Source organism: Mastigoproctus giganteus, chromosome 13 (genome assembly GCF_048544385.1).
Source record: "Mastigoproctus giganteus isolate SK-2022 chromosome 13, ASM4854438v1, whole genome shotgun sequence".
Lineage (NCBI taxonomy): Eukaryota > Metazoa > Arthropoda > Arachnida > Uropygi > Thelyphonidae > Mastigoproctus > Mastigoproctus giganteus.
The window spans coordinates 115,449,080-115,855,853 of NC_143587.1; the positions used below are offsets into that span (position 1 = coordinate 115,449,080).

A 406,774-nucleotide genomic window follows, 5' to 3' on the forward strand; every position below is an offset into this window, starting at 1 on the left:
CCTTTCTTTGTAAGAGCACCCCTTTGTCCCATTCACTAATCTTGTTGCCCTTCTCTGTACTCGTTCCAGCAGCTCTACATCCTTCTTGAAATGAGGCCTCCAGACCTGTATACAGTACTCTAGGTGTGGCCTGACCATTGCCTTATACAAGGGAATAATCACCTCCTTATCCCTGCTAGAAAAATTCCTATATATCATTGACAATGCACCATGAGCTACTCTTGCAGCCCGTCTGCACTGCTCAGAGAACTTCATATCTGCCTGCACAACCACCCCCAGGTCCCTTTCATTCTCTACCACTGTCAGTGTAGTACCACAGAGTTGATACGTTGCTCTGGGGTTGCTGTTTCCCATGTGTAGTACTTTACATTTGCAATGTTAAACTTCATTTGCCACCTCTCAGCCCATCTGCTCAACCTTTCCAGATCCTGTTGCAGGAGCATAGTGTTAGTAGTGTCCTTGACAACCCTGCCTACCTTTGTATCATCTGCAAACTTTGACATTAAGCTTGATACACCATCATCAATATCATTTATGAATACAGAAAACAATAATGGACTCAACACTGAACCCTGAGGGACTCCACTAATAACATTAGTCCACGACGAGCAGTGTCCATTGATTACCGCTCTCTGTCTTCTCCCCCTCAGCCACCCCTTTATCCACAGCAGCAATTTGCCTCCAGTGTCACACTGCTCCAATTTGTGCAGCAGTCTTCCATGTGCAAGAGTATCAAAAGCCTTTCTAAGATCCAAGTATATAATATCAAAGTTATTCCCTGCATCCAGTTCCTTTGTGACTGCATCATAGTATCCAATCAAATTGGTCAGGCAAGACTTACCCTTAACAAAACCATGCTGTGTCCGAGCTATAACTGAAGTCTTGTCTAAATGATCCTGCAGTGCTTCTTTAACTAGGGCCTCCATTAATTTTCCTGGAACAAAAGTTAAACTCACAGGTCTATAATTACTTGTGTCAGCCTTTGATCCTCCTTTGTGAATTGGGGTCACATTTGCACATCTCCAGTCTGTGGGTACCTCCCCTGAGTCCAAGGAAGCTCTCATAATTATGGCTAAGGGTTTGCTTACTTCCTCTACTGCCTCCTTTAATATAACTGGATAGATCCCATCCACCCCGGGTGCCTTTCTTGTGTTTATCTTCAACAATTTCTCCTCCACTTTACCCTCAGTTATTACAAGATTCTCTAGCTTACTGCTAGAGTTGAATACACCTCTGGCTTTCCCCTCGCTAAATAACTCCTCATGTGTGAATGTCGATGCAAAATATTCATTTAGTTTGTTAGCTAACTGAGCAGGATCATCAACAGTTGACCCATCGATATCAAGTGGTCCAATCTGATTCATCCCCTTCCTTTTAGAGTTTACATTAGTAAAGAACTCTTTGCTGTTTTTCTTTGCATCCCTTGCCAAAGATTTCTCATAATCTGCCTTCGCCTGCCTAACCTCCTTTGTAACTTTGTTACAGATCAACTTGTATCTATCATAGGCTTCTGTGTCATGTGTTAATTTGTATGTAATAAGTTCTATGTAATAAGTTCTTTACATATAACATTTGTATGTAATAAGTTCTTTGAATGCTTCCCATTTTGCACTTGCTGTTGGTAACATCATCAGTTGGTCCCACTGTATAGAATTTAAATACTGTCTCAGTCCATTGTAGTCACCTTTACGAAAGCAATAACCCTTCCCTTTACCCCTAATGGTAGTTACCTCTTTGAGTAAATCCCACTTCAGCACACTGTGATCACTGCCACCTAGTGGTTCATTTATCTGTAGATTCTTAATGCATGAAGAATCACTGCTGATAATCAAATCAAGAGTATTCCTCCCTCTAGTTGCCTCCCGAACATGCTGATGTAGGAAACAATCATCCAATAAATCCACAAAAGCCTTGCTAGTGTGTGAGTGACCAGCCCCCAAATTCCAGTCAATATCTGGGAAATTAAAATCTCCCATTATAAGACTCTGATTTACTGGCCCACTCTATTTCCCTGTACAGTTTCTTATTATACTCATTAGAGTCATTAGATCTGTAGCACACTCCTACTCTCAATTTTGATCTCCCAATGCTTATGTCACCCCAAACTGACTCGACACTGCACTGTCCAGCGATGTCGACTGGCTTCACTTCCTTGGATTTTATGTATTTCTTAACTAATAGCATAACCCCTCCTCCCTTCCTATCCAGTCTATCCTTTCTTTAGACGTTGTACTCCCCAGCATTAACCAGCATTATTGTGATCGCGTTTTTTATTGCACCAGCATAAATAATAATAATAATAATAATAATATAAAAAAAAAAAAATGCTGGCTTGTTTCGATTATTGATGCTTCGAATTATTGGTGCTCTACCCTACTTGAAAACGCATTATTTTATTTTGTTATTTATTTATTTATTATTCCAGTTCTGCATTCCTTATATCTGTGTGCACCACATCTCTGATATCCCAACAATATCTGCCTTTGATGTTTTGAGCAATACCTCAAATTCATCAAATTTATTTACTAAACTCCTAGCATTGGTGTACACGCAAGTATACATGCACCTATTCCTATTCTTAGTTACCCTAACACAATTTAAATGTTAGTTTGGCAGCTGGCCTCAGTCCTGACAGATACAATTAAATTTTGAAGGGTGTAATGAAATTTGAACAAAGTGTGAAAAAAGTGATAGGAAGTTAACATAATAAAAACTGCTAACCTTATTCAGTGCCTTGCTAGAACAAAATGACCTAACAAACGATTAAATATGCAAAAATGATACAGGCAGTCCTCGCTTTACGAGTTTTTGCTTTATGAGTTCCCGGGTTTACGAATTTTTTTTCCCAAGTATAAAAATCGAAAATGTGAACATTAATTGCAAAATATGAATGTTAAACATTAGTTTTTTTTTGTAATTAATGCAAAATTGCAAAAATTTTGCATTAATTGCAAATACAGTCGGTCCTCGTATAACATGTGTTTATATTACACGAATTCGATCATACACGATTTATAAATAGGGGAACGTTATCTTATATAGCACGAACCGAATTCGCTTATACATGATTCGCCTTTGTGTTTACAAGAAATGGCAGTCGAACGCAAAGTCACCCCAACCGAACGCAACACGATAGAATTAAGAGAAGATTCTGAAATGTATTTGTTTTTTATATCAGTGAAGGGGAAACACATTTCACCATAATAACGTAAAACCAACACAATTCCAGCTATCGGTGTAATCTCAAATGCAATTAGATCGAGTTTACTACCAGTTTATAACAGATTCCACTAGCCGAAACGCAACTGGAAATTGTTTTTATTGTTTTATGGTAGTCACCCCTAGAAATGTGTTTTAGTAAAATGTGAGGTGTTAATAGTGTATCTCTGCCTTTACGGTGTTGTTTATTCAGTTGCTACACATGCACAGCTTTGTTTATGTGTATCAAGCGTGCCTCCTCATTTTGTAATTGTGCTTTATTCCCTAAAAATGAGTAAAATACTTAAAAGGTGTGAAAAGGAAGCGTCCTGGTGAAGACACTACAGATTCAGAGAGAAAAAGAAAAGCAATATCGATAAACAGATTCGGACTGGATCTAATTCTTACCCGGGAAAATTTATAGTGGCCTCATACTAGCGTTTATGGCCAAAATCATACCGGCCTCCGGCCCACCGGGGTTTCCCCGGTCAGGCTTATGGCCAGTCCGCCTCTGTCGATAGAGAAAAAATATTAAATTGTGAAACGCTTTGAGCGAAATGAAAGACCATGTGATATTGCACGTGCTTTCAGACCTAAATGAGGCGACGCCGAGAATTACAAAGAATGCAGAGAAAATAATAAATTTCATAGCAGGAACAGAACAACTCAGTGTAATTAAAATCCATTAGATTAAGACACAAAGAATTGGAAGAGATGGAACGGCTGTCATCTGTTTGGATAGAAAATCAAACAAAAATCAAGTTTGCTTACGATAGAAGCAAAAGCATTAGCAATATTTTATTACGTAATAGTCGTAATAAAATACGTAAGTATTTTATTCGTAAAAAATACTTACGTATTTTATATTATATTATAATAAAATAATAATAATAAATATTATAAAAAATTATAATATTTTTTATTACGTATTTTAATCATAATAAAATACGTAAGTATTTTACTACGATTATTTATTGTGTTTGGTAATGTTTGGTAACAAATGTGTGTTCAATCTTGGGTGGCCGGCACCTAACCCTACTTTTCCCATAGGGCCTGTTGTTTATATTGCACGATTTCGCATTGCACGAGGGTTTCCAGGAACACAACTATCGTGCTATACGAGGACAGACTGTACCGCATAAATATCACATTCCAAACCATGTGCGTAGCTATACAATACAGTGTACCGCACTTTACGATATTAATCAGTTCCAGAGAGACCATCATATCGTGAAAATATGGTAATGTGAACCCAATAACACATTGTTTTCTGGTAATCCGTTTCAAGATCTCGGAAGTTGAAATTTTCACTGTATAACTAAGCTGTTTATCTCTCTAAAATGTCATTTTTAAGGTCAAGAGCATGACCTTAAGGCCATATAAAAGCATTAGCATTAGTAGAGGCATTTGATGCAAGAAAGCAAGCTTATGCAGCATCAGCCAAAAAAAAAAAAAAAAAAAAACACACTTCCACTTCACCCCTCTGTTCATTCAAAATACCTGTCCAGCTGAGCCTTAAACTTATTTAGGCTATCAACCTCCACCACAAGGGATGGAAGTCTGTTCCATCAACCAACCACCCGCTGGCTAAAGGCAAATTTTCGCACGTCTATCCTACATCTGTCTTTCCTCAATTTGAATTTATGCCCTCTCAGGTGATTTTTCTGAGCTAGAGGAAGAATCCCATCAGCATTGAGCATGCTTAAACCATTCAAGGCTTTATACACCTCTATCAGATCACCTCGCTGGTGCCTAGTCTCCAGACACTGTAATTTGCAAAACTTAAGCCTTTCTTCGTAAGAGCACCCCTTTGTTCCATTAACTAATCTTGTTGCCCTTCTCTGTACTCGTTCCAGCAGCTCTACATCCTTCTTGAAATGAGGCCTCCAGACCTGTATACAGTACTCTAGGTGTGGCCTGACCACGCCTTATACAATGGAATAATCACCTCCTTATCCCTGCTGGAAAAATTCCTGTATATCATTGACAATACTCCATGAGCTACTCTTGCAGCCCGTCTGCACTGCTCAGAGAACTTCATATCTGCCTGCACAACCACCCCCAAGTCCCTTTCATTCTCTACCACTGTCAGTGTAGTACCACAGAGTTGATACATTGCTCTGGGGTTGCTGTTTCCCATGTGTAGTACTTTACATTTGTCAATGTTAAACTTCATTTGCCACCACTCAGCCCATCTGCTCAACCTTTCCAGATCCTGTTGCAGCAGCATAGTGTCAGTAGTGTCCTTGACAACCCTGCCAACCTTTGTATCGTCTGCAAACTTGGACATTAAGCCCGATATACCATCATCAATATCATTTATAAATACAGAAAACAATAATGGACCCAACACTGAACCCTGAGGGACTCCACTAATAACATCAGTCCACGATGAGCAGTGTCCATTGATTACCACTCTCTGTCTTCTCCCCCTCAACCACCCCTTTATCCATAGCAGCAATTTGCCTCCAATGTCACACTGCTCCAATTTGTGTAGCAGTCTTCCATGTGCAACAGTATCAAAAGCCTTTCTAAGATCCAAGTATATAATATCAAAGTTATTCCCTGCATCCAGCTCTTTTGTGGCTGCATCATAGTATCCAATCAAGTTGGTCAGGCAAGACATCCCCTTAACAAAACCATGCTGTGTCTGAGCTATAACTGAAGTCTTGTCTAAATGATCCTGCAGTGCTTCTTTAACCAGTGCCTCCATTAATTTTCCTGGAACAGAAGTTAAGCTCACAGGTCTATAATTACTTGTGTCAGCCTTTGATCCTCCTTTGTGAATTGGGGTCACATTTGCACGTTTCCAGTCTATGGGTACCTCCCCTGAGTCCAAGGAAGCTCTCATAATTATGGCTAAGGGTTTTCTTACTTTCTTTGCTGCCTCCTTTAATATAACTGGATAGATCCCATCCACCCCGGGTGCCTTTCTTGTGTTTATCTTCAACAGTTTCTCCTCCACTTTACTCCCAGTTATTTCAAGATTCTGTAGCTTACTGCTAGAGTTGAATACACCTCTGGCATTCCCCTCGCTGAATAACTCCTCATGTGTGAATGTCGATGCAAAATATTCATTTAGTTTGTTAGCTACCTGAGCAGGATCATCAACACTTGACCCATCAATATCAAGTGGACCAATCTGATTCATCCCCTTCCTTCTAGAGTTTACATAAGTAAAGAACTCTTTGCTGTTTTTCTTTGCATCCCTTGCCAAGGATTTCTCGTAATCTGCCTTCGCCTGCCTAACCTCCTTGGTAACTTGGTTGCATATCAACTTGTATCTATCATAGGCTTCTGTGTCATGTGTTAATTTGTATGTATCCCATGCATTTTTCTTCTCTGCCATATGCCTCATTAGTTCATCTGACATCCATTTTGGCCTAAACCTTGAACAATATTTCTTAGTTGGTATGTAAAGCCTAGTAGCTTCCAAGATAAGTTCTTTGAATGCTTCCGATTTTGAATTTGCTGTTGGTAACATCATCAGTTGGTCCCACTGTATAGAATTTAAATACTGTCTCAGTCCATCGTAGTCGCCTTTACGGAAGTAATAACCCTTCCCTTTACCCCTAATGGTAGTTACCTCTTTGAGTAAATCCCACTTCAGCACACTGTGATCACTGCCACCTAGTGGTTCATTTATCTGCAGATTCTTAATGCATGAAGAATCACTGCTGATAATCAAATCAAGAGTATTACTCCCTCTAGTTGCCTCCCGAACATGCTGATGTAGAAAACAATCATCCAATAAATCCACAAAAGCCCTGCTAGTGTGTGAGTAACCAGCCCCCAAATTCCAGTCAATATCTGGGAAATTAAAATCTCCCATTATAAGACTCTCTGATTTACTGGCCCACTCTATTTCCCTGTACAGTTCCTTATTATACTCATCAGAGTCATTAGGCCTATAGCACACTCCTACTCTCAATTTTGATCTCCCAGTGTTTATGTCACACCAAACTGACCCCACACTGCACTGTCCAGCGATGTCGACTGGCTTCACTTCCTTGGTTTTTATGTGTTTCTTAACTAATAGCATAACCCCTCCCCCTTCCTATCCTGTCTATCCTTTCTGTAGACGTTGTACTCCCCAAATTGCAGTTCTGCATCCCTTATATCTGTGTGACACCACGTCTCTGATATCCCAACAATATCTGCCTTCGATGTTTTGAGCAATACCTCAAATTCATCAAATTTATTTACTAAACTCCTAGCATTGGTGTACACACAAGTATACCTGCACCTGTTTCTATTCTTAGCTACCCTAACACAACCCATGTGTTTACTTGTACCGCAATGGCTCCCAGCAGTCTCTGAAATACCATGCATCTTGTTTTTCAGGCTTCTGCTCATTCTAATAGAAGCAGTGCAAGGATCTCTTTCATCTCTGCCAGTGGCTACTGTCAAGCTATTGGTCTTTGTCTCCCCCCCAAGCTAGCAGTTTTCCAACCCACCTAACACTGCCTCGATAGCATCAGCAAATATTCTTGCACCCTTTCTATTTAAGTGTATCCCATCCCTGTAGAAGCAATCTCTCCTGTTAACAAGTACAGTCCAGGCTGAAAAAAATTCTACCCCTTGAGCCTTGCACAATCTTTCCAGGGCCGAATTGATCGACAAGGCTCTCATCATATACTCCCTCCTATCGTGTCTGGGCAGAATTGCAGACACTTTCAAATTCAACCCTAATTCTCGGCTTTTGTTCAACAGTGACCTGTACTTGTTAAGTAATTCTGCCGGTCTCCTACTCTTAATATTATTAGTGCCAACGTGTACAACTATATCACCTTTTGTGCCCTTAAAAGATGATATTCGCTCTACAACGTCATCAACCTTTGCCCCTGGCAGACATACCCTGGTCCTGTTCCACCTATCTTTTTTACAAAGCATGTTCCCCGTTTCCCTGACAATAGAGTCACCAACAACTACTAGTTCCTTCGGGACCAGCGCATTCTGCCTTAGGGGTTGTCTCTGTGTCACGCGATGCCCAAGTGCAAGCTCTGGCGTTGATGTGGGCAGCTGAGAGCTTGATGGGCCCCTCAATTTAGTTTCTTCGAGGGCATCCACCCTGTCCTTCAAGCTCTCATATAGGCCCACAAGAACGCCGAGTTGTTGCCTGATATCGATACACTCCTTGCATCGCGCACACACAAAGACATCCCCCCTTGGCAGTATCATGTCCCGTACCCGATTGCTCTGCAAACAAGTGCATTTTATAAGGCTGTGAGTCAGAGGACAACTGTCCCCCTCAGTTCTGCTCTGAGCCACAGCACTTCCATTAGCTTGAGCCTTTCGCTTTGCTGCTCTGGTCTGAGTCATGATTCTATTAATTTATTAATTAATTATGTTATGTTATTAATTATATTACGTTTGTAATCTAAGTCGTTATATGTATTTATTTAAACGTACAATTTAACTGCTAACGAAGTTCAACTAACGCTATCTAGTACGGTATATTACCTACGGTATATCTAGTACGGTATCACAATGGCGGGAAAGTTACTAACGGTAGCGGTAGTTACGAACGGTAGTTACGAACACGTGGAAACCCTTACCGATACTTTTACAAGGCCGAGTAAAGAATAAATACACCAAATTAATAAAAAAATCACAAAATAATGTTATACTACTAAATTTAAATCAAAAGTTTTAGAAAAGCAATAATTTCAAATCAATAAATAAGAAAAATCCACTTAGCGGCTTTGAACACGACCGTCACTAGTAGCCTCGTCAGCATTAGCATTAGCATTAGCATTATGCTAATGCTAAAGGTTGTGAGTGTGGTATTTAAACTGTATTAGTTACCAATTCAAGTCAATTACCAATTCAAATACACTACACTTTTATCGTTATCATATGTTTCATTATAAAAATCAATTTTAAATGCCTTTGTGATATTTTTCTAAAGCACATTTCTGTAGGTCACTACCATAAAACAATAAAAACAATTTTCACTTTCCGGTTTATTGGGCTTTTCTGTTATTTATCAACATATCAACTCTGTGGTACTACACTGACAGTAGTAGAGAATGAAAAGGATCTGGGGGTAATTGTGCAGGCAGATATGAAGTTTTCTGATCAGTGCAGACGGGCTGCAAGAGTAGCTCATGGTGTCTTGTCAATGATATACAGGAATTTTTCTAGCAGGGATAAGGAGGTAATTATTCCCTTGTATCAGGCAATGGTCAGACCACACCTTGAGTACTGTATACAGGTCTGGAGGCCTCATTTCAAGAAGGATGTAGAGCTGCTGGAACGAGTACAGAGAAGGGCAACAAGATAAGTGAATGGAACAAAGGGGTGCTCTTACGAAGAAAGGCTTAAGTTTTGCAAATTACAGTGTCTGGAGACTAGGTACCAGCGAGGTGATCTGATAGAGGTGTATAAAGCCTTGAATGGTTTGAGCATGCTCAATGCTGATGGGATTCTTCCTCTTGCTCAGAATAATCACCTGAGAGGGCATAAATAAATTCAAATTGAGGAAAGACAGATGTAGGATAGACGTGCGGAAATTTGCCTTTAGCCAGCGGGTGGGTGGTTGGTTGGCGGAACAGACTTCCATCCCTTGTGTGGAAGTTGATTGTCTAAATAAATTTAAGGCTCAGCTGGACTAGGTATTTCGAACGAACGGAGGGGTGAAATGGGAGTGGTTTTTCTTTTTCTTTTTTTTTTTTGGCTAATGCTGCATAAGCTTGCTTTATTGCATCATATGCCTCTACTAATGCTAATTTACTGCAAGCAATTATAAACGGGTAGTAAACTTGATCTTTTTTGCATTTGTGAAAATACCGATAGCTGGAATTGCGTGTTTTTTTACGTTATTATGGTGAAATGTGTTTGCCCTTTACTGAAATATTCAATCGCATAAAATACATAAATAAATTTTCAGAATCTCTTCATTCCTGTTTTTTTAAGCTTCATAAACTTCTTACTCCATGCGAATCGTATTAGTTGCAATTTGTGTGTGCCATTAAAAAATGCTTATACATGTAATCATGAAATTTAAAATTAAAAGAGAAGATTATCTTGGAAACAAACACCTCTTGAAACATTTCTGAAGAAGACGACTCCTTGTGCAACAAACAAACGAGTGCCGAGCCAGTAATGAGTGATCAATGAATGTTCATTTAGTCAATGATGATGAAGAATAAACATTCTTTAACATTTGTAAGTTGTAAATAATTTCTCTATTATTATAATTTGCTTAATTTTACCGGCTACGTTTTCATTTATTTCTATAAATCAATCATTGTTTAAACATAAACTAATTAGCTAACTAATTTCATTGTTGAGAACGTAACCCCTATTTTTAACCTTATGTCTATGGGAAATAAATTCCTGCTTTACGAGTTTTCGCTTTACGAGCGCATGCTAGGAACGAATTAACTCATAAAGTCGAGAACTACCTGTATATCATTTCACTTATACAATGTATAGTAAGCATACATATGTGCTTGTAGACACAAACAAAAAAATCCCATTATAACACTTTTGAAGGGACTGCCCCAAAGAACATTATAAGCGGGACCCCTTTTCTCCTTCCTTTTTGCAGATTGTTTTTCATTTCTTTTTATCATTATTTTGGTTGTGATAACATTTGAGTTTTTTAGCTTTTTGCAGTAATTGTGAAGTAATAGTTTATATAAAATTTAAAAACCTGCGCACTCTTTTTTTATTATTATTATTAGCCATATGGTGCAAGGAAGCCTAAGGCTTATGCTGCACCAGCCAAGAAAAAAAAAAAATTCCCATGTTACCCTGAGAGAGAGAGAGAGAGTCAGAAATAGAAGGGAATCACCAAGAAGGCAAGAAAGAGAAGAAGGATGATATCCAGCTCAGGACCTTGGGTTTGCCAAGCCCATACTCACCAGATGTGGCCCCTGATTCAAACTTTTTTAATGCATTATGCTTTATTTCTTGGCACCTTCAATCTTCTTTCTGATGCTTAAAAAAGAATAAATTTTTTAAAATATTTTATAAAATGGACAAAACATATCTTGAGTATTATAAACTTATAAACATGTTAGGTAAGGAATAAGAATTAACATACTAATAATGCTGCTATTATTGAAGTTTATTGATGCCATGTTAAATAAACATACATGTACACACAAGACACCAGTCATAAATGATGTTGGATGAAAATAAATAAATAAAACCATGAGGAGGGCATGCAAATGGAATGACGAGTGCTAGATGCTGAGTTGTAAAGAGCAGCCTTCAAAGGTTCGAGTTAAATGTGAAATAAATTTGACCTGCACCTGGAATGATTTCTTTGAAGTAAACAAACTACACAGTGTATGATTCCTCCAATTTAGTCTCTATTGTCCCTATCTCAAAAATCAAATAGGAGGGTTATATCCAGGTTTATTCCTTCTTGGAACCTTAAAAAAATTATATAACTGTGAAAGCATTTAAATGCTAGAGCTTAGAAAATGCAGAGCATCTCCTTTGACTGACCGTGGAACCAGATGAAAAGAGCATTGCATTAATGGTGCGATAGCATGAAATGGGACTGTTGTAACAGCAGTTTAAGGTGTGTGCGCGCGCGTGTGTGTTGTTACTTATATCTCAGTTACACTTCTTCATCACTTCTTACATTATTGTGTTTACTTTATTTCTTTGTGTTCTCTGATATGGACAAAAAACTGGGTTTTAAAGTGTAATCTGCAATATATTTGTTGTAAAATAAATAAATAAAAAAAAAATAATAATAATAATAGATAATTTTACTCCAGGAGCTCACATCTGGTGAGTATGGGCTTGGCAAACCCATGGTCCTGAGCTGGATATCATCATATTCTTCTCTTTCTTGGTTATTTCCTTCTACTTCTGACACACACACACACACACACACACACACACACACACACACACACACTCTCTCTCTCTCTCTCTCTCTCTCTCTCTCTCTCTCTCTCTCTCTCTCTCTCTCTCTCTTTTTTTTTTTTTTTTTTTTTTGGCTGGTGAAGCATAAGCCTCAGGCTTCCTTGCACCAAATGGCTAATAATAATAATAATTAGCCATTTTATATAATAATTCAGACAAAAAATGAACAGTATTTAACTTTCCACAGCAGTAGCATCAACCTACTGATGAATTGTTGTTATTTGGTTTTTAGGAGCCTTAGCAACTAAGGCCATATTATTCGGGGGATATGCGGTGGTCATTCCCTGACCTTTCCGCATCCCCCGTATTTGGTGGTCGTGGGCTCGAACCCCGGTCTAATCAAGAAGCGTGTGCTACGCAGTGCTCCTCCTGCCCACGGAGGCGCCCTACTGATGAGAAGAACAATACTTGTTTACACAAAGCTGAAAACAAAAATAGTAACACGAAGGGTGCTACAGGGTATGTCACTTCCAAAGCTATTCAAGTAAATCTCTATTTTAGAAAGAAGATTAGAGTACAGCCACTGATTATGAACAGAATTGCTACCCTTTGAGAATCTATGACCTGGAGATCATTTTGGGGGGGGGGGGTTGTCAAAGCAGCACTGAATTTTTTTCATGTAAAACACATTGGATTAATTTGCAACTAAAAATTAATTGGTTAAATATTACTAGAAAAAAACAAACAAAAACAGAAATTAGAAATGATACGTAATAGTATATGTTTATAGTTTATGAACTTAACACAATAGTTTAAAACATTGTGTTACACAGTTGTGGTCCCAGGATTTTTCTAAAGGTAGTGAGTGTTCTGGAAAAGCAGTGTTAGCACTATTAACATTAGTAGAGGCATTTGATGCAAAAAAGCTAGCTTATGCAGCATCAGCCAAAAAAAAAACAAAAAACCGTTCCACTTCACCCCTCCGTTCGTTCGAAATACCTGTCCAGCTGAGCCTTAAACTTATTTAGGCTATCAACTTCCACGACAAGGGATGGAAGTCTGTTCCACCAACCAACCACCCACCCACTGGCTAAAGGCAAATTTCCGCACGTCTATCCTACATCTGTCTTTCCTCAATTTGAATTTATGCCCTCTCAGGTGATTATTCTGAGCAAGAGGAAGAATCCCATCAGCATTGAGCATGCTCAAACCATTCAAGGCTTTATACACCTCTATCAGATCACCTCGCTGGTACCTAGTCTCCAGACACTGTAATTTGCAAAACTTAAGCCTTTCTTCGTAAGAGCACCCCTTTGTTCCATTCACTTATCTTGTTGCCCTTCTCTGTACTCGTTCCAGCAGCTCTACATCCTTCTTGAAATGAGGCCTCCAGACCTGTATACAGTACTCTGTGGCCTGACCATTGCCTTATACAAGGGAATAATCACCTCCTTATCCCTGCTAGAAAAATTCCTATATATCATTGACAATACACCATGAGCTACTCTTGCAGCCCGTCTGCACTGCTCAGAGAACTTCATATCTGCCTGCACAACCATCCCCAGGTCCCTTTCATTCTCTACCACTCTCAGTGTAGTACCACAGAGTTGATATGTTGCTCTGGGGTTGCTGTTTCCCATATGTAGTACTTTACATTTGTCAGTGTTAAACTTCATTTGCCACCTCTCGGCCAATCTGCTCAACCTTTCCAGATCCTGTTGCAGCAGCATAGTGTCAGTAGTGCCCTTGATAACCCTGCCAACCTTCGTATCGTCTGCAGACTTGGACATTAAGCTTGATATACCATCATCAATATCATTTATAAATACAGAAAACAATAATGGATCCAACACTGAACCCTGAGGGACTCCACTAATAACATTAGTCCACAATGAGCAGTGTCCATTGATTACCACTCTTTGTCTTCTCCCCCTCAACCACCCCTTTATCCATAGCAGCAATTTGCCTCCAATACCACACTGCTCCAATTTGTGCTGCAGTCTTCCATGTGCAACAGTATCAAAAGCCTTTCTAAGATCCAAGTATATAATATCAAAGTTATTCCCTGCATCCAGTTGTTTTGTGACTGCATCATAGTATCCAATCAAATTGGTCAGGCAAGTCTTCCCCTTAACAAAACCATGCTGTGTCAGAGCTATAACTGAAGTCTTGTCTAGATGATCCTGCAGTGTTTCTTTAACCAGTGCCTCCATTAATTTTCCTGGAACAGAAGTTAACGCAGATCTATAATTACTTGTGTCAGCCTTTGATCTTCCTTTGTGAATTGGGGTCACATTTAATAAAACATAATAATATTGCATTTGTTTCAAAATGGAATGGAAATTTATTTTTTTTCTACCTGTATATGGCCCCACGAAGTTACAATGGAACCCAGAGCCTGAACATGGCATGCTCAAGACCTGGAGAGGTGGGAACTTTAATCTCCAAATGGTGATTAATGTACAATAGACATTTTTTTTGGGGGGGGGGGGTCTGTCAGACCAGGTACCACTGCTGTCAGGTTTAAAGGCTGGTGAAACCCAGATATTAATTTGCATGAAGTGTAGTCTCGAAATAGCCTCTGTTTATTTCTTGTTTATTTTCAGTATAGCATTAATATTAGTAGTGACAAAAATAATGCAAGAAAGCAAGTTTATACAGCATCAGCCAGAAAATAAAAGAAAGAAAATAAATAATAACCCATCCCATTTAACTTATCCATTTCCTCCAATAGTTTGTGTAGTTCTTCTTTGGAGCTATCCACTTCCATAACAATAACAACAGATGGAAGTTTGTTCCATCTGTTGAATAGAATCATTATAGAGGCCTTAATGAAGGCCTCTATAATAATTTGCAGTCAGGTGTAGTCAGTTATAACTACAATAATCCCATGGCCACTTGTCGATGCGATTATTGTAGTCATAACCGAAATGCAGAGAAATATGGGTTTATGAACGTGAAGAATACTGTAATGATGTCAAGAAAAATGGAGTAATTCCATTGAATTAAAACAAAGGTCATATTTTAAATATAACTGAATGAGTTCTATTTAAGCAAAAATGTACACTGCACTTGTTTCAAATTAAGTGTACTTGGTTATGCACCTCTATCCTCCTCATTTACTTAATACCATTATACTCATAAGTGTAGTACCATATACTACAGGTGCAGTGTTACAAACTGTTCAGCTGAGCAATAACCCTTTCACCTTTGCCATTTCCATGTTAGGCATTATCACCATCTGAGATAATTGTACGTGCAGTAGATATTTCTTTGGAATCAAAAAATACAAAAATACTAAAGATTTCCATTTTCCTAGGTTCTGGTTTAATCGGATTTTAATATACCAGTATAGCTGCTGTATACACAGTATAATACTATCACTGCATTTTAAATATGCTAAATAAATAATTTTGTCTATTTAAAAATACTTTATATATTTTACAGATTTGCATGAAATGTTATCTTCTGGTTTTATCTCAAGAATTAAGTATAATATGCCAATTGAAAAGAAAAAACAGGTAAAAATTCATTACTGTAATTATAATTATACTTATTTCACTTCATTTTTATTTTTGCAAAACTTCATTTATTTGTTAGCATTTGATAGCCTCAATACATTACCTTCTTTCATATCACTTGATTCACTTTTGTGTTTATCAGGTTCTACATCCTTGTTCTCCTTAACATTATACAGTAGTGGATTCACTATTTGCCACTCATTTAGAAAGATTTGAGATTGAATTCCATTGCAGATTGGAGGAAATCTCCCCCCCCCCCCCAGGATCGTTTCTGGGGCCAGGTGGCATCGTCAACATGTGTCATCGAACATTCCGGGCTCCTTTGCGATGTATTTTCTATAGTTCCTGGTGTTGATTATCTGGTCTTGGATGGCGAGCATGAATCCTTCAGTTTCGGGGAAGGGCTTCCCGCTCATGAGCCCTGCATTGGAAACAATTTTATCAGTGTGATCTTGATGGAGATCATTGAAGTGTCTGCCATGGAGTGTCTTCTCTGCCCATCTTTCTAGCTTCGTTTGTGCCTCCTGGTTAGGAGGGACTCCTCGCTTAGGTTGAGTGGGGTATACCACTTGTCTGTCTTCCTTATGGAGTGCTGCTGTGTGTTTCTGGAAGTAACCCTTCAGGTTAACTAATGCTGTCTTCTGTTGCTCAATGAGGTCTATCAGGCCCCTTCCTCCTTCTTTCCGGGGAGTTGTCAGTCTCTCCATGGCAGATTTCGGGTGGTGTTGGTGGCTCTTGGTCTTCATTGTCCTTGTCTTTCTCATGATATCCTCGAGCTTGGTGTTAGTCCAATCTATGACCCCAAAGGAGTATGTTAGCACTGGAACTGCATAGGTGTTTATGGCTTTAATTGTGTTCCCTCCGTTCAGCTTTCCTTTCATTAGACTTCTGAGTCTCTGATAGTATTTTTCGGTCAGATAGGCCTTAATTTCCTTGTGCTGTAACTACTGAGCCTGCATCTTCCCCAAATATTTGTAGGCCTCTCCCTCTGCCATGGCTTCGATCTCTTTACCAGTCTGCAGCTGGTAGTTTAGGTTGACTAATTTTCCCTGGTGCATTCTGTGGGTCTTGCATTTGTCTAGACCAAATTCCATCCTAATATAATTGCTAAATCTTCAGTGATCTGGAGTAGTTGCTGGAGGTGCTTCTCGGTTCCAGCGTAGAGCTTGATGTCATCCATGTACATCAGGTGGGTGAGGGTGTACAGGTTCTTCCTTCCTTCTTTGAGGTTATATCCATAGTTGCAGCCGTTAAGCATGGTGGATAACGGGTTCAGTGTGAGACAAAAGCTGACCGGGCTAGCCGGGTGGGTAAAGTGCCTGCCTGGCAACCCAAAGGTCGCGGGTTCGATTCCCGCCTTGGGCTTGTATCAAAGTACTGCACAACCTTGGGAGGTGCATTATGGCCACAGAAGCCTATGCGCCAACAACTACCAAAAAAAAAAAAAAAAAAAAAAAAAAAAGTGAGACAAAACCACGGTGGACTCAGAGCATCTTTCTGAAAGATTTTTTCTTGTGATGGTGATTGGTCTGGTTGTGATGTTCTTGACCTTAATGGTGGTACTCCATTTCGCCTTTGTTGCTCCTAGGAAGTTTGTCACTATCGGATTGACCTTGTAGATCTTCAGGGTCTCCATTAGCCCGCTATGAGGTACTGAGTCGAAGGTTTGCAGTAATCGAAGTAGGCCATGTATAGGTTGCGGTGCTTCTTGTAGGCTTGCTCTATAACTGCGGCATCTGGGTTAATTGCTCCTTGCATCCTTTGCTCAGCTGCTTGCATCCTTTCTGCTGTTAAGCCATTATGTTCTAGCTCTCCAAGTGGCCCAATATCTTCTTGGTTATGCAGGTGGTCAGGATCTTGTACATTGTTGGGAGGCAGGTGATTGGCCTATATTTCGCCAGGTTTCTTGTATCTTCATCTTTAGGCTTCAGATATGTGATTCCTTGAGTGAGAAACTTTGGGATTGTCTCTGGGTGCCTTATCGTTCGGGTGAACTGCTCCACCAGGTGGGTTGTATGCGCAAGTCAGCTTCTTGTACCAGTAGTTGTGGACGTTATTATTATTATTGTTATTATTGCTCTTATATTATTTCTCCTGATTGGGGGTTCTACCTCGTGACGGGTATTGCTACCAAGTACACAGGGTGGTTGTTGTTATGTCTGGTGTTACTGTTGGTCGAGGAACACTCCCTTACTATCTTACAGGTGTTCAGAATTTGACTTTCTGGAGTTCCTTGTAGGTGATCACTGAAAGACCTATTGCTGCTAGGCTGTTGTGTAATGGCGCCTCCGTAGCCAGGTGGGAAGGAGCACAGTGCGTAGCACACGCTTCTTGATTAGACCGGGGTTTGAGCCTGTCACCACCAAATACGGAGATTGCGGAAAGGTCAGGGAATGGCTACCGCATATTCCTGGAGCAATATGGCCTTAGTTGCTAATGCTCCTAAAAACCAAAACAAAACAAACAAACAAGCTGTTGTGTAAGGTCTTTGGCACCATACCTGTGGTTGACACGGTGATCGGGATGGTCGTTACTTGTTGCATATGCCACATCTCTTTGATCTCCTGTCATAGGTTCGTGTACTTCCTGATTTTTTTCCCCCCATGGGTTTTCTGCAGGTTGCCAGTGTTGGGTACTGCTGTGTCAATCAGATAGTTAGCCTTTTCATTCTTGTCCACAAGGGTTATGTCCGGTCTATTGTATGGGTTTGTACTATCCGTTATTATGGCACGGTCCCAATACAGCTTGTGGGTTGGGGTCTCTAGTACTGCCAGTGGTTCGTACTTGTAGTATGGTACACTTTCTTTGGTCAACTGGTATTTCCCTGCTAGATTCTTATGTATTATCCTTGCTACCTGGTCATGTCTACGTGTGTACTCAGTCTGGGTGATCACCTTGCATCGCGTGGTGATGTGTTGGATCGTTTTTGAGGCCAGGTGGCATCGTCAAAATGTGTCATCAAACACTCCGGGCTCCTTGGTGATGTATTTTCTATAGTTCCTGGTGTTGATTACCTGGTCTTGGATGGTAAGCATGAATTGTTCAGTCTCTGGGAAGAGCGTCCCATTCGTCAGCCATGCATTGGAAGCAATTTTATCTATGTGATCTTGATGGAGATCATTGTCGTGTCTGCCCTGGACTGTCTTCTCTGCCCATCTTTCTAGCTTCGTTTGTGCCACCTGGTTGAGTGGGGTATACCACTTGTCTGTCTTCCTTATGGCCTGCTGGAGTGAGTGCTGCTGTGTGTTTCTGGAAGTAATCCTTCAGGTTAACTCTCGCTGTCTTCTGTTGCTCAATGAGGTCTATCAGGTTCCTTTCTCCTTCTTTCCGGGCAATTGTCAGTCTCTCCAAGGCAGATTTTGGGTGGTGTTGGTAGCTCTTGGTCATCATTGTCCTTGTCTTTCTCATGATATCCTCCAGCTTGGTGTTAGTCCAATCTATGACCCCAAAGGAGTATGTTAGCACTGGGACTGCATAGGTGTTTATGGCTTTAACTGTGTTCCCTCTGTTCAACTTTTATTATTATTATTAGCCATATGGTGCAAGAAGCTGAGGCTTATGCCGCACCAGCCAAAAAAAAAAAAAAAATTCTCAGTTAATGTGAGAGAGAGAGAGAGAGAGAGAGAGAGAGAGAGAGAGAGAGAGAGAGAGAGAGAGAGAGAGAGAGAGAGAAAAGTAGAAGAAGATCACCAAGAAAGAGAATGATGATATCCAGCTCGAGATCCTGGGTGTGCCAAGCCCATACTCGCCACCTGTGATATTTATGCTTGCTCCGATAATAGCTTTTTTTTTTTTTTTTTTTTTACTGAAAAATATGTAGTTACCTTCAAATAAACTCTCAATATTGTCAACATTTTGATTAACCCTGTATTTTTAGAGTTTTTAATCACTGGTACTAGTACTAATATTTTTTTTAAAATTAATATATTCCAGCAAAATTAGTGTCTGCAGTTTTATGCTATTTGTTCACACAGTTTACATGTAGCTTCTATGTATTCTACTCTTTCACTTATATTTTTTCATAATATATATATATACTGTATATATATATTATGAAAAATTATGATAAATAATTTTTCATAATATTATGATAAATAAATAATAAATATATTATGATAAATATATATATAAAGGGTGGGCCAAAAGTAGGTATACAGTACTGATCGGGTATACCTCTCTCTCCATGATATAAAGAGTTCCAGAAGTAGGTATACATCATCATCATCAGCCATTTTCAATCCACTGCAGGATGAAGGTCTCTTCAGCAACTTTCCAGTTCCTTCTGTTTTGAGCACTGGCCATCCATTTACTACCCAAAAACTCATGAATTTCATCTATCCATCTCCGCCTTTGTCTTCCAGGTTTTTTTCTAGCTCCTCTTGGGTACCATTCTGTTATTTTCTTAGTCCATCTATCATCATGTCTTTGAGCTATGTGTCCTGCCCAAGACCATTTTAGTTCTTTAGTTTTGATAAGAATGTCCTTTACTTGAGTTTGATGCCTAATCCATGTGTTTCTCTTCTTATCTAACAGTCTGATTCCCAATATAATTCGTTCCATTCTTCGCTGTGTAGGTCTCAGCTTCTCTTGCATTCTTTTTGGTGAGTGCCCAAGTTTCACTTCCATAAGTAATGGTGGGGAGTATTACATTGATTCATTATTTTACGTTTCAGACAAACTGGGATATTGCTCTTCAGTATGTGACTATATTTCCTGAATGCTATCCATCCAAAATTTATTCTTCTCTTGACTTCCAGCCATTTATTATTATTACAGCTAATAACTTGTCCCAGATAAGTATATGACTCCACCTTTTCAATTACTGCTCCTTCAATCATTATTTCCCTTTCCGTGGCATACTTGTTCATCATTACTTTTGTTTTAGCCATATTCATCTTTAGTCCAAAATCCTTACTAACTGTGCATAACCGATTAAGATTTTCCTCTAATTCTTTGGGATCGTGGCTTATGACCACAATGTCATCTGCAAATCGTAAATGGTTTAGGTACTCTCCGTTCACATTGACTCCTTTCTGTGACCAGTCTAATCGTCTGAAAGCTTCCTCAAGGGCAGCAGTAAACAGCTTTGGAGATATTGTGTCTCCTTGTCGAACTCCTTTCTCGATTTTAAATTTCCTACTGTCTTTGTCAAGTCTAATAAAGGAGGTAGCACTCTCATATATTTTCTTCAAAATCATAATATATGGGTTATCTATGCCTTGTCTTTCCAGTGCCCGAAACATTGCCTTATGCTGTATGGAGTCAAATGCCTTTTCATAGTCCACAAATGCCAGGCATAATGGTGTTTTATATTCATTTGCTTTCTCTATTAGCTGTGATATTATGTGAAGGTGATCCATAGTTGAGAATCCTGTCCTAAAGCCAGCTTGCTCTTTCGGTTGATTCTCATCAAGTATTCTTTCTGATCTGTTAGTAATGACCCTTGTGAACAACTTGTAGATGTGGGATAACAAGCTAATTGGTCTATAATTTCCAATTTCTGATTTATCTCCTTTCTTATGCAGCAAAACTATGATTGCATTATTCCACTGCTTAGGCGTCACACCTTTTTTAATGCACTTTGTGAAGAGCCTTGCCAGTTTTTGTGTTATGTCTCTTCCTCCCAATTTTAACAACTCTACAGTAACTTCATCTTCCCCCGGGGCTTTCCGATTCTTCAATTTCTTCAATGCATATTGTACCTCATCAGGAAGAATATCGGCTATGTCGTATGTGTTGCTACTTTGCAATCCATCTTCCCCACTGCTGATATCACCCTCGCTCCTTGTATAATTCTCTATAGTAGTCTTCTGCTATTTGAATTATGCCTTCTCTGCTGTTTATAAGTACACCATCGCTATTCTTCAGTTTCGGTATCATTTGTCTTTCTGTATTACTGCTCATGGCTGCTGATTTACTATACTTCTTTTTCTACTATCCTTACCCTTCTAGTCACTGGCACTTTGTGTAATGTTCACCTCCATATATGCATACGTTATCTAATATATATATATTTATACATACTTATATATATATATACATACAGTAAACTCTCGATTTAATGGACTAATAGGGAGGGGAGGAAGAGGTGTCCGTTAATGCCGAAAGTCCATTAAATTGAATGTAACTAGGGGGGGGCATTTTTTATTGTTCTTAACTTTAAAAAAAAGGTTCAATACAATATACAGTACAGTACAATATAAATTATGTTGCAATTTGGCCTTTGATTTACGGATATCACAAACTTCATTTTTTTACGCCATAAATTTCACAAACACGTGCTACTGAAATGTCTTGTTCTAATTTCTCAATTAGTTCTAATTTCTGTGTCGCATTTAAGTTCACACACTTTCTTTTAACTCCTCTATCACTTGGCCATTTTAAATTGTAAGGATTACAAAATGATTTAATAAATAAAGTCACAATTCAGAAATCACAGAAACACTCTGTATACAACCTGACTGCACGATAGCTTGAGGCAGACTGAGACCGAAACAAAGCGATTCGTTAGACCAGCCGAGTCACATTCAGCTCACAAGTCACTGCCTGCTCTTATCTGTTATCTGTAATCTGGGAAAACAGCTATTTTAACATATTTTCAGAAAGAATAAAAATCAATTTCAAAGTCAAAATCAAAGGCAGATATTGTGGGGATTTCAGAGACGTGGTGTCACACAGATATAAGAAATGCAGAACTGGAATTTGGGGAGTACAATGTCTACAGAAAGGATAGACAGGAGAGGAAGGGAGGAGGGGTTATGCTATTAGTTAAAAAACACATAAAATCCAAGGAAGTGAAGCCAGTCGACATCGCTGGACAGTGCAGTGTCGAGTCAGTTTGGTGTGACATAAGCATTGGGAGATCAAAATTGAGAGTAGGAGTGTGCTATAGGCCTAATGACTCTGATGAGTATAATAAGAAACTGTTCGGAGAAATAGAGTGGGCCAGTAAATCAGAGAGTCTTATAATGGGGGATTTTAATTTCCCAGATATTGACTGGAATTTGGGGGCTGGTAACTCACACAGTAGCAAGGCTTTTGTGGATTTATTGGATGATTGTTTTCTACATCAGCATGTTCGGGAGGCAACTAGAGGGAGTAATACTCTTGATTTGATTATCAGTAGTGATTCTTCATGCATTAAGAATCTGCAGATAAATGAACCACTTGGTGGCAGTGATCACAGTGTGCTGAAGTGGGAGTTACTCAAAGAGGTAACTACCATTAGGGGTAAAGGGAAGGGGTATTGCTTTCGTAAAGGCGACTACAATGGACTGAGACAGTATTTAAATTCTATACAGTGGGATCAACTGATGATATTGCCAACAGCAAATTCAAAATGGGAAGCATTCAAAGAACTTATCGTGGAAGCTACTAGGATTTACATACCAACTAAGAAATATTGTTCAAGGTTTAGGCCTAAATGGTTGTCAGATGAACTAATGAGGCATATGGCAGAGAAGAAAAATGCATGGGATACATACAAATTAACACGTGACACGGACGCCTATGATAGATACAAGTTGATCTGTAACCAAGTTACAAAGGAGGTTAGGCAGGCGAAGGCAGATTACGAGAGATCCTTGGCAAGGGATGCGAAGAAAAACAGCAAAGAGTTCCTTACTTATGTAAACTCTAGAAGGAAGGCGATGAATCAGATTGGTCCACTTGAGATCGATGGGTCAACTGTTGATGACCCTGCTCGGGTAGCTAACAAACTAAATGAATATTTTGCATCGACATTCACACATGAGGAGTTATTCAGCGAGGGGAATGCCAGAGGTGTATTCAATTCTAGCAGTAAGCTAGAGAATCTTGTAATAACTGAGAGCAAAGTGGAGGAGAAATTGTTGAAGATAAACACAAGAAAGGCACCTGGGGTGGATGGGATCTATCCAGTTATATTAAAGGAGGCAGCAAAGGAGGTAAGCAAACCCTTAGCCATAATTATGAGAGCTTCCTTGGACTCAGGGGAGGTACCCATTGACTGGAGATGTGCAAATGTGACCCCAATTCACAAAGGGGGATCAAAGGCTGACACAAGTAATTATAGACCTGTGAGTTTAACTTCTGTTCCCGGAAAATTAATGGAGGCACTGGTGAAAGAAGCACTGCAGGATCATCTAGACAAGACTTCAGTTATAGCTAGGACACACCATGGTTTTGTTAAGGGGAAGTCTTGCCTGACCAATTTGATTGGATACTATGATGCAGTCACAAAAGAACTGGATGCAGGGAATAACTTTGATATTATATACTTGGATCTTAGAAAGGCTTTTGATACTGTTGCACATGGAAGACTGCTGCACAAATTGGAGCAGTGTGGCATTGGAGGCAAGTTGCTGCTATGGATAAAGGGGTGGTTGAGGGGGAGAAGACAGAGAGTGGTAATCAATGGACACTGCTCATCGTGGACTAATGTTATTAGTGGAGTCCCTCAGGGTTCAGTATTGGGGCCTTTATTGTTTTCTGTATTTATAAATGATATTGATGATGGTATATCAGGCTTAATGTCCAAGTTTGCAGACGATACGAAGGTTGGCAGGGTTGTCAAGGACACTACTGACAATATGCTGCTGCAACAGGATTTGGAAAGGTTGAGCAGATGGGCTTCGAGGTGGCAAATGAAGTTTAACATTGACAAATGTAAAGTACTACATATGGGAAACAGCAACCCCAGAGCAGCGTATCAACTCTGTGGTACTACACTGACAGTGGTAGAGAATGAAAGGGACCTGGGGGTGGTGGTGCAGGCAGATATGAAGTTCTCTGAGCAGTGGAGACGAGCTGCAAGAGTAGCTCATGGTGTATTGTCAATGATATATAGGAATTTTTCTAGCAGGGATAAGGAGGTGATTATTCCCTTGTATAAGGCAATGGTCAGGCCACACCTAGAGTACTGTATACAGGCCTGGAGGCCTCATTTCAGGAAGGATGTAGAGCTGCTGGAACGAGTACAGAGAAGGGCAACTAGATTGGTGAATGGGACAAAGGGGTTCTCTTACGAAGAAAGGCTTAAGTTTTGCAAATTACAGTGTCTGGAAACTAGGCACCAGCGGGGTGATCTGATAGAGGTGTACAAAGCCTTGAATGGTTTGAGCATGCTCAATGCTGATGGGATTCTTCCTCTAGCTCAGAAAAATCACCTGAGAGGGCATAAATTCAAATTGAGGAAAGACAGATGTAGGATAGATGTGCGGAAATTTGCCTTTAGCCAGCGGGTGGTTGGTGGGTGGAACAGACTTCCATCCCTTGTCGTGGAAGTTGATAGCCTAAATAAATTTAAGGCTCAGCTGGACAGGTATTTCGAACGAACAGAGGGGTGAAGTGGAAGTGGTTATTTTTATTTATTTATGTTACTTTTTTTTTTTTTTTTTTTTTTCTGGCTGATGCTGCATAAGCTTGCTTTCTTGCATCAAATGCCTCTACTAATGCTAATGCTAATGCTAATTTCCTGAATTTGATTATAAAAATAAAAGTAATTATTAAAACAATAATGGAAATAGGTAATTATTATTAATTTTTAATTAATAATAACACTGAAGTTTTGTATAACCTAAAAAAAAAATAATATGGTTGAGATTAATATGTACATTACTGTATTATTATTTGTCCAGTCCGTTAAATCCGAAATCCATTATATCAGGGTCTATTAAATCGAGGGTTTACTGTATATATATTTTGTATTTTATAATTTGTATTATGTAAATATGGAATTATTATGATTATTATTAACTTTTCTGTATATAGAAGCTAATAGGGTCCTTTGTAAGTTGCAGATATTCACTGCCAATTTTATTTTTGAATTTTAATTTGTCGTGATAGGTACCATTTTATGCAATATCTATTGAATTAAATAATGATTTATATAAATAGTAGGAGACCGGCAGAATTACTTAACAAGTAATTACTTAACTTTTGTTGAACAGGTCACTGTTGAACAAAAGCCGAGAATTAGGGTTGAATTTGAAAGTGTCTGCAATTCTGCCCAGACACGATAGGAGGGAGTATATGATGAGAGCCTTGTCGATCAATTCGGCCCTGGAGAGATTGTGCAAGGCTCAAGGGGTAGAATTTTTTTCAGCCTGGACTGTACTTGTTAACAGGAGAGATTGCTTCTACAGGGATGGCATACACTTAAATAGAAAGGGTGCAAGAATATTTGCTGATGCTATCGAGGCAGTGTTAGGTGGGTTGGAAAACTGCTAGCTTGGGGGGGAGACAAAGACCAATAGATTGACAGTAGCCACTGGTAGAGGTGAAAGAGATTCTTGCACTGCTTCTATTAGAATGAGCAGAAGCCTGAAAAACAAGATGCATGATATTTCAGAGACTGCTGGGAGCCATAGCGGTACAAGTAAACACATGGGTTGTGTTAGGGTAGCTAAGAATAGAAACAGGTGCAGGTATACTTGCGTGTACACCAATGCTAGGAGTTTAGTAAATAAATTTGATGAATTTGAGGTATTGCTCAAAACATCAAAGGCAGATATTGTTGGGATATCAGAGATGTGGTGTCACACAGATATAAGGGATGCAGAACTGGAATTTGGGGAGTACAACGTCTACAGAAAGGATAGACAGGATAGGAAGGGGGGAGGGGTTATGCTATTAGTTAGGAAACACATAAAACCCAAGGAAGTGAAGCCAGTCGACATCGCTGTACAGTGCAGTGTTGAGTCAGTTTGGTGTGACATAAGCATTAGCATTAGCATTAGTAGAGGCATTTGATGCAAGAAAGCAAGCTTATGCAGCATCAGCCAAAAAAAAAAAAAAAACCACTTCCACTTCACCCCTCTGTTCGTTCAAAATACCTGTCCAGCTGAGCCTTAAACTTATTTAGGCTATCAACCTCCACCACAAGGGATGGAAGTCTGTTCCACCAACCAACCACCCGCTGGCTAAAGGCAAATTTCCGCACGTCTATCCTACATCTGTCTTTCCTCAATTTGAATTTATGCCCTCTCAGGTGATTTTTCTGAGCTAGAGGAAGAATCCCATCAGCATTGAGCATGCTTAAACCATTCAAGGCTTTATACACCTCTATCAGATCACCTCGCTGGTGCCTAGTCTCCAGACACTGTAATTTGCAAAACTTAAGCCTTTCTTCGTAAGAGCACCCCTTTGTTCCATTCACTAATCTTGTTGCCCTTCTCTGTACTCGTTCCAGCAGCTCTACATCCTTCTTAAAATGAGGCCTCCAGACCTGTATACAGTACTCTAGGTGTGGCCTGACCATCGCCTTATACAATGGAATAATCACCTCCTTATCCCTGCTGGAAAAATTCCTGTATATCATTGACAATACTCCATGAGCTACTCTTGCAGCCCATCTGCACTGCTCAGAGAACTTCATATCTGCCTGCACAACCACCCCCAAGTCCCTTTCATTCTCTACCACTGTCAGTGTAGTACCACAGAGTTGATACGTTGCTCTGGGGTTGCTGTTTCCCATGTGTAGTACTTTACATTTGTCAATGTTAAACTTCATTTGCCACCTCTCAGCCCATCTGCTCAACCTTTTCAGATCCTGTTGCAGCAGCATAGTGTCAGTAGTGTCCTTGACAACCCTGCCAACCTTTGTATCGTCTGCAAACTTGGACATTAAGCCCGATATACCATCATCAATATCATTTATAAATACAGAAAACAATAATGGACCCAACACCGAGCCCTGAGGGACTCCACTAATAACATCAGTCCACGATGAGCAGTGTCCATTGATTACCACTCTCTGTCTTCTCCCCCTCAACCACCCCTTTATCCATAGCAGCAATTTGCCTCCAATGTCAGACTGCTCCAATTTGTGTAGCAGTCTTCCATGTGCAACAGTATCAAAAGCCTTTCTAAGATCCAAGTATATAATATCAAAGTTATTCCCTGCATCCAGTTCTTTTGTGACTGCATCATAGTATCCAATCAAGTTGGTTGGCGCCTCCGTAGCCAGGTGGGAAGGAGCAGCGGTGCGTAGCACACGCTTCTTGATTAGACCGGGGTTCGAGCCCGTCACCACCAAATACGGAAGATGCGGAAAGGTCAGGAAATGACCACCGCATCTCCCGGAGCAATATGGCCTTAGTTGCTAATGCTCCTAAAAACCAAATAACAAACAATAACAAACATCAAGTTGGTCAGGCAAGACTTCCCCTTAACAAAACCATGCTGTGTCTGAGCTATAACTGAAGTCTTGTCTAAATGATCCTGCAGTGCTTCTTTAACCAGTGCCTCCATTAATTTTCCTGGAACAGAAGTTAAGCTCACAGGTCTATAATTACTTGTGTCAGCCTTTGATCCTCCTTTGTGAATTGGGGTCACATTTGCACATTTCCAGTCTATGGGTACCTCCCCTGAGTCCAAGGAAGCTCTCATAATTATGGCTAAGGGTTTGCTTACTTCCTTTGCTGCCTCCTTTAATATAACTGGATAGATCCCATCCACCCCGGGTGCCTTTGTTGTGTTTATCTTCAACAGTTTCTCCTCCACTTTACTCCCAGTTATTTCAAGATTCTGTAGCTTACTGCTAGAGTTGAATACACCTCTGGCATTCCCCTCGCTGATTAACTCCTCATGTGTGAATGTCGATGCAAAATATTCATTTAGTTTGTTAGCTACCTGAGCAGGATCATCAACAGTTGACCCATCAATATCAAGTGGACCAATCTGATTCATCCCCTTCCTTCTAGAGTTTACATAAGTAAAGAACTCTTTGCTGTTTTTCTTTGCATCCCTTGCCAAGGATTTCTCGTAATCTGCCTTCGCCTGCCTAACCTCCTTTGTAACTTGGTTGCATATCAACTTGTATCTATCATAGGCTTCTGTGTCATGTGTTAATTTGTATGTATCCCATGCATTTTTCTTCTCTGCCATATGCCTCATTAGTTCATCTGACATCCATTTTGGCCTAAACCTTGAACAATATTTCTTAGTTGGTATGTAAAGCCTAGTAGCTTCCAAGATAAGTTCTTTGAATACTTCCTATTTTGAATTTGCTGTTGGTAACATCAACATTGGAAGATCAAAATTGAGAGTAGGAGTGTGCTATAGGCCTAATGACTCTGATGAGTATAATAAGAAACTGTACAGGGAAATAGAGTGGGCCAGTAAATCAGAGAGTCTTATAATGGGAGATTTTAATTTCCCAGATATTGACTGGAATTTGGGGGCTGGTCATTCACACACTAGCAGGGCTTTTGTGGATTTATTGGATGATTGTTTTCTACATCAGCATGTTCGGGAGGCAACTAGAGGGAGTAATACTCTTGATTTGATTATCAGCAGTGATTCTTCATGCATTAAGAATCTGCAGATAAATGAACCACTAGGTGGCAGTGATCTCAGTGTGCTGAAGTGGGATTTACTCAAAGAGGTAACTACCATTAGGGGTAAAGGGAAGGGTTATTGCTTCCGTAAAGGCGACTACGATGGACTGAGACAGTTTTTAAATTCTATACAGTGGGACCAACTGATGATGTTACCAACAGCAAATTCAAAATGGGAAGCATTCAAAGAATTAATCTTGGAAGCTACTAGGCTTTACATAAAAAAAAAAAAAGTAAAGTGCAGCCATTATCAACCCATTGCAGGATGGAAGCCTCCACAACAATTCATGCTGAGGGAAATGGACCATAATCTGCCACGCTGGTCCAGTGCGGGTTGGCAGATCGACCGTATTCAGCAGTCAGGGGCTTGAACCCCACTCTACTCAAAGAGCAGCAATATGAGCGTGTGCTACTGCATCTCGCTCCTGCCCACTCGGCTACGGAGGCCTTGGTGGCTTCGGAGGCTACGGAGGCTTTACATACCAACTAAGAAATATTGTTCAAGGTTTAGGCCAAAATGAATGTCAGATGAACTAATGAGGCATATGGCAGAGAAGAAAAATGCATGGGATACTTACAAATTAACACATGACACAGAAGCCTATGATAGATACAAGTTGATATGCAACCAAGTTACAAAGGAGGTTAGGCAGGCGAAGACAGATTACGAGAAATCCTTGGCAAGGGATGCAAAGAAAAACAGCAAAGAGTTCTTTACTTATGTAAACTCTAGAAGGAAGGGGATGAATCAGATTTGTCCACTTGATAATAATGGGTCAACTGTTGATGACCCTGCTCAGGTAGCTAACACACTAAATGAATATTTTGCATCGACATTCACACATGAGGAGTTATTCAGCGAGGGGAATGCCAGAGGTGTATTCAACTCTAGCAGTAAGCTACAGAATCTTGAAATAACTGGGAGTAAAGTGGAGGAGAAACTGTTGAAGATAAACACAACAAAGGCACCCGGGGTGGATGGGATCTATCCAGTTATATTAAAGGAGGCAGCAAAGGAAGTAAGCAAACCCTTAGCCATAATTATGAGAGCTTCCTTGGACTCAGGGGAGGTACCCATAGACTGGAAATGTGCAAATGTGACCCCAATTCACAAAGGAGGATCAAAGGCTGACACAAGTAATTATAGACCTGTGAGCTTAACTTCTGTTCCAGGAAAATTAATGGAGGCACTGGTTAAAGAAGCACTGCAGGATCATTTAGACAAGACTTCAGTTATAGCTCGGACACAGCATGGTTTTGTTAAGGGGAAGTCCTGCCTGACCAATTTGATTGGATATTATGATGCAATCACAAAAGAACTGGATGCAGGGAATAGCTTTGATATTATATACTTGTATCTTAGAAAGGCTTTTGATACTGTTGCACATGGAAGACTGCTACACATATTGGAGCAGTGTGACATTGGAGGCAAATTGCTGCTATGGATAAAGGGGTGGTTGAGGGGGAGAAGACAGAGAGTGGTAATCAGTGGACACTGCTCATCGTGGACTAATGTTATTAATGGAGTCCCTCAGGCCTCAGTGTTGGGTCCAATATTGTTTTCTGTATTTATAAATGATATTGATGATGGTATATCAAGCTTAATGTCCAAGTTTGCAGACGATACAAAGGTTGGCAGGGTTGTCAAGGACACTACTGATACTATGCTGCTGCAACAGGATTTGGAAAGGTTGAGCAGATGGGCTGAGAGGTGGCAAATGAAGTTTAACATTGACAAATGTAAAGTACTACACATGGGAAACAGCAACCCCAGAGCAACGTATCACCTCTGTGGTACTACACTGACAGTTGTAGAGAATGAAAGGGACTTGGGGGTGGTTGTGCAGGCAGATATGAAGTTCTCTGAGCAGTGCAGATGGGCTGCAAGAGTAGCTCATGGAATATTGTCAATGATATACAGGAATTTTTCCAGCAGGGATAAGGAGGTCATTATTCCCATGTATAAGGCAATGGTCAGGCCACACCTAGAGTACTGTATACAGGTCTGGAGGCCTCATTTCAAGAAGGATGTAGAGCTGCTGGAACGAGTACAGAGAAGGGCAACAAGATTAGTGAATGGAACAAAGGGGTGCTCTTACGAAGAAATTCTTAAGTTTTGCAGATTACAGTGTCTGGAGACTAGGCACTAGCGAGGTGATCTGATAGAGGTGTATAAAGCCTTGAATGGTTTGAGCATGCTCAATGCTGATGGGATTCTACCTCTAGCTCAGAATAATCACCTGAGAGGGCATAAATTCAAATTGAGGAAAGACAGATGTAGGATAGACGTGCGGAAATTTGCCTTTAGCCAGCGGATGGTTGGTTGGTGGAACAGCCTTCCATCCCTTGTAGTGGAGGTTGATAGCGTAAATAAGTTTAAGGCTCAGCTGGACAGGTATTTTGAACGAACAGAGGGGTGAAGTGGAAGTGGGGTTTTTTTTTTTTTTTGGCTGATGCTGCATAAGCTTGCTTTCTTGCATCAAATGCCTCTACTAATGCTAATGCTAATGCTAATATATATACATACATACACACTGAAAGGACAGAATTCATGGGATCCCTGGTTTCTGGGCAAGTGAATGCTGTTACCCCTCTCGGTAGTGGATAAACCCACTGCTTTGCTGGTATATAGGTACACTGCATTGCTTCATTCATGTAGACGGTAATTTGACGTCATGAGTTAACTGACTTTGAAAGAGGGTTGACAGTGGGTGCGTGATGTATATGTCACTCTATCACGGAGGTTGTACAGAAATTGCACTATCCCCATTCGACAGTATCAAGAATGTATCGGGAATATGCCATTTCTAGAATAACATCTCATCATGGACAGGCTGTGGGCGGAGAAAGGTGGTGGATGAACGTGGCCGTTGACGTCTGTCTTGCATTGTTTCAGCCAACCGGAGAGTGATAGTGGCACAAATCACCACTGACTTCAATGAAGGAGGTTCCAGATACGTCTCCACCAAGACCATCAGGCGACCATTAGCCTCAACAGGTTATGGGAGCTGCCAACCGACCAGAGTTCCATTGCTAACACCACGGTGTAGTGTCCTGTACCGTGGTGTTAGCAATGGGACTCTGGTCGGTTGGCAGCTCCCATTAGCCTCAACAGGTTATGGGAGCTGCCAACCGACCAGAGTCCCATTGCTAACACCACGGTACAGGACTCTACACCTCAACTGGGCAAAGGAACATCAGCACTGGACCTTGGATGATTGGAAACAGGTCTCTTGGTCTGATGAGCCCCGTTATTTCGAGTGGACGGGAAGGTGCATATCTCCCAGAAACCGCATGAAGCTATGCACCCATCAAGTCAACAAGGAGCTGTTCAGGTAGGTGGACGGTCGGTCATGGTCTGAGGCATGTTCAACTGACACATGCTGGGACCTCTAGTACATTTAGACGCATCTCTGAAAGGTTCAGGTTACTTTCTCATCCTTGCAGGCCATTGCATCCCTTCATGGTCATTGTGCACCCACAGGGCAATGGAGTCTTCCAGCAGAACAATGCACCTCTGCACAGAGCCACGGTGACTAGAACATGGTTTGACGAGCAATCCGCAGATTTTACCACTGTGGAATGGCTTCCTCGTTCACCAGACATGAACCCTGTGGAGCAGCTTTGGGATGCTGTGGAAAGGTCCGTTCGAGCTTTGGATCAATCACTCAGGAATGCAACAGAATTATGGACGGCGGTGCAGTAAGCATGGATGGAAATACCTGTGGAATGTTTTTGTGAGCTAGTGGACTCAATGCTTAGCCATGTGACTGCCCTTATCCAGGTGAAAGGTGGGCTTACCCGTTACTAGATAGGTATCCCATGATTTCTGTCCACTCAGTATATATATTAAAGGATAAGGTTATTATAAGGTAATATTATTAATCAGTAATGAAAAAAATATATTGGTACACATACAGTCATTTATCCATAATTGTAACATAATTACAAGATAATATTTAAGTATAAGATTATTTAATAAAAATAATAGCAATAAGAGCTTAATTGACGGTACTCACCTCAATTGATCTGCTTAGTTACATGGTATTGAAGTGGAAATGAATTAAATGAAGTTTAAAATAAATTAAAATAAATAAAGACGGAATTGTTAAAAACCTGTAATTAAAATTTTTGTGACGTTTTTGTAAAAAACATCTTTGGTTGGCAAATGTTAGGATAGGAGAAAAGGAATTATGTATTTAAAGAATACCTATGTTCCCATAATGTGTTTCGAGACATGTGGGAACTTTACGTGCGTAAGGTTCCAGACCAGGGAAAGGTTGGTTGGAAGTTTCATGTTTAAAACGTTAAATTTAGTGTTATGGCAACACCATTCTATGACAAGTGCCTCGTGTTGGAGGATTTTGTAAATAGATCCTAATTTAATAATTGCGATAGCTGAATCAATTAGGGGATTGTGGTTGTGAGAGTGCACGTGTTGTGTAAGTTCGGTGTGTATTCAATAAGCGACATCATCAACATTATGTATTTAATTAAATGTCAATCCAGTTGTAATGCATGCCACATCGGGAATACTACTGCAAAATATAGCACCACAAAAACTTCCAATACACGTTCTTATTACCACCAGAATAGCTTCAGAACTAATCAAGCTGGCACTGAACTTACACAACATGTGCACTCTCACAACCACAATCCCCTAATTGATTCAGCCATCACAATTATTAAATTAGGATCTATTTACAAAATCTTCCAACATGAGGCGCTTGTCATAGAATGGTGTTGCCATAAAACTAAATTTATTGTTCTAAACACGAAACTTCCAACTAACCTTTCACTGGTCCAACTAACCTTATGCACGTAAAGTTCCCACATGTCTCGAAACACATTATGGGAACATAGGAATTCTTTAAATACATAATTCCTTTTCTCCTATCATTGCGAACCAAAGATGTTTTTCACAAATGTCGCTCATTGTGACTATTGGCTTCATCTTGTTCTCATATTAATATTTTATAAATGACAACCAGGAACGAGGTAGTGCATTTCTTCTTCCTTGAGCAAATTTTAATTACAGGTTTTTATCAATTCTGTCTTTGTTTATTTTAATTTATTTTAAACTTCATTTAATTCATTTCCACTTCAATACCATGTAACTAAGCAGATCAATCAAGGTGAGTACCGTCAATTAAGCTCTTATTGCTATTATTTTTATTAAGTCGATTACAAAATGGTAAATTAAGAAGCTCTATAAATCAGGTAAGTATGAGATTATTATAAGATTCTAAGGTTTATTAATCCAGCAACAAAAATATATTTATATACACGCAACCATTTACCGATCCACATATCTACAATGTCTGGGGCCATTACTAGTAAGGATGGGAAACTGTGCTCCTAGATAACCCAAGCACTAACTTTATATTCTTTATTCATATACTTTTCACTTTCATCTAACCCCAGGGGAATGAGAAAAATTATTCTTATGTTGGAAGGACCTTATATCAATTGTCATAAAATTAGCAACAAAACAAGTAAAAGCTTGAACATGTAATGTAATTCTATGTAGTACAGTGGATTCCGGCTAATTGGGGCACTGGTTAATCGGGGCAGTTTCTGTTCTTCAAATTTTGTCCCATTTATTTGGGACAAAATTTGAAGAACAGAAACAAAACAAGTATTTAGCCTGAATGGGGGCAGTGAAAACAAACTGTATATAGATGGCACGCACGCTTGTAACACAGAGATCTTGTGGGCAGCTGCCAAGTCAGTTATTGCGAAGTCATGCTGTAGGGTGGTGGTTGTGTTGTGTTTATTCTGTGCCGTTGTAATCAGATTCTGATAGAAATTTTGCTTGCTGTATACAGTTGTTTACGATCACACTAGGTACATATCTTGTGGGTTAACATAGATTAAAAACTGTACCAAACAGTGCACTGATTTTTTTTTTTTTTTCAGTACATTTAAGACCCCTGTCAAGATGCCATGTAAGGATTTGTCGCTTTCAGAAAAAAATCACTATTCTTGACAAGATAAAAAGCCAACCTCCTAACATCAGTCATCGTCAGCTAGCGGAGATAATTAAGGTGCCAAAGTCTACAATTTCACAATTGCTACAGCAACAAGAAAAGCTTGAAGAGCAGTGGACATTGAATCAATGGTTTTCCACTGTATCCAAATGAGGTGTGCGTGTAAGAGCGGCCCTATGCTAAAAACCAAGTCAGAAGAGTTGGTCAAGCATCTAGGTCACGTAAATTTCAAAGTGACAGATGGCTAGTTGTCTCAATGGAAATGTAGACATGACATTAGTTACAAAAAAGCACACGGCGAGAAGGACAGTGCTGATGTTACGAGCACTGAGCAATGGACATCTGAAAAACTGCCTGTTTCATCGGCATTGTAAATGCCGATGAAACAGGTCTATATTATCGTGCTATGCCAGATGGTTCCCTGAGCTATCTACAATAACACTGTCTGGTTCAAAGAAAGCAATGGATCGTGTAATAGTGTTGTGCCGTTCAAACATGTCAGGAAACAATCAACTCAAACTTTTGGTTATTGGTTAAGTGCTAAACCTCGTTGTTTCAAGGGGCTTACAATAGGCAGTTTGCCGGTTTCGTATTATGCAATAAGAAGGCATGGATTACCACATGTATTTTTATGCAGTGGCTAATGAACTGGCATATAGAGTTGCAATGGAATTCCAGAAAAATTCTGTTGATATTGGACAACTGCACAGCACACCTTAACATAGATGGTTTAAAAAATATTGAACTGGAATTTTTACCCACTAACACCACATCCCTGATACAGCCTATGGAAGCAGGAATTAAAAAAAAAATTGAAGACCTATTATCGCAGAAAGCTGGTTAATCATATCCTTGAAGCAATCAAGGAAAATCTGCTGACATCATCTTCAAAATCAATAGAAGTTAGTGCAAACATTTCAATGTTAAAAGCTGTACAATTTATAGCTGATAGTTGGTGAGGAACAAGCAGAATTGCTTGTTCCTTGTAAATGTGGTTCCACGACTAATTGTAATTCAGATGCGATAAGCTGTACAGAAAATGAAATGGCTTTAGAACTGCAACATGTCCAAAATTGTGAAGAATTTTTAAGGATTGACGATAACCTTCAATGCCACGATGAAAATGAAGATACGAGGAAATGATTATTGAACAAATTGTGGCAAAATACTCAGAGACACCAGAAGACCAAGAAAATGATGACGATGATATATCTAAGCAAGTGACTAACCAGGAAATATATCGCTGAACTGAGATGTTTATTTCGTGCAGGAAGGCAATGAAGGCAGTCCCTTTATCAGCATTAGATACCTGCACTGACTTTGTGCAGTTGCAGTCCCTAAAAGGAACACGTCAGGGTACCCTTGATAATTTTTTTCAAACTAAGAACCCTTAAGTAATGTGTAACCTTTGCTTGACACAGACATTATTATGTATCTTCATTTTACATATGTACATTATATGTACATACATACATTTTGTTTGCTTTTAGCTTTAGTTATTTTAATTTGTACCAATATAACTTAAATACAGTGTGCTTTTAAATGCCACATTTTTTTTATTTTATTCATACTTTTTGCTTCTGTTAGAAGGTGTTTTTCAGCTCATTGGTTAAAATTTCTCTTAATTGGGCCAAAATGATCTAGTCCCGATGTGTCCCAATTAACCCTATCCACTGTATAATCTTATTTATATGTACTATAGTATTAAACAAGAAAATTATGATTGTAAATTTTGCATGTACTGTAGAGCATAATAAAGTTACAATTAAATTGTAAATTTCACTACATAGGCTACATACCTATGAACACCTAACAAGAGAATTGTTTCAAACTTTAAAATAATCTGTCAAAAACATACTGTTTCAATAGTAGAGCGTGCACACGTATGTACTCTAGGAAAGATTAGCTTTAAACTGTTTACAGTTTTATTTTGTCACTTATAGATCAAAAGTTCTCAAGGCCATCATGGATAACTTATATTTGTATACAATGAAAATATCATCCTTTGGAGAACATTAACTGTGAATATGTAAAAATATATATATATATCTTTAAAGGTAAGCATGGTGTTCATATTATGAATACTAAGTGTTTCATTTTATCCATGTTATAATTAATTTCAGAAATGTAAGTTTACTGGGAACAGTCATAGTATAATTGAAGCACTATTTAATGTGCATTAAAGCTAAGTTAAACTTTCTTATAGGTAACTTACAGATACCATTCAAACATTTCTTCTGATGCCAAGTTTAGGCCCTATGAAAATAGTCAGTCCTTTGCTCCTCCGAGTTTTCTTAAGTATCAGCATTTGGAAGCACAGAAAAAAGCTAAATTATATAATGAGAAAGCTGCACGAAAAATTCAGAGGGGGCATAAATTTGGAGAAACTAATTACACAAGTAAGTTTACACAGTAAATGTTTTAAATTGGTGGTTTTCAAACTATAAGCTCTGACCTGGGTAGGAGTGTGTAATCATTTTCTTGCAGGGCTAATGCAAATTTTGTTGCAAGATTGTTGCAAATTAAAACTGTTACTATAAATTAATTTTTTTTTTTTGACCTTTGCACTTAAGGAATAAACATTTTTACAAGGAAAACATGTTTGCAAACTACTGTTTTAAAGAATCACGTTAATTTTTATGTCTGTATCTTTTTATCTGATTTGATATCCAGGGGTACCCGGTATCCGAGTATTCATTATCTGAGTACCCGCAGTTATGAGGTTGCAAATAATACATAAAAAATATAATAGTATCTTTGTACTTTGTTTCGACTTACGTTGAAGCATCCCATTACACACTTGATTTTCTGCCCCGTTCTTCCTGTGAGTTTCCCTTTGACTCGACTCCCTCTACCTGCAATCTGTTTCTCATTTATTGTTGTTTGTATTAGACGTGTTTGATATTTTTGATAATTTTTACTTTAAGTGAATTCTTAATTTTCTTATTTTTATTAACCATGCATTCAAAGTGAAGTGCTGATGATAAAATATCATGAAAAAAAAGACAATGCAAAAGTTATAGGCTACATACCTATGAACACCTAACAAGAGAATTGTTTCAAACTTTAAAATAATCTGTCAAAACACACTGTTTCAATGGTAGAGCATGCACACATATGTACTCTAGGAAAGATTAGCTTTAAAATACAGTTTAATTTTGTCACTTATAGATCAAAAGTTCTCAAGCACATCATGGATAACTTATATTTATATACAATGAAAAAATCATCCTTTGGAGAACATTAACTGTGAATATGTAAAATACATATATATCTTTAAAGGTAAGCATTAGATTAGGTAAGCTTTAAAGGTAAGGTTTTAGATGTTAAATTAGAAGTTATGTTCTTGTTTATACTCAGGCATGACCACCAGATCAGTGGAGTTTACAATAAATCAATCAATACAAATGTTAATCATATTTAGCAGTCATAGGCTTGAACCCCAGTCCCCTCAAAGAGCGTGTGCTACTGCACTCATGCTCCTGACTACTCGGCTACATCAGGCCTGTGGTATAAGAAGTGAGAATGAGTATCGATATCATGCGTGCCCTTGAGATCCCGGAAACTAAAATTCACACCATCCTAAATAGTGAAGGAGATATTGAAAGCAGAGCAAAGAATATGATTGGACATTTTAGGGTTAAATTGAGAGAAAATGGAGTGATGTACAGTTAGAGATTATGCAAAGAAGGGGCAAGACTGGATAGAAGACCTTTATCAACAACACACACCCCTGTAAAGCTTAGCACTCATAGAAGAAAAGGCTATACAAGGATATACAGAAAAAGAGTGGAGAGAATGCAGCTGAAAATCTCAAAAAATTTGTAGCATGAGGCTTTTAAATTCAAGGAGAAGCTACAGAATCTTATCCTTTAGAATTTAAAAGCCTCATTGAGGAGGGATGATATAGTCCTAAACAAATTTTTAACGTTGATGAAACCGGATTAAACTGGAAGCAAATGCCATCAAGGACGTACATATCAATCAAAGAAAAGCAGCACCTGGGTTCAAGGCTTCAAAAGATAGCATAACTTTAACTGTTGGCAGAAATGCAAATGGCGACAAAAAACTAAAGACTTTACTTGTCTACAGGAGTGAAAATCTGAGAGCTTTAAAAACCATCAAAAAGTTTGCTATCGGTGATATGGAAGTCCCAGCGAAAAGCATGGATTACAAAAGAAATATTTCATGACTGGTTTATTCATTTTGTTGTATCTGAAATGAAAAAATAATGTGAGCATTCAAATATAGAGTTCAAGCTTCTTCTTATTGTAGACAATTCCACAGCTCATAACATTGATGCTGACAATGACTTGTGCCCTAATGTTAAGATTATATTTTTACCACCATGAATGACATCAGTAATGCAACCCATGGACAAAGGAGTTATTGCTGTTTTGAAGGCTTATTTCCTTCAATTTACATTTATAAAATTAATTTCTGAAACCAATACCAGTGTTCATTGATTACCACTCTCTAACTTCTCCCATTCAACCATCCTTTTACTCATTGTAGCAACTTGCTCTTAATGCCATACTGCTCCAATTTGTACAGTTGCTGGAATGGAAGCTAAACTAACAGGTCTGTAATTACTCATGTCTCCCTTTGATCCCCCTTTATGAATTGGGGATACATTTGCACATCTCCAGTCAGTGGGGACCTTTGCTGACTCCAAGGATGCTCTCATTATTATGACTAAGGATTTGCTTACTTCCTTTGCCACCTTCATTTATATAACTGGATGGATCCCATCCACCTTTCTTATGTTTAACTTCAACAATTTCTCCTCCACTTTTCTCTCAGTTATTACAAAATCCTTTAGCTCCCTGTTAGAGTTTAATAAGTTTCTGTCCTCCACTTCCATACAGAATTCCTCATGTCTGAATGTTGATGCAAAATACTCATTCAGTTTGTCAGCTATCTGAGAACCATTGATATCAAGTGGGCCAATCTGGTTCATTGCCTTGCTTCTAGAGCAGGCCCGGGCAAACTATGGCCCACGGGCAGCATGCGGCCTGCTGCACGTTTTTGTGTGGCCCGCGAGCTTTAATTATATTTTCGAAAAAAGTTTACTTATTTTCTGCCTTTTGGTAACGCCTTTTTGAAAAATAAATGTGTATATGTAATACATTATAGAATTTGTCGATTTGTAAATTGTTTTATCATCTCTGTATTGTTCAAATTGAAATAGAATTTGAAATTGTGCGCGAACCAGAGTTAGCCAACGGAGGCTTTTATAACGGTATAATTTGTGATTATAAACTAACCACGCGATAGTCCTATCTAATAGGATAGGACTGCTGACCGGCCGCAGTTCCAATATGTTTTCTCTGACGGTCATCCCGCAGTTAGTTATCTTCGGTTATTATCTTGGTGCCAGTAGCGATAAAAATAATATTTACGCCCTTTTAAAAATGAATAAAAAAACAAAAAATTCAACAAGAGCATCGTGTCTTCAGTGAAGAGTGGAACACAAAATATTTTTTTGCTAACATAAATAACAAGACTATTTGTCTCATCTGCCGGGCGAGTGTCTCAGCGTTGAAAGAGTACAATATTAAAAGACATTTCATTACTAAACATTCCGAATATGGTGCCAATTTAATTCCGGAAGCGAGAAAGAAAACTGCTGATGGATTGATTCAAAATTTATCTAGGCAACAAAATGTGTTTACACGGCTAACTAAGGAACAAGAATCTACTGTAGAGGCAAGTTTTGTTATTTCTCATATAATTGCAAAAAGCAACAAGCCTTTTTCTGATGGAGATTATATTAAAGAATGTATGACTGAAGCTTGTGGAATTATATTTTCTGACATTAAACACAAATTTGAGAATATAAGTTTATCTCGGCGAACCGTAGTAAGAAGAATTGAATGTATCAATACAAATTTGAATGAGCAATTATTATCAGTATTAGAATCCATAACATGGTACTCGATAGCTCTTGACGAAAGTAACGACCAAAAGAATACTGCACAGTTATTAATTTTCATATGTGGATGTACCTCTAATTTTGAAATTATTGAAGAGCTTCTTTCAATGGAATCTCTTAAAGACCAAACAACGGGCTGATATATTTGAAAAAGTTGAAAAATGCTTAACAAGATATAATTTACAATGGAACAAAATGGTAAGCATAACAACTGACGGAGCACCAAGTTTGACAGGTAAAAATGTTGGAGCATTAAAGAAAATTCAGGATAAAATTTGTGAAAATTATCCTGATTATAATTTAATTACAATTCATTGTATTATACATCAACAAGTATTATGTAAAAATGTGTTACAAGTTGAACATGTCACATCTTGTATTATTAAACTAGTAAATTTAATACGATCAAGGGGCCTGAAACACAGACAATTCGTTAATTTTCTTCAAGATATTGAATCCGAGTATACAGATATTCCTTATCATAGCCAAATTCGATGGCTTAGCTTAGGAAAAGTTCTTCGACAAGTATGGGATCTTAAAGATGACATCATTCTATTTTTAAAACTGAAAAATATTATGGACTTTCCCGAATTAACTGATAATAACTGGATTTGTGATTTTGCGTTTACCGTGGACATCGTGACACACTTAAATACTTTCAACACCGTGTTACAAGGGAAAAATTTATACGCCCATGATATGGGTAAAATGTTTGAATGGATTTCAATTAAAACTCCAGTTGTTCCTTCGACATTTATTGATTAACAAGGTAGACCACTTTCTAACCATGAAGTTGCTGAAGATTCCAGAAAATAAATTTGAAAAATATTGTGAAATTATCAACTCTCTGAATGACGACTTTTCACGAAGATTTGGCAACTTCCGAAAAATTGAGACAAGTTTGGCAATAGTGCGCGACCCATTTTCAATAGAAATTGATAGTGCACCGAGTGAACTACAACTTCAGATTATAAATCTGCAGTGTGATACCGATTTAAGGGAATTTCACCGTCGTGAGGAAATCTGTAAATTTTACAAGATTTTGCCCGAAAAATGTTGGTTATTTTTGGATTAATCTACATATGTGAACAAACATTTTCCATCATGAATCTAAATAAAAATTCTTTACGATCAAGCATCACCGATGAACATTTACAAGCAGTTTTAAGAATCTCAACTACAAAATTAACACCCAAAATTAAAAAAATGTTAAAAGATGTAAAACAGTTCCATTCATCTCATTAAATTCTTGGTTGTTAGGGAATAATTTTTTTTATGTTATATTTCTTCATGATAACAAATAATATATATCTAAAAATAGTATTTTATGTGCGGCCCGCCTTCTTTTTGAATTCCTAATGTGGCCCTTCAGCTTAGGGTTGTTAGGGAATAATTTTTTTTATGTTATATTTCTTCATGATAACAAATAATATATATCTAAAAATAGTATTTTATGTGCGGCCCGCCTTCTTTTTGAATTCCTAATGTGGCCCTTCAGTTTACATAAGTAAAGAAGTCTTTGCTGCTTTTCTTTACATCTGTCGCCAAAGATTTCTCGTAATCTGCCTTCGCTTGCCTAACTCCTTTGTGACTTGATTACAGACTAGCTTATATCTGCCTTAGGCTTCTGTGTCACCTGATAATTTATATGCATCCCACACATTTTTCTTCTCTGCCATGAGCCTCATTAGTTCATCTGCATCCATTTAGGTCTAAATCTTGAACAGTATTTTTTAGTCGGTATGAAAAGCCTAGTAGCTTCCAAGATTAATTCCTTGAAGGCTTCCTATTTAGAATTCACTGTTTTAAACATCATCAATTGATCCCCCTGTATGGAATTTTAAAAGTGTCTGAGACCACTGTAGTCACCTTTACGAAAACAAAAACCCTTCCCTTTACTCTTGATGGTAGTTACATCTTTAAGTAAATCCCACATCAGTGCACTGTGATCACTATCACCTAGTGGTTCCTTTATATGCAAATACTTAATGCATGAATAATCACTGCTGATAATCAGATCAAGAGTATTACTCCCTCTGGCTGCCTCTTGAACATGCTTCTGTAGAAAACAATCATTGGCACCTCCATAGCCAGGTGGGCAGGAGCAGCAGTGTGTAGCACACGCTTCTTGATTAGACCGGGGTTCGAGCCCGTGACCACCAAATACTGAGGATGCAGAAAGGTCAGAAAATGACCACCGCATATCCCCAGAGCAATATGGCCTTAGTTGTTAATTCTCCTAAAAACCAAATAACAAACAAACAAAACAATCATTCAATAAATCCACAAAAGTCTTGCTAGTGTGTGAGTGACCAACCGACAAGTTCCAGTAAATTTAACATTTACCAGATTTAACCTTTATCAATGTGAAATCTCATTTTCCACTTTTCAGCCCATTTGAGTCTTTCTAAAATAGCATATCTTGATTACTGTCATTAGTATGTATGCTTTCCTGAATATCATTAATAAATATTGAAAAGTGGTAAAGGGGCCAGCACCAAACACTGAGGGACTACACTAAAAACATTAGTCTATGAAAAACAGTTGCCATTAATAAGCACTCTTTTCTGCACTGATATCCCTGTAAAATAACAAGACTTCATCAGATCTTTTCTGCAGATGATCCTAAACAAGTGGCCTTGCTCAGTGACTAGTGAATAAAATGGAAACAGAGCCATCTTATTAGTTGGAAACATGATTTGGGCTGATGGACACTGTTTTTTGTTAATTGGTGTGTTAAATGCTCATAATTATCATATTTTGTTTTCAAATTGCCCACATCAACCAGTTTCAAGAAGCCCTCTCCATTCTCCAAATGTGATTGTATGGTGCAATCACATTTGGAGAATGTGATTGCACCATACAATCTGCTTCGTTCTTTTTACAGAAGGCCTGCTTCCAATAGAATGGAAACCACAACTATTGCAAGATAATGTTATAAATCCCTGTTAGAAATGGAAATTGTACCATGATTATGAGAGTACCAGTGCCTTCAGGTCATAATCTTAAGGCATGATCAATCAAACATGTTTTACTTTACTGCATGAAATTGTACCCTGTTAAAATAATCAATAAGAATTTTCCCAATCTGGCCTCTACATTTGCTGCAATTGACTCTGCAGATCAGGGCCGTACTTATAAATAGGCGCATGGGGTGCTAGTGTTGGGCCTCATGAAGCCTCTGTAATCTCAAATTTTTAAAAAAATTTCTTTTTTTAACGCCCTGATCTAAACTAGGGCCCACTTGTAAACAGACAGGTGAAATTTACTGAAAGTGTGGATGACTCATTTCTCCGAAAGAACAGATTAATTTCCAGAATAAAGGAAAATTACTATCTTCTAATTCTCTAATAGGGTGTAACAGTAGAACAGGTTGACCACAGCGTATTATCTGTATTGTGAATATGCCTTAATCTTTTCCACTGGCTACGAACACAAGAAAGCAATTGACCAGCATGACTTCTCGGTACAGTATGTGGGAGAGGTGGTTGTAAATGTGTTACAAACACCGCTAAATTCTGGAATGTTAATCCTTTTAGCTTTTAATTCGTGCTTTCTACAGCAGCAGCTCTATTGCCTAAAGGCCGGAGGTGTGAACAATGCATACCCAGATCTCTCAAAATCAGTTCGTTGTATGGAAATTTTATTCATTCTACAGAAACTATTTTAATTGGACCACCCATGGATTTGAGAATCTATATAAGCTGAGACCTGAAAATTGTAACATTTAGTTTAATTGTTGATGTGCCAAGTTAAAGTGTAATACGTAGTGTACACACTGAAGCAAGGCTGCATTAACGTTAAGGCCAAATGGGTCGTGGCCGGGTGCCTCATCCGAAGAGAGGTCTCATTTTTGGTGTAAATATTTTCTCAAGTAGTGCTAAAAATTTATAATAATAATAATAATATTTTTTATTATGTAATATAATATATTTTTTAATGTATATTAAAGGGGCCTCAAAGTTAAATATGACCGGGGGCCCTATTTCATCCTTAATCTGGCCCTGCACTAAAGTAAATATAGGTATGTATCTATCTCTCTGAAAGTAGTGTTGTAGTTTAATAAATTTTGATTCTGTTGTAACAGAAAAAATTTAAATATCATATCTATGTAATGTTTCGTTATTCATTGTGACTTTGACTTACGTTTCCCTTATAGAAAGTTTTTTTGTTTTCTTGCTCTTAAAATATGAATTTATTCAAGTGTTAATTTTTTATATTGAATCAATATCATTATCAATTATATTCCTCTTAAGCTATGTTACTATAATCTCATTTGAATTAAAAATCTGAAATTGTCAATAAATAACAAATTAAATGAAGCAGTAATTAAAACAGTGATATATTAATATTTAAAAAGGCATTAATCATAATAGCAGCAACTATACCAAAGAAGAAAATGTTTCAAATACAGTATTGAATATTTGAGTAATTGAGATCGACATTTCCGAACGTTGAAACAATTCTGAAAATATTTCTCACAATTGCCTGTGACAAATGCAAGTGGTGAATGGTGTTTTTAATCAGATCACATTAATCCCATGTGTGTTTAAGAGACGTTCAATTTTGGGTCGTGTTGACATGAAACTAATGAAACAAATTTAGTCTGATGAAAATTATTGGCCAGATATTTTTAAAAGAAGTATTGCTTCTGTTCAGCTTTTGAGTAAACTTGGTTTAGGATTTAGGGGTAGTAACGATAAAATTTATACGGAAGGTAGTGGTAATTACTTAAGTTGCCTAGAATATTTGAGTACATTTGATAATTTTTTAAGAAAATTATCAAATGTACTCATTAAAAAATGTATGCTAATTGCGAACCCGGCAAAACCAATTATCTTTCACATAAAGCCTGTGTTGAATTTATAGAATTGATGGCAGAAAAAGTTGAAAAGGTGATGGTTTCTGAAATTCAGGAAGCAAAATATTTTCTGATTCAACCCCTGACATTAGCCACGTTGATCAATTAGTGTTTATTATAGAATGTGTCACAAAATGGCATTATCAAAGAACGATTTTTAGGTTTCATTCCTATAGAACATCACAGTGCTGAATATATAGAAAACACTATTTTAAAAAGATTAGGAGATTTATCATTTGATACAGTATTACAAACTGCAGAGGATAAAGTTACAATATGGCAGGAAAGTATTCAGGAGTCCAAGCCAAATTGAAGCAACATAGTTTTATTGCATTTTATGTACTGTGTACTAGTCACTCTAAATTTAATTGGAACTAATGCAGCTGAATCTTGTTCTACCGCAGCACATTTTTTCCACTTTATACAAAATTTATATAATTTTTTTTTTTTCTGCTGACCCAAGAAGATGGAATGTCTTAAATCAATATTTAGGAAGAAATTCACTAACACTGAAAAATTTAAGCGATACAAGATGGTCTACTATGGCTGATGCTGTCTCAGCTCCTTGAAATGGTTATAAATTAACAAAAGAAGCCTTAATTAATTTATCAACAAGTCAACATGAAAGATCAGTAGTGCACCTAGGATGTACTAAATTAATAAAAAAAAAATTGTTGAGTATGAAACTGCATTACTTACTGGCCTCTGGGATAAAATATTAAATAGCTTAAATAAAACAAGTAAATTGTTACACGATCCTTCAATAAATTTACTGCATAGTTCTGATCTTTTGAAATCATTACATGGATATATTTTGCATATTAGAAACAAATTTAATATTATTGAAAGAGAAGGGAAATTATTAACTGACAGTCAATAAAGATAAAAAAAAAGTCGAATTAAAAATAGAAAAACAATGTGCGACGAAATGAGAAATAATGAAGTCAATTTAGAAGGGAAAGAAATTTTTATTATCAATATATTCAATGTTGTTTGTGATAGATTAATTGCTGAAATAAATAGATGAACAGAAGTATATACCAATATTTTAGATACTTTTAAAATATTTATAAATCTTGATTTAGATGAAACTGAATTCAACACTAATATCGATAAATCAATAAGTATATATAAAAATGACATTGACTTGGAAAAGTTTAAAGATGAAGTTATCCAATTTTTACTGTTTATTAAAGGAGAAAATAATATGAAGGAAATGTATAATATCATTAATAATAGATTAAGATCTATATTTCCTGACATTGAAACAATATTAAAAAAAATTTTTAACAATGCCAGGCTGGTTAGTATGGCCAGAATGGTCATTTTCTGTTCTCAAGTGAGTAAAACACAATTTGAGGAATAGTTTAATTCAAGATAAAATGAGCAATTTGTCATTGTTATTTATTGAATCTGAACTAGTAAATAGCATTAATTACGATGATTTAATAGATATTTTTGCCAAGGTAAAGCCAAGGAAAAAAGATTTATGCAAATAAATTGTAGGAACCCATAATTTAGCTACTGCATTGCTATTTTATAATGTACTTGCTATTATTTACTGCTGACAAACAAGATATGAATGTTTTTATAATATTTTTGTAACATAATTTTTGATATTGTTTTTGTAATAAAATTAGTAATTACACTAATTTGTCGTACTTATTTGTGTTGTTGTTGTTGGGCTCCCCTGTAGTTCGGTTCTGACAGTGCAGGCAGCCCGGGTTCAATTCTGATGAGGACCCAAATTTATGAGTCAAATTAATCACAAAACCAGCATTGTGATTTTTTTTTATTATATTAGGGTCACCTGTAATTGATTACATATACCCATATATGTATTTTGTCTGTAAATTGTGTGTGTTCTCTGGTCGATTTGCTTGTTTTGCTGGACAAAAAAAACCCAGTTTTTGGGGGAAAAACCTTGCTATCTATGCCTGAGACTGACTAACTCAGCCACGGAGTGAAAAAAGCCCATTAAAGTTCCTCGTGCCATCAGTGGGATTCGAACCCATGATTTTCCACCTGGTGTGGGGAGGACAGTGACGATACAACTGTGCTACACATGCAGACACCCAGCATTGTGATGTGAAATGAGGAGCTACTTGTGAAAGGGCTATGAACGCTGGTCAAGCATTGAGCATCAACTTCCTGGTGATGGAAGTCAATTTGCTGACCACGTGATGACCCACCAAAGCCGTGTGGCCGGTCATCGTGACCTGGTTTTAGTTCAGTACTCTTCTTTATATTTTGCAGTATTACAATGTGTGTGTTTAAACAGATCTGTAAAAATAATTGGGTTTTTTTCTGATCATATTTATATGTGCAAGTTTTATTTTTTTTTGGCCTCTGGTATCTTTAAAGGTGGCCCCCGCAAGACCTTAACGCCTCGGGCCCTGAGAAGTGTAAGTACAGCCCTGCTGCAGATTATTGGCCATCTATGGGAGGTATTTGAAAGGTTGCATTTACAGATATGACCCTGTTTAGCTTTAAAAAATATATTTGGCATAAGGTTTCAGCCTTCTCTACAGACTTGCCACAGGTGAGTGTGAACAGTGAGTTGATGTTACCATGTACAGTAAAATCCCATTACAGTAAATGGCGTTTCAACAGAAATTTCACCATGATAAAATTATTTCTAGCTCTCACACAACTCCCATTATTATTGGTACTTTTCAAGACTCATTTGAATGAAAACAAAGAATGATATACCAGTACTTTTTCATAAAAGAAAAAGAAAAAAAGAGATCATGTGCGATGATGCAATTTATGAGATGAGAGATTTGCATACCAGTAGTTACCTACCTACTTTCTTTCTTTCTTCCCTCTTTCCCCTGAAGAAATAAAAAAAAAAAACCGAAACTGAAGAAATTATAAATGGATGCACACACACCACTGCATCTGGAATTAGAAGTTTATTAGGTTGTCTCTTTTCCACATAACTATAAGGTGTGTGTGTGTGTGTGTGTGTGTGTGTGTGTGTGTGTGTGTGTGTGTGTGTGTGTGTGTGTGTGTGTGTGTGTGTGTGTGTGTGTGTGTGTGTGTGTGTGACTAAGAGCTGACTATTAAAGAGGAGGGTTCCTGACATTTCAAATAATTCTCGAAATCGAAGAAAACATATGAAACAGATATTTGAATACAAAGAATGAAGCCTTATGTGTGTTTCATGATTTCAAGTCTTTTTTTCTACTAACATTTCTGCAAGCAATTCAAATTGTTCAACATCTGAATCTACATAGTTTTGATTGCACTGAAGTTGAATTTTTTAAAAAAGAAAGTTAAAAAAAAGATAAATGAAAAAAAAGGTTTCTTTTTTCATTTATGAATACAAAAATTGATTTGTTAATTATACGAAAAGCAACAATAAGTTATGACATATTTACTGTACAGTATTTTTTAAAATGTGGCTCATTAAAATTTTATATAGTACATTTCTTCTTTATAAAGAAAATATATAATAAAAGAGTTAAATTTTATTCCTGACTCTGTAAAAGTATTTTTTTTTTTTAACTATGAGGCTTCATTTTACATTTTATTATTATTTTTTTAAATAGCTAGGGAATTTATAATCACTCTATATTTAAAAATAAATATCTGAGAATAAGTGTATCCAAAATCGCAGACAATATTTTTGTTGACCCACAAATTACAAAGACAATTGAAAAAGTAGCAGGAAACTTTTGGAATAGTCAATGCCACTTTCCTATACAATGTTAGATAAGAAAATTAAGTTGATATTTTTAAAGAAATGCCAGATGCCATTTTAAAAATATGCTGCAGTATTTCCTATAAAAAAGTATATTTTCTGCATTTGCACTTAGATTTTTCCATCATATCTGACTGCTTGTCAGTGATGAAGACAAGTGCAAGGTTTGATCAAGAGATCTGATATGATAAAATGCTACCAGGAAAGATTGAATCCAAATATGCTGGCCAACTATTTTGGTGATATTGATCAGAGAAGCTCCAGATGTCAGTTATAAAAGGAAAAAACAAAAGTAATTGTATTTAATCTGTTACGTTATTAATTACAGTAAAATTTTATTCATATATAAATCTTTCATTTTCTTTCTCTTGAAAATTGTGGATAATACAAAAATTTCAAGCTCATCTTTAAATTCAGCACATTCAATTATACAGTACTACAATCAACAATTTTATTTTTAAAGGAAAGAAAAAAAAATTATTTTATTTTTGTTTATATTTTGTTCATTAATATACAAAGCTTAATCAAAAAAAATACTCGGACTGAACTAGTACTGGGAAATAATGAAACTCAGCTATTCAGATGGATAGTCTTCAAAGTAGTTTCCTTAACTCTGTATACACCGATTCCAATACTTTTACAATTTCTGAAGCATTCTGTTAGGCTTCTTTTGGACTTGTTAAAAAGTTCCTATATTATATTCTAAATAATTTCCTCGGTTGTTACAAATCAATGACTTTTCAAAGCTTTAAGCATGGGAAAAAAACAAAATTGCAGGGAGCTAAAAAGGCAAGTACAGTAGAAATCCTCTTATTTGATGCAGTCAGAACTGCCTATTAAATTGGTTAGTCGAAAAAGTCGTTAAAGTGGGAAATGGTAAAGTTTATTTTTACTATCTTATGTTTTTTTATTATATTATTTTGAATTATATTTTCACTTAAAACATGTACATATACAAGTATTCATTTAACCTAAACTGATTAATTTTCATTCATTTAGATCATAAAATGAAATTTTTGACTCTGGATTTGATCTGATCCCTTTGTCATATTTAGATCCACCTATTTCTGTCTAGAGGGGAAGTGTTGGATAAGAGGAGGTCAGTTAATTAAGAGGCTTTACTGTATGGTAGATCTGGCAACCCAAAGGTCGTGGGTTCGAATCTCACCTCAGGCTTGGATCAGAGTAAAATGCAAAAACTTTGGGAGGTGTATTATGGCCACAGAAGCCGATGTGCCAACAACTAACAAAAAAAGAAAGAAAAAGTATCGCAGATTGCAGACCACAGTGATAGAGTGCTTCACAAGAAATCCTTGAATAGGGAGCACCAAGTGTGCAGGGGCATTGTGGTGATACAAACGTAAATCCTTGTAGCCTGCTTTTCTGGTTATTTTCTTCAAGCAAACAGCATCACACAATCGTCATAGAACTGTTTTGTAGTATTCCTGATTCACTGTTTGACCATGGGGAATATATTCAAATAAAAAAAAAATAAAAATAAAAATGTATGAAAAGTGCAACCTTTACATTTGATCAATTTGACCTTGCTCTTTTGTTCAGATTATAGCCATATACTCATGATTCATCACCAGTAATGATGGAAGAGACAATATATGGTTTAGCAGTAGCAGGTCGGGGAACATCCTGATGTGCTAGAAGCTATAAAGCTTTGCTTAGCTGAAATGTGTTGCATTCTCAAATCTTATGTTAAAATTGATTGACATGCCCCATAAGAAATACCAATTTACTAGCAATATCATGTATTAGTAAAACCACTTAAAAGTCTTTCACCAACATATACTATACAGGAATACCTCACATAGCACGGTTAATTCGTGCCAAAATAATTCCGCGCTGTGCGAAACTGCGCTAATCGAGGTATTATTAGTATGTGTTTTAATGTAATGCATTCCAACAATTTGATTAGCATTAGTAGAGGCATATGATGCAAGAAAGCAAGCTTATGCAGCATCAGCCAACAAAAAAAAAAAAAAAAACCAACACTTCCATTTCACCCTCCACTCGTTCGAAATACCTGTCCAGCTGAGCCTTAAATTTATTTAGGCTATCTACTTCCACAACAAGGGATGGAAGTCTGTTCCACCAACCAGTTACCCGCTGGCTAAAGGCAAATTTCCGCTCATCTATCCTACATCTGTCTTTCCTCAATCTGAATTTATGCCCTCTCAGGTGATTATTCTGAGCGAGAGGAAGAATCCCATCGGCATTGAGCATGCTCAAACCATTCAAGGCTTTATACACTTCTATCAGACCACCTCGCCAGTGCCTAGTCTCCAGACACTGTAATTTGCAAAACTTAAGCCTTTCTTCGTAAGAGCAACCCTTTGTTAGATTCACTAATCTTGTTGCCCTTCTCTGTACTCGTTCCAGCAGCTTTACATCCTTCTTGAAATGAGGCCTCCAGACCTGTATACAGTACTCAAGGTGTGGTCTGACCATTGCCTTATACAAGGGAATAATCACTTCCTTATCCCTGCTAGAAAAATTCCTGTATATCACTGACAAGACACCATGAGCTACTATTGCAGCCCATCTGCACTGCTCAAAAAACTTCATATCTCCCTGCACAATTACCCACAGGTCCTTTTCATTCTCTACCACTGTCAGTGTAGTACTACAGGGTTGATATGTTGCTCTGATGTTGCTGTTTCCCATATGTAGTATTTTACATTTGTCAATGTTAAACTTCATTTGTCACCTCTCAGCCCATCTGCTCAACCTTTCCAGATCCTGTTGCAGCAGCATAGCGTCAGTAGTGTCCTTAACAACCCTGCCAACCTTTGTATCATCTGCAAACTTGAACATTAAGCTTGATATACCATTATCAGTATCATTTATAAATACAGAAAACAATAATGGACCCAACACTGAACCCTGAGGGACTCCACTAATAACACTAGTCCATGATGAGCAGTGTCCATTGATTACCACTCTGTCTTCTCCCGCTCAGCCACCCCTTTATCCATAGCAGCAATTTGCCTCCAATGCCACACTGCTCCAATTTGTGCAGCAGTCTTCCATGTGCAACAGTATCAAAAAAAGCCTTTCTAAGATCCAAATATATAATATCAAAGTTATTCCCTGCATCCAGTTCTTTTGTGACTGCATCATAGTATCCAATCAAATTGGTCAGGCAAGACTTTCCTTTAACAAAACCATGCTGTGTCTGAGCTGTAACTGAAGTCTTGTGTAGATGATCCTGCAGTGCTTATTTAACCAGTGCCTCCATTAATTTTACTGGAACAGAAGCCTTTGATCCTCCTCTGTGAATTGGGGTCACATTTGCACATCTACAGTCTATGGGTACCTCTCCTGAGCCCAAAGAAACTCTTATAATTATGGCTAAGGGTTTGCTTACTTCCTTTGCTGCCTCCTTTAATATAACTGGATAGATCCCATCCACCACAGGTGCCTTTTTTATGTTTATCCTCAACAATTTCTCCTCCACTTTCCTCTCAGTTATTGCAAAATCATCTAGCTCACTGCCAGAGTTTACTTCGCCTCTGGCATTCCCCTTCCTGAATAAGTCCTCATGTGTGAATGTAGACGCAAAATACCCGTTTAGTTTGTTAGCCACCTGAGCAGGATCCTCAACTGTTGAACCATCAATATCCAGTGGACCAATCTGATTCATCCTTTTTCCTTCTACAGTTTACATAGGTAAAGAACTCTTTTCTGTTTTTCTTTGCCAAGGATTTCTCATAATCTGCCTTTGCCTGCCTAATCTTTGTGACTTAGTTACAGACCAGCTTCCATGTCACCCATTAATTTATATGTATCCCATGCATTTTTCTTCTCTGCCATTGTCTCATTAGTTCATCTGAAATCCATTTAGGCCTAAACCTTGAACAATATTTCTTAGTTGGTATGTAAAGCCTAGTAGCTTCCAAGAAAAGTTCTTTGAATGCTTCCCATTTTGAATTGGCTGTTGGTAACATCATCAGTTGGTCCCACTGTATAGAATTTAAATACCGTCTCAGACCATCGTAGTCGCCTTTACGAAAGCAAAAACCCTTCCCTTTACCCCTGATGGTAGTTATCTCTTTGAGTAAATCCCACTTCAGCACACTGTGATTACTGCCACCTGGTGGTTCCTTTATCTCCAGATTCTTAATGGATGAAGAATCACTACTGATAATCAGATCAAGAGTATTACTCCCTCTAGTTGCCTACCGAACATGCTGATGTAGAAAACAATCATCCAATAAATCCACAAAAGCCTTGCTAGTGTGTGATTGACCAACCCACAAATTCCAGTCAATATCTGGGAAATTAAAATCCCCCATTATAAGACTGTCTGATTTATTGGCCCACTCTATTTCTCTGTACAGTTTCTTATTATACTCATCAGAGTCATTAGGCCTATAGCACACTCCTACTCTCGATTTTGATCTCCCAATGCTTATGTCACCAAACTGACTCGGCACTGCACTGTCCAGCGATGTCGACTGGCTTCACTTCCTTCACTTAACTAATAGCATAACCCCTCCTCCCTTCGTATCCTGTCTATCTTTTCTGTTCACATTGTACGCCCCAAATTCCAGTTCTGAATTTCTTATATCTGTGTGACACCACATCTCTGATATCCCAACAATATCTGCCTTTGATGTTTTGAGCAATATCTCAAATTCATCAAAATTATTTACAAAACTCCTAGCATTGGTGTACATGCAAGTATACACGCACCTGTTCCTATCCTTAGCTACCCTAACACAACCCATGTGTTTACTTGTACTGCAATGACTCACAGCAGTCTCTGAAATATCCTGCACCTTGTTTTCCAGGCTGCTGCTCATTCCAATAGAAGCAGTGCAAGAATCACTTTCACCTCTGCCAGTGGCTACTGTTAATCAATTAGTCCTTGTATCCCCCCAAGCTAGTAGTTTTCCGACCCACCTAACACTGCCTAGGTAGCATCAGCAAATATTCTTGCACCCTTTCTATTTAAGTGTATCCCATCCCTGTGGAAGCAGTCTCTCCTGTTAACAAGTACACACCAGGCTGAAAAAAAATTCTACCCCCTTGAGCCTTGCGCAGTCTTTCCAGGGCCGAATTGATCGACAAGGCTCTCATCATATAATCCCTCCTATCGTGTCTGGGCAGAATTGCAGACACTTTCAAATTCAACCCTAATTCACGGCTTCTTTTCAACAGTGACCTGTACTTGTTAAGTAATTCTGCCAGTCTCCTTCTCTTAATATCATTAGTGCCAACGTGTACAACTATATCACCTTTTCTGCCCTTAAAAGATGATATCCGCTCTACAACGTCATCAACATTTGCCCCTGGCAGATATATCCTGGTCCTGTTCCACTTATCCTTTTTATAAAGCATGTTCCCTGTTTCTCTGACAATAGAGTCACCAACAACTACTAGTTCCTGTGGGACCAGCGCGTTCTGCCTTGGGGGTTGCTTCTGTGTTGCATGATGACCAAGTGCAAGCTCTGGCGTTGATGTGGGCAGCTGAGAGCTTGATAGGCTCCTCACTTTAGATTCTTCGAAGGCATGTATCCTGTCCTTCAAACTCTCATATAGGCCCATAACAACGCTGAGTTGTCACCTGATTTCCTTACACTCCTTACATCGCGCACACACAAAGACATCACCCATGGCAATATTATGTCCCGTACCCGATTGCTCCACAAACATCATGCAAGCAGTGCATTTTAAAAGGCTGTGATTCAGAGGGTAACTGTCCCCCTCAGTTCTTCCCTGAGCCACAGCACTTCCATTAACTTGAGCCTTTTGCTTTACTGCTCTGGTCTGAGTCATGATTTCGATTTAATTTAAATAAAATTTCAATGTCAGTACAAAATTATAACCCTAAACTTGTATCCCAACACAGTTATAATGCTGTATATATTTTTCAATTTCGAGTATTATCTACGAGTTCCGTTTATATAACTTCCATATCAAGTTATGTATTAATTAATTATGTTACGTTTGTAATCTAAGTCGTTATATGTATTTAGTTAAAAAGTAAAATTTAATCGACAATGAAGTTTAACAAGATTAATAGATTTTACTGATTGAATGACAATATTATATTATATACTATACTATACTATACTAAGCTTACTCTCTCTAGTTTGGGATATAACATTGTATTGTATAAGAATGGCGGCAAGTTACAAACAGTAAATTTACGGACACTTAAGTATTAATTAACTTGCAAATCTCGCTGTCTCAATTCAGATACTGTCTCAATTCAGATAAGCTACTTATAGTAAATAATTTGATATAACAATTGGTCAATAAAGTGGCTAAATATGGCTAAAAAACTTCTCATTCAGCGGAGCTGCAACTTGTAACACGTGGATTTGATACCCTTACCGATACTGATTTATATGGGTCGAGTTGCAAAAATATATAGGTGTTTGTTTACTATAAATTGATGCACATGAAGTTCTTGCAAAAGAAGAAATTAAAATGATAAAAATGAAAAATACTACTAAGTACAGTACAAATGATTTTTATTGCAGTATGTACATACCAAAAGAATATAAGTGAAGTATGTACTGTATTTTTATTTTGAAAAATAACTGATCAGTTTAGTTTGCACAGTTCTTTTCTTCTTTTTATCTGCATACATCTCTTTATAACATCAAATGTCATTTTGCAACGTCTACTTTACTTTAATACCTCGTTCGATGTTTGGATCTAGAAGAACTCTCAGCACCATTACATTTCTTCTTTACACTCATATTTGTGTATAAAGGTGTAACGTTTTTAAAAAATAATCTTTAATAAACCTTTAATCTTTAATCCATAAACATGACCTCGGGGCCAATGGCACCTCGGAACAGATGCACATGGGGAAGGATTACCTCAGTACAGTAGCGTGTACTGGTTACAGTACCGCCTTCCAGTATCTGGAGTTGTGTACGTCCATCCAAGATAACGCCTCCCCAGACGAGAACACCTTGACCGCCATATCGATCCCTTTCAGTGATGTTTGTGGGATGATACCGTGTGCCAGCCTCTCTCTCGTCAGATTAGCTGACATCCAGAATCGCTGCTGAGACTGAATCTACTCTCATCAGCAAAGAGTACCTTAAGTAAAGATTTTGTGGTTGTAACCTTTAGAAATAGTGTTGGTCCTTAAGTTTTACACACCAGTATAGTAGTTCTCTGTGATGTATGTCACAAAATCAGTCCCTAAACTTTTCGATCACTTCATATTTTATAGGAATAATGTTTGAATAATTTTTGATTAAATTTAATTTTTATTTACTAATCTGAATCTCTGTATATTCTGCTAGCAAGGAATGAAGTGATGAGTGGATTTAAAAATAGAGCAGTTGTAACAAACAGAATTGGAAAAAGAGATGCCTCAACTGTAAATTCCATTAAGGAAATTGGAGAAAGTAGTACCGTAGATGATGATGATGATGATGGTGAAGATGGATTTTCTAGACCTAGAGTGTACCTGTATCCAGCAGGAAATATTGATCTAAAATGGCGACAGATTCATGAAATTGGTTCCGGCCTAGCCAATTTAGGAAATAGTTGCTTTATGAATACAGTTTTACAGTGTCTCACATACTGCCCACCACTTGTTAACTCTGTTCTGCATGATAACCATTCCTCAAAATGTGAGTTAACTTTTTATTTGACATTATAAATAAATATACTTATTATATTATATGAGAGATTATTTTTTATTATGTATACAAATGCACATACACAAAACTTTGCTGATCATAGGATTACTTTCTTCAAGATCTTTGTGAGTAATTTTCATTTGCAATCATCTGAAAGGCATATGGGAAAAATAAAGTTATGTTTCTTGCTTACAAGGTACTTTTTTTTTTTTATAAAATATATTTAAATATTTAGAGTCATTATGTATTACCAAAAAGTATTAGGATCCTGAAAAAAAAAGACAATTTACAGATCAGATTTTGTTTTGGAGTTGGATCTCTGATCTACTGTAAACAACAAATAGCACTTCCTGGCAAATGGACAAACTCTCACCATCTTTCTAGTTTGGATTCAGATCGGAGCATTAAGCAGGCCAGTCTGTCATTGGCATGGTATTTTCCTAAAAAATCTTTTATTATTTCCTAAAATAATGAAGCTCACACAGTGAACAACAGTGTCTGACACCAGATACATTTCGAGAAACAATATTTATAAAAAATAAATCAATCTAAAGGCAAGCTACAAAAATTTTTCGAAAGCACACGAGAACAAAAAACCTGCTGCACCACTACAATCTAAGACAAGAAGCTGATAGCGTATATTTGAGTGCATGATTGATATTCTCCATGTGAAATATGAGCAGAGCTTAGTGGAATTTTAATGTTAAAATTAGTAAATAAAATTTTAAAGTTTAAATTAGTAAATAAATTGTGATGTATATGCAAGTTTAGAAAAAAGAAAAAAAGAATTGACTAAAGTCTAGAAGAAAAGTAAACAAAAAATCTGGAAAAACCAAAAGAAAAGTTTTCCATATGCTTTTGCAATAGGATTTTTTAAGGAATACTGCGAATCATAATCTTGCCATCAGCAGAAATTGAAATGCGCAGAATTGTGGTCAAAATTCTGTGCTAAGTGATTCTGATTGTTAACAAATATTGCATCTGGTAAACCAAAACTGATTTCAAACTAGAACTGCTGCAAACAGTTACCTAAAAAACTTTATCAGCCAATTTCTAAGAGAACACTGAATAAAATTGCATTACATGAATATCTGGAGTAGAGTCCCGTGAAAAAGACTACAGTTAATAGCTGAGCATTAAAAAAAAAAAAAAGTCCAGCTAATATTGGCTAAAAGACATAGGAACTGGACTGTTGATGACTGGAAAGCTGTAATATCATTTGACAAATCCAAATTTTACCTGTATTCTAATGATGTCAGGCACCGAGTTTTCATTCAGACTGTGAACAGTATCATACTAGCTTGTGGTGGGTCAGTGATGCTTTGAAGATGTTTTAACTATTTTGAACTAGCTCCACAAATATTTTGGATGATAAGGTTTGTTGTGCCCTTTGCTGAACATATGAAGGATATGCATGATTTCAATACTCCTGTATTCCAAGGTGACAACTGTCTGATTCCCAGGCCTCCACTGTTTTAAAGTAGCATGAGGGAATGATAAGATATTTAAATTGGCCAATAAATTCACCAGATTGAAATCCTATAGAGAACATATGGGACTACCATGAACAGAAAGTCAAACACAATAACAGAATCCATGAAATATGAATGAAGTTCAGGCTTAATTATTTTCAGAATGGCCTAATTGAAAAATTACACAGGTGGCTAATTTTCTGTCCAGTTTCTATGTATATATATATATATATATATATATATATATATATATATATATATATATATATATATATATATATATATAAACATATATGAAATAAGTAATAGATAGAAAATTAGATCAGATTAATGCCATCAAATTATTGATTAAACATTATATCAGTCTGTAAAATATATACTACAGTGTTTATTGAACCTTATTCACTGTTGCTAATGCACCAGAAAAATCTTATATATATATATATATATATATATATATATAAGATTTTTATATAAGTCTATATATAAGTCTATATATATATATATATATATATATATATATATATATAGACAAAAAGGTAAATATTAGTATATTTGTGTATATGGTAGGGGAGTTGAGCTATCAGGTGTAATAACCATGGAAGAATAGGGAGAACCTGTAAGTAAAAAATCAATTTATCTGAAATAAAAATAAAATGCAATTAATAATTATAGTAAGCACCTAACGTTTTATATATATATATATATATATATATATATATTATTTCCAGGGTATGGCAATGTAGATCTACACAGGCTATCTTAGTCTTTTTAAGTTATTTTGGCCTTATGGCCCGCTGTATACTGTTTATATATGTTATGTTTTTATAGATAGATGTGCGGAAATTTGCCTTTAGCCAGCAGGTAGTTGGTTGGTGGAACAGACTTCCATCCCTTGTTGTGGAAGTTGATAGCCTAAATAAATTTAAGGCTCAGCTGGACAGATATTTCGACAAAACATCATGTACCAAGAAGCAAAAAAATCGGTACAGGCTCAATTTAACACCCTACCCACTTTTGCTCAAGTGGTTCAAAAGCCAGCTGCATTAACCAGTACTGCGCAAAGAGCATCAACAACTGGTACTCAAACAGAGATAACATTCTCCCAAATAAATCAATGTCAGACTGGGCTTGGTCAATTTTGGAAGCTGGGCCCTTATCTAGTAAACCATCTAGGACAAACAAGGCTGTTAACACACCAATCACTGTTCTACATACTAATAATAACCCAAAGTACTCAGAAAATGATGACCTCACTAAAACTGACTCAATAGAAATGGAAGAAAACACTAACCATGAAGAATCGGTTCTCGGCCTCTTCACAGAGGAAGAAATGGAGACAGGAAGACCGTACTTCCCGAAAAGAAAATCTGCTCACCATAAGTTGACAGAAGCTGAGGACCACACTACAGCCAAATAATGGTCTGTTTCCTTCAATGGAATTGTAGAGGATATTGCAGCAACCTTGATGACATTTGGGATCTTCTTCTCCAGTATATCCCAGTTGCCTTTTGCCTTCAAGAAACTAACTTAACCTCTTCTGTTACTACCTCACTTAAATATCATGTTATCTACAGACAAGATTGAGTTTCTCATGAAAGCAATTCGGCTCATGGAGGGGTTGTAGTCAGGTCCAGTATCCCTTTCCAACCATTAATGCTACAAACAAATTTAGAAGCAGTAGCCGCTCGAATATCCTTCCATTTTGTTCCTACCATTGTCTCCTTATATCTTGTCCCTAACCAAGATATCTCTTACAGTGATCTTGAAACTCTTGTATCCCAGCTCCCTGTTGCATCATGGGAGATTTTAATGCACATAATCCTTTATGAAATGATAGGATACATGATAAATGAGGAAAAATATTAGAAAGTTTCTAGATAAGCTAAATCTGACACTATTGAATACCGGATTGCCCACTTATTTTCATCTGCCTTCTGGGTCAAGCTCAGCAATTGACCTCTCCATTTTCTCACCAGCCCTTCTTCCACTGTTTGACTGGTCTGTTCATGATAGTCTACTGGGTAGTGACCACTATCCAATAGTTTGTCATATAGAAGCAAATTTACTACCTTGCCATAATCAGACAGCCAAATGGAATTTTGCTAAAGCTAATTGGATAAAATATAGGCAGCTAACGATCCTAGAAAAAACAGTTGTTTCAAATGTATTAATTAACACTGCTGTTACTTATATAACAAACCAAATATTGCAGGCCTCCGAAGCAACAATTCCAAGAGTGTCCATAAGTCATAAAATAAGATCAAAACCCCTGGTGGAACAATGAATGCAACCAAGCCAAACGAGAGAAAAATAAAGCCTGGAATAAATTTTGCAAAAACCCCTGCTGCTAATCTAGTGCAGTTTAAAAAAGCCAGAGCCAATGCTAGGCACATTCAGTGAGCAAGCAAAAGAGAGTCGTGGAAATGCTTTGTTTCAATGATTACAAGGTCCACCAAAACAACGCAAACCATCTGGAAAAATATTAATAAAATATATAACAAATATCCTGCTTCACATCTATCCATACTGAATGTAAATGGGAATGACATTTCACTGCCTCAAGACATAGCTAACACTCTTGGAGAATCTTTTTCTCAAACCTCTGCCGTATCCTCATACTCATCAGACTTCCAGAAATTAAAGTTCCGTGCTGAAAAGCAGATCCTAAATTTTAGCACTGACCACCACCAACCATACAACTCTCCCTTCAAAATAATTGAACTACGGCTTGCTCTTAACAGCTCAAGGCCTAACACTGCTGTGCCTGATGGAATTTACTATTCCATGTTAAAAGAGCTGAGTGAAGGGTCGTTTCCTGTCTTACTCCTGTTATATAACCGGATTTTTACAGAAAATACTTTCCCTGATACCTAGCGACACTCATATGTCATAACATTATTAAAACCTGCCAAGGACTCAATGAATTCATGTCACTATCGGCCTATTGCCCTCACCAGCTATATGGGAAAAATAATGGAAAAAATTATCTGTTATCTTACCTGGTTGCTGAGCAAATACAACCTTATCAATTCATTGCAATATGGATTTCGTACAGGCAAATCAACTTTAGACCTATTGATACAAATAGAAAATCAGATTCGCAATGCTTTTGTTAGGAAGGAACATTTGACTACAGTTTATTTAGACATCGAGAAAGCTTTTGACACAGCTTGGCGATATGGAATTCTCCGCTATTTATATTAATTTGGCTTCAGGGGTAATATACCAAAGTTTATACAGAACTTTCTGAAGCAGTGGTCTTTTCAGGTCCGCATTCAATCCACCCTCTCACGTAACTTCATTCAAGAAGAAGGTGTTCCACAGGGCTCAGTTTTAAGTGCCACACTATTCATTATAAAAATAAACTCAGTAACTAAGGTTATTCCAGCCACTGTATTTACTACTTTATATACAGATGATTTTAGTATATCTTGTCACTCCCAAAACACGAGAATGATTGAGAGACAACTTCAAGGTGCTCTTAATAGGATTATAACTTGGGCTGCAGATAACGGTTTTCACATATCATCTGAAAAAACTGTCACAGTTCATTTCTGTAGAAGACGTAATCCCCATCCTGACCCAATTCTAAAGTTGGACAACCATGACATACCTGTTGTGCCTACTATCCAATATCTTGGGTTAACTTTAGATAAAAAATTGACCTTTCTTGAACCACCAACTTAGAACCACCTGTTTCAAGAAATTAAACGTTTTGAGAGTATTATCAGCTACATCATGGGGTGCTGACCGTCATACACTCCTTCGTTTATATCATGCAATCGTAAGGTCAAGGTTAGACGATGGATCGCCAGTTTACAATTCTGCTAGATCCAGCATCCTGAGGTTTTTGGACCCTATTCATCACAGTGGTCTATGCATTGCTCTTGGGGCCTACTGCACATCTCCTGTGCAAAGCCTGTACACTGAAGCTCACAATCCTCCACTCTCTCTGTGGGCTTGGGTAAAGAAAGCCTGCACGAGAACGACGACAAACGTCGGATAACTTACGCGGTAAATTAGTTTGCCGATACGGCACTCTAGCGCTGCTCACTCGGTAAACAGACGGTAGGTGTTATCAGACTGGAGCAAAGTCGAGAACGATATACTGATTGACAGGTAGGCGTGGCAAACAATGAAATGATTGGTGGTGGGCGCGACAGACGACAAGCTACTGTGTAGTCACGTGTGTATCCGCATGAGTGTCTTTAAAAATAAAAGTACATTAATAAAAAAATTAATATTTTATTAATAAACAATTTATGTGCTAGTCCACTCATGATTCTAAAGAAAAAAGGTTAGGTTACCCCCTCCATTTCGGGAGAGGTTCAAGCTCCCATGGGATTCAAGTGGAGGTAACCTGACCTATTTTCACCATTAGGGCGTATTATTGAACAAGAAAATAAAAATACGGTCATAAAAAAATTTATTTTTTTATGAATGTATTTCTAAATATGACTGATTCTAAAGAAAAAAGGTTAGGTTACCCCCTCCACTTCGGGAGGGGTTCAAGCTCCCATGGGATTCAAGTCGAGGTAACCTGATCTTTTTTCACCGTTACAGTAAATGTTAGGGCATGTACGATTAGGACAAGTTACCATTAGTGCTGCTACAGTGATACTAAACCGATGTTATCGTGTGTTGTGTTCGCGCACCAATCAGCACGTCGTTTGCCACGCCTACCTGTCAATCAGTATATCGTTCTCGACTTTGCTCCAGACCGTTAACACCTACCGTCTGTTTACCGAGTGAGCAGCGCTAGAGTGCCGTATCGGCAAACTAATTTTCCGCGTAAGTTATCCGACGTTTCTCGTCGTTCTCGTGCAGGCTTTCTTTACCTTCGCCTCTCTGTGAAGACAAATTTTATGCTGTCAAAATCAAGAGCCAACCCCTGCATCCAGCGTAACAACATCTATTTACTCCAGGTTTTGAGAACTTGTATACCGTTTATCCATCAATAAATTGACCTGCTGGCATACATCTTCACTCATTACTTGACAATTGGCAGCTAGATCTTTCTAAAATAGCCACCACTATTCCATTGCTTCTCCATGGCCTCTCTGTCCCTGCAAAAATGGGGGAAAAGTACTCTTTCTCCAGAATATAAAACATCTTAAGTCTCTTAATCTTAATCTTAAATCTCTAATTGAAAAATAAGAATCTTATGCCTTATACACTGATGGCTCCAAAACTGACCATCACGTCAGTGCTGCTGTCATTCCTCCATCATCCACAATCTCTAGTCAGTTACCCTTAGAATGCAGTATCTTTACTGCTGAACTACATTCCATACAAATGGCCCTTTAAACTGTAAAATTGCACCAGTTTACCAATAGTGTTATTTTTACCAACTCTCTCAGTGCCCTTCTCGCTTTACAGCAACCAAGAAAGCATCACAACTACCTACTTGGTAACATTCAAAACTTGCTGAATCATCTAGCTAAGAACACAAAAGTAGTAAAATTTTGTTGGGTCACTAGCCACGTTGGCATACCTGGCAATGAGAGTGCTGACTATGCAGCCAAATCTACTGTGGAACCAGTTGACGCTTCTTTTAAAATCCCTTTCAACGACTATAAAAGTGTTATAATAAGGCAAAGTATGAATCATTGGCAAACCGTCTGGCAAAATCAAGAAGGCAACAAACTCCTTCGGATTAAACAGGAACTCCAGTCTTGGCCATCTAGTTTCCACTCGAACCGAAAGGAAGAAGTCACACTTGCAAGACTACGAATAGGACATATGCATCTTACTCACTTTTATCTTCTTTCTTCCTCAGATCTGCCTTTCTGTCCAAACTGCCAAGCACAAATCACAGTCCAACATATCATAGTTGACTGCTCTCTCTATAATGGAGTACAGCAAACCACCTTTTTATCAAACCATGGAGCCCAAATCACACATACTTTACAACAAATATTAGACAACAGATATGACATTAATGCAGTTTTCACTTTCCTAAAAAGGATAAAATGCTATGACAGAATTTGGTGCATAATGGCCTTTAGCTGCCATTGTGCCATAAAATCAACAGCAACAACAACCTAGCCAAATTAAAACATAAACTGCCAGAGCTGCAAGAACATTTTATTATTACACCTGTGGATAAAGCATCAAATAACTATGCATTTATTTGCAAAGCATTTTATGCATACACCTTAAAGAATGAACTTAACTCCAGTAATACCTACAAACCTATATCCAGTTCCTGCAATATTATCACAAAGCAACTTATAGCCTTTAGCAAAAAATTGAAACTGAATATTAGTAATTACAATCTGCCATATATGTAATTTATACCCGAATTCCATAAAAATCCTATAGGCTTCAGATTTATAATCTCATGTAAGAATATTTATGTACATATACCCGGCAAAACCTTGGAGCACTTACTAAAACCCTTGTTAAGCATCATACCAAATAGCAAAATCATTGGCAATAACCTACCAGTATTAGAAGCCTTACATAATGGAAATATTTCAAATATACAAACATTTGACTTCCATAGCTTATTCGTGAGTATCAATCAAATCAAATTAAAAACTGTGCTAAATAATCTATACAAAAAATACAGACAGGCTATAACTTACAATACCACTTACTGGAACAACTTAGTTAACCAATGTGTCTCTCATAACTTTCTGTACTGTCTATCAACAAATTGATGGCAGTACTGTCTATCAACAAATTAATGGAACACCTATGGGAATTCCTGCTTCATGTGTAATAGCCAATCTATATTTATATTGGTCTGAAACCTCCTTTCCACAGGAACTTAGCATTTACATTACAGGTATATAGACGATCTCATAGTAATGAACTGCCCAAACTTTCTAATGGAATATGGACACTTATATCCCAATGAGCTCACATTAGAAAAACAAACAGCAATAATAATGCAGCCAATTTTCTGGATCTCTATATTAAAATAAACAACTGAAAGCACCACCAACCTGTACAATAAACTTAATGTGTTTAATTTTAATGTTGTCAACCTCATGCAGTGGCAATCCAACATATCTAAAGGAGTGCATGCTATCCTATCACAATGCATAGGGTAGCAACTATGCATTGTGATATGAACATTATATAAAAAATTGATTAATAACTCCAGCAGATCTCTACTACTACTACCACTTTAGCAAAACCCTCAATAATCAAATATAAAAATCTAATTGCCAACCATATAAATAATATAATCAGCTATAATTGAAATTATTTCCCCCTTAACTACCAGATCTGTACATAGTATATATAATACACTTGGCCTCTGTGGTGTCTTACAACTTGGAAAATTTGTACCCACCAATTGACCAATATAGTGTATTAACTCAGTATATATTTATATATTTTTTAATAATTTAATTCTTCACTTTTATTTTATTTTCTTACCCACATGACTGACCTTAAATACATGGGATATACATTCCTGTACTCAGAAGGATTGTTTGTGAGAAAAAGATCACTCGTGTTGGCTATGTGATTAGGATTGTCTGGTATTCTATATTAAATGAACGATCCCTGCCATTAGTAATTGCAAAAGCCTCATCATCTTGATCCAGCTGGGTGTGTGTGACTAGAAAATGGAAGGCAGCTGGAGTGTGAACATTAATATCACCAAGGAAAATTATCTATTGTTAGGAAAGATGGACTGGAGAAAGTGAAATTTCAAAGAGAGTATGTCAAAGAGTTCCAAGTGATTAGTGGAGTTGGGAGAATGATAGAGGCAACATATTTAATTTGACAGAATGGGATGTGGTGAGGGGACCTCTCTGCTGCTCCTCCAGATTAACTGGGATCCAATGCTCACAGCCTAGGTTCCAGGCTAATGTCAATGGAATCCAAGATGTTTGCACTGCGACTTGTAGAAATTCAGAAAGGGGAATCCTGGTGGTTGAGGGGCCCAGCTTCAATACTGGTCCATACATTCTGGTCCCTGCTTCAACAAGATGGGTGGTCCTTGATGGCTCGTCTAGGATCAGTCGGATAGTGGATTCACCTGCAATGGTCAACCGTGCTAATGCTATGCCTCCACCCTCATGGTCCGAGGGACAGGATTCAGGCTGGCGGCAGTGCAGGTATGGTGCCTGGGTAGCCCTGGCATTCTACTCCAGAGCACATTTATTGCATGCCAGGTAGTGGGCATCCCTTTGGGCTCCATGGTGGGTGGGGAGCTCTGGCACTAAACCAACTTAAAAACATGATGAATCCTGATAAATATATTTCTTCAGGGGCTGAAGACACAGATAGCGCTATTACTACAAAGAGACAGCAAACTGAAATACCATCAGAGCTTGTCCCGAGATTTTTAATTATCCATTCAACCAGTGAAAAACCAATTGGGAAAATGTCACCCTTTTTTATTCAGAAAGGGTTAGAGGGATTAACAGGTTCCCCTAAATCAGTTAAGAGACTCCGTTCTGGGGACCTTAATTGAAACAAAAAATTACAGGCAGTCTGAGCAGCTACTCCAAGCATCATGAATCAGAGGAATAGCCATAACAGTGACACCACATAGAACACTCAACTCATCGAGAGGTGTCATATCAGAGTGGGACCTTCTTGATTGATCTTACCGTGGAGGAAATCTGCTCTGAACTGAAACTACAGGAGGTAATTGCCATTAAGAGAATTAATGTATGTAGGGATGGGAAACTTGTTCCCACTAGAAACATAATTCTGACTTTTAACTCACCAACGTCTCCTAATGAGATAAAGCTGACTACATCAACTGTCCAGTGTGTCCATATGTTCCAAATCCTTTACGATGTATTAGGTGCCAGAAATATGGACATTCTCAAATGGCCTGCCATGGAGTCCTTGCATGTGCTCGATGTGGTGCAAAGGACCATGAAACAACATCATGTTCAGCCACAAAACCCATCTGCGGTAACTGCCTGGAAGAACATCCAGCCTACTCACGAGCATGCCAGAGGTGGAAAGAAGAAAAGGAAATTCAGTGGCCGAAGGCAGAGATGAGCATATCATATCAGGAAAACAGTTAAACCTATAAATATCAACAAACCCACCTACACCCAGAAGGTAGCATGGAGATATTCCAACCGAACTCAAACAGACATGACCATTCCTCCAAAAGAGTCATTCACTCCCATCGCACATTACCTCTTAAGCTTACAAAAACCTGCACAAAAAGATCAATCAGCTGTCACTCCCATATCAATATCTCCTAATGCTCCACAAGTAACAAAAGCAATTCCTAGAGAAAAGACCGAGAAAGTTGAAGTACCCCCTATAGTACCCAAGAAAGCATGGATGTCGAGGAGAAGGAGGTACAAGATGATTCAGTCTTGAAACTCTTTGCTGAGGAGGAAATGAACACAGCACAGTGTAAATTCTTTCCCAAAAAAGATAAATCCAAGACTGACAAAAGTAAGCCCTCAACACCTCAGAAGCCACGTGATACATCCACCAAGCCAAAATAATGGCTTAATTCCTACAATGGAACTGTCTTGGATTCAGACAAAACAACGATGACATCAAGACCCTCCTGCAAAAGCATGAACCAGTTTGCTTTTACTTGTAGGAGACATACTTGAAAACAAATGAAAACCTTTCCTTTCGTAATACTACCATCATTCGAAAGGACAGAAGTGGAAACGGACCTGCTCATGAGGGTGTTGCTATTCTTCTGGAGCAACCACACCCATATCAACATATTCCGCTCTCCACCAACATAGAAGCAGTAGCAGTTCACTTTACGGTAGGGGTTTTTACTAACAATTTGTTCAGTTTATTTGCCACCTGAGGTCGACATCTCCCATAAAGACCTTGATGATCTCATTGTGCAGCTGCCTACTTCTGTCTTACTCCTGGGTGATTTTGATGCATGTAACACCCTGTGGGGTAGTGCTGACGTTAATGGAAGGGGACATGTCATAGAGCATATGCTCCCTGACAATAACCTTTCCGTTCTAAATGTGGGAAGTAGTATCTTTATCCACATGCCTACCCGTACATTTTCTGCCATTGATCTTACTATATGCTCCCTCCCTCTCTCTCTCTCTCTCTCTCTCTCTCTCTCTCCTTCCTTCACTCACATGGGAGGTAGAGGAGAACCTCTACGGAAGCAATCATTTCCCTGTGATAACCAGCCTAATTAACGGGAGGCCATGTCTACCTTTTAGGTTACTGTGGTGGAAGGTTGATCAGACTGACTGGAATGCCTTTCAACATCTGGTAGATTTTGACATCAGTAATCAGCCGAGAGCTTATCAATGATGCTGTGGCATACATCACAGAAAGCATTGTCCATGCAGCTGTAACTACAATTCCGAAAACATCTATCCAGTTTCCACTGTTTCTGAAACCTTGGTGGAATGTTAAATGCACAGCAGTAGCAAAAAGGGCACAAAACAAAGTTTGGGGTATATTTTGACGATATCCCACCACGGCCAATCTCTTAGCCTTTAAACATGCAAACACAAAAGCACGCTATATTTGTCATCTGAGCTGAAAGGTATTGTGGATCCACTTTACCTTTATTACCTTTATCCACTATTACTCAGTCGACCAGCCCTAAAGCTGTCTGGAACAAAATCCAGAAAATGAAGGGGAATTATACATTGCGCCCTCCACAGTCCTGAAACATAATGGATGTGTTATTGCAGACCCAACTGCAATAGCCAACGCGCTTGGGGAGACCTTTTCTGCCATCTCGTCAATATCTTCTTACTCCCAAGAATTTCTGGTTCAGAAAGTCAAACTCAAAAAGCAGCCAATTAACTTTATATCTAAAAATTCTCATCCCTATAATGGGACCTTCACTATGGAAGAGTTAGAAACAGCTCTAACTCTTACCAAGGCAAGTGCTGCTGGAACAGATCTTATCCATTATGATATGATCAAACATCTGTCAGCAGAATCCATGGACCAACTGGAAATATTCTGTATAACAGAATATTTCTAGAAGAGCAGTTTCCAAAGGCAAGCACGTAAGGCAATCGTACGTGCCTTTCCTAAGCCAGGAAAGGATCCCAAAATCTCAACAAACTACTGTCCTATTGCTCTGAATAGCTGTCTGTGCAAAATCCTGAAGAGAATGGTCAATGCCCACCTTATATGGTATTTGGAAGCAAATGGACCCTCTTCGGAGTGCAGTGTGGCTTCCTTAGGAATAAGTCCACTTTAGACCATTTAATCAGGCTTGAAACTTCCATTCAAGATGCCTTTTTAAAACAAGAACATCTGGTGTCCATGTTATTCGATATGGAAAAAGCGTATGACACAACTTGGAGATTTGGAATTTTAAAAGACTTTTATAGCATTGGCCTTAGAGGTCATCTCCCAACTTTTATTAAAAACTTTTTATCCCATCATCATTCATTCCAAGTTTGTTTGGGTGTTTACTCTCTCTCGGCCTTTTTGCCAAGAGGAGGGAGTACCCCAGGGATCAGTTGTAAGTGTTACGCTTTTTTTCATCAAAGTGAATTCCATCGTAGAACAACTTCCTCCAACTGTAAGCTGTGCCCTCTATGTTGATGATTTCAGCATATTTTCTCAATCTTGCAACATTGAGGGTTATCGAGAGACAACTGCAATGTGCCATTGATCATCTGAACTCATGGTCAGTGAATAATGGCTTCAGGTTCTCCTCACAAAAGATGGTCTGCGTACACTTTTGCTGGAAGTTCAACCTTCACCCTGAACTGAGACTTGGACAGAATGCTATTCCAGTAGTACCTCAAACTAGATTTTCCTTGTGCCTGTGTTTGATAAAAAGTTGACATTCCTACAACAAATTTGTCAACCACGTATGAAGTGCATGAGAGTACTACATATTCTACACGCAGTCTTTTCTAATTCCCGGGATGCTGACTGATACACTTTATTGCACCTCTATCTTGCACTTGTGTATTCCAAATTAGATTACGGATCCCAAGTATATGCATCTTCTAGACTCAGCATAGTCCAATGGCTTGATCCCATCCACTATCAGGGAATTTGTATTGCCACTGGAGCATTTCGCACATCTCCTATCCAGAGTCTCTATGTCAAAGCAAACGAACCTTCATTATCGCTTTGTCAAAAGCAATTGTCTCTATAGTATGCTTTGAAATTGAAATCCCTGCCAGACCACCCCATGCGGACTGTGGACACCCGTTTTTGAGCCACATTGGGAAAATCTATACAATATTCACCAGACTGCCAATTATCCATTCGGTATTCATATCCAAAGGCTACTCAGAGATCTGGACATTACATTAGACAATGTTGCCCCATCACTAGGACAACCTCATCCACCCTGGCATGCTCGTGTTCCCCTTGCAACTTCTCCCTTAACAACTGGGGAAAGGAGAGTACGCCATATGCTGTCTACTTTCAGCTCTTTTCAGTTCACCGATCTGAACATTCTGACTTCTTGCCAGTCTACACAGATGGTTCAAAGTCAGAAATGGCTGTGGAATCTGCAGCTGTCTTCCCAGGCACTATGATATCTGAGCAGATCTCCCACGAATGCAGTGTATTCACTGCACAGAGCTGCACGCAGTTGAGCTAGCCTTGGATCATATACAAACCACCCACCACAAAAAATGTATGATATATACCGACTCCTACAGTTCATTGCAGGCTTTATCATCAATGAAGTTTAATTCTCATTCTGTGCTGTCCTGTCCTGTCCCAGAACAGCAGAAGCTGCATTTCCTTTCACAATCCAAATTTCATGTTCGTTTCTGCTGGATCACTGGTCACATAATCTTAGGAAATAATTTGGCAGACAAATCCGCCAAAACAGTGACCCTTTTTAACTCCTGCCTGTTAGTCCCCTATATAGACTACAGGCAATTAGTATGCAAGAAACTGTTATCCCAATGGCAACACTCATCACAAGTTACATGAGATTAAGCCTGTAATTGAACATTGGCAGTCTAGTCTGCACAGGAACTGTAAAGAGGAAGTTATTATATCTCGGCTCCGCATAGGACACAGTCATCTGACACACTCCTTTCTGCTGAGGTCTGATGACCCTCCTATGTGTGAGCAATGTGACACCATTTTAACTGTAAAACATATTATATCTGACTGTCCCAGTTTTAGAAATGCTTATTTTAATGCTTTTATCCATCTGTTGTTGTTGTTGTTTGGGTTTTAGGAGCATTAGCAACTAAGGCCATATTGCTCCGGGGATATGCGGTGGTCATTCTCTGACCTTTCCGCATCCTCCTTTCCGTATTTGGTGGTCACGGGCTTGAACCCCGGTCTAATCAAGAAGCGTGTGCTATGCACTACTGCTCCCTGCCCACCTGGCTACGGAGGCGCCCTTATATATCTGACTGAGCTATATACACTCAGTGAGATTTTAAGCGACAATGACGACGTGTCAGCAGTTTTTAAATTTTTAAAAGCGATTAATACACTTATATGAAATATTAAATTTATTTTTACTCATATACTGATTTTTATTTATTGATATGTATATATATATATGAACTTTTGACGAGGTAAGCTTTTTAAAGGTTACCTCATCAAAAGTTAACCTAACTACTCATCTTTTTTGAATTTTAAAATCTGTCATGGCGCAATATAACGTTGTCATTTTTGTGCCATAAAAAACTAAAAAACAAAACAAACAAACAAGACAGAATGGGGAAGAGAGATTTTAAACTAGAGAAGATTCGAAATTACTGAGTCTCTGACGGGGGATATCAGAGCGGACATATGCTAGGGTACTACCCATGAAGCAAAAGGTACTTTGCTTCATAGGTAGTACACTGAGTAATTAGGACAAATGAGATGAGCAATGGTTGAATCAACCAATAATTGGGATTCTATAAGAAAAAGCGTGTGGGAGGTTGGCAGACTAAGTGGAAATGGACATCATTGAGATTGGAACTGAGACCACATACACTTGTAAAATGAACAAGGAAGTGTTTGGGAGGTTTAAATCTTTTTACAGATAAGTTTGTTCTATTAGTTTGACTATTCATGATGTATTCAGTAGTAAGAAAAGGTAGGGAGGACATGTTGTGTGAAGTAATGAAATTTTTGGATATGGTGTATATGTGGCAAGAATATACCCAGCTCCTTGACATAATGTAGTCTCAAATTGTGAAAATGTGGTAGTGTACAATGGCAACAGAAAGCACAAGACTGCAGTTGTTGCTGGAAACTTTTTGAGGAGGCCTTTATTCTGCAGGTGGGTCAACAATGGCTGAAGATGATGACGAAATATGTCTAAATAGTTTTTCTTCAGTTCATTTTCTCATCAATAAAATGCACAATCAATTTACATTAGTTTATAACAGATTTGAGGCTATAAGGACAATTATTTCAATTGTAAGACTTTTTGGGAGAAAATTTACAGTGATTTTATTTATGTGGCTGCCACTGTATAGCATGTTCAGTAGCTATAAGAATAAAATTCACGTTACAGACTTTTTGACCTACAAATGACCCATAAAGGAATGTATTAAGTTTGTAAGTTGAGGATGGCCTCTGTATATTTCACCATATGTGATAAAATTTCCTTTTTATCAAAATAAGAATAAATGATTATTATAAAACATTAGTGTACAGAGTTCATAATAGAAATTCCAAATTCCATGGAAAAAAACACTCTAGGAAGCCCATTTATCAGACACACTGATGAAAGGGTGAAATATGTTTATAATGTGTTTAGCTTATTAAGAGATATTGAAAAGATCATAGCCTCACTATGAAACAGTAATAACTGATCATTAAAAGGCAATTAAAAGCAAATATTGAATAAAAAATAGAATAAAAGAACTTACCAAAAAAAATGTGTGCACTTTTCCAGAATGTCAAAAGTAAAAAATAAAAAAGTATGGTTTATAGTTATAATGATGGGAAATGTGTCATTCCAAAATTTCCAATATTAGCATTAGCATTGGCATATGATGCAAGAAAACAAGCTTATACAGCATCAGCCAAAACAAAAAACCTTTCCCATTTCACCCATCCATTTGCTCCAAATGTTTTTCTAGTTCTTGCCTTGAATTTATTTAAGCTCTCCATTTCTACAATGACAGATGGAAGTTTGTTCCAGAAATCAACCACCCGCTGGCTAAAGGCAAATTTCTGCACATCTATTCTACAACTGTTTTTCCTCAGTTTGAATTTATGTCCCATCAGGTGATTAATCTGGACAAGAGGAAGAATTCCATCAGCATTGAGTTTGCTCAAACCATTCAAGGCCTTATACACCCCAATCAGATCACCTTGCAGGTACTCCAGACACTGTAATTTCCATAACTTAAGCCTTTTTTCGTAAGAGCAACCCTTTCTTTGTTCTATTCACTAATTTTGTTGCCCGTCTCTGGACTCGTTCCAGCAGCTTTACATCCTTCTTAAATGACGCCTCCAGACCTGTATACAGTACTCAAGATCTGGCCTGACCATTGCCCTATACAAGAGGATAATCACCACCTTGTCCCTGCTAGAAAAATTCTGTGCCGACCGGGCTAGCCAGGTGGGTAGCCCGTGGTCGCGGGTTCGAATCTCACCTCGGGCTGGGATCACAGTAAAATGCAAAAACTTTGGGTGGTGCATTATGGCCACAGAAGCTGATGCGCGAACAACTAACAAAAAAAAAAAAAAAAACCTGTATATCATTGACAAGACACCATGAGCTACTCTTGCAGACCTTCTGCACTGCTCAGAAAACTTCATAACTGACTCCACAATTACCCCCAGGTCCTTTTCATTTACTGTCACCCTGAGTGTACTACCACACAGTTGATACGTTACTCTGGGGTTACTGCTACCCATATGCAGTACTTTACATTTGTCAATGTTAAACTTCAGTTGCCACCTCTCAGTCCATCTGCTCAACTTTCCTAGATCCTCTTGCAGTAGCGTACTGTCATTAGTGTCATTAACAACCCTGCCAATCTTCGTATTGTCTGCAGACTTAGACATTAAGCCTGATATCATCAGTATCATCATTAATAAATACAGAAAACAACAATGGACTCAACACTGAACTCTGAGGGACTCCACTAATAACATTAGTCCATTGATTACAACTCTCTGTCTTCTCCCACTCAACCATCCCTTTATCCATAGCAGCAATTTGCCTCCAATGCCACACTGCTACAATTGTGCAGCAGTCTTCCTTGTGCAACAGTATCAAAAGCCTTTCTAAGATCCAAATATATGATAACATTCTTTGCATCCAGTTCCTTTGTGACCACATCAAAGTATCCAATCAAATTGGTCAGACAAGACCTCCCCTTAAGAAACCCATGCTGTGTCCAAGCTACAACTGAAGTCTTGTCTAGATGATCCTGCATTGCTTCTTTAACCAGTACCTCCATTAATTTCCCTGGAACAGAAGTTAAACTAACAGGTTTGTAATTACATGTGTTGCCCTTTGATCTCCTTTGTGGATTGGGGTCACATTTGCACTTCTCCAGTCCACTGGTACCTCATCTGAGTCCAAGGAAGCTCTCATAATTATGGCTAAGGGTTTCCTTACATCCTTTGCTGCCTCCTTTAATATAACTGGATAGATTCCATCCACCCCAGGTGCCTTTCTTATGTTTATCTTCAACAATTTCTTCTCCACTTTACTCTCAGTTATTACAAGATCATCTAGCTTATTGCTAGAGGACCTTTGTATCATCTGCAAACTTGGACATTAAGCCTGATATACCTTCACCTATATCACTGATAAATATACAAAACAAAATGGACCCAACATCAATTCCTTGGGGGACTCTATTCATAACATTAGTCCACAGAGAGCAGTGTCCATTGACTACCACTGACTACCATTCTCGGTCCTTCCACTCCACCATCCTGTTATCCATGTAGCAGCTTACCCTTAATATCTTACTGCCCCAGTTTGTACAACAGTCTTTTATATGCAAAAGTATCAAAAACGTTCCTAAAATCCAAGTATATGATATCAAAATTATTTTTTTTGCATCCAGTTCCTTTGTGACCATATCATATTATCCAGTGAAATTGGTCAGGCAAGTTGCCTTCCCCATAACAAACTCATGCTGTGTCTGAAGTATAACTGCAGTCTTGTCTAGATGATCCTGCAATGCTTGTTTAAACAGTGATTCCATTATTTTCTCCGGAACAGAAGTTAAACTAACAGACAAAGAGGGATCAAAGTGAGCCATGAATAATTACAGAATGTTAGCTAGACTTCTGAATCAGGGAAAATAATAGAATAACTGGTTAAAGAAGATGTAGGATTATCAGGATCTGGGCAGCCTGTCTGGACTGCTCAGAGAACTTAATAACTTTCTCCATGACTACCCCCAGGTCTTTTTCATTTTCTACTACCTTGAGTGTAGTACCACACAGTTCGTCATTAATTTGGGATTACTGCAACCCTTGCTACCTAAATGGATGCCAGATGAACTGATGAGACTTGTGGCAGAGAAGAAAAGTGCATAGGATGCATATTATCAGGTGATACAGAAGTCTGTGGTATTAATTAGTCTATAATGAAGTCAGAGAGAAGGTTAGGCAAGCTAAACCAGATTATGAGAAGTCTTTGGCAAAGAATGCAAAGTATAGCAGGAAGGGATTGAATAACACTGGGCCACTTGATGTCAATAGGTGAACTATTGATAAACCTGTTCAGGTTGCTAACAAACCGAATAGGTATTTTGCATCTACATTCACACATGAAGAAACTGATCACGATGCCAGACATTTATCAAACACTAACTGGGAGATACATTGATTTTGTGATAACTGATTGGAAAGTGGAAAAGAAATTGTCGAAGTTAGACATAAAAAAGGCACACATGGAGTAGATTAGATTTATCCAATTATATTAATTGGGAGAACAGCAACATTTTGAGGATACCACTCTAAAACAGTGTGTGAAAGCTGGCTGCTAGATAGTCTACTGACCGAACCTATTGGTAACTCTCTATGAGACATCTGCAATTCTGCCCAGACATGATAGGAGGGAGTATATGATGAGAGCCTTGTCAATCAATTCGGCCCTGGAAAGATTGTGCAAGGCTCACGGAGTAGAATTTTTTTCAGCATGGTCTGTGCTTGCTAATAGGAGAGACAGCTTCTACGGGGATGGGATAGGATACACTTAAATAGAAAGGGTGCAAGAATATTTGCTGGTCTATCGAGGAAATGTTAGCGGGATTGGAAAACTGCTAGTCTGAGAGGATACACGGACTAATAGATTAACAGTAGCTGCTGGCAGATGTGAAAGTGATTCTTGCACTGCTTCTATTGTAATGAGCAGCAGCCTAGAGTACAAGTTGCTGTGGACTTCAAGAGCTGCTGGGAGTCATTGAGGAACAAGTAAATACATGAGCTGTGTTGGGTAGCTAAGAATAGGAACAGGTGCAGCTACACCAGTTCTAAGAGTTTGGTAAAGAAATTTGATGAATTTGAGGTGTAGGTCAAAACATCAAAGGTAGATATTGTTGGGATATCAGAGACGTGGTGTCACACAAATATAAGGAATGCAGAACTGGAATTTGGGAACTACAGTGTCTATAGGAAGGATAGACAGAATAGGAAGGGAGGAGGAGGTTATGCTATTGGTTAAGAAACACATAGAATCCAAGGAAGTACAGCCAGTCGACATGGCTGGACAGTGCAGAGTCAAGTAAGTTTCGTGTGACATAAGCACTGGGAAAGCGAAATTGAGTAGGAGTGTGTTATAGGCCTAATGACTATGATGAGTACAATAAACAACTGTACAGAGTAATAGAGTGGGTCAATAATTCAGAGGGTCTTATAATGGGGGATTTTAATTTCCCGGATATTGACTGGAATTTTTGGGTTGGTGACTCACACATTAGCAAGGCTTTTGTGAATTTATTGGATGAATTTTTCTACAGCAGCATGTTCGGGAGGCAACTAGAGGGAGTAATACTCTTGATCTGATTATCAATAGTAATTCTTCATGCATTAAGAATATGCAGATAAAGGAACCACTAGGTGGCAGTGATCACAGTGTGCTGAAGTGGGATTTATTCAAAGAGGTAACTACCATCAGGGGTAAAGAGAAGGGTTTTTGCTTTCGTAAAGGTGACTACCGTGGTCTGAGACAGTATTTAAATTCTAAACGGTGGAACCAACTGATGATATTACCAACAACAAATTCAAAATTGGAAGCATTCGAAGAATTAATCTTGGAAGCTACTAGGCTTTTCATACCAACTAAGAAATATTGTTCAAGATTTAGGCCTAAATCGATGTCAGATGAACTAATTAGACATGTGGCAGAGAAGAAAAATGCATGGAATACATATCAATTAACAGGTGACATGGAAGCCTATGATAGATATAAGCTGGACTGTAACCAAGTCACAAAGAAGGTTAGGCAGGCAAAGGCAGATTACGAGAAATCTTTGACAAAGGATGCAAAGAAAAACAGCAAAGAGTTGTTTACTTATATAAACTAGAAGGAAGGGGGAGGGATCAGATTGGTTCACTTGATATTGATGGTTCAACTATTGATTATCCTGCTCAGGTTTGTTTGTTTGTTATTTGGTTTTTAGGAGCATTAGCAACTAAGGCCATATTGCTCCGGGATATGCGGTGGTCATTCCCTGACCTTTCCGTATCCTCCGTATTTGGTGGTGACGGGCTCGAACCCCGGTATAATCAAGAAGCGTGTGCTACGCACTGCTGCTCCTTCCCACCTGGCTACGGAGGCGCCCCTGCTCAGGTAGCTAACAAACTAAATGAATATTTTGCATCTACATTCACACATGAGGAGTTATTCATGGAGGGGAATGCTAGAGGTGTATTAAACTCTGGCAGTAAGCTAGAAAATCTTGTAATAACTGAGAGTAAAGTGGACTAGAAATTGTTGAAGATAAACATAAGAAAGGCACCTGGGGTGGATGGAATTTATCTAGTTATATTAAAGGAGGCAGCAAAGGTAGTAAGGAAACCCTTAGCCATAATTATGAGAGCTTCCTTGGACTCAGGGGAGGTACCTATGGACTGGAGATGGGCAAATGTGACCCTAAGTCTAAGTCTGCTGACGAGGCTAGTAGGGGCCAGACGTGTTCAAAGCCGCTAAGTGGATTTTTCTTATTTATTGATTTCAAATTATTGTTTTTCTAAAACTTTTGATTTAAATTTAGTAGTATAGCATTATTTTGTGATTTTCTGATTAATTTGGTGTATTTATTCTTTACTCGGCCTTGCAATTGCATAAATGTATCGGTAAGGGTATCCACGTGTTACAAGTCGCAACTCAGCTGAACGAGAAGTTTTTTTTTTAGCCATATTTAGCCGCTTATTGAATATTTTTTACATCAAATTATTTTTTGTAAGTAGCTTATAGACCTAGTAAGGATCGTTAGTTTATTCTGAATTGGCGCCTCCGTAGCCAGGTGGGAAGGAGCAGCAGTGCGTAGCACACACTTCTTGATTAGACCGGGGTTCGAGCCCGTCACAACCAAATACGGATGATGCGGAAAAGTCAGGGAATGACCACCGCATATTCCCGGAGCAATATGGCCTTAGTTGCTAATGCTCCTAAAAAAAACCAAATAACAATAACAATAATTCTGAATTGAGACAGCGAGATTTGAAAGTTAATTGATACTTAAGTGTCCATAGATTTTTACTGTTCGTAACTTCCCGCCTTTATCTTTGTCATACGATCGTCATATATCGAACCTAGATAGCGTTAGTATAGTACAGGTTATAATATTTTCAGTGATCGGTAAAATCTATTAAAATTGTTGAACTTCGTTGGCATTTAAATTGTACTTATAACTAAATACATATACCGACTTAGATTACAAATGTAACATAATTAATTAATACATAACTGATACGGAAGTTATATAAAGGGAACTCGGAGATAATTAATACTTGACACTAAAAAATATATATCCCGTTATAACTGTGTTGGGATATAAGTTAGGGTTATAAACTGAAATCGAAATTTTATTTAAATTAAAAGAAATCATGACTCAGACCAGAGCAGCAAAACAAAAGGCTCAAGCTAATGGAAGTGCTGTGGCTCAGAGGAGAACTGAGGGGGGCAGTTGCCTTCTGAATCACAGCCTTCTAAAATGCACAGCTTACATGATGTTTGTGGAGCATTCAGGTACGGGACATGATATTGCCGCGATGCAAGGAGTGTATCGAAATCAGGCAACAACTCAGCGTTCTTTATGGGCCTATATGAGAGCTTGAAGGACAGGGTGGATGCCCTCGAAGGAACTAAATTGAGGCACACATCAAGCTCTCAGCTGCCCACATCAACGCCAGAGCTTGCACTTGGTCATCACACAACACAGTGGCAACCCCCAAGGCAGAATGCACTGGTCCCAAAGGAACTAGTAGTTGTTGGTGACTCTATTGTCAGGGAAACGGGGAACATGCTTTGTAAAAAGGATAGGTGGAACAGGACCAGGGTATGTCTGCCAGGGGCAAAGTTTGATGACGTTGTAGAGCAGATATCATCTTTTAAGGGCACAAAAGGTGATATAGTTGTACATGTTGGCACTAATGATATCAAGAGTAGGAGACCGGCAGAATTGCTTAACAAGTACAGGTCACTGTTGAAAAAAAGCCGAGAAATAGGGTTGAATTTGAAAGTGTGCAATTCTGCCCAGACACGATAGGAGGGAGTATATGATGAGAGCCTTGTTGATCAATTCAGCCCTGGAAAGATTGTGCAAGGCTCAAGGGGTAGAATTTTTTTCAGCCTGGACTGTACTTGTTAACAGGAGAGATTGCTTCTACAGGGATGGGATACACTTAAATAGAAAGGGTGCAAGAATATTTGCTGATGCTATCGAGCCAGTGTTAGGTGGGTCAGAAAACTGCTAGCTTGGGGGGAGACAAAGACGAATAGATTAACAGTAGCTACTGGCAGAGGTGAAAGAGATTCTTGCACTGCTTCTATTGGAATGAGCAGAAGCGTGAAAAACAAAATGCAGGATATTTCAGAGACTGCCTGGAGTCATTGCGGTACAAGTAAACACATGGGTTGTGTTAGGGTAGCTAAGAATAGAAATAGGTGCATGTATACTTGCGTGTACACCAATGCTAGGAGTTAAGTAAATAAATTTGATGAATTTGAGGTATTGCTCAAAACATCAAAGGCAGATATTGTTGGGATATCAGAGACGTGGTGTCACACAGATAAAAGGAATGCAGAACTGGAATTTGGGGAGTACAACGTCTACAGAAAGGATAGACTGGATAGGAAGGGAAGAGGGGTTATGCTATTAGTTAAGAAATACATAAAATCCAAGGAAGTGAAGCCAGTGGACATCGCTGGACAGTGCAGTGTCGAGTCAGTTTGGTGTGACATAAGCATTGGGAGATCAAAATTGAGAGTAGGAGTGTGCTATAGGCCTAATGACTCTGATGAGTATAATAATATATTGTACAGGGAAATAGAGTGGGCCAGTAAATCAGAGAGTCTTATAATGGGGGATTTTAATTTCCCAGATATTGACTGGAATTTGTGGTTTGGTCACTCACACACTAGCAAGGCTTTTGTGGATTTATTGGATGATTGTTTTCTACATCAGCATGTTCGGGAGGCAACTAGAGGGAGGAATACTCTTGATTTGATTATCAGCAGTGATTCTTCATGCATTAAGAATCAGCAGATAAATGAACCACTAGGTGGCAGTGATCACAGTGTGCTCAAGTGGGATTTACTCAAAGAGGTAACTACCATTAGGGGTAAAGGGAAGGGTTATTGCTTTCGTAAAGGCGACTACGATGAACTGAGACAGTATTTAAATTCTATACAGTGGGACCAACTGGTGATGTTACCAACAGCAAATGCAAAATGGGAAGCATTCAAAGATATTATATACTTGGATCTTATAAAGGCTTTTGACACTGTTGTACATGGAAGACTGCTGCACAAATTGGAGCAGTATGACATTGGAGGCAAATTGCTGCTTTGGATAAAGGGGTGGCTGATGGGGAGAAGACAGAGAGTGGTAATCAATGGACACTGCTCGTCGTGGACTAATGTTATTAGTGGAGTCCCTCAGGGCTCAGTGTTGGGTGCATTATTGTTTTCTGTATTCATAAATGATATTGATGAGGGTATATCAAGCTTAATGTCGAAGTTTGCAGACGATACAAAGGTAGGCAGGGTTGTCAAGGACGCTACTGACACTATGCTGCTGCAACAGGATCTGGAAAGGTTGAGCAGATGGGCTGAGAGGTGGCAAATGAAGTTTAACAATGACAAATGTAAAGTACTACACATGGGAAACAGCAACCCCAGAGCAACGTATCAACTCTGTGGTACTACACTGACAGTGGTAGAGAATGAGAGAGACCTGGGGGGTGGTTGTGCAGGCAGATATGAAGTTCTCTGAGCAGTGCAGATGGGCTGCAAGAGTAGCTCATGGTGTATTGTCAATGATATATAGGAATTTTTCTAGCAGGGATAAGGAGGTGATTATTCCCTTGTATAAGGCAATGGTCAGGCCACACCTAGAGTACTGTATACAGTTCTGGAGGCCTCATTTCAAGAAGGATGTAGAGCTGCTGGAACGAATACAGAGAAGGGCAACAAGATTAGTGAATGGAAACAAAGGGGTGCTCTTACGAAGAAAGGCTTAAGTTTTGCAAGTTACAGTGTCTGGAGACCAGGCACCAGCGAGGTGATCTGATAGAGGTGTATAAAGCCTTGAATGGTTTGAGCATGCTCAATGCTGATGGGATTCTTCCTCTCGCTCAGAATAATCACCTGAGAGGGCATAAATTCAAATTGAGGAAAGACAGATGTAGGATAGACGTGTGGAAATTTGCCTTTAGCCAGCGGGTGGTTGGTTGGTGGAACAGACTTCCAGCCCTTGTTGTGGAAGTTGATAGCCTAAATAAGTTCAAGGCACAGCTGGACAGGTATTTTGAACGAACAGAGGGGTGAAGTGGAAGTGGTGTTTTTTTTTTTTTTTGGCTGATGCTGCATAAGCTTGCTTTCTTGCATCAAATGCCTCTACTAATGCTAATGCTAATGCTAATGCTAATGCTAATCCACAAAGGAGGATCAAAGGGCGACACAGGCAATTACAGACCTGTTAGTTTAACTTCTATTCCAGGGAAATTAATGGAGGCACTGGTTAAAGAAGCATTGCAGGAACATCTAGACAAGACTTCAGTTATAGCTCAGACACAGCATTGGGTTTGTTAAGGGGAAGGCTTATCTGACCAATTTGATGGGATAATATGATGTGGTCACAAAGGAATTGAATGCAAAGAATAATTTTGATATTATATATTTGGATCTTAGAAAGGCTTTTGATACTGTTGCACACGGAAGACTGTTGCACAAATTACAGCAGTGTGGCATTGGAAGCAAATTGCTGGTATGGATAACGGGATGGTTGAGTGGGAGAAGACAGAGATTGGTAATCAATGGACACTGCTCTTCCTGGACTAATGTTATTAGTGGAGTCCCCCAGGGTTCAGTGTTTGGTCCATTGTTGTTTTCTGTATTTATTAATGATAATGATATATCAGGCTTAATGTCCAAGTTTGCAGATGATACAAAGGTCAGCAGGGGTGTTAATGACACTAATGACAGTACGCTGCTGCAACAGGATCTAGAAAAGTCGAGCAGGTGGGCTTGAGAGGTGGCAACTGAAGTTTAACATTGACAAATGTAAAGTACTGTACATGGGAAGCAGTAACCCCAGAGTAATGTATCAACTGTGTGGTACTACACTGACAAGATATAAGGTATGTTCGTGTCAGATGGCACCTGGAATTTCTCCCTCTTCACGTGTGTTCGCTGTATCGAGGCGATGTGTTGTGCCCATTGTTTTTCTGGCTTATTGGCCGTCAGGCCCCTAGTGTGGTCCGATATTGCCCATACCTCGCCACTGGAGGCTAGCCAGGTGTGTCCAGTATCACAACAAGTTTCTCTGGCAGGTCCTGCCACCTAGTTTCCTGGGATTTCAGTGGCTCGGACCTAAAAAAAAAAAATTACGCGTTTGACATTAATGCTTAATGGGATTGCTGTTAGGAATTCGTTGGTTGGGGTTGAACGCTAGAGAGATGTGTTAAAATGCCTAATAAGTCGGGCAAAATTTTCATGTTATTAAATTTAGGCATGTGAGGCTATACGCTATATAAAATATAATAGTGTAAGTTGTCTTAGAGATTTACACGAAACCGGTAGAATTTAGACGGTTAGAATTTGGCGGCATTGTTAAGGGGTGTACTCGATCAGTTTAGTGAGGGGGGGAAGACTGAAGACTGGAGGGAAAACAGATAGAAGAATAGGGACGATAGAGTAGGCATCCCCAAAGAGGTCAGTGGATTTTTTTTTTGATTTGGTAGTTGTTGGCGCATCGGCTTCTGTGGCCATATTGCACCTCCCAAGGTTTTTGCAGTACTTTGATCCAAGCCCGAGGCGGGAATCGAACCCGCGACCTTTGGGTTGCCGGGCAGGTACTTTACCCACTCGGCTAGCCCGGTCGGCCAGGTCAGTGGAGACGAGCTCCACCAGGCGAAGTACGGGAGGAGGCAGGGAGGGGAGGAGACAGGACCTGTCTCCTCCCTTCTCTGCCTTGGGATGGGGTTTTAAAGGGAACCGGGTTAGAGTACCCAGTTCAGATCGCCAGTGGCGTGTCGGCAGCAAAGCCGCAGTATGTCTTTGTTGGTGATGGTTGTCATGTCCATGTAGTGCCGAATCTGCTAAGAAGGTCAAGCTGCCTGTCCCACTCTGGGGTTGGGATATGTTAGCTGGCAGCGGGAACCCACCAGGTGAAGGGGTGGGGAGAGACACATTTACTTCATTCATAATCTGCATCTCACTCTGCTTACATTCTTTTTTTTTTTTTTTTTTCCTTTTTTCTTATTTTATAATTTTCCCCCCCAAGCTTTATATATATATATATATATATATATATATATATATATATATATATATATATATATATATATATATATATATTTTTTTTTTTTTTTTATTTTTTTTATTATTATATATTTTTTTCACTCACACTCATTCATCTTTTTCTCACACACCGGGGAGGGGGGGGAATGCAATGATGTGTAATGTAAATTTAAATATTAATTAAAACTAGGGTTAGTGTGTACTTAACTGTAGCATTTATGGTTTGTGTTCTTTTTCTCACACACTTACACTTTCATTCATTTTTCTAGCTCTCATTTCATTTATTCGACTCTTGCTTTCTGCACTGCACTCTCTGGGCACCTCAACTTACTGTTATTCTTCAGTTATGGTGCAGGCTTAGCCGCAAGTTTTTTGCAGGCCAGGGGAGAATTCAGTGATAGTGTTTGTGTTGATAGTATATATAAATTAATGTAAGTTATTATTAACTTTGTATTCTTTTAGCCAATTACATTTGCTCTTCCACTCATTCCCATTCACTCTCTCTTTCCCTCATGCTGGGTCACTCTTCCTTTCACCAAAACTGCCATTTATTCCCTTTTACCATAATTCCTAGTTCACTCAGTGCCCAATTTACTACACTGTAAATTGTACAGTGTACTACACTGACAGTAGTAGAAAATGAAAAGGACCTGGGAGTAATTGTGCAAGCAGATATGAAGTTTTCTGAGCAGTGCAGACGGTCTGCAAGAGTAGTTCATAGTTTCTTGTCAATGATATACATGAATTTTTCTAGCAGGGATTACGAGGTGATTATCCCCTTGTATAAGGCAATGGCCATGCCACACCTTGAGTACTGTATACAGGTCTGGAGGCCTCATTTTGAGAAGGATGTAGAGCTGTTGGAATGAGTTAAGAGGTGAGCAACAAGATTAGTGAAAGGATTGCTCTTATGAAGAAAGGCTTAAGTTTTGCAAATTACAGTGTCTGGAGACTAGACACCTGCGAGGTGATTTGGTTGAGGTGTATAAAGCATTGAATGGTTTGAGCATGCTCAATGCTGATGGGATTTTTCCTTTTGCTCAGAATGATCGCCTGAGAGGGCATGAATTCAAATAGAGGAAAGACAGTTGTAGGGAAGTTTGCCTAAGTTTGAATGTGCAGAAGTTTGCCTTTAGCCGGTGGGTATTTGATTGCCGGAACAAACTTCCATCTGTTGTTGTAGAAGTGGATAGCTTAAATAGATTCAAAGTAGAACTAGACAAACATTTGGAGCGAGTGGATGGGTGAAATGAGAAGGGTGTGGTTTTTTTTTTTTTTTTTTGGCTGATGCTAAATAAGCTTGGTTTCTTGCATCATGTGCCTCTACTAATGCTAATGCTAATGCTAATTGGTATATCAGCTAGTGTATAATTTTGCTGTCTCTGCTCTGCTCTGGAGATAGTGACTGGAGGTAGTCCGAGTAGTGTGTATGCAGGGGGCATGGGCAAGGCCTTGTTATGTCAATAAGCTGAGTATTATGGTCCATTTTCTTCAACATGAATCATTGAGGAGGCTTCCATCCTGCAGTGGATTAATAATGGCCGCAGTTTGCCTTTACCATTACCCTGTAGTCTTGAGGGAAAGCAATAGGGGAGTGTATTGAATTACTGAGATTAATTGATTATGAGGTCACCTTTGGACTTAGGGGAGATTCCTTTGGATTGGAGAAGTGCCAGTGTATCTCCAGTACATAAAAGCAGTTCTAAGAGTTGGTAACTACAGACCAATTGGTCTGACTTCAGTGGTAGGAAAAATCTTAGAGGTAGTGATTAAGAGTGCAATACAGGGACATTTAGATAGATATGGCATTCTGAAGGACAAGCAATATGGCTTTGTTGAGGGTAAATGATACTTGACTAGCTTAGGGCTATTTTGACACAGTTACTCATGAGCTGGATCATTGGTGTATCCAAGTGTCATCGTAAGGGAGGGCGCGGCAACCAAGTGTTTGAATGTTTTTTTTCTTTTTTTTTAGATAGACCTGGGAACACTTATACATCCACATAAATAATATTTCATTGATTATTATCTTTATTTTAATATTAGGAAAGCATGTGAATAATAATAAATATTAATCACAAAAAATGACAATAATATATTACAGGAACTCCCAGACTTACGTAATACTCGACTTACGGAAATTCGATTTTACGTAAGTTTTAGCCGACGGTGCAAACTAAAAAATATCATGGAAACGATTTTGCATCCCTTAGGAATAAATGGAGGTATCATGACAATATCGTAATGTGAACCCAATAACATTTTTTTTTTTTTTTTTTTTTGTAATTCGTTCCAAGTCCTTGAAAGTTGAAAATTTCGCTATATTACTAAACTATTTATCTCTCTAAAAGGTCACATTTATAATGGAAATTTCACTACCATTTAATCATTATCATATGTTCCAGTTATAAGAATCAATTTTGAATGCCGGAGCACTACTATTTTTCTAAAGCATATTTCTGGAGGTCACGACCAAAAAACAATTTGCACTTTTCGGTTTATTGGGCTTTTTTGTTAGTGCATATAATTATAAATGGGTAGTAAACTCGATCTTATTGCATTTGTGATAATGCTGATAACTGCAATTCTGTGAGTTTTTACGCTATTATGGCGAAATGTGTTCCCCTTCACTTAAATCTTCAATCATATATAAAACAAATTTTCAGAAACTTCTCTTTGTTCCTATTTACATATTACAATGACGAAGGGAAAACGATTAACGAAAAGTGCAAGTGCTGGCAGTGCCAGGAAACAAAACAAAATTGATTTAAAAATGAAAATGATTAAGAAGTATGAAGCAGGACAAAGTTTGTCATCTATTGCAAAGGAATTACATCTCGCTGCTTCAACAGTGAATACTATTTTAAAGGACAGTGTGCTATACGTGCACTGTTAAAGGATCAACAGTGATCACAAAACAGCATGATCAGGTGCTATATTGAAAATGGGACAGCTTTTAATAATATGGATGGAAAATCATATTCAGAAGTGAGTGCCCCTGAGTCTAATGTCCATTCAAGTAAAAGCAAGTATTTATAAAGATATTAAGGATAACTATGGTGAACTCCAACCCAAGTTCATGGCAAGTAACAGGTGGTTTAATAGGTTCAAACATTGCACTGGTTTCCACAACATTAAAGTATGTGGTGAAGTCGCCAGTGTCGATTCTGTAGCTGCAGAGAAATTTTGCGATGTGTTGGAAAAAATTATTGATGAAGGCTGCTATTCAACGCAGCAAATTTTTAACGTTGACGAGACTGCTCTGTATTGGAAAAAAATGGCGGATTGAACATACACTGTCAAAGAGGAAAATACAATTCCAGGTTTCAAGGTGTCAAAAGATAGGGCCACGCTCTTGCACGGGACTAATGCAGCGGGAGATTACAGATTAAAACCACTGCTTGTGTACCGCTCTGGAAATCCTTGAGCATTTAAGGGCATCAATAAAGCCACCCTACCCATGCATTTCCGATTGAACCAGAGAGCATGGATAACAATATCTCTCTTTGAGAATTGGTTTAAATGCTGCTTCATTCCCGAGGTTGAAAAATATTGTAAAGACAACGACGTTCCTTTCAAGATTTTGCTTCTATTAGATAATGCTTACACCCCAGGGACTCACATCTGGTGAGTATGGGCTTGGTACACCCAGGGTCCTGAGCTGGATATCATAATTTTTCTCTTTCTTGTGATTCCCTTTTCTCTCTCTCTCTCTCTCTCTCTCTCTCTCTCTCTCTCTCTCTCTCCCAGGGTAATTTGGATTTTTTTTTTTTTAGCTGGTACAGCATAAGCCTCAGGCTTCCTTGCACTATGCGGCTAGTTATAATAATAGTAATGGACATGCTACACATTTAGATGATTTCAATTTGAATGTGAGAGTCATATTTCTACTGCCAAACACGACTTCACTCATCCAACCTATGGATAAGGGTGTTATTTCGAATTTAAAAGCATACTATTTACGCACAACATTTGCTCAGGCATTGTCTGCAGTAGACGATGAGAAAAAGTTTACGTTAAGAGACTTTTGGAAATCTTACAATATTTACCACGCCATCTTAAACATTAATAAGGCCTGGGTGGAAATTACTAAAAGTTGTTTAAATGACGCATGGAAGAAAAGATGCCCACAGTACGTAAAAGGCTTCAAAGGATTTGAAAAAGACGTATCATATGAAGAGGTTACAGATATGATTGTAAAGGTTGCAGAGCTACTTCAGTTGGAGGTTGATGTCAAAGACATGGAGGAGTTAATAGAGGAAGAAGAGAAGGAATTATCTAATGAAGAACTTATTGACTTGCAAGCAGCAATAGTGAAAGAAGAAAATGCTGATGAAGCTCAAGCCGAACCCAATGATGAGCCGAAACGCTTCATCACCAGAGAGAGAGAGATGGCAATGGCATTTTGTGAAATTTCATTGGCAATGGCGAGGTTTGAGAAGATGGATCCTGACACAAACAATTCTTAAAAGTTAACAGAGGAGTGACTGATATGCTTGCTTGCTAGAAAGAAATCTACAATTTAAAGAAAAAAGCCACTATCCAATCAGTCATCCGTTAATATGTTCTTTTGTAAGGTTGAGTGGACGACCCCTTCTAAATCTCCACAGCCCTCAATCTCTGCAGTGATGTACTTATCAGCTGAAGACGTCAATTCTGGCAATGATGCTTGAGAGGTAAAACTTACTGAAGTTATGCCTGTCTGCTGACTTTTTTTGTAATTTTATAATTTTGAAATTTTTTTAAATTGCACACTTTTGTAATTTTTCCTGTACATGAGATAAAAAATTGAATAAATACAATAAATAATTGCATTTACATGTTCATCAAACATTTCTTTTTTGATTCAATCAATTCATCTAGCACAGTTGTGAATGCTGCACAAGCATGGGGGGGGGAATTCCAACTTATGTAGCGTTCTGTGGAACGCAACCCTTACGTAAGTCAGGGAGTTGCTGTATTTCCAACCATTTGGCAATATAACAAGCGGAACAAACAAGTTTATGAAATATATAATGAAATAAGCAGGGATTACCTTTGTTTTTAATATAGGATGCTTCTTTTCCATCCAACTCTTCTAGTCTAGTCTAGTGTGCTAGCAATTCTTTGTGAAGGCGATATAAAATTTATAAAAAATGTGAAACATCTTCCCCACTGTCAGAACAGTAGTGTTCCAAACTCCTCAGCACTCAATATTGAGACTGAGGGATTTGGAACACTACTGTTCTGATAGTGGGGAAGATGTTTCACATTTTTTATAAATTTTATATTGCCTTCACAAAGAATTGTTAGCGTGCTGGACTAGGAAAGTTGGTTGGAAAAGAAGCATCCTATATCAAAAATAAAGGTAATCCCTGTTGATTTCATAATATAATAGAATATAGGAATTATCGAGCACTTAATATCTCTCTATTATCAAATGAAATATATAAGAAAATTATAAAAGGAAAGAATAATAGAAGTACATACAGAGGCGGATTTACAGTGAAGCTAATGAAGCTTAAGCTTCAAGGCTGTTCATTTGCACAGGCCTCTTCAACCCTGGGAGGGTCCTAGCAGTGTTTTCCCATGATCATGTGTTTTTGCATATGGAAACGATTTAAGTTACTGCATCTTTGTTTTGGTCAGTCTACTCCAGTAATTTGAAAAGTGAACCAGCATAAAGCAGCCCTCTACATTAGGGAACTAATATTGAGGGTCGCTTAATAGACTGCAGAAAGCTGAATTTCAAAGAAAGGAAGTTGAAGAGTTCTGAGTGATCTGAGTGGAAATTCATATTATAATATTTTTCTCTGATCTGTAAATTATCCAACAATGGATTTTCAATAAAAAAAAAAAAAAATTACTGACATCAGAGTAATAAAATTACAAATCATTCTGTCAAATTGTAACAAAATGCAAAGAATAGTAAAAAATAATATTAAATAAAAAAATATCTAGAGCAATGGGTAACATATATTAGTACAGCAAACTGTGCAACATTTGACGATCACTGACGTCAGAGACCATTCATAATCTGTGAATGGCCCATCATGTAAACTTATGAAAACTGGAATAATAAATTTACTTACATGAAAGCCACCGTAGCTGAATGATCAGGCATGAGGGTGCATAAGTATACATACCTTGAGTGACTGGGGTTCAACCCTGTAACCATGGGTGCCGGCAGCATGGTGCAAGTGCACCACCTTTGGATTTCGATGTAATACACAAATTTTTAATATTTTCATTGATTTATTTAAACATTAAACAGATCACGAAATGTTGGCTCGGCTGTACACGTAAATCAGTCAAACTTGACTTAATTAAAATATTGCATGTATTCGAAAATTTGGTGAACAAAAAATTTATTCCCACACGTGAATATTCTGCTGCTGCCAAGCCCATGACTGTTAAGTACTGTGCCGTTTCTTGTATTCTCCCTATCTTGTGAACTACTCTGACCATGTGGTTGCCTGGAGTATAAACAGAAAATTCATTTATAAAATCACTTAAAATCACTTTGTAGTGATATAAGCGATATAATCACTTATATCACTACAAAGTTGGCATTGCATTGCACACATAAAGCAAAACAATACACGCTTCTCTTAGGCGCATTATGGCCTTTGCTGTCCTTGCGCCGTAAAGCCCTTAAGCAACAACAGCACACTTCTCTATTCAGAGGTGTGCATTCATTGTTTATTGAGTACAAAAGGAAAAAAAAACAGGTGAGGACAAGAAAAATAACTTATTGAAATTCATATTACATCTTTCTCTAATCTGTAAATGATCCATCAACAGGTTTTAAATTAAAAAAAAAAAATAAAATAGAAATACTGACACCAGAGTAACAAAATTACAGATTGTTCTGTCAATTTGTAACAAAATGCAAAGAATAGTAAAAAAATAATAATAATAACAATTATAAATCTACAGCAATGAGTAACGTATATTAGTATCAAAACTGGACAATGTTTAATGATTGCCGACATCATGGATCATTCAAAATTTGTAAATGGTCCATGTAAACTAATGAAAACTGGAATAATAAATTTACTTACATTTTCAGCCTTTCTATCACAGGTTAGAAAAGAATGGTTGTAATGATAATGGCTTAATTGTTTTCATGCAAATCACTACACTTGAAAATTTGGAATCACAGAATAGTACATGATGCTTGATAAGAGCTGCAGAACTTTCTCTTTTTTTTGGTAATAAAGCAAAATGAAAATATCTGATTGGCTGAATTTTTTTGTTTAGTTTCCTATTCTCATTTCCCTAGTTTCTCCTTCAAATAACTTTGCAACAAATTTTCTCCCCACAAGCGAAAACAAAACAGAACAGATACATATAAAACGGTTATATAATGTATTAAAAGCGTCAAAGTGCAGTCTTGTTAGCTGTATAGAAAGAAAGCGGTAGACAAGGGTAGAATGTTGTTGTGAAAATGGCAAATGACCTCAAAACCATAAATTTAATGAAACTACGTGTTTTGGAGTGATACGTTGAACAGACAACTTGTGTCATCGATACCTACTAATTTTGTAGTGACTGAAGTAGACATTTTACTCTTCCTTGTTTATCTGTTCTCTGAACACCACAGGATAAACGCTAATTACACGAAGGGTTCCTCCCAATGCACCAATAACTTACAGAATGTCAACCGACATATGCAAGGATCAAAGGATCGGCAATTTAGATGTATCTCTAGTTAGCATAGTAATAACTCATTCATAGTTCTTGCAGTTTTTTATTTCAGATAAACAAAAAAAAGGAAAGAAAAAAAAATTCTGTACCAGGTACATAATGTTTCCTGTGCTAGCATATTTAACGTGTTTTTCATTTAAGAGTCATCATTTTAACATCAGCAGGTGTTAAAAACGTTTTAATTTTCAGATATTAATAAAATTCATGAATAATAATATAACAGTGTTTATTTTATTAATAATAATTACATATCGGTTACTGAAAGTATTGGTCTGTGATAACTAAAGTAGGATGTATAATTTTTACATTAAAGAGATTTTAGTTCACAACTAAATACACCATCTATAGTTATTCCATTATGTGTAGTATTTATCGAAAGATCTGATGACATGTCCAAGTTGAAGAATGTTTTTATAAATGTGCAGAACTCTTTTCCAGCCTCAGAGTTTAATTGTAAAGAAAAAAAATTACATTCAGTCGGAAAACACCAGGTGACTTGAAACCAGATGCGTTTTTGAATTAATGCATTTCTCAGTTACTGAAAGTTTTTTTGTATCTTAAAACCTTAATATTTCTGTTTCTAAATTCCTTAGATTTCCAATGATATGCTATATGTCCACATTATCATTTTTATTTTGTGAGAAACTTTCCTTGATCACATTTCCACTATCCTGGAAAAACTACTGCAATTTTCAGAGTTTTGAAAGTTTTTCCTTTAGTATAGAGCTAAGATGAAGCTCTGTGCAAAATTTCATTAAATTTGGTCCAGTAGAAGATAAATTAAACTGGAATAAATTTTTGTAATGCTTTTTGGATGACAGTTTTTTGTTACAAAATTTTTGGAATAATGCCAGTAAAAACATTTTTAACATTAAAAAGCCAATCTAAGGCACTAAAACAACAACACTGGCCATAGTTAGACTGTTATGTGACAAATTTGTGTATTGTAAAATAAAACATATTGCCCTCCGACAACAATTAGTGTACCCACACACAAAAAATGTAAAATAAATTCAACACTAGAATAAAATCAGATGTGATGTATATCTATATTTGGCACTGGTTTTGCTGAATATTTCACAACTATCTTTATTTGCTACTCTTTCTATAAGCATGGCACTGTCAAAACAATACTCAGATGGGCAGTTGCTGTGCTGATAAGGATGTGTTACATTTAATTTTTTTAAAAAATGCTCGTTTATTAATGAAATTCACTAATTATCTTGAGAAATGAATCTGTCTTCCAAATTTCATGGGCCCCTTTCAAGCTCGGGGCCCAAATGTAGCTGCATTGGCTTAGTTATGCCACTGAACAAAATCATTGGTTTTTCTGGAGATTTTCTTTCAGTTAGCTCTTCGTATAGTAAAAACTACTTGAGAGAATAGAGAAGAAGAAAATGCCTCCTGCGTTCTTTTTCTTTAATTTTGAATTTTTGGTTAAGGGAGGGCATATGCCCCACCCAAAAATTCCTGAGCCGGATTTAGGAAATAATTTTGGCATAGCTTATTTCGATTTTAGCAAAGCATTTGACTCGGGCCCCTCATGAGAGGTTACTGTATAAGCTTGAACAGGTTGGGATTACTGGTTAGATTCTAAGATGGATTTCTGGGTGGCTGCAGAGCAGATGGTAAAGGGTTGTGATTAATGGGTATTCTTCAGATTGGTGTAACATCAGTGGGTGGGGTCCCTCAAGTATTGGTTATTGGACCACTGTTGTTTCTCATTTTGATAAATGACATTGACAAATGGATAGAAGGCATGATGTCAAAATTTGCAGATGACATAAATATTAGCATTAGCATTAGTAGAGGCATTTGATGCAAGAAACCAAGCTTATGCAGCATCAGCCAAAAAAAAAAAAAAAAATAAATAAATAAAAAATAACCACTTCCACTTCACTCCTCTATTCGTTCGAAATACCTGTCCAGCTGAGCCTTAAACTTATTTAGGCTATCAACTTCCATGGCAAGGGATGGAAGTCTGTTCCACAAACCAACCACCCGCTGGCTAAAGGCAAATTTCCACACGTCTATCCTACATCTGACTTTCCTCAATTTATGCCCTCTCAGGTGATTATTCTGAGCAAGAGGAAGAATCTCATCAGCATTGAGCATGCTCAAACCATTCAAGGCTTTATACACCTCTATCAGATCACCTCGCTGGTGCCTAGTCTCCAGACACTGTAATTTGCAAAACTTAAGCCTTTCTTCATAAGAGCACCCCTTTGTTCCATTCACTAATCTTGTTGCCCTTCTCTGTACTCGTTCCAGCAGCTCTACATCCTTCTTGAAATGAGGCCTCCAGACCTGTATACTGTACTCTAGGTGTGGCCTGACCATTGCCTTATACAATGGAATAAGAGAAACAGAAGTTTGCTGGAAAAATTCTTGTATATCATTGACAATACTCCATGAGCTACTCTTGCAGCCCATCTGCACTGCTCAGAGAACTTCATATCTGCCTGCACAACTACCCCCAAGTCCCTTTCATTCTCTACCACTGTCAGTGTAGTACCACAGAGTTGATACGTTGCTCTGGGATTGCTGTTTCCCATATGTACTACTTTACATTTGTCAATGTTAAACTTCATTTGCCACCTCTCAGCCCATCTGCTCAATCTTTCCAGATCTTGTTGCAGCAGCATAGTGTCAGTAGTGTCCTTGACAACCCTGCCAACCTTCGTATTGTCTGCAAACTTGGACATTAAGCTTGATATACCATCATCAATATCATTTATAAATACAGAAAACAATAATGGACCCAATACTGAACCCTGAGGGACTCCACTAATAACATTAGTCCAGATGAGCAGTGTCCATTGATTACCACTCTCTGTCTTCTCCCCCTCAACCACCCCTTTATCCATAGCAGCAATTTGCCTCCAACGCAACACTGCTCCAATTTGTGCAGCAGTCTTCCATGTGCAACAGTATCAAAAGCCTTTCTAAGATCCAAGTATATAATATCAAAGTTATTCCCTGCATCCCATTCTTTTGTGACTGCATCATAGTATCCAATCAGATTGGTCAGGCAAGACTTCCCCTTAACAAAACTATGCTGTGTCTGAGCTATAACTGAAGTCTTGTCTAGATGATCCTGCAGTGCTTCTTTAACCAGTACCTCCATTAATTATCCAGGAACAGAAGTTAAACTCACAGGTCTATAATTACTGTGTCAGCCTTTGGTCCTCCTTTGTGAATTGGGGTCACACTTGCATATCTCCAGTCCATGGGTACCTCCCCTGCGTCCAAGGAAGCTCTCATAATTATGGCTAAGGGTTTGCTTACTTCCTTTGCTGCCTCCTTTAATATAACTGGATATATCCCATCCACCCCAGGTGCCTTTCTTGTGTTTATCTTCAACAATTTCTCCTCCACTTTACTCTCAGTTATTACAAGATTCTCTAGCTTACTGCTAGAGTTGAATACACCTCTGGCATTCCCCTCGCTGAATAACTCCTCATGTGTGAATGTCGATGCAAAATATTCATTTAGTTTGTTAGCTACCTGATTGGGATCATCAACAGTTGACCCATCGATATCAAGTGGACCAATCTGATTCATCCCCTTCCTTCTAGAGTTTACATAAGTAAAGAACTCTTTTCTGTTTTTCTTTACATCCCTTGCCAAAGATTTCTCGTAATCTGCCTTCGCCTGCCTAACCTCCTTTGTAACATGGTTACAGATCAACTTGTATCTATTATAGGCTTCTGTGTTACCTGTTAATTTGTATGTATCCCATGCATTTTTCTTCTCTGTGTTCTCATTAGTTCATGTGACATCCATTTAGGCCTAAACCTTGAACAATATTTCTTAGTTGGTATGTAAAGCCTAGTAGCTTCCAAGATAAGTTCTTTGATTGCTTCCCATTTTGAATTTGCTGTTGGTAACATCACCAGTTGGTCCCACTGTATAGAATTTAAATACTGTCTGAGTCCATCGTAGTCGCCTTTACGAAAGCAATAACCCTTCCCTTCACCCCTAATGGTAGTTGCCTCTTTTGAGTAAATCCCACTTTAGCACACTGTGATCACTGTCACCTAGTGGTTCATTTATCTGCAGATTCTTAATGCATGAAGAATCATTACTGATAATCAAATCAAGAGTATTACTCCCTCTAATTGCCTCCCGAACATGCTGATGTAGAAAAACAATCATCCAATAAATCCACAAAAGCCTTGCTAGTGTGTGAGTGACCAGCCCCCAAATTCCAGTCAATATCTGGGAAATTAAAATCCGCCATTATAAGACTCTCTGATTTACTGGCCCACTCTATTTCCCTGTACAGTTTCTTATTATACTCATCAGAGTCATTAGGCCTATAGCACACTCCTACTCTCAATTTTGATCTCCCAATGCTTATGTCACACCAAACTGACTCGACACTGCACTGTCCAGCGATGTCGACTGGCTTCACTTCCTTGGATTTTATGTATTTCTTAACTAGTAGCATAATCCCTCCTCCCTTCCTATCCTGTCTATCCTTTCTGTAGACATTGTACTCCCCAAATTCCAGTTCTGCATTCCTTTTATCTGTGTGACACCACGTCTCTGAAATCCCAACAATATCTGTTTTTGATGTTTTGAGCAATTTTGTTTTGATGTTTTTGATGGTTTGATGTTCATCAACTTTATTTACTAAATTCCTAGCATTGGTGTACATGCAAGTATACATGCACCTGTTCTTTTTCTTAGCTACCCTAACACAACTCATGTGTTTACTTGTACCCCAATGATTCCCAGCAGTCTCTGAAATATCCTGCATCTTATTTTCCAGGCTGCTGCTCATTCCAATAGAAGTAGTGCAAGAATCACTTTCACCTCTGCCAGTGGCTACTGTTAATCTATTAGTCCTTGTATCCCCCCCAATCTAGCAGTTTTCCGACCCACCTAACACTGCCTCGATAGCATCAGCAAACATTCTTGCACCCTTTCTATTTAAGTGTATCCCATCCCTGTAGAAGCAGTCTTTCCTGTTAACAAGTACAGTCCAGGCTGAAAAAAATTCTACCCCTTGAGCCTTGCACAATCTTTCCAGTGCTGAATTGATCGAGAGGGCTCTCATCATATGCTCCCTCCTATCATGTCTGGGCCAAATTGCAGACACTTTCAAATTCAACCCTAATTCACGGCTTTTTTTCAGCAGTGACCTGTACTTGTTAAGCAATTCTGCCGGTCTCCTACTCTTGATATTATTAGTGCCAACGTGTACAACTATATCACCTTTTGTGTACAACTATATCACCTTTATCACTCTGGCAACGTGTACAACTATATCACCTATATCACTCTGGCATTGGTGTTGGCAGCTGAGAGCTTGATGGGCCCCTCACTTTTAATCCTTCGAGGGCATCCACCCTGTCCTTCAAGCTCTCATATAGGCCCATAACAATACTGAGTTGTCGCCTGATTTCCTTACACTCCTTGCATCATGCACACACAAAGACATCCCCCATGGCAGTATCATGATCCGTACCCACAAACATCAAGCAAGTAGTGCATTTTAAAAGGCTGTGATTTAGAGGGCAACTGCCCCCCTCAGTTCTCTCCTGAGCCACATCACTCCCATTAGCTTGAGCCTTTTGCTTTGTTGCTCTGGTCTGAGTCATGATTTCGATTTAATTTCAATAAAATTTCAATTTCAGTACAAAATTAAAACCCTAAACTTGTATCCCAACACAGTTATAAAGCTATATTTATGTTTCAGTATCGAGTGTTATCTACGAAATCTCTTTATATAACTTCTGTATCAAGTTAAGTATTAATTATTTATTTTTACTAATTATTTATGTTACGTAACCTAAGTCATTATATGTATAGTTAAAAGTACAATTTAATTGACAATGAAGTTCAACAAGATTAATAGATTTTACTGATTAATTGACAATATTATGTACTATACTATACTATATTAAGCTTATGCTATCTAGTTCAAGATATTTTGTATTGCGTAACAATGGTGGCAATTTACAAACGGTAAACACGTGGATTTGATACCCTTACCAGTACTAAGTAATACCTACAAAATCTCTATCTAAGTTACTTTAAACTAAATATCGTAAATAGGAATATAAATCTACTCTAGAAAATAAGTTATTATGCCAGTTTAAGCTAATAAAACAGAAAATAAATCAGAAAAAACTTCTCTGTTCCAGGAGCGGCTAAAAGCAACGTCCGCACAGGCTACCCTCGTTCTCAAAACCCAAGATCATTAACCTGCCAATCTGGCAGGTTAATGATCAGCGCCAAGCAGCACTCCTTCAGGATGACTTAAACAGACTTCAAACGTGATCAGAGAAGTAGCAGCTATTTTTTAATGCTGCTTTTTTTTTGATTTGGTAGTTGTTGGCGCATCGGCTTCTGTGGCCATATTGCACCTCCCAAGGTTTTTGCAGTACTTTGATCCAAGCCCGAGGCGGGAATCGAACCCGCGACCTTTGGGTTGCCGGGCAAGTACTTTACCCACTCGGCTAGCCCGGTCGGTTTAATGCTGCTAATGCAAGGTCTTAACACTTGGGGAATAGTAGTCCACAAATAAATTATACACTTGTTGGGGTTCAATTAAAAACAGTGGAAGAGGAAAGGGATCTGAGAATTTCAATATGGGCAGGTATGAAGTTTTCTGAACAGTATAAATAGGCAGCCAGGAAAGCCCATGGTGTCCTATCGATAATTTATTGAATGCTGTCCTGTAGAGATAGGGAGGTCATAATCCCAATGTATAAGGCAATTGTAAGACTACATTTGGAATACTGTGTTCAAGTATGAGACCTCATTTGAAAAAAAGACATTGAACTTCTTGAAAGGCTCCAAAGACCTGACAACTCTAATGGTGAGATTAGCAGAAGGATGACCATATAAGGAAAGACTCTGATTATGTGGGCTACAGAGCTTGGCAACCAGGCAACTCAAAAGTGATCTGATTGAGGTTTATAAGGCTCTGAGAGGGATTAGTAAAATGAATAACAGTGGAATTCTCACTATTCTAAAGAATTCCAGAACTACGGGTCATAAATTTAAATTACAGGACTTGAGGTTTTGATTAGATTGTAGGAAGTTTTCTTTTAGTCAGCGAGTCATTGATAGCTGGAACAAATTGCCCCCACAAGTAGTTGAGACTGACAGTTTGAATAAATTCAAAGATGAACTGGATACTTACCTGTGTGTGGAGAGAAGCATATAATTTGTGTTTTCTTATCTACTTGATTGGTTTTTTTTTGCCAGTGTAGCAAAAGTCTACACTTGCAAAAAAATATAGTGGCTTCCGTGCACTATATAATGAATACTATTACTGTGGTTTCCTTATGGAAGTAATGTAATTTGAATTTATGAAAAATAAGAGAATAGTTTCCTACTGAGTTAAAGATTGCTCATAGCAATAAATAGAAATTAAAAATTAAGCAGTTTCCTTCTCACAAAGAAATCTTGCATTTGCATTCTAGGTAGGGTTATTGGGTTCTGTATGATGTGTGAATTGCAGAGACATATGAAAAGAGCTCTAACGAGACCTAAGGATGTTATTCAACCAGTTGGTATCTATCAGAAACTAAAATGTAAGTAAACTGATAAGTTAATACAAAATAACATTTGCTTAAATTATATCAGAATACTTTGTTATAATTTTATAATTATTTTTAAATTTTAAATATAACAAGTTATATAATTTTTCGATTATTTTTCTGAAAGTAATTTTTTCTTTTGGGAAGTTTTCATTCATTTCTACTAGAGAATTCAATGTAAAATTGGATTACAATTATCATTAATTTAGATAGTTGTAGTTCATACCATAATTCTTTCTTTATATGTTCAAAATGAGAATTGAGAATTGATATATTAAGCATATATAAAGTTTCATTTAGTATTAGAGAACTGTCCTATACCAACAGATCTGTTTATTTGAGCATTTATATCAAAAATAAGTAAGTGCAAACTCTTCTGGCATTTACCATATTGAGAATAAATGGAAATTTAAAGGCAAGAAATCATCAGAATAAAAAAGGATTTTATTTAATATTAAACACCAGCGTATATCACCACAAAGTATCATCATTTCTGGCACTGATGCAGGCTATTTTATATCTTGGCATTGTCAGAAAGCTGCTTGCTATCATCTTGCAGAATATCCCTACATGTCTGAGTTCACTGTTTCCTTAAAATCACTATGGCTAGGGCATAGGAGGTTTAAAATCATGGCTCTAAGTTGCCATCCCATTCTGTTCCAGACATTTTCAAAAGGTGACACATTGATATTACAGAGAACCTAGATGACACTAGCAGTGTGAGTCAGGGCACTGCCTAGGAATAAAGGGTTATGTAACTGTTGGAGAAGTAGAAGTACAAATAAAGATAGTTTCAACATCATTTTGGCCTGGGTGATTATAATGGTGAATGGCAATTGTAAAAGATAGCACCACTTACTTGATTCATGGAGTTGGATTTTTAAGCCTTCACTGAATACCTGTGCAAATACCTCTTTCATCACTGCTAAAAGAAGCAAGAAATTATCAGACTAGCTGGAGGAGACTAGCAAAAGATCAAACAGAATAAGTACATAAATTAATCAGGACACTGCCACATATCTTTCTACCATTGCTGCTAAGATGCAATTTTAGCCCATCAGTGATATCAGTCGGTCTATCACTGTTGTTTATTCTAGCTTATCCTGTCTCTACACAACTGAAGTTACTTGCATGAGAAGATGTAGTTGGAGGTGGGGGGATGGCAGATTAATATAGTGAACAACATGGATGCCAGGGGCATACATTCAGGGTGTGCGGTGCACACCCCGGAATCGCAGTGTCACCGATATTATATTTTTGCATTTTTTTTTTCTGTTAAAGACTCCCCTAATTGTTTGCTGGCTTCACATGATTCCTAAAATTAAATCCAATATATAATGTTTTATGAAGAGGAGAAATTTTGGCGCTAAAAAATCGTATCACAATCACGTTAATAGCCGGTCTTGCAGTCATAAATATGGATACCTTTGAGCCCTCAAACAGATGTACGGATGGCGCAGCAGGTCAAATTCTTGGCCTTCTAGTGGTTTTAAACCATCCAGAAGGCATGGCAGGGTGTGCACTGAGACAACAGCACCCAAAAGTAGTTAGTGGTTGTGATTGGCTGTTGTGTGAAACATTCCAATTCAACGTTGTCACTTGTCATGAGTTGCTGTTTTTATTTTCTGAGTTTCGTCTGTTTTGTGTGCGTAAAGTGTGAACTGACATGTTTATAACACCAATTTAGACAACTTTTTAATATATATTTATAATTTTTTTTTAGATATAATTTATAACTTTTTTGCCCATATTTACAATGGGAAACAGTGTTGATGATGTACTGAATGTCCTGTTTTCTGCCAGAGCTTTTGCAGATTGTATGAACATAGTCATTGAAGGTAAGCCTCATCCTCCTCTTCCAAATTTACTATGCAAGCAGAAAGATGCAAAAACTGAGTACATGAGACATTTCTCTGTTTCTCAGTATGATACAGTAGAATGGTTAACTTGATGTGAAGTGCAGTCAAGACTTTTTTTTGTTGGCCTTTATTATTCTCCAAAGAGAAAGGTGTTTGGAATAAGTACAGGTATTCTGATCTTAATCATTTAACAGCAGCAGTGCAAAAACATGAGCGCTCCCAACCACATGTTCAGTCATTTTTAAATCTTAAGATGTTTGGAAAACAAAGAAGTGACACTCTCATTGACAGCCAAAGAAAAATTTAAATTAGCCGTCATAATGAACAAGTAAAGTAAAATAGAGACATTTTAAAAAGATTAACTGATGCTGTATGTTATTTGGCTAAGCAAGAGCTTCCTTTGAGAGGTCATGATGAATCTGAATATTCAGTAATCGAGGGAATCATATAGAATTTTTAAACATGCTCCATGAGTATGATCCTCTTTTAGGCAGTCATTTAAAGGCATCGACTGTATTTCGAGGAACTTCTTCCACAGTACAAAATGATATCATTAACGCTATATCTGATGTGATTAAAGATGCTATAAAGAAAGAAATTTCTTCTGCTACATTTGTGACCATTCTTTTGTCTGATGTCATGTCAAAATTGCAGCTATCAACTGTTTTCCGTTTTGTCCATAATGGGGAAACACACAAAAGGTTCATTGGATTTACAGACATAAGTGGTGATAGAATGTCTAGTGATCTTTGTAAACATGCTGTAAACAGAGTTGAGGAATTTAATATTAAGGACAAGTTGGTCGGCCAAACTTATGATGGTGTCTGTGTCCTGAGTGGGCATATTAATGGGTTGCAGAGTAAAGTTATTGAAGCCTATCCTTTAGCAATATTTACGCCTACATTTTGAACTTAGTTTTGAAGCAAAGCCTCTTGAATATCAAGGAATGTAGATTGTGTTTTTCCAAACTATCAGTGGATTGGCAGCATATTTTTCTAAATCATCGAAAAGAGTAAATGCTTTTTGAACACATTGTGGAGAATTCTGGGGAATGGGACATGGATGTTGTAATTAAAGCAACAAAATTCTAGTAACAAAATTTCTAGTAACAATTTTGTTACTAGAAATTTTTTCTTTTCTGTTTGGCTATACTGATGTCTTGAATAATATATTGCAAACTATGACATATTGTACTGTTGTAAAAAGGTGCATGATACTATGAAACAGCTTGAGAATGACAAGGAACATGGATTTGATGATATTTGGGGTTCTGCAAAGGAAAAGCATATGGTTGAGGAGACAAAGCCTAAAAAACAAAAAGGATCTGAAGAAGAGAAGGGTACGTGCCTTCATTATTAGTATTAGTAATGGCCGCATGGTGCAAGAAAGCCTATGGCTTATGCTGCACCGGCCAAAAAAAAAAAAAAAAAAAAAGTGATAAAAAATAATAATAATAAAATAAAATAAAATAAATAATAATAATTAATAAAAGAAAAGGAAATTAAACCTATCATCCTATGCGCTTCTGTGACCCGAAGGTACTATCCAGATGACCTTTGAATTTCCACAAACTGTCAGCCTCTACCACCCATGTAGGCAACTTATTCCAGTAATTTATAACTCGCTGGCTAAAATAAAACTTCCTGCAGTCCAATCTAAACATTTCCCCCTGTAACTTGAATTTATGTCCCCTAGTTCTAGCATCATTTATAACCTTGAAAATTTCGTCCTCATTCATTTTACTGATGCCTCTCAGAGCCTTAAACACCTCAATCAAATCTCCCTAAGGCGTCTAGTTTCTAAACTCTGCAACCCACATATTCAAAGTCTTTCTTCATATGGACACCCTTTTGCCGATCTCACCAGGCGAGTTACTCGTCTTTACACCCTTTCAAGAAGCTCGATGTCTTTCTTTAGGTGCGGTCTCCACACTTGAACACAGTATTCCAAGTGTTGTCTAACAAAAGCCTTATATAATGGGATTATCACGTCCCTATCTCTACTTGCAAAAATTCAATAGATCATCGATAGGACACCATGGGCCTTCCTTGCAACCTGTTTACAATGCTCAGAGAATTTCATGTCTGACCATATCGTAACACCCAAGTCCCTTTCCTCCAGTACTGGGTTTAGTTGAACTCCACCAAGTGAATAAGTTTTTTTGGGATTACTGCTTCCCAGGTGTAATACCTTACACTTTGTTGGATTAAAGCATAGCTGCCATTTTTCTGACCATTCCTGAAGTCTATCTAGGTCTCTCTAAAGAAGCTCAGCTTGACAGTGATCATTAACTACTCTACCAATTTTAACATCAGCTGCAAATTTAGACATCACGCCCTCTATCCCTTCATCGATGTCATTTATGAAAATTAAAAACAACAGTGGTCCTAATACTGATCCTTGGGGAATCCCACTTCTTACATCAACCCAATCTGAGGAATAGCCATTTTTTTATCACAACCCTCTGCCTCCTGCCTTGAAGCCATTCTGCTATCCATCTAAGGATTTTCCCAGTGATTCCAACCTGTTCCAGCTTATAAAGCAACCGCTCATGTGGGACTGAGTCAAAAGCTTTGCTGAAATCTAAATAAACAATGTCGAAATTATTCTCTAAATCCAACTTGTGAGTGACCCTTTCAAAATAGCGAATCAGATTTGTTAAATATGATTTTCCCTTTACAAAACCATGCTAAGTATCCTTGAGAATTTCAATTCGATCCAAATGATCCTGAATTCCACCCTTGATCATTGCCTCCATGATTTTCCCTACCACTGAAATCAGACTGACAGGTCGATAATTTCCCACTTCACTCTTAGAGCCACCCTTATGTATGGGAGATACATTGGCACTTTTCCAATCCAAGGGAATCTCCCCAGAGTCTAGTGATGCACGCATAATTAGCCTCAATGGTTCAATGCACTCACTTGCCGCCCTCCCTTAAGATTATAGGGTACATTCCATCAACTCCAGGAGCCTTACTGACCTGTAGGCTCGAAAGTTTTTTCATTAAATAATCTTGTGAAATTTCAATATCATTAATTACATATTTTTCAACTTCGCTCCCACAATTTCCCATTGCCACAAAAGGTTTTTCATTTGTAAATATCAATGCAAAATAACTGTTGAGTTCATCTGCAATGGCAGCTGGTGTATTTAATACTATCCCCTTTCCCTTACGTAAAGGTCCGATCTGGTTTGTCCTGCTCTTTTTGGCATTTATATATGTGAAGAATTCCTTATCCCCCCCCCCTTTCCTCTGTTTGCTAGTGATTTCTCATAAACTGCCTTTGCCTGTCGAACCTTTTCTGTGGCTCTATTACAGATCACCTTGTAGCTGTTATAGGCTTCAGTATTTTTTATTGCTCTGTAACTTTTCCATGCCACCTTTTTTTGCTCAAGTAATGTGGCAACTTCACTATTCATCCAACTTGGAACCTTCCTCATGGAGTATTTTTTTAATGGTATATACGCATTCAAGGCATCTGTGATTAATGTTTTAAAAGCATACCACAGTTCAAATGTATTCATTCTCTGCGCGATATCTATCCAGTTAATAGAGGCCATGTAGTACCTTAAGGCATCGTAATTTACTTTTCTGAAATTAAAACCCATTCCTTTGCCTTTTACTGCTGCTACCTCTCTCATCATCATCCACTGTAGAACTCCGTGATCACTTCCTGCTACTTGTTCCTCTACTGTCAGCCCTGTTATGTCGTCTGATTCATGTGTGATGATGAGGTCTAGGATATTCTTTTCTCTAGTACTTTCCCTGACATGTTGATACAAATAGCAGTCATCTAGTTGATTTAAAAATTTTGTTCCCCATGTCGAGTTTCCTTCCCATTTACTCCAATCAATTAGAGGCAAATTGAAATCACCCATAATAAGACATTGATGCTTACTTGCCCATGCCATTTGCATGTAGAGGCTTTTGTCATAATCTTCACAATCACCTGATCTGTAGATTACTCCTACTCGCATTATACCTTTGTTTCCAACTATCTCACACCATACAGATTCTATACTAGCATGTGAAACGTCTGAATCCGGGAAAGCTATCGTCGCACTCAGGCTGCTTCTGATAAGAAGCATTACCCCACCACCCCTACTATCTACCCTATCCTTCCTAAATACATTATACAAGCCGTACTGAAACTCATCATCCCCAATTTCTGGGTGGCACCACATCTCCATAAGCCCTATTATGTCTGCGTTACTTGTTTTAATCAGTAATTCAAATTCACTCATTTTATTGACAACAACATTACTAACATTACTGTATAAACAATTAAGACTTACTGTTCTTGTATATTTAATAATCCGAACACAACCCTTGAAGTTTTTTAGGCTCTCTTCCCTGGCATTATCTACCTGCTCACTTGAAACGTTTCTGTCCCCAGAACATCTAGATAATATGTCCAGTTGGGGTAACAGATAAGAACTCTAGGTATGTGCAAGAGTTACTTTGACCAATATTATCAGATAAACGTGTGTCAGTATTACCCACATCCCCCCCCCACTAACTAGCAGTTTCCCTGAACCTTTAAGATATCCTCAATAATACTGGCAAAAACTTTTGCACCACCTTTGTTTAAGTGTATCCCGTCTCTACAAAACAAATTCCTTCTACCTACAAGTGTGGGCCAAGCTAATAGAAATTTCCCCCCCTAAAGCCTTGCAGAGTTCTTCAAGTCTTGAGTTAATCCACAAGGCTTTTAACATATAATCCCTCCTATCATGTCTGGGCAGAATTGGAGACACATAGACATTGTGGCCTACATGAGTTTTAATAGGTGATGAGCTCATTTCCTTGCAAATTCATCAAAAGAAAAAGAGTACTTTTAGTTCATTTTTCAAGCGAAAAATGAACTATGAATGACAAAGAACATGGATTTGATGATATTTGGTGTTCTGCAAAGGAAAAGCATATGGTTGAGGAGACAAAGCCTAAAAAACAAAAAGGATCTGAAGAAGAGAAGAGTACGTGCCTTCAATTATATCAGGGAATAGTCGACAACATGTGCTTGGAGATGGAAGAAAGATACTCTCCACTTTTTAAACTTGAATTTTTTTAACTCCTTTGTAGCGAAAGATAAGATCAGTGTATGAAAACTTTTCCCGATGGTATTCTAGGAAAATTAAAAGGATTTCTATGGACCAGTTGTTGACTACGTTTGCTTGAAAAATGAACTAAAAGTACTCTTTTCTTTTGATGAATTTGCTAGGAAATGAGCTCATCACCTATTAAAACTCATACAAGAAAATCAGTTTCAGGTTCCATTCAAGAAAGTCTACTGCTACAGTCAAGCATTCTTTTTCGGCTATGAAAAGAATACATACATATTATAGAGGAACACAAATGCAGGAAAGGTTATGCAGCCTAAGTGTACTCGCCATTGAAAAGACATTGCTGGCAGAATTGAAGAAAAGACCTTCATTTTATGATGATATGCTAACACAGTTCCTTAGGCAAAGCAGGAGATTGGAACTGGTGTATAAATAAATAAGTAAAATGAGTTTTTTAAGCCTTTCTTTGATTCAATCTGAAAAAATCCTCTTGCTCAGATTACAAACCTGAGGGGGCATAGATTCAAACTGAGGAAAGATATTTATAGAATAGATGTGCAGAAATTTGCTTTAGCCAGCAGGTAGTACAAACTTCCATCTGTTGGTTGTGGAAGTTGACAGCTTAAATAAATTCTTTCTAGGTGGTAGATGACTCTCATCAACCGGTGCAATACCACCACTTTGCTCATTGGAGGCTTGAAGTCGTGGAACCCACATTTAGTCTCTAGAGCTAAGTTCTGGTCAACCCTTCCCTATCTCTTCCGTCATGCAGTATGATTGATGATTTTTGAGGTTAGGATGAACATCGTGGCGAGATCCAATATTCCTTACATTTTGAGGGTACCACTCTAAAACAGTGTTTGCAATCCGGCTGCTAGTTAGTACACCGAACCGAACCTACTGGTAACTCTCTAGGAGGCTTCCGGATCAGCTAGTGTATAATCTTGCTACCTCTACTCTGCCAGATAGTGATTGGAGGGAGTCCGAGTAGTGCGTATGCGGGGAGCATTGTCGAGGCTACGTTATGTCAAGGATCTGGGTATATTCTTACCATGTGTACGCCATATCCAAAAATTTCATTACTTCATACAGCATGTCCCACCCACTTTTTCTTACTATTGAATACACCATGAATTGTCAAACTAATATAGCAAGCTTATCTACGAAAAGGTCTAAACCTCCCAAGCACTTCCTAATTCATTTCACAAATATACGTTGTCTCAATTCTAATCTCAACGATGTCCATTTCCACTTGCAGTCTGCCAAACTCCATGTACGTTTTCTGACAGAATCTCAGTTATCGGTTAATTCAACTACTGCTCATCTCAGATGCCCAAATTATTTGCTGTATGATTCCTTTCCCCTCAAAGGTGGTACTTGTGCATATATCCGTTCTGATATTCATTGTCAGAGACTTGGTAATTTGGAATCTCCTCTCTTTGATCTTCTCTGGCTTAAAATCTCTCTACCTCATTCTGTCAAATTCATTTGTTGTCTCTGCCATTCTCCCAACTCCACTAATCACTTGGAGCTCTTTGACTTCCTCTCTTTGCAACTTGACTTTCTCCAGTCCAACTTTCCTAACAGTGAGGTAATTTTCCTTGGTGATTTTAATGTTCACAACTCCAGCTGGATTGCAAAATGGGATGACCTGCGAGACTTCTTTTCTTCTTTTCCTTGGTTGGATTACTCTTTCAAAACGTCAGATGTCAACGTTTGCTCAGATCGTGTGAGTGATCTAAACCTTGGTTTTCCAATAAATGTGCTAAGGCTGTTCAAAAGAAGAATGTTGCATATTGTAATTGGCTTGTTTCTAATTCCCCAGTTTCATTTTCTGCCTACACCAAAGATCGCAACAATTGTAAAGCAGTTATTAATCAATCCAAACTAGAGTTTGAACAGGCTAAGAGTAGAAAACTTGCTTCTTGCCCTAATGGTAGCCAAGTATTCTGGTCTCTTGCCAAAGCTATTGGCAGAAACTTTTGCCCATCTCTGCTCCCACCTCTGTCCAAACCAGATGGTTCTGTTGTCACTTCAGCCAAGGATAAAGCTGACCTGCTAGCATTCCATTTTTCTTCCAACTCAATGCCTCCATTCAATTCCAATCAATGCCTCCTGTGGTCTTCTGTCAAAGGGATGTCAGAAGGATTTTGACGAATCTTAATGCTAAGAAAGCTCCAGTTCCTGATGGTATTTCTCCGCTTGTTCTCAAAATCTGTGCTCCTGAACTCACTCCTATTCTTTGCTGCCTTTTTTCACTTTCTTATTCCAAAGGTGTTTTTCCTTCTTCTTGGAAATTTGCTCATATCCAGCCAGTTCCTATAAAGGGTGACAAATTCCTCCCATCCAATTATCGTCCCATTGCAATTACTTCTACTCTTTCTAAAGTAATGGAGAAATCAATTAACCACCAACTCTTAAACTACCTAAAAACCTTCCATCTGATCAACGATTGCCAGTATGGATTCCGTCAGTGTCGATCCACTGGTGATATTCTGGCTTATGTTACCCATTTATGGACTAATTCAATGGAAGGTTCTGTGAAACACAAGTAGTTGCTCTTGACATCTCAAAGGGTTTTGATCGTGTTTGGCATAAAGGTCTTCTAAACAAGCTTCCATCTTATGGTTTGCCAACTGTTTTTAAAAATTGGTTATCCAGTTTTCTCCCTGATCGCTCACTGAGGGTGATGGTAGATGGCTCTCTGTCTTCTAACTTCTCCACTAATTCCAGTGTCCCCCTAGGTTCAGTTCTTTCCCCCACTCTTTTCCTCTTGTATATTAATGACCTTCTTCCATTGACTGGAAACCCTATCCATAGTTTTGCCAATGATAGCACATTGCATTCCACTTTCCATTTTGAGAAACCTTCACCTGCTCGATCAGCTTCAACTTCTTGAAAATCTGCTACCAATTCCTTAAATGCTGATCTTCAGGTAATTCTCCAGTGGGGCAAAGACAACTTAGTTGATTTCAACCCTTCTAAAACTCAGTCTTGTCTTATATCTCGCAAAAAGGATTCTTCTGCTCCTATGCTTATCTTTAGTGACACTCCGATTTCTAGGCAAAATGATATCTCTCTTTTGGGGATTACCCTGACTTCTAATCTCTTTTGTCACAAGCACATTACAAATATTGCTTCCTCTGCATCTAAAAAACTTGGTTTTCTCTTTCGCTCTCGGCATTACTTTCCTTCCCAACAGCTGCTCACTCTGTATAAATCGTAAATCCGACCTGCCATGGAATATTGTTTCCACATCTGGGGTGGTGCCCCCAAAACCTCTCTCAGGCTTCTTGATTCCATTCAGAAGAGGGCAGTTAGGTTAATTAACGATTCATCTCTAACAGAGTCTCTCCACTCGCTGTCTCATAGACGTACTGTTTCTGCTGCATGCCTCTTCTACAGATACTTCCATGAGCACTGTTCTTTTGAATTGGCTTCTATAATTCCCGCTCTCTCTTTCAAAACAGTCCAAACACATTCTGCCACCAGCCAACATCCATTTACTGTCCAACTTCAAACCCACAGAACCAACTTTTCATCTTCCTCGTTTATTCATTCAACTGCCGTTTTCTGGAACAATCTTCCTTCATACGTATTTCCTGAAAATTACAGTCTACAGAAGTCCAATGTCAACAAATATCTTCTTTCGTCTTCTCAACCTCCAACCCAAGCACAGTACTAAGTACTATAGGTTCTACTACCTCTCGTGTTTGTGGTTTACATAAATAAAGGCAGAACTAGACAAACAATTGGAATGAATGGATCAGTGAAGTGGGAAGGGGTTTTTTTTTTTGCTGCTGCTGTATAAGCTTGCTTTCTTGCATCATGTGCCTCTACTAATGCTAAAAATAATATTTTCCCAAGTGATTACTTTTTCAGATTTCTGTGTGTATTATATGGTTGTATTTAAAAGTCGTAACAAAATACAGATAATTTGTTCCTCACTCTAGTATTTGCCAATAATATTCTAATTTTCTCACCGTGAAGCATAAACTCTCTGTGCTCTAAACGAATGGCGCGCATGACACATAGCTATTGTGTATTTGACAGAGAACCTGTATAATTATGGATTGTATAGTTAAAATTATATTAGTTAGTAAATTAAAGTATTCAAAATTATTCTACAATTAATTAAAGTATTCAAAATTATTCTACAATTAATTACATTGGACCAATTAAGAAGAGCGCTGCTGCGCTATGCACTCTTAAAAGTTTCACGTCGATAAAAATGCAATTGCATGTTCAAATTAACACGTGAATTGTGTAGTGTAGGTTGCATAAAACAATCTCCCCCCCCCAATAAAAGCACACCCAACCTAAATGGGCATGTGACACCACTGGTGGATGCAGAGAAGCCTCTGATCAGCTACTAATGGAACATCTTTATAATGGACTACCTAAAGATGAATTACATATATCTGTAATCTTCTCCAAAAAGACAAGATAATTCACCACAGTCCCTGTGGGTGAATTATCTGGGCTTTGCACTCTGATGTTTGTCTGAGTGTTTGAATACCTCGGCAGTGGATGTGAATTCCAATATCAGCCAGATGTCTTAGGATCTCCATTCAATAAAGTATTGTACCACAGAGCAAAATGGAAAGAAAAGAAAATAACAGGTTGCAGGTAAAAATACGTTTAATGCTTACTATGAACAAAAAAAAAAAAAAAAAACACGATAAAAATACAGGAAAGTAATACATAGCTTTCAGACAGGAGGGTGTTCTTCATCAGTTGTCACATTAATGCACAAATATACAGAACATCATGTGTGTATGTGCCATGGGCAGTCATGTATGGTGAACTGTGTGCTACAGGTGCAGGACAATTAGCTGTAAGAAGGGGAATGCTTGCAGTTGTATCTGTAATGCGTGGAAACGTTGTAAATGCCAACGTTTGTCAGCCAAGAGGATGGTTGTCTCAGTAATGGAATGGACACGACAGTCCTCTGCTCTGGTTAAAGGACCGCTGCAGCAAGAGATGTTCAGTTATCTAACCAGCTGTGACGACGGTAATGTGACCACAATGTCATGATTATTGATTGGCAGAACCAATCAATAATCATGACATTGTGGCATGGATCAATGTCGTGCTGGGTTGACCAGAAGTGCTCAGTAATGGCTGAGTGCTCCACGTCCGCTAAATGGATAGCTTTTTCGTGTTCAGAGACATGACTACCGAGTCTCCTGCTGGTTTCCCCAATGTAGCAGCCAGTACAGTCACAGCAGGAAATACGGTACACTAATCCACTCGAGATGAGGGATCACAACTTCCTGCCTGGGAGTTGTAAGCACTTTATTCCATGAGCCTTTAAGACTCTAGAAATTTGTTGCAATAGGTTCGGGTAGAACAGAATAAAGGCGGTCGAGGCAGAGTCATTACTGTGCGTGGTTCTGTGGGCCACTACGTGGTCATGGGCCTGTAGGTCACACCTATCTAGGGCACTGGTGGGATACCTGCACCTTACCAGATCTATCTTAACCCTAGTAATCTCAGTGCGCCTCTCATCTGCAGAACTAGAGTGGGTCCAGGCGCAGGTTAGTAGGGCTCACGCCATACCGAGAAGATGGCTGCGTGCATGTGCTGACTGGTAGTTGGTGACCTGGCCAGCACACATCAGCTTGCAATAGACGCTGAGGGCATGCATCTGAAGACATCAGTCTATCACAAGTTGATGTGTGCTGTAGACCATGCGCAGTAATGACTTCGCCTTGACCAGAAACAGAGTATGTCGTGTCCATCCCATTACTGAGACAACCATCCTCTTGGCTGACAAACATTGGCATTTACAACATTCCCAGGCATTACAGCTACAACTGCAAGCATTGCCTTCTAACAGCTAATTGTTACCTGCACCTGTAGCATGCAGTTCACCCTACATGACTGCCATGGTATGCACATGACGTTCTGTATATTTGTGCATTAACAGTCACAACTAATGAAGGACGCCCTTCCGTCCAAAAACTGTGTGTTACTTTACTGTATTTATACCTGTGTTTTTGTTCATAGTAAGCATTAAACATATTTTTACCTGCAGCCTGCTATTTTCTTTTCTTTCCATTTTGTTCTGTGGCAGAATACTTTATTGAATATGAATCCAGAGCACATAGGCCTTTTTGCTTATGTCTTAGGATGTCATTCAACATGAACAACAGTTTGTTACATGGACCATCCAGCCTTATAAAACTTGATTATACATAACAGTAAGCAGGATACATAAAAATTATAATAAATTACACATAAAAATAAGCAAGATACAGACTTGCTGCCTAAAGACAGCATATCTTTAGGCAGCATGGTTGAGTGGGAGAAGGCAGAGAGTAGTATTCAATGGACACTGCTCTTCGTGGACTAATGTTATTAGTGGAGTCACCCAGGTTTCAGTGTTAGGTCCGTGGTTGTTTTCTATATTTATTAATGATACAGATGAAGGTATAGCTGGCTTAATGTCTAAGTTTGCAGACAATACAAAAGATGGCAGGGTTGTTAATGACATTAATCACAGTGCACTAATGCAACGACGATTGGCTAGCCGGGTCAATATGGCGCCTGCCTGGCAACCCAAAGGTTGCGGGCTTGGATCAGAGTAGTGCAGAAACCTTGGGAGGTGCATTATGGCCACAGAAGACGATGTGCCAACAACTAATAATAAAAAATAAAAAATAAAAAACTAATGCAACAGGATCTAGAAACGTTGAGCAGATGGGCTGAGAGGTGGTAACTGAAGTTTAACATTGACAAATGTAAAGTACTGCATATGGGTAGCAATAACCCAAAAGTAACATATCAACAGTGTTGTACTACACTCAGAGTGGTAGAGAATGAAAAGGACCCGGGGTAATTGTTCAGTCAGATATGGAGTTTTCTGAGCAGTGCAGACAGCATGCAAGAGTTGCTCATGGTGTCTTGTCAATGATATACAGGAATTTTTCTAGCAGGGATAAGGAGGTGATTATCCCCTCTTATAAGGCAATGGTCAGGCCACACCTTGAATACTTTATACAGGTCTGGAGGCCTCATTTTAGGAAGGATGTAGAGCTCCTGGAACAAGTACAGAGAATGGCAACAAGATTAGTGAATGGAACAAATCTTAAGCTTTTCTTCGTAAGAAAGGCTTAAGATTTGCAAATTACAGTGTCTGGTGACTAGGCACCTGTGAAGTGATCTGATTAGGCTTTGAATGGTTTGAGCAAGCTCAATACTGATGGGATTCTTCCTCTTGCCCAGATTAATCGCCTAGGGGAACATAAATTCAAATCATGGAAAGACAGTTGTAGAATAGATGTAAGGAAATTTGCCTTTAGCTAGCATGTGGTTGATTGCTAAACCAAACTTCCATCTTATTATTATTATTATTACTACCCACATAGTGCAAGGAAGCCTGAGGCTTATGCTACACCAGCCAAAAAAAATTCCGAGTTACCCTGAGAGAGAGAGAGAGAGAGAGAGAGAGAGAGAGAGAGAGAGAATGAGAGTCAGAAGTAGAAGGGAATCACCAAAAAAGAGAAGAATGATGATATCCAGCTCAGGACCCCAGGTGTGCCAAGCCCATACTCACCAGCACACACTTCTTGATTAGACCCGGGTTCGATCCCGTCACCACCAAATACAGAGGATGCGAAAAGGTCAAGGGAATGACCACCGCATATTCCCAGAGCAATATGGCCTTAGTTGCTAATGCTCCTAAAAACCAAATAACAAATAACCCATACTCACCAGATGTGAGCCCCTGGGGGTCATAGAAGTTGACAGCTTAAATAAATTCAAGGCAGAACTAGACAAAAATTTGGAGCAAATGGATTGGCGAAATGGGAAGGGGTTTTTTTATTTTTTTTTTTTGGGTGATGCTGTAGAAGCTTGCTTTCTTGCATCATATGCCTCTGCTAATGCTAATGTCTGTATCCTGCTTATTTTTGCATCCAGCTTTATATTTGTTCAAACATTTCCATGTTATCATCACAATGCACTAATATGTAAATTTTCAGTTAGTTCATAGGGTATGACAGTTTCTGATGTGAAACATCCTTGCGGGCACCTACAACCAAGTAAATCTGTTGGGTCAGAGAAGTGATGTCATCTGCTACTTCCACCAGAACGATTCCCATGCTCCCCCCCCCACTAGTCTGTGCTGAGCACTCACTAGTAGTATGATTAGAGCATGCGGCATATTTTTCGTGAACTTTACAATATCTTGAGTTCTAGTGAACCGATTTACAAAATTCAAATGTCATTTGTTAGAATTTCATCAAACTGCATTAGAAAAACACAATAAAACAAAAAAAAAAAATGTGGCACGTGTGTCAAGTATGTGCAGTAGGTGGTCTTATGCGAAACATCCTTCACATTTCCTTTTAGGTATTTTGATTTGTATATAATGAATACAAAATAAAAGAGCTTTTGTAATGTTTGGTTTGGTTTTTTTGGTTGGTTTTTGGGTTTTATTGGCGCATTAGCAACTAAGGCTATAATGCGCCTTTTGTAATGTAAATAGTTTATTGATCATTCACAAATTTCCATAATTTCAGCCGGAAGACAAGATACAATGGATTTATGATAACTAATTGTGGATGCTACTAAAAGTTTCATACCTGTGAAGAAATATTGTTCAAGGTTTAGACCTAAATGGTTATCAAATGAACTAATGAGACTCGTGACATAGAAGAAATGTCCATGGGATGCATATAAATTATCAAGCGACTCAGAAGCCTACGGCAGAAATAAGCTAGTCTGTAATCAGGTCACAGAGGAGGTTAGGCAGGCGAAGGCAGATTATGAGAAATCTTTGGCAAAAGATGCTAAGAAAAACAGCAAGGATTTCTTTACTTATATAAATGCTAAAAGGAATGGGGATGAATCTGATTGGTCCACTTGATATCGATGGTTTGACTGTTGATAATCCTGCTCAGATAGCAAACAAACTGAATGAGTATTTTGCACATGAGGAGTTATTAAGGTTTGAAAATGGCAGAAGGTTATCAAATTGTAGCAGGGTGCTTAATGATTTTGTAATAACTGAGAGCAAAATGGAGGAGAAATTTGTTGAAGTTAAACATAAGAAAGGCACCTGGGGTGGATGGGATCTATCCAGTTATATTAAAGGAGGCAGTAAAGCAACTAAGCAAACCCTTAGCCATAATTTTTATTTAATTATGAGAGCATCCTTGGACTCAGTGGAAGTCCCCAAGGACTGGAGATGTGCAAATGTATCTCCAATTCACAAAGGGGGATCGAAGGGTGACACAAGTAATTACAGACTAGTTAGTTTAACTTCTGTTCCTGGTAAAATAATGGAGTCACTGGTTAAAGATGCATTGCAGAATCATCTAGACAAGACTGCAGCAATAATTCAGACACAGCATGGGTTTGTTAAGGAAAAGTCTTGTCTGACAAATTTGATAGGATATTATGATGTGGTTACAAAGGAACTGGATGCAAAAAATAATTTTGATATCATATATTTGGATTTCAGGAAAGCTTTTGACACTGTATTTTGACATGGAAGACTTTTGTACAAATTGGAGCAGAATGGTATTAAGGGTAAGTTGCTACAATGGATAAAAGGATGGTTGAGTGGGAGAAGACAGAGGGTGGTAATTAATGGGTGCTGCTCTTCGTGGACTAATGTTATTAGTGGAGTCCCACAGGGTTCAATGTTGGGTCCTCTGTTGTTTTGTATATTTATCAGTGATATTGATGAAGGTATATCAGGCTTAATGTCTAAGTTTGCAGATGATACAAAGGTTAGCAGGGTTGTTAATGACAGTAATGGCAGTGTGCTACTGCAACAGAATCTAGATAATTTGGGCAGATGGGCTAAGAAGTGGCAACTGAAGTTTAACCTTGACAAATGCAAAGTACTGCATATGGGTAGAAGTAACCCCAGAGAAACGTACCAACTGTGTAGTACTACACTTAAGGTGGTAGAAAATGAAAAAGACCTGGGAGTAATTGTGCAGTCAGATATGAAGTTTTCTGAGCAATGCAGACAGGCTGCCAGGGCAGGTCATGGGGTTTTGTCAATGATATATAGGAATTTTGCTAGCAGGGAAAAGGAGGTGATTGTCCCTCAGTATAAGGCAATGGTCAGGCCACGCCTTGAGTACTGCTTACATGTCTGGAGGCCTCATTTTAGGAAGGATGTAGATTTGCTTGAGCGTGTACAGAGAAGGGCAACAAGATTGGTGAGGGGAATGAAGGGATCCTCTTACCAAGAGAGGCTTAAGTTCTGCAAATTGCAGTGGCTGGAGACCAGGCACCTGCGCAGTGATCTGATTGAGGTGTATAAGGCCTTGAATGGGTTGAGTACGCTGAATTCTGATGGGATCCTTCCACTTGTTCAGATTACGATTCTAAGGGGGCATAAATTCAAATTAAGAAAAAAGACAGATGTAGAATAGATGTGCGGAAATTTGCCTTTAGTCAGTGGGTGGTTAATTGCTGGAACAAACTTCTATCTGTCGTTGTGGAAGTTGATAGGTTAAATAAATTTAAGGAGGAACTGGACAGGCATTTGGAGGGAATGGTGTGATTTTTTTTTTTTTTTTGGCTGATGCTGCATAAGCTCATACACTTGCTTTCTTGCATCACATGCCACTACCACTACTACTAGAGTAAGACACCTACTTGCGATTGCAGCGTATCTAAATGTCTCTGGAAAATAGCGTCAATTGAGGAACCTGATCTTATAGTTGAAATTAAGGGATTAGTATTTAGAGTTAGGTCGAACATTACTTGTAGGAAAGTAATTAATGGTTTAGTTTCTTCCAATCTGAAGTTAAAGTTGAAATCGACACTCATGATCATGGGTAGTTTATGTAAATCTCTCTTTAACAGTGCCACACCTTAAATTCAATACGGCAGCAAAACGAAATGAACAAAGTCAATTATATCCTGTATGTCACTGTTAGGAGAAATACAGACAACCGTTGTATCATTTGGCCTTTGGGTAGCAAGCACACCTCTGTATATATATCACCAAACGGGCTAAACACTGACTGTCAAACTAGTCATTTGTCGATAGATGATATCTAAGTATGGCATAACAATCTGTACCTTGGCCATCTTGTTGTGATATATTGCAACTCTGGCTGTCCATTGGTTTCACGCTTGAATTGAACCATGCAATTGAAGTTCAGGATACTGACACTCTCATTATTGTCTAACCAAGTCGCAGATAGCAGCAAGATTTGGCTTTGCTCTGTAACAGTGTCAGTGTGGTGCACTCGTAGGCTTTGGCAGTTGAGAGAACTGAGAGTTCCTTCCTATCATGGATGAATTCAATAAAGCTGTCCTGTCCTGTCCTGTTTGTAGCCAATTAGTCAGGAGCATAGCAAACTCATTTTGTAAATCGATGGTGGATGTAGTGTTTTTCAGGTCATGGTAGAATCTCTTGTCACCGATCGGCAAAATGATGTAAAGTCCATTGATGTCAGTTACATGTAACAGAGCAACATAAACCAGCTGCTGTTCATGCCCCTTTTCTTACTTGTAAACCACTATATCGAACATGCCATCTTGCAACTTGTGTATCATTGTGGCACAAGCCGGTATGAAAGGAAAGTGATTTCTTTTGTCACGGATTGTGCAGTTGTTGTTGTTCAACGATATACTTACAGTTTGTCTTGTGAGTGGTACGGCTGTGGGATTTGTGTTGTTTGCTTGCATGTATCTCTTGCGAGCTAACTTTCTAATCTTGGGGATGGTAAATTCGAGCCACAATCGTGTCTGTTGCCCTTTGTTGCATTCAATCTTGGAAATTTACCCACAGCACCATTAGTAAGCCCATCAGTAATGTCCATGTTGGTAGTGGTGATATATGGTTTTCTGATGACCAGTGGGAACTCGTTGGGTAATCTACCAATGTCGATAACTGACATTTTATAGAGTTTCTGGCAAACTTGTGCTTCTTGCTCTGTGTTTGTGCAACTCACAAAAATATCTTGTGCACTGATTCCACTTTCTCCTCTGCAGCATTGAGGACTGTGCAGTTGTACTTGTTGATGGAATTATTTCCCAAGTAGATGGGAAAGAAACGCGACTCAATAAGTTCTTGCTCATTCTGATCTAATTTAGTTCCATTACCGATTTTGGTTAGCACAGATGAGAACGCAACGTTCGACTGGTGCATAACTTGATTGAGCTCATAGTATTTTGGCCGTACCTGAGAGTGGGGCCGGCGATATGCTGCTTTATCTGTTTATTGACCACAGTCGTATGAACCTGAGACAACTAACGTAAGTCCCTGTTTTAGCCTTGTGTCCATTTGCAATAACATTTCGACACCGATTGTACTAATGATTATTAGTGCTCTGATGTACTTAGACAGTGTTCTCTATTGTTATGCGACTTCCACCAACAGAGGCAGATTTCCCAAAGTAGATATCTAGAGGGTAGTGTGTACAGTGGTTCCATCTATTGCAACAGAAGCTTTACAAGTTGAAGCAAATGCAGTTTTGCAAATGTTGGCATTATAATACTCATCTGTATTGCTGAAGCGGTTATATATTTCCATCAATAGGTGAATCACAAATGTTTTGCCAAAGCCAGCTGGGCCAAGGATATTCATGTGTTGTTGTTGTGGCAGACTCCAGGGTTCTCCCCATTAGCTGCTATTGTACTTCTTGTGTTGAGGCTCACACCAAAACCGGCCATTTGTATGTAGTGTGTTGGGTGGGTAAATGTTATTCTGTGTTCTGTTGTTATGTAGTCGGCTGGTACTTGGCTCTTAGCAGGTGGGAAGTGGCAACACATGGTCACAGCATCCCATCCACCCATCCCCGCCACGTGGAGGCAGCCAGGATCTACTACCTTCATGCTAGTCTATACCAGAACAAAGTTCCAGGATAGACAAAGTTATGAGAAAAGGAATAGCTGGAAAAGTTAGGAATGGTGGGGAAGGAAATAAGTGCATTGGGGGGTCAGAGAAGGGACCCACCGTAATAAAAGGAAGTTAAGAGAAATTGAGAAAAGATAAAAGAAAAAATAAAAGAAAAAGAGGAGGTGGAGGCAATTTTCAGCCTTTGTAGAAGCCACATGTCGTAGTGTAATCCTATCCTAAATTAGGATTAGCAATTCCTATCCTGTGACCAGGATTAGGAGATGTTGAGGTGTGTCCTCAATGGATCCTTCAGCTTGAAAGGTAACTCTTCCAACGTTGAAGACTACTTTAGCACTCCCATCATTTGATAGGAGATCCTCTTGGAGCAAAGGCATATCAGAACTCTACGACAGACCAGGAGGAGGTTCAGTAGTAGTAGCAATCCTTAATTTCAATGTTGGATACTTATTACCTAACATTGAAATTAAGGATTTCAATGTTAGGTAATAAGTATCCAATGGCATGGTACAGCCAAAGCACTAGAGTCAAACCACATACTACATACACTATTTACAATTTCTAACGCAGTAGGTTCGTCACTCCAATCAATAAGGATTTAACTTCCATCACAATATATCACCTAATGTTCGTGAGACAAAATGCAGGAAGTAGCAGTTGAAGCTTTTATGCTACTTGTCAGCTTACATAGTAGTAGTAGTAGTAACACCAGTTGTTCTTATAAGAAGACATAGAGAAATAAGTGATAATGTAATGATATATTAAAATCCAATATATTAAGCAATTCTTTCTAGATAGCAGTTCTTGTGCAAGTCTGCAAAGAGAATGTCAATCCTTGTTCAAGTCTTCAAAGAGAATTTCAGTCTTTGTTCAAGTCTTTCTCTTGATCCAGACTCAGGCTATCTCAGGGCAGCAGCTCTCGATTCTTCTTGTCGTTTAAATGCTTGTGTTGCAAATAAGTTAAAAGCTTCAAATGCATCTTGCGATTGGATCAGCAAAGGTTTATTTTCCCTGTCATAGGAACCAGTAATGAGTTGTAGTTCATTCTGTAAGTTGGTATAATAGTGACACTCCAAAAGAATATGATCTGCATCCTCTTCACCTCCACAGAGACAAAGAGGGGAAGGAGACAGTCCAGCTTTATACAGCTTGCTATTGAGACTGCCGTGACCTGACAAAAGGTATGTTCCGTATAGTCCAGTCCAGGAGCAAACCATAATAGTTCCCTTTTCCTGAATTCCCCTACATTAGGCAAATATTCTCTTGTCACCTTTCCCATCTCTGATATAGACCAGTCAGCCTGCCACTTATTAACATAAATAGTGCGCAATCTTTCCTTTTTGGTTGTTATTCCATCACTCAGGTCAAGTTCCATGTTATCAAGAAAAGTAGGATGTGCCTTTTTCAGGTGGCATCTCAAATATCTATACTGGACCTCATATTGTATTGGCATCCTTCCTGTCAGGACCTGCAATGCTGCAATAGAAATTGTCCTACAAGCTCTCGATAACATAAGAAGGGCAGCACATTGTGCTTGCAATAGCTGTTTGATAATGGCACACTTGGTTGCCCTATATCCCCAGGAGCCATATGTGATAATGGACAGGAATATGCAGTTATAATGCAATCTCAGTGAGTGACCTTTAAGGCCCCAATCTTGTTGTGTTACTTGTCTCAATCTAGGTAATAATGACTTACATTTTTCTTTGATGTATTTTGCATGGGGTATAAAGCTCAGACCATCATCCAAAAATTAATCCCAAGTATTTTGTGGTTGAACTGTATTTAATAGCTTGTCCTTTATATTTTATTTGAGGGGGACATCCTCTTCTAACCTGCCTTTAAGCAACATTTGGGATGTTTAACTTGTAAATACCTGGAATTTATGCTCATCAGACCACACAGACAGCTCCTGCAGTACCTAGTTGGCAACATCTTCAAGAGACTTTCTGGAGTTTCCTTGGACCAAGAAGGTTAGGTCGTCTGCATATGAGATCATTGTTGTTGCATCAAAATGTTTATTTAACCAGGAGTCAAACACTAAATTCCAGCACAGGGGCCCAAGAATAGGCCCCTGTGGGCACCCTCTGGTAACTTTTTTTGAAAATTGAATGGAACCACTCTTAACAACAAGTGAGTGCTGTGAAAAGTAGCTCATTAGCAACCGGTATATAGGCATAGACACTTCAGTCTCCCGGAACCTCTCCAGGGCACTTTGCCACCAAAAGGTGTCAAAGGCCCTTTTGAAGTCGACAAAAAGGCCGAGCAGATATTTAGTTGTAGTTTTCCGCTGTATCTCTAATAGAGAAGAAATGGCATCTTCAGTCCCTCTACTCTTTGTAAAACCAAACTGTACAGGTGAAGAAAGTCCTTTCGTAACATAGGGAGCCAAAAGATGACTTGCAATAACTTTTTCAGGAGCCTTGCCCGTAACAGGGATCAAGGCAATAGGCCTATATGACAGCGGATCAGATTCTGGCTTCTTTGGATTTTTGAGAAGAATTTTTAAGTTAGCAACTTTCCAAATTGCAGGGAAAATACCCTGATTAAGATGAGTTGAATAATATTGTAATAACTACAGGAATCATTTTCCATACGCACTTGAGTACTTCCACCTCAATGCCATTAAGTCCAGGACATTTGCCCGAAAGCATGGACTGGACAGCAATATCAATTTCCTCAAAGGTAAAAGGAGGTTCATCAGGCGAGTCCGAATAACAAGCGTTTTTCACTCTGTCTATTCTGTTTTGGATCCGTACATACTTCTTCTTCTTGATAAATAATAACATCCAGTATCCTATTTATGGTGTTCCCAAGATATGGTTTCTTGATCATCAGTAGTTCTAACCGATGCAAACACTTCACCAGTTGGAATTTTATTGTTTATTAATCGGTAAATGAGCCCCAGGGAGAATTTTTTTTCCATGATGCTCACTAGTTGCTCCCACGAAGCTTTTTTCCTCTTGTAGATTTCCTGATGATAGTTTCTACAGGCTTGTTTGTATCTGTTTTGCAAAAGAACAATCTCAAAAGTGGGACAAGATCTGTCCCTCTTCGCTTTCTGGAAATCTCTTCTTGCCTGTCTTGTTAATGATTTTAATTGTGTCAAGTCTGAGGACCAACGTGGCACATAGTAGAGCTTCCTTTTCCTATAGCTCATGGACTGCCTACAAGCTGTAATAATTGTTTTGAACTACTCGTGCCTGTTCATCTGCAGTGAGAGTAGTCAATTGTTCGATTTGGTCTTGTGTAAGGAGTCATATTTATCCCACTTTGCTTTCTTTGTGTGAAATCTTGGTATGTCAGTAGGATCAAATCTGGATCGCCATTGATCACAATTAAGTTGGAATGTCATGATGTTATGATTGCTGGTAGACCAGCTAATGTGCAACTTCCAGTTGGAAAGTCTCGGATTAATAGCAGAAGATGTGAGAGTAATGTCGATGTGAGAAGAACCCACAGGCGTCACACATGTTGGTGGATGGCCGGGGGTATTTAATATAGTTAGCGGTGAGATAAGATTAGGTCTTCCATTAGTTCACCCTTTTCATTTGTAGTTGCAGCACTCCACAGAGTAGACTCAGCATTTGCATCCATCATGACAATAATGTTCTTCCCATGTAGAATATTAAGTGCCATATCCAGGTAGTCCACAAATGGTTGTAATAGAGTCTGTATTGGGAGCAATGACAGTATAACAAGATAGCGTAGACTTGGCCAAACTGCCCCTCCAAACACACACAAACAGCATGGATGGAGCAGAGACTGGGAATTCTTATAACTGTAAGACTTGGATCTAAGGTGGCTATTGCAGCCCAAATCCGACATCGGGTATTTCCACCAATTCTAACAATAGTTGGATTGGATTGTACTATTCTATAGCGAATGGGAAGAGACTTTACAAGGCCTTTGTATGAATAGGGCTCTTGAAGAGCCATAACCTGAATACAATGTTCTTGCGACACTTTTGTTAAGTCATTTGTAACTGAAATGGATTGTTGGCAATTTAGTTGCAAAAACCTGATTTCTTTTGATTGTGAAGTACTAGAATTAATACTTGATGTTGTGTTTCTATCCATAAAATGTCTTTGAGCAAACAGCATCTACAGCTTTTAAGTACTCTCGGCATTTGGGATCTCTGAAAGAGTGGGCGCAATTCTTCTTTTGCTTCTTACAGTTTGGACATTCAGCTGGTTTCTCCTTATCTGGGCAATCTATAAAGTTGTGACCAGTTAGACCACAGTGCCCACAAGGTTTGGGCTTCTTGATGACATGATCTTACAGAGTGGCCATATCCCAGGCATTTATAGCACCTGGGAACTATGGTATAATCCTTAACCGTGTAAGATGTCCACCCTAGATAAATTCTACGAGCAGACAAAAGAATCTTGCGAATCGTACCAGTGACTTCTAAAATCCAATTTATATCGGACATTAGGTTTTGGCTTAGTTGGAAATCGAAGCTTAATTTGTTATTTTACATCCTCAAGTGTAAAGTCAAGAGTCCTTTAAATTTTTCTGATAGATATCTTCTATTATATCCTCAATCTTGGAGTCTTTGTGAACATCATAAATCACAATAGTTGGGCCCAACTTTCTGGGCAATTCAGGTTTTAAACTGCACTCTTGTATTTTGACACAGTTTTTGATCTTATTGAGATCTTGAGGGATTGCAGTTTCAGTTAATACCCCGTTTTCCACATGTATTTAACTTTGACATCCTTTATGTCCGAGGTTTATTTAGCTTTAATCTCTTGTTTTACCTCCTCACTTGTAGCACAGGTGCTGCCTTCCTGCACCTTAATCAGAATTACGTGTTGCTGCTGTGTAGACTTACTTGCTATTGATTTTACAGTCTGAGTTGGAGTGTATAGTTGCATGGCTTGAGCATATGATAAAGATGGCTGAGAGAAATCAGGATGAAAATCCTTGGTATTTTTTAATTCTCTTGTATTTTATTCATCTGGAATTCTTTTTCATCCAGCTTGGTTTTATGGTGCTCGTTCTTCATGATCATGTTGATTAGGATCTGCTCCATGGCAGACCAGATGTCTTGTATTTCAGTGGTTACTTGCTTTGTTAGCCTACCCCCCATCAGAAAGAATGGTAGAGAGGCCAGTTCTTCAAGAAAAAACTTGTTCCATATGTAGTCCTAGCATTAAGTTAGTTTGAGACTGATCAGCAGCAGAATCTTCAAGCATAGAGGAACTAAGATCCACTGAAGGCTCAGGCAAAGTCTTCTCCAAGGGTGTGGGTAAGTCTTTTGAATCTAAGCTAGGAATCCACTGTAGGTTCTTTACAAGTGGAAGCAGTCACTTTGGTCACATTATCACTTCCAGCAACAGTCTGTGCAGAGGAAAGTAGTGGTGGGAAACCATCCAAGGATTCATTTTGATGGTCTGGATCCATTTTATATTAATGGTTCCTGAATTTAGTCGAGTTTTAAGATTTTTTTAGATTTTTAATGTTATCTATAGCTGAGTTATAGATTTTAATTAGACTCATTTATAAATGAGTTATAAACAACGATATTCAAGTAATACAAGTGATACTATATTAAGATGGGAACGTTGGCTCCCTTCTGTTGGGCAGTTTCTGCCAATCAGGTTGAGGCCTTAGGGTCACACGACCAAACAATGACAACAAAGCCCTTTGTTCTTATTCGTCGAAGAAGCAATGGCTGCCTCCAGTTAACATGGTTATTCTAGTCACTAATTCAATCACCTGTAAAACCAAAATAAATAACTCTAGCATTACTAAAACCATAAATAGTTGGAACGGAGTTTAAATAGGGTCATCTAATCAAGGTTTAATCTAGTAGAAATTGTTACAAAGAGCATAAATTAACTTTAGCACTTCCGATGTTAATTAACGGCCAAACCTATATGGTATTGCCATGTTGCTGATCGCCGGAACGAGTGACATGTAACAAAAATTTCATATCTTTTCAACGCCTTAGAAATTAGGCATGGAATAAAGGTCTGTGGACTCACCATCACTTGGAGATCTTGATGGACACAAAATAAATCCAATTTGAGCGAATTAAACCACTAAAAAACACTAAACTATACGACACACTGAATTCATGCAGCCTTCCAATATTTGGTCAGCGCCACTTATATGGCTAGCTGGACCAGTCAAGAATATCTGAATCAGTTTGTGATTGGGAGATAACATACTCCAAATTACATGCATGAGTAGACTCCCTTGCTTGTCATTAGCCATTAAGTTATAGAAGTCCTCATTGGTCATCAAATCTTCACATTTCTTTTGCAATTGCACTGAGTCTGTTACCATTAGCAAGGGCACATGATGCAAGAAAGCAAGCTTATATAGCATCAGCCAAAAAAAAAAAAAAAAAAACACACACACACACACACACACACACACACACATCCCTTCTCATTTCACTCATCCACCTGCTCCAAATGTTGAGCCTGGTGAGCTTTAGATATTCATCTCACTGTCTCAATGATTGTAAAAGTCTCAAAAGGGGTCTTCTCATAGTCGTGTAACAAGGCTATGCAGGTCATTACCACATGCTTTGTCAGGGTTGGCATTGTCATTGTCTTGACACATAGCCTTACAAATTTCCATCGTTTTCCAAATGTCCACATCCAATTCATACAATTTATGCTGTTCTAGAATGAGCTCTTCGTTGTTGTCGTCGTAGATCTTGACATATGCCATTTCTGATAGTATCTCTGTTTCCTCATTGTGAAATGGAATGTGCATCGTTACTATCTCATGCTTTTACTTGTTGAGATCCTGAGCCATAGATCATAGTTTTGATAGCATATTATGCATGGATACTGTCGTTTCTTGCAGATCCCATTACCACTGTATGTGTAATTTGTGACAAAGCATGACAGAGTAAGATGATCCAAGTGGTATGAGTTTTTCTTGTATTTATCAAACCAATTCTCTTTCCATATGTAACAAAATTTCCCCCCAAGCTTATCGTTCATCTCTTCATTGGACTTCCTCACTCTCTGTCACTTGATTGACCAAACAGTGAGAATGCAAACTACCAATGCAGAGCTCTCTGACATGGGCTGACGTGGCAAGTACCAGGTGGCCTCTTGACTGATGATCGCGATACTGTTGAGCATGTCAGTGGATAGTTTTATCATGATTTCGACAATGTCGAACTCTGGGTGCTTGTTCGTGACTGCAATGATCTGTCACTGTAAATTGCTAATCCCTCGGTTCATCTTGTTCACGTACTCAGTGACATACACAACACAAGAGTATTCCTGCATAATGAATTTGATGTCAGTGTTTGGTTTGAAAATGTTACAGATGAACTGGTTGAATGGATTGTGCCATTTCTCACTTGGTTGTTGTTTGAGAAATACCTTGGGCTGATTTATGCAGCTTTGAGCACATCCAAATAATAATCATACATCATTTGCCCTGAAGAAGACATCAATGTTGGCATAATCATTATCCTCTAGATTTTGCCACATCTTGTCGTGAGCAGCATATTTTACTTTGTATCCATCTGTCTTAGGCATGGGGACGAATATAAGTGGTTGAGCAACAAGGCATGAATGTTGCTTCAAATCAACACATCTGCCATTTATCTGGTGTTATTTTCTTGTAACACATGAATGTATGTTTGTACATTCATGTGCTCCCCAAAGTTTCGGTAGCAGAAACAGACGCTAATTTGTCAATCATTGCAATGGTGTCTTCTTTGTTCTCACTCAAAGGGTCTTTCGAAGCATTATTTAGCCACAGCAAAATGTGTGGTCTACTGTTCTTGCTTGATACTCTTGAGGATGCTCTGCACTTTATTTTCACATTGTTGAACACCTTTTCCAAAATTATTGATGTGAAAACTTCTATAGTGGCACCTAACAATGGAATGTTAACAGGAGGGACTGCTTCTACAGGGATGGGATACACTTAAATAGAAAGGGTGCAATAATATTTGCTGATGCTATTGAGGCAGTGTTAGGTGGGTAGGAAAACTGCTAGCTTGGGAGGATACAAGGATTAATAAATTAACAGTAGCCACTGGCAGAGGAGAAAGTGATTCTTGCAATGATTCTATTGGAATGAGCAGAAGTCTGGAAAACAAGATGCAGGATATTTCAGACTGCTGGGAGTCATTGCAGAACAAGTAAACACATGGATTCTGTTACGGTAGCTAAGAATAGGAATAGGTGCATGTATACTTGCGTGAACACCAATGCTAGAAGTTTAGTAAATAAATTTGATGAATTTGAGGTATTGCTCAAAACATCAAAGGCAGATATTGTTGGGATATCAGAGACGTGGTGTCACACAGATATAAGGAATGCAGAACTGGAATTTGGGGAGTACAATGTCTACAGAAAGGATAGACAGGATAGGAAGGGAGGAGGGGTTATGCTATTAATCAAGAAACACATAAAATCCAAGGAAATGAAACCAGTCGACATCGCTGGACAGTGCTGTGTTGAGTCAGTTTGGTGTGACATAAGCATTGGGAGATCAAAATTGAGAAAGAAACTGTACAGGGAAATAGAGTGGGCCAGTAAATCAGAGAGTCTTTTGTGTAAATCAGAGAGCAAGGCTTTTGTGGATTTATTGGATGATTGTTTTCTACATCAGCATGTTCGGGAGGCAACTAAAGGGAGTAATACTCTTGATTTGATTATCAGTAGTGATTCTTCATGCATTAAGAATCTGCAGATAAATGAACCACTAGATGGCAGTAATCACAGTGTGCTGAAGTGGGATTTACTCAAAGAGGTAACTACCATCAGGGGTAAAGGGAAGGGTTTTTGCTTTCGTAAAGGCGACTAAGACGGCCTGAGACAGTATTTAAATTCTATACAGTGGGACCAACTGGTGATGTTACCAACAGCAAATTCAAAATGGGAAGCATTCAAAGAACTTATCTTGGAAGCTACTAGGCTTTACATACCAACTAAGAAATATTGTTCAAGGTTTAGGCCTAAATGGATGTCAGATGAACTAATGAGACATATGGCAGAGAAGAAAAATGCATGGGATACATATAAATTAACATGTGACACAGAAGCCTATGATAGATATAAGTTGATCTGTAACCAAGTTACAAAGGAGGTTAAGCAGGCGAAGGCAGATTACGAGAAATCTTTGGCAGAGGATGCAAAGAAAAACAGCAAAGAGTTCTTTACTTATGTAAACTCTAGAAGGAAGGGGATGAATCAGATTGGTCCATTTGATATCGATGGTTCAACTGTTGATGATCCTGCTCAGGTAACTAACAAACTAAATGAATATTTTGCATCGACATTCACACATGAGGAGTTATTCAGCGAGGGGAATGCCAGAAGTGAATTCAACTCTGGCAGTAAGTTAGATGATCTTGTAATAACTGAGAGTAAAGTGGAGGAGAAATTGTTCAAGATAAACAAAGAAAGGCACCTGGGGTGGATGGGATCTATCCGGTTATATTAAAGAAGGCAGCAAAGGAAGTAAGCAAACCCTTAGTCATAATTATGAGAGCTTCCTTGGACTCAGGGGAAGTACCCATAGACTGGAGATGTGCAAATGTGACTCCAATTCACAAAGGAGGATCAAAGGCTGACACAAGTAATTATAGACCTGTGAGTTTAACTTCTGTTCCAGGAAAATTAATGGAGGCACTGGTTAAAGAAGCACTACAGGATCATCTAGACAAGACTTCAGTTATAGCTCGGACACAGCATGGTTTTGTTAAGGGAAAGTCTTGCCTGACCAATATGATTGGATACTATGATGCAGTCACAAAAGAATTGGATGCAGGGAATTACTTTGATATTATATACTTGAATCTTAGAAAGGCTTTTGATACTGTTGCACATGGAACACGGCTGCACAAATTGTAGCAGTTGGGCATTGGAGACAAATTGCTGCTATGGATAAAGGGGTGGCTGAGGGGGGAGAAGACAGAGAGTGGTAATCAATGGACACTGCTCGTCGTGGACTAATGTTATTAGTGGAGTCCCTCAGGGTTCAGTGTTGGGTCCATTACTGTTTTCTGTATTTATAAATAATATTGATGACAGTGTATCAAGCTTAATGTCCAAGTTGCAGATGATACAAAGGTTGTCAGGGTTGTTAAGGACACCACTGATGCTATGCTGCTGCAACAGGATCTGGAAAGGTTTAGCAGATTGGCTGAGAGGTGGCAAATGAAGTTTAACATTGACAAATGTAATGTACTACATGTGGGAAACAGCAACCCCAGAGCAACGTATCAACTCTGTGGTACTACACTGACAGTGGTAGAGAATGAAAAGGACCTGGAGGTAATTGTGCAGGCAGATATGAAGTTCTCTGAGCAGTGCAGATGGGCTGCAAGAGTAGCTCATGGTGTCTTGTCAATGATATACAGGAATTTTTCTAGCAGGGATAAGGAGGTGATTATTCCCTTGTATAAGGCAATGGTCAGGCCACACCTTGAATACTGTATACAAGTCTGGAGGCCTCATTTCAAGAAGGATGTAGAGCTGCTGGAATGAGTACAGAAAATTGCAACAAGATTAGTGAATGGAACAAAGGGTTGCTCTTATGAAGAAAGGCTTAAGTTTTGCAAATTACAGTGTCTGGAGACTAGGCACTGGCGAGGTGTTCTGATAGATGTGTATTGAACGTGCTATAGATGTGTATTGAAAAAGCCTTGAATGGTTTGAACATGCTCAGTGCTGATGGGATTCTTCCTCTTGCTCAGAATAATCACCTGAGAGGGCATAAATTCAAATTGAGGAAAGACAGATGTAGGATAGATGTGCGAAAATTTGCCTTTAGCCAGCAGGTAGTTGGTTGGTGGAACAGACTTCCATCCCTTGTTGTGGAAGTTGATAGCCTAAATAAATTTAAGGCTCAGCTGGACAGGTATTTCGAACAAACGGAGGGGTGAAGTGGAATTTTTTTTTTTTTTTTTTGGCTGATACTGCATAAGTTTGCTTTCTTGCATCATATGCCTCTACTAATACTGATGCTAATGCTAATGTAACAAAAATGTGAGATGAAAAAAGAAATTGTTGACAATTTGTTTGTTTGTTATTTGGTTTTTAGGAGCATTAGCAACTAAGGCCATATTGCTCCGAGGATATGCGGTGGTCATTCCCTGACCTTTCCGCATCCTCCGTATTTGGTGGTCACGGGCTGGAACCCCTGGCCTAATCAAGAAGCATGTGCTACACACTTCTGCTCTTGCCCACCTGGATACAGAGGCACCTAATTTCTTTGTTGCAATCGTACTATTCAACAAATGGTTACAATCAAATGAGTAATTAGGCTATTGGCTTGGATTTTGCTAACCTCTTCCAAACCATGGATGTTTTCACCAAAAAAAGATGCTGCAATTGATGGAGTTAACAAACTTCCAATGAGGAATGATAATAGGGTGCCACACATAAGCCTTTGGTCTGTACATGAAATTTCACTGGCATTGAAGATCCCTAGGTGTAGAATTGATGGTGTGATCTACAATGGAAGAGAACTGGTGCTGACACAAAACAATTCAGAAAACCTTTGAGCTGACAGGAAGGCCCTTTAAGAATTGTCTACTCAGAATGCAGGTAAACTTTGTTGCAGAGCACACACAGACCCTCAATGAGATGATTGTGACACATTTCATTAGCAGTACAGGACACTGAATAATATGGATTACCATACAGTTTGTGGATGGCTCCATGACTGTGAAGCAACCAATCGCCCCAAATAATTTTTTGTAAAGTTTGCTATTCTTGGCCTGTAGACCAATTGAATGCTGTGCTTTTGAATGGCAAGTCATGTTACAAGGCCTACCAGTCTGAAGGTCATGACTGGGTGTGGTGGATGTCTGGAGAAAGATCCACCTGCTGGACTGTATCATCCCAACAAATTTGGAGCAGGTAGCATGGTGGTGTGTAGCTGATTTTTATGGTTTGACCTGGAACCATTGGTTGTTTTGGAAAAAACGAATACTGAAGTCTGTGTAGTAGACATCCTGGACAAGAATGCATTGCCTACGTTGTGGCAGCATATCAGGTAAGGGTCATACCTGTATCAGCAGGACAGTACATGTCATACTGCTCCTGTCATGACAGACTGGTTTGAGGACAAGACCATTAAAAAGTTGGACTAGCCCATCCAGAGCCCTGACCTCAATCCTGCAGAGAACCCCTGGGACAAATTGGATTGTTGGGTGCATGTGAGGAGAGACTACCCAAAAAACACCATTATGAATGTTGAATGGTGGAAAAGATTGAAGGACATTTAGAAAAACTGAAGAGTGTTCCAAGAGACTGGAGGATGTTATAAAAACTGAAGATTTCAGCATACATAATTTCTTGATTTCTTGTATATAAAGAAATACAAGTGCTGAAAAAAAACACCGCATATGCTGAAAACTGAAGATTTCAGCATACATCATATACAAGATTTCTTGTATATAAAGATGATTTGTGTGTATGTAGGATAGTGTATGTGTTTTGTATGTTTGTGAGTTAGTTTTATAATAATATATTTTATTTGAAGTATTTCACGAATTTTCTGTTTGGCTATAAATTGAAACTTTTTTCAAGCAGGTGTGGTGGACATTTCAACTTTGTCAAAACTAATATAAAAAAATAATTGAAGAAATTTTTACTGTTCTTTATACAAACTAGACTAAACTTAGTTTCTAAAATATTCAGTTGCATTTTTTTTATATTATAATTATCTAAATTTAAATATGGATAAATATATATTTGTAATTTAAATTTGTGTGTTTAGCATGTGCTCTTATTGTCTTTGCCATATCCATCCATCTGTCTCCAAGTAACTTGACTTCTAGTATATGGATTTTCATGAAATTTTATAGTTTAGCCCTTTAAAAATAATTGTCAAATTTCATTAAAATCAGACCAACAGAAATCCAGCAATTATTATTTCCTTTTACCATACAGTTTGCATGTATAAAAAGAAATTCGTAGATTAAATGAAATTTTAATGCAGTATGATTAGCTTTAGGCAGTCCATGAATGTTATTTATGTATTGTTATGTAAGACTTGTGGACACAGTATTGCTTGTGAACAGATACTTATAGTATACATAGAGGAAAAAAAGAAACTAAAAAAAAAAAAAAAAGTATATGGGAGGAGAGTAATAAACATATTACAGTTGAAATGAAACTGAATGGCTAAGTTTAGAGAATGTAAAAGTGTAGAGTGTTTAAGTGTTCTGTAAAGTTATAATTGTGGGGCCCAATTTAATTCCTTCGAAGGCATCCACTCTGTTCTTCAAGCTCTCACAAACACCTATCAGAAACCCGATAGGTGTTTCAAGCCATAATTTCCTCACACTCTTTGCATCAAACACATACACACAGACATCTCCATTGGTCCATTTCCAGTAGTCTGCAAACATTGAACAAGTAGCATGTTTTGTAAGGCCATGATTTATAGGAGAACTGCCCCATAAGTCAAGCTACAGCACTCCTGCTACTTTGAGCTCTTAGCTTTGCTGCTCTGGTCTGAGGCATGATTTCTGTTTAAATTCAATTTCAGTGAGAATACTGTACTAAACTAATAGATACTTAAATGCAGTAATAACACTACTCTATTCGCAGGTTATGCAACAATAATACTGAAAATCTTTTAGGGCTAAAACCTCATGTTGCGAGCAAGTTTACTGACATATATGTTAGTGCTATTGCATCATTTTAATATTATTATTATTAGCCATATGGTGCAAGGAAGCCTGAGGCTTATGCTGCACCAAAAAAAATTCCCGAGTTACCATGAGAGAGAGAGAGAGAGAGAGAGAGAGAGAGAGGAATCACCAAGAAAGAGAAGAATGATGATATCCAGCTCAGGACCCTGGGTGTGCCAACCCCATACTCACCAAATGTGAGCCCCTGGGTGGATACCACCACCCAGACAGCACTGTTTCGAAATGGTGCTGTCTGGGTGGTGGTGGTGGTATCCACTGAGAATAAGTAACAATAGTTTTCTCCATTGGCGAAGAGTTACTTATTTGAGGTAGTGGCCGATATCATGGCAGCTTGTTGTGAAGGTATTCACAATATGAGATATATTTAAATGATGCCAATTATGTACTACTTTAATAGGTTGCTGCATATTAAAATGATGCAATAGCACTAACTTATACGTCAGCAACAATAATACGTATTATGCAAGTTTACGTTATATGTATTATACTATACCATTATGTTTGTAAAGTTGCAAATTAGTTGTAATAGATTATAAAATTATCTATTAATGTTAACCTATGTGATTAGAACTTTCAAGCTATCTATTTACCACTTTTAAAACACTACAATTATATGGAAAGCTGTTTATATCAGCATAATTAGGTTGGTTTAAAGGAGAAGCTGGTAGATTAGGTATCAGTAAGAATTATTTTATTATAATTACTGATATCGTTTTTGTCTGCAGTTTATTTATTTGTTTCTTTTGTTTATAGCCATTGCAAAGCATTTTAAGTTTGGAAGGCAAGAAGATGCTCATGAGTTTCTTCGCTTTATTATTGATAAATTATGGAAAGCTGCTTTATCCAATAGTGAAACATATGACAAGTAGGTTTATTTAAACTTAAATATGAGTAGAGATGAGTAATTAAACTTACATGATGGTTTCAGTTGAGTTACCACTTCTGTTATATGTAATTGTTTTTCAGATAATTTACAGCTGCCTGATTACTTGTAGAATATAAGCTTCATAAATGGTGCCTTCCATTGTACACAATTTTTTAAAACAAATATATTAAATGAAATGCCTCATAGAAACTTAATTTATTTCTTATATTTTCTGCAATTCTTTTGCAGAAAAAGAATTTGAAACATCGTGTATTTCCTAAAATTTTCAAATTCTGAATGCGATGTGTTCATTAAGCATTATTTAATGTCTAAGTGGAGATAAATACTACCAGGGGCGGCTCGTCGATAGGCACTGCAGCACTCCCAGCTATTTAAATCTAGATATACAGTGAATGGAGTTATATGAAATTTTGTGAAGAACAGTGCAATGAATATTTTTATTAACAGGACCCGCATATAGTATGCGCATTGTAAGCTTAGGGCTTACTTTATATAAAAAAAAAAAAAAAACACTTGGGGGACGAACATTACTACACAGTTATAAGACGCCATGCAAATTTCGGGCGGAATTACGATGAACATTTCTATTAACAGGAGGGGAGGTCAGTAAAGGGTTTGAGGTATGCCGGGAGGTCACTGATATATATAAGGATGTCAGAAAAGAAAGTAACGGAGTTAATGATAGAGGGAGTGGCGGAGGTGAAGTTAGTAACGGAGTTAATGATAGAGGGAGTGGCAGTGAAGTGGTGGTTAATAATGGAGTGAGTAACAAAGTGGGAGTTAATAATGGAGTTAATGATAGAGGGGATAATAAGTGCTAGTGAGGAAGAGTTCTGGAGAAGTAGTCTGGTTTTACCAAGAGTAGTCGTGAAATTATTGGAGATAGTCAGTCGGGAAGCGGCAAGCTTTTTGCTGGATTTCAGAAAGGAGAAATTTCCAGCCAACATAAAAGGGTTATTCAGTCAACTAGGTTCAAGGCAGCAAGGAGGAATCGTGGTGAGTCGAGAGGAAGATAGGAATTAAAAGCAGGTATTAGATGAGGAAGTCGTCACAGAAGGTGTGGGAAGGTCAAGGTGCTGATCCTAAAGCACTGTTGATGCGCCAACAACTAACAAAAAAAAAAAAAACAAAAAAAACACCCTTTTTCTATATCTTTAAATTTTAGTTCTTTTAAGAATTTTCAACAAGGTGAGAAACTCTGACCAACTCAGTTTATTTGGTGTGGAATATGGCTTATATTCTGCGATCAATAGTGAGATCCCGGTCATTTTTTCTAGTATTCAAATACTGGTATTGATACAAAAATACTGGTTTTTCAGTACTAATTTAAAAAATAATTGTTTATGATTTATTCACATAAAGGTTATAAAATCGACATAATATTAAATAGACAATAAATCATTAATATTACTGAATTTACAACTGAGGGATTGTTATACACAATACAAATGTAATGGAAACCTAAAAACATCATGAAACTCATATCTGGTTTACCAGACACTTTTTTGCACACAAAAGAAAAAGTAAATATTGCAGTGGAAAACAGGCCTTGCACGTCAGGTTACATATCATCCAAGTTTTTAGCGACGACCGACTAGCTGGTTAAAATAAAGTTATTAAAATAAATAAATGATATATACATAAAATAAAACACAGATGAAATAAAATAAAAGTGTTGAAATACAATAAGATAAAAGCGTTAAAATACAGTAAGATAAAAGTGTTAAAATATAATATAATAAAAATGTTAAAATACACAGAAGCTTTCAAGACAAAGTGCCTCTTCATCAGCTAGTCAGTGAATGCTGTACTCCAGTATATATTGATGGTTACAATAGCAAAAGTCAGCTGGTATCATGTATCACAAGTCTGGTGTCGGTAGAACAGACAGTCAGTTTACATCATTCAGTTTTACGATTGAACTAGAGGTTGATAATACTCTTCCTTTTTTGGATGTGTTAGTCCAACGCTGGATTCGCGTTTAATAACTTCCGTTTTTAGGAAGCCAATGTGAGCAGGCAAATTTACCAATTATGGGTCTTCACACGCCCCTGGTCATTTGTGTAGCACTGCTCGCACTTTATTCTCCCACGCTTGGTGACAGGCAATTGGAGATTTCCAAATTTCAGGCAGAGCTTTCAAATTGTGGCTATCCATCTTATGTTCTAGATAGATGTGAGCTTCAGTCTCACGAATTTGTTACGCAATCTAACCCTCCTTCTGTCGATGAATTTATCTCTACTATTATCCGGGCGTACTGGAACATCTTGGTAGGATTTTGCTTCTCCATCATATACGATGTGTGCAACATCTCGGGAGGAAATTACAGTCTATTATTTCTAAGGTGAAAACACCTGTTCCTCCTTTCCTACGGAGTGGTTCCGTATACCGCATTACCTGTCCGGATTGTGGGGGTGTTATGTAGGTCAGTCTGGTAGAAGATTGAAAGACCGGGTTTCTGAGCATGAGGTAGCTCTGTGAACCACTAATTTTGAACGCTTCGCAGTCACTGAGCATTAAGAGCACAATCTTGATCCCCGATGGGATATTGAAATCGTTGACCATTCACATGATTACTGCCAGTGCTCATGGCTTGAAGCACTGCACATAGCTACCAATAATAGTACTATGAATCGCATGAGGGGAGTGCACTTACACCCTATTATGGAATGTACCGTATTGAAGTGTGATGTGCGCTGGCAGTCATCACGTGTATGTAATTCTGTTCTACTGGCACGAGACTCATGATACATGATGCCAGACGTGTTCAAAGCCGCTAAGTGGATTTTTCTTATTTATTGATTTGAAATTATTGTTTTTCTAAAACTTTTGATTTAAATTTAGTAGTATAGCATTATTTTGTGATTTTCTGATTAATTTGGTGTATTTATTCTTAACTCGGCCTTGCAATTGCATAAAAGTATCGGTAAGGGTATCCACGTGTTACAAGTCGCAACTCCGCTGAACGAGAAGTTTTTTAGCCATATTTAGCCGCTTATTGAATATTTTTTATATCAAATTATTTTTTGTAAATAGCTTATAGACCTAGTAAGGATCGTTAGTTTATTCTGAATTGAGACAGCGAGATTTGAAAGTTAATTAATACTTAAGTGTCCATAGATTTACCGTTCGTAACTTCCCGCCTTTGTCTTTGTCATACGATCGTTATATATCGAACCTAGATAGCGTTAGTATAGTATAGGTTATAATATTTTCAGTGATCGGTAAAATCTATTAAACTTGTTGAACTTCGTTGGAATTTAAATTTTACTTTTAACTAAATACATATACCGACTTAGATTACAAACGTAACATAATTAATTAATACATAACTGATACGGAAATTATATAAAGGGAACTCGGAGATAATTAATACTTGACACTAAAAAATATATATCCCGTTATAACTGTGTTGGGAGATAAGTTAGGGTTATAAACTGAAATTGAAATTTTATTTAAATTAAAAGAAATCATGACTCAAGCTAATGGAAGTGCTGTGGCTCAGAGGAGAACTGAGGGAGGCAGTTGCCTTCTGAATCACAGCCTTTTAAAATGCACAGCTTGCATGATGTTTGTGGAGCATTCAGGTACGGGACATGATATTGCCCTTGGGGATGTCTTTGTGTGTGCGCGATGCAAGGAGTGTATCGAAATCAGGCAACAACTCAGCGTTCTTATGGGCCTGTATGAGAGCTTGAAGGATAGGGTGAATGCCCTCGAAGGAACTAAATTGAGGGGCCCATCAAGCTCTCAGCTGCCCACATCAACACCAGAGCTTGCACTTGGTCATCACGCAACACAGCGGCAACCCCCAAGGCAGAATGCACTGGTCCCAAAGGAACTAGTAGTTGTTGGTGACTCTATTGTCAGGGAAACGGGGGACATGCTTTGTAAAAAGGATAGGTGGAACAGGACCAGGGTATGTCTGCCAGGGGCAAAGGTTGATGACGTTGTAGAGCAGATATCATCTTTTAAGTGCACAAAAGGTGATATAGATGTACACGTTGGCACTAATGATATCAAGAGTAGGAGACCGGCAGAATTGCTTAACAAGTACAGGTCACTGTTGAAAAAAATCCGTGAAATAGGGTTGAATTTGAAAGTGTCTGCAATTCTGCCCAGACACGATAGGAGGGAGTATATGATGAGAGCCTTGTTGATCAATTCGGCCCTGGAAAGATTGTGCAAGGCTCAAGGGGTAGAATTTTTTTCAGCCTGGACTGTACTTGTTAACAGGAGAGATTGCTTCTACAGGGATGGGATACACTTAAATAGAAAGGGTGCAAGAATATTTGCTGATGCTATCGAGGCAGTGTTAGGTGGGTCAGAAAACTGCTAGCTTGGGGGGAGACAAAGACGAATAGATTAACAGTAGCCACTGGCAGAGGTGAAAGAGATTCTTGCACTGCTTCTATTGGAATGAGCAGAAGCCTGAAAAACAAGATGCAGGATATTTCAGAGACTGCTGGGAGTCATTGCAGTACAAGTAAACACATGGGTTGTGTAGGGTAGCTAAGAATAGAAATAGGTGCATGTATACTTGTGTGTACACTAATGCTAGGAGTTTAGTAAATGAATTTGATGAATTTGAGGTATTGCTCAAAACATCAAAGGCAGATATTGTTGGGATATCAGAGACGTGGTGTCACACAGATATAAGGAATGCAGAACTGGAATTTGGGGAGTACAACATCTACAGAAAGGATAGACTGGATAGGAAGGGAGGAGGGGTTATGCTATTAGTTAAGAAATACATAAAATGCAAGGAAGTAAAGCCAGTCGACATCGCTGGACAGTGCAGTGTCGAGTCAGTTTGGTGTGACATAAGCATTGGGAGATCAAAATTGAGAGTAGGAGTGTGCTATAGGCCTAATGACTCTGATGAGTATAATAAGAAACTGTACAGGGAAATAGAGTGGGCCAGTAAATCGGAGAGTCTTATAATGGGGGATTTTAATTTCCCAGATATTGACTGGAATTTGGGGGCTGGTCACTCACACACTAGCAAGGCTTTTGTGGATTTATTGGATGATTGTTTTCTACACCAGCATGTTCGGGAGGCAAGTAGAGGGAGGAATACTCTTGATTTGATTATCAGCAGTGATTCTTCATGCATTAAGAATCTGCAGATAAATGAACCACTAGGTGGCAGTGATCACAGTGTGCTGAAGTGGGATTTACTCAAAGAGGTAACTACCATTAGGGGTAAAGGGAAGGGTTATTGCTTTTTAAAGGCGACTATGATGGACTGAGACAGTATTTAAATTCTATACAGTGGGACCAACTGATGATGATACCAACAGCAAATGCAAAGTGGGAAGCATTCAAAGAACTTATCTTGGAAGCTACTAGGCTTTACATACCAACTGAGAAATATTGTTCAAGGTTTAGGCCTAAATGGATGTCAGATGAACTAATGAGGCATATGGCAGAGAAGAAACATGCATGGGATACATACAAATTAACACATGACACAGAAGCCTATGATAGATACAAGTTGATCTGTAACCAAGTTACAAAGGAGGTTAGGCAGGTGAAGGCAGATTATGAGAAATCTTTGGCAAGGGATGCAAAGAAAAACAGCAAAGAGTTCTTTACTTATGTAAACTCTAGAAGGAAGGGGATGAATCAGATTGGTCCACTTGATATCGATGGGTCAACTGTTGATGATCCTGCTCAGGTAGCTAACAAACTAAATGAATATTTTGCATCGACATTCACACATGAGGAGTTATTTAGCGAGGGGAAAGGCAGAGGTGTATTCAACTCTAGCAGTAAGCTAGAGAATCGTGTAATAACTGAGAGTAAAGTGGAGGAGAAATTGTTGAAGATAAACACAAGAAAGGCACCCGGAGAAGACAGAGAGTGGTAATCAATAGACACTGCTCGTCGTGGACTAATGTTATTAGTGGAGTCCCTTAGGGCTCAGTGTTGGGTCCATTATTGTTTTCTGTATTTTTAAATGATATTGATGACGGTATATCAAGCTGAATGTCGAAGTTTGCAGACGATACAAAGGTAGGCAGGGTTGTCAAGGACACTACTGACACTATGCTGCTGCAACAGGATCTGGAAAGGTTGAGCAGATGGGCTGAGAGGTGGCAAATGAAGTTTAACATTGACAAATGTAAAGTACTACACACGGGAAACAGCAACCCCAGAGCAACGTATCAACTCTGTGGTACTACACTGACAGTGGTAGAGAATGAAAGGGACTTGGGGGTGATTGTGCAGGCAGATATGAAGTTCTTTGAGCAGTGCAGACGGGCTGCAAGAGTAGCTCATGGTGTATTGTCAATGATATATAGGAATTTTTCTAGCAGGGATAAGGAGGTAATTATTCCCTTGTATAAGGCAATGGTCAGGCCACACCTAGAGTACTGTATACAGGTCTGGAGGCCTCATTTTAAGAAGGATGTAGAGCTGCTGGAACGAGTACAGAGAAAGGCAACAAGATTAGTGAATGGAACAAAGGGGTGCTCTTACGAAGAAAGGCTTAAGTTTTGCAAATTACAGTGTCTGGAGACTAGGCACCAGCGAGGTGATCTGATAGAGGTGTATAAAGCCTTGAATGGTTTGAGCATGCTCAATGCTGATGGGATTCTTCCTCTCGCTCAGAATAATCACCTGAGAGGGCATAAATTCAAATTGAGGTAAGACAGATGTAGGATAGACGTGCAGAAATTTGCCTTTAGCCAGCGGGTGGTTGGTTGGTGGAACAGACTTCCATCCCTTGTCGTGGAAGTTGATAGCCTAAATAAGTTTAAGGCTCAGCTGGACAGGTATTTTGAACGAACAGAGGGGTGAAGTGGAAGTGGTTTTTTTTTTTTTTTTTTGGCTGATGCTGCATAAGCTTGCTTTCTTGCATCAAATGCCTCTACTAATGCTAATGCTAATCTGACTTTTGCTATTGTAACCATCAATATATATTGGAGTAAGGGCGCCTCCGTAGCCAGGTGGGAAGGAGCAGCTGTGCGTAGCACACGCTTCTTGATTAGACCGGGGTTCGAGCCCGTCACCACCAAATACGGAGGATGCGGAAAGGTCAGGGAATGACCACCGCATATTCCCGGAGCAATATGGCCTTAGTTGCTAATGCTCCTAAAAAACCAAATAACAAACAAACATATTGGAGTACACCATTCACTGACTACCTGATGAAGAGGCACTTCGTCTCGAAAGCTTCTGTGTATTTTAACACTTTTATCTTATTATATTTTAACGCTTTTATCTTATTGTATTTTAACGCTTTTATCTTATTGTATTTCAACACTTATTTTATTTTATCTATGTTTTATTTTATGTATATATCATTTATTTATTTTAATAAATTTATTTTAACCAGTTAGTCTGCATCGCTAGAAACTTGTATGATAAATACTGCATGTTAATGAATAATTTTAGTAGCAAGAAAAGTAGTTAGAATTTTTAGAAGCCCACCAACGAAAAATGATAAATATTTACAAAAGTATATTGCAGCAGAATTTGCCAAAGAAATTGTCTTACGATTAGATTCTAAGACTTGTTAAAACAGTTTACTGTCCATGCAACCCTCATGGGTAGCACAATTGGTAGGATCGCCATTCTCCCCATGCTGGGTGGAAGAGACCTGATCTCAAATCCTGTCAGAGATGGGAGGAATTTTTATGAGACTCTGTCACAATGTGGCTGAGTTAGTCAGTATTATGCGAGGTCTACATGAATCTGGATTGTGCACTTGCGGGAACCCTGAAACAGCTGAGCACATAATGCTGGATTGTGTCCAGTATACAGACACCAGAGCTTTCTTGGAAAGGAATATAGGATTCTTAAGGAAAGAGACACTTACTACAATGTTTGATAATAGTGTGAATTTGAAAAATTTTAATGATTACGTAAATGAAGTTTTCAGAAGGCGTAAGCTACTAGATAGTAGAAGCTCGCCGCCCCGAGGCAGGGGCGGTAACTGTTCTGATTAGGAAAGTCAAGATATGAAAAATTGCTAAAGACGTTTGCTTCTCAGAGCAGGCTAAGAGCCAAGTAGCTAAAAGAATGAAATTATTTTAAATGATTTTTAAATGTTTTTAATAACAGAACCTCATAAAGATTTTGACCGAATTAGTTAAGATGAACCTAGCCACGGATGTGCCTCGGCACCGGTAGTGGTAGGCTCAAGGAGGAGTATTATGCGAGGGTAGCATGGTTTTTTTCTCACAGAAACTTGGGTTTTTTTTGTCTAGCAAACAGAAAATTCACCTCAGAACACATGCAATTTACAGACAATATACACGGAGCAACATGACCTTAGTCACTGATGCTCTTAAAACCCAATAACAACAATTGTCCATGCTTGAAAGATTTTTTGAGTTGAGATATTTTGGACAGAAAACTTTAATTGATTTAGATTCAAGTATATATTTCTGTGATGATGAATATAATTTATTATCTGTGGCTATACTTACACTAATGCCTATAAAGTTAGCGGTAGACGTGCTATGCTGCAAAGGAGCAAATCTTTTAACTTCAGGTGCTGCCATAAAATTAATGATGAAAACTCTTTACAAAAATAAAATTCTGAAATAGCTAGAGAATTGCATACGGCTTTGAAACTGTATTTCAGAGAGGTGTGCAAATTTATCACAGGTTCTTCAGTATTTGCAAAGAAGGACACAAGATGATAGTAAATTATTATTTTCCAGTCTCAGTAAAGGTACTATAGTAAAAATTATACTTTACTTAATAAAATGTCTTTCTCCTTCAGAAAATGATGAACAGAATTCAACCTTAGAAGACAAACATGGAGCAGAACATCAACGTTCTGCAAATTCTTTCCAAAATAAGAAATTGCCTTACTCTAAGGCAGTAGTTTTCAATTGGGTTGCCACAGCACGTTAGGGTGGGGCAACAATGTTCCAGGGGTGCCACGTAATTTGGGCTTATGTTACTTAAACTTATTTCTTCTTATTATTTTTTAAAAATTTATACAGGGTGTTTCAGTTAAACGTTTCAGAACTTCTAAGAGGGTTAGGGTACATCCTGACAACTCGAAATCATATAGCAGTGTGGGGTCGGAAATGCTTTCCTGAAGCGGTGTTGTACACAGAAGCACCATAAAGAAAAGAGACCGTAAGTGAGAAATCGTTTTAATAATACATGAAAAGAAGCAAAAGGTACATGGATTAAAGTAAGTGTTCGAAGTTTCTTCCACGGGCTACAATGCACGCGTCACATCTCCGACGCATGGACATCCGAACATTCTGGAATACTCCAGGCGAATTTCGAATTTCTTCGGCAGCTACTGCGATTCTTGCAATCAGCTCCTCAGCATTGTCAACAGGGGTGTCATAAACTAGCGATTTCATATGACCCCAGAAATAAAAATCAAGACATGATAGGTCGGGTGACCGAGCAGGCCAACGCACGGCACCACCACGTCCGATCCACTGTTGACCAAATGTGACATCCAGGTAGTTACAAACATCTCCGCTATAATGGGCAGGGGCTCCATCGTGTTGGAACCACATTGTCTGTTGCGTCGATGCAGAAATCTGTTCATCTCTCAAAAGTTGTGGCAATACGTGCTGCAGAAAGATCAAGTAGATAGGTCCGGTTAGACCTATCTACTTGATAATCCATGTACCTACGGTAATCCATGTACCTTTTGCTTCTTTTCATGTATTATATTAAAACGATTTCTCACTTACGGTCTCTTTTCTTTATGGTGCTTCTGTGTACAACACCGCTTCAGGAAAGCATTTCCGACCCCACACTGCTATATGATTTCGAGTTGTCAGGATGTACCCTAACCCTCTTAGAAGTTCTGAAACGTTTAACTGAAACACCCTGTATATCTATTTCATTATAAAAAGGTGTACGGTATCTTTTTAATTTTGTGGTGATCTATAATTAATGTTTATTTAGTACCTGTATATAAAGAATAAAATTATTACATATATATATATTATGAAGAAAGTGTAAAGAAGGTTTTGTTTAATCAAGTTGAATCTACGATATACACCAGAAGTGAATTCTACAAAATGGATAATTTCGTAGAAATTATCCATTTCGTAGAATTCTTTCTCATAATTGCTCTTGCTTCTGTAAAGAAGCAAGAGCATTGCCATCTTTCTCTTCTGTAAAGAAGCAAGAGCAACAGAAGCAAGAGCATTGCAGTCTTTCTCATAATTTTGGTGGATAGCCTCTGATGAAGACACTGAAATTGTGAAAAACACTGCAATGTAACCTTTCTGGTCGCATTTTCATTTCTTATTTTAATTTCTTACCAACTATCTGTTCCTTTTTCGTCTCTTACCTGGTTATCCTACCATATATCACTAAACGCCTTATCCATTTCGTAGAATTCACTTCTGGTGTATACCGTAGATTCAATATGATTAAACAAAACCTTCTTTACACTTTCTTCATAATATACAGGTAGTTCTCGACTTTACGAGTTAATTCGTTCCTAGCACGCACTCGTAAAGCGGGAATTTATTTCACCTAGACATAAGGTTAAACATAGGGGTTACGTTCTCAACAATGAAATTAGTTAGTTAATTAGTTTATGTTTAAACAATGATTGATTTATCCAAAGAAATGAAAATGTTGCCTGTAAAATCAAGCAAATTATAATAATAGAAAAATTATTTACAACTTACAAATGTTAAAGAATGTTTATTCTTCATCATCATCGACTAAATGTACACTCGTTGATCACTCATTGGCTCGGCACTCGTTGGTTTGGTGCACAAGGAGTCGTCTTCTTCAGAAATGCTTCAAGAGGCGCTTGTTTCCAAGATAATCTTCTCTTTTAATTATAAATTTCACGATTGCATGCATAAGCATTTTTTAACAGCGCCCACAAATTACAACTAGCATGATTCGCGTAGAGTAAAATGTTTTTACGAAACTTAAAAAAAAAAGGAATGAAGAGAAGTTTCTGAAAATTTATTTGTTTTTTTATACGATTGAAGATTTCAGTAAAGGGCAAACACATTTCACCATAATAACGTAAAAACCCACACAATTCCAGTTATCGGTATTTTCGCAAATGCAAGAAGATTGAGTTTACTACTCGTTTATAATTGCTTGCAATAACAGAAAAGCCCAATAAACCGGAAAGTGCAAATTGTTTTTATTCTTTTATGGTCTTGGCCTCCAGAAATGTGCTTTAGAAAAATATCACAAAGGCGTTTAAAATTGATTCTTATAACGGAACATATGATAATGATGAAAGTGTATGCATTTTAATGATTTGAATTGGTAACTAATACAGTTTACAAACCACGCTCATGACCTTTTATATGGCCTTAAGGTCAGGAGCATGACTTTAAAAATGACATTTTAGAGAGATAAATAGCTTAGTTTTACAACGAAAATTTCAACTTCCGAGATCTTGAAACGAATTACCAAAAAACAATGTGTTATTGGTTTCACGTTACGATATTTTAATAATATGATGGTGTCTCTGGAACGGATTAATATTGTAAAGCTAGGTACACTGTACTGTATAGCTACGCATGTGGTTTGAAATGCGGTATTTATGAATGTTTAACATTCATTTTTTGCAATTAATGTTCGTATTTTTTGATTTTGTTGTTACTTGATACTTGGGAAAAAAAACTCGTAAAGCAAGAACTACCTGTATATATGTATACACATTATGGCTGTAGAGTACATTTTGCTAATGCAGTGTCCCTGATCAGTAATCAACACTATCTTCATTTTTGCACTCTTGAAACTCTATGATTACATAGCTTCTTAATATTATTCTTTTATTATATATATATATATATATACACACACACCAATGAGCCAAAACATTATGACCACCTATCTAATATGATATTGGTCCTCCACATCCAGCCAAAACAGCTCGTACTCGGCATGGCATGGATGCTACAAGATTTCTAGATGTGTCTTGTGGTATCTGGTACCAACACGTAACCAGCAGATCCTTTAACTCTTGTAAGGACCGTGGTTGAGACGCTGCAGATCGGAGTTGCTGTCCAACACAAAGTACAGATGCTTGATGGGATTGATGTCTGGGGAATTTAGAGGCCAGGGAAATACATGGAAGTCTTCCTCATGTTCCGCGAACCAGTCTCGAACGATCTGGGCGGTGTGGCATGGCATATTATCCTGATGAAAGACGGCACCACCAGAGGGGAAGACCTTTACCATGAAAGGGTGTACCCGGTCAGCAATGATATTTAGGTAGGTGGTAGACATCAGAGTGCCTGGCACATGGATGACTGGACACAGGAAGTGAATGAAAGAGTCAATAATAATTTCAAACTCTTATTGACTATTTCATTCACTTCCTGTCTCTCCAGTAGTATACAATCGATACACACAATTATGGGAGATTTTTTGAATGGCTTGGTACAAAATTACATTAAATCTACACTAAGGTACTCGGCCCAAAGTTACCATATTTCTTTCCTAAAATATTGCCTTCAAAACAACATCATTCCGAAGTTTGCCAGGGTGAATTTAAATCAAAAAATTTCAGGCATAAAACAACTATCACTGGCAACATCACGTAATATTGTTAAGCTTGCCTTAAAATCTCGATATTCGGATAAACAAAAATACCTTTCCCAGGTTAGGAAGCTTCGCGATAAATTAAAAAATTATCTACATCCGAACGATTGGTCTGTATTGAAGACCTCCATAGATTTGCGACGGGAAGCACAAGCCTCAGAAATAAAAAAACAGACACGTTAATAAGTTGCAAGCATTATCGAATAGTTCAAGACACGTTCATGCGAATTCTAACACATTATCGCGAGCTTGCGACCAAGTTCACACGAGTTGGGTGACATCCCCCTCACAGACACACAACGCACTACCACAGAATATGTCGGCTAGTTCACGAACACCCCCTCACCCAGTATCCAACGAACCGACATATCAACAGGTTACAAATCTTTCCTCGTGTACACTATTGCAGGACCAGATTTCACTTTTATCCAAAGGATTAAATTATAATTTACCACCTCGAAAGCTGCCAAAAAAACAATGCGTAATTGATATTGAATTTGGACTTCGTAGTGTTCCACAAAAAGATGTATTTATTCAACAAGTTAACCAAGTAGTGAATAACATAAGAGAAACGCGACTTCCTAAATTGAATACACATGACAGTTCAGCTTTACGAGAACTTCGGGAAAATAAGGACATTATTATACAGAGGGCAGATAAAGGAGATACAGTGGTAATACTAGATAAACATGATTATATTAATAAGTTAGATTAATAAGTTGAATACACATATCGTAAAAACGACTACATTACTATGGTTCAGTTGAAGGAATTGAAGTCCAGAACATACAATATTCCTGCACTTTTTGGTCAGGTAAAATTACACAAGCCTGGATTTCCGATTCGACCTATTGTTTCCTACAGGAACTCGGCATTTTCAGCCTTAGCCACACATGTATATAATATTATAAAACCTTTTAGACAGGTTATACAATTTGGGATTAAGAATTACGATACATTATTTAATAATCTTAAAGACTGTAGACTTGGCGACAATGACAATTTATTCTCATTAGATGTTACCTCATTATATACGAATGTAAACGTTGAATACACATTAGATATTATTTGGGATATGTTAAATAAAAACTCGACACCGATTAATTATACGAAGCTGCCCACTAAGGAAATTTTTCACTTAATTAAACTATTAGTTGAGGCTAACTACATCACCTTTCGAGACAAGGTGTACAAACAAATTTTTGGATTACCAATGGGTTTGAGCCTGAGTGGCTTAATGTCAGAGATCTATCTCTCAACGATTGAGCAGATACATTTGACACCTTTTCGTCCCCGTATCACATACTATGGGAGGTATTTAGACGATGTTCTAGTTATTACTGATAGTAGTACTATCCAAGACATTTTACATTCGTTTAATAATATTCATTCTAGACTCAAATTTACATTGGAAAGGGAAGATACGGATACTAAGTCATTAAACTTTCTAAATTTCACGCTTACCTGGGACTCGAACAAAATACAATTTAGCATCTATCGAAAACCCACAAACACCGGTATGCTTCTACATTATAATAGCTACCACCTGTTCACCTACAAAAGATCGATTATCTTTAATCAATTTCTAAATGCCTATAAATATTCAACGACGGATTCTGCTTTGGACTCAGAAATACAAATATTAACTAGCAGATTCTTGAACAGGGGTTATCCCATTAACACAATAAATCGAATTAGGGTACAAGCTAAGGATAGGATAAAAAATACTACACCAATCAACAATAGTAATATCAAAAAATACTTTATTTCTGTCCCATATGTTGAACAGTGGCACAAACAGCTTAACAGATTCTTTAAAGATACCGAATTTAAAATTATAGCTAGGCCTATACGGAAGTTACACACTATACTGAACAATCGCTCGGTTCTTTCCGCGTTCACAACACAAATTAATGATCTAGTATACAACATTTCTTGCGGTGATTGCGACTCGTCTTATCAGGGTTCGACGCGGTTTTCTCTTAATATTCGTGTAAATCAACACGAAGCCTCAGTTCGTGCTTCTCGTTCAGCAGCGTCAGAATTAGCCTTTCATGCCATTAACGAAAAACATACTTTTTTATTTAACGAGGCCAAAATACTTAACGTTCAACGTAATTATACGCGACTAAATTGCAGAAACCGTTGAAATTAAATTACACGAGAATTCTGTTAATGTTCGGCGGCCATATTTGATCTCCGATGCGTGGTCCTTTACGCGCATGCGCGAAGACATATAATCACTATTTAAGTTGCAGGTTTAGCCTGATTCGGTAATTTTCATTCCTGTGATCACGACAGTCGGTCGAAAAGCATTGTCAGCTTCAGGAAGGAAAATCGTTTTGAATATTTTCATTAGATTCTTTTAATTGCGTTAATTTGAATTTTAATTGTTTTGAATTGATTTTGAATTGTGTTAAATTGATTATTTAATTATTTATATTTTACTCTAATTATTTAATTATTTATATTTTACTTTAATGTACCGGTAAGTTGTCGATTTTTTCGTTTTTTCCGTTTTAATTTCTGGAGGGTATCATACGGAAGTGTTCCACGTACTATATTGAGGTATACTCCTCTTATTAATTTACTAACGCTTGTTTAATATATCATGTCTTTTGGTTATTGATATCTCTCTTTCTTCAATGAATATAGAGATGAGTCAGGGAACAATTGTTCCTACAGCAAAAGAATTGCTGTCAACAGCTTTAAAAATCACACAGCAATTGCATCCGGCGCCTCCGTAGCCAGGTGGGAAGGAGCAGCAGTGCATAGCACACGCTTCTTAATTAGACCAGGGTTTGAGCCCATCACCACCAAATACAGAGGATGCGGAAAGGTCAGGGAATGACCACTGTATATCCCGGAGCAATATGGCCTTAGTTGCTAATGCTCCTAAAAACCAAATAACAAACAAATAACTAACAAGCAATTGCATCTTCCCACTCCCTCACAGAGGGAAGATCTGAAACAACTAAGTCAGTACATGCAAACAGATATTTTGTTTCAAACCTCTGAAAGGCTGTTGGTTCTGTAAATTTGGAGTTGCAGTGCCCAGCTCCATACTGACAGATCCAACTTTTTCTCTTATGTATCCCTTTCTAATTCCCTTTTCTTGAACAACCCTTTCCTTTTAATTTTGCAAAAATTAAAATCTACAGAAATTCAAGTCTAAAGGCCCATCCACACATGGGTAACAGGTTACAACATTTATGTTGAATCTATGTTGAAAGAAATTTCCAAAAACATTAAATATATAGCAGCAAGAAGAAACGTTGTGCCTACACATTGGAAACATGTTGCTGGCACACAACCATTAACTAGTTTCTCCATATTTCTCAAAACTAGTGTCCACATCAGAGATAACAAAAACTTGTGGATCTGCTAATTAGTTTACATTTGGACAGTGCATTTAGTAAAAGTGGTGCTAAGAAGAAGTAATAGTAGCTATTGCGGCCTTTTTTGTTATTAGTGAAGACAATGAAAGGAAGAAGTGCAAGCAGAACTGCTGGGTACGATCTTTCTTTAAAAAAAAGAATTCATCATGGAGGAATGCAGCTCATGACTGATTTGATACTTGACGATCAATTAACTTTCTCCAAATGTCAATATCCGATTTGGAAACATTGCTAAACAAAATTGGACCACTTATTTTAAAGTAAGATACAAAAACTGGAGACGTTCCAAAAAGGAATCTTCCCAAGAGTCATGAATAGAATTCCTGCATTTATGCTTGGGGTATTTAGCATCTCACAAGCACTCTGCCTGTCTGTATAACTCCAACAGCATAATGATTTTATCATTTGTCCAAAAAAGTCATAGTCAAATTAATGAACATATTACCAGATTACCTACTAGAACACAAGAATGAATCGATGGTTATCAGTCAAATAGAAAATAATCAAAAGACAACAGTCAACAAGATGCAACTAGTAGTAAATGTCCACACTAGAGAAAAACATCCAGTGACAGTTTTCACATGTTGCCTCTTGTTGCCATTTTCTCTTTGAAATTTACTGCTCAAGATGGAAACACCAACAAGAAGGAACGTTCTGCAACTAGCAACAGAAACATTTAGAAATATCTATCAACCTGAGTCAACTAGTTTCAGAAACCTGCTACAAGGTCAAAATGTTACCTTTGTGTGGAGGGGCTTAATACCGACAAGTATCTTCTGTTTTCTCAAACACCCATGCAAAGTACTATATTGGTTCTAATACCTTTCATTTTTGAAGTTTTTATTTAAAAAAAAAAAAGCATTGTGTGTACCTTGTACACACAAAAGATGTTTTATTTTATGTGAAAACATCCTTGGCTTGGACGAGGTTAAAGGGGTTTAGTATGAAAAGAATCCAAACATGTTTAACATTTTAAAGCATTTATTTTTTTTTGACGAGACGTAATATTGTCAAAATGGGCTAAAACGCTTAGACTGAAGTAAAGTTAAAATACAATCCACAAGTTTATTAAAATGAATCGCACACATTACTGCATCTTCATTAACTAATGTCGCCTTTTCCATAAAATGAAGAGCTTCTGCTTGCTCATCGAGATATCCAAACCGTCATGTTTTAATTTGTATAAAATTTTTAGCACCAAATTGTTTTCGATGCAGTTATTAACGTATTCTTGAGATTGGATTTGTTCTTTGGTGAGCTTAGTGCCTTTTCCGATGTATTTAAAAGCATCTGTTAATGAACCTTGAGTTCTTAGTTTCATTATTTTCATTGCTATATAAAGATGATAAGGCATCACTTCATGCCGATCTGAACGACAAAGTTCACTCGATGCCATCATAAATGGTGTTACTTTTAAATTATCTGTGAACTCTCGATACTTACCAAGATAAATACTAGGAAAGGTCAATTCTTTGGAATATTCGTCAAAAAGCAAACTTTGTAGAACATTTCGTTCACCAGGAGCTATTCGTAAATATTTGTCATCACTCCACAAAAGAGTTTGTTGTTGAGCAACTAAACTTTCTTCAATAGGTTTAGCTTCGCTCATTTCATCATGTGTAGGGGCATCATCGCGTTCCATGTTTTCATTGAAGAATGCTTCGTCAATCTCAATATCATACAGACGATACAAAGGAGTCGCATGTAGATACTTCAACCAAACCCTTACATCTCGTTTATGAACCAAGCCTATTAAATAACTCAATTTATGTATTTTTTTGTTTGATATAAACATTAATGCAATAATCATCATCTATTCTTCGAGGAACGATTCACCATTGAATTCACATTTACAGGAACATTTATAATTTGGCCCAAAATTCCATATTGGATGAAACCATGTCTTAGTCTTCTAATTTGCATGAATGGTATATGAGGAGAAATGAGTCATTCGGTTACTAAATCCAATCAAGGAAGATGAGGTGGAATAGGATAAACGAAACTATTGCTCTTTGAAAATGTTGGAATGGGATCCTTTTTTAGAGTTGCTCGACAAGTAGTAGTAGTAGTAGTAGTGGCACGTGATGCAAGAAAGCAAATGTATGAGCTTATGCAGCATCAGCCAAAAAAAAAAAAAATTACAAAACAATCCCCTCTAAATATTTGTCCAGTTCCTCCTTAAATTTATTTAACCTATCAACTTCCACAACAACAGATGGAAGTTTGTTCCAGCAATTAACCACCTGCTGGCTAAAGGCAAATTTCCGCACATCTATTCTACATCTGTCCTTCCTCAATTTCAATTTATGCCCCCATAGGTTCGTAATCTGAACAAGTAGAAGAATCCCATCAGAATTCAGCGTGCTCAACCCATTCAAGGCCTTATACACCTCAATCAGATCACCTCGCATGTGCCTAGTCTCCAGCTGCTGCAATTTGCAGAACTTAAGTCTCTCCTGGTAAGAGGATCCCTTCATTCCCCTCACCAATCTTATTGCCCTTCTCTGTACACGCTCAAGCAAATCTACATCCTTCCTAAAATGAGGCCTCCAGACCTGCACGCAGTACTCAAGGCGTGGCCTGACCATTGCCTTATACAGAGGGACAATCACCTCCTTTTCCCTGCTAGCAAAATTCCTGTATATCATTGACAACACCGCATGACCTGCCCTGGCAGCCTGTCTGAATTGCTCAGAAAACTTCATATCTGCCTGCACAATTACTCCCAGGTCTTTTTCATTTTCTGCCACCTTAAGTGTAGTACCACACAGTTGGTATGTTTCTCTGGGGTTACTTCTACCCGTATGCAGTACTTTGCATTTTTCAATGTTAAACTTTAGTTGCCACTTCTCAGCCCATCTGCCCAAATTTTCTAGATCCTGTTGCAGTAACACACTGCCATTACTATCATTAACAACCCTGCTAACCTTTGTATCATCTGCAAACTTCGATACTAAGCCTGATATACCTTCATCAATATCACTGATAAATATACAAAACAACAGTGGACCTAACACCGAACCCTGTGGGACTCCACTAATAACATTAGTCCAAGAAGAGCAGCACCCATTGATTACCACCCTCTGTCTTCTAGCACTTAACCATCCTTTTATCCATTGTAGCAACTTACGCTTAATACCATTGTGCTCCAATTTGTATTACAAGCTTTCATAGTCGTTACGTCTGCAGTTGGAAATTCTAGAAGTAACAGGTAACTTCCTGGAGTGCACAATTTTACATCATTTTCATACCATAATCAATTGTATATATCACAAAAAGCTCCAAATGTATTTTTCAGAAAAATTGAAAAATTGTCGTTCAATTTCTTTATAGGAGTTATGGTCATGTTGAACTTTCTTGTAAATGTTTTCATGCTCGACTACTGTTGAAACCTGTGGAATGTCTACAACAGGCTATTGAGCTGAAATATGATTTTGTTTATTTCTGGATGATGCAATCGAAGCTGGTTGTTGCAGTATACTCTGTCTAGCCGGTTCAGGAATCAATTGAAAATTCTCAGGTAATTCGTTTGAACTCAAATCTTCTAGATTGAAATCTTCAGGAAGTTCTTGAATATGATTTTGTGATGTTGACAGTCCAGCTTCTTGATGAGAAGTCGATGTAGAAGGGTGATGTTGATCAAAATCCCGAGAAGCAGTTTATTAAACTCTGAATTTTTTTAATTTCTTTATGTTTTTGAACTCGTTCTTTTGTCGACATGGGAAGCTTCTTCGGTGACTTTGAAACTTTTATTCTTGCATACTTCTCTCGATTTCGCTCAGCTGGAGTTTTAGTCATCTTCGAAATACTTTTATACATATTTTTACAATTCAATAGTTAGTGAAATCCATTTGTAGACTAGTATGATGTTATAACCAAAAACTACTGCAAGAAGGTATTGTTTGTTGAAGTAATTGTTTTATCATTGTGTTCTTGAATTAAAACTGTTTAAATTTTTAAACAGTTTGATCGAAACTTACTTACTTAACACTACTTAGAAAGTTGATGTTGATTAAAATCTTGAGAAGCAGATTTTATTAAAGTCTGCATTTTTTTCGTTCTCCGTGTTTTTGAACTCATTCCTTTTGACACGAGAGGCTTCTTTGGTGGCTTCGAAGCTTTTATTCTTGCATAAGATTCCTACCCGCTGCTTACTCTACCAAATCAACGTTAGTAACTGAGTTAGCATCATTTAGGAAGTGACATAGTTTCCATATCTTAGTATGAACTTACTCTACTGAATCAACTACTTACCCTACCAAATCAACTTTAGTGACTGAGTTAGAATCGTTAACGCCATTTAGGAAGTGATGTCATTTGCGTCATTTAAAATCTAACAGCCACCTAATAGGAAGTGACAACAGTGGCATCATTTCTGTTGCTGTAAGAAAATTTCATTATCAATCAATTTTACTCTAGTGCCGCCATAGATGTTTTCGCATAAAAAAAAAATCACTGTAAGGTCCCCTGACATGTTGGCAGTTGATGGATTGCTATGTGATATGAGGAATGTGAGCATGAGATTGCAAAAGCTGAATCTCATGCCATGGATAAAGAAATTTAAAGAAATTTATCTTTTGCGTTTGGTAGTGAAAACAAGATAAATACAACACGGACAATTTACACGCATTTGCTAGCAGTAAAACAGTGTATACTCATTGGTCCCACTTATCAGTCCCACAGAGTGAGCATTTAAAAATATGAAAATGTTTAACATATATACATACACATGTTGGATTGCTTACAATAAAACATTTGTTTAATAAATTTAACAAATGTTTAAACTTTTGTTTAAAATGCATATAAAATAAAAGAAAAATTATAAGGAAAACAAATATTTACCTCGTTGTACATTACAACTGAAAAATATAGCAGGGAAAGTGAATAAAAATCTAAACCAAGGATATTTATCTGAAAAACATCGAATGAAATAACAATTTGTGGTGCAGCTCAAAATTACAATGCAATTTGAACAGGCAATGTGGATGGCTAATTTCATCATTTGATGATAATCTGACACAGTTTATATCATGATATTTAAGAAGAGCTATTCCGGTTGTAGAGATGTGATCCACTCTAGAAGAATGCAATGGTATTTCTTATTGGAAGTCATCTTCTGCAGGTCAATTTCAAGTCGCAGGAGTGCCTGTATTTTTGGAAATGTCTGGGCAGGTAAGAAAAAATCACATAATTTCAGACGATTATGTTTCAAAGTGTGAGTTTAGACCTCAAAAATGACAGAAGGTTGTGCCACTGACAGATATCCAGATGTTTGGAGGATTTATCACTTGTGTGAACATTTTTACATAGGAATTAAGTGTCTGATGTAAATTAACTTTGGGAACCTGGGTACATTTAGTTGCTCAGCCATTTCAGTTGAGGAGGTCAGCAGCACTTATGAGTGGCCCATTTCAGGGTCATATGTATACTGATTTCTGAAGTGAGGGTGAAGCAGATTCCCAAATTTCAGCAGCATATAATATTACCAGATAATCTGATTTGTAGATATCTGATAGTATGAGCAGCATCATTTATATGGAGTAAGTGTTGTCTCTCTCTCTCTCCAGTGCAAGGTGATAAATCATTTACAGAGTATTTTATGTGAGTAACATTAGCATTAGCATTAGCATTAGTAGAGGCATTTGATGCAAGAAAGCAAGCTTATGCAGCATCAGCCAAAAAAAAAAAAAAAACCCACTTCCACTTCACCCCTCTGTTCGTTCAAAATACCTGTCCAGCTGAGCCTTAAACTTATTTAGGCTATCAACCTCCACCACAAAGGATGGAAGTCTGTTCCACCAACCAACCACCCGCTGGCTAAAGGCAAATTTCCGCACGTCTATCCTACATCTGTCTTTCCTCAATTTGAATTTATGCCCTCTCAGGTGATTTTTCTGAGCTAGAGGAAGAATCCCATCAGCATTGAGCATGCTTAAACCATTCAAGGCTTTATACACCTCTATCAGATCACCTTGCTGGTGCCTAGTCTCCAGCCACTGTAATTTGCAAACTTAAGCCTTTCTTCGTAAGAGCACCCCTTTGTTCCATTCACTAATCTTGTTGCCCTTCTCTGTACTCGTTCCAGCAGCTCTACATCCTTCTTGAAATGAGGCCTCCAGACCTGTATACAGTACTCTAGGTGTGGCCTGACCATCGCCTTATACAATGGAATAATCACCTCCTTATCCCTGCTGGAAAAATTCCTGTATATCATTGACAATACTCCATGAGCTACTCTTGCAGCCCGTCTGCACTGCTCAGAGAACTTCATATCTGCCTGCACAACCACCCCCAAGTCCCTTTCATTCTCTACCACTGTCAGTGTAGTACCACAGAGTTGATACGTTGCTCTGGGGTTGCTGTTTCCCATGTGTAGTACTTTACATTTGTCAATGTTAAACTTCATTTGCCACCTCTCAGCCCATCTGCTCAACCTTTCCAGATCCTGTTGCAGCAGCATAGTGTCAGTAGTGTCCTTGACAACCCTGCCAACCTTTGTATCGTCTGCAAACTTGGACATTAAGCCCGATATACCATCATCAATATCATTTATAAATACAGAAAACAATAATGGACCCAACACTGAGCCCTGAGGGACTCCACTAATAACATCAGTCCACGATGAGCAGTGTCCATTGATTACCACTCTCTGTCTTCTCCCCCTCAACCACCCCTTTATCCATAGCAGCAATTTGCCTCCAATGTCACACTGTTCCAATTTGTGTAGCAGTCTTCCTTGTGCAACAGTATCAAAAGCCTTTCTAAGATCCAAGTATATAATATCAAAGTTATTCCCTGCATCCAGTTCTTTTGTGACTGCATCATAGTATCCAATCAAGTTAGTCAGGCAAGACTTCCCCTTAACAAAACCATGCTGTGTCTGAGCTATAACTGAAGTCTTGTCTAAATGATCCTGCAGTGCTTCTGTAACCCCAGGGACTCACATGTGGTGAGTATAGGCTTGGCACACCCAGGGTCCTGAACTGGATATCATCATTCTTCTCTTTATTGGTGATCTCTCTCTCTCTCTCTCTCTCTCTCTCTCTCTCTCTCTCTCTCTCTCTCTCTCTCTCTCTCTCTCTCTCTCACAGGGTTACTCAGAAATTTCTTTTGGCTGCTACAGCATAAGCCTCAAGCTTCCTTGTACTACATGGCTAATAATAATAGTATCAAATCTCAGCTTCAGATCAAAATAGATGCCAGAGTCCTTATGGCTAGTAACAACTGGGATAAGAGTGTGACAAACTGATGGTTGAATCACTGTTGATCGCTATTTGATTGAATAAATCATTATTGCAGCTTTATTTGGGTTAAGATTTAACCCGAATTACCATTGGATTTGTTGTATGTGGGATTAAAGTAAATAGCTTTATATCATTGGCATATATTATTGCATCATCATGGTTACACTTAAAAGGGATAAGTATAGCTGAAAACAGGAGGCAGAAAGAACTCCATCCTGTGGTGGTACTCCAGCACTGATCTTCTGGGTATAGTGGGACTTCATTGTGAAGTGGACACTTCTAGTCTTCAATAAGGAGGTGAAGAAAGCCAGTAGATCGCATTAATCCTGAAGAAATATTTCAGAAGGTTGAGAAGGGCTGTGATATCTAGGCTGTCAAAAGCAGCTTCAATATTAGCATACACAATTGCTAATTCAGATTTCGTTTAAGGTGTGAAGGATGGATGTCTGTGCTACCATGAGGTTTGTTATGGTTGATTTATATCTGACTGCAAACTGGAACTGTTTCTCTTTCTGAGGCAGGAGCTGCTGGCTTAATCCTGAAGCAAGTGCCTTTTCTGGTTGAAATAGGTCTGAAACCTTTTGAGCTTGTTGGCACTTGAACTTTTGGTAGTGAGACCACAGAATATTCATTCCATTGGGCAAAGAATACTCATGTGAAGAGGACAGTTGTAGATTGAGAGCAATGACTTAGGATGTAAGGCGTTTAATGATAAAATGTGGTATCTTATCTTGGCCTGTTGTAATTGATGGCCAGATGGAATTTATTGCATTTATAAGTTGCTCTCTGGTGATAGAAATGATAGAGGGTCATTAATAGGAGAAAAATCAGAGTGTTAGAGAGATAATACTACAGGAGTGGTATTGGTTTGGAATCTGGCATATGAATTTGGAATGTAGTCCAACCAATTATCTGCATCAGTATTTTTGAATTAAACATGCTGTGTCTGGTAGACAGTGATAGAGTATGGGGCTTTTTCCTTAGACAAGATAAATTCTTTGTATTTCTTTATGGCTGATGCCTTGGTTGGTTGAAAATAGCTCTTGCTCTGGAATACAGGATCCTATCTTGAGTGACACCAGAGATTTTCCACTGCATATAAAGGGACTGCTTATTGTCAAAACTACAATAAATCTTTGGTTTACCTGGTCCTCAGGGAAATGTAAACAGTTTAGTCTGATGCTTAGAGAGTGATTGTATATATATTCATCTCGTGATGAGATTAACTGCAAGGATTGGGTCACATCCTTTTAGCACATACCATGGAATACACTGTGCTGCCTCTAAATACTTATTGGAATCAAGAAAGGTTGGAGAAATTATGATCTTCTTCCGCACAGTATTATTGCTATTTTAGTCAGGCATAGACAATAAAAGGGAATCGCCAAAGAAGAAAAGAATGATGATATCCAGCTCAGGACCCTGGGTTTCCAAGCCCATAGTCACCAGTAGTGAGCCCCTGGGGTTGTATGAAGGAGGTTTCTTGTGGAATGTCGACTCTGTAAACACCCGAACAAAGAATCAGGTCGAGATGAAGTGCCTCTAGTTGTCTCATCATTGACTATTGTAATATTTAGTGGCAAGAGATTTGTTTATTAGTTGTCGTAGAAGAGTGCTCATATGTAGTGGAAGGTTAAAATCACCGCAGAGTAGATGAGCAGCGAAGGGATGTAATTTACTCATTATCCAGTCTGTAGCATCGTCTGTGGTATTGGGGGGGTGGGGTGTAAATTGCTGCAATCTCAATTAATAGACATTCAATTTCACTGTCATAAGTATGGTTTCAAAACTAAGGAGTTACTAGACGTGGTATGAACAAATTTAAAGTTGGTATCTTTACCTGGAGATCGGCATTTAAGGAATTGGTAGCAGATTTTCGAGAAGTTGAAGCTGATCGAGCAGGACAAGGTTTCTCAAAATGGAAAGTGGAATGCAATGTGCTATCATCGGCAAAACTATGGATTGGATTTCCAGTTAATGGAAGAAGGTCATTAATATACAAGAGGAAAAAGAGTGGGGGAAAGAACTGAACCTTGGAGGACACCGGCATTAGTGGAGAAGTTAGAAGACAGAGAGCCATCTACCATCACCCTCAATGAGCGATTAGAGAGAAAACTGGATAACCAATTACTAAAAACAGTTGGCAAACCATAAGATGGAAGCTTGTTTAGAAGACCTTTATGCCAAACACGATCAAAAGCCTTTGAGATGTCAAGAGCAACTACCTGTGTTTCACTGAACCTTTCCATTGAATTAGTCCATGAATGGGTAACATAAGCCAGAATATCACCAGTGGATCGACACTGACGGAATCCATACTGGCGATCGTTGATCAGATGGAAGGTTTCTAGGTAGTTTAAGAGTTGGCGGTTAATTGATTTCTCCATTACTTTAGAAAGAGTACAAGTAATTGCAATGGGATGATAATTGGATGGGAGGGATTTGTCACCCTTTTTAGGAACTCGCTGGATATGAGCAAATTTCCAAGCAGAAGGAAAAACACCTTTGGAATAAGAAAGTGAAAAAAGGCGGCAAAGAATAGGAATACGTTCAGGAGCACAGATTTTGAGAACAAGTGGAGAAATACCATCAGGAACTGGAGCTTTCTTTGCATCGAGATTCATCAAAATCCTTCAGATATCCTTTTGACGGAAGACCACAGGAGGCATTGAATGGAGTGTGTTGGGAATGGTGGAAGGTGTTTTACCAAGATCATTAATACATGAGCTGGAAGAAAAATGGGATGCTAGCAGGTCAGCTTTATCCTTGGCTGAATTGACAACAGAACCATCTGGTTTGGACAGAGGTGGGAGCAGAGATGGGCAAAAGTTGGGGCCAATAGCTTTGGCAAGAGACAAGAATGCTCGGCTACCATTAGGGCAAGAAGCAAGTTTTCTACTCTTAGCCTGTTCAAACTCTAGTTTGGACTGATTAATAACTGCTTTACAATTGTTGCGAGCTTTGGTGTAGGCAGAAAATGAAACTGAAGAATTAGAAACAAGCCAATTACGATATGCAACATTCTTCTCTTGAACAGCCTTAGCACATTTATTGGAAAACCAAGGTTTAGATGAAGCACGAGATTTTAAAGTGGAGTGTGGGATAAAGGATTCCATTGCTGCAAGAATAATTTCACTGACACGATCTGAACAAACGTTGACATCAGAAGTTTTGAAACAGTAATCCGACCAAGGAAAAGAAGAAAAGAAGTCTCGCAGGTCATCCCATTTTGCATTCTTGTAATGCCAAACAACACGAGGTTGGGAATAGCCATGAGATAAAGGTTCCATTGGAGAAGAGACAATCACCAAGTTGTGATCTGAAGTGCCTAAAGGACCTCTCACTTCAACTGTGTACTTAGAAGGGTTGTTTGTGAGAAAAAGATCAAGGGTATTGGCTGTATGATTAGGATTGTCCGGAATTCTTGTAGGTAAATGAACAATCTGTGCTAGGTCATTAGTAATTGCAAAAGCCTCAGCATCTCGACCTGCTGGGTCGGTGTGACTAGAAAACGGAAGCCATCTGGAGTTGTGAACATTAAAATCACCAAGGAAAATTACCTCACTGTTAGGAAAGTTGGACTGGAGAAAGTCAAGTTGCAAAGAGAGGAAGTCAAAGAGCTCCAAGTGATTAGTGGAGTTGGGAGAACGGTAGAGACAACAGATGAATTTGACACAATGAGGTATAGAGATTTTAAGCCAGAGAAGATCAAAGAGAGGAGAGAGGAGATTCCAAATTGCCAAGTCTCTGACAGGGAATATCAGAACGGACATATGCACAAGTACCACCTTTGAGGCGAAAGGAATCATACAGCGAATAATTTGGGCATCTGAGATGAGCAGTGGTTGAATAAACCAATAACTGAGATTCTGTCAGAAAAAGTACATGGGGTTTGGCAGACTGCAAGTGGAAATGGACATCGTTGAGATTAGAATTGAGACCACGTATATTTGTGAAATGAATTAGGAAGTGCTTGGGAGGTTTAGATCTTTTTGCAAATAAGCTTGCTCTATTATTTTGACAATTCATGGTGTATTCAATAGTAAGAAAAAGTGGGTGGGACATGCTGTATGAAGTAATGAAATTTTTGGATATGGCGTACACGTGGTAAGAATATACCCAGATCCTTGACATAACGTGTCCTCGACAATGCTCCCCGCATACACACTACTTGGACTCCCTCCAGTCACTATCTGGCAGAGTAGAGGTTGCAAGATTATACACTAGCTGATCCGGAAGCCTCCTAGAGTGTTACCAATAGGTTCGGTTCGGTGTACTAACTAGCGGCCAGCCTGCGAACACCGTTTTAGAGCTGTGCCCTCGAAATGTAAGGAATATTGGATCTCGCCACGACGTTCATCATAACCTTAAAAGTCATCAATCATACTGCATGATGGAAGAGATAGGGAAGGGTTGACTGGAACTTAGCTCTAGAGACTAAACATGGGTTCCACCACTTCAAGCATCCAATAAGCAAAGTGGTGGTATTTCACCGGTTGATGAGAGTCATCTACCACCTAGTACTGCCTAGTAACATAGAGGGGCAGCATTCCTCCATGTGGTGTGGGCACCACACCTGCTTATGTTGGTTCACACCTGGGTGGTCATCCACCATGTACTTGTGCATGGAGGTTATACCCAGGAGTACTAACAGTCCCACCATCATGAAGGTGCAAGCAATTATAAGTAGATTTGTATGATAAATGGCTTTTGTTTTATATTTGTGTGATTGCTCTTGAGAAACTGATAGCTCACATATAATATATATATTATACATAATATATAAACTCATGTTGGGGGGGATATCCCTCAGCTCCTGTAAATTCTCATTTTTTAATGCAGTGAGGTAGCTTGTGGGGCGTAGTGCTTGAGAGGAGCTGCTGTACAAAAATCATAACAATGGCCACTGATGGCAATACTAAGGTACAGGGAAATAAAAATTAATAAATAAATCCCCCCCCCAACACAACTTAGATTTGGTGTCCTCACCAAGCTTAACCATTAGTCCGTTTCTTTCATTAATACGGATATAGTGCCTTAAAAAGTCAAAAAGGAAATATTTTTTTATTTTTGATAAAAAGGAAATAAGATTTTTTGAAGATGAGGGAATAAGAAGGGGGGAGGGGATAAACTGCAACTCCTACGACTATATCAGTACAAAGTACCAACCAGCACAGAATCCAAAAGGACGTTTTCTGCCGCTAATTAAATATGTACCAAAATTAGATCCAGGTTAAACAATAACACACTATTGAGTTTCTTAAGAGCTCACTTAATTCGGACAGGTAATGTGGATGCTTTTTTGTTTTTAGAATAACTTAATTTTTTGCTAGAATATTTATGATTGTAATAAAAGTTTGATTTAAAATGTGAAGTCAAGTAATTACTTGTTTTTTCCTTACTTTATTGCACCTAATTGTCATCAAAATTTATTGCGAAAAATTATTTTTTTTTGGAATACCGGTTTCTTAAATTAAAAATACCGAAATACCGGTATTAAGATTTTGGCCAGTATTGTGAGCCCTAGGCGTAGCCCCTACTATATATTAATAATATATATTATATTTTTTAAACATTTATCATTACAGTACTTAATTTCTAGGATTTTATTTTTGGAAATAAAGTATTTTTATTTTTATATACTGCTGTTTGGTCAGTTGAGATAAAATTTGATTATACTGGTAATAAAATTTGTATTTACCAACATGTGGTAGAAAATGATGCCAGAAAGAAAGCTTATACAGCATCGGCCAAAAAAAAACACTTCTTATTTCACCCATCCATTCACTTCAAAAATTTGTCCAGTTTTTCCTTTAATTTATTTTCGTTTGTTCGGAAGTTTGTTCTACCAATCAACCAACTGCTGGCTAAAGGCAATTTTCCACACATCTGTTTGGCAATCATGCTTCCACAATCCAATGCCCTAAACATGTCAATCAGATCACCTTGCAGGAGCTTATTCTCCAGGCGCATAGTGCCTAGTCTCCCACTCAGTTTGCAGATCTGAAGCCTTTCTGGGGGGGGGGACAGCAGCCCTTTGTTCCCTTCACTAATCTCATTTCCCTTCTCTGCCTGCTCCAGCAGCTCTACATCCTTCCTAAAATGAGGCTTCCAGACCTATATGCAGTACTCAAGATGTGGCCTGACCATTGGGACAATGGAATAATCACCTTGTTATCCCTGCTAGCAAACTTCCTGTATATCATTGATAAAACCCTATGTGCTGTTCCTGGCAGCCTACCAGCACTGTCAGAGAACTTCATATATGACTGCACAATTACCCCCAGGTCTTTTTCATTTTCCGTTACCCTGAGTGTAGTACCACACAGTTGGTACATTAATCCCAGATTACTGCTACCTATGTACAGCACTTTGCATTTGTCAATGTTAAACTTCAGTTGCCACCTCTCAGCCCATCTGCCCAACTTTTCTAGATCCTCTTGCAGCAGCATACTGTCATTAACAATCCTGCCAACTTCGTATCGTCTGATATACCTTCATCAATATCATTAAACCTGATATACCTTCATCAATATCATTAAACCTGATATACCTTCATCAATATCATTAATAAATATGATAAACAACAGTGGGCCTGGCACCGAACCCTGGGGAACTCCACTGATAACATTAGTCCATGAAGAGTAGCATCCATTGATAACAACTCTGTCTTCTTCCACTCAACCATCCCTTTATCCATAGCAGTAACTTGTTCTTAATGCCACACTGCTCCAATTTGTACAGCAGTCTATTACGAGCAACAGTAACAAAAGCTTTCCTGAATTCCAAGTATATGATATCAAAATTATTTCTTGCATCCAATTCCTTTGTGACCACGTCATAGTATCCAAACAAATTGGTCAGACAAGATTTCCTCTTAACAAACCCATGCTGTGTCTGAAGTACAATTGCAGCCTTGTTTAAATGATCCTGCATTACTTCTTTTACCAGTGATGTTATTTTCCTTGGAACAGATTTAAAACTAACAGGTCTGTAATTACTCGTGTCACCCGTTGATCCCCTCTTTTGTGAATTGGGAATACATTTGCACATCTCCAGTCCATTGGGACCTCCCCTGAATCCAAGGATGCTCTCTTAATTATGGATAAGGATTTGCTTACTTCCTTTTTTGCCTCCCTTAATATAACTGCATCGATCCCATCCACCCCAGGTACTTTTCTTGTGTTTAACTTCAACAATTTCTCTTCCACTTTTCTCTAAGTTATTACAAAATCATTTAGCTCCCTGTTAGAGCTTGATAAAGATTTGGCAATCCCTTCCCTAATGATTTCCTTATATGTGAATGTAGATTAGCATTAGCATTAGTAGAGGAATTTGATGCAAGAAAGCAAGCTTATGCAGCATCAGCCAAAAGAAAAAAAAAAAACCCACTTCCACTTCACCCCTCTGTTCGTTCAAAATACCTGTCCAGCTGAGCCTTAAACTTATTTAGGCTATCAACCTCCACGACAAGGGATGGAAGTCTGTTCCACCAACCAACCACCCGCTGGCTAAAGGCAAATTTCCGCACGTCTATCCTACATCTGTCTTTCCTCAATTTGAATTTATGCCCTCTTAGGTGATTATTCTGAGCTAGAGGAAGACTCCCATCAGCATTGAGCATGCTCAAACCATTCAAGGCTTTATACACCTCTATCAGATCACCTCGCTAGTGCCTAGTCTCCAGACACTGTAATTTGCAAAACTTAAGCCTTTCTTCGTAAGAGCACCCCTTTGTTCCATTCACTAATCTTGTTGCCTTTCTCTGTACTCGTTCCAGCAGCTCTACATCCTTCTTGAAATGAGGCCTCCAGACCTGTATACAGTACTCTAGGTGTGGCCTGACCATTGCCGTATACAAGGGAATAATGACCTCCTTATCCCTGCTGGAAAAATTCCTGTATATCATTGACAATACTCCATGAGCTACTCTTGCAGCCCGTCTGCACTTCATATCTGCCTGCACAACAACCCCCAAGTCCCTTTCATTCTCTACCACTGTCAGTGTAGTACCACAGAGTTGATACGATGCTCTGGGGCTGCTGTTTCTCATGTGTAGTACTTTGCATTTGTCAATGTTAAACTTCATTTGCCACCTCTCAGCCCATCTGCTCAACCTTTCCAGATCCTGTTGCAGCAGCATAGTGTCAGTAGTGTTCTTGACAACCCTGCCAACCTTTGTATCGTCTGCAAACTTGGACATTAAGCTTGATATACCATCATCAATATCATTTAAAAATACAAAAAACAATAATGGACCCAACACTGAGCCCTGAGGGACTCCACTAATAACATTAGTCCACGATGAGCAGTGTCCATTGATTACCACTCTCTGTCTTCTCCCCCTCAACCACCCCTTTATCCAATATAAGATGCAATATACTCATTCAGTTTGTCAGCAACCTGAACAGGATCATCAAGTCAAATCATAAATATTGAGGTACCAATTTGATTCATCCCCTTCCTTCTAGTGTTTATATAAATTTTTGCTGCTGGTTTTTTTTTTTTTTTTTGCATTCTTTGCCAAAGATTAATCTGCCTTTTCTTGTCTGACCTCATTTGTGAGTTGATTACAGACTAACCTATACAAAGGGTACTAGGAAAGTTTTGCAATACAGCTTTGTTTATTTAATTTTTTCAAAGTAATTTCCTCTACATTCAATACACCTCTCCATCCTCCGAAACCAATCTTTAAACCAGTTCTGCCAAGTTTCGCTAGGGAGTAAAGCACACTCGTTGTCCCAAGCCCGTAGAAGGTCCTCATCACTGGAAAACCGCCTCCCTTTTAGCTTCATTTTCACATGCGGGAACAGTGCAAAATCGCAGGGAGCAAGGTCTGGACTGTAGGGAGGGTGCTCGAGAAGTTTCAGTCCTGTCGTGGTCAAATATTCGGTGCAGGCTTTGGCGCGGTGAGCTGGAGCATTATCGTGATGGAGGTACCAGGTGTCCATTCTTGACTTTGGCCGCAGGTTCTTCATAGATCCAATGACTTTAGGCAGGCATTATTCAGTATACCACTTAGCTGTGACTGTCTTCTGCGTGTCCAAACGACACGTTCCACAATTCCACTCGATTTGAAAAATACAGCTATCATTTTCTTCTTTACAGATCGGGATTTTCTGACAATTACGGGTGTGTCGTCATCATCAAAGATCCAAACTTTGTTTTGAGCCTTGGTCGGCAGATCGTAATAGTACAGCCAAGTCTCGTCACCTGTCACGATGTTGTTCACATACCGAGATTGTCCCTTATCAAACTTTTTTAACATCTCCCGGCACCAAGTCACACGTCGTGTCATCTGCTCTTCAGTCAGTTGATGCGGCACCCAGAGAGAACAAAGTTTCTTCATGTGCAAATGATCTTGCAGAATCGAAGGAATTGCTGGTGCATTTAGGCCCAAAGTATCCTCTATCTGTTGGTAGGTCACTCTTCTGTTTTTGTCAAGCATTTTCCTCACAGCAGTAATGTTTTCCTCCGTAACTGATGTTCGTGGCCTTCCCGGCCTCTCAGAATCCTCCAGAGTGAAATTTCCCCTTTGGAATTCTCTATACCACCTGAATATCATTGTACGATGTGGACAATCACCATCTAGTGCAAGAGTCATTTCTTCTAAGCACTGGTCTATGGTTAAACCACGCACGAAATTATACCGCAAAACTGTCCTTATCTCATTTCGTGACCACGATGCCATCGCAAGCACTTTACACTCTCACTACTAATGAATAACTGAGCCCATCGACTTGGCGCGGCGGCTACTATGCACGTATGAACATGTCTCAACATGCAACAACAAGCAGCTTCCTGTGATTCATTGTTGCATCATATTGCAAAACTTTCCTAGTACCCTTTGTATCTACCATAAGCTTCTTCACCCAATATAATTTATATGCATTTCATGCACTTTTCTTCCCTGCCATTTAGGCCTATACCTTGAAGAGTTTTTCTTAGTTGATATGAAAAGCTTAATAACTTTTATAATTAATTCCTTGAATGCTTCCCATTTAGAATTTGCTGTTAATAGCACCATCAGTTGGTCCCACTATATAGAATTTAAAAACTGTCTGACACCACTGTTGCCACCTTTAGAAAATCAAAAATCCTCCATTTACCCTTGATGGTAATTACATCTTTAAGTAAATTCCAAATCAAGATCAAGAATATTTCTCTCTCTTGTTGCCTCTCTAACATGCTGATGTAGAAATCAGTCATCCAATAAATCCACAAAAATCTTGATATTGTTTGAGCAACTAATCTACAAGTTCCAGTCAATATCTGAAAAGTTAAATTCCCCATTATAAGACATTCTGATTTACTGGCTCACTCTATTTCTCTGTACATTTGGTTGTTGTATTCATTAAAGTCATTCGGTCTATAACACACTCCTCTCATTTTGCTTTCCCAATTTTCCCAAATTTTGCTTTCCCAATGCTTATGTCACACAAAATTGACTCAACACTACACTAGTCACCCATGTTAACTGGATGCACTGCTTTAGATTTGTGCTTCTTAACTAAAGCATAACCCCCCCTCCTCTCCTGTCTGTTCTTTCAGTATACATTGTACTCCCGATATTCAAATTCTGCATAAGCAAATTTTAATATAAGATCTTTAATTATTTATTTTGCATGTGTTGTAATTTATTTTGATAAGGACCTTTTACCAAAAGAAATTTTGATAAGGAATTTCTTATCAAAATTTCTTTTGATAAGAAATTCCCAAAAACCACAAAGCCTCACAGGATCTAAGGGATCCAGTACTGTACCCACACACACACACACTTATATATTTGTTATCTCTATAGAGGTTGGAAGAGAACATCTGTATGAAAATGATATATCCAAGTGAAGCTACAAAGTACACAAATAATTATAATTAAACTTAAAATATATACATATAACAGTATTAATGTTTAAATTGTGTAATATCTATATAGTAGTAGTAGTAGTAGAGGCATGTGATGCAAGAAAGCAAATGTATGAGCTTATGCAGCATCAGCCAAAAAAAAAAAAATCACACCATTCCCTCCAAATGCCTGTCCAGTTCCTCCTTAAATTTATTCAACCTATCAACTTCCACAACGTCAGATGGAAGTTTGTTCCAGCAATTAACCACCTGCTGGCTAAAGGCAAATTTCCGCACATCTATTCTACATCTGTCTTTTCTTAATTTGAATTTATGCCCCCTTAGGTTCGTAATCTGAACAAGTGGAAGGATCCCATCAGAATTCAGCGTGCTCAACCCATTCGAGGCCTTATATACCTCAATCAGATTACCGCGCAGGTGCCTAGTCTCCAGCCACTGCAATTTGCAGAACTTAAGCCTCTCTTGGTAAGAGGATCCCTTCATTCCCCTCACCAATCTTGTTGCCCTTCTCTGTACACGCTCAAGTAAATCTACATCCTTTCTAAAATGAGGCCTCCAGACCTGTATGCAGTACTCAAGGTGTGGCCTGACCACTGCCTTATACAGAGGGATAATCACCTCCTTTTCCCTGCTAGCAAAATTCCTATATATCATTGACAAAACCCCATGACCTGCCCTGGCAGCCTGTCTGCATTACTCAGAAAACTTCATACCTGCCTGCACAATTACTCCCAGGTCTTTTTCATTTTCTACCACCTTAAGTGTAGTACCACACAGTTGGTACGTTTCTCTGGGGTTACTTCTACCCATATGTAGTACTTTGCATTTGTCAAGGTTAAACTTCAGTTGCCACTTCTTAGCCCATATGCCCAAATTATCTAGATCCTGTTGCAGTAGCACACTGCCATTACTGTCATTAACAACCCTGCCAACCTTTGTATCATCTGCAAACTTCGACATTAAGCCTGATATACCTTCATCAATATCATTGATAAATATACAAAACAACAGTGGACCTAACACTGAACCCTGTGGGACTCCACTAATAACATTAGTCCAAGAAGAGCAGCACCCATTGATTACCACCCTCTGTCTTCTAGCACTTAACCATCCTTTTATCCATTGTAGCAACTTACCCTTAATACCATTCTGCTCCAATATGTCTTATTAATGTATAAGACATATTGCTGTATACTGTGTAATCTCAATGCTTTTTAAGGGTCAACCCATCAAGACCAAAAGAAAAGATTGCAATATGCAAGGTTCCCTGTTCCTATAATAATCATTATGTAGGCAATAATACATACTTTAAAGGTTAAATTTTTAATTTAGATTTCGTGGTTAAGCCAAGTGAATACTACATAGTTATAATATTATTGTTTGCATACTAATTATGGTTGACTCATAATAAATGCAATGTAATACACCTGAAACTTTATTAAAATAATAATAAAATAAGACAGGATAAAATCTGTTATAAAAATAAAACACACTGACTGTAAAGTTAAAAGCAGTAAAATGATATATGAAATTAAAATATACAAAATTAAAATACAGTAAGACCCCCGTATCCGCAGGGGATACATTCCAAGACCTACTGTGGATTGCTGAAATTGCAGATATAACATGATTTTCTTGAACATACATAGATAACCCCAGGGGCTCACATCTGGTGAGTATGGGCTTGGCAAATCCAGGGTCCTGAGCTGGATATCATTATCGTTCTCTTTCTTGGTGATTCCTTTCTGCTTGTGACTCGGGAATTTTTTTTTTGGCTGGTGCAGCATAAGCCTCAGGCTTCCTTGTACTATATGGCTAATAATAATAATATAATAAAGTTTAATTGATAAATTAAACACACAGTAAGACATTACCAACATTAAATATGTTGGTAATGTGTTACTGTGTGTACAGCAGTAAGACATTACTAAAAGTACAGCAGACTCTCGAATTAACGAGATTGGATTAACCGGGACACTTCAAGACTCCAAATTTAAAAAAAAAAAAAAAAATCAACCAGAAATCATAAAATTCAAGTAATAACTAGAATAGGTATAAACAGATATTTTGCAAGTCATAAATAAGCAACAAGAACCGATGTTATAAGTCATCATTGGGAGATTAGTGTACCTATTATCTTGCAATCCCCGCTGTCTTCACACCTACCCCTCAAAACAAAAAAAAAAAAAAGAAAAAGATCAAATGTTTAGTTTGATTTAGTGTGTCGCGTCGATTGTTGTGTTCCATCGCACTGAAAAGGACAAATTTTGTTTCGTTATTTGTGGGTCAGGGATGACAGATTTTTTTTTTTTTTTTTTTTGTTAAGAAATCATGAAAATGATGGGCAAACGCAAGAGTTGTGCTTTCAACTTAAACAAAAACTTGAAATTATTCAAAAGTTTGAAAATGGTGCATCTGTTAAATCTCTAAAGAACCATTATAATGTTGATGACCAAGCCATACACAACATTGTAAAAAATAAAGGGAAGCATCATATTGGACACACGATTAGTACTTGTTAAGTTTTTTCTTTTTTTTTTTTTTTCCGTGGTTAACCATGGGTAACTGAATCAGCGGATATGGGGGCACAACTGTATATGAAATTAAAATATACAAAATTAAAAGTGATAAAAACAACTGTAGCTTTCAAAGGCGACTGCCTCCGTTGTTCACAGTAAAACTTAACTGTCATGATACATCCTTAAATAACATCATCAAGATCATGGCTTGCAGCACGTGTTACCATAGAAGCATGGTCATTATCCTCCACATGTGCATGGGGACCAAAAATGGCTCGAGAGCATGCCAGATGAAACCGTTTATCCCGTCCAAGAATTACGGTTTCAAAGAGGGGATGAATATCGACTCCCCTATCTCTGTTGATGGTATTATGTTCCAAAGAACAAATCCACAAGCTCTCAAGCCATGCTCCTATGGTAACACATGCTGCGAGCCATGATCCTGCTGATATTATTTAAGGATGTGGTATGGCAGTTAAGTTTTACTGTTAACAAAGGAGGCTGTTGCCTTTGAAAGCTACAGTTGTTTTTATCGCTTTTAATTTTGCATATTTTAATTTTATCTATAATTTTATTGCTTTTTACTTGAGAGTCAGTGTTTTTTATTTTTACAACAAATTTTATTCCGTCTTATTTTATTATTATTTAATAAAGTTTCAGTCATAGATGGTTTGTGTGTTGCATTGCAGCGAGTCAGAACTTTTCCAACCCGAGAGGCCTATTTGAAGAATTAATTATGGTTGACCCAACAGAGAATCATATTTGAAGATTATTCCAAAATGATATATATACAAACAAAAAAGTGAAACATTTACTATTTCCAAGCAGAGAAATAATGAAATGAAGAAGCTTTTCTCATTATGTAGAAGAACGGTGAGCATTACATGTTGTTGCACAATGCAATACTTGTATGAAAATGAACATAGAGCTGAAGGGGCAGAAGTGGCTTCTATTTTGGATTCTGTGAATTATATAAAATGTAATGAAATAAAATAATAAAGTGCATAAAGTTATGTAGTGTGTTTATATTAAGGCAGGGGTGGCAAGGGGCGAAAACAGATAAAATTCTGAAACAGATAATTAAATAAGTACATAATTCTGAAATCTACCAATACTTACTATAATATTAATAATTATCATTGCACTGTTATTATTATATGCTTATAATAATACTACTAAATTCTGAGAAAGATTAATAAACATAAGAAAGCAATATAGAAAATCAAATATTGTTAAAAACAGATATATTTAAAAGTCAATGTGAAACTATATCATGACATGAATACTGCCCACATGGCCACACAGTGTGAAGTGCATGCTGGTCATAGGTTGGATATTCCTCTGTTAAGGTCAGTTGTAGTTACGAGATAATAGCTATGTAGGTACAGATTTGCAATAATGCAGAATTTTAGGCTACACATGATTATTTCTTTGATTTAATGGCTAATGGCATTCCATCAGAGACAAAATTGTAAAAAGTACATAGGAATGCTGTGGAACTCTTGCACAAACTATTTTGCAAAGTTCCTTATCAATTTCTTGGAATAAAAAGCTTAGGTCCTGTTGTTATTTATTTATTATTTTTTTTTTTTTTTGTGTAAACTGAATCCTTAATAATACCCCCATTAGAAAAAGTCTAGTAGGGATAAAGTCAGATGACCGCAGTAAATTTCAATAGACTCATGTCTCCAGATCACTACTATCAGTTGCAATATACAGGCACTGACAATTACAAAATGAGGTGGAACACCATCATGAAAATAACAGTTAATCAAAAGTTTCATGATGCATTCTCACACCAGGTAGGTTTGTTATTGTTCCTTTCAAAAAAAAGTAATAATACCCCGGTACACTAACACTCAAAATACCAACCCAGATTCATACTTAGCAGGCTCAGTTGCATCTTTATTTTAATATGGGGATTCTCAATATAGCAATAAATACAATTATGGCAATTGACATGACTGGATAGTTTGAAGTTGGAATCATCTATCACAATTAATAATAAATCACAATTTATTATATAAAAGCACTTGGTTATATCCATGCATAAACATCTTTCATTACTATCCTAAAGTAGTGGGCACCAGAAATGCTCCTCCTCCTAATAATCATCGCTGCGTGCAGCCACATTCATCCAGCAGGTTGTGGCACAAAAGCAATTCAGGTTACCACCTGCTTGTTATTCACCGCATCGTTCCTGCTGGCCTTCAGTTCCCACAACTGAAACTGATTAAAACATCCATATAGCACTGAAAGGTCAATGCTATATGGATATTTTGATCATTTGAGTGGCCATAACTTATGATGGTGACAAGATGAACCTCCACCAATCCTAGAAACCGTACAGCAACACAAGGAAAGGTTGTTTTTAAGGAAATAAATGCCATTAGTCCATAAGTATATTTATTCTATGCTATACAGTCAGTGCCAGAACTTTAAGAGACAAGAAATATTTTTTCTCAAAAGTTCTAGCACCGACAGTATATTTTGTGTACATTGCTATTGAAATTTTTGATTAAAAAGGAGGATTCTGTTAATAATTTTTAGCATTTTGAAAACAGATTATTGAAATATATTCTAATTTAAATACTGACTAGTCATATTTAGCTACATCAGTGACTTTTGTTTCAGTTGTAATTAAACTTAAAATTAATATTACTGTAATTAATGTTATAGAATTTTTTGGATGTATTTTATACTAATATATAAATTATTGTTAGAAAGTTAGATGCAGCTATCAAGGAGACTACTGTTATAAATCAAATATTTGGCGGTTATCATAGAAGTCAAGGTAAGCTGATTATAGCTATTTTCTGTTTCATGTTATGAACTTAAAATCATTATATGTTTTTCTGAGTGCTAAAATTTAAAATTTATTTTCACCTTTGCACGAAAGAATTAAATTGTGAGAAATAAGTTTAGTTAGCTTTGGTTTATCAAAAGTTGCATGACCACTTCAAATCATTGTGCATTTTTTCTCTTGAATGGGCAGAATAAAAAATAAAGAGTGAGCATAATATTGGAGCATAAATTATTTAATTGCATCAGCACTCGATAAAAGTGGCTGCCGTGGCAACTAAGAAAGTCAGGTTGGCAACTAGTATTTTACAGAGATGTCTACACTGTGATGTTGAACTGGCAGATCTCTGTTTTTCAATTTCCATGGTCTGAACCTTTCGGGGATTGGCACACCTTTTGACAAAGGTACAGTATGATGGATTCTTAGTACAGATGCTAAACCATTTACAGAATTATTTTATGGAATGAATCTTGTTTGAACGAATGAGACAAAGACTAGCTTGATCTGTGATATCTGGTATTCATTAGAATAACATGAACATTAAAGTTTTTTAATTAGTTGATTATTTCAGAACTGCACTTTATCGTTTTTTAATTGATCAGGAAGGAAATAAGTAAATATTCAAAGATTGTTTATTTCTTAAAAATGATATTTTTTGTTGTTGTACTTTTTATGATACACTGCAATGAATCTGAGTTTAAAGTCAAGAATAAGAACAAAGTTTTATTCTTTAAATATGAAGAGGAAATATGAAAAATAAACCAGAAATATGAAAAATATGAAATATGAAAAATAAACAAGATGGGATCTTTGTTCGATGAAAACATTTGAACTTAGTTATCAGAAACAGTGGTGATTCCATTGTATAACGCAATGATTAAGCCACATCTAGAATACTACATACAGGTTTGGAAACCTCATTTTAGGAAAGAAATAGATCTGTTGGAAAGGCTACAGAGAATAACAAGATTATTGGGGTATAAAAGGATATTTTTTTTCTATGAAAACCCCAAACACGAAGAGGTATAAGAACCTATAGTACTTAGTACCATGCTTGGGTTGGAGGTTGAGAAGATGAAAGAAGATATTTATTGACATTAGACTTGAACTTCTGTAGACTGTAATTTTCAGGAAATACGTATGAAAAAGTTGTTCCAGAAAACGGCAGGTGAATGAATAAATGAGGAAGATGAAAAGTTGGTTCTGTGAGTTTGAAGTTGGACAGTAAATGGATGTTGGCTAGTGGTAGCACATGTTCGGACTGTTTTGAAAGAGAGAGAGCGGAAATTATGGAAGCCAATTCAGAAGAACAGTGCCCATAGAAGTATCTGTAGAAAAGGCATGCATCAGAAACAGTACATCCAAGAGACAGCGAGTGGAGAGACTCAGTTAGAGATGAGTCATTAATTAACCTAACTGCCCTATTCTGAATGTAATCTAGAAGCCTGAGAGAGGTTTTGGGGGCACTGCCCCAGATGTGGGAACAATATTCCAAGGTAGGGCAGTTTTTGCAATTTGTACAGAGTGAACAGCTGTTTGGAAGAAAAGTAACACTGATAGCGAAAGAGAAAATCAAGTTTTTTAGATGCAGAGGAAGCAATATTTGTAATGTGCTTGTGCCAAGAAAGATTAGAAGTTAGGGTAATCCCCAAAAGAGATATATCATTTTGCCTAGAAATCGGAGGGTCACCAAAGATAAGCATAGGAGCAGAAGAATCCTTTTTGCGAGATATAAGACAAGACTGAGTTTTAGAAGGATTGAAATCAACTAAGTTGTCTTTGCCCCACTGGAGAATTACCTGGAGATTGACATTGAAGAAATTGGTTGCGGATATTCGAGAAGTTGAAGCTGATTGAGCAGGGCAAGGTTTCTCAAAATGGAAAGCGGAATGCAATGTGCTATCATCGGCAAAACTATGGATAGGATTTCCAGTCAGTGGAAGAAGGTTATTAATATATAAGAGGAAAAGAGGTTTTTTTTTTTTTTTTTTTAAGGAGCATTAGCAACTAAGGCCATATTGCTCCGGGGATATGCGGTGATCATTCTCTGACCTTTCCGCATCCTACATATTTTGTGGGCACGGGCTCGAACCCCTGTCTAATCAAGAAGCGTGTGCTACGCACTGCTGCTCCTGCCCACCTGGCTACGGAGGCGCCAGGAAAAGAGTGAGGGAAAGAACTGAACCTTGGGGGACACCAGCATTAGTGGAGAAGACAGAGAGCCATCTACCATCACCCCCCAGTAAGCAATCAGAGAAAAAACTGAATAACCAATTACAAAAAACAGTTAGCAAACCATAAGATGGAAGCTTGTTTAAAAGACCTTTATGCCAAACACGATCGAAAGTCTTTGAGATGTCAAGAACAACTACTTGTGTTTCAACGAACTATTCCATTGAATTTGTCCATAAATGGGTAACATAAGCCAGAATATCACCAGTGGATCGACACTGACAGAATCCATACTGGCAATCGTTGATCAGACGGAAGGTTTCTAGGTAGTTTAAGAGTTGGTGGTTAATTGATTTCTCCATTACTTTAGAAAGAGTAGAATTGCAATGGGACGATAGTTGGATGGGAGGAATTTGTCACCCTTCTTAGGAACTGGCTGGATATGAGCAAATTTCTAAGCAGAAGAAAAAACACCTTTGGAATAAGAAAGTGAAAAAAGGTGGCAAAGAACAGGAGTAAGTTCAGGAGCACAGGTTTTGAGAACAAGTGGAGAAATGCCATCTGCACCTGGAGCTTTCTTAGCATCAAGATTCGTCAAAATCCTTCTGACATCCTTTTTACGGAAAACCACAGGAGGCATTGAATGGAGAATGTTGGGAATGATAGGAGGTGTTTTACCAAGATCATTAATACAGGAGTTGGAAGAAAAATAGGTTGCTAGCAGGTGAGCTTTATCCTTGGCTGAAGTGACAACAGAACCATGTGGTTTTGACAGAGGTGTGAGCAGAGATGGGCAAAAGTTGCGGCCAATAGCTTTGGCAAGAGACCAGAATGCTTGGTTACCATTAGGGCAAGAATCAAGTTTTCTACACTTAGCCAGTTCAAAATCTAGTTTGGACTGATTAATAACTACTTTACAATTGTTGCGAACTTTCGTGTGAGCAGAAAATGAAACTGAAGAATTAGAAACAAGCAATTATGATATGTAACATTCTTCTCTTGAACAGCCTTAGCACATTTATTGGAAAAGCAAGGTTTAGGTAAAGGACGAGATTTGAAAGTGGAGTGTGAAATAAAGGATTCCATTCCTACAAGAATAATTTCACTGACATGATCTGAGCAAATGTTGACATCAGAAGTTTTTAAACAGTAATCCGACCAAGGGAAAGAAGAAAAGAAATCTTGCAGGTCATCCCATTTTGCATTTTTATAATGCCAAACAATACGAGGTTGAGAATACCCATGAGATAAAGGCTCCATTGGAGAAGAAACAATCACCAAGTTGTGATCTGAGGTGCCTAAAAGACCACTTACTTCGACCATGTACTTAGAAGGGTTGTTTGTGAGAAAAAGATCAAGCGTGTTGGCTGTATGGTTAGGATTGTCTGGTATTTTTGTAGGTAAATGAACAATCTGTGCAAGGTCATTAGTAATTGCAAAAGCCTCAGCATCTTGACCAGCTGGATCGGTGTGACTAGAAAACGGAAGCCAGCTGGCGTTGTGAACATTAAAATCACCAAGGAAAATTACCTAACTGTTAGGAAAGTTGGACTGGAGAAAGTCAAGTTGCAAAGAGAGGAAGTCAAAGAGTTCCAAGTGATTAGTGGAGCTGGGAATGGTAGAGACAACAGATCAATTTGACAGAATGAGGTAGAAAGATTTTAAGCCAAAATCAAGTCTCTGACAGGGAATATTGGTATGACTCATGCACAACTATCACCGTTGAGGCAAAAGGAATCATACAGTGAATAATTTGGGCAACTGAGATGAGCAGTGGTTGAATAAACCAATAACTGAGATTCTATCAGTAAAAGTCCATGGGGTTTGGCAGATTGTAAGTGGAAATGGACATCATTGAGATTAGAACTGAGATCACGTATACTTGTGAAATGAACTAAGAAATGTTTGGGAGGTTTATATCTTTTCGCAGATAGGCTTACTCTATTAGTTTGACAATTCATGGTGTATTCAATAGTAAGAAAAAGTGGGTGGGACATGCTGTATGAAGTAATTAAATTTTTGGATATGGCATACACGTGGTAAGAATATACCCAGATCCTTGACATAACATGGCCTCAACAATGACCCCCGCATACATTCTACTCGGACTCCCTCTAGTCACTATTTGGCAGAGTAGAGGTAGCAAGATTAGCACTAGCTGATCCGGAAGCCTCCTAAAGAGTTACCAATAGGTTCGGTCCGGTGTACTAACTAGTGGCCGACCTGCGAACACCGTTTTAGAGCTGTACCCTCGAAATGTAAGGAAGATTGAATTCACAATGATGTTCATCATAACCTCAAAAGTCATCAGGAATACTGCATGGTGGAAGAAATGGGGAAGAGTTGACCGGAACTTAGCTCTGGAGACTAAACACGGCTTCTACCACTTCAAGCCTCCAATAAGCATAGTGGTGGTATTGCACTAGTTGATGAGAGTCATCTACCACCTAGTATATACTTAGCAAGAAATAACTGAAATTCTGTAAATTGCAGCATCTGAAAATTAGGCATCTGTGTGGTGACTTGCCCTGATTAAAGTTCACCTAACCCTTTTATAAATGGTTAGGTGAACTAAATGCTGGTAGCATCTGTACTCTTTCTCAGATGATAGGGACTCCAACCACTTGAGCCCATTGAATCTGAGCTTAAAGCAAAGAAAGGAAACAAATAGTTTTATTCATTAAATATGAAGAGCGAAACAGTAAACCAGATAGGATCTTTGTTCAGTGGAAACATTTAAAACTTTATTATCAAGCGACAGAAATGATCCCATTGTATAGAGCAGTGGGTAGGCCACATCTATAATATTACATACAGGTTTGGAAACCTTACTTTAGGAAAGATATAGATCTGTTGAAAGGGGTGCAGAGAATAACAAGAAGGTTATTTTTTTGGTACACAAAATGATATGCTTACCAAGAAAAAACTGAAATTCTGTAAATTGCAATGTCTGAAAATTGGGCATCTGTGTAGTGACCTGATCTGATTGAAGTTCACCTAGCATGAATTGTTGAGGAGGCTTCTATCCTGCAGTGAGTTGATAATGGCTGCAGTTTACCTTTCTTTTTTTTTTTTTTTTTTTTTCTAACCCTTTTGAAGGAACTAGCTGATCTAAATTTTGGTTACATCTTTCCATCAGGTCACACGCTCTCTCTCTCTCTCTCTCTCACACACACACACACGGACATAAATTTAAATTGGAAAAGAATGATCACAGAATAAATGTAAGGAAATAATGATATGTAATAATAATAAGATTAGCATGCAGTGGAAGAAGGTGCACAATGTCTTTTCATTGATTTACCATACTTTTGAATCTAGAAGTGTTATAATTCCTTTATAAAAATTAATGGAAAGGCTGCATTTAAAGAAACATATTGAGATTGAAAGGAATTGGTCATTAGTGTCATGTGAATATCAATGGAACATTCATATGACGAGAGACTATATTAAGTATGGATTATAAAGCTTGGAAACAGGGTGTTTCAGAAGTGGGGAGACCTTGCTGTGGTGTACACATATGCTTTCTTGGTAAGAGTACCCCTTTGTTTCTCTCATCAATTTTTTGCTCTTCTTTGTACTCGTTCTAGCAACTCTACATCCTTCCTAAAATGAGGCCTCTAGACCTGTATACAGTACTCAAGGTGTGGCCTGACAATTGCCTTATACAAGGGGACGATCACCTCCTTATCCCTGCTAGCAAAATTTCTGTATATCATTGACACGGCACCATGAGCTACTCTTGCAGCCTTTTTGCACTGCTCAGAAAACTTCATATCTGACTGCACAATTACTCCCAGTTCCTTTTCATTCTCCACTATCCTGAGTGTAGTACCACCCAGTTGGTACATTTCTCTTCGGTTACTGCTACCCATATACAGTACAGTCAGTCCTTGTATAACATGTGTTTACACTACACAAATTAGATCATACACGATTTATAAATAGGGGAACGATATCGTATATAACACAAACCGAATTCGCTTATGCACGATTCGCCTTTGTGTTTACAAGAAATGGCAGTCGAACACGGAATCACCCCAACTGAACGCAACATGATAGGAATGAAAAGAGAAGATTCTAAAAATGTATTTATGTTTTTTATATCAATGAAGGGGAAACACATTTCATCATAATAATGTAAAAACCCACACAATTCCAGCTATCGGTATTATCGCAAATGCAATTAGATCGAGTTTACTACCAGTTTATAACAGATTCCACTAGCAGGAATGCAACTGGATATTGTTTTATGATAGTAACCCCCAGAAATGTGCTTTAGTAAAATGTGAGCAAGTGAGGTGTTGATAGTGTGTCTCTGCGTTTATGGTGTTGTTTATTCAGTTTCTACACGCGTACAGCTTTGTTTATGTGTATCAAGCTTGCCTCCTCATTTTGTAATTTTTTGTAATTGTGCTTTATTCTCTAAAAATGAGTAAAATACTTAAAAGGTGTGAGAAGGAAGCGTCCTGGTGAAGACACTACAGATTCAGAGAGAAAAAGAAAAGCAGTATTGATAAACAGAGGCGGACTGGGTCAAAAATTCTTACCCGGGAAAATTTTTAATGGCCTCATACTAGCATTTATGGCCAAAATCACACTGGCCCCCGGCCCACCAGGGTTTCCCCGGTAAGGCTTATGGCCAGTCTGCCTCTGTCGATAGAGAAAAAATATGAAATTGTGAAACCCGTTGAGCAAAATGAAAGACCATGTGATTTTGCACGTGCTACAGCCCTAAATGAGGCAATGCCGAGAATTACAAAGAATGCAGAGAAAATAAAAACAACTCAAAGTGTAATTAAAATCCATTAGATTAAGGCACAAAGAATTGGAAGAGATGGAACGGCTGTCATCTGTTTCAATAGAAAATCAAACAAAAAACAAGTTTGCGTACGATAGAAGCAAAAGCATTAGCAATATTTTATTACGTAATAGTCGTAATAAAATACGTAAGTATTTTATTACGATAATTTATTGTGTTTCGTAATGTTTTGGTTACAAATGTGTGTTCAATCTTGGGTGGTCGGCACCTAACCCTATTTTTCCCATAGGGCCTGTTGTTTATATTGCACGATTTTGCATTGCACGAGGGTTTCTAGGAACAAAACTATCGTGCTATACGAGGACTGACTGTACTTTGAATTTGTCAATGTTAAACTTCAGTTGCCACTTCTCAGCCCATCTGCCTAACTTTTCTAGATCCTGTTGCAGTAGCTTACTGTCTTTACTGTCATTAACAACCCTGCCAACCTTTGTATCATCTACAAACTTGGGCATTAAGCCTGAGTAATGCTGAGTAATTCTGCAGACCTCCTACTCTTAATGTCATTAGTGCCAATGTTTACAACAAATATCACCTTATATGCCCTTAAAAGATGATATCTGCTCTACAACATCATCAGCTTTTGCTCCTGGCAGCCATACCCTGGTACTGTTCCACCTACCCTTTTTTGCACCATCATTGTTGAATTTTCCTTCCCTTTTCTTTCCAAGTGCTGATGCTGATGGGATTCTTCCACTTGCTCAGATTATGAATCTGAGGGGACATTGATTCAAGTTGAGGAAAGACAGTTGTAGAATAGATGTGTGGAAGTTTGTCTTTAGCCAGTGGGTGGTTGAGTGAAATGGGAAGGTTTTTTTTTTTTTTTTTTTTTTTCCCGTTTGGTCGATGCTGTATAAGCTTGCTTTCTTGCATCATATGCCTCAACTGCAGAACAATATCACCTAACCTGCTAAATTACAGGTTAGTGATATTGCTTTACACACTGGCACTAATGATATTAAGAGTAGGAGATCTGCAGAATTACTTAGCAAGTATTGGTCAATGTTGAAAAGAAAAAAAAGTTGCAAGTTAGGGGTAAATTTATTTGAAAGTGTCTGCAATTCTGCCCAGACACAAAAGGATGAAGTACATGATAAGAGCCTTGTCAATCAGTTCGGCCCTGGAAAGACTGTTCAAGGCTCATGGTGTAGAATTTTTTTCAGCATGGACTGTGCTTGTTAACAGGAGAGACCACTTCTACAGGGATAGGATACACTTAAATAGATAGGGTGCAAGAATATTTGCTGATGCTATCGAGGCAGTGTTTGGGAGGGTTGGAAAACTGCTAGCTTTGGTGGGATACACAGACTAATAGATTAACAATGTCCACAGGTGGAGGTGAAAGTGATTCTTGCACTGCTTCTATTGGAATGAGCAGCAGTCTGGGAAGCAAGGTGCTTGGCATTTCTAGAACTGCTGGGAGTCATCATCAGACGGACGGCCACCAGGACACGAGAATGTAGGGGGCTTGAATTCTGATGATATTTTAATTTTTCTTAAATATAAAAAAGTGTTTGTTTCTTAATATAATACTTTAATTATACAAAATAATTCAATATTGGCTTATTTATATTACAGGCTTATTTATATTAAATGTAATTTATGTTACATTTATATTACAGATAAATTTATAAATTTACAGTAAATTTATTTATTTTATAATCAGATGTTAAAAGAAATTAATTTTTGCCTATTTTTATTATTTAAACTTAGTTTTAATGCAACAAAAACCCACAATAATGCAGAATCACATTTAAAACTGTTTGCTTTGCTCTGAATGTAATGTCATATCACCTAGAATGAGATGGAAGATACATGAGCTCTAACGCAGTCGTTACAAGTTGCAACTTGTACTAGATTGAGCATAATACTGTCTGTCGGTGAGTGGAACGTATTTTGGTGCCTTGGCAACTGGACCAAACCATTTTGCAGAAGGATAAGGTAAAGAAGCACTTCACTGACAGTGCATATGACTTGTACTAGTATGTAACTTGAAGATGAAGCAAACACCAATACATTGCAGAATGGTAATCCCATTTAACCCTTAATTCACACTTTCTAATTGTCTAAATTGCCTAAAGGCCAGAGGTGCAAACAATGTATACCCAGTTAGTCTCTCATAATCTGTTCATTATATGGAAATTTTCTTAATTCTACGGAAACTATTTTAAATATAACTAAGGGGAATTCGAAAAAAATGTAATAAAGAAGTTTTTTAAACAGAGACCTGATTGTATTTACGAACAATTACGCATTACTATGATTCTGGGAAGAACCTAGTTTTTTTTAGATGAAACCTGGGTGGACAGTAATTTAACTTTTCTAAAGTATTGGAGGATCAATGGATTATCTGTAGTGATGGACTGTGGTCACACTGGTAAAAGAATTATGCATGCTCTCTTTACTTCCTAACCCCTATTCCAGAGAGGTACTTTTGTAGCCATGACCTCAAGTATATTCAAGTTGCGAACAGACAGTAGAGCGGATTACTGCATAAATATTTCTCATACAAATAAAATCAGTTAGAGCATTTACCTGTAATGTAAGTCATAGATTACAATTACAGTGAAACTTCTCCTAACGGACACCTCTCGTTAACGGACATCTCTCTACAACGGACATTTTCAAATTCCCCAACTCTCCTCTATTGGTTTTAACGTGTTTGCAGCTTCTGTCTAGCGGACATTCTCTGTAACGGACGCGGACAGGCAATCTGCACTGTTTCATTTAGATTAGCACTTAATTTGATCTCCCCATAACGGACAGCAGGCGAGCTCACGGCCCTTTTTCTAGGAACTTTTCTTCCACGTATTGCCTCAATCGTGTGTTTATTTTCTATTTCCAATTCTCTGAATTTTATCAAGGTTTACGTCGCGGTTGTAAACCCTTTTTCAAGAATTTTAAGGCACGTGTAAAACTTCTGATGAATTTGGTGTGTCCAGGGGGGGGGCGGATTTGGTCGGCCTTTTGTCTTTTCAGTTTCAGTTTTCAGTTTCGTTCAGTGTTGTGTGAAGTGCACAATGTGTTCTCGTAAACATTTAACTTTAAAAGATAAAGTCGAACTCATTAATGCGTATGATCGGCAAAAAAATAGTGTTCGCAATCTCGCTGCAAAATTCAAAATCAGGAAGACGCAGGTAAGCGACATCCTAAAGAAAAAAAAAATGAACTGCTCAAACAATTTTGGCAACATGGAAATGATCAGGTTCAAAAATCATTCCCGAAAACTGTTGGACTTCAAATTGACAATGCTATGTATGAGTGGTTTTGTCGCACACGTGCTAAAAAAATTCCCATTAATGGGCCTATTATTAGGGAAAATGCTTTGGAGGTTGCAAAATCTATGGGAGTAAATGAGTTCAAAGTTTCTGTGGGATGGCTAGACAAGTTCAAAACTCAGCATAAAATTTCTTGGAAAACCGTAAGTGGTGAAGGTGGATCTGTTGATACTGGGATTGTAACAGAGTGGACCATCAAATTGGAAGATTCATGTCGTGATTTTGAAGCTAAGGATATTTACAACTGTGACGAAACAGGGTTGTTTTTTAAAGCTCTTCCTGAAAAAACAATGAGTCTAAAAAACGAAAAGTGCCAGTGCGGAAAAATTTCTAAGGAAAGCTTGACTGTACTATTGTGTACAAATATGCTGGGAGACTTTGAACAACCTCTTGTTATAGGAAAACCACAAAATCCTCGTTGTTTCAAGGGCATAAAGTTGAATCTTTTGAATGTTGACTGGAAGTCTAATAAAAAAGCGTGGATGACACGAGATATCATGAGCGAATAGATAAGTCACTTTAACCAAAACATGATTCGTCAAAACAGAAAAATTATTCTTTTCATGGATAATGCTGCATCTCACCCGCACATTGAATTGTCCAACATTCAAATCGTTTTTCTGCCACCAAACACATCTCCAGAGTGTTAGCCCTTGGATCAAGGGATAATAAAAAATTTTAAACTTCACTACAGAAAACGTGTTTTAAGACATCTCATTGCAAACATGAACGATGTAACATGTGCGAGTGACCTTGCAAAGAATTGCAAAGAGCATCCTAGATGCGATTCAGTGGATTTCCTCTTCAGTAAACGCAATTAGAAAACAAACTGTCGTGAACTGTTTTGTAAAGTCTGGCTTCTCAAATGCAAAAATTGAAGTTGTGAACAGCAATGTGGAGCACCAAAAAGAACAAGAACTTCAACATCTATTGATAATGTATGATACTTCAGCTACAAGTGACCCTGGCTACAAAGATATAGACTCGAACCTCACTACAGAAGATGGTGCTATAGATATCAACGACATTATCATCGATATTTTTCAAGAAGTTCCTCATGAGGATGAAGAAATGGAAGGAGGTCATTCTGTTGAAGAACATATTAACAACGAACCACCGATGAAAATGGAAGAAGTGCTCATACAAATCAATCGTTTAAAAATGTTTTTCGCCGCTGAAGAAGATACTGAAGGACTTTCGATGGTTTCTTAACTCCAAACAAATGTTGAAAACAAAATTATCAGCCAGAAGAAGGTGCAGAAGAAAATAAGTGATTACTGTATGTATTTTTCTTAAGATAAAGTCATAATATGCATAGCACAATTGTATGTATATTATTTACAAAAATATTGTGCAAAATCTGTATATAATTTAATTTAATTTTACATTAAACGTTTAACGATTTTTCTTTATCTCTTGTGTATATAATTGTATATTATTTACAAAAATATTGTTCAAAATCTGTATATATTTTAATTTAATTTTACATTAAACATTTAATGATTTTTCTTTCTTTCTCTTTTCTTTTTTTTCTCCCTCAGACTTCTTGTTAGCGGACACTTCTCTCTAACGGACACATTTTCGTTCCCCATGGCTGTCCGTTAAAGGGAAGTTTCACTGTATATTAAATAAAGTTTATAATATTATTTAATTTCAGATTTTTTTGTTATTATCAGAAAATAAGAAATAATAGATTGTGGGCTATAATAAATAATAACGAATAAACAAAAAGAAATGTCTTGTGTGAAAAAAAAAAAGAAAAATGAAGAAAGCCTGTAAATAAAACATTAAAAAACTTTCTCTTTCTATGGATAAATTTTTATCACGAGTGAATACCTGTTATAGAGAAAATAGAATATCTGTACTGGAAACACAAGAATGTGCCACAGAAGTTAACTTACTTTTAACTTCAGTTTTTCAGAATAAAAATGAATCAGCTGCAAAGTCGAAGATCGAAAGTGAATATATAATTTGAAATTTAAATGATCTCAACGACTGGCCAGAGATAATAAAAGATTCTGTAAGAGTTGAATTAGTTTTAATGGGACCGCCCAAAATAGAAAACTCAAAATTGTATCCAACTGATGTTTATCGCTGACAGTTTACAACTGAGCATTGTTTCAGGACCTTAAAAAATGGTGGAAGGCTTGAAAGGACTTGGTTGATATACTTTGAAAAAAAGGATGCCATTTTCTGCTTTTGCTGCAAATTATTTAGTCATGCAAATATTCTCTTGAAAACTGCTGGATTCCGTTCTTGGCATCATTTACAAGATGGTTTAAGCTCTCATGAGAACTCTCAAAATTATAAAATATGCATGCAACAGTGGAAGGAATTAGAGCTCTGGTTAAAATCCAATAAAATTATGGATGTTGTATATCAAAATTTGATAGAGAAAGAAAAAAATACTGGAGAATGATTTTGAAATTAATTTTTTTTTTTTTTTTTTGTCTTCGCCTTTTTCCCATTATATATATGAGGTCAGCGTTTTTTTACTGTTTTGGCATGAAATTTTTACGGCCAGATGCCCTTCCTGGCACCAACCCTCACCCTTTATCTGGGCTGGGGATATGCAGTGGTCATTTCCTGACCTTCCGCATCCTCCGTATTTGGTGGTCATGGGCTCGAACCCCGGTCTAATCAGGGGAAGCGTGTGCTATGCACTGTTGCTCCTGCCCACCTGGCTGTGGAGGCACTAATGATTTTGAAATGAGTAATTGAGATAATTAAATTTTTAGCTTCACGAAATTTGGCACTGAGAGGAAGCAATGAAAATTATATGAACCAAATAAAGGAAATTTTTTGAGACAAATAGAGAGTTATTGTCTAAATTTGATCCAATACTTAATGAACATGTTCATCGATTAGAAAGTAAAGAATGTACAAATGCACATTATTTGAGTAGCCAAACGCAAAATTAATTAATTGAAATGATAGGTGGAATGGTATTAAAAGAAATTTGTAGAAGAGTTTGCGATGCAAAATATTATTCAATTATTTTAGATTGTACTTCGGACGTAAGTCACATGTAACAAATGACAGTCATAGTTAGATTTGTTTCTATGTCTAGCTGCACTATAAAAATTTGTGAACATTTCTTGGGATACTTAGCCATTCAAGATACTTCAGGGAAAGGACTAACAGAATCTATACTACAAATGTTAGAAACAAACAACATCGACCTAAGTGACTGCTGTGGCCAAGGGTAGTAACATGAAAGATAAATGTTAATGGCGTACAAGCAAGAATTTTACAAGAAAATAGAACTTTTTATGTTGTATGTTGCGCATAATTTAAATTTAGTTGTATCTCATGCAGCACATTCTTCAACAACCGCAGAATTATTTTTTGGAATATTACAAAGATTATAAGCAATTTGTGCTGCCTTGCCAAGTAGATTGGATATTTTAAAAAGTCACATAAAAATTACTGTGAAATCTCTACCAGAAACATGATGGGAAGGAAAGTTGTTATTTTTTTGATTTTTTAGGAGCATTAGCAACTAAGGCCATATTGCTCCAGGATATGCGGTGGTCATTCCCTGACCTTTCTGCATCCTCCGTATTTGGTGGTGATGGGCTCGAACCCCGGTCTAATCAAGAAGCGTGTGCTACGCACTGCTGCTCCTTGGGAAGGAAAGATAAAAGCTGTTGAAGCAGTATTACAATATCAGTTATGGGAAATTACAACTGCATTAAATGAAATCAGGCCAAAGGAAACTGCAGTCTGAACTACAAGGTTTGTTAACAGAAATTACAGAAATTATTCAGTATTATAAATAAAGTAACTAAAGCCATGCAAAGTAGTAAAATTGATATGAACACTGCAATTATATTGATAGAAGGTGCTTTTAGTCAACTAAATGCATTTAGAACATCAGGATTTAAATTGTGTATGGATAAAGCTATAGACATTGCAACTGAGTTGGAAATTCAGATGGACCAACCAAAAGGTTTGAAATGGAATTTTTTAATATATTGATTGATGTAGCTATCATTAGCTTACAAGAAAGATTTGAGCAGATGAATGAAATATCCTCAGCTTTTTACTTTATTCTAAAATCAGAAAACTTTATGAATTTATTTGAAAGTGCAATAGAATTGAAATGTCTACACCTTGAAGGAATTCTTACTGGTGAAGATGGGAGCAGCGACATTGATGCCAAAGAGTTATGTCAAGAAATCCAATCTTTGCAACATGTTTTAAAAGGAAAAAAATTTTTGGTTGTTTAGAATTATTGACATTTATTCAAGAAAAATACTTAGTTGAATTATATCCCAACATAACCATTTCTCTTTGGATATTATTAACTTTGCCAATTACGGTTTCATCTGGAGAGAAGTTTTTCAAGACTCAAAATGATTAAAACATATTCATGTACAACAATTGGGTAAGAAAGAATTAATGGATTGGCCATTATTTCAATTGAACATGATGTACTAAAAGATATAAAAACATCGGATGTTATAGACAAATTTATATCAAATAAATATCGTAAGGTAATGATGTGAAAACTTTTAAATTTATATAAATAATATACTAGTCATTAAAGTTTAAATAAATAATTATGATTAGAATAATTTTTGGGTGTTTCCATTATTTTTAAATTTTATGAATTCCGCCTTCAATTTTTGCGAGCCATCCCCAGATGAATATTTCACCCGGGGCTGACAGAAGTCTAGGTACAGCACTGATCATCATGGAACAAGTAAATACATGGGCTGAGTTCGGGTAACAAAAAGTAAGAACAGGTACATGTATACTTGCATATACACCAATGCTAGGAGTATAGTAAATGAATTTGATGAATGTGAAGTGCTGGTCAAAACATCAAAGGCAGATATTGTTGGGATATCAGAGACATGGTGCCAAACAGATATAAGGAATGCAGAATTTGAATTTGGGAAGTACGATGTGAACAGAAAGGAATGTTTAAATTTTAAACATTCAGAAACATCTGAATGTTTAAAATGTGTTTAAGTTTCAGGCAGTCTCCAGGGTTCCTCCCCATTAGCTATTGCAGCATTTATACGAGGCATGTGCCAATGCCGGAAGTGTGAGTGTGTAGGGTAGTGTGTTTGTTCTGTTGAATGTTGTTTGCCAGCTCCTGGAGTATTCGCAGGCATGGGACATAGAACAGGTTTGTTCACTGCCCGCTGTCTCCCATCCTTCACCACATGGAGGTGTGCCAGATCCACATTGCACTGACAATATTCCCAGGAAGAGGTTCCTCCAGAAAGGAGTCTTCCCCTAGGCCACCAAAAAAATTGGAAGTGAAAAAAAAGATTGTATGTCAGTGGGAGGTCGGGTTTCAAGGTGGGGAGGGGTAAAGTTTTAGGCATAGTGGATGGAAGAGAGAGAGAGAGGCATCCCTTGAGAAAAGTAGAGTTAGGACAATGGAACCCTTAGGTTCCGATCAGGATTCTTCAGCTTGGTGTCGTGCTTTGGTCTTTGTCGTTTGTCCAGATTGGTGTCCATCTGCGTCTGGGTTTACAGTAGTAAGGATTTTTCTCCTGCATTTGAAGAGGCCATCAGCAAACAAGGTGAATCTTTGAAAATTGAGATGAGATTTTTGACGTTTTCTTGATCATACACTTCAGTGATTATTTGTAGTTGAGCTCTTAGGTCCTGATAAATGTGGCATTGGAAGATTAGGTGACTTACTGTCTCTAGTGATCTGCAGAGGCCAGAGGGGTGAGTCTGTTAGTCCAAGATAGTATAACTGTGAGTTTATGCTGCCATCAGGGCCGGCTTAAGGCATGATTGAACGGTTCCCCCGAACAGGCACCAAAATTTGCATCCCAAATTTTTCTGTAAAAATCAAGCCACGATACTGACTCAATCTTATATTTTGATTCAAGTACATTGGGTTTCATTTTTCATACATTTGAAAGAATGTAGGTACAACATCTTTGTTGGAAAATATATACAGGCACTCCTCTACTTATATACAAATAACTTACTTACAACTTGTCTTGTAGATGCATACACAGCACAAAGCTTCTCAAAATTAATAAAAATATCATAATGTGAATCTAATAACATGTTGTTTTTTGGTAATTCGTTCCAAGACCACAGAAGTTGAAATTTTTGCTCTATAACTAAGCTGTTTATCTCTCTAAAAGGTCACTTTTATAATGGAAATTGTATTAGTTTTATATAAATTTATGTCAAATAAGCACAACACAAAACTCACTTTTGAAATGCACTACACACTTTCACCATTTATTACTAAGAAGAATCAATTTTGAACAGCTTCGTGATATTTTTCTAAAGCACATTTCTGGAGGTCACAACCATAAAACAGTAAAAACAATTTGCACTTTCCATTTTATTGGTCTTTTCTGTTCTTGCAATCTAATTATAAAATGGGTAGCAAACTCGATTTTATTGCATTTGCGATAATACCAATAGCTGGAATTATCTGGGTTTTTACGTTATCATGGAGAAATGTGTTTTCTCTTCACTGAAATCTTCAATCACATAAAAAACATAAATAAATTTTCAGAATCTTGTCTTCATTGCTTATCTTGTTTTACTGTTTTAAATTTTACAACCAAAAAAAAAAAAAAAGTCAGTGAACAGAAATATCAATTAGTAATTAAGCTATGTACGTAAGCGTAAATTTATTTATTTTGCTAACCTGTGGAAAATTCTCTTCTGATTTTCATGTATCATTTAATTTTGTTAATTGGTATTAAATTACAGTAGGGTCACCCACAAATTTCTTTCATATACTCGTATGTGTATTGTGTCTATAAATTGCATATGTTTATTTTCAAAATAAGGATGAAACTTCTGACACTGTTGAAAAAGCAGGAGGAAAAAATAAAGGGAAATATCGACAGCTAACAACTTCATGGTTTTATTAGACACTGCCAATATATTGGCAGTGTCTAATAAAAAAAACAATTTATTTTGTTTTTGCTGCAAACTATGTTCATTGGAGAAGAAAGAAATCGAAACATCCAACTTTATCACGAGATTTAAAACTTGGTGGAAATTAAACCCAAAGGTTTATGAAGAGAAAATAGTGAACAGTGTCTCTTGTGCTTGGAGTGCAGGTTTGAAGTTTCAACAAACTATTGACCACATTAATCTGGCAGTACTGGATAAAGAAAGAAGGAAATGAAGAGATGTTTTACATCAGCTTTTAGATGTAATCTTATTTTTGGCTCATCAGAATCTTCCTTTTCATGGACATGATGAATCCATATTTTCTTCTAATAAAGGAAATTTTAGAGAAATGGTACAGTTGCTATTAAATTATGACCCCAGTTTTAAAGAACATATTTTAAAAATTTAGCATTCATCTGATAGGAAAGAACCTTCATATTTATCTCCAGAGATTCAAAAAGAGATTCATTTTAGGAAATTATGTGAGAGAAAAAATAGTAGCCAATATAAAGTAAGCTAAATATCTTGGAATTCTATTTGACAGTATACCAGATGTCTTACACGCTGACTAAATGTGTAAAGTAATTAGATATGTTCACATTGTAGGTGACAAGGTGGAAGTGAAGGAGTCATTTTTAGGCTTCTTCCCCATTGTTGGAAAGACCGCTGCTGAACTCACAAGAGAAATTTTGAATAATTTAGAAAAGGATGGACTAGATATAAATCTGTGCCATCGTCGAGTCTGCGGCAGACACGGCAGGAGTTCATGGTGAGGTCCAATTTAAAATTAAGGAAATTAATCCCAAAGCATTGTTTATACCCTGTGCAAACCACTCGTTAAATTTATGTGGAGTGCATTCATTTGCAAGCATTTAATCATGCAAAACCTTTGGAACTTTGGAAAATCTTTTTTATCTCTTTTTAGTCTCTCCACATCGTTGGGAAAAAATTAAAAAACATACAGATGAGAAAAATTCAAATTCAAATTATTTTATTAGAATCACCCAGAATTTTTTTTATATACCCATTTTATGTAATGTGTCTGTAAATTGTGTCTGTTCTCTGGTTGATTTGCCCGTTTTCTGCCTGTAACACTGATGAGCCAAAACATTATGACCACCTCCTAATATGATGTTGGTCCTCCACGTGTAGCCAAAACAGCTCATACCTGGTAAGGCATGGATGCTACAAGATTTCTAAATGTGTCTTGTGGTATCTGGTACCAACATGTAACCAGCAGATCCTTTAACTCCTGCAAGGTCCGTGGTTGAGATGCTGCAGATCAGAGTTGCTGTTCCAACACAAACCACAGATGCTCGATGGGATTGATGTCTGGGGAATTTGGAGGCCAGGACAATACCTGGAAGTCTTCCTCATGTTCCATGAACCAGTCTCAAACAATTTGGGCGGTGTGGCACAGCACATTATTCTGTTGAAAGATGGCACCACCAGAGGGGAAGACCATTGCCACGAAAGGGTGTACTTGGTTAGCAGTGATGTTTAGTAGGTGGCAGATGTCAGAGTGCCTGGCATGTGAATGACTGGATCCAGAATATCCCAGCAGAGCATTGCCCAAAGCATGAAAATTCTGCCACCTGGTTGTTTTTGTCCCACGGTGCATCTAGGCACCATCACTTCTCCAGGTAAACGATACATACATATCGGGCTGTCCACATTGTGCAACAGGAAATATGATTCATTGGACTAGACGACCTTCTTCCAATCACTCAAGGTCCAGTTTCGATGCTTGCGTGCCCATTGTAGGCGTTGTCGTCGGTGAACCGTGGTTAGCATGGGCACCTGGAGCGGCCTGTAGCTATGCAGCCCCATTTTCAGCAGGGTTCAATGTACTGGGTGTTGTAACACATTACTCCCATCACCAGCATTCCAGTTACCAGCGAGTTGCGCCACAGTCACCCTTCTGTTGCCACATACTATCCAGGAGCATCAATTAGCTGTGGTCGTCCAACACCTCGCCAGTAGTTGTGGGTTTTCCCTCCTCGGACCACTTACCATTTGGCCTTTGTCAAACTCACTTAAGTCCGCTGCCTTTCCCATTAATGGAGCTCAGTATCAGATGTTTTTTATACTGTGTCCCAACCTACACACTCACTGTAGTTCACCTGCAGTTGCTTCAGTTTGCATAATGACTCACTGATCATAATGTTTTGGCTCATCGTGTGTGTGTGTGTGTGTGTGTGTGTGTATGTGTGTGTGTGTGTGTGTGTGTGTGTGTGTGTGTGTGTGTGTGTGTGTGTGTGTGTGTGCAAGACTGAAATTGGATTTATGTACATGTAAACAAACCAATTAAGTACGTAAGTCGAGGAGTACTTTGTTACATTTATCCAGCCTGTACTTTGTTGGATAAATCAATAGTGCTACAAATCATTGCACACACAACTGAATTGCATGCACAGGAACGCTGTGTATACATGCTGAAACACTAGGGCAACTCAAACGGGCTGTAAAAAATGTTTATATGTGTTAAAATATATGTAGGGGTTTGTCTTTGTCTCTGGTCAAAGGCATTAAAGTTTTAAAGATTTGTCGAGCTACACAAGGTGAGTTTAGTTGCACATATAATTAAACAAATAATTGTGACTGTCACTTCATAAATTTTATTAGTTAACAAGTTAACTTTAAGTTAGTTTAAATGTTAGTTTCTCCCAGTTTAAATGACTTATTGTTAAATTTTTTAGAATGTTATTAAAAAGTATTAATGTTATTAAATAATACTGTCAAATATTAGTAATAATTATTTTACAGATTTAAATTTTCCTCTAAAAATGTAAAGTACTTGTAAAAAGAAACCATCTTGGATCAGAAATTTGGAAAAGAAGGGCCTAAGAAAATATAAAAACCTGCAAGAATATTTTACAACTACCACAGCTATTGGGAATATTGAAAATAATGGCCAAGAAAAATCCACAATATCAGTGATTGTCCCCTCATTATGCGACCTTCCAAAAGAAGATGAATCAAATTTACCGCCTAATTTTTCAGAATTTATTTTGAATGAAAATTCTAACAACACCTCACAACTTTTGTGTTGGTAACTTCATTATGCAACTCAAATACTAATACTGTGGTTCTCCGAGAGGTAGACGAATCGATTTTACAGCCTGATTTTTCAGAAATTGGTGATAATTTTGAAATTTCTGTAACACATACAACAAATTTATCTGACCTAGCTTTGTGGCCCAAAATTTGTAATAACAAACTTATAGATCAGCTGTTTCTTCAGGGTTCAAAGCAAGTTTATTTTAAATGGTATCCTCACAATACCAATGGACGTCACTTCTCAAATAATCATTATTTTTGTACGCTTTCTAATAACGAATTTATACCACGTAGAGATGTATTTCAAAACTGCGGATTGTATATATATTTTGTTTCTGTTGCCCATGTTTTGATCGAGGCTCGAGATTGCATTTAGCAAGTGTGATTGGGGTCATTTATCTTCAGTTCATAAAGGTCATGAAAGTAGTGCAAATAACATCAAATTTTATGAGTCCCAGATAGAAACTGAATCAAGGCTTAAATCGGGAAGAACAATTGACAGAGCAGAACAATTGCTGATTCAAAAATAATCAGATCATTGGAAAAATGTTTTGACTAGATTGATGAACATTGTTTTGTACCTTTCAGAAAATAACATGGCATTTCGGGGTTCGTCCGATAAATTGTATATGAAAAACAATGGCAAATACTTATTATTTTCCATTGTTAGGTCTTATTCAGTTATTGGCAAAATTTGATCCCATTATGCAAGAACATGTTGGCCGTATTTTGAAAGATTAATTAGCAGTTCATTACTGTGGGAAGAATATTTTAAATGAACTTATTCAATTAATGGTTGAAGAAGTGAACACCAGTATAATATTAGCATTAGCATTAGTAGAGGCATTTGCTGCAAGAAAGCAAGCTTATGCAGCATCAGCCAAAAAAAAAATTAAATAAATAAAAAAAAAATAAAAAATAACCACTTCCACTTCACCCCTCTGTTCGTTCGAAATGCCTGTCCAGCTGAGCCTTAAACTTATTTAGGCTATCAACCTCCACGACAAGGGATGGAAGTCTGTTCCACCAACCAACCACCCGCTCGCTAAAGGCAAATTTCCGCACATCTATCCTACATCTGTCTTTCCTCAATTTGAATTTGTGCCCTCTCAGGTGATTATTCTGAGCAAGAGGAAGAATCCCATCAGCATTGATCATGCTCAAACCATTCAAGGCTTTATACACCTCTATCAGATCACCTCGCTGGTGCCTAGTCTCCAGACACTGTAATTTTCAAAACTTAAGCCTTTCTTCATAAGAGCACCCCTTTGTTCCATTCACTAATCTTGTTGCCCTTCTCTGTACTCGTTCCAGCAGCTCTATATCCTTCTTGAAATGAGGCCTCCAGGCCTGTATACAGTACTCTAGGTGTGGCTGGACCATTGCCTTATACAAGGGAATAATCACCTCCTTATCCCTGCTAGAAAAATTGCTATATATCATTGACAATACACCATGAGCTACACTTGCAGCCCGTCTGCACTGCTCAGAGAACTTCATATCTGCCTGCACAACCACCCCTAGGTCCCTTTCATTCTCTACCACTGTAAGTGTAGTACCACAGAGTTGATACGTTGCTCTGGGGTTGCTGTTTCCCATATGTAGTACTTTACATTTGTCAATGTTAAACTTCATTTGCCACCTCTCAGCCCATCTGCTCAACCTTTCCAGGTCCTGTTGCAGCAGCAGCATAGAATCAGTAGTGTCCTTGACAACCCTGCCAACCTTCGTATCGTCTATAAACTTGGACATTAAGCTTGATATACCATCATCAATATCATTTATAAATACAGAAAACAATAATGGACCCAACATTGAACCCTGAGGGACTCCACTAATAACATTAGTCCAGATGAGCAGTGTCCATTGATTACCACTCTCTGTCTTCTCCCCCTCAACCATCCCTTTATCCATAGTAGCAATTTGCCTCCAATGCCACACTGCTCCAATTTGTGCAGCAGTCTTCCATGTGCAACAGTATCAAAAGCCTTTCTAAGATCCAAGTATATAATATCAAAGTTATTCCCTGCATCCAGTTCCTTTGTGACTGCATCATAGTATCCAATCAAATTGGTCACAGGCAAGACTTCCCCTTAACAAAACCATGCTGTGTCCGAGCTATAACTGAAGTCTTGTCTAGATGATCCTGCAGTGCTTCTTTAACCAGTGCCTCCATTAATTTTCCAGGAACAGACGTTAAACTCACAGGTCTATAATTACTTGTGTCAGCCTTTGATCCTCCTTTGTGAATTGGGGTCACATTTGCACATCTCCAGTCCATGGGTACCTCCCCCTGAGTCCAAGGAAGCTCTCATAATTATGGCTAAGGGTTTGCTTACTTACTTTGCTGCCTCCTTTAATATAACTGGATAGATCCCATCCACCCCAGGTGCCTTTGTTGTGTTTATCTTCAACAATTTCTCCTCCACTTTACTCTCAGTTATTACAAGATTCTCTAGCTTACTACCAGAGTTGAATACACCTCTGGCATTCCCCTCGCTGAATAACTCCTCATGTGTGAATGTCGATGCAAAATATTCATTTAGTTTGTTAGCTACCTGAGCATGATCATCAACAGTTGACCCATCGATATCAAGTGGACCAATCTGATTCATCCCCTTCCTTCTAGAGTTTACATAAGTAAAGAACTCTTTGCTGTTTTTCTTTGCATCCTTTGCCAAAGATTTCTCATAATCTGCCTTCGCCTGCCTAACTTCCTTTGTAACTTGGTTACAGATCAACTTGTATCTATCATAGGCACGTGTCACGTGTTAATTTGTATGTATCCCATGCATTTTTCTTCTCTGCGATATGTCTCATTAGTTCATCTGACATCCATTTAGGCCTAAACCTTGAACAATATTTCTTAGTTGGTATGTAAAGCCCAGTAGCTTCCAAGATGAGTTCTTTGAATACTTCCCATTTTGAATTGGCTGTTGGTAACATCATAAGTTGGTCCCACTGTATAGAATTTAAATACTGTCTCAGTCCATCGTAGTCGCCTTTACGAAAGCAGTAACCCTTCCCTTTACCCCTAATGGTAGCTACCTCTTTGAGTAAATCCCACTTCAATACACTGTGATCACTGCCATCTAGTGGTTCATTTATCTGCAGATTCTTAATGCATGAAGAATCACTACTGATAATCAAATCAAGAGTATTACTCCCTCTAGTTGCCTCCCAAACATGCTGATGTAGAAAACAATCATCCAATAAATCCACAAAAGCCTTGCTGGTGTGTGAGTGACCAACCCAAAAATTCCAGTCAATATCTGGGAAATTAAAATCCCCCATTATAAGACTCTCTGATTTACTGGCCCACTATATATCCCTGTACAGTTTCTTATTATATTCATCAGAGTCATTAGGCCTATAGCACACTCCTACTCTCAGTTTTGATCTCCCAATGCTTATGTCACTCCAAACTGACTCGACACTGCACTGTCCAGCAATGTCGACTGGCTTCACTTCCTTGGATTTTATGTATTTCTTAACTAATAGCATAACCCCTCCTCCCTTCCTATCCTGTCTATCCTTTCTGTACACATTGTACTCCCCAAATTCCAGTTCTGCATTCCTTATATCTGTGTGACACCACGTCTCTGAAATCCCAACAATATCTGCCTTTGATGTTTTGAGCAATACCTCAAATTCATCAAATTTATTTACTAAACTCCTAGCATTGGTGTACACGCAAGTATACATGCACCTGTTCTTTTTCTTAGCTTCCCTAACACAACCCATGTGTTTAGTTGTACCCCAATGATTCCCAGCAGTCTCTGAAATATCCTGCATCTTATTTTCCAGGCTGCTGCTCATTCCAATAGAAGCAGTGCAAGAATCACACTCACCTCTGCCAGTGGCTACTGTTAATCTATTAGTCCTTGTATCCCCCCAATCGAGCATACAAAATGCAAAATATTTTTCTATAATAGCCGTACACTAGATATTAGTCATGTAGAACAATTGTCTTTGGCAATACGATTTGTTGATTTTACCAATACCGATATTGAGATCTGTGAACGTTTCTTTTACTCTAGTAATGGACTCCACTGGTAAAGGACTATTGGATGTTATAATGAAGTTGTTGGAAAAAAATAAAATTGAGTTAAAACATTGTCGGGGTCAGGTTTAAGACAATGGAGCCATTATGAAAGGCAAAAATAGTGATGTTCAAAAGAGAATCTTGAATTATAATCTATTGACATTATTTATGCCCTGCGGGTGCCATAACCTGAACCTTGTGTTTTGTGATGCTGCAAAATCTTCTGTCAAATCTGTGTCGCTATTTGGAACTTTAGGAAGATTATACTCTCTGTTTGCTGCTTCTGTTAATTGTTGGCAGATTTTAATTGACCATATTAAACTTTTCACGTTAAAACAACTTAGTGACACGCACTGGGAGGTGAAAGTTTCCATTGTGAGATCTGTTGGATATTAGATTGGTCATATCCATGATGCACTCATCGCTATAGCTGGAAAAGTCGAAAAACACAATCTTGAAACTGGAGATGAAGCTACAACTTGAAGTGGCCAGCCGGAAGATTTCAGTTTTCTTGTTTCGTTAGTCATATGGTATGACACTCTTCCAAATTAATGTGGTCAGTAAATCAATGCAGAGTCATAGTATCAATGTATGTAGTACTGGGGAATTAACTAAGGACTGTATGAAATTTTTAGAAGAATATAAAGAAAATGGTTTGGAGAGAGCTATTTTAAGTGCTAGTGAACTTGCTACCCTTCTTGATGTTGAACCCGAATTTAAATGAACAAAACGATTGGGTACATTAAATGAGATTTCAATTATGAAAGTAGAGAAGAACCAATTGAAACACCCAAGAAACAATTTGAAATCGAATTTTTCAATACATTGCTTGACATAGCTATTATGTCAGTTTGTGAAAGATTTGAGTAGCTCAATAAGCACAATCAGAAACATGGGATTTCCTCTACAAAATAAAGTAACTACCAAAGAGGGAGGAGCTTGAAAAGCAGTGCTCTATCTCCAGCAGGCATTAACTGTTGGGTGAAGATACTGAAGGCAGTCCGTTATGTGACGAACTAATAAGTATCCACAGATTTGTAAGGAACTTGATAATCCAACTCCACTCAATGTTTTAAATTTTATAAAAAAGATGAAGCTGGAAGATTTATATTTGGGTATGTTTGAGAATCTTATTAACCACACCAGTTTCTGTAGATCGTGGCGAGAGAAGTTTCTCAAAATTGAAACTAATAAAAACATATATGCACTCACCTATGTTGCAAGAAATGTTAACTTCACTAGCAATCCTTTCGATCGAAAACGATGCGGCTCAAAATGTGGATTTTTCTGAATTAATTAAACCTTTCGCCAGTAAAAAAGCGAGAAAAGTAAATTTTTTATAATATTCGTATTTTTATTTAGTAGATGTCATCTTATTTTTTAGTATTTAGTTTCTTAGTACCAAAGAATTTAATTTTCTGTTTGTTTTTTTTTTTTCTTGTTTATATTAAATAATGTTTATATACATTGTTTGTTGATACTAATTTTATAATAAATAACATTATTATATTAAATAATTTGGTTAGTTATTTATTTACAAAATAATATATTTTGATAGACCCTCATATTTCCATGTTTCTTGCTTTTTTAAGAAACCTTATTTTTTTAACTAAAAAAATTTAAGTATTTTTCAGTTAACAACAAGTATAATATAATTTTTTAAAATAGTTAAGAGAAAAGATTTGTTTGATGAGATAAGTTGGATAATAATAAAAAAATTCTTTAGGATGCTGAGCCAGTTAAAAATATAGCCAAGAACTCAATGAGGTATGTTACAGGTACCTCGTGTACTTTTCTCAGGAGTAGATTATCATTCGATATTTATATAGTCTACTGACTCCTGAGGAAGGCACATGAGGTACCCGTAACATTGAGATTTTGACTACATTTTTAATAAAATGACTGCTTACTGAATTTTTTTTTAATAAATAATTTTCAAACATTTTAATAAAGTCTTGGGGCACAACAAAAAAAAAAAATCTCACACAGGGTGCTGATAGATAGACCTAAAGCTGGTCCTGGCTGCCATATCCAGTCAGCAAAAATGATAGGTGAAGTCCAGGCCTGAACCATGCAGCATATGGTTTGTTCGGTAGGAATTCATATGTAGTTCTTCCTAGCGTCGAGCCAGTCCACCCCCTTTTCCACTCATCCATCATTTCTTGGATTATTCTCTTGAGAAAGGACAGACAAGATAGGAAGGGAGGATGGGTTATGCTGTTAGGGAACATAAAATTTAAGACAGTGCATCCAGTTGACATCAGTAGCCAGTGCAGTATTGAGTCAGTTTGGTGTGACATGAGCACTGGGAAAGCAAAATTGAAAGTAGGAGTGTGCTATAAACTTAATTACTCTGATAAGTATAATAAACAATTGTACAGAAAAATAGTGGGCCAGTAAATCATGGTGTCATATAATTGGGGATTTTAATTTCCCAGATATTGACTGGAATTTGTCGGTTGGTCACTCACACACTAGCAAGACTTTTGTGGATTTATTGGATGATTGTTTTCTACAGAAGCAGTATGTTCAGGAGGCAACTAGAGGGAGTAATATTCTTGATCTGATTATCAGTAGTGATTCTTCATGCATTATGAATCTGCACATAAAGGAATCACTAGGCGGCAGTGATCACAGTGTACTCATGTGTGATTTACTTAAAGATGTAACTATGATCAGGAATAACTGGAAGTGGTATTACTTTCGTAAAATTGACTATGGTGGTCTCAGACAGTTTTAAAATTCTATACTATGTTACCAATTCATGATGTTACCAACAGCAAATTCTAAATGGGAAGCATTCAAGGAAGTAATTTTGGAAGATACTAGGCTTCTCATACTGACTAAGAAATACTGTTCAAGATTTAGGACGAAATGGATATCAGATGAACTAATGAGAGTCGTGGCGTAGAAGAAAAAATGCATGGGATGCATATAAATTATCAGGAGACACAAAAGCATATGGTAGATATAAAGTAGACTGTAATCAAGTCACAAAGACTAGGCAGGCAAAGGCAGGTTATCAAAAATTGTTATCAAAGGATGCAAAGATAAACAGCAAAGACTTCTTTACTTATGTAAACTCTAAAAGGAAGGGGATGAATCAGATTGTTCAACTTGATATCGATGGTTCAACTATTGATGATCCTCCTCAGAAGCTGCAAAATTGAATGAGTATTTTGCATCTACATTCACATATGAGGAATTCTGCAAGGAAGTGGAGGACAGAAGCTTATTAAACTCTAACAGAGAGCTAAATGATTTTGTAATAACTGAAAGAAAAGTAGAGGAGAAATTGTTGAAGTTAAACATAAGGAAAGCACCTGGGATGGATGGGATTGATTCAGTTATGTTAAAGGAGGCTGCAAAGGAAGTAACCAAAACCTTAGCCATAATTATGAGAGCATCCTTGGATTTAGGGAAGGTCTCCACCGACTGGAGATGTGCAATTGAATCCCCAATTCACAAAGGGGGGGGGGGGATATAAGAGTGACACAAGTAATTAGCATTAGCATTAGTAGAGGCAGTTGATGCAAGAAAGCAAGCTTATGCAGCATCAGCCAAAAAAAAAAAAAAAAAACCCACTTCCACTTCACCCCTCTGTTCGTTCAAAATACCTGTCCAGCTGAGCCTTAAACTTATTTAGGCTGTCAACCTCCACCACAAGGGATGGAAGTCTGTTCCACCAACCAACCACCCGCTGGCTAAAGGCAAATTTCCGCACGTCTATCCTACATCTGTCTTTCCTCAATTTGAATTTATGCCCTCTCAGGTGATTTTTCTGAGCTAGAGGAAGAATCCCATCAGCATTGAGCATGCTTAAACCATTCAAGGCTTTATACACCTCTATCAGATTACCTCGCTGGTGCCTAGTCTCCAGACACTGTAATTTGCAAAACTTAAGCCTTTCTTTGTAAGAGCACCCCTTTGTTCCATTCACTAATCTTGTTGCCCTTCTCTGTACTCGTTCCAGCAGCTCTACATCCTTCTTGAAATGAGGCCTCCAGACCTGTATACAGTACTCTAGGTGTGGCCTGACCATCGCCGTATACAATGGAATAATCACCTCCTTACCCCTGCTGGAAAAATTGCTGTATATCATTGACAATACTCCATGAGCTACTCTTGCAGCCCGTCTGCACTGCTCAGAGAACTTCATATCTGCCTGCACAACCACCCCCAAGTCCCTTTCATTCTCTACCACTGTCAGTGTAGTACCACAGAGTTGATACGTTGCTCTGGGGTTGCTGTTTCCCATGTGTAGCTTTACATTTGTCAATGTTAAACTTCATTTGCCACCTCTCAGCCCATCTGCTCAACCTTTCCAGATCCTGTTGCAGCAGCATAGTGTCAGTAGTGTCCTTGACAACCCTGCCAACCTTTGTATCGTCTGCAAACTTGGACATTAAGCCCGATATACCATCATCAATATCATTTATAAATACAGAAAATAAACACAGATCAGTTAGTTTAACTTTAATAATTACAGATCAGTTAGTTTAACTTCTGTTCCGGGTAAAATAATGGAGTCACTGGTTAAAGATATTTAAGTTAAAGATAATTACTTAACAAGTACAGGTCACTGTTGAAAAAAAGCCGTCAATTAGGGTTGAATTTGAAAGTGTCTGCAATTTTGCCCAGACACGATAGGAGGGAGTATATGATGAGAGCCTTGTCGATCAATTCGGCCCTGGAAAGAGTGTGCAAGGCTCAAGGGGTAGAATTTTTTTTCAGCCTGGTCTGTACTTGTTAACAGAAGAGACTGCTTCTACAGGGATGGGATACACTTAAATAGAAAGGGTGCAAGAATATTTGCTGATGCTATCGAGGCAGTGTTAAGTGGGTCGGAAAACTGCTAGCTTGGGGGGGATACAAGGACTAATAGATTAACAGTAGCCACTTGCAGAAGTGAAAGTGATTCTTGCACTGCTTCTATTGGAATGAGCAGCAGCCTGGAAAACAAGATACAGGATATTTCAGAGACTGCTGGGAGTCATTGCGGTACAAATAAACACATGGGTTCTGTTAAGGTAGCTAAGAATACGAAGAGGTGCATGTATACTTGCGTGTACACCAATGCTTGGAGTTTGGTAAATAAATTTGATGAATTTGAGGTATTGCTCAAAACATCAAAGGCAGATATTGTTGGGATATCAGAGACGTGGTGTCACACACAGATATAAGGAATGCAGAACTGGAATTTGGGGAGTACAACATGTACAGAAAGGATAGACAGGATAGGAAGGGAGGAGGGGTTATGCTATTAGGTAAGAAACACATAAAATCCAAGGAAGTGAAGCCAGTCGACATCGCTGGACAGTGCAGTGTCAAGTCAATTGGGTGTGACATAAGCATTGGGAGATCAAAATTGAGAGTAGGAGTGTGCTATAGGCCTACTGACTCTGATGAGTATAATAAGAAACTGTACAGGGAAATAGAGTGGGCCAGTAAATCAAAGTCTTATAATGGGGGATTTTAATTTCCCAGATATTGACTGGAATTTTTGGGTTGGTCACTCACACACTAGCAAGGCTTTTGTGGATTTATTGGATGATTGTTTTCTACATCAACATGTTTGGGAGGCAACTAGAGGGAGTAATACTCTTGATTTGATTATCAGTAGTGATTCTTCATGCATTAAGAATGTGCAGATAAACGAACCACTAGGTGGCAGTGATCACAGTGTGTTGAAGTGGGATTTACTCAAAGAGGTAACTACCATCAGGGGTAAAGGGAAGGGTTTTTGCTTTCATAAAGGCGATTACGATGGTCTGAGACAGTATTTAAATTTTATACAGTGGGATCAACTGATGATGTTACCAACAGCAAATTCAAAATGGGAAGCATTCGAAAAACTTATCTTGGAAGCTACTAGGCTTTACATTCCAACTAAGAAATATTGTTCAATGTTTAGGCCTAAATGGATGTCAGATGACCTAATGAGACATATGGCAGAGAAGAAAAATGCATGGGATACATATAAATTAACATGTGACACAGAAGCCTATGATAGATATAAGTTGATCTGTAACCAAGTTACAGAGGTGGTTAGGCAGGTGAAGGCAGATTAAGAGAAATCTTTGGCAAAGGATGCAAAGAAAAACAGCAAAGAGTTCTTTACTTATGTAAACTTTAGAAGGAAGGGGATGAATCAGATTGATCCACTTCATATCGATGGTTCAGCTGTTGATGATCCTGCTCAGGTAGCTAACAAACTAAATGAATATTTTGCATCGATATTCACACATGGGGATATATTCAGCGAGGGGAATGCCAGAGGTGTTTTCAACTCTGGCAATAAAATAGATAATCTTGTAATAACTGAGAGTAAAGTGGAGCTGAAATTGTTGAAGATAAACACAAGAAAGGCACCTGGGGTGGATGGGATATATCCAGTTATATTAAAGGAAGCAGCAAAGGAAGTAAGCAAACCCTTAGTCATAATTAAGTAAGCTTCCTTGGACTCAGGGCAGGTACCCATAGACTGGAGATGTGCAAATGTGACCCCAATTAACAAAGGAGGATCAAAGGCTAACACAAGTAATTATAGACCTGTGAGTTTAACTTCTGTTCCAGGAAAATTAATGGAGGCACTGGTTAAAAAGCAATTCATGATCATATAGACAAGACTTCAATTATTGCTCAAACACAGCATGGTTTTTTTTAAAGGAAAGTCTTGCCTGACCAATTTGATTGGATACTATGATGCAGTCACAAAAGAACTGGATGCAGGGAATAACTTTGATATTATATACAGTGAAACTTCCCTTTAACGGACAGCCATGGGGAACGAAAATGTGTCCGTTAGAGAGGTGTCCCCTAACAAGACGTCTGAGGGAGAAAAAAAAAGAAAGAAAGAAAAATCGTTAAACGTTTAATGTAAAATTAAATTAAAATATATACAGATTTTGAACAATATTTTTGTAAATAATATACAATTATATACACAAGAGATAAAGAAAAATCGTTAAACGTTTAATGTAAAATTAAATTAAATTATATACAGATTTTGCACAATATTTTTGTAAATAATATACATACAATTGTGCTATGCATATTATGACTTTATCTTAAGAAAAATACATACAGTAATCACTTATTTTCTTCTGCACCTTCTTCTGGCTGATAATTTTGTTTTCAACATTTGTTTGGAGTTAAGAAACCATCGAAAGTCCTTCAGTATCTTCTTCAGCGGCGAAAAACATTTTTAAACGATTGATTTGTATGAGCACTTCTTCCATTTTCATCGGTGGTTCGTTGTTAATATGTTCTTCGACAGAATGACCTCCTTCCATTTCTTCATCCTCATGAGGAACTTCTTGAAAAATATCGATGATAATGTCGTTGATATCTATAGCACCATCTTCTGTAGTGAGGTTCGAGTCTATATCTTTGTAGCCAGGGTCACTTGTAGCTGAAGTATCATACATTATCAATAGATGTTGAAGTTCTTGTTCTTTTTGGTGCTCCACATTGCTGTTCACAACTTCAATTTTTGCATTTGAGAAGCCAGACTTTACAAAACAGTTCACGACAGTTTGTTTTCTAATTGCGTTTACTGAAGAGGAAATCCACTGAATCGCATCTAGGATGCTCTTTGCAATTCTTTGCAAGGTCACTCGCACATGTTACATCGTTCATGTTTGCAATGAGATGTCTTAAAACACGTTTTCTGTAGTGAAGTTTAAAATTTTTTATTATCCCTTGATCCAAGGGCTAACACTCTGGAGATGTGTTTGGTGGCAGAAAAACGATTTGAATGTTGGACAATTCAATGTGCGGGTGAGATGCAGCATTATCCATGAAAAGAATAATTTTTCTGTTTTTACGAATCATGTTTTGGTTAAAGTGACTTATCTATTCGCTCATGATATCTCGTGTCATCCACGCTTTTTTATTAGACTTCCAGTCAACATTCAAAAGATTCAACTTTATGCCCTTGAAACAACGAGGATTTTGTGGTTTTCCTATAACAAGAGGTTGTTCAAAGTCTCCCAGCATATTTGTACACAATAGTACAGTCAAGCTTTCCTTAGAAATTTTTCCGCACTGGCACTTTTCGTTTTTTAGACTCATTGTTTTTTCAGGAAGAGCTTTAAAAAACAACCCTGTTTCGTCACAGTTGTAAATATCCTTAGCTTCAAAATCACGACATGAATCTTCCAATTTGATGGTCCACTCTGTTACAATCCCAGTATCAACAGATCCACCTTCACCACTTACGGTTTTCCAAGAAATTTTATGCTGAGTTTTGAACTTGTCTAGCCATCCCACAGAAACTTTGAACTCATTTACTCCCATAGATTTTGCAACCTCCAAAGCATTTTCCCTAATAATAGGCCCATTAATGGGAATTTTTTTAGCACGTGTGCGACAAAACCACTCATACATAGCATTGTCAATTTGAAGTCCAACAGTTTTCGGGAATGATTTTTGAACCTGATCATTTCCATGTTGCCAAAATTGTTTGAGCAGTTCATTTTTTTTTTCTTTAGGATGTCGCTTACCTGCGTCTTCCTGATTTTGAATTTTGCAGCGAGATTGCGAACACTATTTTTTTGCCGATCATACGCATTAATGAGTTCGACTTTATCTTTTAAAGTTAAATGTTTACGAGAACACATTGTGCACTTCACACAACACTGAACGAAACTGAAAACTGAAACTGAAAAGACAAAAGGCCGACCAAATCCGCCCCCCCCCCCTGGACACACCAAATTCATCAGAAGTTTTACACGTGCCTTAAAATTCTCGAAAAAGGGTTTAGAACCGCGACGTAAACCTTGATAAAAATCAAAAAATCAGAAATAGAAAATAAACACACGATTGAGACAATACGTGGAAGAAAGGTTTCTAGAAAAAGGGCCGTCAGCTCTGCCGCAGTCCGTTATGGGAAGATCAAATTAAGTGCTAATCTAAACGAAACAGTGCAGATTGCCTGTACGCGTCCGTTACAGAGAATGTCCGCTAGATAGAAGCTGAAAACACGTTAAAACCAATGGAGGTGAGTTGGGGAATTTGAAAATGTCCATTGTAGAGAGATGTCCATTTAACGAGAGGTGTCCGTTAGGAGAAGTTTCACTATACTTGGATCTTAGAAAGGCTTTTGGTACTGTTGGACATGGAAGACTGCTGCACAAATTGGAGCAGTGTGGCATTGGAGGTAAATTGTGATATGAAGTTCTCTGAGCAGTGCAGACGGCTGAAAATGTAGCTCATGGTGTCTTGTCAATGATATACAGGAATTTTTCTAGCAGGGATAAGGAGGTGATTATTCCCTTGTATAAGGCAATGGTCAGGCCACACCTTGAGTACTGTATACAGGTCTGGAGGCCTCATTTCAAGAAGGATGTAGAGCTGCTGGAACGATTACAGAGAAGGGCAACAAGATTAGTGAATGGAACAAAGGGTTGCTCTTACGAAGAAAGGCTCAAGTTTTGCAAATTACAGTGTCTGGAGACTAGGCACCGGCAAGGTGATCTGATAGAGGTGTATAAGGCCTTGCATGGTTTGAGCATGCTCAATGCTGATGGGATTTTTCCTCTTGCTCAGAATAATCACCTGAGAGGGCATAAATTCAAATTGAGGAAAGACATGTAGGATAGATGTGCGGAAGTTTGTCTTTAGTCAACGGGTAGTTGGTTGGTGGAACAGACTTCCATCCCTTGTTGTGGAAGTTGATAGCCTAAATAAATTTAAGGCTCAGGTGGACAGGTATTTCGAATGAACAGAGGGGTGAAATGGAAGTGGTTTTTTTTTTTTTTTTTTTGGCTGATGCTGCATAAGCTTGCTTTCTTGCATCATATGCCTTTACTAATGCTAAGATGCATTGCAGGATCATCTAGACAAGACTGCAGCAATAATTCAGACACAGCATGGGTTTGTTAAGGGAAAGTCTTGTCTGACTAATTAGTTTGGATACTATGATGGTCACAAATTGAATACTATGATACTATGGTCACAAAGAAACTGGATGCAAAAAATAATTTTGATATTATATACATGGATTTCAGGAAAGCTCTTGATACTGTTGCACATGGAAGTCTACTGTACAAACTGGAACAGTATTGCATTAAGGGAAAGTTGCTACAATGGATAAAAGGATGGTTGAATGGGAGAAGACAGAGAGTGGTAATCAATGGACCTTGCTCTTTGTAGACTAATATTATTAGTGGAGTCTCCCAGGATTCTGTGTTTGGCCCATTGTTGTTTTCACAGACGGCCTGAATTCACGGAGGAATTCAGGCCATCTGCATTACTAGGCAACACTGAGTGGTGGATGACTCATCAACCAGTGCAATACTACCACTTTTCTTGAAGTGGTGGAACCCATGTTTAATCTCCAGAGAAAGCTCTGGCAACTCTCCCATCTCTTCCATCTTGCAGTATCATTGATGTCTTTTGAGGTTAAGATAGACATCTTGGCAATATCCAATTTTCCTTACATTGAAGGGTGCAGCTCTAAAATGGTGTTTGCAGGCTGGCTGCTAGATAGTCCACCGGATGGAATCTATTGGTAACTCTCTAGAGGCTTCTGGATCAGCTTGTGTATAATCTCACTCCCTTTACTCTGCCAGATAATGACCGGAGGGAGTCTGAGCAGTGCGTATGCGGGGAGCATTGTCGAGGCCACATGGCTTTCCTGATTGTCTGTGTAATTTTGCAGCCTGCTCATTCAGACTGAGATGATTATAATCCTGTTGATGTGTTCTCAGGAGCCTGGAGTGATTCCAGAGTTTCTCTATATTTGTTCCAATTGGCTATTTTTATATTGAATCTGATTATATCATAGATTAGGGGTGGAACTGGCAAGCCAGTTGGCGAGCCAGCTGAAAGGTGATGGCATGGTGGTCAGATGTAGTCTAGGCCTCCTGCATTTTCCAGTTTATTAATTTATGAGCAATGGCTTGGGTGGTCATTGTAACATCAATTTTACTCTCGTGTAAGGTACTACTGTACATTGCAGGGTTGTACGGCTGGTTGATAACTCTAAGTGATGTGGTGTCTATGAAGTCCTCCATTTCCTGTCCATTATGAGTGCTGCTTGTGTCAGCTGTATGGCTGTGCCATAGCAGTGACCTGCAGTTAGCATCCACGGATAATATTATTCTATTGCCAGGTAGCAGGTTGAGAGCTGTTTGTAAGTATTGTACACTCAGGCCAATGCTTTCGCCTGGCCTACAGTAAAGTGATATGACATGAAATGACCCCAGAGGGGAAGTAATGTGCACACAGACTGCATGGAGAGTGAATAGATTGTTTTTCCTGGTCACTGATTTTATTGTTCATGATTACTATTGCTGCCACAGACCGTGGTTTCTGTGGTGGATTCTATTACCCTGTAGTATCCAGGGTATTGTAGGGCTCCTGGATACAAGCAGTGTCAATCTGTTTTTCTTCCATTATTACTTTTAGTTGGCCAACAACAGCATGAGCTCTTTGGGCATTTAATTTGAACTTCAAAGCATGGTGATTTTGGGAATTATGAAAATTGCCCATAATCTCTCTTCTGTTTGTGCTGTTTCACTACTTTCAAGTATCTTGGGCATTTTGGGTCCCTCACTGAGTGATTGACAACAAGTCTTGCAATTGGAGCATTTTGCTTCTTGGGACTTTTTCAACTGTTATATATAGTCGTGTACTCAGAATGCACAATGACCATAGGTGCTCTCCTTTTGAGTGCACATGCGGGAAGTGTGCCCAAATTTCAAAATTTGCAGCATTTGGGTATAGGGAAGTACTCTCTATATACCAGTGGCTACCCCATTCTATGTATGTCTTGTTTGGTGATTATTTGCCAAACCCTGGGTGACAGTTCAGCTATCCAGTTACAGGTTTGAACAAACCTTGACTTGGTACTATATCTTAGATTAATTTCTGAGTTAAATCCTGATAGTCCTGAGAATTTTTGTCTTAGACTTCAGTTAAGATATCTTCCTTTGTTTTGGTTTTGTCTATGTCAAAGATTAATATGTTTGGCCCTCTGGTTTTAGGTTTTTCAGCCTTTAGTTCTTTGTGACTCCAGTACTGTCCCTGATCTTATCAGCATCTTCTTTAGCTGCTGTCTCTGTTACTATCCCTGTGGTTCTTATTTTTCTTAGTCCCTTTATCTTAATTGTTTTAAATTGAGGTTCAAGATTCTTTGTAATGGCCTACTTTATGGCTTCACTGGAGTCCAACTTGCTAGATTCTGTGGCCTAATGATTACATTTTCCTCTTTCTTATGTAGTCTTGGTTGGAAACTTATTTGTCATGTGGGGCAGGGCCAGTGCTATCATTAGGCCAACTAGGCAGCCACCTATGGCACAGACCTCAGAGGGGGGGTACAGTACTGACCTTTGAGGGGTACAATTTTATACGGATTGTTTTTTTAACCCATGTAAAAAATGCATCTGACAATTTATATTTTTTATTTTAAGATAAAATTTATAATTCATACCACAACAGTGCTATGAATTATAAATTCTTAGTAATTTCATTCATAGTAATAGTAATTCATATTCATTTATAATTATTATGAATTATTAATTATAAAGTCTTATAAAAATTTCTATACTCTGTTTTTTTATTTATCCTTTTTATATGTTATTCTATTTTTCTTGTTGAAATTTGGTGATATTTTTGGCTAATAAAAAAATCTCTTATTCTTCTTAGTTGGCAACATGTGTTGTTTACAGCTGGATATGTTACATCAGAAATTGGTGACAAATTTTGCAAAGGAAAAGGCACACAAAGTGAGATTTTGATGTGCCTGAAATTAAAACTTTTAAGAGACTTAAATTTTAACATCACAATTCACAATATTATTCAAAATGATTTGTGTGCTAAAACATTTCCTTTTGTATTTGAGAAAGATAATCAAAGATTGTTGTATTACTTATTCTTGCAATTTAAAATAAATTTAGCAGTTTCAAGTTTTGTGCCTTTCATTTTTTCTACAAGACATCTGTTTTTGAAAATTGCAGTTGGCAATTTTTTTGGGGGGTGCAAGTAGTTAGCCTTTCCTAGGGCACAAAATAGCCTGGCACCATCGTTCTAGGCAGTGGCAGCCTAGAACAATCAGCCATTGCCACTGTATATAGAGATATAGCTTGCCCAGATCTTATTAAATACTGGATGATAATAAAAAATAATAGTGCTTACATAATTAAACTTATCTTCTTGCATCAGGGGATGCTAAGATCCATAATTAATAACGAAGTAAATGCTGGAAAACAACTTATCTTTTTGCATCAGGGGAGATGCTGCAAGATACATAATTAATAACAAAGTAAATGCCGGAAAACTGCTACAAATTCTGAACTTCTGATGAAATCCTCCTTCTACATCAAATTCACTTTGTTTTCCCTGTTATATGGCTGTCCTCCGTCTGGCATCAAGTGGAGCAATCAATCACGTGTGTAATCTTGTTGGCATGCACAGGCAAACTCACAGAGAAAGAACATTGTGTATATGGTCAAGCGGCACCAGGAGTCCACTAAAAATCGTCTATACAGACAGAGAGAGAGAGAGAGGGAGAGAGGGAGAGAGGATAAGAGGGGGATGGAATTATGCTCTTCGTTAAGAAGCACATAAAATCTAAAGCAGTGTATCCACTTGATATGGGTGGCTGGTGCAATGTTGAGTCAGTTTGGTGTGGCATAACCACTGGGAAAGCAAAAATGAAAGTAGGAGTGTGTTATAGGCCTAATAATATTGACTGGAACTTATAGATTGGTCACTCACACACTAGCAAAACTTTTATGGATGTATTGGATGAGTGGTTTTGTTTTTTTTGGCTGATGCTACATAAGCTTGCTTTCTTGCATCACCTGCCTCTACTGCTGCTGCTACTACCTTAGACACCTGAATCAGATCACCCTTACAGGTACCTAGTTTCCAGATGCTGCAATTTGCAGAACTAAATCCTTTCTTGGTAAGACCACCCTTTTCCCCCCCTCAGCAATCTTTCCTTATCCCTGATAATAATGCTTGTGTATATCATTAACAAAACCCCATGGTTTTGTTAATAATATATCATTAACATGGTCCTTGTAGCCTGTCTGCACTGCTCTGAAAACTTCATATCAGGCTGCAGAATTGCCTCCCAGGTGTTTTTCATTTTCCACTACCCTGAGTGTAGTACCCTACAGTTGGTACATTAATCTCGAATTACTGCTACTTGCTTGCAGTACCTTGAATTTGTCAATGTTAAACTTTATTTGCCATTGCTCAGCCGATCAGCATAATTTCATTACTGTCATAAATCAACCCAGCCACCCTTTGTATCATCTGCAAACTTCGACATTAAGCCTGATATGCCTTCATCAATATCATTGATAAATATTGAAAACAACAATGGGCCCAATGCTGAACCCTGGGGGGACTCCACTTAGTCCACAAAGAGCAGTGCCCATTGATAACCACTCTCTCTTCTCCCACTCAACCATCCCTTTACCCATAGCAGTAACTTACCCTTAATGCCACATTGCTCCAGTTTGTACATCAGTCTTTTATGTGCAACAGTAACAAAAGCCTTCCTGAAATCCAAGTATATGATAATAAAATTACCGTATTTCTCCATGTATAAGATGCACCTTAATTTTGGGGCCCGAAATTTGAAAAAAAATGTATTACATAAAGTTATTGAACTCAAGTTTTATTCATCATAAAATTCATACAACTCCTCATAACTTTAATTCAGCACTGTACGAAAATCTTTTCTGAGCCATTTCCGGACAGAACGTGGCAAAACATAACCTAATATACTGGTGACAAGTGCGAAACAATGAGTGCAAAGACAACAAGCGTGAAAAAGCGGGAAATGCAAGTAAAAAGAACTACAACCACTGTATAAGATGCACCCAGTTTTTTGACCCCAAATTTTTCGAAAAAAGGTGCATCTTATACACGGGGAAATACGGTATGTTTTGCATCCAGTTCCTTGGTCACTGCATCATAGTATCTAGCCAGACTAGTCAGACAATACCGCTCCTTAACAAATACCTGCTGTGACTACAGTATAATTGCATTCCTGTCTAGATGATCCTACATTACTTCTTTAACTAGTGACCCAATTATTTTCAATGGACCAGAAGTTAATGTAATAGGTCTGTAATTGCTGACGTCACCTTTTGATCACCATTTGTGAATTGGCAATACATTTGCACATCTCAAGTCTATGGGTACATAGTTGGATTCAAGAGATGTCTCTTGAATCCAACAATGCTCTCATAATTATGGCTAAGTGTTTGCTTACCTCCTCTGCTGCCTCCCTTAATATAACTGGCTAGATCCCATCCACCTTTTTTTTATGTTTAGCTTCAACAATTTTTCCTTAACTTTCCTCTTAGTTATCACAAAATCATTTAGCTCCCTGTTAGAGTTTAATAAACTTTTACTATCACCTTCCCTAAAGAATTCCTCATCTACAGTTAAACCAGTGAGATCAAGTGGACTAATATGATCCACCCTCTTTCTTCTACTGTTAATTAGGGTTACCATCTTCTGCACTCGTAAAAAGGGGACATTTACATGTTTTGGGGCGAATAAAAGAGGAAAAAAAGTTCATCTTGGATTAAAAAAGAGGACACATATTATGCAAATAATAAAATAAAGACAATGTAAACCACATTTACTGATGTTTAGGATTAGTACATTCATATTTGTCTCGAGAAATTATTTATTTCAGTAGCTCTGGATTGCCTCTCAAATATGTGTAAAAATCAACGCATGACATTTGTTTGAAATTGTACTGCAAAAACAAAATACCTTTTACAGAATTGACATTTAACCTATTCTTTTCTTTCGTCCACTGACTTTGCATTAGAGAGAATATTCTTTCTACATTTGCATTGTGAGGAGGAATTGCAAAGAAAAACTGGGCAATTTTCAACAATTCTGAATGGAATTCAATATTTTTTAAATTACAAAAATATTTGGCCCACTTTTCATGTATAAGCATGTTTTTAGTCTTTATTATTCATTTGACCCTCAAAAAATTTCTTCAAATTGTTAAATTGGTCAAAACACTTAACATCATCAATTGTTACCCCTTTGTCAATCAAGTAGGAAATAGAACATTCTACATCGTTCCAGCTTGGTATTGCATCCATTTTCATACACATAAAACAGGAAATGGATTCCATATGGTGAAGCCACTTATCTAAATATTCCATGCAATTTCTATACAGATTTTTTGTTTTTAATTTTTCACATTCAAGTACAAGTCTTTCATCATGTTTTTTGTATAGCATTTCCTTTACTCTTAATGGCGTGAAGTTGTGATCCATCTGTTTCGAGATAATTTCTTTCACTGAGACTAAGACATCTAGCACTTCTGCAGCTGAGTTACTTTCCCTTTTAATTCGTTGTATGTGTGTATGGAATACACTCATAAGTGATTGCATGAACCAAAGATGAATCTCACTAAATCCATTTTCAAAGAACCCTTTAATCACAATGGGAGGTTTTTCTTGGGACAGAAAATAAGCCTGTAAAGCTGGAAACATATCTATGAGCCTTGTGATGCTTGGAAATAATAAAAGCATCTTGTCTTGCTGTAAGAAAGGAGCTGTCTATATTCAATCTCAACGAACTCACAGTACTCCTTAAGCTCTTCAGTCCAGACTGTATAATTATGAAAATACTGGTAAATTTTAAAAACAATGTTCTCTACATCAACTTCCCAAAGTTCTGCGGCATTCTGAAGACAATTGTTCAACATATGTACAGGGCAACCCACTCCAATCAAAGTCTTGTTATGCAACAATTTCTAAGATGCATTTAGGGCTAAAGCTTCAAGCTGCGAGCAAATTTAGACTATGTATATATTAAGTGCAATAGCATCATTAATACACAGCCATTTCTGAGTAAACAGAATATTTATAAGGCAGCATCGTTTTAAGTTATATCTCATATTATGAATACCTTCACAACGAGTTGTCATGATATTGCACTACTTCGAATAAGTAATGCTTCACCTAAGGAGAAGACTAATGTTACTTATTCTTAGATAGGTACCACCACCCAGACGGCAACAATTTCTTTAATTTTGCAAAGACCCCTTCTTCATTTCGTCTCAATCCTCCAAACATTGTATTGCAATTGTCCCCAGTGAATGCAATACATTTTCACAAAACCATTTTTTTAAAGTTTCTTTAACATACGTAGAAATGGTATCTGCAGTCTCGTTAGGCATCTTCTGTAATTCAATTAATTTTGTTTATAACCCTCCTTCATTTACATCAAAATACTGAATAATTAATGGGAAGATTTTTTCAGAACCATGATTACTTCCATCAGTTGAGACCCCACAGTATGCAATTTTATTTTATTTTAAAGTTTTTACAGTAACATTAAGAGAATGATTTGCAAGTACAAAGTTTACAATGGCTTCTGTCTTGGTTCTAGTGCAGGAAAATCTTTTTGCTATCTCAGAATCAAAAAATACATTTTTTTTATTGTGAGATAGCAAAACTGTCATTTTTTAACATGACAGTTGTGCAATCCATTGATTTGTAACTACTATGGTGTTTAACAGTGTGAAAATCAAAGGTACCCCTGCAGCAGCCAGATCATATTCTATTTTACCGACAGCTTTGACAAAAAAATCTGTAACCTTTCCCGAAGAGGCCTCACCTTGAACTGCTTTCTTGTGCTTCTCAGTTTCAATGTGATGCTTCAAATCACCAATCCCTTTATTGGCTACTGAAACATATGTCCCCATTCTGCAAACTTTACATTCAGCTTCCCATTCCTCTCGGCCAGATATAAAACATGGAAATTTGTTTTTCATCTCTTCTGTAAACATACACTTCCTTTTAGGCATTTTAGGGGAAGTAGTCTTAATAATATTAATTTTTATAATTGAAATAATAATAAATATTTTTTATTGTAGTAGTGAAGCATAAATTTTACTGTTAGGTTATGTTTTACGTTCACAACTAAACTAACCTAATTGCAGAAAAGTACCTACAGGTATAAAGATGGATAATAAATATTTTTGTAATTAAAGTGAAAAACAGTATTTTAAAAAAAGGTAAACTTTGGTATTAAATAAACTAGTGTCTGCCTCTTCATTGGACCGTTGATAAGTATACTAAATTTAGAGGACAGTATGCAACTTTCTATCAATTTGGTGTGCACACAGCTCAAATCCACGTTTTCATATGCTGCCATCAATTTCTAGAGAAAACAGTCCCTCTAACTGTCAATATTTATGACATGCTGGAATTCCTGTAATTTATATATCTTTTTCTAGCACACCATCTGATGTTCACGTGTTATCTACTCTCTAAACCAAAATACTGTATTGCTAGACTATATAAAATTTATATGTGTGTAAATTCTGAAGCAGGCATGGGTTGGTAACAATCTCAATGCACTAAACTGAGCGTCGTCGGGGTCTTCCTCCTAATTGTCAACACAGAAATTCGAATTGAAGAATCGTCTCCTATTCCGAAAAAGATTCTGTATAACTTAACTCGGTAATTTTCGTCGAGCTTGCATAAAAAAATGGTGTATAATATAAAAATCTGGACATTTAGACAAATTTATAAAAATCCACCAGGACAAAAATTTTAGACAAAAAATCCGGACAAATCCAGTTAAAAGAGGCTGGATGGTAACCCTACTATTAATGTAATTAAAGAAATCTTGTTTCTTTTCCTGCATTCCTTGCTCACCTAAAACTCCTGTGTGGCTTGATTACAGCCTATTTTATATCTACCATATGCTTCTGTATCACAAGATTATATGCATCCAATGCATTTTTCTTCTCTGACACAAGTCTCATCAGTTCATCCAACATCCATTTAGGTCTAAGCCTTGAACACTATTTCTTAGTTGGAATGAAATACCTAGTAGCTTCTACAGTGAATTCTTTCCATTTAGAATTTGCTATTGATAACTTTATCAGTTGGTCCCACTGCACAGAATTTTAAAACTGTCTGAGACTATAGTCACTCTAATGAAAGCAAAAGCCCTTCTCTTTACCTTTAACAGTAATTAATGCATGAAAAATTGTTGCTGATAATCAGATCAAAAGTATTGCTTCCTCTTGTTGTCTCTCTCTCTAACATGCTTCTGTAGAAAAAAGTCTTCTAATTAATCCACCAGCCTTGCTAGTGTGTGAGTAACTAACCCAAGATGCATTCAACATCATATCCCAAGATCCAGTAAAGATCTACCATTATAAGACATTCTGATTTATTGACCCCTACTCTATTTCTCTGTATAGTTGTTTGTTATACCCATCACGATCATTAGTCCTATAACACATTCCTACTCCAATTTTCGTTTTCTCAGTGCTTATGTCACAACAAACTGATTGAACATTGCACTGGCCACCCATGTCAATTGGTCACTGCTTTACATTTATTATGCTTTAGTCCTGTTATTTTGAAAACTACAACAAACTTCAATTCAAGACTGCATACATAAGCTGAGAAATAGTACTACTTTGTCAGCAGATCCAGTTATGCTTTTCCAGCTATATATCACACTGAGAGAAAGTGAGAAAGAATATATTTTAACCCAATCAGTTATACATTTAGGTAAATTGGACTGTGTGGAAAGCTCTTCATGGCCATAAGGCTAATGGGTGTGTATAAGAAATTAAAATCACCATACATGGACAAGGGGTAGAATTTTTTTCAGCCTGGACCGTACTTGTTAACAGGAGAAATTGCTTCTACAGGGATGGGATACACTTAAATAGAAAGGGTGCAAGAATTTTTGCTGATGCTGTCGAGGCAGTGTTAGGTGGGTAGGAAAACTACTAGTTGGGGGGATACAAGGACTAATAGATTAACAGTAGCCACTTGCAGAAGTGAAAGTGATTCTTGCACTGTTTCTATTGGAATGAGCAGCAGCCTGGAAAACAAGATACAGGATATTTCAGAGACTGCTGGGAGTCATTGCGGTACAAATAAACACATGGGTTGTGTTAGAGTAGCTAAGAATAGGAAGAGGTGCATGTATACTTGCGTGTACACCAATGCTAGGAGTTTGGTAAATAAATTTGACGAATTTGAGATATTGCTCAAAACATCAAAGGCAGATATTGTTGGGATATCAGAGACCTGGTGTCACACAGATATAAGGAATGCAGAACTGGAATTTGGGGAGTACAACGTCTACAGAAAGGATAGACAGGATAGGAAGGGAGGAGGGGTTATGCTATTAGGTAAGAAACACATAAAGTCCAAGGAAGTGAAGCCAGTCGACATCGATGGACAGGGCAGGGCAGTGTCGAGTCAGTTTGGTGTGATATAAGCATAGGGAAATCAAAATTGAGAGTAGGAGTGTGCTATAGGCCTAATGACTCTGATGAGTATAATAAGATATTGTACAGGGAAATAGAGTGGGCCAGTAAATCAGAGAGTCTTATAATGGGGGATTTTAATTTCCCAGATATTGACTGGAATTTGTGGGTTGGTCACTCGCACACTAGCAAGGCTTTTGTGGATTTATTGGATGATTGCTTTCTACATCAGCATGTTCGTGAGGCAACAAGAGGGAGCAATACTCTTGATCTGATTATCAGTAGTGATTCTTCATGCATTAAGAATCTGCAGATAAATGAACCACTAGGTAGGTGGCAGTGATCACAGTGTGTTGAAGTGGGATTTACTCAAGGAGGTAACTACCATCAGAGGTAAAGGGAAGGGTTTTTGTTTTCGTAAAGGTGACTATGATGGTCTGAGACAGTATTTAAATTCTATACAGTGGGACCAACTGATGATGTTACCAACAGCAAACTCAAAATGGGAAGCATTCAAGAAACTAATCTTGGAGGCTACCAGGTTTTACATACCAACTAAGAAATATTGTTCAAGGTTTAGGCCTAAATGGTTGTCAGATGAACTAATGAGACATGTGGCAGAGAAGAAAAATGCATGGGATACATACAAATTAATGGGTGACATGGAAGCCTATGATAGATATAAGTTGGTCTGTAACCAAGTCACAAAGGAGATTAGGCAGGCAAAGGCAGACTACGAAAAATCCTTGGCAAAGGATGCAAAGAAAAACAGAAAAGAGTTCTTCACCTATTTAAACTCAAGAAGGAAAGGGATGAATCAGATTGGTCCACTGGATATTGATGGTTCAACAGTTGAGGATCCTGCTCAGGTGGCCAACAATCTAAACAAGTATTTTGCATCTACATTCACGCACGAGGAGTTATACAGGAAGGAGAATGATGTAGGTAAAGTAAACATGGGCAGTGAGCTGGATGATTTTGTAATAACTGAGAGGAAAGTGGAGGAGAGATTGTTTAGGATAAACATAAAAAAAGCACCTGGGGTGGATGGGATCTATCCAGTTATATTAAAGGAGGCAGCAAAGGAAGTAAGCAAACCCCTAGCCATAATTATGAGAGCTTCTTTGGACTCAGGGGAGGTACCCATAGACTGGAGATGTGCAAATGTAACCCCAATTCACAAAGGAGGATCAAAGGCTGACACAAGTAATTATAGACCTGTTAGTTTAACTTCTGTTCCAGGTAAATTAATGGAGGCACTGGTTAAAGAAGCACTGCAGGATCATCTAGACAAGAATTCAGTTATAGCTCAGACGCAGCATGGTTTTGTTAAGGGCAGGTCTTGCCTGACCAATTTGATTGGATACTATGATGTAGTCACAAAAGAACTGGATGCAGGGAATAACTTTGATATTATCTATTTGGATCTTAGAAAGGCTTTTGATACTGTTGCACATGGAAGACTGCTGCACAAATTGGAGCAGTGTGGCATTGGAGGCAAATTGCTGCTATGGATAAGGGGATGGTTGAGTGGCAGAAGACAGAGAGTGGTAATCAATGGACACTGCTCAACGTGGACTAATGTTATTAGTGGAGTTCCTCAGGGTTCAGTGTTGGGTCCATTGTTGTTTTCGGTGTTTATGAATGATATTGATGATGGGATATCAAGTTTAATGTCCAAGTTTGCAGATGATACAAAGGTTGGCAGGGTTGTTAAGGACACTACTGATGCTATGCTGCTGCAACAGGATCTGGAAAGGTTGAACAGATGGGCTGAGAGGTGGCAAATGAAGTTTAACATTGACAAATGTAAAGTACTACATATGGGAAACAGTAACCCCAGAGCAACATATCAACTCTGCGGTACTACACTGACAGTGGTGAAGAATGAAAAGGACCTGGGGGTAATTGTGCAGGCAGATATGAAGTTCTCTGAGCAGTGCAGACGAGCTGCAAGAGTAGCTCATGGTGTCTTGTCAATGATATACAGGAATTTTTCTAGCAGGGATAAGGAGGTGATTATTCCCTTGTATAAGGCAATGGTTAGGCCACATCTTGAGTACTGTATACAGGTCTGGAGGCCTCATTTCAAGAAGGATGTAGAGCTGCTGGAACGAGTACAGAGAAGGGCAACAAGATTAGTGAATGGAACAAAGGGTTGCTCTTACGAAGAAAGGCTTAAGTTTTGCAAATTACAGAGTCTGGAGACTAGGCACCGGCGAGGTGATCTGATAGAGGTGTATAAGGCTTTGAATGGTTTGAGCATGCTCAATGCCAATGGGATTCTTCATCTTGCTCAAAATAATCACCTCAGAGGGCATAAATTCAAATTGAGGAAGGACGGATGTCGGATAGATGTGCGGAAATTTGCCTTTGGCCAGCGGGTGGTTGGTTGATGGAACCGACTTCCGTCACTTGTTGTTGAAGTTGATAGCCTAAACAAATTTAAAGCTCAACTGGACAGGTATTTTGAACGAACGGAGGGGTGACATGGGAGTGGTGTGTGTGTTTTTTTTTTTTTTTTTTTTTTTTTTTGGCTGATGCTGAATAAGCTTGCTTTCTTGCATCATATGCCTCTACTAATGCTAATGCTAAGTTTGTGATGCAATGTCAGGTCTATCATCAATGCTATGGTTGCTAACAGTGCCATGGAGCTTCTAATATAATCAGCAGAGGGAATGGTTACATGCAGGTAGACAAATAAAAGATTGAAAATATACTTTATTATGTAGAAGAAAATCATTTAATGGTTTTCCTGTGTAACCTTGTACAGTCTGGTTTTCCTGCAATAATCTAATTAAAATATTAACAATGCATATATAAGCAGGCAAGTGTATCTATCAGTTCTGAAATTGACTTTTTTGTATTTGGCATGTGCACTGCACTTTTTGATGTTTTGTCTTAAGCTACAAATAGACATATAAGTACATTAGTCCATAAAATAATGCTGCCTCCCCTTTGTAATCATAATTTGGCTACTATTTTTGTCATTTTAATAATAGCAACATGTGCTTTACTTTTTGTACAAATGCATAGACAAAGATTTCTTTGACTGTGTCGGTAGGTTCCTTTTTTCTCTCTCTTTTTTTTTTTTTTTTTTTTTTTTTTTATTATTGTAAAATATAATGGAAAAATAATTTTCCCATTAGCCTTCTGAAAGTAGTTATTCCAGTTGTTTTTATATCATTGTTTTTTTTTTTGTAACAAGTGTTGTAAATTTGGTCTGGATTGAACTGTAAAATAATATATAGGTGGAGAGAGTAATTTTTCATCCCTCACAAAATGACCTGTGAACATACACTTACAATCATAATACAAAGCAGAGCAGTATGGTCTAAGTCACTGATGCTCCTCAAAACCAGTAACACTAATAACATAAGTTCTAAGCAGGTAGCTTTTATAACTAATGGTAGCCACCTTGTTTCAAGATAGCAGATAAAAATAAAAATATCTAACACTGTGCCCTGAGCTTATTAAAAAGACCTGCAAATTTTGCTTCAATCAAATTGTAAACAAAACAGTACCATGTTCATCTATAATTCTAATGGCTGAGTTGTTTCAAGATGGCTGAAATTAAACTCCCAGTTGGAGCTCATATGCATGGTAAATTTGGTTTTGATTGTACTATAAATAAAAAATGTTATTTGGGGCACAGACAAGTTTTAGAAATTATACTAAATTTTTGGATGTTTTCATGGAAAAACATGAAAAGACTGTTAAGCAGTAAATTATGTTTACAGTTAAATCTTAATACATTAGATACATTATACTTTTTTGCCATATTTCTTACTGATTTTCTTATTTGTAAAAAATCTTGCAGTCTATTGCATTTCATTTACACATTGTTATTAAATAATGTGATGACTAAAGTTTTCTTTTCTTAGTAATCTGCTTGAAGTGTAAGAAAAAAAGTAATACTTATGATCACTTCATGGATTTCATTTTGGATATCAAGGTAAAATTACAGTTAAGGCTGTCTGTGTAAATCACATTATCTGTGTGTGTTTATGTTAAAAATTTGAACACTAAATAGGAAAAAATTTATTATAATTTTGTGACCTAGAATGTCTAGATTTATTTGCAGCGGATGGCATTTTGTTTACTCATGTGCAAAGGTTTATTTTTATCTGTTGTACATGGTAAAGAATTTCATACTGTTTTTTTAGAATGTTACATTTTGAATAATCTATAAAAATATCACTTTTTGTTAGAGAAGTCAGCTGCAGAGACTAGAATTGATTGTTGAAGCATACTGTAGAAAAGTGTTATGAAGACAGAATATTTGGATACAAATGCTTCATAAATGGCTTCAGTATTACTGAGGATGATGAAATATCAGGGGGGGGGAACCTTGCTCTTCAACAAATGATGACTTTTTCTCCACATTAGAAGCATTATTCCAGCTAATTTTGAAATAAGAATTGAAGACAGCCTCTCAAGTTGAAATATCATATTGTAATTCAAGAGCTGAATTTTCAAAAGAAGTGGTTGAAATTTGTGATCATGGTCCAGAATTTCTGAAAATGATAGCGAAATAAGCATTATGAATTTCTGAATATAAGTATTATGTATCTTCTCCTGGAAATAAAAAAAGTTCAGGTTGAAAGGAATTCATAAATCCCTTTTCAGGAAACTGTCCTGCAATATCCTCCTTATTTGCTTTCTCCTGAACCATATGACTTATTTTGTAAATCAAACTAAAGAGCTCATTAGAGGGTTGATTGTCTTTTGAAAAAAGTTATGAGCTATAACAAATGCAATCAAGAAACATTCAGAAAAGGACTTCAAAGAAGCTTCCGCAATTATATAACTACGGGGGAAAAATATAAGTAGTCCAGGTCAGTATTTTGAAAAATTCACTGAGTAATTATCTCTAAATATTATATAAAAATTTAATCCTGGAACTTTTCAGTCCTATCATATATATTCAGTATGAAGAACATTCCCCTTATAATCTCATAAGCCTTAGTCTGGCACTTCTCAACCATTCTGACTGAGGGATCCTTTTATATTTACAGAGATTTTAAAGGGCCCCATAGAAGGAATTAATTCAACAGATAATTGTCTAATATACAAAAATTTAGGTATTATTACAGTATACTTCTATTCCTTGACTTATGTGTTTAATGCATTTCTTGGAAGTGATCACTGGACTTGGAGTAGGGAGGGGGGTTTACTCTCACTACTTAATATTGGTTGGTCTTTAGTTAACCCTCACTGAAGAAATATTTAATTCCTCTCCATGGAAGATTTTATCTCATTACTAGAAATATCACAAGTCTGTTTGTTAATAATTCTACTTCACTCCTTGATAAAGATCCATAAGGAGAGAGATCATAATATGTGCCTTCCCTAAGATAGCTATATTGATTAATCAAGAGGTATGTATGATCAATCAGTACAGCTTAATCAGTGCAAATTAATAAATTCTATTTTTCAAGAAACTCCATTAAAAACCAAGCCTGTTTTAACAGTCATGTTATAAATTAGAATAGGATTATAATAATATAAAATCACTTAATATGTTTAACATTTACTGCCATGATATTAAAGAAAAAATTAATGTGGGGTGACCACCTCTTTTTTATTATTATTATTATTATTATTAATATGGTACTACCACTTATATTACAAAAATGGAAAAAAATCAGTATTTCTGATATTGTGTTTTTTAATGCTTGTCTCATACCATTTGTTTACATTTATGCCATTTATTTCTCCGGTTGATTATGATTTGTGAAGATGCTTGGTGCAATGTAAATAACAATTATGTTTAAGATAAATTTTAAATATTTTTATATTGTTTTTTAATGAGGTAAAAAAACATAATTACAGTGTGACACGATATTTAAGCTCTCCAGGCCACCTACTCGAAATGCCAGTGTGATTCAATGGCCAATGAGCTCCACAAACCAGGTCTCAGGGCACAAACTGTCAAAACATTGTTTGACAGGCTTCTATGAATATAAACCCAAAAAAAAGTTCTAATATGTGGGAAGAGTATTTTACAAGGACTTCGATTGGACTAACACCTATATTCCCAATTTAGTGCAGTGCAGTGTTTATAAAAGTTTACATAAGTATAATAATAATATGAATATTTAGTTTGGAATATAAGATTTTTATTAATTTTAAAAATTTCTCTTTGTTATCTGAGTTCTTTTTTCTTATCAATTTTAAATATTATGCTTGCAGTCCTGTATTGTAATACTTGCAATCCTGTATTATTCAGAAACTTTCATATAGTTCTTCTTTTTTGAACATAATGAAGAAAACATACAAAAGGGTGTTAAATTACAGCAGGTCTAATTATCTATTAGGCAGTTTCACATCACTACAGGATAAAACATATTCACTTCCACGGGCTACCCACTTGAGATGTCCACACAATATAATGCACAGTGGAAAGCATCTCCTATTTCTCACAGAGTTCAAATAAACAGTACATGTGAACCAGCAAGCAGATCTGAAGGCATGTGAAACTGCAAGGGGTGCGACCCAGCTGTTTGGTCTCATGTCAGTTAAGCGTTAATACATACACCGATGAGCCAAAACATTATGACCAGCGAGTCGTTATGAAAATCGAAGCAACTGCAGGTGAACTACGGCGCGGGTCAGGACACGGTATAAAAAAACACCTGATACTGAGCTCCATTAATCAGTGTTACTCCTGTTCTTCAGATGGGAAAGGCAGCGGACTTAAGCGAGTTTGACAAAGGCCAAATTGTAATGGCCAGACGACTGGGTTAGAACATATCCGAAACGGCATGACTCGTGGAGTGCTCATGGTCAGCCATGGTTAGTACCTACTTAAAGTGGTCTGAGGAGGGAAAACCCACGAACCACCAGCAAGGTGTTGGATGACCGCAACTCATCGATGCTCGAGGTGAGCGAAGGCTCTCCTGGATGGTACGTGGCAACAGAAGGGTGACTGTGGTTCAACTCGCTAGTAATTGGAATGCTGGTGACAGGAGTAATGTGTCACAACACACAGCACATCGAACACTGCTGAAAATGGGGCTGCGTAGTCGCAGGCCGCTCCGAGTGCCCACAGTTCACCGTCGACAGTGCCTACAATGGGCACGCAAGCATCGAAACTGGACTTTGAGTGATTGGAAGAAGGTCATCTGGTCCGATGAATCACATTTCCTATTGCACCGTGTGGATGACTGGGTACGTGTGCATCGTTTATGCCGACCGGGCTAGCCGGGTGGGTAAAGTGCCTGCCTGGCAACCCAAAGGTCGCGGGTTCGAATCCTGCCTCGGGCTTGGATCAAAGTACTGCAAAAGCCTTGGGAGGTGCATTATGGCCACAGAAGCCGATGCACCAACAACTACCAAAAAAAAAAAAAAAAAGCATCGTTTACCTGGGGAAGTGATAGCACCTGGATGCACCGAGGGATGAAAACAAGCCGGTGGTGGCGGTGTCATGCTTTGGGCAATGTTCTGTTGGAATACCCTGGGCCCAGTCATCCATGTGTCGGGCACTCTGACATTTACCACCTACCTAAACATCATTGCTGACCAGATACACCCTTTCATGGCAACAGTCTTCCCCTCTGGCAGTGCCGTCTTTCAGCAAGATAATGTGCCATGCCACAACGCCCGGATTGTTCGAGACTGGTTCGCGGAACATGAGGAAGACTTTCAGGTATTACCCTGGCCTCCAAATTCCCCAGACATCAATCCCATTGAGCATCTGTGGTTTGTGTTGGAACAGCAACTCCGATCTGTGGCGTCTCAACCACGGACCTTGCAGGATTTAAAGGATCTGCTGGTTACGAGTTGGTACCAGATACCACAAGACATGTTTAGAAATCTTTTAGTGTCCATGCCTCGCCGGGTACGAGCTGTTTTGGCTGCACATGGAGGACCAATGTCATATTAGGTAGGTGGCCATAATGTTTTGGCTCATTGGTGTACATACATATAAATAATTCAAATCAAAAGGGACTATGAAGCCAATAAGTTCTATTATTATAATAATCTTAAATTCTAGGTGAAAACCTCACACCTTTTTAGTAGGACTGTTAATCTCTCAACACTCAATCGTGAATGATTATAATATGAACTTACCCCCCATGCACAGTCATAAATAAATCAAGTTAAAATAGCTATTAATTAAAATAATCATACCTTAAACTCTCATATCGTGTCAAGGGAGTTGGAAAGAATTATGGAAAGATGGCGGCCACCAACCTCCAAAAACCAATGAACATCACAAGCCATCATGAGAATTCAGGTGCCTCTGTAGCTAGGTGGGTAGGAGCAGAAGTGCATAGCACATGCTTCTTGATTAAACCGGGGTTCGAGCCCATGACCACCAAATAAGAAGGATGCGGAAAGGTCAGGGAATGACCACCGCATACCCCCGGAGCAATATGGCCTTAGTTGCTAATGCTCCTAAAAACCAAATAACAAACAAATAACAAGCAGAGTTTGGTAACCAGGCACCTTAGAAGAGACCTAGTTGAGGTGTACACGTAAGTGTAAAAGTAAAATGAATAAGGTAGGTATCTATGCATGGTCTCAAATGGGTGGGTTTTTTAATTTATTTATTATTTTTATTTTATTTTATTTTATCATTTATTTATTTATTTTTATTTATGGTGTCATAGTTGATCTTCAGCAGCACGGATCACAAATCAGTGAGTTACAGTCAGTGCCAGATTTCCCATATGAGATGATCCTTTTTTTTTTTTTTTTTTTTGCAAATTAGTTCATTTTTATGCACACAGATGAGGCTTTTTGCCAACCTGTAGACTAATGTTTATAGTTTGTCACATGCCTGAAGCTTTTGCATTAAACTTGCTTGCATTTTTTACTACTTAATCAATCTTCATTACTGTTGTCACAACTCTCATTGTAATTAGAATCAAAATTGTTTATAGATTAAGTTTCTATTAGTATGTCTTCTGCTTCATCCATAAAAAGTAATGGCCTCATTTGGTAAAAATGCAGAATTTGATTCCATGCCAGCTTTAATTGGGATTTGTAGTTGGTAATTTAATAACTTAATAGGTATATTCTAACCAAGCTCCAATTTTAGAATTGCAAGCTTAATGTGTAATATTTTGGTAAATTTACCAAGTGTAATATTTTGGTAAATACACCTTTTATGGTTTTTTTTTTGTGAACTGCTGTGACATTTTTCTAATCAATCATTACAGACTGATTGAGCCTGTTTCAACTGTACGACTCACTGAAACATATAATTGTTATGAATATGATTGTTGTTTTCAATAGAATTATTAATATCTCTGTATTACATCTTATGCATGTTCTTTCTTCTTCTTCTATGTCGCAAGCATATTGATCCCTTAATAGCAATGATTTGTCATGTGTAAAGAGAATTCACTTGCAATGGACTTCCCATACTAATGGCAAGGTCATTTTGTTCTGAAAAATGACCACATAAGGTTGTTCTGCCAAACCACCTTATGTGGTCATCCTGGAGTATAAACACAAAATTTATTTATTTATTTATAATCCCTTAAAACTGGTAAGTGTATGCACTGTATTTCCACTTGTGTAGAATAACTGCAAAGCAATTTTTTTCAATTTTGCATAATGCAACCACAACACATATCAAATTAGCACAGTGTTTTCATCCTATTTTGAAGAAAACTCCTCTTATTATTTTAGCATTAGCATTAGCATTAGCAAGACGTTGTAGAGCGGATATCATCTTTTAAGGGCACAAAAGGTGATATAGTTGTACACGTTGGCACTAATGATATTCAGAGTAGGAGACCAGTGGAATTACTTAAAAAGTACAGGTCACTGTTGAAAAAAAGCTGTGAAGTAAGGTTGAATTTGAAAGTGTCTGCAATTCTGCCCAGACACGATAGGAGGGAGTATATGATGAGAGCCTTGTCAATCAATTCGGCCCTGGATAGATTGTGCAAGGCTCAAGGGGTAGAATTTTTTTCAGCCTGGACTGTACTTGTTAACAGGAGAGATTGCTTCTACAGGGATGGGATACACTTAAATAGAAAGGGTGCAAGAATATTTGCTGATGCTATCAAGACAGTGTTAGGTGGGTCGGAAAACTGCTAGCTTGGGGGGAGACAAAGACTAATAGATTAACAGTAGCCACTGGCAGAGGTGAAAGAGATTCTTGCACTGCTTCTACTGGAATGAGCAGAAACCTGAAAAACAAGATGCAGGATATTTCAGAGACTGCTGGAAGTCATTGCGGTACAAATTAACACATGGGTTGTGTTAGAGTAGCTAAGAATAGAAACAGGTGCATGTATATTTGCATGTACACCAATGCTAGGAGTTTTTTTTTTTTTTTTTTGATTTGGAAGTTGTTGGCGCATCGGCTTCTGTGGCCATATTGCACCTCCCAAGGTTTTTGCAGTACTTTGATCCAAGCTCGAGGCGGGAATCGAACCCACGACCTTTGGGTTGCCGGGCAGGTACTTTACCCACTCGGCTAGCCCGGTCGGCTGCTAGGAGTTTAGTAAATAAATTTAATGAATTTGAGGTATTGCTCAAAACATCAAAGGCAGATATTGTTGGGATATCAGAGACGTGGCGTCACACAGATATAAGGAATGCAGAACTGGAATTTGGGGAGTACAACATCTACAGAAAGGATAGACAGGATAGGAAGGGAGGAGGGGTTATGCTATTAGTTATGAAACACATAAAATCCAAGGAAGTGAAGCCATTCGACATCGCTGGACAGAGCAGTGTCGAGTCAGTTTGATGTGACATAAGCATAGGTAAATCAAAATTGAGAGTAGGAGTGTGCTATAGGCCTAATGACTCTGATGAGTATAATAAGATACTGTAGAGGGAAATAGAATGGGCCAGTAAATCAGAGAGTCTTATAATGGGGGATTTTAATTTCCCAGATATTGACTGGAATTTGTGGGTTGGTCACTCACAAACACACTAGCAAGGCTTTTGTGGATTTATTCGATGATTGTTTTCTACACCAGCATGTTCAGGAGGCAACTAGAGGGAGTAATACTCTTGATCTGATTATCAGTAGTGATTCTTCATGCATATAAAGGAATCTGCAGATAAAGGAACCACTAGGTGGCAGTGATCACAGTGTACTGAAGTGGGATTTACTCAAGGAGGTAACTACCATCAGAGGTAAAGTGAAGGGTTTTTGCTTTCGTAAAGGCGAATATGATGGTCTGAGACAGTATTTAAATTCTATACAGTGGGACCAACTGATGATGTTACCAACAGCAAATTCAAAATGGGAAGCATTCAAGGAACTAATCTTGGAAGCTACCAGGCTTTACACACCAACCAAGAAATATTGTTCAAGGTTCAGGCCTAAATGGTTGTCAGATGAACTAATGAGACATATGACAGAGAAGAAAAATGCATGGGATACATACAAATTAATGGGTGACATGGAAGCCTATGACAGATATAAGTTGGTGTGTAACCAAGTCACAAAGGAGATTAGGCAGGCAAAGGCAGATTATGAGAAATCCTTGGCAAAGGATGCAAAAAAAAACAGAAAAGAGTTCTTTACCTATTTAAACTCAAGAAGGAAAGGGATGAATCAGATTGGTCCACTGGATGTTGATGGTTCAAGAGTTGTGGATCTTGCTCAGGTGGCTAACAATCTAAACGAGTATTTTGCATCTACATTCACACATGAGGAGTTATTCAGGAAGGGGAATGTCGTAGGTGAAGTAAACATTGGCAGTGAGCTAGATGATTTTCTAATAACTCAGAGGAAAGTGGAGGAGAAATTGTTGAGGATAAACATAAAAAAGGCATCCGGGGTGGATGGGATCTATCCAGTTATATTAAAGGAGGCAGAAAAGGAAGTGAGCAAACCCCTAGCCATAATTATGAGAGCTTCTTTGGACTCAGGAGAGGTACCCATAGACTGGAGATGTGCAAATGTAACCCCAATTCACAAAGGAGGATCAAAGGCCGACAAGTAATTATAGACCTGTGAGTTTAACTTCTGTTCCAGGAAAATTAATGGAGGCACTAGTTAAAGAAGCACTGCAGGATCATTTAGACGACTTCAGTTATAGCTCGGACACAGCATGGTTTTGTTAAGGAGAAGTCTTGCCTGACCAATTTGATTGGATACTATGATGCAGTCACAAAGGAACTGGATGCAGGGAATAACTTTGATATTATATACTTGGATCTTAGAAAGGCTTTTGATACTGTTGCACATGGAAGACTGCTGCACAAATTGGAGCAGTGTGGCATTGGAGGCAAATTGCTGCTATGGATAAAGGGATGGTTGAGTGGCAGAAGACAGAGAGTGGTAATCAATGGACACTGCTCAACGTGGACTAATGTTATTAGTGGAGTTCCTCAGGGTTCACTGTTGGGTCCATTGTTGTTTTCTGTATTTATAAATGATATTGATGATGGTATATCAAGCTTAATGTCCAAGTTTGCAGACGATACAAAGGTTGGCAGGGTTGTTAAGGACACTACTGATGCTATGCTGCTGCAACAGGATCTGGAAAGGTTGAGCAGATGGGCTGAGAGGTGGCAAATGAAGTTTAACATTGACAAATGTAAAGTACTACATATGGGAAACAGTAACCCCAGATCAACGTATCAATTCTGTGGTACTACGCTGACAGTGGTAGAGAATGAAAAGGACCTTGGGGTAATTGTGCAGGCAGATATGAAGTTCTCTGAGCAGTGCAGACGAGCTGCAAGAGTGGCTCATGGTGTCTTGTCAATGATATACAGGAATTTTTCTAGCAGGGATAGGGATGTGATTATTCCCTTGTATAAGGCATTGGTCAGGCCACACCTTGAGTACTGTATACAGGTCTGGAGGCCTCATTTCAAGAAGGATGTAGAGCTGCAGGAACGAGTACAGAGAAGGGCAACAAGATGGAAGGGTACAGAGAATGGAACAAAGGGTTGCTCTTACGAAGAAAGGCTTAAGTTTTGCAAATTACGGGCGCCTCCGTAGCCAGGTGGGAAGGAGCAGCAGTGCGTAGAACACGCTTCTTGATTAGACCGGGGTTCGAGCCCGTCACCACCAAATACGGAGGATGCGGAAAGGTCAGGGAATGACCACCGCATATCCCGGAGCAATATGGCCTTAGTTGCTAATGCTCCTAAAAACCAAATAACAAACAATTTGCAAATTACAGAGTCTGGAGATTAGGCATCGCGAGGTGATCTGATAGAGGTGTATAAAGCTTTGAATGGCTTGAGCATGCTCAGTGCCGATGGGATTCTTCCTCTTGCTCGGAATAATCACCTGAGAGGGCATAAATTCAAATTGAGGAAGGACGGATGTCGGATAGATGTGCGGAAATTTGCCTTTAGCCAGCGGGTGGTTGGTTGGTGGAATAGACTTCCATCACTTGTTGTTGAAGTTGACAGCCTAAACAAATTTAAGGCTCAGCTGGACAGGTATTTCGAACGAACGGAGGGGTGAAATGGGAGTAGTGGTTGTGTTTTTTTTTTTTTTTTCGGCTGATGCTGAATAAGCTTGCTTTCTTGCATCATATGCCTCTACTAATGATAATGCTAATTAGTAGAGGAATTTGATGCAAGAAAGCAAGCTTATGCAGCATCAGCCAAAAAAATAAATAAAAATAAATAAAAAATAACCACTTCCACTTCACCCCTCTGTTCGTTCGAAATACCTGTCCAGCTGAGCCTTAAACTTATTTAGGCTATCAATTTCCATGACAAGGGATGAAAGTCTGTTCCACCAACCAACCACCCGCTGGCTAAAGGCAAATTTCCACACGTCTATCCTACATCTGTCTTTCCTCAATTTGAAATTATGCCCTCTCCGGTGATTATTCTGAGCCAGAGGAAGAATCCCATCAGCATTGAGCATGCTCAAACCATTCAAGGCTTTATACACCTCTATCAGATCACCTCGCTGGTGCCTAGTCTCCAGACACTGTAATTTGCAAAACTTAAGCCTTTCTTCATAAGAGCAGCCCTTTGTTCCATTCACTAATCTTGTTGCCCTTCTCTATACTCGTTCCAGCAGCTCTACATCCTTCTTGAAATGAGGCCTCCAGGCCTGTATACAGTACTCTAGGTGTGGCCTGACCATTGCCTTACAAGAGAATAATCACCTCCTTATCCCTGCTAGAAAAATTCCTATATATCATTGACAATACACCATGAGCTCTCTTGCAGCCCGTCTGCACTGCTCAGAGAATTTCATATCTGCCTGCACAACCACCCCCAAGTCCCGTTCATTCTCTACCACTGTCAGTGTAGTACAACAAAGTTGATACGTTGCTCTGGGGTTGCTGTTTCCCATATATAGTACTTCACATTTGTCAATGTTAAACGTCATTTGCCACCTCTCAGCCCATCTGCTCAACCTTTCCAGATCCTGTTGCAGCAGCATAGTGTCAGTAGTGTCCTTGACAACCCTGCCAACCTTCGTATCATCTGCAAACTTGGATATTAAGCTTGATATACCATCATCAATATCATTTATAAATACAGAAAACAATAATGGACCCAACGCTAAACCCTGAGGGACTCCACTAATAACATTAGTCCACGATGAGCAGTGTCCATTGATTACCACTCTCTGTTTTCTCCCCCTCAACTACCCCTTTATCCATAGCAGCAATTTGCCTCCAATGCTACACTGCTCCAATTTGTGCAGCAGTCTTCCATGTGCAACAGTATCAAAAGCCTTTCTAAGATCCAAGTATATAATATCACAGTTATTCCCTGCAACCAGTTCTTTTGTGACTGCATCATAGTATCCAATCAAATTGGTCAGGCAAGACTTCCCCTTAACAAAACCATGCTGTGTCTGAGCTATAACTGAAGTCGTGTCTAGATGATCCTTCAGTGTTTCTTTAACCAGTGCCTCCATTAATTTTCCGGGAACAGAAGTTAAACTCACAGGTCTATAATTACTTGTCGGCCTTTGATCCTCCTTTGTGAATTGGGGGTCACATTTGCACATCTCCAGTCCATGGGTACCTCCCCTGAGTCCAAGGAAGCTCTCATAATTATGGCTAAGGGTTTGCTTACTTCCTTTGCTGCTACCTTTAATATAACTGGATAGATCCCATCCACCCCAGGTGCCTTTCTTGTGTTTATCTTCAACAATTTCTCCTCCAATTTACTCTCAGTTATTACAAGATTCCCCTCGCTGAATAACTCCTCATGTGTGAATGTCGATGCAAAATATTCATTTAGTTTGTTAGCTACGCGAGTAGGATCATCAACAGTTGACCTATCGATATCAAGTGGACCAATCTGATTCTTCCCCTTCCTTCTAGAGTTTTCATAAGTAAAGAACTCTTTGCTGTTTTTCTTTGCATCCCTTGCCAAAGATTTCTCGTAATCTGCCTTCGCCTGCCTAACCTCCTTTGTAACTTTGTTACAGATCAACTTGTATCTATCATAGGCTTCTGTGTCACGTGTTAATTTGTATGTATCCCATGCATTTTTCTTCTCTGCCATATGTCTCATTAGTTCATCTGACATCCATTTAGGCCTAAACCTTGAACAATATTTCTTAGTTGGTATGTAAAGCCTAGTAGCTTCCAAGATAAGTTCTTTGAATGCTTCCCATTTTGAATTTGCTGTTGGTAACATCATCAGTTGGTCCCACTGTATAGAATTTAAATACTGCCTCAGTCCATCGTAATCGTCTTTACGAAAGCAATAACCCTTCCCTTTACCCCTAATGGTAGTTACCCCTAATGGTAGTTACCTCTTTGAGTAAATCCCACTTCAGAACACTGTGATCACTGCCACCTAGTGGTTAATTTATCTACAGATTCTTAATGCATGAAGAATCACTACTGATAATCAAATCAAGAGTATTACTCCCTCTAGTTGCCTCCCGAACATGCTGATGTAGAAAACAATCATCCAATAAATCCACAAAAGCCTTGCTAGTGTGTGAGTGACCAGCCCCCAAATTCCAGTCAATATCTGGGAAATTAAAATCCCCCATTATAAGACTCTCTGATTAACTGGCCCACTCTATTTCCCTGTACAGTTTCTTATTATACTCATCAGAGTCATTAGGCCTATAGCACACTCCTACTCTCAATTTTGATATCCCATTCTTATGTCACACCAAACTGCCTCGACACTGCACTGTCCAGCGATGTCGACTGGCTTCACTTCCTTGGATTTTATGTATTTCTTAACTAATAGCATAACCCCTCCTCCCTTCCTATCCTGTCTATCCTTTCTGTAGACATTGTACTCCCCAAATTCCAGTTCTGCATTCCTTATATCTGTGTGACACCATGTCTCTGAAATCCCAAAAATATCTACCTTTGATGTTTTGAGCAATACCTCAAATTCATCAAATTTATTTACTAAACTCCTAGCATTGGTGTACACGCAAGTATACATGCACCTGTTTCTATTCTTAGCTACCCTAACACAACCCATGTGTTTACTTTTACCCCAATGATTCCCAGCAGTTTCTGAAATATCCTGCATCTTATTTTCCAGGCTGCTGCTCATTCCAATAGAAGCATTACAAGAATCACTTTCACCTCTGCCAGTGGCTACTGTTAATCTATTAGTCCTTGTATCCCCCCCAATCTAGCAGTTTTCCGACCCACCTAACACTGCCTCGATAGCATCAGCAAACATTCTTGCACCCTTTCTATTTAAGTGTATTCCATCCCTGTAGACGCAGTCTCTCCTGTTAACAAGTGCAGACCAGGCTGAAAAAAATTCTACCCCTTGAGCCTTGCACAATCTTTCCAGGGCCGAATTGATCGACAGGGCTCTCATCGTATACTCCCTCCTATCGTATCTGGGCAGAATTGCAGACACTTTCAAATTCAACCCTAATTCACGGCTTTTTTCAACAGTGACCTGTACTTGTTATGTAATTCCGCCAGTCTCCTACTTTTAATATCATTAGTGCCAACGTGTACAACTAATGATATTAAAAGTAGGAGACCGGCGGAATTTACAAAGTGTTTTCATCCATGCTACAGATAAACTTCCATGAAAGATTTATATTGTTTGTTGTTCCAAAACAGGGAGGTAATTTTTGACCCTATCCATTTATCTTGTTGAGTTTAGTTCTCACATTAATAACAAATTATCTTGTTTGATGCATTATTTTTGTAGTGTAATTTGCAGAACTGAAATCTATCTTGATAAGTATACATTTTTGTTTCCATCACTAATCTTATTGCTCTTTTCTGCCCTCATTCAAACGATTATCCAAATTCTTCTTAAAAATTAGCCTTCCAGACCTGTATACAGTACGTAAGATGAGTGACCTAAAGACTGTTATAAATAATGGGATAATGAGCTCATTTTCCCTGCCAGAAAAATTCCTAAATATATCACTGACAAAACCCTATTAGCTGTTCTAGCAGCCCATCTGCACTGCTCAGAGAACTTCACTGACTCCATAATTATCCCTGGTATTTTTTGTACTCCCATAAATATGGCATCACACAGTTAGTATATTATTTTGAGATTACTGCTACCCATGTGCAGTACTTTGCATTTGTCACTGTTGCACTTTAATTACCATATCAGCTTGTCTGCCTTATTTTTCTATATCTTGTTGCACTGTGCCCTGATTAATGTTGTTTACTACCCTGTGTATCATCTTCAAACCTGATGCATTCAGCTTGATATGCCTTCATCCGTATTATTGATAAAAACTGAAAATAGCAATGGGCCCAATAATGAATCCTGAGGAATTCCACTAATGACATTAATGACTAATGGCAGTGCCCATTGATAACCATTCTCTGGTTTCTCCCTAACACTTTATCTATAGCAATAACTTACCCCTAATGGCACACTTTCCAATTTGTACAGCAGTCTTTTATATGCAACAATGTAAAATGCATTTCTGAAATCTACATATATGATATCAAAATTATTTTTTGCATCCAGTTCCTTTGTTACCACATCTTAGAATTCAATCAGATGTCAGGCAACATCTACCCTTAACGAATCCATGCTGTCACATGCATATAACTGTATTCCTGTTTAGATGGTCCTATATTGCTCCTTTAACCAGCAAGTCCATTATTTTTCCTGGAACAGGAAATCAAGCTTACAAATCTGAAATTACTCGCTTCATCGTTTGAGTCTAATTTTGTGAATTGGAGATACATTTGCACATCTCCAGCCCACAGAGATCTCCCTTGAAACTTGTGAGTTGGTTATTCGCACTAGAAAGATTTTTGTGGATTTATTGGTTTTATCTTCTGATAATCAGATCAAGCAATACTCTTGATCTGATTATCGAATGAGTGTTTTCTACAGCAGCATGTTCGAGAGGCAATGAGAGGGAGTAACACTCTTGATCTGTTTATCAGCAGTGATTATTCATTCATTAAGTATATATAATATACTTAAAAATATACATTAAGTATATGTAATATATGCAATAGTTGATGATTTCAGTATCCCATCGGGGATCAAGATTATGCTGCAGATAAAGAAACCACTAGGTGGCAGTGATCACAGTGTGTGATGTGGATTTACTCAAAGATGTAACTACCATCAGGGATAAAGGAAGGGTTTTTGCTTTCGTAAAGGTGACTACGGTGGTCTCAGACAGTTTTCAAATTCTATACAGTGGGACCAATTGATGATGTTACCAACAGCAAATTCTAAATGGGTAGCATTCAGGGAATTAATCTTGGAAGCTCCTAGACTGTTCATGCCAATTAAGAAATACTGTTCAAGGTTTAGGCTAAATGGATGTCAGATAAACTAAAGAGGATCGTGGCAGAGAAGAAAAATGCATGGAATGAATATAAATTATCAGGAGATACAGATGCCTATGGTACATATAAAATAGTCTGTAATTAAGTTATAAAGGCGGTTAGACAAGCAAAAGCAGATTATGAGAAATCTTTGGCAAAGAATGCAAAGAAAAACCATAAAGACTTCTTTACTTATGTAAGCCCTAGAAGGAAGGGGATGAATCAGATTGGTCCACCTTGATATTTAAATGGTTCGATTGTTGATGATCCTGCTCAGATAGCTGACAAATGAATGAGTATTTTGCACCTACATTCACATGTGAAGAATTCTGTAGGGAAGTGGAGGCTAGAAGCTTATCAAACTCCACAGGGAGTTAAATTATTTTGTAATAACCGAGAGAAAAAAGGAGGAGGAGAAATTGTTGAAGTTAAACATAAGGAAGGCACCTGGGGTGACTGGGATCTATCCAGTTATATGCAGCAAAGAAAGTAAAGTAAGGATGCAGCAAAGAAAGTAAAGTAAACTGGCTCTTAACCATGATTATGAAAGACCTCCCCTGATCCAAGGATCAGGGGGAAGTCCTTCATAATCATCAGGGGAGGTCCCCATGGACTGGAGATCTACAAATGTATCCCCAATTCACAAAGGGGAATCGAAAGGTGACAACTAATTACAGCCTGTTAGTTTAACTTTTCTTCCAGGGAAAATAATGGAGTCACTGGTTAAAGAAGTTGGTTGGTCGGTCAGTCGCATAGGCAACTAAGGCCATAGTGCACCACTGGTTAAAGAAGCATTGCAGGATCATCTAGATGAGACTGCAGTAACACATCACACCACAAAAGTTTCTAGCAACAACTGACAAACTGAATTAACATAAATTTAAAATAAATAAATATCTACATAAAATACTAAAACAGATATAAAATACGATAAAAACATTAAAATACAATAAAATATGAATAAAACTAATAAAACATACCGTACTTTCAACTCGAAGTGCCTCTTCATCAGCTTAGTAGGTAAATGATGTATTGCAGTATATATATATATATATATTGGTTAAAACAGGAAAAGTAAACTGAGCATGATCATGCATCATGAGTCTGGTCGGTAGAGCAGAATTACATATATATGACGATCGCCAGCACTCATCGCACTGCAAAACAGTAGCTTCCATAATGCAGTACAAGTGCACTCCCCTATTGCGATTCATGGTACTATTACTGCTAACTATGTGCAGTGCCTCAAACCACGATCACTGGCGGTAATCACGTGAATAGTTGATTTCAGTATTTCATCGGGGATCAAGATTATGCTTTTCAACCCAATAATGCTCAGTGACTGTGAATTATGTCCATGATGTCTGGATTGTGGGGGATGTTATATAGGTGAGATCACCAGGAGATTGAAAGATCGGGTTTCTGAACATAAGGTGGCTCTTCGAACTGCTAATTTGAATGCTCCGTGGTCATTGAGCATTACTGGGTTGACCAGCATAACCTTGATCCCTGATGAGATATTGAAATTGTTGACTATTCATGTGGTTACCACCAGTGCTCATGGTTTGAGGCAGTGCACATAGCTAGCAGCAATAGTACCATGAATTGCAAATGGGGGAGTGCATTTACACCTTGTTATGGAATGTACTGTTTTGCAGTGCAATGAGTGCTAGCGATTGTCACATATACATAATTCTGCTCTACCAACACCAAACTCATGATGCATGAACATGCTCAGTTGACTTTTGCTGTTTTAACCAATATATATGCTGCAATACACCATTTATCAACTAAGCTGATGAAGAGGCACTTCGTCTCGAAAGCTACTGTATATTTTATTAGTTTTGTCCATATTTTATTGTATTTTATATTTTATATCTGTTTTAGCATTTTATGTAGATATTATTTATTTATTTTAATAAATTTGTTAAATTTATGTTAATTCAGTTATTTTAAATTTATGTTAATTCAGTTTGTCGGTCGTCGCTAGAAAGTTTTGTGATATGCAACCCAAAGCTCAAGGCCTGTTTTCCAAAGTAATAGATCAGACACAACATGGTTTTGTTAAGGGGAGGTCTTGTCTGACCAATTTTATTGGATACTACGATGTGGCCACAAAAGATCTGGATGCAAAAAAAATTTGATATCACATACTTGGATTTCAGGAAAGCTTTGATACTGTTGCACATGGAAGACTACAGTACAAGTTGGAGCAGTATGGTATTAAGGGCAAGTTGCTGCTATGGATAAAGGGATGGTTGAGTGGGAGAAGACAGAGAGTGGTAATCAATGGTCACTGCTCTTTTTGGACTAATGTTATTGGTGGTGTCTCCCAGGCGTCCGTGTTGAGCCCATTGTTATTTTCTGTAATTATCAATGATATTGATGAAGCTATATCAGGTGTAATGTCTAAGTTTACAGATGATACAAAGGTCGGTAGGGTTGTTAATGACAGTAAGGACAGTATGCTACTGCAACAGGATCTAGAAAAGTTGAGCAGATGGGCTGAGAGGTGGCAACTGAAGTCTAACATTGACAAATGCAAGGTACTGTATAAGGGTAACAATAACCCCAGAGTAGCATATCAACTGCGCGGTACTATACTCAGGGTAGTAGAGAATGAAAAAGACCTGGGGGGTAATTGTGCAGTCTGATATGAAGTTTTCTGAGCAGTGCAGACAGGCTGCAAGAGTAGCACATGGGGTCTTGTCAATGATATACAGGTAACCCTCGTATAACACGGTAGTTAGGTTCCTATAAAAGGTCATGTAGTGCGAAACTATGTTATACAGGACTAAGAACCAGTACAAAAAGGGGGTTATGTTCCAAAAGCTAACAAAAATACACCATATTTTTATAAATTGGAAAATTACATTTTATTAAAAAAAGTAATAACTGAACAAACATCTTACAAACTATAATACAGGTCGACCAACACTAATCCTGCAGTGTTGGGACCTGTGGGGTGCTGATTAGTGAGTTTGTTGGATCACCGATGGTTATTTTAGCACATACAGTTTACCCAACAGCTAACCACCTCATTCTGGTCCTACCTTTAACACATTGACTGCCAAGCTAGTTTAAGAAAAAAATTACCCCAGGGGCCAAAAAATATTTAGCAAATAATTTGATTAGTAATTCTAAAATAAATATTGTAATGTCAGTGTTGTCGTTTTTTTCGCTTAAAATATCAAAAAAAAGTGTTTTTTTTTTATGTCGCATATATGTGGCCGACGTGGCCCAGTAAGTTAAATCTTGAGAAGCCGTGTTGGCCACATACATGTGATGCTATTATGGCATACATATGAAGGTTGTTTGTGATTAGTTTATTGCATGCGCTGCAATAAAACTAATTACGATAAAATAAATTCTCAAATGTCGCAATAAGTTTGTCACTATTGTTAGAGATTTTGTGAAAACAAGTTCGTCAGCACACTATATATATATATATCCATCATATTGTGTTGTGTTTTTCCGCAAGTTTGTACAAGTGTTGTAAAATATATATATATATATATATCTAAAAAGGAATGGCTAAAAGAAAATTACTAAAATAAGAGGAACTGAGAGAAATTGTGGAATTTACAATCAAGCACAGTTAAACATCTCACAGACACACCGCTGTCGAATTTTTTCAGAAGTTCAACTTTATCTGTTATGGACAATGTATGGTGTTTGCGCTTTACACCACAAGAGGCACTTCCTTTATGCATTAAAACCATGGCTGGGGCTAAATGTGAGCAGGTTATAATAATAAATCCAGAAAAACAAGTGGGAATGGCTTGCCAGTGTTTACGAGTTTGCTCCAACAGCTGATGCAACCAATGCCACCAAAACAGTAATGGCAGGTCGGTGCGCCAATTGGGGAAATTTGAAATTACGTTCGTGGAAATTATGTCTGAATTAGCGGTGGAACTGGATTACTGGTGGCCGGATTAGTGATGGTCGGCCTGTACACATAAGTCAGATAATGTATGTTCATTTAATTTTCTTCCTCTTCATCGCTACTAAGCACAATCAAACGAAAATATTTTCTCTGTTGCAGAATATCTTCACCGTCTGAACTTTATTCTGCAGTATCTACCTTTCGTGTATCTTCTGCTCTCTTTAAAAAATCAGCAATCTCGGTTTGTTTGATAGATCTTTGTAAATTCCTTGGTATGGAGCTAAGCATGTTCGAAGCTCCCTTTTAAATTGTGTGCTCCTTTCAGTCGAAGAATCTGCATTCAAAAAATAAGATTCTAATTGCTCGGCTGCCTTTCCTGTATGCTTTTTAGTGTAAAATTTGGAAGTTCAGAATTTTGATCTGTGCTATCATCCTCTTAATTGATTTGGTTTACATCCGATGCCATTTCCACCAAATCCACTTTGCCAGCCTCTTTTTCTACCAGTAATTCATGAACGTTTCCAGTAGTCCTATCATCAAAACCTTCCCCTCCTACCGACTTAGCAAGTTCTACTATCACATCGATTCCATTTTCTGCCGGTTCGAACATATTTCCTAAACGAGCTGACTCTGGCCATACATTTTTTCACCATGCAGTTATTGTTGATGGTTTTACTTCTTTGAGCAATAAAGCTATGATTCCGATCCAGTCCACAATTGAAAAATCTCTTTTGAGGGGGTGCTTTTTTACTTTCCTTAGGCATAATTTAGGTCTGGAATTTAATTCACGACAAAGAAATTATTCCAATAAGGTTCTTAGGAACAAAATTTAATAATACATACCCGGAGAAATTTATAAAGGATCAAATAAAAGCCAAAATAATCTTACAATAATCTTAAAAGTCGCACAAACTGCACGCTTCGAAGTCAATTTTTTGTGGTCTCAAACAAGCACAAGTTCAATAGCACAGAACCTAACACGGGGATTTCCCATCAAAATAAAATACAGGGATTTACCAATAATCTTTTTTGCATAATGACTAGTGAGTCAACAGCGGGGATTCACAATAAATGTCGAAAAATTACATCCAATATAGCAGGATTTCTCCTGCAAAAAAGCTAAAAAATACCGTGTTATGCGAGGTTTGACCCAATTTTTTAACCGTGTTAGACCGAAACTGTGTTATATAAGTACCATATTGTGGAAGGATGGCCGCAATTTATCAGTGGTGTTAGAGCGAAACCATGTTGTAGAAGTACCATGTTATACAGGGGTTGCCTGTATAGGAATTTTTCTAGTAGGGATAAGAAGGTGATTATTGCCTTATATAAGGCAATGGTCAGGCCACACCTTGAGTACTGCATAGAGGTCTGAAGGCCGCATTTTAGGAAAGATGTAGAGCTACTGGAACGAGTACAGAGCAATGAAATTAGTGAGTGAAACAAAGTGTTGCTGTTACCAAGAAAGGCTTCAGTTCTGCAAATTGGAATGTCTAGAAACTAGGCACCTGCGAGGTGATCTGATTGTGGTGTACAACACCTTGAATGGTTTTGCTGATGGAATTCTTCCTCTTGCTCAGATTCTGCAGTCGAGGAACATAAATTCAAATTGAGGAAAGACAGTTGTAGAAAGTTGTAGACATTTGTGATATTCTAGCTTATGCTACCCATTTATTAACAAATTCAATGGAAAAGCAGTTGCTCTTGACATCTCAAAGGCTTTCGGTCGTGTTTGGCATTGAGGTCTTCTAAACAAGCTTCCATCTTATGGTTTTCCAACTGTTTTTTGTAATTGGTTATCCAGTTTTCTCTCTCTCTCTCTGACCGCTCATTGAGGATGATGGTAGATGGCTCTCTCTCTTCTAACTCTTCCCCTAATGCTGGTGTCCCTCCCCAAGGTTCAGTTGTTTCCCTCCACTCTTTTCCTTCATTGCATATTAATGGCCTTCTTTTATTGACCAGAAATTCTATCCATAGTTTTGCTGATGATAGCACACTGCATTCCACTTTCCAGTTTGAGAAACTTGCCCTGCTCAATCAGCTTCAATTTCTCAAATATCCACTACCAATTCCTTAAATGCTAATCTCCATGTAATTCTCCAGTGGGGCAAAGACAACTTAGTTAATTTCAATCCTTCTAAAACTCAGTCCTGTCTTATATCTTGCAAAAAGGATTCTTCTGCTCCTATGCTTATCTTTGGTGACACTCCGATTTCTAGGCAAGATGATATATCTCTTTTGGGGATTCCTCTGACTTCTAATCTCTCTCTTGGCACAAGCACATTACAAATATTGTTTCCTCTGCATCTAAAAAACTTGGTTTTCTCTTTTGCTCTCGGCATTACTTTTCTTCCAAACAGCTGTTCACTTTCTACAAATCGCAAATCAGCTCTACCTATTGTTCTCACATCTGGGGCGGTGCCCCCAAAACCTCTCTCAGACTTCTGAGAGAGGTTTTGAACCTAACTGCCCTCTTCTGAATGGAATCTGAGAAGATTCCATTCAGAAGAGGGCAGTTAGGTTAATTAATGACTGATCTCTAACTGAGTCTCTTCACTTGCTGTCTCATAGACGTTTTGTATCTGCTGCATGCCTTTTCTACAGATACTTCCATAGACACTGTTCTTCTGAGTTGGCTACTATAATTCCCACTCTCTCTTTCTAAACAATCCAAACACATGCTGCCACCAGCCAACATCCATTTACTGTCCAACTTTAAACTCACAGAACCAACTTTTCATCTTCCTTGTCTAATGTCAACAAATATCTTCTTTTGTCTTTCACCCTCCAGCCCATGCACAGTACTAAGTACTGTAGGTTCTAATACGTCTCATGTTTGGGGGTTTCATAAAAAAAAAAAAAAAAAAGAATAGATGTGTGGAAATTTGTCTTTAGCTAGCAGGTGGTTGATTGCTGGAACAAACTTCCTTCTGCCATTGTGGAAGTTGACAGTTAAATAAATTGAAGGCTGAACTAGACAAACTTTTGGAGTGAATGGATGGGTAAAACGGGAAGGGTGTTTTTTTTTTTTTTTTTTGGCTGATGCTGTATAAGTTTGCATTCTTGCATTTTATGCCTCTGCTAATGCTAATAACCAGATAAAGCAATACTCTTGATCTCATTTTCTGTAATTATTCATTTATTAAGAATCTAAAGATAAAAAGGTGGCAGTGATCACAGTTTATTGATGTGGAATATACTTAAAGATGTAGCTACCATCAAGGCTAAAAGGAAAGGTATTTGCTTTGTTAAAGGTGATAACAGTGGCCTCAGACAGTTTTTTAAATTCTGTGCAACGGACCAACTGATGATGTTACCATCAGCAAATTCTAAATGGGAAGCATTCAAGGAAATAATTATAGAAGATAATAGGCTTTTTGAACTAAGAAATACTGTTCAAGGCTTAGCCCTAAGTGGATATCAAATGAACTAATGAGACTCATTGCAGAGAAGAAAAATGCATGGGATTCATATAAATTATCAGGTGACACAGAAGCCTATGATAAATATAAACTAGTCTGAAATCAAGTCACTAAAAATGTTAGGCAAGCTAAGGCAGATTATGAGAAATCTTTGGCAAAGAATACAAATAAAAATAGCAAAGGCTTCTTTATTTATGTAAACACAAGAAGGAAGGGGGATGAATCAAATTGGTCCACATGATATCAGTGGTTCAACTGTTGATGATCCTGCTAAGGTTGCTGACAAACTCAATAAATATTTGCATTTAAATTCACACAAGGAATTGTTTAGGGAAGTGGAAGTCAGAAAATTAATGTTAATGTTATTAGTTTAATATATCTATAGCTTAATACAATAGTTTTCAACCAGGGTGCCACAACAACATTCCAGGGGTGTCACATAATTTGGGTTTAAGTTACTTAAACTTATTATTTTTTAAAATTTATATGTTTATTTCGTTATAAAATGGTGTACAGTATGGTAGGGGTGCCGTAAAATAAAATAAATTACTTAGGGATGCCGTTATTAAAAAAAGGTTGAAAACTACTAGCTTAATATATTCATGAACACTGAAATTGAGAGTCTTCTAGATGAGCAGAAAACCCACTACACTACACTATTATTAAAGGGGACTTAAATGCTAAGGTTGGAAAAGGACAAAACAGCACAGAAAGGGGAACTACAGGAAATTTTGGAATTGGTGAAAGAAATGAAAGAGGTGAAAGGCTTGTGGAATTTGCAGAATCTCAAAGATTGTCAGTAATGAACACTTTTTTCAAGAAAAGGGTGAAAAAAAAGTGGACATGGAAGAGTCCAAATGGGTTAACAACTAATGAAATCGACTTCATCTTTATTAACAGAAGATATATCGTGAGGGATGTTACCGTCCTGAATAAGCTAAATGTTGGAAGTGATCACAGAATGGTAAGATGCACACTTGATATAGATGCAGGAGAGGAAAGGAAAAAACTGACTCGAATAAATAATACGAAGATCTTTAAGATAACTGAAGAGGAGAAAAAGCGGTATGTACTGGAACTTAAGAACAAGTTTGAGCTTCTGCAGACTGCTCAGGACCAAGATATCGACGAGGATTATTACAACTTTCTGAAAGTGATAAAGCCCAAGAAACCTATAGGGAAACAGAAATTAGCATTAGCATTAGTAGAGGCATATGATGCAAGAAAGCAAGCTTATTCAGCATCAGCCAAAAAAAAAAAAAAAAAACCCTCTCCCATTTCACCCCTCCGTTCGTTCGAAATACCTGTCCAGTTGAGCTTTAAATTTGTTTAGGCTATCAACTTCAACAACAAGTGATGGAAGTCGGTTCCACCAACCAACCACCCGCTGGCCAAAGGCAAATTTCCGCACATCTATCCGACATCCGTCCTTCCTCAATTTGAATTTATGCCTTCTGAGGTGATTATTCTGAGAAAGATGAAGAATCCCATTGGCATTGAGCATGCTCAAACCATTCAAAGCCTTATACACCTCTATCAGATCACCTCGCCGGTGCCTAGTCTCCAGACTCTGTAATTTGCAAAACTTAAGCCTTTCTTCGTAAGAGCAACCCTTTGTTCCATTTACTAATCTTGTTGCCCTTCTCTGTACCCGTTCCAGCAGCTCTACATCCTTCTTGAAATGAGGCCTCTTGAGTACTGTATACAGTACTCAAGATGTGGCCTAACCATTGCCTTATACAAGGGAATAATCACCTCCTTATCCCTGCTAGAAAAATTCCTGTATATCATTGACAAGACACCATGAGCTACTCTTGCAGCTCGTCTGCACTGTTCAGAGAACTTCATATCTGCCTGCACAATTACCCCCAGGTCCTTTTCATTCTCCACCACTGTCAGTGTAGTACCGCAGAGTTGATACATTGCTCTGGGGTTACTGTTACCCATATGTAGTACTTTACATTTGTCAATGTTAGACTTCATTTGCCACCTCTCAGCCCATCTGTTCAACCTTTCCAGATCCTGTTGCAGCAGCATAGCGTCAGTAGTGTCCTTAACGACCCTGCCAACCTTTGTATCATCTGCAAACTTAGACATTAAACTTGATATCCCATCATCAATATCATTCATAAACACCGAAAACAACAATGGACCCAACACTGAACCTTGAGGAACTCCACTAATAACATTAGTCCACATTGAGCAGTGTCCATTGATTACCACTCTCTGTCTTCTGCCACTCAACCATCCCCTTATCCATAGCAGCAATTTGCCTCCAATGCCACACTGCTCCAATTTGTGCAGCAGTCTTCCATGTGCAACAGTATCAAAAGCCTTTCTAAGATCCAAATATATAATATCAAAGTTATTCCCTGCATCCAGTTCTTTTGTGACTACATCATAGTATCCAATCAAATTGGTCAGGCAAGACCTGCCCTTAACAAAACCATGCTGCGTCTGAGCTATAACTGAATTCTTGTCTAGATGATCCTGCAGTGCTTCTTTAACCAGTGCCTCCATTAATTTACCTGGAACAGAAGTTAAACTAACAGGTCTATAATTACTTGTGTCAGCCTTTGATCCTCCTTTGTGAATTGGGGTTACATTTGCACATCTCCAGTCTATGGGTACCTCCCCTGAGTCCAAAGAAGCTCTCATAATTATGGCTAGGGGTTTGCATACTTCCTTTGCTGCCTCCTTTAATATAACTGGATAGATCCTATCCACCCCAGGTGCCTTTTTTATGTTTATCCTCAACAATCTCTCCTCCACTTTCCTCTCAGTTATTACAAAATCATCCAGCTCACTGCCAATGTTTACTTTACCTACATCATTCTCCTTCCTGAATAACTCCTCATGCGTGAATGTAGATGCGAAATACTCGTTTAGATTGTTAGCCACCTGAGCAGGATCCTCAACTGTTGAACCATCAATATCCAGTGGACCAATCTGATTCATCCCTTTCCTTCTCGAGTTCAAGTATGTAAAGAACTCCTTTCTGTTTTTCTTTGCATCCTTTGCCAAGGATTTTTCGTAGTCTGCCTTTGCCTGCCTAATCTCCTTTGTGACTTGGTTACAGACCAACTTATATCTATCATAGGCTTCCATGTCACCCATTAATTTGTATGTATCCCATGCATTTTTCTTCTCTGCCACATGTCTCATTAGTCCATCTGACAACCATTTAGGCCTAAACCTTGAACAATATTTCTTAGTTGGTATGTAAAGCCTGGTAGCCACCAAGATTAGTTCCTTGAATGCTTCCCATTTTGAGTTTGCTGTTGGTAACATCATCAGTTGGTCCCACTGTATAGAATTTAAATACTGTCTCAGACCATCATAGTCGCCTTTACGAAAACAAAAACCCCTCCCTTTACCTCTGATGGTAGTTACCTCCTTGAGTAAATCCCACTTCAACACACTGTGATCACTGCCACCTAGTGGTTCATTTATCTGCAGGTTCTTAATGCATGAAGAATCACTACTGATAATCAGATCAAGAGTATTGCTCCCTCTTGTTGCCTCACGAACATGCTGATGTAGAAAACAATCATCCAATAAATCCACAAAAGCCTTGCTAGTGTGCGAGTGACCAACCCACAAATTCCAGTCAATATCTGGGAAATTAAAATCCCCCATTATAAGACTCTCTGATTTACTGGCCCACTCTATTTCCCTGTACAATATATTATTATACTCATCAGAGTCATTAGGCCTATAGCACACTCCTACTCTCAATTTTGATTTCCCTATGCTTATATCACACCAAACTGACTCGACACTGCCCTGTCCATCGATGTCAACTGGCTTCACTTCCTTTGACTTTATGTGTTTCTTAATTAATAGCATAACCCCTCCTCCCCTCCTGTCCTGTCTATCCTTTCTATATACATTGTATTCCCCAAATTCCAGTTCCGCATTACTTATATCTGTGTGACACCACATCTCTGATATCCCAACAATATCTGCCTTTGATGTTTTGAGCAATACCTCAAATTCATCAAATTTATTTACCAAACTCCTAGCATTGGTGTACACGCAGGTATACATGCACCTGTTTCTATTCTTAGCTACTCTAACACAACCCATGTGTTTACTTGTAACGCAATGACTACCAGCAGTCTCTGAAATATCCTGCATCTTGTTTTTCAGACTTCTGCTCATTTGAATAGAAGCAGTGCAAGAATCACTTCCACCTCTGCCAGTGGCTACTGTTAATCTATTAGTCCTTGTATCCCCCCCAACTAGCAGTTTACCGACCCACCTAACACTGCCTCGACAGCATCAGCAAAAATTCTTGCACCCTTTCTATTTAAGTGTATCCCATCCCTGTAGAAGCAATCTCTCCTGTTAACAAGTACAGTCCAGGCTGAAAAAAATTCTACCCCTTGAGCCTTGCACAATCCCTCCAGGGCCGAATTGATCGACAAGGCTCTCATCATATACTCCCTCCTATCGTGTCTGGGCAGAATTGCAGACACTTTCAAGTTGAACCCTAATTCACGGCTTTTTTTCAACGGTGACCTGTACTTGCTAAGTAATTCCGCCGGTCTCCTACTCTTAATATCATTAGTGCCAACGTGTACAACTATATCACCTTTTGTGCCCTTAAAAGATGATATCCGCTCTACAACGTCATCAACCTTTGTCCCTGGCAGACATACCCTGGTCCTATTCCACCTATCCTTTTTACAAAGCATGTTCCCCGTTTCCCTGACAATAGAGTCACCAACAACTACTAGTTCCTGTGGGACCAGCGCATTCTGCCTAGGGGGCTGCCCCTGTGTTCCCTGATGACCAAGTGCAAGCTCTGGCGTTGATGTGGGCAGCTGAGAGCTTGATGGGCCCCTCAATTTATTTCCTTCGATGGCATCCACCCTGTCCTTCAAGGTCTCATAAAGGCCCATAACAACGCTGAGTTGTCGCCTGATTTCCTTGCACTCCTTACATCGTGCACACACAAAGACATCCCCCTTGGCAGTATCATGTCCCGTACCCGACTGCTCCGCAAACATCAAGCAAACAGTGCATTTTAATAGACTGTGATTCAGAGGGTAACTGCCCCCCTCAGTTCTCCCCTGAACCACAGCACTCCCATTAGCTTCAGCCTTTTGTTTTGCTGCTCTGGTCAGAGTTATGATTCCAATTTAATTCAATTAAATTTAAAACAAAAATTAAATCCTTAAGTTATATCCCAAAACAGTTATGTTATATATATATATATATACATATTTTTTTTTTTTTTTTTCGGTATCTAGTGTTCCCTTTATACAACTTCCGTATCACGTGTACCACTATAGTTATGTATTAATTATTTGTTACGATTAAGTCGTTATATATATTTATAGAGTTAAAAATACAATTTAATTGACAATAAAGTTTATCAAGATTAATAGATTTACTGATTAACTGACAATATTATATTATGCAGTATACTACACTAAGCTTATGCTATCGTGTAAAAATGGCGGGAATTCACGAACGGCATTTCTACGGACTCGTAAGTATTGATTAGCTTCGAAATCTCGCTATCTCAATTTAGAATAAACTAAGGATCCTGACTAGGTCTATAATCTACTTATAGAAGATAATTTGATATAACAATTGGTTAATAAATCGACTAAATTTGGTTAAAAGACCTCTCGTTCAATTTGTGACACGTGGATTTGATACCGTTACCGATACTAAGTAATATCTACGAAATCTCTGTCTAAGTTAAACTTTAATCTAAGTATCGTAACTAGGAATATAAAGCTACTCTAGAAAATAAGTTAATATGACAATTTAAACTAATAAAGCAGAAATTAAATCAGGAAAAACTTCTCTGTTTGAAGTGCTTTAAGGAGCAATGTCTGCACAGGCAAACCTCGTACCCAGACCCAAATCCAAAGAAGAAAAAATTAGTCAAGAAACACTTGTTATGATGAACCGAAGGCGACAAATTAAGAACAAGATATACACTGATAAGGAGAAAATTGAGTATACTGAGTTATGCAAATTAGAAAGAGACTCAGAGAGGACATAAGAAGATTTAACACAAGAAAAATAGAACAAGCATTAAGAGAAAACAAAGGACTTAAATCGGCAGCCATGAGCAGTAATACAGAAAGCAAATGATACTGAAACTGAAGAATAGCGATGGTATACTTATAAATAGCAGAGAAGGAATAATTCAAACAGCAGAAGACTACTATAGAGAATTATACAAGGAGCGAGGGAATGATACCAGCAGTGGGGAAGATGGATCGCAAATTAGCAACACATACAATATTTTTTATTTTTTTAAATTTTTTTTTTGGTTTTTAGGAGCATTAGCAACTAAGGCCATATTGCTCCGGGATATGCGGTGGTCATTCCCTAACCTTTCCGCATCCTCCGTATTTGGTGGTGACGGGCTCGAACCCCGGTCTAATCAAGAAGCGTGTGCTACGCACTGCTGCTCCTTCCCACCTGGCTACGGAGTCACCACACACAATATACCTGACATACAATATACCTTCCTAATGAAGTAGAACATGCGTTGAAGAAAATGAAGAATCAAAAAGCCCCGGGGGAAGATGAAGTTACTGTAGAGTTGTTAAAATTGGGAGGAAGAGACATAACACAAAAACTGGCAAGGCTCTTCACAAAATGGATTAGAAAAGGTGTGACACCTAATGAGTGGAATAATGCAATCATAGTTTTGCTGCATAAGAGAGGAGATAAATCAGAAATTGGAAATTATAGACCAATTAGCTTGTTATCCCACATTTACCAGTTGTTCACAAGGGTCATTACTAACAGATTAGAAAGAATACTTGATGAGAATCACCCGAAAGAGCAAGCTGGTTTTAGGACAGGATTCTCAACTATGGATCTCCTTCATGTAATATCACAGCTAATGGAGAAAGCAAATGAATATAAAACACTATTATGTCTGGCATTTGTGGATTATGAAAAGGCATTTGACTCCATACAGCATAAGGCAATGTTTTGGGCACTAGAAAGACAAGGCATAGATAACCCATATATTATGAGTTTGAAGAAAATATATGAGAACGCTACTTCCTTTATTAGACTAGACGAAGACAGTAGCAAATTTAAAATCGAGAAAGGAGTTCGACAAGGAGACACACAATATCTCCGAAGCTGTTTACTGCTGCCCTTGAGGAAGCTTTCAGAAGATTAGACTGGTCACAGAAAGGAGTCAATGTGAATGGAGAGTACCGAAACCATTTACGATTTGTAGATGACATTGTGGTCATAAGCCACGATCCCAAAGAATTAGAGGAAAATCTTAATCAGTTATGCACGGTTAGTAAGATTTTGGACTAAAGATGAATATGGCTAAAACAAAAGTAATGATGAACAAGTATGCCATAGAAAGGGACATAATGATTGAAGGAGCAGTAATTGAAAAGGTGGAGTCATATACTTATCTGGGACAAGTTATTAGCTGTAATAATGATAAATGGCTGGAAGTCAAGAGAAGAATAAATTTTGGATGTACAGCATTCAGGAAATATAGTCACATACTGAAGAGCAATATCCCAGTTTGTCTGAAACATAAAATAATGAACCAATGTATACTCTCCACCTTGACTTATGGAAGAGAAGCGAAGAATGGAACGAATTATATTGGGAATCAGACTGGATTAGGCAGCAAACTCAAGTAAAGGACATTGTTATCAAAACTAAAGAACTAAAATGGTCTTGGGCACAACACATAGCTCGAAGACATGATGACAGATGGACTAAGAAAATAACAGAATGGTACCCAAGAGGAGCTAGAAGAAAACCTGGAAGACAACAGCTGAGATGGATAGATGAAATTCATGAGTTTGTGGGTAGTAAATGGATGGCCATTGCACAAAACAGAAGGAACTGGAAAGGTGCTGGAGAGGTCTTCATCCTGCAGTGGATTGAAAATGGCTGATGATGATGATGATATTCATAGCTCAGATGTTAGGAAACCTGAAATTCACAGATCTTGGAATAAATCAAATGTACCTAATCATTATAGTTATTTAAAATGGTATCACTATAAAATTATTATTTGCCTTCTAATTAGTTCTCAAAAATCATGATATTTGGTCCTGTTAACTATTACACAAAATGTATTAGTTAGTAAAACTGATATTGGTATAATAGAAATGGGTGTATGAGCTATTTATTTTAATTGAACATTTGTCTGCCCAAAGTTCCTATGGGTTAGCAGAGGAATGTTCAAATAAGATGAATGGATTTATATTACACTATTTTATTAAATTAGTTATTATTATTAATATATTAGTTATTATAAATCAGTGCATAGACATAAAATAGCTACTAATATGCCTAATGGCCATTATATCATTAGTTAATACAAACTGGCATAAACATAAAATCACCTGAAATATAACTACACAATCCTTTTGATCTTATGTTAAATCAGATAGATTTCTAAAATATGCATCTATCTAAATTATAGTTTATTACATGTGCAGGTAATTGCTGTTTGGTCAGGAATAGCATTAATGTTACAATACTAGTAACTAAATTTTATAAATTCTTGGTAGGTTATCAACATTATAATTATCTAGTGTGTGTGTGAGAGAGAGAGAGAGAGAGAGAGAGCTACTGTCGTATAAGACAATGCAGAATATAAGCTTTAGTTATAACAACGTCAATTTGATTCCATTCATTGTCTTCTTAATTTTTTTTGGTATATTTCTTTTTTAGTATATTTTGAATATACTGAAAGAAAAAAAGATTCATATTTGAAGTATAGATCATTGCCATTCATTACTTTTTCCATTTACAGAAAGGCATGGATTTCATAATCAGTTATGAATCATATGATTATGCCCATCACTAGTAGCAATATATAATCAAAGCATATAAATTGACACACTATGGCCAGAATAGTGAATATGTGAATGTGCCAAGGAACCCCAAAACAACTATTTATGAAGTTAATATTTTTTTATAACTTTATTTTTTTATGCATTATTAATACCTTTTTTTAGGAAGGGAGAAGTGAGCAAATATGAACTCTCAACATCTCCCTAACAAACACATTTGTGTTACAAATATACTTAATTGCATTTCAGAATATGGACAGCTTGGAAAAAGCCTTAGAACAGTTTGTAAAAGAAGAGCTGCTGCAACATGACAATGCTTATTACTGTTCTAGATGTAAAATGAAAGTATCAGCCAAGAAGAAATTTACAGTACATGTGGCCCCAAATGTTGCAACATTTCAACTGAAAAGGTAATTTGGAAAATTTTTGTAGATAATAATTAGTTATAACTTTTATTTCCAGAAATATCATCTGATATTGGGATTTAAATATTCTCTAATGGAATTATGTTATTTGATTAAGTGTCCAAAACTTTGAGATTGAAAATGTTGTATATTGAGTGTATGTTATATGTATGAAATCAGATTGAAAAGTTCCAGGATAAATGCATTGTTAATGCACTGATAACAAAAGCTTCTTTGCATAACCTTCTGTTTTGTTATTTATCGTTGTGAGTATGGATTTCTTCCAAAAGTTCTAATTGTAGTTTTCATTCCCTGTGTCAAATACAGGATTGAAATTGGAGATGAATGGATGCATGTCTCACATTATCCTTGTGTGACTTTTGGTTACCATCGCTTTGGGGGGTGGAGTGGATTCACTAAATTTTTGATAATTATTTATCCAAAGAAGTGCAAGTGAAGGTTGAATTTTTTGGCTATTCTGATAATTCACTCACTAATATCAGATGGTAGTCTATTTTTTGCTCTTTCTATACTTAATTTAGTATACATATTAACACTTAATTAATAAAATATGCAACTCACTGTGAAGGCATTCACAATATGAGATGTAATGAAACAATGCCATTATAATAAGTTTAATTTAATATGTATAGACGTGATGCATTTTCACTAACTGATATGTATATACCAGGCCTGGCCAACCCATGGGCCACATGGCGCCCACCACATTATTTTTTGGGGTCCAACAGATGATTTTTATAGTACTAACTACATCAGTGAGAAATCATTCACTAGCTGCACTAGGCATAAATAATGAGAAATATAATATTAGACCAGCTGTACTTTTTGAATCCCACCACTCATTCCCTTCTTCGAACTGGAAACTCTGCAGATGGAAGTAACTGATTTACAGTGCAACAATGAATTAAAACATATTCACACCACGACATCATAAACTTTCACAACATGTATGTGACAACAGAAACTATCCCAAATTAAGATTTTTTGAACAAAAATTGTGAGCACCTTTGGATCCACATACGTTTGTGAAACTTTCTTTTCAAAAATGAAATTTATTAAAAGTAAAACTTGAGCTTCAATAACAAATCAATTAAGATGTGCAACTACCGATATTGAAGTAGATTTTTAAAATATTTGAGTGATCGCAAAGAAAAGCAAATATCTCATTGATCTAGAACAATATATATAATAAAAATGAATGAATAAAATAAATTTTTATGGCATTTGATTTTTTATTTTTAAAAAATTGTTTTATTTTATGTGCAGCCCCCGGAAAATTTGTAGTTCATCAAGGTGGCCCACAGAACAATTTGGGTTGGCCAGGCCTGGTCTATACATATTACATTAAAAGATTTTTATTAATATTTAAGTTGTTATTAGTAGTGGCAAATGATGCAAGGAACAAGATAATTCAGAATCAGCCAAAATAATAATAATAAATATATATACCCATTTCATTTGCCCATTCTCTCCAATAATTTGTCAAATCCTTTAAATTTATACAAACTACCTGCTTCCATAGATGGAAATTTATTCCATCATTCAGCTACTCTCTTACTCAAAGCAAATTTTGGCACATATATCTTTTATAATTTTCACTCATAATGTTATGAAATTTGACAATTTCATAACATTATGAAAGTTTTAAATTTTCATTCAAAATACTAATGGCATCCTTTCATCCAAAGAAGAGCAAGTATATGGCATCAGCATTTCATTAACTGAACCCATTTAAAATCTTAAACTTTGGCCTGATCTCTTCAGTTCTTTCTAGTTTATAGATGCAGCAACTTACAGGTTTCATCTTTCCTGGTTAGGGAACTCTTGCTGCTTGTATCTGCATCCATTTAAACAGACCTGCATCATTCCTAAAATAAGTTTCCAAACTTCCCTCCCCCTCTTTTTTTATGAAAGCCAAAAAAAAAAAATCACAAACGGTATTAGGACCTATAGTACTTAATTCTCTGAATGGGTTGAAGGCTGAGAAGACAGAAAGTAATTGTTGACATTGCACTTGAATTTCTGTAGATTGTAATTTTTGGGAAATATGTGAAGGAAGCTTGTTCCAGAAATAGAAGAGATAACTGAGGAAGAGGAAAAGTTGATTCTGTGAGTTTGGAGTTGAATAATAAGTGGATGCTAACTGTCTGGCATGTGTTCAGAATTGATGATTTTGAAAGAGAGTTTGAAATGAATTTGAAAGAGAGTGGAGAATTACAGATGCCAATTCAGAAAAGCAGTGCCCATGGAAGTATCTATAGAAAAGCATGTAACAGAAATTGAATATCTATGAGGCAGAGTGGAGAGCCTTTCTAAGAGATGGGTCATTAATTAACCTGACTTCCCTCTTTCTAATGGAGTCAAGAAGCTTGAGATAGGTTTTGGGAGTACCATGCCAGATGTGAAGAGTATTCCATAGTTGGGAAAATTCAACATTTGTGCAGAGTGAGTAGTTGCTTAGAAGAAAAGTAATGGTAAGCGAAAGAGAAAACTCAGTTTTTTCTGATGCAGAGAAAGAAATATTTGTTATTTGCTTATGACAAGAGAAGGCAGGGTAATCTCTAATAGAGATATGTGATCTTTTCTAGAAATCTGAGTGTCATCAAAGAGAGCATAGGAGCAGTACACTCTTTTTTGTGAGAGATAAGAAAGAACTGAGTTTTGGAAGGATTGAAGTTAACTAAGTTTTCTTTGGCCTGTTGGAGAATGAATAATGGATATTTAGGCCACTGGAAGGTGGAATGTAGTATACTATCACCAGAGCAAAATTATGGATAGAATTTCCAGTTAGTAAAAGAAGGTCATTAATATACAAGAAGGAAAGAGAGGGAGAAAGAACTAAACCTTGGGGAGCACTAACAATAGTGGAAAAGTTAGAACACAGAGAGTCATCAACTGCAGTGAGCAGTCACTTTGGGTGATGGGAAAGTTTGGTGAAACTGTTTGAGTTTCACCAAACTTTTCCATCAAATTTGTCCAAAGCTGAATGATATAAACCAGTATATCACTAGATGTGGTGCCTGTGGGTTGACACTAACATAATCCATATTGGTGATCATTGATCAAATGTAAGGTTTTGAGACAGTTCAAGAGTTGGCAGTTGGTGGATTTCTCCATTACTCTGGAAACAGTAAAAGTAATTGCAATGGAACAATAACTGGATGGGAAGTATCTATCGCCCTTTTCAGAAACTGGCTGGATATGAGCAAATTTCCAAGCAGAAGGGAAAAAACCAGTAGAATAAGAAAATATAAAAAGGCAAACTCAGAAACACATATTTTGTGAATAAGTGGAGAAATGCCTTCAAAACCTGGTGCTTTCTTAACGCCTAGATCATTCGAAATTCTTCTTACATCTTTCTTTCAGAAGATTGGGAAGTGTTGAGTATGAAATTAAAGGGTTTACTAAGATCATTCATACAAGAGTTAGAATAAAAATAGAATGCTGATAAGTCAGCTTTGTCTTTAGCTGAGGATACAATAGAACCATCAGTTGTAAACAGGGTTGGGAGTATTGGTTGACAGAAGTTGTAGCCAATAGCTTTGGCAAGAGACCTGAATGTCAATCAAACACCATTTGGACAAGACCCAAATTTTCTACTTTTACTCTTGAACAGCCTTGGAACATTTATTGAAAAAAAAACCAATAACCCCTTAGATAAGGGATGATATTTTAATATGGAATGTAGAATAAATGACTACATTCCTACAAGAATTATTTCACTGACATGATCTTAGTAAATATTGGGATGATTTAAAACAATAATCCAATCAAGGAAAAGAGGAACATAAATCATTCAGATAGTCCCATTTTGCAATTTTGCATTCTTGTAATGCCAAATGATACAAGTCGACAGAATGGTCACGTGGGGGGGGGGCTCCATCTGATGTGAAGTTCCTAGAGAATGACTACATTGATCATGTACTTTTAAGTACTGCTGGTGAGAAAAAGGTTGAGGATGTTGGGTGCCTGGTTAGGACTGTCTGGTATTCTGGTAGTTAAATGTGAGATCATTAGTAATTGCAAAAGCCATGGCATCCAAACCAGCTGGTTCCGTATTACTAGAAAACTGAAGCCAAATGGAGCTGAGAACCTTAAAATCACCAAGAAAAATTATCTCACTATCAGGAAAATTAGATTGGAGAAAGTTTGAGATTGAAAGAAATAAAATCAGATAGCTCCAAGTGATAACTGAAGTTGAGAGAATGATAGATGTAACAGATTAATTGATAGAATGGAGTGGAGAGATTTTAAAGATAAAGGGTGTCAAAAAGAGGAGCTTCCAAATTATAAGGTTGGACGAGCAATATCAGAGTGGATCTATACACAGAGTGGATCTATACACAATCTATACACCACCCTTTAAGCAAAAGGAACCATAGAGCAAATAGTTATGGCAGCTGAGATGAGTAGTATTTGAGGAAACCAATAATTAAGATGCTAATCCTCCATATTTGGTGGTCACAGGCTCGAACCCCTGTCTAATCAAGAAGCATGTGCTATGAATTACTGCTCTGCCCACCTGGCTACGGAGGAGCCTGTCGAAAAGTAAACGGAGCTTGGCGAACATCACTGAAATTGGAACTGAGATCATATATTTTTGCAGGATGGATGAAGAAGTTTTCAAGGGGTTTAAATCTTTTTGCAAATAACTATTTTCTACCAGTTTGACTATTAGCATTAGCATTACTTAAATGTATGATGCAAATAAGCAAGCTTATACAGCATCAGCCAAAAAAAAAAAAAAAAAAGAAGACCCTTTTCCTTTCATCCATCCGGTCACTCTAAGTGTTTGTCTAGTTCAGCCTTAAATTTATTAGTATTAGTAACGGCCGCATGGTGCAAGAAAGCCTATGGCTTATGCTGCACCAGCCAAAAAAAAAAAAAAAAAAACCAAAGATAAAAAAAAAAAATTAAAATAAAATAAATAACTAAATAATAATAATTAATAAAAAAAAAAAAAAGAAAAGAAAAAAAAGAAATTAAACCTATCATCCTATGCGCTTCCCTTACCCGAAAGTACTATCCAGATGACCTTTGAAGTTCCCCAAACTGTCGGCCTCTACCACCCATGAAGGCAACTTATTCCAGTAATTTATAACTCGCTGGCTAAAATAAAACTTCCTGCAGTCCAATCTAAACATTTCCCCCCTTAACTTGAATTTATGTCCCCTAGTTCTAGCATCATTTATAATCTTGAAAATTTCGTCCTCATTCATTTTACTGATGCCTCTAAGAGCCTTAAACACCTCAATCAAATCTCCTCTAAGGTGTCTAGTTTCCAAACACTGCAACCCACATATTCGAAGTCTTTCTTCATAAGGACGCCCTTTTGCCGATCTCACCAGGTGAGTTACCCATCTTTGCACCCTTTCAAGAAGCTCGATGTCTTTCTTTAGGTGTGGTCTCCATACTTGAACACAGTATTCCAAGTGTGGTCTAACATAAGCCTTATATAATGGGATTATCACGTCCCTATCTCTACTTGCAAAAGTTCGATAGATCATCGATAGGACACCGTGGGCCTTCCTTGCAACTTGTTTACAATGCTCAGAGAATTTCATGTCTGACCGTATCGTAACACCCAAGTCCCTTTCCTCCAGTACTGGGTTTAGTTGAACTCCACCAAGTGAATAAGTTTTTTTGGGATTACTGCTTCCCAGGTGTAATACCTTACACTTTGTTGGATTAAAGCATAGCTGCCATTTTTCTGACCATTCCTGAAGTCTATCTAGGTCTCTCTGAAGAAGCTCAGCTTGACAGCGATCATTAACTACTCTACCAATTTTAACATCATCTGCAAATTTAAACATCACACCCTCTATCCCTTCATCAATGTCGTTTATGAAAATTAAAAACAACAGTGGTCCTAATACTTATCCTTGGGGAACCCCACTTCTTACATCAACCCAATTTGAGGAATAGCCATTTATCACAACCCTCTGCCTCCTGCCCTGATGCCATCCTTCTATCCACCTAAGGTTTCCCAGTGATTCCAACCTGTTCCAGCTTATAAAGCAACCACTCATGTGGGACTGAGTCAAAAGCTTTGCAGAAATCTTTGTTTACTTTGTTAAAAGCTTTGTTTACTTAGATTTCGGCAATGTCGAAATTATTCCCTAAATCCAGCTCGTGAGTGACCCTTTCGAAATAGCGAACCAGATTTGTTAAACATGATTTTCTCTTTATAAAACCATGCTGAGTATCCTTAAGAATTTCAATTTGATCCAAATGATCCTGAATTCCACCTTTGACCATTGCCTCCATGATTTTCCCTACTACTGAAGTCAGACTGACAGGTCGATAATTTCCAACTTCACTTTTAGAGCCACCCTTATGTATGGGAGATACATTTGCACTTTTCCAATCCAAGGGAATCTGCCCAGAGTCTAGTGATGCTCGCATAATTAGCCTCAATGGTTCAATGCACTCGCTTGCCACCTCCCTTAAGATTATAGGGTATAATTCCATCAACTCCAGGAGCCTTACTGGTCTGTAGGCTCGAAAGTTTTTTCATTAAATAATCTTGCGAAATTTCAATATCATTAATTACATATTTTTTAACTTCGCTCCCACAATTTCCCATTGCCACAAAAGGCTTTTCATTTGTAAATATCAATGCAAAATAACTGTTGAGTTCATCTGCAACAGCAGCTGGTGTATTTATTACTATCTCCTTTCCCTTACGTAAAGGCCCGATCTGGTTTGTCCTGCTCTTCTTGGCATATATGTGAAGAATTCTTTATCCCCCCTCTTTGCTAGTGATTTCTCATAAACTGCCTTTGCCTGTCGAACCTTTTCTGTGGCTCTATTACACATCACCTTGTAGCTGTTATAGGCTTCAGTACTTTTTATTGCTCTGTAACCTTTCCATGCCACCTTTTTCTGCTCAAGTAATGTGGCAACTTCGCTATTCATCCAACGTGGAACCCTTCTCGTGGAGTATTTTTTTAATGGTATATACGCATTCAAGGCATCTGTGATTAATGCTTTAAAAGCGTACCACAGTTCAATTGTATTCATTCTCTGCACGATATCTACCCAGTTAATAGAGGCCATGTAGTACCTTAAAGCATCGTAATTTCCTTTTCTGAAATTAAAACCCATTCCTTTGCCTTTTACTTCTGCTACCTCTCTCGTCATCATCCACCGTAGAACTCCGTGATCACTTCCTGCTACTGGTTCCTCTACTGTCAGCCCTGTTATGTCATCTGATTCATGTGTGATGATGAGGTCTAGGATATTCTTTTCTCTAGTATTTTCCCTGACATGTTGATACAAATAACAGTCATCTAGTTGATTTAAAAATTTTGTTCCCCATGTTGAGTTTCCTTCCCATTTACTCCAGTCAATTAGAGGCAAATTCAAATCACCCATAATAAGGCATTGACGCTTACTTGCCCATTCCCTTTGCATGTAGAGGCTTTTGTCATAATCGTCACAATCACCTGGTCTGTAGATTACTCCTACTCGCATTATACCTTTGTTTCCAACTATCTCACACCATACAGACTCTATACTAGCATGTGAAATGTCTGAATCCGGGAAAGCTATCGTTGCACTCAGGCTGCTTCTGATAAGAAGCATTACCCCACCACCCCTTCTATCTACTCTATCCTTCCTAAATACATTATACAAGCTGTACCGGAACTCATCATCCCCAATTTCCGGGTGGCACGACGTCTCTGTAAGCCCTATTATGTCCGCGTTACTTGTTTTAACCAGCAATTCGAATTCGCTCATTTTATTGACGACACTTTTAACGTTACTGTATAAACAATTAAGATTTACTGTTCTTGTATATTTAACAACCCTAACACAACCCTTGAAGTTTTTTAGGCTCTCTTCCCTGATATTAGCTACCCACTCACGTGAAACATTTCTGCCCCCAGAACATCTAGATAATACGTCCAGTTGGGGTAACAGATAAGAACTCTTAAGGTATGTGCAAGAGTTACTTTGACCAATATTATCAGATAAACGCGTGTCAGTATTACCCACATCCCCCCAACTAGCAGTTTCCCCTGAACCTTTAAGGTATCCTCAATAATACTGGTAAAAACTTTTGCACCACCTTTGTTTAAGTGTATCCTGTCTCTACAAAACAAATTCCTTCTACCTACAAGTGTGGGCCATGCTCATAGAAATTTACCCCCTAAAGCCTTGCAGATTCCTTCAAGTCTTGAGTTAATCCACAAGGCTCTTAACATATAATCCCTCCTATCGTGTCTGGGCAGAATTGCAGACACATAGACATTATGGCCTAGCTCGCGACATTTCCTCAGCATGGTCCTGTATTTTTCCAACAAATCGTCAGATCGTGTACGTTTAATATCATTTGTCCCCACATGAATAATAATATTTTCTTTACCCCCCTTTAAAATCTGACAATCTGTTGGTGACATCATCAATAGTTGCTCCCGGCAGACATACCCTGGTTCTGCTCCACCTATCCTTATTACAAAAAATATTCCCTGTTTCCCTGACAATGGAGTCTCCTAATAAAACAATGTTTTATTAGGAGACTTTTTAACCAGAGTAGTTTGCACTTGGTTTTTCTGTTTTGAGGCTCGAATCGGGTGTGCATCACTTAGTAGATTGCTGGAGTTTTGAGTCCCTGACGAGCTCCCAGATGCATTATTCTCGAGGGCAAGCACTCGTTTTTTCAGGGACTCAAATTGTTCCATCAGTGCACCAAATTGTAATTTAAGATCGGTGCACTCCTTACATCGATCACAAAGAAAAGAATCCCCAGGTGAGGTAGGATTAGTCACCAGGTCAACCTTGGAAAACATTCCACAGGTTCCACAACGGATTAAATCATTACTCACACGTAAATCGCCATCGGCTATTTCCTTGTGAGTCACGATACCCTGTGGCGTGTTTAAGGCAGATCTCGTAACTACCATTATAAAATTAAATAAATATCAATGAAAGTAACTTTAAAAAATTATATCTATAATATTATTAAAATCAAACAGTTACAGGAAAACCTATAACAAAATAATCCAGCAATATCTAAATAAATCAAATATTTAAAAGCACTATCCAAAAGTAAACCACTTAACTGAGGAGCCCTGTCTAAGCACGTCCGCTCACCTCGAATGCCAACAGTCTAATGTGTTTAAGTATTTAAGCTATCAGTTTCCACAACAACAGATGGAAGTCTTTTCCAGCAATCAACTACCCACTGGCAAAAGGCAAACTTCCACACATCTATTCTACAACTGGCTTTCCTCAATTTCAATTTATGTCCCCTCGGGTTCATAATCTGAGTAAGCAGAAGAATCACATCAGCATTGGGCTCGCTCAAGCCATTCAAGGCCTTATACACCTCAATCAGATCACCTCGCAGGAGCCTGGTCTCCAAACTCTGCAACTTGCAGAATTAAAGCCTTTCTTGGTAAGAGCACCATTTTGTCCTCTCACCAGTCTTGTTGCCTTTCTTTGTAGCAACTCTATATCCTTCCTAAGATGAAGCCTCCAGACCTGTACGCCATACTAAAGGTGTGGCCTGATACATTGGGATAATCATTAGGAGGTGATTATCCCCTTATACAAGGGGATAATCACCTCCTAATCCCTGCTAGAAAAATTCATGTATATCATTGACAAGACACCATGAGCTACTCTTGCAGACCATCTGCGCTGCACAGAAAACTTTATATCTTCCTGCACAATTAACCACAGGTCTTTTGGTTAAACATACCAAATGTCCAAACATACCAAATGTGTGGATATTTGGTATGTTTCTCTTGGATTACTGCTACCCATATGCAGTACTTTGCATTTGTCAATGTTAAACTTCAGTTGCCACTTCTGAGACAATCTGCCTAATTTTTCTAGATCCTGTTGCAGTACCATACTGCCTTTACTTAGTATGCTACTGCAATGCTGCCAACCTTTGTATCATCTGCAATTGTGGAATTAATCATGGAAGCTACTAAAAGTTTCATATCTATTAAGAAATATTGTTCAAGGTTTATGCCTAAATGATTGTCAAATGAACTAATGAGACTCTTGGCAGAGAAGAAAAATGCACGGGATACATATAAATTATCAGGCGACACAGAAGCCTGTGGCAGATATAAGCTAGTCTATAATCAAGTCACAAAGGAGGTTAGGCAGATTACGAGAACTCTTTGACAAAGGATGCTAAGAAAAACAGCAAGGTTTTTTTACTTATATAAACTCTAAAAGGAAGGGGATGAATCTGATTGGTCCACTTGATATCGATGGTTCAACTGTTGATGATCCTGCTCAGATAGCAAACAAACTGAATGTGTATTTTGCATCTCCATTTGGACATCATGAGTTATTAAGGTTTGAAAATGGCAGAAGGTTATCAAATTGTAGCAGGGTGCTTAATGATTTTGTAATAACTGAGAGCAAAGAGGAGGAGAAATTTGTTGAAGTTAAACATAAGAAAGGCACCTGAGGTGGATGGGATCTATCCAGTTATATTAAAGGAGGCAGCAAAGGAAGTAAGCAAACCCTTAATCATAATTATAAGAGCATTCTTGGACTCAGTGGTGGTCCCCCACATACTGGAGATGTGCAAATGTATCCCCAATTCACAAAGGGGGGAATCGAAGGGAGACACAAGTAATTACAGACCAGTTAGTTTAACTTCTGTTCCGGGTAAAATAATGGAGTCACTGGTTAAAGATGCATTGCAGGATCATCTAGGCAAGACTGCAGCAATAATTCAGACACAGCATGGGTTTGTTTAGGGAAAGTCTTGTCTGACAAATTTGATTGGATATTATGATGTGTTTACAAAGGAACTGGATGCAAAACATTATTTTGATATATACTTGGATTTCAGGAAAGCTTTTAACACTGTTGTGCATGGAAGACTACTGTACAAATTGGAGCAGAATGGTATTAAGGGTAAGTTGCTACAATGGATAAAAGGATGGTTGAGTGGGAGAAGACAGAGGTCGGTAATCAACGGGTGCTGCTCTTTGTGGACTAATGTTATTAGTGGAATCCAACAGTGTTCGGACAGGGTTGGATCAACTGTTGTTTTGTATATTTATCAATGATATTGATGAAGGTATATCAGGCTTAGTGTCGAAGTTTGCAGATGATACAAAGGTTGGCAGGGTTGTTAAGGATGCTACTGACGCTATGCTGCTGCAACACGATCTGGAAAGGTTGAGCAGATGGGCTGAGAGGTGGCTAATCAAGTTTAACATTGAAAATATAAAGTACTACATATGGGAAACAGCAACCCCAGAGCAACGTATCAACTTTGTGGTACTACACTGACAGTGGTAGAGAATGAGAAGGACCTGGGGGTAATTGTGCAGGCAGATATTGAAGTTCTCTGAGCAGTGCAGATGGGCTGCAAGGTGTCTTATCAATGATATACAGGAATTTCACTAGCAGGGATAGGGAAGTGATTATTCCCTTGTATAAGGCAATGGTCAGGCCGCACCTTGAGTACTGTATACAGGTCTGGAGGCCTCATTTCAAGAAGGATGTAGAGCTGCTGGAACGAGTACAGAGAAGGGCAACAACCACTTGCTTTCTTGCATCATATGCCACTACTACTACAAGGTTAGTGAATGGAACGAAGGGTTGCTCTTACGAAAAAAGGCTTAAGTTTTGCAAATTACAGTGTCTGAAGACTAGGCACCGGCGAGGTGATCTGATAGAGGTGTACAAAGCCTTGAATGGTTTGAGCATGCTCAATGCCGATGGGATACTGCCTCTTGCTCAGAATAATCACCTGAGAGGGCATAAATTCAAATTCAGGAAAGACAGATGTAGGATAGATATGCGGAAATTTGCCTTTAGCCACCGGGTAGTTGGTTGGTGGAACAGACTTCCATCCCTTGTTGTGGAAGTTGATAGCCTAAATAAATTTAAGGCTCAGCTGGACAGGTATTTCGAACGAACGGAGGGGTGAAGTGGAGGGTTTTTTTTTTTTTTTTGGCTGATGCTGCATAAGCTTGCTTTCTTGCATCATATGCCTCTACTAATGCTAATACTAATGTGCAACAGTATCAAAAGCCTTTATAAGATACAAATATATGATATCAAAGTTATTCCCTGCATCCAATTCCTTTGTGACCACATCATAGTATCCAATCAAATTGGTCAGGCAAGACTTTCCCTTAACAAAACCGTGCTGTGTCCGAGCTATAACTGAAGTCTTGTCTAGATGATCCTGCAGTGCTTCTTTAACAAGTGGCTCCATTAATTTTCTTGGAACAGAAGTTAAACTAACAGGTCTGTAATTACTTCTGTCGCCCTTTGATCCTCCTTTGTGAATTGGGGTCACATTTGCACATCTACAGTCCATGGGTACCTCCACTGAGTCCAAAGAAGCACTCATAATTATAGCTAAGGGTTTGCTTACTTCCTTTGCTGCCTCACTTAATATAACTGGTTAGACCCCATCCACCCCTGGTGCCTTTTTTATGTTTATCTTCAACAATTTCTCTTCCACTTTCCTCACAGCTATTACAAAATCATCTAGCTCACTGCCAGAGTTTAATTCATCCCTGGCATTCCTCACCAATCTGGTTCATCCCTTTCCTTCTAGAGTTTATATAGGTAAAGAACTCTTTTCTGTTTTTCTTTGCTTCCTTCGGAATATGATGCGGATCGAGGAAGGAAGGAAAATCGTTTTGAATATTTTTGTTAGATTCTTTTAATTGCGTTAATTTGATTTTTAATTGTTTTAAATTGATTTGAATTGTGTTAAATTGATTATTTAATTATTTATATTTTACTCTAATGTACCGGTAAGTTGTCGATTTTTTTGTTTTTTCCGTTTTAATTTCTGGAGGGTATCATACAGAAGTGTTCTACGCACCATATTGAGGTAAACTCCTCTTATTATTTCACTAATATTATTATCAACGTAGAACATATTGAGTAGTACAGCTCTGATTCATACTATACGTATCCCATGCATTTTTCTTCTCTGCCACATGTCTCATTAGTTCAGCTCAGATCCATTTAGGCCTAAACCATGAACAATGTTTCTTAGTTAGTATGTAAAGCCTAGTAGCTTCCAAGATAAATTCTTTGAATGCTTCCTATTTTGAATTTGCTGTTGGTAACATCATCAGTTGGTCCCACCACCGTAGTCGTCTTTACGAAAGCAAAAACCCTTCCCTTTACCCTTGATGGTAGTTACCTCTTTGAGTAAATCCCACTTCAGCACACTGTGATCATTGCCACCTAGTGGTTTCTTTATCTGCAGATTCTTAGTGAATGAAGAATCACTACTGATAATAAGATTAAGAGTATTACTCCCTCTAGTTGCCTTCCAAACATGCTGATGTAGAAAACAATCATCCAATAAATCCACAAAAGTCTTGCTAGTGTGTGAGTGACCAACCCACAAATTCCAGTCAATGTATGGGAAATTAAGATCCCCAATTATAAGACTCTCTGATTTACTGGCCCACTCTCTTTCCCTGTACATTTTATTTTTTATATTCATCAGAGTTATTAGGCCTATAACACACTCCTACTCTCAATTTTTATCTCCCAATGCTTATGTTACATCAAGCTGACTCGACACTGCACTGTTTGGCGATATCGACTGGCTTCACTTTCTTGGATTTAATGTGTTTCTTAACTAATAGCATAACCCCTTCCTTCCTTCCTATCCTGTCTATCCTTCCTGTACACATTATATTCCCCAAATTCCAGTTCTGCATTCCTTATGCCTGTGTTACACCACGTCTCTGAAATCCCAACAATATCTGCCTTTGATGTTTTGAGCAATACCTCAAATTCATCAAATTTATTTACCAAACTCCTATTAGAATTGGTGTACATACAAGTATACATGCACCTGTTCCTATTCTTAGCTACCCTAACACAACCCATGTGTTTACTTGTACCGCAATGACTCCCAGCAGTCTCTGAAATAATCTGCATCTTGTTTTCCAGGCTGCTGCTCATTCCAATAGAAGCAGTGCCAGAATCACTTTCACCTCTGCCAGTGGCTACTGTTAAACTATTAATTCTTATAGCCCCCCCAAGCTAGTAGTTTTCCGACTCACCTAACACTGCCTCAATACATCAGCAAATATTCTTGCACCCTTTCTATTTAAGTGTATCCCATCCCTGTAGAAGCAGTCTCTCCTGTTAACAAATACAGACCAGGCTGAAAAAAATTTCTACCCCTTGAGACTTGTACAATCTTTCCAGGGCTGAATTGATCGACAAGGCTCTCATTATATACTCCCTCCTATCGTTTCTGGGCAGAATTGCAGACTCTTTCAAATTCAACCATAATTCACGGCTTTTTTTCAGTGACCTGCACTTGTTAAGTAAAAGGCCTAAGTCTGCAAGTTGCAGCATCTGAAGACTAGGCATCTGCGAGGGTTTTTTTTTTGGCAGTTTTTGGCGCATCAGCTTCTGTGACCATAATGCACCTCCCAAGGTTTTTGCAGTACTTTGATCCAAGCCCGAGGTGGGATTCAAACCCGTGATCTTTGGGTTACCAGGTAGGCAGTTTACCCACCCGGCTACCCCGGTTTCCGATCTGCGAGTTGATCTGACTGACTCTTATAAGGCCTTGAATGGGTTGGGCAGGCTGAGGCTCAGCTGACGGGATACTTTTGCATGCTCAGACTAAGAATCTGAGGGTACATAGATTCAAATTGAGTAAAGACAGTTGTAGAATAGATGTATGGAAGTTTGCCTTTAGCCAATGGGTCATGGATGAGCAGAAGCAACAGAGAGTATCATTATGGGAAGACTTCATCCAGACATATCAAGACAATTCTAATTTCCCTAACTATATTGTCTGGAGATGAGTTTGGGTGTTTCAGTATGATGCAGAGACAAAGCATTAGAGTATGCAGTGGACTTCAAAATCATCACTTAGGCCCAAAAAGTTTTATTTACAGAAGTCCAGGATCACGATGATGCTGATCATGTTTCTCAACAAATGCTGTGATTCATAAGGAATTTGTACACGATATAGAGTAAAAAAATATGTGGAGGTCCTAAAGTCTCGAAACTTTATTAGACAGTTGGACAGACAACTTGAGTAGTCAAGACCATGGTTCAAGTCAGTGTGGATGTTCCAGAGTTGATGTGCTGATTTTTACTACTAGTTGCTTTATATGTACAGGATGCCATTCATCTTTTAAGTTACCATTTACAAGATGTCATTCATCTTGTAAATAGTAACTTAATAAAGATCAAAGACCAAAGGTGGGTGGTGAATATTTCAGTGTGGTTGAAGTTTCCGTTTTAGTGGGGATATGCTGCATTCCTGTTTATCTGACATTATAGTCCCACCCCCACAGCAATGACTTCTTACTGTGTATATACAATTTATTTGGTTAACTTATTTTCTGCATGAAGTCAGTCTCCCTTTTTGATAATCATCTTTTGCATCATGTTTGTTGTTTGTTATTTGGTTTTTAGGAGCATTAGCAACTAAGGCCATATTGCTCCGGGAATATGCGGTGGTCATTCCCTGACCTTTCCGCATCCTCCGTATTTGGTGGTGACGGGCTCGAACCCTGGTCTAATCAAAAAGAGTATGCTACACATTGCTACTCCTTCCCACCTGGCTACGGAGGTTCCTTTTGCATCATACTTAGTGGTATATTACATTAAAATCCACTTTAAAGTCCTTTTTTTTAAAAAATTCAATTACTTCCATGCTTGCTTGTATTCTAGATTACCAACATTCCTTGTAACATTGAAAAAGCATACTTGTACCACCATTCCTGATTTTGTTTTATTTTCTTTTTAGATTTCACTTCTATAAACTCTTTGGAGGAAAACTTAATCAACATGTAACATATCCAGAACATTTAAACCTTCGTCCCTATATGTCTAATAATGGGGTAAGTTACTGTTTGGTTATGTGTAATAATTTATAAATAATTAGCTAAAATACCGTAGCACTTAATATATTTTCACATTGTGGTTCAAGTAGTTAATATCTCATTCGGTTTCATTACAACGTTTAAAATGGATACAGTTGAAGCTTTGAAATCCAGCAACCTTGCGATATGAGCCTTGCCAAATACATACCATATCTTCTAGTGTATCATTCAACCCCCCCACCCATTTTGACAATCGTATTTTGCACCTCACTTAGCCAAGTCATGTGTTATATTAAAATATGCATTAAGAACTAGTTTTTAATTTGATAATTTCTTTCCTTTATTTTAAAGTTTATATTGTGACATATTATTATGCTGCACAGTAAACTGGCCCCTGTTGCTGGCTACCTTTGTTTGGTTTGTGGCCTTTATTTGCCATTGTGCCATATCTCCAATGACAACAGCACAGTAAACTGTAAAGAAAGGCTAAGGGCATGATCAAATAGCAGCATGTGACTTTTCTCTCAAGAATGTGACAAGGTCTAATACCCCATCTTCTGCCTGCCTCCAGCTCTATTCACAACACCATGTAGAACATTCTGACTTCTTACCAGTTTACACAGATGGCTCGAAATTAGAATCGTGTGCGGGATCTGCTCTGATTTTCCAGACGATACTATATTTAAGCAGATTCTCCTTGAATGCAGCATATACACTGCAGAGCTGCATGCTATAGAGCTAGCTCTAGATCACATAAGAAATTGCTGCTACCAACAGTTTATTATATATAACAATTCAGTTGATTGAGTGCACTACAGGCTTTATCAGCAGTGACACACATTAATTATCCAATCCTGGATTCAGCAGATGATATTCACTCTCTATGAAGGTGGATTTGATATCTGCTTCTGCTTGATCCCCAGCCACTTCGGGATTAGAGGAAACAATTTGGCTGACATTGCAGCCAAATTGGCAGACCTGACAAATAATCTTGACATGTCAGTCCCCTATAGACACTACAAGTAAGTAATCTGTAGTAAGTTACATTCCCAGTGGCAAGATTTGTGGCATCAGTAGGCTACAAATAAACTATATCGTATTAAGCTTGCGATCCATCTTTGGCAGTCTAGTCTGTGCAGGGATCGTGAAGAGGAAGTTGTTCTTGCTTGGCTTGATATAGGACACAGTCATCTGACACACTCCTTTCTACTAAGGGCTGAAGACCCTCCTATGTGTGAGCAATGCAACACCTTTTTTCCATTAAACATATTTTATCCAACTGTACCAGTTTTAGAAATGCTTGTTTTACCACTTTTAACCATCTGGCTGAGCAATATATACTCAGTCAGATTTTGACTGACAATGATAATGTGTCAGCAGTTTTTAAATTTTTAAAATAGATTAATATATATATATATATATATATATATATGCACACTCATATGAAATATCCAATTTATTTTTACTCTTATACTGATTTTTATTTATTTTTATATATATATACAGTGGCAGACAAACAAACTGCATTACCTTAAAAAAAGTAACATTTGTAGTGAAATGTATAAGATTTTGTTTGTCACAGAGCAGCAAAGTCAGATAATGCTTCTATTGCTTCAGACAGTAATTGGAAGGTATTGCATCTGCTGGTTTCTATAAATACGGCATTGGAAGGGTATACGTACACGCTCATTAGTATCCTGTTTTTCAGAGGTATAAGCATGGCTCCATATGTTCAGTTGACACCAAGAAAAAAAGTGTAGCTGTTTCTCTGTCCCAGGAAGGGCTTTCTACACATGCTATCACCGATAAAATAGGCTGTCAACAGTATCCCAGGTGCTGAAATTAAAGCTTGAAACTGGTCATGTGAAGAGAAGACCTGGATCAGGCCATAAGAGAGTGACCTATGCCTTCCCAAGATTGATATTTGAAACCACTATGCCTTTGTAATCGCCATGCGAGTGCTCCTGATCTAAAACTGAGATGGCCTCTAGTGTTGAAACAATAGCATGAACTATCCAAAGACGGCTTTCGGAATGTGGTCTGCATGCCTGTCGGCCCAAGAAGAAGCTTTTGTTGACCCAACAAATAAGGAAGAACTGACTTGCTTGGGCTAAAGTGCATATTTCATGGACAAAAGAGCAATACATCATCTTTTCTGATGAATTGGAATTCAACCTGCATGGCTTGGATGGGAAGTATATGTCAGAAGACGAAAATCGGAGGCATACCATCCTGACTGCATAACACCAACTGTAAAGTTCCCCACCGCTCAGATGATCTGGGGATGCATAACAAGCAAAGGGGTGGGGGCAAATTAACTTTATTAAAGGAACGGTGAATGCAGAAACCTACACTGCTATCTTGGAGGATACATGAAACCCGTTATTAGGGATCACACACAGATGTCCAAAACTGCATTTTTCAACAGGACTCAGCACCTTGCCACACAAAAAAATTCGTAAGGTTTATGCTATTTAGATTTAATGATGAGTTTGTCTTCTTGTCTTTAAGCCTTGTTTTATGTTTTAAGCCTTGTTTGTCTCACAAGGCTTAAAACATGCTTACATCAATGTTTTCCCTTGTTTTTCTTCCTTAAGGTGAAGTCATACCTCAGAAATGTTGGCATTACAGTGTTGGACTGGCCGAGCATCAGTTCAGATTTGAACCCTATTGAAAATTGCTGGTACAAAATGTTGTCTAAAATTGCTCAGAAGAAGCCAACAAGTAAGATTCAGCTGCAGGAGAGCATTGTAAGGGTGTGGTACCCTGAAATTGGGCAACCGTATATCCAACCGTATATCCTAGGAGTCCTCCGTAGCCCAGTGGTCAGGAGCAGGAGTGCAGTCGCACACGCTCTTTGAGTAGACCGGGGTTCAAGCCCCTGACTGCTGAATACGGTCAATCTGCCAACCCGCACTGGACCAGCATGGCAGATTATGGTCCATTTCCCTCAGCATGAATTGTTGAGGAGGCTTCCATCCTGCAGTGGGTTGACAATGGCTGCACTTTTTGTTTTTTTATATCCAGAAGTTGATTAACTCTATGCCAGATCATTGCAAGGCTATAATTACAGCTCGAGGAGGAACAAGAAAATACTGAGGACTTATTTTGCTGATTTACAGTACATAATACTATTACATTAACTTGCCATTTCAGTTTCTACACGTAAATGCAATAAAATGTATGTTTGGTTGTCATGATTGCCATTTGCATGATTTCTCATATTTCCATTAATTGCGCATTTTACACTTTGGGAAGATATTTATGGCAATTAGGTATATCAGGTGGAGTCTTTTTATTGGATTTCATTCACAGAGATATATATATTCCACCTAACAAATGCATTTTGAACATTTCTGCAACCCACAATGCAAGACAAAACACATTATTTGCAAAATTCACAAGTGATGCAGTTTTTTTTGTCTGCCACTGTATATATATATATATATATATATGAACTTTTGACAAGGTAACCTTTTAAAAGGTTACCACACTCCTTTTATGAATTTTAACTTTGTCATGGTGACTATAACCTTGTCGTTTTTGCACCATAAAAAATAAAATAAAATCAAACTCAAGATTTTCTATGCATTGTAAAATCTGAAAAAGGAATTAAATTTTCAATGTAAGTGGTAGGAAATGTGATGCAGTGCATAGAAAGAAATGCAAATATAGATGTTGCATTTCATGATAACAATGATATATGTGCCAAATGTTAATTTACATCTTTTGTGGTAGAACTCATACTCCTCTGAGTTGTGCTGATCATCCTGCTGATGATAATTGTTCAAAATATGGTTCCCGATTGTGAAATAACAAACAAAACACAGTTGTGGAAGAACAAAAACAAAAGGCATTGTTAGTGAAATTGCACTGATAGGGAAAGTAGAGGTAGTGATGGCTCTGAAAAATGGGCCATTTTCAGTTGGCACTGATGGCAGTAATCAAAGTGATTCCAAACTATATTCCATTGTGATGATCTTTTGTAATAACGAAATAAACCTTCAAATCAAACGCAGCTTGCCCTCGGTGCCAGCATTGGAAAGTGACACTGGAGGCTACAACATTGGACATCTTCTGAACAAACTTGTAGGCTCAAAAACTGGAGTAGGACATTAAAAGAGATTGAGCATTTAGTGGATAGGCTGTCCTTATTATCTTATTAATTTGTGTGCTGAAATGGGAGGAATAAATATTCGATAGACCTTTACTACTATGTACAGGGAAGTGCTAAAAGGAAAAATAGATCCAAACAATTTCAACTGGTGCATGCCACTGAAACAAAAAAGTATTTTGAGCATGTGTTTACATGTTGCCTGTCTTGAGTTAAATGTATAACTAGACTGGTAGAACAGTTGTAAACTTCAAGTATTGAAAGAAGAAAACAATACTTGTTGGAAATTTCAAGTTTGAAAGAAGAGGCTAGAAGTGATGAGAAAGCAACATAATTACTTTTCAAAGTTGTTGAAAAGTACATGACATCACTAGTGATGGCACTTACACATATTTAAATCCAGTTCATGAAACAAAATTATTGAAAGAAGACAAATTGATGAACTCAAGAAAAAGAACTTCTAAATTGCAAACTTCTGGGAAAAAAAATCCTAAACAGGCCAAGCAAGATGATAATAGCAATCATATTAGTCATGTGAATGTAATCGTATTAGCCAAGGAAGCCACAGGCTTTTGCTACACTGGCAAAAAAAAACAAGTGGATAAGAAAATACAAATTATATGCATCCCTCCTCACACAGGTAACTATCTAGTTGACCTTTGAATTTATTCAAACTGTCAGCCTTGACTACTTATATTCCAAATGTGATCTTACAATTGCCTTATACAGTGCAATTATGACCTCTCTATCTTTACAGGTGTTCAATAAATCATCGATAGGACATCATGGGCTTTCCTATTTACATTGTTCAGAAAACTTTGTATCTGCCTATATTGTAACTCCCTTGATCCCTTTCCTCCTCCACTGTTTTTAATTCAATCCAGCTAGTCTATAATTTATTTGTGGGTTGCTATTCCCCAAGTGTTAAGACCTTGCATTTAGTAGCATTAAAACATAGCTGCCACTTCTCTGAGCATCTTTGAAGGAGCGCTGCTTGGCACTGATCATTAACAACTCTGCCATCTGAAAATTTTGACTCCATGCCTTCCATCCTTTCATCAATGTCATTTATGTATATTAGAAACAACAGTGGTCCAAGAACTGATCCTTGAGGGATCCCACCCCTGACATTTCACCAATCTGAAGAATATCCATTAATCACAACCCTCTACCTTCTGCCCTGCAGCCACTCAGTAATCCCAACCTGTTCAAGCTTATACAGTAACCTCTCAGGAGTTTACTGTATAACTTTGAACTGCACAAGGTCACCGAGTCAAATGCTTTGCTAAATCCAAATAAACTATGTCAAAATTGTTCCCTAATTCCAGCTGATGAGTAACTGTGTCAAAATAGCCTGCTAAGTTAGTTAAACATGATTTTCCCTTAATAAAGCCATGTTGTGTGTCCTTCAGAATGCAAAATGTGCCTGGATTGCACTCTTAATCATTGCCTCTAAGATTTTTCCTACCGCTGAAGTCAGACTAACCTGTCTGTAGTTACCAACTTCACTCTTAGAGCTGCTCTCATGTATTGGCTATACATTGGCAATTCTCTGATCCAAAGGAATCTTCCTGAGTCCAGAGATCCTTTCATAATTAATCTAAATGGGTCGATACATTCCCTCACACTCTCCCTCTTAAACTACAGGGTATGTATGTGCCATTAACTCTGGGAGCCTTACTTGCTTTTATGCTTAGAAGTTTTTCTAATAAATAATCATCCGTAATTACAACATCATCACTAATTTCATATGGCTCATCCTCAATCGCACAGCCTGTTCTCAACATGAAGGGTCTTTCACCAGTAAAAACCAATGAAAAGTACCTATTCAATTCATCCCAACATCAGCTGGGTTATCTTAGACATTCTGACCTTCCCACACCCAGTGCACAATTGTCTAATCTTATTAGCTTTCTTTTTTGTTGTATTCATATACGTGGAAAATTCCTTGTCCCCATTCTTTGCTCTGAGCCAATGCTTTCTCATATGCAGCCTTGTCCTCCCTGACCTTATTTGTGGTACTCTTACAGATCAACTTGTACCTGTTGTATTCTTCAGCATTTTCATCGCTCTGTAACTGTTCCATGCTATCTTTTTCTGCTCTATTTGGCCAGCCAGCTCTGCAGTCATCCATTTCGGCATCCGCCTCCTGCAATATTTTCTTAAAGATACATATGCATTCATGGCTTCTGTCATTTTTACTTTAAAAGTATTCCATAATTTAAATGTATTTGCCATTCCTCAGCAATCTGCCAATTCACAGATGGCATATAGTGCCTTAAACTGTCAAAGTCCCCTCTTCTCAAGTTAAAACCCATGCCTTTACCTTTAACTTCCAATCAATCTGGGGCAGATTAAAGTCGCTCGTAATAAGATATTCATGCTTGCTTGCCCATTCCATCTACATATAAAGACTCTTGTCATATTCTTCACAATCTTCTGGTTTGTAGATTACTCCCATTCTCATTGTTCCTTTGGCTCCAACTAACTCACACTACACAGATTCTGTGCTGGCAGAAGTAACTTCAGACTCAGCAAAAGCTCTTTTCATTCTTAGGTTGCTCTTGATAAGAAACATGACCCCTCCACCCCTTCTGTCTTCCCTATCTTTCCTAAATACATTATACAGCTGTAATGAAATTTGTCATCACCAATTTCCAGGTGGCACTACATTTCTGTAGCCCTATTATATCAGCATCAGTTGTCCTAACCAGGAGTTCAAATTCAGCCACTTTATTGACAAAACTCCTGTGACATTACTGTAGACATAGTTGAGACTAAGTAATCTTCTATAGTTTACTACCCTGATACAATCCGTGAAGTTATTTTGGTTTGTATGCCAAGCTGTATCTTCCCCCTCATTTGAAAAATTTCTGCCATCAGAACATCTTATCAACATTGACTATTGTGGCAACAAACAAGAATTCATGAGGTGAGATAAATGTGATCTAAATTACTCTTCTCCCTCCTAACTAGCAGTTTCCCTGAACCCTTAGAGTATCCTAAATGAAACTGGCAAAAATCCTTGCACCACCCTTTGTTCAAATGAATACCATCTCTACAAAATAGATTCCTTCTACCTACAAATGCTGATAAAAATTGCCCTCACTAGAGATTTGCAAATTCCCTCACATCCATCTCGATTTAATCCACAAGGCTTTCAGCATATAATCCCTCCTATCATGTCTGGGCAGAATTGTAGACAGATACACATAGTAGTAGTATTGGCATGTGATGCAAGAAAGCAAATGTATGAGCTTATGCAGCATCAGCCAAAAAAAAAAAACCATTCCCTCCAAATGCCTGTCCAGTTCCTCCTTAAATTTATTCAACCTATCAACTTCCACAATGACAGATGGAAGTTTGTTCCAGCAATTAACCACCCGCTGGCTGAAGGTAAATTCCCGCACATCTATTCTACATCTGTCCTTTCTTAATTTGAATTTATGCCCCTTTAGGTTCGTAATCTGAACAAGTGGAAGGATCCCATCAGAATTCAGCGTGCTCAACCCATTCAAGGCCTTATACACCTCAATCAGATCACCGCGCAGGTGCCTAGTCTCCAGCCACTGCAGTTTGCAGAACTTAAGCCTCTCTTGGTAAGAAGATCCCTTCATTCCCCTCACCAATCTTGTTGCCCTTTTCTGTACACGCTCAAGTAAATCTACATCCTTCCTAAAATGAGGCCTCCAGACCTGTACGCAGTACTCAAGGCGTGGCCTGACCATTGCCTTATACAGAGGGACAATCACCTCCTTTTCCCTTCTAGCAAAATTCCTATATATCATTGACAAAACCCCATGACCTACCCTGGCAGCCTGTCTGCATTGCTTAGAAAACTTCATATCTGACTGCACAATTACTCCCAGGTCTTTTTCATTTTCTACCGCCTTAAGTCTAGTACCACACAGTTGGTACGTTTCTCTGGGGTTACTTCTACCCATATGCAGTACTTTGCATTTGTCAAGGTTAAACTTCAGTTGCCACTTCTTAGCCCATCTGCCCAAATTATCTAGATCCTGTTGCAGTAGCATACTGCCATTGCTGTCATTAACAACCCTGCCAACCTTTGTATCATCTGCAAACTTCAACATTAAGCCTGATATACCTTCATCAATATCATTGATAAATATACAAAACAACAGTGGACCCAACACCGAACCCTGTGGGACTCCACTAATAACATTAGTCCACGAAGAGCAGCACCCATTGATTACCACCCTCTGTCTTCTCCCACTTAACCATCCTTTTATCCATTGTAGCAACTTACCCTTAATACCATTCTGCTCCGATTTGTACAATAGTCTTCCATGTGCAACAGTGTCAAAAGCTTTCCTGAAATCCAAATATATGATATCAAAATTATTTTTTGCATCCAGTTCCTTTGTACCCACATCATAACATCCTATCAAATTTGTCAGACAAGACTTTCCCTTAACAAACCCATGCTGTGTCTGAATTATTGCTGCAGTGTTGTCTAGATGATCCTGCAATGCATCTTTAACCAGTGACTCCATTATTTTACCCAGAACAGAAGTTAAACTAACTGGTCTGTAATTACTCGTGTCACCCTTCGATCCCCCTTTGTGAATTGGGGATACATTCTGACCTAACTCGCTGCATTTTTTCAGTATGGTCCTATATTTATCCAACAGATGGTCAGGTCGTGTAGGTTTAATATCATTAGTCCCCACATGAATAATAATTTTCTTTACCTCCCTTAAAATCTGATACTCTGTTGGTAACATCATCAGTTGTTGCACCTGGGAAGCACACTCTGGTTCTGGACTGACCACCTATCTTTATTATAAAAAATGTTATCCATTTCCCTGACAATGAAGTCTCCCAATAAAACTAGATCACTTTTGACCAGAGCAATCTACACTTAAATATTCTTTTCTGGGCCCTGAATCTGGGGTGCATCACTTAGCAGGTCAGGAGATACTTGAGTCCCTGACGAACTCCCAGTTACATTTGTTTCTAGGGCAAGCACTCATTTCTTCAGTGACTCAAATTCTTCTCATAATGGAAATTGTAATTTGAGATTGTTACACTCCTTACACTGGTTGCAAAGAAAAGAATCATCAGATGAGCTGGGTCTGTCTACTAGACCAGCCTTAGAATACATGCCATAATTCTAGTGACATTATCCTCACTCATGTAGAAAGTCTATTCATGTTTCTCTCTTCTGGCCTGAATAAAGTGATTTGCTTTTTTTTTTTTTTAAATGTTATACCACCATGTGACTTTTCATTGACAGCCTGGGAAAACACACCTTATCTCAACAGAACATACTGCAAATGTACGCCGCATTGAGAACCCAGCACGGCCAGTACACACCAATTTACACAGACGGGTCTAAAACAGACAATCATGTTGGTGCAGCAGCAGTATTTCCTAACATCACTACATCCAAAAACTCCCCACTGAATGTAGCAGCTATACTGCAGAACTCTGTGCTCTCCACATGGCCTTAAACTATATACTCTCAAGAACTAGACTGCACAGCGTTATTTATACCAACTCCATTAGTGCTATCCAAGCTATAACAACGCAATACAAAAAAATGATAACCCCTTACTTTGACAGATCTGGAATACTCTGACTAAATTAAACCAGAATAAACAACAAGTTCTGTTATTTTGGATCCCTGGTCACGCTGGAATTTCTGGAAATGAACAGGCCGTCCTAGCTGCCAAAACTGCTACCGATCCTATAGACCAATCCTTCACTACACCTGCATCTGATTATAAGTACATTATAAATAAACGATGCCTTGAAAAATGGCAACATATCTGGCAGAATCAAGTCAACAATAAGCTACTTGGCATAAAAAAAATCTAAAACCATGGAGATCTAGTATACGTGAGAACTGACATGAAGAAGTCGTACTAGCCCGATTAAGGATAGGCCACATGCACCTAACACATCTTTATTTGCTTGTAAAGATGTGTTAGGTGCATGACCCACCATTGTGTACAAACTGCAACACTCAGCTCACTGTCCATCATCTACTTATTGATTGTCCCAAGTACAGTACTGAGCGACAAGCTATGTTTATCTCATTTCCCACAATGAACACCTCTCTCAGCATTTCTGACCTACTAGCAGACACACCACATGTGACCAAAATTTTTGATTTCCTCAAACAGATAAAACTATACAACACGATATAAATTTGAATAACATCTATACATATAGAACTATGTATCTTAATATCACCATAGTTAGGCGCATTACAGCCTTTGCTGTCCTTGCGCCATAAAGCCCTTAAACAAACAAGCAACAAACATGCCAACTTTTGAAAATCTAAGTGTAACTCTTCAATCCAACATACCTCACTTCCATATACTGGAGCCATTACTCCAGATATGCTGAAGAATTTTATGTGCAGATTTATTTTACACTTCCACTTTGGAAATTGGAAGTGTAAAATAAATAGCAGATTAAACCAGAAGGAAGATTCAGATTTAGTTATAAGAATTTCATCTGTCAAAGTAATGAAGAGTCTAAAACAAGAGGAGAAGATTATGTTCTTTATGCTCAGTGAGGAAGTACTTTATGGCTCCATGTGACTATAGGGTGTACAAATTCCCATTAGCTAAGATAGTATAAATTTCATCAATTGGCTGGGCATCATTTTCAAATTTGAAATGTTTTGTGGACAAGTTTTTAGTACTTCTTAGTATCACTAATGATAAAGAAGTAGAAGAAGCAAGAGATGTTCATTGGTATCAATTTCAGTATGAGAACCTACCAGATGCTATTATGAAATAAGAAAGAATTGATGTAGAGTGGTTCTTGGTTGGGGAACTGACAAATGCACAAGTAAGCTTGAAATATAACAAATTATCCCAAGCCATGCATAGTGTTTTAACAATTCCTCATAGTGCAGAGTTGGAGAGAATATTCAGCCACATCAGAAAAAAACAAAAGTTAGTTCAGGTCCTCTGTTTCTGGTGAAGCTTTGGGAATGCACCTGACAGCCAAGTCTAGGCAGCAGAGCCATAGTTATAAACAAAACTTTGACTGAACGTTTCGGAAGAGGACAAAGTCTGCAACATATATGCTCCATGAGACAATCAGAATCAGTCAATGTCTGACAGTTTTTAAACAGAAATTCACAGGCAGAAAAACATTAGGTATGCTAAAATAATGAGAGGAATTACCTCAATATATGCATGTAGGACGTTTCTTCACTAACAGTTTCCTTGAATTTAAATAAATATTAAAATAATGAAATTAATTCTATCCTCGGAGACAGCCCGTTAGCGATGCAACAAATGACAAGGTTGTCGTTCATTGGAGTTCTGATGGAGTTCTAATCATTTCAATGAATGACAACCTTCTCATTTGTTGGAGTTCTGATGTATTTTGGTGACAGGTTTAGAGCTCTCGGCCCACGGATAGGATACCGGATACATTGGATTACTAATGGATTGCCACCGATAGTAGAATTGAAGGTATTTTAAATTCAAGGAAAGTGTTAGTGAAGAAAAGTACCACATGCATATATTGAGATAATTCCTCTCATTATTTTGAAAATTGATTAATAACATAGGAATAATGAGCTTTGTTTCTCTTTCCTTTACTAAATTTATTATAAAATGTGTATTTTTATAGTAAAATTTAATTTCCAGTGCAGTGCAGGCTTTAAAAAACTTCTATTTTCTGATTCAAATGCCTGATCTACAGCTTTTTGAAAGAGTTTATCCTATTTTTAATCACAAGGATTTTAGAATCAACTGTGAGGATTAGTCATGTTTGTTTGAGATGGGCAATAAATTATATTTCAAATGGGAGATGACCAAATTCTACGTGAGTGAACAGGAATATTTTGGGAAGAACTATCAGACTAACATTACTCAGATTACTTACCTGAGGGGACATAAATGCAAATTGAGGAAAGACAATTTTAGAATAGATGTGCGGAAATTCACCTTTAGCCAGCAGGTGATTGACAGTTGGAACAAACTGCCATCTGTTGTAGTGGAGGTCAACAACTTAAATAAGTTAAAGGCAGAACTAGACAAACAATTTAGAGTGAATGAATGGGTGAAATGGAGAGGTTTTTTTTTTTTTTTTTTTTGGCTGATGTTTTTTCTTGCATCATATGCCTCTAAATGCTAATATTTGTGTAAACTTTGTACACAAGTGATTCATAACTTAACTCAGGTATTACTATTTTGGTATTACTATTTGATGAATTTGAGGTATTGCTCAAAACATCAAAGGCAGATATTTTGGGGATTTCAGAGACGTGGTGTCACACAGATATAAGAAATGCAGAACTGGAATTTGGGGAGTACAATGTGTACAGAAAGGATAGACAGGATAGGAAGGGAGGAGGGGTTATGCTATTAATTAAGAAACACATAAAATCCAAGGAAGTGAAGCCAGTCGACATCGCTGGACAGTGCAGTGTCGAGTCAGTTTGGTGTGACATAAGCATTGGGAGATCAAAATTGAGAGTAGGAGTGTGCTATAGGCCTAATGACTCTGATGAGTATAATAAGAAACTGTTCGGAGAAATAGAGTGGGCCAGTAAATCAGAGAGTCTTATAATGGGGGATTTTAATTTCCCAGATATTGACTGGAATTTGGGGGCTGGTCACTCACACAGTAGCAAGGCTTTTGTGGATTTATTGGATGATTGTTTTCTACATCAGCATGTTCGGGAGGCAACTAGAGGGAGTAATACTCTTGATTTGATTATCAGTAGTGATTCTTCATGCATTAAGAATCTGCAGATAAATGAACCACTTGGTGGCAGTGATCACAGTGTGCTGAAGTGGGAGTTACTCAAAGAGGTAACTACCATTAGGGGTAAAGGGAAGGGGTATTGCTTTCGTAAAGGCGACTACAATGGACTGAGACAGTATTTAAATTCTATACAGTGGGATCAACTGATGATATTGCCAACAGCAAATTCAAAATGGGAAGCATTCAAAGAACTTATCGTGGAAGCTACTAGGCTTTACATACCAACTAAGAAATATTGTTCAAGGTTTAGGCCTAAATAGTTGTCAGATGAACTAATGAGGCATATGGCAGAGAAGAAAAATGCATGGGATACATACAAATTAACACGTGACACGGATGCCTATGATAGATACAAGTTGATCTGTAACCAAGTTACAAAGGAGGTTAGGCAGGCGAAGGCAGATTACGAGAGATCCTTGGCAAGGGATGCGAAGAAAAATAGCAAAGAGTTCTTTACTTATGTAAACTCTAGAAGGAAGGGGATGAATCAGATTGGTCCACTTGAGATCGATGGGTCAACTGTTGATGACCCTGCTCGGGTAGCTAACAAACTAAATGAATATTTTGCATCGACATTCACACATGAGGAGTTATTCAGCGAGGGGAATGCCAGAGGTGTATTCAACTCTAGCAGTAAGCTAGAGAATCTTGTAATAACTGAGAGCAAAGTGGAGGAGAAATTGTTGAAGATAAACACAAGAAAGGCACCTGGGGTGGATGGGATCTATCCAGTTATATTAAAGGAGGCAGCAAAGGAGGTAAGCAAACCCTTAGCCATAATTATGAGAGCTTCCTTGGACTCAGGGGAGGTACCCATTGACTGGAGATGTGCAAATGTGACCCCAATTCACAAAGGGGGATCAAAGGCTGACACAAGTAATTATAGACCTGTGAGTTTAACTTCTGTTCCCGGAAAATTAATGGAGGCACTGGTGAAAGAAGCACTGCAGGATCATCTAGACAAGACTTCAGTTATAGCTAGGACACAGCATGGTTTTGTTAAGGGGAAGTCTTGCCTGACCAATTTGATTGGATACTATGATGCAGTCACAAAAGAACTGGATGCAGGGAATAACTTTGATATTATATACTTGGATCTTAGAAAGGCTTTTGATACTGTTGCACATGGAAGACTGCTGCACAAATTGGAGCAGTGTGGCATTGGAGGCAAGTTGCTGCTATGGATAAAGGGGTGGTTGAGGGGGAGAAGACAGAGAGTGGTAATCAATGGACACTGCTCATCGTGGACTAATGTTATTAGTGGAGTCCCTCAGGGTTCAGTATTGGGGCCTTTATTGTTTTCTGTATTTATAAATGATATTGATGATGGTATATCAGGCTTAATGTCCAAGTTTGCAGACGATACGAAGGTTGGCAGGGTTGTCAAGGACACTACTGACACTATGCTGCTGCAACAGGATTTGGAAAGGTTGAGCAGATGGGCTTCGAGGTGGCAAATGAAGTTTAACATTGACAAATGTAAAGTACTACATATGGGAAACAGCAACCCCAGAGCAACGTATCAACTCTGTGGTACTACACTGACAGTGGTAGAGAATGAAAGGGACCTGGGGGTGGTGGTGCAGGCAGATATGAAGTTCTCTGAGCAGTGCAGACGAGCTGCAAGAGTAGCTCATGGTGTATTGTCAATGATATATAGGAATTTTTCTAGCAGGGATAAGGAGGTGATTATTCCCTTGTATAAGGCAATGGTCAGGCCACACCTAGAGTACTGTATACAGGCCTGGAGGCCTCATTTCAGGAAGGATGTAGAGCTGCTGGAACGAGTACAGAGAAGGGCAACTAGATTGGTGAATGGGACAAAGGGGTTCTCTTACGAAGAAAGGCTTAAGTTTTGCAAATTACAGTGTCTGGAAACTAGGCACCAGCGGGGTGATCTGATAGAGGTGTACAAAGCCTTGAATGGTTTGAGCATGCTCAATGCTGATGGGATTCTTCCTCTAGCTCAGAAAAATCACCTGAGAGGGCATAAATTCAAATTGAGGAAAGACAGATGTAGGATAGATGTGCGGAAATTTGCCTTTAGCCAGCGGGTGGTTGGTGGGTGGAACAGACTTCCATCCCTTGTCGTGGAAGTTGATAGCCTAAATAAGTTTAAGGCTCAGCTGGACAGGTATTTCGAACGAACAGAGGGGTGAAGTGGAAGTGGTTATTTTTATTTATTTATGTTACTTTTTTTTTTTTTTTTTTTTTTTTTTGGCTGATGCTGCATAAGCTTGCTTTCTTGCATCAAATGCCTCTACTAATGCTAATGCTAATGCTAATTTTCTGTTTAGAAACTCGGGGTATTACAGAAAATAGTAATGCTGGTTTTTGCCTACATGACATTTTTCCAAGAATAAATTGTGTAAACTTAGGTTGGTTTTTTTTTTTTTTCTCTACAGTGGCATGGGAAAATGTACAACAATCCCAATACGAAGTATTGGGATTGTTACTGTTAGTATGCGCAGGGCTGCCCCTAAAGTTCAAGGAGCTCAATGCAAGAATTAAATTTTAGTCCATTTATTCCAGGGTGCAGGTTTATTATCCTCACAGGACTATGAGAGTCATTTAGGCAGAGTCATTTCTGATTCACTTAAGAGTCTTTGATTGGACGGTGACCATTATTTTCTCAATAATATTCATTAGTTCTTTTTCATCTGTAGTATCCAAATGTTTGTCACTTTTTCATCTGTAGTAACCAAATGTTTGTCACCTTTTCATCTGTAGTATATAATTTTTGTTACTTTTTCTATGGCTAACTCAATTAAGTTTACTGCAGAAATCAAACATAATAAAGGTTGTTTGCACCATTGAGTAAAAATTATCATTATGCCAGCAGTGTATGAGGATCTTCTGGCCTACTTGCATAATAATATACTGATGCTAGCAGCAATGCATTATAGTCTCTGCTAGGGTTAATAAATTATCCACAAAAATAAGTAACTAAAATGATATCCATTCTCAGTGATAAAATAAAATGATGAAACAAAATGTAACAAGTATATTACATGTGCCACAGTGATATAAGAATCCAGGAATATTGATGATAAGCACTTGATTTAAGATTAAACTAAATGAGATATGTAAAAAAGGCAGCCATACTGGAGTAGTACCATCTGTCTGTCTAGCTGTCTCTCACACATATTTTTTTTTTTTTTTTTTTTTTGATTTGGTAGTTGTTGGCGCATCGGCTTCTGTGGCCATATTGCACCTCCAAAGGTTTTTGCAGTACTTTGATCCAAGCCCGAGGTGGGAATCGAACCCGCGACCTTTGGGTTGCCGGGCAGGTACTTTACCCACTCGGCTAGCCCGGTCGGCTCTCACACATATACAGTGGATTCCGGTTATTTAGGACATATCAGGATAGTGCATTTTGGCCCAATTAAGTGGCTGCTCCAATTATGCAGTTTCACATAAATAGTTAAAAATAAAGTGAACCCCCCCACTTTACGATTGAATAACGTTATGATGGACTTACCATAGTAAAGTGCGTTCACTGTACGATATGTAGTAACCGGTCATTGCGATCACGTTTGTGAATTGAATTTTAATTCTATTAAACAGCGATTCTAATAAGTGAAAATAGGAGGAATATTATCCACAGGCTATAAAAGTAGAGTAAAGTATATTAAGCACAAATTTACACTTTATTACCTTACCAATTAAAAAATTAAATGATACGTGAAAATCGGAAGGATATTTTCCACAGGTTAGCAAAATAAAAACAAATTTATGCTTACATGCATAGCTTAATTAATATGTACTGTAATATGTAACATCTAACTAGTTGATATTTCTGTTTAGTGACATTTGGGATAAAATTTAAACATTAAAAAAAATAAGCAATCAATAACAAAGAACACAGCACGCACAAATTGCAACTAACACGATACACGCAAGTGAGATTCGGAGTAACAAGTTTACGAAGCTTCAAAAATAGGAATGAAGAGACGATTCTAAAAATTTATTTATAATTTTTTATGTGATTGAAGGTTTCATGGAAGGAGAAACACATTTCACCATAATAACATAAAAACCCACAGAATTCCAGGTCTCGGTATAATTGCAAATTCAGTAAGATCAAGTTTACTATCCATTTATAATAGATTGCACTAACAGAAATAGACCGGGGTTCAAGCCCATGCCCATCAAATACAGAGGATACGGAAAGGTCAGGAAATGACCACCGCATATCTCCGGAGCAATATGGCCTTAGTTGCTAATGCTCCTAAAAACCAAATAACAAACTAACAGAAAAGCCCAATAAACTGGAAACTGCCAATTGTTTTTATTGTTTTATGGTGACATCCAGAAATCTGACCAGACCATGTGGTATGGTCTCCGACCATACCACATTTTCTCGATTAAGTTCTATTTAAGATTTGTCTCGAATAACTGGGGGCCCAAATAACTGGAATCCACTGTACTTAGAATGAGCTTTTCTTTCCACTGCTTTTCATGCATTAGCAAACCCAACATGTTGCTTTTCATGGTGATACCATACATGCTGAATGTTTATTTGAATATTTTGTCATATAACATAATCTTTCTCAGAGGAAGATTTCTGAATCAGTGAACATAACTAAAGATGTGGGGACTACAAAAGAGCCTTCATTATTCAGTTAGCAATGAAATGAAAATCACTGTCCCCCCCCCATCCCACATCCTTATGTGCTTTTCTCCAATTCTTTCTTCCTTCTCCTAATCTCCATAATCCAGCAGGCTACGACAGTATCCCGGTCCAGCCAAAGGCAATCACAACAGAGCTAGATAGAATAACCAATCACAAGCATACAGGCTACCACAGGATTTTCTTCCTCTGTCATCCCAGGTATTCGGTAGCGTTGCTCTGAATACCTGTCATCCCAGTTATTCAGAGCAACACTACTTTTGAGGTCACTCGTGATGTTGCAGGACTCTGGAACCATATAGCTAATAATAATAATAATAACATTCTACGTTGATATCAATATTTGTAAAATAATAAGAGAAGATTTGTAAAATAATAATAACAGTGGCACAAACAGCTTAACAGATTCTTTAAAGATACTGAATTTAAAATTGTGGCCAGGCCAATATGGAAATTACACACTATACTGAGCAATCGCTCAGTCCTTTCCTCATTCGCAGCACAAATTAATGACCTGGTATACAACGTTTCTTGCGGTGATTGCAACTCGTCTTACTAGGGTTTGATGCGTGAATGACATTTGAATATTCGTGTTAATCAAAATGCGGCCTCAGTTCATGCTTCTCGTTCAGCAGCATCAGAATTAGCCTTTCACGCAGTTAACGAAAAACATACTTTTTTATTTAACGAGGGCAAAATACTTAGTGTCCAACATAATTATACGCGACTATTAATTGCAGAAACCGTAGAAATTAAATTACATGAAAATTCTGTTAATGTTTGTTGGCCCTATCTCATCTCCGATTCATGGGCTTTTTCTTTTATTTGTCTACGTGCATGCTCAAAGACAAATAATCCCTATTTAAGTTTCATACTCACCCCTATTCGGTAATTTTCATTCCTGTAATCACGACATGCGGTCGAAAAGCATTGTCAGCTTCAGGAAGGAAAATCGTTTTGCAATTTTTTCGTTAATTGCATTAAATTGATTTTTAATTATTTTTTAAATTATTTGTTACTCTAATGTAAGTTTTTTGATTTTTTTCTTTTTAATTTCTGGAGATTATAGTTTACCTCAATAGTTTACCTCAATATAGTATGCAGAACACTGGAAGTGTTCTGCATACCATATTGAGGTAAACTTCTCTTATTATTTTACAAATTCCTTTGTTCTAACACAATTAGGACTCCAGCAGCAACATAAACAATATAGTTAAATATTCTGCTATCAAATTGATATTGTCATAAAGAGTTTTACTGAAATATAATTTTCTTATTACAAATAATTGTAATACTCAATTAACTCCAAAATAAGCTAGTTCAGTTAATGCAGAGAAGTGTCTTGTTATTACAAAAAAAAAACTGTTATTATTAATCAAGTTGGACATATAACATTTTAATATTAAATTATGTGAAGAAGTTTAATGGCTATTTTACTGCTTGGCTAATGGTTTTTGCTATTTTAAAATTTTAGGAAGAACCTCTGCTGTATCAGCTGTATGCTGTATTAGTTCACTCAGGTACTAGTTGCAACTCTGGCCACTACTTTTGTTTTGTTAAAAATTCAGATGGCTGTTGGTATGAAATGAATGATGCAGTTGTAAGTAATATAATGATTTATTTATATTACCATTAGGTAAAATGTACTTCTACTGCTATTGATAAACTACTTTGTTATATAAAATAATAAATGAAACTGAAGTTACTTAGATGAGTTTTAATTCTGCTCTTTTCAGTCAAAAGTAGGTCATTATGTACATGTTAACTGATTTGTCAAAAGTATCACTCAATTTAAAAAAAAAAAGAATTATTGTTCCAAGTCCTCACTGGATATTTTAATATAATCAGATTTTAAGACTATCATACTTTAATGGCTAATTTGTTCCACCCATCCACTCACAAAAGGTAAGCTTTCATTTTTATGAGTTATGCCACCATTTTATGATCTTTGCATTATTTTAGCTTCTGGAGGTATTGAATATGGAGACTCTTTCTTATCTTAACTATGCAGGTGATTTCACAAGCAAATTTCTAATTAAATTAAGGAGAAGAACTAGTTAAAACTTCTTAGGAAAAGGTGCTTTCAACGTTATTCACTCCATCCCACTCAACAGGAAGAGGCTGAAACTTTAATGTTAGATGATGACTTTTAATTATTCTGAAATCTCTATTCCTCTTTTAATAAATAAAAAGTCAGAAAATGAATTAATATTATTGTTATTATTGTTACCCATATAGTGGAAGGAAGTCATAGGCTTTAGCAACACTGGCAGAAAAAAGAGAGAGAGAGAGAGAGAGAGAGAGAGAGAGAGAGAAAGTAGATAAGAATATTACTAATTATGCACTTCACTCCACACATAGGCAATTATCCAGTTGAGTTTTGAATTTCTCCAAATTGTCACCTTTGACCACCAATGGAGGAAATCTATTCCAGTAATCAACAACTCACTGACTATAAGAAAACTTTCTGCAATCCAGTAATCAACAACTCACTGACTATAAGAAAACTTCCTGCAATCCAGTCTGAACCCCTTCCCTCATAATTTCATTTTGGGACCACTAGTTCTGGAATCCTTTATAACAGTGAAAATTTTCTCTTCATTCATTTTACTATTCCCTCTCAAAGCCTTATAGACCTCAAACAGGTCCCCTCTAAGTTGTCTGGTTGCCAAGCTCTGCAGCCCACGTAATCAGTCTTTCCTCATATGGTTGCCCTTTTACAGATATCACCGTGCAGGTTTGTTATTTATTATTTTTTTTATTAAAAACCCAAGCACAAGAAACATTAGTACATATAGTACTTCGTACCATGCATGGGTTGTAGGCCAAGAAGATGAAAGAAGATACTTGTTGATATTAGACTTCAATTTCTGTAGATTGTAATTTTCAGGAAATACGTATGAAGGAAGGTGTTTCCGGAAGACAGAAGTTGAAGGAATAAATGAGGAAAGAGAAAAGTTGGTAATGTGAGTTTTAAGTTGAACAGTAAAGGGATGCAGACTGGTTGTGGAGGCATGTGTTTAGATTGGTTTGGAAGAGAGATGGGGAATTACAAAAGCCAATTCAGAAGAACAGTGCCCATGGAAGTATCTATAGAAAAAGCATGTAGCAAAAACAGAATGTCTATGAGACAGAGAGTGGAGAAGCTTTGTCAGAGAAGGGTCATTATTTAACCTTACTGCCCTCTTTTGAATGGAATCTAGAAGCCTGAGACAGGTTCGAGGGCACCAATATTCCATGCTTAGGCAGATTTGTGATTTATACAGGGTGAGCAGCCATTTGAAAGAAAATTAATGCTGAGAGAGAAGAGAAAACTAAGTTTCTTAGATGCAGAGGAAGCAATATTTGTGGTACGCTTATGCCAAGAGGGCATAAGATAAGCATAGTGTCATCAAAGATAAGCATAGGAGCAAAAGAATCCTTTTTGCAAGATATAAGACAAGACTGAGTATTAGAAGGATTGAAATCAACTAAGTTATCTTTGCCCCACTGGAGATCAGGATTTTAAGGACTTGGTAGAGGATATTTGAGAAGTTGAAGCTATTTGTGCAGGGCAAGATTTCTCAAACTGGAAGGTGGAATGCAATGTGCTGTCATCAGCAAAACTATGGATAGGATTTCCGGTCAATGGAAGAGAGATATTAATATACAAGAGGAAAAGAGTGGGAGAAAGAACCGAACCTTTGGGAACACCAGAATTAGAGGAGTTAGAAAACAGAGAACCATCTACCACCACCACCCACAGTGAGTGGTCAGAAAGAAATCTGGATACCCAATTACAAAAACAATTGCAGACCATAAGCTGGAAGCTTATTTAAAAGTCATTTATACCTAAAATTATCAAAAGCCTTTGAAATGTCAAGAGCAGTTGTTTGAGTTTCACCAAACTTTTCCATTGAATTTGCCCATAGATGAGTAGCATAAATCAGTATATCACCAGCGAATCGACACTGATGGAATCCTTACTGGCAATCACTGAATAGATGGAAGCTTTCGAGATAGTTTAGGAGTTGGCAGTAAATAGATTTCTTCATTATCACAAATCTATTTACTGCCAACTCCTTCATTAGGAGTTGGCAGTAAATAGATTTCTTCATTACTTTATAAAGAGTAGAAGTAAGTGCAATGAGATAATAATTGGATGAGAGAGATTTGTCACTCTTTTTTGGGAACGGGCTGGATATGAGCAAATTTCCAAGCAGAAGGGAAAACACCGGTGGAATAGGAAAGTGTAAAAAGGCAACGTAGAACAGGAGTATGCTCAAGAGCACGGGTTTTGAGAACAAGTGGAGAAATACCATCAGTACCTGGCACTTTCTTGGCATGAACTGTTCAAAATTCTTCTGACATCCTTTTGGCAGAAGATCATTGAATGGAGCGTACTGGGAGTGGTAGGGGTGGTTTACCAAGATCATCAATGCACGAGTTAGAATTAAAATAGGATGCTAACATGTCAGCTTTATCTTTAGCTGAGGTGGCAATAGTACCATTTGGTTTTGACAAATGGTTGGAATAGAGATTGGCAAAATTTGCAGCCAGAATGCTCAATTACCATTTGGATAAGAAACAAGTTTCTACTCTCAGCCTGTTTGAAATGTAGTTTGGACCGATTAATAACTACTTCACAATTGTTGCAAGCTTTGGTGTAGGCATAAAATGAACCTGGAGATTTGCATGCAAGCCAATTCCAATATGCAACTTTCTTATTTGGTTTTCCCATAAATGTGCTAAGTAATATAAGAATGTTGCAATATACAACATTCTTATATTCTTTAGCACATTTATTGGAAAACCAAAGTTTAGATAAAGGACAAGATTTTAAGGCAGAGTGTGAAATAAAAAAGATTTTATCCCTGCAAGAATAATTTCACTGGCACAGTGACAGCAAACATTGACACCAGAAGATTGAAACAGTAATCCAATTGAGGAAATTAAGAAAAGAAATATCACAGATCATTCTATTTTGCACTCTTGTAATACCAAACAACATGAGGTTGAATGTGGCCACAACACTAGAGAAAGGCTCATTGGAGAAGAGACATCACCAAGTTGGGATCTGAGGTGCCTAGAGGACCACTCACCTTGACCATGACCTTGAAGGGTTCTTTGTGAGAAAAAGATCGAGTTTTGGCTATGTGGGTAGAATTGTCTGTTATTCTGGTAGGTAAATGAACACTGTGCGAGATCATTAATAATTGCAAAAGCCTCAGCATCTCAACCAGCTGTATCCACATGGCTAGAAAATGGAAGCCAGATGGAGTCGCAAACATTAAAATCACCAAGGAAAATTATCTCACTGTTAGGAAAGCTGCATTAAAGAAAGTCAAGTTTCAAAGACAGGAAGTCAAAGAGTTCAAAGTGACTAGTGGAGTTGGGAGAACGACAGAGGCAACAGATAAATTATATAGAATGGAGTTAGAGAAGATCAAAAAGAGGAGACTACAAATTACGAAGTCTCTGACAGGGAATATCAGAGCAGACATATATGCACACACAAGTACCACTTTTGAAGTGAAATAAATCATACAGTGAATAGTAATAGTAATAGAGGCATGTGATGCAAGAAAGCAAGTGTATGAGCTTATGTAGCACCAGCCAAAAAAAAAAAAAAAAATCACACAACCATTCCCTCTAAATGTTTGTCCAGTTCCTCCTTGAATATATTTGAGCTATCAACTTCCACAATGACAGATGGAAGTTTGTTCCAGCAATTAACCACCCACTGGCTAAAGGCAAATTTCCAATACAACTGTCTTTACTCAATCTGAATTTATGCCCCCTTTAGGTTCGTAATCTGAGCAAGTGGAAGAATCCCATCAGAATTCAGCGTGCTCAACCCATTCAAGGCCTTCATCATCATCATCAGCCATTTTCAATCCACTGCAGGATGAAGTCCTCTCCAGTAACTTTCCAGTTCCTTCTGTTTTGAGCACTGGCCATCCATTTACTACCCAAAAACTCATGAATTTCATCTATCCGTCTCCGCCTTTGTCTTCCAGGTTTTCTTCTAGCTCCTCTTGGGTACCATTCTGTTATTTTCTTAGTCCATCTGTCATCATGTCTTCGAGCTATGTGTCCTGCCCAAGACCATTTTTGTTCTTTAGTTTTGCTGCCTAATCCATGTGTTTCTCTTCTTATCTAACAGTCTGATTCCCAATATAATTCGTTCCATTCTTCGCTGTGTAGTTCTCAGCTTCTCTTCCATTCTTTTGGTGAGTGCCCAAGTTTCACTTCCATAAGTCATGGTGAGGAGTATACATTGATTCATTATTTTACGTTTCAGACAAACTGGGATATTGCTCTTCAGTATGTGACTATATTTCCTGAATGTTATCCATCCAAAATTTATTCTTCTCTTTCCTTCCAGCCATTTATCATTATTATAGCTAATAACTTGTCCCAGATAAGTATATGACTCCACCTTTTCAATTACTGCTCCTTCAATCATTATTTCCCTTTCCGTGGCATACTTGTTCATCATTACTTTTGTTTTAGCCATATTCATCTTTAGTCCAAAATCCTTACTAACTGTGCATAACGGATTAAGATTTTCCTCTAATTCTTTGGGATCGTGGCTTATAACCACAATGTCATCTGCAAATCGTAAATGGTTTAGGTACTCTCCGTTCACATTGACTCCTTTCTGCGACCCGGTCTAATCTTCTGAAAGCTTCCTCAAGGGCAGCAGTAAACAGCTTCGGAGATATTGTGTCTCCTTGTCGAACTCCTTTCTTGATTTTAAATTTGCTACTGTCTTTGTCTAGTCTAATAAAGGAGGTAGCACTCTCATATATTTTCTTCAAGGCCTTATACACCTCAATCAGATCACCTCACAGGTGGCTAGTCTCCAGCCACTGCAATTTGCAGAACTTAAGCCTCTCTTGGTAAGAGCACCCTTTGTTCCCCTCACCAATCATGTTGCCCTTCTCTGTACACGCTCAAGCAAATCTACATCCTTCCTAAAATGAGGCCTCTAGACCTATACGCAGTACTCAAGGCGTGGCCTGACCATTGCCTTCTTCAAAGGGATAACACCAACTTTTCCCTGCTAGCAAATAATAATTTATATTATTATTTATATGATAATTTAAATAATAATATAATTTATATGCACCCCATGCATTTTTCTTCTCTGCCACGAGTCTTATTAGTTCATTTGACAACCATTTAGGCCTAAACCTTGAACAGTATTTTTTAATAGGTAGGAAACGTCTAGTAGCTTCCATGATGAATTTCTTGAATGCTTCCCACTTATAATTTGCTGTTTCTTTCTTTGTTTTTCTTTGTTTATTTGATCTGCTCCTGTTTCAGAATTTAATATAAGTGCATCTACTTCAGTTTGGGTGATCTTAAAACAACTGATCTAGCCTATCTTTCCTATTATGTTTATTTACTGATATAATACAAGTGGTAATAAAAATAAAATTGTTGTTGCTGTGCAGTTAAAAATACATGACAAAATATTAAAAACTATATAAATAAAATAAAAGATATTCACAGTTAAAACATTTAAAATCAGCTAAGTTAAAATATATGTGGATGTGGTAGCTTTCAACAATAGTATTATCTTCATGAACCAAAAATTCAAGTCTGACAAGTGTTTAAATAACAATAATTGTAATAATATTGCTGCATGATTACTGCAAAGCATGCGGGATTGGTCATGCACATCACGTCATGTGATGTATGCTTCATTCTCATTATCATATTCAGGTTTTACTTATCTACTTGCCCCCTCCAACTTTCCATATAGATTATCAAATCAAAGCAATAGTGATCAGTGTGCTTTGATAATTTCATCTCAAGCAACTTTCCTTTAAATTACTGACTTCATTAGCACAGCAGTCATCCACTTTTGTTTAATGCCCAGTACAGTAATACTTTAAAGGTATAAAAAAAAGAGAGCAGCTTCTAGAATTATTTCTTAGAAAATTTCACATTTGGCATTTGTTCTTATTATATTCACCAACTGTTCTCATTGAATAGAATTCAAATAATGTGTAAGCCTATCATAATTGTCCTTGTGAAAATTAAAACCTGATAACATTTATCTCTTTAGATATGTCCCACTATAATTCTTGTAAAAAAATAAATAAGTCAAGAATGTTATTTGCACATGTGGCATCTTAATATCTTGATATAAGAAGCAGTTATCAATCACAAAATATACTGCTGCTGATTTGCAAGTAGCTATTCACAAGCTCTAGTCTGTCTCTGGAAAATTAAAACACTCTACAGTAGTACATTTTATATTTGCTTATCCACTCCATTTGTTTGCATGAAAAGTCATTCCATTCATCACATTCACTTGATCTTTAGCACTCCTAATCTCATGCCAGACTAACCTAATAAATGGCAATAATTAACACTCTTAACAGTTTTCATCTATTGGATATACCCTCTTGAATCAGTGTGCTTCACAAATAAAAGCTTAATATCTCCTTCTCTTCCTTCCTTTATGGGTCTGTCTTTCTTGTTCAGTTGATGATCCTGACAGAAGAATGGAATTTTCCTGAGAATTTTACCCAAAAGACTGGCAAATGGAAAATGGAAGCCAGATGGAGTTGCAAACATTAAAATCACCAAGAAAAATTATCTCACTGTTAGGAAAGCCACACTGAAGAAAGTTAAGTTTCAAAGACAGGGAGTCAAAGAGTTCAAAGTGACTAGTGGAGTTGGGAGAACAACAGAGGCAACAGATAAATTAGATAGAATGGAAGATAATGACAGAGATGTTTGTTTGTTTGTTGTTATTTGGTTTTTTAGGAGCATTAGCAACTAAGGCCATATTGCTCCGGGATATGTGGTGGTCATTCCCTGACCTTTCCGCATCCTTCGTATTTGGTGGTGACGGGCAATGACAGAGATGGACAGATGAAATTCATGAGTTCGTGGATAGTAAATGGATGGCCATTGCACAAAACAGAAGGAACTGGAAAGCTGCTGGAGAGGCCTTCATCCTGCAGTGGTTTTAAAATGGCTGATGATGATGAGACTGGAAGTGAGATCATCTATATTTGTGAAGTGAACAAGGAAGTTTAGATCTTTTTGCAGATAAGGTCAAGGTCATCTTATTAGTTTGACTATTTGAAATATATTCAGGAATAGAAAAAGTGAGGAGATGATGTTGTATGAAGTAATGAAATTTTTGAACACACAGCAAGAATATACCCAAGTTCCTTGATATAATGGGGCCTCAACAATTCACACACACACACACACACACACACACACACACACACACACACACACACACACACACACACACACACACACACACACACACACACACACACACACACACTCCTTGGACTTCCTTCAGTTACTATCTGGCAGAGTAGAGGCAGTGAGATTATATACTAGCTGATCTGGAAGCCTCCTAGAGAGTTACCAATAGGTTCGATCTGGTGAACTATCTTGCAATTGGCCTGCAAACACCATATACTAGGTGCCAATTTCAGGACTTGTACATGGCAGTTATACTCAAGGTCACTAACAAGTCCTACTATTGTGAAGGTGCAAGTAGAGGATTTGGTTGTCACAGAATGACCACACTTTGTCAAACTTCAGTCCACTTGACTTGAATGTCATATGAATAACAGTTTCATCAGCATTTTAGAATCCTAGGTAGCAAGCCCAGCTTGACTTACCTGAGAGAATGTCTGTCGGCCTCAAAGGTTGCCTATCTTTGGACCCTTTCAAGAATCTCAGTATTGAATTTTAGGTGAAGTCTCCATACCTGGACACAGTATTTTTAGTGGGGTCTTACAATTGCATTATACATTGGGATTATAACCTCCTATCTCTTAAGGCTATTTATCAATAAATCATTGATAGGACACCATTGACTTTACTGGCCACCTGTCTATATTGCTCAGAGAACTTCATATTTGCCATGTCATGACTCCAAGATCTCTTTCCAACTCTGCCGTTTTTAATTTGATCCCACCAAGTGTATGTTATTTTGAGGTTACTGTTCCCTAAGTATAAAACCTTGCATTTTTGCTACATTAAAAGGCTGTTGCCTTTCTAACCAAGTTTGAATCCTGTTCAAGTCAACCTGAAGGAGTGTTGCTTGACACTGATAATTAACCACTCTCCTAATCTTTACATCATGTCCTGTAACCCCTCATCAATATCATTTATGAAAATAAGAAACAACAGTTGTTCAAGAACTATTCCATGAGGAACCCCACTTCTGATGTTTTTTTTTCTTTTCTAAAATTCAAATAAACTGTGTTGACATTACAATGGACCCCCACTTTATGATATTAATCTGATCCAGAGACACCATCGTATCGTGAAAATATTGTAATGTGAATCCAATAACACATTGTTTTTTGATAATTCGCTCCAAGACCTCGGAAGTTGAAATTTTCGCTTTACAACTAAGCTATTTATCTCTCTAAAAGGTCATTTCATTAAAAATGACACAAAAAAATCTTCAACTAAAGGATACGAAAACAAAACATGCAGCCATCACATTTACAAAGGCTGCTATTGGCTGAGAGAAAGGACCACGTGGTCCTGTCAGAGACAATCCTAAGCCAAGCCCATCATAAAGTGAAATAAGTAAGTGCCTCTTAACACTGTCACAGTCACTAGTAGAATCACGCTTTAGGTAAAATCAAATTTGAGAAAACCAATTCAAATCATTAAAATGCACTACACTTTCATTGTTATCATATGTTTGGTTATAAGAATCAATTTTCAATGCCTTTGTGTTATTTCTGTAGGTCACGACCATAAAACAATAAAAACAATTTGCATTTTCCATTTTATTGGATTTTTTTGTTACCGAAATCTTCTCTTCATTCTTATTTTTTAATTTACGTAAACTTGTTACTCCGTATCTCACTTGCGTGTATCGTGTTAGTTGCAATTTTATTGTGCCGTGTTCTTCGTTATTGATTGCTTATCTTTTTTACTGTTTTAAATTTTACATTAAAAAAAAAGTCAGTGATCAGAAATATCAATTAGTTAGCATGTACATATTAGAGTATTAATTAAGCTAAATTTATTTTTATTTTGCTAACCTGCAGAAAATATTCTTCTGATTTTCATGTATCATTTAATTTTGTTAATTGGCAAGATAATAAAGCATAAATTTGCACTTTATATCTTTACTTTTATAGTCTGTAGATAATATTCCTCCTATTTTTGCTTATCAGAATCACCATTTAATAGAATCCTGTTTCACTCTTTGCCTTGCACAAAAACCAAATCATGAGCACTCCTGAAAATAAAAAATACTGTGACCACGTAACCAACCATTCACACCACAGTTACACATCTTAGCCTCCAATTACAGTGTTATAGATTTTTTTTTTTAATTATTGTTTTTTTTTAAACAGGATGTCTCAAAAATATTGGTACAAACATTTAGGGGAGGTAGGTAACATCTAAAGGAATGAGAATCGCATAGGAACCCATAACCAGAAACATCACGGGAAAGTAGTAGCAGAGGCACAAGAAGCAGAAATGACACAAGACAGTAATTAGTGGCAAACATTTATTTGACATAATATTAACAATGGAGTACAAGATGGATGCATTTCATGATGTTACAACAGATGCTCGAAGGTTCCACCATGAGATGCAATGTATGCGTGACACCAACACAGCATGGATTGGCAGACAAGGTCAAACACACCTGGAGTTTCTTTGACAGTAGCAGCAGCGCAGACGAGTCTCGCCACGAGATCCATTTCCATCTCCACAGGTGATTCATACATGATAGATTTGAGGGGCCCCCCCCACAGAAAGAAATCAAGGCTCGATAAATGAGGTGAGCGTGGGGGGGGGCAACGGGTCCACCACGGCCAATCCATCGACACCCATAATGCCTGTTCAAATGGTCACAAACACACCTTCCATAATGGGCAGGCGCCCCGTCATGTTGAAACCAAATGTTGCGTCTCACATTTACTGGAACATCGTCAGGCCAAACCTTGGTAGAACTTGTTCAAGAAAGATCCGATATTTAGCGGAGTTCATGCGGGATGGTAACAGGTATGGGCTGCCTAAGCAGTCACTGATCATACCTTCCCTATCTCTTCCATCATGCAGTATGATTGATGATTTTTGAGGTTATGATGAATGTCGTGGCGAGATCCAATATTCCTTACATTTCGAGGGTACAGCTCTAAAACGGTGTTCGCAGGCCGGCCGCTAGATAGTACACCGGACCAAACCTATTGGTAACTCTCTAGGAGGCTTCCGGATCAGCTAGTGTATAATCTTGCTACCTCTACTCTGCCAGATAGTGACTGGAGGGAGTCCGAGTAGTGTGTATGCGGGGAGCATTGTCGAGGCCACGTAATGTCAAGGATCTGGGTATATTCTTACCACATGTACGCCATATCCAAAAATTTCATTACTTCATACAGCATGTCCCACCCACTTTTTCTTACTATTCAATACACCATGAATTGTCAAAATAATAGAGCAAGCTTATCTGCGAAAAGATCTAAACCTCCCAAGGACTTCCTAATTCATTTCACAAATATACGTGGTCTCAATTCCAATCTCAACGATGTCCATTTCCACTTGCAGTCTTCCAAACCCCATGTACTTTTTCTGACTGAATCTCAGTTATCAGTTGATTCAACTACTGCTCAACTCAGATGTGCAAATTATTTGCTGTATGATTCCTTTCGCCTCAAAGGTGGTACTTGTGCATATGTCCGTTCTGATATTCCCTGTCAGAGACTTGGCAATTTGGAATCTCCTCTCTGATCTTCTCTGGCTTAAAATCTCTCTACCTCATTGTGTAAAATTCATCTGTTGTCTCTACCGTTCTCCCAACTCCACTAATCACTTGGAGCTCTTTGACTTCCTCTCTTTGCAACTTGACTTTCTCCAGTCCAACTTTCCTAACAGTGAGGTAATTTTCCTTGGTGATTTTAACGTTCACAACTCCAGCTGGCTTCTGTTTTCTAGTCACACCGACCCAGCAGGTCGAGATGCTGAGGCTTTTGCAATTACTAATGACCTAGCACAGATTGTTCATTTACCTACAAGAATACTGGACAATCCTAATCATACAGCCAATACACTTGATCTTTTTCTCACAAACAACCCTTCTAAGTACAAGGTTGAAGTGAGAGGTCCTTTAGGCACTTCAGATCACAACTTGGTGATTGTCTCTTCTCCAATGGAACCTTTATCTCATGGCTATTCCCAACCTCGTATTGTTTGGCATTACAAGAATGCAAAATGGGATGACCTGCGAGACTTCTTTTCTTCTTTTCCTTGGTCTGATTACTCTTTCAAAACTTCTGATGTCAACGTTTGCTCAGATCGTGTCAGTGAAATTATTCTTGCAGGAATGGAATCCTTTATCCCACACTCCACTTTAAAATCTCGTCCTTTATCTAAACCTTGGTTTTCCAATAAATGTGCTAAGGCTGTCCAAGAGAAGAATGTTGCATATCGTAATTGGCTTGTTTCTGATTCTTCAGTTTCATTTTCTGCCTACAACAAAGCTCGCAATAATTGTAAAGCAGTTATTAATCAGTCCGAACTAGAGTTTGAACAGGCTAAGAGTAGAAAACTTGCTTCTTGCCCTAATGGTAGCCGAGCATTCTGGTCTCTTGCCAAAGCTATTGGCCGCAACTTTTGCCCATCTCTGCTCCCACCTCTGTCCAAACCAGATGGTTCTATTGTCACTTCAGCCAAGGATAAAGCTGACCTGCTAGCATCCCATTTTTCTTCTAGCTCATGTATTAATGATCTTGGTAAAACACCTCCCACCATTCCTAACACGCTCCATTCAATGCCTCCTGTGGTCTTCCGTCAAAAGGATGTCAGAAGGATTTTGATGAATCTTGATGCTAAGAAAGCTCCAGGTCCTGATGGTATTTCTCCACTTGTTCTCAAAACCTGTGCTCCTGAACTTACTCCTATTCTTTGCCGCCTTTTTTCACTTTCTTATTCCAAAGGTGTTTTTCCTTCTGCTTGGAAATTTGCTCATATCCAGCCAGTTCCTAAAAAGGGTGACAAATCCCTTCCATCCAATTATCGTCCCATTGCAATTACTTCTACTCTTTCTAAAGTAATGGAGAAATCAATTAACCGCCAACTCTTAAACTACCTAGAAACCTTCCGTCTGATCAACGATCGCCAGTATGGATTCCGTCAGTGTCGATCCACTGGTGATATTCTGGCTTATGTTACCCATTTATGGACTAATTCAATGGAAAGGTTCGGTGAAACACAAGTAGTTGCTCTTGACATCTCAAAGGCTTTTGATCGTGTTTGGCATAAAGGTCTTCTAAACAAGCTTCCATCTTATGGTTTGCCAACTGTTTTTAGTAATTGGTTATCCAGTTTTCTCTCTGATCGCTCACTGAGGGTGATGGTAGATGGCCCTCTCTGTCTTCTAACTTCTCCACTAATGCCGGTGTCCCCCAAGGTTCAGTTCTTTCCCCCACTCTTTTCTTCTTGAATATCAATGACCTTCTTCCATTGACTGGAAATCCTATCCATAGTTTTGCCGATGATAGCACATTGCATTCAACTTTCCATTTTGAGAAACCTTGTCCAGCTCAATCAGCTTCAAGTTCTCGAAAATCTGCTGCCAATTCCTTAAATGCCGATCTTCAGGTAATTCTCCAGTGGGGCAAAGACAACTTAGTTGATTTCAACCCTTCTAAAACTCAATCTTGTCTTATATCTCGCAAAAAGGATTCTTCTGCTCCCATGCTTATCTTTAGTGACACTTCGATTTCTAGGCAACATGATATATCTCTTTTGGGGATTACCCTGACTTCTAATCTCTCTTGGCACAATATTGCTTCCTCTGCATCTAAAAAACTTGGTTTTCTCTTTCGCTCTCGGGGTTACTTTTCTTCCAAACAGCTGCTCACTCTGTATAAATCGCAAATCGGCCCTGCCATGGAATATTGTTCCCACATCTGGGGTGGTGCCCCCAAAACCTCTCTCAGGCTTCTTGATTCCATTCAGAAGAGGGCAGTTAGGTTAATTAATGATTCATCTCTAACAGAGTTTCTTCATTCGCTTTCTCATAGACGCACTGTTTCTGCTGCATGCCTCTTCTACAGATACTTCCATGGGCACTGTTCTTCTGAATTGGCTTCTATAATTCCCGCACTCTCTTTCAAAACAGTCCGAACACGTGCCGCCACCAGCCAACATCCATTTACTGTCCAACTTCAAACCCACAGAACCAACTTTTCATCTTCCTCATTTATTCATTCAACTGCCGTTTTCTGGAACAACCTTCCTTCATACGTATTTCCTGAAAATTACAATCTACAGAAGTTCAAGTCCAATATCAACAAGTATCTTCTTTCGTCTTCTCAACCTCCAACCCAAGCATGGTACCAAGTACTCTAGGTTTTATACCTCTCGTGTTTGGGGTTCTCTTAAAAAAAAAAAAAAAAATACCTACCCACACATTTATTGCAAAGCGGTGTTGTGTCACATGGGGACGCACACCGTGTGGGCCCTCTGCTAATCCATACACTAGATGCATGCCCTTCGTGGAATGAATAAACCAGAAATTTTCCCTGTCGCAAACCGATGAACAGTGCCATGTATCGACTTACGGTGATGTTTCCGGTTATGGTTTCCTATGCGATTCACATTCCTTTAGATGTTACATACCTCTCCTAAACATTTGTACCAATATTTTTGAGACACCCTGTATATACAAGTATTTACATTATTCAGAATGCACATATATTTCAACACTAAATATAGACATTCTCATTCACTCATCTGATTGCATACACATATCCACTTACCACAGCACTTTGAATATAAACACTTTTTTTTTTTTTCAGGTTAAGTTCACAAACAACAAATCCTGCCCTAACACAAGCTGCCATTTGCTTTCTCATATACAAGGTCAAGACTTCCATACAAAACATTTGCATAAAGTATGTACTTCCATACATACTTTATGCAAAAAAGCACATGCATACTCCAATTTCTCAACACTCATTCACTCACGCAGTTGTGGACCACTTGATCATTCACCTAACACAGGGCAGGGAGTACATACAGACAGAACTCTAGGGGTCAATTTGAATGGTCTCTTTAAATCACATTCGGGGTGTGTTTCAGCTTTGTTCAGAATATGTTGGTTGGATTAGTTCTACATAATCCAAATGTGTGGTATTACACTTAGGGGGAGGGGTAAAGTTTTCTGAGCAATGCAAACAGGCTGCCAGAGCAGGTCATGGGGTATTGTCAATGATATACAGGAATTTTGGTAGCAGGGAAAAGTAGGTGATTATCCCTTTGTATAAGGCAATGGTCAGGCCACGCCTTGAGTATTGCATAGAGGTCTGGAGGCCTCATTTTAGGAAGGATGTAGAGTTGCTTGAGCATGTACAGAAAAGGGCAACAAGATTGGTGAGGAGAACAAAGGGATCCTCTTACCAAGAAAGGCTTAAGTTCTGCAAATAATTGCAGTGGCTGGAGGCTAGGCAATCTGATTGAGGTGTATAAGGCCTTGAATGGGTTGAGCACACTTAATCTGAGTGTTTTAGCAGATTATGAACCTGAGGGGGCATAAATTCAAATTGAGGAAAGACAGTTTGCAGAATAGATGTGCGGAAACTTCCTGTTCCAGCAATTCACCAGCAGGTGGTGAATTGCTGGAACAAACTTACATCTGTCATTGTGGAAGTTGATAGCTTAAATAAATTCAAGGAGAAACTGGACAAACTTTTAGAGGGAATGGTTGTGTGAAATTTTTTTTTTTTTTTTTTTTTTTTTTGGCTGATGCTACATAAGCTCATAAGCTTGCTTTCTTGCATCACATACCACTATTACTATTACATTAGTAAGCAGTAATGCATCTGTTTGATGAGTGTCTGGTGGGTTTGACAGGATTTCTCTTGTTTGGAAAACTGTCTAGGCATATTGTACAAGGGTTTTATAATAACCTTCCTCAGTAATGAACAGGTGCTCCTGGTTTCTGAGAAGGGACTGATCCTAGAAATCATCAAACTTTTAGGACTGTTATAGATTGAGCACTCATACAGTAAGTGCTCTCAATCTTCAGGTGCACCTCACGTGCAAGTTAATTCATCTCTCAGTCTGTAGGGCATGGAGTTTAGCTCTGAATGAGCCTTGTCTTGTCAAGAAGAAGGGGTTATCAGCAGTCCTGGGCAAATCATCGAGGTGGTCAGGGGGGGACCAGCGCCACATTTAGCAGGAATCGTCATCTCTCACCTCTCCCATGATGGTCTCGTTGTCTCTCACAGGCCGTTTGCTACTTGTGATGGAGTTCAGTGGCTATTGTTTATTTATTTAATTTTTTCTTCTTCTTGTTTAGGTAATTAGCTAAGTCCAGAATAATGCCCTGATGTTCTGTGGGAATGCCTCTTTTCAGCCTCTAATAGGACCCCTGGCATGCTATTTCTATGTCCAGTAGGCAAGTATCTGCCAAAACTTGCAGAGCAAGGATATTCACTGTGTGGCAAGCTCTGGGTTTAGAAGCATTATTCTCTGTATGGTTTCCAGTTTTCTTTTGTTCTGTGATACTATATTCTAGCCCCATATGAAATCACTGGAATGAAAGCACCTTTGTATATGAGATTGAGGGTTTCTTTTTTAAACTCCAGTCTGTTCTGCTAATTCTGCAGTTCATGGCTGTGTAGTTTCAGATCTTTTTAGCCATATGTTCTAGATGTGGGTAGAATGTTTGTATTAAAGATGATACTGAGGTATTTGAACTCTTGGGCCATTTTGATGGAAGTGGCAGATATTTTAATAAATGGCACTCTTCTTAGGGTACCTTTTAATGCAACTGCCTTCATTTTTTTAGGTGAGATTTTTAGTTTGTGGACCTGCAGCTTTTCAAGAACATATTTGCTTGTTCAAGGATTGCATGGTTGTCTGCACTTAAAATGAGGATAAAGTCATTGGCAAAGACATCCATGGGGACTGATCCATATTTAAATGCTTGTCACGCACTATTATCCAAAAGAATTACTCACTATGGTTTAAAAGAATGGACCCAGCACTGAGCCTGTGGGCAATCTTTTGTAACTCTGATTGTTTCCTGATATTTAGCATTAGCATTAGTACAGGCATTTGATGCAAGAAAGCAAGCTTATGCAGCATCAGCCAAAAAAAAAAAAAAAAACCCCACTTCCACTTCACCCCTCTGTTCGTTCAAAATACCTGTCCAGCTGAGCCTTAAACTTATTTAGGCTATCAACCTCCACGACAAGGAATGGAAGTCTGTTCCACCAACTTACCACCCACTGGCTAAAGGCAAATTTCCGCACGTCTATCCTACATCTGTCTTTCCTCAATTTGAATTTATGCCCTCTCAGGTGATTATTCTGAGCTAGAGGAAGAATCCCATCAGCATTGAGCATGCTCAACCCATTCAAGACTTTATACACCTCTATCAGATCAACTCGCTGGTACCTAGTCTCCAGACACTGTAATTTGCAAAACTTAAGCCTTTCTTCGTAAGAGCAGCCCTTTGTTCCATTCACTAATTTTGTTGCCCTTCTCTGTACTCGTTCCAGCAGCTCTACATCCTTCTTGAAATGAGGCCTCCAGACCTGTATACAGTACTCTAGGTGTGGCCTGACCATTGCCTTATACAAGGGAATAATCACCTCCTTATCCCTGCTGGAAAAATTCCTGTATATCATTGACAATACTCCATGAGCTACTCTTGCAGCCTATCTGCACTGTCAGAGAACTTCATATCTGCCTCCATTTGGTTCTGGTGGTGAATTACCTGTTTTAAAGATAGCTTTGTATGATTTCTTAGAAGCACACCTGCATGGCAGAGCCATCACAAAATCTATGGATATGTTTAGCATATCCATAGATTCTGTTCAGTATTATTTGCTGCATTGCATCCACTATAGAGATGCCAGGTTTAAAACCAAATTGTTTATCTGAATTGTTTAGCTGAAAACTGGTAATTAGCATTAGTAGAGGCATTTGATGCAAGAAAGCAAGCTTATGCAGCATCAGCCAAAAAAAAAAAAAAAAAGTAACATAAATAATTAAAAATAACCACTTCCACTTCACTCCTCTGTTCGTTCGAAATACCTGTCCAGCTGAGCCTTAAACTTATTTAGGCTATCAACTTCCACGACAAGGGATGGAAGTCTGTTCCACCTACCAACCACCCGCTGGCTAAAGGCAAATTTCCGCACATCTGTCCTACATCTGTCTTTCCTCAATTTGAATTTATGCCTTCTCAGGTGATTATTCTGAGGAAGAGGAAGAATCCCATCAGCATTGAGCATGCTCAAACCATTCAAAGCTTTGTACACCTCTATCAGATTACCTCGCTGGTGCCTAGTTTCCAGACACTGTAATTCGCAAAACTTAAGCCTTTCTTCGTAAGAGCACCCCTTTGTCCCATTCACCAGTATAGTTGCCCTTCTCTGTACTCGTTCCAGCAGCTCTACATCCTTCTTGAAATGAGGCCTCCAGACCTGTATACAGTACTCTAGGTGTGGCCTGACCATTGCCTTATACAAGGGAATAATCACCTCCTTATCCCTGCTAGAAAAATTCCTATATATCATTGACAATACACCATGAGCTACTCTTGCAGCCCGTCTGCACTGGTCAGAGAACTTCATATCTGCCTGCACAACCACCCCCAGGTCCCTTTCATTCTCTACCACTGTCAGTGTAGTACCACAGAGTTGATACGTTGCTCTGGGGTTGCTGTTTCCCATATGTAGTACTTTACATTTGTCAATGTTAAACTTCATTTGCCACCTCGTAGCCCATCTGCTCAACCTTTCCAAATCCTGTTGCAGCAGCATAGTGTCAGTAGTGTCCTTGACAACCCTGCCAACCTTCGTATCATCTGAAAACTTGGACATTAAGCCTGATATACCATCATCAATAACATTTATAAATACAGAAAAGAATAAAGGACCCAATACTGAACCCTGAGGGACACCACTAATAACATTAGTCCAAGATGAGCAGTGTCCATTGATTACCACTCTCTGTCTTCTCCCCCTCAACCACCCCTTTATCCATAGCAGCAATTTGCCTCCAATGCCACACTGCTCCAATTTGTGCAGCAGTCTTCCATGTGCAACAGTATCAAAAGCCTTTCTAAGATCCAAGTATATAATATCAAAGTTATTCCCTGCATCCAGTTCTTTTGTGACTGCTTCATAGTATCCAATCAAATTGGTCAGGCAAGACTTACCCTTAACAAAACCATGCTGTGTCCTAGCTATAACTGAAGTCTTGTCTAGATGATCCTGCAGTGCTTCTTTAACCAGTGCCTCCATTAATTTTCCTGGAACAGAAGTTAAACTCACAGGTCTAGCATTAGCATTAGCAGAGGCATATGATGCAAGAAAGCAAGCTTATTCAGCATCAGCCAAAAAAAAAAAAAAAAAAAAAAAAAAACCACTCCCATTTCACCCCTCCGTTCGTTCGAAATACCTGTCCAGTTGAGCTTTAAATTTGTTTAGGCTATCAACTTCAACAACAAGTGATGGAAGTCGGTTCCACCAACCAACCACCCGCTGGCCAAAGGCAAATTTCCGCACATCTATCCGACATCCGTCCTTCCTCAATTTGAATTTATGCCCTCTGAGGTGATTATTCTGAGAAAGATGAAGAATCCCATTGGCATTGAGCATGCTCAAACCATTCAAAGCCTTATACACCTCTATCAGATCACCTCGCCGGTGCCTAGTCTCCAAACTCTGTAATTTGCAAAACTTAAGCCTTTCTTCGTAAGAGCAACCCTTTGTTCCATTTACTAATCTTGTTGCCCTTCTCTGTACCCGTTCCAGCAGCTCTTACATCCTTCTTGAAATGAGGCCTCCAGACCTGTATACAGTACTCAAGATGTGGCCTTACCATTGCCTTATACAAGGGAATAATCACCTCCTTATCCCTGCTAGAAAAATTCCTGTATATCATTGACAAGACACCATGAGCTACTCTTGCAGCTCGTCTGCACTGCTCAGAGAACTTCATATCTGCCTGCACAATTACCCCCAGGTCCTTTTCATTCTCCACCACTGTCAGTGTAGTACCGCACAGTTGATACGTTGCTCTGGGGTTACTGTTTCCCATATGCAGCACTTTACATTTGTCGATGTTAAACCTCATTTGCCACCTCTCAGCCCATCTGTTCAACCTTTCCAGATCCTGTTGCAGCAGCATAGCGTCAGTATTGTCCTTAACGACCCTGCCAACCTTTGTATCATCTGCAAACTTGGACATTAAACTTGATATCCCATCATCAATATCATTCATAAACACCGAAAACAACAACGGACCCAACACTGAACCTTGAGGAACTCCACTAATAACATTAGTCCACGTTGAGCAGTGTCCATTGATTACCACTCTCTGTCTTCTGCCACTCAACCATCCCCTTATCCATAGCAGCAATTTGCCTCCAATGCCACACTGCTCCAATTTGTGCAGCAGTCTTCCATGTGCAACAGTATCAAAAGCCTTTCTAAGATCCAAATATATAATATCAAAGTTATTCCCTGCATCCAGTTCTTTTGTGACTACATCATAGTATCCAATCAAATTGGTCAGGCAAGACCTGCCCTTAACAAAGCCATGCTGCGTCTGAGCTATAACTGAATTCTTGTCTAGATGATCCTGCAGTGCTTCTTTAACCAGTGCCTCCATTAATTTACCTGGAACAGAAGTTAAACTAACAGGTCTATAATTACTTGTGTCAGCCTTTGATCCTCCTTTGTGAATTGGGGTTACATTTGCACATCTCCAGTCTATGGGCACCTCCCCTGAGTCCAAAGAAGCTCTCATAATTATGGCTAGGGGTTTGCATACTTCCTTTGCTGCCTCCTTTAATATAACTGGATAGATCCCATCCACCCCAGGTGCCTTTTTTATGTTTATCCTCAACAATCTCTCCTCCACTTTCCTCTCAGTTATTACAAAATCATCCAGCTCACTGCCAATGTTTACTTTACCTACATCATTCTCCTTCCTGAATAACTCCTCATGCGTGAATGTAGATGCAAAATACTCGTTTAGATTGTTAGCCACCTGAGCAGGATCCTCAACTGTTGAACCATCAATATCCAGTGGACCAATCTGATTCATCCCTTTCCTTTTCGAGTTCAAGTATGTCAAGAACTCTTTTCTGTTTTTCTTTGCATCCTTTGCCAAGGATTTTTCATAGTCTGCCTTTGCCTGCCTAATCTCCTTTGTGACTTGGTTACAGACCAACTTATATCTATCATAGGCTTCCATGTCACCCATTAATTTGTATGTATCCCATGCATTTTTCTTCTCTGCCACATGTCTCATTAGTTCATCTGACAACCATTTAGGCCTAAACCTTGAACAATATTTCTTAGTTGGTATGTAAAGCCTGGTAGCCTCCAAGATTAGTTCCTTGAATGCTTCCCATTTTGAGTTTGCTGTTGGTAACATCATCAGTTGGTCCCACTGTATAGAATTTAAATACTGTCTCAGACCATCATAGTCGCCTTTACGAAAACAAAAACCCTTCCCTTTACCTCTGATGGTAGTTACCTCCTTGAGTAAATCCCACTTCAACACACTGAGATCACTGCCACCTAGTGGTTCATTTATCTGCAGGTTCTTAATGCATGAAGAATCACTACTGATAATCAGATCAAGAGTATTGCTCCCTCTTGTTGCCTCACGAACATGCTGATGTAGAAAACAATCATCCAATAAATCCACAAAAGCCTTGCTAGTGTGCGAGTGACCAACCCACAAATTCCAGTCAATATCTGGGAAATTAAAGTCCCCCATTATAAGACTCTCTGATTTACTGGCCCACTCTATTTCCCTGTACAATATCTTATTATACTCATCAGAGTCATTAGGCCTATAGCACACTCCTACTCTCAATTTTGATTTCCCTATGCTTATGTCACACCAAACTGACTCGACACTGCCCTGTCCATCGATGTCGACTGGCTTCACTTCCTTGGACTTTATGTGTTTCTTAATTAATAGCATAACCCCTCCTCCCCTCCTGTCCTGTCTATCCTTTCTATACACATTGTATTCCCCAAATTCCAGTTCCGCATTACTTATATCTGTGTGACACCACGTCTCTGATATCCCAACAATATCTGCCTTTGATGTTTTGAGCAATACCTCAAATTCATCAAATTTATTTACCAAACTCCTAGCATTGGTGTACACGCAGGTATACATGCACCTGTTTCTATTCTTAGCTACCCTAACACAACCCATGTGTTTACTTGTACCGCAATGACTACCAGCAGTCTCTGAAATATCCTGCATCTTGTTTTTCAGACTTCTGCTCATTTCAATAGAAGCAGTGCAAGAATCACTTCCACCTCTGCCACTGGCTACTGTTAATCTATTAGTCCTTGTATCCCCCCCAACTAGCAGTTTTCCGACCCACCTAACACTGCCTCGACAGCATCAGCAAAAATTCTTGCACCCTTTCTATTTAAGTGTATCCCATCCCTGTAGAAGCAATCTCTCCTGTTAACAAGTACAGTCCAGGCTGAAAAAAATTCTACCCCTTGAGCCTTGCACAATCCCTCCAGGGCCGAATTGATCGACAAGGCTCTCATCATATACTCCCTCCTATCGTGTCTGGGCAGAATTGCAGACACTTTCAAGTTCAACCCTAATTCACGGCTTTTTTTCAACAGTGACCTGTACTTGCTAAGTAATTCCGCCGGTCTCCTACTCTTAATATCATTAGTGCCAACGTGTACAACTATATCACCTTTTGTGCCCTTAAAAGATGATATCCGCTCTACAACGTCATCAACCTTTGCCCCTGGCAGACATACCCTGGTCCTATTCCACCTATCCTTTTTACAAAGTATGTTCCCCGTTTCCCTGACAATAGAATCACCAACAACTACTAGTTCCTGTGGGACCAGCGCATTCTGCCTAGGGGGCTGCTTCTGTGTTGCCTGATGACCAAGTGCAAGCTCTGGCGTTGATGTGGGCAGCTGAGAGCTTGATGGGCCCCTCAATTTATTTCCTTCGAGGGCATCCACCCTGTCCTTCAAGCTCTCATAAAGGCCCATAACAACGCTGAGTTGTCGCCTGATTTCCTTGCACTCCTTACATCGTGCACACACAAAGACATCCCCCTTGGCAGTATCATGTCCCGTACCCGACTGCTCCGCAAACATCAAGCAAACAGTGCATTTTAATAGACTGTGATTCAGAGGGCAACTGCCCCCCTCAGTTCTCCCCTGAACCACAGCACTCCCATTAGCTTGAGCCTTTTGCTTTGCTGCTCTGGTCAGAGTCATGATTCCGATTTAATTCAATAAAATTCAAAACAAAAATTAAATCCTTAAGTTATATCCCAAAACAGTTATGTTATATATTTTTTTTTTTTCGGTATCTAGTGTTTTCTACGAGTTCCCTTTATACAACTTCCGTATCACGTGTACCACTATAGTTATGTATTAATTATTTGTTACGATTAAGTCGTTATATATATATATATATATAGAGTTAAAAGTACAATTTAATTGACAATAAAGTTTATCAAGATTAATAGATTTACTGATTAATTGACAATATTATATTATGCACTATACGACACTAAGCTTATGCTATCGTGTAAAAATGGCGGGAATTCACGAACGGTATTTCTACGGACTCGTAAGTATTGATTAGCTTCCAAATCTCGCTATCTGAATTTAGAATAAACTAAGGATCCTGACTAGGTCTATAATCTACTTATAGAAGATAATTTGATATAACAGTTGGTTAATAAATCGACTAAATTTGGTTAAAAAAAAAATTTGGTTTGTGACACGTGGATTTGATACCGTTACCGATACTAAGTAATATCTACAAAATCTCTGTCTAAGTAAAACTTTAAACTAAGTATCGTAACTAGGAATATAAAGCTACTCTAGAAAATAAGTTAATATGACAATTTAAACTAATAAAGCAGAAATTAAATCAGGAAAAACTTCTCTGTTTGAAGAGCTTTAAGGAGCAATGACCGCCCAGGCTAACCTCGCACCCAGAAACGACTATAATTACTTGTGTCAGCCTTTGATCCCCCTTTGTGAATTGGGGTCACATTTGCACATCTCCAGTCCATGGGTGCCTCCCCTGAGTCCAAGGAAGCTCTCATCATTATGGCTAAGGGTTTGCTTACTTCCTTTGCTGCCTCCTTTAATATAACTGGATAGATCCCATCCACCCCAGGTGACTTTCTTGTGTTTATCTTCAACAATTTCTCCTCCACTTTGCTCTCAATTATTTCAAGATTCTCCAGTTTACTGCTAGAGTTGAATACACCTCTGGCATTCCCCTCGCTGAATAACACCTCATGTGTGAATGTCGATGCAAAATATTCATTTAGTTTGTTAGCTACCTGAGCAGGGTCATCAACAGTTGACCCATCGATCTCAAGTGGACCAATCTGATTCATCCCCTTCCTTCTAGAGTTTACATAAGTAAAGAACTCTTTGCTGTTTTTCTTCGCATCCCTTGCCAAGGATCTCTCGTAATCTGCCTTCGCCTGCCTAACCTCCTTTGTAACTTGGTTACAGATCAACTTGTATCTATCATAGGCGTCTGTGTCACGTGTTAATTTGTATGTATCCCATGCATTTTTCTTCTCTGCCATATGCCTCATTAGTTCATCTGACATCCATTTAGGCCTAAACCTTGAACAATATTTCTTAGTTGGTATGTAAAGCCTAGTAGCTTCCAAGATAAGTTCTTTGAATGCTTCCCATTTTGAATTTGCTGTTGGCAATATCATCAGTTGATCCCACTGTATAGAATTTAAATACTGTCTCAGTCCATTGTAGTCGCCTTTACGAAAGCAATACCCCTTCCCTTTACCCCTAATGGTAGTTACCTCTTTGAGTAACTCCCACTTCAGCACACTGTGATCACTGCCACCTAGTGGTTCATTTATCTGCAGATTCTTAATGCATGAAGAATCACTACTGATAATCAAATCAAGAGTATTACTCCCTCTAGTTGCCTCCCAAACATGCTGATGTAGAAAACAATCATCCAATAAATCCACAAAAGCCTTGCTACTGTGTGAGTGACCAGCCCCCAAATTCCAGTCAATATCTGGGAAATTAAAATCCCCCATTATAAGACTCTCTGATTTACTGGCCCACTGTATTTCTCCGAACAGTTTCTTATTATACTCATCAGAGTCATTAGGCCTATAGCACACTCCTACTCTCAATTTTGATCTCCCAATGCTTATGTCACACCAAACTGACTCAACACTGCACTGTCCAGCGATGTCGATTGGCTTCACTTCCTTGGATTTTATGTGTTTTTTAACTAATAGCATAACCCCTCCTCCCTTCCTATCCTGTCTATCCTTTCTGTAGACATTGTACTCCCCAAATTCCAGTTCTGCATTCCTTATATCTGTGTGACACCACGTCTCTGAAATCCCCACAATATCTGCCTTTGATGTTTTGAGCAATACCTCAAATTCATCAAATTTATTTACTAAACTCCTAGCATTGGTGTACACGCAAGTATACATGCACCTGTTCTTTTTCTTAGCTACCCTAACACAACCCATGTGTTTACTTGTACCCCAATGATTACCAGCAGTCTCTGAAATATCCTGCATCTTATTTTCCAGGCTGCTCATTCCAATAGAAGCAGTGCAAGAATCACTTTCACCTCTGCCAGTGGCTACTATTAATCTATTAGTCCTTGTATCCCCCAATCTAGCAGTTTTCCGACCCACCTAACACTGCCTCGATAGCATCAGCAAACATTCTTGCACCCTTTCTATTTAAGTGTATCCCATCCCTGTAGAAGCAGTCTCTCCTGTTAACAAATACAGACCAGGCTGAAAAAAATTCTACCCCTTGAGCCCTGCACAATCTTTCCAGGGCCGAATTGATTGACAGGGCTCTCATCATATACTCCCTCCTATCGTGTCTGGGCAGAATTGCAGACACTTTCAATTTCAACCCTAATTCACGGCTTTTTTTTCATCAGTGACCTGTACTTGTCAAGTAATTCCGCCGGTCTCCTACTCTTAATATCATTAGTGCCAACGTGTACAACTTATCACCTTTTGTGCCCTTAAAAGATGATATCCGCTCTACAACGTCATCAACTTTTGCCCCTGGCAGACATACCCTGGTCCTGTTCCACCTATCCCTTTTACAAAGCATGTTTCCCATTTCCCTGACAATAGAGTCACCAACAACTACTAGTTCCTTTGGGACCAGCGCATTCTGCCTTGGGGGTTGCCGCTGTGTTGCGCGATGACCAAGTGCAAGCTCTGGCATTGGTGTGGGCAGCTGCGAGCCTGATGGGTCCCTCACTTGTAATCCTTTGAGGGCATCCACCCTGTCCTTCAAGCTCTCATATAGGCCCATAACAACGCTGAGTTGTCGCCTGATCTCCTTACACTCCTTGCATCGCACACATACAAAGACATCCCCCATGGCAGTATCATGTCCCATACTTGACTGCTCCGCAAACATCAAGCAAATAGTGCATCTTAAAAGGCTGTGATTCAGAGGACAACTGCCCCCCTCAGTTCTCCCCTGGGCCACAGCATTCCCATTAGCTTGAGCCTTTTGCTTTGCTGCTCTGGTTTGAGTCATGATTTAGATTTACTTTCAATAAAATTTCAATTTCTGTACAAAATTAAATCCTAAACTTGTATCCAAACACAGTTATAACGCTATATTTATGTTTCAGTAACGAGTGTTATCTATGAAATATTTATGTTTCAGTAACGAATGTTATCTACGGAATATTTATGTTTCAGTAACGAGTGTTATCTACGAAATATTTATGTTTCAGTGACGAATGTTATCTACGAAATATTTTAGGCGCCTCCGTAGCCAGGTGGGAAGGAGCAGCAGTGCGTAGCACACGCTTCTTGATTAGACCGGGGTTCGAGCCCGTCACCACCAAATATGGAGAATGCGGAAAGGTCATGGAATGACCACCGTATATCCCGGAGCAATATGGCCTTAGTTGCTAATGCTCCTAAAAACCAAATAACAAATAACAAACGAAATATTTACGTTTCAGTAACGAGTGTTATCTACGAAATATTTGTTTCAGTAACGAGTGTTATCTACGAAATCCCTTTATATAACTTCCGTATCAAGTTATGTATTAATTATTTGTTTTTACTAATTATTTATGTTACGTAACCTAAGTGGTTATATGTATAGTTAAAAGTACAATTTAATTGCCAATGAAGTTCCACAAGATTAATAGATTTTACTGATTAATTTTCCCGTAACAATGGCGGATATTTACGAACATTAAACACGTGTATTTGATACCCTTTCCGATACTAAGTAATACCTACAAAATCTCTATCTAAGTTACTTTAAACTTAAGTACCGTAATAGGAATATAAAGCTACTCTAGAAAATAAGTTAATATGTCAATTTAAACTAATAAAGCAGAAAATAAATCAGAAAAAACTTCTCTGTTCCAAGAGCAGCAGAAAGTTTAGTAGACCTTTCCAGATCTTTAGTAGACCTTTCCAGAGCTTGGTAAGATCTTACCAAGCACTGGAAGGAGTGAAATTGGATGGTAGGAGCTGAATTCAGTGGGATGTTTTTTCGGGGTTTTTCAAAATCAGTCAATGTATTGCTTGCTTCCAGGGGGCAAGAAATTTACTCTGTAAGGCAATGATTAAAAAGTTAGAGGAGATAATCTGGGTAGGTAGATGCAAATTTTCTGATTGCCTCTACCTCCTTTCAGAGGAGAAAGCAATCAAAAATCCTGGGAAAAGGGAGGTTCAGTTTCTGTACTGATATAATTATCATTTAAGTGACAGATATCTTGCTGAGTAGAGAACAGAACAAGACCTCCAAGATCCTAGGCCTGCACTAAATCAATCACAACGTGGTTGATTTAGTTAGGCTCAGGCAAGTGTAGCATTGTTTATTCTCCCGAAAACTAGGGTTGATATGAAGAGAACCAAAACTTGAGCACATGCAACAAAACTAGTACACAAGAAGTTTATCTTGGTTATGGTTAAGGCTATATTTCAAATCACCATAGCTGCCAAGATTATGTCAGCAGTGAATTCCACTACCCTGAAAGACAGGAGGTAGCCCCTGATGGTACCACCATGTATGTATGGTTCCTGAACAGTTAGGATGTCAATGTGATGTTCTTTCATTTTCAGTTTCACCTGGTCCACTACAACACATGCTCTCTGAGAATTTAACTGGAGGACCTTCAGTGCCTTCTAGTTAACTATGTTATTGTTCTTAGTTTATTTTAAGTTTATGCTGTTTGACTGCATGAAGATAAATCCTGAAGTTTGGATCTCTGATTGAATGATTTTTTAGATGTGCTGCCTTGTAGTCTGGTCATTTTGAATTTGTATTTCTGTTTAGCCACTCCTTGTAAGTGTGACCAATAATAGCGCATTGCCCACATGTGCTCTGGCTTTGAGTACATGAATGAGAGGTATGTCCGAACTTTTAATACCTAAAACATTTCAGGACAGCATAATGCTCGCAGAAGCAGTGGCTAGTCCACCTAGTATATATCCACTCTTGACTTTACAGAAGCCTATAAACCCTGAGAGAAACATCAAAATACATTTACATAAAGCAGGATACAGGAAGTACAGGACAACGGGAGGGGTTATGCTCATGGTCAAGAAGCATATTAAATCAAAGGCAGTGCATCCAGTTGACATGGGTGGCCACTGCAAGGTTGAGCCAGTTTGGTGTGACATAAGCACTGGGAAAATTAACACGAGAGTAGAAATATGCTATAGGCCTAATGACTGTGATGAGTACAGAATACCAGACAACTATAGAAAGAATTACAGTGGGCCAGTAAATCAGAATGTCTTATAATGGAGAGTTTAATTTTCCAGATGTTGACTGGAACTTGTGGGTTGGTCACTCACACACTATCAAGATTTATTGGATGACTGTTTTCTACAAAGGCATTTTAGAATGGCAACAAGTGGAAGCAGTATTCTTGATCTGGTTATCAGTATCAATTTCTCATGCATTTAAGACCTGAAAGTAAAAGACCCACTTGGTGGTAGTGATCACAGTGTAGTGATTTGAAATTTACTTAAAGACATAACTACCATCAAGGGTAAAGGCAAAGGCTTTTAATTTTGTAAGGGTGGCTATAGTGGTCTAAGGCAGTTTTTAAATTCTATGCAGTGGGAACAACTGATGATAATACCAACAGCAAATTCTGAATGGGAAGAAATGAGAGAATTAATCAAAGAAGCTACTAGGCTTTTCATACCATCTAAGAAATACTGTTCAGGTTCAGACCTAAATGGATGGAAGATGAACTGATGAGACTTGTGGCACATAAGAAAAATGCATGGAATGCATATAAATTATTGGGTGATACAGAAAACCCATGGTAGATATAAACTAGGCTTTAATCAAGCCACTAAGGCAGATATCAAGAAATCTCTGGTAAAGAATGTATAGAACAGCAGCAAAGACTTCTTTGCTTATAGTAACAGTAGAAGGGATGGGTTGGAATCACATTGCACCACATTGCTCACATTCACATATGAGGAATTGTTTAGGGAAGAGGATGCTAGAAGTTTATCAGACAGAGGGAGCTAAATGATTTTGTGATAACTGAAAGGAAAGTGGAAGAGAAATTGTTGAAGTTAAAGAAAAAAAAAGGCAATTAGGGTGGATGGGATCTATCCAATTATATTAAGGGAGACAGCAAAGGAGGTAAGCAAATGCTTAACCATAATCATGAGAGCATCCTTGGATTTAGGGAAGCTTCCTAGGGACCACAGATGTGCAAACGTACCCCAATTCATAAAGGGGGATCAAAGGGTGCATGATTAATTACAGACCTGTCAGCTTAACATTTGTTCCTGGGAAAATAATGGACTAGCTGGTTAAAGAAGTAATGCAGGACCACCTAGACAGGAATGCAATTATATTGAAAGTCACAGCAAGGATTTGCTAAGGGGCAGTTTGTCTGGGCCAATCTGATTGGTTACTATGATGTATTAACAAAGGAACTGAGTGCAAAAAATAATTTTGATATCGAATACTTGAATTTCAGGACTTTTGATACTGTTGCACATAAAAGACTGCTGTACAAACTGGGCAGACATTAAAGGCAAGTTGCTGCTATGGATAAAGGGATGGTTGACTGGGAGAAGACAAAGTGGTTATAAGTGATCACTGCTCTTCATGGACTAATGTTATTAGTGTAGTCCCCCAGGGTTCAGTGCTGGGCCTATTTATTGTTTTCAATATTTATTAATTTATTTATTTCGTATGATGTGATCAATACACGAAGGAACCAGTTTTTTCTTGCTTCCTTCGTGTATCGTGGCCGGGATATCCAACCAACCAGTTGGTTCGGCACCATCGTGATATCCAGCCCGAGGCGGGAATCGAACCCGCGACCTTTGGATTGCCAGGCAGGCACTTTACCTACCCGGCTAGCCCGGTCGGCAATATTTATTAATGATAATGAAAGTATATTAGGCTTAATGTCTAAGTTTGCAGATGTTGCAAAGGTTGGAGGGTGGTTAATGACAGTAATCAAAGTAAGGTAACGAAGGGATGCTCTTACCAAGAAAGGCTTCAGTTCTGTAAATTGCAATGTCTTTAGATGAGGCACTTGCAAAGAGATCTGACTGAGGTGTTTAAAGCCTTGAATGGATTGAGTAAACACATTCTTGATGGCATTTTTCCTCTTACTGAGACTGGGTCCTTAAGGCTGTCATAGACATTCCCCCAGGTATGCCAATCTGGGCTTCTACCTAGAAGTTTAAAACGCTGATGCAACTGATATTCTGGTGACACTCGAGTCAAGTGGACCTAATTTTGGTGAAGTCTGGTCGGTCTGTGATTGCCAAATCCTATGCTTGCACCTTCATGATGGTTGGACTGTTAGTAACCCTGGGTATAACCCCCATGTGCAACTGCTGAAATACAGCACCTAGCATGCTGGAGATGACCACCCAGGCATGAACAAAGTTAAGCAGGGGTCGGTCAAGATTTGGCACCTTTACATGGAGGAATGCCGCCCTCTGTGTTACCAAGGAATAATAAGTGGTAGATGAACGTTATCAACTGGTACAATACTACCACTTTGCTTAGTGGAGGTTTGAAGTGGCAGAACCCATGTTTAGTCTCCAGAGCAAAGCTCCGGCAACCTTCCCATCTCTTTAATCTTCAGTATCATTGATATCTTTTGAGGTTAAGATAGCCATCATGGCAAGATCCAATCTTCCTTACATTTTAGTTGTAGGGCTCCGAAATGGTTGTTGCAGGTCGGCCACTAGATAGTCACTGGACAGAACCTATTGGTACCTCTCTAGGAGGCTTCTGGATCAGCTAATGTATAAACTCACTGCCTCTAATCTGTCAGATGGTGACTGGAGGGAGTCCGAGTAGTGTGTATGCAGGGGGGGGCCATTGTCAAAGCCACATTATGTCAAGGAGCTGGGTATATTCTTGCCACGTGTATGCCATATCAAAAAATTTTATTACTTCATACAGCATGACCTCCCAACTTTTCTTACTGCTGAATACATCATGAATTGTCAAATTAATAGACCAAACTTATCTGTGAAAAGATCTAAACCTCCCGCGTTCATTTAATAAATATACGTGGTCACAGTTCTAATCTCAATGATGTCCATTTCCACTTAGTCTGCCAAACCCTATCTACTTTTTCTGACAGAATCCCAGTAATCGGTAGATTCAACTACTGCTCATATCAGTTGTCCGAATTATTCACTGTATGATTCCTTTCGCTTCAAAGGTGGAACTTGTGCATGTGTCAATTTTGATATTCCCTGTCAGAGACTTAGTAATTTGGAATATCCTCTTTTCTATCTTCTCTAGCTTAAAACCTCTCGACCACATTCTTTCAAATTCATCTAGTGCCTCTATCATTATCTCAACTCCACTAATCACTTGGAACTCTAACTTCCTCTCTTTGAAACATGAGTTTTTCCAGTCCAACTTTCCTAACAGTTTTCATTTACCTGCCAGATTACTGGACAATCCTAACCATGCTGCCAACACACTTGATCTTTTTCTCACAAACAACCCTTCTACGTACACAGTCGAGCTGAGTGGTCTTTTAGAGACGTCAGATCACAATGTGATGATGGTTTTTTCTCCAGTGGAGCCGTTCTCTTGTAGCCATTCTCAACCTTGTGCTGTTTGCATTATAAGAATGCAAAATGGAATGATCTGCAAGATTACTCCTTCTTTCTTCTTTTTCTTCTTTTCCTTGGGCTTTTACTTCTTTTACTGTTTCAAATTTGTCAGTATTTGCTCAGATTTTGTCAGCGAAATTATTCTTTAACGGATGAAATCCTTTATTCCACAGTCTACCTTAAAATCTCTAACTTTATCTAAACCTTGGTTTTTTAATAAATGTGCTAAGGCTGTTCAAGATAACAATGTTCCATATCGCAACTGGCTTGTATCCAATTCTCCAAGTTCATTTTCTGCCTATACAAATCTCACAATAAGTCCACAGTAGATTTTGAACAAACTACGAATATAAAACTTGCTTCTTGTCCAGTGGTAGACAAGCATTCTGGTCTCTTGCCAAAGTTATTGACCTCATATTTTGTCCATCTCTATTCCCACCTCTGTCAAAACCAGGTGATTTTGGCAGAGGTGGGAATTGCCACTTCTGCCAAAGGTAAAGCTGACCTGCTGGCAACTTCCTTTTCTTCCAGCTTGTGTATTGATGATCTTGGTAAACTCCTCCTACATTTCACAGTACACTCCATTCAATGCCTCCTGTGGTCTTCCATCAAAACGATGTTTTTTTATCAATCTCGATGCTACGAAACTTCGAGGTTCCAATGGTTTTTCTCTATTTGGCTCAAAACCTGTGCTCCTGAACTTCTGTCCTGTGTTCTTTTTATTTATTTCTCATTCCAAAGGTGTTTTCCCTTCTGCTTGGAAATTTCCTCATATCCAGCCAGTTCCTAAAATGGATGACAAATCCCTCCCATTCAATTATCATCCCATTGCACTTACTTCTGCTCTTTCTTTTTTTTTTTTTTTTTTTTTTTTATGAAAACCCCAAACATAACCAGGTCATCATCATCATCAGCCATTTTCAATCCACTGCAGGATGAAGGCCTCTCCAGCAACTTTCCAGTTCCTTCTGTTTTGAACACTGGCCATCCATTTACTACCCACAAACTCATGAATTTCATCTATCCATCTCCGCCTTTGTCTTCCAGGTTTTCTTCTAGCTCCTCTTGGAAATCATTCTGTTATTTTCTTAGTCCATCTATCATCATGTCTTCGAGCTATGTGTCCTGCCCAAGACCATTTTAGTTCTTTAGTTTTGATCAGAATGTCCTTTACTTGAGTTTGTTGCCTAATCCATGTGTTTCTCTTCTTATCTAACAGTCTGATTCCCAATATGATTCGTTCCGTTCTTCGCTGTGTAGTTCTCAGCTTCTCTTCCATTCTTTTGGTGAGTGCCCAAGTTTCACTTCCATAAGTCATGGTGGGGAGTATACATTGATTCATTATTTTGCGTTTCAGACAAACTGGGATATTGCTCTTCAGTATGTGACTATATTTCCTGAATGCTATCCATCCAAAATTTATTCTTCTCTTGACTTCCAGCCATTTATCATTATTACAGCTAATGACTTGTCCCAGATAAGTATATGACTCCACCTTTTCAATTACTGCTCCTTCAATCATTATTTCCCTTTCTGTGGCATACTTGTTCATCATTACTTTTGTTTTAGCCATATTCATCTTTAGTCCAAAATCCTTACTAGCTCTGCATAACTGATTAAGATTTTCCTCTAATTCGTTGGGATCGTGGCTAATGACCACAATGTCATCTGCAAATCATAAATGGTTTAGGTACTCTCCGTTCACATTGACTCCTTTCTGCGACCAGTCTAATCTTCTGAAAGCTTCCTCAAGGGCAGCAGTAAACAGCTTCGGAGATATTGTGTCTCCTTGTCGAACTCCTTTCTCAATTTTAAATTTCCTACTGTCTTTGTCTAGTCTAATAAAGGAGGTAGAACTCTCATATATTTTCTTCAAAATCATAATATATGGGGTATCAATGCCTTGTCTTTCCAGTGCCTGAAACATTGCCTTATGCTGTATGGAGTCAAATGCCTTTTCATAATCCACAAATGCCAGGCATAATGGTGTTTTATATTCATTTGCTTTCTCCATTAGCTGTGATATTACATGAAGGTGATCCATAGTTGAGAATCCTGTCCTAAAGCCAGCTTGCTCTTTTGGTTGATTCTCATCAAGTATTCTTTCTAATCTGTTAGTAATGACCCTTGTGAACAACTTGTAGATGTGGGATAGCAAGCTAATTGGTCTATAATTTCCAATTTCTGATTTATCTCCTTTCTTATGCAGCAAAACTATGATTGCATTATTCCACTGCTTAGGTGTCACACCTTTTCTAATGCACTTTGTGAAGAGCCTTGCCAGTTTTTGTGTTATGTCTCTTCCTCCCAATTTTAACAACTCTACAGTAACTTCACCTTCCCCCGGGGCTTTCTGATTCTTCATTTTCTTCAATGCATGTTCTACCTCATCAGGAAGAATATTGGGCATGTCGTATGTGTTGCTACTTTGCAATCCATCTTCCCCACTGCTGGCATCATTCCCCTGCTCCTTGTATAATTCTCTATAGTAGTCTTCTGCTATTTGAATTATGCCTTCTCTGCTGTTTATAAGTACACCATCGCTATTCTTCAGTTTCAGTATTATTTGTTATTGTTATTGTTTGTTATTTGGTTTTTTTTAGGAGCATTAGCAACTAAGGCCATATTGCTCCGGGATATGCGGTGGTCATTCCCTGACCTTTCCGCATCCTCTGTATTTGGTGGTGACGGGCTCGAACCCCGGTCTAATCAAGAAGCGTGTGCTACGCACTGCTGCTCCTTCCCACCTAGCTACGGAGGCGCCGTATCATTTGTCTTTCTGTATTACTGCTCATGGCTGCTGATTTAATTCCTTTGTTTTCCCTTAATGCTTGTTCTACTTTTCTTGTGTTAAATCTTCTTATGTCCTCTCTGAATCTCTTTCTAATGGCTTTGCATAACTCAGTATACTCAATTTTCTCCCTGTCAGTGTTTTTCTTGCTTTTCATTTGTCATCTTTGGTTCATCATGACAAGTGTTTCTTGACTAATTTTTTCTTCTTTGGATTTCTTTTTCCCTATAGGTTTCTTGGGCTTGACCACTTTCAAAAAGTTGTAATATTCCTCGTCGATATCTTGGTCCTCAGCAGTCTGCAGAAGCTCATACTTGTTCTTAAGTTCCAGTACATACTGCTTTTTCTCCTCTTCTGTTATCTCAAAGACCTTTGTATTATTTACTCGAGTCAGTTTTTTCCTTTCCTTTCCTACATCTATATCAAGTGTACATCTTACCATTCTGTGATCACTTCCAACATTTACCTTATTCAGGACAGTAACATCATTCACAATATATCTTCTGTTAGGGAGGATGAAGTCGATTTAATTAGTAGTTAATCCATTTGGACTCTTCCATGTCCACTTTCTGTTCACCCTTTTCTTGAAAAAAGTGTTCATTACTGACAATCCTTGAGATTCTGCAAATTCCACAAGTCTTTCACCTCTTTCATTTCTTTCACCAATTCCAAAATTTCCTATTGTTCCCCTTTCTGCGCTGTTTTGTCTTTTTCCAACCTTAGCATTGAAGTCTCCCATAATAATAGTGTAGTGGGTTTTATGCTCATCTAGAAGACTCTCCATTTCGGTATACATTTCTTCAACCTCTTCATTATCATGGCTCGATGTTGGTGCATAAATCATTATAATCTTTAGCTTGTATCTCTTAGACATCTTGAGTATTAGTCTTGACACTCTTGGTGATGTACTTTTGAATTCCAAAATGTTGTTTTTAAAATCTTTATGGACCAGAAACCCAACTCCACCTTCACTCCTTTCACTGTTTCCATTGGTGTACAGCAGATTTCCACTTGATAAACTTATAAGTGATTCATTTCTTCTTCTTGTTTCAGCCAAACCGATGATATTCCAATTCACATTTTCCAATTCCTTTTCCAGCTCTAATATCCTGTCTTCACCAATGAATGTTCTTACGTTATAACAGGCCAAGTTCAGTTTCCGTGCATGGCAGCCTGGTCGTACCCAGAGATTCTTAGCACCCTCTGTTTCCACTCTGATCCTCTCGCTGCCGTAAGAGGGAGAGTGAAAGCTGCTGGGGACTGAGGGCCATTTGTTTCGTTGTGCTTTCAAGTTCTGGAGGGTTTGATCTTTTCCTCTTCACGCTGACCAGGCGTCTTGAAGAGAACCACTCTACACGTTCGTTGCCACCTAAGTGACGTAACAGGGATTACCATCGAGAAGGTGTGCATGAGTGGATTTTAGGGAGGCAGGCCAACCGGATTTCTCCTAAATCTTCTGTAATAGAGAGATATTGGATCCATCAGTGTTTTAGGCTGAGTGTCTGATAACACACACAGGATACCTGTTCCCCTTTAAGCCCCATATAGGTTCTAATACCTGGTTCTAATAACCAGGTATTAGAACCTATAGTACTTAGTACCATGCATGAGTTGGAGGTGAGGGGATGAAATAAGATATTTGTTGATATTAGACTTGAACTTCTATAGATTGTAATTTTCAGGAAATACGTATAAAGACAGGTCGTTCCAGAAAACTGAAGTTGAATGAATAAATGAGGAAGAAGAAAAGTTGGTTCTGTGAGTTTAAAGTTAGATAGTAAAAGGATGTTCACCGGTTGCTGCACATGTCGGACTGCTGAGAAAGAGAGACAGAGAGAGTGGGAATTATTGAAGCCAATTCAGAAGAGCATTGCCCATGGTAAAGTAAAGTAAAGGCATGCAGCAGAGACATAATATCTATGAGACAGAGAGTGGAGAGACTCTGTTAGATATCAGTCATTAATTAGCCTAATGGCCCTCTTCTGAATAGAACCTAGAAACTTGAGAGAGGTTCTGGAGGGTATCGCCCCAGATGTGAGAAAAATATCTCATGGTAGGGCAGATCTACATTTTTTATAGAGTGAATAGCTGTTTGGAAGAAAAGTAATGCCAAGGAGAAAACCCAGTTTTTTTGATGCAGAGGAAGCAATATTTGTAATGTGCTAATGCCAAGAGAGATTCGAAGTCATATATCTCGATTGGATAATCCCCAATAGAGATATATCATCTTGTCTAGAAATTGAGTGTCATTGAAGATAAGTATAGGAGTAGAAGAATCCTTTTTGTGAAATATAAGACAGGACTGAAGTTAACTAAGTTATCTTTTCCCCACTGGAGAATTACCTGCATTTCAGGACTTGGTAGAGTATAATCGAGAAGTTGAATGTGTTTGAGCGGGGCAGGGTTTCTCAAACTGGAAGGTGGAATGCAGTGTGCTACCATCAGCAAAACTATAGATAGGTTTCCAGTAAATGGAAGAAAGTCATTAATATACAAGAGGAAAAGAGTGGGAGTAAAAATCAAACCTTGGGAACACCAGTATTAATGGAGAAGTTAGAAGACAGACATTTACCATCACCCGCAGTGAACAGTCAGAGAGAAAACTGGATATCCAATTAAAAAAAAAAACAGTTGGCAAACCATAAGATGGAAGCTTATTTAGAAGATCTTTATGCCAAACACGATCAAAGCCTTTGAAATGTCAAGAGCAACTGCTTGGATTTAACCAAACTTTTCCATTGAATTTGTCCACAGATGGGTAACATAAGCCAGAATATCACCAGTAGGTCGACACTGACAGAATCCTCACCAGTGATCATATGGAAGGTTTCTAGATAGATTAAGAGTTGGAAGTTAATTGATTTCTCCATTACTTTAGAAAAAGTAGAAGTAATTGCAATGGGACGATAACTGGATGGGTGAGATTTCTTGCCCCTTTTAGAAAGTGGCTGGATATGAGCAAATTTCCAAACAGAACGAAAAACATCTTTGGAATAAGAAAGTGAAAAAAGGCAACACAGAACAGGAATAAGTTCGGGAGCACAGGTTTTGAGAACAAGTGGAAAAATACCATTAGGACCTGTAGCTTTCTTAGCATAAAGATTCGTCAAAATCCTTCTGACATCGTTTTGACAGAAAGCCACAGGAGGCAATGAATGGATTGTACTGAGAATGGTGGGAGGTGATTTAATACACAAGTTGGAACAAAAATAGGATGCTAGCAGGTCAGCTTTATCCTTGGTTGTTGCTGCAATTTGCAGAACTTGGTATGAGCAACCCTTCATTCCCCTTGCAAATCTTATTGCCCATCTCTGTACTTTCTTAAGCAACTTTACATCCTTCCTAAAATGAGTCCTCCAGACCTGTATGCAATACTCAAGGTGTGGCCTGACCATTGCCTTATTATACAAAGGGATAATCACTTCCTTTTTCCTACTAGCAAAATTCCTGTATATCATCTATAATAACCGATGATCAGCAATGGCAGCTTGTCTGCACTGCTCAAAAAACTTCATATCTGAGTGCACAATTACTCCCAGGCCTTTTTCATTTTCTACCATCCGTACCACACAGTTGGCACATTTCTCTGAAGTTATTTCTAACCGCATTCAGTACAGGTGACCCCTGCTTAACCCTGATAGTTCGTTCCGGGAAAACAGAGCGCTAAGTGAATCCGCGCTAAGCGAGCGCCATATTCCCATAAGGTAACATATGTATTTGTGAGTTGCGGTCTATTCCATAGGATATTTTCTAATCAATAATAAATGGTAGTGAAAATATGCACCAATGTCGATTAAAAATATTTAATATTCAAAATTTTGTACATATAAAATATTCTACATTATATACACATATAATTATGAGGTAATTAACTAACGAAAATCATGAATTTATTAATTCGATGGCCCTGTGCTCTCGAGTTTTCGTATCTTTGGACTGAAAAATGTGTCGATTTTGGGTTGTGCTTTGTCCCTCTTCCTCTCATTGTACAACAACATGTAGGGATTCATTTCTTTCTTCAAATTTCTTATTACCTTGGCACTTCGTTCCATGTCAGGGTCGTTCTCCCGGAAATAATCACACATTTTTTCGTAGTGTTCAAAAGCTTCACTAAGTCCTTTTGCAGTCAGCGACTTCATCGGTTCTTCATCTATAGTATCTTGATCATCATCTCCCTCAATAGCAAACTCTTGTTCTTTTATAATTTCCATTAGTTCTTCATTAGAGAGGCCATCCCGGTCGTTGTCGATCATCTCTTGTACGATGTCTTCGTTAATTTCATGTAATCCTGCTTCTTTTCCGAGCTCAACAATTTTTGTTTTAACATTTTCAACGGAATCATCAGGTTCCTGGGAATGCTTTATGCAACTTTTCCAAACTTTCCTCCACACTCCATTCATGGTTTTCTGAGTCACTTCATCCCAGGCACTTGAAATGTTGTAGATGGCGGTTTTAATGTTATAGGATTTCCAAAACTCCTTTAAGCTCGGTACATTTTCAGTGTTGATGGCTTTAATAGCTTGGGGAAAGGTGTTCCTTATGTAGTACGCTTTAAATGTGGCAATTACTCCTTGGTCCATTGGTTGGATCAGAGACGTAGTGTTTGGATGCATGTAAAAAACTTTTATGTGATTGTTCAAGTCTTCTAAGCTCTCTTTGCTTGGGTGTCCTGGCGCATTGTCCATGATTAGAATAGCTTTATAACCAATGTTATTTTTTGCAAAATATTTTTCCACTGCAGGACAGAAGAACTCAGCATACCAATCAATGAAAAGTGGTCCTGGTTACCCAAGCTTTTTTATTAGCCTTCCAGATGACAGGTAGGTTTGATTTAGCTAAACCTTTAAGAGCCCTTGGATTTTCGGAATGGTGAACTAAAGGGGTTTTAATTTAAAATCCCCCGCAGCGTTACCACCCAACAACAAAGTTAACCGATCCTTCGCCGCTTTGAAGCCTGGCATGTTTTTTTTTTCTTTCGATATGAAACTTCTTTTAGGCATTCGTTTCCAAAAAAGACCTGTTTCATCTATGTTAAAAACTTGTTGAGCAGTATAACATCCCTCTTCAATAATTTTAACAAATTATTTTTTGAAAGTTTCGGCTCCTTGTTGATCTGCACTTGCAGCTTCTCCCTGTATTGCTACGTTGTGCAGGTTATAGCGTTCTAAATCTATCAAACCAGCCCTTACTAGCGTTAAATGGTTCCACATTTTTTTTCGGGCTGAGCTTCTTTTAAATCTTCATATAGGCTCTTCGCTTTTTCTTTAATAATAATTGAACTTAACGGAATTCTACGTTGAACGTTGTCTTCAATAAAATTATGTAGAAGTTTCTCCATTTCAATCATAATAGCCGGCCTAGCCCTGGTCAATTTAGTTGCCTGCAGGGGAACAGCTGTTTTTCCAGCTGCTAAAATTGATTCTTTATTTTTTATGATTGTTCCTACAGTTGAACCTGCCAGTCCTAAATTATTGCACACATCCACTTGTCTTTGACCGGAATCAATTCTCTTGAAAACGTCTAATTTAATTTTCAAACTCAATGTTTTTCTTACCTTTCCAATCTTTGCACCGCGTCCAGACATTGTTGCTTTTTCATTCTTATCCGCCATAACTCTCTGCAAATGTAACTGTGTTGCACTGATTGTGATATTAAATTAAATCTAGAATTCCTCTGGCAAGTGAGCTGAAGACGGTGACAAATGTTTTATTTATCTGAAAAATTCGATTTTACCGTGCAGTAAAATCAAATGGTTGTTTATTGCACGAAAATACTGTAATAAATTATGGTGTGAGTCATGGAGAATGTTTATGGAATTTCCAAAACAGTAAAACAAACAAATTTTATGTACTTCGGGTTACCACAAGGTCAGAGGAGTTCAGAAGACAAGAGAATACTGTACTGTACAAGAAACAGCACCGCATTTAGCACTCATGGGATTGATTGTGTGAAAAGCATTTCGCAAGTTATAGTTCCCACAGTAAAACAAAAGAAGAGATAGGGAATAAATCTATTTTTAGTATCTTTCTATTACAGTTCAGAACAGAAAATGCAGACTTCATAACAGCATATGACACTGGATGGTAAATTTTTTCAACTTGTGTACTAAAAAAGAATTTCTCCCTTGAAACTATCCACACCAAGAAAATAGAGCATATTGAAGGTTTCAATTTTGTACATAGAGTAGAAATTATAAAAATAATTACTGTAGTTAATTTCATGGTGGCTATTTTCTCCTTTTGCCAAAAAAAAAAAAAAAAAAAAGGCTCAAAACAGACTGGACTGAAGACTGATTTGCCAAAAATTCAATCTGTATGCTAGTAAAATAGCGTTATAGTGAGTTTTGACAGCGTTATAGTCAGATGCGGGTTATAATATAAGAACAGCGTTATAGCGAATCAGCGTAAAGTGAACCGCGTTATAACGGGGGCCTGCTGTACTTTGTATTTGTCAATGTTAAACTTCAGTGGCCACTTCTCAGCCCGTCTGCTCAACTTTTCTAGATCCTGTTGCAGTAGCGCAGTGCCATTACGGCCATTAACAACACTGTCAGTCTTTGTATCATCTGCATACTTGGACATTAAGCCTGTTGTACCTTCTTCAAGATCATTGATACATATATACAAAACAACAATGGGCCCAACACTGAACCCTGGGGGACTCCACAAAGAGCAGTGTCCATTGATTACCACTCTCTGTCTTCTCTCACTCAACCACCCTTTTATCCATTATAGCTGCTTGCCCTTAATACTATACTGCTCCAATTTGTACAGTAGTCTTCCATGTCAAACAGTATCAAAAGCTTTCCTGAAAACCAAGTATGTGATATCAAAATTATTTTTTGCATCCAGTTCTTTGTAACAACATCATAATAACCAATCAAATTTGTCAGACAAGACTTTCCCTTAACAAACCCATGCTGTGTCTGAATTATTGCTGTCTAGATGATCCTGCAATGCATCTTTAACCAGTGACTCCATTATTTTACCCAGAACAGAAGTTAAACTAACTGGTCTGTAATTATTCGTGTCATCCTTCGATCCCCCTTTGTGAATTGGGAACACATGTGCACATTTCCAGTCCATGGGGTCCTCCCCTTAGTCCGAGGATGCTCTCATAATTATGGCTAAGGGTTTCCTTACTTCCTTTGCCACCTCCTTTAATATAACTGGATAGATCCCATCCACCCCAGGTGCCTTCCTTATGTTTAACTTCGACAATTTCTCCTCCACTTTGTTCTCAGTTATTACAAAATCATTAAGCATCCTGTTACAATTTGATACCTTGTAGCATTTTCAAACCTTAATAACTCCTCATGTGTGAATGTAGATGCAAAATACTCATTCAGTTTGTTTGCTATCCGAGCAGGATCATCAACAGTCGAACCATCGATTTCAAGTGGACCAATCAGATTCATCCCCTTCCTTTTAGAGTTTATATAAGTAAAGAAATCCTTGCTGTTTTTCTTAGCATCCTTTGCCAAAGATTTCTCGTAATCTGCCTTCACCTACCTAACTTTCTTTGTGACTTGATTACAGACTAGCTTATCTATATGATAGGCTTCTGTGTTGCCTGATAATTTATGTGCATCCGATGCATTTTTCTTCTCTGTTGCGAGTCTCATTAGTTCATTTGACAACTATTTAGGCCTAAACCTTAAACAATATTTCTTAATAGGTATGAAACATTTAGTAGCTTCCACTATTAATTCCTTGAATGCTTCCCACTTAGAATTTGCTGTTGGTAACATCATCAGTGAGTCCCACTGTACAGAATTTAAAAACTGTCTGAGACCACTGTAGTCAACTTTACGGAAGCAAAAACCCCTTCCTTTACTCCTGATGGTAATTATATCTTTATGTAAATCCCACATCAGTACACTGTGATCACTTCCACCTAATGAACCTTTATCTGCAAATTCTTAATACATGAATGATCACTGCTGATAACCAGATCAAGAGTATTACCCTCTCTGGTTGCCTCTCGAACATGCTGCTGCTGAAAACAATCATCCAATAAGTGAGATATAGAGTAATGAGTTTTCAAAAATTAAAATATAGGAATGAAGAGAAGATTCTCAAAATTTCTTTGTTTTTTATATGATTAAAGATTCCAAGGAAGGGGAAACTATTTCACCATAATAACATAAAAACCAACAGAATTTCAACTATCTGTACTATTGCAAATGCAATAAGATCAAGTTTACTATCTGTTTATAATAGATTTCAGTAACAAAAAAGTCCAAATGGAAACTGCACATTATTTTTATTGTTTTATGGCCATGACGACAGAAATAACACAAAGGCATTTGATTCTTATAATCGAAGATATAACAATAAACGTGTAGTGCATTTTAATGATTTTAATTGGTTTTCTCAAATTTGATTCTACAAAGTGGCTGATTCTACTAAACAGTGACTGTGTTAAGAGGTGCCTATTACTTCACTTTACGATGATTAAATGTCTTGGCTTAAGATTGACTCCGACAGGACCACATAGCAGCCTTTGTAAAAGTGATGGCTGCATGACCACATAGCAGCCTTTGTAAAAGTGATGGCTACATGTTTTGTTTTTATATCCTTTAGTTGAAGTGATTTCTTGTGTTGTGCTTTAATCAATATATTAGTCTTAATCTTTTTTCAATCAATATCACAATTTCCATTATAAAAATGAATTTTCAGAGAGATAAATAGCTTAGTTTTAGAGTGAAAATTTCAGCTTTTGAGGTCTTGGAACGAATTACGGAAAAACAAAGTTTTATTGGGTTCACATTATGTTATTTTCAAAATACGATGACGTCTTTTATGTACACTTATGTTTTAAAATGTGAAATGTCATTAAAAATGTTATTGTTTGTTTGTTATTTGGTTTTTAGGAACATTAGCAACTAAGGCCACATTGCTCCGGGGATATGCGGTGGTCATTCCCTGACTTTTTCGCATCCTCCGTATTTGGTGATCGTGGGCTCGAACCCCCATCTAATCAAGAAGCGTGTGCTACGCACTGCTGCTCCTGCCCACCTGGCCACGGAGGTGCCTGTTAAAAATGTTATATGTATGTACAAACTGCTAAGTGTTAATTTCACCTTTAGTTGTTCTCATTATTGTTTTGCATATAAAGAGAGCAAATTGGCAGTAATCCATCCCCCCACCCCAAAAAAAGTTATAAATGCAGGTCATTATTATTTTTATTTGTTACTGTATAATTCAAATGCAATACTACTGTATTTGTCTCTTTATATATTGTACTGTTTACATAAATAAATTCATACTTTTTTTACTACATAGTCACTGTCAATAGTTTAAACACAATAAAACAAAAAAAAAAGTGGCACGTGTGCCGAGCACACATGGTAGATGATTTTATGTGAAACATTCTTCGAATTTCTTTTAGGTATTTTGATTTGTATATATTGATTACGAAATAAAAGAGCTTTTGTATTGTAAATATTTTATTAAACATTCACAAATTTCAATAATTTCAGCTGGAAGACGATACAATGGATTTATGATAGCTAAAGTTGTTATTATTTGGTTTTTAGGAGCATTAGCAACTAAGGCCATATTGCTCTGGGAATATGCAGTGGTCATTCCCTGACCTTTCTGCATTCTCCGTGTTTGGTGGTGACGGGCTCAAACCCCGGTCTAATCAAGAAGCGTGTGCTACACACTGCTGCTCCTTCCCACCTGGCTATGGAGGCACCTGATAGCTAAAGTAAGAGACATATACTTGTGATTGCAATGTATCTAAATGCCTCCGGAAAACTGTCGATTGAGGAACTCAATCTTGTAGTTGAAATTGACGGATTAGTGTTTGGAGTTAGATCAAACATTTCTTGCAGGAAAGTAATTAACGGTTTAGTTTCTTCCCATTTGAAATTAATATTGAAATCACCACTCATGATCAGGTGTATTTTATGTAAATCTCTCTTTAATAGCGCTGCACTTTGAATTGAGTATTGCAGTAAAACGAAATGAATGAAGTCAGTTATATCCTGTATGTCACTGTTAGGAGATATATAGACAACCATTGTATTATTTTTCATTGGATAACAAGCACTCCGCTGTACATATACCACCAACAAACAGCTGGTTCAACACTGACTGTTGAACCAGTTGTTTGTCGATAGATGACATCTAAGTATGGCCTAACAATGTGGACCTGATCCATCTTATTGTGATATATTGTGACTCCAGCTGTCCATTTGGTTTACGCTTGAAATGAACCATGCATTTGAAGTTCAGGTTGCTAATACAGTCAGTCCTCGTATAGCACGATAGTTGCGTTCCTAGAAACCCTCGTGCAATGCAAAATCATGCAATATAAACAACAGGCCCTATGGGAAAAATAGGGTTAGGTGCCGACCACCCAAGATTGAACACACATTTGTAACCAAAACATTACCAAACACAATAAATAATCGTAATAAAATACTTACGCATTTTATTATGACTATTACGTAATAAAATATTGCTAATGCTTTTACTTCTATCGTAAGCAAACTTGTTTTTGTTTGATTTTCTATCCAAACAGATGACAGGCTTTCCATATCTTCCAATTCTTTGTGTCTTAGTCTAATGGATTTTAATTACACTTTGAGTTGTTCCTGCTATGAAAGTTGTTTTTATTTTCTCTGCATTCTTTGTAATTCTCGGCGTTGCCTCATTTAGGTCTGTAGCACGTGCAATATATCACATGGTCTTTCATTTCATTTACCCTGGGGCTCACATCTGGTGAGTATGGGCCTGGCACACCCAGGGTCTTGAGCTGGATATCATCATTTTTCTCTTTCTTGGTGATTCCTTTCTACTTCTCTCTCTTTCAGGGTAATAGGGAAATTTTTTTTTTTTGGCCCGGTGCAGCATAAACCTCAGGCTTCCTTGCACCATATGGCTATTAATAATAATAATAATAATTTCGCTCAAAGCGTTTCACAATTTTATATTTTTTCTCTATCGACAGAGGCGGACTGGCCATAAGAATTACTGGGGAAACCCCGGTGGGCCGGAGGCCGCTGTGATTTTGGCCATAAACCATAGTATGAGGCCACTATGATTTTGGCCATAAACCATAGTATGAGGCCACTATGATTTTGGCCATAAACCATAGTATGAGGCCACTATGATTTTGGCCATAAACCATAGTATGAGGCCAATATAAATTTTCTCGGGTAAGAATTTTTGACCCAGTCCATCTCTGTTTATCGATATTGTTTTTCTTTTTCTCTCTGAATCTGCAGTGTCTTCACCAGGACGCTTCCTTTTCACACCTTTTAAGTATTTTACTCATTTTTAGGGAATAAAGCACACAATTACAAAACGAGGAGGCACGCTTGATACACATAAACAAAGCTGCGCGTGTGTAGCAACTGAATGAACAACACCGTAAAAACACCTCACATTTTACTAAAGCACATTTCTAGGGGTTACTACCATAAAACAATAAAAACAATTTCCAGTTGCGTTTCTGCTAGTGGAATCTGTTATAAACTGGTAGTAAACTCGATCTAATTGCATTTGCGATTATACTGATAGCTGGAATTGTGTTGGTTTTTATGTTATTATGGTGAAATGTGTTTCCCCTTCACTGATATAAAAAACATAAATACATTTTCAGAATCTTCTCTTCATTCCTATCGTGTTGCGTTCAGTTGGGGTGATTCTGCGTTTGACTGCCATTTCTTGTAAACACCAAGGCGAATCGTGCATAAGCGAATTCGGTTCGTGTTATATAAGATATCGTTCCTCTATTTATAAATCGTGTATGATCGAATTCGTATAGTGTAAACATGTGTTATACGACGACTGACTGTACTCTCATCATTTTCTAACCAAGTCTCAGATAGCAGCAAGATTTGGTGATGCTGTGTAACAGTGTTGGTGTGGTGTGGTGCACTCATATGCTTTGGAAGTTGAGTGAGAGAATTTAGAGTTCCTTCCTATCGTGGATGAATTCGAGCAAGCTGTCCTGTATTGTCTGTAACTGATTAGTTGGGAGCCTGGCAAACTCATTTTGTAGATTAATGGTGGGTGTAGTATTTCTCAGTCCACGGTAGGATCTCTTGTTGCCATTCAGTGAAACAATGTAAAGTCCATTGCTGTCAGTTACATGTGACAGAACAACATAAACCAGCTGCTGTTCATGCCCCTTTTTGTACTTGTAAACCACTGTATCAAACGTACCACCTTGCTTAAATCCCCATTCATACTGCAATACTCAAAGTGGATGATTGTAAGCAGTGGTGAGCTGTTAATATTTTAACAATGGACTCGCAGTTTTTCCGACTTTCTACCGAGTAAATCTGACCGGTCATGGAAGTGACGTCATCCGCAGCTTCCACTAGAGGCACTTTCCACGCTCGCACTACTAGTAGTGTGATTACAGCACATGATGCTTTTTCGTGACAGGCATGATATCTCAAGTCAAGGGCGGATTTAGGGAGGTGGACAGATGCGGCTTATTACCCCCTTAACCATGCGTATAAGTGAATGTATAAAACATTCCTAGGTCTATCTAAAAAAAAAAAATTTAAAAACCAGTCGTCATGCCTCGCCTTACGATGATAACTGGATAGGAGTGTCTGGAGTTCTAACTTTTTAGAATTTTTGAATAGTATGATGTCACAATCATGCTTCCTGAAGTTACTACTGTTGTATGATTGCAACAATACAATTATTTGTCAACAATTTCTTTTTTCGTCTCGCATTTTCGTTACATTCCATTGTTAGGTTGCGTATGTTGCTTCAACTACAGCCAGGTGGTCAAGAGCAGCAGTGCGTAGCACACGCTTCTTGATTAGACCAGGGTTCGAGCCTGTGACCACCAAATACAGAGGATGCAGAAAGGTCAGGGAATGACCACTGCATATCCCTGGAGCAATATGCCCTTAGTTGCTAATGCTCCTAAAAACCAAATAAACAAACAAACAAACAGCTTCAACTAAAAGGTCTCCTACTTCAAGAGTAGGAGACCGGCAGAATTGCTTAACAAGTACAGGTCAATGTTGAAAAAAAGCCGTGAAATAGGGTTGAATTTGAAAGTGTCTGCAATTCTGCCCAGACACGATAGGAGGGAGTATATGATGAGAGCCTTGTTGATCAATTCGGCCCTGGAAAGATTGTGCAAGGCTCAAGGGGTAGAATTTTTTTCAGCCTGGACTGTACTTGTTAACAGGAGAGATTGCTTCTACAGGGATGGGATACACTTAAATAGAAAGGGTGCAAGAATATTTGCCGATGCTATCGAGGCAGTGTTAGGTGGGTCGGAAAACTGCTAGCTTGGGGGGGGAGACAAAGATGAATAGATTAACAGTAACCACTGGCAGAGGTGAAAGTGATTCTTGCACTGCTTCTATTGGAATGAGCAGAAGCCTGAAAAACAAAAGATGCAGGATATTTCAGAGACTGCCGGGAGTCATTGCGGTACAAGTAAACACATGGGTTGTGTTAGGGTAGCTAAGAATAGAAATAGGTGCATGTATACTTGCGTGTACACCAATGCTAGGAGTTTAGTAAATAAATTTGATGAATTTTAGGTATTGCTCAAAACATCAAAGGCAGATATTGTTGGGATATCAGAGACGTGGTGTCACACAGATATAAGGAATGCAGAACTGGAATTTGGGGAGTACAACGTCTACAGAAAGGATAGACTAGATAGGAAGGGAGGAGGGGTTTTGCTATTAGTTAAGAAATACATAAAATCCAAGGAAATGAAGCCAGTGGACATCACTGGACAGTGCAGTGTCGAGTCAGTTTGGTGTGACATAAGCATTGGGAGATCAAAATTGAGAGTAGGAGTGTGCTATAGGCCTAATGACTCTGATGAGTATAATAAGAAACTGTAGAGGGAAATAGAGTGGGCCAGTAAATCAGAGATTCTTATAATGGGAGATTTTAATTTCCCAGATATTGACTGGAATTTGGGGGCTGGTCACTCACACACTAGCAAGGCTTTTGTGGATTTATTGGATGATTGTTTTCTACATCAGCATGTTCAGGAGGCAACTAGCGGGAGGAATACTCTTGATTTGATTATCAGCAGTGATTCTTCATGCATTAAGAATCTGCAGATAAACGAACCACTAGGTGGCAGTGATCACAGTGTGCTGAAGTGGGATGTACTCAAAGAGGTAACTACCATTAGGGGTAAAGGGAAGGTTTATTGCTTTCGTAAAAGCGACTACGATGGACTGAGACGGTATTTAAATTCTATGCAGTGGGACCAACTGATGATGTTACCAACAGCAAATGCAAAATGGGAAGCATTCAAAGAACTTATCTTGGAAGCTACTAGGCTTTACATACCAACTAAGAAATATTGTTCAAGGTTTAGGCCTAAATGGATGTCAGATGAGGCATATGGCAGAGAAGAAACATGCATGGGATACATACAAATTAACACATGACACAGAAGCCTATGATAGATACAAGTTGATCTGTAACAAAGTTACAAAGGAGGTTAGGCAGGCGAAGGCAGATTACGAGAAATCTTTGGCAAGAGATGCAAAGAAAAACAGCAAAGAGTTCTTTACTTATGTAAATTCTAGAAGGAAGGGGATGAATCAGATTGGTCCACTTGATATCGATGGGTCAACTGTTGATGATCCTGCTCAGGTAGCTAACGAACTAAATGAATATTTTGCATCGAGTTCACACATGAGGAGTTATTTAGCGAGGGGAAAGCCAGAGGTGTATTCAACTCTAGCAGTAAGCTAGAGAATATTGTAATAACTGAGAGTAAAGTGGAGGAGAAATTGTTGAAGATAAACACAAGAAAGGCACCCGGGACGGATGGGATCCATCCAGTTATATTAAAGGAGGCAACAAAGGAAGTAAGCAAACCTTTAGCCATAATTATGAGAGCTTCCTTGGACTCAGGGGAGGTACCCACAGACTGGAGATGTGGAAATGTCACCCCAATTCACAAAGGAGGATCAAAGGCTGACACAAGTAATTATAGACCTGTGAGTTTAACTTCTGTTCCAGGAAAATTAATGGAGGCACTAGTTAAAGAAGCACTGCAGGATCATTTAGACAAGACTTCAGCTATAGCTCGGACACAGCATGGTTTTGTTAAGGGGAAGTCTTGCCTGACCAATTTGATTGGATACTATGATGCAGTCACAAAGGAACTGGATGCAGAGAATAATTTTGATATTATATACTTGGATCTTAGAAAGGCTTTTGATACTGTTCCACATGGAAGACTGCTGCACAAATTGGAGCAGTGTGGCATTGGAAGCAAATTGCTGCTGTGGATAAAGGGTTGGCTGAGGGGGAGAAGACAGAGAGTGGTAATCAATGGACACTGCCTGTCATGGACTAATGTTATTAGTGGAGTCCCTCAGGGCTCAGTGTTGGGTCCATTATTGTTTTCTGTATTCATAAATGATATTGATGAGGGTATATCAAGCTTAATGTCGAAGTTTGCAGACGATACAAAGGTAGGCAGGGTTGTCAAGGACAATACTGACACTATGCTGCTGCAACAGGATCTGGAAAGGTTGAGCAGATGGGCTGAGAGGTGGCAAATGAAGTTTAACATTGACATTGGGAAACAGCAACCCCAGAGCAACGTATCAACTCTGTGGTACTACACTGACAGTGGTAGAGAATGAAAGGGACCTGGGAGTGGTTGTGCAAGCAGATATGAAGTTCTCTGAGCAGTGCAGACGGGCTGCAAGAGTAGCCCATGGTGTATTGTCAATGATATATACGAATTTTTCTAGCAGGGATAAGGAGGTGATTATTCCCTTGTATAAGGCAATGGTCAGGCCACACCTAGAGTACTGTATACAGGTCTGGAGGCCTCATTTCAAGAAGGATGTAGAGCTGCTGGATCGAATACAGAGAAGGGCAACAAGATTAGTGAATGGACAAAGGGGTGCTCTTACGAAGAAAGGCTTATGTTTTGCAAATTACAGTGTCTGGAGACTAGGCACCAGCGAGGTGATCTGATAGAGGTGTATAAAGCTTTGAATGGTTTGAACATGCTCAATGCTGATGGGATTCTTCCTCTCGCTCAGAATAATCACCTGAGAGGGCATAAATTCAAATTGAGGAAAGACAGATGTAGGATAGACGTGTGGAAATTTGCCTTTAGCCAGCGGGTGGTTGGTTGGTTGGTGGAACAGACTTCCATCCCTTGTCGTGGAAGTTGATAGCCTAAATAAGTTTAAGGCTCAGCTGGACAGGTATTTTGAACGAACAGAGGGGTGAAGTGGAAGTGGTTTTTTTTTTTTTTTTTTTGGCTGATGCTGCATAAGCTTGCTTTCTTGCATCAAATGCCTCTACTAATGCTAATGCTACATCAATTGGTGCTATTTTACAGAGATATTTAGATATGTTGTACTCGCATATATACATCTCTTACTTTAGTTATCATAAATCCATTGTATCTTGTCTTCCAGAAATTACGAAAATCTGTGAATGAGCAATAAAATATTTATAATAAAAAAGCTCTTTTATTTTGTAATCAATATATACAAATCAAAATACCTAAAAGAAACGCGAAGGATGTTTCTCATAAACCATCTACTGTGTGTGCTCGGCATGCGCTCAACTTTTTTTTTTTTAACAACTAGGGAAATACAGGTAGTCGTCGACTTACGACTGCTACTGCATCTCGCACCGCATTTCAGTCTGAACTGAGTATAAATACAAGATTGTTGCTAGGAAGAATGCTATACGCACATCAACCCTCTCTTAATGCAGTGCTCTCAGATTTTTCTACTACACTCACGTCCTATCTGTGTGGTCCCCGAAGCCTAATGGGAACAGTTGTGTGTGTAGCGTCAGCCCACTACCCAATAACATATGTTTGGCACGAATAAACTAGTCTTAATCTGTTTAGTCAACTTTGCCATCACAGTCAAACAAAACATCTTACCGATGTATGTATGTCGTGATTCATGCGTCTCAGTCTCTGTTTGCATACATTACATTTGCTATTATTGGTTCAGTTATATTTGTGTTACAATTAGCATTTTTTTAAAACCCCTAGATCTATTAATCTTAGATAATGCACCTGGCCATCCACCTCACCTAGACCACCTCCATCCAGATGTAAAAGTGTTTTATTTGCCGCCAAATACAACTCCACTCATTCAGCCTATGGAACAAGGGGCGATTTCCACATTTAAGGCGCAATAGCTTCGAACCATTTCGCCCAAGCTATAGCCGCAACAGACGCCGACCAGAACAATCTTTGCAAGAGTTTTGGAAACAGTACAATATTTATAAATGCAAAAAAATATTGCGGTCACGTGGGAGGCTGTGACAAAGAAATGCATCAATGGAATCTGGAAAAACTGTGTCCAGCATTTTGTTAATACTACTGGTAAATTTGATAGTGAACATGAACTTGAAATGGTTACAGAAAATATTGTAACACTGGCAAATGGACTTTCTTTAGAGATTGAAGTGGAAGATGTTGAGGAGCTGCTAGAGCAAGAATCTGGAGAACTTACGAATGAAGAAATTATCGCTTTGGAAGAAGAGAAAAATGAAGGTGAGGAAGAGCCAGAAAGAAAATTCACCCCTATCTGAAGGTTTTTCTCTTCTAAATATACTTCTTACACATTTTGAGTAAATGGACCCAAACATCGAACGATTTGCAGGGATTGAACGAATGGTACAAGATGCTTTTCGGCCATACCGTGAAATTTACCAGCAGAAAAGGAAACAAACAATTCAGACAAAAATCAACATATTTATGAGAAAAACAACTCCCACTACATCAAGTGGCGGCATTGATGACCCGCAGCCAAGCACGAGTGGTCAGTAAAATATTTCTATTTTCTACATATGTTTTGTTTAGTTCTTTAAGATAAAATATTTTTTAGGTTTTATACAGTATTTGATATCTTTTTCATATTTTTTATTTTTGTAAATAGTAAACCAATTGTGTTGTACACAGTGTCTGATTTACCTAAACTTGTCCGACTTACGTCCAGATCGCTTTACGACCAGTCGGTCGGAACCTAACATGGTCGTAAGTCGATGACTGTGTGTGTGTATAGTGGATACATTTTTTTTCAATTTTAATATTGTGAATAAAAAATAATACGAAATATTTCCCATATCACAAATAACATAGAAACTATCACAAAACATTCCACAATATAAAAACAAATATTACATAAAAAACAAACTTTCTAGAAAAAGTACACAAAAAATCACAGATTACATGAAAAAAAAATTATTTCACAAAATATTCAAGAAAAATTTATTCCAAAAATTGCCATATACAATTTACTTCTTTATTGATATTTGTTGTCAATCTTCTGCTTTGCTCAATAGCGATGATTACAGAGGAATGATTTGACGTAACGATCTGGATCAAATTGAAGCAATGGTTTTCCATTTAGATGTATGGTCATCATAATCTGCAATGTATTTAACTGTCAACGTTATTCATTCATTCATTCATTCATATAATATTATTCATTACACTGAAAGCTCGATCAGCTTCAGCACTACTAATCGGAATGGTTTCAAAGATATTTCTGGCTTTCTTAATTGAGAAGGGAATTTCACTCATTTTTAAAGATAAACTGTCTTTGACAAAATCTCGGAAATCATTAATTTTTACTTCATATTTTATCAGAAAACTTAAATTTCTTATTTGGTTTTGACTGTCTTGCCATCAAGACGAAAGTTATTTCATATTCCACGATTTTGGGTAGCACATGTTTAAATTTCTTTCTTTTTTTTTTTCTTTTTTTTCTTCGTTCAACGGAAACTATTTTAAATGTAATTACCAAGGGGAATCAAAAAAATTTGCTATAAAGAAGTTCATTAAATAGAGATTGGAATGTAATTAAATTAAAAATGAAGCAATTTTAAAATACATAACTGATTGTTTCACCCCCCCCTCAATAATTACATATGCCTGTTTGTCGGAGTAAAGGGAACCACAACACAGGTTGACCAGAAGCTATAATCCATGTCGAGGATCTTCTTAATCCACTGACTGGCTATGGAAAGCATATTGACTAGCGCGACTTCTTAGTATGTGACTACATAGGTTTTACAAACACCACTAACATTTTGAAACAGTAATCCCTTTCACCCTTAATTTGCACTTTTTAATTACCTAAATTTCCTAAAGGCCAGAGGTGAGAACAATGCATACAAAGTTGTCTCTCCTAATCCGTTCGTTACATGGAAATTTTCTTCGTTCAACAGAAACTATTTTAAATGTAATTACCAAGGGGAATCAAAAAAATTCGCTATAAAGAAGTTCGTTAAATAGAGATTGGAATGTAATTAAATTAAAAATGAAGCAATTTTAAAATACATAACTGATTGTTTCACCCCCCCCCCTGAATACTCAATAATTGCATATAGGATTTTATTTGTAAAATAAATGATCATCTCAACAATGGGCCCGCAGATTTTCAAAAAAAATAACAATGGGCTCTCGCAAGCCCACTATAGCTCACCACTGATTGTAAGTTTTCAAAGGCGCCTTCTTGCAGTTGCATAACAAGGCTATGTAGGTCATTACAGCATTCTTCGTCAGGGTTGCCGTTATCATTGTTTTGACACATCACCTTATAAATTTCCATTGTTTTTCAAATGTCTACATCCGATTCATACAATTTACACTGATTTAGTATGAGATCTTCATTATCATCGTAGATCTTGATATATGCCATCTCTGATTCCTCATGGCGAAATGGAATGTGCAGTGTTACCATCCCACATTTGTACTCGTTGAGATAGTGAGTCATGTCAGTTTCAATAGTATATTCTTGGATACTGTCATTTCTTTCAGATCCTGTTAGTGCTAAATGTGTAATTTGCGACAGAGTAACATGATCCAAGTGGTGTGGTCTCGTATTTTTCAAACCAATTTTCTTTCCATATGTCACACGAATGCTTTGCAAAGTTCTTGTTCATCTCTTGATTGGACTTCCTCACTCTCTGCCACTTGATCGGCCAAACAATGGGAATGTAAACTACCACCATAGGGCTCTCTGACATGGGCTGATGTAGCAAGTACATAGCAGGTACCAGTCAAGTACCTTCTTCACTTGTGATCTCGATGCTGTTGAGCTTATCAATGGATAGTTTTCTCTTGATTAACATAATGTTGAACCCTGGGTGCTTGTTCATGATTGTAATGTTTATCGCTGTAAATTGTTGATCCCTCGGTTCACATACTCAATGACATATGCAGCACAAGAGTATTCCTCCGTGATGAATTGGATGTCACTGTTTGATTTCAAAATGTTAGAGATGCACTGGTCGAACGGATTGCGCCACTTCTCACTTGGTTGATGTTTGAGAAATACCTTGGGCTGATTTATGCCAGCACTGAGCACATCCAAGTAATAGCCTTACATCATTTGCCCTGGAGAAAGCATCAATGTCAGCATAATCATTATCCTCTAGATTTTGCCACATCTTGTAGTGAGTGGCGTATTTTATTTTCTCTCTCTCATGGGCAGTAATATAGTGGTCAAGCAACAAGGCACAAATTTTGCTTCAAATCAACATGTCAGTTATCTGCCATTATTTTCTTGTAACATGTGAATGTATATTTGTGAGTTTGAAGCGTGATGCAACCCAAAGCTTGCTAGAGGAGACAGACACTAACTTGACGACCATTGTGATGGTATTTTCTTGGTTCTCACCCAAAGGGTCTTTGAGAGTGTTATTTAGCCACAGAAAAATGTGCACATGGACTTCCGCGATGTTGAAATTCTGTGTGCTTGAAAACATTGACCATGTAAATTGACCAAATGAGCTATAACGTCTTAACTGCAATATGTTCAACATCCACAATGTTACAACGCAGATGTTACAACTTCTTTGTTCACCATCATTGTCTTCTGCATGAAGTCCATGTTGCTTGCGTCGTCCTTACTAATGTCTCACTCGTTATTCTGTAACTTGTACAATAGCTGAAGAAAGTGCAGCCAACCAATTTCATTGCCACTCAGAGTCAAGAACACTGTAGGTTTACCGATCTGTCTAATAGCAAATAGATCGCGCTTACGTTCAGGCCAGTAGTAGGTCGAGTTTGGAATTGTCCTTAGGAAGGCCAAATTGTTTTCGATTCAGCTGTTAATGTATTCTTTATTCTTTGGATTGAACATGCTTGCGGGTCAGTTTAATATCTTTACCTATGTATTTGAAAGCCACCATCAAAGAGTCTCGTTCTTAATCTCATTATCTTTATTGCTATGTAAAGATGATATGGAGACACCACATCAGTCAGATCGTCTGAGCTCACTCATTGCCATCATGAACGGAAATTCCCACGTAATTTCGTGAACGGAGTCCCACGTAAATTCTTTCTGAATATTCTGAATTGTCCAAGATGTAAAAAGGACAGTTCCTCTGCATGGTCATCAAACAGTAAGCTCTGCAGTATGTTAGTTTCTCCTGGGGCAATTCTTAGATATTTATCATTGCTCCAGAATGTTTGCTGTTGGGCAATGAGACTTTCCTTGATTGGAACCGTTTTGCTTATGTTGTCTTTAGCCAAATTAATTTCCATGTGACTGTCATCAAAGAATGACTGATTTATCATGATTTGATACAATCAATAGAAGTGTATCGACCAAATACTGAAGCCACACTTTTAACTCCTGCCTTTCTTACTAACCCGATCGAATAGCTAAACTTGTGTATTTTTCTGAGTTTTATATGCATGTTTATACAATGATTGTCATCAATCTCCCTTGGCAAGTCATGGACCATCATGTTAACTGAAATGAGCACATTGATCACTTGGTCCAGAATGCCATATTGTCTGTATACAGCTATTACACATAAGGATCCTGTTAACATCAAGAAATGCAGTGCTATCAATGTGTATCTTTAGCAGCTGGTTTCTTTGTGTCATTTTTGAGCCATAGACGATCGCAAATGTAGCATACAGAACAGAAATCATTTTTCATAAATCTCCTTTCGAACTCTCAATGCTCATTCTTATGTAAATAGTAGGCAGCTTAAGGAAAAGAAGCGGATCATTTAATCTCATCTGCTCTGCAATTGGAGAAATGTTCCACTGTACATAATACTCATTTGTGGTACATCATTGTTAGATGGAGCAGTGGCATAACGCTCGATTTTCTGTTTGTCTTTTGAGCAATCTCACTAGTCTTTTTTGTTATTGAGCACTCCTACTACCTTCGTCTTTATTTTCTTAGGTCTTGTCACTTTCATTCTTGCTCGATACTCTCGAGAACACTCTGCACTTGACTTCAGCATCATTGAATAACTTTTCCAAAATTGATGTGAAAACTTCTATAGTGGCACCTAATGGAATGTAATGAAATTGTTGACAAATATGGATTTCGCTAACCTCTTCCAAGCCAAGGATGTTTCCACATAAAATAAAACATCTTTCGTGTGTACAAGGTACGCTTTTTTTAAAGTGATCTCAATAGTCTTTTTCATTCTTGCACACTCATTGCTATCTTCGTCTTTATTTTCTTAGGTCTTGTTGCTTTCATTCTTGCACGATACTCTTGAGAACGCTCTGCACTTGACTTTGGCATCATTGAATGACTGTTCCAAAATCTCGCATTTTTATTACATTCCACCTAACAGTGGAATGTAATGAAAATGAGAGATGAAAAAAGAAATTGTTGACAAATATTTATATTGTTTTGCAGTCATCTGACAAATACTTGTATTGTTGCATACTATTCAACAAATGGCTAGAATGAAATGGGTAATTAGATGATTGGCTTCGATTTCACTAACCTCTTCCAAGCCAAGGATGTTTTTTTATGCTTCGGCAGAATCAAATGGGTAATTAGGCTGTTGGCTTGGATTTATCCAACCTCTTTCAAGCCAACGATGTTTTCACATAAAATAAAACATCAAATGGGTAATTAGGCTATTGGCTTGGATTTCACTAACCTCTTCCAAGCCAAGGATGTTTCAATGCTTCGGCACAATCAAATAGGTAATTAGGCTATTGGTATGCATTTTTAAAAATTTTTATTTTTATTGTTTTTCTAATGCAGTTTGACGAAATTCAAAATTGAATTTTGAAAACTGTTTACTAGAACTCAAGACATCGATCTGTTCCCAAAAAATGTGTCACACTCTAATCACAGTACCAATGAGTGCTCAGCAAACTAGTGGTTGGAGTGTGGGAAGTGCCTCTGGCAGAAGACGTAGATTACATCACTTTTGTAACATAATTTTCGTGACCAGTCAGATTTACTCGGAGTAGGTGCCCCCAAAGGTGTTTCACGTCAAAAATAGGAAGCGACTAGGGAATGTATTTCATTTTGTATCATTTTGTAACATGGGTTTCTGTAGAAATCAGCTGTCTGCTTAATATGTAGGTTTTTAAGAATGTAACCTGTATATATTAATCAGTGCAGCTGATTGACTAGAGTGCAATCAGCACTGTAGAATTCTTATAAGTTTCAAAGTTATTGTGCATTTTAGCTTCTACATATGACAGTTACTGAAATACATAATTAAAACTTTTCTTTTTTATTCAGGTGCACAAGGTTAACTTGGTTACAGTACTGAACCAGAGGGCTTATGTACTTTTTTATGTCAAACACCCAAATAGAAAATCTGTTTAATTAATAGTAAGCATGATTTTGGTGTATGCTAAATAATTAGATAACTCATTATTCTTAGTTTTGATACTGAAAGTAATCAGCTTGGAATCCATTTTGTATTCACAAAATAGTTGATCTATTTATGATGTTTGTAAAAATCTGATGAATTATCCTTCACTTACAGATGAAGAAATGCAGTACTTCCGGTAGGTAATACTGAACTATTTCTTTAATAATTAGTCATCCCCCCTATAATGACATCCCCCTCCTTAAAATTCTTTTTCTATAGTAGAAAAATGTTTTAATGAACTTATTTTGTAACTCATTGTTAATTTTATCACTGTGTAATAACTTGATATGTTTCTATAACAAGTGACTGGACATGCTTGCTGGAAGAAAATTTTCACACATCTGTCCTACAACCATCCTTTTTCAATTTAAATTTATGTTCCCTTATCTGTGTTAAGTGAAAAAGAGTAAGAATGGCATCAGCATTTACTTAATCGATTTAAAGCCTTAAACACTTTGACCAAGTGCCCAGTTTTGTTTCCCAGTGATGCAAATTGCAGAACTGAAAGCATTTATGATAAGAGTACCCTTTTGTATCCTTGACTAATCTTGTTGCTCTTCCTTGCCCATTCCAACAGATTCATATCCTTCTTAAAGTGAGACGACCTATATGCAGTAGTCAAGATACAACATAACCATTGCCTTATACAGTGGCATAATCACCTCTGTCGCTATTGGCAAAAACCCATGAGCTTTGCTAGCACTGCTCAAAAGACTTATGTCAGACTGTCCCTTTTTTTTTTTTTGCCACCTTGAGTTTGATACCACTCAGTTGATAGGTTATTCTGGGATTACTTACTACCCATGTTGCACACCTTGCATTTATTGAATTTAATCTTCAGTTGCCACTTCTCAGCACATCTATCCAATTGATGCCCGGATTCCTGTCATTAAAAAACCTGCCAACCTTTGTCAGACTGTCCCTTTGTATCATCCAGACTTAGTAAGCTTGATATGCCTTCATCAATATCATTAATAAATATTGAAAACAATAACCAGCCCAGCAGTGATCCCTGAAGGGCTCTACTAATAATATTATTCCCAGAATCACAGTGCTCATTTGTAATCACCCTCTGTCTTCTGCCACCCAACCATCCCTTTATGTGAAAGGTGTATTTGCTTTCAGAAGTTTTTCTTCTTCCAAAAACTGCTTAGCTGCACATTTAGAATCAAGACATTTACTCACTTCTTGGCACAAGGTCACTAATTGAGCTACATGTTGTAGCTCACAACAGTGCCTTTGAGTTTTTAATGAATAATAGATCATCTACTGGGTGATGTTATTCAATTAAAAACTAGATTAATTACTTGTGTTTGCTGCCTAATCCATGTGTTTCTCTTCTTATCCAACAATCTGATTCCTAATAAAATTCATTCCATTCTTTGCTGTGTATTTTTCAGATTCTCTTCCATTCTTTTGGTGAGTGACCACGTTTCACTTCGTCATGGCAGGGAGCATACATTGGTTCATTTTTTTACGTTTCAAACAAATTGGGATATTGCTCCTCAGTATGTGACTTTATTTCCTGAATGCTATCCATCTGAAATTTATTTTTCTCTTGACTCACAGCCATTTATTATTACACCTAATGACTTTAATTCTGTGGCATACTTCTTCGGCATTACTTTGGTTTTAGCCATATTCATCTTTAGTCCAAAATCCTTACTAACTCCGTATAACTAAGGTTTTCCTCTAATTCTTCAGGATCGTGGCTTATGATCACAATATCAACTGCAAATCGCAAATGGTTTAGGTACTCTCCATTCACATTTACCCCTTTCTGCAACCAGTCCAATCTTCTGAAAGCTTCAAGGGCAACATTAAACAGCTTCGGAGATATGGTGTCTCCTTGTCGAACTCCTTTCTCGATTTTAAATTTGCTACTGTCTTTGTCTAGTCTAATAAAGGAGGTAGCATTCTCATATGTTTTCTTCAAAATTATAATATATGGGGTATCTATGCCTTGTCTTTCCAGTACCTGAAACATTGCATTAAGCTGTAAGGAGTCAAATGCCTTTTCATAATCCACAAATTCCAGGCGTAATGGTGTTTTATATTCATTAGCTGTGAAAATACGTGAAGGTGATCCATAGTTGAATATCCTGTCCTAATGCCAGCTTGCTCTTTCGGTTGATTCTCGTTAAGTAATCTTTCTAATCTGTTAGTGATGACCCTTGTGAACAACTTGTAGATGTGGGACAAAAAGCTAATTGGTCTATAATTTCTAATTTATCTCCTTTCTTATGCATCAAAATTATGATTGCATTATTCCACTCCTTAGGCACTACGCCTTTTCTATTGAATTTTGTATAGTCTTGCCAGTTTCTGTCTCATGCCTCTTCCTCCCAATTTTAACAACTCTATAGTAACTTCATCTTCATCGGGGACTTTTTGGTTCAATTTCTTTAATGCATGTTCTATTTCATTAAGAAGGATATGTTGTATATGTTGCAAATTTGTGATCCATCTTCCACTCTGCTGGCTTCATTCCTTTTCTCCTTATATAATACTTTATAGCAGTCTTCTGCTTTTTTATTTGAATTATGCCTTCTCTGCTATTTATAAGTACACCATCACTATTTTTCAGATTCAGTATCGTTTCTCTTTCTATTATTGCTCATGACTGCTGATTTAAGTCCTTTGTTTTCCTTTAATGCTTGTTCTACTTTTCCTGTGTTAAATCTTCTTATGTCCTCTCTGAGTCTCTTTCTAATGGCTTTGCATAACTCAGTATACAGTAAGTGTAGATGATAGATAAGAGAGGATTACAGAGTAGAGCAGGATTTCAAAGGTTATTTAGTATATTGTAAAGTTTATTTTAATAAGTTTTTTTTTCTTTTCTGTAATAGTTTGATTTTTTTTAATATTATAAATATAATTATTTGAAAGTTCCTTTTATTAATAATTAGTAAATTTTATAAGGGTTATTACAAGATCCACCTTGAACATTTTATCAGAGGATACCATGACTCATATGGAAATAGCCGATGGTGATTCCCGGGTGAGTCATGATTTTATCCCTTGCAGAATGTGCTCTGCTTGGCGGATGATTGCCGCCAAGCAGAGCTTCTTCAGAATTATCTAGATAGACTTCAGGGATGGTCAGAAAAATGGCAGCTATGCCTTTAACCCAGGAAAGTGTAAGGTATTGCACCTGGGGAACAGTAATCCCAAAATAACTTATACACTTGGCGGGATTAAACTAAAGCCGGCAGTGGAGGAAAGGGACTCGGGTGTTACGATATGGTCAGACTTTAAGTTCTCTGAGCATTGTAGACAGGTTGCAAGGAAGGCCCATGGAGTCCTATTGATGATTTATTGAACAATTGCTAGTACAGATAAGGACATCATAGTCCCATTTTATAAGGCTATTGTTAGGCCACACTTGGAATACTGTGTTCAGATATGGAGACCGCACCTAAAGGACATTGTGCTTCTTGAAAGGGTTGAGAGATGGGTAATTCGCCTGGTGAGATCAGCAAAAGGGCAACCATATAAGGAAATACTTCAAATATGTGGGTTGCAGAGCTTGGAAACTAGGCACCTTAAGAGGAGACTTGATTGAGGTGTTTAACCCCTTCCCGGAACATTTTTTTCCTGAAAATGTGCCATAACGGATTGACTTTTTTTATTTTACAGATTAAAAGTATGCATCATGCGAATACTCATTGTATAGTTTTTTGTGTTTTTTATAATTTTTTTAGTAGAAAAACATGGGAGTAATTAACCCATTTGGGCTATCCCGAGTTATCTCATGTATGCCAAAAAGTGTGCAGATTATACAGATTTTTTTTTAATAAATTAGTAGTTTAGCTAAAAGAAAGGAACATAAAACACTCTTCATTACTCATTATTTCCGCCACATTATTCATTACTCCCGCCACAAGTGATAATCGTGAACTAACTACATTGTGACACACGGCCACCACAAATGGATAGGTGAGGTGAGCATTGCTTACGGGCTACAGTTCAAGATTGCACCAAAATATTTTTCAATATTGTTTTCTAATTGGTTAACGCTTATCAGTATTCAGCATTTAGGACGGAAATTTTATTTTGCTTATTGGTGGCCCATTGTTGACATTGTTTGCCCATTCTGACATTATTGTACAAAAAGTAAATATATGAAAGCCAGTTGTCTGCTGCCAGGCATAAGAGAATCCAGAGAAATCTAGGGATTTATCTGGCTAATGCAAAATTAGCCAGATAAATGCTCGAGAAAATACGTTTCATTGAACTTGCGAATCGGTTCATCCAGTCACAATACAGTCTGTCCTCGCATAGCACGATAGTTGCGTTCCTAGAAATCCTCGTGCAATGCAAAATCGTGCAATATAAACAACAGGCCCTATGGGAAAAGTAGGGTTAGGTGCCAACCACCCAAGATTGAACACACATTTGGAACCAAAACATTACCAAACACAATAAATAATCGGGTAATTTTAATCGTTATAAAATACGTAAGTATTTTATAACGATTAAAATACGTAATAAAAATAATATTATATTATAATAAAGTATTTTTAGTATTTTTTAATACTAAAAAAGTATTTTTACGAATAAAATACGTATTTTATTCGTAAAAAAATTATTATATTAAATAAAATAGTCGTAATAAAATACTTACGTATTTTATAATACGTAAGTATAAATTATAATACGTAAGTCGTAATAAAATATTGCTAATGCTTTTGCTTCTATCGTAAGCAAACTTGCTTTTTGTTTGATTTTCTATCCAAAGAGATGACAGCCATTCCATCTCTTCCAATTCTTTGTGTCTTAATCTAATGGATTTTAATTACACTTTGAGTTGTTTCCGCTATGAAAGTTGTTTTTATTTTCTCTGCATTCTTTGTAATTCTCGGCGTTGCCTCATTTAGGTCTGTAGCACGTGCAATATCACATGGTCTTTCATTTCGCTCAAAGCGTTTCACAATTTCATATTTTTTCTCTATTGACAGAAGCGGACTGGCCATAAGCCTTACGGGGGAAACCACGGTGGGCCGGAGGCCGGTGTGATTTTGGCCATAAACCGTAGTATGAGGCCACTATAAATTTTCCCGGGTAAGAATGTTTGACCCAGTCCGCCTCTGTTTATCGATATTGCTTTTTTTTTTTTTCTCTCTGAATCTGCAGTGTCTTAGCCAGGACGCTTCCTTTTCACACCTTTTAAGTATTTTACTAATTTTTAGGGAATAAAGCACAATTACAAAACGAGGAGGCACGCTTGATCACATAAACAAAGCTGCGCGCGTGTAGCAACTGAATAAACAACACCGTAAAGGCCGAGATACACTATTAACACCTCACATTTTACTAAAGCACATTTTGGGGGTTACTACCATAAAACAATAAAAACAATTTCCAGTTGCGTTTCTGCTAGTGGAATCTGTTATAAACTGGTAGTAAACTCGATCTAATTGCATTTGCGATTATATCGATAGCTGGAATTGTGTTGGTTTTTACGTTATTATGGTGAAATGTGTTTCCCCTTCACTGATATAAAACACAAATACATTTTCAGAATCTTCTTTGTTCCTATCGTGTTGCGTTCAGTTGGGGTGATTCCGCATTCGACTGCCATTTCTTGTAAACACAAAGGCGAATCGTGTATAAGCGAATTCGGTTCGTGTTATATAAGATAACGTTCCCCTATTTATAAATCGTGTATGATCGAATTCGTGTAATGCAAACACGTGTTATACGAGGACCGACTGTACTATTAATAGGGACAGGGGGATCCGTTTACACCCCCTGTTTGAGGCAGTTGTCCTCAGAAGGGATGACAGTTTCTGTTTGACACGCTTCCGAGCCACTTCCATTTCCGATATGCGCATGGAGAATGTAGATCATGTGTCTGATGATCACGTGCATGAGTGCCATGGACCGGCTACTTAAGGATGTGTCTTAGCACTAGTAGTAGACAGGTTGCAAGGTCTGTTGAAGAAGGAGACAGCAGTTCTCCGAAAGCTCCAGGTTTCATTGTTTTATCGCTTTTAACCTAGTTTATTTTAATTAATTTTATTGTTTTTAACTATAATTTAATCAGTGTTTTTATTTTATTTGCATCACATTTCATTGTATATTATTTCATTGTATAGTAAATTTTTAGTTTAATTCCTGGCTGGTGTTTATCATTAATTATTATAGTATAAATACGTTTCAATCATAAATTTGGAGGTATTATTGTTTGCTTCAGGTATTATTGTATCCCGCGATATTTCATTTAGTTCCAAATAACTTTTAAAACTAAAAGCAAGATATCTCGGGATAATCCATAAAGGGGTTAAGGCTCTGAGAGGCATAAGCAAAATGAATGAGGACAAAAAAAATTTCATGGTTATAAATGATTCTAGAACTAGGAGCCATAATTTCAAGTTACGGGGATAGTTGTTTAGACTGGATTGCAGAAAGTTTTATTTTAGCCAGCGAGTTATAAATTATTGGAATAAGTTACCTACATGGGTGGTAGAGGCAGACAGTTTGGGGAAATTCAAAGGTTAGCTGGATAATTACCTACGGGAGGAGAGAAACGCTAAGGGTTGTCCATTTCCTTTTCTCTTATTTTTTTTATTAATTATTATATATTTTTTTAAATTTTCTTCTTATTATTATTTTATTCTTATCATATTATTTAATTTTATTCTTATTTTATTATTATTTTTATTTATATATTTTATTATTATTTTTATTTATATATTTTATTATTATTTTTATTTATATATTTTATTTTATTTTTTGGCTGGTGCAGCATAAACCATAGGCTTCCTTGCACCACGTGGCTATTGCTAATACTAGTACTAATACTAAGTCCCCGACTAACATAAGCCCATGTTATGTAACTTCGGACTTACATAAAATTTTTTTCACTCAATTTTTTTTTTTTTTTTTTTTAGAATTGTAAAATTTAAAACAGTAAAAAGAAAAATCAATCAATAACAATGAACACAGCATGCACATTGTACACAAGTGAGATACGAATTAACAAGTTTGTGAAGCTTAAAAAATAGGAATGAAGAGGAGATTCTGAAAATGTATTTGTTTTTTTTATGACTGAAGATTTCAGTGAAATGGACACATATTTCACCATAATAACATAAAAACCCACACAATTCCAGTTATCGGTATTTGCAAACAATAAGATTGCGTTTACTGCCCGTTTATAATAGACTGCACGAGCAGAAAAGCCAAATAAACCAGAAACTGCAAATTGTTTTTATTGTTTTATCGTAGTGACCTCTGGATATGTACTTTAGTAATATGAGCTCACGTGAGATGATAATAGTGTGTTTCTGTCTTAACCCTGTGAAGTTCTTTACAAAAAATTCCATTTTGAACGTCATCATGGTGCCAACTAAGAGAATAAGTGACAGTGGTACTAGTAAATCTACCAAGAAAAGGGAAGCGATCGATTTGGGTCAAAAAATTAAAATAATAAGGATGTACGAAAATGGTCAATCATTAACAAGTATAGCGTGCACTATAGATTTCTCAGTGTCAACAGTGAACACAATAATAAAGGACAAAGAATACGAGAAGCGGTGAAAGTAGCAGCACCAATGAAGTCAGCTATAATAACTAATGCTACAAAATACATATCAGTTTTTACAGTACAATAACATGCTTTTGTTTCTTTTCTTATGTGCCACTCCAGCTACTTCACCGCTATCCCCAGATAAAGTTTTTAATTCGACTAATTAAAAATATATAACTATTTTTCTTCATTCTTGTGAGGATATTATGTGGTTTTTGTAATTTTGGAATATCAGGAATATAGTAGCAATATTTTATTAGTCATTCCCAAGTTACGTAAAACTCTACGTACGTATGTCGGGGGACTTACTGAACTCAATTTTGTCCTTGTCTTGCTCTTCATTTGTCATTTTCAGTTCATCATGACAAGTGTTTCTTGACTAATTTTTTCTTCTTTGGATTTCTTTTTACCTATAGGCTCAGGCTTTATCACTTTCAGAAAGTTGTTGTGTTCCTCGTTGATGTCTTGGTCCTGAAAGATCTGCAGAAGCTCAAACTTGTTCTTAAGTTCCAGTACATCCTGCTTTTTCTCCTCTTCTGTTATCTCAAAGGCCGTATTATTTACTTGAGTCAGTTTTTTTTTTTTTTTTTCTTTCTTTTCTTACATCTACATAAAGTGTGCATCTTACCATTCTGTGATCACTTCCAACATTTACCTTGTTCAAGACGGTAACATCATTCACAATATACCTTCTGTTAGTGAAGATGAAGCCAGTTTCATTAGTTGTTAATCCATTTGGGCTTTTCCATGTCCACTTTCTGTTCAACCTTTTCTTGAAAAAAAGTATTCATTTTCTGACATTCCTTGAGATTTTGCAAATTTCACAAGTCTTTTACTGCTTACAGTACTGTTTAGGGCTAAAGCCTCAGGTTATGTAAAGAGTTTAAGTAATGTACAAGTTAATGCAATTGCATCATTTCTGCACATAGCCAACTACTTAAGTAGTTATAAATTGGTACCATTAAGTATACTTTCACAATATGAAAATACTTTTTCATATTGTGAATGCCTTCACAAGTTGCCATGATATTGCACTAACTCAAATCAGTAACACTTAACCATAGAAGAAGACTAGTGTTACTTATTCTCAGCGGATACCATCACCCATATGGCACCATTTTGGAGCGTATTGGCTCATCAGTGGGTGGGCAGGTTCCCTGGTGTTGCAATGATAACAACCCAGTTGCAAAGTATAAATCCACAATATGAGGGATGCCTGATGGTGTGGAGTAATTTAGATTACAGCATAGTTTGGGGCTAAAGCCTCGGGTTATGTAAAGAGTTTAATTAATGTACAAGTTAGTGCAATTGCATCATTTCTGTATATAGCCAACTACTTAATTAGTTATAAATTGGCATTATTAAGTATATTTTATATTGTGAATATATTAGTTAAACTTTTTACATAACCTGAGGCTTTAGTCCTAAACTATACTGAAATCTAAATTACTCCACACCATCAGGCATCTCTCATACTGTGGATTTATACTTCGCAACTGGGTTGTCATCATTGCAACACCAGGGTACCTGCCCACTGATGAGCCAATAAGCTCCGAAATGGTGCCGTATGGGTGATGGTATCCGTTGAGAATAAGTGACAATAGTCTTCTCCTATGGTGAAGTGTTACACTATTTAAAGTAGTGCAGTATCATGGCAACTTGTTTTGAAGGTATTTTCATATTGTGATGGTATTCACAATATGAAATATACTTAATGATGCCAATTTATAACTATTTATGTAGTTGGTTTTGTACAGAAATGATGCAATTGCACTAACTTGTACATTAGTTAAACTCTTTACATAACCTGAGGCTTTAGTCCTGATGATATATGCAGCAACGATGTTGGTGCATATATCATTATAACCTTTAGTTTGTACCTCTTAGAAATCCTGAGTAGTTATCTTGACACCTTTTGTACTTTTGAGTTCCAAAATGTTGATTTTTATATCTTTGTGGACGAAAAAGCCAACCTTCACTCTTTTCACTATTTCCACTGGTGTAGAGCAGATTTTCACTTTATAAACTTATCAGTGATTCTTTTCTTCTTGTTTCAGCCAAACCGATGATATTCCAATTCACATTTTCTAATTCCTTTTCCAGCTCTAATATCCTCTCTTCACCGATTAGCGATCCTACATTGTAACAGGCCAAATTCAGTTTCCATGCATGGTAGCCTGGTCATAGCCAGAGATTCTTAGCACCCTCTGCTTCCATAAGAGGGAGAGTGAAAGCCGCTGGGGACTGAAAGCCATGAATAACAGTCATTTCTAAAGAGCTATAAACCCAAGCTCTCTCCCTTTTACAGAAAGGGCAACATTCTCCCCACCCCCAAGCAGTAAAGACAGAAAAATGAATGCAGTTGAGTGTTTCCTCTCAGACTACTTCTGTTATTTCAAAATCATTTAGCTGCCAGTTTTTAAAACTTGGTATACTTATGGTATTCCCATCCCTAAAAACTTCTTCATGCATGAATATAGGTGCAAAATATGTATTAATCTGTAAGCAATCTAAACAGGATCATCAATAGTTATTCCATTCATATCTGGTGGACCAATATGATTCATCCCTTTCCTTCTAGTGTAAGCAAAGAATTTTTTGCTACTTTCTTTGCATTCTTTACCAAAGACTTCTCATAATCTGCATTAACTTTCCTAATCCTCATATTGATTTGATTACAGACTAACTTATTCCTATTTTAAGTTTTTGCATCTCTTGATAATTGATAAGCATCTCATGCAGTTTACTTCTCTGCTACTAGTTTCATCAGTTCATTTGACATCATCCATTTAGGTTTAAACCTTGAATAATATCTCTCAGTTGGTATAAAAAACTTGGCAGCCTCTGCGATTATTTCCCATATAGAATTTGCCGTCCCACTGAAAACAATTTAAAAACTGTTGAAGGCCTTGTAATCACTGGTTCAACCTTTAGGAAAGCAATATTCTTCCCTATTACCCTTGACAGTGATTATATCTTTAAGTAAAATCCACATCGATATATTATGTCCACTGCTGTCTATTTGGTTCCTTTTTCTGGAAATTCTTAATGCAAGAAGGGTGACGATCAGATTAAGAGTATTGCTTCCTCATATGTATCGAAGTTCTCTAACATGCTAGTGTAGAAAGCAGTCATTCAGTACATTCAGAAAAGCCCTGCTACTGTATGAGCCATTGATCCACACGTTTCAGTCAATATCTACAAACTTAGTCCCACATAAGACTGACTTGCTGGCCCACTCTATTTGACTAGTTGTTCATTATACTCATCAACAGTCATTTGGCCTATATATATTTTTTTTTCCCCTTGCTGCTTATGTCATACCAAACTGATTCAACATTGCACTGGCCACTTGCATCAGCTGGGTGCATTGCCTTGGATTCTGTGTGCTTCTTAACTAAGAACAAGAACATATACCCCCCCCCCCCATGTTTCTAATATCCCTACAATGTCTCTACATTTGATGGTTTAACCGACACTTTAAATTGATTATATTTGTTTACTATACTCTTAGCAGCCGTAACACCAGCCCATGTATTTGCTTGTCTCATGAGAACCCACAGCAGGCCATGCAATCCACAGCATATTTTGCTTTCAAGGCCGTTACATATCCCAATAAAAGCAGCCCAGAGATCACTCTCACCTCTGCTTGTAGTTTCTGTTACTATGTATATATTCTTCCACCCACCAAGCTAGCTGTTTTCAATTCAACCTAATATTACCGTGATAGCACAGCAAATATTCTTGCATCCCTTCTATTTAAATGTATATCATCCCTGTAAAAACAGTCTTCCCTGTTAACAAGAACAGACCACACAGAAAAAATTCTACCCAGTGAGCCTTGCACAATCTCTCCAGGGCAAAGCGATTGATAAGGCCCTCATCATATACTTCATCCTATCTTGTTTGGGCAGAATTGCACACACTTTCGAATTTAATCCGAACTCACGATTTTTTCTCAACATTGCCCCTTTACCTGCTAAGTAAATCTTCAGATCTTCTGTTCTTAATATCATTAGTACCAACATGTACAACATTATCACCTTCTGTTCCCTTAAAAGATGATTTACAATGTCATTAATTTTTGACCATGGCAGATATTAAGAATCTTCAAATAAAGGGACTGCTGGAAGGTAGTAATCAGGTGTATTAATATGAAATCTAAAGAAATAACGTCTGTAAAAGGAAAGGCAGAGTTTTTGCTTTCAAAAATGGGGCTGACATTATTTAAATTCTTTTCGGTGGGATCAAATAATAACTTTAGCAAACACAAATGGTAAATTTTTAAGAAGTTATTTTGGGAGCTACTAAGATAATTTGTACCAACAAAAAAGGTTTCAAAGTCCTTGCAGATTGGAGATGTGCAAATGTATCTCCTGTTCACATTGGCACAAAGGTTGAAATGAGAAACTACAAATCTGGACAGGTATGAAATTATAAGGGAACTATGGCATAGCTTTGTTAAGGGTAGATCATGTCTGACTAATGTAATTAGCTACTGTGAGGTCAGTAAAGAAATGGATGAAAGGAATAACTTTCACATTGTCTACTAAATTTCAGCAACACTTCTGATACAGTCCCTCTTGATCAATTATATAAATTAATGTGGCATCAAAGGTAATTTACTGCTGTGGATAAGAGATGGTTAAGTGGTAGAAAACAGAGTGGTTATTAATGGCCGTTGCTTTTTGTGGAGTCCCATAGGGTACAGATTCTTAGTCCCTTATTTTTTCTGATATTCATTAATGATATTGATGCAGGTATTTCAAGTTTGCTGATGATACAAAGGTATGCAGGATAGTTAATGCAATAATAAGAGTATGCTATTTCAGCAAAATTTAAATTATTTGGATGGGCTGAGAAATGGAAGTTGAGATTTAATACTGGAAAGCTGCATAAGAAAGGAGATTTATCTCCTTTCTTATGCAGCAAAACTATGATTGCATTATTCCACTTCTTAGGCGTCACACCTTTTCTAATGCACTTTGTGAAGAGCCTTGCCAGTTTTTGTGTTATGTCTCTTCCTCCCAATTTTTAACAACTCTACAGTAACTTCATCTTCCCCCGGGGCTTTCTGATTCTTCATTTCCTTCAATGCATGTTCTACCTCATCAGGAAGAATATCGGGTATGTTGTATGTGTTGCTACTTTGTAATCTATCTTCCCCACTGCTGGTATCATTCCCTCGCTCCTTGTATAATTCTCTATAGTAGTCTTCTGCTATTTGAATTATGCCTTCTCTGCTGTTTATAAGTACACCATTGCTATTCTTCAGTTTCAGTATCATTTTTCTTTCTGTGTTACTGCTCATGGCTACTGATTTAAATCCTTTGTTTTCCCTTAATGCTTTTTCTACTTTTCTTGTGTTAAATCTTCTTATGTCCTCTCTGAGTCTCTTTCTAATGCCTTTGCATAACTCAGTATACTCAATTTTCTCCCTGTCAGTGTTTTTCTTACTCTTCATTTGTTGTCTTCGGTTCATCATGACAAGTATTTCTTTACTAATTTTTTCTTCTTTGGATTTCTGTTTCCCTATAGGTTTCTTGGGCTTTATCACTTTCAGAAAGCTGTAATATTGATCTTCGATATCTTGGTCCTGAGCAGTCTGCAGAAGCTCAAACTTGTTCTTAAGTTCCAGTACATACTGCTTTTTCTCCTCCTCTGTTATCTCAAAGACCTTTGTATTATTTACTCGAGTCAGTTTTTTCCTTTCCTTTCCTACATCTATATCAAGTGTACATCTTACCATTCTGTGATCACTTTCAACATTTACCTTATTCAGGATGGTAAGATCATTCACAATATATCTTCTGTTAATGAGGATGAAGTTGATTTCATTAGTTATTAATCCATTTGGACTCTTCCATGTCCACTTTCTGTTCACCATTTTCTTGAAAAAAGTGTTCATTACTGACAGTCCTTGAAATTCTGCAAATTCCACAAGTCTTTCACCTCTTTTATTTCTTTCACCAATTCCAAAATTTCCTATAGTTCATCTTTCTGCACTGTTTTGCCTTTTTCCAACCTTAGCATTGAAGTCCCCCATAATAATAGTGTAGTGGGTTTTCTGCTCATCTAGCAGACTCAATTTCAGTGTACATTTCTTCAACCTCTTCATCATCATGGCTCGATGTTGGTGCATAAATTATTATAATCTTTAGCTTGTACCTCTTAGAAATCTTGTACAGATAAAGTGGTGATTATTTCATTATATAAAGCAATGGTTAAAGGGCACACCTTGCCTGATGCATACAGACTGGAGATGACAGTTTAAGAAAGATGTAGAACTGTTGGAGGGGGTGCAGAGAAGAATGGGAAGATGCAGGGTGACTTGAGAGGTAGTTAAGGCCTTGAAAGGCTTTGGTTAACTAACTGCTGAGGAAGTTTTATACCTATTCACATGACATAAACAAAAAAAAAACATTTATGTCATGACATGACATAAACAAATTGGGACTGGATAATTGTAGACCAGACATCCAAAAATTTTCCTATAATTAAAGTGAGGACTTTTGGAATAACCTCCATCCTCTCTTAAGGAAGAATTGGATAAATACTTTAAGGAAATTGCCCTCGCTGAATAACTCCTCATGTGTGAATGTCGATGCAAAAATGTTAGCTACCTGAGCAGGATCATCAACAGTTGACCCATCGATATCAAGTGGACCAATCTGATTCATCCCCTTCCTTCTAGAGTTTACATAAGTAAAGAACTCTTTGCTGTTTTTCTTCGCATCCTTTGCCAAGGATTTCTCGTAATCTGCCTTCGCCTGCCTAACCTCCTTTGTAACTTGGTTACAGATCAACTTGTATCTATCATAGGCTTCTGTGTCATGTGTTAATTTGTATGTATCCCATGCATATATCCCACCTTCAAAGATAAGTTCTTTGAATGCTTCCCATTTTGAATTTGCTGTTGGTAACATCATCAGTTGATCCCACTGTATAGAATTTAAATACTGTCTCAGTCCATCGTAGTCGCTTTTACGAAAGCAATACCCCTTCCCTTTACCCCTAATGGTAGTTACCTCTTTGAGTAAATCCCACTTCAGAACACTGTGATCACTGCCACCTAGTGGTTCATTTATCTGCAGATTCTTAATGCATGAAGAATCACTATTGATAATCAAATCAAGAGTATTACTCCCTCTAGTTGCCTCCCGAACATGCTGATGTAGAAAACAATCATCCAATAAATCCACAAAAGCCTTGCTAGTGTGTGAGTGACCAGCCCCCAAATTCCAATCAATATCTGGGAAATTAAAATCCCCCATAATAAGACTCTCTGATTTACTGGCCCACTCTATTTCTCTGTACAGTATCTTATTATACTCATCAGAGTCATTAGGCCTATAGCACACTCCTACTCTCAATTTTGATCTCCCAATGCTTATGTCACACCAAACTGACTCGACACTGCACTGTCCAGCGATGTCGACTGGCTTCCCTTCCTTGGATTTTGTGTGTTTCTTAACTAATAGCATAACCCCTCCTCCCTTCCTATCCTGTCTATCCTTTCTGTAGACATTGTACTCCCCAAATTCCAGTTCTGCATTCCTTATATCTGTGTGACACCACGTCTCTGAAATCCCAACAATATCTGCCTTTGATGTGTTGAGCAATACCTCAAATTCATCAAATTTATTTACTAGACTCCTAGCATTGGTGTACACGCAAGTATACATGCACCTGCTCTTCCTCTTAGCCACCCTAACACAACCCATGTGTTTACTTGTACCCCAATGATTCCCAGCAGTCTCTGAAATATCCTGCATCTTATTTTCCAGGCTGCTGCTCATTCCAATAGAAGCAGTGCAAGAATCACTTTCTCCTCTGCCAGTGGCTACTGTTAATCTATTAGTCCTTGTATCCCCCCAATCTAGCAGTTTTCCGACCCTCCTAACACTGCCTCGATAGCATCAGCAAACATTCTTGCACCCTTTCTATTTAAGTGTATCCCATCCCTGTAGAAGCACCTGATAACAAGTACAGACCAGGCTGAAAAAAATTCTACCCCTTGAGCCCTGCACAATCTTTCCAGGGCCGAATTGATCGACAGGGCTCTCATCATATACTCCCTCCTATCGTGTCTGGGCAGAATTGCAGACACTTTAAAATTCAACCCTAATTCAGGGCTTTTGTCCATCAGTGACCTGTACTTGTTAAGTAATTCCGCCGGTCTCCTACTCTTAATATCATTAGTGCCAACGTGTAAAACTATATCATCTTTTGTGCCCTTAAAAGATGATATCCGCTCTACAACGTCATCAACCTTTGCCCCTGGCAGACATACCCTGGTCCTGTTCCACCTATCCTTTTTACAAAGCATGTTTCCCGTTTCCCTGACAATAGTCACCAACAACTACTAGTTCCTTTGGGACCAGCGCATTCTGCCTTGGGGGCTGCCGCTGTGTTGCGCGATGACCAAGTGCAAGCTCTGGCATTGGTGTGGGCAGCTGAGAGCTTGATGGGCCCCTCACTTGTAATCCTTCGAGGGCATCCACCCTGTCCTTCAAGCTCTCGTATAGGCCCATAACAATGCTGAGTTGACACCTGATTTCCTTACACTCCTTGCATCGCGCACATACAAAGACATCCCCCATGGCAGTATCATGTCCCATACCTGACTGCTCCGTAAACATCAAGCAAATAGTGCATCTTAAAAGGCTGTGATTCAGAGGGCAACTGCCCCTCCTCAGTTCTCCTCTGAGCCACAGCATTCCCATTAGCTTGAGCCTTTTGCTTTGCTGCTCTGGTTTGAGTCATGATTTCGATTTACTTTCAATAAAAATTTCAATTTCAGTACAAAATTAAATCCTAAATTTGTATCCCAACACAGTTATAACGCTATATTTATGTTTCAGTAACGAGTGTTATCTACGATATATTTGTTTCATTAGTAAATTAATAAGAGGATTTTACCTCAATGTTTCAGTAACGAGTGTTATCTACGAAATATTTGTTTCAGTAACGAGTGGTATCTACGAAATCCCTTTATATAACTTCCGTATCAAGTTATGTATTAATTATTTATTTTTACTAATTATTTATATTACGTAACCTAAGTGGTTTTATGTATAGTTAAAAGTACAATTTAATTGCCAAAGAAGTTCGACAAGATTGATAGATTTTACTGATTAATTTTCGCGTAGCAATGGTGGCTATTTACGATCGGTAAACACATGGATTTGATACCCTTTCCGATACTAAGTAATACCTACAAAATCTCTATCTAAGTTACTTTAAACTTAAGTACCGTAAATAGGAATATAAAGCTACTCTAGAAAATAAGTTAATATGTCATTTTAAACTAATAAAGCAGAAAATAAATCAGAAAAAACTTCTCTGTTCCAAGAACGGCAGAAAGGCACATCCTCAGACTCAGATACATAACCTATGGTAGAAATAAAATAGTCTGCAATCAAGCCACATGGGAATTTAGGCAAACTAATGCATATTATAAGATGGCTCTGTCAAAGAATGCAAAGAAAAGCAACACAGACTTCTTTACTTATATTAACAGTAGAAGGAACAGGTTGAATCACATTGATTAGGGCCTGACGTAGCCGGGTGGTCAGGAGTGAGAGTGCACACATTGTTTGAATGCACCGAGGTTCACGCCCGTGATTGCTAAAAAACAATTAATATTTGTATTGATGATTTATTGTAAACTCTGGTCATACCAGCCTTGGTGGTCAGGCCGGAGTAAAAACAAAGAACATTTTTTAATTAGATTTTGGGAAGACTTTTGATACTGTTGCACATAAAAGATATCCAAACTGGAGGAATGTGGTGTTAAGGGTAAAGTTATTGCTATTGATAAAGGTTTGGTTCAGTGGAAGAAGACAGAGTGGTTATCAATGGGCACTGCTCTTTGTGGACTAAAGTTATTAGTGGAGTCCCCCCAGAGTCCAGTTCAGGGGGCCACGTTGTTGTTTTCAATATTTATTAATGATTTCAAAGAAGGTAAAGTGCAGCCATTATCAACCCACTGCAGGATGGAAGCCTCCACAACAATTCATGCTGAGGGAAATGGACCATAGTCTGTCACGCTGGTCCAGTGCAGGTTGGCAGATCAACCGTATTCAGCAGTCAGGGACTTGAACCCTGGTCTACTCAAAGAGCGTGTGCTACTGCACTCCTGACCATTCAGCTACGGAGGTCGTTCAAAGAAGGTATACAGGCTTAATGTCTAAGTTTGCAGATGATACAAAGGTTGGTAGGATGGTTAATGGTAGTAATCAGGGTGAGCTACTGCAACAAGATCTAGGAAAATTAGGTCGAGAGTCTGAGAAATGGTAGTTAGTTTAACATTTAAAAATGAAAGATACTACATATATGTAGCAGTAATCCAAGATTAACATACCAGCTGTGTGGTACTACACTCAAGGTAATGGAAAATGAAAAATAACCGGGGTATTTGTGCAATCAAATATTAAAATTCTCTGAGCAGAGGAGACAGGCTGCCAGGACAGCTCATGGGGTTTTGTTAATGATATATAGAAACTGCTAGCAGGAATAAGAAGACAATTATCCCTTTGTACAAAACCATGGTTAGGCCGCACCATGAGTACTGTATACAGGTTTGGATTCTTTATTTTAGGAAGGATGTAGATCTGCAGGAATTGATGCAGAGAAGAGCAACCAGATTGGTGAAGATAAAAAAAAAAGGGGGGGGGGTGGCCTCTTACCAAGAAAAGCTTCAGTTCTGCAGATTGCAACATCTGGAGATTTGATAGCACCTCTTGATGAGACTATACACATGACAGGACGTAAATTCAAGTTGAGGAAGAGTGGTTGCAGGATAGATGTGTAGAAGTTCGCCATAGCCAGCAGGTGGTTGATTGTTTGAACAAACTTCCATCTGTTTTTGTGGAAGTAGGTGGTTTGAATGAATTCAAGGAAGAACCGGACATATTTTCTTGCAGCGTGTGGATGGGTGAAGTGTGTTTTTTTTTGGCTGATGCTTTATAAGCTTGCTTTCTTGTATCATTTGCCACTACTGATACTAACGAACTGGTGTAGAAAGAAGTTATCCAACAAATTCAGTGAGCTGGATGACTTACAAGTTAAAGTTACAAGTTGAGCTGGAACGTTATGATGAGACATTCTAATTTCATCTAACAGAGTTTATGTGCTTCACAAAAATTTGGAAATTTTTTTGGATGACAAGGCTGTTATTTCTAATGATGTTTTTTAAATTATAATAAATTTTTTAAGTTACCATTTTACACAATTTGCTTTTCTTCCTCAAAAAAAGGATTAGTGAGTCAAGGCACCATTACACAAGCTGTTAGGGTTTTTGCTTGTAGTAGTAGTCGCATGTGATGCAAGAAAGCAAGTGTATGAGCTCATGCAGCATCAGCCAAAAAAAAAGGAAAAAAAAATTACAAAACAATCCCCTCTAACTATTTGTCCAGTTCCTCCTTAAATTTATTTAACCTATTAACTTCCACAACAACAGATGGAAGTTTGTTCCAGCAATTACCACCCGCTGGTTAAAGGCAAATTTCTGCACATCTATTCTACATCTGTCCTTCCTCAATTTCAATTTATGTCCCCTTGGGTTCGTGATCTGAACAAGTGGAAGAATCCCATCAGAATTCAGCATGCTCAACCCATTCCTTCCTAGCAATACACCTCAATCAGATCACCTCGCAGGTGCCTAGTCTCCAGCCACTACAATTTACAGAACTTAAGCTTCTCCTGGTAAGAAGATCCCTTCATTCCCCTCACCAATCTTGTTGCCCTTCTCTGTACACGCTCAAGCAAATCTACATCCATCCTAAAATGAGGCCTCCAGACCTGCATGCAGTACTCAAGGCGTGGTCTGCCCATTGCCTTATAGAGAGGGACAATCACCTCCATTTCCTTCCTAGCAAAATTCCTGTATATCATTGACAACACCCCATGACCTATTCTGAGCAATGCAGCCTGTCTGCATTGCTTAGAATACTTCATATCTAACTACACAATTACTCCCAGGTCTTTCATTTTCTACCACCTGAAGTCTAGTACCACACAGTTGGTATGTTTCTCTGGGGTTACTTCTACCCAGAAGTAAACCCATATGCAGTACTTTGCATTTCATGTTAAACTTCAGTTGCCACTTCTCAGCCCGTCTGCCCAAATTTTCTAGATCCTATTGCAGTAGCACACTACCATTACTGTCATTAACAACCCTGCCAACCTTTGTATCATCTGCAAACTTCAACGCTAAGCCTGAAATTCCTTCATCAATATCATTCATAAATATACAAAACAACAGTGGACCCAACCCTGTCGGAACAAGGTCCGAACAAGCCAATTACGATATGCAACATTCTTCTCTTGAACAGCCTTAGCACATTTATTGGAACACCAAGGTTTAGATAAAGGACGAGATTTTAAAGTGGAGTGTGGGATAAAGGATTCCATTCCTGCAAGAATAATTTCACTGACACGATCTGAGCAAACGCTGACATCAGAAGTTTTGAAACAGTAATCCAACCAAGAAAAAGAAGAAAAGAAATCTCGCAGGCCATTCCATTTTGCATTCTTGTAATGTCAAACAATATGAGGTTGGCAATAGCCATGACATAAAGGCTCCATTGAAAAAGAGACAATCACCAAGTTGAAATCTGAGGTGCCTAAAGGACCTCTCACTTTGATTGTGTACTTAGAAGGGTTGTTTGTGAGAAAAAGATCAAGGGTGTTGGCTGTATGATTAGGATTGTCTGGTATTCTTGTAGGTAAATGAACAATCTGTGTTAGGTCATTAGTAATTGCAAAAGCCTCAGCATCTCGACATGCTGGGTCGGTGTAACTAGAAAACGGAAGCCAGCTGGAGTTGTGAACATTAAAATCACCAAGGAAAATTACCTCACTGTTAGAAAAGTTAGACTGAAGAAAGTCAAGTTGCAAAGAGAGGAAGTCAAAGAGCTCCAAGTGATTAGTGGAGTTGGGAGAACGGTAGAGACAACAGATGAATTTGACACAATGAGGTAGAGAGATTTTAAGCCAGAGAAGATCAAAGAGAGGAGATTCCAAATTGCCAAGTCTGACAGGGAATATCAGAACGGACATATGCACAAGTACCACCTTTGAGGCGAAAGGAATCATACAGCGAATAATTTGGGCATCTGAGATGAGCAGTAGATGAATCAACCGATAACTGAGATTCTGTCAGAAAAAGTACATGGGGTTTGGCAGACTGTAAGTGGAAATGGACATCGTTGAGATTAGAATTGAGACCACGTATATTTGTGAAATGAATTAGGAAGTCCTTGGGAGGTTTAGATCTTTTCGCAGATAAGCTTGCTCTATTAGTTTGACAATTCATGGTGTATTCAATAGTAAGAAAAAGTGGGTGGGACATGCTATATGAAGTAATGAAATTTTTGGATATGGCGTACACGTGGTAAGAATGTACCCAAATCCTTGACATAACGTGGCCTCGACAATGCTCCCCGCATACACACTACTTGTACTCCCTCCAGTCACTATCTGGCAGAGTAGAGGTAGCAAGATTATACACTAGCTGATCCGGAAGCCTCCTAGAGAGTTACCAATAGGTTCGGTCCGGTGTACTAACTAGTGGCCGGATCTCGCCAAAACGTTCATCATAACCTCAAAAGTCATCATACTGCATGATGGAAGAGATAGGGAAGGGTTGACCGGAACGTTTCTCTGGGGTTACTTCTACCCATATGCAATACTTTGCATTTGTCAATGTTAAACTTCAGTTGCCACTTCTTAGCCCATCTGATCAAATTTTCTAAAGCCTGTTGCAGTAGCACACTGCCATTCCTGCCATTAACAACCCTGCCAACCTTTGTATCATCTGCAAACTTTGACACTAAGCCTGATATACCTTCATCAATATCATTGATAAATATACAAAACAACAGTGGACCCAACACCGAACCCTGTGGGACTCCACTAATAACATTAGTCCATGAAGAGCAGCACCCACTGATTACCACCCTCTGTCTTCTCCCACTCAACCATCCTTTTATCCATTGTAGCAACTTACCCTTAATACCATTCTGCTCGAATTTGTACAATAGTCTTCCATTTGCAACAGTGTCAAAAGCTTACCTGAAATCCAAATATATGATATCAAAATTATTTTTTGTACCCAGTTCCTTTGTAACCACATAATATCCTATCAAATTTGTCAGACAAGACTTTCCCTTAACAAACCCATGCTGTGTCTGAATTATTGCTGCAGTCTTGTCTAGATGATCCTGCAATGCATCTTTAACCAGTGACTCCATTATTTTACCCGGAACAGAAGTTAAACTAACTGGTCTGTAATTACTCGTGTCACCCTTTGATCCCCCTTTGTGAATTGGGGATACATTTTCTCATCTCCAGTCCATGGGAACCTCCCCTAAGTCCAAGGATGCTCTCATAATTATGGCTAAGGGTTTGCTTAGTTGCTTTGCCACCTCCTTTAATATAACTGGATAGATCCCATCCACCCAAGGTGCCTTTCTTATGTTTAACTTCAACAATTTCCCCTCCACTTTGCTCTCAGTTATTACAAAATCATTAAGCAACCTGCTACAATTTGATAACCTTGTAGCATTAATTCAAACTTTAATAACTCCTCATATGTGAATGTAGATGCAAAATACTCATTCAGTTTGTTTGCTCTCTGAGCAAGATCATCAACAGTCAAACCATAGATATCAAGTGGACCAATCAGATTCATCCCCTTCCTTTTAGAGTTTATATAAGTAAAGAAATCCTTGCTGTTTTTCTTAGCATCCTTTGCCAAAGATTTCTCCTAATCTGCCTTTGCCTGCCTAACCTCCTTTGTGACCTGATTACAGACTAGCTTATATCTGCCATAGGCTTCTGAGTCGCTTGATAATTTTTATGCATCCCATGCATTTTTCTTCTCTGTCACGAGTCTCATTAGTTCATTTGATAACCATTTATGCCTAAACCTTGAACAATATTTCTTAGTAGGTATGAAACTTTTAATAGCTTCCACGATTAATTCCTTGAATGGTTCCCACTTAGAATTTACTATTGGTAACATCGTCAGTTGATCCCACTGTACAGAATTTAAAAACTTTCTGAGACCACTGTACTCACCTTTACAGAAGCAAAAACCCTTTCCTTTCCTTTTCCCCTGATGGTAATTACATCTTTAAGTAAATCCCAAATCAGTACACTGTGATCACTGCCACCTAGTGGTTCCTTTATCTACAAATTCTTAATTCACAAATGATCACTGCTGATAACCAGATCAAGAGAATTACCCTCTCTGGTTGCCTCTCGAACATGCTGCTGCAGAAAACAATCATCCAATAAATCCACAAAAGTCTTACTAGTGTGTGAGTGACCAACCCACAAGTTCCAGTCAATATCTGGGAAGTTAAAATCCCCCATTATAAGACATTCTGATTTACTAGCCCATCCTATTTCTCTGTACAATTGTTCAGTGTATTCATTCGAGTCATTAGGCCTATAACACACTCCTACTCTTATTTTTGCTTTCGCAGTGCTTATGTCACACCAAACTGACTCAACAGTGCACTGTTCATCTGTATCAACTGGATGCACTTCTTTTGATTTTGTTTTATTTAATTAACAGCATCACACCTCTTCCCTTCCTACCCTGTTTATCCTTTCTGTACACATTGTACTCCCCAAATTCCAATTCTGCATTCCTAATATCAGTGTGACACCACGTCTCTGATATCCCAACAATATCTGCATTTGATGTCTTGACCAACACTTCAAATTTTTTTTACTATACTTCTAGCATTGGTATATTTCTATTCCTATTCGCCCTGATACATCCCATATACCCACCTGTTTCACGATGACTGCCATCAGTCCCTGAAACCCCCAGCACCCCTCACTCCAAGTCGCTACTTATTTTAATAGAAGTTGTGCAAGAATCACTTTCAGCTCTGCCTGTGGCTACTTTTAACCTTTTAGTCTGTGAATCCCCCAAGCTAGCAGTTTTCCGACCCACCTAACACTGCCTCGATAGCATCAGAAAATATTCTTGCACCCTTTCTATTTAAGTGTATCCCATTCCTGTAGAAGCACTCTCTCGTGTTAACAAGCACAGACCACACTGAAAAAAATTCTACCCCTTGAGCCTTGCACATTTCCTCCATGGCCGAATTGATTGACAAGGCTCTCATCATGTATTCCCTCCTATCGTGTCTGGGCAGAATTGCAGACACTTTCAAATTTAATATATCATTATTATCATAATGAAAATGATATTATCATTTTCATCTGCAAAAATGCTGACACACGGTGTTAAATTTGCAGTGCATTTTTGCAAGTTAGGATACTTGTCTTCTAATAAATATTTCCAGAAATTTTCCTTGTGAACTCTTAATTTAATACAGATAACACTGCTTTTTGTGGACTAATGTTATTAGTGGAGTCGCCCAGGGTTCGATGCTGGGCCCGTTATTGTTTTGTGTATTTTTCAATGATATTCATGAAGGTATATCAAGCTTAATGTATAAGTCTGCAGATGATACAAGGGTTAGCAGGAATGTTAATGACAGTAAAGACACTATGCTATTGCAACAGGATCTAGAAAAGTTAGGCAGATGGGCTGAGAAGTGGCTACTGAAATTTAACATTGACAAATGCAAAGTACTGCATATGGGTAGCAGTAATCCAAGAGAAATGTACCAACTGTGTGGTACTACACTCAGGGAAGCGGAGAATGAAAAAGACCTGAGGATAATTGTGCAGTCGGATATGAAGTTCTCTCAGCAATTCAGATGGGCTGCTGGAGAAGATCATGGAGTCTTGTCAATGATTTGCTCCAGGAGCTTGCTTGGCACACCCAAGGTCCTGAGCTGGATATAATCATTCTTCTCTTTCTTAGTGATTTCTCTCTCTCTCTCTCTCTCTCTCTCTCTCTCTCTCTGTCTCTGTCTGTCTGGTGCAGCATAAGCCTCAGGCTTCCTTGCACCATATGGTTAATAATAATAACATATAGGAATTTTGCTAGCAGAGACAAGGAGGTGATTATCCCTTTGTATAAGGCAATGGTAAGGCCATCTTTGTGTACTGCGTACAGGTCTGGAGACCTCATTTTAGAAAGGATGTAGAGTTGCTAGAACAAGTACAAAGAAAGGCAACAAGATTGAGAGGAACAAAGGCGGTGCTCTTACCAAGAAAGGCTTAAGTTCTGCAAGTTGCAGCATTTGGAGACTAGGCACCTGTGAGGTGATCTGATTGAGGTGTATAAGGCCGTGAATGGTTTCAGCAGGCTCAGTGCTAATGGGATTCTTCCACTTGTGCAGATTACGAACCTGAGGGGGGCATAGATTCAAATTGAGGAAAGACAGTTGCAGAATAGATGTGTGGAAGTTTGCCTTTAGCCAACGGGTAGTTGATTGCTGGAACAGACTTCCATCTGTTGTTGTGGAAGTTGATAGCTTAAATAAATTTAAGGGTGGACTAGACATACAAAACATTTGGAGTGACTGGATGCATGAAATGGGATTTTTTTTTTTTTTTTTTTTTTGGCTGGTGTTGTATAAGCTTGCTGTCTTGCATCATATGGCTCAACTAATGCTAATATTGTTTTACAGTGCGATTATTTCTGCTTCAAGCAAAAGATTATCCATCTTAAACAAACAACAGTTTCTCTGCAATCTTTTCTACTTGTATGCTTGTGTTCAATAGATAAGACATAAATAAAATCACATTTTAAATTTGTTCTGTATGTCTATTATTGTCATAATTAGTAACATTTGAAATTTTAATTGTGACTGTTTAGATATAAGTAGATTTCATTTTTGCTTAAAAGCATTTATGGAACTTGTCATATGGAATATCAGTTTATTTATCAGTTCAGTGTGCTCCAAGTTATCACTTTCTTCCACTTGTAATTTGAAAAGTTGTCTCTGAAGACGTCTTGCTCAAATCAAATTGGTAATCTTAAATGGTATATCCATGATATCTTTCATAATCAGTATTTTAGCACACAAGGCTTGCTGGTGAATAATGCAATGACGAAGCTTTAGCTACTTGTCATAGCTGGAGCTCCATCTGTAGTTATTGCGACAATCTTATAAATAGTTAAATGAATGCCGTTAGTAAAGTTCTTAAAACTGTTAAACACATCCTCACCTCAAGTTGTACCTTTCAGTGAAATAACTGTTAGTAATTCTTCCTTGGTGGAAAAGTCTTTAAAAACCAAATAAAAATGATAAGCTAGGATACATATTTTATATCTGTAGATTCTTTTATATCTGCTTGTATGGAAAATGCAGTACAATTTTCAATATCTTTCATTAATTGCTCTTTCAAATGAGAATTTATTTCATCCTCTCACCGTGTCACAGTATTACATGACAACTGCATATCACTGATGGCAGAAATTATTTCTGCCTTATTTTTAAAGTCACAAAATAAAGAATCTTCTGCCTCTAAAAATGCATCTTTAAATACTAATCCATCACTAAAAGGTTTCTTATTTTTTGTAAGAATATAACTCACTCGGTAAGACACAACTGTAGCTGATTTTGACTTATATATTCTTTGTAAATGTTGACTGTTGAGCAGAAAGGCATCTTTTCAGTTCTATAATTTTTGACTTTCATAATTCAGTCAAGGTGGATATTTAACTACATATTTGTTATGAATTATTTTAAAATGTTTTTCCAGATTTCCTCCTTGGTAATGGTAGCAATGCAAATTAAACAACACTTGTTATTGATCATTACAAAAAAAAGTACTCCATCTCCCATTCTTCATGGTAGTGATAGGGCTTCGTCTTTTTGGTATTCATGGGATCACACTATGAAAAATTATACACTCCAGTAAAATTAATTGGTAAAAATTTAAGAAATAGTTACAGTTACAATGTACCGAAGCATGTAGTCAACAAACACCTAATGGAAAGAAAAGCTTAGGGTATTGTAGTCTTTCACTATTTTACATGATGCAAATGATAATCGTTTCTTTTGTCATGGGCGATCTATTGGTAAGAAAAGGTATTAATTACCCAAAATGGTGGAGCATTGAGTTAATGTTTAATAAATGACATCATCAAATACCCAGAAGACATACAGCCAGCATAAACAGAAAACTACGGGAATATTTCCAAATATATGTAAATTTGAGAATACCGTAAGGTTGAATTGTAATTTTTACTGGCTTGGCAATTGACCAAAAATTACGTAGTGATTAGCCTTATAAGCACACCTGTTTTACTAAGTCAAACAAGAGAAAAGAGATAGCAGGTGTAAAGTTATGCCCTGAGCAAAACGTGGAATATAGTGTCCATTAGAATTTTTGATTGTTACTAGAAAGTATATAGTGATATAGTGTCCATTCATTGAAAATTAAAAAAGACTGAGATTGAGTTTAACTGGCAGGAAAGACAAGATTTTTTAGTATAAAGTTATTGTAGCCCCCCCCCCAAAAAAAAAAACCTCAAACATGAAACATTAAAACCTAACTGCACTTAGTACTATGTATGGATTGAGAAGACAGAAGATACCTGCTGACATTAGACCTGAATTTCTAAATGGTAATGAAAATAGAAGTATAAGGGTTAAACGAGGAAGAGGAAAAATTGCTTTTGTGAGTTTGGAGTGGGACGGACAGTGAATGGATGCTGAGTATCTACTGAAAAGACATGTGCAGAACTGAAAATTGATGGGACATTAATTAACCTGTCTGCCTCTTTTGAAAGGAGTACAGAAGTTTGATAGAGGTTTTGGGGACACCACCCAAAATATGGGAATACTATTCCATGTCTTCAAAAAGGCCTATGGGGCTGGGTAATTCCATATTGAAATAATTACACTCAAACACCAGGCAAGTGGTTAAAATTTTACTATAAAATAAAATAAATATGATGCAAATATCAGTTAAACTAGACTATTACAATAAATACAATAAAATAGGTTAAAACAATGTTAAAATATACTAAAATACCTAAGCTTTTGGAGACCACTTGTCTCCTTCCTCAACAGTGTACTATTACTGGCATGACACATCCTTAAGTACTCAAGCACGTGATTCACCAGGCACATAGTCTGCATTTCCCACTTGCGCACCGGAAACGGAAGTGACTCGGGAGTGTGCCATACGAAATCGATCATCACGTCTGAGGACAACTGCTTCAAACAGGGGGTGTAAAAACATGTCCCTGTTGATAGTATTATGACTAGATGCACCGATTTGTAAGCTCTCGAGCCACTTGCATTCCCAGAACCCATGGGCATGGTCAGTTATGACCGCGTCTTCAGGGGAGATCCGATGTTGCTTTTCTCAGAAATGCTCTGCCACAGCAGACCTCCCATAGTTCGCAGTCTTTATAGCGGTTGTGTGCTCCCCCATACAGTCTTTTAAACGTCACCCCGTCTCCCCCCACATAGCACTCCTCACAATCCGGGCACCTGATCTCATAGCCCACACTACTAGTGGAGTCTTGGGTTACAGGGTCTTTAACTTGCGACACCACTGTGTGCAACCTCCGTCCTGGAAGTTGCACACACACCAAGGTTAGATTACTGCTAATATATTCTAACATCAATCCAATACATCTCTAATACTTCTCAGGTCGTTACCTGAGAAGTATTAGAAGTTACTTCTCAGGCCATAGAAAAGCTGTTCTATGGCCTCCCAAGGAAACATAAAGTGGGTGTTCTATTGAGACCAATAGTATCCTTTGTGGGCAGTCCTACATATGCCTTATCGGGATTTCTAACCAGCATTATTTCTCCTATAGTGAGACACTCTAGTTTGGTAATTAAGGACAGCAAGGAATTTGTAAATTTTATAAGAAATCATTTTATAAGGGAAGATGAACTCATGATCTCCTTTGATGTGGTATCTTTGTTTACGTGTATCCCCATTACACATGGGGTGCATTGTGTAAAATTAGCTGTAGAATAGGATGATACCTTAAGTGCCAGATGTCTATTAAGTATCGATGATATCTGTAAAGGTGTGGAGTTCTGCCTTGCTAGCACTACCATGATTTTTCAAAATGTTATGTATAAACAGGTCCATGGCACGGCTTTGGGTTCCTCCCATTAGCACTATTGTGGCTAATCTAGCCATGGAGGAACTAGAAACCAGGCTTTTTCACCAGTTGGATTGATTTCCCCGTACACGAGTGGAAGCGATACGTAGATGATACCATTATAAAAAAGGGGAAGGAAGATGAAGTGCTCGACTTACTTAATAGCTTCTCCCCATTTATACAATTTAACTTGGAGGTGGAAACAGCTGGGACCCTCCCGTTTCTAGATGTCCTGGTTAGTAGAGATGGTCTTAGATTAAAGACAACAGTATATAGAAAGCCGATGTGCCGTAGCCAATATATTCATTATAGCTCGGCACAGGCTTATCAACATAAGAATAGTGTAGCCAGGGCATTACTAAACAGGGTGTGGACCCACTGTAGTACCCCCGAGGATAGAGAAATGGAAATATGTAGGGTCACGGCAGACCTCAGGAAGTGCAGTTACCCCCAGAGGGGCTTGGACAAATATATTAATAGGGTTGAGCCCAATCGTAGGGAGTCGCGTGCCCCAGTGGCCACCGCATACATCCCTTACTATCCAGGCCTTTCTGAACGTGTTGTACGGTCATTGCAGGAGTGCCAGACCCGCTGTGCGCAACTTCCGGGACGGAAGTTGCACACAGTGATGTCACAAGTTAAAGACCCCGTAATCCAAGACTCCACTAGTAGTGTGGTCTATGAGATCAAGTGCCCGGATTGTGAGGAGTGCTATGCAGGGGAGATGGGGCTACGTATAAAAGACCATCTGGGGGAGCACACAACCACTATAAAGACTGCGAACTCTGGGAGATCTGCTGTGGCAGAGCATTTCTGGGAGAAGCAACATCGGATCTCCCCTGAAGACACGGTTCATAACTGACCGTGCCCATGGGTTCTGGGAATGCAAGTGGCTCGGGAGCTTACGAATCGGTGCATCTAGTCATAATACTATCAACAGTGACAGGGGTATGCGTTTACACCCCCTGTTTAAGGCAGTTGTCCTCAGACGTGATGATCGATTTTGTATGGCATGCTCCTGAGCCACTTCCGTTTCCGGTATGCAAGTGGGAAATGCCGACTATGTGCCTGGTGAATCACGTGTTTGAGTGCCATGGGCCTGTTACTTAAGGATGTGTCGTGCCAGTAATAGTACACTGTTGAGGAAGGAGACAGTGGTCTTCGAAAGCTTCGGTATTTTAGTATATTTTAACGATTTTAGCATTTTTTTTTTAAATTGTTTTAACCTATTTTATTGTATTTATTGTAATAGTCTAGTTTAATCAATATTTGTATCATTTTTATTTTATATCTCATTTTATTTTATAGTAAAATTTTAACCGCTTGGCTGGTGTTTGAGTGTAATTATTTCAATAACATTCCATGGTAGGACGAATTTGAAATTTGTGTAGGTTGAGTCTAGAAGAAGAGTAATATCAAGGGCAAAAAAAGAAAACCCTGTTTTTTTTTGCTGCACCAGCCAAAAAAATTTAATTAAAAAAATAATAAAAATAAATAAAAAATAATAATAATAATTAATAAGAGAAAAGGAAATAGACAACCTATGTGTTTCCCTCCTCCCGTAGGTATCCAGCTGACCTTTTGAATTTCCCCAAACTGTCAGCCTCTATCACCCATGTACGTAATTTATAACTCACTGGGTAAAATAAAACTTCCTGCAATCCAGTCTAAACATCTCCCCCTATAACTGGAAATTATGGCCCCTAGTTCTAGAATCATTTATAACCTTGAAAATTCCGTCCTCATTCATTTTACTTATGCTTTTCGGAGTCTTAAACACCTCAATCAAGTCTTCTCTAAGGTGTCTAGGTTTTCAAGCTCTGCAACCCACATATTCAAAGTCTTTTCTCATACGGACACCCTTTTGCCGATCTCATTAGGTGAGTTACCCGTCTTTGAAACCTTTCAAGAAGTTGTTATTATTTGGTTTTATGGAGCATTAGCAACTAAGGCCATATTGCTCCGGGGATATGTGGTGGTCATTTCCTGCCCTTTCCGCATTCTCCGTATCTGGTGGTCACGGGCTCGAACCCCGGTCTAATCAAGAAGCGTGTGCTACGTGCTGCTGCTCCTGCCCACGGAGGCACCACCTTTCAAGAAGAACAATTGTTTTTCTTTGGGTGCAGTCTCCATACTTGAGAACACAGCATTCCATGTATGGTCTAACAATGGGATTATGAAATCCTTATCTCTACTAGCAAATGTTTGATAAATCATCGATAGAACACCATGGGCATTCCTTGCAACCAGTCTACAATGCTCGGAGAACTTCATATTTGACCGTATCAAAATACCAAAGTCTCTTTTCTCGACTACCAACTTTAGTTCAACTCCACCAAGTATATAAATTATTTTGGGGTTACTGTTCCCCTGAAGAAGCTCTGCTTGGCAGTGATCATTAACTTCTCTACCAATCTTTACATCATCTGCAAATTTAGACATCATGCCCTCTGTCCCTTCATCGATGTCATTTATGAAAATCAGAAACAACAGTGATCCTAATACTGATCCGTGAGGAATCCCGCTTCTTACATTAACCCAATCTGAGGAATAACTATTTATCACAACCTTCTGCCTCCTGCTCTGAAGCCATCCAGCTATCCATCTAAGGATTTTCCCTGTGATTCCAACCTGTTACAACTTATAAAGTAACTGCTCATGTGGGACTGAGTCAAATACTTTGCTAAGATCCAAATAAACAATGTTGAAATTATTCGCTAAGTCCAGCTCGAGTGACTGTCAAAATAGCTAACCAGATTAGTTCAACATGATTTTCCCTTTACAAAACCATGCTGAGTATCCTTCAGAATTTCATTTCTATCTAAATGATCCTGAATTCCACCCTTGATCATTGTCTCCATGATATTCCCTACTACTGAAGTTAGACTGACCGGCTGGTAATTTCCCACTTCACTCTTAGAACTACCCTTATGTATTGGAGATACACTGGCACTTTTCCAATCCAATGGAATCACTCCCGAGTCCAGTTATGCTCTCATAATTAGCCTCAATGGTTCAATACACTCACTTGCCACCTCCCTTAAGATTATTGGGTATAAGCCATCAACCCCCAGTAGCCTTACTGGCCTGTAGGCTCGAAAGTTTTTTCCTTTCTTTTTTTCTGTACATATCACATATGCTATTCATACACTACATACTGCAGCTAAAGCACTGGATATTATGTTTTGTTGTTGTGCAGATTCAAGAAATGAATAGGCAATATGGTGAATGCACAAAACAAAGCATTATCGGATTTATACATAAAAGTTTTTTTTTTTTTTTTTTAGTTAAAATAAGGAATTATTACTGTTTGCTAATCTACCTGTAATTTAACACACTGCATACATTAACACTAACTTGTTTATTTATATCACTCATTTATATCCAAGACTTCATTCAGTTTTTCTGTCAAAATAAGGAATAGTTGTGGGGGGGAGGAGAGCCAATGTCTCAATTTTATCACTTATATCCTAAGTAATAAAACACACATCAAACTATTTTACCCATTATACTACTGGTTTGGCTGGTGCATATAATATCCTGATTTAGAAAGTTAGTTATTTGTGAAAATGCATTAGTCACTTAATTTTGTATTTAAATAACTCATTAAAGTCTAGTTAAAATCATAAATTTTATTCCTGGTAAGACTTTTTGAATGACATGATTTATCTATGTAGATGCAAAACACAAAACTAATATTATGAACAAACATATTCAGGAATGGTTTTGATAATGTATAACAGATTAAATCAAGCCCAATTAAAATGCAGTGAGTGTGTTTCCTTTTTATTAATATTTTTTTCCTGGGTGAGTTATGTCCTTCAACATCACACATTTACGTCTTACAAGCTACTTAATTTATACAAAAAATAATCAGGGTATAATAAAAAAAATTTTCCTTAACTTAAAATGCAGAAAGTGTGACCCACTATTTTTGCACTGAGTCACACTTCGTTTAAAATGTAATTCATTTTATAAATTTTAATTTATATTTGTACCTTTCAGGTGAAGCAGATAAAGCACAAGAATTTATGTGAAGACATTAGGCTTAATTTTAATCATTTCCAGAAATTCTAAATATAAAATTTTATAGATATTAACTATTTTATTGCACAAACTAGAAATTTCTTCGAGTATATTTTTGGAATGAACTAATGTAAAATATACTATTATAAATAAAATATTTAGTGTTATTGTTTCTGATAAACTGAGATTGAAGTTCTTTGGCATCAGTAACATTTAGATATAGAACAAAAAGATTGACATCCAAAAAAACCTATAAATTGCTTTTAGGCTTTAGCAAAGAGGAGCATTAACTCTATCTTACATCACTGTAGAAAACAGCCCATTTCAATTGGTGTCACAAAGAGTAATTGGACTTATGAGGTCCAATTCATATGATATCCTTTCTGGGGAGGAGGAAGAAGAGAGAGAGAGAGAGAGAGAGAGAGAGACGAAGTGGTCTGGATTTTATTTAGTGCATTAAGCTCCCAGTTCCTTCTAATGAATGATTAGAAGGAACTAGGAGCCTATTGAACCTATTACCCCCACCTCCAATTCCCCAATAAGCATAGCGGGTTAATTTTCTTCAGAGTGGAGATATTTCCAAATTTGGAGAAATTCTCCAAATGAGAGAATTTTCATTTGGAGAATGCGAGAATTCTCAAGTGCATTCTGAAATGCACTTGAGAATTCTCCGTGCTCAATCAGATCAACCCCTTTGTTCCCCTCACACACACACACACCTCAATCAGATCTCCTTACAGAACTTAAGTCTTTCTTGGTAAGAGCACCCCTTTGTTCCCCCTCACCAATCTCGTTGCCCTTCTTTGTACTCATTCCAGCAGCTCCATATCCTTCTGAAATGAGGCTTCCAGACCTGTATGTAGTACTCAAGGTGTGGCCTGACCATTGCCTTATACAAAGGGATAATCACCTCCTTATCCCTGCTAGCAAAATTCCTGTATAGCATTGACAAGACCCCATGGGCTGTTCTCGTCATCTGTCTACACTGTTCAGAAAACTTTGTATCTGACACCTCCCTTAAGTGTCACTACCCCCAAATCTTTTTCATTCTTCACTACCCTGAGTGTAGTACCACTGAGTTGGTACATTACTCCGGGTTACTGCTACTAATATGCAGTACTTTACATTTGTCAATGTTAAACTTCAGTTGCCATTTCTCAGCCCATCTGCCCAGCTTTTCTAGATCCTGTTGCAGTAGCATACCTACTGACAATCATTAACAACCTCTGTATCACCCGTAAACTTATACATTAAGCCTGATATACTTTCATCAATACCATTGATAAATATAAAAAACAATGGGCCCAACATCGAACCCTAGGGGACTCCACTAATAACATTAGTCCATGAAGAGCAGTGTCCATCTGTCTTCTCCCACTCAACCATCCCTTTATCCAGAGCAGCAACTTGCCCTTAATGCCATACTGCTCCAATTTGTACAGCAGTCTTTCATGTGAAACAGTATCAAAAGCCTTCCTGAAATCCAAGTATCCTCATGCCTGACCACTCGACTATGGTGGCCGTAGCCAAGTGGTCAGGCACGAGGATGCATAAGTACACGTTTTGAGTGATCAGGGTTCAAGTCCCTGACTACAAAACATGGTGCTGTTTCTTGTATTCTCTCTATCTTGTGAACTCCTCTGATCGTTATGTTGTTATTGTTTGTTATTTTGGTTTTTAGGAGCATTAGCAACTAAGGCCATATTGCTCTGGGATATGCGGTGGTCATTCCCTGACCTTTCCGCATCCTCCTCTGGTCGTGTGGTCATCCTGGAGTATAAACAGAAAATTTATTTATTAATTTATTATTTATTTAAGTATATGATATCAGAATTATATTTTGCATCCAGTTCCTTTGTGACCGCATTGTGGTATCCAATCAAATTGATTAGACAAGATTTCCCCTTAACAACCCACGTTGTGTCTTAATTATAACTGCAGTCTTGTCTAGATGATCCTGCATTGCTTCTTTAACCACTGAATCCATTATTTTCCCTGGAACAGAAAATAAACTAACAGGTCTGTAATTACTCCTGCCACCCTTTGATCCCCCTTTGTGAATTGGGGATACATTTGCACATCTCCAGTCTGTGGGGACTGCCCCTGAATCCAAAGATGATTTCATAATTATGGCTAAGGGTTTGCTTACTTCCTTTGCTGCCTCCTTTAATATAACTGGATAGATCCCATCCACCACAGATGCCTTTCTTATGTTTAACTTCAACAATTTCTCCTCCACTTTGCTCTCAGTTATTACAAAATCATTTAGCACCCTGTTAGAGTTTGATAAGCTTCTGGCCTACAGAGTTCCTCATATGTGAACGTAGATGCAAAATACTTGTTCAGTTTGTCTGAGCAAAATACTTGCTCAGCTTGCTGAGCAGGATAATCAACAGTTGAACCATCGATATAAAATAGACCAATCTGATTCACCCCCTTCCTTCTAGAATTTACATAAGTAAAGAAATCTTTGCTGTTTTTCTTTGCATCCTTTGCCAAAGATTTCTCATAATCTGCCTTCACTTGCCTAACCTCCTTTGTAAAATATTCATCATCATATATTTTATTCATCTTTAGGCTTGAAAGCTTTTCTAATAACCTGAAATTTCAATATCACTAATTTCATGTTTCACTCACACACTTCCCCCTCACTAAAGACCTTACTTTCTTTCTTCACCCACACACTTTCTCATCATGAAGGACCTTTCTTTGTTAAATACTGATAGAAAGTATTTGTTCAATCCATCCACAACATTAGCTGGCTTATCTAAGACTTTCCTGTACCATTACACAATGCTCCAATGTGATTTGTTTTTTCCTCCTCCTTTAATTTACATGTCCTTTATTCTTTGCTACCTTAGCCAACAATTTATCATAATCTGCCCATGACAGCCTAGCCTTCTGTGGTATTATTATAAATCAATTTATAGTCCTTTTTTCAACTTTTCAAAGTCTTCTTTTTCTGCTCTTATTAAAGTGGCTAGTTCATTATTTGTCCATTCTCAGAATCCTCCTCATGTTGTATTTGCTTAATCATCATCATCAGCCATTTTCAATCCATTGCAGGATAAAGGCCTCTCCAGCAATTTTCCAGTTCCTTCTGTTTTGTGCAATGGCCATCCATTTACTACCCACAAACTCATGAATTTCATCTGTCCATCTCGGTTGTTGTCTTCCATGTTTTCTTCTAGCTCCTCTTGGGTACCATTCTGTTATTTTCTTAGTCCATCTGTCATCATGTCTTCGAGCTATGTGCCCTGCCCAAGACCATTTTAGTTCTTTAGTTTTGATAAGAATGTCCTTTACTTGAGTTTGCTAGCTAATCCATGTGTTTCTTCTTCTCTAACAGTTTGATTTCCAAAATAATTCGTTCCATTCTTTGCTGTGTAGTTCTCAGATTCGCTTCCATTCTTTTGGTGAGTGCCCAGGTTTCAATTCTATAAGTCATGGTGGGGAGTATACATTGGTTCATTATTTTACGTTTCAGACAAATTGAGATATTGCTCCTCAGTATGTGACTATATTTCCTGAATGCTATCCATCCAAAATTTATTCTTCTCTTGACTTCCAGCCATTTATCATTATTACAGCTAATGACTTGCCCCAGATAAGTATATGACTCCACCTTTTCAATTACTGCTCCTTCAATCATTGTCTCTTTCTGTGGCATACTTGTTCATCATTACTTTTGTTTTAGCCATATTCATCTTTAGTCGAAAATGCTTACTAACTCTGCATAACTGATTAAGATTTTCCTCTAATTCTTTGGGATCATGGCTTATGACCACAGTGTCATCTGCAAATAGTAAATGGTTTAGGTACTCTCCATTCACATTGACTCCTTTCTGCGACCAGTCTAATCTTCTGAAAGCTTCCTCAAGGGCAGCAGTAAACAACTTCGGAGATATTGCGTCTTCTTGTCAAACTCCTTTCTCAATTTTAAATTTGCTACTGTCTTTGTCTAGTCTAATAAAGGAGGTAGCGTTCTCATATATTTTCTTCAAAATCATAATATATGGGGTATCTATGCCTTGTCTTTTGAGTGCCCAAAACATTGCCTTATGCTATATGGAGTCAAATGCCTTTTCATAATTCACAAATTCCAGGCATAATGGTGTTTTATATTCATTTGCTTTCTCCATTAAGCCAGCTTGCTCTTTCGGTTGATTCTCATCAAGTATTCTTTCTAATCTGTTAGTAATTTGTAGATGTGGGATAACAAGCTAATTGGTCTATAATTTCCAATTTCTGATTTATCTCCTTTCTTATGCAGCAAAACTATGATTGCATTATTCCACTCGTTAGGTGTCATACCTTTTCTAATGCATTTTGTGAAGAGTCTTGCCAGTTTTTCTGTCATGTCTCTTCCTCCCAATTTATAAGAACTCTACAGTAACTTCATCTTCCTCCGGGGCTTTCTGATTCTTCATTTTCTTCAACACATGTTCTATCTCATTAGGAAGAATATCGGGTATTGTCGTACATGTTGCTAATTTGCTTAATCGTATATATCAATTCAAGGCTTCTGTAACTTTAGCTTTAAAAGAATACTGTAACTCTAATGGATATTTGTGCTCTGTGAGCTGTTATATCTCCCCAGTTAACAGAGGTGAATACAGACAACAATGGAGGTTGATTTCCAAATAGGGACCCAACCCGTGCAAAACGGAAGAGTAGAATGATGAATACCTTAAGTTATCATAGTCTCCTTTCCTGAAATTGAAACCTTTTCCTTTAATAACTGCTACCTCTCTCTCTCTCTCTCTCTCTCCTCATCATTCAACTCTGTGATCACTTCCAGCCAACAGTTCTTGTATCGTCGGTCCTCTAACATTATCTGGTTCACGCATGATGATCAGATCTAGAATATTCTTTCCCATAGTACTTTTCTGGGCATGCTGAACAATTAATTATCTGGTTGATTTATAAAGTTTGTTTCCCATTTGTTTGTAGCTATTTGTTGAATAGTATGATATAGCCTTGTGTTCAACGATGACAAAGTAGTAGTAGTAATAGTGGCATGTGATGCAAGAAAGCAAGTGTATGAGCTTATGCAGCATCAGCCAAAAAAAAAAACAAAGAAGTCAAATGCAAAGCGTTGTCAAGAGCAAGCCAACCTAAGAAAATAAAGATGGAGGTTGCAATGAGTACACCAGAAAGACAAAGACTATCGAGATTGCGTAAAAGACAAACAGAAAATCGAGCACTGGATTTAGCAATGCCACTCCATCTAACAATGATGTACCTGAAGTGAGTATAATTTATGTACAACAGAACATTTCTCCAATTGCATAGCAGATGAGTGTAAATGATCAAGCTCCTTTTCCTTATGCCGACTACCGCTTACATAAGAATGCGCACCGAGAGTTTGAAAGGAGATTTATGAAAAATGATTTCTGTTCTATATTTTCAATCATCTATGGTTCGAAAATGACACAAAGAAACCAGCTGCTAAAGATACACCAATTGAAACGCAAGGCATTTCTCAATGTGATGGGATCCTTATGTGTACTAGCTATAGAGGATCACTAAAGAACAACACTATTCCAGTGCTATCTAAGTGAATGGCTTTGTCTACCCAGAAATTCCATTGCATTTACCAAGGTTGGATTAGTAACAGAGAGGCTCATTTCTGCTCACTTACCATTCATGCAGATAAGGCACCGGAGACATGTATACAGACAATATGGCATGTTTCAGTTAACACAATGGTCCATTGCTTGCCAAGGGAGATTGAGGACAATCATTCTATAAACATGCATATAAAATGCAGAAAAATACATGTACAGCTATTTGATTGGGTTAGTAAGAAAGCCAGTAGTTAAAGCATGGCTTCAGTATTTGGTCAACACACTTCTATTGATTGTATCAAATCATGATAGATCACTCATTCTTTGATAACAGTCACATGGAAATTAGGCTATTAGGCCCAAATACATAAATTAGGTATAAATTCATTTGTATCTTGTCTTCCAGCTGAAATTATGGAAATTTGTGACTGATCAATAAAATATTTACAATATCAAAGCTCTTTTATTTTGTAATCAAAATACCTAAAAGAATATGGACATGTGTTGTGTCTTATGTAAGACAGCCCCTTCAACTCCACCATGGTTCTCTGTGATGATATACAAAACTTTGTAGAATGGCCAAAAATGAGTGAGTGAGTGTGTGTGTGTGTGTGTGTGTGTGTGCGCACGCGCCGTTGTGTTGTTTAGTTGTTTCTGGCCACTTAGCAACCAGGAAGGCTGCTTCCCAGTACCAATTCATGCTATAAGGAGGCACGCCCCAATGATATACATACTAAACTAAAAATATTATTACCAGCATCCATAGGAAGAAGCACAAGTTGCATGGGTGTAGCAGTCTCCTATATTCAAGTACAGTGGTGAAGACCACAAAGAATCCCACATCCACTGGAGATAGTGTAATACCAGTGGATGCCAGCAGTTCCAATACCCAGGAAACTAAAATTTGGGTACAATCAGGTGAAAATCCTGTCTCTATCCTGATGTGGTCTCGCTGGTCTCCAGTTTACATAAAAAAAATCTGTCCCCCAAAAGGACTAGAATAAATAACAATTTTAGAAAAAAAAATTACATGGATAAAATAATAATTAAAGTTTTAAAATTATAAAAGAATAAATAAATAAATAAAATATTAAAATAATAAAAATTATTAATATTAAAGAATAAAATAATTAAGGGGAAAATAAAAAAAGTTAGCACTACCCTAAGGAAATAATGAAGCCCATGTAAAAAAAAACTGAACTTCAACACAGGAGGGTTGTAAAAGTAGTTTTGTTGAGTACAGAAGTCAATTCAGTAATCAGCGTCATGTTAAAAACCTGCATAGCAAATTGCTGTAGAGCTGAGAAGGCATTTTGATTTGCAATAAGATACCTTTCATTTCCAGGAAAGAAATTATGTACTATGCTACATAATGTTTGCCTTAAATCCTGGTAAACTAGGCAAAAGAATAAGACATCACTCTAGTCTTCAGAGGCACAACAGGAACCTGTATCTGACATAGCTAGAATTTAAGAAAATAAGCTTTCACAGAACAATGGCCAGTTAAAATGTATGATGTAACAAGGTTTGGGTAGAACCAAACCTGATTTTTTTTTAGGTAGTGAATTTAATATCAGGTATAAAACATCTCTTCACCGCTCCTTTTGTCAGGGAATTACATCTCACTTGCCGTCTTTTATGTAGCTCACTGCCAACATTTCGCTTTTTCATTCTTTGGATTGGCAATGAGATCATAGTCCAAATCAGAAAAAGTTAGAGGACATCCTTTATGAATATAGTAAGCAAAACTTGTGTATCTGAGATGTAGATCCAGAGGTAATGAAGCTTGTAAAGATGCAGTTAAAACTGTTCTACAATTTCTCAGAAGAGCTAGCAAAAAGGTCCGTTGAACACTGTCTAATTTGGTTTGAACTGTACAGTTTGGTTCTGTGAAACCATATGCTGGCTGCATATGTAACGATTAGAATAAAAACTGTGTATTATAGAATTCTGAAAGTTCCCTTTTTTAAACCTGAGAATTCTGAGAGTTCCCTTTTTTTAAATAACATGGCGGTAAAAGTTTTAACTTCTTCAAAAGATTCTGAATATGTGGCAAGAATGATAATTTTTTATCGAATATTATCCCAAGATGCCTAAAAGAAACGTGAAGAATAGTAACCTTTATGGATATGATGTCATTTACGTCTCATATCTTTGTTACCACATTATTCAGTCTACTACTTAGCATTAGCATTAGTAGAGGCATATGATGCAAGAAACCAAGCTTATGCAGCAATAGCCAAAAAAAAAAAACCACTGCCACATCATCCCTCTGTTCATTCGAAATACCTGTCCAGCTGAGCCTTAAACTTATTTAGGCTATCAACTTCCACGACAAGGGATGGAAGTCTGTTCCACCAACCAACCACCTGCTGGCCAAAGGCAAATTTTCACACATCTATCTGTCTTTTCTCAATTTGAATTTATGCCCTCTCAGGTGATTATTCTGAGCAAGAGGATAATCTTTTGGAATGGGTGCAGAGAAGAACAACCAGATTTGTCAAGAACAGAAAGAAGTACTCTTACAACAAAAGAGTTCAGTCCTGCAAATTGCAGTACGTGGAAACTAGGCACTTGTGAGGAGACCAGCGATCAAGTGAGGAGACCTGATTTGAAATGTTTATAATTTTAAATGGATCAAGTAAACTTAATGGTGGTGGTGGTATCCTTACTCTTTCTTGGACAATACACACAATGGGATATAAATTGATGAAGGATGGTTAGAGGATAGATGTGAGAAAATTTGCTTTCAGCCAGAGTGTAACTGATTGTTGGAACAAATTACTGTTGGTGTTGTGGAAGTGGGTAGTTTGAATAACTCTGAGGAAGAATTAGATATTATTACAGGGGTTGGATAGTTTAGATGGGGTGGTGTTTTTTATTTTTTGGCTGATGCTGTATAAGGTTGCTTATTTGCATTATTTGCTGCTGCTACTAATAATATATGTATCAGCTTTATTCACTCAGTAGACAACATACAAGTGGACTCTCATTTTTAAACCACTAGGAAATTAAACATATTTCTACACTTCTGGCTAAATGTGTAAATTGACAGGAGACTTAGCCTCGGGTGACAAGTGGCTCAGCGATCAAGTGATCTATGTAGTGCTTTTTTTCTAAAAAAAAAAAAAAAAATATATATATATATATATATATATATATATATACACACATATACATACGTATATACAGTAAGCGCCCATATTATAGTGATCACGTTTGCAAATTGAATTTTGATTCTAATAAATGACGATTCTAATAAGTGAAAAATCGACAAATATATTCTACAGGCTATAAAATAAAGATATAAATTACACTTTATTACCACAATTAAATTCTGGTTAACATTCTTCCAATGAAAATCGGAAGAATATTATACAGGTTGGCAAAATAAAAATAAATTTATACTTATGTACATAGCTTAATTAATATACATATTAATTAAGTGTTATGTTTAATTAAAATACATATTAATTAGACATAACACTTTGTAAAATGATTATAATTTAAAATACAGTAGTCACTTATTTTAGATTGCTTTAAATAATCACTACATAGTCTATATTCATGATCACGTGCACCAGTTTCTTCCAACACTCTCCTCAGGATGGCTATAGTTTTGCAAGTTTGTTGTTTTATAACTGGAATTCATTCAGGTTCATTTTCTCCTCCTTGGCAAAATTATCAGTAACAGACTGGGCAATTGCTTCATCTGTTAAAGTTGTAGTAACTTGTAGATCACCATCTATGTCCACCCAATCATTAAACTCCTGTTCACCCATGTCTTCAGGCTTTTCAACATAACCAGTATTGTGACTTAATTGACCATCATGAATAATTAATCCACATTTTTTGAAACAGTTGCTAATGCAGGTTTCAGAAACTTCTTTCCAGGCACTCATTGTCATATGAAGTGCATTTAGAACAGTTATCTGCTTTGTAGAGGCATATGATGTATTAGTAGAGGCATATGATGCAAGAAAGCAAGCTTATGCAGCATCAGCCAAAAAAAAAAGAAAAAAAAAAAACACTTCACCCCTCCGTTCATTCGAAATACCTGTCCAGCTGAGCCTTAAATTTATTTAGGCTATCAATTTCCACAGCAAGGGATGGAAGTCTGTTCCACCAACCAACTACACGCTGGCTAAAGGCAAATTTCCACACATCTATCCTACATCTTTCTTTCCTCAATTTGAATGAATGCGCTCTCAAGTGATTATTCTAAGCAAGATTATTCTAAGCATGCTCAAACCATTCAAGGCTTTATACACCTCTATCAGATCACCTTGCCGGTGCTTAGTCTCCAGACACTGTAATTTGCAAAACTTAAGCCTTTCTTCATAAGAGCAACCCTTTGTTCCATTCACTAATCTTGTTGCCCTTCTCTGTACTCATTCCAGCAGCTCTATATCCTTCTTGAAAAGAGGCCTCCAGACCTGTATACAGTACTCAAGGTGTGGCCTGACCATTGACTTATACAAAGGAATAATCACCTTCTTATCCCTGCTAGAAAAATTCCTGTATATCATTGACAAGACACCATGAGCTACTCTTGCAGCCCGTCTGCACTGATCAGAGAACTTCATATCTGCCTGCACAATTACCCCCAGGTCCTTTTCATTCTCTACCACTGTCAGTGTAGTACCGCAGAGTTGATACGTTGCTCTAGGGTTGCTGTTTCTCATATGTAGTACTTTACATTTGTCAATGTTAAACTTCATTTGCCACCTCTCAGCTCATCTGCTCAACCTTACCAGATCCTGTTGCAGCAGTATAGCATCAGTAGTGTCCTTAACAACCCTGCCAACCTTTGTATCGTCTGCAAACTTGGACATTAAGCTTGATATACCATCATCAATATTTATAAATACAGAAAACAATAATGGACCCAACACTGAACCCTGAGGGACTCCACTAATAACATTAGTCGGAGTCTGGGGGCGAGGTTAGCCTGTGCAGACATTGCTCCTTAAAGCTCTTCAAACATAGAAGTTTTTCTTGATATATTTTCTGCTTTATTAGTTTAAATTGTCATATTAACTTATTTTCTAGAGTAGCTCTATATTCCTAGTTACGATACTTAGTTTAAAGTTTAACTTAGACAGAGATTTCGTAGATATTACTTAGTATCGGTAACTGTATCAAATCCACGTGTCACAAATTGAACGAGAGGTCTTTTAACCAAATTTAGTCGATTTATTAACCAATTGTTATATCAAATTATCTTCTATAAGTAGATTATAGACCTAGTCAGGATCCTTAGTTTATTCTAAATTGAGATAGCGAGATTTCGAAGCTAATCAATACTTCCGAGTCCGTAGAAATACCGTTCGTGAATTCCCGCCATTTTTACACGATAGCATAAGCTTAGTGTAGTATACTGCATAATATAATATTGTCAATTAATCAGTAAATCTATTAATCTTGATAAACTTTATTGTCAATTAAATTGTATTTTTAACTCTATAAATATATATATAACGACTTAATCGTAACAAATAATTAATACATAACTATAGTGGTACACGTGATACGGAAGTTGTATAAAGGGAACACTAGATACCGAAAAAAAAAAAAAAAAAAAAAATATATATATATATATATATAACATAACTGTTTTGGGATATAACTTAAGGATTTAATTTTTGTTTTAAATTTTATTGAATTAAATTGGAATCATGACTCTGACCAGAGCAGCAAAGCAAAAGGCTCAAGCTAATGGGAGTGCTGTGGTTCAGGGGAGAACTGAGGGGGGCAGTTGCCCTCTGAATCACAGTCTATTAAAATGCACTGTTTGCTTGATGTTTGCGGAGCAGTCGGGTACGGGACATGATACTGCCAAGGGGGATGTCTTTGTGTGTGCACGATGTAAGGAGTGCAAGGAAATCAGGCAACAACTCAGCGTTGTTATGGGCCTTTATGAGACCTTGAAGGACAGGGTGGATGCCCTCGAAGGAAATAAATTGAGGGGCCCATCAAGCTCTCAGCTGCCCACATCAACGCCAGAGCTTGCACTTGGTCATCAGGCAACACAGGGGCAGCCCCCTAGGCAGAATGCGCTGGTCCCACAGGAACTAGTAGTTGTTGGTGACTCTATTGTCAGGGAAACGGGGAACATGCTTTGTAAAAAGGATAAGTGGAATAGGACCAGGGTATGTTTGCCAGGGGCAAATGTTGATGACGTTGTAGAGCGGATATCATCTTTTAAGGGCACAAAAGGTGATATAGTTGTACACGTTGGCACTAATGATATTAAGAGTAGGAGACCGGCGGAATTACTTTGCAAGTACAGGTCACTGTTGAAAAAAAGCCGTGAATTAGGGTTGAACTTGAAAGTGTCTGCAATTCTGCCCAGACACGATAGGAGGGAGTATATGATGAGAGCCTTGTCGATCAATTCGGCCCTGGAGGGATTGTGCAAGGCTCAAGGGGTAGAATTTTTTTTCAGCCTGGACTGTACTTGTTAACAGGAGAGATTGCTTCTACAGGGATGGGATACACTTAAATAGAAAGGGTGCAAGAATTTTTGCTGATGCTGTCGAGGCAGTGTTAGGTGGGTCGGAAAACTGCTAGTTGGGGGGGATACAAGGACTAATAGATTAACAGTAGCCACTGGCAGAGGTGGAAGTGATTCTTGCACTGCTTCTATTCAAATGAGCAGAAGTCTGAAAAACAAGATGCAGGATATTTCAGAGACTGCTGGTAGTCATTGCGTTACAAGTAAACACATGGGTTGTGTTAGGGTAGCTAAGAATAGAAACAGGTGCATGTATACCTGCATGTACACCAATGCTTGGAGTTTGGTAAATAAATTTGATGAATTTGAGGTATTGCTCAGAACATCAAAGGCAGATATTGTTGGGATATCAGAGACGTGGTGTCACACAGATATAAGTAATGCAGAACTGGAATTTGGGGAATACAATGTATATAGAAAGGATAGACAGGACAGGAGGGGAGGAGGGGTTATGCTATTAATTAAGAAACACAAAGTCAAAGGAAGTGAAGCCAGTTGACATCGATGGACAGGGCAGTGTCGAGTCAGTTTGGTGTGACATAAGCATAGGGAAATCAAAATTGAGAGTAGGAGTGTGCTATAGGCCTAATGACTCTGATGAATATAATAATATATTGTACAGGGAAATAGAATGGGCCAGTAAATCAGAGAGTCTTATAATGGGGAATTTTAATTTCCCAGATATTGACTGGAATTTGTGAGTTGGTCACTCGCACACTAGCAAGGCTTTTGTGGATTTATTGGATGATTGTTTTCTACATCAGCATGTTCGTGAGGCAACAAGAGGGAGCAATACTCTTGATCTGATTATCAGTAGTGATTCTTCATGCATTAAGAACCTGCAGATAAATGAACCACTAGGTGGCAGTGATCACAGTGTGTTGAAGTGGGATTTACTCAAGGAGGTAACTACCATCAGAGGTAAAGGGAAGGGTTTTTGTTTTCGTAAAGGCGACTATGATGGTCTGAGACAGTATTTAAATTCTATACAGTGGGACCAACTGATGATGTTACCAACAGCAAACTCAAAATGGGAAGCATTCAAGGAACTAATCTTGGTGGCTACCAGGCTTTACATACCAACTAAGAAATATTGTTCAAGGTTTAGGCCTAAATGGTTGTCAGATGGACTAATGAGACATGTGGCAGAGAAGAAAAATGCATGGGATACATACAAATTAATGGGTGACATGGAAGCCTATGATAGATATAGTTGGTCTGTAACCAAGTCACAAAGGAGATTAGGCAGGCAAAGGCAGACTACGAAAAATCCTTGGCAAAGGATGCAAAGAAAAACAGAAAGGAGTTCTTTACATACTTGAACTCGAGAAGGAAAGGGATGAATCAAATTGGTCCACTGGATATTGATGGTTCAACAGTTGAGGATCCTGCTCAGGTGGCTAACAATCTAAACGAGTATTTTGCATCTACATTCACGCATGAGGAGTTATTCAGGAAGGAGAATGATGTAGGTAAAGTAAACATTGGCAGTGAGCTGGATGATTTTGTAATAACTGAGAGGAAAGTGGAGGAGAGATTGTTGAGGATAAACATAAAAAAGGCACCTGGGGTGGATGGGATCTATCCAGTTATATTAAAGGAGGCAGCAAAGGAAGTATGCAAACCCCTAGCCATAATTATGAGAGCTTCTTTGGACTCAGGGGAGGTACCCATAGACTGGAGATGTGCAAATGTAACCCCAATTCACAAAGGAGGATCAAAGGCTGACACAAGTAATTATAGACCTGTTAGTTTAACTTCTGTTCCAGGTAAATTAATGGAGGCACTGGTTAAAGAAGCATGCAGGATCATCTAGACAAGAATTCAGTTATAGCTCAGACGCAGCATGGTTTTGTTAAGGGCAGGTCTTGCCTGACCAATTTGATTGGATACTATGATGTAGTCACAAAAGAACTGGATGCAGGGAATAACTTTGATATTATATATTTGGATCTTAGAAAGGCTTTTGATACTGTTGCACATGGAAGACTGCTGCACAAATTGGAGCAGTGTGGCATTGGAGGCAAATTGCTGCTATGGATAAGGGGATGGTTGAGTGGCAGAAGACAGAGAGTGGTAATCAATGGACACTGCTCAACGTGGACTAATGTTATTAGTGGAGTTCCTCAAGGTTCAGTGTTGGGTCCATTGTTGTTTTCGGTGTTTATGAATGATATTGATGATGGGATATCAAGTTTAATGTCTAAGTTTGCAGATGATACAAAGGTTGGCAGGGTCGTTAAGGACACTACTGACGCTATGCTGCTGCTGCAACAGGATCTGGAAAGGTTGAACAGATGGGCTGAGAGGTGGCAAATGAAGTTTAACATTGACAAATGTAAAGTACTACATATGGGTAACAGTAACCCCAGAGCAATGTATCAGCTCTGCGGTACTACACGGACAGTGGTGGAGAATGAAAAGGACCTGGGGGTAATTGTGCAGGCAGATATGAAGTTCTCTGAGCAGTGCAGACGAGCTGCAAGAGTAGCTCATGGTGTCTTGTCAATGATATACAGGAATTTTTCTAGAAGGGATAAGGAGGTGATTATTCCCTTGTATAAGGCAATGGTTAGGCCACATCTTGAGTACTGTATACAGGTCTGGAGGCCTCATTTCAAGAAGGATGTAGAGCTGCTGGAACGGGTACAGAGAAGGGCAACAAGATTAGTAAATGGAACAAAGGGTTGCTCTTACAAAGAAAGGCTTAAGTTTTGCAAATTACAGAGTCTGGAGACTAGGCACCGGCGAGGTGATCTGATAGAGGTGTATAAGTCTTTGAATGGTTTGAGCATGCTCAATGCCAATGGGATTCTTCATCTTTCTCAGAATAATCACCTCAGAGGGCATAAATTCAAATTGAGGAAGGACGGATGTCGAATAGATGTGCGGAAATTTGCCTTTGGCCAGCGGGTGGTTGGTTGGTGGAACCGACTTCCATCACTTGTTGTTGAAGTTGATAGCCTAAACAAATTTAAAGCTCAACTGGACAGGTATTTCGAACGAACGGAGGGGTGAAATGGGAGAGGGGTTTTTTTTTTTTTTTTTTTGGCTGATGCTGAATAAGCTTGCTTTCTTGCATCATATGCCTCTACTAATGCTAATGAGTCCACAGTGAGCAGTGTCCATTGATATTACAACTCTCTGTCTTCTCCCCCTCAACCACCCCTTTATCCACAGCAGCAATTTGCCTCCAATGCCACACTGCTCCAATTTGTGCAGCAGTCTTCCATGTGCAACAGTATCAAAAGCCTTTCTAAGATCCAAGTATATAATATCAAAGTTATTCCCTGCATCCAGTTCTTTTGTGACTGCATCATAGTATCCAATCAAATTGGTCAGGCAAGACTTCCCCTAAAAAAAATCATGCTGTGTCCGAGCTATAACTGAAGTCTTCTCTAGATGATCCTGCAGAGCTTCTTTAACCAGTGCCTCCATTAATTTTCCTGGAACAGAAGTTAAACTCACAGGTCTATAATTACTTGTGTCAGCCTTTGTCCTCCTTTGTGAATTGGGGTCACATTTGCACATCTACAGTCTATGGGTATCTCTCCTCAGTCCTTAGCCATTATTATGACTAAGCAAACCCTTAGTCATAATAATGGCTAAGGGTTTGCTTACTTCCTTTGCTGCCTCCTTTAATATAACTGGATAGATCCCACCACCCCAGGTGCCTTGTGCTTATCTTCAACAATTTCTCCTCCACTTTACTCTCAGTTATTACAAGATTATCTAGCTTACTGCGAAAGTTAAATACACCTCTGGCATTCCCCTCGCTGAATAACTGCTCATGTGTGAATGTCGATGCAAAATATTCATTTAGTTTGTTAGTTACCTGAGCAGGATCATCAACATATCTCTAAATAGGCCTACAAGGCTGAGACAATTCATGTTGATGATTAAACTTAACACCAGCCGGTAGATAAATAAATTTTCAATACTGTAACTAAAAACACTTTATTTACAGTAAAATAAATATAAAATAGATATATATGTTTACAATAAAAATAAATAACACTGATAAAATATACTAAAAACCTAGAAATTAAAAGCGATAAAATTTGCTGTAGCTTTCGGAATCAGCAGTCTCCTTCCTCAGCAGCATATGTCTACTGTGCGGCACATCCTTAAATAGCAGATCCATGGCACAAGTCACATGGTTCCACGTTTGGAATTTTCCATTTGCGCACCGGCACCGGAAATGGCTTCCGAGCCATTTCCGGTTCCGGTGCGCAAATGGAAAATTCCTTTTTTGAAACCAATCCTGGATCCGCATCCAGAAGCACATCTGGATCCGCAAACTACATGATGACCTGAGGATTACCAGAAGACAAATTGATTTGGCTCTAGAATGTATTAACAATCTATTGCCAGTATGTTGATTATTGATAGTGAAGTTGGTTTTGGAGAAGATGATTAATATTGCAGGTATTTATAAACAGAGGCAAATTAGTAAATTTCATAAATTATTGGAGGAGATAGTGATTGTACATAACAATGGTAGTACTAATTTCATTTGTAATTTAAGTAGCAAGCATCTTACTAGGGAACAGGAGGGGTCTTGAGCTTGGGTACTAAGTTTGCCTTGATGCCCAGTAAACCTCCGGTCGCTGAAATAGCAATGGGCATCGAGAGAGCCGTTTATAAGTTTCCAGCGACCCAGGCTAATGAAGTACACATTAGAGCGGTGGCTATTTTGAGTCAGGCCAAGCTGGCCCCCTCCAACCTTAGTATTATTCATAGAAAGGCTTTGAGGGAGCTTAAACAGGATGACGAGATCATTGTCCTACCAGCGGATAAAGGTAGGGCTATGGTTATTTTGGACAAAGAACAATATTGTAGTTAAACATTAAAATTATTACAGGATACTGCTACGTACAAAGTTACCTGTTGTAATCCGTTGGTTAGTTCGGAACGACAAGTAAATAACCTTTTACGTTGGCAAAAGTCAGGATGGATATCCAAAGAGGTCTATTGGTCGTTACATGCTGCTGGATGTTGTTTACCCAGATTCTATGGGCTTCCAAAGATACACAAAGTAGGTATACCGCTCAGACCTATTGCTAATAATAATAGGTCTGAGCGGTAATAATAATAACAATAGGTCTGAGCGGTCATATAAACAGGCCTACGTATGCTTTATCTAAGTACTTAACTAAGCTAATTCCACCCATAGTAGGACTTTCCGGCTTAAGAATAGTAAGGAATTTGTGGACTTTAAAGAAGGACAGACTATACGGGAAGATGAGATAATGATTTCTTTCGATGTTATATCACTGTTTAGCATTAGCATTAGCATAGGCATATGATGCAAGAAAGCAAGCTTATTCAGCATCAGCCAAAAAAAAAAAAAAAAAAAAGCACAACCACTACTCCCATTTCACCCCTCCGTTCGTTTGAAATACCTGTCCAGCTGAGCCTTAAATTTGTTTAGGCTATTAACTTCAACAACAAGTGATGGAAGTCTATTCCACAAACCAACTGCCCGCTGGCTAAAGGCAAATTTCCACACATCTATCCGACATCCGTCCTTCCTCAATTTGAATTTATGCCCTCTCAGGTGATTATTCTGAGCAAGAGGAGGAATCCCATCGGCATTGAGCATGCTCAAGCCATTCAAAGCCTTATACACCTCTATCAGATCACCTCGCCAATGCCTAGTCTCCAGACTCTGTAATTTGCAAAACTTAAGCCTTTCTTCGTAAGAGCAACCCTTTGTTCCATTCACTAATCTTGTTGCCCTTCTCTGTACTCGTTCCAGCAGCTCTACATCCTTCTTGAAATGAAGTCTCCAGACCTGTATACAGTACTCAAGGTGTGGCCTGACCAATGCCTTATACAAGGGAATAATCACATCCCTATCCCTGCTAGAAAAATTCCTGTATATCATTGACAAGACACCATGAGCTACTCTTGCAGCTCGTCTGCACTGCTCAGAGAACTTCATATCTGCCTGCATAATTACCCCCAGGTCCTTTTCATTCTCTACCACTGTCAGCGTAGTACCACAGAGTGGATACGTTGATCTGGGGTTACTGTTTACTTGTATTCCCATTAAGTTTGGTGTGCAGTGTGTTAGAATGGCCTTAGAAAAGGATGTATTGTTAAGTACCAGGTCACCTCTAAGTATTGAGTGGAGTTTTGCTTATCTAGTACCGTTATGGTATTCCAAGATGTCATGTATAGGCAGGTCCATGGCACAGCCATGGGTTCCCCCATTAGTGCCATAGTGGCCAATCTAGCTATGGAAGAGTTAGAAGTCAGGATTTTTGAGGATTTGGAATTTCCCAAGTGCAGACGGAGGAGATATGTTGATGACACATTCTCCATTATACAAAAGGGGAAGGAGGATCAGGTACTTAATGTACTTAATAGTTTCTCCCCTTTTATCAAATTTACTTTGGAGGTGGAAGCAGAGGGAACCTTGCCATTCCTTGACGTGTTGGTAATTAGGGAAGGTGGTAGGCTTAAGTCCAAGGTATTTAGAAAGCCGATTTGCCGGGGTAAATATATACCCATTATACCTCGGCACAAGCTAGCCATCACAAAACCAGTGTGGTCAAGGCTTTAACAGACAGGGTGGGGTCCCACTGCAGTACCTCAGAGGATAAAGATAATGAAATTGTTCGGGTCACAGCAGACCTCAAGAAGTGCGGCTACTCCCAGAGGGTGTTAGAGTCATTAGAGGAGTAGAGTCCACCCGTAATGAGCAGTTCGCTCCGTTGAGCACAGCATACACTCCCTACTATCCGGGCCTTTCAGACCACATTGCATGAATAGTTCGGGGGTGTCAGATACGCTGTGTGCAACTCCCAGGTCGGAGGTTGCACACAGTGATATCTCGAGTTAAAGACCCCCATATCCAAAGAAGCCAGCAGTGAGGTGGTGTACAAAATTAAATGCCTGGATTGTGGGTGAGACGGGGCGACAACTGAAAGACCGGCTGGGGGAGCATGTAAACGCAATAAAGTCTGCAAATTATGGGAAGTCTGCTGTGGCAGAACATTTCTAGGAGAAACAACACAAATTTCCCCGGAGGATGCTGTCATTACAGATCATGCACAGGGGTTCTGGGACCCGTAAATGGCTTGAGAGCTTACGTATTGGGGCAGCTAGCAATACTATTAATAGGGATAGGGGTGTACGTCTACACGCCCCCCCCCCCCAGTTAGAAACCGTCATTCTCGGACGTGATGAACGGTTTCAGCTAGCGCGATCCTGAGCCATTTCCGGTTCCAGTGCGCAAATGGAAAATTCCAACCGTGGAACCATGTGACTTGTGCCGTGGATCTGCTATTTAAGGATGTGCCGCACAGTAGACATATGCTGCTGAGGAAGGAAACTGCTGCCTCCGAAAGCTACAGCAAATTTTATTGCTTTTAATTTCTAGGTTTTTAGTATATTTTATCAGTGTTATTTATTTTTATTGTAAATATATATCTATTTTATATTTATTTTATTGTAAATAAAGTGTTTTCAGTTACAGTATTGAAAATTTATTTATCTACTGGCTGGTGTGGAGTTTAATCATCAACAGGATCATCAACAGTTTGATGATCCTGTTGATGATTAACAACATTAGAACCATCGATATCAAGTGGGCCAATCTGATTCATCCCCTTCTTTCTAGAGTTTACATAAGTAAAGAACTCTTTGCTGTGTTTCTTTGCGTCCTTTGCCAAAGATTTCTCTAATCTGCCTTCGCTCGCCTAGCCTCTTTTGTAACTTGGTTACAGATCAACTTATGTCTATCATAGGCTTCTGTGTCACATGTTAATTTATATGTATCCCATGCATTTGTCTTCTCTGCCATATGTCTCATTAGTTCATCTGACATCCACTTAGGCCTAAACGTTGAACAATATTTCTTAGTTGGTATGTAAAGCCTAGTAGCTTCCAAGATAAGTTCTTTGAACGCTTCCCATTTTGAATTTGCTGTTGGTAACATCATCAGTTGGTCCCACTGTATAGAATTTAAATACTGTCTCAGACCATCGTAGTCGCCTTTACAAAAGCAATAACCACTATAACCCTTACCCCTGATGGTTGTTACCTCTTTGAGTAAATCCCACTTCAGCACACTGTGATCACTTCCACCTAGTGGTTCCTTTATCTGCAGATTCTTAATGCATGAAGAATCACTACTGATAATCAAATCAAGAGTATTACTCCCTCTAGTTGCCTCCCGAACATGCTGATGTAGAAAACAATCATCCAATAAATCCACAAAAGCCTTGCTAGTGTGTAAGTAACCAACCCACAAATTCCAGTTAATATCTGGGAAATTAAAATCCCCCCATTATAAGACTCTCTGATTAACTGGCCCACTCTATTTCCCTGTACAGTTTCTTATTATACTCATCAGAGTCATTAGGCCTATAGCACACTCCTACTCTCAATTTTTATCTCCCAATGCTTATGTCACACCAAACTGACTCGACACTGCACTGTCCAGCGATGTCGACTGGCTTCACTTCCTTGGATTTTATGTGTTTTTTAACTAATAGCATAACCCCCTCTTCCCTTCCTATCCTGTCTATCCTTTCTGTAGACATTGTACTCCCCAAATTCCAGTTCTGCATTCCTTATATCTGTGTGACACCACGTCTCTGATATCCCAACAATATCCACCTTTGATGCTTTGAGCAATACCTCAAATTCATCAAATTTATTTACCAAACTCCTAGCATTGGTGTACATGCAAGTATACATGCACCTGTTCCTATTCTTAGCTACCCTAACACAACTCATGTGTTTACTTGTACCGCAATGACTCCCAGCATTCTGTGAAACTCCCTGCATCTTGTTTTCCAGGCTGCTGCTCATTTCAATCGAAGCAGTGCAAGAATCACTTTCACCTCTGCCAGTGGCTACTGCTAATCTATTAGTCCTTGTATCCCCCCCCAAGCTAGCAGTTTTCCGACCCGCCTAACACTGCTTCGATAGCATCACCAAATATTCTTGCACCCTTTCTATTTAAGTGTATCCCATCCCTGTAGAAGCAGTCTCTCCTGTTAACAACTACAGACCAGGCTGAAAAAAATTCTACCCCTTGAGCCTTGCACAATCTTTCCAGGGCCGAATTGATCAACACGGCTCTCATCATATATTCCCTCACTCTCGTATCTGGGCAGAATTGCAGACACTTTCAAATTCAACCCTAAACTTACTCTACCATTGGTTTTCAACCTTTTTTTTAATAACGGCACCCCTAAGTAATTTATTTTATTTTGCAGCACCCCTACTCAATTTTCTGCCTGTTAGATCCGCGATTCTCTCTCTCTCTCTCTCTGTATATATATATATGTATATATATATATATATATATATATATAATATTAAAAAATATATGTGTTATTTGATACTTATAACAATAATATAATTATAAAAATTACATTTCATAATACAAATTATATATATACAGTATATAATCTTATTCTTTATATAGAGGTACTAAGTAAACATCAATTATAGATCACCACAAAATTAAAAAGATACTGTACACCTTCTTATAATGAAATAAACATATAAATTTTAAAAAATAATAAGTTTAAGTAATTTAAACCCAAATTACGTGGCACCTCTGGAATGTTGTTGTGGCACCCTAAGGTGCTGCGGCACCCCGGTTGAAAACCACTACGGTAAAGTAAGTAATGGGTGCTGCTAAAGCTGTTTTCACATAAAAAAAAAAAACATCCCACATCCACTGGCGGAGTAAAAAAGGTAAAGTGCAGCCATTATCAACCCACTGCAGGATGGAAGCCTCCTCAACAATTCATGCTGAGGTAAATGGACCATAATCTGCCACGCTGGTCCAGTGCGGGTTGGCAGATCGACCATATTCAGCAGTCAGGGGCTTGAACCCCGGTCTACTCAAGGGGCGTGTGCTACTGCACTCCCGCTCCTGACCACTCAGCAAAGTTCATCTACCACCACTCTGGATGAACCAGAGGCACATCATAGCCTCATGCAACATAAGAACCCCTCAAAAGTCTGTCACTCAACCACAAAAAAGGAAAAGAGAAAAAAGCGCACCGATTATCATTCTCAGGAAGAAGTTCAAGAGTGCTCCAGCCCCCCTGACTCTGGTCCTGATGAGACCCAATGTAGTACTGCATGTACAAGAGCTTCCACAGCCACTGGCCCCAATGTGGACCCCAAACTCTCAACTCCTACGCTTCCTCCTTCAGCCCTTGATCAGACGATTGTAATGGGTCTAAAACCTTCTGAACGATTGGCCATCTCGTCCTCGCCGATACCCACTGACTGGGAAACCTCTGCTGAATGTACTACGCTTCATCAAACCATCTGCAAGTTCCGCCTCATACTTGTCTCCTATCTGAATAACGACACCAACCGGATTACCAAAACGGCTAGCACTTATGTACAGGAATTGTGGACTAAATTGGAATTGATAGCGACAGAATTAATAATAGATAACGAGAAACTTCGAGCAGTAAATGATGAGTTGAAGACAAGAACAACTATCTTCGAGAAGGTGGTGGATACCCTTTCCAAGCTCTCGCCTTCTCCTGACCAGGCTTCCCCTATTGGAATGAATGGCCTGACTTTGGATACACCTGATCCCACTCCATTCTCTTATGTGGGAGCAGTGAAAGCTAGGAAAGTGACACAGGCTGAGGCTGCAAAGCAGCAACTACAACCCCCATCAACTTCTGATAGGAAAATGCAGCATGTGCTCCTACTCCGTGCTAGTGAAGACTCGAACCTCAAGACCAGTACTGAGGTGCAAGAGATGGTTGCTAACACGCTAAAGAGTGATTATCGAAATGTCAAAGTCAAATCGCTTAGACCCATCAGGAACAGGGGAGTCATCCTCGAAACTACCACTGAAGAGGACCTGAAAAGCATCTCCTCCAGCAGTTCCCTCTCATCTGTTGGTGTCCAGGCAGCACCACCAAAGAAAGCTAATCCATCGCTACTCATTTACGATACTCCCAAGGATTGGTCTAATGAAGAAATTTTAGACGACCTCTACTACAAAAATCTGGCCGACTATGGGTACACTAAAGAAGAAGTCAAAAGCGAAATTACATTCAGATTTCAAACAAAAACAAATTCCAATTCAACGGTGCACAGGGTCATTAGCCTTTCACCCAAAATCTACAAGAGAGTTCTCTCCTCTGATAGAATTTTCTTGGGTTGCAGTGCATACAGATTTCGACCCTTCACAATTGTCACAAAGTGCTTCTTGTGCCTAGGATATGGCCACACCTCCCAACACTGTACCCATAACTCCCCCACATGTGGCCATTGTGCACGTAGTGGGCATGTACATGTGGAGTGTCCTCATCAAGATGAGCAGCCTTGCTGTGCCAACTGCAAACGACGGAAGCGAGAGCATTCCCACTCAGTCCGTGATGTTACTTGCCCTGAGTACCAACGTGCACTAGAAATGGTACGACTGAGAACCACTAATGAATAGTCTAAATACAGTCAAACCAAGCAGAGCCACTGCAAAAAACTTTCATTCTACTCCACAGGCTTCCACGAACTCAGTGTGGGCTAGGGCAAAGCTAAGAATTATGCAGATAAATGGACAGAGATCACGAACCGTCTCTGACGAAATTCGTGTCTCTGCTGAGGACCATGAGATCGATGTTATCGCCATCCAGGAACCCTACACTGCTAGAATACAATCTGGACCATCAACGAGGATTATGGGCTTTCCCATCACCGCCAGAGTCATTCAGCCTGTCCCAGAGGACCCAAAATCCTGCATTGTCGTCTTCAACCATGAACTGGACATCTTGGTCGTACATGGGCTCTGTAACAAATTTGCTACCTGTGTTCAAATCATTAGCCCAGTACTGACCTTTTATCTTATTTCACTGTACTGCCCACCATCTGCAGACTTCAATGACTCATTGAATTACCTAGAATTTGCACTCAATTTCCTTGAAAACAAGTCAGTCCTTCTTGTTTCGGACGTCAATGCCAAATCCCATTTCTGGCACAGCAACACCACGGACCTTCGAGGAACAATGCTAGAGGATTTCATTGTCTCCCACAAACTCATAGTCCATAATCAGCCAAACCAGCACACCACGTACAGCAGCTCCACAGGGGAATCTAATATTGATGTCACTGTCACCACCAACAATTTAGGCCCGTATATCCATGACTGGCAGACTATACCAGATTGGACCCTTAGCGATCATAGAGTTATCACATTCGACCTAACCCCAAACGTAACTAACACATCTAGGATGCCCAGACCACCTGCATTAGTGCGGTTCTCCATCAAGAGCATCGACTGGTCCTTGTTTGATGACTCTGTAATCAAAGACTTTGCTCCACATGAACCAAACTACCTGAACTCCTGCACAGCCACTGAAATAGCAGACATGATGCAGCAAGTGTTGTTGAAGGCCTCCTACAGGTCGGCTAGGAAAAAATCTATCCGTCCCACTGCCTGCTCTTGGTGGTGTCAAGAGCTTACTGCACTCTGCAGAGAGGTCCATCGTGCCCGTCGACTTTATCAACGCCACCGCGACTGGCCTCCCTGTGAAGTAGCTAGATTCCACAGCAATTATATTGCTAAAAAGAACGAATATACCAAAGCCATAGCTGCCCAGAAGAAAACCACCTGGTCGGAGTTTGTCCGAGACTCAGGGAATTCCAACCCCTGGGGACTTCTATACAAAATAGCCAGGGAAAAGACTTTCAGGCCTGAAATCTTTGGCACTGTAACTACTGAGAACACCGAGACTTCTAACTGGACCGACTCCATCAACTCCACACTTGACAGACTGTTTCCTGAAGATAATCCAGCAGATGATCTACCTGAGCACAGAGCAATACGATTAGCTAATCAAACCTATGCTTCTGAGGAAGAAACCAATCCCTTTACAATGGAAGAGCTCACAGCCGTCCTCAACAGGATCAATCCTCAAAAATGTCCAGGAATGGACCTCATTGAGTACGTCTTTGTCCTTCGTTTGTTCAAGCTTAGACCCCTATATCTCCAATTGCTCTACAACAAATGTCTTCTTGAGGGAGTTTTTCCGAAGGCATGGAAAGTGGCCCTGCTCCGACTCATAAGGAAGCCCGGAAAACCCCCAGGAGATCCGCGCTCCCTTAGACCAATTGCACTCTTGGCAAATCTAGGCAAAGTTCTAGAAAGGCTCATGGCTCTCCGAATCACACAACTGTTCCAGGAAAAGAACCTGTTCTCCCCAGCGCAGTATGGCTTCACACCAGGGCGATCTGCAGAAGAGGCGCTGTTTGACTTCGTCCTCCATATTGAAAACTCCTCATCTAAATTTGAACTGGCCATCTTGGTGGATTTTGAAGGTGCTTTCGACACTGTCTGGTGGGACAGTGCATTGGCATGCCTCCGCCTAGCCAACTGTACCTCCCATCTCTACAAGCTCTTCCAGAACTATTTCACAGAGCGCACTATCGTGGTTAAATCCAATATTCTGCAGATAACTAAACCAACCACTCGGGGGTGCCCACAGGGTTCTGTCTTGGGGCCCTTTATGTGGAACATGGTCCTGCACAGCTGGCTTTCTAAAACCTTTGAAGGATGCAAAATTGTGGCGTTTGCAGACGACCTGACTATGGTTGTTTCTGGGAAATCACGCTCCGACCTTGAAAACAAAACAAATCTTATCCTAGCAGATCTCTACTCCTGGACAGTTCTCAACAAGCTTCAAATCAGTACCAGCAAAACAAAAATGATGCTTTTTAAATCAAAGCTTGACCTACGCCGCCCACCACAAATCAAGATCTCCGGAAAACAGCTTCCTATTGTGACACAGGCTAAAGTCCTAGGGGTGGTCATTGACCATAAGCTGAGCTTCCTTCCACATCTACAATACCTAGGGGTCAAAACGAAAAGATTTTCAGCTGCAATCATGAGGATCTCCAGGAGCAACTGGGGACTCTCCAACAAAACACTCTCTCTGTATTATAAAGCTGTTTTCATCCCCATTGCGACCTACGCAGCAGGAGCGTGGTTTCACCGGGTTCAACGAGTACATATGAAAGTCAAGGTCAACTCCATTCAACGTGCTATGCTCTTGGCCACGCACAGATTATGCCGAACAGTGTCCACAGCTGCCATCCAGGTGATAGCTGGAACTCTGCCACTTGATCTATTTGTTATCTTCAGAGGGCTTAGCTTCAGAATTAAAAAGAAAATACCAACGAAAATACAGGGCCTAGAATTAAATCTCAATGCTGACCCCAAAGCAGAAAGAGCTCGCTGTTATAAGGAACTCGTCAACATTTGGCAGTCTAGATGGAACACCTCACACACAGGCTCCGTTACCAGAAAATTCCTCCCTGATGTCACTTTCACAACCCTGAAAACGGTAAAGACCTGGCTTTCCCTCACCTTGGAATCCTCCTACTTGGTTACCGGACACGGGTCCCTCAATGAAAAGTTACATCAACTGGGTTTGCTACCAACAGATCGCTGTTTCTGCGGCAGTCCAGAGAATTGGAAACATCTTCTTTTCAAATGTAGGTTGTACGATGACTTAAGAAGGACCTTGCTGCAAGCTGTGCCAGGTATCTCAGAACAGCAACCAGAGCATCTACTCCAAACACCTGACAATCTAAAGGCATTCCAATCCTATGCATCCGAGGTCTTTGAGCGCAGGAAGCAGAGCTACAGAGTTGTTACTGCACCTAACAATACCTCTTCAGTGACTTAAAGAGTTCTATATTCGCATGCCACCATCTTCTTCATTTTTTTTTTTTTTTTTTTTCTCTTCTCCACGTGCTGTCGGGAGTTCCCACTCTAGTGCAGCCAGTTTATTTATTCATTCATTTTCATTTCATTTATTTATTTATTTTATGTTATTTATTTTTCTTTTCTTTTCTTTATTTTCTAAATCAAATTACTCTTTTCTTTATTCTTATTAAATTATTATTTTCTTACTATTTAATTTGTTCTCCACGCGCTCTGCCCTGAGTTCCCACTCTAGCGCAACCAATTTATTTACTTATCTCATTATTTTATATATATTTTTTTTTTTTTTCACGCGCTCTGCTTCGAGTTCCCACTCTAGTGCAGCCAATTTATTTATTTATTTTATTATTTTTATTACTATTTTTATTTTTTATTTTATTATTTGTATTCCTATATATTTTTTTTTTTTTCACGCGCTCTGCCTTGAGTTCCCACTCTAGTGCAGCCAATTTATTCGCATTGTTTTTTTTCTTCCTCTTTTTCTTATTATTAATTTCGTTTTCTATTTACTTTTTATCATTATTATTTAATATATACATATATTTTATTAATCAATTTATTATTACTATTTTTTTCCCCCAACTGCACCACGGGTGGTTTTTTTTTTTTTTTTTTGGCTCTTCTGTCTTTATCTCCTCCCTCTGGAATGGGCCCCCAGAGGAATCTGATCCACCTTCTGGCAACACTAGGTGGGTCAGAGTCTCTCTTGAGACAGTACGTGTTTTTCTGGGACTGGCCCACCTTCCCGTGGTGTGGACGAGTACCCAGAATCATCTGTCCAGGTGACTGATGCTTCTGGGTAGCCAAGAGGCCAGAACATAACAACAGAACACACACATAAAACACACAAACGTACGTCACACACATATCTGGCCCATTTGTAGTGATACTGTTCTTCACAGAGACACGAGGCGGAGTTGAACAAAGTTCTAGGTGCCGCCCTTACATATACACTTGACCACTCGGCTACGGAGGCCTTCTATGGTACTCCAGCACTCTAAATTTTGTCCCGATTCATAGAAAGCTGCACGAGTTACACCACGTTCCTACGTGTTCTGTTAATTTTGTCGAGCAGTGTAGTCTGCAATTACTTTTGCATAATTAAATTGTAGACCATGTCTTGGATTACCTTCAGAGGAAATGTGATCTCACTTTGGTAGTCCTTAACTCTACGCAAGTATCGTAGAGTCATGGACTACAATTGACAAGTGGTGAAGCCACTATTATAGAGGCACGCATTTGCAGAAGCTGGGTTCAAATCGGATCGGAGGTGGTCTCATTCTGATAGGCCTCTTGAGTTCGGGCTATAATTTATTGATCTCAGGTAGACAAACAAATTTCTGTTTTTCTAAAGATTTCTACTCGTGGAACTGGAACGTCTCTCGCTAAGACTAATCTTGATGAATGTTTCACGAAGCACGCGTACCTGCTAGAAAGGATTTCAACAATTCCAGGAAGGTACTTCCAAGGCTGTATATAAAGATCTTTATAAGTTTCCAAAAAAAAAAGTACCAACGCGGTTGATAATCTTTAATTGATTTAGTTCTAACAAATT

The 406,774-nt window shown here is 38.1% G+C and overlaps 1 protein-coding gene across 1 annotated transcript; it reads left to right on the plus strand.

The window, feature by feature from the left end:
• The first annotated feature begins 11,221 nt into the window (after positions 1 to 11,221).
• LOC150076379 (ubiquitin carboxyl-terminal hydrolase 36-like) lies at positions 11,222 to 345,779 on the plus strand. The gene is made up of 12 exons (XM_090387341.1): positions 11,222 to 11,228; positions 15,478 to 15,551; positions 37,067 to 37,259; positions 56,646 to 56,978; positions 99,419 to 99,529; positions 133,714 to 133,825; positions 173,119 to 173,189; positions 221,602 to 221,672; positions 252,774 to 252,934; positions 268,695 to 268,788; positions 287,755 to 287,880; positions 345,693 to 345,779. The coding sequence occupies exons 1-12, from the start codon at positions 11,222 to 11,224 to the stop codon at positions 345,777 to 345,779; spliced, it is 1,440 nt and encodes a 479-aa protein (XP_090243467.1).
• Positions 345,780 to 406,774: the final 60,995 nt, after the last annotated feature.

Excerpts from the sequence above, each read along its gene's own strand:
- LOC150076379 (XM_090387341.1), top strand. Across the intron at positions 15,552-37,066 it reads CAATTGAAAAGAAAAAACAG|GTAACTTACAGATACCATTC; the intron begins GTAAAAATTCAT and ends ACTTTCTTATAG. Across the intron at positions 252,935-268,694 it reads GCAACATTTCAACTGAAAAG|ATTTCACTTCTATAAACTCT; the intron begins GTAATTTGGAAA and ends TTTTCTTTTTAG.